Source organism: Talpa occidentalis, unplaced genomic scaffold, assembly GCF_014898055.3.
Source record: "Talpa occidentalis isolate TD23 unplaced genomic scaffold, MPIMG_talOcc4v2.1 talOcc4.6, whole genome shotgun sequence".
NCBI classification, from domain to species: domain Eukaryota; kingdom Metazoa; phylum Chordata; class Mammalia; order Eulipotyphla; family Talpidae; genus Talpa; species Talpa occidentalis.
Genome location: NW_023604972.1, coordinates 27,759,877 through 28,330,298, shown reverse-complemented (window position 1 = coordinate 28,330,298; position 570,422 = coordinate 27,759,877). Strand labels below are relative to the sequence as shown.

The following is a 570,422-nucleotide window of genomic DNA, read 5'->3' as shown; positions in this document are numbered from 1 at the left end:
AACCTTTGTCTTTTTAAAATTTTTATGCGGTAACAATGGATTTTAACATAATACAGGTTTCAAGTGTACACTGTCACAAATCAACATCTGTATATAGTATATTTACTACAAAAGTCCTATACCACACAATTGAAGGATACCTATTTCTAATTTGCCCTGTAGGCTTAAACAGATGAGCCCCAACTCCATGTACAATCCAGTCGGAAAGATGAGTGGCAGGAGGGGAGGCTCCCTTGATGAGGTGGCTGGAGATGCATGAATAGTGAGTAGTAAATAAACTGAGAAGGAAAAACTTCCAGACACAGGAACAACCACACGGTGGTCTTGTGTTGATAGCTATCTAGTGCCTGCTTCTAGTCACTTCTTTGATCCAGCTAATCCCTTATCTCAGGGGATAGGTTGCATTCCCTCTTTGTAGTTCAAGTCACATGCTCTCATTTGTGTCTAGGAGAGTGCGAGCTCCTATAGCAAACCTGATCCAGCTCTCCTTCCTCTAGGTTCTGGGGGCCCTCCCTCCCTGACAGGCACCATGCTTCCATGTTAGAAAGCTCCATTCTATACTTGCTCCCCTCACAGGCAGGTGAGGACAGCATCCAGGCCCCAGGTCTCATAGGTGACAGGAGTGGGATGGGATAGGAAGTGTCCTTACTGTCCTGGGAGTCCACCATGGGAAAAAGATGTTGGACAGGGATCCTTGAGGTTGAAGCCTCTTTAGCAGAGGGAGAGAATAAACATCACAAGAGAATAACAGCTCCTGGCATAACATATGAAAGAGGTGGGATAAGCAAGCAGTTGGAGCAAAAAGCTGTATCACAGAGAAGGGAAGAGGAGTTCTTGATGTCTATTGTCTGAGCGCTAGAGAAATCCAAGCACTCACACTGAGAGATACCTCAGAGTGTGGTATGGAAGGAGGGACAGCATCCAAGTGTAAGTGAAGTGAGTGTGACTTGCAATGAAGCCAATAGTAGGTATGTTTTTGAGGCTAGTGTGGGGCATCAGAAGTCAACACTACTGGGACCAAAAGACATGAGGTTGGGACATGTATCTACTGACTCCTGCCTCGAAAATGGATCTCTGAGAGTTATTGCTCCTATAGCTCCAGGGAAACTGACCAAGCCCCCTCTGCTTCTGAAAAAATGTGGAGGCGGCTAAGTGGAGACATGTGGTATATTCTTGAGAGGTATAGAAATCAGACATGGACAAGGGAATGTGAATGCAGTTAGCTCACTCTGTATCGATCACTCCAACCCCACCTATTTTCTGTCTTTCATGAATCTTTCCATATTATTCCCAGGAAGATGCAAAATCTTTATCTGCTGTTAGTACCATTTCTTGTCTTCCCAAGCTGTTATGAATTTACTTTTTCAAATGTTTTCTCTGTCTTGTCAATAAGACTTTCGGCAGGAGGCAGGTAGATAGGTATTTAATCTGTCATCTCAATTCAATTGCAGAAGTATGATTTCAATTCTAGGAATGACTTCTAACAGTGACCTTGAGAAAGCCATGATGTTAAAAAGGATTCTGACCCAGAAGCCAGGAGACCCACATTCTATACGTAGGGCTGTGCCTCACTAGCTGTGTGATTTCAGTCATGGCATTCATCTCCCCAGTTTTCTCTCTTTTCATCTGGAAAATGAGAGGGTTGACAAGATTAGGAGCTGTCAACCTGGAGTCACAACACACCCAAAAGCCAGACATAATAATGGCTTGAGTGTGATAGAAATGGAATGCTCTCACACGGACACATCGGCAGTCCACGGTTCCCAAGACAGGACCAGCATCTTTAGGGACCTGGGCTCCTACTTGGTTCTTTCCTCTGTCACCCTCAGCACATGCTTTCTCCATCCTAGTGTAAGATGGTTGTTTTAGCTCTCATTTCCACATTCCCTTCACAAAAAAGAGAAAAGGGCCTAGCCCTATATGGACACTACCTGGAAGTAAACCATATGACTTCCTCTTAAATCCTATTGTCAAAAACTTAGTTCCATGATCATTCCCAGAGATTGGGAGATGTTGTTGTTTTTTTCTGGTCATCCAAGTGCCCAGCAAAAATATGGGGGTTCTTGGAGGAAAAGAAATACCAGGAGACACCTACCAGTCTCTGCCACAAAGGTGTGTCTTGATTGTGATTGTATCACCAGAAAATCTATTACTAATAACATACTCAAGATTACTAATGAGGTTTTTAAACAAAAAAAAAAAACTTGACTGGATTCAAAGTCATCCCTGTGTTAACATTTATTCTCACCCTCTTGTATACTGATAAGTTTGAGAGTTGGTGTTACATTCAACAGTGGGGACTTGAATAGAGGACACTGGCAATCTTATCAATGCCTCTGTCTGCCATGAATGACTACTGCTGATAGCTGTAGCATTTTTTTCTTTGTCCTCAGCATTTATGATTTTTGTCAAATTTGAATACATTAATGAGAACATATCGTGCATTTATCTTAATGACAATCATCTTGACTCTCGTGAAGAGAAATAGGTGAAGAAGACTTACACGAAATGAGCTCTAACGTGTTTATCAGCTCAAAAACATCTGCGATTCCAGGCATAGAAATTCTCTTTAGCATCAACCATTTGTAGTAAAATCACCTGGGAAGATTGTTAACAGTACAGCTTCCTAGGCTGGCTTCAATACAATAAAAATCTGGGGCTGGGGATAGAACTATGTCAATTACTCATATTTTCCAGGTGAATCTTAGGAACATAAAGATTAGGAGCACTTCCAGGTCTCCAAAGAGACCTTTGCCAACACTACCTGTTGGCACTAACTAACTCAGCTATGTCCAGCTGCCAGGCAGAAGCACGTAGAGCAGGAGGCACAAGGTGGTGTAGGCAACTTGCTCTACTCAGACAGTCTTATGAACTTTCCAAACTCATTCTTACAACTGTGTGATGTTGACTTGCTACAGTCTCCAGCATCACCCACTCTGCTCTTCTTTGCACCTTGGAAATTCCAGGGAAAATTACGTGTAACTCTTGGAAAGGGTAAATATGTTGAAAAACCTGGTTTACTATCCCCCCATCTGTTTTTATTGTCAAGGTTTCATGAAGCATAATATATGAGGTGATAGTCTGTAGACTCTAAGAGGTTTTTTTGGCTTCTGTACATATAGTATACTGTCTTTACTAATAATCTGTGCTTCCACTTGCCTTTATCTCAAAATTTCAAATTTTATATTAATATATTGATAAATATTATTATTAAATTAATAATTTGTTGATATAGTGATTAAATTATAAAATTATTATATAATAATCATTAAATTATTATATAATATATTAATATATTAATTAAATGAATATATTATTTCCCTCGCAGGAGAAGAACTTAAACTGCTGATGCTGCGTGGTCCACAGCTGTAAGGGAAAAGAAGCCAACAGCTATTTTGTGCTCAAAGTTCACTATGTGCTTCTAAGATACACGAGCTCCTTTAGCTCTTGTAACAGTCCTGTGAGATAGAGATATCTCACTTTATTCTCATTTTCCTGAGTTGGTAAGAGGCTTGCTTACCTCACCCAGAAAGTAAGGAAGTGAAAAGGCAAAATGACCTTCCAGAGAAATTGTGGTCCTTGAGGCAGTAGGATTCCATCACAGCATCATCTTCAATGTTTTTAAATAATTTTTTATTAAAGTAATACTGCATTATAGCATTATATAAATTTCAGCATTCCATCAGTAAAACCTTCTGAATGCATCTCCCACCTGTATGGGTTTAGTTATAAATATAGACATTAGAAGCCAGTTTACTCTTTAAACTTTAGTGGGTATCAGAATCACCCAGAGAGCTTACTCAAGCACAGTTCCTCAGTCCCCAACCCTAGAGTATCAGAATTTAAGTAGGTTTTGCATTTCTGGGCCTCCCTGGTGGTGCAGGGGTTAAAGACTCAGTGCTATCAAGCTACCTCCAGCCACTTTGGCCTGGGTTTGATCCCCAGCCAGGGAGCTGACCCACATGGCTCAGCAGACCTCTCCTGTCTTGCCCGCCACTCCGCTCAGCAGTATAATTTCAGTAGATCCACCTGTTCTGCTCCCCACTATGTCTCTGGTAAATCCTCTCACCCCCGCTCACCCCCACACCCCTGGCTTGCACCCCAGTTCTTGTATGCATGATGTATAAACAAATAAAAAAAAACTTTTTAAAAAAAGAATTTGCATTTCTAAAAGACTGGCAGACAATAATGTCCGTGCTGCCTGTCAGGGACCTCACTTTCAATAGCCTTGCTATAAATATAACCAAAAATAGAAACTTAAAACACTAAAATACTATGGAGTAAAAGTGATTCTAATACATATTTTTCCTCTACCACTAATAATTGTCTATGCAGCCCCAGGAGATCCCATTTCGGACACGACTGCCCTAAACAGAGCCACACTAGCATTCCTCGCCAGACAGGAAAGCCAGGTGACACTTCATAAATCAAAAATATTCCCCAAACCTCACACATTGCAAATAAAAGAGATAATAAAGGACCACATCAGAGGGGCACACCTCACAATCCCACTAATGTTCCCCTGTAGTGCTCAAGCACTCTGCTTTTCATTTTCAGCTAACTCTACTCCTGTCATCTTTCCTCTGCCTTAATTTTTTTCCCTTTGTGATGATAACAGCTACCATCACTTTTACGGAATGCAATCTAGCACTCCTGTTGTTCCTTTTATGGAAATTCAAGCCACTGCAAGTACATGCAGTACTTGATATCCACAAAGCAAAAATGTTCCGAGTGAACGATGCTTTGATTGAACTTTAATTTTGCTGTTGCTTTGAAGTCCTGGCTCTGCATAAGTGATGTGCTATTCAGCATGGCTACATTCAGAAGCAGCTAGAAGGGGATTTTTCCCCCTGCTCACATATGATGTAGATATCCAAGGTGCTTTTATAGATTTCTTCAGTACTCTTGCCATTTGGTGGAAAATGAGGTAGATTTAGATGCAGTAAATGAGCAAATCCTAGCACTTTGAAAAAGGAGTGACGAGGTGTTTGCAAAGATTTGGCACTATGTTTAAGTCTAAGGGATACTATAGCAATAAACTATAGCAGCAGTAGCAATAGGCTATTACCGCAATACAAAAATATAATTGTTAATGTATCACAATAGGCTCCCCCATAGTAAGAAAAAAATGAAAGGACTAGCATAGCCAGTGCTTCACTGGAAGAGAAAGGAAGCATCTTTTGAAATTTTGAGATAAAGGCAAGTGGCAGCATAGGTTATTAGTAAAGACAGAGTGTCTTCTGCCGGAGATAACCCCAGTATTTCCTGTGACAATCTGAGCAATAGAGCAAATGTCATGTACTAGGAGATGCTTTTCAAAAAACCATTTGTACTGTACAGGAGAACTACTGTGAAACATGCTCTTCTTGCTTTTGTTGGATAATGTCTTGATTTAAAACCAGATTCTTTACACAACAGATTCATATTGGTCAACAGAATGGCTCATACTAATTTTTTTGCTCCATAGCTATTTACGTCACGACTATTTCCCCTCCCCACTAATCTCAAATAAATGGTGCTTCTTTCAAGCCTTTTGCTTGCTTAGATCTCAAGATAATATTAAGCCAGCAGTATACATGTTGGGAACCATCTGGCTCCACTACAATCATCTAAGTCATAGAAACTCTCCCACATTTCCCTTCTTGCCCTTACCTCATTCCCACCTCAGGAGGAAATAGGTCCAGTGGGAAAAGAGAGAAGCAGTAGAAAAACATACTATGAGAAACACAGGACATGGGGGCTCATCTGGGCCACCCCAATAGATTTTAAAAGGGGAGGATCAGCTCAAAAAAGAAACAATGTTAGCCTATTATATCCAGAGATATATATGCACTGGCCTTGGTGTCAGCAGTTCTGGACACACGACTGCCTCACCCTCCCCATGACAAGATGTACCATCCTGGGCAGCTTTAAGAGGACAGAGGCTCTACCCCAGTTTTCTGCATGTGTCCAGAGCTCACACCGTGCTTAGCACAGGCAAGAGCTCAATAAATGTTTGCTGCCTCAGTGTTGTCAATAACATCCAGTCAATAGTGCCCACACATGGAGCTCCTGTAGAACTTCAAATGTATTGCAGACTTGGTACATTGCCTGGTACATATTAAGTGTTCAAAAAAAAGGGAAGTAAATCTTACTACATTACTGCACCCAGTCTGATCCCATCTGGACTCCCAGAGTATCCATTGCCTAATTCAGCAGGATGCGGGAGGCCATGCAGAGAGAAATGATTGCAACTTCTACTTGTATTTCTTTTTATCTAAAAACATTGGTGATAAATTAAACTCTACTTTTACCTGATATGTGGATTTATAGTAGAATATGCATATAAGTAAATAGACTGATAGGGCTGCATACATAAATTGGAGAGTGTTGACCTTCAAATAAATTCCTGGACTAGAAATAAGGATAAAGGTAGATCTTGACCTTAACGAGGAAACCAAGCAGTGGGTAGAAGGAGCTAAATGTCCTTGGCCACAAAAAAGAGCTTAAGTCTATCCCTGTAGCCTCCAGGAGAGGCAAGTTCCACCTCCTTGAGAAGAGAATGTCACAAGAGAACCAGAAGGGTAAGGAGAGGAAGAAAGAGCTGAGCACCCAGCCAGGCAAACTGTCAGCAGAAGGGTAGCCAGTGAGTAAGTTAGCGTGGGCCCCCTTCGGTCAGGGCAGCTCACAAGTTGGGGAGGATGGAGAATTTCCTGCTAACACCAGATCTAACACAGTGAAGGCGAGAAATGAGCTCAAAGAAATGGTCAGGAAAGGGATCTCCATAGGAGAAATGGACCCTGTGCTAGTGACTAGGGGGAGGAGAAAAGGAAAGAAAACCAGATGGAGGTGAAAGGCAAACTTCTGTCCAGTAGGGTGGCAAGTCCAGGGCTGGGACGCCATGTGTGTACTTGAGATGTGTAAGACAGACAGAAGTCAATTCAGAACATCAGTTTTCATGTTGTAGAAGTTGGGACTACATATCAGTTCCTCATGCTAGACCTTTGCAACACTTTCCTCACCAAATTTTATAATAGACAATATCATGTGGAAGGTAGAATGCTTGGGCCAGGGAGTCAAGAAATCTTTATTCCTGTACTGGCTTTTCTATTATTTAGCTGTGTCCTTGAGCAAGTCACCCAGTGGCTTTGAATTCATTTTCCTGTCTGCAAAACTAGAGAATTGATTTATGTGATCTCTAGGTCCTCCAGCCCTGTGATGATGATTTCTGGGATTCTGAAATGGGCATATTTTTCTTATGATCTGCCTCTTATGCCTAAAAATTGAGTGCAGGGGGAAAATTATAGTTTATTAAAGGTGTCTAATTTGTGTTATTTGTGTTATCAATCAATGTTTGACTAAGTGGTTGCAATTTTGGAGTCTTCTTTAATGTCTTTACTCTGAAATTACTTGACTATGTTACAGCTCCTATTAACTGCTCACATAATGAAGGCAGCCAAGGCAGTAATTCTTGTAGAGCTCCTTAGCACAAATTAAGGTAATCTAACTGAGCAAGGGTGAAAAAAAGAGGGGGAGAGGGTGGTTTGCATTATTAGCTTATAGGAAGCTATGGCTAAAATAATCAGATATTTCACAATACATGGGAATCAAATTGTGTAAAATAAATTCACTAGTCCACAATACAGCAGATAAGTACTTTTCCTTTTTAGTTATCTTTCCCATTGTTTCCAGAATCTATCTGACCATTTAAAAACAATGATAAATGAAAAGCAAGAGGAGGGCCTCCCCAGTGGCTCAGTGGGTTGAGCGCAGCACTGTTAAGCTGTCCACAGCCTCTGTGGTGCGGGTTTGATTACCAGCCTGTCAGGGAGATACCCACATGGTGCAGCAGACCTCTCCTGTCTCATGCACTGCTCCCCTCAGCAATGTATTTCAGTAGATCCGCCTGTTCTGTTCCCCACTCTGTCTCTGGTGAATCCTCTCACCCTCCTGTGCTTCTGGCCTATATCCCAGTTCTTGTATAAATAAATCTTTAAGAAAAAAAAGTATACATCTCTTGAATTGCCAGATTCCATTAAGTAGGAAACTGGTTAGAGAGCAAAGAGGGAGGAAAGGAGAGCCCGGTCTCCAGATTGGAGAAGACATAGACTATTAAATGTATGTCCATGGTAAAGTAGGGGTACAGATTTGGATGTTTCCATTTTCCCCCAAAGGATTCTGCTGTCATCAATCTATAGACAACCCCCACTCCAGGTTGAGAATTACTGGATTACCACACTGATACTCTTATTTTGGACTGTAAGAAATCACCATCGACAGGGCGACATAAACATTTTTCACAGTTCTAGAAACTGGAAGTCCAACATGAAATTGCTGGCAGATCTAGTGTCTGATAAAGGCCTTCTTCTTAGTTTGCACATGACTTCTTTTATGTCCTTACATGGCAGAGAGCAGAAAGGGACTGACAATAATCTCTCACGTTTCTTCTTATAAAGGCACTAATTCCATTCACGAGGGCTCCACCTTTATGATCTAATTAACTTCCAAAGGCTCTACCTCTTAATGCCATCACATGAGAGGCAGGGATTTCAAAATATGCATATTGTAGGGACACAGATATTCAGTCATAATATTTGTCCCCATAATGACATACTCAAATGAATTCTCAAATTTAAAATTTTTCAAGAAAACAGAAACCACATTCAACATCTTGCTAGCTAGCTCATTTTTTTAAAGAAAAAAAAAATCAAAGTGGAAAACTGCCAGAAATGTTTGGAAGTATTTACAGAAATATTGTTAGAAAGTTTCCATTGTGACAAAATAACAACAGAGAAATGTTTATGTGATGATTTACTCTGCTAGGGAACAATGCAAACATGAGGAATCTGTACATTTTTCTTCTCTACAAAGTAAGCCACAAGTGTAGAGAAATTAGGTCTCTAGAACTCTCAATCATCATAGATCAAGTTGTAAAATATAAGCTCTAGAATGGTCATTAATAAGTACCCCAGGGCCTCCCCTGGTGGCGAAGCAGTTGAGCGCTGGGCTGCAAAGCTGCCCACAGCCTCTGCAGCGTCGGTTCGATCCCCGGCCACCTGCGAGGGTCCCACATGGCTTGCAGACCTCTCCTGCCGCCCGCTGCTCCCCTCAACAGTGTACTTCGTCAGTCTGCCTGTTCTGTTCCCCGCTCTGTCTCTGGTGAATTCTCTCACCCTCCCGCGCTTCTGACTGTACCCAGTGCTTGTATAAATAAATCAATCTTTAAAAAAAATAAAAAAGTACCCCAAATTTCCATAGAATTGATTGAATTTCTATTTTATAGATTTCCTCAGAAATCTTAAAAAAAAAAAAAAAAGGAACACTAAGGACATGTTGCATTTTACTGGAGTGACAAATTATATCAGTTTACTCACTCATCAGTTTACTCAAGTTCCACCATATTATCAGTCTCCGAAGCAGAGTCCAAGAGTGTAGTGGCAGGACTGGCCACTCAGCAGGTTTTCTAGGATCCAGCAGACTGGGTAAAGGAGGAGTCAGAGTCCTCAGTGGTTTTTTGCAGGTCTTTATTGGGATTACCAGGTACACAGCAGGAAGGGGTGCTGGGGGACAGGTAGGCTGTCAGGCCTCCCAGCCCCCAGCAGGTCTTCACTCTGGGCTCCGTGGCCTTCTCTCGGTTTCTGCTTCTCTTTTGGATTCTCCTGGCGTCCCCGTGACGCTGCCCTTAAAAGTCCAGTCTCAGCCCAGGTGAATCCCACCTACCTATGCCCACACCCTATTCCAGGTGCCCACCATCAGGCATGCATTCAGGACCGCAAGGATCCATCATCTATCCTGATGGCGGGAGGGCAGAAAAGACTCACATTTTTCCTTACCCTACAGTCCACTCCCTCAGGTTTTTCTGCCATACAATCTACATATATACAATTTTCTTAGCAAACATAAACAATGCAGCCATGGCCCACAAAAGCAAATATATCACTATATAACAACAAAATACAACAGAACACAAATAAGTCCAGGCAGGGCCCCAACCTAGTGGCAAAAGACAATTATTGGTACCAGTAGATGAGCCACCAAATCTGCTGCCGAAGGCTCTGCTCATATGAGGGAGGGGAAATCACTCACAGCATCTACTGTAACACGCCAGGCGCCGTCAGGCTTCCTGGCCTTCTCTGGCTGTAGTCTCGGCTACAAGCCACACACCGCATCCACCCCCAGGATGCACTAGCTCTGGGATTGGCGATTCTATTCTGTTGGGGGTAATCGCCAACCCTCAGGGTTGCTGTCTGCAGTCGCTCCAACACTCGGCCTTCATGGCCACCCATGCGACTCGCAGACCCCTGCACTCAGGCCAACCCACTGCACAAGTATATGGGTCGGGGATCCAAACTCTACATTCGGCTTGGAGCCATGTTCCCCACCCGTCCCCCAAGGACGTGTTCCTTCGCTCCTCACCCTCACTCGACAACGAGCAGGGCATCACCCACAGGTGATTTTAAGAGACTCACAGGGCTTCAGCATACTCAGGCTGCTTAACAGCTGCTCAGGGCTTCCCAAACTTAGCATCAGCACCAGCTTTTGCCTTCTCAGTTGGCTTTTCTCCTCCGCCTAGCTGCTGGGCATACACAGACTGCTTTTGGCCATCAAGGCCCACTGGCCACCCCCAGATTCTCAAAAAACCATAACCTGCCAAGGTCCTCCGCCTTCTGGCGGGATTGTCAGTCCAAGTTCATCAGTCCAAGTCTATTAGCCCAAGTCCGTTGACCTCTGCCTGCATCAGCACTGGCGAGCTCCAAATCGTGGACCTCTCCTCTCCGACGATTCTGCTGCCTTGGGGGTCGTTGGCTGGTCCTCTAAGGCGTCTCCTCTTCGCGAGGTCTTGTCCCGCAGCTCCCGGACCTTGTCCCTCTCCTGTGCCACCATGACGCCTCCAGCGTCGTAAACAGTCTGTTACTCCTTAGTCCCTCCAGGTCTTCGGAGGGCTCCAATACCTGTCTGCATGGATCATCTTGCCGACTTAAGCCAATTGTAGAGGGCAGGAGTACCACAGGGCAGGTTTTCTATGATCCAGGAGACCAGGTAAAGGAGGAGTCAGAGTCCTCAGTAGTTTTTTGCAGGTCTTTATTGGGATTACCAGGTACACAGCAGGAAGGGGTGCTAGGGGGCCGGTAGGCTGGCAGGCCTCCCAGCCCCCAGCAGGTCTTCACTCTGGGCTCTTTTGCTTCTCTCTCTGCTTCTCTTTTGGCTTCTGCTGGCATCCTCATGACACCGCCCTTGAAAGCCCAGTCTCAGCCCAGGTGAATCCCATCTACCTATGCCCACACCCTATTCCAGGTGCCCGCCATCAGGCATGCATTCAGGACCGCAAGTATCCATCATCTATCCTGATGGCGGGAGGGCAGAAAAGCCTGACATTTTTCCTTACCCTACAATGAGTTTCCAGGATGCCAAACTCTTCTTTCTCCCCATTGGCCACAGACTTGGCCCCTTCCTCCAAGGCAGTTAAATGAGTTTGCTCAAAAGGGCCCAACAATCATAGGAAATGTGGTCGGCCGCACCCTCACCTGCCTAATACCCCAGGATTCAGCAACAGCAAGTACCTGCAGGCAGAGATGGTCGGAGGCTCTCTGAATCATGCGCTGGCCTGGGAGTCATCACCACCAGGCAGGGGAATGACGTAAGGCCAGTGCCTTCACGTACTTTCTGTGTAAACTAGTGAAAGGCATATGCTTTGACTTGCACCAAGCATGTTGTTGTGTAAAGGCATAAAGGGATTAGTAAATAAACATGTGTTTATATACAGAATAAGGCTAGTGTCTTCACAAATATTATATGGATGCATTTACCCCTATCAGCAAGGAGACTTTTGCTTCTGGATATAGATTTCTTCTGAACTACCTCAGCTCTTCAGTTATTTGTCTATCCTAATGTTAAAAATGTCACTGAGTTCTTAACTTTAGTTATAGCATTTTTGAGAATGCTAACATTTTTTTCTTTTTTCAAATCTCCTTTGTTACTTGATTGTTTTTGCTTCCCCTAGAATGTTCAAGCTTAGTTTTTATGTCCTTAAGCACAGTAAATATAGCTGTTTTATAGACGATATGTGATAAACCCCCATACCTGAAACCTCAGTATGTCTTGTTTCTGCTGACTGCGTGTAGGGTAAAGAAAATGTCAGGCTTTTCTGCCCTTCCGCCATCAGGATAGATGAGAGAGCCCTGTGATCCTGGGTGCATGCCTGATGGCGGGCACCTGGAATAGGGTGTGGGCATAGGTAGATGGGATTCAGCTGAGCTAAGACTGTGCTTTTAAGGGCGGCGTCACGGGGTGATGCCAGCAGCCCCAGCCAGCAGCAGCAGAACCTGAAGGAGAAGCCGAAGCAGAAGCAGAGAACGCCAGAGAGCCCAGATAGAGTAAAGACTTGCTGGGGGTTGGGAGGCTGGCAGGCCTGCCAGCCTCCCAGCCCCCCAGCCAGCACCCCTGCCTGCCATATGCCTGGTGAACCCCAATAAAAGACCTGCAAAAACCACTGAGGACTCTGACTCCTCCTTTACCCGGTCTGCATGGGATCAGAAAACCTGCACTGTATCCAGTCCTGCCCCTACAATTGGCGTAAGTCGGCAGGATCCATGCAGACGGGTATGGAGCCCTCTGAAGACCTGGAGGGACTAAGGAGAACAGACTGTTTGCCTGTGATGATGCAGGAGGTGCCATGGCGGCACAGAAGGTGGATACGGTCCGGAGCTGTGGGACGAGACCTCTCATGGAGGAGACGCCCGAGAGGACCAGGCAACGACACCGGAAAGGACCAGCCAACGAAACCGGAAAGGACCAGCCAATGACCCCTGAGGCAGCAGGCCGCTGCTGACGCAGGGAGAGGCCAATGGACATGGACTGATAAACTTGGACTGACAATCCCGCCAGAAGGCGGAGGACCTTGCAGGTTGATATGTTTTGGGACCCTGGGGGTGGAACAGTTTTGTTTGTAAACCCCAGGAGATGGGAATCTGGGGGTGGCCAGTGGGCCTAGATGGCCAAAAGCAGCCTGTGCATGCCCAGCAGCCAGGTGGAGGAGAAAAGCCAACTAAGAAGGCAAAAGCTGGTACTAATGCTAAGTTGAGAAGCCCTGAGGTGGCTGTTAAGCAGCCTGGGTATGCTGAAGCCCTGTGAGTCTTGTAAAATCACCTGTGGGTGATGCCCTGCTCATTCTTGAGCGAGGGTGAGGAGCTGAGGAACCTGTCCTTGGGGGACGGGTGGGGAATGTGGCTTGGGGTGGAGCCCAAGCCGAATGCAAAGTTTGGATCCCCAACCCATGTGCTTGTGCAGTGGGTTGGCTTGAGAGCAGGGGTCTGTGAGTCGCATTGGTGGCCGTGAAGGCCGAGTGTTGGAGCGACTGCAGACAGAAACCCTGAGGGTTGGCGATTACCCCCAACAGAATAAAATTGCCAATCCCAGAGCTAGTGCATCCTGGGGGTGGATGCTGTGTGTGCCTTGTAGCCGAGACTACAGCCAGAGAAGGCCAGGAAGCCTGATGGCTCCTGGTGTGTTATAGCAGATGCCGTGTGTGATTTCCCCTCCCTCATATGAGCAGTGCCTTCGGCAGCAGATTTGGTGGCTCATCTGCTGGTACCAATAATTGTCTTTTGCGCTAGGTTGGGGCCCTGCCTGGACTTATTTGTGTTCTGTTGTATTTGTGTTCCATTGTATTTTGTTATATTGTGATGTATTTCATTTACTTTTGTGGGCCATGGCTGCAGTGTTCATATTGCCAAAAGACATGTGTTTATAATTTGTACATAGAGACTGATAAAGACTGTATGGCAGAAAACCCTGAGGGGGTGGACTGTAGGGTAAAGAAAATGTCAGGCTTTTCTGCCCTTCCGCCATCAGGATAGATGAGAGAGCCCTGTGATCCTGGGTGCATGCCTGATGGCGGGCACCTGAAGTGGGTACACCTGCGCTAAAAGACTGATAATATAAGGGTGGTGCAGCAGAGTGTGGTGTGGTGGTAGTGCGGTGTTAAGGGTGGAGGAGTGGAGTGTACGGAGGATTGTTGGAGCGACTACAAACCACGGCGAAGAGCATGTGGCTGCTAGAACCGTTCATAAACCTGCTCAGAATGGGTTGGTTGCTTTACACTGTGGTTAGTGGTGTTTTATCTCATTGTGTGTGCAGTCACTTTTGATTAATGCACTGAGCATTGTGTATGAAAAAGTTATTTGTGTTAATAATTTGAGACCTGTTATTCTCCTGTTAGAGAATTATTAATCATATTTTTATGTTATTGTTTGTTTGTTTTCCACTTTGTCTGGACACATAAACCATTCTGAATCATCTTAATCTCAGTTTCAGGCCTGAGGCCCCAAGCTCAGGGCCTGTTTTAATAGCAAATTCTGATTTAGTAGAACTGGGCAAGCCCTGAGACACCCACACTTTTAACAAGACCCACTTGATATCACAGTGCTTGTGATGGTTCATTTTATGAGTCAACTTGGTTCATTACAGGGCACCCATATAGAACATTATCTCTGTATGTGTCAATTGGGGCATTTTTCCTGGTGAGATTAGCATTTGAATTGGTGGAGTCAGTGAAGTAGACTGCCCTCCTCAAAGAGGGTGGGCGTCATGTGATCCACTGAGAACCAGAACAGAACAAAAGATGGAAGAAGGAGGAATTTTGCCTTTTTACCTCCGCCTGCTAGCCTCTGTTGGGACATTCATCTTCTCCCTTGATGCTCCTGTTTCTCAAACCTTCAGACCCATACTAGAATCTAGAACACTAGCTTCCTTGGGTCAGGCCCTCAGCTGCAGACTGAATTACACCACATGTAATTTGGTTTTCCTGGGTCTCCAGCCTGCAGGCAGTACACTGTAGACCTTTGCAGCGTCCATAATTGCATGAGCCAATTTCAAGTATATAATCTCTCTCTCTCTCTCTCCCTCCATCCATAAACATATGAATGGAAGTGAAAGGTAAATTATATATATATATATATATATACACACACACATATATATAATTTATGGAGGGGGGGAAAGAGAGAGAGATTATATACTTGAAACTGGCTCATGCAATATACATATATATATATATGTATAGTCTCCCCAGAAGGAACAGATAGGCTTTTCTCAATATGCCCAAAGTAGGCCTCTTCCATTGTGCCACCCTGGTATGGGGAGCTAAAGGTGAGAAGACCTAAGAACCTCAAAAAGTTGATTTTCACTAATTCAACTAATCAATCAGTTCAGTAAAGTGGCAGGATACAAAATCAACACGCAAAAATCAGTAGCCTTCCTATACACAAACAATAAATCTGAAGAAGAAGAAATCAAAAAAACCATCCCTTTTATTATTGAAACAAAAAAAAAATCAAATACTTGGGAATAAATCTAACAAAAGAGGTAAAGGACCTATACAAAGAAAACTATAAAACACTAGTTTTTAAAAGAAATAGAAGAAGACACAAAGAAATGGAAAGACATCCCCTGCTCATGGATTGGAAGAATAAACATTATTAAAATGGCCATACTACCAAAAGCAATATACAGATTCAATGCTATTCCAATCAAAATTTCAATGTCATTCTTCAAAGAAATAGAACAATTATTGATGAAATTCATATGGAATCACAAAAAACCCCGAATAGCCAAAGCTCTCATGAAAAAAAATGAAAGGAATGGTGGCATCACACTCCCAGACTTCAAACTATACTACAAAGCCATAATCATCAAAACTGCATGGTATTGGAACAAGAACAGACCAATGGAATTGAATAGAAAATCCAGAAATAAACCCACAGATTTATAGTCAACTAATCTTTGACAAAGGAGCAAAGAATATGCATTGGAGCAAAGAAAGTTTGTTCAATAAATGGTGCTGGGAAAACTGGGTCGCTACATGCAAAAGAATGAAGCTTGATTACTACCTAACACCATGCACAAAAACCAACTCAAAATGGATTAAAGAACTAGACATAAAACCTGAAACCATAAAACACATAGAAGGAAATATAGGCGAAACTCTACATGATATGCACATCAAAGACATCTTTACAGACATATCACCCAAAGCAGTGATAGTGGAGGCGAAGATAAACAGCTGGGACTACATCAAATTAAAGAGCTTCTGCACAGCAAAAGAGACAATAACAAAAACAAAGAGAAACCCCACCGACTGGGAGAACAATTTTGCATACAACACTAATGATAAAGGACTGATCACAAAAATCTACAAAGAGCTGATGAGACTCAACAAAAACAAAGAAAATAATCCAGTCAAAAAATGGGCAGAAGAACTAAAAAGAATCTTCTCTGAAGAGGAAATGCAAATGGCCAACAGGCATATGAAAAAATGTTCAACATCACTTGTAATCAGGGAAATGCAAATCAAAACTACAATGAGATACCATCTTACACCAGTGAGAATGGCACATATTAAAAAAACTAGCAACAACAAATGTTGGAGAGGTTGTGGAGAAAAAGGAACTCTCCTGCACTGTTGGTGGGAGTGCAAAACTGGTCCAACCACTGTGGAGAGCTGTGTGGAGATTTCTTGACCTACTAAACATAGAGCTTCCATATGATCCAGCAATTCCACTCCTAGGTATTTACCCAAAGGACAGAGAAACATCAATTCCAAAGAGCACCTGCACCCCTATGTTTATAGCAGCACTGTCTACAATAGCTAAGCTTTGGAAACAACCCAAATGCCCAAAAATAGATGACTGGATCAAGAAGATGTGGTACATATACACCATGGAATATTACTCAGCACTCAAAAAAGATAAACACATGCAATTTGCAGCAACATGGATGGAGCTGGAAGGGATCATGCTCAGCGAAATAAGCCAGAAAGAAAAAGAAAAATACTGGATGGTCTCACTCATAGCAGGAATCTAGAAAACTTAAATAAGGGACCAGGAAAAAGAATAACTCTAAGAAAGAAAAAATCAAAATCAACAAACAACTATGAACCAGAGACACTCTATGGGGGGTGGGGGACGGGAAAAGGAGGGCTTGGGGTCAAAATAAGGGGGTTGCAATTGTATGGGGAATATAAAAATTAAAAAGAATTATATAAAACAAAAAAAAAGTTGATTTTCAATACTGAAAGATGCAGTGAATATCCTAGAGGTTAAAAGAATCTTTGTCCTGTCTCAAACATTGCCCTTTTCCTAACAGAAGAAGCAATCACTACTCCCACTTCTTATGACCTAAAAGAATGTGGTTTGGGGGGTATCATCCAGGTGTAGGTTTATCAGTAAACATGTTCTCCCTGCTGACTCATCTTTTTATCTCAGAGTAAAAGGATGAGTCATCTTCTCCTTATCATGTGAAGTCTCCTTTCTCCTTGACATACCAATCCCTTAAACACTCTGTGTGTGTGTGTGTGTGTGTGTGTGTGTGTACACAAACACACATATATGATCTCTCTACCCCAGAGATCAAAAAGCGTCAGGGCTCTTTTCATTCTAAGATGTTGTATGCCTCCCTGAACAACATTCAAAGTCACTATTCCTTGTATAGATGGTGCTACTGGGTTAAATTCTCCCCATCACCTAATTGCTTGGTTTCAGTGAAGAAAATTCATTCCATGGGAGCCCCTTGTATGATGAAGTATGCTCCCTGACAGCTGGTGTGCTAACTGGTTAGAGAATGCTAACATGGTGTGCCATGTACAGGCATGGAGTGATAAAAGCATGGGGAAGAGACAGATGATTCCATCAAAGCTCAGGGAACAAGAGTGAAGAGCATGCTGATGATAACAAATCCGCAAAAGTTCAATGGATATTATTCTTCTAACAATTAGACTAAACCTTAAACATTTTTCCCCTGCTTTGTCCCAAGAGGGATTTAAAACCACTTGATTTTGCAAGTAGTTCTTCCAACTTTTCAATAAATCAGTTTTCCATTTTTAAGATCAAAATGGTAAAATGATTTTATTAATCTCTAATAGTAAAATTTTCTTATATTGCTTCACATTCCATTTTTTTAGATAATATTTAAGGAAAACAATTTGGAGGACTGTTTTTATTAAGCAATATGTTTTATAAAGTGATAAAATTTCCCGCTGCATAGATAGTATAATTTTTCAAAATTGAGGCCCTTTGTGTGCAGCTTCCCACTTTCATTAATCTCTTCTTTTTTATCTAACACACTTTTGTTTTCATTAGACTTTCCCAATCAATGAATTCTTGTTTTAAATAGTTCATAGAAAGTATTTGGGAGTGCTCATGTGAAAATGATGGTTTTTCTCAGAATTGTGTCCTTCTTTGTAGGATCCAAATCTAAAAAATAAAAATGTAAAAAACATTCAGAAAGATGTTTTTGTGTAAATTTTTTTACCATAACCTTATGGCTTTACTTATCTATCATAAAACCAGGAAGTATGTGATCAATTATAAAACAGCAAATGGGGCCTCCCCTGGTGGCGCAGGCAGTTGAGCACAGCACTGTGAAGCTGTCTGCAGACTCTGCAGTGCTGGTTCCATCCCAGCCAGCCAGGGAGAAACCCACATGGCACAGCAAACCTCTCCTGTCTCACCCACTGCTCCCCTCAGCAGTGTATTTCATCAGTCTGCCTGTTCTGTTCCCTGCTCTGTCTCTGTGAATACTTTCACCCTCCCACGAATCTGGCCTGTACCCCGGTTCTTGTATAAATAAATAAATCTTAAAAAAAATTGAAACAGCAAATGGGGAAATAGAGTTCACACTATGGGAAAGGCTCACTAAAGTTTTAACTACCAAAGTGCTCTTTTCGTGGTTATTCATCATTCCAAAATCACAACTAATTAAGGATTATTGACTCATAACATTGGTGAAGAATGTCTGGATTTTCTCCTCAGTTTGAATAATGTCTATTTTATAGGTAAAGGGATCATAAAATCTGAAATGTTATTCACGTTTCATTTATGCATATATGAAATCTATTTTGGCACAACTTCAACTTCTAAGTCTTCCACAAGTGCTCACGCACGGCACATTAACTACTCTACTGATGAATAACTAATTACATAACTCAGGTTGGTATGATGAAATACAGAAAGCACTGGAGAGGAGACAATTGAGGACCTGAGCAAATGAGGTCACTGACTTCTTTTTCTTAATCAGCAATCTCAATATCCAACTAACCTCATACTATAGAAGGTAGGAGATCTGTTTACTTTGTCATCTCAAAATAGGAATGATAAGGAATATTAAAGTTTTGCAGACTTTGACTGTGCTATTTCAAGTCTAGAACTGAGTTCTATAGAAGTAATCAAGTATATTCCTAAAGATATAAGAAGTCCCTGGGAGAATTTTTTATAATAATGAAATAACAAATGTGTAGAAACAACTAGAATGACTAATTTGTTTGGTATATCCATACCATATAATCATTAAAATATTTTCAGAATACATTCTATGGAAGGAAGTTCATCATGTTCTATTTGGATTAAATAAAACAGGTTAACAAATAAAATGAATACACATAAGCACACATACGTATATACGTTTCATGTATTTATAAAGTTGGGGTATTTTGTAATATATAGATACATATGCAAATGAAGGAAAAGATGTATACAAAATTACTACCCGTGATAACCTTTGAATTGCTTTTCTCTCCACTAGAACACAAATTCTATAGGACAAAACTTAGTCCATTCATCACTCTGTCCTTAGTGTCTAGCACAAGGCCTAGCAGAGTCTTGGCACAGTGGTACTCAATGAATATCTGTTAAGCTATGGGTTTTTTTTTTTCCTCATCATTGCTTATCACCGGTGAAATACAAATCAAAACCACAATGAGCTGCCACCTCCTATCCATGAGAATGGCCCATATCAGAAAGCAGAAATAACAAGTATAGAAGTTGAAGAAAAAAGAACCGTTGTGCACTGTTGTTAAAAATGTACACTGCTTCAGCCACTATGAAAAACAGTATTGAGGTTTCTCAAAATATTAAAAGAAGACCTGCCATATGATCCAGCAATTCCACCCCTAGGTATCTTAGAAGTTGAAGAAAAAAGAACCGTTGTGCACTGTTGTTAAAAATGTACACTGCTTCAGCCACTATGAAAAACAGTATTGAGGTTGAAGCTTGACCACTACCTCACACCATACACAAAAATCAACTCAAAATGGATTAAAGAACTAGACATAAGACCTGAAACCATAAAATACATAGAAGGAAATATAGGCGAAACACTACGGGATTTGCACATCAAAGACATCTTTACAGCATCACCCAAAGCAGTGATAGTGAAGACAAAGATAAACAGCTGGGACTACATCAAATTAAAGAGCTTCTGCACAGCAAAAGAGACAATAACAAAAACAAAGAGAAACCCCACCAACTGGGAGAACATTTTTGCACCCAACACTAATGATAAAGGACTGATCACAAAAATCTGCAAAGAGCTGATGAGACTCAGCAACAACAAAGAAAATAATCCAGTCAAAAAATGGGCAGAAGAGCTAAAAAGAAACTTCTCTGAAGAGGAAATGCAAATGGCCAACAGACATATGAAAAAATGTTCAACATCACTTGTCATCAGGGAAATGCAAATCAAAACTACCATGAGATACCATCTCACACCAGTGAGAATGGCACATATTAAAAAAACTAGCAACAATAAATGTTGGCGAGGGTGTGGAGAAAAAGGAACTCTTCTGCACTGTTGGTGGGAGTGCAAACTGGTCCAACCACTATGGAGAGCTGTGTGGAGATTTCTGGACCTACTAAACATAGAGCTTCCATATGATCCAGCAATTCCACTCCTAGGTATTTACCCAAAGGACACAGAAACATCAATTCCAAAGAGCACCTGCACCCCTATGTTTATAGCAGCACTGTTTACAATAGCTAAGCTTTGGAAACAACCCAAATGCCCAAAAGTAGATGACTGGATCAAGAAGATGTGGTACATATATACCATGGAATATTACTCAGCATTCAAAAAAGATAAACACATGCAATTTGCAGCAACATGGATGGCGCTGGAAGGGATCATGCTCAGCGAAATAAGCCAAAAAGAAAAAGAAAAATACCGGATGGTCTCACTCATAGCAGGAATCTAGAAAACTTAAATAAGGGACCAGGAAAATGAATATAAGAAAGTGAAAATCAAAATCAACAAAAAACTATGAACCAGAGACACTTTTTGGGGGGTGGGGGCGGGAGGGGAAGGATTGGGGTCAGAATGGGGCGTTTGCAATTGTATGGGGGAATATAAAAATAAAATTTAAGATTAAAAAAAAAAAAATTACTGGAAAAAAAAAAAAAAAAAAGACCTGCCATATGATCCAGCAATTCCACCCCTAGGTATCTTACCAAAGAATGCAAAAGGACTAATTTGAAGGGATACATGCACATCTGTGCTCATTCAGCACTATTCACAATAGCCAAGTTATGGAAACAACCTAAGTGCCCAAGGACCAATGAGTGAATACGTAACATGTGGTACACACACACACACACACACACACACACACACACACTGGAATACTACACAGTTATTAAAAAACACAAACACATGAAATCTTGTCATCTGTGACAACATGACTGGACCTGAAGGGGACTATGCTAAGCAGAATAAGTCAGAAGGAATAAAATAAATGCCAGATGATTACACTTATATGTGGAGTATAAAGAAATCAAAGCAAAGCAACAGACAAAACTAAACCAAAACAGGGCCTCCCCGGTGGCGAAGCTGTCCGCAGCCTCTGCAGTGCCGGTTCAATTCCCTGCCAGCCAGGGAGAACCTCACATGGTGCAGCAGACCTCTCCTGCCTCACCCGCTGCTCCCCTCAGCAGTGTCTTTGCTCCGTCTGCCTGTTCTGCTCCCTGCTCTGGGTCTGGTGAATTCTCTCACCCTCCCATGCTTCTGACCTGTACCCCAGTTCTTGTAAAAAATAAATTAATTAATTAAAAAAAAAAAACTAAACCAAAACAAACCCTAGAAACTTGGCTTCAGAACTGAGGCCAGTAGGGGGTCTCCCGGGTAGCGCAAGGGGTTAAATCGCAGCACTATGAAGCTATCCGCAGTCACTGTGTCACTATCCACAGTCACTGTAGCACGAGTTCGATCCCTGGCCACAGAGCTAACCCACATGGTGCAGCAGAACTGAGGCTACTGGAGAGAGTGGAAAGCAAAGGGGAGGCCTGGCAGACTGTAACAGAGTGCTATTGGTACTCTGCTGGTGGGCATCATGTGGTAACTTGCATCTGAAGAGGTGTAAATCTATATTCCTAAATCATATACAGTGTTGTAAACCAATGTCATCTCAATGAGAAATAATTTACTATTAAAAAATAAGAAAATAAAATAGTACACACACCCTCAAAATAGAATGATTATGAATTCATCCTAGACATCACTATCTATACTTCACTCAGTTGCTATGATTTCAAAAATTACTAATTAGATTTCATAAAATATACCCTCAATCTATTATCAGATTTCCTATAATGCATTATACTGATAATTATGATGAATCATTGGCAAAACTGGTATTCTCTCATTTTGACCTTAAAACATGGGCATTTCATATAGGTTAACCTCATTTAAGAGCGCATACTATGTCTGGGATGTTATAGAAATGGGATTTTTGGTAAGCCTAATATTTTTTGACTACTTCTATCTTATCAATTTTCACTTGTACGCCTATAAAAATTTTTCAAATTAAGGAAGGCCTTCTATGTATGCCTCTGCTATATCCATAATTAAACAAGTGGGTAAGCACATCAAGCTGACTTCATATTTGGTCTGGATCAGCGTGCAGTAGTGTTATTTGGATAAAAGTAACAAAATATGTTATTTGGACTTCTCCACACTCCGGTATAGGAGAACAAGGACATAGGAAAAGCTTTGCTTCCCAGATCTTCTGGTTCTATTTAAGAAGTGACCTTAATCAGAGAAAGGAGGGACACTTCTGTTGTACTTCTACAGTTACTACTGTAAATACTATTGTTGCCCTGCAGTACTGGCTATGTGAGCATTCACTTTGCACTAGTCTAAGAACTTCATGTGTCATTCAACCTCAAAGAACCTTAGGAGGCAGGCACTGCTACTTTTCCCATTTTGCAGACGAGTGGCTTGTGGCATAGAGAGTAAGCATCTCGCCCACAGTTACTCAACTGTTTGTTGACAAGAGTGAGGATTTGAACCAGGCAGCGTGGCTCCAGAGCCCACACTTCTCACAACCACATTACATTTACATAGGACAAGATCGAATAAGTAATGGAGCAAATCAAGACTTGGTCTAGTTTCTCCACAAAGTCATTGCCCATACTACATTGGTACAATTTTTTCTTTTTGTAAGGAGAGAAAAAGAACAAAAAAGAGAATGGATGAACATCCCTTTTCCCTCATCAAAATGAGGTCTGAGGAGTTTCTATAGCTGTTAGCTGGTAAAAGTGGTAGAAATGTCAAATAATAAAAATGTATATAATTCACTTAGGTTTAGTTTTATGCAGACGTTTTTTCTCATTTCCCAGCCATGGGAAGAAAAAAGAGCACATACTCTAAGTCACGTGTTTTGCTGTAAATAGATTTCTCAGATAATGTCTATTTAAAACTAAGCAAAATCCAACATATTTCAGATGGTAGAACATCTGTAATGGAAACAAACGATCAGCTCACCATAGTCGCAATCCACTGCACATTAGAATAACCTAGAAAGACTTTTGGAACCCAAAGTCCTGACCAGCAAGAGCTCCTGAGGAATAGGCCTGGATGGGGGTCTGGTAGTGGTAGCTTTAAAAGCTAACATATGGGTCTGCGTGCAGTCAGTGCTGAATCACAGGAACCCAACGAGGCCCCCTTCCCACTTCTAGTCTGACACTGATGAGCCATGCAACCCTTGTGGAGTTATCTCCCTGTTCCTCTGCCTGAGCTTCCTGACTTATAAAATGGGGATAAGAAGAGTACCATCCCCAAGAGAACTAATCGAGCACCTAGAACAGAGTCTGGGAATACCAACATTCAGCAGCGGTTATGGTGTTAATGATGGCGACCATGCCGATGTGATTTTATTTTACCTGAGGTTTTTCCCAGAAAGCAGGAACCATGACTTCAACCCAAGCAGGATTTTTATCATCTTAACCATGAGTTCTCTTACGAAAAAAGTTGTTGAACCAGGGGCCTCCCTGGTGGCACAATGGGTTAAGACCTATGAAGCTGTCCGCAACCACTGCAGCATGAGTTCGATCCCCGGCAAGCCAGAGAGCAACCCGTATGGTGCATCAGACCTCTCCTGACTCGCCCGCTGCTCCCTCAGCAGTGTATTTCAGTCAGTCTGCCTGTTCTGTTCCCCAGTCTCTCTGGTGAATCCTCTCACCCCCACACACATCTGGCCTGTACCCCAGTTCTTGTATGCCTAAATAAATAAATCTTTAAAAATAAATAAAGCTCTAGGACCAAATATAATTTGCAGTTCATTGTCAGGCAACATTTAGTTTCCCTAGAGAGCGTGTTGTACCTTATAACTCTAGTGTATAACCTAAAGGAACTCACTCACCTGGGATTAAAATGAATATTCTCAGGAACTTCCCTGTGGTTTGTGACCACTCTCTGATTGTCTCTATAATTATTGGGATTATCGGGGATCCTAAATTTGGCCACCTGAATTTCAGAGTCACTCAGTTCAGCATGGGAGATTCTTGCATAGCCCAATCTGCAACAGAAAAAGAAATGGTTGGTAAAGGTTTTATCATCATATAGAAATAGAATGAATTCTAGTAGATGACACCTTCATTATTCAGCCAATTTCTTATTTCTAACTCTATTCTGTATATTGCTAACATTCACTTGATTTGTTACTCCAAATATATATCAAAATATTACTTTTCTGATATAAATGAAATTGGAACCTGCACATACGTTTGTTTAATTAACCAAATGTACTTGGCAACCTTACTCTATTTTTCACACTAATGAATATTCTGTCTGTACAAACTACCTCTCACACAATTATGTTTTGAGTCAGCAACAGGAATTCTACAGCATGACCAGAGCATAAGCCTAAATCCTTTCTTACCTTTAAAAATCCAAATACCACAGGCCTATTTATATCCACATTTACATGTCTAAAATAAAAGATTTTATATGCCTGAAAAATTTCACATCCTGTTTTTGCTTAGAGCTTTCAGTTCCCCAGGAAATTCAAAGCACTTTATAGATGTAATCCACAGTTATTGATAAACTTAGATGGAAAATGGAGAAACTGCAGCAGCCAAGAATTTATTATATTATATATATATATATATATATATATATATGTTTACTGTATCTATATATGTCCTCTTTGAAAATAAATAAATAATTAAGTCAATGCATTTATTCTATGGAAACCCAAAGTTCAGACCACCCAGAAGTCAATGAACACACACACACACACACACCCCAAGTTCCTTCTACATTCAGGCTCCGTCCTGGGTCCTGGGGATAAACAGTGAACAATACAAAGCCCTTGCTTTCATTCTAGTTGGGGAGACAAATTAAATGTGTGCATATGCATGCATATCCACCAGGTGGTGACAAGTGCCTAAAGTGCTAAGGGGGGAAATCAGAGTGAAAAGCACAGGGACTACTTGGTGCCAGAAGTTGCTATTTTATAACAAATGGTCAGGGTATATCTCTTTGATAAGTGATGTTTGAGCAGAAAATTGAATGAAATGAGGGAGAAAAATCATAGCGATAATGGAGAAAAGGTGTTCTAGGGAAAGGGAAGGGAATAGCAAATGCAAAGGTCCCAAGGCAGAATGTGCTGGGATTTTTTGAGACTCAACTCCACAAAGACATAAGTAGAGTAAGGGACAACATATTAGATGAGTTGGGGAGTGGTAGGCAGATGATGTAAAGCCTTCCTTGCTGACACCTATAAGGACTTCAGATTTTTTCTAAGCGTGAGATGGGAACCAAGGGGTTTTGTGCAGAGATGTGATGTCCACTGTGTAGAGAATAAACTCAGAGAAAGGCTTAAAGTAACAAGACCATTTAGGAGACCAATGCAATTAAAAAAAAAAAAAAAAAGACAACAGGATCTTCTTGTACCAGAGTGGTAGGAGGAAGAGCACTTTTAAAAAGTCTATAAATTGGGCCTCCCCTGGTGGCTCAGCAGTTGAACACCGGGCTGCGAAGATGCCCGCAGCCTCTGCAGCGCTGGTTCAATCACTGGCCACCGGTGAGGGTCCCACACAGTGCGCAGACCTCTCCTGCTGCCTCCCCTCAGCAGTGTATTTCATCGGTCTGCCTGTTCTGTTCCCCTCTCTGGCTCTGGTGAATTCTCTCACCCTCCCGCGCTTCTGACTGTGCCCAGTGCTAGTATAAATAAAAAAATTTTTTTAAAAGTCTGTAAATTACATACACTAGAGACAAAATAGAAATCCAAAGCCAGGCAAGGTAGACAGCATGTCTGCCCAGCATGAAGGGTAAGAGAAGAGCTGTGAGGACATCAGAGGTGGGTCTCAGCTATCTGACAGGATAATATATTTGTCTAAACTCAGGTCCCAAATCCCTGCATTTCCTTGTAATTCTAGCTCACTGCCTTTAGTAAATCTAGGTTATTTATTTCCCAAATCTCTAAGATCAAAGTTCTAACCTATTTCATAGACACTCCCTTCAAGCATCTTCCCAAAAGTCCTTAAAGATAAGAAAAATGACAATTCAAATCTTCCATGATAGCAGGGAATCTCTCATTTTTGTAAGTAAATATTTATTGCTAAGTGCGGGGCATTGAACTAGGTGATTATGATAAAGTTTATAGAATTGGTTTTGCAGAAAAAAAAACTGAAAAAAACACTAGTCCCAGGCTTTATTAATTGGGTATTTTTGAAATTACCTTTCCATTTTTTACAGATTGAATGTATGTGTGCCTCCTACAAATTTATAAGTTGAAGCCCTCACCAGAGTGTTTACAGATAGGGCCTCCAGGAAGTAAGACTTAAGGAGGTTTTAAGGATGGGGCCCAGGTCCAATAGGATTAGTGTCTTTATATAAAGAATCTCTCCCTATCAATCTCACCCTTGATCTGTCTCCAGAACTGTGAAAAAAGTAAATGCCTGTTGTTTAAGCCACCCAGTCTGTTGTACTTTGTTCTAGCAATCTAAGCAAACTAAATACATCTTTGACAGTCATACTGAATACATATATCAAAATATTTTTATCTAAAAATTTGCCATCCCACTCTCCTAAAGAGAGGTAGTAAAGGTCTTGGCCCACATGTGTACAGAGCTCAGTGATTAGCAATTATTGGCATTGGCACTAAAAATACCACTGTTCCTTGGCAACTAACAACTTGAAATTATACCTATTTCAGTCTGTGGCTTAAATTGCTTTCTAGAAATTCTAATATCCCCATTAAAACAACCATTTTAATATGACTTTAAGGAAAGAATGTTTTCAATCTGACAAATCAAATACTTTACAAATCTAACACTTTCATATGCTCTCACTTTAAACCTTTGAAAACTCCAAAATAGGGCCTCCCCGGTGGCGCAGCGGTTGAGCGCTGGGTTGCGAGGCTGCCCGCGGCCTCTGCGGCGCCGGTTATCCCCGGCCACCTGAGGAGGGTCCCACATGGCGCGCAGACCTCTCCTGCCGCCCGCTGCTCCCCTCAGCAGTGTACTTCGGTCCTTCTGCCTGCTCTGCTCCCCGCTCTGGCTCTGGTGAATTCTCTCACCCTCCCGCGCTTCTGACTGTACCCAGTGCATGTATAAACAAAACAAACAAACAAGCAGACAAATAAATAAATGGTACATGCCTCTATTAAAAAAAAAAAATTAAAAAGAAAAAAGAAAACTCCAAAATAATAGCCAAGCTATGTCTCCTGTAGCCATGCGGGCATGTGTTGGACTTCAATAGAGTTTCTGCAATGGTAGTGAAACCAGAATGATCTTAACATCTCAAGAGCCTCCTTGACCCACCTCAGTAAGTATATGAGCCCATTTTTGTGGTTGTCCAGAACCAGAAAAGGTTACTATTTTACTAAATAATATCCAAAGTCCTTAAGCAGAATCTACAGAAACTTACAAGATCTACTCTCTTCCTCTTTTGACCCCTTATCTCCTTCACCTCCATCCCCCCACACATACTTTCTAGCCCCACTAGTCTTACTTCTCTCGCTTATCCACCCAGCATTCCTGCCTTAGGGCTTTTGCATTCATTGGTCCTTCTACCTGGAAAGATCTTCAAATCTAGCTCCAGTGTCACCTTCTCAGAAAAACCTATTCAACACCTTATTTATAATTGAACCCCATCTCCATATTCTAGATGTTTCTTTTCTTGCTCAAAGTTTTCCCATCACACTCTTGGCCTCCAAAAATACAACATCATGGAATTAGCAACCATGCTTATTGCCTAGCTTCCCTCCACCACGAGAAGAGTTCTATTTGTTTTATTTGTTGCCTATACCCCTGGTACCTGGTGTGCTTTATGCCCACCAGGGCTTGCTGAATGACAAATTGGATAAAGAACAGGAATATCTAAGAGTTTGCTTTCACCAAACAGTAACTGAACAAACCTTATATCCAATGGGAGAGAAACTGACTCTGTGGTTCTCTATTATTCCTAGATAGCAGACATTTTCTCTCATAAATGTAGATCACAGATCTTAGAAGGGGTGATCAGTTCAACATCAGCCTGTATCTTTAGGCAGGCAATGCCACAGCACCTCAGGGTGATGAACTGCTCTATATTGAGGAGGGACCAGAGCAAGAGTGGCCAATCCTAAAAGCACATGTCAGAGTTGCCAGTGGCGTCTTAAGAAAAGTAATTAGAACCTCAGGTCAAATATCTCCAAACAGATTCTGTACTAACAGGAGTACTGTGAGCAGCAGATACGGTCTCCAGCATGTTCCTGCCACTGGAGAACTCTGTAAGTGGAGGAAATCAATCACTGTATACATGCTCTGTACCCCCTTACCTCTCTCACATCAGCCCCATCTCACTCTACCCCAGTCACACTGACCACCATACTATCACCCAAAATACCAAGCATGCATGCCACTCAAACTTTTGCACCTGCTGTTCCCCTTGCCTGGAATGCTCTTCCCTGGATATAGACAAGAGGATTCCCTCATTTCCTTCAGGTTTCTGCCCAAAGGTCACTCTATCAGAGCAGCTACCCTGCCCCACTCTGTAAAATATCCACCCACCCCTGGACTCCCAAATCCTTCTGACCTGACTTAATTCAACATATTTTCACCACCTTGATATCTTATGTTCTTATTTCCTGTCTCCTTCCACTGGAATGTAAACTCCAGGATAGTCAAGGATTTGGTCCTTATATACCCATTGCCTAGAATAACATTTGTCATATGGTAGGTATTTAATACATACTTTTTGAATAAATGAATGAAGAATGATTAGTTCTTTCTTTTTTTAGCATTAAATTGCTCTTTGTTTAAAGAAATATTGCCTTCAAAACAAGTTTACACACTAACATTTTTGAATTTTGAGGTCTTTCAGCTGTATTATTTGGAAATATAGGTGGAAAAGATTTACTTTTTGATGCGGAATGATATTTTTAAATATAATTTACCTAGAGACCTCATCACACTGTACTGGTGGCTCTAACAAGTTAGTTTATTTGCCCAAGAGTACATGATAAGAATTTGGCAAATCTGTGATTCAAGCCTGGAGCTTTCCACCACACCATACAGTCAAAATAGTGCTATTCTAACACTGTTGACAGTACAGTACTTATCATGCCTAGTAACTTACACAATGTCGTCTTTATATAATTAAGCTTAAATTGCTTAGCTATTTATTCCTTCTTCAATCATTAGATTACACCTTAGAAAAATGTTAAACTGTGTAACTGGCCAAATCAATGTTTATAAAAAGTAACACAATTAATTAATTCCATAAAGCTTTTCCTTCCAGAAAAGACCCAAAAGAGCACAGTAATCACAGATTAAAAAACAACCACGAAACCACTATGCTCACCTGATCAGGCCTCGATACATAATGTATTCACACCATCTATCTTGATCTGTGCTGTCGATATCCTAATAAGGGATAGAGAAGAGAATGTTTAAGGCATTAAAGACAGTGTTGCATTCTGAATTGCCAAGAAAACGTGAGAGCTACAGTAATAAATATGTCTTGAGCATGCTGTTTTCTCTGTCTGGTTGCTACTGATCCTTTAAGGTCCAAATTGTTTATTCATTCTCCTAATGTTTTAGAGCACTACAACATGCCATCTAGTTCCTGCTCTAGATGCTGGGAGGATAAAGGTGAGGTGTCTAGAGAAGGAGTCAGGCAGGAAAATCAATTATTACCATACAGCCCCTGGCTCCCTGCAGCTTTCCAAATTTCTCATCCCAGGCAGAATTGACTGCCTCTTCATCTGTCATCCCATCCCTCATCACACCGTCCCGTACAGTTATTTGTGTCTCTGTCTCCACCCTCCTGTTCCCGAGCACAGGGACCCTTGATCACTTTGCTGCCTGGTACTTAGCGTGAAGCCTGGCTTTCGGCAGGCACTCAATCTGTGTTTGTTAGATTGAATCACTGGAAACAAACACATTTGGGGAGCAATCATGAGTCTTTTTGATGTTGAAAGCTTGAGACCAGGGTTATTTTTCATCTGAGAAGCAGATCATATTTTTTTTATGTTGGGAAAAACTCTAAATATGGAACCTTTGTACTGAAGAAATCTCCATTTTGTTCTTTTAAAAAATCCTATAAATAATAAATACACCTGACTTCATTGTTTCTAGATTTTACTATTAAAATTTAATTAAAAATACATTTTTGAATCACTAAAAGATTACACCACAGTTCACTGTTTTTTAATTTTCGTTTTCTTAAGTTCAGTGGTAAACATTCGGATTTTTAAAAATTAATCTTTACTATTACTTTTAAATTTCACATGCATATGTATGTCTTTGTAGATATGGAAAAACTGTTATTTTTTAAATTAAATTCTTTAATGGTGAAAAAGCAACTATGTGAAAAAAAGTGCTGTTCTGGTCTGCTTTGGGATGAGATGAAAAATATAGTTATTCAGCTATATGTACTGGGAATGATAAATTATGAATATGTTTAACTATCATTTTATTTTATTAGGTTTTAAAAAGATGCTGTCAAAATTTAGGATTGCAGAATTTAAATACTCATTTCTTAAGGAGAAAAATCTATTCTGTCAAGCATTTATGATTAAAACTCCTTCCCGCATTAATAAACTTCCTAATAGAAAAAGCCAAATAAGAACTCACTGCCAATCTTGACACAGTGTCTGACCATGAGAATGAAAATCAACAGGGAATTAAATAAATAAAATAAATTAAATAAAAATCAAATCAAATTCCTCATCCCTAAAACACACACACATACACACACACACGCAGAGTTATACTTCCTTCTTACAGTTTTTCCTCAGACTTGCCATGTGTTTTACAGGCCATGCACTGACACTTTTCTCTTGCTTGATTTTATACATACAGCCAGATGCACGCAATTCATATGAGTACCTACCATTTATCGAGCTCTTTCTACATACAAGACTGAGGGCTTTGCAGACATCATCTTACATTTCATCCTCATAACAACTGTATGATATTGCTATCGCCACTTTACAGATACTAATATTGAGACACAGAAAGGTTAAGTAATTTGCCACAAGGTCCCACAGCTACCAAAAGCAGCACCTACCAGGCTGGTGAATGGTGAGAGACCATGTGCACAGAGAGACCTGGCCAGTAACCAGCACCAAGGCCCCAGATATGTGAGCGGAATCATCTTAGACCTTCCCCACTCCCAGGCATGGCCGAATCACCAGCCCACTCCCCCAGTGAGCCCAAGCAAGAAGAGCAAACCACCCAGTCCATTCATAGAATCATGTTTTAAAACAACAAAGGTTTAAAACAACAACAAGGGCCTCCCTGGTGGCACAAGGGGTTAATAAGCACAGTATTATGAAGCTATCTGCAGCATGAGTTCTGCAGCACGAGTTCGATCCCCGGCCGGCCAGGGAGCAACCCACATGGAGCAGCAGATCTCTCCTGACTCACCCGCTGCTCCCCTCAGCAGTGTATTTCAGTCAGTCTGCCTGTTCTGTTCCCTACTCTGTCTCTGGTGAATCCTCTCACCCCCTGCACTTCTGGCCTGTATCCCAGTTCTTGTATGCATAAATAAATAAATCTTCAAAAAAAATAAAACAACAACAAACCCTTCATTGTTTTAAGTTGCTAAGCTTTGGGATGGTTTTTTAGGGAGTGATAATCACAGCCTCGGTGATTCCACACTCTCTGAATATTTTTTATATTCTTATAACACCTTAATCTCTTTTCTAAAGTAATCTTTCTTCTCTTTCCTCACCCACCATTTCCATGAACCACATTAAATGTGGCTTTCATTGGAATTTTCTTTTTGTCTTCCATTTGTACTTCTTCGTAAGCAACATCATCCACTTCAGTGGCTTCAGAGCTCACCTAGATGGTGGCAGCTACTTCAATCTATCTCTTCTCAACTCAGAGCCACGGAATCAGCTGCCTGCTGAAGATCTCCATTCACATTCCACAACTGCCTCAATTCAAGTGAAAGCTGAGCTCATCATCTTCTTTGCAACTCTTCTTCATGGAGTCTCTATGGTATTAAAATGTCACCCCCGGGGCCTCCTTGGTGGTGCAGGTGGTTGAGTGCAGTACTATGAAGCTGTCTGCAGCCTCTGCAGCGTGGGTTCTATCCTAGCTGGCCGGGGAGAAACCCACATGGCAGCAGACCTCTCCTGTCTGGCCCGCTGCTCCCCTCAGCAGTGTATTTCATCAGTCTGCCTGTTCTGTTCCCCACTCTGTCTCTGGTGAATCCTCTCCCCCTCCCACACATCTGGCCAATATCCCAGTTTTTATATAAATAAATAAATCTTTAAAAAAAAAAGTCACCCCCATAAACCTTCTGATCAAGGGTCAAACTCAGTCTCCACTCTCTGCCTGTCCACCATGGAAGATATTAACTCATCTTCTCAAGATTCATCTTGCTTTTCTTCAAAGGTGCAGTATTTTTAGCAGAGTAAATGGATAACAAGAGTAAATATTGCACTGCCCAACTTCCTGTACACAGAGGTGGCCAAAGGATTAAATTACAGCCAGTGAGATTGGGAAAAAATCTTTGCACTCCATTCAACTGATAAGGGACTGATCAAAATGATATACAAAGAACTCACACAGCTCAACAAAAACAAATAAACAATCCAGTCAATAAATGGGCAGAAGAACTTAAAAGACATTTCTCCAAAGAGGAAATGCAAATGGCCAACAGGCATATGAAAAAATGTTCAACATCCCTGATAATCGGGGAAATGCAAATCAAAACCACATTGAGATACCACCTTACACCAGTAAGAATGGCACAAATCAAAAAAACAAGCAACAACAAAGGTTGGAGAGGATGTGGTGAAAAAGGAACTCTCCTACATTGCTGGTGGGAGTGCAAACTGGTACAACCACTATGGAAAGCCATCTGGAGCTTCCTCAGTCTACTAAAAATGGAGCTACCATACTACCCAGCAATTCCACTACTAGGACACAAAACACAAAGGACACAAAAACACTGATTCAAAAGAGCACCTGTACTCCTATGTTTATTGCAGCACTATTTACAATAGGTAAAACCTGGAAACAACCCAAATGTCCAAAAATAGATGACTGGATCAAGAAGATGTGGAATATATACACAATGGAATATTATTCAGCAATCAAAAAAGATAAACTCATGCCATTTGCAGCAACATGGATGGAACTAGAAGGAATTATGCTCAGTGAAATAAGCCAGAAGGAAAAAGAAAAATATCGGATGGTCTCATTTATAACAGGAATATAGGGGAACCAAATAAGACATCAATGTAAAAAAAAAATAATAACAGTGCAAAACACAACAAAGCAAATACAATTATAAATCAGAGACCTCCTGCAGGGGAGGAGAAGGGAGAGGAATCAAAGGAGGGAGGGAGGAGAACAGGGGACTGTGGTGATGGTGCATGGGTGCCTTGGGGAAGGAAATTCTATGGGGACTGAACCTGAGGGTGTGGGGGGAGGCAAATATTGTTTAAAAAAAATAAAAATTAAAAAAAATAAATTTCAGCCTGTGAAATGTAAATACAAGTGTGAGAGGTCAGTTTCCTGGATTTTTCCTTAGAAATGGCTTGCATATGTTATTGGCATCTTCTTTATCTTGCTTACTAGAACATGGATGCTCCATCTTGGGCATGAGGCAAACTTGGCAATGGAGGCTTTGTGGAGCAACAAAATAGAAGGAGCACATTCCTGACACCACATGGTGCATGCCAGTGCTGAATCTCACCCAGACTTTTACACAAAGAAATGTGCTTCTATAGCCAAAAAAAGAAAAGGAAGAAATATACTTCTCTCTATTTAAGCGACTGTCTTTTTGTGTTTTCTATCACATGCAGAAGATCCCCATTGTGCCATGCTTTCCTTCACCTTCCTTCTAAGCACTTAATAAAGTGGATAAGTTTTTTCTTTTTTTCTGTAGATATTATCTCAAGACATGAAGTCAAAAACAAAATATAAAGAATCAAGAAATCTACATAGGGCTTGACTACATTGAACAATTATATTTCTATGTTCATTATAAGTTAATGCATTTAGCATTCTAGTGCATACAGCTGAGGCTGGAACTACTTGAGTTTGCCCAGGCTTTTTTCTAGAACCCTGAGCTCCATATTCACTGGTTTAACCAAGCATGGATGCTGGTTGTTGAACACTCAGTGCAGAGTCCATGGATACAGAGAGTCCCCTAAAAGGAACTTAGACATCTGCAGATGTTGGTGTCTGTGGAAGTGTTCTGAGACCAATCCCTTGAGGATCCTGGGGGATAACTGTAGTTAAATGTTTGGGGACTCAAAAGTTACAAGTGGGTCAGTACCCCCGACCTCCCACATTGTTCAAGGATTAACTGTATATCATTCTTGAGGACTTAATTTGGGTGTCTGATCCCCAGAGAATCATTATATATGGGTACACTGAAAAACTCAAGTGTTTTAGATATAAGCAGATGAGGACTAATTCATTGCCACTTAGGGAGGTCCTGCCTGTCTGATCAGCCATGCTTTCTGTGTGAAATTTCATTTTTATCTTTGCTCTCAGCATCATAATTAACCTCCATAATGTGTCTTTTCTAAGCATGGCTACAATAAACTCACTTTCTAGATGATATTCTCATACTGTGACTTTGATACTCCTCCCATCGAGAGGTGGAGTTTATATTTCTTCACTTGAACGTGAGCATGATGATGACAGAAATCACACTATATGACTTACAAGTCCGGGTCATACAAGGCAGTACAGCTTCTCCCTTGTTTTCTTGGGACATGCACTCAAACCCAGCCATGATGCAAGGAAGAAGCCCATGTGAGCCCGAACCCAAAGCCCCAGCTGAGCTTCTGGTCAACAGCCAAGCACCAATTTGCCACCTGAGGGTCATGTGCAAAGTGGGTCATCCAGTCTCCCAGCGCCACTGTGCTTTACAGAGCAGAGATGAGCTCTCCCCACTGAACCATTCAAACTGAAGATTCACGAGTAGACAATTGCTGTTGCTTCAAGCCAGTGTAATTTTTGGTGGATTTTTATTTTACTTTATTCTATTTAGGAGGCATTTTATTGTTGCTCCAAGTTTAGAATTTCACTGACAGAAACCAACACTTTCAGATAGTCTCTCACATCACCTTGCTCAGGTTCTGAATCTTGGCTTTTGCAGACACATCAATATACTTCTCTCTAATATGGACAATAATTCTACCCATGGTCTTGTCGTCTAACTTCAACATGTGATTTTCTCTGAGAAAGTTCTTCAGGATGGTTTTTAATTAAGTAAATGTGGCTTCATCTAAAGGAGATGCAGAGGTCAGTGTGCCAGACATTTCTCCACAGTGACACTCAGCATGGTAGAGAAGGCAGAGACAATTGTAGGGGGATTGTTCAAACGGCCATTTTCAGCAAATAAATTGATCAGGTTGGATGTGAGGCTAGAAAACCTCTTTCACTGTCATGTCATTTAGACTCTTCACTAACGGGTGGCTTCACATGGGAATTCCGAACAGAAGCAGCCATTTTGAGTTCCTTTAAGAGTTGCACCATGCTCAACAACTCCTTTTCTACTTGCTCCAGCTATTCTGTTAAGATGCAGCAGAATAAAGAGCAGCGGCATAGCGACCTTCAACACCATATATCTGAACAGGTGGCCTCACAAGTCTGATTATGGCCTGACCACAGAGGTACTGAAGCACTGCACCTGCTGGGAAAGCCAGGACACTGCTAGGCGGGCATTTTCTCCTGCGAGCTGTTTAAAGCCAACATAGTTTTGGGTGGCTTTTAATGCAGCAGTAGAAAATCAGAATACATATTAAGTGTTGGGTTGGGATTTTTTTAAAGAAAAGGAAACATTTTACTTAGTAAATAAAAATCCTAAGAAGATTGTATTACCTTCACATTGCCATGTTTAATGAGTTGTAGATAATCTCTGGAACCAGGTGCTGAAGTGACATATCCCAGAAATATCACTTGATTGGAGCTATTTTTCAGTAGTTTTGAAACAGCAATAGCCTGGAGTTTCCTATCGAGGTCATCTCTAAAAGAATGCAAAAAATGTATCTCTTTATTATAGTCACAAAATAATTTTTATAAAAGTCTTACATACCTAAGTTCCCATAGAATCTCTTCAAGTGGTACACTAATCCAGAACAAGTATCTTAACAGCATGAGAATGAATAAGACAGAGATACAGTGCTTCAAGTGAGTAGGCTGACAAATTTTTGACTAAGGACAACATGCTCTTTCTTCAAGAATCATTTGGAGTCAAGTTGATTTAAATATTTATCCTGAAACCAGCATTTGCTCAACTTCTCATCTGAAGAAATGTATAAGTTGAGACCTGGACATCAGTATTTCAGCTTCAGACTAGTAGTCAAATAAGGAAGGAAGGCTGAGAAAGGAGGGAGGGAAAAGTGGAGGGAGAGAGGGAGAAAAGAAGGAAAAAAGAAAAGAAGGCAGGAATATTGGTAAAAAGGAGAATCCTAACATTCATAGAATATACCTATGTAACCTATTCAACACCTTCAACTGAACATTTTCTAAAAACCTCCCTAGTTCTCTAGGGCAAATACTGGCTTAGCATGATGCTTTTATTATGCTAAGCATATAGATATATTGCTGAGATAATGAGACAAGTACATGAAGCTTTGGGAGGGCGGTTAGAGTCAGACTATTTAGGGGAAAATAGGGACAATTTTTTTTTTTTTTAAAAGATTTATTTATTTATTTATACAAGCACTGGGTACAGTCAGAAGCGCGGGAGGGTGAGAGAATTCACCAGAGCCAGAGCAGGGAGCAGAGCAGGCAGAAGGACCGAAGTACACTGCTGAGGGGAGCAGCGGGCGGCAGGAGAGGTCTGCGCGCCATGTGGGACCCTCCTCCGGTGGCCAGGGAGCAGCCGGGGATCGAACCGGCGCTTCAGAGGCTGCGGGCAGCTTCGCAACCCAGCGCTCAACCGCTGCACCACTGGGGAGGCCCGGGACACATTTTTTGACATAATCCAGTCAGGAAAACTAAAACTACTGTCGGTGTTTTGAACAAAGTGAATTTAATGGCGGAAAATGGTTACCTAGATGATGGCAATCAAATGCAAATCAATGAAGCAAGCAGAGTTTAGCAAAAATGAGACACTAGCAACATCTCGACAGCTACAGAGACAACAGGAGGTGATATACTCAGAGTCTAGAACCTACCTCTGACTGTTGGGAGGGGACTATGGAGGAGGCTGTCCCAAAGGAGCAGGAGCCCTCTGAGGAGGACCTGGAGCCACAGAAGAGATTCAACTGATGCCAGGCACAGCAGAAAAAGCAGAGAGAGGGGTGAGAAATGCCTTGACTTCTCCGTTCTTCCCTTCCAGTCTTGCACTAGCAGCGCCCCCCACTCGCTAAACCTACCTAGAAGCCAGAGGGCAACAATCTGGGAAAGGCAGTTCTCTACAATATGCAGCCAAAAGGGAGAAGAACCAGGAATGAATCCAAAAGCAAATAGGCAGTAGAATGACAGACATGTATCTAGAAAGTTACATCATAAATGCTTGTTAAGGAAAAAATCATTGACAGAGGCAGATAGAGGGAGATCGTTGAGGACGAGGAGAAACCTCACAGAGGTGGGATCCAAAGAAAGGACTCAAGTTGGATAAGGATGTATAGACAGCTGAATACTATTAAATGATGCCTAAAGAAATAGGAGTGAAAAGAATGACCATTTGTTAAACATATTTGCTATTGAATGCCCATAATAACTGACAGGCAGGCGTTAACTATTTTTAAGTGAGGTTAAGTAATGTGCCCATGGGTTTGTCCAATTCTCCTGCCTGGCAGGCTGAGAGCCCCCCTCACCCCCAACACAAATGTTATTCCACCCACCCCATCCCTCCCCATGCATATTTTCTATTAGGTTTAGTCTGAGGCACCGGGAGATGAAAGGGTAGGAGGAGAGGGTAGTCGGGATATGCCTTGCTGGTCCCTCTGACAGTAGCTACATTCCCTGAACATGGTGGCCCCTCCTGCTATCTCCAGGTCTCACTGGACTCCACAACATTCGGTCAGCCCTAAGGATGGTGGAGTCTCACTGACACTGGTGTCTGAGTGTCTCAGCATCTCTCACCTGTCCCTCTGACCCTTCCAACACCTAGCATGCCAGCCCTTCAACAGATGTGCAGGGAATTCTGTTCCTTCTGAAATGTGCAACAAAGACTCAAATGAAGACAGAGAAAATCCCAGTCACTGCTGCACCCCAGAGAATATTTTCATCCACATATATTTTCCAAATCACTTATTATTAGAAAGTCATCTATGAATTTGATTTTATAATTTTCTTAGGAGGTAAATCTTATTCAGTGATAATGAGGTAAAAAGTATAGGACTGTGCATTAAGAAACGAGAAGGTGGGAGGAAGGAAGAAAGAACATTTTTGTTTTCTAAACTCTTAACATTTGATCAGCCCAATAATTCTATAAAGTGGGCTGGGAATAAAAAGAATTTTATCCAATTTTCAGAGACAATAGAACTGGAACTCACTGAGGTTATCTTACAACAGAAGCAAAACTAGAACAGACCATTGGTTCTGTGCTCTTCTTTCGTTGTATATTTGTATATATTATAGAAAAAAATGGTGATTAACTGGTGGCTCATTTAATTACCTAAAATATAGCTAAATGCTACTTACCTAAACAAGGTAAGTAAGCAATGCTAAGTAAGTCAGCAATTCTAAGCAATGCTGCTGTTTCCTATTTATTGGATGTAAAGAGATATTTGTGCAGCCAGTAATTTTTAAAATCCTCGTGATTCAGCTAATAGCATGCACAAGAATTCTGTAATTCACTCCTATTATGATTTCACATTTGTATGCCATAAATTTCTAGAAATTGAAATCTCTAAATAGTCACAGTAAGAGTTTTTGTATCTAGCATTGTAGAAAACAAAGGCAAACAAAAATCTGTAACGATATCTTCATGAATTACTGGAACTTGAACGCTCTCTTGTCACTTGTAGGGAGGCCATATTGTTTGTGGACAGGGCTTCTAAGCAGTGAACACAAGGTTGTGGCTCTAAGGCAAACAAGACCATACCAAGCACAGGTGTGGAACATGGCAGATGCTTGATTTATGTTTGATGAATGAATTCTTTTTTAAACTGCCCAACATATCGTACACTTAAGAGTTGTCTGATTTAGCTTAATGATAATGGTCAGTATTAATGGACCACTTAATGTATTCATGTACTTTGCATAAAATAACATATCTCACTTAATACTCATAAGAATCCTATAGAACAAACAGGATTATTACCCCTGATTTGCAGATAAGGAAACTAAGACCCTTGCTAAACAATTTAGTGAAAGACAGGCGAAGAATCAGGAATCAAACCAGAGTGTCTGATTCCATATCTGGCATTCCATGCTCTTAACCACTACACCGTACAGCTTCCCTCCCTCAAGTTACATCACCTTGTTCAGTGTTAGCTGTTGTTGGTATTGCTGTTGTTGTTGTTATTATTATTATTATTATTAAATCAAGTGAATAATAGATAGTATTAATTAAATCAAAGAGTTTTGAATCCAAATTTCCCTCTTCTTTTCCAAACGTTCTGAGGAATATCTTCTAGACTTCTATTCTTCTCAAGTATATTTTTTACATTTCAGGAAAGGTTAGAGGGAGTTGAAGGGGGTAGGGGCATCTAGGAGAAAGGCAAAGGAGAGAAGCAGATTCAACGGTTTCTTGGGTTGAAACCTTGTAATCCTTAAACACAAAAGTACCTGCTTTTAAAAAGACAAATCTGATTCAAGTGCAATTCAAGGTCATTGGAATGATTTTTATGCCTCTACTTGCTACATGAAAATTACTGGGAGAGGGGGCCTCCCCAGTGGCGCAGCGGTTGAGCGCTGGGTTGCGAAGCTGCCCGCAGCCTCTGCAGCGCCGGTTCGATCCCCGGCTGCTCCCTGGCCACCGGAGGAGGGTCCCACATGGCGCACAGAACTCTCCTGCCGCCCGCTGCTCCCCTCAGCAGTGTACTTCGGTCCCTCAGCCTGCTATGCTGCCTGCTCTGCTCCCCGCTCTGGCTCTGGTGAATTCTCTCACCCTCTCGTGCTTCTGACTGTACCCAGTGCTTGTATAAATAAATAAATAAAATAAATAAATCTTAAAAAAAAAAAAAAAAGCAAAGTGGTGGTAGTCTCAGATTCTTTCATTTAAAAAAAAAATTACTGGGAGAAACAGAAGACATTTCTTCAAATACCTTTTTTAAGCAATGTGGACCATCCTTTCTCCAAACCCTACTGATTTCAAAGAAGGCAGGCAAGAGTCAGATTGATGGATTCACATTAAGGATTTGCATTCATTACATTTGGATGGTTTGTTTATCTTACGTATGCTCTACTTACTTCATAAAATATTCAAATAGGCTTTCACAGATCCAAATAATATTGTGAGAAAAAGTGAGGTAACCAAAAAAATAAAGGTAGTAGATATAATTTAGCTTCATTTAGGTAAAACTTACAGTTCAATATTGTTATCCCTCTAATATTCTGTAAGTCATGCTAAAGGCTGAGGCCTCTTGTGTCATTAATTGTGTCCCACTTTACAGCACTGAGACATCACATCAGTGTTTTCAATTATTAGGCCAGAATATTTAGTTTGGTAGAGTATAAACTACGTACTTTTATCTTTGCTTTACAATGTATCATTGGCGTGCTTCGTGATTTACTCAGTTGTAAATGTTATTCTTTGGGGATAAACCCCATTCCCTAAACTTCATGTTTCCTGGATGAGGGACTTTTTAAGAAAATCATTAAGGACCTCTCCCCCCCTTTCCTTTTGAAGAGGACTTTCTTAATTTAATTAAGTTTGTAAGAATTCACTGAAATCCTTGTCTCAAATCTTTCCTCTCCCTTTCCTTGGAACCTACCTAGAGAAAGGGTGTTTTCTGGCATATTTTTTCCACCAAGGGAAGACTTGAGAAGGTCGACTGCTGTTTGGGGGGAGTCAGATCTGTGTGCTGTCCTGGGGTGATGTTGGCAGGTCCATCTGGACACCCTTAAGCCATGTGCTTCAAATAGCTTATCAGATTAAAAGCAATCTCCATTCGCTAGACTCGTCTGCCTACCTCCCAGTCATAGTGAAAACAGGAGGAAAAAAAAGGAATATCATTTAGTGCCCTCCAATCTCACAGTCCTTCCAATTGTAGTAATCCTATGAGAAGGGGGAATCTGGTTGCTCCATAGTTTGGTTTTACCCTGTGGTTCAAGCACTTGTAGATTGTTGGGTCTCCCTACATCCTGGCTATGTGACGCAGCTTGCACAAGTCACCCATCTAAGTCTTGTTCTACTTTCCTTATCAGTAAAATGGGGCTATTCCACCACTTACTTTATACAGAGTGAAGATGAACCTCAGTAATATACTTGGTGCAGCACCTGCACAGAGGTGTTCGCAGCTGCTGACCCACATGGACATCAGGTGCCCTTACCATCACCAACTGTATCCCAGATGTTCCTACGCCCAAATTTTCAAAGCACCAACACGGGGGGAAATATTTGGGGTGGAAAAAGAAGTAAGAAAGATCATCTCATGGAAATGAAAGCAAGGTACTTTCATTTCTTTCTATACTATTAGATAGACTAAAGAGACCCACTCGTGGTTCCCAAAGTGTGTGACAACAAAATCCACCAGTCTGTCCGAGATGTTCACTGTCAGTGTTATGGCTGGTGCAATCTCGCCCTCTGGTGACGGGAGAAGGTGATGCTCTGATTTCACAATTGGGTATCTTGACAAAGCCATGATCCTGTACTCAAATGAAAAGAAACATATGCATGTTTGACGGCTCCACCACACCATGCAGACAGGGCTAAGCAAACGTGTTAAATGGGGATGCGTCACACTACATGCATCCCATTGAGACGCATTTAGAGCAATAATGAGGCACAGAATGCACCTGGCTTGTCGGCTCATTGCATCTCTGCTCCTTAGCATGTCTCGCTGTGGCACTAAGCACCGCACTGTCAAGTCTGTTTTAACATGTGCTATGGAGACATGAACAGGTCATAATTAGTAATACTCAAAATCCATTTTACTTGCATTGTCACTCTGGCGTCATATTTGCATCAACATTTCTTATGTAAATCAACACATTTGGGACTGTACAATCTTGCCAGCAAGGACACAAAGTAAAATTTTTGCAAAATTAGAAAAACAAATTATCTAACAGTTTTTTGCCTCATCTAACAGTTTTTTGCCTCATCAAATTATCTAACAGTTTTTTACCTATCCAACTCAAAGAACTATATGTGAAAAGGATGAGCAGAACTCAGAGCTCAGGCTGCTTCCCTCCCCTGCCTGGATGCACTGCGTCTCCAATCATTTCATGGAGTCCCTCTGACAGGACCATCTCTATAGTGATGACACCTGAATATTCACGCCCATCTTGTCCTTCAGACTTCCCAGTATTTGTCACCTGACTGTCCAGAGGCATCTTAAACTTAGCACATTCTTTCTGCTCTGCTGGTTGTCTTGTCCCATTAAGTGGCATTCTCCTATTGGGCATTTAGGTCAAAATTTTGGATGCTGCCCTTGTCACTTTCTGGCCCCTGACCTCTAATCAACAGTAGATACTGTCAGCTTTGAGCCAAAATAGTTTCTAGATTTGCCCCCTTCTCTCCATGTCCGAGGCTCTGCTATCACATTCACCTGTGCTATTGCATCCACCTCATCACCTGTCTCCCTGCTTCAATTCTTGTGCCCTATGATCTGTCTCCAAGAGCAGCCAGGATGATCTTTTAAAAGTGTAACTCAGATCAGATTGCTCAAGTCTTTAAAATCTAATGGCTTCCATCACACCTGACTTCAGCTGAGGAGTAAGCATAGATTATGGGACTCTCTCAGAGCTCATTTTTCTCTTACTTGTGGTAACATTGGTTTACAACACTGTATATGATTCAGAGGTACAGGATAACACCCTTCAGGTATATGTTACCACAACACACCCACCTCCAATGCCCCACTAACCCTCCATTATAGTCCACTGTGCCCCCTCTCTCTCCACTCTGCTTTCCCTTTCATCTTCCCCCTCTGAAAGCCTCAATTCTACAGTCCTATTTCTAGGGAGTTTTATTGTTTGTTTTATCTCAGATCTCATTTATCTCTGGTTCCTCCTCGATCTCTACATTTCAGGCACACTAAGCCTGATCGCACCTCAGTCGTTGCCCTGGTGGTTCCCTAAGATCTGCACATCCCTGGGTCCTGGATCCTTCTCAATGGAGGTCCTCAGTGAGATCTTCCTGACAATTCCACCTGCAGCAACACTTCCCATTGCCACTGCCACCCAGCTGCTACACTTTTCTACACAGCACTTATCGCTACCTCAAATTATCTTATTTCTGTTGATCACTGTGTATTTTCAATCTCTTCACACTAGAATGTAGGCTCCATGAGGACAGTCTTCTAGGTCAGCCATGCTTAGTGTGGACCTCAACTTTCTACTCCAAGTCTATGCTACTCATCTTTCAAGGCTATATTCAGGATTAATTCCCTAGGCACACTTACCCCCAGGTGTGATCCCTTGCGCTTGGACCAAAGTCAGTATAGAAACCCAACTTCTCCCCTAACCACATGGTTAAGTCATTGTTTCCAATGAAAGGCTTAGAAGCATCGCTCTCCAAAATCGTTATGAAATCTGCACCTGTTCAGGGAAAAAAATGCATAGAGTCATTAACTATAGCAATGCAAAAAAAATTAGCAAAACTAACCCTTTACCTTTACTCATAAATCACAAATTAAGTTATTTTCCAATGAGTCACTAAAATGAAGTGGCTCAATTCTGAGCTATCAAGGAATCTTCTCATATTGTGAATGTAATTCATGGAAGACCTTAAGTAAACCCAGGAAAAGATAAAAGCATAACTTTTCTAAATTTCTGAATATTCTTAACATCTTTTTCTAAAATTTCAAATAGACTTAATGTCTTTCTCAAATAGCCAACTTACCTCAGAAACAACAGAGCAGTACACACTCACACATTATTCCTGGGCAGCACCTCCATGATATTGACACAGAAGATAGTTCATTGGGTTTTTTTGGACCCTGGTCAGATGTGCCTCTAAGGCGGGTAATGAGAGCTAAAAGACTAAGCGCCAAAGACATTTCTTAGAGGCACTAGAATTACATAGACCCTGAGCAATCTCTCTGGAGACCTGCTCATCATCAGGAACAGCCAGAATAGTTAGTGCCTGATGCATCATGTCACACTCGAGTAGGTGGTCTGAGAACCAAACACCCACACACTCTAAAGGATTCTTCCTACAAAGAGGAGCACCCAGGACACAGAAACAAATAAAATTCAGGCTCTTGAAAGCCACTTACTTTTCAAAGGAACATCATTCTGACCCACATTCCCTTTTTTTTTTTTTTTTTTTTTTTTTTTTTATATATATAGAGGCATGTTTTCTTTCTTTCTTTATTTATTTGTTTGTTTTTGTTTATACATGCACTGGGTACAGTCAGAAGCGCGGGAGGGTGAGAGAATTCACCAGAGCCAGAGCGGGGAGCAGAGCAGGCAGAGGGACCGAAGTACACTGCTGAGGGGAGCAGCGGGCGGCAGGAGAGTTCTGCGCGCCATGTGGGACCCTCCTCCGGTGGCCGGGGAGCAGCCGGGGATCGAACCGGCGCCGCAGAGGCCGCGGGCAGCTTTGCAACCCAGTGCTCAACCGCTGCGCCACCGGGGAGGCCCCACATTCCCTTTTTATCTGACATTTTTCTGGTCCCCAACAGTGAGTACCCAAGTGACAGGTGTCAACAGCAGGGGCATCTCTAAGAGCAAAGGCATGACAAGAATCCCCAGTATGAGACTTTGTTCAGAATCAACTGAATTAATTGCTCTTCTAGACAGGTATGGTTGCAGAAGCTTAATCCTCCCGCAGCTGCCCTCCAAAGGAAAAGTCTTCTTAAGAGATTAGTTTATGACCCAGCAATCCTGTCTCCTGTTACTTATGATCTAACACAAAATAAAGGCAACAATAACAAAAGTTCGGAACTAATTGCAACAAGAGGTACCTGTTTGATTGAGCAGTTGTGCTGATCTTTCTAGATTGGACCATCCTTCATTGTCATAGCCAAACCTGAAAGGCCAGATGGCAGCAGAGACCTGTGTGGTTGGTACCTAAGAGAGTGTTTTAATCATAATTTAGCAAAACTTTGAATAATAGCAGTTTCCCTGGCCCAGTTTTCTCCACCTTTCTTTGTCAAAATTCATAGTTCAGCAAAATAATTTCCTTAGACATTGGCCCACATATAAGTCATAAAAATAAGAAGACATAGCAAACTATATGTCATTTTCATAATTAGTCTGTGATCTTCTAGTTCAATCTTAGAAGTTAGAAGGAATGTTTGGAAAGTGAGCATTTATGATAGGCATGGTTTAGAATAGCAAAACAAACAAACAACCTGGCTATTGCCTCAATAAGAAGTGAATGAATAAATAAATGGTGTAACATAAGTATAATGGAAGACCACAGAGCTACCTATTTCCATATGGATGAATCTTAGAGATGATTTTAAGTTAAAAAAAAAAGGACGTTGTAAAATAACTATGTCAGATAAAGTTAAAAAACATGGAAAAAATAATATTGTCTAGGAATATATCCTATGCACCAATAAATGACAATGACAAACACCACATTTAGCACAGGAGTTACCTGCACCAGAGGAGAATGAGATCAGAGAGAGATACATGGAGGCCTTTAACATATTTGTAAAGTGGACTGTCGACTGCCCCCGGGTTTGATATAATGCTAACCCCAGCAGTACTGGTGAGTGCAGGAGGGAGCACAGGCCCCTTGACAGCTCTTTTGTGTCCATGCACTTAGTCAGTACAATGGTATTTGTTCATCTCAAATGAATACTTACAGATCTACAGCAGGATCACCTTTCCTATGAAAGAGTATGGCTGAATTAAGACAAATTCATCACCGAAACTAACATAACAACTCAATGTGGACTTTACAAGTTCAGGATGGAAGAAGGATAAGCAGCAACATTTTATGTAGGAGGGCTATTACTTAACATGAACAGTGAAATATACATGTTCTACCAGCAGTGAGCTGGGCGTTTCAATTTTATATATACAAAGATTATTTGGTTAATTATTCCGTTTACAAAATTGCTCCTTTTAAATCCCTGGATGACTTTCAGTGTCCTCTTCTGATTGGTGTTATGTTGCAATAATAACAACAGAAAAGGGCAAGAGAGCATGTAATGAATTTTACTTATTAAGAAATAGTTGCTGTTTTCTGAATATGTGTCAAGCACTCTGTGAGGTACCGGGAGCATAAGCTCAAACATAAGAAGCATGGCCTCTATCCTCAGTATAGTATAGTTTTATTTAATATAAAAAATTTTGCCTGGTAATACAGATTGCTAAAATTCAAAGTTCACCCACAAATTCTGATATAGCCAAAACTGTAACTCTGACTGCATTACGAAACACATCAAAATTTCTAAGTTTCGATACAACATTGCAATGACTTGCTCTTGCTTCCACCTGCCTTTCCATAAGGAAAGGGCCAATAAAACATTTAAAACTGGGGCCTCCCCAGTGGTGCAGCAGTTGAGCGCTGGGTTGCGAAGCTGCCTGCCACAGCCTCTGCAGCGCCTGCTCGATCCCCGACCACAGGGCGAGGGTCCCACATGGCGCACAGACCTCTCCTGCCACCCGCTGCTCCCCTCAGCAGTGTATTTCGTCACTCTGCCTGCTCTGCTCTCCCCTCTGGCTCTGGTGAATTCTCTCACCCTCCTGCGCTTCTCACTGTACCCAGTGCTTGTATAAATAAATAAATAAATCTTTAAAAAAAACCCAAACATTTAAAACTTTAGGCAGCAAGATGAAAAAGGAAATTATAAGAAACTTTCATGACCCACCAATGTACAAGTGACCTACGATCTGCAAAGTCAAGAATTATCTGTAAGATTTTTCTTGAATCAGGCAATCTCACATTGTTGCCTTCACAATATCTAACAAACAGTACAAAGAAGCCAACTGCAAAATAATTCTATATTTTATAGTTTAGACATGGTAAATTATGGAATGACATAAATAATTCAATACTACACAAACACAAGAAATTTGTTTCTAGTGTATGGATCTCTTCCATACCAAGAACCCAACTTCATAAAATAATTCTACTATGTGATCAGCCTGCGACCTGAGGTTTAAGAAGATGGGGGGCCTCCCCTGGTGGCGCAGCAGTTGAGCACTGGGCTGTGAAGCTGCCCACAGCTTCTGCAGCGCCCATTCGATCCCCAGCCACTGGTGAGGGTCCCACATGGCGCACAGACCTCTCCTGCTGCACCCGCTGCTCCCCTCAGCAGTGTATTTCATCGGTCTGTCTGTTCTGCTCCCTGCTCTGGCTCTGGTGAATTCTCTCACCCTCCTGTGCGTCTGACTGTACCCAGTGCTTGTATACATAAATAAATAAGTCTTTAAGAAGATGGGATCCAGGAACCTTGAGTAATTAGATCCAGGTCAATCATGATGGTGAGGGGCACAAATGTACATATGTATATTTGTCATGCACAACTCTGTATCAAAAATTTTAATTACTTACCCCTTTCCCCAATTTCCGCTCATAGTTTTTATGCCGTAGTCCTAATCCCAATAAGCCCACTCCAACAAGCAACCACAAAACTAAACAGAAAGTAGAGACGCATGTTTAGAAAGTTTGTCATTAAAAAAGGTCATGAAATTATTGACTCTATTAGCCAAGGATTGTGTGCAAAGGAGGAATATTTAACATCCAGGTTTATTTTCATGTGTGGCATGCATATTAAACCCAGATTTTAAAGAATTGCCCTAAAAATGTTCCAAAGACCATGAGCTTGAAGTAAGAATAAGTCACAAATACATAGAAGAAATAATATACAAGAAAGAAAGTTACCATGTGCAGGCATACGCAGGGAAAAAAAAAAACACTGAACAGAATGAAATCCATAAATGTGTCAGATAATAGAAATTTTAGGATCAGAATACAATATAAGCATGCTTAATACAGTTAGAAAAACAAAAGAGTATTCACATAGGATGACTAGAAAATACAAGATTAAATTAATGGTCAGGAAAATTTGTAAGGAAATCACAAAGATTTCTAGAAATAATGTTATATTGATAATTATAATAGGTGAAATTAGAAACTCAATGAACAGGATAAACAGCAGATTAGAACAAAACATTTTGGAAATGCTGCCTGTTGAATCATCTTATGTATGTTAGCAGTGAAACACAACTAAGACAGAGCATTTATGGTTGACATGACAAAATAACAGAGATTTGCTTTCAAATATTTCAGCATTAACATTGTTAACAATGTTGGCAAAATGTTAATTGCTGGAACTGTGTCAAGGGTACATGAGGGCTTGTTATAATTTCATATATGTTTGAAAATTTTTATTTATAATAAAATGTTTTTTATAAAAGGGAGCAAAATTACACTTACAAATTTTCATATATCTTTCACTCTTTCTGAAAAGCACTTTAGGACTGTTTTTTGTTTGAAGAAAGTCAAGGCTTCTCTTAGGACTAAACAGTATATTCAGTCCAATAATTAGCATCACTGTCCCTGTTAAAAGAGAAAATAGTGTATTATTTTTTAATCCAAAAATCATTCCAAGAGCAAGTTCCCAGAATCAAGATTGCAGATAAATGGGCACACCCTGAAAATTCGGTAGTTGAGTTCATTTATGTCAATACTGAAGCAATTACAGTAGTAGTATTTAAATAATGGGACGATCATAAGAAATCAATTTAGGCTCTGGGAACTATGCTTTAAATGAGAGGATGCCTGCATTTTCCAGATAAGAGATTTTTAAAATTTCCTGAGTGTTTCCTAGTTGTTAGCCTGCAAATAGTGTATGTCACTGAGTGTGGACTGGGCCAGGGAGGGTGGATGAATGAGAAAGGAGCCTTTCAACTGTCTAAGGGATACAATCCGCTCTGGTGAAAAGATCTCCAGTGCACCACATTGAGAAGGAGGATATGTAGGTTCTTTCAATGGCAGTGTTTGTGGTAGTAATTCTGGCCTGGGATGTGTGCTAGAACTCCACCTGTACCAATAATACAAGTTGAGCTCTGTTGGGGTGCAGGACCACACAGATTATGAGTTAGGTTTATATATTTCTGAAATTGTAGATAGCAAGAATGCAAAGAGAGGTGTAATTGAACAATACATTAATTTACAAAGTCAAGGAATTGTTGAGCTTAAGCAGAAGGCTAGTTAAAAATGTTATGTGCAATTTCCAGGAAATAGCAGGAAAAACCTAGACAATAAATTTATAACTAGTTTCTTATTTAATATAAGTTTTTTCAATTGTATTAAAGTGACTCTGAACATTACCAATATTACTTTGCTGTTGTACCTTATAATATACTGTCACCATAAAAATTTCCTGTTATGAGCTGTAATAAAGCACTGTTTCTGCAATCCCGTAGGTAGTGGGAAGAGACTCAAAAAACACATCATTTTTAACATTCTAAAGAAATAAACTCACACCTGAGAATGACTCTTACTTTCTCCACATGGCAGATCCCTAAGCAAACTGGAGCAAGGAAAAAGGCAGGGCATTGAACAGGAAGACAGACAGAGTAGGCACACCTGAAAGAAACCAGAAGAAACCCAAAGTTTGCAAAGTCCAGATCACCACAGAGGAAATGAAGCAAGGTATTTCTCTAGTATATTGAAAACTTGGATATTTTCCAGAAATAGCAAAGTTTGTCTTAAAATAGTTCCTGTAATTTAGAATATATCTTCCAAGTCCACCTGTCCTGATACATGTCTGGCTTATGGGTGGAGGGGGGCATGTTTATATGGAAACATCCAGAGCAGTTGGGTATATAGCAAGGGCACCCCTTCTCCTTCATTGTTCTACGGGAAATCAGGAAAGGCTGATTTAGAATGAGACTGACAGCATCACTTACTGAACTTGTGCAGGAGGGGCTATTTTTGAATTGTATTTGAGAGGACAGAGAAATTCCAGAAGGCTGAAGTTCTTGGGAATAGAGTTTGACCAGTGCTCATTCCAGCTATATTTCCATTTTTCAACAAAGGCCTATCAAGAACTCATTTGGGGCCTCCCTGGTGGTGCAGGGGTTAAAGTCTCAGCGCTATCAACTGCCAGCCATTGTAGCACGAGTTCAATTCCTGGCCCAGAAGCTGACCCACATGGCGCAGACCTCTCCTGTCTCTCCCACTGTTCCCCTCAGCAGTGTATTTCAGTAGATCTGCCTATTCTGCTCCCCACTGTCTCTGGTGAATCTTCTTACCCTACCACACCTCTCTCAACCTCCCACACCTCCCACACCATACACCCCAGTTCTTGTATGCATAAATAAAAATAAATCTTTAAAAAAAAAAAAAAAAGAACTCTCTGGTCAATACTAGGTCATGGGCCTAGAGCTAAGGGTATGAATGAGTAGTGATGACCCCTGTTCTCAAAATTCTTACAATCGGTTCAAGGAGACGGAAATATGACAGATTATTGCAACATGTGTGATATAGCTATCTAACTTCCCCCACTGCGCTATAGCTCCAGGTGGGCAAGGACTTTGTGTCTCTGAAGCCAGGAGCCCCTGGCACTGTGCCTGAAACATAGTAGGCATGTCATAATATTATTTTTTTAAGATTTATTTATTTATGTATACAAGAACTCGGGTATACAGGCCAGAGATGCAGAGGGTGAGAAGATTCACCAGAGACAGAGTGGGGGACAGAACAGGCAGATTGACTGAAATACACTGCTCAGGGGAGTAGCGGGTGAGATAGGAGAGGTCTGCTGCACCATGTGAGTATCTCCCTCGCTGGGGATTGAACTCATGCTACAGTAGCTGTGGATAGCTTCATAGTGCTGTGTCTTAACCCCTTGTTTCACCATGGAGGGCCTGCCATAATATTTTTCATGAATAAAGGCACAAATGAAAAAATGAATGTTTGAACAAGCAAGAACTGGTTCCCCTTCAAACACACAGTCTTCTCATTTTTCAGAGAAGCATTTGCATTTTTTACTTAAGCTAAAGTGATAGGCAGCATCTGATTTGCATGAGCCTGGGATACATCAGTAATTTCATAATTGCCATAAAACAGTTTTTAAATTATTAAAGTAAGCTAAGTTTATGAAATTTTAATTTTGCAACATAAATCCATAGCCACTGAAATGGAAAACATATTTATCCTGTGATTTGGGAATTTATCATTTTTGCTGTGATTCATATATGTAAACTTTATTTTATTGACCAAAATATGGTAAATACGGTGGTGGGTGTGGTGTGACATATACAGGTGCCAAGGTGAGAAACTGGACACCTGAAACCTACACGTATGTTATAAACTGATGTTATCACAATAAAAATAAAAAGAAAAAAAACACATTCGAAGTAATCTTTAAATAAAGTCATTTAGGTAGTAAAAAACACATATGGTAAATAAAAGTCATAGATAAAAATTTAGGAGACCCTCCCCATTATAATTCCTATATTTATATTTATGGGCTTTACCATTAAAAAAGCAACATGAGCACGTGACCAGACTTTCCCCTACGTATCTTGTAATACAAGTGTTGCATAGTGTTAATGCACACTTTGTGATGTATTAAATTTGTTTTTTCACAATAAATTCACTTTAAAGACCTTTGTAGTAATAAATATTACTGAAACTCACCAATGAACTAAGACATTTGTTTGTAAGTAGTAATTTCAATATTCCTCCAGTTGTTTTTTTCTTACTCAAGAATTAATTTTAATAAGAAAGAGAAGATCATCCTATTTATCACCACCCTTCCTGTGGTGTGCTAAGTCCTAGTCACTTCGGATGGGTGTTTTCCCCCAGTTACTTTAATCCAGAACTTTCACATGTACTCACCCAAAAGCACATCAGATCTTTCTCGAGCGTAGACACCACCTGGGACAAATTTAAAAGCCGTGCACCACGCACAGAAAAATGTTTCTAGAACATAAAATGTCATGGCAACAGTCATCGTTTTCCCAGGGTTTGACCCTGAGCTAATAAGATGTCCAAGCACCTGAGGCCACATGGATGCCGTGAAGAGCGCGAGCACACAGCCAGACATGGCAGCTGCCCACCTGGGCAGGTAGAGGAGACCGGCAGCCGAAGCCGCTCCTATTTGTGAGAGAGAAAGGAAAAGCATAAGACAGATAAACAGTAATAGACTCTTCCATTTTCTTTTAAAAAAAAATAAACTTACAGGATGACTGACTTTTAACCATTTATACTGCCCAATCTCCAGACTGATGAGAAACTGAGTCCAGCAAGTTAATAGGATCTGTTCAAGGTCACACAGCTGGTTACTGGAGGCAGAATGTAGGTCTAGTTAATCTCAGCCCAAACTATTCCTTCAGGAAGGGTAGGGGTGGGAAAGCACTTTTAAGTTACTTGTTAAGGTCCTAAGAGCAATAAAAACTGAAAAATATGAAGCTGTAATATAAAAATTATGTCATTTGGGCCTTCCCAGTGGCGCAGTGGTTGAGCACTGGGTTGTGAGGCTGCCCACAGCCTCTGCAGCGCCAGTTCGATCCCTGGCTGCTCCCTGGCCACCCGAGGAGGGTCCCACATGGCTCACAGACCTCTCCTGCTGCCCACTGCTCCCCTCAGCAGTGTACTTTGTCAGTCTGCCTGTTCTGCTCTCTGCTCTGGTTCTGGTAGATTCTCTCACCCTCCCCCCTTTCTGACTGTACCCAGTGCTTGTATAAATAAATAAATAAATCTTAAAAAAAAATTATGTCATTTAATTTTTCCAGTTGGAGGTAGGACATAGTAAACATGTTGAGTCAATGTGGTTTCTAGGACATAGAAGTGGACTTTTGCAGCCTCAATCTCAAAAGAAGATGTAACTGAGATAACATCACTGGTCTCATTGTCTTAGCAATTCTGTAATCAGTTCTTTTGTTTTCAACAGCTTTGTGGTGTGTGTGGGGGGTGGGGAGGGGTCAGGGAGGGGGGTGCTGTGCAATCGGTCTGGTCCATGGGAGGCACTTAGCAAATGTCTGTTAATTTGTTGAATCAACTCTGAAGGAACATTTCTCCCAATTCCTGTAAAATCAACTTAGAGACAGCACATCAAGTCTCATAGCATCTGATATTCTAAGTATCAGGAGACATCAGTATAACATTTTTCCATCAAATATATTTCTTAGACATTACAATCAACGCTGGATAGCTGACCCGTCCTTAAGGGTATCTACAGCAGACTCCTCTTTGCTTAGCGAAAGAACTCTAGAAATGGAGGCATGGGTTGCAGGCAGTGGCCCAGTCAGCTTCTTGTGTCCAATAGCTCACAATAATCCATGAATTCCACTTATACCATCACAGAGCAATGCTATGGGACTGTCCAGTCCCCCCATTTCAAGAAGAACATCTATCAGATGGACAAGAGAACCCGTTCTAGGGTCCTCCATAATCCAAGTAGCTTAGCTCAGAGTGTGACCTTCAAATATTTAGATCTGACAATAGTCATTTTAATAAAACTAATGTAGACATTGAACATACAGGACTGAAGAAGCAATTAAGAATTGCCTAAGACTGAGATAAGCACTGTCAATACTCCTACGTATTTCTTCTAAGACTTTATGTACAATAGGAGTATTTTTATATAAATAGAATCATGCCACATACTGAAGATCATATTCTGTTTTTCACATGACATAATATCAAGAACATTTTCTCATGTTATTAAGTTTTTTTCTAAAACATTTTTATGTTTTATCCAGTGGATAAATACACCACAATAGAAGCTGCCATTTTCCTTTCGTTGGCCATTTATAAAGCTTTCATCAATAAGTGGAAGAATTTCTTCGTCAATTAATCTCTTAATACATCTCTGATTACTTCCTTAAAACAGATTCTTAGAAGTACAACTACTGTAGCAAGAGATAAAAGCATTTTAAAGATTCATTATTCATGGTCAACTTCTTTCCTGAAAAGTTATATAACCAAGCCTTCATTTCCTTCAAAATCTTGCCAAAAGTCTCACCTTATGAACCTTACTGGAGATAATTTCCTTCCAAAAATCTTTTCGAAATGAATGATGAAAATAGTACCTGTTTTGAATTTCATTTAAAAGATTAAATTTGTTCCAGTTTATTAGATGTCAGTGACTATTTTTATTTTTTTTTAAAGATTTATATATTTATGCATACAAGAGCTAGGGTACAGGCCAGAAGTGTGGGGGGTGAGAGGATTCACTAGAGACAGAGTGGGGAACATAACAGGCAGATTGACCAAAGTACACTGCTGAAGGGAGCAGCGGGCAAGTCAGGAGAGGTCTCCTGAGCCATATGGGTAGCGCCCTGGACGGCCGGGGATGGAACTTACGCAGCAGAGGTGGCAGACAGTTTCATAGGTTGAGCCTTAACCCCTTGAGCAACCAGGGAGGCCCAACCAGTGACTGTTTTTAAAAGGAGACCTACTCTGAATTTTTGCTCTAAAGACATTAGAATGACTTTATTGCTTCTCTCTTACTACAGAGAAGTTTCTGGAGGGAAAGAAAATATCTCTTCAAATTTCACTTATTGCTTTTATTTTTAATTTAGTATCTATTTTTATTTTACTTCCTTTTAATTTTTGATTTCTTACCGTATCATTTTTAAGTAGGTAACTATGGCTTACAACATAGTGTATCATTTGGGGGTATAAATAAATTCACACCTTTTCAGATTATAGCACCACATCCACAAACAGAGCACCCATAATCCTCCACCATATTACACTGAGCTCCCTTTCCCCCTTCTTTTCTTTTTTTTTTTCTTTTTTTTTTCTTTTTTTTTTTCCTAGAGGCATGTTTTTATTTATTTATTTGTTTGTTTGTTTGTTTATACATGCACTGGGTACAGTCAGAAGTGCGGGAGGGTGAGCGAATTCACCAGAGCCAGAGCGGGGGGCAGAGCAGGCAGAAGGACCGAAGTACACTGCTGAGGGGAGCAGCGGGCGGCAGGAGAGGTCTGCGCACCATGTGGGACCCTCCTCTGATGGCCGGGGAGCAGCCAGGGATCGAACCGGTGCTGCAGAGGCCACGGGCAGTTTCGCAGCCCAGCGCTCAACCGCTGCGCCACTGGGGAGGCCCTCCCCCTTCTTTTCTTCCTCACTCTCTACAGTCAGAGTTCTACAGTCAGATTTCTAAGGTTTGCTTTGGTTTAATATTTCTGTTCCTTTGTTCTGTTTGTCCATATTCTACATATGAGTATAATAATCTGGTATTTGTCTTTCTCCTTCTGACTTATTTTGCATAACATAACCCACTGCAGTCCCATCCATGTTGTCACAAGTGGCAAAATTTCATCATCTTTAAATAGTCAAGTAGTACGCCACTGTGTATATATACCACATCTTAATCCACTTACCTGTCCTTGGGCACTTAGGTTGTTTCCATAACTTGGCTATTGTAAATAATGCTACCATGAACATAGGGATGCATGTAGTCCTTCAAATTAGTCTTTTTGCATCTTTCAGGTAGATACCTCAGAGTAGGACTGCTAGATTATAAGGCAGAGCAATTTTTGAATTTTGAGAATATTCCAAACTATTTTCCAGAGGGGCTGGGCCAATGTACATTCTTACCAGCAGTGTACAAAATTTCCTTTCCTCTACACTCTCGCCAAAACTTGTTTTTGGTCTTTTTTTTATGCAGGCTATTCTCACAACAGTGTGGTGGTAATTTAGTTCCTGTTTTTTAAGTAGGGTATATATTTTAAAATTTACTAAAATTACATTTTAAAATGTCATACATTTAAAATCCAAAATTTTAAAATTAGAGTCCCTCTAGTCCATCACCCCCCTAGGTCCCTTTAGTGAAGGCAACCAAGGTTAGCATTTTTGTCTGCATCCTTCCAGGTATAATCTATGCATAGAAAGCAATATCGACATGTATGCATTTCCCCCTTCTGGAATATCAGTGGTGACATGACACACACTGTTATCACTATGACTTTTTACCTTAACTGTTCCATCATAACTGTATTTTGCTTGTTTGAGACAGAGTCCTTGCAAATAATATCACCCAAATCTTCATCTAAGACACCAAGGAAAACTTACCAGTAATTGAATATACCAATGATAGGTCTAATAACTAACATTAATTTCAGTAAATCAAATTTTTCATATAATAAAATTATATCACACAGTATAGGACACTTGGATCCAATCAACAGATTTAGTACAGTCTGGTCTTTTTAAATACAACCTTGGTGTTACTAATTGAACTGTAATCAAAATGTAAAGCTCCTTTTTATTTTTAACGATTTATTTTTATTTATGCATACAGCAGCTGGGATGTAGGTCAGAGATGTGGGAGAAAAGGGTGAGAGGATTCACCAGAGACAAAGTGGGGAGCAGGACAGGTGGATTGAACTGAAATACACTGCTGAGGGGAGCAGTAGGTGAGACAGGAGAGGTCTGCTGCACCATATGGGTTAGCTCCCTGCCCAGTGATCAAACCCACGCTGCAGTGACTGCTGATAGCTTCATACTGCCGAGACTTAACCCCTTGCACCACTATGGAGGCCCCTAAAGCTCGTTTATATGTGCATTTATGAAATTCTATTGCTCACTGCCCAAATTAATTCATACTGAGACCCAGCTGAGACTGCAAACTAACTGTACAATAAAAAAAAAACTCTTTCTACATTCTTCTTGGTGACATGGTTTCCAGAGATAAATCAAAGTGACAAGCAGGCCCCACATTTAGATAATGAAGTATGAGCTCCAACTTCCTTCAGGTGAGCAGGAGAGGGAAGGAAGCTCTGAGTTATGGCTCTGCTTTCCTCTCTACTGCAAATAGCCTATTAAAGCCTTAAATCTGCTTGACCCTGGGGTCTATTAAAATACTATTTAACACTTCACATAGACAGCAAAACTAGATTAGATTTCACTCTAAAGGCAATGACCTTACTTACCTGGGAAAATAGGTGTAAGAGTAACATCGTAATTTCACTCCTTTTCTGTCCTTTAACAGTTTATGTTTCTGTGGACCTCAGTTTTCCCACGTTTAAAATGAAACTGCTAATTACCTGGCCAGCAAGCATTTTGCTTATATTGCATGAGAAAGGGCATGATATAAATCCTGAATAAACTTTCAGTGTTCTGAAAAATTTGAAACAAACTGTTTCAAATTTATCCCAACTATAACCTCAGCATTAACTAAGTTATCCTGCTGCAAGGAATCTCATGAGGCATCTCTTTGATGAGAAGAAAGGTCACTCCTATATTCACGCAACTTCCACAGACCCCATGTGAATGTTGGATGGAAAAGACACTATCAAGCAAGCAGAGCGCAATGTGATTTCAATAGTTGACTCAGGGCCTCCCTGGTGGCACAGCGGTTAAGTGTCAGCACTATCAAGCTATCGCCAGCCACTGCAGCCTAGGTTCGATCCCCAGCCAGGGAGCTACCCACATGGCACAGTAGATCTCTCCTGTCTTGCCCGCTGCTCCCCTCAGCAGTGTATTTCAGTCAGTCTGCCTGTTCTGCTCCCGACTCTGTCTCTGGTGAGTCCTCTCACCCTCCACATCTCTGGCCTACACCCCAGCTATTGCATGCATAAATAAAATCAATCTTAAAAAAAATAGTTGACTCACATGGCCCTAGGAGGATGAGGATGTGGCCGACCCCACTAACTGAACAGCCTCCATGCAAGGGTGATGGCATGTAGGGTGTGCAAAAATTCCTTATGATGCTGTTCAACCCACATCTTCTATCATCAATACACATCGTCCCACAAACCCACACACAGCAACTAGCATGACACTTTGAGTCACCTGCTTAATTATTATGTATAAGGATATCTCTCCTCATAGAAACCAAACAGTATTTATTCTGTCGCAGGAGTTGAGGATTTTTTTTTTTTAATTTAACACTGTAATTGATTCTTACCATTTTTACCTTTTAAGAGGAAAGGAGAAAATGACTTAATTCAGTCATAGGAAAATAGGGAGATTGCTCTTGAGCTATGACAGGCTTCAACAGTATTCTGTGACCCTAAAGGATATGACTGAAAGGACATGAATAAGCAAACATGGACCCCAAAGCTGGGTACAGGGTTACATTTAAACTGTTACATGTCAAAGAGAAAAGGACATTGAGCTTCATTAGGAGTTCCAAAGGAAGGCATTCTTGAAAACCAGAGAGGCAAAGAATCTTGGAGACGGGAAGAAATCTGGCAACGTGGTGCTGTATAACCCTCCCTCTCCCCAGGCCTTCCATAAAATCACCACTGACACACATGCCTTGTTTGGGAGATGGGGAAGAATATGCCAACATAGGACAGAAGGAGACAGCTAAAGAAGGACAGAGAAAATGAAGTAGGAAGGTACAGGAGTCACTGGTAGCCACTGAGTTGCATTGCTGCAGCTGATTATAATAATTCAGTTGGTAACAGCAAATATTTGTACAGCTGCCTTGGCCGTCTGCTTCCAGTGTAGGTACACATGTTTGTGAGTAAATAGGACAATCACACTGAATGACTGGCACATCTGCAGGTAAACTCCACATACCTGTAACCCACCAGATTAAACTGCAAGCAGGAAACCATGAACAAGTTGAAAGCATTAGTCCACTTGCTAAGCCAAGCAGAATTGCACCTCTGTAAAAAGAGAACGCGCTGTAAGACATCTGACATTATTAATATGTTACCCCAAATACAGAACAGAAATATATATCTCCTACTTCTAGGTACTTCCAAGAGACGATGTAAGTGTGAAATAACCAATGAGATAAAGGGAGCCCACTGAGAACTAAAGTTATATACATTCACAAAATGGAAGTAATAGCAACTCTAAAATGAAATTGCTGGGGAGAAAGAAATGATAGGCCCAAAATGGATTTGCTAATGCTAAGTTTATCAAGACTTAATACCTAATTTGACTATAGTTTCAATCCCCCCTTCCCAAGGAATGTAGTCGTAGCTGGTCAGTGTGGAACCTTCTGGTCAGTGTGGAACCAACCAATGAGGTTGGTTATCTTTTCCATTCCCCAAAGGAAGATGACGTAACCTGCCACATAGGCATTACCTCTTCCCCATAGGTAGCCTAAAGTATTTTCTTTTCATTAATGACTTCCTGGTGTTACTTTTGCACACCTTTCCCTTTCTGTGGCCCCATGGAGCGCACTTCTGCTTGCCAGGTGGGATGCACCTGATTCATGAATCATTTGATAATGTCAATTTGATCTTGACATTGACTTGGTTGGATTTTTGTAGTCTTTCATGGTGAATATAGACAGGAATTGAGCTTTCTCAGACTATTAAATTACAGTCCATAGACTCCAAGTGACATTTTAAATGAACTGGCCAAGGAGAAGAAAAAGTCATTGGAAATAGCTTCTACTTTAACTGACCTCTTGTCTTTCTTTTTTTTTCTTCAAAGCTGTTTTTATCTACAGTGTCTGCCTTCCTGGCACTGGTGTCTATCTGATCAATAATTGATTATTTTGTGTCGTTTTTTTTTTTAAACAACCACAAACTATTTCATTCTTTGGCTACTTTGGCAAAAACTTGGAAGTGGCGGCCTCCCTGGTGGCACAAGGTGTTAAGATGCAGACTATGAAGCTATCTGACGAGATCGGGCGCGTTCAGGGTGGTATGGCCGTAGACCAGACTATGAAGCTATCTGCAGCCACTGCAGCATGAGTTCGATCCCAACCAGGGAGCTACCCACATGGCGCAGCAGACCTCTCCTGACTCGCCCACTGCTCCCCTCAGCAGTGTATTTCAGTGGATCTGCCTGTTCTGTTCCCCGCTCTGTCTTTGGTGAATCCTCTCACCACCACCCCCACACACCTCTGGCCTGTACCCCAGCTCTTATATGCATAGATAAATAAATCTTAAAAAAAAAAAAAACTTGGAAGTGGAGGAAAATACAAGTTAACTATATACCTCCAAAGAAATTCTAGCTCCAACATGCATTCAAGTAAGCAGTCATATATAAATGAAGCTAAAAGCAGCACAACCTTTCCAGGCACTGTGCTGAGGTTTTTACATGTATTATTAACTTACTCAATCCTCACAAGTCTGTAAGGTCTGAAGAGAGACCTTTAGGAGAAAATAGTGAGAGCCTGGAATGCAGAGAGTGAGGACTCCACTAAGGCAGATGTGGCTGAGACAACAGAGAAAGAGATCCATTTTAGAGAAGTAACAGAACTGACTGGCTTGAATGGCCAATAAGATGCCCAAATTGAAGAAGACACAAATTCTAGAATGACGCTTGATTTCTGGCTTGGGTGATGGAGTGGATAGGCAGAGTGAACCATGGCATGGAGAAAGAATATATCTGGGGACTGGTAGTCCAGACTTGGACATGCTGAGGCTGAGACACCTGGGGGATATGCCCGGACATGTATTGAGGAAAGACCCTGAAGGTAGCTACATGTTTCCAGACGTAGGAATTTTAGCTCTTTAAGAGAAATACAAATATCTGAGGTGATGTTTCAAGGTTTCCTCATTATTTTTGCATGCAAGAAAAGAGGTAGCAGGAAGAGTAGAGTGAGGACCAAGCACAAGGATCCTTAAAGCCAAGATTGTTAACTCCATGGGTGTCCCGTGGTTGGAGCAACTCCCAAAGTATCAGAGGATTCAGAGACCTCCCTCGACTCTCTCCTTTGATGAAAATAGAGATCTATGCCCAGGCTGCCATCCCAGTCGCTCTCATCAAGACAGTCTCAGGTCATTCTTTCAAATGTCCATAACTCTAAGGGGGGGGGGGCTGGAGAAAATGACGTGGGAAGGCCATGACTTCTGTGCCACTTGCAATGGTTTTCCACATGAGGATTTCTGAGAGTGCACTTGTAGGAACTCCTGGAACCTCACAAACTGTGCACGAAACTCAGTCCTCCCTTGTCTACTTTTTACCAATTCTGCACTGGAGTAAATATGCTTCTAGCTTCTTCATCTGCATGGAACACAATAATTTCATGCAATGTTACTGATATCTAGGGCTAGTGGAATATGAAATAACAGGCTAGCACAGATCTACCGGCTGGACAAAGGCGATATTTTTCCTCCAACCGTATTAGTCAATTTCTTGACAGCTTCCAAACCCAAACTCACCCAAATGGATTAGGATCTGGTCCTGGGTGGGGATGCCCACTCACTGCCCATCTGGAAACAAGAGATACCTCTCCAAAAATCCAGTGGGTGAGGAACATAAGATTGCCAAAGGCAGCTCCTACCAACAGCCAGTTTGGTCTAGCAGCCTTCCTTTTGGCGGTGTCACCAGTCTTTTTCCCCTCAGGTTTACTGCACTCACCATCTGGAATAATAACGGAAAAGGGTCAGTTACATAGAAATTTACCCTCCATATATAACAGACTTTAGGCAAGTAACAAATGGTAGCTGACTTTGAGCTTTAGAAGGGGATGATGACACAGGCAACCACAATTCAAAGGAGAAAATATTGAGAGTTAGTTGGTGGGAGGGAATATTTCAAGGGGGCTAGATCAGGAAAGGTTTAGGGAAAACAGGACATTCGGGAATTTGACAAGCAAAAATGTAGAAAGTTATTTACTTCATGTGAAATCAATGGTATAGGCAAAAATATATGTAGGCAACACAAATGGTTTGTTCAGGGAACAAATGCAGTTCAACTTGAATGGAACATTCCCGGGACACCAGGCTGCTTCCCCCCAAAGGAACAGGGCTCTCATGGAACCCTGTGTCCCTAAGGTAACAAGAGTGCATTCACCGAGCAGTTATCTTCACAACTCTAGGAGGTCTGTCTATTATTAATCCAATTTTATAGATTAAAACTGAGGCCAAGGGCCTCCCCGGTGGCGCAGCGGTTGAACGTTGGGTTGCGAAGCTGCCCGCGGCCTCTGCGGCGCCGGTTCGATCCCCGGCTGCTCCCCGGCCACCAGAGGAGGGTCCCACATGGCGCGCAGACCTCTCCTGCCGCCCGCTGCTCCCCTCAGCAGTGTGCTTCGGTCCTTCTGCCTGCTCTGCTCCCCGCTCTGGCTCTGGTGAATTCTCTCACCCTCCCGCGCTTCTGACTGTACCCAGTGCATGCATAAACAAAACAAACAAACAAACAAACAAACAAATAAATAAATAAAACATGCCTCTATAAAAAAAAAAAAAAAAAAAAAACTGAGGCCAAGAGAGAACATGTAACTTGGCCAAGATCATACAGCTGGTAAAGAAAAACTGGAGTTGGAGCTCAGTCAGTCTACTATAGCACCAGTATATTTAACTGTTATGCTTCATGGGATTATTGCACCAAGAGGTTTCAAGTCATTACATCCATGATTTTACACAGAAAAACGTTATAAGCAGAGAAAATACAGGCAGGAGAATTTTTTGTAGGAATGGAGAGCCTGTGGGCATAAGATTTGTGACACTGGGAAGACCCTCTGCAGGATAAGAGGAAGCTGGGTTCTGCCTGTAGGGCTGGCACCCTAGTTCACAGAGAGGAGGATAGTCAGTCTGCCAATAAAGGAGTCAGAGGACGGAGGAATAAAGCTGAAAATAATGGGGATGAGGGAGAAGGTAGTGAAGGTAGAGGAGGTCAGGGCCTAGAGGCTAAGCAGACAGCCTTTAGAAAAGACAGTTCCCTAAACTGCACTTGCTGACTTGTAAGCTGTGTACTATGGCAGTGACGCCTCCCTCAAGATCCAGAAAATTTTCAATAAAACTACAAAAATTTCCTGGTATGACCAGATATCCAGGGGGAAGCTGGTGAGGAGTCTTGTATTTTGTCAATGAGGACACAGGCCCAGAACAGGACACAGGCCCAGAACAGAAAGGCACTGACAATTGGGTCATATAAATTTAAAACAGAGGCGAGAAAGAACAAAACTCTAGTCAGGAAAAGTAAATGATACCCTGAAGTTTAGATCCTTATCAGGCTGTACCTGTGAAAATTGCTGCCTGAGTTTCCACCTCTAAATGTTGGTGTTTTCAAAAACATAAAACATAGACTGGGGCACTAACAGAGTTCTATAGGCTCTAACAAAGAATCATGTCACTTGACGAACTTATTTGCATGATTTCCCCTTATTCTCACTACCCTGGTTTCACGCCAATTGGGGCCAGAGGGAGATTGTACAAGCACTTTGTTCACAGACAGCCAAAACCCTCTACACTTCCATTAACCTGTGAGATTTCCCCTTGCATTTACAAAAGAACAGTGACTCACTGAAAGCCACACAATAAGCCAGGAGCAAGTTAATTAGACTCTTGTAACCTTCTCCCTTTTTTTCAGAAGGATCCGGAGTTAGCCCATGAAGCGAACATCCAAGCTGGGTGTGTGCCTGGGAGAAAGTCAGCTCTAGAGAGCGGCAGGTGAATTAGAAGAGGGTGTGAATAGGCAAGCTTTCCTTTCTTCTCAAGTTTCAGATTTGGGGTTTAAGTATTTTCAGACACCTAGAGTCGGTGCAGGATTGGGGATTGGGGAACCCAGTTAGTTTCCAAGCCCTAGCTCACAAATAACTTCCCACCGTGTTAGTGATATCCTGAGGTCATGCAGAGGTAGAGGGATGAAGGATCCCACCCTGGAAGGCCTGTCCAGAGCAAAGGAGGAGGAGGACAGAGTAGAAAGCCAGCTGGGCAGATGTGGCCTGGTCTTCCTCTACCCCTCCTCAGTGATACAAGCCAGAGATGTCCCCTTTTTTCTCACCCTCTGTACTGGCAAGGAAAAGGTGCCTTCTGTTTGGATAACAGTCCACTGACTGCATGTGAATGGTTACTGCTTCGGAGGGGAAAACAGATTGAAATGGAGGTGTAGTACAAAAAGACTTTTTATCTTTTTAATATGTCCTACATTCTGATAAGATAAACTATTCGAGAAAATCCCTAAAGAAAGTGAACATACACTTACCTGTGCAAATGCGATCAAGTGTAGCAATGGCACTTAAGGTCAGTATCACTCTGTTGGACATCTGATAACTCCAGATTGGGTTTAGTGACGTGTACCATATCCGGAGAACAACAAGAAGAATCTGTCCTAAAATGAATCCCCAGATTCTGAGGTATCTGTAAGTACAAAAGTACTTTTAAAGCCTTCTTATGGGGTTTCAATGTACTGTGTCCACATCGTGAATTTCCCAGCTTGACCGAATGAGTGAGTGTATGAAAGAGTCTTGCTGGTAATTCGCAGTAATGGGCATGACGTAGCCTTTCTATAACCCTTACCTAAACAACTTGTTATAATTTCTTAATTCTCAAAACATGATTAAAACAGCAAGGATTCACATCCTGGTTTTGTGAAGAGGTGTGGGGGAAAAATGGAGGTGGAGACTTCTAGAAAGCCAGATGTAAGATGAATATCATAACTTGGAACTCTTGATCTCAACTTCCCCTTTCATAACTGATTAAACTTGTTTGTGTATAGGTGCATAAGCTATGAGGCATACCTTTGTAACCCACTTCCTGTCCACCATGTCACAGCTTGTACTATCAGCGAGGAAGACACACCAAACGCAAGGACCACTAGCCGAAGTTCGGCACTTCGAGCCTGAAAGGAGGCTATGCCACCTGCAAAAAAATAAGGAGAACTAAGCATTTCTGGTAATCATGCATTGGTACTCAATGATCTGCATTTGACAAAGGCTGTTTCTGTTTCCGAGTTTAAACTCAGGATGACAGAGTTAAAAATACAGTAATTGTGTGTATATAAATCATTTTTAAATTTTTCATTGATATCATTTATAACCTAAAATTCACCATGTTAAAGCATATCATTCAAAGAGTTTTAATATATTCACAAAGTTGTGCAACTATTACCACTAATTCCAGAATATTTTCATCACCCCAAGAAGAAACCCATACCCATTAGCCATTCCTCCTCTCTGCCCATGCCTTGGCAATCAATGATCTACTCTCTGTCTCTAGATTTTTCCTATTCTGGACATTCATAGAAATGGAATCATGCAGCATATGGTCTTCTGTGACTAGTTTCTTTCACTTATATCATATTTTCTAGGTTCATCATGGTATAGTATCATGTATATGCATGTATATCATGTATCAGTACTTCATTCCTATTTATGGTTAAAAATATTTCATTTCCTGGATCTACCACATTTTGTTTATCTACACATCAGTTGATGGGCATTTGGGTTGTTTCTATTTTTTTTACTATTATGAAAAATGCTGCTATGGACACTTGTGCCTGAGGCCTTGTGTGAATGTATATTTTCATTTTTTGGGGGGGTGTGCATATACCAAGGAGTAGAGTTGTTACATCATGTGATAACTGTTCAAAAACGTGAGTAACTGCCAAACTATTTTCCAAAGTGGTCACACCATTTTACATTCCCACAGTAAGGTCTGAGGACTCCAGTTTCTCCATATCCTCACAACACTTGTTAATGTCTATCTTTTGAGAGTAACAGTTTTACTGGGTCAAAGTCTTTAAGGTCAACTAAATCAATGGGAGTATGAACTAGTTTAATGGTTCATTAACCTAAATATCTGAGGTGCCAGAGGTGAGATAGCATGTAATACACAGATCTCTGTAGTTATGTAAGAATGCCTCAGGACATTTGAAAAACCAAGCTGTTCCATCCCTTAAGAAGCATCAGAAGGGAGTTTAAAGGCAAAGCATGACTTATTTCAACCTCTGTTTAGCATCAGCAAAACTCATGGTCACTTGAAAAAGTGTTTGGCAGAAACTGGCTTCTTCATTCTCAATTCTGGCCTCTTTACCCTCAACTCTGTGTCACTTTCCCACCTATTCCCCTTTCTCAAACATAGTTCCATCTCTGCCCAAAAAAGAGGGTTTTCACAGAGGAAGAAGGTGAAAGGGGAGTAAAAAGAGGTATCCCAAATGCTACATCCACCCCAAATGTCGTTAATATCACATTCCTTTACAGCCACCAGAAGTTGCTGAGCCAGATGACTGTGCCACTAACTGCTCAGTTGGTGACACTATAAATTTGATGGCATAGCACAGGTGATGCTGAACAAAGGCAACAAAAATGTGCCACTGATGACATCACTTCCTCAAAAGCCAAATGGGGAGTATGATGGGAAAATGCAATGCCCAAGCCATAGTAATTCATAGATGGGTAATGCAAGCCAACAGCAGTTGGAGCTAGCATCATTTCTATTCATTCTCGAGCAGAAAATTTCGTGATCACTGAATATATCTTTCCATCCTTATGGATTCCATCTGTGTAAAGGGTGCATTTTCAGCGGCATACGCCGCTGTTCTTTCTGAACCCAGCTTTTTAAAAACCAGAGCTCTATATCCTTGTGGGAGCCACAGAGTTCTTTGCATTCACCATGTTCTGTCTTCTTCAGAGACAGACACACAGAAAAGCAGAAGGCAATTTCCTAGTCATTCCTGTCACTGTTTCTGAAGAAAGTCAAATGACTGTTTCCAGACAGAAGAAATATACAGTATGGTTCATGAACAAATGTCATTCAGAAAACTCAGAGGAACCAATGCATTACAGCAGAAGGGCAAGATCACCAAATTTTCAGTTACAGACTCAAACACGCAGGAATTGGTGTGTTGTTCCTGCTAACTGCTCTGCTAACTTCAAACTCTTCTTCTACAGCTCCTTGCAGGCAATGTTGTGGCTGGTTTGATCTTCTATCCAGATCACTGAAACTTTTCCATATCAACAATAAGGCTGTTTGACTTTCTTATTCATGTGTTCATTGGGGTAGCACTTTCAATTTCCTTCAATAACTTTTCCTTGATATTCACAACTTGGTTAGCTGGTTCAAGAGGCCCAGCTTTCATCCTGTCTCAGATTGTGACATGCTTTCCTTACTAAGCTTAAGCATTTCTAACTTTTGAGATGTATGGCCCCTTGGTGGTGCAGCAGTTGAGCGCTGGGTTGCGAAGCTGCCCGCAGCCTCTGCAGCGCCGGTTCGATCCCCGGCCACCTGCGAGGGTCCCATGGCGCACAGACCTCTCCTGCCGCCCACTGCTCCCCTCAGCAGTGTACTTCGTCTGTCTGCCTGTTCTGCTCTCTGCTCTGGTGAATTCTCTCACCCTCCCGTGCTTCTGACTGTACCCAGTGCTTGTATAAATAAATAAATAAATCTTTAAAAAATAAATAAAGTAAGAGATGTAGGGCTCTTCCTTTCACTTGAGCATTTAGAGGTCATTATATGACTATGAACTGGCTGAATATTGTGTCTTGGGGAATAGGGAGGTGAGAGGAGAGGGACAGAGGTGGAGAACAGCTGGTCAGTATTGTAGTCAAAGCACACACACTGCATAGATGAAGCGCACTCTATGTGGATGTGGTTTGTGGCGCTTCAAAACAATGACAATAGTACTAACAAAGATCACAGATCATCATAACAGATATAATAATGATGAAGACGTTTGAAATATTGTAAAAATTACCAAATGTGACACAGACAAGAATGAGCACCTACTCTTGGAAAAATGGCTCTTAAAGTCTTGATGGATGTAGGATTTGTGAAAAATGCAATATGCCTGAAGTTCAACAAAGTGAAGTACAATAAAACAAGACATTCCAGTATTGCTACAATGCTTACATAACTTTATATTTTTAACATTTTACACACATGTGGGCATATCTGTAAGACACACTCCTAGATGTGGAATTGCTTGGTGAAAGGTTATGTATACATTTGCAATTTTGATAAAAAATATTCTCAGCAGGGGCCTCCCCGGTGGCACAGCGGTTGAGCGCTGGGTTGCGAAGTTCCCCTCGGCCTCTGCAGCGCCGGTTCAATCCCCGGCTGCTCCCCAGCCACTGGAGGAGGGTCCTGCATGGCGCACACTCTCCAGCTGCCCGCTGCTCCCCTCAGCAGTGTACTTCGGTCCTTCTGCCTGCTCTGCTCCCTGCTCTGGCTCTGGTGAATTCTCTCACCGTCCTGCGCTTCTGACTGTACCCAGTGCTTGTATAAACAAACAAACAAATAAATAAATAAAATACGTGCCTCTTTAAAAAAAAAAAATATTCTCAGCAGACATTGTGCCTCTTTATATCTGCACCAGGAATATATGAGTGCCTGCACTTTCACCCTCACAATAGTGCTTTGCCAATCTGCCGTGAAACAATATATAAATAGATGTATGTATAATTTGAATTTTATGCACTTTTGCATATATTTTAAGAAATAATTATATTTCCTTTCTAGTAAGTGGATCATAACATTTGCCCCCTTTGCTACTGAGTGGTTAGTCTTATTCAAACTATTCATTTGTAAAAAACCATGTATCAGGGAAATTAGCTCTTGGACTAAAAGAATTGCAAATGAATTTTCTAGTTTGTTATTTGTAGCATTTGTCATGTCTACTTTTCCATTTTTTACATATTTATGTATAAAACCATTTTTAATGTTTTTTAGTTTTATATCATGGAGGGGGAAAAAGGACACAATATGTTAAAGAGATGACATTTTCTCCATATTATCCTTTACCTCCTCATTTCAGTGATTTCAGGTTTTTTCAATCTGGCAGAAAAGATAGAAATTTAAAATACACTGACTCTCAGTCTATCCTTCCAATTTTATTTTATTTTATTTTACTTTAAAGATTTATTTATTTATTTATTCATACAAACACTGGGTACAGTCAGAAGCGCGCGGAGGGAGGGTGAGAGAATTCACCAGAGCCAGAGCGGGGAACAGAGAGGTCTGCGTGGCCGGACCGGGCAGCTTTGCAACCCAGCACTCAACCGCTGCGCCACCTGGGAGGCCCTATCCTTTCAATTTTACAAAACTCTCCTAAGATAGTAGTAGGAGAAAGAGAATTTTTTTTTTATATTCAATCAGTTAGCATTCAAAAAAAAAAAGTCTACAAAATTTCACTTGATTTTTAACTGGAAAAAAAAAATCTTCAAGAAACACTTTCAATGGGGCGTCACTTGTGGTGAAAGGGGTTAAGTCTCAGCAGAGCTATCACCAGCCACTGCAGCAGGAGTTCCATCCCCAGCCAGGGAGCTGACCCACAAGGCACAGGAGACCTCTCCTGTCTCTCCCACTGCTCCCCTCAGCAGTGCATTTCAGTAGGTTCCCCAGTTCTGCTCTCCACTCTGTGCCTGGTGAATCCTCTCACACATAAACCCCACACCTCTGGTCTACACCCCAGCTCTTGTATGCCCAAATAAGTAAATCTTAAAAGAAAAGAAAAAAACACTTTCAAATCTCACCAACAGTTATGATCCGCAGCAGGGTGAGCATCCACTTCTTGTTCACCAGTTTCCAGAAAGGAGTGACTGTTAGGAAGATGGGAGAAAGAAATGCTACACCGAAAACTTCAAGCCCAGTGAGCTCCAGAGTTTGCAGAGGAAAGTAGTAGATCATTGGTCCCAGGCCATGGCAGAGAGACAAAGAAACATACCCTAAGGGAGAAAAAATAAACATTTTAAGAGAGACAAAGTGTCAGTTTCATCTTTGCTTCAAACAGTGAGCCTATGCCTCCAGGCCAAGGGCCACCTTCTCCCAACTCTGGCCTTACCTGGGCCCCCAGACAGAACTACTTCCTTCTGGGTCAGGCCCAGGCTGAGAATGGCTTCCTGCTTTGCAACTTCCTCCCAATCCTTTGTTTCACCCTTTACCTTATTCATAACCCTGGAGGAATAGGAGTCCTTTTACTAAATAAAGCCTCTTCATTGGGACCATCTAGGTTGACTGGGGCTTCCTGGGAGGAAGCCTGATTGGTAAAATTCCTCTCCGGCCATACTATAGCCACAGGCAGGTTAGTTAGCCAACATTTTCTTCTGAGTACACTGTTTTAAGAACAACCCTAGAAGGCAGTGTGTGCATGCTGGGGTGGATGTGTGGGATGGTAATAGAATACCCACATCTGAAGTTAGTTTCACCTCTACCAACTACTGTGTAATCTTCTACAATAATGATAATTAACACTAATGGGCACTTGCCAATATTAAGCTCTATGTTAAGTATGGGGATCATCTCTTATTCCTCATACATAGAATCCCAGGTCCTAGGAGGCTGACCGTATTTCTACTCCTCTCTTAAAAATGCGAAAAGGGCCTCCTTGGTGGTGCAAGGGGTTAAGCACAGCACTGTGAAGCTGTCCACAGCCTCTGCAGCACAAGTTTGATGCCTGGCCAGCCAGGGAGCTAACCAATGGTGTAGCAGACCTCTCCTGTTTTGCCCGCTGCTCCCCTCTACAGTGTATTTCAGCCAGTCTGCCTGTTCTGTTCCCCACTCTGTCTCTGGTGAAGCCTGTCACCCCACCCCCACCCCTGCACCTCTGGCCTATATCCCAGTTCTAGTATGCATAAATAAACAAATAAATCTTTTTAAAAAATGCAAAAAAGGAACAAGACAAGGAGCAAACAAGGAAAATTCCCAAGAATAGACTCAGAAAGTGAAGTCATTGTCTATGGTCATAAAGGTAGAATTAACTTAAACCCAGGTAGAGTGGTTCCACTAAGTTTAGTAACTTCCACCCAAGTTATTTCTCAGTCTCCTGTTCTCAATCAGCAAAAATCACTTTACAGAGTTGTTTGGAGTACATGACATCAAGCACACGGAGAACCTGGCATCCTGGGTACTTGCTGAATGTATGTAATTTTACAGAGGCTGAGCCAGGAAAATGGGACCTCCTGAGCATTGTCAACTTCCAGAAAATATATTGTTCACAGAGATGCCCCTTCCACGCTCGTTCCTAATAAACCACGAGAGTCTAGCAATCCTCCCAAACATTTGTGTGTACGTTTTCATCGTACAGCTCCCACTGACACCAACAATTGGTCTTGGACGTTTTTCTAAAGCAGCTGAGCAACGGGCCTCCCTGGTGGTGCAAGGGGTTAAAGCACCTCACTATGAAGCATGCCAAAGCCTCGGCAGCATGAGTTCGATCCCCGGCCGGCCGGCTGGCCAGGGACCAACACACATGACGAGGCAGACCTCTCCTATCTCGCCTACTGCTCCCCTCAGCAGTGTACTTCGGTCAATCTACCTGTTCTGTTCCCCGCTCTGTCTCTGGTGAATCCTCTCACCCCCCGCATCTCTGGCCTGCACCCCAGTTCTTGTATGCATAAATAAATATTTTTTTTTAATAGAGGCATGATTTATTTATTTATTAATTTATTTGTTTGTTTGTTTATACAAGCACTGGGTACAGTCAGAAGCGCGGGAGGATGAGAGAATTCACCAGAGCCAGAGCAGGGAGCAGAGCAGGCAGAAGGACAGAAGTGCACTGCTGAGGGGAGCAGCGGGCGGCAGGAGAGGTCTGCGCGCCATGTGGGACCCTCCTCCTGTGGCCGGGGAGCAGCCAGGGATCGAACCGGCGCCGCAGAGGCCGCGGGCAGCTTCGCAACCCAGCGCTCAACCGCTGCGCCACCGGGGAGGCCCTAAATAAATAAATCTTAAAATAAATAAATAAAGCTGCTGAGCGAGCATAAAGGACTCGAGTTTAAAGCTTTCCGTCAAAAGCCCAAAAGGGCAAACATCCCCAAAACCACCTGTGCCCCGCCAAGGCCGGGGGTGGCAGCTCCAGCACAGCGAGCGCACCTGCACCCGGAGAAGACGGCGCTCCTCTCCTTCTGAAGTTAAATTTCAGTACTGAATTTTACTAAGTTAAACGTAAAGATCACGGGAGTGAGGGGGCTCGAGGGCGGTGTGGCCGCGCGAGTCCGCAGCCGTCACGTGGAGAACTCGCGCCCCTCGAGCGCACCCCAATGCGGAGTGGGGGCTCCCGCGGCACCCCCTCCTGCAGGCGCCCGGCTGACTCCTGAGCTGCGGAACCTCAATCTAGGTCTTTTCTTTTTACCTTCGGTAGCAAAAGGTCCCAAGAGGCGATAAGCATCTCTATTCTGGGCGCTGATGGCGCTTTTCTACCTCCCAGAGCTCAGCACGCCAGGCCGATCCGGCCGAGCGCCGCGGCTCCGGGCAGGGCCACCGGCCCCAGGCACCCGAGAGCGCGCGGCGCGGGCGGCCTCAGCTTACCCAGGAGGGTCTCCAGGAGGATTTCTCTCCACAGGGAGGGCATGGCTGCTGCAGCGGCGCTTTCCAGGAAAGTGGCGCGCGCGCACCCTGTGCCCCGCGCCAGCCGCCGGGTCCTCCCGGGTCTGCGTCGGCGCCCGGATCCCCTCACCCCGGTCGCAACCCGCGCGCTGAACCGACGAGAGGGTGCGGCCACCGCCGCTCCGCCTCCGCCCCACCACACCCAGCCCAGCCGGCCCCGGCCCGGCGCCGCCCGTGCGCGCTCCCCAGCCGCCGCCGGCACCCGGGTCCCCGCGCCCCCTTAGCGCCCTGCGGCGGCCCGAGCCTCGGCGCAGCCCCGCGCGGGCTGCCGCTGCAGGGGACAGGCATCCCGGCGCGGGGACTTGGCACTCGGACCCCGCCTCCGGGTAAAAGGCAGCCCCGAGGATGGATGCTGCCAGCGCAGAAGAGGGGACAAGCGCGACTTTGGGTTGGTGATGCTCAGATCTGAGCAAGGCTGGCAGGGGTGCGTGGAGAGAAGGCGCGAGGGAAGGCTAAGGACGCAGATCTCCGAGCCTGAACTGTGCGCAAAGACCCGCAAGCCAGGCTGTGCCGCCCTAGGCGCGGCGGCGTGGGGCGAGCAGCACCTTGGCGTTGCTGAAGACCTAAGCAGTGTTCCGAGGTTGGTTGGCTCCGCGGAGAGCCCTCTGGCAAAGCTGCTCCTCGTCTTTGGTAATAAGCAAACTGAGTTCTGGGAGGGTGGTCGAAAATTCCAGACTATAGGATTTTCTGTGACTTGTAGAAACATCGCAACATTTACTCAGAAGAGAAAGCAGCTAGTAAGAATGAAAATCTTGCCCCCCCTCCCCGCCCCAGTTTATGAATCATCATCTCTGAGAGTGCCCATCCCTAAGAAGGTGAGAGATGCTCTAACCAACAATGGAGGGAGTGAATCGGGCCAGTTATTTCTTGTTCAAATAGTATCACACCTCAGGAGGCATTGAGTTTATTTTTAGCTCCATCTCAAAACAATTCATTTTAATACACTTTAATTTTTAAGAAGAGTTATCATTGATCACTTTTGAAAAGTCTGCTGTGGAATTAAACAGTAACCATGGGTTGCCAAAAAAAAAAAAAAAGTGTAAGAATCAGGTAAGAGCAATTACTGCTGCAAGTCCATACTGGTTTTGAGTAGAGTTCCAAATCACTCACTTATACTGGAAGTCGCAAGGATAAACATTATCGAAAGTTCAGAAACAGCCGAAGTAAAACCCATGAATCATCAAGGTAATAATAAGTAAAAGTTTGTTGCACACATATGAGAAAGGCAGTGTGCAAACCAGGAGCACTGAAATCAAAACATGGGACAGAACTCCCATGAATATTGCTATAAAGGACCTTAGCAGGCAAGGGCTGCTTATTTTTCACAGTGATTATTACACTAAAATTTTCTGAAATTATAGGAAATTGATCTGTAGTTACTTCATATCAACCTTTGAAACAGTTTAAGTTTTACTTGTGATCTCTGGGGATATAAACAAAAAATTGTCCAGGTCAAGTTAGTCTAAGGTGAATTAAACTTTGCTTGTATGACTAAACTGATTTTATCAACTCAGAGAATTTTCAAGTCTTTGTTTTCATTGTAACAACTCATAGATCAATGGAATAGAGTTGAAAGTCATAAATAAACTCTTTCATTTAGGGTCAAATTACTTTCAACAGGTTTGCCAAGACAAGGACATGGAGGAAGAATAGTTTTTTCAACAAATAGGGAAAAGACAACTGAATATTCACCTGAGAAAGAACAAAGTAAGACTCCATCTCACACCATAAACAGAAATTAACTCAAGATGCACCAGACCTAAATGTAAAGTGTAAAACTATAAAACTTTTAGAAGGACACATAGGAGTAAATCTTCGTGATCATCAGTTCGGCAATGGATTCTTTGATTCAAAATCAAAGTCATAAATGAAAAAAGAAATAAAGGATATCTTGGATTTCATTAAAATTAAAAGCTTTTGTGCTTGGTAGGATACTACTAAGTTAAAAGGCTATGCACAGAATGGGAGAAAATATCTTTAAATCATATGTCTAGTATATCCAGAATATACTTTTTAAATTATTGTAACTCACTTATAAAAAGAAAAATGACCCAGTTTAAAGATAAACAAAGGCTTTGATAAACATTTCTCCAAAGAAGATGGGCAAATAGCCAATAAGCACAGAAAAGATGGTCAATGTCATTTCATAGGGAAATGCAAATCAAAACCACAATTTCCTTCCTCTTTGTCCATGTCTATTTTCCATGCACCCACTTGAAGAGCATCTAATCTGTGTTGTGTGTGCCAAGTAGGTGTCCTGTAAAGCTTATTCTTTTTCAAAATCAAGTGCTAGGGAAAACTTGACTTCTACTAAGAATGCAGTGATTTCTGTGTGTTTTCTCTTCCACTCAGATCTCAATGTTTGGTCTTAGTGTTTTGTTTCTTTTTGACAGTGTTGTAAGAGCTAACTGTGGTAAGAGCTAACTGATAGGGAGTCTGGGAAATACACAGTGGCTGTGAGCTCAAAAGAAAGACAGCAAGTTTTGGTAAAAAGTTGTCCATCTCTGCTATAAAACCTACTTCATAACATAGTATTGTATTGAAATTTAAATAAAGTACTAAGGCACCCAGCACATGCATATGGTATTCACATCATTGGGTGAATGGTAACTTTTATTTTTTATGTGTCCCCATCCCCATAAGGCTCTGCATTTTGTTTGGCAATTACATCAATAACCTCTCCATCTTGAGATCATTTTAATTCTCTTCTCCAAGTCATTCTGATTCTTTTTTCCAATTGCAGAGACAGTATACTGGAGGGCAGCAAGATGGGGTGGGGCAATTTCATCAGAGGTCTTTTTCCCTTCTTCTTCTACAAACGTAATGTTTTAGCAGTGTTTGTATTACATTTTTCTGTTTTACCATTTTGTCCCTCTGTGGCACTATGTGGGAAAGTTTATCATGATTCTTGCTCTTTTTCCATGTATCTTTTAAGTTTGATTTATTGTTTGTATAGCCAATATGAAAATTAAGTCTTGGGCAAAGGAAAAGGACTCACAGAAGCAGAAGGCAGCACATCAAAGAGAAATGCTGTGAAGGTATCCAATGGTCTGTCCTGTCGACTTACATAGCTCAACAGGAATCGCTCTCTGGAAGCCTGGACCTTTCCTTGGGGTGGCCAGCAGATGTGTGACCAAACACATTTCCTCATGATAAAATATTTTATCTCCTATGTTCTTCCCTCTCTCATGCACAAATTATGCTTTACAAAGATAACAAATTTATGGTAAGTATGTTACATTGTCTGGAAATTAACATATGCCCATGAAAATGATGCCTGTGAATTCTTTGTTTCTGTCCTGTGCTTGTCTCAAATGCATCTCCTCTTCTAAGAAAGCCCCACATATCTCAACACTTCATAAAGCAAAGCCTAACTAATGGAAATGCAAATCAAAACTACCATGAGATACCATCTTACACCAGTGAGAATGGCACATATTAAAAAAACTAGCAACAACAAATGTTGGTGAGGCTGTGGAGAAAAAGGAACTCTCCTGCACTGTTGGTGGGAGTGCAAACTGGTCCAACCACTATGGAGAGCTGTGTGGAGATTTCTGGACCTACTAAACATAGAGCTTCCATATGATCCAGCAATTCCACTCCTAGGTATCTACCCAAAGGACACAGAAACATCAATTCCAAAGAACACCTGCACCCCTATGTTTATAGCAGCACTGTTTACAATAGCTAAGCTTTGGAAACAACCCAAATGCCCAAAAATAGATGACTGGCTCAAGAAGATGTGGTACATATACACCATGGAATATTACTCAGCATTCAAAAAAGATAAACACATGCAATTTGCAGCAACATGGATGGCACTGGAAGGGATCATGCTCAGCGAAATAAGCCAGAAAGAAAAAGAAAAATACTGGATGGTCTCACTCATAGCAGGAATCTAGAAAACTTAAATAAGGTGTCCGGGCCAGCCGGGCAGATCAACGGGGTACCCGGGGGAGGAAGCAGGGGCTTGGTATGGGACAGGGGTACGCGAGGAGTGGAGACAAAGCCAGGATCATCGCCAGTCTCATTTATTCAGGAATGTGTACAATGTTATATAGGGTTCAGAGGAGGAGGTCTCTCATTATCTCTAGCAAGGAGAGACCACCAATGCAAACAAGCCACAGTAGCAAGCAGGGGGAAAGGATCAGTCGTCACAATAGGAAACTTGAAACCTTCACTTGAGCTAACATTCAGTACCTGCTTCAGGCAAGAACCCGGATGTTCAGGTCTGGGCCTCAGGTCTGGGCCCCGACAGAGCCTCCTTTTCTATTATTTCTAATGAGAGAGCGAAAAGACAAAAACCCTCGGGGACTGCGCCAAAAACCCTCGGGGACTGCGCCTGTCTTAGGTCGTCAGGAGTCACAGACGTGTGGCGATTTAGCACCTCAAGCCATTTTGAGTCTGCCCCCGATCTTACCCGTCATTGGCTGACCAGTCCATCGCACAGGGGAAGGGAGTCTTATTTCTTCAGACTGAGTGTAAGTCTGAGTAAGAGCCTCCCTTATCTCGCATCTCCAACTTATGGTAATGTACCTGAATGGGTTTTGCCTGAAGGGCCTGAATCTGTTGTCTTACAAAGGAGATTATTCTGTTAAAAATGTAAGGCCCCCCCCCCCCACAACCAATATCAAAAGGGTTAATAGGGGAACCATGAGGGGAAGAAGGTAAGGTAAGAGTCCATTGAGACCAGTCCAGAGTGGATTTTCAGCTAGCTCCTGGCGTCTTCTTTCCAGGTCATCTTGTAACTGTCGGATTTTATTGCGGACAATTCCTGATTTGTTGGCGTAGAAACAGCATTTCTCCTGCAGGACCAAGCAAATACCCCCCTTTTCCGCAGTTAGCAAATCAAGGCCCCGTCGATTTTGAAGGACTGCCTCAGCTAAGGAGTCAACCTGATCCTGAAGATCCTGAATAGTACTAGAGAGAGCATGAACATCATTAATAAGTTGTTGAGACAGTTTAGTATATTGTGAGAGAGATATGCCTAATCCAGCTGTCCCTGAGGCCACGGCGGCAGTTATACCCAGGCCTGCAAATAAGGGAATCAGGTGTACTGCTCTCTTACTTCTACTGAAAAAATTGGTCAACCGTTGGAATGGGCATGGGCTCACTTCCAGGAACCACGTTTATGTTGGGTAGAAGGAAACCCAACACGCATTGACCAGTCCTGTTAGCCGGCAATGGATGTGATTTATTTCCAGAACGCCAGAGGAGCCTTTCTCTGTGCTCCCAACGGTACCGACCTGGGCCGGCCGCTTTACGCAGGCTGCCTGGTGTGGTACCCCCGACCCCGGAGGGGTCACCACGTCTGAGGAGGTGAACGTACGGACACACGTGGGTGCAGCGTACTGTGGCCCAGAACTGCCAATCAAGCGATCCTCCTGCTTCAGCCTCCCATGTAGCCTGGGATTACAGGCGCGCGCCACTGCGCCCGGCGTGTCAAAAAACTGGATAGGCTGAACCAAAATGGGAACCGTGAAGGAGCAATTACGGTATGGTACAAGTGAGGAATTGGTTGTTGGAAAGGCCAAAGGCACAGGGAAACCCATTTGTAAGCATTACCAACAATTATTGGCCAGTGAGGAATTTGTTAAATTAAGTAGATTGAAAGAGGAGTGGAGGATATTAAAAGTATTGTAGTCAATGCCCAACTTTTGTCTTTCAGCAGGAAGGGCAAGTGGATGATAGCTAAGCGCAGGGGGAAGGCGTGGTGCAAGCTGTTTTAAGACTGTACTGACAAAGTGATCTCTGGCTTTGTCTTGAGGACCTCCTCCATCGGTGACATGTACTGGGGCAGTAGTTGCCCAGCACACTGTGTCACCCACCTTTTTGTTGGCACCACAGGTGGTCAGCAAGGTAGAGGCCTATAGCTGACTCGCAGGGGATGTCCTGATAAGAACAGCAGTATAATAAGTCTTATTATTATTGGCCATGCATTCAGAAAAGGTCTTGTAATGTTAGGGGGAAAAGGATGTCCCAAAGCTAATTTTACATAGGCTTTGTGGACTCCACCCCCACCCCAGGGTTGCTCTATAACAGTAACACGAGGAGTGTACTGACTCAGCAAAGGAAGTGCAGGTACACTGCCCTCCATGTGAGGGGCCACCTATAGCTGTCCGGAGGCATTTATAGCGGGACTTACGGCTGGAGCCTGCAACAGTGATCAAATATGTGATGTGGCCAGGGCAAGTAATGTAAGAGACATACCCATTAGGAGCGGTAGAGAAATAGCCCCACCTGTACTCACAAGGTTTACCATGAAGATGTTGAGTCAAAGGCACAATCTTGCCTGGATCCTTGAAGCCGGCAAAGGCCGAAGAGAAAAGTAACATCTCAGCATAGAGGATGAGTCAGGAAGCGGTCACCATGCTGTAACAAATCTGTAACAAATCTGACAAGCCCTTCAGGCAACCATCGGGCCGCATCATGAGTCTGTGAAGAGACACATACAGATCCCCTTCCCCAGATCAGAACTGGGTTAGGGCTGTACAGAGATCCTGAAATTTAGTCCTCCAAAGTAAATGATCTCCGCCATCAAGGACAGCCTTTACTAAAGTTTGCCAATCTAGGGGAGTGAGCCACCCTTCTGCGATAGAATCAAGAATTGTGAGAGTGAAAAGGGCACTAGCACCATATTGGGTAACGGCGGTTTTTAATTCTTTTAAATGTTGGAAATTATGTGGTTGGTGATAGCGGCGGCATTGGCCTTGAGCATCTAGAGCTTTAATAACTGGAAAGACAGAAGCCGCGGAAAAGGGCTTTTTGGGAGGCGGGAAAGCAGACAAAGCTGCTGGAGCCCGGGAGGAGTTAAAATGGTGTCTGCGTCAACTCCGCCCTCTTCTTCAGAGGAGCAAGGAGGGTTTGTAGCTACAAAAGTAAACTTGCTCAAAGAGGGATAAATTCTGTTTTTCTTTTTTATTTTGGGCCGGTCGGGAGAGGCCCTTTCATTTTTCTCTAAAGGTTCTTTTTGTTCTTCTTTGGATGGATCATCCTCCCCATCACTGTGAAACGGAATTAAGTCCTCACAGCGATCATTGGGGGATGGGGCCCCTGCAGTGCTGGGAGAAGCACTTCTAAGCAGTTGTTTGGTTCCCCCCACCCTTTTCCATCTTTTTTGATTTATTGTGCCCTCTTGAGGGAACCAAGGACACAGGTCTTGAACAAAATCAAAAAAGTGGAGTAGATCCTTTTTTGTGACCCTGACTCCTCGCGTCCTAAGTGCCACTTTTAATTGCTTCACATATATCTCATGCTGGCTTATTTCCTGTCCCATGATTCAGACGCTGTACCTGAGCTTACCTTATCCACGACGCGGCAGGGTCCCACGTCGATAAGGCTTCCTCCTGAGCTAGCTAGCTTCCTTTTCGGGCGTCTTCTCCCTCTGTAAGTTCTTCCTCGTACCCGGGCCCCACGCTGGGCGCCAAATGTCCGGGCCAGCCGGGCAGATCAACGGGGTACCCAGGGGAGGAAGCAGGGGCTTGGTATGGGACAGGGGTACGCGAGGAGTGGAGACAAAGCCAGGATCATCGCCAGTCTCATTTATTCAGGAATGTGTACAATGTTATATAGGGTTCAGAGGAGGAGGTCTCTCGTTATCTCTAGCAAGGAGAGACCACCAATGCAAACAAGCCACAGTAACAAGCAGGGGGAAAGGATCAGTCGTCACAATAGGAAACTTGAAACCTTCACTTGAGCTAACATTCAGTACCTGCTTCAGGCAAGAACCCGGATGTTCAGGTCTGGGCCTCAGGTCTGGGCCCCGACAATAAGGGACCAGGAAAAAGAATAACTCTAAGAAAGAAAAAATCAAAATCAACAAACAACTATGAACCAGAGACACTCTATAGGGCATGGGGGACGGGGAAGGAGGGATTGGGGTCAAAATAAGGGGGTCGCAATTGTATGGGGAATATAAAAATAAAATTTAAATAAAAAATAAAATAAAATAAAATAAAGCAAAGCCTACCTGATAAGAGTGGGAGAAGCGGCTGGCTTGTAGCTTTTTCCCACCAGGCTCTTCTCCTGGATTCAAATCCTTACTTAGATTATCTAATAAATTTTTTGCCTAAGGATCATTGAGACTTTTATTTCAGTTAATACCGGTTAATTATGAAGTTACTTTTAATTTCATTCCCTAATATCATAATTCAAATAAATTGCTCCTATGAGTTTGTAATTACCTAGCTCTCCATTGAATTCCACTGTTGTTTAACTACTATGACTGTAATATTTTTACTCACTACATACAGGATATGAGTTACTGTGTAACTGACAACAGCATCATTCAGTTCCACCTGCTCTGGGAATGTAGCCATTCTATGTAAGTTCACTGCTGCCACCTCAATTTCCATATTTATAATCTTCCCGGGTTTTCATTTAATTTCAAAGGTGATGGCCTTTTCATTTTGGCTGGAATCTCTTCTTTGACCTCAAGTTGCCATTTGCATTTTTATTTTACATGAAATTGAATGAAGCCCAGGAGAGTCCTATTCTCTGCTTCCTTCTTTCTCCCCAGCCTCTTGGAGCATAAACACATCAAGCTCAGTCAGAACAGATGGAGACTATTTTTCTTTTTTATCAGAGGACAAGAATCTCTTATTCTAAGAGATAATACTTTTTATGGTATAATAACAATCTGGTCTAGCAAAAAACAGAAACCTTTTTCTTTGAAGAGGTAAAATAAGGAGATGCCACTTCAAACTTTCAATTGTGCTCATTAATTTTTTTAAAAGCATCTATGCCATTGTAGGATAAGCAGAGTTCATGTTTTACAATGACAGATATTTATTTCTTGCTCGCATCATGTGTCCAGGGTGGGTGGACTGCAGCTGTGCCCTGTCAGCAAGCATCCTGCAGGTGCTCAAGCTGAGGGAGCAACCTCTGCCTATGGGTCAAGAAAACCTCACTTCCACTCAGACAGCAAATACAATGGCCACACTGACCTCGGTGAGCCTGCGCCTATACAGAAGAGGCAGGAAGTGTTTTTGAACAATAACACAGTTACAACCCTCTTTTAAAACTTAAGAATGTATAGTTCTAGTAGTTCTTTTAATTTTTATTAGTACTTGATTTGTAGTTATTTAATTATTAGCCTTGGTTACCTGACCCTTTTTGCCCAATACATTAAGAATGTTTTCTCATGCCAATCATTTACCTTGGGGCTTTCCTGCTGGCGCAAGGGGTTAAGCACAGCACTGTGAAGCTGTCCGCAGCCTCTGCAGCATGAGTTCCATCCTTGGCTGGTGAGGGAACAACCCACATGGCACAGCAGACCTCTCCTGTCTTGCCCCGCTGCTCCCCTCAGAAGTGTATTTGGTCAGTCTGCCTGTTTTGCTCCCCACTCTGTCTCTGGTGAATCCTCTCACCCTTCCCCAACCCCCATACCTCTGGCTTGTGCCCCAGTTCTTGTATGCATAAATAAATAAATCTTAAAATTAAAAAAATTCATTTATCTTGTGTAATATGACTTTCAGTGGCTGTATATTATTACCCAGACTGGTTATATATACTTTACCTTTATGAAGAATGACGTCACTGAGTCAAATTAAAATAGAAACAGAGAAATTAACCACAGAATCATCCTCTTTATCATCCTCATAAAACTGGATCTCACCGTTGGATTGGGCCAAACTGTCAACATTCTAAAAAGCCAGCACCAATGAGAATCGCCTCTCTGGAAGGACCAATACAGAGAACTTTCACCCACCTTCACTTTGTGTCACCTCCACCTGACCATTTTACCTGTGATCCTTTGTCTGACTCATCTACAACCTCACTCTCTATCCCCTCATCCTTTTTTTCCCTAAGAACCCTTCCACTCCTACCCCTGGGTCCCTCCTCTAGACATATGTTAGGTTTCTGCCAAAATTTGTGTATCCTGTGTTGTAATTATCTGTGATTCCCAAATAAAGGTATTTGGGTTTACCCTCTGACCTTGCTGTTCTCCTATTGAGGGTTAATGCCCTTTTGATGGATATTTAGGTTGCTTTGTTTAAAATAATACTTAAGTATACAGACTTTTTATCCAGAAAATATATATGAAAAGAAGAATGAAAAAAGCAGCAGCATTTTACGGCATTCAAGTCCCTCATTTTATTTTTTTCTAAGGCCCAGCTGCATGCCTGCCTTTCCCTTGATTTGTTTTTTCATTGCTTCCAAGAATCCTATTAGTCGTAAATCCTCCCTGTTGCCCAAGCCAGTGTGATGCAGATTTCTGCATCAATTTGAAAACAGAATTATCTTTAACAATTCATGGTCAAACAAAGTAACATTTTGTAATTGCAACAGAGCTTTTTCATGGTGTACCTGGCTGGAGTCCCAGAGAGAAAGGCTGAGGAATGAAGGCTAAAGGTATAAGGGTTCTTTTTTTTTTTTTTAAAGATTTATTTATTTATGCATACAAGATTGGGTGCAGGCCAGAGATGGGGGGGGGGGATAAGAGGATTCACCAGAGAAAGAGGGAGGAGCAGAATAGGCAGATATACTGAAATACACTGCTGAAGGGAGAAGGGGATGAGTCAGGAGAGGTCTTCTGTGCCATGTGCGCCACCTTCCTGGTTGGGGATCGAATTCATGCTGCAGTGGCTGCAGGTAGCTTCATAGTGCTGTGTCTTAACCCCTTGTGCCACCAGGGAAGCCCCTAAAGATGTGAGGCTTCTTTTAGGGATGATGAAAATATTCCAAAATTGATAGCTGTACAACTTCAAATTACAAAAGCCGTTGAATTTTGTGCTTTAAATAAGTGGACTTTATCATATGTCATCTCCTTGAAGTTGTTTTTAAAACTGTTATAAGTTGAAGAATTGCCATCTGTGCCCATAAAATAGTTAACAAGGGACTCTCCTTAGATTTAAACTCAGAGTTCTATAAAATAGTGATCAAGGTGATAATTTCTATCTCCACAGTTGACAAAGAAAGTTATGTTCTAGAAACAGCGAAGGAAGAAGTCTGTTCTCAGAGATTAACCACAGCAATCACCAGGGTTTCACTGAGTTGATAGGGCATCAGTCACTTTGCTCCCCACCTCATGAATAAAAGGCCTGAGGGAATAACTTTCAATACAGTAAAAATAGAATAGGAAAGCCTTGAGAAGTGTTTAATTCACATACTTATAATTAAATTATCCTTCATCTAGACTTAAAATGGAGAACATACCTCTTAGTCCAGGTTTTTTAAGAAGACTAACTTAGTGGCGCAGAGGTTAAAGACAGTGCTATCAAGCTATCTCCAGCCACTGCAGCATGAGTTCAATCCATCCCCAGCTGGCCAGGGAGCTACCCACATGGCACAGCAGACTCTCCTGTCTCACCCACGGCTCCCCTCAGCAGTGTATTTCAGTAGATCTGCCTGTTCTGCTCCCCACTCTCTCTGGTGAATCGTCTCACCACCCCCCCCGCACCTCTGACTTACCCCCCAGTTCTCGTATGCAGAAATAAATAAATCTTAAAAAAAAAAAAAAAGACTTACTTAGAAGACAGACCTGGAAAAGCAAGAATATTCATTCACCTGTTTCTTTGATTTATACATTTTTATTCATTAATTCTAACATTTCCTGGGAACCCACTGTGTGGGAGGGACAGTCATCTTCCCTGAGTATATCAAGATGATCAAGAGTGTCCCAGCAAGAATAGCTCAGGGTTCTGGGGTGGAGTCTAATGTGCCCATGTAATCACAGCCGAACATGCTGGGTTGCTTTGGAGACCCGAGCTGGAGGTTCTGGGTTCTCACAGGAGGGAGAGCTGGCCAGGGGTTCCTTGGAGGCATGGGTGTGATGGTTGATTTACTCATTGCATATTGTGATATTCATTTACCTGCCTTCATTTTCCCACCTAGTGAGTAAAGCTAATTACAGAACACAGGAAGTGATTGCATCTGTGTACTAGCTGGTCCAACTCGAATGACACAGATCAAACTTTTATCATATGAGAGTTAGCGCCTATGGAACACTGAGAGCCAATACATAAAATTCTGAAATGACTTATCTAAATAAAAGAATAAAAGAGGAGGGGGCGGAGCAACATGGCGGCGAGGAGACGCTGCGAGTAAGATCTCCCATTAAAAAAAGTTAATAGGGAGGAAAAGCGGCAGGTCCCAGTGAGAAGTGGGACACGGAAGATAAACGGGTGACGCCAGCAAACTGCCCGAAGAAGAAAGTGGCCATAAAAGAGGACTAGAAGGGAGGGAAGCGCAGAACCCTGCTCCCCTCCCCCGCCCACAGAGGCGGCACTCTCCGACCGGCAGAGAGGAGGAAACAACAAACCAAAACGGCCCACAAGAACAAACGACGCAGCAAGCGGGACTGTGAGTGGAAAGGAACTATTGCAGCCACGACACCCCGTGAACGGGAGCTGAGGCGAACCCTGCAGGATTCGCCGCTGCGGTGAGCGAACGGCTCCGGGCGCCATTAGAGAAGAACAAAGACCCCGGGAGACGCGCACACAGCCCGGGCTGCCGGTAAGCTGGCGCGGAAAAGTGGCGCGCTCGGCGCTTGAAAAGCAAGTGCAGACCGGAATCGCGGCTGCCCAGGTCCCCGCGCCTGCGACCTAGGCTTGCGGGGAGACGACCTAGGCTTGCGGGGAGACGCGCGGAGGTCCTCACTGAGGTGAAGGTCCCTCCCTGAGTGAGCAGGAACCAGGCGCCCAGGCACGGGAGCGGTGCAAAAGGCGCCATTCCCGCGCCACTGAACTGGGCTACAGCCCGCGTCCTGGAACTGAGGGCTTTGAACTGAGACCCGGGCACGAAAATTCGGGGCGTGGGTTCTCCACGACGGTGGGGCACAAGGCAGACACAGCACCCCAAAGCTGTTGAGGTGTACCCTACCATTCCCGCTCTGTTCTCTGTCCCACGGGGTGGGGGGAGGCGAAAAACAGCCCCCCAAGGACAATAGGAGAGATCTCTGGCGCCACCTAGCGACCAGGAAAAAAAAAGTCACTAACACCCTATAAAACAGGACATTTCTTAAGACTGCTTGAAAAGGGCAGAAGGTTTCTGGAGGACCCAGTGGCCAGCCGGGAAGTTATTCCACGCCAGGCCCCTTCCAACCAGCAGTCTCAGCCCACAGAGGGAGCAGGCACCCACGTCCGGGGCAGACCGGGTGCGCAGAAGAGTGTGCCTGAAACCGGAGGCGCAGGGACTGCATCCCGCTTCGCCATTTGAGAACAGGGACATTTCTTCAGTAAAAACTGCCTAAAACCAGCAGAAAGCTCCCCCAGAAGACAGAGATGGCTCCTGGAAGAGCCAGAGGGGAGCGGAGAAGTTCACCCAAGATGTCAGTCAGTCCGAGCAACACAGTGTCCCAACGCATACGACAAATTAGAAAACAGACAGTAGGGAGTAGAAGAACCACACGCAACCTAAAAACTCCTCAGGAAAGAAGCACACCACAAAAAGAAAACCACTCCCCAGATTGCAACGACAGCAACTTGGAAGAACTTCTGAGCCTTCCAGAAAGAGAATTTAAAATTGCCATGATTAAAAAAGTGATAGATCAGAAGAAGGAAATTGAGTCCCTAAAGAGGGAAGTAAGAGAAATGCAGGAGATCAAAGAATTAATGGAGGAACTAAAGAACTCTGGGAAAAGCAATGAAAGCAGAATAGATGAAATGGAAGAACGAATAAGTAATCTTGAAGACACAGAAATAAAAAGAACCAAAACAGAAAAGGAAAGAGAAGTACGAAGGAAAAAGAATGAAGAAAGACTTCGGGAACTATCTGACTCCATGAGGAAAGGAAATATAAGAGTTATAGGAATTCCAGAAGGAGAGGAGAGAGATGTAGGAACAGAGAAAATATTCATGGATATAATTGAAGAGAACTTCCCAAATGAGAAGAAGGAGCTGAAAATTGATATACAAGAAGCAAGAAGAACACCAAACTTCCACGACGAAAGGAAAAACACAGCAAGACACATAATAGTAAAGCTCCCAAGAATCCAGGACAAGGAAAAAATAATGAAGCTGACAAGAGGGAAGAAACAGATAACATTCAAAGGAAAACCAATCAGGCTGACATCAGACTTCTCTGAAGAAACACTACGGGCAAGGAGAGAGTGGAGGGACATAGTCAACAGACTCCAAGAAAACAGATGCCAACCAAGAATACTCTATCCCGCAAAGCTCTCTTTCCTCCATGAAGAAAGAATATGGACCTTCCCAGACAAAGAGAAACTCCGGAATTTCATTGCGACTAAACCCCCACTCCAAAAAATACTACAAGGAATCCTAAAGCCAGAACCTCAGAGGGACGAATAACAACGAAAGAAGACCAAAAAAAAAAAAAAGTTATTAAAAGAATAAATAAATAAAATCAAAGGAAAGACAAACATAATGGCAAATACAGATGCTAACATATCAATATTAACTCTAAATGTAAATGGACTAAACTCTTCAATAAAAAGACACAGAGTTGCAGCCTGGATTAAGAAACAAAACCCAACCTTTTGCTGTCTCCAGGAAACACATTTAGCTACAAAAGATAAAAATAGGCTCAAAGTCAAAGGATGGAAAACAATCCTACAAGCAAATGGGCCAAAAAAGAAAGCAGGAACAGCTATACTTATATCAGATAAAACAGACTTCAAACTCAAAAAAATAAAAAGAGACCCCAATGGTCACTACATTATGATTAAGGGGACAATACTTCAAGAAGAAATAACACTCATTAACATATACTCACCAAACGAAAGAGCACCAAAATATATCAGACAACTGTTGTCCTCTCTGAAAACAGACATCAGAGAAAACACATATGTAGTGGGAGACTTCAACACACCACTATCAACAATGGATAGATCAACAAGACAAAAAATAAGTAAAGAAACTAAAGCTCTAAATAAGGACCTAGAGCATTTGGGCTTAACAGACATCTATAGAACACTAAACCCAAAAAAAACGGAGTACACATTTTTCTCAAGCGCACACGGATCATTCTCCAGGATCGATCACATACTGGGGCACAAGACAAACATCAACAGATACACCAAGATTGAAATCATACCAACCATCTTTTCTGACCACGAAGGCATCAAACTAGAAATAAATCATAAAAAGAAGGCAAGGAACTATCCTACCTCATGGAGATTAAAAGCCACACTACTGGAAGACCACTGGACTAACGAGGAGATCAAAGAAGAAATTAAAAAATTCTTTGAATTGAATGACAAGGAGGACACCGATATCCTAAATGTATGGGATGCAGCAAAAGCAGTAATAAGAGGAAAATATATAGCAATAGAAGCTCACATCAAAAAACAAGAAAGAACTCAAAGAAACAACCTAATCTCGAAGCTCAAAGATCTAGAAAAAGAACAACAAAAAAACCCCAGAACCAGTAGAAGAAAAGAAATAATAAAAACCAAAGCAGAAATAAATGAAATTGAAACTAAAAAAACAATCCAAAAGATCAATGAAACCAAGAGCTGGTTCTTTGAAAAAATAAATAAAATAGACAAACCCCTAGCCAGGCTCACAAAGGAAAAAAGGGAGAAAGCACAAATACACAGAATCATAAATGAAAGAGGAGAAATCACAACGGACACAGCAGAAATCAAAAGAATAATCAGTAACTACTATGAACAGTTATATGGAAACAAGTTCAACAATCTAGAGGAGATGGACAAATTCCTACAACTCTACAATCACCCAAAGCTAGATAAAGAAGAAATAGAACACCTAAACAGACCAATTACAAGCAGCGAAATTGAAATGGTAATTAAAAACCTCCCCAAAAACAAAAGCCCAGGACCTGATGGATTTACAAATGAATTCTACCAAACATTCAGAGACGAATTAGTGCCTATCCTTCACAAACTCTTCCAAAAAATTGAGAAGGAAGGGACAATACCAAACACGTTCTATGAAGCCAATATTACACTAATACCAAAACCGAATAAGGACAACACAAAAAAGGAAAACTATAGGCCAATCTCCCTAATGAACACTGATGCAAAAATCCTCAATAAAATTTTAGCTATCAGAATCCAACAATGTATCCATAAGATAATTCACCACGACCAAGTTGGATTCATTCCAGGGGCACAAGGATGGTTTAACATCCGAAAATCAATCAACGTTATCCAACACATCAACAAAAAGAAATATAAAAACCATATGATAATATCAATAGATGCTGAGAAAGCTTTCGACAAAGTGCAACACCCATTCATGATAAAAGCCCTTGAAATTCTTGGGATACAAGGAACATACCTCAACATCATAAAGGCCACCTATGACAAGCCAACAGCCAGTATCATTCTCAATGGTGAAAAGCTGAAAGCAATTCCATTAAGATCTGGAACAAGACAAGGATGTCCACTCTCACCACTGCTTTTCAATATAATACTGGAAGTCCTAGCCAGAGCAATAAGACAAGAGAAAGACATCCAAGGAATCCAAATAGGAAAAGAAGAAGTCAAACTATCACTATTTGCAGATGATATGATAATATACATAGAGAACCCCAAAATCTCCACAGAAAAACTAATTCAACTCATCAATCAATTCAGTAAAGTGGCAGGATACAAAATCAACACGCAAAAGTCAGTAGCCTTCCTATACACAAACAATAAATCTGAAGAAGAAGAAATCAAAAAAACCACCCCTTTTATTATCGAAACAAAAAAAATCAAATATTTGGGAATAAATCTAACAAAAGAGGTAAAGGACCTATACAAAGAAAACTATAAAACACTGTTAAAAGAAATAGAAGAAGACACAAAGAAATGGAAAGACATCCCCTGCTCATGGATTGGAAGAATAAACATTATTAAAATGGCCATCCTACCAAAAGCAATATACAGATTCAATGCTATTCCAATCAAAATCTCAATGGCATTCTTCAAAGAAATAGAACAATTATTGATGAAATTCATATGGAATCACCAAAAACCCCGAATAGCCAAAGCTCTACTGAAAAAAAAAGAAGGAAATGGAGGCATCACACTCCCAGACTTCAAACTATACTACAAAGCCATAATCATCAAAACTGCATGGTATTGGAACAAGAACAGACATACAGACCAATGGAATCGAATAGAAAATCCAGAAATAAACCCACAGATTTATGGTCAACTAATCTTTGACAAAGGAGCAAAGACTATGCATTGGAGCAAAGAAAGTTTGTTCAATAAATGGTGCTGGGAAAACTGGGTCGCTACATGCAAAAGAATGAAGCTTGACCACTACCTCACACCATACACAAAAATCAACTCAAAATGGATTAAAGAACTAGACATAAGACCTGAAACCATAAAATACATAGAAGGAAATATAGGCGAAACACTACGGGATTTGCACATCAAAGACATCTTTACAGACACATCACCCAAAGCAGTGATAGTGAAGAGAAAGATAAACAGCTGGGACTACATCAAATTAAAGAGCTTCTGCACAGCAAAAGAGACAATAACAAAAACAAAGAGAAACCCCACCAACTGGGAGAACATTTTTGCACCCAACACTAATGATAAAGGACTGATCACAAAAATCTGCAAAGAGCTGATGAGACTCAGCAACAACAAAGAAAATAATCCAGTCAAAAAATGGGCAGAAGAGCTAAAAAGAAACTTCTCTGAAGAGGAAATGCAAATGGCCAACAGACATATGAAAAAATGTTCAACATCACTTGTAATCAGGGAAATGCAAATCAAAACTACCATGAGATACCATCTCACACCAGTGATAATGGCACATATTAAAAAAACTAGCAACAACAAATGTTGGCGAGGATGTGGAGAAAAAGGAACTCTTGTGCACTGTTGGTGGGAGTGCAAACTGGTCCAACCACTATGGAGAGCTGTGTGGAGATTTCTGGACCTACTAAACATAGAGCTTCCATATGATCCAGCAATTCCACTCCTAGGTATTTACCCAAAGGACACAGAAACATCAATTCCAAAGAGCACCTGCACTCCTATGTTTATAGCAGCACTGTTTACAATAGCTAAGCTTTGGAAACAACCCAAATGCCCAAAAATAGATGACTGGATCAAGAAGATGTGGTACATATATACCATGGAATATTACTCAGCATTCAAAAAAGATAAACACATGCAATTTGCAGCAACATGGATGGCACTGGAAGGGATCATGCTCAGCGAAATAAGCCAAAAAGAAAAAGAAAAATACCGGATGGTCTCACTCATAGCAGGAATCTAGAAAACTTAAATAAGGGACCAGGAAAATGAATATAAGAAAGTGAAAATCAAAATCAACAAAAAACTATGAACCAGAGACACTTTTTGGGGGGTGGGGGGCGGGAGGGGAAGGATTGGGGTCAGAATGGGGCGTTTGCAATTGTATGGGGGAATATAAAAATAAAATTTAATATTTAAAAAAAAAAAAAACTGAAAAAAAAAAAAAAAAAAAAAAAAAGAATAAAAGAATTCCATTAAGTATTTCACTTATTTGTTCATCCAATAAATATTTCACTTATTTGTTCATCCAGCAACTATTCACCGTGCTTCTCAAACTGGAGTATTCACCAGAGCTGAGCAGACACTGTATTAGCATATGCAGACTCAGCAGTTCAATATTACACATCTTTTCAAACCATCACAATAATTCAGTGTGAGCAATCCATAGCACCTTTATGCTAATGTAATGTGGACATACTACAAAGAAGAACACAAATTACATATGAAATTTTAAGATAAAGCATTGAGACTCTAGTAGACTTCTTTGATATGTCTTCCAGAATTCACTGGAGGTGGGGGGTGAAGATTTGTTCATTCTCTTCCAATATGGTTAAATAAATGTCTTAGAAGATGAAAATATACATCCCTTTAAAAGGATATAACCTGAGTTGAAACAAGCACCATCAAATAGATATCATACATGTGTCTTTTGAGAAGTTGTCAGGTGGTTTCCATAGCTGTGAAGTTATTTTGTTTTAGACACTGGCCACAATAGAACTATGAATTCAGGGACCCCATTAGAGAGTCCTGGAGAAATTCAGCATGTCACTCTTCAAGGAAACATTTGGAAATAGCAAAAATAAGGCTCTTTTTGCCCAGAGCTGAGTGTTCCATCCACTAAGGCAATCAAGGCACATGAACTTGGCAGGATGGAGACAACTGCCAACAAGAACGTTGGGGAAAGCCCATTCCAGGTGACTGAAGTGACATTTAGAAACAGGACAAAGGAAAAGTGTAATTGCATTGGGGTTCAGGGAGTAATCTGTTGGTCTAAAACAGAAGTTTCACCAAGCATGCCAGCACTGCCTAATGAAGGAACCTTGAAACCAAGAACAAAGTAGGTACCGGCCACTTAGCTCATGCTTGAATGAAGTTTGCTGATCTAAATGAACAGGGTAGGGCAGATGTGATGGTGTATTCCACTGTTACCTGGCAAGTTAAAACCAGTTTAGTGCCAAAGTCAGCTTTAAATGTTTCCAGTATATTTCTTCCTCCTCTCCCCTCACCTCTTTGTCTATCCTCTTCCATCTCAACACACACACACAGAAAAAACATTTCACAACCATTAGCAACCACATCATTAGCCTCATTACAGGCAGTTAGAACCAGGAGTGCTCCATGTAATGACTCACTCAAAGGTGGAATAATTTATGTTGGTGGACACAAGATTACCCAATTTTTGGTGTGAGTTATCCTTACATGTTTGTAATATTTACATCTCCATGATTGCTAGATTGGCCACAGCCTGGGCAGGAACTGTGTCTTGGTTAACTTAGTCCCCTGGGTTTTGCCCCATGTAGTATGGAGAGTTGAGAGAATCCATCAATAGCACCCTTCTTCCCCACCCAAACCCTGAACCAACTGAGAGATGCAAAAGAAGCAAGCAGATGGAGATCAAAAAATTAGCAGCTTACTTACTGGTAAAAGCTGAATGGGAGCATGTGATTTAGAGATGCAGCAACGATGACTGTCTTCATAACTGAACCCAAGGCAGGCAGATTCACCTGCACGGAGAAAGGGAAGAGGAATGGTGTGTGGGAGTAACTCCTTCCAAACCACTGGCATCTCCTAGAAGAGGCTTGAACAAGGTGGCATAAGAGACCAGATATGTTAGCCTATTAGGTATTCTAAGGGGCAAAGAACCTACCCCCACAATGTGGTATTACTGTTGTATTTTACGTGGCACTGGGTTGTCTATGTAACAGGGGACTTACTAAGGCCAACTTTAAACAAGGGGCCCATTCAACGCAGGCACTCAGTTATTCCAGCCTCTCCTCCAGTCCAAGAGGCATTGGGGAGGGTAGAGGGAGCATCAGTAGGAATCCTGGCACTGTTCCTTCTGGAGATCTCTAGAATATACAGCAGGTCCCTGAGGAGGAATAGAATGGAACTGCGTAGGAGTCAAGGCCTCTGGGAGAGAAAGCCCAGTGCCCCCAATACCAGGGGTCCCAACACCTGCTTTCAGAAATATAAACACTTGCTAACTGGTTAGCTAAGGTGGAAATAGCATCAATCTTTTCCAAAAGGCAATAAAATTTGGGAGTTCAAAGCAAATTATAGCAAAATGGCTTTATCTTCTATTTAAATTATTTTAAAAACAATAATCTCCCCTAGAAGGTAGAAATTTTTAACGATGAGCAAGAAAGCCTAATGATACAGTGATGCTTTTGCTGAGTTAATAATAAGCATGTACATATAAAATTTATTCAACAATATTAAATCAATGGTAATCACCATGGAACTGAGCTGTCAGTAAATTCTCTAGTCTAACAGAAGAGTGTGAGGTTCTAGGCCAATTAATATATGAGGATTGTAACCAGAACAAATGTTTAGCCCATTTATTAAAGCCAAGACTATCAAGCCTAATGGCATACAGATAAAAAAATGATTAAACTAACTATAAATAATTATTGTAAGTTCAACCTTTAACAAAGGTCTGGTTTATTTTCTGCTTTGAAAAAAAAACCCAGGATATGTTCTATTATGTACACCAAGGTCATAAAGACCTTCAAAGTCAAAAAAGGAATCTTAGATATCATCTATTGAACTAAATAGATGATATCTAAGATTCCTTTTTTGACTTTGAAGGTCTTTAGATATCTTAGATATCATCTATTTAGTTCAATAGATACACCAGTTCTCTCATTTTATAGGTGAGTGACTTATCCGAGGTCAAGAACAAAACTAGGTGAGTGTTTTATAGTTCATACCTTAAAATGTACACTTAAAATCTTTTGAAATTCTAAATTGTCTGTATTTTAGACTAGTTTACTATCCTTGTGATCTAAATTAAGTTGTGTTTTGTACAGAAGAAAGACAGAATGGAATCAGTAACTTATGTGGTGAGAGGTTTACATAAAATTTTCAAGAGTAAGCTATTTTAACCATGATTGGTTCTAACTTCCTCTCTGTCACTCTCCCACAAGTGAAGAGCATTAAAGTAGCCGCAGTTTGGTTTGGTTTTAGAGATTGAATTAGCTTTATTAAATAATTTATGAATCAGCAATATCTCCTATAGACGCTGCCTGCTGCTGGGTTGGGGATCCTGCCCAGGAGAACTTGAGCAGAGATATGTTGTTTTACCGGCGATTTAGAAAGTTGTTTCGTGGGGCCTCCCCTGGTGGCGCAGCGGTTGAGCGCTGGGCTGCGAGGCTGCCCGCAGCCTTTGCAGAGCCGGTTCCATCCCCGGCCGCCAGTGAGGGTCCCACAAGAAAAAAAAAAGAAAGAAAGTTGTTTCGGGCCTCCCTGGTGGTGTAGGGGTTAAGTCTCAGTGCTATCACCTCAAAAGCCTGAGTTGGATCCCAACCAAGGAGTTAACCCACATAGCACCCACCGCTCCCCTCAGCAGTGTACTTCAGTCAATCCACCTATTCTGTTTCTCACTCTGTCTCTGGTAAATCCTCTCACTCCCTCTCCCCCTACCTCTGGCCAACACTCCAGCTCTTCTACGCAAAAATAAAGTCTTTAGAAAGTTATTTTGGAAAATTTTGGGAACATGAGAGAAAAGTAACAGACACCATTTAACTTAAAAACAATTTTCTCATGTTATTGAGGTAAAATTGACAAATAAAATTATATAACTTTAAGGTACTCACATGATGATATATCTGTACATATTGTGAAATGATTACCACAATATAACTAATTAGTGCATCCATCATTTTGAAATAAACTTCAGGGAGGAAATGAGTAGAATATATTTTCTTGTTTATTTTTTTAAATAGTTTTTTAAATTTACCATTAGATTACAATAATATATAAGTTTTGGGATACAGCATCACACCCCCATATGTGCACCTACCATGCCCCACCCTGCTTCCCAGGATCCTGTGGTAACACAGGTAGTGTTGTCAGAATCTAAGTTATTTCGCTGCGTTCTGTTTCTTTTACTTCTAGTCCACATATGAGTGGAACTGTCATGGCAATTTCCCAGAGAAATCAGGTGCCACTCAGAGAGGTGGCATGAGGGAGATTTATTTGTCACACCGGCGGGCCCAGTGGGATAGCTCCCAAAAGTCTGAGCCCTGAATTTAGGAATGGTAGGGTTTTATACGGTTGGTATGTGGAAACTTTTACCCCATCCATCACAGACTTTATTATTTGGGAAGGGAGTGAAGGTGGCCATAGCTACTACTGTGGGCAAGCGGCACACAGCAGGAACTTTCAAATCCAACAAACAGCATAAGACAGCAGCAGACCCCAAGCAGCAGACTTAGCAACTTCCTGCCTCAGAACCATCAATATTTGTCTTTCACAAACAGAATGAGGAACTGTATACCTGAAACCCATAGTGTTGTAAGCTAGTTTTTTTGGTTTTTTTGTTTGTTTGTTTTTAAGATTTATTTATTTATTTATACAAGCACTGGGTACAGTCAGAAGCGCTGGAGGGTGAGAGAATTCACCAGAGCCAGAGCGGGGAGCAGAGCAGGCAGAAGGGCCAAAGTACACTGCTGAGGGGAGCAGCGGGCGGCAGGAGAGGTCTGCGCGCCATGTGGGACCCTCCTCCGGTGGCCGGGGAGCAGCCAGGGATCAAACTGGCGCTGCAGAGGCTGCGGGCAGCTTTGCAACCCAGCGCTCAACCGCTGTGCCACCGGGGAGGCCCGTTGTAAGCTAGTTTTTCCTCTACTAAAAAAATCACTTGTAAACTATAAAAAAATAATGGAATATGAAACAAAAGTGGTTACTATGAAGTATGAAATTAACAGAAATTAGTCTGACATTGAAAAATAAATTGCAACCAAAAAATTTCGAACGATACCAAAAGCAATAATTCATCAAGAGGAAGATATAAATTTCAAAAAGTAGTAATGAATCCATTTTTGAATAGTTTGATAAGCCCATTAGTGAAGAGGAGTGAAGATACATTCAATTAGAAAAATATCTAAATTTCTTGATATTTGACATACTGTCAATTAAAAAAAGTCATAGAAATCATAGGATACCACAAAATAGAGACAAAGGAACAATCTGGTTCATAAGTGTGTTACAGAGCAGGGTGAGGGGCACCCCAGCACCCCCAAATCTGCCTGCTCTGTATAGGTCCTGCCATACACCACATCAAGAAAAAACATACTTTAGTGTGTAACGCCTTTAATAGAAAGTAACTTTATACAATTAGTGTGCAACAAAGTAAAGACAAAGAATATAGTTTCCAAATCAAGCACCTGAAGTTACCCGAACAGGTTGGCCCAAAGCAGGGTCACTGAAGCCCAAAAGTCTGCCTCAAGTCTAAGACACCTCCTGGTGGGGACCCATTGGAAAGGGGCAGAAGGGGCCAGACAAGTCTGGGAGGAAAAGACCTAAATCAAGATAAACACTGCCACTGGTCCCTCATCCACATGTGTTTCAGCCAGTCCAAGGCCAAGAAGCAAGTGCAGCTTCTTTGCATGTATCTGCTCCATGTGCCTCCTGCAGGTCCCCTTCTGTCTCTGCATCGTCTTCCTTTCTTCTCCAGTCTTCTCTACACCTTCTCCTCCTCCCTGCTCAGCTCCACCCTCCCTTGGGTGGAGCTGGGAACCTGGCACCTCCCCTTTTCCTGGAGACCACCCTGTTACAAGTGCTGTCAGTTCAAACAGTGCTCACGACTAGACCTTGTACAACAACTAGCAAATGTCCTGAAATCTTATCACTCATACATGAATGATGATTTCCCCAAATTTGACCATAAACTCAACACATGCTTAACATAATAAATGAATTGTGAAGCTGAGGGAAGTTCTTCTCAACTATCAGCAGTTAATTGTGATGACCTGTTTTCAAGGAAAATGTGAATTATCTTTCTATTGTCATCACAGAAAATATTACAAAGTCTTTTTTAAAACAGATTTTTATTTATTTTTTCATAGAAGAACTGGGGTGTAGGCCAGAGGTCTACGTAGGGGGGTGAGAGGATTCACCAGAGACAGAGTGGGGAGCAGAACAGGCAGATTTGAGGCAGGAAGAGGTCTGCTGCACCATGTGGGTTAGCTCCCTGGCCTGGGATCAAACTCATGCTACAGTGGCTGCAAATTGCTTATGGAGCCGAGACTTAATCCCTTGCACCACCAGGGAGGTCCCTACACAAATCATTTTTTAAATGAAAAGACAAATATTTTTCAAATGTAGGGGGAAGGTGTATTAGGTGTGTGAGACAATAAAAAGTATTTCATTTTTCTGGATTATGCACTATTTGTGGTAGTTATAGACTTTCTGACATTTGTAGTTTGTTTCTTTTCTCAATTTAAAATACTCTCTTCTATACTAATTTTATATTAGGCATTGTATTCTTTTGCCTTAAAGAGGCGAATTTCGCCCAAATTGCTACAGGTCCACAAAACCAGGCCCTGTTCCAGGATGCAAGTTAAAATTGCAACGTATTTTCTTAAGTCTAAGTCTTGGGTCTAAGTCTTCACCTCTTTTTGCGACCTGGCTGGGGGCAGGAGCCGGGCGCAGAGAGACTCACGACAGAGCTGATGAGCGCGGTCACAGGAACCAGGGTTGTACTGATCTTGACCAGCAGGTGGCAGTGATGTAGAGCAATTCCAAATAATAGCCCCGGATGCCATTAAAAAGAGCAGCAAGAGAGAGGATTATTTTTTTGCCTGGTACCAGATGTTTTACTTTGGTGCTTTGGAGTATTAGAGGAAGAAAGTTTTAAGAAAGATATGAAACACTAAATCTAGTGCTTCCTTAACTAGTTAAAATATACCAAAAGAATCTTACATTTAATCTTATATTTAATATATAAAATAAATTTAATATATTTCCACTTATATTATAATTATTTAGTTTTATCATTGCAAGTACCTTGCTTTAGCGCTTTACTATACCTTTCTTGTTACCCTGCAGAAGAGACCAGTGTTTATACCAAAAATTCTTCCAATCTTGAAAAGCAAATATTAATTTGTAGGGACTGTTATAGGCAAAAGGAAAGGAACTCTATGTTGATGAAGAACACCCAAGGCAATCATGGCAGCAAATGGGCCTGTGGCAGGTGGGAAGATTATGGTCAATTAAACCCCAGGGTCCTTTCCAAAACTGACTCCCAGATCCTTGACATAGCTATTATCAGTAATGCCAGGTCTTCCGTGGGGCTGGCTCTGTGCCAGGCATTGCTCCAAGTTCTTTGTATTGTTTTGTTACCTCAAATAATGCTCACAACAGTTACATGAGGTGGTGCTATTAGTACTTGTCATAGGAGGAACCTGGGTCACAGAGAGGCTCAATTACCTACCTCAAGTCACACAGTAAGGGACAGAGCTGGGCTTTGTGTCTAGGCAAACTGCCTCATTTATTGAAGCACTTAAGCACACACTACTGCCTTTTGCTGTAAATCCAGTTTGATTTCATCCACTCCAAAAAGAGCATCATTATAAAACAATCAGTAGGCAGTCTGGCAAGATGGTGGCAGAGTGAAGAAGCTGAGCTCTCTTTCTCCACATATTCACACCTAAATTGCAGCAGAGCAAAGGATCAACAAGCCCTGCAAGATAAACAGGTGGCTACTGCATACATCAGGAGCGGGCACAGCTGAAATGAATACGAAAAACTGGCTGAACTGTGCTTGCAGTGATACCTGGGCATTTGGCTTCTAAGAGGGAGGGGTGACTGCCGTAGGGAGCTGCTCTGTGGTGTTGACTGATAGTCACATGCTCATACCAGGGACTTTGGAGAACCACCCCTCCACGAGAGAGGGGGTGCACAGAACTAGTGTGCAGAACCGGGTTCACTACTGGAGAACTATCAGAGTAGGGGTACACAGTGATGATGAATGGCTTGAGCCTGAGACTCCCAGTCTGGAGCTGGAACTCGAGCCAGTGGGGAGAGGAAGGCTGGATCACCTGTGTCTCCTCATAGAAGAGGCTGATACTTGCAGCCCAAGGCTGAGATATTTGAAACATGTCTTGCCTCTACCCCAGGCTAAACCCGATACAACTGAATAAACCTGATACACTTAATAAAACTTGAACACCCAGATCTTAATAACAAGAACACATGCTACAGAGTTAGACTCCTTACTAGGAAAGCAAGGCGAACAATTCCCAGCTTGTGACCTTATTTCAACTATAATCTTCACCCAGCACTGCATAATACTCAGCCATAGTCTGAGATTATAGAAGACATTTTCTCCAAGGGGTAGACCTGGGGAGGGGATCATTTGAATCCTCAGCACACAACTTGGGTTCCTGCTGCACAGAAGGAAACTTGAATCCTTGATATTCACTGGAGATCACCTTTCTTGAACAGCCAAAACAATTCTAAGAAAAAAATGAAGGTATCACATTACCTAACTTTAAACTATTGTGTAAAGCAAAAGTAATTAAAACAATATGACATTGGCATAAAAATACACACTTGGATCAATGGACTAGAATTGAAAACCCAGAATGTACAAATCAATACTTAATTCATGATAAAGGGGCCACAAATATCAATGGGGAAAAGAGTCTCTTTAATGAATGATACTAGGAAAACTGGATAGTCACCCATAAAAGAATAAAGTTGGATCACTCTCTAACTCCATGCACAAAAATAAATTCCAAACAGATTAAACACTTAGATAAGACCTGCAATGGTAAAACATATAGAAGAAATATTGGCTGTATGTTTCACATCAATGACAGATGTTTTTGAGACTTGATCCCAATGGCAAGGAAAATGAAAAACAATTGGGATTATGTCATGGCAGGACAGGCCACTGAACAGGTTTTCTGATCCAGCAGACCTGGTAAAGGAGGAGTCCTGGAGCCCTCAGAGGCTTTTGCAGGCTTTTATTGGGATTTACTGGGTACATGGCAGGTAGGGATGCTGGGGGGCCGGGAGACTGGCAGCCCTCCCACCCCCCAGCAAGTCTTCACTCTGTCTGGGCTCTCCGACTGCTCTCTGCTTCTCTTGTTGTTCTGCTTCTGCTTCTACTGCTTCTGCTTCTGCTTCTCTTCTTCTCTTGGCTTCTGGTGGCATCCCCACGACGCCGCGCCTAAAAGCCCAGTCTCAGCCCAGGTGAATCCCATCTATGTATGCCTACACCCTACTCCAGGTGCCCGCCATCAGGCATGCATTCAGGACCGCAGGGTTCCATCATTTATCCCAATGGCGGGAGGGCAGAAAAGCCTGATACTTTTTACCTTACCCTACAGACTACCTCATATTAAAAAAGCTTTACACTGCAAAAGAAAATATAAATACATTAAAAAGATATCTTACCGAATGGGATAAAATACTTCACATCACATAACCAATAAAGGGCTAACATCCAAGACACACAAAAGCTAATACATTTAGCAATACAAACAACCCAATTAACATATAAATGGACAGCAAGTGTGAACTACAACTCAACTAGATATTGAGATAGAAGATATCCAGAAGGCCAAGAAATACATGAAAAAAATATTGAGTATCATTTTAAATAAAGGAGATAGAGGAAGATCAAAACTACAATGAAATATCATCTCACACCTATGAGAATTGTGCTTCTCAACAATGCTGGGAAGGATGGAAAGAAAAAGAAAGAGGAACCTTATTACATTGTTGGTGCTAATGTACACTGGTGGAGCCATTATGGAAAGAGATCTGGATTTACCTGAAAAAACTAAAAATGGTTGGCCTCCTTGGTGGCCTAGGGCTTAGGTCTCAGCACTATCCTTGAGGTGGCCTAAGTTCAATCCCCAGCCAGGGAGCTGACCCACATATGATGCAGCAGACCTCTCCTTCTCGCTTGCTGCTCCCCTCAGCAGTGTATTTCAGTAAATACGCCTGCTCTGCTCCCCACTCTGTCTCTGGTGAATCTAGCCTGTACCCCAGTTCTTCTAAGGAAAAGTAAATAAATAAAATCTTTTAAAAAAAAAAACCAACAAACTAAAAATGGAGATACTGTATGACTTAGCAATCCCACTTTTGAATATGAAACCATCAACTCAAAAAAATTATACACTCTGTAATACTTACTGCAGCACTATTTACAATAGTTACGCCATGGAAACAACCTAAGTGCCCAGTGATAGAGGACAGGATCAAGAAGATGTGATATAGCCACACAATGGAGTAATAGCCATAGGAAAGCCAAAATAATTTCATTTACCATAAAATAAAAGGAGTTTGGGGGAATCCTGTGTAGTAAAGCAAGTAAGAATGACAAAGGTGGGCTGTCTGCAGCCTCTGCAGTGCCGGTTCGATCCCAGCCGGCTGAGGAGCAACCCACATGGCGGGGCAGACTGCTCCTGACTTACCCGCTGCTCCCCTCAGCAGTGTGTTTCATCAGTCTGCCTGTTCTGCTCCCCACTCTGTCTCTGGTGAATCCTCTCACCCTCCCCCGCATTTGCCCTGTACCCTGGTTCTTGTATAAATAAATAAATCTTTTTTAAAAAAAAAAAAGAGGGCCTCCCCTGGTGGCACAGCACCAGGGGAGCACAGGTTGAGCACTGGGCTGCGAAGCTGCTCTGCAGTGCCAGTTCAATGCCCGGCTGGCTGCCGGGTGAGGGTCCCACATGGCGCGCAGACCTCTCCTGCTGCCCGCTGCTCCCCTCAGCAGTGTACTTCGTCAGTCTGCCTGCTCTGCTCCCCGCTCTGGCTCTAGTGAATTCTCTCACCCTCCCACACATCTGACTATACCCAGTGCTTGTATAAATAAATAAATAAATCTTTAAAAAAAAAGTGTGACTTAAAAAAAAAAAGAATGGGAAAGGTAAGTAAGTATTGGATGTTTACATAATGGATGATATGACAGAGCAAAATACTTAGAAAAACTAGCAGACACTAATATACAAAGACACTAATATATTAAGGTTTTTCTTCACATGGTATTCCCTACAAGTTATACAAAGTCTCTTCTCCCGTTGCTGTGAAACTCGAAATAGACTACCCACATTCCCCGTAGACTACCCACACTCCCCACCGCCTAATCATCCACTCATCCTCAACCCTCCACCTGTTTCTGCTCCACCCTCTCCTGGAAAAGCAGATCTCAGTGAGGATAAAAAGAACCTTCAGTTAATCAAGTCTCTATCTCCCAGCCCCTTCCCTCTGCTTCCATAACCCTCCTCCCTCTGAGTCCCCTAAATCTCTGCCCTTTCTTCCTTAGTCTCACTGATGACTCCCCCTCTTCCTTGCTCCTCCCCTGCTCTCCTCTCTTGTCCTCTGTCCTCTCCTACTCCTCTCATTCTCTACCCCTCTCCCTGGATCCTCTCATCTTTGTTAATGCCATTATTCTGAGCAGAGGCTCCACCCCACCCCTCCCCATGCCTGCAAGACCAGTTTCAGTAATTATCTGTGAAGGATTAGTGAGGCTCCCTCAGCCCAGGCAAGGCTCAGCACCCCTTCCTCAAAACTTGAAGCCAGGGCCTTCTTGGTGGCACAGGGGTTAAAGACAGTGCTATCAAGCTATGCCAGCCTCTGCAGGACGAGTTCAATCCACGGCCAGCCAGGGAGCAACCCACCTGTCGAGACATACCTCTCCTGCCTGGTCCACTGCTCCCCTCAGCAGTGTATTTCAGTCGATCTGCCTGTTCTGTTCCCCGCTCTGTCTCTGGTGAATCCTCTCATCCCCTCCCATCACCTCTGGCTTACACCCCAGTTCTTGTATGCATAAATGAATAAATCTTTAAAACAGACAAACAAAAAAACCCTTGAAGCCAGCTATTATACTGATGAATTCTTCCCTCCTGTAGACTAGTTGCTCTTTAAAAGCAGGAATGGTGTCTTCTGCATCTTTGCATCTAAATATGCTCATAAGTACATTCAAGAGGAGAAAATTGTAGCATTCCATATTGTTATCAAAGGTTTATGACTCAACATGATTCCATGAAAATTAATTTTAAATATACTCTGTATTGAGATGTCCTGTACATTTGTGAATTGCCTTTCAGATTATGTGAAATAATTTCCTACCTTGATACAATAAAACCTTGTTAGTTTGACCCAAGAAAAGTGCTAGAGAAAATAAGATTGAACTCTGGATTTTTAGTATTTGCATTAAAAGACAGCTGGTGAAACATCTAAAAGCAGTCATTGCTAATATTTACATATTGTTTTGAATAAATAGTTTTGAATTAAATGATGCATAACTATATTTGTTTCCACTAATATTGTCCACATTTCTGTTGCTGCTGCTGCTGTTGTTTGTCTGACCCCACTAAAACCTAAATGTTCAGGGCCTCCCCGGTGGTGCAGCGGTTGAGCGCTGGGTTGCCAGCCTGCACGCAGCCTCTGCAGTGCCAGTTTGATCCCCAGCCAACGGGCAAGGGTCCCATATGGTGTGCAGACCTCTCCTGATGCCCTCTTCTCCCCTCAGCAGTGTACTTCGTCAGTCTACCTGCTCTGCACACCCCTCTGGCTCTGGTGAATTCTCTCACCCTCCGGCATTTCTGACTGTGCCCTGTGCTTGTATAAATAAATAAAACAAATCTTTAAAATAAATAAATAAATAAATAAATAAAACCTAAATGTTCAAAAAAGCCAAGAATCCTGTGAATTTGTCCATTGCTGTGTCCCTTCAGTCTAAGACAGCTTGAGCTAATATTTGTTGACTAGATGTCACATAAATGGATTATGCTATACCTTAATTTTAAAAGAATATAAATTATTAAAATGCAAAATATTACATGCTGCAATGTATTTAAGAAATTAGTTGAATATAACTTGAATGCTCCAGTGTTTGGAGATACCTTCATCCTTGTGACCCACTAACATCTCAACACTGTACATCTTGATGTTTCTTTTGTAACAGGGTGATTTCCAGGAAAAGGGGAAGTCCCAGGTTCCCTGCCCCACCCAAAGGAGGGGGGAACTGAGCAGGGAGTAGAAAAAGCTGGTGAAGAGACTGGGAAGGAAGAAAGCAGGATGGGGAGCCAGAAGGGGACCTGGAGGAGGCACATGATGCAGAGAGACATGTGAAGAAACTGCGCTTGCCTTTTGCTCGTGGACTGGTTGAAACAGAAGTGGGTGAGAGACCCGTGGGGAGGTGACAATGGCAGCTTTTATCTTGATTTTGATTTTGCTCTTTTCCTTCCAGACTTGTCTGGTTGTTTCTGATCCTTTCCTATGGGTGCCTGCCAGAAGCTGCTTTAGACTTGGGGCAGGCTTTTGGGCCTTGTTCTGGGCCAATCCCATTTGGGTGGACTTTTACCCACGAGGGAACGGGTAACTGTGGGTGCTTGATTTAGAAACTATATTCTTTGCCTTTCCTGTATTGTTCACTAATTGTATTAAAGTTCCTTCCCATTAAAGTCTTATATGTTTTGTGTTGATGTGGCGGATGGCAGAACCTATTTGGAGCAGGCAGGTTTGGGGGGCCCTGGGGTGAACCTCTCCCTGCCCTGTAACACTTTGAGTTTCTAACCTGCATTCAGCAGCCAAATCTTCTCCACACTCCTTCAGACACACATCCCACCCCACTGACCATGCCTGCATTTCCTTCCTTACTCTGATATTATACCATCTGATGCGATCTCCTCAGCTTCCTTATTTTCTATTCAAAGTCAACACATCATTAACTTTACTCATGGTTCCCTTTCCATGCCTCAGTTTCACCTCTACATTCCCTCTTTTCCTAGAATTCTCTTTCAAATCCCACACGCCTGGCTCTTCCTCATTCTCTACAATTGAGCACAGAAACCATTGTCTGGGAAAGCTTTTTGGACCCCTCTACTCAGATGTACCCGCGTGCCCCCTGCCCCATCTTTTCCAGCACTTTCTGTGCTTTTCCTTTAGGAAATCCTAATAAGAACTTGCTTGTACAAAGCATTGTTAACAGGACATGGTTCCAAGTCTTGAGGAGTTTACTATCTAGGAGTACAGTCCAATGAAGGACCATGAAGCAATATTCTCAAGAAGGTTCTAGATTCCTTTTAAAACATAAGCTACCTAAAGCAGGTGTTGGGGGTTATACCATACAGAGCATCTTATAGGCTGTCATGCACTTAGTAAATCCATGTTTCTAGATCATTTAAGAAAATTCTGGGGCCTCCCCGGTGGCGCAGCAGTTGAGTGCTGGGTTGCGAAGCTGCCCGCAGCCTCTGCAGCGCCGGTTCGATCCCCAGATGCTCCCCGGCCACCAGAGGAGGGTCCCACATGGCGCGCAGACCTCTCCTGCCGCCCGCTGCTCCCCTCAGCAGTGTACTTCGGCCCTTCTGCCTGTTCTGCTCCCCGCTCTGGCTCTGGTGAATTCTCTCACCCTCCCGCGCTTCTGACTGTACCCAGTGCTTGCATAAATAAATAAATAAATCTTAAAAAAAAAAAAATAAAAAAGATTTAAAAAAAAAAGAAAAGAAAATTCTGGCCTTCTACACAAAAAATGCTTGCCTGTCCTTCATGTAACATTGTCCAGAGTGGAAGTCCTCTATCTGCATTCACAGAATAAGGTAAGTTTCCCTGTGACCAGTCAGCAGATACAGATGAGAAAGCTAGGAGCTAAAAAAAGAGATTGTTCCTTCTTGTTTTTTAAAATTAGCCTGGAAAAACTGGGGACTGGAGCAGAAAAGAGGATGAGGTGAAGGACATAATAGTTAAGGTGTGCTAAGACCTAGAGAAGCTGAAGCAGACAGTTTCCATAAAAAAGAAAGAAGGAAGGAAAGGAGGGAGGAAGAGAGTGAGCAAAGGAGAGAGAGAAAGAGGGAGAGGAAGATGCAGAAAACAAAAGATGGGGGAAGGAGATGGAAGGGAAGGGGGGGAGGAGAGTTCCTCCTTCTGGGGGAAGAATGTGTTGTTAGGTCTGCAAGAGGCTTATTAGTCGGTTGTTTCTTTTTTAATGAGGAAGATAAGTGTTTTTTAAATGCTTTCCTAATATATACTACAGCATGAAAGCATTATGCTAAATGAAAGAAGCCAGTCACAAAAGGCCACATGTTGTATGATTTATTGTATATGGAATATCTAGAACTGGCAAATGCATAGAGAGAGACAGGAAGTAGATTAGTGGTTGCCAGAGGCTGGAGAGGAGGAATTAGGGAGTGAATGCTGGTGAGCATGTGGCTGGAGGGGGTGCAGGTGATGAAAAATGATCTGGCATTGGTGTTAATAGTTGTGTTATTTTATGACTATACAAAAAATGTCACACCGATGGGCCTCCCTGGTGGCGCAGCGGTTTCACGCTGGGTTGCAAAGCTGCCCGCAGCCTCTGCAGTGCTGGTTCGATCCCCGGCTGCTCCCCGGCCACGGGGGGAGGGTCCCACATGGCGCGCAGACCTCTCCTGCCGCCCGCTGCTCCCCTCAGCAGTGTACTTCGTCAGTCTGCCTGCTCTGCTCTGCTCTCTGCTCTGGTGAATTCTCACCCTCCCGCGCTTCTGACTATACCCAGTGCTTGTATAAATAAATAAATAAATCTTTAAAAAAAAAAAAAAAAGTCACACTGAATTGTGCTTTTTAAGAGGGTGACTTTTATGACATGTAAATAATATCTCAGTAAAGCTATGTGTTGTGCCCAATGTCGACCAGTGCAGCCCCCAAGGACACAGACAGCCGCAGCAAGAACACAAGGAGTTTATTACGGGCTTGAGTCCGGGCTCACGAAGCGCACCGATGCAACGGCAGAGGTCGAGAGCCCCGAACAGAGGAAGCAGGGGTCTCTTATAGGGTCACAACCAGGCGCGAATTTTGAAACAAGCTGGTAATTACTCATTGGCTACTACAAAGGCATTTTGGCGTGCACGGTTATAGTTTCAAACTGATTGGACGGTTAGTTGTGCTGTCCCATTTATGGATAGGACTGCCCTCATTGGCAGCTGGGGTGGTTTGCTTTTTCATCACCAAGTGGAGTGAGGGTTGTGACTGTTGAAACTATCTCCAGAATGCGTCTGTACAAGGACTAACATATCAAAGTGGAGGATGTACAAAATGGCGAAACCTTGGCTAAGCTTGTTTTCACACTATGCTTTTAAATAAATATTCCTTACTATAAGAGCTTTCACATCCAGGCAAAGAAATTTCTCTCTAATCCATTGAGTCCCCCAACATTCTTCCCTTTATTAAACCCCCAAACTGCAAGAATTATTTGGTCAGTCACCATGTTGAGGCCCTACACACCCAGAAAAAAGGGAGGCTTTTCCTTTCCTTGAGAAACCATCCTTCCAGCCTCTAGAGATTCATTCTGGGCTCTGTTTTTGATTGGTCTTAAAGAAAAACAAAAATTTGCATAGATGGTATTACTTCTTTCCTCACATTTACAATCTAATTAGATAATGAAAAATTAATTCACATGTAAATGGCAAATGTCCTGGAGTTAAATAGCACAGGAGATGGCAAAGATACCATAGAAACACTTCTTCTAATAAAAAGGTTTTATAATTTGTGCCCCAAACTGGGTATAACTTAAAATTCCAATATTCAGAATAATTAAATCAAGGGCCATCCTTCCACATGCAAAGACTATTTTTGAAGGTACTATAGAATAATGTGGGGAAATGCTCATGAAGTCATCGCAAGTGGTCTAGAAAGAAAACAATTTATAAAGTCTCGTCCCATGGTTTCAAATATTTCCAGAAGTAGAATTTTAGGCTTAGCATCCTTTTGGAAATTAGCCTGTGTTACTTTAATTCATTTTTTCACATTTATATTTCAAATAGAAAATACTTGAATACCAGAAAGAATTTTAAAGGGTGTGCAGTGAAAAGCAATTCGCCTTCTGGAGACTGTGCTTTAGTCTTTAGCTTTGTCCAGGAGGCACCCGCAGCCCTGGGGGCCTTGCTGTGCTTGGGGAGATGGTCTATGCACTTAAAGGCAGCTGTGCCCTCCAGCCATGGATGGGCTAAGATGGTTCCTGGGTGAGCAAACACCCCTAGAAAGACAGGACTAAAAACTATTCCTTCTATCAACCTTTCCTCCCCACAAATTCACTCTAAAAGGATTTTTTAAAATATTTTATTCTATATAATTCTTACATCATTTTTCACTTTTGCACAATGTATGCATTTTCATTTTGGTTCTAAAAGGATCTTAAGACTTGCCTGGTCTGATATTTCAGGATTCCTTGGGCTCCACAAATTTTTTCCCCACTTTTCTCCCAAATACCTAAAATCCCTTTGGCTGGAATAGAGCTTTTCAGACCCAGGTCAGGACTGTGTAGAAGTTCTTACTACCTGAGTGTTACCTAGCGGCATCCTGTGTACCGCCAGTGGTTCTCCTACCATACTTGGGAAACTCTTGCGTGCTCATAGCACAAAATTCTAGTTCACCTTCATCTCCTAATTTTACCTTCCTAAAATACAAATTTGAGGCTACTTTACTGATTACAAATTTCAATCCACTGCCGCACATTGAAACTCCTTCAGTTGGCATTCAATGCCTCTGTAATGGCACCATAACCTGCATTCATTTAACAGATATTTATTTAGTAAACACCTGTTATGTGTCTTTCTAGGTTTACCTTCTACTATGCCTTTAACATATCTTTTTTTTTTTTTGAAGATTTATTTATTTATTTGTTTGTTTGTTTATTTATTTATTTATACAAGCACTGGGTACAGTCAGAAGCGTGGGAGGGTGAGAGAATTCACCAGAGCCAGAGCGGGGATCAGAGCAGGCAGAGGGGAGCAGCGGGCGGCAGGAGATGTCTGCGCACCATGTGGGTGCCTCCTCCAGTGGCCGGGGAGCAGCTGGGGATTGAACCGGCGCTGCAGAGGCTGCGGGCAGCTTCGCAACCCAGCGCTCAACCGCTGCGCCACCGGGGAGGCCCTGCCTTTAACATATCTTAAGTTGCAACTAGCAACTAGCCACACTTAAACGTGGGAAACTGCCCCTCTCCTTCCCACCTCTGTTCCTTGGCTATAGTATTTCCTTTCCTCCCTGCCTAAGTGCCCTTCTACCTTAGCCATCTCCTGCTCTCAAAATCCTACAGCCGCAGGACTCAGCTCAAGTGCTTTCTCATCTATGAGGTCATCCATCATCCCTCTGGACTGGATAATGCCTCTCCCTTTTATCCCTCCCATAGCCTTTGGCTATCTACTGCTATTGAAGTATAGCATAGTTATATTCATGCTTGACTTCACTCTCGCACAAATTTAATATGTTTCCAAAAGCAATCTTGCCTGACCACCCTCCTCTACCCTATTCAGTGTCTATCCTAATTCCTTGCATTTCATAATATTTGTTAAACTCAGCTTAATATGAAAGCTTTCTTATAGCAATATGTCTACCTATTCCATAATATCTCATTTTAAAAACGCACATTAGCCGTGGGAACTTACATTTTTTGCATCATCACTCATCCAATAATATCTGTTTTGGGAAATTTCCTAAAATTTTATACCTGTTTTGCAGGCCACCCAGTTATGTTGTTCCATTGGGTCACATTTTGGGGCCTGGGTAGACTGTTTCAAAAGACATGAAGGAAACATGGAAAACTGAAAGATCCATAAATCCTATTTATGCCAACAAGTTGCAACTAGCCCGCCATGTGAGAGCTGCCAAGAGGGAGAGTCCTTTGTGAGTCAGTCATGGAACCCAGGTTGGTGCAGGGAGAAACATTTCCAGATGCTTGGTTACCAGAAAACTGCACTGTCATCCCCTCTTAATTTCTGATATAGCTGGAAGGGCCACAAAGCACTTGGCATATTTATTTGTTGGTCTTTTATCCATATTAAACTTTACTCCATGTATTTTATGTTTCCAATTAGGAACTATAAGACTCAGATGGAATTAGGGCTCAATAAAAGGTGTGACATATTCTTCAGTATTTCTTAAAATGTGTACCTCCCTTCTAATGGGAGGAAAAAATCCAAAATCTTATGGGAAGACAACACAAACAAATCAATTTCCCTTCTTAAAGGGAATCTTCTAATCTGCAGGTGGGAAACTGCTGCATTTCATTTCCGCTTAGGAGTCTTTCATTTTGATTCCTTCTGACACCATCAACCCCAGTAAACTTCCAAGGTCAGCTTGCTCCTCTCTTAAGAACCTGGTTTACACATAGCCAAGAAACAGTGCCTCACCCTTTAGCACAGTTGAGACAGGATAGAATTTTCAAAAATACTTTACAAAACACTAGAGGGCACACAGGGAGATAAATCAGGAAAAAGTAAGAAAAATTCTAGTTCAGCAATTCTCAAATGTCATAGGGGACATTTGGCAATGTTTACAGATGTGTTTTACTATTACAATTGGGGACGTGTGGTTGGCTGCTAAGGAGCAGAGCATTCCGTTCTGCTACTGCCTACACTGTGACATTGCTGACCCTCCTCCAAGGCCTACAACAGCCCCCTGCAAGAATTATCAGTCTAAAATAGCAGTCATGATAAAGAGTCATATGCTAGGATCCAAGAAAGAAGAGGATCCAGCCCTTTGGAGCCAGAGTGTTGCTATCTTAGCAGTTAGAACGAGACAGGGCTGGAACTCAGGGAGAAAGTGGCCCCATGGAAGGCCTCACGGTAAGACCTCACAGCCTCTCCCTGGTCATCCTAACATGTCTGGTCAAATCCAAGAGAAAGAAAGGACTCCCCTCCCCCCATTCTGTTACCCACTTCACACCTCTCCCACCCAGATCTGGGATAGTGGCCTCTCATCTGCTTGGTGACAGAATGAATTATCTCACCCTTCAAATAAGACTTAGTTTCATGTACATGAGACTATGTCTTTATCCTTAGAGCGAACACCATAAACATACATTGTGCAGAAAAATAACCATAGCATTAACCTACACCAATGCTCCATATAGGACCCCAAGCCAGTCCTCAAGGACAAATAGCATTCACCAGTGGCAGCTGTAGAGGCTGAGGAACAGTGGCCCAAATATTGCCTAGCTAAGAAGCCATGCCCTCGGCTGTTCTGATGCCAGCGCTCTGCTTATTGCTAGATAAAGCACATGGTGCAAAAGAGGTGTGGACTATAAAAATGAATCATTACATTGACAACTTAGTGAGCTACATGTCAGGCACAATGCCATCTGCTTTATGTCTATAGTTCAAACGATTATAACAATAATATAATTAGGTATTTTGTAGTTAGGAATATAGCATCAGAGGTTAGATAACTTTCCCACTAGTCATGCTTTTCTTATGACCCCTCCTGGGATATGTCAAGAACATTTTTAGAGTCCAACTCCATATTCTTTTCTGCTCCCAGTCCAATTGGCCCAATTTTTGCTTACCTCCAATAGCAATGAATGACAAGGAGGAAAGTACAAAAGAAAGACAAATGCTGACTCGAGCTTCTCCTGGATCCTGCAGTAACTGCGTTGGTTCATTTGCATTGAGTAAGCAGTTGGTTTTTGCACCCGAGGTCATATCCAGAAGGTGGCATTGGAGGCCTTCTCCCACATGTACCCACATCTGCCATCCTGCTACCAGCAAAGTGCAAAGCTCTGCTGAAGGAGCCAGAAAATAAAAAATTAAAATGTGCTCAAGTGATCACAAGACTTAGACAGAAGGCACTAAAATATCAGACTAGAGGGGAAAAGGAAAGACTATGGAATTGAACAGTCAGAAATGCAATTAAATGTTATTAAATGTAACCTAGAAAGGGGCTCAAAATTCCTTCTTCACAAATGCTACAAAGAGGGTCCAACATGATCATCTGTGATACATGTATCCTGGTGTATTTCTAATAATGTTGTGGTTGAGAATGCTTAATACAACAATCTAGACTCTCTGAAGACAGAACAATTACTCCCTGTAATTGGGCAAATTCCCTTTCAATCTTAGGAAATATTAGAATTGAATAAAGATGAAAAAGCAATTCAAGGTCACAGAACTAATAGTTGCATATTCACTTTAGAAATCAGTTTTAGATTAGAACATCTGATGAATTAGCTTGTGAATTCAATTTGAAAAGTATAACAGATTTTGACTTGAATTTTTTTTTAAAGATTTATTTATGCATACAAAAAGATTTATTTATGCAGGCCAGAGGTGCAGGGGGTGAGAGGATTCACCAGAGACAGAGTGGGGAACAGAACAGGCAGACTGACGGAAATACACTGCTGAGGGGAGCAGCAGGTGACAGGAGATGTCTGCTGCGCCATGTGTGTTTCTCCCTGGCCAACTAGGGATCAAATTCGTGTTGCAGAGGCTTCGGATTGCTTCATAGTACGGTGCTTAATCCCTTGTGCCACCAGGGAGGCCCTGGACTTGTAATTTTAAGTTGGAAATCAAAATAAACCTTCAACAAATATTTAACTAATATTGATATATATATTTAAGAAAATGAAAGGTAACTATATTTATAAGTTTAACTTAATGTATAAAAACCCTCTAAAGTGCTTAAAAAGGTTTTTCTTCTTAGGTCATAAATCTGCCATGCTGGGCATTTGAAGCACTTAAGAAAATTAAATATATCATATGTGTAAATGCAACTTGAAATATTAAAGGCTTTTAATTAAGTTTGTAAGCAGAAACAATGTTTAAGGGAATTTAATCTGTCCCACTTTAGTGAATCTAACATAAACCTGAGAATAGCTAAAGATGATTGTTTTTGTTTTATTAGGTTTATAAAAAAACAACAAGATTACAGAAGACCTACATATCTTGATTTCCTGGTAAGCAAACTGAAAGTCATATGATGTATTTAGATCACCAGTAAATAAGAATGCTCACACAACAAAACCAAGTTGTCAATTCACATGTACTCCAGATAAAATTTACAGATCATTAAAAAAAAAATTACAGACCATAATTGACATTACCCAGATGGTGATAGAGAATTTCCTTGCTTTGGGAGAATAGAAAGGGCCATCCCAGCTTCAGGTCTCCCCCAAGATCAGCTGAGGAACTGCTATAGGTGCAGTTCAGCTTCTCATGTGTCCCACCTGCTTCCCCACCCCTTTACAGATCACCTGAGAGCTTGCCTCAAAAAACCCCTGCACAGGGCCTCCCCTGGTGGTGCAGCGGTTGAGCGCTGGGCTGCAAACCTGCCGGCAGCCTTTGCAGCAACGGTTCGATCCCGGGCCACCGGCGAGGGTCCCACATGGCCCGCAGACCTCTCCTGCCGCGCCCACGGCTCCCCTCAGCAGTGTATTTCATTGGTCTGCCAGTTCTGTTCCCCACTCTGTCTCTGGTGAATTCTCTCACCCTCCCGCGCTTCTGACTGTACCCAGTGCTTGTATAAATAAATAAATAAATCTTAAAAAACAAAAAACCAAAAAAACCCTGTAGAAGAGTCTCAGTCTCAGAGTCTGTTTCCAGGGAGACTGACCCAGACAGCATGTATCTCTCTCTCTGATTATATCCCAGATCTGCCCTTTATTCTCAGATGATCACTGTCTTGGTCATCTCTGTCTGCTTTCATTGGTCTCACACTTTCTTCTCCCCTCCCCATCACATTCTATACTCTACCAGCAACTCCAGGGAGTGTTAGAACTGCCCCCACTTTGTTGTCTATTTCTTCCATTCAAATGTAGGAGCAGAGACAGACAGTGTTAGACTGTCTCCATCTTACTTATTTCACTTAGCATAATCTCCCCTTAGCAATTCCACTTCTAGGTATCTACCTGAAAAATACAAAAACACTAATTCACAGGGAAACATACACTCCTATGTTCATTGTAGCACTATTTACAATGGCTTAACTATGAAACAATATAAGTGCCCAAATACAGGCAAGTGGATCAGAAAGATGTTATACACACACATACACGCACATGCACATGCATTGGAATATACTTAGCTATCAAAAATGATAAATTTTGAGTCACTTTGGATCCTGTATTTCTTTTATGGTAATAGTTGTATTCTCAAAAAATGTTATAATGGTAATATCTGAGGAGTAAATCTTACTCTCTCAATGACTAAGTGGGGAGGAAGAAATCATTTCTTGATAGATACAGTTGAAAACTCTCTTAAGAAGTACATAAGTGTCCTTTGGCATAATTCTTTAAGTTTTAGTGTAATTTTACCATGGGTTTATTTAAAGTGGAGTATATTGGTAAAATGTAACTTGACAAGTAAATTTGACAAATGAAAACCATTTGAATCTTTTTTACTGGTAGCTTTCTTTTGGAAACATACTAATCTTAATTGTAGTGATGAGAGAGGAAGAGAGCAAACTTTGACTTAGCTGGTCATCTTCAAGGCTGAATTCAGGAAAGGACACTTTTATGATAGAAGTACAATTTTGGAATGACTATCATTGTGGAAGAAACAAGTGTTCTTAGGGGAATCAGACTGATTCAGACTCCAAAAGCATCACATGATTTATAAGCATTGGCTTCCTTGAGAGACCAATCCCTGAAAATTTATATATATGTGAAAACCTATGCCAAAAGTACATGAAATCACTGTCGATTTAAAAAGGAAAAATTTGGGACTCCCTGGTGGTGCAGGCAGTTGAGGGCAGCTCTGTGAAGCTGTCCGCAGCCTCTGCAGTGCGGGTTCAATTCTGCCCAGTTGCAGAAATACCCACATGGCGCAGCAGACCTCTCCTGTCTTGCCTGCTGCTCCCCTCAGCAGTGTATTTCAGTCACTCTGCCTGTTCTGTTCTCCACTCTGTCTCTGGTGAATCCTCTCACCTTCCAACACATCTGGCCTATACTGGTTCTTGTATGCATGAATAAATAATAAAATCTTTAAAAATAATAATAAAATAAATTAAAAAGGAAAATTTTGAGATCAAAAAGGAAAAAAAAAACCCTGTCGATTGGCCAGAGCAGATGATGTGGCATATAGAGAATAAAATCCCTCTCTGCATTTGGAGACCAATAACTGCAGGGCTATCAATAGTGTTATTGAGCACCCATTGTCCTCAGAGCAAGTTATAAAGTAATAAATAACATATACGTACATCCTGGTGTCATGGGGACTTAGTTATTCCTGCTTAGGTGCCACATCACACTGAGAACCATTAAAGTTTATTCAAACAAGTGCTCAAGGAAGAAATTAAAAACATTTTCAGAGAATTGGCTACATACATGGGCTATAACACCAACCAATCATGGTGCCTATCTTCTGGCATTTTCAGAGAACAATTAACTCCAGTGCTACATAAATTGCTCCAAAATAAATAAAAAAGAACTACCCAATTTATTTTATGATGCTAATATAACTGATAGCAAAACCTGGCATGATTAAGCACAAAAAAAGAAAACATCATTTCCTGCAGAGAACCTTTTGGTATTACTTAGCCAAATTAAGTGTGCATATGCCTCTGATTCAGAAATTAACTCACAAACGAGCATATGTCCTGGGGACATTCCCACCCAGGTCCACAGGGGAATGTGGTTGCTAGGTCAATGCAGCCTGGTGGGAGCAGGGAATTAGAGTCCTGGGTATGCAGCCAGCACTGGCAGAATGAATGGGTAAAACTTGCCAGCACATCCCAGGGTGTTTGTAGCAGGTAGAAGCAAGGGGCTGAGGCCTCCCTGGTGGCGCAAGAGGTTAAGAATCAATCTATGAAGCTATCCTCAGCCTCTGCAGCCCGAGTTCAACCCTGGCCAGGGAGATACCCACATGGCGCAGCAGACCTCTCCTGACTTGACTGCTGCTCCCCTCCGCAGCGTATTTCAGTCAGTCTGCCTGTTCTGTTCCCCACTCCATCTTTGGTGAATCCTCTCACCCCCCCCCACCTCTGGCTTGTAACCCAGTTCTTGTATGCATAAATAAATAAATCTTAAAAAAAAAAAGCAAGGGGCTGAACACACTTATAGCAAGATGGATGGACATTAATATCATGGTGTTTTGTGAAAAAAGTAGACAATAGAAGAATACAATATCATGTCAACGAAAATACATTGCACAAAGCAATAATATGTGTTTTTTAAAAATGGATCAGACTATTTAATCCAAAGAAAAGAAACAGCAAGTGTTGAAATGAATGTGGAGAGAAGGGAGGACCTTGTGCACTATTGGTGGGAATGTAAATTGGTGCATCCACTACGGAAAACAGTATGGAAATTCCTCAATAAATAAAAGTAGAAAATTCCATATAATCCAGTTATCTCATATCTGGGTATTTACCTTCAAAAAAAAATCCCACTAATTTGAAGATGTATATGTATCGTGATGTTTATCACAACATTACTTGCAATAGTCAAGAGCTGGAAACAACTTAAGTGTCATTAACAAATGAGTGGATAAATAAGATGTACACCTGAGATGAGAAATCCTACGCTGTGGAAAAAACAGACAAGGATATAAAATAATGGTAAGTTGTTAAAAATTTTTAAAAATTAAAACTTTAAAATCTCATCATAAAAAATAAGATGTGATATATAAACAAATAAAATAATACTCAACCATAAAAGAGAAGAAATCCTGCCATTTGCAACAGTGTGGATAGAAGCTATTATGCTTAGTGATAAGTCAGACTTAGAAAGACAAACACCCTATGATTTCCTTCATATGCAGAAAGGAAACTAAACAAATGAAATAAATAAAACAAAAGGAAAGTTTTAGATGAAAAACACATTTCATCACTCCAAACAGAAACCTATACTCATAACAGTTATTGTCCAGCCCCTGATTCCCTAGCTCTACGCAACCTAATTTCTGTCTTTATGGGTTTGTATATTCTGGATATTTTGTATAAACAGAATTATGCAATTTTAATAAAACATCAAAGACAAAAAAGAAAGAAAAAAGTAGAAGTCACCACAAAGTTTAGAGTTCTCTAAAATCCAATTTCTTTACTATCCATGGCAATAATACTCCTTTGACAACAATCGCAAAACACATTCAAATAGATAAAAAATACATTGAAAGCTTTGCTTATTGGGGAGGATGATAGAACTGGGACATAAGATAAAAGAGATGAATAAATGCAGGGCCACATTCTGATTTCCATCAGCCCTAGGCCTTTTTATATTCATGGGTCCTGTCCTCCATAAAAATATTTAAAATACTTAACAACTCTGTTAGATAAAGACAAATATATTAATATTATATATAGAAACATCTTCTTTGACCTGAAAGCACATTTTTACTGATTTCAAAAGGTATGAAAATATTTTTGTGGATCATCTAAGAGCCCAAAGGATAAATTGTCTCTGAAAAAAAATGAACAAATGAATGAGAGAGGAGCTTTGCATGAACTAGTGATAATTATGTGCTACAAACTGAGGAGTGTGTTTCATTCAAAGCTTTGCATCTGAGGTCCAAAAACCCTTGTAAAAAAAGCAATTCCTTAGGTGTGCTGGAGAGCTCTGGTGTTCTGGAATATTACTGAGGCTTAAGGGGAAAAAGAGGGTCCCTTCTCCAACAGTGCTTTATTTGGAAATGCTGAGTTAAACGAATCATATGATCTGTCAGAACCTTTATGATATACTCTAACATAAATTGTGAATTTCCATTAGGAGAGGGGAAGGGAGTCAATTTGTAGAGTTTTCCAAAGCAACTCAACAATGGAATCCTTCCACTTTGACGGGGGGAACACTGAGAGCTGGCACTCCCTGGGAAGCTTGTCCAAGTCAGCCTGTGTGTCTGATTCAGGCAGGACTATCCCTGCATCCACCCTGGTCTGTCAGTCCTGTTCTACCTGCCCCAAAACATTGGACTTCCACTTGCAGGCAAGGAGAGGGTGTGGCTCCTTTAGCCTCCAGGTTGTGAGAACAATCCATGCTGGACACAGACTAGGCCCTTATGTAACTTGATTTCTGATGTCTGAATATTTAAACACATGCACACTTTCGTACTACTTTTTCTATGAGAAATGGGTTTTTTTCCCTTCTTCCCCCCTCCCATCGCCATCCCTTATACCCCTTGGGCCCTTTCTTCCTAGCCCCTCCCTCCTACACTTGGAAAGCTACTCCTACGAGCTCATGAAGATTTTGTAAAAAGATAGGATTATCTGAAATAAACTTGGAGCAACTCGGTTTAGATTGAGATCTTGATATTTCATACTTGGTTGTATCTGAGGCTGAATAACCCAGCTTTGAGAGAGTGTACTGGCATCAGGCCATGTGGTTATCTTATTGAAACCATAGGGCCAGACCATTCTCTGCTGAGAATAAGTACGTCAATCTCACCATTCAAGGCAGTAAGTGAATTGTCTTGGGCAAGTAGGCTAAAGACAGAAGTTAGGGAGAAAAGTCCCTTTTCTCTGTAGGGATGGGAGACAGTTGGCGCAAACCCTGAAAGATTTAGAACCTTCCAGTAAGGAGTGATCTGCACCAGTCTGATGAAGGGAGGGAGACCTGGGTTAAGTAGAGGTTTGGACTTGTTACAGAGACAGAGTTCTGCTCTGATCTCTCTCTGTTGTACTGTACATCCCTTTCATTATCATCCGATCTTTAGGAAAGTGTCCTTAAATCTTGGAGGTAAGGGGAATAAAGATATAGAAATATTTATATAGAAATATAAAGTGGTGGTAACAGCATCCGTTAGCATGGACCACCTCAGCTGAAGCCATGAGCATCAGCCATAGACAAGGCCACAGCTAGAGGAACATGTGAGTAGACATGTAAAGAATGTCTTGTGCATGGCTCAGAAATTACTAAGGGACACCAAAAGATACTAATTTCCAGTAATAACAGTGTTATAGGAAGGACAGATCAATGCAGATAACTGGAAAAGGTAACTTGTTTATACTATATTCATTTTATTGTAAGAATTCAATTCCAAAAACATGCTTGTAAATCACATATGATGATCTTTCATCCAAGGCTCATGTAAAATAATTTTAAAACAGGTGGGTGGGAATTGAAAAATTCTGTCCCTCTTTCTGAAAAAAGGGTCAATTTATACTTCCCAAAGCCAACTTGATTTGAAACTATAAAAAGGAAACAATTCTTGGGCCTCCCTGGTGGTTCAAGGGGTTAAGCACTGCCCTATGAGGCAATCCACAGCCTCTGCAGCATGAGTTCGATCCCCAGCCAGCCAGGGAGAAACCCACATGGCGCAACAGACATCTCCTGTCACCCGCTGCTCCCCTCAGCAGTGTATTTCAGTTAGTCTACTTGTTCTGTTCCCCACTTTGTCTCTGGTGGATCCTCTCACCCCCTGCATCTCTGGCCTGTACCCCAGCTCGTGTATGCATAAATAAATAAATCTCAAAAAAAAAAAAATAAAAAGGAAACAATTCTTTCAAAAATTATCTACCTATATCTTTCATATTCTTGGGGTACTGAAATAATCAAGTGCGATCATACAGTCTGGATCAATAATCTTTGCTCATAATAACCCCTTTCAAAGTGCATTCAAGCCTACTGCTAATAACAGTCATGAATCACATAACCACACTGAAGCCTGGACAAGCCTGGTAATTATATCAGGTAATAAAAGTGAGAAATAGCCATTAGAATTGGGAAGCTATTTTTATGCAAAGCACAGGCTTTTAAGTATAGAATCAGTGTGACATATTCAGGATGCAAACATTATGTGTAAGCAGTAGACGTAGTTAAATCTGATCCCAAAGTCAATGTTTCTACTATATGAAGCCAAAGAGGAGCTAATGCTAAGAGCCAACCCTGGTATGGGACAGGGCCCAGGGACAAACTCCACACACAACAACTGACTAGCTGTCCCAGGCAAGTCACTGCACCTCTCTGGGATTCAGTTTCCATTGCAAAAGATGCGTTGGAACAAACGCTCTCTATGTCTCACTCTAGCTCCAAATTTCTATTTGCAGCTGATACAGAATTCATTCAATACTCAGGAGTCGAAAAATCTAAGCCAGTAGGTATTGTAAGCTCTGACTTAAACAAAATCTATGATCAGTGGTTCTGATAGTTGGTGTCCATCAGTTAAAGTCCTTGACAGTCTGGTCCTGTGGTTCTGAAGTGGGTAACAGGCAGTGGCACATTGCACAAATTTCCAGTGCAGTTCTGGTATGTTCTGAAATTTGAGAACTACTTGTTCTGTTAAATTGTCAGGCATGTTGACCAGTTATTGGAAGAGGCTGAGAAGAGAAACAGCATTTATTGAAAACTTGCTCCATGCCAATAGTGAACATATGTTAGCTCCTCTAATCCTCACAAAAGTCTTTGGTTCAGAAAGATAGGAAATCTTTCCTTAGGAGGAGAAATCAAGCCCAAAGAGGTGAAAGTATGGTAAGTTTATGTGAATTCTACATAATGTGCAGAAATTAAGTTATCCTATTGATTCTTGTCCACTTAAGTAAACAATAAATCTCATTATAAGCATTGCTTTGTATATTTTCTTTAATCTTTGGAAATAGGGTGATGAAAGGAGAAACAAATTTCATAAATTCGATAGTTGCATAAATATAGTATATTAATTTTATAAGTAAGCTCATTGAAACCAGAAAAAAATCAACAAAAGAATTAAGACCTTTCTTTTTTTTTTTTTTTTTTTTTTAAATATTGGTTTGGTGCCCTTTATTTATTTATTTGTTTGTTTTTTAAGGATTTATTTATTTATTTATACAAGCACTGGGTACAGTCAGAAGCACGGGAGGGCGAGAGAATTCACCAGAGCCAGAGCGGGGAGCAGAGCATGCAGAGGGACCGAAGTACACTGCTGAGGGGAGCAGCGGGCGGCAGGAGAGGTCTGCGCGCCATGTGGGACCCTCCTCCGGTGGCCGGGGAGCAGCCGGGGATCGAACCGGCGCCACAGAGGCTGCGGGCAGCTTCGCAACCCAGCGCTCAACCGCTGCGCCACCGGGGAGGCCCAGAATTAAGACCTTTCTTGAGTAAATAAAATGTCAGGCTTCAGCTTAGTTTTACTTTTTGTTTTGTGCTTACCAACCATCACTCCAGACAAAGATTTACTCAGCTGCAGTAGAAAATTAAGAGCTCAATGCCTCACACCTTGCACATAAGCTCTATTTAATAATATGTTTCCCCCCTTAGATGTGCCAAATGTCGAGGAAGACTAATAAAAACTTAAAAATTCCAGGTTGCTAGGGCACATTATTCATTTATTCTGAAGTACCAATCTCCATTCTGGCTCATGCTGGGAGAAATTATCATTACTAAAAAATCTTTAGAAACACAGTCAGTTCTCAAAGTGCTTTTCCCAGAATATTTATTCAAATGGCACTGCCCTACAAAGGCTCCTGCTCTTTATTCTTAGTAACTTGGATGGTGCACTGACAGGCCTACGAGTTAGCATTTGGGAAGGCATTTACACCCATGGGTAGTCCAACCATCAGAGAAGAGAAATTTATAGATATTTTGAAACCTCAGTGTGAAAATAGAATTTGACCCTTGGAAGAAGATGGGGCAAAGCAAATGGAAAATTTTCCAATATTTATTTTTAGTGTACTTTCAGATTTAATGTCATTTTGTTCAGCAACTTAAAAATCAAAATGTTAGTTTACTTACCAAATCATCACATGTGATGGCTTATAAAGTGTAATTTATTTTGATTTTTACAAATACATTGCCCACGTGTTTTTTTCTTTTTCTTTCTTTTTTTTTTTTTTTTTATAGAGGCATGTTTTATTTATTTATTTGTTTTGTTTTGTTTTGTTTATACATGCACTGGGTACAGTCAGAAGCGCGGGAGGGTGAGAGAATTCACCAGAGCCAGAGCGGGGAGCAGAGCAGGCAGAAGGACCAAAGTACACTGCTGAGGGGAGCAGCGGGCGGCAGGAGAGGTCTGCGCGCCATGTGGGACCCTCTTCTGGTGGCTGGGGAGCAGCCGGGGATCGAAACGGCGCCGCCGAGGCCGCGGGCAGCTTCGCAACCCAGCGCTCAACCGCTGCGCCACCGGGGAGGCCCCCCACGTGTTTTTTTCAATGTTCAAAAATGTTCCAATGAATGGAATGATTTATGGCTGAACTTAAAAAAAAAATCCATCATCATTAGGTTTTGCTAGGAGTAGCCCAAAATCTGCAGAGGAGCACTTACTGAATGTATACAGAGCATTTTGGAGCACTTACTGTACACACACACAATTTCAGATATTATCTCATAATCCTGAAAAATGGGGATTATTGGCCCATTTTACAGATGAGGAAAGAGGGTTGAGAGAAATCCAGTGGGTCACTCCAAAGTAAAAGAACTGGGAAGGTATACAGCCCACCATGTATTGTAGACTGTGTTTCTTCTCTTACATCATTCAGAAGACTGGAGGTCCTCAGTCAATGGGCCTTGCAGAGTGTGTTTTATCCACCGCACTTGCATCATCTGAGTATTGAAGGCTGCAAATCCTTGGTCCACTAAAACAAAGGATTGTCATAGCGAAAATGCCATAGAGGACCAAAAAAAAAATGAAGGAGGTTCTGAAGTTCACCCTCAACTATACCAATCTGTAGCAGATGGAGCCATGGATGCTGCCAATTTTTTTTAAAGATTTATTTATTTTTATACAAGAATTGGGGTATAGGCCAGAGATGCGGGGGGTGAGAGGATTCACCAGAGACAGAGTGGGGAACAGTACAGGCAGACGGACCAAAATACACTGCTGAGGGGAGCAGTGGGCGAGACAGGAGAGGTCTGTCCCGCCATATGGGTTTCTCCCTGGCCGGATGGGAATCGAACTCATGCTGCAGAGGCTGCGGATTGCTTCATAGGTTGCATTTAGCCCCTGCGCCACCATGGAGGCCCCGATGCTGCCAATTTTAAGCAACTTCTTCAAGAAAGAGTCAAAGTGGGCCTCCCCGGTGGCGCAGCGGTTGAGCGCTGGCTTGCGAAGCTGCCAGCAGCCTCTGCAGCGCCGGTTCAATCCCCGGCCACTCCACATGGCGCGCAGACCTTTCCTGCCGCCCGCTGCTCCCCTCAGCAGTGTACTTTGGTCCTTCTGCCTGCTCTGCTCCCCGCTCTGGCTCTGGTGAATTCTCTCACCCTGCCGCACTCTGACTCTACCCAGTGCTTGTATAAATAAATAAATCTTTAAAAAAAAAAAAGAGAGAAGACTTAATTTGTGTTAAAAAGCTTAGACCTTTCTTGGTTGTACATATTGGTTTCTGATTCTATCCACTGGCAAGAAGTCTTAATCATCAGATTTTGTGACCATGATGTCCATTCTCCTGCTGGGTTCTCAAATAAAGATTTGTGAAACAATAATATTGGCTCAGTCCTAGGGTCTTCTGGACAATAGCAGTTTTCCAACAAGGAAACCCTGACTATTACAATGGTTCCACTTATGTCTATTTTTCTCAAACTTACAACTTCCCCAATGCACCCCTTGAACCATATTGTCATACAAATCTCTTGAATCATGCCAAAATAAATCACCCTGAAGAAATGATAGCACCATGTTCTGGTCAAAACCCTTAATGGTACTGATTAAATACACCAGGATAGTGACGCAATGCGCACAGCACACAGTGATTTATTGTCTCTCTGCCTAGGTGGCTAAATCCTAGCTATGGGATAACAAATGGGCCTGTGCGGTGCCAGCTGCTTCTATTTCAGTTTGGAATTTGTCCTCATGGAATTTCAGTCTGATTTTCTGGCTCCACTCATAGGACAGCACATGTTGTATATGCCTCTACAGAAGGTGTGTGGACTCCTGACTTTTCATGCGAGTATATTCCATGGTTTCTCAATAGCAACAAGCTTGATTGACCTTTTGGACTGGAGGGTTCTCTGTTATGGTAGCTGACCTGTGCATTATACAATGTTTTGCTGGCCTTCATGCTCTAGATGCCAAAAGCATCTCTCTACATTTGTGACAATCAAAACTGTTCAGGCATTGCCAAGTATTCCCTGGGAGACAAAATTGCCTCCTGTTGAGAACCTCTGACTCAGCCAGGTCACCAAACTTGGACATTTGGTCTTGGAAATAATGTTGCCTTCCATGATTGTCCTGAAAAAACAGAGGCTAGTTCAGCATCTATGTATTTTCTGACTCCCAGATGGCTGAAGATGTTTCTCTAGTCACTAATAAATTTGGGCAATTATTTCAGACAAGTTTCTGTAGCTCATTTACACATACACACACACACACACACACACAGCTTTCTGAGCCATCACTCTCACAGGTCCTCGGATTGAACTAATTTATATTTCACAATTGCTTCAGTCACAGTAACTGTAGCCTCTAAACAAAGACTTCAGTCAAGGTTTGATTCACGTGCCCAAATTTTTTTCAAAACGGACACTTCCAGCATCCATATTTACCCCTGCACAGTCCAGCATTGAAGCCAAGTCTCAACATGAGCTCCTGTTTTCTATTAAATTTGGCAGATTCAGCTAATAAAAATACAAAGACCCAACTGGACTTTAATTTCAAATAAACCACAAATAATCTTTTAGTATATTATGTACCAAATAATGCTGAACAGCCTATAATGCATAAGATAAACTTGACATCAAAGAATTCCACAGTCCATATATATTACATGAGAGAAAGGTGTGTTTTATCCAGCAAACCTGTATCTTTATCTACTGTACCTTGAACCTGCTGCTACTGTGTTGTCTTCAGTAGTCTTTTCCTATCTCTACTTAGAACCAAGGACATTTCCTTGTCTGGAGTTGCCCTTGTGGGCTCTGTGCGTGTCAGATTCTGCGATACTCAGTATTTCAGCCAGGGTTCAACCAGAAACCCACTGGAATTTTTTAAAAATTTTTTCCCCAAAGATTCACCTATCTATACAAGAACTGGGGTACAGGCCAGATGCACGGGAGGGTGAGAGGATTCACCAGAGACAGAGTGGGAAATGGAACAGGCAGACTGACGAAATACACTGCTGAGGAGAGTAGCGGGCGCGACAGAAGAGGTCTGCTGCGCCATGTGGGACCCTCGCTGGCCAGCCAGGATCAAACCGACGCTGCAGAGGCTACAGACAGCTTCATAGCACGGCGTTCAACTGCCTGCGCCACCAGAGAAGACCCTGGAATTTTAATACATGGAATTGGTTATACCAGTAATGTAAGAGGCTTGAAAACCAATGAAGAGACAATAAAGACTCAGAGATTAGCAAGAGCATAAAGCTTATTTCCAGCCCTAGGCTGGAGCAGGTAGAATTACCGGAGCTCAGGGCTCAGGGTCACCTGGCAAAAGCTAAAACCTGAAAACAAGATGATCCAGTGGAAGCAGGAGATGAGAAGAGGAAGCATGTCTTCTCCACCCAAGGAGAAAATGAGAGGAAGGAAATCTGAATTAAATAAAAAAAATCCTGATTGTGTGCACTTAGTCACGTACTTACTGAGTTTTCCTGCAACAAGTCACACCAGTGCTGTTCCAAGTCCCATTCTTTCTGGTTCTGCTCTTCAGGTATATTAGCCCTGGTGCTATTCCCAAATGCCTGTGCTCTCTGCTCAGGTAGCATTGCACGCCCCACTTCCTTTGAAGCCCAGCGTGAACACGTGCCGTGCATTGGCCAGTGAAATGTAAGCAGAAATAAACATGTTGCTTCCAGTTGAAGTCTTAAGGTTGGCCATTTATTATAATTTCACCATTCCCTGTTTCTGCCTTAGGGACCCTGAAAGCACTTATCATGATGGAACATCATCCCCTGTTGCTTTGTAACTAATTATCACAAGCATAGTGGCTTGAAACAGAACAGATTTATCATATATTGATAGTTTTAGAGGTCAGAAGCCCATATGGTTTCATTGCACTAATGTCAGGTCATAGATAGGGCTGATTCCTTCTGGAGGTTTCAAGGAGAATACCTTTTCTTGCCTATTTTTAGCATCAGAGCCAAATGCTCTCCTGGGCTTGCAGCCCTCCCTCACATATCTTACTACTGCTTTTGACCTTCTTGCCTCCTCTTACAAGAACCCTTGTAACTATATCGCATCCCTCTGCCTCAACCAAGATAATCTTCCCACTTTAAGAGCCTTAGCTTAATCAAAGCAGCAAAAAGCCTTTGCTAGTAAGTTAACAAGCAAATTCCCAGGCTATAGGGATTAGGTTATGAATACCTTTGGAGGACATTATTCTATCCATCACAACCCTGGAGAGATTTTTTTTTAATGCCCCTATGAAGCTAGCACATAGTCAAAATAATGAAGTTCCCTTATTCCTTTGTTTTTTTTCTCACTTTATTTTTCTTTATTAATACTTGAACCATACATTGGTTTAGTTTCCTCGTCTTTAAAATGGAAGTAATAACTATGGAGCAAATATTGTTTAAAAATGAACAATGACCACTACCTCACACCATACACAAAAATCAACTCAAAATGGATTAAAGAACTAGACATAAGACCTGAAACCATAAAATACATAGAAGGAAATATAGGCGAAACACTACGGGATTTGCACATCAAAGACATCTTTACAGACACATCACCCAAAGCAGTGATAGTGAAGGCAAAGATAAACAGCTGGGACTACATCAAATTAAAGAGCTTCTGCACAGCAAAAGAGACAATAACAAAAACAAAGAGAAACCCCACCAACTGGGAGAACATTTTTTCACCCAACACTAATGATAAAGGACTGATCACAAAAATCTGCAAAGAGCTGATGAGACTCAGCAACAACAAAGAAAATAATCCAGTCAAAAAATGGGCAGAAGAGCTAAAAAGAAACTTCTCTGAAGAGGAAATGCAAATGGCCAACAGGCATATGAAAAAATGTTCAACATCACTTGTCATCAGGGAAATGCAAATCAAAACTACCATGAGATACCATCTCACACCAGTGAGAATGGCACATATTAAAAAAACTAGCAACAACAAATGTTGGCGAGGGTGTGGAGAAAAAGGAACTCTTCTGCACTGTTGGTGGGAGTGCAAACTGGTCCAACCACTATGGAGAGCTGTGTGGAGATTTCTGGACCTACTAAACATAGAGCTTCCATATGATCCAGCAATTCCACTCCTAGGTATTTACCCAAAGGACACAGAAACATCAATTCCAAAGAGCACCTGCACCCCTATGTTTATAGCAGCACTGTTTACAATAGCTAAGCTTTGGAAACAACCCAAATGCCCAAAAATAGATGACTGGATCAAGAAGATGTGGTACATATATACCATGGAATATTACTCAGCATTCAAAAAAGATAAACACATGCAATTTGCAGCAACATGGATGGCGCTGGAAGGGATCATGCTCAGCGAAATAAGCCAAAAAGAAAAAGAAAAATACCGGATGGTCTCACTCATAGCAGGAATCTAGAAAACTTAAATAAGGGACCAGGAAAATGAATATAAGAAAGTGAAAATCAAAATCAACAAAAAACTATGAACCAGAGACACTTTTTGGGGGGTGGGGGGTGGGAGGGGAAGGATTGGGGTCAGAATGGGGCATTTGCAATTGTATGGGGGAATATAAAAATAAAATTTATTATTTAAAAAATAAATAAATAAATAAATCTTTAAAAAAAATGAACAATGATGTAAAAAATAAATTAATTAATTAAAAATAAATAAATAAAATGGAAGTAATGTAATAGTACCTACTTTAACAAGTTGTTAATAACTAAATGAGATATCATAAGTGTAAAGCACAGAGAAAAAGCACATGTGTAATCACTCAACAACTGCTAGCCATTGTTTAACTCTTAACAAATTACATATAACTTCCAAAGTAAAATATTAATCATTTATTGTACTATTTTCAAGAAACTACATAGAATAAATAAAACTTCTCAAAAGAAAAAAGAAAGCACTATGATTTAAGGATATATGTTCACATCATTTTTTATTATTTATCTTATTTATTTGTTTATTACATCATTGTTCATTTTGTACCATATTTGATTTCTCCCCATAAATCTCCCACCTCCACACTGTGAGCTGTTGCCATAGTCCCTGTGCTCTTCCCTCCCCTGTTTTGCCACCCTGCTGTATACCTCAGATCTATGGTTTGCCTGGAAGTTTTGTCTTTTTTCTGACCCTTTGTTCAATTTCCCTATATAGCCTGGAGAAATTTTAATGAGCAGCGCTCCACTTGCCAAGCTGCTCTAGACATGCAGAATGAGAAAAAGATCAACATTTATGGCTTTGAGTGACTAAGATTTTAGGGGATTGTCTGTTACTGATGCATAATTTAGCCCTATTTACACTCTGTTTCTTCTGTCTCCTGTCTATATTTTGCAAAATTTAAAAATAACTGAAAGTATTAAATATGACTATTTTCTGCCTAAAGTACACTTTTAAAAATAGCATAGTGTAAATAGTCAATCTATGAACAGGGAGGGGGACAGATTTTCTTCCTGAACAAAATTAACTTTAGATCTAAAGTTAAGTAGACTCAAAAAAAAAATTGCACATAAATCTTTTTTTCCAAAAAATTTATATATTTATGCATACAAGAACTGGGGTACAGGCCAGAGATGCGGTGGGTGAGAAGATTCACCAGAGTCAGAGTGGGGAACAGAACAGGCAGATTGACTGAAATATATTGCTGAGGGGTGCAGCGGGAGAGTCAGGAGAGGTCTGCTGCGCCTTGTAAGGTAGCTCCCTGGCCAGGGATCGAACTCATGCTGCAGTGGCTGCAGATAGCTTCATAGGTTGCATCTTAACCCCTTACACCATCAGGGAGGCCCTGCACATAAATCTTAACAAAATTCTTTTCTGAATCTGAGAAACCTTCACAGATTCCCTTTTTCCAAAAAATTTAATATGTTAGCAATATGAATGTACTTAGTTGTTGAACCAGGTGTAAGTAAAAAAGAAAACAACTCAATGAAAGATTATTAACCCAAGTCCTGTTTTCCCTAGAAGTTGGGGAACAAAGGGGTTCCTGATAGTTGAAATGAAAACAATTATCTGAATTTCTAAACCACATTTTTTTAACTTTTGTTTTTTTTTTCTTTCTTTTTTTAACTTTTGAACTGTACAGATTGTGAGATGGAGCCTGGGGGTCACTTTGTCCAGAACTCTTTGAATATCTATCTACTTAGTTAGATTTATTTTTGAAGGAAAAAACAAAGAAACAAGCAAATACCCATCACTAAGGCCTTATACTCCCTTAAAAAAGTATAATCATTTCCAAGATTATATCATAGGCTACAAAAAGTAGAATGATAAATATCTCCAATCTTGAAGTACAGATTCCAGGTTTGGGTACCTCCTACCCCTCTTTTTCCTAAGTCAGATGGACATGTGAACAGATTGTCCTCAGTCCAACTCAGTGCGCACCTACTTTTTGACCACACCCCTCTAGTCAGAGAAAACTCTTCAGTACATGTTTCCAATATGTATAATCTATACAACTAGCACTGCTGTTGTAAAACAAATCATAAAAGGTGTTATGAGCATTACAATAAATCCACAAAAAAAAAAAAAAAAAAAAAAAGGACCCTACAAAGATCAAATAAATAAGACTTGTAAATGCCTCATTAACTACCATGACATCATGACTAGCTTAGTTATTTCACAACACAGATGTCCTCAAGAGAGGCTGCTCCCTGATGATCAGATGTAAATCTTAGAAATGTAAACGCAAATTGTCAACCATGTTCTTGGTAAGTCTGAATATTTTGTCAGATCTGATTGGCTCCTCATTATTTGGGCCTTTAAATGTGGACAGCGGGGCACTTGTTCTAGGAGTGAAAGGGCTGCTCTGTCATTTTGTCGTTGTTTGCTTGTGCTCACGTTATTGTTTTCTCTTCCACCCATGGCTTCTTGGCAGGAAAACTTTTTAAGTCCTTTATTTTTTTTATGAGTGTTCATTCCATTAAAACCAAAGAATATTACCGAAAAACAGTCATGATAATGCAAGCAGGCACACATAAACTAACCCATCTACTGTGCTGAAAGCAAATGAGAGTGTGAGGAAATCCCCTGCAAACCCCCCCACACCATGTTCTGGAGCTCCTGCTCCTCTCTTGGGGTGACTCCATGACCCAAGACCATGTGACATTTGGATCAGGTGAGACTATCCATGTCAATCAAAGTATTTTTAACATGATAATGTTTCTGGGATGTCAGCACCATAGTCTGTACAATTTAAGGTAAACAACTAAAATGCAATTTTCTAAAAAAGACCCTTTACAAGAGCAATTAATTCAGGTTTGTGACGGAAGATGCGTAATCTATTTGATTAGCACTAGTATTATAAAACAAATTATAAAAAAAAAAAAAAACCTGAAGCCCAGTGAGTCAGGATAACTTCCCCCAATCCCACAGAGGATTCTTGGCGATTAGGGCCAGAAACCATATCCTCGGAGCTTCAGGCCAACACGCTTCCCATTACACTACAAGATTTTGAATAAATCAAGTTAGCAACTTCGTGACTGAATTAACTCCTGCTGGCCTCCTTTCAACATAGTTCTAGGTGGTGAGGGGGAGACTCGAGCCTGGAGAAGAAGAAACCAGAAGGTGACAAGTTCAGCCCTGGAGAAGGAAGAAGATTTTTAGTTCTCTGTAAGATGCAAAGGGGAGAAGAGGGTGACTTGGCTTCCTGCTGTGTCTTTGCCCCCCAATGTGTGTCTCACTGACAAAGATCATATTTTCTAAATATTTTATTTATTTTTGTGTAGAAGAACTGGAGTGCAGGCTGGGGCATACAGGTGTGTGAGAGGATTCACCAGAGTCAGAGTGGGGAGCAGAACAGGTGGAGCTTCTGAAATCTACTGCTGAGGGGAGCAGAGGATGAGACAGGAGAGGTCTGCTGTGTCACATGGGTCAGCTCCCTGGCCGGGGATCAAACTCAGATTGTGGCAGTGGTAGCGCTAAGACTTAATGGGTAGGGGGCCTCCCCGGTGGCGTAGTGGTTGAGCGCTGGGTTGCGAAGCTGCCCGCAGCCTCTGCAGTGCCGGTTCCATACCCGGCTGCTCCCCGGCCACTGGAGGAGGGTCCCGCATGACTCGCAGACCTCTCCTGCCGCCCGCTGCTCCCCTCAGCAGTGTACTTCAGTCCTTCTGCCTGCTCTGCTCCCCGCTCTGGCTCTGGTGAATTCTCTCACCCTCCTGCACTTCTGACTGTACCCAGTGCTTGTATAAATAAATAAATAAATCTTAAAAACAAAACAAAAACAAAAACAAATTAAAAAAAAAAAAGACTTAACGGGTAGGCCACCAGGCAGGCCCTCCACTGACAAAGATCTTTAGGTTGATTGATAAAGGTTCTCCTGCAAAAGTGTTCTTCTGTGCCTCCCCTACTAGATATTTAAGGACATTAGATTCAATGTCACATTGATAATGTTAATATACATTGATTATATTTGGGAACAGCCAGCCAGAAATGTGTCTGCTGTGGCACTCTATAAATGATGCTAAAATGTCCCTGGAAGTGTAATAAGATGAAGATAATTATAGTTCTCTCCTGCACCAGTAGGGCTCAATCAGAGAAGCAAGACAACTAAGATTATTATGGCATAGATTATGGATTAAGACATTCTGGCTTATACAATTTAGGGAGGAGCTGACAAAGAAAGGGTCCAAAAAATACCAGAGAGAATCCTAACCAGCCATGGTGACTTGTCCAACCAGGTAGACAAGTCAGAGCTTGTTGGCAGCTAGAGGAGACCAACTGTTGAGGAAAAGCCACGAAGGGGCTAGTGTGGAATTCTCTGGAAGACTGTGGGCTCTTTGTGGCTTCTGCCTCTGTGAGATCACAGGAAAGCATCTCATGATGGGTATGAGGTCACTGCTGGTCAGTAGTGTCAGCAGCTGGGAAGAAGAGTTGGATCACAGAGAGCAGAAAATTGAAAGCAAAGTGAAACCCACCGGTATCCCTGTGACTTTCCCTAACTACCTTTGCCGGCCTTTAAGATGTAATGGCTGCTGCTTCATTTCTGCCTCTCAAAAACACACAGTTCTCTGGTGCAACCATAACTGTGAATGATACAGGGTGTTCCTGTATCTGGGTATCTGGGAAGTGGGGTTCTAATTCAGCTAAGTTGACATTGTGCAAAGTCACTACAGTTCCTCTCGGAGACAAATTCTGTGTGACTGGAAGCAATTGTTTGATAAGCCGCTTGTAAGTGTAAGACACCCAAAGCTCAAGCTCCAATTATGATGCCTGACTGCTAAGCTGCCAAGCGAGGGAATAGGGCTATTAGCAGTAGGGCTACGGTTTTGTGTATGGAATATACTAGTTTGGAGTCGGACCTGATTTGTGCAGATGAGGCAGCAAGTTGCCTCTGAGCAGCACTTCTCACCCTTCCCTGCTGCAGGGCTCAGCAGCCTTGTGAAACCACTTGTAGAATTTGGGTTTAGAGAGAAATCTGCAACAGGTCCTCCAAGAACCAGCACTTGGGCCTCCCCGTTGGTGCAGCGGATTGAGAGCTGCACTGTGAAGCTGTCTGCAGCCTCTGCCCGGCCAGAGAGAAACCCATATGTCACTGCAGACCTCTCCTACCTGTCCCGCTGCTCCCCTCAGCAGTATCTTCAGTCATCGGCCTGTTCTACTCACCGCTCTGTCTCTAGTGAATTCTCTCGCCCTCTGATCTGTACCCCAGTGCTTGTATAAATAAATTTTAAAAATCTAAAAAAAAAAAAAAAAAAAAAAGAAAAGAAAACACTGACTTGAAGTAGTATATCATTAAAAAAAAAAAAAAAGAACCAGCACTGTGATAACATTCCCATTGAGCAAAATCTAATCTAATTTAGCAATTCCCTCTGGTGTGATTTTTAACTCAGTGGCATTTTCCAGTGCCATAGTGACATAGTGACAAAGTCATCAAACCCTACAAGCATGTTAACGATTTCTTTATCGCTCTTCATCACAATGTAAATTCTTGATCATATGCGTTTGTTCACAAGCTGTAGAGGAGACAGTTGTGGTGGGTTAGTGGTAGTGTAAGCAGCCATGGCAAGGTTAGCAGGCAACCCTCACTGTACCTTCATGGTTTGATACCTCACACTGAAATTTCCCATCTGTTTAAGTCCCTGGTGTTATAGTTAATAAGTTTCTCTGTTTAGGGAGACTTATTTACTTTTATAAAATGCAAGAGAGAACTGGATCATTTTTTATATGAATATAGACTCCAGTATCCTCATGATGTCGGTCTTAAATTATTTATGCACAGCTCAAACCTCTTGGGGCATGGTTTTTGAAAAAGCCTACATTACTATGAATCATGAGCTTTTTCTCAGTGAATAATAAAAGAAATGAGTGCTGCCTTCAGAAACTTGGAGGAGAAGAAATCTCATTTGAAGATTCTTTTACTTTTGATAATGCAGTATGCATGTATTAAGACTGTAATATGGAGCCCAAATAAAAATGCCTTAAATCATCATGGTTGAAAATAGAAATAAAGAGTGAATTTATCACTATAGCTCTATATATTATAGTAATGGTAATGATTTTTTAAAATCTGTATTCACATAATTACTCCTGAAGGCATCTAAATTATTTGTTTATCCCAATACTTTTCAATATGAAAAGCTAGTGCTCTGTGTTAAATTATAGAAAGATTTAGTAGGTACAGAAACTGTCTATGGGGAAATGTTGACTGCTTTAAAATTTCTTGAGACAACTTGCCTGTGTAATGTAACAGACAGCAGGCTTGACCCGTGAGTTGTGGGTTGATTGTGGGTGTGTCTATCATGTGTATAACGGCCACCCTCCCAACCCGCCCCCCTCCCGCTTCTGTGTGCTTCCTTTGGACTCTGTAAGTAGGTCAGACCTTGCAGAGATTGTTATGCCCTGCCCTATGAGGGCAATTTGATTGCTAAGGGAGTAAAAGCCTTACCTGATGAGCTGCAGGCTCTCCTTGCAAATTCAGGTCACTGCATTTCCACAATAGTGGAAATGTGCATTGTGGAAATGCACTATGGTATTCTTTTTATGAGACTGTGTGTGATTAGTCTATAAAGTTTGCCTAGAATGGATAATGCTTTAAAAGGATATATAGGAGCTCGTGTGTGTGTGTTCATTGGTTGTTTATTTGTTTGGAAGAGTTCAGCTTTTTTTTTTTTTTTAAGAACCCAGCTTTAATGTAGACTTCTACTTTTCAGAGATTTAGGAAGATTTTGAATGTCTTTTCCTCCAGGTAAAGCAAATCAATTTATTGATTAAACTTCTAATGAGCCAGACTACAGTGCTGCCTAGTAATGGAAGTAGTTATCAATTCTACCAAGTACCCAAATGGGTTCACAACACCCACCGCAGGGATTTTGATATTTCATTCACCACAGTATCCCCAGAACGTAGAACTGAGCTTAAATAAATATTGGTTAGTGCTTACTTAGTGCTTAGTTAATGCTTAGTGCAATCTCACCTTATAGCAATGTGCTGCCAATGTGATCTCAAACTAGTTTTTACCTTCAGGGTATAAGTTTCCTCAAGAGGCACAAGATCAGTGGTGTTCTGAGAAGTAATGAGACATTTCATGTAAAATGCTTCGGCATAGTTCTTGTCATTCACTGTCAGAGGGTTTTAAATTATTTAAAACTTAAAAAATGTTTTGCTTTTATGTAATTACGATGTGGTAACACAGCAATGCTCTCATTTATGAAATTGTTGGTTTGGAAGTACAGACCTTACATGATGAATGGTTTTTATAATTTTTTTTATGACTGTAAACCCTAACCTGACCATTAAGATTTTCTTTAATACACATGCATTTAATCTTGAAGATTAAAGTTTACTCTAGAATCTAAGATAAAAGTGCTATTATAACACATTAGAAAATCTTTACAACTTCTAAAGTTCAAAGTTTTCTTTATATCAGGAAGTATAAAGGAGTAGAAAAAGTTGTTGTTATTAAACTTTAGTAAAAACAAAAAATTGATAAATGCATTTTAAAAAGCCATTTAGTATATTGATAGAAGTACAATATTTATCTAACTGAAAACCTGAAACATAGTTACAAAATCATATTTACCTTCTTTCTGTTTTGTTAATGACAATGATAAACTATAGTCCTAAATCAATAGTTCTTTCAGATTGTTTTCTTTCACATTCATCTTATTTTTTATGTGGAAGTATTTTATTCAAAAATCCTTATTTCAAAAAATGTAATTTAAATGACAGACATCACAACCTTCCACCCCTAAATACTTATCAAGTGGCTAATGAACATAAAACGATCTTAATGAGTATTAGTATCTCTATGACCCATAATCCACTTTCCATAATTGCTCCCAAAATTGTTCCAGTAACTATTTAAAATTTTCAAAGTAGAATCTAATCTAGAAGTCTCCATGTTTAAGTTGAGTCCTTAAATTCTTCTTTTCTTCTGTATCAGCCTCTGTTTTGAGGGAGCTGGTTTGCTGAAAATCCAAACAGCTGTCCTTTGAGGTTTGCCTGAATGCTTTGTGATAATGTTAAGCTTGCCCTTACTTTTTCCATGTATTATCTGTCTTTTAGATACTATTCTGATACTTAAAAGAAACTAAATCAAGTCTGTGTAAAATAAATCAAGTTAGAACAATGTAGAAGGCTTGAATAAGCACAGACCAATGACTAAGGAACATTTTTGGATTATCTCCAGATTTAAGTCATTTGAATAATCCTGGATGAATGGCCACAAGTGATCTACGGGGGAAAAAAATAATAAATAATAACTCTTATTTTGAACAAGGACTAGAAATCAGGTACAAGGCAGTTCTGCGAAATGGATGCCAGTAGGCAAAATAAACTTCTGGCTTTCTGTCTAATGGGCCTTATGGTATTAGGTAGCATTTTTGTGATAGAAATTCTGATTGATGACTTCAATCTTTACAGAGTCAAAAGTAAAACAGCCAGGTTTAGTTGCTTAGGCAACCAACAAAGTCAGCCTGGGGAGTTATAAATTCAATTTGTTGCTAACATGCAGTCATGAAAGTCTTTTGAAACTTTCTTTGTTCAAAGGCCACTCATTTGAATGTGTTTTAAATGCTCAGGAAATAGCCTTAGATAACCTTTATTCAAGGTAGGTAAACAAAAGTGTTTCTATGACGATAATAAAATAGACTGGGTAAATTTCAAGATACTTTCACATTTGTCTATTCACCAAATAATCTGAGTCTACTTTTGCCAGGACCACAGACATGAAGGTGTGAATTGTTAGATCACATCACCAGGGCTTCAAAAATGTCATGTTCCTTCATCTCTCTAAATAAATTTACATTTGTTCAGAGGCCCCATTCATGCAGGAAATTCAATCCTGGGAATTTGGTAGGAGTAGAGGGTATGCGGATAAAACCTTTCCCCTTAGAGTCAGAACAGGAGAGCTGGGTTTCTCCCCCAGCTCAGGACATCTAGAAGTCCCTCTGATCCCCTCTGGCCACAGTTGAGATGTTCAGTGTCAAGATCCACCAGGTTCCTTCAGAGCAATAGTGCCCCCAAGCCCAGATCTTTTGAAGACTGAGGAACTAGATATTTAGTGAAGCTCCTCCCTAAGGCACCTGCAGCATTTTTGCCCTGAGGTCCTTGCACAGACCTTTGTTGACGAAGGGATCAGGCACTGATTTCCACTGCCACAGCACCTGCACACCTCGGCTGCCACCCAGGTCTTCAGAACTCACCATCTTCCCTCAAGAGCCAGCCTACATCTTCCTCTCTCAGCTGGGGCCTTTTTCTACAACAAAACTCTACACAGAGGGTGATGTTCTAGATGTCTGCTTCGTGCTTTATTTCCCAGTTCTCCTTTCATCTCTGTAATGCTCAAGTCATTAACAGTCTTGGAGGTAGTCCCCCACAGGGACTCTCTTGGATTGAAGAAGAGAGAAGACCCACTATTTTTCACGTTGCTGAATGAGTTATAAAACATAAATGACGATCTCAATGTGGTTTTCCCGTCACAGATATGAAGGTAGGAAAGACAGACCTTGTTGGGCCTCCCCGGTGGCGCAGCGGTTGAGCGCTGGGTTGTGAGGCTGCCCGCAGCCTCTGCAGCTCCAGTTCGATCCCCGGCTGCTCCCCGGCCACCGGAGGAGGGTCCCGCATGGCGCGCAGACCTCTCCTGCCGCCCGCTGCTCCCCTCAGCAGCGCAGACCTCTCCTGCCGCCCGCTGCTCCCCTCAGCAGTGTACTTCGTCACTCTACCTGCTCTGCTCCCCGCTCTGGCTCTGGTGAATTCTCTAACCCTCTCGCGCTTCTGACTGTACCCAGTGCTTGTATAAATAAATAAATAAATCTTAAAAAAAAAAAAGAAAGAAAAAGAAAAGCAGAAAGATATTAAAAAAAGTGAATTTGATGGACTCTGGGTGATGGTAATGTGTCAATGTAGGTTCATCATTTATAACAAATATATCACTCTGGTGGGGGATGGTGATAATGGGACAGACAGTCGATGAGCAAGGGCAAGAAGGGGTATGGGTAATCTTTGCACATTCACTCAATGAATCTAAGACTGCTTTAAAAAATAAGGCTATCTTGGGCTTCCCCTGGTGGTGCAGCGGTTGAGCACTGGGCTGCGAGCTGCCCGCAGCCTCTGCAGTGCCAGTTCGTTCCCCCGCAGCCAATGAGGGTCCCACAAAAAAAAAAAAAAGGCTATCTTTTTTAAGGTAAGTCTACTCCAAAGAAAGCATATACGTTGCTCACAGGCACATGAAAAAATGTGCAATGTCACTTATTATAAGGGAAATGCAAACCAAAACCACAATAAAACATCACTTCACACCTGTAAGAATGCCCTACATCAAAAAGACTTGAGAAAACAAGTGTAAGTGTGGAGAAAAAGGAACTCTCATCCACTGTTGATGGGGACATAGATTGGAGTAGCCTTTATAGAAAATAGTATAGATATTCCTTAAAAAACTATAAATGGAAATATCATATGATCCAACAATACCTCCTCTAGGTATTTATTCAAAGATTATGAAAACACTATTTCAAAAAGACATTTGCACCCCTATGTTCACAGCAGCATTATTCATAATAGCTAATACATGGAATCAACCTAAGTGCCCAATGACAGGTGAGTGGATCAGGAAAGTGTGATATATATGTTCAATGGAATACTATTCAGCTGTTAAAAAGGATAAAATTATGCCCTTTGAGAAAATTTGGATGGAACTTGAGGTGATTACACTAAATGAAATAAATCAGAAAATGAAAGACAGTTACCAGATGGTCTCACTCACATGTGGAATATAAATAACCAAAGAAAATAAATTGGCAAAACACAGCAAAAATAACTCTTAGATTAAAAAATACAATGGTTTCCAGAGGAGAAGGGGAATGAGGTAGAGGGGGTTAATGTGATAGTGTGGTAGCATATATACACACATTGAAGTGAGAAACCACACCCTTCAAATTACAGAGTTTTATAAACAAATGGGTAGTCAATCAAAGTTGATTGGAAAAGTAAGACTTACCATACCTGCTATAAAATGTAAAGCTTACTAGTTTCTGTCAGTTAGATCTTGGTTAATATGCCCCTCTTCTAGGCCTCCCTGGTGGCACAAGGGGTTAAGACACAACCTATGAAGCTATCCGCAGCCACTGCAGCACGAGTTCAATCCCCAGCCAGGGAGATACCCACATGATGCAGCAGACCTCGCCTGTCTCACTTGCTGCTCCCCTCAACTGTGTATTTCAGTCAACCTGCCTGTTCTGTTCCCCACTCTGTCTCTAGTGAATCCTCTCACCTCCCATACCTCTGGCCTATACCCCAGTTCTTGTAGGCGTAAATAAATAAAATGTTTTTTAAAAATTTTAAAAATAGTTTTAAAAAAAATGCCCCTCTTCTAAAATGGAATTATGTCCTGCAAGGAGCTATAGCTGTGATTGGATTTTTCAGCAGAAAATCAAATAGCTTTTATCTTATCCTGACTCTGGCCAAGTGGGGAGGCTGATCCGGAGACAGACACTAGAACAGAGACCATGGCATGAAGACATCAATGCATTCTTGACATGAAGTCAAAATATCTGCCACAAGATATGACTGCTCTGCTTGACCATACATTCTCACTGCTATCGCAGAAGCATTCTGGTTTTGGTTTTTGTTTTCCCAAAGGGCTTGACATAACTCTGGCTGTGGAAAGCAGTATTGGAATATTCAAGTGCTGAATTTACCTTCAGAATGTCTATTATTGGCATTTGTGAGTAAAACAAAGGCTAGGCCAATCTCAGGGAAGACTGGTGATACAACCAAATCCACGTACTCATCATATTTCAAATTTTCCTCATTTGGGTCAAAATTATGCTCTCTGGGACCTGCTTTGCCCCTTGCTGAGTCTGGCAGCCTGAACATCAAATCCAGATGAACCTCAGGCAGCCAGAGCTCTCGGTTGATGGCCCAAAAGCTCAAGCTGAGAGTCTGGCAGCCTCTCCTGACAGCGGTGCCAGTTCATAAAGGAAAGCAGAACCTGCATTCAATCTTTACGTGACACCTCATTTAAACCAGACTGCTCTGCTTTTGTGAGACTTGACGTTATTTATTCCTCAGAGAGGGAATGAGTGACTCACGAGATCTTGTGATTTCTCAGCCTCTCACAGAAGTAGGCAGATGGCAAGTGAAGGGCTGGGCCAAGGAAAAGGATGGCAGGCGGGTGAGGCTGATTAGGCCCCTCCAAGGCCCCCTGCTCACACAGGAGGCACGCTTCCCACCGTGAAACCAGCCAGAACCCATTTTGCCCAGCAGGAAGAGGTGGTTGAGCGTGAGCTCCAAGTACCCTGTGGTCTAGATTCCTACTGCATTTTGTTTTGGATCCATCCTGTGCCTGCCTTACAAGGCCTGCCCTCCTGCCAGCTATGGTGCATAGCTCTCTCTTCCTGCTCTAATGTGCCATTATGTCTTTATTCAAATGTAGGTAAACTGCTCATTGGGCCGCTCTCTCTCCTTTGCTGCCCAAGCACCTGTTCCTGCCTCTTGTATCCAATTATATATCTCTTCTGTCCAATTGAGCTACTGGAGACATACATTTTGTAAAGATTAAAAGCCTGAGTCTGGGGCCAGACCACTGAGTCTGAATGCTAACAGCGCCAATTCCCAACCCTGACCTTGGCCTTGTTGCTTTACTTCTCTAGGCTTCCTTTTCTTACACATAAAGTTGGAATAATACACTCATTACTCAGGCTCTTTAGAAACACCCTGACACTATTTTATTAAGGAAGGGAGGGAGAAGAGGAGGAATGAAAGGAGGAGAAAAAGAGAAATAAAGAACCATGTATTATTCATTGTCTATGTTGTACTTCATTAAATTCATTTATTCATTCATGAATCCACGCAATGTTTCAACTACTGAACAAGATCATCCCTGACCTCAAGGAGTTCACAGTAAAGAAGGTGTGACAATAAGTGACACCAGTGTTCAACCACTAACGTAACAGTGTGATGACAGAGAGGGACAGCAGACTGGCATCACTCAGAAGCACATGGCTCTGGAGACTGAGTTCAAATTCTGGTTCTGTCAACTCCTGGCCATGTGACCTTTCTAGCACCTCCTCTGTGGAACTGCTGTGGGGTTGAGGTTAAAAAGGGAAGTCAGGGCCTCCATAGTGGCGCAAGGGATTAAAGACAGTGCTATCAAGCTATCTCCAGCCACTGCAGTTCAATCCCCTGAGGCCAGGAAGCATCCCACATGGCGCAGCAGACCTCTCCTGTCTCACCTGCTGCTCCCCTTAGCAGTGTATTTCAGTCAGTCTGCCTGTTCTGTTCCCCACTCTGTCTCTGGTGAATCCTCTCACCCCTCACACCTCTGGTTTGCACACCAGTTCTTGCATGCATAAATAAAATTAAAAAAAAAAAAAGTGAAGTCAGACCGGAGGTATGCCAGGCACATAGTATAACAATGTTAGTTACACATATTACTCAGGGCCTCCCCAGTGGCACAGCGGTTGAGTGCTGGGTTGCGATGTTGCCCGCAGACTCTGCAGCACCGGTTTGGTCCCCGGCCGCCAGGCAAGGGTCCCACATGGTGCGCAAACCTCTCCTGTCGCCCGCTGCTCCCCTCAGCAGTGTATTTCATCTGCCTGTTCTGCTCCCCGCTCTGGCTCTGGTGAATTCTCTCACCCTCCCGTGCTTCTGACTGTACCCAGTGCTTGTATAAATAATAAATAAATAAATCTTTTTAAAAATTATTAAAAAAACAAAAAACAACAAATATTACTCACCAAAAAGATTCAGTGAGCCTCTCTCAAGATGTCTAGAATAGGCCTTATCCAGGGCCTCCCCGGTGGCGCAGCGGTTGAGTGCTGGGTTGGGAAGCTGCCCGCAGCCTCTGCGGCACCGGTTCGATCCCCAGCTGCTCCCCGGCCACCGGAGGAGGGTCCCACATGGCGCGCAGACCTCTCCTGCCGCCCGCTGCTCCCCTCAGCAGTGTACTTCGGTCCTTCTGCCTGCTCTGCTCCCCGCTCTGGCTCGGTGAATTCTCTCACCCTCCCGCTTTTCTGACTGTACCCAGTGCCTGTATAAATAAATAAATAAATAAATAAATAAATAAATAAATCTTAAAAAAAAAAAAAGAATAGGCCTTATCCAATATGTGACTCCCTAGTATGTGGAACGAAGGTCAATTGAAGCCATTTGAGCCTCAGGAGAGAGACTGTTACTGTTACTTAAAGAATGCAGATTACTTAGATTTAGGGGTATACCCAGAAACAAACTTTTTATCAGAGAAACCTCTCATAAGGCAGGGCAACTTCTTGAGACAAGTTTTGTCAAATGAAGTTATCCCCTCCTTGTCACATGAAACCCACTCCTTTCTTCTTGATGCCCCAAACCCCTTAAAATGGGATATAAACTCTCCAGCTTTCCCCATTTACTTTATAATCTATTGCCATGAACATTCTCCATGTTATTAAATTTGGTCTTTTTCGCCTACTAATCTGGAAGATGTTAGTTTGTGTGTTCATCCAGTCTCAGAAGAACCCTGAGGGGTTGGGGGAAGATTCCCCTGCACCCTGACATATATATGTATCATACATACATATGTGCCTGTGTGAATATATATTAATATACATATGCATAGGGCTTCCCTGGTGGCACAAGGGGTTGAGACGCAACCTATGAGGCAATCTGGAGCCTCTGCAGCACGAGTTCCATCCCCGGCTGGGGAGCTACCCACATGGAGCAACAGACCACTCCTTCTCGCCCACTGCTCCCCTCACCAGTGTATTTCGTCAGTCTGCCTGTCCTGCTCCCTGCTCTGTCTCTGAATCTTCTCACCCCCCCCACCTGCCCCCCTCACCTCTGGCATGTGCCCCAGCTCTTGTATGCATGAATAAATAAATCTTAAAAAATATATACACATATGCATAATAGCGATCCACTGCAGAGAGCAACAGGAGTACAGAAGGTGGGAAGTAAACTCGAGTCAGGCAGGACTGCCAAGAAGAGGTGACACATGCTATCAGTCTTTAAGAGTGAGTGAGAAAGGGGTGGGAAAGCAGAGGAAGGCTGATTTAAACTGAAGTTCCAGCACATGCAGAAGCACGAGGAGGGAAATCATCAGCACTCCATAGTGCCCCAGGAGGGCCTCAGAGAGATGTATTGGAGGGGCAGGCGGGAGCTGAGTCACACAGGCCCATTACTAATGAATCTGGATCTTGCCTGAGGAGAATACAGGGCTATGGAAATAGTTTAAGCCGGAGCCTGTCATGAACATTTTGGCACTTTCTAAATCATCCACTTTCTGGACTGCCAGTGTTATGCAATTATAAGGCCAAACATATTTATTTATCTTAATTCTTTAGGAAGTGATCAATCTTGTGGGAAGGATCTGTGCTTGTCTCTTTAATCTCTAAGAGTGCCTGGAATAATATATGGGCACATTTGATTTGTCTAACAAATATCAAGTGATGAAGTCATATAATTTACGCATATTGCATATGGTGATTTGTGGTTACTTCAGAAAATTAACTGGAACATTCTGATGGAAGATAGAAACGAGGGTGGGGACATAGACTTTATTCTAGCGAGATATTAAAGGGTAAATGCCCTTAAAGCATTCATTGGGCCTTAGACTTTGATGCAATGGAAGGCCGTTCATTTTTATCATAAAACTAATTAGAAAGCTATGGAAAGGGAGTTCAAAGAAACTAGCCAATCTCATGGAGAAACAGTCTGGATCTCTGAACACAGCTCTCTGTCATTCATTCCTGTTTTTTCAACAATGATTTATTGAAGTTCTTGCCCTATCTGAGAGGCTAAATTAGAATAGTGTACCTAGGGAAGATTACACTAAAGCAGGGGAGACCAGGTAGATACAAGAAACACACTCATAATTACATACTGACAACTTGTGATAAGAGCCCAGAGAGAAAACAGCAGGGCCTAATGCAAGGACAGAAAGGAAGGGAGACCTGCTGGAGGCTGAGTGAGGGTTACAGCAGGTCTCCTGAGAAGGAGTAAGAGAAAGGGGAGCAGGAAGAAGCCAGGACAAGGCCGATGGGGAGAGAGCTACCAGCAGGGGAGCCCCTCTAATCCCCCCACCCCAGGTCAGGTAGAAATGCTTTGTGAACCTGAGGAACAGAAAGGAGGCCTGTGTGGATGAGCCTGGAGGGAGGAGGGGATTAGTGGGGGTGCCAGAAGGCCAGAGGCAGAGAGACCAATCAGGACAGTAGGAAAAGGGTGGAAATCATGAGAGCTTGAACACACTCAGCGAGTCCCAGTGGCATGAGTTCAGGGAACAATCTCAGGCCGGCTGTGGGGTCAGCCCCACAGGTAATAAAGGCCCCCAGGGGATCCCTGCCAAGTCCGTGGTTGGCAAGGGCAGGAGCCTGGACTGGATGCAGAACAATGGAGACAGAAGTCTCAGGAGCAATGCTGACCTGACTTGAACTCTACACGCCCAGCGTGGCCTTGCACAAGTCAGTAGCCTAGTGCATGGGCCGTGACAGCAGTTCTCGCCCAGCGCGGGTTTAGGGTTTGCAGCTCAGCGCCTGAATGTCTGGCCCAGGGACGGTGCTCAACAAGCAAACGCTTGTTGCTTTTACTGGGAGGAAAGGACTTATTCCCCAGACATGAAGGCGGCGGGGGGGGGGGGGGGGGGGGGGGGGGGGGGGGTCTGTCAGGGGGCTCCACCGGGCAGGACAAGGTTGGGGGTGGGGGCGATCATGAGGGGTTCCAGCAAGAGGCGAGTTTCAGCCTGAGCAGTTGGGTGTGGGTGCGGATGCCACCCACAGAGGAAGGAACTGCGTTCCGGAGTGGGGGTGCACTTGTTGCGTGACTTGGGCGAGGAAGCAAGAATCCGCGCGCCCGGGGGGCGGAGCGAGAGGAGGAAGGAGAAGGTAGGAGCCAGGACCGGGGAAGCAAGGTGAGGGCCCCGCGGCGCCGAGAAGCGACCGCGGGTTCCGGGGGTCGGGGGGAAGGCTGTTGGGGGGCCGCTGCGGCAGCGGGGGTCGGGCTCGGCTGCGCGGGCGCCGGAGACAGGGGCGGCGAGGCGACCCCCACGCCTGCAGGTGAGCCTGACAGCGGGGTATCGTTGGGGACGGGGTGCAGGGCGAGGAGCTGGAGGTGGCCGCCTCTGTCCGTTTCTGGGGTCCTCGGGGGACAAGGGCGTCTGGGGGCTGCGCGGGCCTGCCGCCAGGGCTCTCCCCAGCCAGGCCTCCCCCTCCTGGCTCGGACCTGGCAGTGATCCCGCAAAGGTAGGGGTATGGGGGGCGGGGGAGGGGGGAGACAGGGTCGTGCCTGCTGCCTCTGGCTGGGGATGGCGGCGATTTACTGCGTGATGATTCCGGGCTTTCCAGAAAGTGCGGTGACCGGCTCCTGCTGTCCTTCCCAGCATGCGCCTTCACCCCTCAATCTACTTACTGCTCGCTGCCTTGTCCACTTGCCCTCCTGGCAGCACACCTGCCCCCCACCCTCCTTCCGCTCCTGAAGAAGCAGAGGGACCCCATTCCAGGGCTGGGTGCGGTGGTGGAAACTGCTTCTGGAAGACAAGCCCAGGGAGGACTTACTAGATGTGGACTGATGATTAATTGGTGAGAGGGGATCAGACCACCAAAGCTGAGATGTTGTGGTATCTCTGCTTTCTGATTTGGGGGTAACAGCCAAACTCTTGACTAAATAAATATAATCTAATTTGACCTTAGGTGAGCAAAGACTCTCTGGGAGTCCTCAGGAAATAAGGGGGCCAGGGCGACTGTGACAGCTGCCCATTACTGCTCAGACACTCTCTGTGTTCTGCATGCAGAACCTGAGGGACCCCCCTCTTCATCCCTCACCTTCACCCCTCATCCTTGCAAGTCTCTCAAGGTTGCTGTGTCCACCACCCCCACTTAAAAGGTTAGAAAACTGAGGCACAAGCGTGTTAAGTTACCCCAAAGCACAAATCCTGGAGTCAGGATTTGAACTCTGATTCCAGGACTTTTCACTGTAAGGCACCATGGTGCCTCTACAAGAAGCGTTGACACTTAAAGTGAAACTTGGTTTCACCCTTGGCTCATATGCCTGGCTGTACAGTAGGAAACAGACTTGTACATGAGATGTAAGTTTTGCAGGGAAATTAGTAGTATTCTTGAAGTTCAGGGCTGCACAGTCCGGTGGCCATTGGGGTGGGAATGTGGTTCTCATTGTCCACCTGGCATATGCCCTGCAGTATCTAATCACTTTCCCAGTCATGTGACACCAAGGGAATGATTCATTCCCTTCTTCAGAAACACCCTGTCTTTATCAACTATTCCTTCGCAGTCTTTTCCCTGGTCTGTTTGATTTTTTCTTTCTCTTATTGGTATTTCCTTACTCTCAGGGTCCACATTCTCCAGTACTCTTCTAGACATTTTTTATTCTAGCATAACCTTTGCTTTACCTATCATGTCTATGATAGCAATTCCCAAATTCATTTCTCTAGTCAACCCCTAATCTGTAATGCCAGACCTAAGTAGTCAAATATTCTTATCCCCACTGGCTAATTCTAGTGCATGCCCCACAGGCACCCAAATCCAACATGTTCAAGCCCAAATTTCTCATCTCTCTCCTCCCCCCCAGGGTCTTGGTTGAGGTCTGTTCAGTTCTTTGCTTGGATTACAGCACCTTGTACACATGCTCCATCCACTGTCCTCAGGTCCTCTTGAAAACTGAGGAGGGCCTCCCTGGTGGCACAAGGGGTTAAGACGCAACCTATGAAGCTCACCGCAGCCACTACAGCACAAGTTCGATCCCTGGCCAGGGAGCTACCCACATGGCGCAGCAGACCTCTCCTGACTCACCCGCTGCTCCCCTTAGCAGTGTATTTCAGTCGATCTGCCTGTTCCATCCTCACTCTGTCTCTGGTGAATCCTCTCACCCCCCCAAAAAAAACTCTAGCCTGTACCCCGGCTCTTATATGCATAAATAAATAAATCTTTAAAAAACAAAAACAAAAACTGAGCTCTCCTTCCTTGACTTTTTCAGGGGAGACTTTTGCACATTTTGTAACTGTGGATTTGTCTGCTTCCCTCTTCAGACTGTGAGTTTCTTTAGCACTGATTTTCTCTTATCCTTCATTGTATCCCCTGGCCTGGCACATAATAGACACTCAGTAAATATTTGGGTAATTAATGACCTTGTAATGAATTGAAACTTTTCAGAACACTATTTATAGGTTAAAATAACTAGGCATCATGTGACCTTTTAGTCCTCTCTAAATCTGAAATGTTATCATTAGTAAGTTCATTTGTGTGCATTAGTGGGGAAGGAATATTAGAAAGTAAGTTTGCAGGTAGTTGAAGATTAAGACTAATGACAAAATGAGGGCTTCCCTGGTGGTGCAAGGGGTTAAGACGCAACCTATTAAGCTATCTGCAGCCACTGCAGCACGAGTTTGATCCCTAGCCCAGGAGATACCCACATGGTGCAGCAGACCCCTCCTGACTCACTCACTGCTCCCCTCAGCAGCGTATTTCAGTTAATCTGCCTGTTCTGTTCCCCATTCTGTCTCTGGTGAATCCTCTCACCCCCCACCCCCCATACCTCTGGTCTCTACCCCAGCTCTTGTATGCATAAATAAATAAATCTTTTTTAAAAAAAAGACTAATGACAAAATGAAAAGGTTTTCCAAATAGGTGAGCTGATACCAAAGATGATTTTATAGTTCATGTAATATTTAATTATTCCATAGTGACTGTCTTCTGCTTCCCCTAGACAGTGAGTCCAGGAGTAAGCAGAATCCACTTGACTAGGAGGGAAGCAAAGCCGAAGTCATCATGGCTTCAGTGTCTACTCACGGAAACCAAGATAAAGGTCCCCACTTGCCACCACCAAGCAAGCAGGTATATTTTTAATTTGGAGCCCTGCCATCTATTCAAGTCTTTCCTTATCGCTCATCTTTGTCATCTTACTTTTTTCAGTCTGACACTTTGCTGGATGAGTTCAGGGAAAATGCAATGGGGAAGGATAATATTTTGGGCTGCCTTGAAAAGGAGCCTTCACAACTTTCATTTGCAAAATCCTTTCTTTATCCTTCCCTGTTTAGACTCCAACTTAACTAACTCATACATAGGTTGTCAGTGACTGAAGAGATGGAACATCTTAATTGAATTAAACAGAATGGTACAGAATGCTTATTTTTAGATTTGTGTTACCAAGGCTAATGTGCTAAGTATATGCTGCTAACCTGTGTTCTTGAACAGTATAGCAGCACCCTTAACTTTTAGCCAAGAGATTGAGAACCCAGTTATTAACATAGGTACTGCTTTTCTGCTGGCTAAGAGTCAATACTATGTGTTTCAGGGACAGCAATATGAAGAAAATATAAAATTATCAGCATAATACAATAAATAAAATATATCAAAATATAAAATATTGTGATGGGTAAATGGAGCTCACGTTCTCTGGGATCAACTTTTTAAGCTAAAAATAGTTTATGGAGGAGGAGATAGTTAAGAAGCAAAGTTTAAGAGAGACTAACAGAAATGATATCCAGTCACAAGTAGAAAAACTTGGACACCTGAGTTGCTTCTGTGAAATAGAGAGGTGAGCTCGCTTCAGCAGCACATATACTAAAATGGAGAGGCATAAAACATTTATGGCTCTAGGGAAAAGGATGAGCCGAACTCCTCTGAGAGACTTTGCAGGAGCTTCAACCTGATGATAGCCAGGGTGATAGCCTGGGTCCCTGACCTGGACTATTTTTCCTGGAAAAGAAGGGTGGAAGATGTTCCTTATTTCTGTAGAAACCACAACCAGGAGCAAGAAGAGATATTTACACTGAGTGTGAGGTGGAGAGCTTGCTGAGAAACTAAGGTAAATAGAGAGTGAGAACAACTCCTCTAGCTGTGACTCACCCTGCCCACTTGCTCCTTGTGCTGTAGTGGTTGTAGAGAAAGGAGAGGGGGATTGCCTACAGGGTTGCATGGAGAGCTGTGACAACGTAGTCACCAAAGAGTTCTTCCTCATTTTCATGATGCATGTGAAGTGCTTGGCCCAGAGCCTGGCTCATGGGAAAGTTCTCAAGAAATGGCAAACTTCACGCACATTGACATCTACTACAAACAAGAGTCTAACAAACTACAAACAAACAAAAAAAAGAACAATGGTAAAATCAACAGGTGAACTTCAATAGCCAAAGAACAGCACTTGTTCAAGAAAAACGCTAAAAGTTGGGGACACACATAAAAGCATGGTAGAGGACATAGATAAAAGTCACAAATAGGAAATACAAGTGTGATTTTGTAGTAAGGAACAAATTAAATAGAATGTATTTCTTAAAACAAATGAGCCATTCACAGTATGAGAAAGACTATTTGCAAATCATATATCTGATAAGGGTCTAATATTTAGAATACATATAAAGGCCTTGCAACAACAACAAAAACTCAATTAAAAAAGCAGGTAAAGGACTTGAGTAGGTATTTCTCCAAAGAAAGATTTGTAACTGCCCTATAAACAAATGAAAAGATGCTTGATGTGTTAAGCCATTAGAGAAATGTAAATCAAAACCACAGTAAAATACCATTTCACACCCACTAACATGGCATAATTAAAAACAAAGACAAAACAGAAAATAATGAGTGTTGACAAGCATGTGGAAAAATTGGAACCTTCATACATTGTCAGTGGAACTGTAAAATTGAGCAGTCACTGTGGAAAACAGTTGGGCGGTTCCTTAATAAGTTAAACATAGAATTACCATATGGCCCACCAGAATTGAAAACAGGTGCTCAGACAAAAGCTCGTAGCAGCTCTACTCACAATAGCAAAAAGGTAGAAACAATCCAAGTACTCATTGTGCTCACCAGTGGGTGAATGGATAAACAAAAGAGATGTGTCCAAACAGTGGAATATTATTGAGCCATAAAAAGGAATTCCAATTCATGCTGCAACATGGAGAGCCTTGAAAACATTATGTAAAGGAAAAGAAGCCAGACACAAAACATCCCATATTATATGATGCCACTTATACAAAATACCCAGAATAAGCAAATCCATCCAGACAGAAGCAGTTTACTGGTTGCTGAGAGGCTAGGGGAAGGAAGGGGTGCAGATAGACTCCTTAATGGGTATAGAGTTTCCTTTTGGGGTGATGAAAAAGTTCTGGAACTAGATAGTGATAATCACTACCCTGTGAATTGTGAATATACTTAATGCCATGGGTTGTATACTTTAAAATAGTTAAAATGGTAAATATTACACCATATGTGCTTTTCCACAATAAAAAAATAATGAGCATATATATAACAAAAGATTATAACCCAGTGCAGTTGAGATATTGTCTCCACACCAAAGGAGAAGGGCAGTCTGGCTACAGAATATGTAGAGATGCTCGCATTAATTATCAAAGAAATGTAAATAAGGCAACAAAATATTGCTTTAATACCTATTAGACTATCAACATTAAGAAAACAGTAATGCCAATTGTTATAAAAATCTTTCTTTAAAGTGAAAATCAAAATCAACAAAAAACTATGAACCAGAGATACTCTATGGGGGGTGGGGGATGGGGAGAGGAGGGATTGGGGTCAAAATAAGGGGGTTGCAATTGTATGGGGAATATAAAAATAAAATTTATTTAAAAAAAAATCTTTCTTTAGTCTAACCAGGCTTTGGAAGCTTTGAGCAACATTTAGACACGGCTGGAGAGAATGGAGACTGGTTCAGCCACCGGAACAGCTGTCCAGCAAGACTTTGTCAAATTGGGATGCTCATGCCCTATATTTTACTTCCCTATATATATCTATATCTATATGTATTTCCATATAAATATATATATTTCCATACACACACACACACACACATATATGGAAAATGTTCTCATGGACCAGTAAGAGACAAGAGCTTGTGGGGACTTGGAGGCAGCCTGGAGAATTATGCAGCAGTTAGAAGTATTGGACTGGATGTCTACAGCAAAAGGGATGGATCTTAAAAGTATAGAGTTGAGTTGAAAATACTTTTGAAATTAAATTAAATGCACAAAACAATGGCATTTACATACAAAGAACTCAGGCACCCAAAACAATGAACTTTTAGCAAGAATGTTTATGAACAAAGCAGCTACACTAAACTCCCAGAGTGATGGTGATGGAAAATGTGGAAAGTGAGTAAACAATCGGGATAAGAAATGGGGCGTTTGCAATTGTATGGGGGAATATAAAAATAAAATTTAATATTTTAAAAAAAAAATAAATAAATAAAGTTAAGACAAACTTAGTTATTATTCCAAGGATATGTATTTACCATTGCAAATGTTAGCTATCACTGTAAGATTGTGTTTTGGAGAATTTCTACAATAAACAGCAATGTTTTAGTGAAAAAAAAAAAAAAAGAATGAGTGAATAATACATACATTCCTACAAAGAGGAAAGGCTCATAAAACACAGGAATTAGTCCAGGTTGTTGCATGTCAGCATATTAAAAAATAATGTAGAACTAGAAAAATAATATCAACTATGTCAATAATTGCAGAAGTTATCTCCAGACCTCTTGTAAATGTATAAAAAAATAGCTCTCCATTAATATAGTAAATTACATAGAAAAAGAGAGCAACTCATGATGAGTTCATAGTCTAAAAATGTGCACAGAAGTATATAAATAGATAAATTGGAATACAGATCTATAAATAGATGTAATACAGTGCTCTGAGTACAATCCCACAAGTATAACTCTTGTGCTGTGGGGAAATCTATCGATTCATCCAAAAGGCAACACTGAATTGGGTGTAAAGGAAGTGAGTTGCCACCATCACTTGGGCAAAGGAATTGAGTTCATTGCAGGGATGATGAACTACATGGTCACAGGCATTGGAGTCTCCGATTCTGCCCAGATAACTCCTCCATGCTCTTTGGTCAACAAGCCACTCTTTTCTCCTCCATCTGGGCTTCTTTCCTGGCCTAAGTCCATCCAGCAATCCCAGCTGGGAAGCTGTGGCTGGGACAGGTCATGGCTCTGTGCTGGGGTCTGTGCAGAATGCATGCAGTGCGACAGAGACCTCCCTGCCTGCTTCCAGAGAAAAGGGAGTGGATGCTTTTCTGATGATTTAGCCCCTCACCATGTAACTTCCCTTACAGAGCCTTCTGTTTTGTCCAAAATCAAAACTGCACATCCACAGAGGAGAGATTTCAAAGATTATCCGAGAATGCCAAGAAGAAAGTTTCTGGAAAAGAGGTAACACACCCCTCTTAACATTTGTTAGCACTGTATTTGCTGCAATACATTGCATATCAGATTAGAATTGTGGTGATGATTTATTTTAAGCAGAAATGTTACATAATTTCCTGAAGAACTTTGATATCTAGGTCTCTTTAGAGTTTAAATCCATGTTGAGCTCCTTTTGCAGGCAGGGACATTATGTGATTAAGGAGTAGTTTACCTCACTTAGCAAAACATAAGGCACACCTAATATTTTCCCTCTGTGTTCTTCTATGAGAATGTATACCAAGAGTGTTATTTAGAATTTCTTTTAAGAGTAGACAGATTCTTGAATTCCACTCAATTCTAACCTTGTATAAATCAGAAAAAAAATGTCATGGTCACTGATTCAGCTGAGAGCCAAGCACAGTGCTTCACACATAGAAAATATCTACTCAGTATTTTTGGAATGAATGAACAATGGCAGTGTTCCATTAATACTCTTCTTGCAGTGTCTCTGAAATAACCTGTCCTTTCTCTTTCTGGGCTTGCCTTATATAAGACAAGTGTGTGAATTCAGACTGTGCCTTAAGTTCTCTTCCAATCAAAAAAAAAAAAACATTTGTCATTTGAAAATGTCCTAATAAAATCTATAGATATAGTTCTAATATTTTGTAACAGTGTTGATGTAGGGATATTTTATTCTTTGAAGTACTCATTTTGATTCCTCAAGTCATTCAAATTCAGTATCAGCTGTTTTGGAAGTAGCACCCTTTAGAAGTTGATATCTGTTATGTATGACTATGATTAATATTACATATTAATGCATATTACATATGCATGACACATATAGTATATAAATGATTATTATATAAGCTATGATTACTGATTGTGCTTCCTGTCTTTTCTGACAACCTATGAGTAATTTAATCAAACCCTCGTAGATTACCATTTCAGTAAAAACTTCCATCAAGTAGATATGAATGATAAAAATCAGTTGCTATTTGATTAGTCTTGGTTGCTAGGAAGAACTAGATGTTCATTACTGCTCTCTGTTTCAGAAGAAATCATTTGATACCCTCTGACAGAGCCTGAACCTGCTTTTGCCAGACTAACTTGCCCCGCTTTAAAAATCATAGGTAGAGGCCTCCCTGGTAGGGGTTAAGTCTCAGCACTATTACAGCTGTAGCCTGACTTTGATCCCTGGCCAGAGAGCTGACCCACATGGCTCAGCAGACCCCTTTTGTCTCACCTGCTGCTCCCCTCAGCAGTGGATTTCAGTAGATCCACCTATTCTGCTCCCCACTCTGTCTCTGGTGAATCCTCTCAGGCCCCACACCTCTGGCCTACACCCCAGTTCTTCTATACATAAATAAATAAATCTTTAAAAAAGAAAAAAAATCATAGGTAAACATCACCCATGTTTAGCATGAACATGATAATCTAGTAATCTTTGAAAAATAGACATGTCAAAATTGTAGAATAAAATATTATGAAAGACAGAAGCTGGGAGCTATATTACATAACACATGTAGACGTTTAGTTGTACTCTTTTTAAACTTTGATAGAAGACTGAAATTTTTAATGCATGTTAGTACCACCACCGCCCCCGCCCCCCCCCCCCCCCCCCGTCCCGCAAGCATCTTGGGTTTTGACTTTCTGCCATTTCTGTTACCCAGGGTCAACTGTGGTCCAAAAATATTGCATATAATGAGAGATTTTGAAAGAGGAGAGATCACATTCATATAACTTTTTAAAAAGCATAATATATGTAGGATTTGGTACTGTTCACAGTTTGGGTCAACTACTGGGGGCCTTGGAATAGGCCCCCCCATGGATAAAGGGGGGACCATTGTGTATAGCTAAAGGCAACCCCAAACTCAACAGCTAACTCCTCACACAGTAAGAGGCCTGTGTTGTACGTGGGCATTCAGTAAAAGTGCATGTCAGGGAGGAAGTAGCACGAGTTTAGGTTTTGTCTGATTAATGCTGTTTGTCATCAGGTTGTCTGTCTGGCCCAGAAAATTCTCCATGTAGTACTTAATAAATATTTGTTGAATAAGTAAAATAAATATGAGTAAAAACTCATTGCCAATGTAGGTAAGAGAAAAGGCTTGGCCAAATGCTCCCTGACTTCTAGGTGAGGCACCACGTCTTAAAACGGCAATATTGAAGGGCAATTTTGCTTTACAGCTCTACCTTTTTCTCTTGTGAGCATGCTGGTCACCCAGGGACTAGTCTACCAAGGTAAGAGTCTTTTTTTGCTAAGTAATTTAACTCAAGAGACTCCTGTTTTTATGATCCTCCTGGCAGCGTTTTTGGTGCTTTGCATTTATATTTTGGTGAAGGATTTATTTAGGCAAGCATTCAGCTCTCTCCAGCCTTACTCCCCCCTCTCCAACCAAGATGTCCTAATCCCTAGGATGACTGAATATAATATTACTTGACAAAGGGAAATTAAAGTTGAAGGTGGAATTAAGGTTTTTAATCAATCGACCCTAAAAAAAATGAGATTATTCCGGATTATCCAGATGTGCCTGATGTGATCAAAAATATCCTTAAAAATGAGAGTGGAGGGGCCTCCCTCATGGTGCAAGGGGTTAAGCGTCAGAACTGTGAAGCAATCCCCAGCTACTGCAGCATGAGTTCGATCCCTGGCCAGGGAGCTGATCCACATGGTGCTGCAGATCGCTCTTGTCTTCCCCGCTGCTCCCCTCAGCAGTGTATTTCAGTCAATCCGCCTGTTCTGTCCCCCACTCTGTCTCTGGTGAGCCCTCTTACCCCCTGCACCTCTGGCCTGTACCCCAGTTCTTGTATACATAAATAAATAAATCTTTTTTAAATTTTTAAAAAAATAAGCTACCTCATCTTTGGTAATTTTGTATAGCATCCCAGACTAAGACACTCAGGGAGACTCGTTTTAACCTTCTGAACTTCAGAACTATAAACTAATAAATTGTATTGTTTTAAACAATTAAGTTTGTGATTATTGGTTCTGGCAGTCACAGGAAACCAATACAATGCCTTTCTCTGTATCAGAGTCCTTGGGTCTCCCGGTACAGAGTCAGACTGTCCCTGGCACAGGGCACTCGAGGAAGGAGAGAAATGGGGCTGAAATCTACCCAAGATCATTCCCCCAAACCATTTGTCCTAGGAAGCGGCTTCATCTGCCTGAGGAAGGCACCCTGTCGAATTTGCATAGCAGATCATGAAGACGAGCACCCCCCACCTTACATCTCCCCACACAGAACTCTCCCTGCCTCTTAGAGTTTTCCAGTGTTGCTCCCCATCTGAACAGAGAACCCATGGGCATTGCTTTGTCCCCAGAAGCAAGAAGACACCTGATTCTCTTGAAGCCCATTTTACTGAACACTTTTGACCACCAGGATTTTAAAAAAATATTTGTACCCAGCAAACATGAGATGTTCTAGTTCTTTTGAGGGACCACATGTCCTATATTGAAGAGAATCCCACTTGAATCAATATTGTTCTTGTCCTTAATGTTGATTTATAAAATGTGATTTCATTTTTATAATAATGGAAGTGCACTCATTCAAGAAACCTTCGTCAAACCATTTTGGCACAGAAAAAAAAAAATGTGACCATGACATCTACAGGGATTATATTTATAAATAATAAAGTACTCTCATAACTGGGTTGTGTATTAGTGTCTATAGCTGCCATAACAAATTACCATGAGCACAGTGACTTCAAACAGTACAAACGTGTTAACTGACAATTCTGGAAATCTGAAGTCCAAGATAGTTCTCACGAGACTGAAGTCAAACTGTCAGCAGCCCTGCCTTCCTTTCTGGGGTCTTGGACTTCCTTTCTCTTTCTAGCTTCTGGGGACCACACACATTCCTTCACTCTAGGCCTCATCCTCTGTCTGCAAAGCCAACAGCATTGAGCCAAGTATTTCTCAGGCTGTGATCACTCAGGTTGTATCTTTCATTCATTTTTCCACACTGAAGAGCTATTGTGATGACACTGGGCCAGCCCAAAGAATCCAGGATCATGTCCCTATTTTAAAATTATCTGACTAGCATTTTTTCCTCTTAATTCCCCTTTGTTATGGAGCATAATGTGTTCACAGTTTCCAGGGATTATGAAGGGGACATCTTTACAAGGCTATTTATTCTGCCCTCCACAGATGATACTATTTCCATTTAAAAATTGTGACTAGATATTGTGAAACTCTCTGTATTGAGTTATTTGAAAAGGGATGAGATGATGACCAATTGCTTTGAACTCAGTAGCTAGCTCCACTTTTGCCTTAAATCCGTCTTGAATTGTCTTAATTTCTTTTTTAATACATTAATACTAATACTATTTGCAAAAAAATAGCTATTTGACAGTTAAATTCAACCAAGAATTGAATTATAGTTGTTATAATTCAATATGATGTTGAAGACCATCTCTTTAAATTAAGAATGTGTATATCTTAAACATTAGAGATTTCTTTATACTTTATAAATCTAAGTATGAAATGAAACAGTGACATATTTATCTATTACTCCTTAGGTTATTTAGCAGCTAATCCAAGATTTGGATCATTGCCTAAAGTTGCAAGTAAGTCATGGAAGTAAAATGAAATTCATTCTTTCAAAAGATATTTATAGCAATTGTAGATAATAATGTCCAGATTAACCAGATTGTTTTGATGCTTTAAAAAAGTCAGTCTCCATTCTTTGCCACTTTGCAGTTCTTAGTTCATTCAACATTTTCTGGCATAAAGTTGCCCACTTGGGACTTCAAGGTCTTCCTAGATGCCTGACTGGGAGGGGTAGCAGGACACAGACGAGGCTACAGCAAAGCCTCCCTTCCTTCTAGGATGTTTTTTTTCTTTCAGTCAGGCTTTCTAAGTTATCTTTTGTCATGGATATAACAAATGAATGGTTTTCAAAAATGAGGAGCTTTCTAGTAATAAATTCACCACAAATGTAGGGTCTCATCTTTCACTCCTTTTACACATACCATTTATGCACAGTGAGGAGGGATTCCAGGTTCCAATCTGAATCCTCACTCCCAGAAGGTGGAGCAGATTGGAGACTTCTTCTACAGGAAATTTCTCCCTCTCTGACCACTCTCCCTCTCTGCAGGCAAGATGGATTGTCACTGCAGTACATAAAGAGAGCTCAGGGGCCTTCCCAGAGGTACACCCAGACCCCAGCCCAGCCTCCCCTCGTGGCTTCAAATACTTGTGTGCCAGCTGGGCCTCCCCGGCTGCCCACCCCTGGGGCAGCACCTGCACTTGTTCTATCCTGGCCCCTCTACCTTCAGCTCAAAATTGAGAATATCAAGACATTTCCTGCTCCCAGTCTTGCTCTGCAATATTCTCATGTTTTGTTCATTGTCTTATCATGATGCTTGTAATGTTAAATTTAAGTTAATGAAGTTCTGGAAGATAATTCATGGAGGAGATTCTGAATCTTTAAATTATCTATCTTTCCTAACCTGCTTTTACAGTTGCTGGCATCTTAGGATTTGGTCTTGGAAAGGCATCTTACATAGGAGTGTGCCAGAGTAAATTCCACTCCTTTGAAGATCAGCTCCGTGGAGCTGGTTTTGGTCCTGGACATAACAGGTGTGTAATCTATTTATTGAGGGATGGTAATGAAGATAACTATAAAAAATTAAATATCATTTGCCATTTATATTATTAAAGTTTTTTTAAGCTCCACTGGTTAAAAGATATTTCACCATCTAATTTTGAGTTGTTGATATTCAACTGCAATAATAATTTTATCGCTTCTTGGCCTTTTGGCTAAGATCAAGTGCAATAATAATTTAACTTAGTTATCTATTTCATTTGCTCACCAAATAGTTAGTGAGTGCCTACTATGTTTAAGGCATGGCTTAAGCCTCTAAAGAACATTTTATTATTTTTTAAATTTTTTTATAAAGATTTATTTATTTATGCATACAAGAGCTGGGGTAGAGACCAGAGGTGTGGGGGGTGAGAGCATTCACTAGAGACAGAGTGGGGAACAGAACAGGCAGATTGACTGAAGTACAGTGCTGAGGGAAGCAGCGGGCGATTCAGAAGAGGTTGGCCGCACCACATGGGTCACCTCCCTGCCTGGGCGGGGAATCAAACTCATGCTGCAGTGGCTGTGGATAGCTTCATGGTGCTGCGTCTTAGCTCCTTGCACCACCAGGGAGGACCCTAAAGAACACTTTAATGAACAGACATGGCTGTTCTACCATCATGGGATGACACTAAATTTACACAGGGTTCTTTAAGCCAGTTTCCGTAGTGTAGTGGTTATCACGTTCTCCTGACACAGGGTTCTTTACTGCAGGACTTAAACCAGAGCCTTTACTGTTTAATATATATGATTATGATTATATTATATATGAGTAATATAGATGATCATGATTCTCCTTGGGGAATCTAAGAAGTGGAGATTGACAACATTACTTCTGGCCAGAGAATATGTAGGTTAAAAACCAGCTCTGGCCACTTGCTAAGCTGGGTGAAGTGAGACAGGTTCCTTACTAATCTTCAATTTTCTCACCTATAAAAAAATGGTGATTGTTTTCATGGGATGTTGGAAGGAATAGAAATGATAATTCATTGCACTCAGTAAATAGCTGTTTCTGTGATAGTATTATAGGACTAGTATTGGGGACATGTTTTCCGAAGACCCTCCCTTGTCATAGTGGATTATATTTGGGAGACAGCATGCAGTGAAAATGACATTGAACATGACATCATTATTGTCCTTTTCTGGATGAAATTCAAATCTAGAAACAGCTCCTGTTATTCCTGAGAAATGTATACTTGCAAACTTTAGCACAGAAAGTGTCTCTAATTTTTGTTAAGACTAGAGCTTCCAACGTCAAAGTGCAAACTACTATTTTTGCTTCTATTCTAGGCACTGCCTACTTACCTGTGAGGAGTGCAAAACTCAGCGTGGATTAAGTGAGAAGGGAGATTCACAACCTTCAACGTCCTAAACTCTGTACCTATGGATTTGGAAGTTTCTTTAGCCTTTGAATTTGTACACATTTAAAACTTCAAGTATCCTTTAAAGTAATGTGTTTACAGTGGAACAAAAACATTGTGATTCTCTCTCTATTGAAATGCTTTCTGTGGAAGATTCTCAATTGAATGAGCATTACAGTAGGCTGAAATGCTCAAAACCCCATCTGTGGTTTTGCTTTCCACGTTTCACTTACCTGTGGTCAACCACAGTCCAAAAATATAATATTATGTACAATAAGATATTTTGAGGAATGACTGACCACATTCACATAACTTTCGTTATAGCATATTATTCACTTATTATTAGTTAAAAATGTTAATCTCTTACTGTGCCTAATGTATAAATTAAACATTATTGTAGGCAGGTATATAAGGGAAAAAACAGTACATAGGAGGTTCAGTATGTATGCAATTTCAGGCATCCTCTGGGGTCTTTGAACATGTCACCTACAGATAATAAGGAGACTTCTGTCATGCTTTTCTGCTATTTATGAACATGTTGGGAGTATTCACAAAAGTAATTATGTTGCACCCCACTAACTTACAACCAGTAAAAGAATTTGGGAGACTTCTCTCACGCACACCTGTCCATTCTTCCATTCTGATTTAAGTCAGTGTTTGAAGTTCTCTGATGGAGGACAGGAGTCAGTGTTTGTGAACTTGGGAAGCCATCTCCCCAAAGAAAACCAGTGTGTATGGAGATAAAATGCAGTTGCAAGAAAGACTGTCTCTTGTAGGAATAGGAAGTGCTTTCTAAAATGTAGGGGCCAAGGGCCTTCCCTGGTGGCGCAGCAGTTGAGCTCTGGGCTGCGAGGCTGCCCGCGGCCTCTGCAGCGTCGGTTCATTCGCCGGCGAGGGTCCCACAAAAAATAAATAAATAAAAAATAAAATGTAGGGGCCAAGATCTTTAACTTTATGAAAAATATATCATTTGACTCACAAGCTGAGGCAGCTGCCCTCTGCTCATCTAGCTGACTTTATGCTTCATTAGCGTTGCATTTCCTTATCTTCTTAGGTTACCTGCCTGGGTAATATGCACCTGCTCATGGTCAGTACTCAAGAACTTTGTTCTTTTATAGACTGTGAGTGGCCTGAAAGAATAACTACATCTTCCCAAACTGTCCCTCTTTCTCTGAAGAAAAAGTTTATTTACAGGAGGAATCACTGAAAGAATTAATTCACAGAATGACAAACTCTTGGGATTTTATAGAGCTCAGAGGTAGTCAATGCAACATAAGAGTTGAATGCCTATTCTCCTGTGTTTTTTTGCATAGAAAAAAAATTTCCATTGGGGACTTCTTGTGCTACGGTAGATTATCTGAGACCTTTGTAAAAACTTCTCTTGCATCTTTGCATCATCTCAAGAAAATGCTTTATATAAAGCATTTGATATATAACGCATTTTCCTCAGAAGATACATGTAAGAATACACATATACATATACACATACATACACATATATCTATAGAGAGAGAGAGACAAGAGTTTGTGTGTGTACACATTTGTGTTTTACTCAATACCTTTTGAAACCTATATCATGGAATGAAAAGAGAGATCTCCTCTAAACTTAATGTTTGATATGAAATATTTTATTTTAAATGTGAAAAATATTTGGAGGTTTTCATTTTTACAGGAACATTAAGTGTATAAAACGACATGATTTTGACTCCTTTTTTATATTACATATCCTGGTTTTTCAGTGGCTAAAGCTCTATTTCTGTAAATGAGAACACAGAGCCAATATCCTTGCTTCTTGGATGAAGTTTAACTCTTGGCTCTGACAACCAGCAATTGATGATTCTTTGTTATCTCAGTTATTGGCAAAAATTCAGTATTGGGCACATTTATTTCCTGCATCCCAGAAAAAGATTTGCCAGGAGTCAGGACATTTTCACATTGCTAAGTAGAGCAAGTCAAAGTTAAAAATCAGTCTCAGGGCACCAGGAAAAAGATGAATCTATTATTATTGAAAAGAAACGTTGCTTCTAAATGCTGACATCATCATAGTTCTGAATCAAAGTGGGTTTATTGGTTGGGCTCTTTGCTTTTTCTAAGTAGGTAAGTTATCCGTTGATGTTCTTCAAATGATCTTAGTGTGAACAGAAATAAGTAAGGAAAAACTAGAAGACCATCCAGGAAATCTTGGCTATTTTGCTTCATTACCTATAGAATATGTTATGAGGCAAGTATTTGGAGGGAAATATCTTTTTCTTGTGGAAGAATGTGTTGAAGGAGCAGCCTTTGTCTTTTAGCATTTAGCATTACCAATATTCACTGCCAACGTGGTTTAAGTTTATGAAAATGAATGAGATACTGTATATAATGCTTACTTATTTTTTAAATTCTCATTTAAGCAAAAAATATTTTCTGTCTGTTGCTGTCAAAATAGGTGATTTATCTATTTTATGTTAATACTATGAAAGTAATAAAATTTACCTTGAATGATTAAGGAATGACAATGTCATGTAGGTACTTTTCTTGGTATTCAAATAATGCAACCTGATAATTGACAGAAAACTTTTTCCACTTGGGAACTCTGCCCCCAGATATCAACCACAGAATGTAATTTTGTCGACATTTAGAGTTGGCAGTGATTTCAGTGATTAACCAACCGAGAGGCTGAAAGTCCAGAACAGACAGTGGAACTGAGTGAAGTTGGCATATAAAATACATGCGGATTCTTCATTTCTTTACACACAAATATGTGGGCTCACTTTTGCCAGATCTTCAGTTTTTTTCCAAAATAAAATGCAGGGGCTTCTGTGCAATATCCTGGCTTTAACTGTTTATTCTTTCATATATTCAATAATCAGCACCCAGTCTTTGCCAGACACTGTTCTGTGCCCTGGGAATGTGTTTTGCAATCATCCCAGGCTGGGCAGGTTCACCCCCGGGTCAGGCAGCTCACAAGAGAACCTTGGAGCCCTCAGCATCATTCCCATAGGTTTTTTAATAGTAAGCAGGGGAAATAAGCCAGCAGGGAGACAGCAGCTTGGGCCCCCTGTGAATCTCTATGCGCTCTTTCCTATGGGTTTTCTCTGGCATTCTCTTCCTCTTGCTGACAGCCCTCGTCTGCTTGGAGCAGTTCTGCAATGCCCTGTCCTCTCTGATGCCACCCTTATAGCCTCAGCCCCCAGGCTCAGGCGTGCACACTTACACACGTACATGCCACACACATGCCACACTCCAGGTGTCCATCATCAGGCACGTGTGCCCCGAGCCCACACTCCCAAGTGCCTCCTGCATTAGTACAATTAAGGCTGCAGGTGATAGCCATAGAGGCCAGTGGCGTGAAAGCCTGACCATCTTCATTTACCCCACGGAATGTTAATAGTGAACACAACCAGCAAAATATTGCATCTTCCTGGTACTTATATTCTTACCACCATTGTATAACTTGCCATCCAACCAAGCTCAAGCTCCCAGCTAATGCAGGGATGACCTCTGTTGCAGGCAGGTAAGATTTCAGGGCCTATGTATATATTCCCGGGGACGGACCTCCATGGTGCAGACCAGTGCACTGCCCAGCTGCTAAATTATTCAGAAAGTTCTTATGGGAAGGAGCCCAGCTTGCTTCCCTTCCCCTCCAGACTGGAATGATTCACAAGAAGTGAATCGTTTCCTACTTATCTCTGGATCTCTGGCTCCAAGCAAAATCTCTTGGCCAAGCAGCAGACCTCTCCTGTCTCGCCTGCTGCTCCCCTCAGCACTGTGTTTCAGTAGATCTGCCTGTTCTGCTCCCTACTCTGTCTCTGGTGAACTCTTCTCCCCACCCCCCACACCTCTGGCCTACACCCCAGTTCTTGTATGCATAAATAAATGAAAATTAGTCTTTTTTAAAAAAAAGTTCTTGGCCAGATATAGACATCTCAAACATGTCAGCCTAACTTGCAATTTCCCTGTGGCTACAAAATGGAATTCTTTCACAGGGTAGCTTTTAAACAGTAGAAGGCATATGCCTCTCAGAGTTTTAAACCATGGGAATGGGGTCCAATCCTGTCACCTCCTGGTCTTGGGGACACCCTTTGGCGTGTGGTGTCCGCGCGCACCAAGATTGTTAACAACACTATCTTGTATATTTGAAAGATACTAAGAGAGTAGATCTTAAAAATTCTCACCACACAAATGACAACTCTGTGAGGTGGTGGATGTGTTAACCAACCTTATCGTGGTAATCATTTTTCATATGTCTACGAAGTCATCATGTTGTACATGTTAAGCCTACACAGTGTTAAAAGTCAATGATATCTCAATAAAGGTAAGGGGAAAAACACACAAAAAGAGCATGCCCGATAGCAGGCGAGGAGGTGAGAGCCTGCAGATCCACCAGCTCCACAACTGCCTGAAGTCTAATCCCTAGAGTCAACCCCTTACTCTGTATCATGGAGAACAGTTCTGCTTTTCTATCAAACCAATACAGAAACTGGAGAGCTGCCACACTAGAAAACTGAAATGCGGCATTAGCTTTGGGATGAAGTGAAAGGTGAAAGCTGGGCAGAGCCTCGAGTTGGTTATTAGTAAAAACTCAAAAAGGCCTGGATGAGGGCATTAATAGAAGCCTAAAGGGCTTCCAAGCAGGCTGTCAAGGAGAGAAAAACATTGCTTCACAAAAGAGAAAGCCTAATTGGAACCGGGATTACGTACAGTTGAGCTGAATTGTTACTTGAGGTAATGTGGGAAATGTAGCCAGTGAACCTGAAGATCCAGCGAAGATTTCTAGGTTGAGGGAGTCACCTGGCTTTTTCTAGCTATCTGAAATGAAATGACATAAAGAATAATTTATTCCATTTCCAAAATTTGGAGAAAATATAAGGCTCAGAAGACTTGTAAGCCAACAAAGGAGTTTGCTACGTGAAAATGGCTTCCAGCAAAGACCAATTCCAGAGTAAGCCAACCCCTTTTTTGTTAAAGGCCTCAGGAAGATAACAGTGCCTTATAGGACATTTCAGACACATAAATGGCCGTCAACATGTACGCATAACCTTCTCCAGGGCATCTGTGAATCTTAGGGAATAGCACGGAGCTCCCAAATTAGAAAATTAGCTGTTTATAATGGACTTGTAGGTGACTTGCGTAATGAAATAGATGCGACCTACTGCAGCATGAGTTCAATCCCCGGCCAGGGAGGTGATCCATATGGTGGAGCAGACCGCTCCTGTCTCGCCCGCTGCTCCCCTCAGCAGTGTATTTCAGTCAGTCTGCCTGTTCTGTTCCCCACTCTGTCTCTGGTGAATTCTCTCACCCCCCGCGCCTCTAGCCTATACCCCAGCTCTTGTATGCATAAATGTTAAAACACACACACACACACAGAAATAGATGCCAAATGGATATGAAAGAATCCCCCATGGTTTTTGAAAAAAACATTTGGAAGAAATAGCACCCAAAAAGAGGTTTAAGGATTACTAACTTCGTGGGCAGGAAGCAAGCGGAGACTGCTCAGCTGTAAACATGAGCTATCTATGGAAAAGGAAGATTCAGTAGGCAGAACCAGCTGTAGGGAGGACTCACATAAGCTCCTCGGACTCACATAAGCCTTAGAGAACTAGTAACAAAGCTGGCTGGATCAGAATTACTAGACCAGTGACTGGTGTATGACTCTCACTCCCCTCTTGGAATGGGAATGTCTCAAGAAGTGTTATTATATGCCTGGTAGGTACTTGGAATGAAGAGGTCAGATAAGTTACCTTAAGTTCCCAGGTCTACAGATTGACGGGATTGGTGCTAAAGGACCTTCCTAAATAGGTGCTCAAGCACCTAATCCACACCTGGACCTCATTAGATGACATGTTAAAATGGGCTACTGATTGGAGGTCCTAGAAAAAGTATGAGTTTATTATGCACCTAGAAGGGATAGGAATTACTATGGACAAATGATCGGGAAAAAAGCTAACTGTAATATTTACACCAGGGTTCTTTCAAGGTGACGAGGTGTTTACATTCTTACCCACTGATAAAGACTTTGTGAAGAAATGACACTACCTAACTTCTGAGGCTAAGTCATAAATAAAAGGCGATGTAGCTTTTGACATGCTTCCTGGCCATGTGTTCTGACTGCCTGGAGCACACCAAGCTGTGAGAAGCCATGCCAAGATTCTGGCACGAAATGAAGAGATGCCCATTGCCAGGCCCCAGTTGCTCTGGTTTCCTGTTTCAGCCCCCCCTAGCAGCTGACTGCAAACGCGAGACCCAGAGCCAAATCACTTAGCTGAATCCTAATTCCTGACCCCCAGGATAACTGACATAATAAACGCCTTTGGGATGATTTGCAACTCAAAACACTGTTTCTAATAGAAGTAATTATGAATACCTAGGATTTACATGCAACTGCAATTTAATTTTCCATTTACCTAAAACAGAAACAAACATCGGGTCAATAATAAAGAAATCAGGGTCTCCCTGGTGGAGCAGGGGTTAAGACCCAAACTATCAAGGTATCCGCAGCCACTGCAGCACGAGTTCAATCCCCGGCCAGGGAGTACCCACATGGCGCAGCAGACCTCTCCTGTCTTGCCCGCTGCTCCCCTCAGCAGTGTATTTCAATCCTTCTGCCTGTTCTGCTCCCTGCTGTTTCTGGTGGATTCTCTCACCCTAACGTGCCTCTGGCCTGTACCCCAGCTCTTGTATGCATAATCTTTTTTAAAAAAATAATTAGGGGCCTCCCTGGTAGCACAGGGGTTAAAGACACAGCGCACTGATCCCCAGCCTGCCAGGCAGCAACCCACGTGGCACGGCAGACCTCTCCTGTCTTACCTGCTGTTCCTCTCAGCAGGGTATTTCAGCATATCTGCCAGTTCTGCTCTCCACTCTCTGGTAAACCCTCTCACCAGCTCCCCACCACACCTCTAGCCTACACCCTAGTTCTTATATACATAAATAAATAAAGACTGTAATCAATAAAACCATGAGACCAATGAAGATACATGTTCCTTTATTGTTTTATTTACCATAAACATTAAGGGTATACAGCAAACACTGGAGAAAAACTTTAAGTTTTTGATGTAAAGCTTAACACTTAGAAGTATACTTGCTCCCCCCACCCATCCCAATTCAACATGCAGATATTTATTTTCATATATGCTGATTCTGGAGCACTAGAATCTCTTGATAGTTAAGAGTATCTTTGCTCTGCAACTTAAAACAATTTCACGAGCTGTATATTATCATGGTATTATACCATCATTCATATAGTTTCCCAAGGTGAATACATTCACACAATAGTAACATTAAAATCTGGTTTTTAAAAACATCATAATAAGCCATAATAATGACAAACACAAAAACCCAGGTTCTAGTTTTAAACGTGTTTATGAAGACTGCTGCTGCGCTCAAAGCATGCAATATTCATGACCACCTAGATGAGGCTGGATATTGACACTCCTTCAGAAGGTCCAATGATGCACTTTTTCACTCATCCCAAGTATCTCCATATTTGTTTACTTTGACTAGGAAAAAAGCACAAATAATTGATGATTCCAAATTATTTAATATTTAAAAGGCACTATTTTAAGTTTGCTAGTATTATGATGAAAAGTTGTGTTTCTCTTTCATTTGAATAAAAGCACATGAGAGTCAAATTATAACAGGGACTGGTTAGACTTCTGTGAACTGAAGGCTGGACTTAAGTACTACTGTGCTATATCAAGAACATCATATAAATATTTCATTCTCGTAACATAAAGTAAACATAGTCCCCATTTTAAGGGTGAGAAAACAGATTAGTAAGTTGCCCAAGGTGCAAGTCTCTTAAAAACAATTAGAATTGGAATCTGAACACAGATGTTTAGCTTCAAAGCCTGGGTGCCTTCACAATTTTACCAGGCTACCTGGGTAAGTGTGGGATATATTACAACCCATACAAAAAAAAAAAAATTACCAGGAAATAAAAGTAATAAAACATTTGCATTTTTTCACAAAGAATATAGTAATAGAAATGGTCTTCTTCAGGATGTGGTTAATTCACACTCTCTCACAAACTATACTGCTAGTACAAGAAGGAAAAGACTTCCAGTAGTTCTACATTTTACATAAAACTGCATTTCAAAACATGCTCCTGTCGTTCTTTACCTTTTGGCCCCTCTCCTACATAGCCTTCATCTCTGAATGACAACTCTTCAGAAGCCCCAAATAGTCATAATATAAAGAAGCAATTCTCCAAATATGGACTAGGGACCCCGGGCCCAGAGCTCTTTCAGGGAGCCTCGGGTCAAAACTATTTCATTACTCTACTGAGATGTATCTTTTCCTCTCACATTCTTTCCCTCATGAATGTATAAATAACATGTTTTCTAGAAGCTACATGATGTGTGGTAATGTTCTTATAGCTAACTGAAAACATTATTGTTTTCAGAAATTCTTAGTCATAATTTCTAATCAGGAAAGTATCAAGAAATAGAATCCATACAACCTAAAAGTGAAAATTTAAGAGACACTTTCAGATCCAGTGAATCTATACTATACTAATCCATCAAGTTTTCTTGTCTAGATTCTAAGAATGAATATTTAGAAATTCACTGAAACTATTTCAAAATTTTATGTAAAGCATAAAAAAATCAGCTTCCTTTTACAAAGAAAAGCTTTTTATCATTGCACATTACTGTGTCATGTAACAACTTCAAGACTGTTCAATCAAAACCACAAATGTCAAAACTCAGCATACAACCAAAGGTCTACCATATTTTCTTAGTTATAAGTTAACAAACATTCCTTCTTTGATCTATAACTATGTATTACTGCTTATAAAAGATCACAAATAAGAAAAAAATACTACTGCCTGCCCTCATGGAGCTTACAGTCTAAAATCTCAAGTTAATTAGCAAAGCAAAGTACCATTAAGCTTGAATACATTACAGAGTAATGGTTACTAAATGTATGAAGATCTAAGCTAAAATTTTTTTGAGGACAAACAGTAACAAGTATTGGTGGTTACAAACTTATTTTACAATGAACTTCTTTACACCAATAACATGAAAGAAGATATTATCCATTATTATGAGAACAGAATTCTAAATGAAGCAGCCATTAGCTAGAAATAAAATTGAATCTGTAAGAATGATAATAAAAAAATCATCTATGTATACTTTTTAAAGTAGTAAATGTGAAACCTTGAAACAATGCCACATTCTCTAAAATTCCTGAAGAGAGACACCATAAAATTCTGTACTGAAATGGTAACAAATCCCTATTCTAAATGCCTTCTTTCTTTAGAGGTAAACTTTGGGTCAGAAATTTTCTTTGGGTAATGTATAGCTGTCCCAAAAGGATGTTAAAGAAACCATGATGTAAAAATTTAAAATTAATTATAAAGTACTTTTAAAAACAAAGTCAAACTCCTCTTGAGAAATGCTAGGTGGTCTACAGAGCAAATAACTATCAACTTCAAAAACATATAAGAAAGTCAACCTCACTACTCAATCATGATTCTATGGTCCTGTCAAAAGTAGTATATCAACGATAGGCCGTAAGATCTGGTTTATGCAGTAGATGCATAATTAAAAAAATAAATTCCCAAGGTGATTTCTCATAAGGAACAATCATATTTCTACATTGTATCAAAAAATCAGTCTCACTGTATTAAGCCATGCTATTATTTGAACTTCATTATTTTCTAACACAAAATGGTCTTTGGAACACCTTAAAAAAGAAAGAACAGTAAAATAGCTATTCTATTTGAAAATTTTTATTCTGGTTACTTGTTTGAGGAATTAAATCACATACTATCATAATTAGTATTTTTAACTAATGCTGTAGTTTCCAATACTAAAGAGTAAAGTCATTCAGACTAAACTATCATACCTTCTTTTTTGGGCATTCTTTCCTGCATAGGCCTGACTGAGGGGTCAGTCTTATGTGTTAAAGTTACTTCATATGACTCTCTGTTCTTATTCCTTAATTCCTCATATGTAATATTTTTTCTTTTGGGACTTTCTTCAGGGTTGGGATCAGGTCCTAAAACAACAAACAGTTAATAAATGATGATAAAAGGATTTGAGTAAATCCAAAGCAACTAAATTTTATAAATGCTCCTTACCTAAAATAAAGTGCAATAAAGGATCAAATTATTACCATTCCTAAGATATATTTTCCCCCAAGGTAGTTTATAAGCTAAAATCTATTACCTCTTATACTTTAAGGTTTTATTTCTAAAATTTAAAATCAACATAAAAAAATTTAACCATTACCAGAATAATAATGGAAATCATAATATATACCAGCATAATTTAAACTAGTTGAAATGGTGTTTTAAACTGCAAAGTTATTTATACTGTTTGTATAAATAAAAAGAAATAAATTGTATTAGTAACAAGTGAACAAAACTTGAACAGTGCAGATTTTTAAAATATTTTCATAAATGTTCCTATAATCAGTTTACAAACTCTTAATTTTTAAGAACATTTACTTTACCATCTTTTTATTTAAACAAAAATACTCAAAACAGCTATTGAAAATATTTTAAAAAGCCTTAATCATATTATGTATCATTTTCACTCAGGTTTAATGATAAGAAAATAGCAACTATAATTTTGGCCAGGGAACCAGCACTCATTTTTCATCTCTGTCAAAGTGTGAGCATATGTTAACAGAATCAAATACTATTATAAAAATAGGGGAAGTGGTTACTATTAATATTGGTTCAGAGGACCAAATATAGCACACAGTTTGTAAAATGCATAAGCCAGCACAACAGGACATAGACATTTTAAAAGAAATTAATAAATGGTAATATAACATTAAGCAATTAACTTATAAAGTCTTAACACTCCAAAAGTAAAACTTTTCAAACAGATTCAGTTAGACATACAAATAACCAATCATTTTAATAATACAATCATCATAAAGTAATTTAAATAACACAATATTTGTAAGTGGTGCTATTCCGGAACTCAAAAGTAAGGTCCCAATAAATAATCAGAATTTTAAAAACAATGTAATTATATCATTAAATGTTTCAATGTAATCTTTGCCACAAGTTTACTGCACTGGTAACAAAGCAAAAAGGACTTAAATTTCTCCTAATTACTGCTAGTATTACTCAATCTTCTTGCTTTAAAAAAAGAATGCAGAAGAGATAATCTTCTATTGGAATCAAAAGCACTTTGCATTTCATTAGTACTCAGTAGTCTATCATTAATAGTCAATAATCATTGAATCCATTTTCCTTCACCATATTTTTAAAATTCTGAAAGAGATAATGTGTACTAGATCAGCAGTCAGGTACCCGAGGTTGTCCTTCCCAGTCTGCTGACAATAAATGAATTGTCCTTGGGCAAATCACTAAGTTCCTTTAAATCCTGGTTTCCTCAACTGTGAAATTCTAACGTTTGACTAGATGATCGATCTCTAAAATTCCTTCCAGGTCTACTACTTTTTCTGACGTGAAAGAAAAATATTTCATTGCTCTGAAATTGTGTGACAAATATGAACACATAAATCAGAAGGAAGATGAGGAAGAATTTTTTCCACTTATAAAAGCCAAATGAAATCTGCATTGTGTAGGGAGCATGATTTACTACTCTGGGAAGGTTATAAAGAGCTGGAAGGAATAAGAAAATATAAAACAGCACTGATTTAAACCTAAATGTATATAATAAAGTAGATAGATCTTGGAACAACTATGAAGGAGTGCTTTCTACACTGAAAGATTAATGAGTCCTTCAATTCATGGTAAGAGAAAGCAGAACTAAAAAGGGCAAACAGGACTTAAACAAAGGGAGAGGGGGTGTCCTGGTTAAGGAAGAACAGTAGCTGAAGCAAAGCAAAGGTGGCCACTGCTGGCCCATGTGGAGAACAAAGAGTGGCAACCCTGACTTAGAAAAGGGGTCAGAAAGCAAAGTGATGGCTGGCTGGCTGCCGTGGAGGACATACAATATATTAAAATATGTGTCTCGCTGTACTCTGAGAATAGACACCAAAGAGTTTTGGTTTTTTTGTGTGTGTGTCTGTCTGCTTTTATTTGGAGAAAAAATTACCTAACATGGAATGGAATTTTCTAATGCAAATGGAAGGAAGGATGCAGGTCATTACAAGGGAAGAGTTGGTGCACACTAGAATACAAGTAGAATGGATTTGAACTTGAGTGACTGGGAAAATATGAGCTGCAATGAAGGACAAGGACAGCTGCTGTTAGAGATAAGATAATGACTAACCACTTTCTCCTAATCTGTACTCCTCCCTTCCCTTTCTGACTAATTGGATGTCTTTGTTTCCAACCTCTCAGGAAAGAAAAAGAGGTTGCAGATTGATTATGAGACGCCACAACTTTCATCCACTTAAGAATCTCTTTAATTATCCTAACTTCCATTTTCTCCTGTCTCTTCTCTTCCACAAAATACTCACCTCCCTCTTCTTTCCCCTTCAACTTTTGCTCTAAAGCAGCAGTGCTCAATTTAATTTTTGGTAACAATGAGGATGTTCCATATCTGCACAGTTCAACAAGGTAGTCACTAACGTATGTAGCTTCTAGGCAATTGACAAAACAACAAAATTTTCAATTTATTTTTAATTAAATAGCCATATACAGTCAGTGACTACTTATACCCTGACCTACCTATAAGCCTTCTGCATCCTCTGGAATTATAAATGGATTCAAATCTATCCCATCTTAAACAAATGTTTCTTTAACCTTGTTCACTCCTTACAGCTACTGGTTTATTATATTTGCTTCAAATAAGTGTTTCCACAGAACACTATAAAGACATCCTCAATACCATATCTAAACTCTTGCAGTGAAATGTCAAAATTCAGTTTGTCAGATGTTAGAAAAACAGTATAGTACCTAACCTTTACATTACTTAGTACCAATCCATTCAGAAGGTTGAAGCAGCTATGGGTAAGCAAAGCATTTCTACCAACAAAATCTAGGGGAAAAAATCATTAAAATAAATAAGATTATAAATAGATTTATGTCAGATTAGTCAGGGCTAGCTGCCTGAAGCTTTCAGGGCAGATTTTATCATCAGCCTAATGATAAAGAAAAACTGATTTTCAAAGTTTTTTGTATCTGAGGACTTTAGATAAAGAATTGTACATCTGTACTTTCTGTTTCTAATTCCTCACCTACAAAGAAATTAATGTTTGTTGAGAGCCTATTACTTGCCAGGCCTTTGTCTCTGATTATTTAATCTAATTACAAAAGTTCTTTTTTAGAAGACATCATTATCTTTATTAAAGAAATTAAGACACTGAAGGAACCACAAATTAGTTACTTGCTTAAAGTGACAGAATGAACAAACGTCAATGTGATCTAGGCCTTAATCCAAAATTGATGTTTCACTCACATTATGTTATCTTCAAAGCTAGTATTCACACAAACTTCACAAAGCATTTTTATAGGAATTTTCTCACTTGACAACATCTCTGTAAAGCAGGTAATTATTTTTCTCACATTACAAAGGAGCTAAAAGCCTTTAAAACCATTCTATGAAATGTAACCTTTAAAAAGCTTCCCCAAGGCAAAATTTATTCACTTCTTTGCTATTCCACTAAACTTGGTGTTTTCAATCATTGAGAAAACTGAGTTTCTTATTAATCTTTACTAATTCCATACCTCGTAGAGTGTCTGATACCTACTGAACCTCAAAAATGATGAATGAATGAAGAAACAAATGAACAAGCAAACAAACATGCTCAGTTTAGGCTGATGGTGGAACACACAGATGATATCCAGCAGAAAAAGTCATCGAATAAAGTTTATACATACGTTGGACCATAAAATGCTGAAATTCATTTCAAGAGAAGTTTCTACCTTGGGCAATATGATCAGTAATACCAGTGGGAGTAGATTCATTCATAGAAGCACTGAATGGAATTGGCTCATAACGAGGAAGCATCTCTTTTTCTAGGTTGTCTGCTGCTGGGGATGTCACAAAAGATGAATCATATTTTGAATCATATTTTGACCTTTGAGAATATTGCCTATATATAAAAAAAAATTATTGTATAAGAAACACAAGTCATTGCCTACACCTTAAAGAACAGTGTGTTAAGGTCTGAAAATTAATTCTTATTTGTAAAGGAATCTTTTAAAGTTATTTACAACAGTAAAATGAAGTCTGTTTCTGCTACAAAAACATTAAAAATATGTTCTGACCTACTTATACAACTTAAGAATTGTCACTCTTACTACACAGAAAATGTATATCTGATGTACTAATTATTATGCTATAAAGTTTCTGAAAAGAAAAAGCACTTCAAATCTGTATAAACATGTCCACTGCCAATATTAACTGGGAAGCTACTTTGAAAGCAGTTCATATAAACACTATTTGCTAAAGCATACACTAGCAATATCTCTCTTTCATGAGGTTTAAGTTGGTTGCCATTTATGACAGTGTATCTACCAAATCCAAATAATTACATTATTTATCTACCTGTTCAGACAGATTCATTTTTGTATACTTACACAATTTCCCTATAATTTTAAACAGAAGGATTAAAAATTTGAAATGTAACTAATAGGATTTATAAAATTTGGGAATTCAAGAAAAAATTCCAAACTATAGAAACCAACGGTATTTGCCATTAGTTTTCCTTTATTCTGGAATTTGAACCCCCAACAGCATGGAATGCTATATTTAAACCAAAGGTAGACAAGTTTTACTCTATTTTTAAAAGCAAAATTAGTTTCAGCTTATAGCGAAATGGAAAATTTCCAGGGGTCCTTTGGTTAGGCAATGTTTCACATCTTGAATTATCGCAATATCTATAATAATTTTATATAAAATTAAAAACCTTTCACAAAGATCAGAATCTGGCCTACCCAGATGGTGACGATCGTCGTGCTTGTCCTGAACGTAAAGCTTCTCCAAGAGGGGAATTCTCAAGATTCTTGAACTTCTCTTGGCAAGTTTTCACATAAGAAAGCTTTCCAGCAAAGTATCCCATGATACAAGCAACTTGTTTATAAAAACAAACAGGAGAGTGTGATTTGATGTGCCTCTTTTTTTTTTTTTTTTTTATAGAGGCATGTTTTATTTATTTATTTGTTTGTTTGCTTGTTTTGTTTATACATGCACTGGGTACAGTCAGAAGCGCGGGAGGGTAAGAGAATTCACCAGAGCCAGAGCGGGGAGCAGAGCAGGCAGAAGGACCAAAGTACACTGCTGAGGGGAGCAGCGGGCGGCAGGAGAGGTCTGGGCGCCATGTGGGACCCTCCTCCGGTGGCCGGGGAGCAGCCGGGGATCGAACCGGTGCCGCTGAGGCCGCGGGCAGCTTGGCAACCCAGCGCTCAACCGCTGCGCCACCCGGGAGGCCCTTGATGTGCCTCTTTAAGATAAAAATCTTTTCTAAAGAACTGCCTAAAGGCTCTAAATATGTCTTTGGTATGTAAAGACAGATTTCCCAAATAATGACAAAGTGCCACATTAAATCATATTCAGAATTCATAGATTATATGGATATTATAATTCACTTTCACAACTTCAATTTTTACTATTTATTAAAATAGCTAGGAAAAGTATAGCAAAGTATAATGAAATGAAGTTTCATGTTTTAATGAAAAGAAATCTTTAAAAAGTAGACTTGAAAGTATACTACTTAATTCTTGATTAATAAGAATGTCTGGATAACTTTCTCTCCTCATGGACAGAACAAGATAATTTACTTTCAAGTACTATATCTTTATCAAGTAACTTAAGATTAATAGTTCTATTACATTATAAGAAGAGAAAAACATGCCTCTTTCAAGTAACTCATGATTTTTAATTAATAGTAAAATGCCTAAAGAGTAAATCCATTTAATGAAAAGCTTAAACAAACTGATCCGTCAATTTGTCAGATTGTCAAAGCAATAACCAAATAACCATTATGAGTAAGACAAGACAAAACATTTGATAAAACTAATTTTACTTAGGTAAAAAGCTAAGAAAATGAGTGCTGCTCATACTTACATATAAGTTTAGGAATAGAACCATATTTGGGATGACTTGAAAGGATTCCTAAAGACAAGAGCAAACATGTATGAGTAACACTGTTAGAAAAATACATATTTATATAATTAAGATGTGCAAATAGTTTTATGCGAAGCTTATATGAACAGTATATAAGAAAATGGCACAAATTATGGTAAAAAATGCCAAAGAACTATTCTGCGAAGTTATTATCTGACCTCCTCTAATGTGAAAAAAAGGAGTAATAAGTTAAGCAAAGCAGTATAAAGTCAGATAGATATATTTCTCAATAGCTTTCGGCAAGCCACAAGATATAAAGAAAAAAATCAGTACTCTCTTTAAATAATACCTGACAACTTTAGTTTTTGCCATAACCCCAGAGAAGTCTAAAAGCTATTTAAAAGAGAGAGCCAAGTGAATTCAATATGAAAAGAAATAAGAACATCCAAATTACAATCTATCAGAACAGGTGGTTTTAGCAAGATCACGACGCAAAATCAATATACAAAAACACAGACATATAAATATCTAAATACACAATTACCAAATGCAGGAACAAAAGAGATACCGGACATCTTTAATAAATTTGATAGCACATCAAAGCCAATGAAAAAAATCCAACAAAAATATGAATGATCTCTACACTAAAAATGACAAAACTTACTGAAAATGAAAGCTAGAAAAAAATGGGTAAGTACATCAAGTTCACGAATTAAAATTGTGCAAAGGTGATAATTCTCCATACTCATCTATAAATTCAATGCAATCCCAATTAAAATCAAGTTTTTCCCCAAATTGAAAAAGTTTAAGTCTAAAAATAAAGTAACAGTACAAAGGATCAAGGATAGATAGATTAATACTGAATAAAAACGAAACTGGAGAACTGACTACCACCAGATATCAAGATCCATGATAAAACTAAAGTAACTTCAGTCTAAGTGCAAAATAGATTAACTGACCAAAACCAGGAATAATGTCCAAAACAGATCCACACATACACAGTCACTTGATTTATGACAAAGGCAGCACAGCACTGCAGTGAACAAAAAAACAGTCTTCTCATTATATATATAAAAAGATATAGCTGATAAAAGACTCACTCCCAGAGTACATGAAGAATTCTCACAAAACAAACAAGGAAAAGACAATCGAATGGAAAAATGGACAAATGACTTAAACAGATACTTTACAAAAGAGGATATATTCAAACGGGGTATAGACAAAGACAAAAGAAGCTGTCCTCAACTTCTTCAGTCATGAGGGAGATGTAAATTAAACCACAATATAATTGATAATCATTGTCCAATCACAATGATTAAAATTCCAAAGACACAAAAGTAGCAGGTGTTGGTGATAATGTGATGCAAATAGAACTCTATTAATAAACTGGTATTGGAAGTATTAAATTGGTCCAAACAGACTGGAATATTTGGCAGTATCCACCAAAATTGAATATATACATAATCTATGACTCAACAAAGAGGCATGTCTTCATGGCAGAACCATTCATTACAGTAAATACTGGAACTATGAATGCCTCCCTGATGGAGCAAGGGGTTAAGACACACTATGAAGCTGCCCGCAGCCTCTGCAACACAAGTTCGATCCCCAGCCAGGGATCTACCCACATGACGCAGAAGACCTCCCCTGTCTCACCCGCTGCTCCCCTCAGCAGTGTATTTCAGTGGATCTGCCTGTTCTGCTCCCCACTGTGTCTCTGAAAAATCTTCTCACCACCACCCCACCCCTTCATCCCTGGCCTGTACCCCAGCTCTTGCATGCATAAATAAATTAATCTTTAGGGGGAAAAAAAAACGGAACTATGTAGTCACCAATGTAAAATCGGAAGCACGAATTGCTGTGGTACACTCACACAGCATAAAAACTATAGAGCAATGAAAATATATGGTCTACAACAATATGGATGAACCCAGTGATCTGCTAGTAAGCCAGATTTTCAGATAAATAGTACTAATTTGCAATGACAATCCATTTTCATGGCATAAATACTTGTATCACAACCAATTGCAAAAACAAAACAAAACACAACAGCTTACCAAATACCTGAAATTTTAACAATCAGCCTTCCAGAGCTGACACAAATCAGTGCTAGAATAACACTGGATGAATTAACAATGTTGACAGAAAGTATACAGAATACTTGACTGTACGATTTTATGAATACAAAGTTTAAAAACATATAACTGATTTAGGCTATTCGTCTTAATTCCTTCATACAACTGAAATGAAGAGGGAAAAAAGGAAGATGGTAACAGAATCTACATTTATACAAAGAAATTATTCGTTCATTCTGTCACCAAGTAGTTTAAGACCACTTAACAAAAATATACAAGCTCTGCAAACAAGGAAGTTAGGATAATGCAGGAAAAAGACAATTCTCACCCTCCAAATTTAGAGTCTGGAAAGATGATGAGGACAAACAATACAGTGTGATGGTTGCTAGTCACCCAAATAAGTATCTGAGTATCAACTATATGCACTATACCTTTTGTCAGATGCCAGATAAAGTCCGTTTTCTAATGGATAGTAGCAAGAATGTAGATAAACAGACTTATTGAAGGCTAAGGCAATCTTTTTTATTACAGATGATTGCATTATAGCAGCAGTATAGATAGAGGTAGACAGTTTAAGATATTTGAGGGCTGACCTAAAATGAACACTTACTGGCCAAGGCAGGTAAGAAAGAGAAGTGAAGGATGTCTGAGTTTCCTGGATGATACCATTCAGACAAGGGCAAAACAGAGTTGGGTTGGGGGAAATCAACTCAGTTTAGGATGAAGTTACTTCAGTTCGAAGAACTTGCAGAAAGCTATCAGTGTGGAGATACACAGAATACAGTACTGGGAATTTCAAGTAATAAATGGTCACAGAAGTCCACGTTATAGCTGGGTAATAGTACAAACTAAAAACTGAATGTCAAGGCAGAAGTTGGAATACCGAAAATGGAGGAACAAAGCCCAGAGTTGTAAGCATCAAGGTCATGGATTTTTGCCTCATAGTGCTGTATACTAAAATCAGTATATAGTACACATTAGACATTTTTAAAAATATGAAAAATGAGGGAATTGTCTGAGGTGGGAGAAAAATCAGATGTGTGCTGTTATGGAAGCCCAGAGAAAAGAATGTTTCAAGGAGTAGTTAAGAGCTGTGTACAATCAAGAGCAAAAACTGTCCAGTGAATTTCAGCAAAAAGGAGGTTGTACTGAAACTTTTTTAAGATGTTTTGGTAAACGTTAGAAAATACATATAATCTATGACACAAACTGCAATTGGTTAAAAGAAGTAAAAAGTGTTAATTCATGAAATCTGGCTTCAAATGCAAGACAGCTGGGTGCAGTTGGGAAGAAATAAGGGAAGATTTTTCTTTATGTTCTCAAGTTAGATTATTACAGAGCATGTTTTAAAAGAGAACATGCAGAAAGGGAATAGAAAAGGCTATGTAGAGACACAGTGTGGATGAACACGTATACAAAATGTTAGGCATCTGGTTTAAATGCAAAATGTCTTGATGGATTCTGAATTCCTTTTCTAAAATATATCCCTAAAATTTGAGATTGTTTTTATTAGAATATCCCACCCCAAACACAAAACCTCAGTTCAGTTTCAATACAAGAGCCCTTAATTTCATAAGAGATGCATGTTAGTCAATGTTTTTTGTTTTTACTCAAAACATCAAAACCCCAATAACAAAACAAATCTGACAAAATTATATGGAAGACATGCTTTGACATACTTAATAACACTGTTTTGCTTATGTTGTAACTTTTGCAAATGAAATGAGAGGTATAAGTTGCTATGATGACAAGTCATTCATTCCCCAAACGATGACTAAGAACACAGGAGAACTTTGGCTACATGAATAGTTTACCTTTTCAGCAATGGGTCTTAATATTTTCAGTAGGATTCACCTCAACTATATGAGAACAGTTTACAGGATATATCTACAACTGGAAAAAGAAATGTCTCTAGTTTAACTTCTTTGTCTGATTTTGTTATGTGTATAAATAGCGTGGAAGGCATTCCCAATTCTTACCATTCCTGCCTTGCCTTCAAGTTCTCCAAAGTCTCCTACCCTACCTAAATCCAAAACTTGGAAATCTCATCTTCTTCGTAATCTAATCAAAATCATTATTTCTCCTGGTTTTACCTTAGCAATCCAATGGTATTTTCACTCCTCCCTGCATGATTTTGTCCCTCTAGCCCAGTCACTCTCCTGACTGTCCCTCCCAATAATCATGTTTATTATTCTGATAACAAGGTCTTGCAATATTCTCCTTTTACTTTAAATCCTACCCATCTTCAAAATCTGCTTCTTTCAAGAAATTTTCCTGATGATAGCAGTTGTGGAGAGATCTTTCTTCTTTGAAGACCTCAGCTCTGGAGTTTCTATTAAACAACTTAGTAGCATATTAAGTATTTAATTATACGCCCTATTTGCCTCAACATTGTGTTTACACTATTCCCTCAGATAAACATAAACAACTCTAAATTTCTTTTGTATAATCCCCCTCATGCCTGTTCCAATCATTTTTAGTTAGACAGGAATTAGTAAAACAAGCAGTAATCAACACTGTAATTTCTCTATTTCTAACTCCCTATGCCACAGTTTTTCCTTAAAAGCAATGTGATTAAATGTTATTTCATACCATATAAATAATCACAGTCTCTACTATAACAAAGGACATGTAAGTGCCTAGGTATCTTATGTCCATTCTTCAGATTCCTGGCACTGTAGCACATTATAATAAGGTTCTTTGGGAGTTCTTTAAATGACAAAATTTATTTCAAAAACTCATTCCATTTCTCTCTTAAACTACTCTTCTCAACTAGTTGTGTCAACACTACTAGCTAAGTACTTCATACTGCTAATGTGAAAAAGGTGAAATGGTTGCACTTTTGGAGAAGCTAGTTAATTAAAAAGATATAGTATACAGAGAAGTAGGATACAGGATATAGGGAGACTATCCACAGGTCACCATAGTTTTGTGGAACACCTAATTCTAAGGAGCTAGTTTGCAAAGTAAATGTAATGAGACTTAAAGTTGTACAGACCGACACGTTAACACTTAACCTAAACTCAACTTCAAGTATGAATACACTGCACTATTTAAGCCAATAGAATTTGAGACAAGAAAGTGTCCTCAGTCCACTCTTCTATTATAAGACAAAACTGGTTTGTGGAGCTAGGAAGCCACTGGCCTTTAAACCAGTGCATTAAAAAAAGAAAAAAAAAATCACCTTGAGTTTGTTGAAACCCAGATCCCTGGGTCCTAATTCAGATATTATGACTCAGTAGCACTGGAATGGAACCTATACATCTGGATTTCTAAGAAGCTCCTTGGTCACAGTGATGTTGATTGCCTACCTGGATCAAGTTTATATCTCTAACTCTCTGCAAACCACAGCAGGCTTTTAGTTACTTTCTTGGTCTTATAGATTGTTAATGCTGTTACAGTGCAGGAGGTCACCACATTCTCAAATCAAGGTATCTTCTGAGGTTATAGAAATTTACCAATGATGTTTAATAAGGTATGTTATCATTATCTACAACTCAGAAAAATAATAATCAAAATGCTAAATAATTTGAAGTTTAAATATTTACCTTTACTAATTAATCCTTGGGTAATCAACATACTTGTTGCAGCCAAAGGAACGGCTATAGGAGGAAAAAGAACTTGTTAATATCAACAAAAGGAAAAGATTTTGTCTGAAGTTCACTGGATAAAGTTATATTAGAAATTCATCTAAGAAGTATGTTGCACAAAAAAGCCTTTAAGAAATTTTTCAAACTGAAGTCAATGGAAATAGAAAAGCATTTTAAATTTAAGAAAACATTACAAAATGTTAAATAATATAATTCAAATGCTATTTAGATTTATGCTCAAAGAACCACTCAAATTAGCAATTAAGGCAATATACTAATTAATAACCAAAAATTACTTCCTTTACTTAATCCAATATACATAATTGGAAAAAAATTGTATCATCACATTATCCCTCTGGGTCTGCTGCTATATTTACAAACTTTAATATTTTCCTGGTTAATATTTTACAAAGCAGACAAACTCATAAAACGTAATCTGTCAGGAGTCTTCAAGATAACATCAGCCCCATCTCATCACCTAAAGTGAAAGCTTAAGTCTCATGAGTGGAAATAAAGAGAAAAGATTCCAGTTTCAAACCAAAAAAATAAAGTAAAAGTAGAGAAATACAGAAACCAGTGAACATGATTTTCCAATAAAATTTTTTATTAATGCAAAAATATGAATTTCATACAACACAAGCAAATATTCATTTGATTTTTTTCCCCTTAAACATTCATAAATGTAAAAACCATTCTTAATTCTTAACTCATAGTCATTCAAAAACCGATTGGGGGCCTCCCCGGTGGCGCAGCAGTCGAGCGCGGGGCTGGGAGGCTGCCCGCAGCCTCTGCAGCGCCGCCGTTCGATCCCAGCCTGCTTCCCAGTCACCGGAGGAGGGTCCCATATGGCGCCCAGACCTCTCCTGCCGCCCGCTGCTCCCCTCAGCAGTGTACTTCGGTCCTTCTGCCTGCTCTGCTCCCCGCTCTGGCTCTGGTGAATTCTCTCACCCTCCCGCGCTTCTGACTGTACCCAGTGCTTGTATAAATATATAAATAAATAAATAAATAAAAACTATTAAAAAAAAAAACGATTGGCCTTTGGGCTATAGCTTGCTCATTCCTCTTCTAGACATACACAGGCAACTTAGGAGTGAAAGTAATTCAAGTATTTGAATTATTAGAGATTTCATGATAAAAATCTATTCACTGTGGCATGAGACGTTATTAGCTTTGTCATCAGACATATGTGCAGAAACCCTAAGGTTTGAATCCTTGGCTCTACAACTAAAAGATTTTACCTTTGCTGGAAAATGATTTTTTTAATGTTAGCTGGATAAAATGCCTTCATTATTATTAAATGTTTTTTAACAGACAATTCCCTTTTAATTATAGCATCAGCACAATCTGCAATCATTTTTCTCCTTCAGGTTAGCTCAAGGATTGCAACATGAAGCACTGAAGAATTATATAAAGTTAAAGGGAATGTAATGAATTACTTAACCATCTCTACAATGGACAAAGCCTTCCCTATTTCACTTTCCTCTTAGGTCAAGATGGTATAATGCAAAGAATAGTCTGATTAAAAAGATTCTAGTACTGATTCTCCCATTCATCAGTAAGAGGGCTGCTTAAAATCTCAACTTTTTTATCATCCAATAAAGAGCAATGGATCAGAACTAAGGTCACTTTCTAACTTATGTATTTCATCCCAGAAAAAAGAATAGCAAAATGGAAAGGGACCACAGACTATCTAGTCTTTGTCCTAATCAGAGTAAGCTGATAGCCATAAAGGACAGGTCATTTGCTCAAAGCAACAGAAGATTAGTTTGTGGTAGACTTAAGAACAGAACCCAAGTATCCTGACTCCAGGTCAGTGGCCTTTTCCACTGTACTACATGATTACTATTTCTGAGTCTGCTGAGTGTTTCTTTGGGCAAATCAGTAATACTGCTATACAGGATATTTCTGCAGTATGAGCACTCCCCTAATGATATCCAATACAAGGGCTCCTAAAATTCCTTAAACTCTTCTCCCCTTACAATAGCAAAATGCTACTCTACATTCATAATTGCTTTCAACTGAAATTTTTATTTCATCACCATAGAACTAAGTCATCTAACAAAGATAGTTTAGCAATTCCATAATAAACTAAATTGAATTAATCCCCCTAATGATCCCATGAGAGAGGTTAATTACTAACCCCATTTTACAGATAAATGGGAAACTTGCCCAAAATATCACAACTAAAACATGAGAAAGCTGGGGTATGAACTTCATAGTTAGACATCAGAGCCTGTGCAGCTCTCATTCACAATACTGTCTAATTTGAAAATCAGAAGCATACATACATGTATGAAATATTACTCATAAAATCTGCTAAGTGATATATGAAAAAAATATGAATTCATACACCTTTCCAGTAATTCCAGGTAGTACACATTAAACTGTCCCATTTTTTTCCTTATTAAGGTAACATTGGTTTACAACATTACATATGATTTAGGGGATTAGGTTCATAGTTCCTCACATTATGTTACCCCATCACCCCCATGATCAAAGTACCCATAATCCTTTACCCTAGGCCTTTGGACACCCCTTATACTTTGTTCAACTGACACTTTTATGGAGACTCTCTTATTACTTGTTTATTTGCACACAGATACAACTGGTTTTAAAAGTGAGTAAATAGGGTCATAATTTTAAGTGACTGGAAATAAGATTCCTTCATGGTTATACTTTAAGTAGATCAGAGCAGAAAGTTACCTTAAAGAAACAGAATGGCCCCAGATCAAGAAGTCTAATATTAGATAAGGATGAATGTATTTAACACACCTAAAAAAAAGTATCAAAATTCCATTGCTAAGTACTTTTTCTACACAGTTCTACTTTCATCAGAACATTTTAAATCAATGGGCATAAGATAATACTCTTAAGTAACATAGACTCCATTACAAATCCAGCAAACATCACATACTATATAGAATATCCTTATTTGACGATATGTTAAAAGTGTAAAATTTCCTCACCTATAAATATTAGTCCTTCTGATAATAAATGTAGAATCCCCTATTATCTATAGCAGTCAAGGTTCAAGGTTCTCTGTTTTTTCACTGTTTGATACTGTTACCATATGCAATATCTGGATTATCTCTGTTTTAAGAGTAATCACTACTTGGGCCTCCCTGGTGACCTAGGGGTAAGGCTCAGCACTCACCTCAATAGCCTGAATTTGATCTCTGGCCAAGGAACTAACCCTCATGTCTTGCCCACTGCTCCCCTCAACAGCGTATTTTAGTAGATCCACCTGTTCTGCTCCCCACTCTGTCTCTGGTGAATCCTCTCACCCCATGAACTATTGGCCTATACCACAGCTCTTCTATAAAATAAATAAATATTACAAACAAAAGTAATCACTACTTATCAATACATTAATTTTGGCTAATGTAATTTCCCCCTAATCTAGATATTGTATACAACTAACAATCTATTCACTAGACTGCACCAGATATGTAATACAAGTCTAACTTGCATTCAATCTATTTTAATACACAAAATTACTTACACTTCTATTATTCATATATCACAACTACTTCAGTCAAGCATACCTGAGTACCCTATTATCACTGCCCTTCCATGTACTTTTAGCACAATGCTGTTAGAGCTATTTAGAATGTTACAGCTATTTAGAATGTTATACATGTACAGCAGCATAAATTTATCAGCCAGAAATAAATCTGGATACCATACTATCAATGAGACCATTAGCTTTACTTTACAATGATACTAAATGCTATCTACCAATGAGATTTGGCTTTCTCTTAATCCTGTGTCAACAGACCAGAAATTAAATCACTTAACTCTAGTTACTCTAGGCATTCCTCCCAGATAAAAAAGGTGATGCCAGAGTACAACTGAGTTTTTTGATGAAGTATTTCATACTATGAGCCATGAGAATTTTTTACAAGTCCTTAATTCATCATGACTATGCAATCTAAAGCAATTATTCTTATCTGGAGATGTGCATTATCAACTACTTCTCAGGTTCTTTCTAGTTTGAAACATCTGTTAAATCTGAATATTAGACTGAGAATAAAGTACAAAGGATTCTATCAAAACTTCTATTTCTACACTTTGCTCCCTGGTGAACTCACTAACACAACTACACCAAAAACATAAATTTCTCACCTAAATCTTTCTTCCTAGCTCTAGTTGCTTATAGATCTCCAACAATCAAACGTTGCACAGAATGTCATACCACAAAGTCAATCTGTCCAAACTAATCTTTTTCCTTCCTTTAAATAAGAAATCCTCAAATTAAACAAATAATTGTGTCATCATTTGTTTTCTATTGTAATTTGAACCTAATATTCCCTTCATTCTCCCTGAGTCAATATATGTTAAAATTCTATTGTGTCCTATAAAAAATCTTGTCTTCCATTTCTCTAGTCCCATGACACTGCAACTATATCTACTCAATAACTGTATACCTAAGTGACTACCAACATGAGCTTGTTTGGAGAGAAGTGGTTCCCAATCTTGACACCACCACTCACCAGCTGTGTAACACTTTTTGTTACACAGAGAAATGTTAACAGAGTAACCTCCATAAAAAGGGGAGGCCCCATGTTTCCTACAGCACCTAATGAAGGGTGGAGCTGAGTGGCAAGAAGCTAGAGAAAAGACTTGGAGGAGACATGTGGCGCAAAGACATGAAGAAGTCCTATTTGCTTCTTAGCTTTGGACTTGAACCAGGGTCTTGGAGAACAAAAGATACATGGAGTCAAAACATACAGAGACAGCTGGAAGAAATATATGGGTGAGAGGACACATAGGGAGGTTGACGATAGTGGCCTTTAACTTGATTTGTCCTTCGATTTTGCTCCTTTGTCAGATTTGCCTGGTCCCTTCCGCTCCTTTCCTATGGTTCCCCACCAGAAGGTGCCTTAGACTTGGATCAAATTTTTGGTCCTCAGTTGCCCCACTTTGGGCAAACCCAGTTTGTCTGGACATTTATCCATGAGTAGATGGGTAACTTTGGGTGCTTTATTAGAAAACTATATCCTTTCTTCTCTTGTCTCTCTATGCACACTATTCTATTAAAAGTTGATACTAACAGTATGCCTTGTAAAGACAAGGCATGTAAAGATAATGTAGCAGGGCCTCCCCGGTGGCGCAGTGGTTGAGCGCTGGGTTGCGAAGCTGCCCACTGCCTCTGCAGTGCCGGTTCGATCCCCGGCTGCTCCCCGGCCACCGGAGGAGGGTCCCACATGGCGCGCAGACCTCTCCTGCCGCCCGCTGCTCCCCTCAGCAGTGTACTTCGGTCCTTCTGCCTGCTCTGCCCCCCGCTCTGGCTCTGGTGAATTCTCTCACCCTCCCGCGCTTCTGACTGTACCCAGTGCTTGTATAAATAAATAAAAATAAATCTTTAAAAAAAAAAAAAATAAAGATAATGTAGCAGATAGCAGAACCCACTAAGTGAACAAGTTTGGGCATACCAAGGTACCCCTCATTCTGCAGTGTAATAACACTAAGTAACTCAGTTAACGTCTCAAAACCTCAATTTCTTCACCTGTAAAGTAAGGATAACAGTTATCAACTTAAAGGGTTGATTTTACATAATCCATGTATACTCAGTAATGCCATTACAATAACAAAGATATTACCTCATGAGCTTGAAGTTTTAGAAATTATTACTATACAGTCCTACATCCTTAATCAACCATTTTAGCAATAACCACACCATACCAAAAGTGTGCCAATACTTACTACATGAAGTCGTTATAATTTCAGTTATTAAAAAGTAAAATTTCTATTACAGAATTTAACTTACATCGGAACCAGAAGCTTTCATCATTGCATTCTGCAAACACTCTTCTTTCCTCCTCCGTTGGAATGTAATCAGCCCCTATGTCTATTTCAAAGGAAAATTGGCAAGCATTATATGCCCATGGAAAAACTATGTCTAAAAAATTGGTTTAGTCTAGGTGGGTCTCCCTGGTGGTGCAAGGGTTAAGTCTCAGTGCTATCAAGCTATCGCCAGCCATTGTGGCATGAGTTTGATCCCTGGTCCGGGAGCTAAAACACATATGACACAGCAGACCTCTCCTGTCTCACCCACTGCTCCCCTTAGCAGTGTATTTAAGTATATCCACCTGTTCTGTTCCCCATTTTGTCTCTGGTGAAACCTTCGCCCACCCCCACCCCGTACATCTAGCCTACACCCCAGTTCTTGTATACATAAATAAATAAATCTTAAAAATATTACCTCAGTCTAAATATTAAAAAAAACTCCCAATTTTTTTTTTTTTTTAATGAATAGAACAACTGATTTATTAACTTTTAACAAACCTGACTTCAAACAGAAGTTACTACCTGCTATTCAGAAGGACTGGCTATATAATGTGCTGGCTATAATGAAAAGTTAAGATTTGGGACAACTTATTCAAACTAAGAATTTCAAGATGGCCACAGGTCACAAGCCAATCCAACTGCTACTGTTGCTCAAGGCAGAAAAGTGCTGCTTACATAAAATATACTTCTAGTTATAAACTGTTAATTGATAGTTACGGGGAATTGGTCTTGGAACTTCTGCATTCGGCTCTTGAAAATCAGCCCTCCCATTCATCTTTCCTGCATCAAAAACATTTATATTAAGTATTAGAAATCATTATGACAGATCAAAGTAAATCAATATATAGTAAAATCACTAGGCCATATGTCAACCAGTTAACATTTAGCTGACACTATTACATCAGAAGTATCTGACAAACTAAAATGTTAACTAAAGAAGTCACAAGACCTATTAACTGATTGGTATCTTAAGGCCCTTAATTGACAAAGCAATGTATGATAAGTATGTCAACTGATCCTATCAAACTAAAATATAACAGGATAATCAATAACACAATAGACATATTTTCCCCCTGAAGCTGATTTCACACCTTATGTCATTTTGTAAATATATGACCAAGGATTATGCTAATTCCCCAAAACATCAGGAAAAATCTCAAAAGTCATTTCTGAGTTTTCAATTTCAAAAAATGAAATAATCAGGGAACATGCAAACTCTAACAAAGCAACTAAAAAAAAAAAATGGAGTAATAATGACGCCATATTCTTGTGCTATAAAGCTAAATGCAAATTTTGTATCCTCCAAACGTTCCTTTCTCCTGAACCAGACTTAAGACACGAAATTTTAAAAATGCACGCCATTTCAAGATTTCAAAAACATATTTTTTTTCACCCAGGCCTTGGGCCTTTATATAATTGTGGATAAGTGTACTTTGCAAAAACGTTCACATAGGATCATGATTATCCCATCTTAAAAATAAGTCACATGAGGAAAGACATGTAAAAAATAATTTACATGTAATAAAATAACAAATGGGGCCCTTGTATATTTCGTTTATTTAATAAGCCGTCGGGCCTACTACTTGGCAATCCTTTAACTAAGGAAAACGAATAGAAAGACAAGACCAACTGAGTTTCTAAACGGATGGAGGCTGCTTAATAAATTACTTATATCCTTAAATAAGTAAAAGAAATGAAGCCCTCTATTTCCAGTAGCAGCACCCTACCTCGAAACGCTAGAAAGAAACGGTCAGGGCTGACAAGGAAGCTTTAGACAACACTATTTTTTTAACCTCTTAATGACAAAGAAGAAAACTGAATTGAACCCTCGTAGGCCTACGACCATCGACTCCCGCACTCCATCCTTTCTCTCCCCCCTCTCCCCCCCAAAACACCCCACACATCAGTCACCACGAGTCACCCCCTCGCCTCCCCCGATCACCGGCTCTCAGTAGCCAGAGTCCCAAAGCGCGATGGGCCCAAACGCACAGGCGGGAAAATGGCGGAAAGTACTGGCCGCGTAAAGGTAGTGAGTGGGTTGGTGGGGGTCGGAACGCGGCTCTCAGCAACGCCTCACCCACCTCCAGATGACAGCGGCGGGCGAAGGCGCGGCGAACCCCCGTAATCAGGGGCAGAGGGCCCGGAGGGGCGCCAAGAAGGGTCAAGGTGGGGAAAAGAGCGCACGGAAGCCGCAAGGCGCGCGGGTCCACAGAGGAGTTGGGGGCGGGGAGGGTACAGCGACTGGGCCGCCAAGAAGTCACCCAGCTACCAGCTCAAAATGACCGCGACCCGGAAGCACTGGGGACGTGCGGACGGAAATAACGTCAGACCTCCCCGCAGACGGGCAGCCTCGGCCGAGACGCATGCGCCTGTCTCTCTATGCCCCGCCCTCTTTTGCTCGTCCCTCCTCCTTTCCTTCCCGGCCCGCGGGGCTCAGGAGCTGCACTGCGCCTGCGCTCGCCTCTCCGAGCGGCCCGGGATCCCTGAGTAGCTAGCGGTCCGGGAGCGGCGTCGCGGGGTGATAGCTCTGGCCGCCCTTGTGACGCACCGCCCTGATCGTCCAATGACCGACCTGTAGGGACGGTCAGAAACCCCTGTTATCCCTGCTTGAGAGTTACCGATTGCTCTGTTTTTATGTTTTACATCGTTTATGCCATTCTTTGAGCCCCTACGTTAAATGGTGTGAGCATACCCACTTGACTGTTCGACTGTTTTGTGTCTGGCTTCAGGATATTTCTGGGACTTAGGGAACAGTATGTTACCTCTCTGAATCTCAGGATTTACTCATCTGAAAAGTGGAAATAGCATCTGCCTCATAGGATTGTTAGGATTACGCAACACACTAAAAAGAGGCTAAAGCACTCAATGATTCTCTATTAATGGAATGACCTCTGTTCATTAGACATACTTCCACCTCTACCCATCATTCATCCATTCATTCTACAAATATTTATTGATTGCCTATTATGAGCCAGATACTAAACGTTATTGGTGATTCAACAGTGACCAGCCCTACCAATTTGTTTCATCAACTCATAAAAAACTCTCAGATTTCTCTTCTCTTTCTGCCCCCCACTGCCAATATCCTTATTTGATATTTTTCATTTCCTCTAAATTATTTTTCCACAGACATATTTAAGAGAAACAGCCTATGGGAGAGCCATCTAAAATTTAATAACTCCCATCATGCACAAGATAGAAAATTCTTCATGGCTTAGCCTCTGTCCTCCTAAATCGCACTTTCTTCTATTGTAATATTTATCAATAAGACACAGAGCCTGCAACCCTTTGCATTCACTGTTCCTTGTTTACTGTTCCTTTTGGCACAACCCTCCTCACTGCCTTGTCAATTTGAGTGATATATCAGAATCCTGTTTTTATCTAACCTTTACGATTCTGTTTTATATTAAATCTGTTTTACATGATCTTCCTGAAACACATCCCAGAGAATGAATCATTCCTTTTTTGTGCCTCTTCACATCATACATACTTCTGTTACCACAATGAAGTTCCTCAATCTGTTGTGACCTTTTTGCTTATGTTGGTCTCTGTTACAGAACATCTGTAAGACTAAGACCTTGACTTATAAACCTTTATACTCTCAAATATATTCCTAAAACAATCACTATTGTAAATTAACATTCACTTTCTCCTTGGGTCAAGCTAAGTTGGTTCAAGGCCCAAGGCCTTGTAATTGTTGTTCTGTTTTCTAGAACATTGTTCCTCCAGGTGTTCATGTGCTTCTTGTCTCAGGTTGTAGCTGGTATCATCAGATCAAAGAGATACTACCTGATTACCCAATTTTTATTTATTTATTTTTGACTACCCAATTTGTAAAACAGCACCCAAGGCACTCTCCATGTTACTTCATTATTGTTTTCATAGCACTTATCATGACAGTTGTATGTTTATTTTCTCACCTCACTCACTAACAGAAGATCCATGAGAACAGGAGCCTGTCTGGCATCCAAATGATTGGCACATTGTAGTAGTTAAAGAATTTGTTGAATTGATTTTTACAAGAAGCAAAAATGAGAAAATATAATGAGTGAACTTCATGCTAAAGCAAAATCAATGATTCCTTTGCTTACTGAGTAGGTTACGATTCCAGAATCTGGTTTTATCATACTCTGTAATTCACTTAGCCAGGCCTAAAACACAGCACATGGTAGGTATGCCACATATTTCTCAGCAAACAGGTCAATTAATGAATTGCATTTCTACCAATGAAAAGGTATGTAATGTGCTCTTTCTGTGGGAATAAATAAGATTATAAACATTAAAGTTAAGCTCATTTTCTATGCTGGCATTTAGAGAGTTATTGAGTACACTGGTAATTTGGGTAATAGAACAATCAAAGATTTCAAACATCCACTGAGTAAGATCCAAAGTCTTACTGAACATCGATTCACATTTGGCAGAAAGAGTCTACAATATTTAGAAGCCAATTCAAACTGTTGGTGCTTTCATATTGAACTCTGTAATCACCAGAAATCTATCTACCTGGATTAAGTGAAATCAATTTGCTTTCAGAATACCTCCAGTGAGTTAAGATCTAATGAAATGTCACCATAAGAAATGTTCACTTATTAGACATAACTTTAAAAAATTAATTTTAAAGGAATTATTTCAGGTACATGATTCATATAAATGAAACCCATTTAATAATTTCCTCCTGGATTTCAGCATCAAGAAAGTTTGTCTTTGCAGATGAACTCTTGAACTCTTATCGTAATTACTATTCAGCATATTTCCACTTAGGCTCCATGAAGGTAGAGACTAATTTGTTTACCATAGACTATCAAGTGTTCAATACATATTTATTGCTCAAAATTTAATATCACAGAAGCCAAGGAAAGAGAATGTTACAAGAAAGAAGGAATGGTCAGTCACATCTAATGGTCATAAGAACTGAGCACTATCTGTTAAAATAGCATTAAAGTTATTTACAACTTTTACTAAAGTAGTATCATTAAAATTTAGATTAGAATGGAATGAGAAAAGAGTGATGGGAATAGTGTAGAGGAAAGTGTACACTGCGCCTCTACGACACTGTTTGATGAAAGGAAAGCAGCGTGGTAGCTAAAGGGAAAATAATGAATGAATAATGGCTAGATTTGCTTTGTTTTGTTTTTTCTTTTGTTTTGCATAGATGATCTGGGGTGCAGGCCAGAGGTGTGGGTGGGGGATTCACCAGAGACAGTATGGGGAGCAGAACAGGCAGATCTATTGAAATACACTGCTAAGGGGAGCAGAGGGCAAGACAGGAGAGCTCTGCTGCGCCATATGTGGGTTAGCTCAATGACCTGGATTGAATTCAGGCTGTAGTGGTGATAATACTGCAAATTAACCCCTAGGCTACCAGGGAGGCCCCTGGTTTTATTTTTTAATACCATACACTTTAATTTTCACAAGGGAGCAACCAGGAAATAGAATAGTTAAATATACAGGAGCAAGAAGGGATAATTAATAGCATAAGACAGATTTACCAAGTGGCATTCTGTGAATGTGCTGTAGGTATGCCACAAACTATTGATCCAGTCAGCCTTTAGGATGAGCTATGGGAAGAGCCTGCACAACCTACTTAGAGTTCTTTTAAGGGTAGCTGCTAGGAATGAAAGTTTAATGGTATGCCCAAGTACTCTACAGATGATGAAAACAATGGGCAACATTCAGGTCTTCGCAAGCACAAATGTCAGAAAATCCAGCAGAAGGGAGACCATTGCCCATCATTGATAAGGAGGTGGAGGAACTAATAGAGACATTTATGTTCTAGATGGCCAGGGGGCATGGGAGACCTCCCATGGTAGAGACACAAAGAGAGAGGCAGGGGCCCCTCAAGGGTGCAGTTCCAAAGAGTAGCCAGGTAGAGCAGCCCCAAATCTATTTTCACGTTAACTGGATATGCCGTTTATTGTTGATATGTCCTTTTTGTGGTGTCCAGGACAGCTGCAACGAGAATGCCAGAACAGGGGCCTCCCTGGTGGCGCAAGGGGTTAAGCCTCAGCACTACAAAGCAATGCACAGCCACTGCAGCATGAGTTTGATCCCCGGCCAGGGAGCCAACCCACATGGCACAGGAGACTTCTCCTGTCTCACCCACTGCTCCCCTCAGGAGTGTATTTCAGTAGATCTGCCTGTTTTGTTCCCCACTCTGTCTCTGGTGAATCCTCTCACTCCCCCACACCTCTGGCCTGTACCCCAGTTCTTGTGTGCATAAATAAATAAATCTTTTAAAAAATAAATGAATGGATGTATTTTTAAAAGATTTATTTATTTATGCATACAAGAACTGGGGTACAGGCCAGAGGTGAGGGGGGTGAGAGGATTCACCAGAGACAGAGTAGGGAGCAGAACAGTTAGGTTGACTGAAATATACTGCTGAGGGGAGCAGCAGGCAAGACAGGAGAGGTCTTTTGTGCCATGTGGGTCAGCTCCCTGGCTGGGATTGAACTCCAGTGGCTGTCAATAGCTTCATAGTCCTGAGACTTAATCCCTTGTGCCACCAGGGAGGCCCAATGAATGTATTTTTTAAAAGTCTCTTAAAAAACAGAATTCGATCATCATTAAAAAGTTGTGGTCAGGGCCTCCCTGGTGGCGCAGCGGTTGAGCGCTGGGTTGCGAAGCTGCCTGCAGCCTCTGCGGCGCCAGTTCGATCCCCCGCTGCTCCCCGGCCACAGGAGGAGGGTCCCACATGGCGCCCAGACCTCTCCTGCCGCCCGCTGCTCCCCTCAGCAGTGTACTTCGGTCCTTCTGCCTGCTCTGCTCCCCGCTCTGGCTCTGGTGAATTCTCTCACCCTCCCGCGCTTCGGACTGTACCCAGTGCTTGTATAAATAAATAAAAACAAATAAATCTTTAAAAAAAAAAAAAAAAAAGTTGTGGTCAGATATTTAAAAAATGTCTTTGTTAAACTTGGGCATTTAAACCTAATATTTGAAAGTCTTATTTAGAGAAACAAGCTCAAATTTAAAAATATATTATTTGGAATTGCTATACATTTTTATATTTATTTCCAAAAAAGTCAATATATATTTCATTCTCTTCACTTGTACTTTGTATTTTATTTGTATCACAATTACACTATAAGTAAATATATACCTTTACATATAAATAGATGTGTATATGCATTTTTAAAATTTTTTTAAAGATTTATTTATTCATGCATACAAGAACCAGGGTACAGGCCAGATGTGTGGGAGGGTGAAAGGATTCACCAGAGAGAGAGTGGGGAACAATACAGGCAGATCTACTGAAATACACTGCTGAGGGGAGCAGCAGGCGAGCCAGGAGAGGTCTGCTGGGCCACGTGGGTATCTCCCCAGCCATCCAGTATGGAACCCGTGCTGCAGAGGCTGCGGACAGCTTCACAACGCTGTGCTCAACCGCCTGCACCACCAGGGAGGCCCATGCATATTTGTCTTATGTAGATGACTCAATCCCCTCTAGTTTATTCTAGTAAACTGCACGAATATTGTCATTTTTCTGTGTTTGCCATGATGTAAAAATGGTTTATACATACTCACATAGAAATTCTGAGCAGAAAGACAGCTGGTAAAATGGAAACCATTGTAAATGGAAGAATCATTGTAAACGAGAGGACTGACCCATCTTTTTATCGGAATTAATGAGGTAATGAAAGGCTCAAATTTCATGCTAGTTCATGTATTTGTGATAGGAAGGGAGTTGAGGATATTGGCAAGAGTGTGGTTGAACTGATGAGCAATGAATTTCAACTCGGGTAGGGAAATAGTGAAAACAACTAGATAGGGATATTTTTTTTTTTTTTTAATAGAGGCATGTTTTATTTATTTATTTATTTATTTATTTATTCATTTGTTTGTTTTGTTTATACATGCACTGGGTACAGTCAGAAGCGCGGGAGGGTGAGAGAATTCACCAGAGCCAGAGCGGGGAGCAGAGCAGGCAGAAGGACCGAAGTACACTGCTGAGGGGAGCAGCGGGCGGCAGGAGAGGTCTGCGCGCCATGTGGGACCCTCCTCCGGTGGCTGGGGAGCAGCCGGGGATCGAACCGGCGCTGCAGAGGCTGCTGGTAGCTTCGCAACCCAGCGCTCAACCGCTGCGCCACCGGGGAGGCCCTAGATAGGGATATTTAGGGGCATCAAAAACCTGGCAGCCACCAGGATATCAAAGCACAGGTGTATGTGGGGTTATCTGTGTGGGAGAACAAGAAGAATATGATATTGACCAGATGGTGGAATATAAATATATTTTGTTATACAACACTACTACCAAAGTCTTTGCAATCACTAAACAAAGGTGATAGGAAATGAAAGGGCGGTTGACAGCCAGAGTTTAGGGTTGCTAGGGCTTCTGAGCTGCAGGTTAATTTCACAGTTTGATTTCCTTTTAGCCATTAGAGTAGGAATTTGAGGATTTTACAAGAGTTGGAACAGTGCTACTTGAAAATGGAAGGAGGTAACTGGGAGATTGCTGTCACATTGTCAGAAACAAATTTAGTTCACAAACCTCAGGAGTAAAGTCTAAGTTTATTCACATATAAGGTTTCTATTCACTATAGTTTTCAGACTTTTGTCCAAGTGCAGCATTTCTTGAATGCCCTTCAAAAAACAGTCTTCCCCGGGGACATGACTTCACTGGCAGAGTTGGCACTTGGCTCCAAATATGCATCATTTTAGGCAAATTAAGTTTAAAGAAAATTTACCCCAGCTCTTCCTGCAAGCATATTGCCATTTCTGAGTCTCTCCTATGGAGAAATCTTATATGTGGCCACTATGTGAATTCTTCTGGCACTGGTTTGAAGGAACTTCAAAAATCTTGGGATTTTTACATGTATTTGAACTTATACATGGATTTTGTATATTGCACCTTTTGGGCATACTCTTCTGGGGCATATTTTGTGCTTGGTTTCCATTTTACAAGAGAAGGAATGAAGAGAAGCATCAATTATGTTAGGGGACCCATGTTACTGTATTAATATGAACATAAGGGTCAATTACTATGATCACAAATCATGTAGTTATAAGATCACCTAACAGTATCCACTAGTTTACATGCAATAAACATGAGTTCTTTTTTTTGTTTTTGTTTTTTTTTAACTTTCTTTGAAGGTATTAGAGAGGAGTTTGGAGAAAAAACAGAGTGCCAAACAAAGAAGAAGTAAGGAAACAGGACTGTTAACTCCTAGTTAATCACAGTAAATAATTTGTCCAGGGCCTTCCTGGTGGCACGAGGGGTTAAGTCTCAGTACTATGCAGCTGTCTCCAGCCACTACAGCACCAGTTCAATCCCCAGCCAGAGAGAAATCCACATGGCGCAGCAGACCTCCCCTGTCTCGCCCGCTGCTCCCCTCAGCAGTGTATTTCAGTCAGTCTGCCTGTTCTGCTCCCCACTCTGTCTCTGGTGAATCCTCTCCCCACCAACCCAACTCTTGTTGGCCTACACCCCAACTCTTGTGTGCATAAATAAAATAAACATTTTTTAAAAAAATAATAATTTGTCCAACTTTCTAATTAAACTTTAAAGCAAGTCGTTTATTTCTAAGGGCAATATAGGACTCTCAAAAATGAACTATTGGGGCCTCCCCGGTGGCGCAGCGGTTGAGCGCTAGGTTGCGAAGCTGCCCGCAGCCTCTGCGGCGCCGGTTCGATCCCTGGCTGCTCCCAGGCCACCAGAGGAGGGTCCCACATGGCACGCAGACCTCTCCTGCCGCCCGCCGCTCCCCTCAGCAGTGTACTTCGGTCCTTCTGCCTGCTCTGCTCCCTGCTCTGGCTCTGGTGAATTCTCTCACCCTCCCGCGCTTCTGACTGTACCCAGTGCATGTATAAACAAAAACAAACAAACAAATAAATAAATAAAAAAACATGCCTCTATAAAAAAATAAAAATAAATAAAAAAAAAGATCATTAAAAAAAAATGAACTATTTTGGTCCTAGCCAATGCTGTTTAGGGGCTAATATAGCTCAAATACATTATTTCTTTGTTCTTTCATTAATCTCAGCTTGATCTCCAGTTTTCTAAGTATTGTGTTCAAAATATCTACTTTATTATAACTATGCAAAAAGTCAATTCTTTGTTAAAGTTTAGAGAAGGAGAATGTTTCCTCATCCAGGTGACTTTTGCTGAGAATCTTTTCACTCCAGTGACTATTTAAAAAGAAAGACTTTCTGAATAGCCACCCCTGCTTTTCTTTCTTGTATGCCTGTTTCATTTGCAGGCAGAAGAGGTGGAGTCCTCCACAGGAGGTGACCCTTGCTGCAGTGTTCCTCATGCTGTCAATCAATGAAAGAACCATCTGTCCCACTTTAGATTTCTGGAGCCTTCTTGCACATCTGCTGTGCCTTTTCTAATGTCATTTAATAGAATTCACTAAAAGCTGTTAGGTGAATTAGAGGAAGCAGAGTGCAGCTGCATATAGCTGATTTTGAATTTTTTGCAGCCAGGTCTGACACATCAATCTCAGTTTTAGATCGTTTTTAATGACATTAGAACCACAAAGTGAATAAATCACCTTGTAATAATATCTAAGAGAGGGGACCTTAAAATTTTGTTCTCTGAAAGTTAACAAAAATATATTTTTTAATAACTCTGACCAAATGTTCAAGATTCAAGACAATTGTAATATTTAAATAATTCTTCTTGAGCTCCTCTTAAGAAAAAGTGCCACATGAAAAAAATGTTTTGTAAACTGACTCAAACCCCACTTATTTTCTGAAATGGGAGGAAGTTTGGTGTCTGTTACATAGATGCAAGAAGTTTTCAGACTAAAAAACTAAAGTATTAACAGTATCAAGCCCTCTTCTCTATAGAAATCTCAAACAGACCAAAAGACAGAGTATTTATTTGTTTGTCTAGGTAGGAAATTAGGATTTTTACATACATACATTATGTCATAGAATTTAAAAAGCTTTCTGACCCACATTAAACCACAGGAAATTAGTCCTGACTGCATTCATATATACTCTGAAAACTGTGTTTAATTTTTTTTAATATAAGCTCCAGAATCATTTTCATATGTCTTTGTGATAACACCACACCACAGTTATTTGTTTACTGTTTTACTCTTGTTACAGGGCAGGGAGAGGGAGGGTGGGACAAGGAACCTGAAACCTCTCCTTTTCCTGGGGACCACCCTCTTACACTCACAGTATACTGATTCTTGCAAGGAAAGGGACTCCCCCACGCACACCATATTTGTATCAATAGCATCACGCATAATAGGTTCTTTTTTAAATGTTTAGTTAAATAAAAGCTATGGTTGTAATAGAAAAGAGTTCTTGCTAGTTCTTGAAAGAGCCTTAAAGAATCAGAAGCCTCAGGGCCTCCCGGGTGGCTCAAGGGGTTAAGATGCAACTTATGAAGCTGTCTGCAGCCACTGCAATGCAAATTCCATGCGGGGCCAGGGAGCTACACACGAGGCGAGGCAAGGCGCAGCAGACCTCTCCTGACTAACCCGTTGCTCCCCTCAGCAGTGTGTTTCAGTCAACCTGCCTGTTCTGTTCCCCACTCTGTCCCTGGTGAATCCTCTCACTCCCCACACTTCTGGCCTGTACCCCAGTTCTTGTATGCATAAATAAATAAATCTTAAAAAAAATAATTAGAAACCTCAGACACTTATCACATCTGCCTGCTTACCTCTGCTTTACCTGCTCCTGTTTCTCCACCTGTGGTGCTGCCACTCTCTATCTTCAGCCCCACAATTCTGAGATAGAGCCTATCATCTCCCGTCTACTCAGGACACAGCTTAAACATTTCTACCCTCATCAATGATTCCCTTTCACTGTTGAAAAATTCCTATCAGTTTATAGACAAGCAACAAGCTATAATTCTCACTTCTTTTTACAATTACAACAAAAACTCTCAACTTTTCATCTCCATTTATTTACTCTTTTAGGCAGCACTCTTTGGAGGAGTTGTCTATACTTCCTGTCTCCAATTCCTCTTCTCCCTAAGGCAGCAACTGAGATTCTGCATGTGTAGGAAACTCCCAGGTGAAGATGGTGCTTACTGGCCTTAGGCTCACACATTGAACAGCAAGGCTCCGCCCCTGTTTTGCAACTGGTTGTGTATTAGAATATTCTGGAAAGATTTTTTTTAAAATAATGAGTCACATGTTCCACCCTAAAGTAATTAAAGCAGAATCTTTGAGTGTAGGATTCAGCAGGAAAGAGACTGTGAGTAGGGGCTGGAGCATTAAAAGTGACTAAAGTTAATTTTTAAAATATAGGGGGCAGGCCTCCGTGGTGGCTTAGGGGTTAAGTCTCAGCACTATCACTGGTGTGGCCTGAGTTCCCAGCCAGGGAGCTAACCCACATGTCACAGCAGAACCTCTCCTGTCTCTCCTGCTGCTCCCTTCAGCAGTGTATTTCAGTGGATCTGCCTGTTCTGTTCCCCAGTCTGTCTCTGGTGAATCCTTTCACATCCCACATCTATGGCCTACACCCCAGCTCTTGTAGGCATAAATAAATAAATCTTTAAAAAGAAAAAAAAAATATGGGGAGGGCCTCCCCGGTGGCGCAGCGGTTGAGCGCTTGGTTGCGAAGCTGCCCGCAGCCTCTGCAGCGCCTGTTCGATCCCCGGCTGCTCCCCGGCCACCGGAGGAGGGTCCCACATGGCGTGCAGACCTCTCCTGCCGCCCACTGCTCCCCTCAGCAGTGTACTTCGGTCCTTCTGCCTGCTCTGCTCCCTGCTCTGGCTCTGGTGAATTCTCTCACCCTCCCGCGCTTCTGACTGTACCCAGTGCTTGTATAAATAAATAAATAAACAAACAAACAAACAAACAAATATCTTAAATAAATAAATAAATCATTAAAAAAATAAATAAAACTATAAAAAAAATATGGGGAGGCACCAATGACTGGATTATGAACTAAAGAGTTGTACAGTCCGGTCTATCTAACTCTGTATATCTGTGGTTAAATTTTTAAAAACCATAAATTTAAATGATTTTTGAAAACATACTCTGTAATCTAAAGAAAAAAGCGGTCTTTCTGAGAAGAAAAAAGATAAAGAAAAATTATAAAATTTTGGGAAAGTGAGGTAAAAAAGCCCATTTCTAAAGTTGACAAAATATTCTAATGAAAACAATAAAAATGGATTACTTTCTTTCATATGTTTGCCTAAATTTAGATAATAAATGCTAAAGCCAGACACAAAATTGTAACTGAATAAAATGTGGGAGGTTCTAATTTTAGAAGACAGAAATATTGTCTTTTCTGGAGAGCATTATTTTATAAGATCAGACTAAATGTACATATCCATATACCCTCATCATTAAAAAAAAATTGCTCACCACTGAAATGATATAACTTTCTTCTAAATAACTGCAATCTAAACTGCAATCTTAACATACTATATGGATATATAGACCAATTTGGATAAAAGAGACAAAGGAAATTTTTTTTTTTTAATACAAGAACCGGGGTACAGGCCAGATGTGCAGGAGGGTAAGAGGATTCACCAGAGACAGAGTGGGGAATAGAACAGGCAGACTGACAAAATACACTCCTAAGGGGAGCAGCGGGTGAGACAGGAGAGGTCTGCTGTACCATGTGGACCCTTGCCGGCTGGCTGGGATTGAACTCGCACTGCAGAGGCTGAGGACAGCTTCACAGCACGGCGCTCAACCACCTGCGCCACCAGGGGAGCCCTGACAAAGGAAATTTCTGATAAATCCTATAGGATATGTCTCTGTTCAAATCAATGTAAAATAAGTCATTGTATTAGCCATAAAAAAACTCAAATTGTTTATTATCTGTATGCCCTGTATTTGCTATCCATTGCCATGTTGCCAACCACTTTACACTTACAACATTGTCTCACAGTTTTTGTGGGCCAGGAATTTGAGAATGGGTCAGCTGTGTAGTTCTTGTGAGTCTGTGGTAAAGATGTAGTGGGAAGTGAAGTCTTCATTTTGGCCTAGCGGCTCTACTTCTGAGGCAGCCTACTCACATGGTTGCTGCCCAGGGCTTAAGTTCCTCTCATAGGGGGGCTTGAGAGTCCTCAGGATCAAGCAATGGCTTCTGCAGAGTAACTATTCCAAGAGCAAGGAGAAGACACTGCTATGCCTTTCCTGAGCTAATATCAGACCACCACTGTCATTTCCTACATGTTTATTCGTTAGAAGCAAATCACTAAGTTCAGCCAACATACAAGATGAAGGGGAATTAAGTGCAACCTTTTGAAGGGAGAAGTAGGAAAGACTTTATGGATAAATAGTAGTATATTGAATTACATCGTGTTGTTAAAACATTGGTAAAGAAATTTCTGACAGCACTTAAAGATACATTGTTTGAGGATCTGATTTTGTTACAAGTCATTTTGCTGAAAGTTAGTGTCCAAGAACCTGTCCATGATGTTAAGTTACTGTATTTTAAATCCACCACAGTCCCTGACAAATGGCTGTCTGGGTATTACTTGCTTTTCTGAAAAAGTTATCTACCTTCCATGTCTCCAGTATAGTTCCCATTTGTTCTTCAGACATTCTTTTACCCCCATTTCTCTGAACCTCTTCTGTAAGGGTCAGTGATGATCTGCTAGTAATAAATTAGAGTAATACACCATGTATGTTCCAGCCAATGAGCTATATATCCACATATGTGATGGTGGTTGCAATAGGCTAAACCATATTGCATAGGCTATACAATGTAAGTTGGTGTCATTATACTCCATGATTTTTTACAAGATTGAAATTGCCCAAAAATGAATGTCTTGGAATGTATGCTAAGTGAGATATGACTGTAATTGAACAGCATAATAGCAACTCTGTCACACCTAGAGAATGAGGGACATGACCGGTTTTGCTGTGGCCCACCTCAGCGAGCTGGGTTTCCCAGCTGAACAGGCACCAACCAGGTTTGAGGGCCAAGGCCCCTAAGCTCCAGCAGCATCAGTGTGGGCTTCACTGTGACAGCTCCCAGGCCACCCTGACAGGTTCCAACAGCAGCCACAATAATTTCCTCCACCTGCCCCAGAGCAAGTTACCCCAGGGCCCCAGCTGTGTAACTTGCCCTGGCCTAGTGAGATCCAGAGGGAGAGAGGCCTGCAGTGTGCAAGGGCAGTCTGGACAGCTCAGAGTGACTGCCACCTGCACTTGCAGCACAAGACCACCTGATTTCAGTGTGGGTAAGGTCTGAATGCCCAGGCCAGGTTTTCACATATGCTACAGCATCAGTAAATGGACGGATCAGGCTTGAGCTCCCAATGGACCAATCAGATTTGAGCTCTCATCCATGCCATTCAATGTTTTTGAGATTATAAAGGATTGTAAACAGACCAATCTGATTGGAGCTCAAGCATCTCCAAGGGAACAGCTGGGATTGTCAATGGACTAATCAGGCTTGGAAGTGGGAACACTGAAGAGGATACAAGCCAGAGCAGCAGCCAGTTTGAGTCATTCATCAAAGGGCTTTGGATCACATCACTGGAACTTCTGGAAAGACATAGGCTTTTGGACCTTCAAAGAGAACTGACCCTTTACCATAAATGTTATACATAGTCATTAAAAAATATATGAAAAAACCCATCAGTAATTTTAATAGTTGCTTTTGGAGTAGTGAGATTATTGATCATTTATTTTTTTTTCTATATACATGCATTCTATATTTTTAAAATAGTATCAGAGAAAAGTGATTTAGTATATCTGTTTTCAATAAAATACAATAATGATAAAAGAAATAATCAGCAACCATCTTAAATAACTCTGATTTAGTATAGTTTCTCTTTTAGAAGGTAGATTTCTAACTACACTACCAAACTTGTCTCTGGATGAAAATACAGGAAAGGGGAAATTCCAGGAAAGTTCTCAGTCAAAAGGGAACATTTGAAGGAAGTAATAATAAAATCCTGTATATCTTGTAGCCCTTTTTACTTTAAAAGCATGTTTATAAATGCTATCAAATCATTAGGAAATCTCATGTAGTTACTGTTATTTCCATTTTAAAAACAAAAAACTGATACTCAAAGAGACTATAAGCAGAATTTGCAAATAATTGAACTGGGATTTGACTTCAGATCTTCTAGGTTTAAAAAAAAGAAGATGAAGAAAAAGAACATCACCTTAGTGTTGTTTCAGAGTCTGAAGAACCTTTTCCTAGAAGCTGCCCATGATGATGATATTAGATATTTTTTCCTGTGACTCATTCTGAAAAATTTTTCACTCCTTAGGGAAATACAATATTATTTTCATCTTTTGAGAGTACTTTGTTTTGTGTGATGTTGTTTGGTTTATAATTGGTCAAAATTTTTCAGTGCAGATAATTACTTTTGTAGTTCTTAAAAATAATCAAATTTCAGGAGAAATATGAATAAGGCAAATAGTATTGGAGATTTTTAATATATAGATATGTGTGTTGGGTGGTGGTAAGGAAGAGAAGATAGAGGTAAAATGAGAATCTCACTGACCAAAACTGAATTAAATTGTTTATAATTTAAACATTAAAGAACATAAATAATTTAAGATGCTAAATGGTATTCAGTCACTTAGAGAGGAAAATGGCATGTGGACTTGTAAAAATAGGTAGGAGCCTTAAATAAATCCAGGCAGGAATAGCATGTTTGTCTTACAGGCAGGGCAAGAAGTCTGACCTCACACATAGACCAGCAAAGGCCATTAAAGGGAATTTTAGGAAGGGAGTGACATTGTCAGAAGGGCAACAGAGGAAGTTGATTTTGGCAGCAGCTTTGGGAAAGGACTTGAGAAGGAAAAAAAATCTGGAGAAGAGCATTTTCTCAAGGGAATTAATGACTATACAATATGCATAGGTGGAGCTGCAAAAATGGAAAAGTTTAAACATCCAAGAGTCATCTGTCTTAAACTTTTATGCAACCTTTCTAGTTCAAGTCTTTTTAATCAGTTCTTATTTTTTTGTCTGTCTCTCCACTCTACTTTTGAATTTAGCTTTCATTAAGACCTACTCAAATGCATTGTAAGAGTGAATTTTACAGTTGGCTGTCAGCTTTGACCATCTGCATTAACCTTATGTGGGGTCCCAACAAGACTCAGGCATGTTTTATCGTTAAGCTCTACATCTGGGCATTCCAAACTCCAGTAGTAAGCACTAACACCTTGGACTTGAGAATTTAAAACAAAACACCTATTGTTTCTAACATCATTGTGTGTCATGAATTTCTGTTAAGAGCTGTTGGGGTAGGGGGTGAAAGGCTGTTATGCAGGCTTTTTAATAGCTTTTAGCTTGTTGGGACATGAGTTTCAATTCTTTGAACTCTAGTCGTCCTATTACTTATCCAGGGCAGTTCATTGTTGGATAAAAACATATCAGCCTGTGAGTTGTCTCTTGGTTTTTGCTTTTTTCAAAACAGTTGCTAATTTATTTTGCACTGAGGTGCTTTGTATTTTTATACTATATCCCAACAAATGCTGAATGTTAATGTGTGTTTGAAGTATGTTGGGAAGTAAGAGTACAACTATAAAAAAGAAATGTACTTTAAAATTCATATTATTTTGAAAATATGTTATTTTTTATCATGGAAGTTAAGGAGTTTAAATAACATTAATTATGAGACTCTCTTAGAGACTTGATTTATCTGGGAAAGAATCATTATATCACATCAAGTTTCATTGCTGTGATCTAGGAAAAGCCAACGCCATTGTTAGGTGGGTGATTTTTCATCTCAATGCTTGAAGATTCCTAGGGTAAGCAGACTTCAGTAGCGCTCATTAAATGTTGATCAATGTGCCTGGCAGCCACAGCATACACCTTAGGACACTAAAGGAAAGAATTTTCCAAGGGAATGTGTGCTTGATGGCCTAGTGGAATTATCTGTAGAAAGATTCAGAAGATTTAAGCAAAGTCATGAGAACTTATTTGGCCTTGGTGAAATCAACCTTCTCACTCCTGTCATCCCAGCTTCAGCCAGGATTGAAGGGAGGGTCACACAGCAGGCAAATCTGCCATTTCCCTAGGATCACAATACCACTGGCTTCTCTCCTCTAATTGTAACAGGGTGGTCCCCAGGAAAGGGGGAGGTTCCCTGCCCCACCCAAGGGAGGGTGGAGCTGAGAAGGAAGAGGAGAAGCTGCAGAAGAGACTAAGGAAGGAGGCAGGATGGAGCCAGGAGACCTGGAGGAGGCGCATGGAGCCTAGAGACACGTGAAGAAACTGCGCTTGTCTTTTGGTTGTGGACTGGGTGACACAGATGTGGGTGAGACCCGTGGGGAGGTGACAATGGCAGCTTTTATCTTGATGTTGATTTTGCTCTTTTCCTTCTGGGCTTGTCTGGTTGTTTCTGGCCCTTTTCTGTGGGTCCCCACTGGAAGATGCTGTAGACTTGTGGCAGGCTTTGGGGCCTTGCTCTGGGCCGATCCCATTTGGATGGACTTTTACCCACGAGGGGACGGGTAACTTTGGGTGCTTCATTTAGAAACTAGACTCTTTGCCTTACCTGTATTGTTTCCTAGTTTTATTAAAGTTCCTTCCCATTAAAGTCTCATATGTTTTGTGTTGATGCGGCGGATGGCAGAACCCATTTAGAATAGGCAGGTTTGCGGGGTTTGGGCTGCCCCTCTCCCTGTCCTATAACATAATGTGCTAAGAAATCAGGCACAAAGCAGAGGCTACAATGAAGATAGATACCATCTTCCGGTAAGTGACCTTCAGAATTAATCCCATTATGCCAAAACCATTATACACTTAAGAAACACAAACAGAAACCCAAGTCCTTAGGTCATTCATTATCATTCACAGAACTCAATATTTCCACTGATCTGGCCATCTCCCACTCCTTCCCTTGATTAGTCTTTGAAAATGATTCTTTTTGATTCTCTCAAGTGATAGTTGTGTTTTTTTTACATCACAACTACAAGGACCTAGAGATGATAGTCTTGTTCCTCTTTGCTCATTGTTTTCATTTTTATTGTTCTTCCTTCCTCAACAACAACCAACTCAGCTTCTCTGAAGCACATCATTATCCTTCTTTATTTAGTTATAGCCTCTTGCTAACTCTTCTTTTTTTGGTAATGAATTTATTTTTTATTTTCCAAATATTCTGTCTCTTTTGTAGTTTCTACCTTAGTAAAAGTCACAACTCACCCATCTTTTTATTTTTTTTTTATGCATATAAGAGCTGAGGTGTAGACCAGAGGTGTGGGGGCTGAGATGATTTACCAGAGAGAGTGGGGAACAGAACAGGCAGACTGAAATACACTGCTGAGGGGAGCAGCGGGCAAGTCAGGAGAGGTCTGCTGTGCCATGTGGGTCAGCTCCCTGGCCAGGGATCAAACTCATGCTACAGTGGCTACTCACAGCCTCATAGTGATGAGACTTAACCCCTTGTGCCACTAGGAGACCCCAACTCACCCATGTATTAACACAAGCCAAAGATCCCTCCCTGGATTATACTAAGTGAAATAAGTCAGAGGGAAAAAGAAAAAAATCAGGTGATCTCACTTATAGGGAGGATATAGGGAAACTTAAAGAATCAGGAAAAAGACAAAACTTGCTGGCAAAGCATAGATTCTAAGGCATACACCAGGGGAGGGGAAGAGAGAGGAGTCAAAACGGGGAGGAAGAGCACTAGGGACTATGGTGATGGTGGTGGGAGAATTAGGGGGACTACACCTGCAGAGAGAAATCAAATGTTGTACAAAAATGAACAACGATATAAGAAAATGGGCTCCTTGGTGGTGCAGGAGTTAAAGACACAGTGCTATCAAGCTTTCACCAGCCACTGCAGCACAAGTTCTATCCTCGGCCAGGGAGGTGACCCACATGGCCCAGCAGACCTCTCCTGTCTCGCCCGCTGCTCCCCTCAGCAGTGTATTTCAGTACATTTACCTGTTCTGCTCCCCACTCTGTCTCTGGTGAATCCTCTCACCCCCCACACCTCTGGCCACACCCCAGTTCTCAAATGCATAAATAAATAAAATTTAAAAAATTTAAAAAATTAAATAATAACAATAACACAAAATAAGACCCCTCACCTTATGCTCCAGTCTCCATCAGCTCTACTTTTTTGCATTCACTGAGACCTGGCTTAACTCTTCTTTAGCCAATGAAAATTCATTTATTTCATTTTAGCAGTTTTTTTTTTAAAGATAATGTCTTTATTTATTTATTTATTAAAATTTATTTATTTATTCATACAAGCACTGGGTACAGTCAGAAGCGTGTGAGGGTGAAAGAATTCACCAGAGCGGGGAGCAGAGCAGGCAGAAGGATGGAAGTACACTGTTGAGGGGAGCAGCGGGCAGCAGGAGAGGTCTGCGCACCATGTGGGACCCTCGCTGGTGGCCGGGGATCGAACCAGCGCTACAGAGGCTGCGGGCAGCTTCACAGCCCAGCGCTCAACCGCTGCGCCGCCGGGGAGGCCCTCATTTTAGCAGTTTTTTTTTTTTTTTTTAAAGATTTGTTCATTTATTTGTTTGTTTGTTTATACATACAAGAACTGGGTACAGTCAGAAGCACAGGAGGGGGAGAGAACTCACCAGAGCCAGAGCGGGGAGCAGAGCAGGCAGAAGGACCAAAGTACACTGCTGAGGGGAGCAGCAGGCGGCAGGAGAGGTCTGCGCGCCATGTGGGACCCTCCTCCGGTGGCCAGGGAGCAGCCGGGGATCGAACCGGCGCCTCAGAGGCTGCGGGCAGCCTCGCAACCCAGCGCTCAACCGCTGCGCCACCGGGGAGGCCCTTAGCAGTTCTTAATGAAAGTTGCACATACGCCTACTTTATTCCCACATCTTCTCAACAGTTTCTTCCTTGTCCTTGCCATTTCCCTTTCTACTTGGCATTTGGCCTTACAGTCCGTGATCTTTTTGCATGTTTGTCCAAGTTTTGGTCTAGTGATAACCACCATGTGGGGGTGAATGCCACGTGAATGGTTGTGCCTTTCACCTTCCCCCTGCACTCCTTCAGCGCAGATGAATTATCGCTTCCTGTAAACCTGGTCTACTTTGCCAGTTTGCTGCCCTTTGCAGTGTCCTCGAACAACCTTAACTTCATCATCCTCCCACATGGGCATGAATTGGACATTGTACTTCTGCCTTGGCTCTTTGGAAAGAGGGGATAACAGAATCCACCCACGAACGTGGGAAGGTACATTGAAAGGCCTTTTACTCTTTTTGCTATGGTGAGAAGTTACAGAAGGATTGAAATTCACTTTGGCCACTGGCACTTAAGCAATGACCTCAAAAAGGGAAGCAATCTCAATGAAGATTTAAATTCCAGTCTTCTGGGCCTCCCTGGTGGCACAAGGGATTAAGCGTCAGCTCTAGGAAGCTATCTGCAACTACTGCAGCATGAGTTCGATCCCCCATCTGAGAGGTGACTCCAATGGTACAGCAGACCTCTCCTGTCTGACCCGCTGCTCCCCTCAGCAGTGTATTTCAGTCAGTCTGCCTGTTCTATTCCCCACTCTGTGAATCCTCTCACCCCCTACACCTCTGGCCTGTACCTCAGCTCTTGTATGCATACATAAATACATCTTTTTTTTTTTTCCAAAAGATTTATTTGTTTATACAAGAACTGGGTTATAAGCCAGAGACGAGGGAGGGTGAAAGAATTCACCAGAGATAGAGTGGGGAGAAGAACAGGCAGATGGACCAAAGACACTGTTGAGGGGGGCAGCCAGCAAGACAGGAGCAGCGTGACAGAGGTCTGTCACTCCATGTGGGAATCTCCCTGGCTGGTTGGAAATCAAACCTGCGCTGCAGAGGCTGTGGACAGTTTCACAGTGCTGCGCTCAACCCACTGCGCCACCAGGGAGGCCCCATAAATACATCTTTAAAAAAAAATAAATAAACTCCAGTCTTCCATCTTTTTTTCCCCCCACTACTTCATACTCCTTGGTAAATTCAGCATGCACAAACATTATCCAAGTAAACACCTTAATCCCTGAGCTCCCTAATAGTCTCACTTCTAATATTATTTTTCGTTGCTACATTTTTAGCAAAGCGTTATCATGGTGTGCCTGAAAGCCTTCTTACTACATAGGTATATCAACTCCCCAAGTCTTTATTTCCAGCATTCTATATTCTTCTGACCAGTCTCCTCTTGTCTTTCTAGCTCTGCCATCACGACCTCTCCTCCCAATGAGTCTAGGGACCTATCACTTCTTCACAGTGTATTTTTCCACAGGTCTTACTGTTCTTTATCCTTGTTTGACTCTGATCAATCACTCCATAACATATACCACAACTGCATTGCTCCTCTCACTTTCCATGCTGCTCACCAGATAACGCAACCTGTCTTAAGCATAACTCTCTATCTATTTTACAACAGCATCACATAGTGGAACATATCTAGAAAACAATATGTGCACAAAGGGCCTCCTCTGTGGCGCAGCGGTTGAGCACTGGGTTGCGAGGCTACTGGTAGCCTCTGCAGGGCTGGTTCAATCCCTGGCCATTGGATGAGGGTCCCCCATGAGGAGAGACCGAACTCTCCTGCCGCCCACTGCTCCCCTCAGCAGTGTACTTCCGTCAGTCTGCCTGCTCTGCTCTCCAGTGTGACTGGTGAATTCTTTCACCCTCCTGCACTTCTGACTGTACCCAGTGCTTGTGTAAATAAATAAATAAATCTTTAAAAAAAACCAAAAACAATATGTGCACATGTTGACTGCTTTTATTTCAAAAAACTTTAACCATACATTTTATTTCAGCTTTATCTTGTTTGACAGTCTTGCTACCGTTCCTGGTCTCTCCACTCTCTTAGATATTATTTCACAGCTTTATTTCTATCTTCAGGCCTCAAGCATATCCCCTCTGGCCCTGCACCACAATTTTCCTTATCTCTTCATCATTCCCATCAGCATACAGCAGGATGTAAATTCTCTCCAATGTCCTTGTCTCCCTCAACTAATGTCACATTTTCCTATTCCTTTTTATTACAATACTCCATTAAAAATTATCTATAATTACGGTCTCCACTTTGTCACCTCACATTTTCAGTTCATCTCACTCCTTTAATAGTGTTTGCACTGATTATTCCTCCAAGAATACTCTTGTGGAGATCGAATAATAACCTCTATCTTGCCAAAATCAGAGGTCATGTTTCAAGTCTCATCTTGCTTGGCTTCTTAATAACATGTAATTGATGGTCATTCCCTCTTTCAACGTCATCACTTCACCTGGCTTATAGATCACATCTCTTTCCTGTTCCTCCTGCTTCTCTGATCACTTCTTCCAAGGTTGTTAAATGTTGCAACACAAGGCTCCCTGGTGGTGCAGAGTTTAAAGTCTCAGCACTATCAAGCTATTGCCAGCCACTGTGGCATGAGTTTGATCTCTGGCCAGGGAGCTGACCCACGTGGTGCAGCAGACCTCTACTGTCTCGTCTGCTGCTCCCCTCAGCAGTGCATTTCAGTGGATCCGCCTGTTCTGCTCCCCACTCTGTCTCTGGTGAATCCTTTCACCTCCTGCACCTCTGGCCTAAACTCCAGTTCTTGTATGCATAAATAAATATATATTTTTTTAATGTTGCAACACATCAGGACTTAGTTGTTGGCCTTTATCTGTGCTCATTTATGCTCATTTCCTAGATGTTCTCACCTATTTCCATGCCCTTAAATACCATACATACACTGACATCTTCCCAATTTATCTCTCTGAACCACCACTCCCCTGAGCTCCAGACTCAAGGCCTCGCTACTACTGGCTAATTACCTTTTTATATCCACTTGGTATTTCCAGTTTCAACTTTTGGTTTCTTTCCCCAAATCTGTTCCTTTCCATGTGTTTTCCTTCTCAGAAATTGGCATTCACTTTTTACCCCACTAATGTGAGAGTCATCCTGGATGCCTTTCTTTACATCATATTCAATCTGTCAGCTATCCTGTCAGCTCTATTATAATACACCCAGGATTGAATGAAATCTCATCGCTTCCATTGTTACTACGAAGCCCAGGTTAATGTAATCTTTTGCAATATTCTTCTATTCTTCTTATACAAATCATTCTGTATGTGGAGTTCAGGTAGATCAGATCATGTCATTCATCAGAACTTCCCATTGCATTTAGAAAACAAATGCAGAATATGTACCTAGTCTTTACCCAGTTTTACAAGGCCCACCTCTCTGACCTCACCCCTATCTATATTGCTCCCTCTCTTTTACTCTAATTTAGCACCTTGGGTGGCCTGCTCTTGGATCACACCAAATTTGTTTCTGTCACAGGTATGGGGGGCTAGAGCATGGTGAGGAATATCATGTAGAGAATCTGATTTTGCTTTTAGGATACAAAAAATTATCAGTAGCCTGCGCAATTAAGTATGCATGGGCTTGGATGGATCTAGCAGCTGAATCAAATTGCATTTGTAATCTGAGATATATTTGTGGATTGATTGTTGGTGAGGTTGTGGACTCCAGTGACATGTGATAAAATTCAGAATTATATAGTACTTTGGTTGTTGCTAATGCTAGTTGCTCTTTAGACAAGACCACCATGATTTGGGTTATTTACATGACAATGCACTTCTTTTTCCCAATGGAATGTGTACCTGGTACCACAAGTGTAGTGAACCACACAATCATGGTCTTTGCCATCAAAGTTCCCCTGTTATAAACTAGCTGAGAATGTGAGGCAAGTAAAATTTCTCCTAAGAGGTTTTGGGAGGAGACTGAGGCTGACAGGAAAAGAGAAGAAAGTGGAAAAGAACTGTGTGGGCCTTCCTCCCCTCCCCCACTCCCAAAAGAGATTAAGAAAGAGGGAATAAAGAAGAATCCTGGGTTGAATTCAAAAATAACCCAAAGATAGTTTTCATGCATGCTTATTAATATATTAATCATGAAAGCAATATCTTCACTCTCACATTCCACTTGGCATTAATAGTTATGGAATAAACAGATAAGTGGAAAAAAGAAATTCCCCAGTCTGCAAATAGAAACCTACTATTTTTTTTTGTTTGTTTCTGCTTAGGGTCTAATAGAGGAAAGAGGCCCAGCCTTTATAGAAATCAAAATGATTCAGGCAAGGACAAGAAGATAGTCATGTCAGGCCACCAACTATCCTTTAAAAAACTTCCTCAAAGTTGCCTTACCTAAATAGTGCAATTTACAACCACCGGGGCCATTGTCGAGGGTCCCAACCTTAGCCTTACAGGCTCTGAAATCTGATTTTGCCAACATACTAAAAATACATCTGGGGGCATCCCTGGTGGCACAAGGGATTACAATGCAACCTATGAAGCTATCCGCAGCCACTGCAGCACAAGTTCGATCCCCAGGCAGGGAGCTACCCACATGGCACAGCAGACCTCTCCTGACTCATCCGCTGCTCTCCTTAGCAGTGTATTTCAGTCAATCTGCTTGTTCTGTTTCCCCCTCTGTCTCTGGTGAATCCTCTCACCCCCCATACCTCTGGCCTGTAGCCCAGTTCTTGTATGCATAAATAAATCAATCTTAAAAAAAAAAATACATCTATTTCTTAGGACTGGGTCAAAATCACCCAAATTCCTACTAACTTATAGACCAGAATGCCAATTTATTTGTTTATCATGAGAATCATAATCATCATAAGAACTGAGATAAATGATGTCTGTATAACCAGGGTATGCCTGTATGTAGACCTTCAAAAGAAGCGATGTCAAATAGGAAGAATACTTGATGACTAGGGATCAGTGATACATTACAACATAGAGATTAAGGCACAGAGAGTCTTGGCTGTAGAACCTGAGTTTGCCACTGACTAGCTCTGTGACCTTGGGCAAATTCCTTAAGCTCTAAATGCCTTAATTTCCTCATCTGTAAAATGAGGATAATGATGGTCCCTACTTGGGGAAGTGACCTTTTGGAATGCCTTCACAGATCACATTGGTTCACTTCCTCTATGAATAACCAACTTCTTTTCTTCCTTTCCACCTTCCATAAATGTAGGTCTCATGTATTCTTGAATTTGGGATCTTGCACCACTGCCCCAGGGAAATGGAGGCAAGATGGACTCCTTATTTAGGTAGGGGCAGATTAGATTCTCTCTCTCTCTCTCTCTCTCTCTCTCTCTCTCTCTCTCTCTCAGGAATTTGCAGTTTAAACCCGAGATTCTCACTGGTCTGGTCTGTGTGCTAGAACATAGTGCTGTAAACTTGGGACTGGAGGCTGCCATTATGGAGTAACATCTGCCCAAGTGCAGCCATAGTTCACTGAAGCTGGTGTGCAGAGAAAGGGAGAAGGGAATGAAACAGACCTACCTAAAGAGGCACAAAGTATATCATTCTGGGGACCAGAGAGACTGGGGTGACACCTGCTCTCTCCCTGTCACTGCCCCTTCAAAGTCTCAGGACTTTACCCTTACTGGAGACATTCTTTTTGTTTTCATAAAGTCCCTCATCTTGTTCAAGCTATAGAGTTAGAATTGGTTTCTGCCATTTGCAACAAAAGAACCTCAACCAATATAACAGTACATGGTACTTGTCAGAAGCCAGTGAGTTAGCACACGTAAAATACAATAATTGGATTCCTGCCTCTAGATCAACTCCTTTAGGTAAGGCCTCCTGTCCACATGGGTTTAGAAGAAGGCTACAGAAGTTTCCCCCAGAAGACTCTCCTATGTCTCTGCCTCCATGCCTAGCCATCCTAGTCTGATGGAGTTTCTTGTCTTTTTAAATATGATGGCACATTTTATCCTTTTCAGACAAGTCCTATAGGGTGGGGAGCCATTCCCTTTGTGGTAACTTTTATTTCTCCTTTCTGATTCATTACAATGAACAGCAAGCTAACCTTTAGAACCCTCTCACTTTATATTCCTTAAGGATATATGAATGCAGCTCCAAATACTCCCTAATTTATGCCCCACTTGATTTCTCTGTTCATGGATATTGAATAAGCTGAGGTCTTCATGACTCTCTTATCTGTCTTATTTTTTATCCTCAGATTTATGTATAGGTTTCTTAGGGCAATTCGTTGGGGCTGCAGCGTGGTTCCTCTCAGCTGCTCTCAATGCCTTCAGGATTAAACATTACTCTTGATTTCTCTGTTAAGCCTCTTGGAACTACTCTTGTGAAATTGTTCTCTGAGATGTAGGCAAGGGTGATGAAGAAATCTGAGGAATAATAGGATGCAGACTGATTTCATCCAGATACTAGAGAATAATGTGAGATGGTCGTAGAAAAATTGGTCAGGGTCTGTTATGGAACTGCCATTAAAAATAACAACAATAGATTCTCTAAGGCTGGCAGATTCTCCAGGTCAGGAAAGAGATAAACATGAGACCTAGATGCTTTCTCCCTCACCATGACGCAACAAGGACTGCCACCTCCATTGTGCTGGCTAGGGAGAGTCCCTCTTCCCTCATTAGCACTGCCATTTAAGCCTTCCTAGTGCCATCCTTTTTCAGTGTTCTAGCTGGAGTTCTTTCTTCACAAGTGCTCCATGTGAAGGACACTTTTGATGTCAGTACCATTTCCTAAGCTAGAACAAATTGTTTTCTTACTTGCATGAAAATTACCAGGCTGACATCGTACAGGCTAAAAATGTTCGCATAGCAGGGCTTCTATAAATAGATCCAAAATACAAAATTGTGTTGAGTGGGCTCTCACGACAGCCATCAGATATCTACATATGGTTTGTAAAACTTAGCTTATGGAAAACGTGACCTGATAAGTACCGAGATGTGAAAAGTTAAGGATTTTCATTTGGGGCGAGGGGAAGCTTTCACACATAGAAATTTACATTGCTTCACTGATTAAATATAAAAACACAATTTATTAAAGGAAAGAGGTCTTTTAGCAGGATAAATTAGAATATCATTCAGTTATAATGGACCTTTTTCTATGTTAGAATAGTTTATGGAAAGAAGATTTTATTTTTTCAGTTAATTTGTTAAAATATTTACTGTGTTGATACTTTTATTACATGTAGAAGATAAATAATTTCTGGGTATAAATGTCCTGGAAGTGACAAATCAATTGCACATTGTTTTGCTAATATCTTGTGCCTAGGTCAGTAATGAATACACAAAAATATTAAGACTTTTATATGGATAGTTCTGTTATTGGGCAGGGAGAGGGGCACCCCAGAACTCCCAAACCTGCCTGCTCTAAGTAGATTCTGCCATCTGCCACATCAGGACAAAGCTATAGACCTTTAATGGAAAAGAACTTTAATATAATTAGTGTGCAATACAGAGAAGACAAAGAATATAGTTTTCAAATCAAGCACCCAACATTACCCATACCCTCGTGGGTAAAAGTCCACCCAAACAGGATTGGACCAAGCAAGGCCCGAAAGCCTGCCACAGGTCTAAAGCACCTTCCAGTGAAGACCAATAGAAAAGGCTCAGAAATAGCCAGGCAAGTCTGGGAGGAAAAGAACAAAATCAAAATCAAGATAAAAGATGCCTTTGTTGCGGCCTCCCTGGTGGTGCAAGGGGTTAAGACACAGCACTATGAAGCTATCAGCAGCCACTGCAGCAAGGGTTCAATCCCTGGCCGGCCATGGAGCAACCACATTGCACAGCAGACCTCTCGTGTCGCACCCGCTGCTCCCCTCAGCAGTGTGTTTCAGTCAGTCTGCCTGTTCTGTTCCCCACTCTGTCTCTGCCCACTCTTACCTGCCACCCCCCACACCTCTGGCCCATACCCCATCTCTTGTATGCATAAATAAATAAAATAAATCTTTAAAAAATAAATAGATAGATAGATAATGTGGCAAAATTATTTTAAGTGTATTTGTATGATTAACCAAATTCTTGATTTTGCTATAAATCCTCACAGGATTACGTATTTGTAAATCTTTGTAGTATTATTATTCTTATTGGCAAGCAGCATTACACTACCTGTGTACATGTGGTTTTTACAATATCTAGGAACCATCTGGAAAGTAGGCAAGTAAAGTTACAGTTAGAAGATACACCTGGTGGAGACAATAATTACTGTCTGACAATAATCACTGACAATAATCATTGTCTCTGGTGAATTCTGGCCTGTACCCCAGTTCGTGTATGCATAAATAAATAAATCTTTTTAAAAAAGAAAATAAGCCTTGGAAATGATCACAGAATAGATCTGAGCTAAGCCCATGATTCTGCAGAATCTACTTTTTCTATATCTTTGTGCTGCCTCTTTTCTCCTCACTTTTACCTGAGGAGTTTACCTGATAATAAATTTCATTGTTTTTCCCCCCAAAAGATCAGGTAATACTTCCAAGTATAGCAAATGATGGTCTGTTTCCCAATACCTTCTTTTTTAAACCTTGATAAAAGTAATCAGTTTTAATTTTGAATCAGATATAAAGGTAGAGGGAAAAAATACAGATTTATCTGAAATCCATCACAGAATCCAAAATGCTGCCCTTTAGGTTTTCCCTGAACTTTTGATGTACCTAATCACAGGGCAAAAAGCAGTTGAACTTTACCCAAAAAATGATGATGTAATTACTAAAAATAGGCCCCATTGGATACAACCAAAAGGGATATCCCTCTTTCTTGCATGCTGGCAAAAAAATGACATTTTTGCAACAACTTAAGAAAAAGTAATTATTGTCTCTACCATTGGTAGTTGGTATCAGAAATTTTTGTAGGAAGAATTTCAAGTCTTTGTTTTAGAAGAATGCCTCAATAGATGATTGAGACCCTGAGGGTTTTTTTTTTAAGATTGATTTATTTATGCATACAAGAACTGGGATACAGGCCAGAGGTGGGGGAGGAGGTGGAGGAGAGGATTCACCAGAGACAGAGTGGGGGACAGAACAGGCAGATTGACTGAAATACACTGCTGAGGGGAGCTGTGGGGCCCAGACAGGAGAGATTTGCTGCGCCATGTGGGTTAACTCCTTGGCAGGGATCAAACTGCAGTGGCTGCAGATAGCTTCACAGTGCTGAGACTTAAACCTTTGTGCCATCAGGGAGCCCCAAGACCCTGAAGTTTTAGATATCAGCTGGTGATAAAGCTTAGAGTCAAAACTGCTAGGTCTGGGAATCTGTTTTAGAAGAGGAAAGGAATTCTTGATACTGAGAGAATGTCAAGAAGACAGAGGAGGGAATAAGGTGTGTTAAGAGGGTGAGCATGACCCAAGAATCATGGCAGAGGGCCATGAAAAACCAACAGTGGTAGGTGGATAAAAGGACTCTAAAGAAGAGAGTATAATAAAATATTACCTTGAACTGGGTGCCAGGCTGTGCCTGATGGAACTGCTCCCTTAGCTCCCAGCTCTCCTATGAAATCTACCACTTTGTCAGAGTTTCCAGACTTTCTTTCTTTTTTTTTTCTTCTTGATGTTGGAAGAGCTCAGAAAAGAGTTTTCAGGGAGAAAGCATAAGATTGGAGGCAAAGGCAAAAATCAAACTCCCAACCCCCATCCCTGCCCTAGTAATTCACAAAAAAAGCTTGGGAAGGCTTTTGCATTTGTATAGGGTGTTTGAACTGATTCTTCTAAATATTGAGGGGACAGATATCTGCAGCTGAGCTCTAGTTTTTATGCAAGGGAATGTTTTTGTTACTTTAGTGTAGGCTTGCCCAGTATAATGCAGGACACTCAGTTAGACTCCGTTTTTTTTTTTTTTATAAACAGCAGGTACTCTTTTAGTGTAAGTGTTACAGGGCAGCCCCGATACAAAACGGGTTGCCTGACTGTGGGTTCTCTCCCGTGCACTTAAAGGGACTTATTAATACTCCATTGCAGGCACACACAAAAGGTTAATAAAAGGTGTATTTACGAGGGAAGAGCAAATGAGGAAATGTACAACTCAGGGAGAAAAGTGGGAGATAAAGTCTTAAATGTGTCCTATCCATTCAGCCATTCAGCCGATCTGGAATCCCAAATGGCACTCTGAGAGCTGGCCACGAGCCAGGAGCTGTGAAGCCAGGAGGCAAGCCAGAGAGAACCCCCAAGGACCACGTGTTTGGTTTTATACCAAACCTGGCTGCCCAACTCCACCCTCAGGTCCCAGCCACCTTCCCTTTGGTGGTGATGGGATTTGTCTTTCCCAATGTCCTGATGGCTTTGGTCTGGAGTGGGGGTGGAGTCCACAAAGCCTGTATGGGATTAGCTCATGACATCCTTTCCCCCTAACATAAGTATTTCACACATTTGCCTTGGGTATATTTTTGTAGCAATAAGTACTTTCACAAGGACTTCCACAGATACCCAAGGAACTTATCCCAGTTGGTTTGGGCTTCATTCCCAGCTGATAATGCAATTTTCTTGGAGAAGAGACTAGAGTGTGAGCCAAGGCTCTAGTTCCATCTAACACACCTTCTTCAGTCCTTTCTGCCTCCTCTCTCTTAAACTTTTCTCCTGCAGTTATTTGCCACTGTTGTGTAAACCTGAGGCAAGGGAAGGGGGTGTGGCAAGTGAAGAAACTGAGAGACAGCATGTAGTTAAGTCTCTTCCTTCAAGGAAAGATAGTAACGCCTACTTATGGGATTGTTGTGAAATTTCAATGAGTTAATACATGTATTAAGAATAGGGCCTGGCATAGTTAATAGTGTGTTTGGTGCTAGGGCCTAGGGTCTAAAGCCTTTGACAATGTAGTCACCAATGTTGCTGCTTGCTAACCTAGTCTTCATTATTGCTAACAATCTTTTAAAAATGCAAATTGGGGCCACCCGCTGCTCCCCTCAGCACTGTGTTTCAGTCAATCTGCCTGTTCTGTTCCCCACTCTGTCTCTGGTGAATTCTCTCACCCCCCACGCCTCGGCTTATACCCCAGTTCTTGTATGCATAAATAAATAAATCTCAAAAAAAATGTAAATTTGACTGTGTATGTCCTGGCTTTGATTTAAAGTCTTCGTTGGTTTTCTATGACTCTGAATAAAGAATAAAGATCTTCTGGACCCTGAATGCATTTGCTCCTACCTATTTCTCCAACTTAATTGCTAGTCTGGTAACAGGATGGTCCTCAGGAAAAGTGGAGGTTCCAGGTTACCTGCCCCACCTAAAGGAGGATGGAACTTAGCAGGGAGGAAAAGAAGCTGGTGAGGAGACTGAGGAAGGAAGGAAGCAGGATGGAGAGCAAGAAGGAGACCTGGAGGAGGCATGTGGAGCCGAGAGACATGTGAAGAAACTGCACTTGCTTCTTGGTCCTGGACTGGTTGAAATAGATGTGGGTGAGAGACCCATTGGGAGGTTAATGATGGCAGCTTTTACCTTGATTTTGCTTTTTTCCTCCCAGAGTTGACTGTTTTTGACCTTTTTGGTTCCCCGCCAGAAGGTGCTTTAGAATTGTGGCAGGCTTTCAGGCCTTGCTTTGGGCCAATCCTGTTTGGGTGGACTTTTACCCACGAGGGGATGGGTAACTTTGGGTGCTTGATTTAAAAACTGAATTCTTTGTCTTTTCTGTATTGCTCATTAATTAATTAAAGTTCCTTTCCATTAAAGGTCTATTGTTTTGTGTTGATGCGGTGGATGGCAGAACCTATTTAGAGCAGGCAGGTTTGGGGGTTTTGGGGTGCCCCTCTCCCTGCCCTGGAGCAGTCCCTCTTCCCTTTGCTTTGTATTCACCAGGCATATGGGCCATTTAGGGCCACCAAGGGGTTGCATGTCCTGGGCCTTCTGCCTGAAATATTTTCCTCCTTTCTAGCTCTTACTTCATCTTCTTTATCACAGAGTGCTTTCTTCGGGAAACCATCTCTGACCTCTTAGTCTAGATTACAACTTGTGGTTCAGAAAACCTGTGCATTTCCTTTATAGTCATTTCTCACAGTTGTAATTATATATTTGTGTGATTATTAATCATAAGCTCCATGTGGACAGGGACCATGTCTATTTAGTTAGCCATGGTAATCTCCAGGGCGAGCATAGTATCTGATGTATACTAGGCACGCAACCAAAAAAAAAAACCCTTTTTTTTTAAAAAAAGATTTATTTATTCATACAAGAGCTGGGGTACAGGCCAGAGGTATGGGCGGGAGAGAGGATTCACCAGAGACAGAGCGGGGAACAGAACAGGCAGATTGACCGAAGTACACTGCTGACGGGAGCAGTGGGCGAGTCAGGAGAGGTCTGCTGCGCCATGTGGGTTGCTCCCTGGCTGTCTGGGGATCGAACTTTTGCTGCAGAGGCTGAAGATAACTTCATAGGTTGCGTCTTAACCCCTTGCGCCACCAGGGAGGCCCCAAAACCCTTTTTTAAAAAATGAATTGGAGTTCTATTGGACCAGGAGTTAGCACTAAAGTCCACAGGCAGATCCAGGCAACTATCTCTTTTTGCATGACCTACAAGCATTGTATATTTTTAGATGGTTGAAAAAAATTAAAAGAATATTTCTTGCCACATACAAATCAAATTCCATTTTAGAGTCCATAAATAAAATGTTATTGGAATACAGCCTGCATATTCATTTATGTATTCTCTATGGCTACTTTCATGAGTGGTGATGAAGGAGACCATATGGCCCTCAAAACCAAAAATATTTACTATCTGATCCTTTACAGAAAAAGTTTGCTGAGCCTTGTGTTAAACAATAGTAATTCTGGATTCTGGGGCAGCTTGGGTTCAAAAGCACCTGCAGGTGGCTCTTCTCAATTGTTAACAGTTTGCTTCTGTTGCTGAAACAAGGGATCTATTTATTATGCTTCGTTGGTAGGATTAATTAAAAAGACATTCCTTTGTTCTTTGTTTTGCTGCTTCTCTATCAACAGACAGAACTCCCCAAAGGAGATCACTTATAGGGTATACTCCTTTGCCAGTGGTTTGCTTATGTAAGCATCTTCCCCCACCTCCCTCACATTTCCCAATTCTTTGAATAATTCATGAATTTCTATCCCAAATTAGATGATTTATAGGTAGTAGCAATGAACTTAAATAGAGTCTACATATTCCCACCAACTTTTCTTCAACTCATAAATTGGGAATGGATCAAAAGCTATTTTTAAAGGAACTATATACCCCTTTCCAGTTACAAATTCATACTTACCAGTGCAACACTTTCAAATACACACTAAAATCTACAAAGTTTTGACATAATTTCAAAGTGATTTTACCATGGTAAGGATTAACAACCCACAGGGGCAGATGAACTGTTTATTTCTTTAAATAACTTAATAATCAAATCTGGAAACTGACCCCTGTGTATACTCTTGACTGCTGAATTCAAAGCTCTTTTTAGAAGAGTAGACAAAGGTATGGTGCTGAATATAGGTGTGTGTTTTTATGTGATGCCTTTTACTTCCAAAAAACGGTTTGTGAATGAAAATAGATCTATGTGGAATATTAGTCTAAATATCCCCTCCGAGTAATGCACTTATAAACTTAGTCTTTAATCCTCGATTTCTCTTTTTAAATTCTCATTTTCATATGATGGATCTGTTCAAAATGGCAGTCCCTTTGAAATGAGATGAGAGAAAGATGGTGAAACACTGACATACCAGCAGTAAACATTTTTTTAATGATTTATATTTATTTATTTACTTATGCATAGAAAAACTGGGGTGTAGGTCAGAGGTGTGGGGGATGAGAGGATTCACCAGGGGCAGAGTGGGGAAAAGAACAGATGGATTTACTGAAATACACTGCTAAGGGGAGCAGCGGTCTAGACAGAAGAGGTCTCCTGTGCCATGTGGGTTAGCTCCCTACCTGGGGATTGAACTCAGGCAGCATTGGTGATAGTGTGATAGCTCAGAGACTTAATCCCTACACCACCAGGGAGTAAATATTTTGGTTTTTTTTTTTAAAGATTTATTTATTTATGCATACAAGAGCTGGGATACAGGCCAGAGGTGTGGGGGCTGAGAGGATTCACCAGAGACAGTGTGGGGAACAAAACAGGCAGACTGACTGAAATACACTGCTGAGGGGAGCAGCGGGTGAGTCAGGAGAGGAGAGGTCTGCTGGGCCATGTGGGTTGCTCGCTGGCTGGCCTGGGATTGCTACAGAGGCTGCTATGTCTTAACCCCTTGTGCCACCAGGGAGGCCCAGGGAGTAAATATTTTGGATAAAATTAACATGTAGGTACCCCAGATAATATAAAATAGCATTAAATATGTAGCTTCTGAATGATCTAAGAGGTAGAGAAATTGGAAAACAAAATAAATATAATATTTTATTAATGGAAGATGGCCTCATATATATTAATCAGGACAAAAAAATCAATTATTTGACCCAGTTTAGAAAGTGGTATTTCTAGGTCTTTACCATGCATCAGAATATTCTTCTACAGGATGCTTAGCCATTATGAGTCATCCCATCTTAAAGAATTTATATCTGTTTGAATTGAACTGTTTAAAAGCGCATACACAAATACACTTAAGTACAGACATGCAAATATACTGTATTTGCATTAGTAAAGCACAAATATGGTTTGCATTATTAAATATGCATTTGCATTAGGAAAAAACACAATATGTTTCCTATTATAACTGTGATATAGAATAGACACTATGATATCTAGCCTAAATTTTTGGAAATCTAGAAAATATATGTCCTATTTGGGTGAACATTTTTTGTAAAAAAGCACTTACATTTTTATTGTGTGACTCATTGGCAAGCAATGAGTGTACTTTCTAAAGATTAAAGTTGCTTTTTCATGGAAAAGGTTTTAATTTATTCTCTCCTAAAAAATCTGCTCAATCACTAGAGATAAATTCAATGCAGAATCTTTTTTTTTTAAAAAGATTTATTTATTTTTATACAAGAGCTGGGGTATAGGCCAGAGGTACGGGAGGGTAAGAGGATTCACCAGAGACAGAGTTGGGAGCAGAACAAGCAGACTGATGAAATACGCTGCTGAGGGGAATAGCAGGCGGCAGGAGAGGTCTGCATGCCATGTGGGACCCTCGCCAGGTGGCCTGGGATCAAACCGGTGCTGCAGAGGCTGCGGGCAGCTTCGCAGCCCAGCGCTCAACCCCTGGGCCACAGGGGAGGCCCTCAATGCAGAATCTTAACTCCTCCAGTTGTCTGGTTTCCAGCTCACTTTTTTCCAGCACAACATGGTGCTGCAGGCCCCCCAACTTTTTCATTTTATTTTTGTGTTCCTATCACTGTTTTCTTGAGGTGTGTTCTCATACAAGTCATGTCTTGCACATCTATGTTTGGGTTTGTTTTTCTTTGTGTAATCCAAGGAATTATAAATTGTGCTAAAGCCAATTGCCTTACCACCACCAAAGTGACTTCTGAATCCAAATAAAAAAATCACATCTACTGTGGTCTTGTCTATTTTGGCTAGTTTTTCCGCATTTCTTAGATACTGTTGTGTTTTTAGGGTAAAGGATGTTGAGATTATTTATTTCCATTTAAGCAGTTGCTTGGTCATAAACTTCCTGGTCCACCTATGTCCTTTGTCATTCATGATGATGGTGTAATGAAAGAACAATCCTTTTTAAAGAGTGGCAATTTAGGAAAACTACAAGACAAACCTAGATGCAAAAAGGAATTCAAGAAGCATTTTGCAAGGGCTGCCATTAACAATGTCATTTTCTCTACAAATATTCTGGCAGTGTGACAGGGTGGTCCCCAGAAAAAGGGGAGGTTCCACGTTCCCCACCCCACCCAAGGGAGGATGGAGTTGAGCTGGAAGGAGAAGAAACTGGAAAGGAAACTGGAGAAGGAAGGCAGCAGGATGGAGAGCCAGAAGGAGACCTGGAGGAGGCACATGGAGCAGAGAGACACGTGAAGAAGCAGCGCTTGCCTTTTGGTCCTGGACTAGTTGAAACAGATGTGGGTGAGAGACCCGTGGGGAGGTGACAATGGTAGTTTTTGTCTCAATTTTGATTTTGCTCTTTTCCTCCCAGAGTTGCCTGGCTGTTTCTGACACTTTTCTATGGGTCCCATCAGGAGATGCCTTAGACTTGAGGCAGGCTTTCAGGCCTCAGTGGCCCTGCTTTGGGCCAACCTTGTTTGACTGTGCATTAACCCACGAGGGGATGGGTAACTTCCGGTGCTTGATTTGGAAACTTTATCTTTTGTCTTTTCTGCGTTGCACACTAATTGTATTAATTCCTTTCCACTAAAGGCCTTATGCACTAGAGTATGTTTTGCCTTGATGCAGTGGATAGCAGAACCTATGTGGAGTGGGCAGTTTTGGAGGTTCTGGGCTGCTCCTCTCCCTGCCCTGTAACATCAGCAAGGGAGCAAGTTAAATTCTCTGAAATTTACTCATGGGTAGAGTAAAAATTAGCCAAAAGTTAAAAAGTTTTCCCCCTTCCTCTGGACATTATAGGGGGGGAAGTGTTATAGGACAGGGAGAGGGGCAGCCCAAAACCCCACAAACCTGCCTGTTCTAAATGGGTTCTGCCATCCGTCGCATCAACACAAAACATATGAGACTTTAATGGGAAGGAACTTTAATTAGGAAACAATACAGGAAAGGCAAAGAATCTAGTTTCTAAATCAAGCACCCAAAGTTACCCGTCCCCTCGTGGGTAAAAGTCCATCCATATGGGATCGGCCCAGAACAAGGCCCCAAAGCCTGCCACAAGTCTAAAGCATCTTCCAGTGGGGACCCACAGAAAAGGGTCAGAAACAACCAGACAAGCCCAGAAGGAAAAGAGCAAAATCAACATCAAGATAAAAGCTGCCATTGTCACCTCCCCACGGGTCTCACCCACATCTGTGTCACCCAGTCCACGACCAAAAGACAAGTGCAGTTTCTTCACGTGTCTCCTGGCTCCATCCTGCTTCCTTCCTCAGTCTCTTCTGCAGCTTCTCCTCTTCCTGCTCAGTTCCACTCTCCCTTGGGTGGGGCAGGGAACCTCCCCCTTTCCTGGGGACCACCCTGTTACAGAAGAACCTTAGGAATATTTTCATTTCTAAACCATCTTTTCAAATAGATGAAAAGAAGCATCAGATCAAGTAATGTGAAGTAAAATGAGTAGTGTAGATAATTGGAATTTAGTGCAATGTCTTATATCAAAAATTTTCAAAGAACTTTCATTCTTAAGTTATCTCAATTTTTGTTTTTTTACAATATATTTTTATAGAATAAAAACGGGGAGAATAGAGAATTTACATACATATATATATTTTACCCTTACTTTGTAAAAGAAGTAGTCAGTTTCCAAAAATTCTTTGAAATAAAGAAGTCTGGGAACTAATGAACTAGACTAATTGATAATATAGATTCACAGCAACATATTAAGTAATTAGAATGTACCACGAATTATATTCTGGTTAATTAAATTTTTGCATATAGTTTTGTTTCAGCCTGACTTATTCAATTCAATTTGACCTGCATTTATTGAAAGTCTTCAGTTATGTTAGGCATCATGTTAAGTGATGCTGATAGAAAGATGCATAAGCCTGGCTTTTTTGCTCTTTAAGAATAAACTAGACTGGGGCCTCCATGGTGGCACAAGGTGTTAAGAAGCAACCTATGAATCTATCCTGCACCTTTGGCTTACACCCCAGTTCTTGTATGCATAAAGAAATGAAAATAAATCTTTTTTTAAAAAAAGAATAAGCCAGACTAGTGCAAGAGACAGAAAAGGAAATATTTATGTTCTCTCTCCAATGTGACACTATTATCAGAATAGGTGTCCGTGGCAGAGAAATAATTAAGCCAGGGGAGGGAGTATAATCAGAGAAGAGTTCACAAAGAAGGTGACACTTACATTTGTGTGTGTGTATGTGTAGAAGAACTGGGGTATTGGCCAGAGGTGCAGGGAGTGAGAAGTTCCACCAGAACAGGTGGATCTACTGAAAGACACTGCTGCTAAGGGCAGTGGGCAAGACAGGAGAGGTCTGCTGCCCCATGTGGGTTAGCTCTCTGGCTGGGAATGGAACTCATGCCTTAGAGGTGATAGCACTGAGACTTAACTCCTAGGCCAGGAGGGAGGCCTTTAATTTTTTTAAAGATTTATTCATTTATACATACAAGAACTGGGTACGTGTAGGCCAGAGGTAGGGGGGGGGTGAAAGGATTCACCAGAGACAGAGTGGGGAGCAGAACAGACAGATCCACTGAAATATACTGCTAAAGGGAGCAGTGGGAGAGACAGGAGAGGTCTGCACCAGGGTTACCTCCCTGGTGGGGGAGCCAACTCAGGCCACATTGGTGTAGCATGATAGAGTTGAGACTTAACCTCTCTGCCACCAGGGAGGCCTTTCATTTGGGTTTTATGGACAAATAGAAGAGTGCTTTTTGTGAGCATGGAAAGGAAGGCTATTTTACATAAAGGGAACCACATGCCCAAGGGCATGGAAGTTTGTCAGCGCAGGATTGTGGAAATTGATAGGAAGTGTCAAAACGAAGTAGTGGTCAAAGAAGATAGTGGAGAGGTAACCTAGAGTCAGATTATAAAGAGACCTGCATGTTTTGCTGAGGCTTAGACTATATAGTCAGCATGTGCCTAGAGAATCTTAGAAGGACTTTAAAAGGAGAGAATTGGAAATCTTTCTAAAAGTGTATTATCTCCTATCTGCCTCAGTAAGCAGAATATACTGGATACAATTGAATCTTTTATTGATGATTGAAGATACTTTTGTGATATTCTCAAAGAATATCAGTAGTCATTTTCCAAAGGAACACATTTTAATATAGAAAGTGAAAGACTCATGAAATATTTCTTAAAGTTTTCTTATAAAATCAAATTGCTCTGAACTTACTTTCTCTTAAATTGAGTCATTCTTGTTAATATTAATGAGGGCCTGAGGAAAAAGATTTTTGTTGACGGCTTCTAATAATTGGATTTTTCTTCATTTTACCGTAGAAAATCACTGGTTAGTAGATGGTCTCTAAGCTATGTGCTGAGGGAAGGCTAAAATTGTACCAATTTGGGATAGAACTGGGAGATTGACTTTACTCTTTGGAGAATAGAGGTATGCTCATCATCCCCACTTCTTTCTTTAGTACATAACTACTGTAGGGAGGAACGGTGAACTGAAAGTAATTTGCAATGTAAATGGTAACAGTCTTTCTGAGGCAAATTACTGGTTAAACTATAGTAGGTCTTTGATATGGTTTACCTTTGTATATAAACAGGAAGAAAAAGTGGTCTTAATGTATTTCACCCTTTATAAGACTAACACAGATCTCCATATAAGGATATTTAAAAACTTTATAGTCATACTGGTACAATGGCGAAATGTTTGTTTAAAGCATAGGGATATAGCTTAGAAAGGTAGGAGAGAGTGTAAATTGTTAGTTTCTCCAAGATGAGAACTGGGACTGTGATCAGTAATACTGAAAATTCTTGAGTATGACTTGTATATTGGAAACTCTAAGCAGGTTTTCTGAATTCTTCCTCAATATGAAATACCAATAGGCTATTAGTCTCAGGAGGCTGGATGTATGGGCTAAAACGTGACAATCCTACTGTGGGCAGTGTGAAGCAGAGATAAAAAGAATATAAATTATATTTGTAGGGTGAGCTCAGTATGCTTGGTTAAAGGAAAGAAAATTTAGTGGTTAATGTTGACTGTTTCTGGAGTTACCAGGCTGGTGTGCTTTTGTAACAATCTGGACATCACGAAGCAGGTGTTTTACAAAGAACTGGAAAATATTACCTACACCTTGAACAACAACAACAAAAAACCTGTGTTGTGTACACATTGGAAACACTGATGTCTTTGTTTACAGATACTAAAACATAGACTATTCTCCTCTGATTATATTCTAATATAGAATATCGAAACCCAGAAGAAATCTCAAAACTTGAGTGGAGTAAATCAGCAGAAAGACACATATTTTACCTTGGCACTAGTGAAAAAAGCAACAAATAGGCTGAAAAATAGGGGTTTAATTACCGGCACTGAAAAAGATTTATATGTATCTGTGAAGCCTGTATGTAACCCAGACATTTCCTTGTCTCTTGCCCCAAGTAAACACCTAAACCACCTAAAAGGTTTCCTTTTTCTCACACCTCCATACTTCGGGTTTTCTATTACCCCTATTAATTTCCCCCTTTCTGGCACTAACCCCCAGGGGTACCCCGCGCGCTGCCACTTTCTGGGCACCATGCGTTCCCACCGCAAAAGCACTAAACATCCTGGGGTACAAAGTCTCTCCAAGTTCAATGACAAAGAGGGGGCGAACAGAATTGTTTCCCATAACATTCTTAGGTGGGTACCAAAGCGGTAGCTGTATCAACTCTTACTTACACTCCTTTTGGTTTTTTACATCTGAAGTAGGAAGCTGAGGAAGTTCGGATGCAGAACCCTACCAGGCTGCCGCGTAATTTCTCTTCTTAGAAATAACCTCCTGCAGCCCGCACGAGCTCCCTCTGCCACCTTTCTAGCCAGGGGACCGACGTCCTCGAGTTTTGAGGTTGGTGTACGAGGAGGTCTAGGCAATCTTTCCAGAGAAGTAATTTCGCTCCCTTGACAAGCGCTGACATGACACAGAGGTCGTGATAGAAACACTTTTAATGAAATAGGATTTTTTAAAAAATCAACGCTACGAGACAAACAGCCTTGCCTTCAGCTGTCTTTAGCTAGGGATCTCCCGGGTGGCATAATGCCAGGGAAATCGACGGCAGGAGTCCCGTGGAGGGTGAGTGAAAACTTGGAAGACTAAATCGCAGGTATATTCTGACTCCTCCTTACCCCTCCATTCACCAGCCCGCAAGATGAGGTTCGACAACGCCGGACCCCAGCTCCAGGTCCGGGTGCATTACTCATCAGCAGACGAGTCTGACTTTTTTCTTTTCTCCCTTTGCAGCTTTCCCTGGTGCAGGCTGCGAGTCTGCTCACGACCCCTCCCCACATTTGAAGGAAGAGGCGCTCCTTGGAAGGCCAACTAGGGTGGAGTTTGCGGCTCTATTTCTCAGCCCGGTAAAGGGAGAGCGAGAATGCATGAGGGGCGTGCAGCCCAGCTCCTTCCTCGCCCAACCCGGAGCACAGGAAGATGTCCTTGTACCAATAAAAATAAAGTTCGCTTTCCGGAGGCGGGAGGACGAGCCTTGAGTGCCAGCTCTCCAAAGCAACGACCGCGCAGACGGCAGAGAGTGATTAGCGGCAGCACCAACCCGGGCAGGGGGGCGGGGTGCAGGTGGGGGGGCCTCGGAGCGGCGGCCGGGCTGGCCAGTGGGGTGCGAGGGCCGCTGTTCCTGCTGTAGCGCTGCTCGCCAATCCCGCGGGCGCGGCGGTGGGCGGGGCGGGGAAGGGGTGGGACGAGCTCGCAGCACCCGCCGGGCGCTTGTCTGGCTCCCGGGGAGCAAGAAATCCGGTTAAAACACAGAGTCGGAGGGAGGTTTAACCACAGATCGGTTCCGATCGGATTATTCCTTAAAGGGGACGCGCCATTGTCAAGAGAAGGCGTCTGGGGCCCGAGGGCGGGGACCGGCGGCGCCCGAGGAGTGAGGCGGCTGCACTTGGATTGGGGACGGGTAGGTGTTGCCTGGGGAGAGGCGCTTCATTTCACTTTCTCTTCCAGCCCCAGGGACGGGCGCCGGGGTGCCCGCCGCCCGGCGGCCGCAGCCCTGGCGGGAGGCGGGCAGGCGGCCGGCGCCCCGCTGTCCTTCCCGCCGGGAGCCGGCCGGGGGGGCTGGCAAGCCGCGCCGCCCCGGCCAGGACCCGCAGCGGACACCGAGCCGCGGCGTAGCCGGGGTCTCAACCGAAAACCCGGCGGAGCGGCAGCGGGTCCTCGGGGAGCGCCGCGCGCCTCGGCCCCCCGCGCGCCCGGCTCCCTTTGCGCGCGCCCCTTCCTCGCGCGCCCGGCGCCCCTCGCGCGCCCGGGGCTGCTCGTGCGCGCCGCCTCCTCGCGGGTTCTCCCGAGCCGCCCGGCCGGGAGGGAGGCGGCGCCGGCTCGGTGGAGCGAGGTGGACGGCCGCGGCCGGTCTCGGCTGTGCAAGGAGGGCTGAGCATCCAACTTAGCGCGGCGGGAAGGGGCGTTGGGGAGCCGTGCCCCGCCGGAGTCGCCAGACCGGCCCAGCATTGTCCCCCTTTTCCTTTGCACTCGTCTCTCCGCCCACTGGTCGTGGGGAGGGGTGCAGACGCGAGCGCAGTGCCCGCGCCAGCCGGCCGCGCACCCCCAGACCCGGAGCCTTCCGGAGCCAGAGTTGGCCCCACGGACGCCGCAGCCACCGCCCGTGGGCGGTCCGGGCCTGCTGAGTGTCTTCGCTGCTCTCGGCTTCTCACGGGCGCTCGGCGCGCTTCCTTGCAACTTTTCTTTGCGGATGGATGGAAGTTGTGGCTTCCGGGCGGCAGGTTCTTTGGGCAGAGACTGGATTCCTGCGTTTTGGAGAGGCTGATTTCTAGGGCGAATTGGTTCTCGATTGCTGTCCGTCTTCCTTTCCATTCCATCCCAGGTTCGTTTCCAGGCACCTAAAATCGTTTTTCTGGTGGATCTGTAATTATATGGAAACATGAACCTCTTTTAGGCCAAGATTATATATGAAAAGGAAAAAAAAGGTGGCTGGAGAGTATTGCAGAGCGGCAATACCTCAAAGTAGGGCCGAATTTCCCTAACCTTTGAACTGTGAAAAGTATTAACCTCGATTTAGTGGCGGAGGTTCTTGTGCAAAAAAAAAAAACAAAACAAAAAACCCAAAAACAAACAAATAAAAAAGAAAAGAAAACACAAAAAACCCCACAAAAAACCAAAAAAATCTACGCTTCTCATGTCTATAGGATTAAGGAAAACAGACTTTGACAGAAGTAGTTTTGTGATACAGCGTTCTGCCTTAAAGATGAGCTTCCTTTGGTTAGTTTCTACTGCTGAACTGAGGCGTTGTAATGAGTTAACTGCCCTTTTTAGTGTTGATAAAAACAAGAATGAGGGTCTTTTATCTTGAGCATTATTTCTGTGGTACGTCTTTCAATACTTGCTTAAACATCTTATTTAGAAACAGCACCTCCCTTGTTAGAGACCTTATTTAGAAAAGGAATGTTTTCATAAGCGTTCATTTTTGACAGTTTCTTCTTGTGCAATACTTTGTAGAGTACTTGCATGTGCAAGTTACAACCTTCTAAACAAAGTAGCAATGGGTGTGTTATTCTGTAGTCTCCTTTTTGCTACTCATTATCAAAAACAGCATTCCATCCTGTCTTGTCTGCCATTAGGAGTTATTTTGTAAAGTTACTTCTCTGGAAGAGTGAATTTTGTTGAAACATCTGGCCTAGTGTGTTTTTTGTTTTTTTTTAAGCAACCCTAACAACTTCCCAGAACGTTCATTGATTAACTCACTGTCTAGTAATTTTGTGAGTGAAACACTTTAAGTTCACAGGCTCAGCAGTAACAACAAAGGAGAAACTATACTGGGGAAGCAGAGCCAATTTCAGATCATAATGTTTGAGAAATATTCTTCCCACAGCATTAGGAAAGGTAGACACATAAAAACAAAGAACTTCTTGTCGTAATCTTGATAGTATCTGGCATTGTTACACCTGATATCCCGCCCCCCCATCCGCTTATGTGATAAGAATGTCAGGCAAACTTGCTGGCATAATTTTCCTTTCCATCTCATAATAGAAAGTAAAAAATTCAACCTAGTTTCCCAATTTCTTTATTACTAGTTCATTTAAACAATAGAGGAGAGAATTTTTGAACCTTTAAAAGCAAACATGCAAAGAGAATTTTCTTTGAAATATGTAGACTGTGTTTCCTGGAAAACATATTTCCTGGTTTGTTTTTCACATTGTTTTAAATACATTGTCTTTTAGCTACAAGACACTGCCAAGACATTTCTTGAGTTGAGACTGCCCGTTGAGATCTTTGGGAACTGAAACTGTCCTCCAATTCTGTGTAAATTCACTGTGGGACCTAGCACCTTTCTAGCGCCCAAATAAATGTCTTGTTCTACGACTTTGTAGCAGAAGAAGACGTTGTTTAAAGGCCATTTGAGAGACTTTAACTTTAAAAAAGAAACACCTTTCTGAACAAGTTACACCAAAGAACAGCAATTAGGTCATTGTTGGGGGGAATACATCCATCTAGGTACTTTCTCGTACAAAAATGTGTTTTTAATGTCTTTAATATCTGTTCCATGGACATCTTGATGGTTGTTCTTTGCCATAATTATTAGAACTAGATTTAATTTGTCAACAACAATGCTGAGTACCCATTTCCCTAAGGGATATTATGAGAAGATAAAGTAGAAATGGCTGTCAGTCGCTGCTCTCAAAAGTTCTACAGTTTAATGGGAAGATGCAAAATTATTGTTCTTAGGCAAAAGACTGTGTAGTGCAGCACATAACAAGTACAAAGTAACAGCGACACAGATTCATGTCCAAATGGTAAAGGAATAGGGGAATGAGGGAAGAGACCTAGATGGGTTGGCAAAGTTTTCTTTGCTTTAACTTAGTAGGTTTTATACTAAGTTAAGATCAAGTTTTTAAGATCAAGTTTAAAAAAAGTATCTCTGGGGTTTTTCTGGGTGTATGTGCTTTCCTTTAATTATTTTCATCTGTAATATATTGGGGGTGGGCAGACCATGTGCTCTGGATTTCAATTATTGTTACTGCTCCAGTGGTATCATCCATTTAACCCAGCTCAGATGTCACCTGTTGAAAGCTCTTCCGCTTTTCTAACCATAAGTGATTGTTTTTCCCCTCCTGCTCCTGTAAAACCCTTTTACAGTGCAAGCTGTGCTTTGACAATGGTTAGTTTCATATTTCTTCATGAAATTGTAGGATCTTGGTAAAAAGCCATTAACAAAAGTTGTAGCAACCCCTTCCCTCCATTTTTTAAACTGTTGTTTGAAACACTGAGTCGTTTTATTAGCTCACCAGTATTCTATAAAATCATAAGAAGTTCATATAGTTTTTTGGAGGCAAGTATGTTTTTGTGTTTCAGGGAAAAATTTTTTTCTCTAACATCAGCTTTACCTGCTCATTGTCAAATGTTAGCAAAATGTCTAATTTAGAAGTTAAAAAAGGTCCCCTATAATAATGTCTTTATAACATCATAACTGTTGGTAATGGTTTATTCTTCTAATCTTCCCCACATCCACCCCACCCCATTTTATTATCTGCAGATAGGAAAAACATAAGCTATCACGCTTGAACATTTTAATTAGTAAATGTGTTTACTGGGTATGGAGAAAGGTAATCAGTTTTTGTGTACTTATTTATTATTAATTTTTCCAGGCTCATTAATTCTGGTTCTTTTACCTTATCTTGAGATATAGGGCATATCAGTATGTAGTGTGCTTGTGTTCAAAACATAACTCTCATAAATTATTTCAAAAATTGCTCAAAACTGTGTTCCTGAACGGTTTATCTGCTTTTAACCTGAAATATTTTTAGAATACTTTAAGCATAGTCTCTTCTCATTTCTTGATTTGTCTCATCTCTGGAGAGCAGTCAAAATTGCTCAGAGACTGCCCCAGGCACTCCCTGTAGCAGCCCACGGAGGAAGGTTTTGTTTTGTTATGCTCAAATCACTTACAGAGGTTTTACTCTAACCTTATGTTGCTCATACAAAAAGAGAGCTATAATTTAGGCTGATGAAGTAGGTAGGAAGATTCTATTTTTCTAGATGCTTCTTTAAGCTAACTTGAGAGTGGGGGAAGGGGAGATTCAGAAGTTTCTAAGTAGTTCACAAGTTCCTGCCCTAGCAGCTTCAAACAGCAAATTGAACTAATCAGCATTCATTCAAGTTGGACTAATCTCCATTCATTCAGCAAATTTTTCAAAAATATTTATTTATTTATTTATTTATACAAGAACCCGGGTACAGGCCAGATGCGTGGGAGGGTGAGAGGTTCACCAGAGACAGAGCGGGGAACAGAACAGGCAGACTGACGAAATACACTGCTGAGGGGAGCAGCGGGCTGCAGGAGAGGTCTGCGCGCCATGTGGGACCCTCGCTGGCAGGTCGGGATGAAACCGGAGTTGCAGAGCCTGCGGAAAGCATCACAGCGCTGCGCTCAACCGCCTGCCGGAGGCCCCCATTCAGCAAATTTTAATCCACTGAATTTCAGTAGGTGAACTGCACCTATTTTGTGCTCATGAGAGGCGCTGAGGATAAGATTAAGTCGGTCGCTACCAAGAGTTCTGAGCTCTACAGTGGAGTCTTTGACAGTGGTTCGTGTGGATTAAAGGTGGTGTAATTAAAGTGCACCTTAAGGTGAACTTCTTACTTGCTCTTGTTTATTGTTTTGCATAACTTCTTACAAAGTACTCAAGTAAACCAACCTGGTCTTTCACAAGGGGTAGGGTGGGGGAAGGGGTACATGGAGCTTATTAAATTTGTGAAAGCTAGAATTAAAAAAACAAACAAACTTAGACACTGTTATTCCTGTAGGGCAGAATATATCTGAAATTCTGCAGTATTGGTGTGTCTTCCCTTCCACCCTACAAGGAACATCCATTTCTAAGACCATTGGGAGAGACTACAGCTAGCTATATCTTAGCAGATCATTTGTATTTGGCTGAGAGAATAGTAGTTTTGTTAAACTCAGAATTGTATAATAAATAGATGGCTTTAACTGGATTTTTTATGAGAATAATTGTTTTGAAAAATCACTTATATTAAAATATAGTATGAAGTATTTCTAATTTTTATAAAATGCATGCCCTTACCCCCACATTGTTTTTGTATTTGTAGGGAAAGAATTGGATTGTTAAGAAAAGGGACCTTGGGGCCTCCCTGGTGGCCTAGGGGCTATCACTGGGATGGCCTGAATTCCATCCCTGGCCTGGAGCTAACCCACATATGGCTCAGCAGACCTCTCCTGTCTTGCCTGCTGCTCCCCTCAGCAGTGTATTTCAGTAGATACGCCTGTTTTGTTCCCCAGGTGAATCTTCTCACTCCCTGCACCTCTGGCCTATACCCCAGTTCTTGTGCATAAATAAATAAAAATAAATCTTAAAAATAAAAGGAAGGGACTTATAGGACTGTCAATAATGAGGTCAACCGGACCAGGAAGACTATCTGACTGAGGAGTACAACCTAGGGAATTTGACTATAATATGGCAGTTGTGACCATAATATGGCAATTGTGATTTGTCAAGTTTTGTGAAGAGGTAAACATTTAAAATAGTAGCTTTCTTGAGCTATGGTTTACATACCTTCTGCTTCACCTATTTAAAGTATAAAATTTGATGGTTTTTAGGATATTCCAGAGTTGTGTAGTCAATTTCATCACCTTTCCTACTACTTCCCTTCCTAGGTTATCAATCAGTCTCTCTCTATATATCTGCCTGTTTTGGGCATTTCATGTAAATGAAAAATAACATTTTAATGAGCTAGCGTTCCTTTGTAAATTGATCCCTCTCAGTGTGTATACATGTCAGGGTGGAGAGGTTCCTTTCATGATTTGTATAGCTCCAAGTTTATTTTTTTTTAAATTTTTAAAAGATTTATTTATTTATGCATAAATTTATGCATATTTATGCATTATTAATGCATAAAGAGCTGGGGTACAGGCCAGAGATGTGGGGGGTGGGGTGGGCAGGGCACGCGTGAGAGGATCTACCAGATTCAGCATGGGGAACAGAACAGGCAGACTGACTGAAATACACTGCTGAGGGGAGCAGCAGGTGAGACAGCAGAGGTCTGCTGTGCCATGGGGTTATCACCCTGCCCTGGGATCAGTGACTGGGGACAGCTCCACAGTACTGTGACTTAACCCCTTGCACCACCAAGAGGCCCAGCTCCAAGTTTAGAAAGATTTTCTTCCAGAGGAGCTTTGCATCCTTATTCTACTACCCAAGCTTGGAGAGTAATGGGAAGAGAAAATACTTTACCTCCTATAAAATCATAAGAATCATTTCAAGACATACATGTATGTTTTGAATTCTTCATACTGGACTTAAATCAAAGGTGGTAATTTAAAAGAAGTTGAAAGTACTTACTAAGTTTTAATCATTGCTGAATGTGATGCCATGTTTATATTATTGGTTCAAAATGTACTATTATTGTGCAACTTGCCATTCACTTGATCAAAAATAGGACTTTCTAGGGCCTCCCTGGTGGCTGAAGGGGTTAAGACACAACCTATGAAGCTATCAGCAGCCACTGCAGCACGAGTTCTATCCCTGGCCAGGGAGATACACACATGGCTCAGCAGACCTCTCCTGACTCGCCCACTGCTCCCCTCAGCAGTGTATTTCAGACAATCTGCCTGTTCTGTTCCCCACTTTGTCTCTGGTGAGTCCTCTCACCCCTCAACACCTTTGGCCTGTGCCCCAGTTCTTGTATGCATAAATAAATAAATCTTTAAAAAAAATAGGACTTTCTAGGTCACCTGTTTGTATTGCCCCTGCATAATATTTGTCGCTACGTAATAGGCATATATTGATTGCCTGATCACTGTGGTCATAGATATTTTTGTTGACTCTACTAGTCCTTATGTTCTGTGTCATAATAAGAGCTAAATTTTTTGAGTGCCTACTGAATATTGTAATGAATTCTTTCTGTGTGTTACTCTTTTTTTTTTTTTTTTAAGATTTATTTATTTATACATATACGTGGGGCCTCCCCGGTGGCGCAGCGGTTGAGCGCTGGGTTGCGAAGCTGCCCGCGGCCTCTGCGGCGCCGGTTCGATCCCCGGCTGCTCCCCGGCCACCGGAGGAGGGTCCCACATGGCGCGCAGACCTCTCCTGCCGCCCGCTGCTCCCCTCAGCAGTGTATTTCATTGGTCTGCCTGTTCTGTTCCCCACTCTGGCTCTGGTGAATTCTCTCACCCTCCCGCACTTCTGACTGTACCCAGTGCATGTATAAACAAAAACAAACAAAATAAATAAATAAATAAAAAACATGCCTCTATTAAAAAAAAATACTAAAAAAAAAAATAAAATAAATATTTATACATATACGAACTGGAGTACAGGCCAGAGGTGTTTGTGTTGGAGGGTGTGGCGGTGGTGGTGAGATGATTCACCAGAGACAGAGTGGGGAGCAGAACAGGCAGAATGACCGAAGTATACTGCTGAGGGGAGCAGCAGGCGTGACAGGAGAAGTCTGCTGCACCATGTGGGTAGCTTCCTGGCTAGCCGGGGATTGAACTCGTGCTGCAGAGGCTGCAGGTAGCTTCATAGTGCTGTGCTTAACCCCTTGCGCCACAAAGGAGGCCCTGAGTGTTACCTTTTAAGGTCAAAGATGCCATTTATTTTTGAGAATTTTCTGTAATTATCTCCACTGATTGTAATTTTATAGGCTTCTGACCATCTCTTTGTCTTTTTAAGATTGATTTGAGAGGGGCCTCGCCCTGGTGGTGCAGTGGTTGAGCGCTGGGCTGCGAGGCTGCCCGCAGCCTCTGCGGCGCTGGTTCGTTCCCCGGTCGCCTGCGAGGGTCCCACAAAAAAAAAAAAAAAAAAAGATTGCTTTGAGTGACCATGTTTTATCAAACCTATGATACTGTGGTACTGGAGCTTTCTTGATCTTGCCATGAGATGCAGGTGTAAGGTTTTCACCAACTACATCCTGTTGCTGGATGACAGCAATTGTAAGACACCGTTGTTTCAGAGCATCTGTACTTCAGAGAGGTTCAAGTGCTTTGTCAGAGGACATCTGCGAATTGATGAGCATGAGATCCTAGTTTGTTCACTTATTGCAGTGCAGCCTCATTAATTTAGATGGTAAAATACTCAGATATCTGCTTTGTCACCTGGATAGATTTCAGCATATTTCAACTTCTCACAATTCTTTGTTTTGGTTTTTTTTTAATGTCTATTTCATGGTAACCTTCAGATGTGATGTAATTCAGTTCATAGTAAAGAATGTTAGTTAATTTAAATGCAGTTTTCAGTTCATTCTCTAAAAATGGATTATGTGGTAATACCATAAAGTGTTAGTAAATAAACATAATGCTGCTAAAAATGTTACTTTGTTGGTTCCATTCATGTGTCTTGGTTGCTAGTAAACTCATCACTTATTTGCAGAATAAACCCCAACCATTAGTCTCCTCAGTCAGCAATGGATATACCATTATAGTTGTTGGTGAAACCATTCCTTTCTAAAGCAAGTCTGGATCCAATTGGGGTGGAGGGAGGTTTGATTTACTTATGACTTTGCTGTTTGCTGTATCTTTTAGCTCTCAACCCCCCCCTGTCTGTAGTGGTTTTCTTGCCCTTTGAATTTAACATTTTTGGTGTGCTGTGAGAATAGAACCCGAAACCACACTTGTTGAATAGGGGATAGAAGTGATAGACGGTTCTAGATGAGGAACCAAAGAACCTCTTGTGTGTGGAGTTTTTGTGCTAGTATCTTGTTATGTTATGCTTTTATTGCTTAGAGGGTTCTTGGATATCTTTCCTGTTTTTGGACTCTGTCTCAGGTAGCTGCCGTTTCTGGTTTAGCGGAAGGTGTTTTAACAGGGTGGAACGCTTCCTTCCTCTGATTAACGCATCTCTTAAAAATTCTGTCTTACTGAACAGAAGGGAATACGATAATGGTTCGTGGCTGATATGGCAGGAGAATGACGAGGACTACAATGATGTAATAAAAATAATAAATTAAAAAAATAATTCTGTCCTTCTACATCTAATTCAAGTGGATGGAGAATACTGTTCTCATTTTTTGGATGTTTTGATATTTCACTTTTTGTAAGAACCATTATAACCCCTATGCTTGTACCGTGGGACACTTGTATGTAGTGGTATAGTATCTGCTATAACAGACAACCTAATAATTCCGTGAGCCGGAGTTAGAGGCCTTCAAGAAATGTGAGGCTGTTATCGACATATAATTATATTTAAACTGGATATTTGCTAATCTGTTTTCTTTGAGGTAAATTATCTTCGTAGAGGCCCATTTCTGTATTTGCACTGCTGATCATCTAGACCATGTCTTGTATTTAATATTCCTGGCAATATTGAACCCTACTCTACTTTCAATAAATGCTGATTAGAGTTCTAGTCATTCATTTCCTTAGGGTTGTCTCACTTTTTCCTATTGTTGAGCTAACTCATGGAGTCAAAATGCTTTTAGAATTGCAGTGTCTTTAGGAAGGAGAACCTGTGTTTTGCACATGAGAATGAGATTGTAACTTGCTTAAACTGTGGCTAGACTTTGAGTTCTTTCTGGCTTTTAGTCCAGTGTTTTTCTTTGTTAGCTTGTGCTTCCTCAAGTAAAAATTAAGGACTAGATAGCATCTTAGACTTTTGTGGCCTGTGCAATGAGATAAGCAAAAAATTTTGTTACTTCCAAGCATTTGAAGACATTGAGTCTGTATTCCCAATATGTTTGTGTGTTATAGAGTGTATATTACATATCATGTACGTAAAACACTAGCAAAACATGAAGAGGTAAAGATGAAAATGTTTTGGAGCAATTTAAAATATGTTATATCCATGTTTTGGGATTCCCTTAAAATGTTAGTGATTTTTAGGCTAAATGATTGCCTGTCATGGGACTTGAAAGAAAACTTTTTGTTTTGAAATAAGGATAGACGCTTGGGAAGTTGCAAAGATAGTACAGGGAGTCCTGTGTAACCTTAATTCAATGTCTCCCAGTTGTAATACCTTATGTAATACCTAGACCAGGAAACTGATGTTGTTACAGTACTGTTAGTCTTACTCAGATTTCGTAGCTTCTAATGCACTCATTTGTGTGTATGTGTACCTGACATTTCAAATCTGGATTCAGGTAATTACCACTACAGTCAAGATACAGAACTGCTGGTCACTGCTGTCTGCATCTCAGGGCCCACCCTCTTCCTCACCCTCCCCTTTGCTATATTCTTGCCCGTTTTTTGGCAACCATTAATTTGTTCTCCATCTCTGTGGCTGTGTCATTTTGAGATGGATTGTTTTTACTCAGCACAATGCCCTAGAAACCATCCAGATTGTCATGTTTGTCAACAGTTCAATTCTTTTTATTACTGAGTAGTAGTCACTGGACAGATGTACTCTTTTTTTTTTTTTTTTTAATTTTTTCTAAAGGCATGTCTTATTTATTTATTTGTTTGTTTGTTTGTTTGTTTGGTTTATACATGCACTGGGTACAGTCAGAAGCGCGGGAGGGTGAGAGAATTCACCAGAGCCAGAGTGGGGAGCAGAGCAGGCAGAAGGACCGAAGTACACTGCTGAGGGGAGCAGCGGGCGGCAGAGAGGTCTGCGCGCCATGTGGGACCCTCCTCGGGTGGCCGGGGAGCAGCCGGGGATCGAACCAGCACCACAGTGGCCGCGGGCAGCTTAGCAACCCAGCGCTCAACCGCTGCGCCACCGGGGAGGCCCCTGGACAGATGTACTCTTAGTACACGGTTTAACTCTTCACCTGTTGAAAAAGGTATGAGTCATTTCCAGTTTTCAACTGTTGCAAATAAAGCTGCTGTGAACTTTTCATGTATAGGTTTTTGTGTGCACATCAGTGTTCTTCTCTTTGGGATAGACACTTAGGAGTGTAATTGCTAGGACATACTCTAAGTATACATTTATTTTTATAAAAATATTTTTTTGGGGCCTCCCTGGTGGCGCAGCGGTTGAGTGCTGGGTTGTGAAGCTGCCCCCAGCCTCTGCGGCGCCGGTTCGATCCCCGGCTGCTCCCCGGCCACCGGAGGAGGGTCCCACATGGCGCGCAGACCTCTCCTGCCGCCCGCTACTCCCCTCAGCAGTGTACTTCGGTCCTTCTGCTTGCTCTGCTCCCCGCTCTGGCTCTGGTGAATTCTCTCACCCTCCTGCGCTTCTGACTGTACCCAGTGCATGTATAAACAAAAACAAACAAACAAATAAAATCAATAAAGAAATAAAACATGCCTCTATAAAAAAAAAATTAAAAAAAAAATTTTTTTGTGTAGAAGAACTGGGGTGTTGGCCAGAGGTGCAGAGGGCTGGGTGAGAGGACTCACCAGAGACAGAGTGGGAAGCAGAACAGGTAGACCCTCTGAAATACACTGCTAAGAAAGCAGTGAGCAAGATAGGAGAGGTCTGCTACGCCATGTGGGTTAGCTCCCTGGTTGGGGATCAAACTCAGGCTGCAGTGGTGATACAGAGCTGAGACTTAACCCCTAGGCCACCGGGGAGGGAGGGCCCTAACATTGAGCTTTATAAGAAGCGCCACACTGCTTTTCAGAATTCTGACCAGCAATATATGACAGACCCAGCTTTTCCATTTGCTTGCCAGAATTTGGTATTTCTCCTACTTTTAAATTTTACCCATTTCTAGTAATGATATTTCAATGTGTTTTTAATTTGCCTTTCCCTAATAGGCACATTAACTGTTCCCTAATGAGCGAAGTGGACTGTTTCTCGTTCAATTTTTAGAGTTCTTATATTCTAGTGATAAGTCTTTGTCAGATATCTGACTTGCAAATACCTTCCAATTCATATCTTGTCTTTTCATCCGTTCAACACAGGGTTTTTCAGAGAGCAAACAAGTTTTAAATTTTCATGTAGTGTATACAGTCATTTTTTTTCTTTTATGAGTTAACTTTAAGTGTTCTATGAATGCTTCATTATGGATTTTTAATGTTTTCTTCTAAATGTTTCATAGTTTTAGATTTTATAAGATAATCATTTTTTTACCTTACAATTTTGATAAAGTGCTGTCATTGATAACAAGGCAGTTGTCAGCGCTGTCATTTTCTTGATGCTTGCATGTATTTTGCTTTATTAATATTGTTTAATCTGTCTTTCTTGGTGAGTGATATCATAATGCTAATGAGATCTGCAAATCTACTTAGCTGGGCACATGCAAGCTGCAGGATGTTGCTGTGTTGAAAGTGATCAAACATGAGAACCTCACAAATACACAGGGTGTGAAACCACCATCTTCCCTTCAAGAGATTCTTACCTACTCTTACACTGCTTGTGTGTTCATAGTGGCCCCAGCAGAAACCACTCTGAGTATTTTAAGCATGTTGGTGCTTACGGAAATATTAGAAGGCTTAGCCATAGATTTTAGGGTGGTCATAGAGAGAAGCCACAGGGACCTCTGAAGGCACCGCTGGAGCTACACTGGAATCCAGAGCCTGTGCCACCTTTGCTCAGGCTGCACTGCCTGCAGCCACTCTGGAGACTGCAGGACTGACCCTAGTTGCAACCCTAGGTTGGAAGGTCAGATCAAGAACCCTGTTCTGCTGCTGTTGCTGCTGACACACTGTTTCTCATCACCCCAGGAGTTGGAGAATGGAAGGATATTGAAATTTCCTTCCTTCCTCCCTCCCTCCCTCCCTCTCTCCCTTAGCTGGGGTGCAGGACAGAGATGTAGGGGAGAGGGTGTGTGTGAGAGGATTCACCAGAGACAGAGTGGGGAGCAGAACAGGCAGATGCACTTAAATACACTGCTGAAGGGAGCAGTGGGAGAGACAGGAGAGGTCTGCTGCGCCATGTGGGTTGCTCCCTGGCCTGCCAGGGATTGAACTTGTGCTGCAGAGGCTGCGGATTACTTCATAGTGCGGTGCATAACCCCTTGCGCCACCGGGGAGGCCGCCCTATATTGGAATTTCTTTAAAGAAATTTCATACAATGGTGTTTGCCCCCCAACAACTAAAAGGCTGCCTTTCAAAATTGCCCAGAGGTGGGCTGGATGTTAGGTGAGCCAATGTGTGGTATCCTACGTTTCGTATAAGCACAAGATTGAAGCAACCTGATGCAGGGCTAAGAGAGGTGCTGGGCTTAGTCTCTTGTATCAAGTATTAGTAAAGATCAAATTTCAAATTTAACATATTACATAGGTATCACTGCCCAGTAATTTCCTTTCACGCTGCAGTTGGCTTGATCACTCCTTAGGGGTGCATATACTCCACTTTGAACTTAGTACATTTCAAATGATATAAGTTGTTAGAACTTAGTAGATCTGATATGATTTTTTTCCCTAAATATTTCAGCTTATCTTACTATCACCCCATTTATGAAGCCATATCTTTCCTTTTTTTTAAAGAATATAGAAATTACAGTTTTAATTAATTAATTAATTATTTTTTGGTGGGACCCTCGCCAGCAGCCGGGGAACGAACCGGCGCTGTAGAGGCTGTGGGCAGCCTTGCAGCCCAGCGCTCAACCACTGCGCCACCAGGGGAGGCCCCATAGCTTTCCTTCTTGAAAATATATGCAAGTATAACATGTTCGTGGGCCTCCCTTGTGGCGCAAGGGGTTAAGCACTGCACTATGAAGCAATCCACAGCCTCTGCAGCACGAGTTCGATCCCTGGGTTCGATACCTGGCTGGCCAGGGAGAAATCCACATGGCATAGCAGACCTCTCCTGTCTTGCCTGCTCCTCCCTTCAGAAGTATATTTCAGTCAGTCTGCCTGTTCTGTTCCCCACTCTGTCTCTGGTGAGTCCTCTCACCACCCCGCACCTCTGGCCTATAACCCAGCTCTTGTATGCATAAATAAATAAATCTTTAAAAAAGAAGTATAAAATGTTTGTGTTTTGGGAAGTACTCACTAAATTCAGTGACCATTGTTTTTCCCTTACTGTTGGAACCTGAATCTCTCTCTTACGCCTTGTTTTCCCCAGCTGTCTCTGGGAGAATAATGTCATAGAGGTGGGTTTTCTCCTAAATCTGTTTTGATTACAGTCAGCAGTCACTACTGTGGTATCTCTTTGTCAAAAATAATGAAAGTTTGGTTTGTTTTATTGTATACTTTGGACTTTACTCCTGGATAGAGCACATTTTGGCACACAACCTAAAAGGAGACATACTCATATCCTTGCAAAGACTCGTTTTATGTGGTCTTGATGGCATTTGATTCAAAATACAATAAAATAAGTTGTTTTCAACATTTTGAGTATGTGTTCCTGTGCATTTTTCTAGTGAGAGGTCCGGAGGGACACCAGCTTCTCAAAGCAGAGGCCATCACCCAGGAAAGATTAAAAATGACTGTTCTATAGGTACAGTTTCATCAAGATATTTGGCACCCATCTAACTCATGGCTTCTCTGTCAGTTACAGATCCCTTTCTTGAGCTCCTGATCTTAGAGCCTCTTTGTGGGGGCGGACATAAAAACAAGATAATTTATTGTTAAAAAGTGTTTGGGGAAGGGTGAAGGAACTTCGTACAAGCTCATGTTACATCAGAAGGGACACCTGGAAGTCAATTATATCACTTCAATAATCATTTTCCAAAGAAAGGATACATTCCATATGGGATCCTGAAAAATCATGACTCTGTCAAGACATTAAATATTTATAACCTCTAACCCAGTATATTTCACTTTGGGGAGTTTATCTGAATAATGCTTAAAATATTATAAAACGTTTAAATCTGGAAACTAAAGTTGTATGATTTAGGAAGGAATTTACAAATTTAAAGTCTAATGCATCTAAAATAGATGAGAGATGATACATAAAGGCATTGGGTTTTCACTGATATGTTACCTTTTCACATAATTTTAGCCTTAGCCTTGATTCTTAAAGCCTAGATGAAATGTAGTATAGTGTAGAGATTAAAAACGTAAACAAAATCATGTACAGAGTGCTCAAATATAAAGGGATGAAATGAGGTGATTTTGGCTGGAGGGCAAGAAAAGCCTTACTTTTGCACATTTCCCTTCACTCCCCAATATACACACATGCGTCTACACCAGACTAGTGGCAAGAGTAGTTTGCAGCTTTGGAAATAAGCCAGCGGAGGCTGGGCTGCCTGACTCCTTCTTCTACTCATTCAGTTACACAAACATTTGTAATAATGTCTCCTATAAGCCCAGCACTGTAGGTTGTTATTTAAAGACTCTAAAAGTACCATGGGTAGCCTCAGATTTCTCATGTATAAAATGAGTAAAAGATGAAATCCCTCAGAGTTGTAAGGATTAAACAAAAAGATGTAAATGAAGTACATAATATAGTGCTTGTGTGTGTGTGTGTGTGTGTGTGTGAGGGGGACACGACACCTCCCTCCACCAACTTTCATATTTTAATCCCTAAAACCTGTGAGTTGTATTACAGGACAAAAGGGAATTTAGGCCACAGGTGGAATCAGCTAACCTTAAGATAGGGAAGTTACACTCGATTATCTGGTGCTGTGTTATCTGGTGGGCCTACAGTAATTGTTATCAGGTGGGCCTAAAGTAGTCAAAAGGGTACTTAACGAAGCAAGCAGCAGATGAGTCAGACCAGAGAGAAGGCACCATTGGGGGGGGGGTCTGTGGACCGTTGTTGGCTTTCAAGATGGAAGAGGGTGCTCTCGATGAACTGATAAAGGTGAGAAAACATTCTCTTTAGAGCTTCCAGAAAGGAATGAAACTCTTTCAACACTGATTTTGGCCCATTAGGACCTATTTTGGACTTCTGGCTTCCAGGTCTGTAAGCTAACAACTTTGTGTTGTTAAAAGCTACTAAGTTTGTGGTAATTTGTCACAGCAACAATAGGAAAAATATATGTTTGGTTAATACATTTTAGAAGCTAAGTAAACGTTCTTCCTCTCAACCGAACTTACTGAATTTAGCCCTGGCCTACATCCCATATTTCTGAAACTCGGTTATTTTTTAGAAGGATGTCTTTCATCTTCTCCTCACTTGAGCCCCAGATCTTATTCCTTCCACATTTTCCTTCACCCCTTATATCTTCATTTCTTTCCTGTCTTTTCCTCACTGCCTGGGAAAATGCACAAATCTACTCCGTCTTAGGGAATCCTCTGCTTGACTCTGCTTCCCCTTGTAGTTAACATACTACAGTCCCCACCCCCATCAAACCAGAGGACCCTTAAATGACTTCAACTTCATCTGATAATTTTCACTTTAATTTTAATTCTTTATATGTTTTAACTATTGTATGTAGCATAAATTAATGTAAGAATGGGAGTGCTTTCCATTTTATAAACACCATACTGTATTGGTTGCGGAGAAAAGAATGAGATAGAAAAGAACGAGAATGTGTGGTTTCTCTGCAGATGAGATGTTGTAGACAATAGGTAAATTAGCAGATAGTTGACAAACAACAAATACCAAATATCAAGTGGTAGAGATCATGAAGAGACAAAATTGAGGCTAATTTAGACTGAACAACCTTTGAAGATACTAAAGATTTTTGAGCTAGGAATATTCTCTAGAAGAAATAGGGGCATTGGTTTCAATATATGTTATAAGAAACACAACTTCTTAAAGTTTGCTACTTTGTATTTTTTGTAAACACATGGGGAAATTTTTTTCCTATTTAACTCTTTATGGTTGAGAGGATACTTTTAGAATTAAACACACACACACATTTGTTTTGATAATCTGAATTTTAACACACGAGAGATCTTTATTTCCTACATTGCCTTGAGTGATACAGATTGCTTTTCCTTTGTAATTTAATGTTTCTATAAAATCTCAAAATATGATTTGAAACCTAGAATGATCCAATGTGCTTAATGATCTTATGAACTTAAAACATTGACTATGATTAAATTTTTTTAAAAAAGATTTATGTATTTATACAAGCACTGGGTACAGTCAGAAGCACGTGAGGGTAAGAGAATTCACCAGCGCCAGAGCGGGGAGCAGAGCAGGCAGAAGGACCGAAGTACACTGCTGAGGGGAGCAGCGGCGGCGGCAGGAGAGGTCTGCACGCCATGTGGGACCCTTCTCTGGTGGCCGGGGAGCAGCTGGGGATTGAACTGGCACTGCAGAGGCTGCGGGCAGCTTTGCAACCCAGAGCTCAACCGCTGTGCCACCGGGGAGCCCCTATGATTACATTTTAAAGGAAAATATTGTGCGAGCTCCCCAAAGGCAATTATGTTAGACTGTCTTACTTTTTAGATAGGCTTATTTGACTGTGGGTCCAGAGAATGCAGATGAGACAATATGACTGGATTCTGCCAGACATCTTATAATGTGTCCCACTGTGGATGAGGAGAATGTGGGTTGAATGATTGTACCATTAGGTGGAAATGACATGCTGAAGGTCATGGTCTATGTTTTGAACATGATGTGAATTAAAACATTGATACTATATGCTTATCAAATTATTGGATGAAAAGATTTTTTTAAAAGAATAACTCTTGAAAATATTTTAGACTGAAATGGTAGGTTGGGGCTAACATCATCATTTAATGGAGCTTGATGTGAAGTCCTATACAGTTTCAGATCATAGCTACATAATTCTAGGGGTAGGGTGGTGTAGTTGAGAAACTTAATTATTTTAATTACTGTGATGAACTCAGTATGGATTTAAATGTAAAGTGACCACCTGAAAAGTGATAGAATCATCTGGACTACTAAGAGGAAGAGATTTCAGAAGAGAAATGGTGCCAATCTTTATTCTTTATTGTCCAGTCTACCCCTGGAATATTGTGTTCTGGATGTTACATTTGAACATGAGTTAGAAAACAGAAAAAGAGGGGCTGCCTGGTGGTGCAAGGGGTTAGGCATCACACTGTGAAGCAATCCGCAGCCTCCACAGCACAAGTTCCATTCCCCTGGCCGGCCAGGGAACAACCCACATGGCGCAGCAGACCTCTCTTGACTCACCCGCTACTCCCCTCAGCAGTGTATTTCAGACACTCTGACTGTTTTGTACCCCATTCTGTTTCTGGTGAATCCTCTCATCCCCCCCCCCAAAAAAAAAAGAAACAGAAAAAGAAAAAAAACCCACAAGTGTTGGTGAGGATGTGGAGTATTTGAGAATCTTGTACATTGCTGGTAGGAATGTAGAATGATGCAGCTTCTGTAAAAAACTGTGGTGGCTCTTCAAACAGTTCAACCTAGAATTGCCACATAACTCAGATATTCTAGTCCTACTATGTACCCAAGGGAATTGAAAATAGATATTCCAACCAATACTTTTACATGGATTTTCATAGCTATACTTACAAAGCAGTTTATGTTAGCCAAATTGTAGAAACAACCTAAATGTTCATCAACTAGTGAATGGGTAACCAAAATGTGGTATATTCATCTATAGCATATTATCCATAAAAATGGAGTACTGATAAATAGTATATTTATAAAATACTATAAATGCTGATAAGTACTCAAAAAACATGCTCAATGAAGAAAGGTGGGGAAAAAGATTGTGTGATACCATTGATAAGAAATATATGAACATATAAACTCATAGATATAAATTAGTGGTTGCCAGGAGCATGTGGAATAGGGCATGATTATTTAATGGGTTTGAATTTTCTTTTGGGGTGATGAAAATATTATGGAACTAAAAAGAAGTGTTGGTTATAAATCATAATTGTAGCAAATGCCATTTAATTATACACTTTAAAATAGTTGGTTTGATTCTGTGTGTTTTACATTGATTAAAAAAAAGTGCCTGACATACAGATCATTTGAATACTATTGAGAATTAATCCTGTGATCAATTGATTCCCCCCCCCCCCCCCCCGACAAAAGTGCCAGGGAAATTCAGTAGGAAAAGAATAGTCTTTTAAGCAAATGATACTAAGAGATACCCGAATATCTACATGCAAAGAATGAGTTTGGACCCTTTCCTCAAACTGTAACCAAAATTAACTAAAATTGGATCATATGCTTAAATGTAACAGCTGAAATGGTAAACTTCCAGAAGAAAGTGTGAGTAAATCTTAGTGACCTTGGGTTAGGCAAACTTAGAAATGACACTAAAGCCCAAGCAATAGAAGTCAAAGTTGGAGTTCATCAGAATTAACTTTCATGCCTCAAAGGGTACTATCAAGACAATGAACAGAAAACCCACAAAATCGAAAATATTTGCAAGTTATGCCTAGTAAGACTTGTATCTAGGATATATAAAGAACTCTTGCAACTTGGTAATAAAAGAAAACCTAGCTAAAAATGATTTGGATTGTTTGGTATGTGAGTTATATCTCAAAAACTTAAAAATGAGTCAAGTGTAGTATGTTTAGAAAAACTCTTTAGTTGTTGGGATTAAAAGTTGAAACCCTACTCCTTTCACTACTTTTTCCCTTGCCTCCACCAGCTCCCCCACACTTCTGTCAGCTCCACCTTTTTTACGGACCACTCAGAGTATTTACATTCTGTTCTGTAAGCTTAATGAAGTCTTCAGTGATAGCGTTTTATATTGGTCTTCTTTAAATTATGCACATATTCACTGTAGAGTACAGTGGTGATTGATTTTCTTCTCTACATTTTCAATGGCATTGACCCCATGCCAATAGAAGGAAGACATTTCTAATACCAAAGACAAATGGGTTCTGTTTTCCTGTAATCTCTCCATTGCTCAAAATCATGTCATGTTTTTTTCACACTTGTACCATGACTTCCTTGAATAGCTTTTTTGTTTTTCCTGTTGTATCATTTTGGTTGTTTTTGGCAGCATTTCACAGCATATCCAGCTACAGGTGATATATCTGATTGTCCTCATCTTTCCCTTATTGCCTGTGGCTGCTCTAGCTCTGTGCATCTCCCCTTCCCCCCACCCCCATGTACTAAAAGGCAGGAGAAAGGGGATGGGCAGGTGCTTCTTTTTTGGATCTTCCCCCTTTTAAAAGTGTCTAAACCTACAAAAACTTGTGGAAACGGTAACATGAACTCTTGTCTGACTTCCACTTTGATTTATCAGTTATAAACACCTTGCTATATTTGCCTTTTCCTTTCCTTTTCTCTGTATGTTTAGAACTAGCTCGATAGTTATTTTTACTGGGGTGAATCTTTTTGAAAGTTGCAGAGATGACTCTTTACCCATAAATACTACACCATACAAACAAGACTTTCTTATGTGATTACGGAACAGTGATTAAATACAGGAAATTTAATACTGTTAATTATCACAGGTTCAGCTCTCTGAGAAGCAGGTGTTGAGACGGAGTACAAAAACAAAAAGGAGGAAGCAGGATTGGGCAGGTGGAGTTGCAGGATTGCAATGACTCTCAGCCACACAAGGAGCAGATCTGCGGGCAAGATTAGAGAATATCCACAGATGGAGTTCTGTGTTGGGCAGCAATTGCTTGACCTGTATCTTACCTTTCTCAGTTATAGGCTGGAGTGTCCAGAGAATAATGAACTGCTCACTTGAAAGCTGAAGCCAACTCTGATGAAGTTAACTGCTTAACCATATTCCTCATACCTGGTAGTGAGGCTTTTGGATATTAGTGGTACAGTTTTGTGTCTCCTGTAATATAACCTTCTCTGTAGCCCTTGTTTGAATTCACCAGCTGCCCAACAATGTCCGGTGTAGAAAAATTTCTCCATCAAATCTCTTTATCTTGGAGGAAAAACTTTCCAAAACTCCCCATGTGACTTTCCTGTGTGTCTCTTTAGCCTGAACGCTGTCCCTTGTCTGTCTCTACACCAATTGCTTGTGAAAGAGACAGGACTTCCAGGGTTAGGTTAGACTTTTAGTGATTCATCCCATGGGCCTGGGGGAGGACCTGCCTTCCCACTTCAAATGCTTTTCACCTGATGCCTTTAAAAACAAAAAGGCAAGAAAGTAGGTTCCTTTAGCATCATTTAAGGGAAGAAAGGCTGTGGCTAGGCAACAGCATTCTTTTTGTTATTGAGAAAATTTTCCTGGCTGTATTGTAACAGGAGGCATTGAAACATCTAAAGAAATCAGTATCTGAGTGGTGAGGGCAGCCAATTTCTTTTTTACTTCTTTGGGTTACTAGAGCAGTACTAATCTTCTTAGTAGATTAAGGAAACTCGTTTTTCTTAAGTCTCCATGGCCTGTGCTGGCTAGCACACACTTCTCCTGTCAGCTGCAGCTAGTTTAGTGTGCACACATGGCGCATGATGTCTGGGCGGCAGCAGTGCACTGCAAGCACCCTCCTGGCAGCCCTCCTGGATTGTGATTGGTATTTGGGGTATCTGGAGGAGGGTTAGTAGTATGGGGAATTGGACGGAGAAGGAAACAGCATGCGTGCTGGATGGGGAAAGATCAGCTAAGTATGCAGGACAAGTGTGAACATATCATGGATGTTCTTAACTAGGATCAGCTGGTGGAACTCCATCATGGGATCTTTGTTCACCTCGAGCTGGCCCCAGCCATGCTAATGATGTAAGCTACCTGGTATGGGCTGATGGTCCTGGGCCATGATGCTTTGCTGGATTTTCTGGAATGGAGACTAGACAACTCCACAATGGCAGCTTTCTCCTGGAATTGCTTTTTTTCCTCACTCAAGGTATGACACAACAATGTAAATTACGCCTAGTTGGTTTTCTGTCATGATCAAATAACTTGTAGTGATGCTGAATGAAGCTGGATCCAGTCGGCTCCCACATTGGCTTTTCTCTCCCTGGTGTCTTTGGGACCGAGGGGCTGGCACAGCGGTGGCCGCGGCAACCCAGCGTGGCCTGTGATCTAGACCTCCTCCAGCAGTGTTCTGCTGAAGTACTCTGTTGCATATCTCTTTATTTTTTTCCTACCAAGGAAAGAAACATTTACATTCCTGTCATTAAGCCAGCTTCTTAGTTATTCTGTCTTTTGAGCAGAATCCATTCCTTTATTCCTTTCATGGAGTTTTCTCATTTTTTGTTTTATTAAGATGAATTATTGTCTCGTCCTGCTGCACAGCACCGTCCCAGGACTCCTTTTTCACTTCACTCTTGGATCATTTCCACTCTTGTGTTCTCACATCTACTTCACTGGTTTTCATCCTTGTTTGCTAGAGAACACCCTCCAGTAATGTCCTCACACGTCTGAAAAATGCCTTTATTCTGCCTTCTCATTTGACTGATCGTTTGGATATGAAAGTCTTGGTCCAAGGTATTTGTTTCACCCTGGAAATTTTTGAGACTTTGTTCCTTTTTAGTTTTTGATTTTTTTAGCCAGATTTTTTTTTTCTGAAATCATTTAGAATTTTTAATTGATGGTTGTGAAATTTCATGGGATTTATCTAGCTGTCCTTTTGGAACAGAGGATGTTACTTTCTCGCATCGCCTTGCTCCCTGTTGTATTTTTGTACCTGTACTTTATTTCTGACCTTTTTTCTTGGGTGATCTTAACAGCATGGGCGGCTGCAGGGTAAATGATGATTGGTCAGGCTTTTATGCCGCTGGCCTCGGTGCCTGTCACCTGCAGCCTTGAATGCAGGAGGCGCTTGGGAGCATGTGCTCAGTGCACGCATGCCTGGTGGTGGACACCTGGAGCATGGTGTGGGTGTGTGTAAGTGGGCACACCTGAGCCTGGAGGCTGAGGCTGTAAGGGCAGCATCACACAGAGAAGGACTGCGGCGGCAAAAGGCTACAAAAGGACGCCTGACGGCTACGAGAGAGAGACCATGAAAGAACACCAGAGAAAGGCCAGAGGCTAGAGCGTAAAGATTTGCCTCCCAACCCCAGCCCGCCTGCCCCCGTCCACTCCCCCCCAGTGCCTGCTTGCCACGACGGTGGCCCTTTCAACATCCTTGGCTGCTTTGACAGACACACTATTGGTCATTCCTCTGTTTCCTTGCTGATAAAATCCCACTTTTGCTCATGTGTTTATTGTTCACGTCCTTCATGGAATTCCTGCTCCCCCAGCCCAAGGAGGCAGTTTGTGATTTGCTGCTCATCCTGTTAGTTCTGTTCTTGCCAGGGACTGGTTTAGGCATGGTGACACATCAGGGAAGTTGCCTGGGAGCCAGGTTTCTTTCCATTTGTGAAGGTGCTTTTCTCCATTTGGATGTTGTCCTATGATACTTGGAACCGCAGCGGCCACCTTGGGTCATTGAGGAGAAAGTGAGATGATGAATGACCACCACTTAAAATTAACTTTTCTAACGTTAAACTCTTGGTGTTTTGTTCTCCATCTTTCCAGTTGCTTAGGGCAGAAATCCTACTGTTATCTCTAACTACTTTCATGTTGCACATTCTTTTCATTAGAAGATCCTGTGTGCTCTGCCTTCAAAGTACATTTATAACCTTCATGCCTTTTTCCTATTTCCACCACTGTCATTGTGGTCCACATCATTACCAGTTCTTGCCTAGGTTATTACAATAGAGCTTTACCTACCCAGGAATATTCTTAGGACTAGACAGACTTATGGGTTGCTCTAGGCCACAGTTGACATCAGATTGGCTTGGGAGGAGGTGGGATAGGAAAGGGTGCTTATCTGCTGTGAAACATCAGATGTTCTCCTTGGTGGGAATTTCTTGTGGAGCAGTCAGAACTCTTCCTTGTGCCTCTCTTCAGATGAAGCTGAGATGGCAGTCATGAGCTCACATGAAGTAGGTATGTAGCCATTATCTTGTATAACAACCCGTGAGCAGAACCTGCACACCCCTGCAAGGTCATGCCCTGTTACAGGTGTCGCTCTACTAAGAGAAGCTCAAATGCAGCCACTCGCCAGGTATTTATAGCTCTTCCCAGTCCCGAGCACTTTACCAGTGGGGTCATTCTTACCATAAGCAATGTTGCCTGGTAACAAAAGTGACATTTTGCCTCCATGGTTTCTAGGGAACAGAGTTAGAAAGTTTACTGGATCTGAGAGCAATTTCTCCTGCTGAAGGACAAGGGTTTTGTGAACACAGTTGGAAATGGCCTCCCACTCAGAGCTCCCTGCTTCTGTGCTTCTCTCCCTGTGCTCTTCTCAGCAGCCAGAGGCAATCCTTTCAAAGGTGTGCCTGTCAGGTTACTCTTCCGCAAACCCTTCATGGCTGCGCAGCTCACTTAGATGCTGTGCTGGTTCCTCATTACCTCTGAGATCCCCTTTTCCTTCTGCTTTCCCTTGCTTGTCTGTTCTCCTCTCCAAAGTCCTTGGTTTATGTGCTAGGCATGTCCACGCCCAAGGGCTTCATGTTGGCTCCTCCCCATGGCTGAGACCCTCTTTTTTTTTTTTTTTTTTTTTTGGCTGAGACCCTCTTAAGTCCTGATATCTACATGACTGACTCTTCAAATCTCTGCTCAATTATCACCTCTTCAACAGAGGCATGATGGATGATGTTGCCTTCAGCTCTGTCTTTATTGATTTTTTTTTTTCTGCCTGCTTAATTTGTCCTTTTTTTTTTTTTAAGGCATGTTTTATTTATTTATTTGTTTGTTTGTTTTTGTTTATACATGCACTGGGTACAGTCAGAAGCGCGGGAGGGTGAGAGAATTCACCAGAGCCAGAGCTGGGAGCAGAGCAGGCAGAAGGACTGAAGTACACTGCTGAGGGGAGCAGCGGGTGGCAGGAGAGGTCTGCGCGCCATGTGGGACCCTCCTCCGGTGGCAGGGGAGCAGCCGGGGATCGAACCGGCACCGCAGAGGCCGCTGGCAGCTTCGCAACCCAGCCCTCAACCTCTGCGCCACCGGGGAGGCCCAATTTGTCCATTTTTGAATGAGAACTGTTGAAGCGTCCATCTGTAATAGAGAAGTCATCTATTTCTCTTTGCATTTCTATCAGTTATTTGCCTCATGTATTTTGGCATAAACATTGAGGATTGTTAATGTCTTGGAGGAATTGGCTCCTTTATCATCATAATGTAATGCTCTTTATCCCTGATAAATTTCCTACTTTTAAGTCCACTCTACATGACATTAGTACAGCTACTCTTTCTTTTGATTAGTGTTAGCATGGTGTATCTTTACTCATTCTTTTTTTTTTTTTTTTTTTTTTTTAAATAATCTTTTTTTTTTTAAAGATTTATTTATTTATTTTATTTACACAAGCACTGGGTACAGTCAGAAGCGCGGGAGGGCGAGAGAATTCACCAGAGCCAGAGCGGGGAGCAGAGCAGGCAGAAGGAGCGAGGTACACTGCTGAGGGGAGCAGCGGGCGGCAGGAGAGGTCTGCGCGCCATGCGGGACCCTCCTCCGGTGGCCGGGGAGCAGCTGGGGATCGAACTGGCGCTGCAGAGGCTGCGGGCAGCTTCGCAACCCAGCGCTCAACCGCTGCGCCACCGGGGAGGCCCTCTTTACTCATTCTTTTGCTGTATGTGTCTTTATACTCAAAGTAGGTCTCTTGTAGACATTCTGCTTTGCATCTTGACCCACTCTGTCTTTTAATTGGTACATTTAGCCCACTCAATTTTCTAATTCATTGTTGATATACTTGGGTTAATATTTGTAACTTTTTATTTGTCACCCTTATGTTTTGCTGCTTTTTTGGTCTTTGGTCCTTTATTTTTTAAAATATTACTAAGATCTCAGGTCTATTGATAAATTTAAGGCAATTCTGAGAATAAAATATTGTATTTTTCTGAACAAAAACATTAAAATTTTATCTAGAGTGTTGGTATCTGAAGAAAATTGTACCTAGAGGGTAGGAATGAGTTTAGTGAAAACTTAGAGGGTGTTCTGAAATACTTATTTAATGGAGTTTAGTGATTGACATTATTTATTTGGAATTTCTCTCCGTGTGTGTGTGTGTGTAACAAAAAGGATATATAACATAGCCTTTTTTGGAATGATAATCAGATTGGTCTATAATAGTAAACTACTTACATGGTTTCAAATTTCTAGAACAAAAAGCTGTGAATATTGATATATGGGGGAAAGCTAACTTAGCCCCTTGCAGGAACCATCTCAACTTCCAGGATGAGGTGGGGTAGTTTTTTCCAAAGAGAAACTCCTACGCAGGAGAAGATTTACCTTGGGATTCCATTCACCCACATTTATTGGGTAGATACTTGGTATCTTGCGTCAACTAGTGTTTAATGACGATCAAACAGCAAGTCAGGGTGCTGTGGTAAGTGGAAAAAACATTGACTTTGGAGTCAAGTTCCAAATTCCGATTCTGATGTTCACAAGTTGTGCTTTCCTGACAGTGTGGCCTCTCTGAGGGTCAGTGTGTTGATTCATGTACTCAGTCACCTTGTCAACCTCACGGGCTATTCCCAGTAATAGTAAATGAGACTGTGCCTGTAAAGCACCTACCCAGGCCTTGCATGCATCATGCATTAGATGTCCTTTGGAATGTGGATTTGTAATATATTGTCTTGTTTTAATTCTTATTTTTTCCGTTCCCTCTCCAATGTTCACCCCCTCCTTGATGGTAACCTCAGCTTTACACAGGTTTTACTCTACTCCCCATGCTTCCCGATATCAGACTCTCCCCCCCTGAGCAAGTCTCATGCCACCTCTCCTGGTATCTGAGGCAGGAGGCTACATGGCCAGAACATGAAGAGGTACTAGATTCTTTTGGAAGCAATTGTGAATAGAATTATTTCCTCATTTCTTTTTCTTCCAATTTGTTGCTTGTCTATAAAACTGCAGCAGATTATTGTATGCTGGTTTTGTAACCTGCTACTTTGCTATATTCACTTACTGTTTTTAATAGTCTATTGTTTTCTGTAATATAGTATCATATTGTCTGAATAGTAATGTTTCATTTTTCCAACTTGGATTTCTTTTATTTCTTGTCTGATGGCCCTAGCTAAAGCTTATAATAAGTTAAGCAGAAGTGGAGACAGTAGGCATCCTTGTCTTGTTCCTGATCTTTTTTTTTTTTTAATTTATTTATGCATACAAGAACCGGGGTACAGACCAGAAGTGTGGGCAGTGAGAGGATTCACCAAAGACAGAGTGGGGAACAGAGCAGGCAGATTGACTGAAAAACACTGCTGAGGGAAGTGGTGGGCAAATCAGGAGAGGTCTGATGCATCATGTGGGTATCTCCCTGGCTGGGGATTGAACTCTTGCTGCAGTGGCTGCTGATAGCTTCCTAGGTTTGTCTTAACCCCTTGCGCCACCAGGGAGGCCCCTTGTTCCTGATCTTAAAGGGGAAACTGAGTCTTTCATCCTTTGGAATGTGGATTTGTAATATATTGTCTTTATTATGTTGAGGTAGGTTCTTTCTAGTCCCATCTTGTTCAGACTTTTTAAAAATCACAAATGCATATTGAATCTTACCAAAAGCTTTCTTTCCTTTTTTTTTTTTTTAAAGATTATTTATTCAAGCACTGGGTACAGTCAGAAGCATGGGCGGGTGAGAGAATTCACCAGAGCCAGAGTTGGGAACAGAACAGGCAGACCGACGAAATACATTGCTGAGGAGAGCAGCGGGCATGGTAGGAGAGGTCTGCGCACCATGTGGGACCCTCACCGGTGGCTGGGGATTGAACCTGTGCAGCAGAGGCTGCTGGCAGCTTTGCAGCCCAGCAGCTCAACCTCTGTGCCACCAGGGGAGGCCCCCAAATGCTTTCTTACTATGAATTTTTTTTCCATTTTCTGCTATGTATTACATTGCTTTTTATATATTCTTTTTCCTCTGGGATAAATCCCACTAAGTCATGTATAATCCTTATAACGCCTTGTTGAATTCAATTTGCTATTTTGTTGGAAGATTTTTTTTTATCAATTCAGGCCTACTGGTCTCTAGTTTTCTTATTATTTTATACCTTTTATGGTTTTAATTTGAGCATCTTATATAATTGTTTTTCTTCTTTCTTAACATAGCTATCATACTTTTCCCCCCACTGTCTTTAATCATTGACACAGAGTACGTAATGCACATTTACAACTAATCCACTTTCAACAATTCTTTACAGTATAATCCTATTGTACTTCATGGAAAAGTGTGAGTTCTTTCATAAAAAGTAATCCTGATTTCTCCTCTTCTTATATATCATTGCTGTCTTTCATTTTATGTAAGTATAAGCACATATGTTATATGTATGTGTTAAAGCATACAAATGTACATATATACACATTAATAAGTAACATAATTAAATATATTATTGCTATTATTATTTTGAATAAACTGTTATCTGTTAGGTCAGTTAAAAATAAGAAAAAATTTCTTTTTACCTTCCCTTATTCCTTCCTTGGTATTCTTCATTTTTTTAAAAAATTTGTTTCTGACCTACATAATTTTCTTTCTCTCTAAAGAATATCTTTTGACATTTCTTGTAAGGCAGGGCTAAATAAGTTCCTTTTGATTTCATTTGGTAAAGTTTAATATTCCTCCATTTTTGAAGGTAATTACTCAGGGTACAGAATTTTAGGTGGGTTGGTTCCTCTCAGAATTTAAAATATTTCATTATACTCTTTTCTTGCTCGCATGGTTTCTGAGAAATCAAACATAATTCTTGTCTATGCTCCTTTATACATAAGGTATTTTTTGCCCTCAAACTTCGTTCAGAATTTTTTCTTTATCTTTGATATTTCTCTTTCTCTCTCTCTTTTTAAAAAGATTTATTTATTTATTTATGCATACAAGAGCTGGGGTACCGGCCAGAGGTGTGGGGGGTGAGAGGATTCACCAGAGACAGAGCGGAGAGCAGAGCAGGCAGACTGATGAAGTACACTGCTGAGGGGAGCAGTGGGCGAGATAGAAGAGGTCTGCTGCGCCATGTGGGTTGCTCCCTGGCTGGCTGGGGATTGAACTCGTGCTGCAGAGGCTGTGGATTGCTTCGTAGAGCGGTGCTTAACCCCTTGTGCCACCAGGGAGGCCCCATTTTTGATTTTCTCTTATTTGAGTGTGGTATGTCTAGGTGTAGTTTTTTCCTGCTTTGTTTGTGCTGCACTTGTGCAACTGTGTTTATGTCATTTGATAATTTGGGAAAATCTTCAGTTATTCAAATTTTTTCTTCTCCTTTCTCTTTTTTTTTCCTTCTGGTTATTCATGTTACTATTTTCTTTATTTTCCCACAATTTTTGGCTATTGTTTTGCTTTTCGCCAATCTTTTCTCCTTGTTTTTCACTTTTCTATTTCTTTTTCAGGTTTGTACTGAAATATCTCTAAATATAGATTGCTTCCTGAGTAAGAAAGTCTACTAAAGTCCGATCTATTAATAAGCTAATGAAGGCATTATTTGTTTTTTTATTTTTACTGTTTTTTTTTTTTTTAAAGATTTATTTATACAAGCACTGGGTACAGTCAGAAGTGCGGGAGGGTGCAAGAATTCACCAGAGCCAGAACGGGGAGCAGAGCAGGCAGAAGGACCAAAGCACACTGCTGAGGGGAGCAGCGGGCGGCAGGAGAGGTCTGCGCGCCATGTGGCACCCTTGCTCGGCATCTGGGGATCCAACCAGCACTGCAGAGGCTGCGGGCAGCCTCGCAACCCAGCCCTCAACAGCTGTGCCACCGGGAGGCCCTTTAGTGTTTCTTTTGATTCTTTCTTAGAATTCCATCTTTCTGCTAACATTGCCCCTTTTTCTTGCATGGTTATCTACTTTATCCATTAGCGTACTTAGCATATTAATCACTTGTTTTGAATGTCCCATCGGATAATTCCATCATTCCTGCCATATCTGAGTCTTGTTCTGATGCTTACTCTGTTTAAAAAAAAGAAAATATATGTACACACACACACATATGTGTATGTGTGTGTGTATTTGCCTTTCATATGCATTGTAATTTTTCTGCATGTGATGTACTGATTTTGAGTAAAAGAAACACTAAGTAGTTCTAGTTCTGTGACTGGGCCTCAGTCTCTGATGAGCAAGTAAGTGCCTGTGGACTTCCCAGGTGCTTCTCATCCCCGCCTTGTCCCTGCCTTGTGTCGGACAGGATGACTTGAGTGGGCTGGGTTGGGTCTTTCCTTTCCCGTTGTCAGTTAGGCTTTATGCTCAGAAGCACCAGGAAACCTATATCCTCTGTGTCTGTATTTACTTATTTTTGACTAGGTCGTTGTTGCGGGTGTTTTGAGAGGTGTCATAAAGCCTCAAACACTGATAACGAGCCTCTAATTCCTTGGTAAGTGTGAGTACCATCTCAGCAACCATCCTCTGGTCCCCTCTCCCCCCACCCCCCGAAAAAAAAGTGCATAGCTTAGAAAATCAGATGGCTTGCCTTTTATCCCTTTGTTTAGAAATGAATCAGTATTCTGGAATCTAGAAAATTTTGATTAGTTCTCTGTATCTGCCAATTCTCTTCTTAAAATGGGAGATTTTTTTCAGATACACATTATTCTGTGTTGATACATAGCACAGCCTCTGTCATAGCCTGGCATGAGGTTTTGTTCTCGTTCTCTTCCCTCAAAGGATAGTAGGAGTCTACTGATGATTGTAGTCAGTGTATAGCCCAGTGAATTGGAGAGGGAGGGGTGAGCATGGGCCGTTTTCTTCTGGGCTGGACCTGAGTGGGGCGACTGGCGGGCTGTGCTCAGCACAGCACATTGTGGCTGGTCCTTCTTTCCCGTTGTTTTTATCTGAAAATACCTTTGTGGAAATTTGAAATTTGAGACATGTTAGTACCCCCTTCTCATTGCAAATGTTGCATGCTTTTCCCTTTTATATTGATTAAGTCATCTGAAGGGATGATGGAACAGGAAGCTAGCTAGTCAATTTCTATTCTTGTTGGCATTTCAGTGTTGTTCCTCCTGTTCAGCTTGTTTGGATATAGGTTGATTCAGGTATTTAGCAAGAAGAAAGGAAACAGTTGAAGACCTGTCATTTTCTAGTAACATTACGTTACATCTTAAAATGAATATAAGGTCAGGTATGCTAAATATATGGGGTAATGTGTTGAAGACACGAAGTTCACCTCTCCATCTGATATTCTGTATTCTAAGGCTGTAAAATTGAAATTGATGAAGTTAATGATGAAAGATACTTGACTATATATATATATATATATATATATATATATATATCTTTTTTTAAGTGCATGTCACTTGCTATCACTGGCATTATTTAATCAGCAAGTACATACCTGTGAGCCAGGACATGGTACTTAATGTAAAGAAGACAGTCTCTGTCCTCTGAAGCTTGCCCTTTAGTTGGGCAAGTAAACATTAAATAAATATTGGATAATAAACTCAACGATGAAAAATGAAGTTTGGGTAGAGAGTGTGTCAGTTATTCTAGAGTGCTGTGGAAGGCCTCTCTGGGGTAGATAATCTGAGCAGTCGTCTAAAGGTAGGGAAGTGGCAAGTCTTGCTCAAGAAAAACTTTCAGGCAGAGGGATTAGCAAGTGCACAGAAGTGCACAGGTCTCAGTGCGAGAAGCTTCTTGAACTTGATGAACAATAGGAAAGCCTAAGTGGCTGCAATAGAGGAAGAGAAATATTAGAGAGGCTGTTAATGTTTTTCTGTATTTAATGGGAAATTGCTGGAGGGTTTTGAGCAGGGAGTGTGTGTGTGTGTGTGTTCATTCTAAAAAGAACATTCTAGTTACTGTGCACTCAATTGGGGAATGAATAAGTAGATAACAGGAGGCTACTTCGATTGTTTGGGCTAGAGATGGTGATGACACTGATTAGGGTTGTCGCAATGGATGGAGAGAGAACTGGTCAAAGTTAGGCTAGACAGTGTCTTGAAAATAGGGTTGACAGAACTTGCTGGTGGATTAAAGGTAAGGATGTGAGGTAAAGAGGACTAGAAGTGACTGCCAGGCTTTTGGCCTGAGCAACTAGAAGAATGATGGTGTTATTTACTGAGGTGTAATGTGGGGAGCAGGCAAAGATTTGGGGGGATGTACTGAGGGTTTGAGGATCCTTTTAGATAATTCAAACAGTTGAATTTGTGAGGTTAATTTTCAGGAGAGAAAGGTATATCTGTTGACAAATGCCAGATTTAAATATATGCCCTGGAGGAAGAGCAGCTCTTGAGGATGGGGATGAAAAACCAGGACTGGGAGAGAATTGCTGCTGTTGTAAGTTGAGGACTGAATATTGACCTTGGGATTTCATGAGGCCTGGGGATAGTGACACTGGCCTGCAATACCATGTGGATTGGTGGAGGCAGAAAGGCTGGGAGTGGGTCCAAGAGAGAATGAGCAGAAGGGCAGCTAATGACATACTGAATAGAGACAGCCATTTGGAGACTTTTATCATAAAGGGGGTAGAGAAGTGTGGCAGTCAGAGAGGGGTTTTGAGGTGGTGGTGGTGGTGGTGGTGGTGGGATCTCTCTTTTTTCATTAAGGTGGATAATCGTTATGCTATGTTTTAACATTGATCCCTTAGAATTGAAGAAAAATAAGTGAGATTTTTTTTTTGTCATCTTGAAACTGATATTTTCAGTTTTAAAAAGTAGCTTGTAGATGATTGGATTGAAAGTTTACTCCACCCTCTTCAGGGAGTCTTTGTAATTTTATTTTTCTTCTTTTGGCTTGCTTAGTTTCATTGTGTATCATGGTAGATTTTTATCTTTCATGTTTCTGGTAAATGGTGATTTTTGCAAAGTTGAACCAATTGTGTATAAAAAAATTTAAAAGACATTTAACAAGGAATGTGTTTCCTAAGGCCTATTGTTTACCACAAAAAGGAAACCACTGACTTCTTGTTACCTCTGTGAAGATAAAGTTATTTTGTGGACACAGTACTTGTGTTATATGCTGCAGTTTTTCAAACTGTGATCAAAATAAATAATTTTATGAAAACAGTAAGTTAATGGGAAATGTAGACTTTTATTACAAATGGGAATTTTATTTAGTGAGAGCCCTTAGAAAATCTGATTTCTCTTCATAGCATTTTAAATTCTTCCAATTATAGTGATATTTGCTCTAAGTTATGAACAAATATAGTTTAAGCAAATAATAAGTTAGCTATTTAGTTCTTAATTTCTTGAAAGGTAATAGAATTTTAAATAACTTGAAGAAAGAAAATATAACAAAACAGGACATTGGGAATATTTACTTTCATTCTGAGGTGGAAGAAAATTCACTGTAAATATAGCTAATATTACAGAGACAACTTAGTGTCTCCTTTCTCACTATAAATTCATTCTTAATAGGAAGACCACAGGTGACAGTTGATTTAAAACAACAAAATTCATGGATAAGGATGTTACAGATTTGAGCTCACTGGAGACCAGCCTTCTTGACTTCTTTTGGACTGCTCAGTTGGATTTTCATCCTCTACCTCTATTCTCCAGTGCCCCACCTTCTAGCCCTGCTAAAGAAGAAAATCTTTGACAGTCATAAAATCTCCCAATTTCTGAGTAAGGGATGTACATATGGACATAGGGAACAATGTTTCAGAAAAGCCAGAGATTACAAGATGTTTAGTGTCTTAGCTGTATTATATCATAGACATAACTTTTGTACAAATGTGACCCTTTTACTAGTGTAATGATTCATATTTTATTCTCTCTTGGATATAGTGCTGGTGTATCAATGTACAATGAATTGCTAGCAGTAGGAAAGAGAAGGGGTGTTTTCGAAGGAAAGAGAACTTGCCATTTTATTATTTTTTTTAAAGAAACATTATAGTGATCATATAATGAAAAGGGAACAATTGAAAATCAAGATTATTTGGGGAGCTTGTTTTAAGTTTAATTTTGTTTGAACATTTGCATGTTTCAGAAGTCAGAGTGACAGAAGTTTTAGCTCCTTTCCCTGTCTGTACAGTTCTTTGTTATAGGTAACTTTTTTTGTAATGTATCCTTTATTAGTGCTTGTTTACAAAGTCTTAATAGGAAGAATATTCTTACCTCTCTTCCTCCTTTCCTTTTAAAAGCACAGAATGTAAATTTTTAATATATATTCTTACATATAATTCTGTACCTTGCTTATGGAATGTAGCCTGGTAATCTCTTCATGGAATTAGATTATTTACAGCTGCATGATATTCCTTCTATTGAATGTATCCTAGGTGGTTTTCCCAGTCCACTTGAATTTTCAGTGTTTCACTTTTATAATTCCGCAATATTCTTGCTGTATAATTTATTTTGTGAGTGTGTAATTATATCTGTAGATCAATGTTTCAGAAGGAGTATTCAATAAAAGAATAGACAGTCCTAATTTTGTTGATACTGATTCTACCACTGCAATGGAGAGTACTCTTCCTGGGGTACTTTTGGAAAGAAAGATAGTTGATGGGGTATTACCCCAAGTTCCATAAAATATATGCTCAAGTACAATGTTAGTGTTCCTATGATGAAGGCCCTCTGTTATCAAGTAGCAGGTAATTATGTTTGGATGGTAAGTTTATGTATGATATACCTGAGAAAGATGTTATAGGTGGTGAAAAAAATAAGTTATAACCTTAAGAGGTGAATTCCCATGTCCATGTTTTTTTTTCCTCTCTAGATAGACTTTCTATCTTCTTTTTTTTTTTTAAAGATTTATTTATGCATACAAGAACTAGGGTACAGGCCAGAGGTTTGGGGGGTAAGAGTATTCACCAGAGACAGAGTGGGGAACAGAACAGGCAGATTGACTGAAATACACTGCTGAGGGGAGCAGTGGGCGAGTCAGGAGAGGTCTGCGCCATGTGGGTTGCTCCCTAGCCCGGGATCAAACTTATGCTGCAGTGGCTGCGGATAGCTTCATAGGTTACGTCTTAACCCCTTGCACCACCAGAGAGGCCCTCTAGATAGACTTTCCATGTGAAGTTTAGATTTTTTTTTTTTTTTTTTTGTCGTTTAGTGCTTGGATTTATTTTTATTTTTTTTTTAATTAATAAATTTTATTTTTATATTCCCCATACAATTACAATCCCCCCATTCTGACCCCAATCCCTCCCCTCCCGCCCCCCACCCCCCAAAAAGTGTCTCTGGTTCATAGTTTTTGTTGATTTTGATTTTCACTTTCTTATAGTTATTCATTTTCCTGGTCCCTTATTTAAGTTAAAACAAGTAGTTCTTGACTGAGCTCTCAATTTTAATAATTGCAATAAAGATTTATGTTATATGAAAACTGTTGAGATATTCCTTTTGTTTTAAACATGGCTGTCTGATAATCAACTACATTTCTTTTTTCTGCCCTCCCCCCTTTTTGTTTTCTAGCCTTCAACATTCCATATTCTGCTGTGTACATGGAGAATCATTGCTGTTTTGCATTGGTGTTGTCACTTGTGTGCCTATAACGTACAAGTTTCAGATTGAAAAAGCTTCTAGATGGATCCCTTCCAAATTTGGTGTCTTTTCTACAAACTCTGTGCCTCGACAACTCTTTCTAAGTGGTAAGGATATGCATCTTTTTTTCTTTTTAAAAAGAACAGAGACTTGTAAAACAAGTATATTTGGATTGCCTTCCCTTTTTCTGTGTCTTCTCTTCCTAGATATGAGTAATTCCTGCATTTATGATTTTTTTTTTTTAAAAAGTCAACCAAAAAAAAAAATCTAAAAGTAGCCATGACTTTAGGTTTTGGGAAGCTTCAACATATTCTTCCAATATTCTGGGCACAGTAGATTATGTAATATTTATAAAGAATAAATATAAAAATATGTAAACAGCTTAATATGTGTATATATGTGCTCTACAGCCTGTTGTTGTAAGGCTGAGATAGTTTATCCCATTACTGCCTTTGCCTGTCTATTTAGGTTGTTTGAATCCCTTGGGTCAAGAACTTCTTCATACTTCCTAGCAATTACAAATCATGTATACCTTATGGAGGTGAGAGGTGTGTGGTGCCAACTCTTCTTTTCAGAACATGGCACAATGATTATCTTTTCCTACTCCGGTTTGTATTTTTTTTTTTAAAGAAAATGTAGTCATGTTTATACTAGTGTTGTTTCAAAGAGTATGATAGCCTTTTTTTTTTTTTAAGATTTATTTATTTATTTATACAAGCACTGGGTACAGTCAGAAGCGTGGGAGGGTAAGAGAATTCACCAGAGCCAGAGCGGGGAGCAGAACAGGCAGACTTGACAAAGTACACTGCTGAGGGGAGCAGCGGGCAGCAGGAGAGGTCTGCGTGCCATGTGGGACCCTCGCCTGGTGGCCGGGGATCGAACCAGCGCTGCAGAGGCTGTGGGCAGCTTTGCAACCCAGCGCTCAACCGCTGCGCCACCAGGGAGGCCCTCTGGTTTGTATTTTTTGAAAGCATAAATGCTAGTTAGCCAACATGTATTTTGAACCTCTTGATATTTACTCAGAACACATTTTTGTAAAGGGACAGAGGAGACCTTACGAGAGAATTTAAAATAAAAATGATTGAAACAGGCCTTTTTTTTTTTTTGAGCATCAGTCAAGAAATAGTAAATGCATGCTGTTGATGAGTAAAAACATGTCACATTTGGCATTGGACCGCAGTGAGTTACCAAGTGGAGACCATGGCATTAGATAGGATGCATGACAGCGAAGTTAAGAATGGGGTATGTTTTATCTCTAGTTCTAGCTATTAATTGCATATTGTTCTAGACTGTGAGTTAAATAGCCTCCTTTGACTCAGTTTTCTCATCTGTGAAATGAGTGAATTAAACTAATTCAGGTCATTGGTTGGGTACTTTCAAACACCAACACTTTATGACTAATGAACAAATAGATACATTTCTGTGGTTTTGAGGATAGATTTTCTTACCTTATCTATCTTATAGCTGTATTTCAAACTATTTTCTTTGAATGATGAGGTTAGCATAAGGTCCTTACTGTCAGAACACTTTTCCTGGTGATCATTTTCTTCTGAAGGTTGCTGTCTCTTACTCCTTTCACTCCAGATTCTTCTCCATCACTTACATTGATTCCAGAATGTGCCTTCATTTGACTCAGAGGTTCCCTGTCTGTCTCTCCTATCACATTAGTGGCTCTCATGTCTCCTTGACCGATCTAGTGTCCACCATTTTATTTTAGAAACTTTTCAGGGTCACTGCTTCTGAGACCAGTGGCTCCAATCCTGGGAACATTTAAAAGACAAAACAGATACATTCAGAAATAAGCTTGAGAGGAATGTGTAATTCTTTGTCATGTAGCTAAAACTTGCTGGTAAACAGTATTAGTTCACCAGGATTGATAATGTGTACTGCTTTACTCACCTACCATCACTTCCTGTCTAGACCTACTCATCACCTGGAAGACTTCCATTTCTGAGTCTTGGGAAGTTTCCTCTTGGGATAACTCTCAATCATGTCACACTCTTTACATCTCTTCTTTGTCTTTATTATGACTGGTTGTTTCTTTGGCTTTTTCTTTCTTTTAATATTTTTTATTGAGTTAATAGTTTGCATTGTGGTTTCCATAATGGAAGTATACGACCCCCTTTCAGGTAGTATTGCCACCTTGCGCCCACCACCAAAGAACCTGTAGTTATCACCAGAGACCCTTGTGCCTCCCTGTCTTTATTTTTGTCCTTCCTCTTCTCTGCCCTGGTTGGCTTGGCATTTTCTTGTTTTTGTAATCAGCTGCTTCCCAGCCTCATTAGCCTTTTGCTCACTCGCACCCCACAATTCTCCTTGCCGCAACACATCACAATCTCTTGCCTTCTCAACATTTGGAGGAAAACTGCCTTATCAAATCTGAAATCGAAGTTAATTTGCCGTACATTTTCTTTTTTCCTCCTTAGAGCTGTTCAGTGCAGTTAGAAAAGGTCACATAACTAAGTTTAGATCCATTCAGCAATCATTTGCTTGATCTCCAAACTGGTTTCTTCCAAAGTTGGCTTTTCCCCCTTCCTTTGGAAGACCCCACACCTTGGCACTGTCAGATGGTCTTTGGAGGCTAGCTAGCATACTCCCTGACCTTTTCTTCTTTCTTCTTCAGCTTTTTTCCCCTTGTATCTGAAGAAGAAATGCTTTGCCTTATTTTTAGTTTTTAATATGGACAATTTAAATGTACAGAAGTAGACTGGCTAAATGAGTCCCCTGGTATTTATCACTCAGATTCAGTAATTACCAAGTCATGGCCAAATTGTCTGTCTCCTGTCGCTGACTTCTCTCCCACTCACGCCTCTATTATTTTAAAGCAAATTCTAGACATCATATAATTTATTTGTATCTTGGTATATATTCTCAAAGTATAAGACCTATTTGAAAACCACAACCACAACATCATTATCACCCTTAAAAAAACAGTAGTAATTCTGATAGAATAAAAACTCCAGGGAGTGTTAATTCTAATTACTCCATGCATTTTTAAAAGATTTATTTATTTATTTATGCATACAAGAACTGGGGTGTAAGCCAGAGGTGTGGGAGGTGAGAGGATTCACCAGAGACACAGTGGGAAGCAGAACAGACAGATATACTGAAATACACTGCTGAGGGGAGCAGCAGGCAAGACAGGAGAGGTCTGCTGCACCATGTGGGTAGCTCCCTGGCTGGGGATTGAACTTGTGTTGTAGTGGCTGGCAGTAGCTTGATAGTGCTGTCTTTAACCCCTGCCCCACCAGAGATACTGGATGTACATACTGGATATTTTTTAAAAAATTGGTGTCATTATCCTTAGGGATGCTTAAATGTTTAGATTTAAACATTTTAAACTTAGATTTAAACATTAAAACTGCATTTTAAAAGCAGTTGAGCTTTATTACATCAGGATATAACAAAGAGCTGCTTCCATTGCATTTGGTGACATTTTTTAAGATTTCTCCTCTACCCCCTGTTTTTGACCTTAAAATTTATTTGTTGAACAGATTGAGTCTTTGTCCTATAGATGTGGATGTTCCTGGTAATATTCCGGTCTTTAGTATTTCCTGTTAGCTGTAGTTGAATTTAGAGACTTGCTCAGATTTAGGTTCTGTTTCTTTTGACAAGTGTTTTTTGTCAAGTGTCTGATTCACAAAATGTCTAGTCATCTTTTTCCTTACTAGTTACCATTTGTGCTCAGGGCTTTAGATAAGGGTTTGGCGAACTATAAGGACACAGATAGTATATATTTTTGACTCTAGGCCATCTGGTCTTCTCTGCTGCCAATACTAATCTCTTGTGTTGTAATGAGAAAGCAACCATAAACAAAATTTACATGAATGGGAGTGGCTGTGTTCCAATAAAATTTTATTTACAGAAACAGGTGATAAATTCTCTACTTTAGGTCTGTTAAACCATGTGGTCTTGCAAAAGACTTGTATTTTAATTTTATAACGTCATTGTACATTTATTTATTAAGTACAATTGTTCCTGTACTCTTTGTTACCCAGTAGTACAGTTTGTATAGGAAAGGTTCGAAAAAGGCGTGATAGTTCACCTTAGCTTACCAATTTTAAAATAATAAGTTGGTTATATCAGCCTTCTCTAGCAGGGATCAATTAGCGTCTGCCCTTCTCTTCCAGATTCTTCATGGATTCTTAGATTTAAACATACTGGATATATTTTTTTTAAAAAAATTGGTGTCATTATCCGTAGGGATGCTTAAATTAATCTTTGGTCAGTGGGAGCCCTTTTAATTTGCTTATATTTCAATGTGAGTCTAGTAAATTTTGATAGCTTCTTCATTTTCTGATATGACGAGGAGTTCCAGGTGCATCCTGTGCATTTCCCTTCCATACCTAACATCAGCAGTTTCTCCAAGGAGCTGGAATAGAATTTCCAGACTAAAACCTGGACTTGAGGGGTTCTCATTGCTAATGAATTGATCACTGTGTCTGGGCCTTTTCACTATAGTCAGAACAAGGAAAAACACTTTTAAGAGTGAATTCCTCATGAGTTCATACTGATACTTCAATTCTGTTGGAGCACTAGGAGATTTTTACTTAATCTTTTTTTATTTTGTGTCTGTGTCTTTCTCTTAAACAAGAATCCTGGTTCTCCTGATATTAGGGGTAATACAACTAGAATATTATATGGTTACTCATATGTGGCACCCCCATTTTACACACAACAGTTCCAGAACAGCAATATCAATGTCCACGTTTTGTCTCTGCCTACTTTTGTTCAATACCATCTGTGAGATACACTATACTGTATCAACAGTATCAACTGTATACAGTATCAACTGTAACAACAGTATAGTTGAGAAACAGGGTTTTTCATTGCTATGTAGTATTCCATTATGTGAAATACTTCAATTTATTTATCCATTCTCCAGTTGATATAGCAGTTGTTTCTAGTTTGGGGCTGTTATGAATAAGCTGCTGTTAACACTCTTGAGTATTCTTCTAGTGGGCAAATGTATTTTTTTCTCTTGGATATTAAGCAGCAATAGAATTTGCAACGGACTTAAAGCACATTGCCTTAAGAATATATAGTTATACTGTGTGTAGTAGTTGTCTATTGCTCTTTAACACATGACCCCAAAGCTTGTGGCTTAACATAGCAAACATCATTATCTCACACTTACTGTGGGTTAGTTTCTAAAGGATGTGGCTTAACTGGGTGTCTCTAGCTCAGGGTTTCATAAAGCTACCCATCAGTTCAGTGAGCATCAAATAACATTTATACTTTCTACACCAGTTGATAAAATGTTTATTTGGTAACATCAAAAAGTTATTATGATTTGCAGGGGGAACGGCTATTTAGAGGAAGTCTGGGACAAAAGGAGCAAAATCAAAGTATAAATCAAGATAAAAGCTGTCCTGGTCAACCTCCCCATGTCTCTCACCTTTGTGTCCACGTGTCTCTGCATTGGCTCTTCCCATGTGTCTGCACTGAATCCCCGAAGTCCCTGGTTAAAGTCCAAAACTGAGAAGCAAGTACACCCTACTTTTCCATGTGTCTCCCTTTGAGCCCTTCCATCTATATAAGTTCACCTCACTACTCAGTTCTGCCCCTCATTATGTGGAGCAGGGAACGTAGTATGCTTTTTTATGGAGATTTATCTGTAATAAAGAAAAGGGTACTATAGTTTACAGCCTACGCACTTGCAAAATAATTCTATGTATACCATCTATTTTTATTCTTAAGGCTTTTCTTTGTTCCTTCTTACTCCCTCCCACCTTCCCTTTCTTTAAATGAGGTCAAGTCACTTTGTCTAAGTTAATAAGGCTTAGTATTGTGTAACTATTACATTGTGTTGCCTTCTCACTAAGGAAATTTCTTTGAAATTTTAATGGAAGGAGGGTTTATACAGATTTGTTTTACATGTGACTTTTAGCTATTATTCTAACTTCTAGTTTCTTTAGATCACCTTTTGAGTTAAATGACTGTTTTTGTCTTTTAATACATATTGATGTAATAAATGGTTCCAGCACTTGAATGGGATTTATTTTTGTCATTGGAAATGCAATAGGGATTAAACTTTATAAATCTTTTAAACTGTAAATCTCCTTAAAGTCACACTTCAACTTTTTGGTGTTTCAAAAATATTACCTAATAAGTATTCTGGTTGTATTGTTTTAAGGTAAAAATATCTTAATGGAGAATTTAAGTGATCTTGCTTAAGATTAAATTTAGGACATTAGGTCTTAGTTATAGGTTTCTGATTTTGTGTTTTGTTTTTTTTAATACTTAGAAACATTAAGTCAGACAGGTACTTATAGGTAAGAAACTACTTGGCGCTGTGATTTTCAGTCACCATGCATTTAGTATGGAGTGATGAGCATTTTTATTTTTAAAACTGTGAATCTATAAAACGAAGTTTCATATAGCTTAGGTTTGACAGGTTTATGAAAAGCTTAAAAGATGAAATTGTCATAAGTAAAATTCATCATTCCACACAGGATTTATATAACCTGGAGTGAGGTGAAACTGCCTCAGCAGGTGGGAGAAATGACTCAATTCTTCACTACGCACTCTCCACACCTTATTTCCACTCTCCTTTCAAATCCTACTTAAGAATTGCAGCTTCAATTATATGACTGCATTAATCCAGAAACCCTTTATGTAAAAACATAAATACTGTAGTTCTGCACTAATCTCATTTGTACCACACTGGACAGCACTCTCCTTCTGGGACAGTTTGGGAGGGACCCCACACTACAGATGCCTTGAGATTGTAGACCGTGTCTCGCTCATTGTTCGTGTCCTTCATTACTTGGTTTGAAAAAGTTAAATGTTATGATTAAGAGTATAATTAAAAATTAGTCAAAAAGTTTTTTATCTCCAGATATAATCTATTGCAAAATTAAAGATTTAATGAAAAAGGCATCTTGACACTAAGTATGCAAAACATTCAACCTAAACTTGTAAAGAAGTACAATCTTTCATGAAAAGTACAATCTTTAATAAAATGTAATTTTAAAAACAAAAATACAGTCCTGAGAAATGAATGTGAGGAAAAAAAAAAACACAGTTAGGCTCAGTGAAAGTAATAAAATTACATCTCTTTGTGATATGCTGTCTGATGGTAGATTTCTGGAAAGCTTAAACATTCTTTTTTTTTTTTTAATAGAGGCATGTTTTTATTTTATTTGTTTGTTTGTTTGTTTTGTTTATACATGCACTGGGTACAGTCAGAAGCTCGGGAGGGTGAGAGAATTCACCAGAGCCAGAGGGGGGAGCAGAGCAGGCAGAAGGACCGAAGTACACTGCTGAGGGGAGCAGTGGGCAGCAGGAGAGGTCTGCGCGCCATGTGGGACCCTCCTCCGGTGGCCGGGGAGCAGCCAGGGATCGAACTGGCGCCGCAGAGGCCGCCGGCAGCTTTGCAACCCAGCGCTCAACCACTGCACCACCGGGGAGGCCCAAAGCTTAAACATTCTTTAGCCCTTTTTGCTTTCCTCAGATAACTCTTCTATTTAGTAATTACATATCTAGCCTTGATAGGCTTTAAAAATTTATTAGAACTCTTAAGAAGAGGAGCAGGACATAAATCGGGACATTGATCCAGAGACAACACTGAGAATGATGCTGTATGTCACTAAAGTAAACCAGGAACCAAAAATTCTCTCAACCTGAAGCAGGAAGAAAGGCAGAAAGAAAGACATGCAAGGATCCAGGAGGAAAAGAATGACTGAAGTGATGTGGGGAGAAGTTCGATTTTATTTTATTTATTTATTTATTTTTTTTGAGGTCATGGGTCAGACCTTTATTATTCAGCTTAGTGGATCCATGACCAAAAACATTTGATCACATACTCAGTATCCATTTTTCCCTCCATCATCCCATGAGAAGTCAGGTAGACTTCATGACAGTATACTACTCCATCCTATCACCTGTGGCAAATCCCATTTGAGACACAACTCCTAGAAGTTCTACTTAGTTAAAAGATGTCATGATAAGCTCCTGATTGAGTAATTATAAGTGTTCTATTTTCAAGTTCATGGATTTTTCTTTTAATAATAAATTTTATTTTTATATTCCTCATACAATTGCAACCCCCTTATTTTGACCCCAATCCCTCTCCTCCCGCCCCCCACCCCCCATAGAGTGTCTCTGGTTCATAGTTTTTTGTTGATTTTGATTTTCACTTTCTTATAGTTATTCATTTTCCTGGTCCCTTATTTAAGTTTTCTAGATTCCTGCTATGAGTGAGACCATCCGGTATTTTTCTTTTTCTTTCTGGCTTATTTCGCTGAGCATGATCCCTTCCAGCGCCATCCATGTTGCTGCAAATTGCATGTGTTTATCTTTTTTGAATGCTGAGTAATATTCCATGGTATATATGTACCATATAGAAGTTCGATTTTAAAGCACAGGTGTGGCAGTTGATGCTTACATACTCTGTCAGGGTCTTCTCATAATCTAAAAACTGCTGACAGAATTTTGTAGCTGATTGAATTATCACCATGTTTAAACTGAACCTCCATCTTTAGATAACTTTGCTTAAAGATTTTTTAAGAATTGTGGCTGCAACGGGGCTGTCACTTTCCTATGTAAAATTATTTTGTTCTTGAATTGTTAATAATAAGCATTAACAGACGATTAAATTTTTTTTTTTATTTTTAAATTTATTTATGCATACAAGAACTGTGGTACAGGCCAGAGGTGCAGGGGTTGAGGGGATTCACCCGAGAGTGGGGAACAGAACAGGCAGACTGACTGAAATACACTGCTGAGGGGAGCAGCGGGCGAGTCAGGAGAGGTCTGCCTCACCATGTGGGTTTCTTCCTGGCTGGCCAGGTTTTGAACCTGCACTGCAGAGGCTGTGGACAGCTTCACAGCGCTGTGCTCAACCTGCTGCGCCACTGGGGAGGCCCCAAATTGCATTTTAATATAAGAACTGTATCTCATATAACAGCTCATTTTAAAATATAAAGGAATCCAGATGTGCAGTATTAGTTCATTTACTAGCCTTTTCACTTTCTGTAGCGGCAAAATTGGACATCTATAGATTGTGGGATTGTTTTGGTAGCTGAAGTTCCTAACTTACTTTACACATATAGTGGGCTCTCAGTAATTAAGGGTTGTTGCTATTATACTTAATTTACTTGGATTTGCAAGGCACCATTTCTTAGGGTGCAGTGAGCCATTTCAGAATTTTCTCCTTAATTTGTAATTTATTTAGACTGATTTAGCTACTCTGAACAATAAAGCCTATTGGTGGTCCAGGGTGGAGCTCTTGAATTTTTGTGCAAGTCCTTTAAAAAGTTACTGGACATACTAGAATGTGAAGGATTAAACTTTCTGGTATGTTCTATATGGTCATCCATAGTGACCAAATTGATTTGGAATGTTTTGTTACTAACTTTGTAATATGCTATTTTCCATACAGATCTGAATAAATTGCTTATTGACCTTTATAAATTTCTAGAATGAGAGGAACTGTCAATCAGTGTAAACCTTACCCAACACAATTCTTTCTTCATAACCACTGGGAGGAGGCAATACCAAGATAACCATTTCTTTGGCTACGTCCTGGGGCTGTTGTGTAGCTAAGAGCGTATGGGATGGCATCCAGCTTTGGAGCATGTCCCCTTGGGAAGTTAGGGCTTGGAGGCCCACAAAAAAGAGTGATGTTGATTAAGCCTTAATGTGTTACACGCCTAAGCTCTTGGGAGTTAGCCAGTTCCTCAGAGTAGAGGCCAGGAGCCATTTGTGTAGTTGCAGATTGTTGATCGGTTTCGTCTTCTGGCAGCAGAGGCTGTGAGCACCCCTTACCTCTGGGAGGTCCTTCCTTTCTCCCCGTCTCTTTCAGTTGAAGGTGTGTCCTGGTTGGAGCTTGAGCATATATTTAGGAAATTTCTCTTGAAAGCATCTGAAATGTGTTGCACGTGTCCGCCTTCCTGATGGTCTGTAAGACCTGGATGGTGGTGGTTGTGTCCTCTGTGCCTCAGAGCACGGGTTCTGGGATCCCAGGATTGGGTGGCAGTCAGTGTTATGTGCACGTCTCCCTGTGGCCTGGGGACTCCTCACTACTAACTGGGCCAAGTACATTGTTCAGTTTTATCTCTTCGCATTTCTTTAATGAGCAACCCATCCTGTATCCTGTTCCACCCCAGTCATTCTCATTCTTATTTCTTTACCCTCTGCCAATGCAAATTCTTTATTTCCTTTATTATTTTCAAGGAACAATTCAATTACTCCTTGAAGTGTTTTAAAAGTAGGCTTAATTTAAGTTGTAATTGAAATTTGGAAATCCAAGAAAAGGTGAGAAATGCTAACCAGAACTGGAAATATAGAATGAGTCCAGGAAATCATATTATTTCTCTAAACTAACAAAATATATTTGTAAGCATTTCCTTCACTTAAAATCAGAAATTATATTAATTTTGGCAAAATTCTATTTTTTTTTCAAATTTCATTCAAAGCCTCTAAGAATGGAAATTTTAGGAAAAGCTTGTTGAAAGGTGAAATTTGTTAGAATTTTTAGATTGTCAGGAGAAATGTGTCTTATCATATCAAAATGTTACGACTTTCTAACATGTACTGTAAAAGGCATAGGTATTAATGTTTATTGTCCTTATTTATAAAAAGCTTTTTTGATTTAATTTGGAAGTTTTTTTTACATAGCTTGCTTTCCATCCCCATCCAATTAAACCATAATAATTTATTGAATGTTAATGTATATAGGAAAAAACTTTCATGTCATTGACTTTTAGGGGAGAAAACTAAGACAAAAGGAGAGAACATTTGAATCAAGAACTGGTCCGCTTTAGGACATTCTGATTTATGGTTGTGTTATGTTTTATATTGTCCAGTCCTTTTACTGTTATTTTTCCTTTTGCCCTGGGCCTGTGCTCTGTGTATTTCCTTACTGATTTATTAGCATCATGAACACACCACATATCACAGGGTGATGTACCCTACTCCAGAGGGCTCAGGACTCTCTCACGTCTTATCTGTGTATCTATTCAACGGTTGTCCCTCACCATCCTCTCTTATATGATAAACTGATCAACATAAATAAAAGAAAAATGATAATATCATTAAGCAGACAGGTATTATTGAGTTTTAAAATAAATTTATAGTGAAAATTGTTTTTATACTTAGAAACAAGAATAGTATATTATGACATACCCAATACATATGCATACATATATACACAATACCTATGTATTTTAACATTTTAATGCTTGTGATTTTCAAAGTATATACAGTAGCATTGATTTTACATTTAATAGTGTGTGGAAAACATTTAAGTAACAGAAACCTTTACATTTATACTTGGTTTGGATAGTATTAATTCAATTTAATCTTTATTTAGTGCTTTATCATTTTTATGAAGCCTCTGACCTTACAGAGAGTCATCATCTCTTAAACCTCAAGGTTTTAGAATAGGAAGAAATTTAAAGGGTTATCTTCTCTCTCTCTCTCTCTCTCTCTCTCTCTCTCTCTCTCTCTCTCTCTCTCTGTGTGTGTGTGTGTGTGTGTGTGTGTGTGTGTGTGTGTGTGTATTTAAGCAGCAGTTCTATGATTCCTACCCATTGCAGTGTCTTTTGTCCCCTGCTCCCCATCCTCCTAGGCATGTAATAATACCACTTTCCATGCAAGGTAGAAGGGAATTGAAGCAGGTAAATGATTTGGTGGTCTGAAGTATGTAGCTTATTAGATGTCCTTTTTGTTTGATAAGTAAGAAGAGATGCAGGCCTCTCCCTACCCCTGTGTTGCCCGCCATCCCCACACACTCCCAGGATGATTTTTTCAGACCAAGGATTTGAAACAATGAGGAAAGGAAGTCATTTGTACAGTATAACACTACAACACCTAAAAAAATGGTTTGAAGACTCTCAAAGAGTTGTAATTTTAAAAATGTATCATTGGGTATATGTACTATATTATAAGTACATTTATATTAAATGTATTTTTTAACTGTGGTGAAGAGTTTAGAAAACATGTCTCTAATCCTTCCATTTCACCCTTTAAGCCTGGAGAGCAACCACTGCTCTCTCATCACTAGATACGTTACTTGCTCCTTTTTGCTGTAGTCTCTTGTTACCGTGACTGGACCCCAACACTAAGTGTTCTCGCTATAGGTAGAAATCAACACAGGTGTTATTTCCCAACAATACACCTTAATAAAAGATAGGCAGTGAAGTAGTTGTTTCATTATGCTAGTCTTACTTGCCTGCTTCTTGGTACAAATGAATACTTTGGTGGCTCTAACTGTTAATCTGTAAGTATTGTTTATGATGTGCCTGATTTGATACCAAGATGTAATGTAAGCACCAAGAGAATTTGGATTATTTAATACTAGTACATAATAAAACTACTTATCAAATATTCATGTGGGCACATACAGAGGCATAATTGTGTTCTTGTAGTGCACAATATAAATACTAATATTGTTTTGGAGAATCAGCATGGTATGCTGAAGCCATGGCTTAGAAAAAGGCATTGTAGTGTATTTTCATCTGTGGGAATTACTGGCAAGTATAATTGAGAGATTGTAAATACAGTAGTTGTTTACTTCACTTTTGAATTTGGCTTAAATATTTTGGTATTTTTTTTGATAATGATTAAATTATTGTTCTGGAAGACTTGTGGTAGAAGTGAAACCATAACTGCTTTATAGATATCATTATCTTTTAATGATTTGTTTTCAAAGTAGTTTCCTCCCACTAAAGACAGGTTTTAAAATATTTAAGCAGAGAATAGTGAAATGAATATTCATGTGCCCATTCCACAGCTTCAGCATTTTTAAAAAATTATTTTATTTATTTTTTTAATTTTTATTTATTTTATTTATTTATTTTTGTGGGACCCTCACTGGTCGCTGGGGATCGAACTGGCACTGCAGAGGCTTCGGGCAGCCTTGCAACCCAGCGCTCAACCGCTGCGCTACCAGAGGAGGCCCAAAAATGATTTTATTTTTATTTATGCATCCAAGAACTGGGGTGTAGGCCAGAAGTGTGGGGGGGGGTGAGAAGTTTCACCAGAGACAGAGTGGGGAGCAGAACAGGCGGATCTACCAAAATACACTGCACAGGAGAGGACTGCTGCACCACCAGGGTGGCCCAACTTCAGCATTTATCAGCTCTCGTCCCCACTCATTCCCTCTCCCCAATTCCTACTTATTTTGATGCAAATCCTCCACCATATCACATCATCTATAAATATTTCAGGGTATATTTCAGCAAAGCAACAACTTCTATTTCTAGACATATAAAGCAGAATCCTAAGAACATTTTCGAAGAATAAACTGCAGTTATGAACACTCAAATTGTGTTTGAAGTGTTAAGGTTATATAAGGGAAAAGTGAGTTTGTTAAATGAGAAAAGAAATACATGATAAACTGTTGTATCAAAAAAAAAAAAACCAACAAAAATTACTGTGACAAAGTCCTTTGAAGAAATTGGCCTTCTTGAAGACCATTTTTGTGTCCTGTTCTATGTCGGGCAGTAGGGGAGGAAAGGGAAGTATATTTCATGCCATTTGAAATAGCGACTCTCTTTCTAGACTCTTTCTTGGGGCCAAAATCAAAGTGTATACAAAGAAGGCCAATCAAGATATTTATGGTGATATTATTTATAGCAGTGAAAAATGGTACCTAATGCTCAGTAATACTTTGGTGATTAAGTGCACATAATATATTTGAACTATTCTAATATTTTGTAACCACCGAAATGGTGCAGTGTATCAGGTGTATAAAATGTTTAATGCATATTAAAAGGCTTAAACAAAATTAACCCATATATTAGTTAGTGTTAAAATTATGGGTGATTTTTTTTTTTGGAGAAGTGTTGAAAATTAGATCTATTAGTGGAATGATATAAATTAATAAACACTTATGAGCACTTACTATGTGTCAAGCACTGTGTAAGCACTTTTCATCTTTTCCACTTAATTCTCACAACAGTTCTAAGAGTTTTAGTTGCTTGTTTTATAGAAGGGGCGATGGAGGTATTGAGAGATTGAGTACCTTGACAATTTGAATCTATCCTAAGTTATTCTTTGTTTCTAAATGTAGTTTTATTTCTTGTTTTTTTTTTAGATTTATTTATTTATACAAGCACTAGGTACAGTCAGAAGCGCGGGAGGGTGAGAGAATTCACCAGAGTGGGGAACAGAACAGGCAGACTGATGAAATACACAGCTGAGGGGAGCAGCGGGCACGGCAGAAGAGGTCTGTCGCGCCATGTGGGACCCTCATCGCTGGCCCGGGATCGAACCTGTGCTGCAGAGGCTGCGGGCAGCTTCGCAGCCCAGCGCTCAACTGCTACGCCACCAGGGGAGGCCCTGTAGATTTATTTCTAATTGGGAAGATACCAGAAATACTGGTTTTGTTTTTCTACTTATTTTAAAATATCTGATGAATATTAATGGTGAAAATAAAATTTTTAGTTAATAACATTTCAATTTCATATAGGATTTTTTTCAGCTGGGCTTTTTGTTCTGTGCTTCCCTGCAGTACTCTACTCATAAGCATGGTGATACAAAGAACATCTTTGTAAATAAATCTGTATGTGCATTTTTGATAGTCTCCTAGACTAAGCCCTTAGAAGTGAAAATTATTGGGTCAGAGACCATAAGCATTTTAGAGGCTTTTGCTAGAAGTTGTGAGATTGCAGATGGTAATCGTTCCTCCTCACATTAAAAAAATTGTTTAGGGGTGGGGTGGTTATACATTTTGGAGAAGTAGGTCATCAAAACACCAGTGGGAATGTAGGTTTTCATAGTTGCACCTATAAAAAGCCTTGTTTCTCCAAACTTGTTGGTGACCCTAAACAGAGGAAAAGAGGAAAGAAAAATTTTGGCAATTAAATTGTGCCTATTTATTTGCTTTATGATCTTGAGCAGCTACTACTTCATTTTCTGATTAACTTTAAAGTTACATTAGCCAGAAACCTTTTATTGCAGATTGTTTTATAAAAACATATGAAATATACATATCAAATTTGCATGACTTTTTTTGATGCTAGATCTTTTTTTTTTTTTTAAAGATTTATTTATGTATGCATACAAGAGCTGATATTCAGGCCAGTGATGTGGGGCGTGAGAGGACTCACCAGAGACAGAGCGGGGAACAGAACAGGCAGACTGACTGAAATACTCTGTTGAAGGGAGCAGCAGGCAAGACAGGAGAGGCCTGCTGCGCCATCTGGGTTGCTCCCTGGCCAGCCAGGGATCGAACTCTTGCTGCAGAGGCTGTGTATTGCTTCATAGTGCAGTGCTTAACCCCCTGCGCCACCAGGGACGCCCAATGCTAGATCTTATAGGACCCAAAGATGATAATTAGAAGAATTTCCAGTGTATAATTTTAAAAATCATATAGCTATAACAAGTACTGCACATTGATTAGGAGATCGTGATGATCCTAGAAAGTATTTTTTAGATGTTGCATTTAAAAAAAGAATTTTTTTTTTCCTAAGGGGTTACTCTTTTGTAACAAGAACAGACAAGTTGGGGGATGATTAATTGATAGTTTCTGCTAAATGATATGAAGATGTAATACTGGTTTCTCTTGAGCATAATAACTACTTCTAGAGACTCTCTAGGCACGTCTATGAAGAATTTAACTGATGATTTGGGTAGTGGGGGATTAATATGAGGAGATACAGGGAATAATTAATGTAGAAATCAGAAAGTTTCCCTAATGAAGCTATGAAAGAGGTTAGGATTGATTTCCTGCCCCCTTATTTCCCCCCAGGACCAAGATTGATAAAGTGATAATCTGACAGTCTAGGAATTTGTGAGAGATACAGATGGAATAAACTGAAAACATTTCTTTTTTTTTTTTTTTAAGATTTTTTTTTTAATCTTTTTTTTTTTTTTTTTTAAGATTTATATATTTATTTTATACAAGCACTGGATACAGTCAGAAGAGCGGGAGGGTGAGAGAATTCACCAGAGCCAGAGCGGGGAGCAGAGCAGGCAGAAGGACCGAAGCACACTGCTGAGGGGAGCAGCGGGCGGCAGGAGAGGTCTGCGCGCCATACGGGACCCTCCTCCGGTGGCCGGGGAGCAGCCGGGGATCGAACTGGCACTTCAAAGGCTGACGGGCAGCTTCGCAACCCAGCGCTCAACTGCTGCGCCACTGGGGAGGCCCTGAAAACATTTCTTATTGAAATCTGAAGGCCATGTATTTTAATGGAAAGTGAAGCACCAATTTATGAAACTATAATAAGTGGAGATAGAAAATAAGGATAAGGACATAGTTGGCAAATGGTGTGGGGTCCCTGCGGTTAAGGGAGATGCTGGTCCAGCTGTGCCTCACCTGAGTATGACAGCATTACCTTTTTTTTAAAATTTTGTTTATATTTTTATTTAAATTTTATTTTTATATTCCCCATACAATTACAACCCCCTTACTTTGACCCCAATCCCTCCTTTCCCTGCCCCCACCCCCATAGAGTGTCTCTGGTTCATAATTGTTTGTTGATTTTGATATTTTCTTTCTTATAGTTATTCTTTTTCCTGGTCCCTTATTTAAGTTTTTAGATTCCTGCTATGAGTGAGACCATCCGGTATTTTTCTTTTTCTTTCTGGGTTATTTCACTGAGCATGATCCCTTCCAGCTCCATCCATGTTGCTGCAAATTGCATGTGTTTATCTTTTTTGAATGCTGAGTAACATTCCATGGTGTATATGTACCACATCTTCTTGAGCCAGTCATCTATTTTTGGGCATTTGGGTTGTTTCCAAAGCTTAGCTATTGTAAATAGTGCTGCTAGAAACATAGGGGTGCAGGTGCTCTTTGGAATTGATGTTTCTGTGTCCTTTGGGTAAATACCTAGGAGTGGAATTACTGGATCATATGGAAATGGCCAACAGGCATATGAAAAAATGTTCAACGTCACTTGTAATCAGGGAAATGCAAATCAAAACTACAATAAAATACCATCTTACACCAGTGAGAATGGCACATATTAAAAAAACTAGCAACAACAAATGTTGGCGAGGTTGTGGATAAAAAGGAACTCTCCTGCACTGTTGGTGGGAGTGCAAACTGGTCCAGCCACTATGGAGAGCTGTGTGGAGATTTCTTGACCTACTAAACATAGAGCTCCCATATGACAACATTAATGGGAAAACAGACTCTTAAAATTTTTGTTTTATTCCAAAGGTGCTTTTCAGAGGGTGGCTAATAAATCTGAAAATTTAGGTAATACTAATTTGTCATTCATTGTCCTGTAATATCAGAAAGCCATTTACTAAAGTTTTGTCTGATTTCCCAGGGGGACGGTGGGAGGGGAATGAAGCATAAGGAGAAATTTTTCAAGGACTCCTAATTCATAATTAATGATTGGGAAGGTTGACAGTGTTGCGAAAATAGGTAAATGGTGCATTTTGAAAGAGAGTTGTTTTATGCTTCGTTCATATTCTCAAAGGAATGATTCCAAAAACCTGAAGCTTCCATTAGAATGTAAGCTCTGCGAGGCTAGTGATTTTTGTTTTCTTCTTTCCCCTGTCCTTGGTTTCCTTGCACATAATTCTCAATAAATTCTTGCTGAATGTGTGATTTCTGTACACTGACGTATGGCATAGATACAGTAATAGATTATGAGAAGTTGGGGATGGGAATACATTCCAGATTTAATGAGGCTTGTGTTTTCTCTGGGCTGCTTCTATACTGTCCAAAAAGATTTAATTTTTTTTTTCTTTTCTCTTAATGTTCTAAGTCTGAGTAGGTAGAGCATTTGTATGATAATTTTGTGAGTGGATTCCTATTTTCTGTGCCAACATGGAAATGTAATAGGAAAAGTACTCTAAACAACAATGTTCATTCACCAGTGTATTAGAAAATGTGCTTTGATGCTGTTTCCATTTGATTCAATGAATGAAACTTTACAGAACACTTCACTTTGAATTGTGAATGAAAAATTTACAAATTGTTTCTATTAGATCAAGTAGTAACAATAACTGCTAGTCTACCTGAAATTGTAAAATCAACAAAATATTGACACATTTACCTGAACAGGACTTTGCTTTATCAGCAAGTGACTTAAGATTTTTGCAATGAAGCCCAAATTATTCTAGCTCAATCACATTTTACAGCATTTATAGCAGGTGATGAGTGTAAATCTGTGTTTACATTATTCAGCATATTAAGTGTGCACTCTTTAAAATCGAAATTTGGAAGAAGGTAAAAAAATGACAGAAGATTAAATTGTAAATCCATCTTTAAAATTGTTAGATAACATTTCTAAAATAAGAGAAAAAGTAAATTTGTAGAACTTGAGGTATGATGGGACCACTATTAATTTTATGAATTACTAAATTTTCTCTATTAAAGGAATGACTGTAAATTCTGATTTTTTTTACCTGATATAAAACATTTTTAAATGTTTAGTTGCTTACACTTGATTATTTGTGAGTGGATTTCTCATATTTTACTTGGTCGTAGGCAGACTAAAACAGTTACTGCATTTAATCTTTTCCATGATTATTTTGTTATTTTGAATAAGAGCTATGATTATTCTAGATTCATTTGAAGTCCATTGCATCCTTACTTTAAAAGGCTGTCAAAACATTTGCATCCTTTTCATCTTTGGCTTTCCTTTAAGAGGTTATTTAATTTCTAGAATAATTTTAGTAGAAGAGCAGGAATTAGTCCTTATAGATTCCATATTATTATGAGTATGTTGAACTCAACTCTACCTTGTGGTGGGTAGACACCGTAAACTACTTTGTTCTTTTCAAATTATGAAGTATTTCAAGCATACAGACAAGTATTGAGAATACTGTAAGGGATACCCTAAGATTATTAGAAATTATTTTCGATACCGGTATACATATATCAGAAGATAAGGTATGGGAAATGTTTTACTACAACGAAAAGGCATTAAATCCATGGCATTTCTGTTACTCCAGTTCTTCTGTTCAAAATGAAGCTAATATGCTATATGAAACACCCATTCACGCTTCCCTTTTACTTTCTGGGACAAAGTGAAACAAGGCTTCTCCCTGCAGGACCTCATTTGACATGAGATCCTCCCAAGCACCTTAGCTGGGCCCCTGTTCTCTTTGTTTATTGCAATGGGAGCCTTTAGATCTTTTGCATTCGGGAGCTCCTAGATAATATTCGTGCTGCAGGTGTAAAGCCTTCCTCCTTCAAAACGTAAGCTGCTGAACTATTTACAGTCTTTTTTTCACCATTATCAAAAACCAATTGACCTCAACTAACTCTGTTTATCTGACTTTTTCTTTTTAAGTAAGAAGTAGAACTGATCACATGCATATCACGGCTTCAGACAGCTAGCTAACCTCTCTGACCTTAACCATCTCAAAAGCAGTATATAAAAGCAGTAATAAAAATTACTCTTCTAATAGATGAAATAGTTTCCATATAAATCCAATGAAATGAAAATAAAAATGAGTCTCATGTTAAATATGGAGACAAAATGAAAGGGCAGTTGACACAAAACGCCCCCCAAAGCAAAACCAAAATAAAGTCAAAAAAAAAAAAAAGAGAAAAAGAAAAGCCCACTACAATTATTGTAATATAAAGAAGGTCAGAGAAATACAATACTTTGTAGAATAACCAAAGATGTGCTTATTTTATCAAAAGTGAAAGTTCAAAATACTAAAGGTAATATCGCTACTGCAGAGGTATGGAAAATTCTAGACAGACAATGGGAAATACTTTTTCAAATTGTATTTTATATTAATTGTATTGAATTAACATTAGTATACAACACTATGATTCAGAAAAGGGGTTCATACCTTTTCAGGTGTATCTTACGACACCACAGCCACCACCAAGGCAGCCCTCGTCCTCCATAGTTCATTGGGCCCCCTCTACACTGATCCCACCCTTACCCTTACCATATGGTAGTCTCAACATCACAGTCGGTTTTTCTAGGGTTGTTTTCATTTGGTTTTGTCTATTCCTTTGTTTTATTTTCCTATATTCCATATGTGAGTGAAATCATTTGTTATTTTATCTTTCTCCTGACTTCATTTAGCAGAGTCTCCTCCAGTTCCATCCATGTTGCTGGAAATGATTTAATTTTTTTTCAAAATAGCTGAGTAGTATTCTTTACATACCACATATTCTTAACCTACTGTGTCACTGGTTAACTAAGTGTTCTATGATACTTAGTTTGTTTCTGTAACTTAGCTATTGTGAAATAATTCTGCAGTGAACATAGCAGTGCATATGTCTTTGAATTAGTCTTTTTGCATTTTTTGGGAAGATACTTGTGAGTGGAATTGCTGGGTCATATAGTAGATCTATTTTTAATATTTTGAGAAACACCATACTGTTTTTCTATAGGGGCTGGACTGGCCTACTGTTCCTACCAACAGTGTAGGAGGGTTCTTTTTCTCCACACCCTGCTAAACATTTGTTTCTGGTCTTCTTGATAAGGGCCATTCTCACAGGTGTGAGGTGGTATCTCATTGAGTTGCATTTTCCTGATAGGAGATGGACATTTTTTCATGTGCCTGTTGGCCATTATATGTCTTCTTTGGAGAAGTATCTTTTTAGCTCTTCTGCCCATTTTTTTGATTAGGTTCTTTTGTTGTTGTTGTGTGAATTCTTTGTAGATCTTGATCAGTCCTCAAACATTGAGAGGTTTTAAAATGACAGTACTGTGACAGTGTAGTTACCAGAAAAGTAAGCCCATAAAAAGCATGGTATTAGTATGTGGTGTGTCGGAAAAGAATACTCAAAAGTGACGCAAAACAAAAGACCTAGACATAGTGGTACAAATCAGTTCTAAATGAAACTTGTAATGTTCCTAAAACTACTTTGTACTCTAGTAATAATTGGTTTTGTCGTTTGGCCTAGAAAATAAAATGAAAAATAGTTTAAGTTTCATTAAGTATAGATCAGTGCATGACTATATACCCACCATCTATCTATAAGAAGTAAAATGCTCATTGTTACATTAGCTTTATTTGCTTTGAAGGAGAAATTCCAGTTAGTGTGACTGATACGAAAAGTGCATATAGTTTTTAAGTCATGTTTGCCAGTTATTTGGCTTTGAAGTGGTTTTTGTCACGATGGAATTGATATACCTGTGTATATCATTGTGTTTTTCTAACTTGCCAAAAGGAATCTCCAATTAAGTTTAAGAAAAAAATTAAAATTTAAGAGTAATTAAGCCTTTCTTTTGCATTGGGGATTAAATGCATTGAACAGAAAAAATAGTAAAAATGATTTAAAATGAAGTTAAATTGAATTCCCTAGCAAAGTTCAAATTTGGCCTATTTAATTGCTAAAAAATGCCAACAGTTTGAATAGTAATAAAAACACAGAATATGCACAATTACTTGTGAGTCCTTATATATGGCTAAAGATAATTCCCTGTGGTCATGGGTTTCATACTTAGTAAACATTAAATTACTACAGCTCTGATACGGTAGTTTATAATCCATTATTACCTCATAGTTACCATTATTAGACTTTGGAAAATATGTATTCCAACCATTGTCTACAGAAGGGATAAATATTAGGTTTAGTGGACATATGAACTCTTTTGTAAATTTGTTTATTTTAGTGAATAAAAAATATGTTAAATATATTATTGAATAGTTACGGTATTGATGTATTATTTCAATCATTGGCAAGTAATAGCATTACTTGTGAAGAGAAAGGAGGGGGAAAATTGTAAACTAAACTGTAAGCTAAAGGATTTAAGAGACACAACAATTGCCTCTATGGATTTTGTTTCAATATGGGTTATATCAGAACATTTCAAAAACCACTTAGGAGATAATTGAGGAAATTTAGGCACTGATAGGTACATAATTGATGTTATAAGGAAGTTATTACTAATTTATTGTGGCTATTAAAATTATCTTGGTTTATGTTTTAAAAGGGACTCTGTCGACAATATGGAATTGTTGACAAGTGGTATGGTATCTGAAATTTGCTTCAAAATAATCCAGAGTGGTGGGATAAAGGTTGGGTGAATATAGAACTGAAACATGATCTGCCATATGTTAATTTAATTTTCAAAAGTTTGGAATTTTTCATAATAAAAAGAAAAAAATTAACATCATTCAAAGAATAACCATGGCTTTAGGTGACACTGCTTTGTAACATTTAATTCAGAAGCATGGATGGACATGAGCTACACACATAGACTCATTATAAGCATATCTAATGTGTAAGTGTTGTTTTTTTTTCCCCCCCCAGAGCTGAAGCCATTTATTTGAACTTGGATAATTAACATCTAAATGCTTGATTCACAAAACTACTGGAGTCCTATAGTCAAGATTAGATGATCCAAGTTACCACCAAGGAATTACTGTGTAGAATCTTACGGTAAGATTATATGGTAACTATTCTAAAGGCTGAATATTGACAATTAGGTCTAAAGTAGTTTTAGTTGGTATTCTTTATGGATTAGCTGCTATTAGTTTTTTAATCCTATAATTATTATACCAGTAGTTCAAAGCTTGCTGATCGATCAAAGACCTTAGAAATATTAATAGGCAAACTAGGCTTTAAGGCACTTCTCATAGATTCAGCTAGTAATGGAGCCCATTAAGTGACTAGAATGCCATGCTTTTCCTCTTTCAGTATGTTCACGGGTGGATCCTCTGGAAGATGTTGCTGAAAAGGGGCTTGGCTTCCAGAATATTTGTTAGGGATCAACACCTATAAAGAGAGAATGTTGGAATGCCTGTTAGGCAGAGGAAATTGAAACTGCAATGCAGATTCAGCAAAACCTTGGTCAACACCACAGGGGAGGATGGTAGTTGTTTCTTTCCTTTCATAAATTGTAAATTTCTTGGGGTTAGAGATTCATTTTTGGTGTCGCTGTATCTTGCCTGGGCTATTTTAGTAGATGCTCACTATGGAATAGTGGCCAGATGAAGGAAATCTGAGGAAAATTTGTGGTCTCTGTATGACACCTAATTTTTGCCCTTCCTTTCTCCAGTTTTGTAAGTGTAGTTTAGAACGGTGGGGTTAGTGGTGACACAAATGGTTGTCTCGTAGGTCATGAATGAAGGTGAAGGTAACTCACCCTCTATAATTAGTGCATGTTATGTTTCTGGTCTCCATATATAAGGAGGGGCCTGTGGAAAACCACAGGCATCAGTTGTAAAGAAGACAGAATCATATCTGTAAAAAGGAAAAAAAATCTTGGAAGATTTGGTAACTTCTAGCCTTACTAGACATATGGATTATGGTTCTACCCAGTTGTTTTTTCTATGTGTGGCAAATAGGCTAATTGGATATGAATTTTTAATTTTTATGTTGCAATATTAATAGGGAATCTACCTTTTAGAACTTTTTTTAAAATCAATACTTTTTCTCCAGTAGCTACGCTCCTGCTATTAATAATTTCTTGCAAGACATTTAAGCATTTACTTGACTTCTTCTGCCCCCCCTTTTTACTGTACAAATTATGAGACAGGATTTGTATTAAATTCTGATTTTTTTCTGAACCTCAATACAATATTTTAATGCTTTACATACAGAGAGCCTTCAATTAATATATTTTAAATCAATGAAAGAAAGAATAATTAACTTCATAGTCAGTGTGGTCGAAGAATAATACTAAAAACTCAGCAGTTCACAAGAAAAATTTAGTTATTTTTACGTGACATTTCCCCCTGTGATATCTATGTAGACAATTTTGTGCTTCATCTTTTATAACATGTAAATTATTCTCTGTGTGTTGATTATTGGAAGAATGAGATTGTTCTTGTGTTTTACTCAGTGAATCAGATTTGCTTTTTATTACAAAAATGTGTGTTCTTCAAAGTTATAAATACTACTTATGGAATTTTCACCATATTCTCTTTGTGCACTTAGCACCCCCACCAGGCAAAGGAAGGGAGAAAAAAAGATAATCGGAGGTTTTTTTTTCTTTTTTTTTTGATAATCGGAGTTTTTAAAGTCTTATAGAGGCACTTTTCACTGGCATATTTATCATATGAATTACATTAAAGACAATAGAATCAGCTACCTTTGCTGTCTTTTAATAATATGTAATTGAATACTCAATTATTTGAAATAAATTAGTAATGTTTACCAGGCTTATTGAATTAAATATTTGTACTTTAAATTCTTCAACTTTATATTCTTAGATCCATATATTTTAAATTAGAAATTTTTTTTGTTAATTCATGCCAAGGCTTCTACTGCTAATATTGATAGTTATGATGGATTGTAATGAATTTTTTATATTAAAAGTACATAGGAATGTTTATAATACAGTAGGAAGTTTTCCTCCTTTTTTTGTGTCCTGTAAAATGTGATGTTCCTGAGGTCCACTATTGAATTTTCAGAATGGTAAAAATTATCTTTTGAACCAAGTTACAAGTTACTCTTTTATACTTCCCTATAAGTCTATTTATTTAAAAGGAAGACATACCTCATAACAAAGTAAATTTGTCTTAACAATGTCAAAGTGTAGATTTTCAAAGTTTAAATGTTAAACTAGATTGGATGCTAAACATTTTATGGTCTTGATATTGCTGGTAACGCCTGTTGTGCATATACACATGTGTGTGTTTGTGAAGTGCAGTTTCATGCCGTATAGCTGTTGGGTTTCTTATCAGTGTAACCAGCAAATGTCCTAAAAATCAGCTTGAAAACAGCTGGCAGTTGACCTAGTGGTATTTGGCACCTCCTAAATTCACATGACGTTTCTTGCTCTTTGATACAGAGTACCTTAACCTCTAATCCAGGAAGTTGGTGTAAGCACCTTTTTTTGTTCTAGTGGGTCTAGTAATGTCCAAGAACCTTAAAAATGGATTTTTTAAAAAGGGTGATCCCTCCCCTTCTTTCGGGAGATGTGGTTTTGGATACTACGGATTGTTTCCAGCAAACTTCCCCAAGATTAGTTAAGATGAGACGTCTTAGTGTGCATTCAGCAGAGAAGACTGTAGGTGAGGAAGACGGAAGCAATTTGTGTCATGATAATTATGACAAACACCAACACCAGCAACTAGGTAAAGTACAATTATGTTATTCTCCATCTTTTAAAAAGTATTTCAGGAAAGTACAGTTGTTTTACAAGAATGAATTCTAGTGAGCATATATCTTGATTTTGAAAGTCAAGTTTAAATTAAAAAATACAATGAGGTAAATATTTAGTTGGCCTCATTTTTTTTTTTTTAGCATCAACATTTTTGCCTCAGGTTTAGATAAATATTGATGCTGTGAGTCAAGATAAAAGTATCAATAAGATAAACAGTTTTGGTGATCTTTGGAAAATATTTTGATGTATTAACTGAAAAAATTTTTATTGTCAAATGGGAGTTTTATTTATCTGTATAGATAACACTTAAATTTTGTTAAAAATATATCCCATTCTTTTGTTCTAGAGATGATGAATATTTAGGGATGAAATTATAAAAGTTACATTTTTAAATATAATGATGATGGTTGTGTCACCAGTCCCTTTGTTTCACATAATCCAGCAAAATTTAACTTGATGCCTTTTAGAATTTGAGAAGATGATATACAATATGTGGTAGGAGAAAAGTCACTTTTATATACAATAACTAGCAAATATTAAAGGAAAGGAAAATGCTCTAGGAAGAAGATGGAAAATTGCTTTATGTTTAAACATTTTTGACTGCAACACTTGAAAATGTTAAAATGTTTTATTTGATTATGAATATTTTTATTTTAGAGAATAAATAGCTGCTCATATAAATTAATATGTTGTGTAAAGAAGTTTCTGCAATTTTATGTATATTATACCCAAAGCTCTTGCATACTTTAATATGTACATATGTATCTTTAATTTAAACATGAGATTTACTATCCAAACTTTTTTGATACTTTTTGTTTAACTCCTCTTAACCATCCTTTTCTGCTTGAAAATGCTCCCAATTGTGTGGCTCTAGTAATTTACTCAGTCCTTTACTGATGAGCATTTATAATGACTTTCATTTGTAGTTGTTAAGAATAACTATGTAGTAAATATCCATTTGTCCTTTCTATGACTGCTGCTCAGTATGCATTTCTGTGTGCATTTTAAACTTTGATAGACAATGCTGATAAGGTTCCCACCGCAGAATGAGTGTCTTTATTTCTTTGTATTTTCCTTAATACTACTTCTTTGCCAGTATTAAAAAAAAGAGGGTCATATTTTACGAGAAAAATACTCTCTGTTTTAAAAATATCAACAGTAGAAGAGAAAGGATAAGGAACTTTTAAGCTGTAAAAATAAAATACCTGTCAGTAATCTACAATGTACTGGTATTAGAAGTCGTCGCTTTATTATACTCTTCATTCATTTAGGAACATGAAGTGGAGAATTTCATTTAAAATCTGTAAATCATTCAGCATTTATTTTATGTTCAACAGTGTATGCATGCATAAATGAAAATATGACTATATTAACATAAATTTTGTGAAAAATTTACTTTGTCTTTAACTTTTCTTTCTTTTTTTTTTTTGGTGGGACCCTCGCCAGTGGCTTGGGAACGAACCGGCGCTGCAGAGGCTGCGGGCAGCCTCGCAGCCCAGTGCTCAACTGCTGCGCTACCAGGGGAGGCCCTGTCTTTAACTTTCATTATTGAATTAATTATTTTTTTTCTTCAATGTATCCCAGCTTCTGTGGTTGGACTTGACATTTTAATGCAATAGGCCATGGTCATTAGTTAAACTGATTCCTTTTTTGTAAGAGACCTCTTACACATTTTTAAATATAACATACAGTTTAAAAAGTACAATTTATATTAATTACAAGTATGCACTCAGCTTAATGATTAAGAATTTCCCATACTGGGCCTCCCCTGGTGGCGCAGCGGTTGAGCGCTGGGCTGCAAAGCTGCCCATAGCCTCTGCAGTGTCGGTTCGATCCCCGGCCACCTGTGAGGGTCCCACATGGTGCTCAGACCTCTCCTGCCGCCCGCTGCTCCCCTCAGCAGTGTATTTTGTCAGTCTGCCTGTTCTGCTCCCTACTCTGGTGAATTCTCTCACCCTCCCGCGCTTCTGACTGTACCCAGTGCTTGTATAAATAAAATAAATAAATAAATAAATAAATAAATAAATAATTCTTTAAAAAAAAAAAAAAAAGAATTTCCCATACTATATATCTTTACTGATCATAGTCAAACCAAAATTGCAGACTAATAAATATGTTGTTTGAAATTTCAGAGAGGGCAGATTCTTTGTAAAACTACTTTCCCAATTTTTCTCTTAAAAAATAAAATTCAACTTGCCACTTTCATTAAAATTAATTTAAAGGATTCTTGGCCATTGAAAACAGTATTTCAGTAGGAAAAAAATTTAGTTCCAGTATATATGTTAAGCATTACTTTTTGAAACTCATAGTTCTTTGGTGTTAAAATGTCTGGTTCTTAAATTTCAATTTATCCAAGTCCTTTCTGTGAATCTCACATTTATGTTGTCTATAAGAATAAAACCCATGTGACTTGCACCAGTCTATACATAGACTACTTGCCACTTCAGCAGGAATGAATTTTATTTCCTGTTTACTGGTGATTCTGGGATAGAGGTTTATGCAGATGTTTAGCCAGAAGTCAAGCAAATATGTTCACTTTTAGGATGTTAGTTTTGTTCTTTTAACTTGAAAGGAGAAATCAAGAGTATGAAGGGATTTTATATCAGAAATGCAAAGAAGGAAATGATATGTCATCTCATAACTTAGTACTTCAATCAGTTGTTCCTCTAATTTTTTTTTTTTAATTGATTTGCCGCTAGTTCATGTAGCAGTATACTCTGGGCAGTACAGCCTCACACCACCATGTGAAAGTGCCTTACTCGCCCTCCAGCAAAGCTCCAGTGCCACAGCCCTATCAGGTTCCCTCCCCAAGCTGTCCTGTCCTCCCTCCCCCCTCCATAATAGTCTGTTATTCATAATCTAAGAATTCTTGTTGCTTTGCTGGTTAGTTCTCTTTATTTATATTCTACAAAGGAGTGAGACCATCCAGTAACGGTCATCTTCTGATTTATTTCACTTACATAATCCCCTTAGGAGCTGAGTAGTATTCTATTGAGTGTATATTCAGATTTTTTTATCCAGCTATCTGTCAGTGGACTGGTTCTTTGTACTGGCTGTTGTGGATAATGATGCTGCTATGGATATAGGACTGCAACTTCTTTAATTCAGAACTTCATAAAGTTATTTCAGAGGAATGTTAGATAAGATTTTAATATGGATCGATAATTATATTTTGAAGAGGATCAATTGAAACTAAAGTAGTTCGTAATATATAGAAGCATACTTACCTGCTACTTCTAACTCCAGAAATACTTATATGATGGCTTATGGTTTTTTTTTTTTTTTTTTTAAAGATTTGTTTATTTATTTATACAAGCACTGGGTACAGTCAGAAGCGCGGGAGGGTGAGAGAATTCACCAGAGCCAGAGGGGAGAGCAGAGCAGGCAGAAGGACCGAAGTACACTGCTGAGGGGAGCAGCGGGCGGCAGGAGAGGTCTGCGCGCCATGTGGGACCCTCCTTCGGTGGCCGGGGAGCAGCTGGGATCGAACCGGCACTGCAGAGGTTGAGGGCAGCTTCGCAACCCAGCGCTCAACCTCTGCGCCACCGGGGAGGCCCGCTTATGGTTTTTTTTTAATGACTCCCTTTTACCATTTCTGCTCCACCTGGTTGTGGATTTACTTGGTTGTGTTTTAAACCTAATGTGTTTATGGCAATTATACTTAAATTGTGATTGTGTAACTAGTATACATAATACAGTGAAGAATGAGGCTGAAAAGATTTGTTTCAGTGTAAACAAAGTTGAATGCGTTGGTCAGACTCCATAAAGGTGAATTCCTAAAAAAAAATTTCCTTTTGAATTACATGTATGCCAGAGGAAGGTACAAGATTGGAAAGATTTTGCGCTGAGATACCTTCAATTTCTCACTCTACCTTGAAGAAATTGAAACTGGTAATAAATCAGCAGTTTTACTTTAAGAGACATGGACTTGGCAGTAAGTCAAAAGACTGGGAAATGAATACAGATTTTACTTTTTAAGTAAACATAAAATGTGTAGTGAACCTATTTGATCGTTTCCTCTCTGATCCATATTTAATGAAGGTTTTGATTAAATGATTAGCTAACAGTTTCAATTTATATGGTCATATAATGTAATATTGTTAAAGGAGTGAATCGTTTATTTACTATCCCATCTTCCTTTAAAAAGGAAATAAAATGTTCATGGGTTTTCACTGATGTAATCTTAAGTATAAGATGCTTACACACCTATCCATTTTTTTTTGTGTGTAGAGTCTTAATTAGGTGACTGGAGACTGATTTTACTGATTAAATATTAGTAGGATTGGCACAAATAGTAATATTCTATTGTCATAAACATCGGTTGGGAGAAAATGCCCTTCACTGAGTCAGAATATACTATTAATACAATGTTGTCTGACTGTTGAAGAACAATGAGTGATAGGCCTGGTCACGAGTCAGAACATAAGAATCAGACAGTGTGTTTCCACAGACTCCTGTTGTGACAGCTGCAAAGTCCTTGCATCCCCAGGATTGGGCTATTTTTACTCTGATGGAATCAACTTAATTTTATTGTTCATTCTGTTTAGAGTCAAAAATAAATGAATGTCAATATATTATGAGATTGAGTTTTGCAATTCACCAAGAACAGAGAATAGTACATTGAACAAAAGAGAATATGTATCAATATGAAAGGATGAAAGAGAATTTTGTGTACCTTCTGTATTATGGGCCCTGTTTATCAGTAACTTAAATGGGCTCACTTGTCTCCCTATTTAGTGCATGCTTGTTCTTCCCCAACCCCCTAAATAGAATATAATTTGAGCATGAACTTTGTTCTGCCTACTGATGTCCTCTAGGGCTTGGAGCATAATAGTTGCTCAGTAAATATTGGTTTACTTAGTGAATGTTAGCTCTAAGTCCTCTTAAACCCAGGAAAATAGGTCATCATACCAAGTTTTAAACATTCAAAGAGGTTTAACCACATATTATTTGAGGATTTCCGGCTAAAGTAGGCTAGCCAGGCCATTATTTGAAAGTTAGTCATTTGCTCTTTGTACTTCATCTCACTGCAGTGTTGTTTGATGTTTCGAACTTTTTATATGTAGCATATTAATTTAAAAGACTAGTGTATCACGTTTTATTGCTCAACTAAAGAGCAGTTACCCTTTTTTGGTGCTTTTGTTTTAATTTAAGTTATATTTCAATAGGGAAAATCTTCAGTTCCGGTAGATATTAAGCATTAATTAGTCTTTGAGACCCTTTCACTTTTTTGAACAGTTGATAATTACTTTTATAACTCAGCTAGTTAGATAAGCTGATTAAGTGAATAGCTTTTTCACATGATTTTTACAAAAACAATTAGAGACACACGTTGAGATACCATTGAATTTTGTTTCAAAGTGTTAATGACTCCATAGATGGAAGCAACAGGATAGTGTCCTGGTATACCTCTGTTAACATATTCAGCACAGACCAAAATGGAGTTTTTATAAAATTCTTAAAAATTCACCCAAAAAGTATTTAGCTTGCTATCTATGTTTGATTAGTAAATTAAATATAGGGAGATGCTAACTGCTACTAACTAGATTTTTGAATACATGATTTTTAGTTTTGTGATGTGAGAATTCTCAAGGTAAAGGGAAGGTGATGGAAGAACCTATAGGCATGAAGGGAGACAGTCAGCAATATATTGAGAAAGGGGTGGAGTGGGGCTTTGATAAGACTGAGCTTATCAAAAGCTGGGCTTTGTATGTCCTGGAATAACCCATTCCAGGTCAGTTAACCTCACCATCGATGTGAATGATATTTTCTCTGTAGCCTTTTTTTCAAGATTACAAACATTGTCAACAAATGGTGGCTATTATTATAAAAGCTTCTGAATTTTTTATTTGGTTGTAATTAAAAATTTTCCTTGGAGCATCCTATCAGAAAAAAAAACTCTAGAAATTTAGGTATAGTTTTTTTTGTGCATATTAAAAAAAATGTTTAACACATGAGTCATAGCTCGGTGGCAGTTTGGGACCTTGTTGCAATACCTTTTCCTGTGCTTCCTTCTTTGTCCATAGTGTATGCCTTTCCAGAGAACTACTGCCAAATGATGGTGTGATTCAGATACATACAAAGGTTTTTGGAAGTTACTGCACCAGTATTATTTCGGTTACTCCTATTGGTTGTTTTTAAAGTTAGCCTAACATTTCTTAAAAACGGTAATTTTAGAGTGCATCCTCAAGCTACATGTATGCATGTATTTAAAGACTGGGGCAGATAAGAATGATTAGAATATTAAGGTTAGGATCTTCTTTGGATTTTAGGTAGGACTTGGAAGAAGCTTATTCAGATAAAGATGTTTCTAGCTCCTTTTAAAAGGGATTTGGTTTAGAAAACCTAAATAAGGGACCAGGAAAAACACTAATTAATACAAAGTAAAAATCAAAATCAACAAGCAACCATAAACCAGAGACACACTATGGAGGGGGAGGGGGAGGGGAGAGGAAGGACTAGGATCAAAATAAGGGGGGTGCAATTGTATGGGGAATATAACCAAAATGGTAATGCATACATTGTGCAAAAATGAAAAATGATGTAAGAATTATATGAAATAAAATATTAATTAAAAAAATAAAGGGGGTTGGAATAGTTTCCTTTCTGTCCCACCTGGTCACAGTTTCCTAGTCACAGAACTGATATTTACCCAGTGTGTACCAGTATGGTGATGCTGGTTGTTAACATTATCATATCAGTCTGCTGTTCCATTTTCCTCTTCCCCAAGTGCTCCTGCTGCTTCGGTCTCCTGCCCCTATGTCAAGACCCTCTTGGGCCACCCCAGGATTCATCAGCTAAAAGGTGAGACCTAGGACCACCAGAGCTCCCAGGACCGACTCACCTCCACTCTGAGGCTGGGCTAGTTCTAGTTGTCCAGTTTCTATACCTTCCTGGTGTTTGACTGTTTTTATATTTATCCCTACTCATTCTCACCTAAGAGCAAAAGGAGGTATTATATCTAAGATAAAACAGTTGAAATAAAAGGGGGATAAGACAAATGTATCATTAAATATCAGGCAAAATACTGAAAATAACAAAGGTATGAAAAGATGAATAAGAACATAAAAATAATATCTCTGAAGGTGCGTTTAAAAAAAAAAAGCACACAGTAAAATAGGTGACGATGATTAAAGCAAAACTTACATTTAAAATGTAACTAAAAGAATATGCTGGGAAAGTTAAACCAAAAGAAAGTATGCCATAAAGGGAATTCAGCAGGCAACATTCAGTCCAAGGGTTAACTCCACCCAAGTACAAGTATTGGCCTTTGAGTTGTGGCGACTCTAGATTGTTGTAAGCTTCAATCCTAGTGATATCCTAAAACTTGAACTCTGCAGGGTGAAAAGAAGTCTGTGGCACTGTCTTGGAATTGAAATAGTTTCCCTTACCCCCCTACCTCTGCTAAATTATTGTGTGTCAGGACTCTTAACTCATTGTTCTTCCATTATTCCATTTAAGAGTATCATTCCTCTTTCCAGGTTGGAAGAGTTTTGAAGGATGAGTCTTTGGGCTTACTTATGTGGGTAGCCCCAGAGTCTCTCCCCATGGGAGGCATTAATAACTGGTTAGTAAATGTTTGTTGAATGTTCCAGTCCTCTGCCTCTGGTTCTCGTCACTGGTGTGCCAGTGGAAGTTTCTACTTGTTAGTGAGAGCTGCTGTCAGTTGCCATATTTAGCTCACTGACTTTTCCTTCAAAACCATGTAGCACGTGGCTCAGTGGGCAGTGGCTCCTGAGGCAAAACCAGCCTATCATTAGTTTTGAAATTTAAAAAAGGGGGCATAAAAACCTCAAGATGAACTAACAATCTAAAATAGAATTTTGGCAAGTGTTTTCTGTAAAGGGCGAAATAGTAAATATTTTAGGTTTTTCATGCCCCAAAAGTCTCAGTCACAACTACTGAACTCAGGCATCACAGAGCTCTGGAAACTAGAGGACATGGGAATGAAGGTGTGTGGCTGAGTCCCTGACAGCTCTATTTACCAGAGCAGGTGACAAACCAGATTGGGCCAAAGTTTTCCCAGCCCCTAAGCTAGAGTATGCAAAATAATATTGCTAGGATAAATAACAGCTAAGAACTCACAGAGCTATGTGTAGATAACTTATCTGGGAAATAGAGAATGAAAATTTTTTTTTTTTTTTAATATTTATTTATTTATTTATACAAGCACTGGGTATAGTCAGAAGCGCGGGAGGGTGAGAGAGTTCACCAGAGCCAGAGTGGGGAGCAGAGCAGGCAGAAGGACCGAAGTACACTGCTGAGGGGAGCAGCGGGCGGCAGGAGAGGTCTGCACGCCATGTGGGACCCTTCGCCGGTGGCCAGGGAGCAGCCGGGGATCGAACCAGCGCTGCAGAGGCTGCGGGCAGCTTCACAACCCAGTGCTCAACCGCTGCGCCACCGGGGAGGCCCGAGAATGAAAATTTTGACGCAGGGATCCAGTATTGTCCTTAATTGCGTTTTCTATAATTCTTGGGTTAGTGTTTTGTCTGTAGTGGGTAGTAAATATTTATTGATTTGGTTTGGGGTCCAACTGTAACCTGCATTTCTTAACATCTCTGGGCATCTGTTGGTGCATTTAAACTTTGACAGATCATGTTCAGTGATCTTTCAAGCCTCAGTTACAGAAGTACCTGTGATTTTGTGACTGGTTATGGAAGTCCAGATGGTTTATTTGTTAAAAGATAACGAACGATTGTTGGCTCACCATATTTCCTGCATGCCCTCAGTATCCTGATGTGGAGTTCTGAGATGGCTGCTCTTATCAGTCATTTTGTTTTATGGACCTTTCCACAGTGGAACTCCTTGTACCTGTATCTGCCAGTAATCCCTGTTACCCATCCTGTACAAGTGTGGCTACAGTACTCTTGTTGCTTCATTTTAACCATAAACTTTTTAAAGCCTAGTCATTTTTTTTTGTTGTTGAATAAATGATCTACTAAAGGTAATCCTAGCAATCTCAGGTGATTCTCTGTAGAAAAATGGTAAATCAAGATTTGAAGATTATTTTGATTTTGATTTTTTTATTTTTAATTTTTTAAAGATTTATTTATTTATTTATACAAGCACTGGGTACAGTCAGAAGCACGGGTGAGTGAGAGAATTCACCAGAGCCAGAGCGGGGAGCAGAACAGGCAGAAGGACTGAAGTACACTGCTGAGGGGAGCAATGGATGGCAGGAGAGGTCTGCGTGCCATGTGGGACCCTCGCCTAGTGGCCGGGGATCGAACCAGCACTGCAGAGGCTGCGGGCAGCTTCACAGCCCAGCGCTCAACCGCTGCGCCCCCAGGGGAGGCCCCAGATTATCTTGATTTTAAATGTCTTTTAGAATTATGTTTTCTTAGATTCAGTATCAGAAAAAGGAACATTTCATCATTGATTTATTCATTTAAGCTATTGAAGATAATCCAGAATAGTTTTAAAGTTTACTGAAATTCTAAATTGTAAAGCTTACCTAAATTCTAAATTCCTCTTTGGCCTTTCTGTGTAAGAGTGATTTGTGATCTCTTACACTCTTACATCAGGAGAAAGTACAAGCTGGTATAAATTTTTAGTCTTTTTTTTTTTTTTTTTTTTTTTTTTAGTATTTTTTTTTTTTTTTTAATTTTTTTTTAAATTTTTTTTTTTTTTATAGAGGCATGTTTTTTTTTTTATTATTATTTATTTTTGTTTTGTTCGTTTGTTTATACATGCACTGGGCACAGTCAGAAGCGCGGGAGGGCGAGAGAATTCACCAGAGCCAGAGCGGGGAGCAGAGCAGGCAGAAGGACCGAAGTACACTGCTGAGGGGAGCAGCGGGCGGCAGGAGAGGTCTGCGCGCCATGTGGGACCGTCCTCCGGTGGCCGGGGAGCAGCCGGGGATCGAACCTGCGTCGCAGAGGCCGCGGGCAGCTTCGCAACCCAACGCTCAACCGCTGCGCCACCGGGGAGGCCCAATTTTTAGTCTATTTGATAAACTTGAAACATCTGTGGAAAGTTCATCATAAAGAATACAGAAAATGTCTTTTTACTATTAGGCTTCTCCATTTTCCCAGCTTCTAGTTTTAAATAAGTATAGATGTGTATGAAAATAATGTAAGTTATCAATAGATAATGATGTTTTATATTAGCATAAAGTATCTGTTCTTAAACTTTAATGCGCTTAAGAAGGACCTTGGTGGAACTTAGTAAAAAATAGGTTCTGATTTACTAGGTTTAGAATGGGGCTTCAAATAATATTAAGACGGTGAAGATAGGTTCATCCTAATTCCTTTTAATACAGTACTTTATGATTAAGGTTAACCATGCGTAAACATGGCCCTGTGTTAGGGACTTGCCCATTTAATTCTAGGGCACAGCCTCCTCATGTTTCCTTCCTACCCCTGCGGGTTCTCTGCTTCCTAAGTGTAACTGCTGTCCTTACATTTGGTTGCCTTTGCATCTTGTAGTCATTCTTTCCATTCCTATTTTATATTTTTTGTTTTTAAAGATTTATTTATGCATACAAGAGCTGGGGTACACGCCAGAGGTGTGGGGGGGTGAGAGGATTCACCAGAGGCAGAGTGGGGAACAGAACAGACAGACTGACTGAAATACACTGCTGAGGGGAGCAGCGGACGAGACAGGAGAGGTCTGCTGCGCCATGTGGGTAGCTCCCTGGCCAGCCGGGGGATCAAACTCGTGCTGCAGAGGCTGCGGACAGCTTCATAGGTTGCATCTTAACTCCTTGCGCCACCAGGGAGGCCCTCCTATTTTATATTCTCCTTATACTTTATTTATTATAGCCTTGCTGACTCACCCCTTTGTTTTAAAAGCAAGGTATATGAAAAAACTCACTTGAATAGTTCACCAAAGACGACTTATGCTACTCACAGTGTAGGAAGAATTCAGAAAGGCAAATACTGGTAAGAAGTCTTTTTTTTTTTAAAGATTTTATTTATTTATACATATAAGAACTGGGGTACAGCCCAGAGTTGTGAGGGGTGAGAGTGTTCACCAGAGACAGAGTGGGGAACAGAACGGGCAGATTGACTGAAGTACACTGCTGAGGGGAACAGCAGGCCAGTCAGGAGAGGTCTGCTGCGCCATGTGGGTTGCTCCCTGGCCGGGGATCGAATTTGTGCTGCAGTGACTGTGGTGAGCTTCATAGGTTGTGTCTTTACCCCTGTGCCACCAGGGAGGGCCAGTAAGAAGTCTTTATGATGGGTGCTTCAAAGATAAGGTGACCCTAGTTCTAAGTAGACCATTGTGGTTTACATCTCTGTTCCTGCATGTTGTTAGACAGTGCCTACTATGTCAATGCTTTAACAATCCATTTTATGTTCACCCTATTCATGGTTCATATAATTTTACCTGTTCTCTGTTAGTAGGATTGACTCATTGTAATGCACATACGAATTTCTTTCAAATACTCCTGTATAACATGTATTGACACTGAAAATATCTTAGTATTAGCAATTCTAGTTTCTTTTGGAGCAATGTATCTACATTGTTTATGCTGTTAAAATATAAATCCAATAGCTAGTAGCCTTTGGAATAGAAAAGTTTAAATCTGGAATTTTACTAGCAACAGCTTCAAAAATTGTTGTTTCAAGCAATTAAAATAATTCTGATGTCCAGAGTTATTAGGACTTCCAGAATCAATTTAAAATATATTATGAAGAGCAGGTTTTGTTTCACTCAGAAATAATATCTTAGCACTGTGCCAAATGATAGCAAATAGGTATGGTTTGTGAGGGCAAGGAAGAAAGTATGATTACAGGGTCTGCATGGCTTCATTTTAAGCAGAGGAAGCAATTTTTTTGTTTTTATGCATGAAATATATAAAAAGATCTTCAACGGAAAGCTAGGAACAAGTTGGACTATTAATAAATACCTAGTGTCAGGAAGGTAGCAGTAATTGTACCTTATGGTGTATACAACTAGTATAATTACTGTATAGGTAACCATGCCCAAAATTATAGTGCTCCATTAAAATGCTTCTTTACTGATTTTGTGTTGCTAATGTGAACATATTGATGCATTGGTTCAATCTGTGACATTTGTATAAAACTTGCCTTTAGTATTAAAACTGTTTATTGCTTTGACCATTAATTCAGAAATTTGATTTATACTTCTAAAACAGGCAGTTAATTTCTTCTAACTGAAGTCACATTGGTTTGCAACACTATTTTCAGGGAGTACAGGTTCACACCTCTTCACATGTATGTACCACACATTGGCCTGCAGTGCAGTCCACTGGGCCCCTTCTGCACTTAGTTCCCTCCCCCACTTAGTTCCCTCCCCCAACAACCACAGTTTTGCAGTTAGAATTCAAAGGTTTGTTTTTGTCTTTAATAAGCAGTTAATTTGGACATGACCTGAAACCTTTGTATCTGGAAGTCTAGGTGGAATTCTGACCCAACTGTTTCAGGAGTAGATTCATCTCATTACTTGTTAATTTATGCTGTAATTAAATTATTGTTTCTCCTATCTGTTGTATTTTTCTCTAGTTTACCTGAATCTACTAATCTGTGGTTATTTTTGGCCAGCATGTTCTTGAAAACAATGCATTCATTGTGCTCCCCAGCCCCCCACCCCAGTATAAAATGGAGGACAGCTAGAGAGCTTGTGGGGTTGGCTTTCTACTTTTGCCTCTGTTCTTTGCACTTCTCATCCTTTCATCCTTTGGACTTTCAAGTTTATACAGCCAAACTCTTCTTGGACATTCCACATTTAGCATCAACATCCGTCCAGTCCCCTAAGCCTGGGGGAGGGGGGTCACTTTTGAGTATTTCAGCTTATTTTTTCAATTCTATCAGTCACAAAACACATCAGAAAATACCTAGTAGGAAAAATTAGGATCTGTCTCCTTATTCCCATTATCATTGCTGCTTACAATTTTCATCTTTTTTTTAGTAGCTTTCTCTCACATCGTCAGTTAAATATCCCATTGACTTCTATTGTGTTCTCCTCAAGTTCATTCCCTGTTAATGACCTGTTTGACCTTGTTCTTGCTCAGAATCCTTGTATTATATCCCATTATCAATTTCACTATTTCTTAGTCTATGGGTATTTTGGGGATTCTTTGAGAATCTCTTCAGGTAAGTGGAAGAACCAGTGGGTGGGACTAGTGCTGTAACCTGGTCAGGCAATTACTTTGATTTCATCTGTTTTTCCTTTGGGGGAAAGTGTAAAGATTCATTCATCAGAAGGAAATCTGCCAAACAGATTTCAGACTTGGTATTGTTCCATCAGTGGCCAGTCCTGATCACTGTATCTCAATAGGTCTTCCTCTAGTTTTCACTGTTACTATCCTCCCTTTTTTGCCTTCACAGCACTGAGTTGTAATTTGTCATTTTATATTTTGCATGTATGTAGTCAGGACACATGTGTGCATTCACACACTTTATTTCTACAATTATAATCTAACCTTTCAAAGAGTACAAATACTCATTTTACTGAATAAATTGTCTTCTAGCCTCTGTCATGTCACTTCCACACAACCTTTAGGCCATTTATATTTAATTAGAAACATGGTTGGGTTTAAATCTAATTTGCTATTTATTTTCTATATGACCCATTTGTTGTCATTATCCCCCCTTTGCCTCCTTTTGGATTAATTGTGTATTTTTTCCGTATTCTAATTGATTCCACTAATGGCTTATTATCTCTTTTTAAATCTAGTTACTCTAGGGTTTACAAAATGAATGTCAAACTTAATCACAGTCTACTTTCAAATAACAGCGTAACATTTTATGTATAAGAATCTGGAACCCTATACCTTTACCTATACCTTATACTTCATCTTTTGTGCTACTATAGTCAAATATTTTTCTACATATGCTAAAAACTTGATAGCATGTTGTTAACCACTTTTGATTTAAGCAGTCAATTAACTTTTAAAAGAAGTTTAAAATGACAAAAGGACTTCTCTTTACCTGTAAATCATTTCTGGCATTTGTCATTTCTTTGTGTAGATACAAGTTTTCACCTTCTATAATTTGCTTCCTACCTCAAGAACTTCCTTTAACATTTTTTGTAGTACACATCTGTTAGTGATAAATTCTTTTTTTTTTTAAAGATTTATTTATTTATGCATACAAGAGCTGGGGTACAGGCCAGAGATGTGGGGTGGGGGGGGGGAGGTGAGAGGATTCACCGGAGACAGAGTGGTGAACAGAACAGGCAGACGGACCAAAGTACACTGCTGAGGGGAGCAGCGGGCGAGACAGGAGAGGTCTGCTGCACCATGTGGGACCCTCGCTAGCCAGCCAGGATTGAACCGGCACTGCAGAGGCTGCTGACAGCTTCACAGTGTGGTGCTCAACCGCCTGCACCACCAGCAGAGGCCCGCATGTATGTTTTGGTGTATGTTTCTTTGGTGTATGAGATTTTTGGATTAATGGGTTTATAGTCTTAATCACTTTCAGAAAATTCTTGATCACTTCTTAAAATAGTGTTTCCTTTTCACTCCTCTGAGATTCCCATTACACATTGTTAGGTAATTTGATGTTCCAAAGAACACTGAGGCTTTGTGCATTTTCCCCTGTAGTCTTCTGTCCTTCACCTTGCACAGTAACTGGTTTCATTTCTCTAAGCTTACTGATCTTTTCTTCTGCAGAATCTAATCTTTTGTTCCTACTCAGTGAATTTATTATTTTAGATATTGTTTATTTTATCTCCCAAGGTTCTATTTGAGTTTTCACATATAGTTACATTTTTCTTCATTGTGTTAATGTTTTCCTTTAAGTTCTTGAGCCTATATATAATAGCTTTCTATAGAGATCATAAGCTAATTCCATCATCTGCCTTTTCTAGATCTCCTCTATTGGCTGATTTTATAGTTCACATATCCCTGCTTTTTAATTGGATTGTAGACAGTGTAAATATGATATTGTTGATTGCTGGATTATGTTACACTCTTTTAAAGGGTATTTATTATTTCTTGTTCTGGAAGGTATTTACTTACAGATGAAGCTTGTTCTGAATCATTGGAAGCTGTGTGGAAGCGGATTAAAAGTGGCCTTTGGCCCCATTACTAAAGCATGTCTCTTCTCGAGTATCTATTGAATGCCCTGGGTATTCAACTATAATAGTTTCTCAGATTTTCCTTGTTTTTGATGAGCTTTAATAGTGTTGAGTATTGGTTGGGTATTTTATAGATTATTCAATTTAGACCTATCCAACTTAACCCCAAATTAGGTTGAGGTTATAGGTGTTTGGGAGGCAAAGTGGCATTTTCATGCATATAGATCAAGAATGTGTACTCTAGGGCCTCCCCTGGTGGTGCAGCCGTTGAGTGCTGGGTTGTGAGACTGCCTGCAGCCTCTGTAGCACCAGTTCTATCCCCAGCCACCAGAGAGGGTCCCACCAAAAAAAAAAAAAAAAAAGTGTACTCAGGATTCATCAATGATGATGTCTTCTTTGATATCCTGGCTGAGGTAGTGTTTTGTGAGGTTTTTCTACAGTAAATTTACTCATTTCCCCCTGCTTTCTGTACCTTATCCTTTGGAAGGAGGTCTCTTTACATAGCCCACACTTTCAAGTATTGGGGGTAATGCTCCTCATTCTTGAGGATGAAATATATACATAAATTATTTGGAATTCTTCTGAACATTTGGTAGGGGTCCTCAAAATGATCCCAGGTTCAATGATAGGAAAGACTCAGATGACATAGTATATATTTATGCTCAGTTAGGATTTATTATAACATAAAGGATAATAACCAAAATCAAAGTGAAAAGACACATGGGGTGAAATCCAGTGGAAACCATCTGCAACTTTCAGAGAATCTCCCAGTAGAATCATAGAGGAGGCAATTGAGTCTTCCTCAGTGAGATGTGACACCGTGGTTAAATGTTGCCAACCAAGGTAGCTAATGAGAGACTTGGTGCCCAGGGCTTTTTTTTTTTTTTTAAATTTGGGGTCTACATTTTTGCTCTTCCATATCTGTACCTATTCCACTAACCCTCCAGCAAACAACCTGTACCAATACCTCTCTACTTCCCTCCCTCATCCTCTTAGCCCTCTCCCTATTCCCTGTGGTAATTAACCATTAAATTCTTTCGCCGAGTTCAAGAGTCATTCCTATAGAATATTGCCTGTGTATATTTTTTTGGTTCTTTATATTCCTCAGATGAATGAAACCATCCATAGGTGCCCAGGACTTTTTTTTTTAAAAAAAAAGATTTATTTATTTATGCATACAAGAGCTGGGGTACAGGCCAGAGACGCGGGGGATGAGAGGATTCACCAGAGACAGAGTGGGGAACAGAACAGGTGGACTGACTGAAACACACTGCTAGGGGAGCAGTGGGTGAGACAGGAGAGGTCTGCTTTGCTATGTGGGTAGCTCCCTGGCCAGCTGGGGATTGAACTCGTGCTGCAGAGGCTGCGGTTTGCTTCATAGTGTGGTGCTTAACCCCTTGAGCCACCTGGGAGGCCCAGGTGCCCAGGATTTTTATTATGACCGATCACATTAGTATCTCCTGCCTGTCACATGCCCAAACTTTAGACTCTTTGAAGGAAAGTAGATTTCAACTTAAACTATATTGTTCATATAAACAGCTTAGGCTTAGTGGATCACTCTTAACAGCTCAGTGAGTAGTCAGACCCTTTTCAAATCTAAGTTGTTGGGTGCTAGCCAGGGGATAAAACCTTGTCACCAAGTCTTTCAAAGGATGGTGGTCAAGCCTGCTGGGTTAGCCCTTTTCTGTACAACATGAGATTCATCTCCTCTCCCTTATTTACTTATTTATTTACTCATATTATGGATTAATCGGTATTTATTTTATAATCTGGGTTATATTCCAAAACTACATTGTTTATTTTGTTGCTCAAATTGTAACAACTTTGGCAACTGGAAACTGGTCATTTGGCTCCTATGTCGTTTTGAAGTACCGACATTGTATTTTCTTTTTGATTCCTTCCCCACTTTATGGCACTGCAAGATGGTCTAGGCTTATCTTAAATATTTTGTGCTGTAACTTTAAAATCAGTCATTTTTCCAAGTGCCCCACAAATTTGTTATCAAAAATTTGGCAAATATAGAAAAAAGTAAATAGAAGCAAGGATGGTTAGAAATAAATATTAACTACTATTAGAGTTATGGGTAATTACTGCTAATGATTCATTGTATTATTTAATGAGATTTTAAAGCAAAATGTGAAATGCTTTTTTTCACAACTGTTCTTTTCTTTTTTCGAATTTCAGCTGTGATGTTAATTACCTTAAAGACCTGAGAGCATATTGCCTTCCATGGAAAGAAAAGATCTAAAGCCTTTTCAATCTTTTTTCTAAGCACCAGAAAAGATGAAGACTTTTTCAAGAGACTGAGGTCTATGGCTCAGGTCTATGGCTGTCGAAGGCTCTAGGAATGATAGGGAAATTTGGCATTTTATATAGAAAAATTTGCTGAATTTCTATTTTTTTTATAGTGGTGGTTATGGATAACAGTTTGACAATATCTGAGCTATTTAATTAGTGTGAGGATTAATCAAAGTATTTGTACTTTTCTCTCTAAGAACCAGTTGTTAAAGAATTTTACTTCCTTTTGGATAGGTAGAACATTTTAGTCCCATGACCTGTATAATATGGTATTTTTGCTAAATCCATACCTCATTGTATATTGAGGAACATTTTGTTCAGATCCTGAATCTAAATGGCAGTGTTTTCATTGCATTTACAGGGAATTTTTCACTGTACGTAAACTTTCAGTATATTGGAATGTCTGCCATCTACTTGGAAATGTAAAGCAAGTAACTAATTTCATGAAAGTTTTCATTGGTTTTAAAATGCCAATGAAAAGGGCATAGAATTAAATTGAAGTTGGAAAAGTCTACTTTCCCAGCTTAACAGGGAAGTCTACTTTGTAACTCCTTGAGGGCAAGCGAACTGCCACGGTTATCTTTTGTATATACTGCTTTATAGTATCTGATCCTGCCAGGAGGACCTTGGTAAGGGCTGATAATATTGAATTGTGAATTTCTTTAAAATATTTTAAAATCTTATCCTTTTGGAAGCATTTTTAAAAGATTTATTTATTTATGCATACCAGAACTGGGGTACAGGCCCGAGGTGTGGGGGTGAGAGGATTCACCAGAGACAGAGTGGGGAACAGAACAGGCAGATGTGCTGAAACACACTGCTGAGGGGAGCAGCAGGCGAGACAGGAGAGGTCTGCTGTGCCATGTGGGTCTCCTCCCAGGCCGGGGATCGAACTCATACTGCAGTGGCTGCCAGTAGCTTCATAGGTTGTGTCTTAACCCCTTGTGCCACCAGGGAGGCCCTGGAAGCATTTTTAAATATATTATCATCTAAAAGGTAAAGAGAGCTATCTATAGTTGAAGGAAATTATTGCAAATAGATTTTTCTGCTTTATCAGATATGTCATTAAGAAATGATTCCTGTGGCTTTTTATGGTGATGAGATAAGAAGTATATATGTATGATACAACTTGGAGAATTCTGAATTTATAGAAAGAATAAAACAAGCTGACATTTTGACAAGCTTACAATAAATTCTAGGTTTTTGGCAAGCTTACAGTAAATTCTAGGCTATGCATTATTTCTTTGATTAATTGGTGGGGTAAAGATAGAAAAGTCATTTGAAGAATGGAGTATTGTGTATCTAATTTAAAAATAAAATTAGTAAGAAACTGAGGGGTTGAGAAAACATTCAGAATATAGTGGAACTCTGCCCTGGTTTTCTCAAAGATTGTTGGGTACATTTATAGTTTTACTTAACAATTCAGTGATGTGGGTGATGAAAGTTTGGGAAGGGTTAGAAAGGAAATAATTTCCTTTACATTAACCTTTGTTAAGGTTGTAATTACGAATTGAAATAGTAACACTACTCATTCTCTGTACATTTTAATTTTTTTAAAAGAAGATGCTCTTTTTTTAGATTTATTTTTATATAAGAACTGGGGTATAGGCCAGAGGCACAGGAGGGTGAGAGGATTCACTAGGATTCACACTAGATAGTGGGGAGCAGAACAGGAAGGTGGACCAAAATACACTGCTGAGGGGAGCAGTGGGCACGACAGGAGAGGTGTGCCGCGCCATGTGGGTATCTCCCTGGCTGGCTGGGAATCGAACCTGCACTGCAGAGGCTGCAGACAGCTTCACAGCGCTGTGCTCAACCCACTGCGCCACCTGGGAGGCCCTATTTTCTATACATTTTAGAATAAAAGTCAGACCCCAGTCTCTGTCCAAATAAAACTATCGAATTATCCCACATATAAATGGAAAGTGCCATTTTCAACCCATCCTCTATCTTCAAAGAAGTCCTGATAAAAAAATGGAATTTGTAGAGTAAGTCCTGAAAATTGGTTATATATCAGTGTCTCAAAGAAACCGTTGGCTTACTTTGACTGGGTTTGCCTGTGTATCTATCTAATCTGTCTATCTTAACACACTAATTAGTTTTAGTAGAAACTTTGGGTTCTGATTTATTCTTTTGGATTATATAGATAACACTGGAATTTGGAAGGAAATACTTTAAGGTTGTGAGAAGATCATTTACTATTTAACTCATACCCCAAAAAAGTTTTACTGTGAAGTTCTATGTGACCGTTAGCTATGCTTATTATAGTTTATAAAGATTTATTAGTAGTGAACCTTGATTACTTTGGTGGCAAATTATAACCAAATAATATTAAGTAGTTTTTAATCTGCATGAGACTAATAGAGTTAGTGCAATAGGGGTAGGGAAAAAAAGGGCAAAATATTTGGGTGTATGCCCCTTCACTCGTCTAGTTGTTGACATGGTTCCACTGAGTCTTAGAACATTTAATGGTATCGTTTATTTGGATCTAGCTCAGCTTATTCCCTCAGTTTGTTAATAGTGGTTTGATGAAATGAAGGTTGTGCTGTTAAATCACCTTGAGAAATTCTTAAATTAAAAAGAAAAATTAAACCAGTTTGGGTGAAACTCAGATCCTTTTTTGTTTGTTGATACACATTGTCAAGGTACAAGGTAGTGGTTTTAGACTGTGGAGTGCCTTTTTCATGTAGAACCTTGTAGCATTTGTGTTCCATTAAGCCAGTGGAACCTTGCTTTAATGGATCCTGAGATGTCTCTGATCAAGTTGTGCCCAAACAACGGTGATGTGATATTGGAGTTCTGTATGGTTATTGGCTTTTGCGGTCTTGGTTTGAGGTTAGTTTTTGGGCCTGTTCAGGTATGGGAATGCCCCAGACTTATTTCAGATCTTGGACTGCTCTGAAGAAATGCAAGATTTAAATGACACTCCCAACAATGCTGTTCTGCTGAATATATGCTAGTGATGCGACTGGCTTCTCCCTGAGTGTATGACAATTCTACATGGAAGGATGTTCTTTGCACTTTTAGTAAAGTATGTAGTCATTTGGTCATGAATGAGTTCATTCACTTATTTTGATCATTGAATTTATATATTCCTCGTAATATTTAAAGGGTACAGTAGCAGAGATGAATCGATGTAAATGTATTGCTACATGTGGAAAGACACTTGCCCCCTTGACCTTCAAAATCATAGCATACTGATAATGAGGTCAAGATATCTTGCTTTTGGTAATAACACAAAATATTATTTGTTGGGTATGATTGTAAAAATTTTCTATGACTTTGTATAGAAGTGAATTCCTAGTTTTAGAATAGTTTCCATAGAGTAAAGTTTTTAAAATATATGTTGTATTTGACTAGAGGATTTCTCATTGTCCATTGATACTTTAGATGTTTGGGGAATTATATGCTGTATTCAGAATGGAGGATCCTATGCTCTAAAACAATCCCATGCTAATAAAGTTCTCTTTTTTGAATAAGTTGTGTGCAGCAGAGGAAACTTGGTCCTGAGTTGGGCAGTTTTAGAGGGCTGATGGAGGCACAGCCACTGTGTTCATTGCATCATCTTTTCATTCCATTAGCCGGTGTTCCCTAAGGTGGGTTAAGTGAGGCAATAAACTGCATCATCATAAGCATGCTGAGAAAATCCCTGCTTGCACCTGAATGTGTAGAGAAATGGAAAGAACTGACTGCTCAGCTCACTTAAAGAAAACTGATACTGGAGTGGGTAAATACCACCTATTTTTAAAATTTTGCTCAGCTACTAAGGAAGAGATCTAAAGATTTTTTGCTAGCTCCTAATTCATTTTTTTTTTAATCGCAAAGGTCCTTAGAAAAGTTGGCATTCAAGGGCAGAGCTCTACCCTTGTCTGCTTCCTAGCACTGGCAACTATACTGAAAGCTGCTGGAGACACAGCTCATGTAAAGTGATAACAGGAGTATTAACAGGAGATAATTGTAGCCACGTGTATGGCTACATAAAGAAGGGTGAGGATGTCCTTCAGGGCACTTACAATAAACTTGTAAGCCTTGATTCACTGGCTAGTGTATCTGCATTCAGCAGCGTTTCCACTATAGTTGTGCGTCACTGCGAGACTGCATGGTAATGAAGCCAAGGCACTGTGGGCCAAAACTCTGCTGCCTGTGAGAGAAGGGACAGCAGCTCAGAGATAGATCGACAAAGCTGCTGCCGTTGCTGCCGCCGCTGCTGCTGCTGCTGCTGCTGCTCTGACAGCCAGTTGGGACACAATGTTGAGTCTACAGGATTCTGTATTTTTTGAAATTAGCATAAAGTCCTTGTTAAAGTCCTGGAGCAGCAGCTGTAAGTATCTATGCTTACCTGGAGAAATGCTAAGATTTTATCATTGCCATTCCTTGCATGCTAATTCTTTAGACTGATCCAAGTAGAATAAAAGCTGTTGAAAATAAAATGAATATTTTCTTGAATGGCAATCAGTAAGATACATAGAAAATACAGATGTGCACAGTCGGGCAGTTGTAATAGTGATAGTTAAATATTCTTTGAATAAAATTTACCAGCCTTGATTTTCTTATTAATTTGTGTCATTCTGGCAAAGTTTTTCTCAGCTGGTCAAAAATAGGGGAAAAGAATGACAAATAGCCCGATCTCTGCAGGGTTATCGGATGTCAGTACTATTCCACAGTTCTCTTAGCATAGAATGTTTGTTTGAAGCAACATCAGCTATGAAAAGCATGAAATGATTTTATGAAATGATCATAACTTTCCCTTGTTCTTGTAATGAAAGTTACAATGAATATTTTTCATATGTAGCAGATTTTCTGATAAAGAATGTTTGGGATGCTATCGTTCAAAGTTCAGGTTAAGTTGGTACAACTAATGTCATTCTTAATATATTGACTTGGCAGAAATAATGGTTTTGTTCACTATTTCCAGTAATTGCCATGTACTTTTCTTTGAGGATCTCTAAGTACTTATAGAAATTATTACTATGGTTTTTCTTATTGGTAAAATTATACTGCTAATAAGATACCAAACTAGTGAAGAAAGCAAGCAGAGATGCTGTATTATAATGTATGTTTTGTCCAAAGAAAATTCAAGTGTAGAAAAACTGTGACTTTTCCAAGGTCATACAGTGGCAAAGAACTGGAATTAGAACCCAGTTGTTCTTGCTCCTAACTGTGCTGCCGGTGCCAGAAAAATCTAATGAATAAAATATGAGAGGCTAAATTTAATATTTCTAGATAACTCTTTATTTAATGTAGTTTTGTTTTACAAGCAAATAGTATAAAAGGCCAGATGTTGATATCGGAAAAACCTCTTAAGATAAAGCCATATCGGAGATCTTTGTTTTGCCAAGCACATTGCATTTACAATCTCTATTTCTTTTAAGTTTGATCTGTGAGTAATTCTTCCATATGGAGATACTGTGTTGCCAGATGGCAGGAAATCATCTTAGTTCTAGGAACTTTTATGTGTTAAAATATCGGGAGAACTATAATTACTGATTACCTAAATTACTTTTACTACTTAAAAAGGCAACAGAATACATTTTTAACCAAAATAACCAGACTATGATTTCTAATCTGTCATTCTTTTCCTTTTCTCCTTTCATTACCTGTTCTTCCTTCTTCACCTTGTCCTTTTTAAAAAATAGTGGCAGTTTTATGTGAAGAACATAGCTGTAATGGAGGAACAATGTATTAGATTGTATCACAGATGCTTGTTTTGTAAAGTTAGATTTTCATAGATAATTGTGAACTCTGTGGTCATCTTGTTTTGTGACCATGTAAATATTTGTATATGCCTTTGCATGAACCCTGTAACCAATCTCAGTTCAATCTCATAAAAGCATATTCTTGAATCCAGAGTGACCCCAGAACAGATGTTTGTAAAACCTTTATTGTTAGCTATAAGTAATACAGTGATTGAGTTTGTGGGCATCTCTTTGCCCTTAGGCACCCATAGTATATATATATCTCTTGAAGGTGTTTTTATAGTTGTAAAACAATCGGATAATATTGAAAGAAATTACAGTTCTCATTAGTCAATCAAGCCCTAACCAAGTTTGCCCTTAAGCCTGGAAAGTCAGAGAATGTCTGTTTCACCAGCATCTGTGGATGTTTTTTTTTTTTTTGTCTTCACTTAGCCCTATTGTGTTTAAAAGAAAGAGGATAAAAAATATTTTTGAGACTTTAGAAAAGGTCAGTAGTTGTCTGTCTCTTTCTTGGGATGTTTCTTTATTTACCAACACTTGAATCAACCAACATCTATTGAGTATATACTGTTCTGTAACAAATAGATGCTACCTTTGTTCGTAAGGGGTTTTCTAGTTAAGTCACACAGAGATAAATAGACAAGGAAAAGTTAATAGTAAAGAAGTTAAATCAGAGCCGCTGCATATGCATTATGTCTTACCAAATGTTCCACATAAAAAGAACATAGAGTGCAGAGATGGAGATGCTATGTTGACCCACAGGGGGGCAGAGAAGACTTAAAGGGGAAGGAATTGGAGTTTAGTTTTGAGTGATAGGATGTTCCCCATGGTGTAGACAACATTGCCATTAACCATAAGTGAGTCCACGCTTCTCTCGTCCTCACTCCTTGCCCCTTCAGTCATTTATCAAAATCTGTCATTCTGCCTTCTGAAATTTCTTTAGTCTCCCCCATTTGCCGCAGCTACTCTCTTGTCTTAGTTCTGATCTCTTTCTTCATTATCACGTGGATTACTTTTCCTTTTTGCCCTGTTTGCATCTTCTTTATTGCTGCCAAGGGTCCTTCTGAATTTCCCCTCTTCAAGTATCTCTTCTTATTTAATGATCTTTCCATCTCCCTATGGGATGAAACCTTTTATCATCTAGGTCCTGCTCATTTTGTTAATCTCCTCTCTTGTCATATTACCCAGTTCCTACAGCATGCTATGCCTTTGTGTTTGCTGTTGCCCTTACTTGAAAAGCACCCCCCACCCCCTGCTCTTTCTGCTTCACAGTGATTTCTTACTCAGCTTGAAAATCTGTCCTCCTTGAGTCTTATACTTAATACTGGTAATGCTTTACCTGTTGTGTTTTTTACTTTTAGCATCATTGTATCATTATTTCTATTCTCTCCCCTTCCCCATGTCTTTCTCTGTTACTTGAATGAGCTAGGAGGTGTAGGGGGATGAAGACACAAAGTGATTGTGTTTTTGTTCTTATTTGTATACTCAATGTTTTGGTATATGTGCTGGCAACTAAGATAAAGTTTAGAATGCTGTCATTTGTTGGAAAGGATTAATAATAGGAAAGAAGGTTGGTGGGGGCTACATATGATCCCTGTTATGCTATATAATGACTGTAAAGCTAGTGATATCTCTCAGGGGAGCAGTTTCTGAAGCAGGGATGCATAAAATGACACCTTAGTGATTTCAAAGTATTAACGTTTCACCAAGTTCTATTCAGTGAATTTCTTGAAAACGGAAAATTGTGATGTATTAGTAGTCTTTTCTTAAAAAGGAAAATAGCTTTTCATTAAATTATGTATTTCAAATGCTGCTCCATCCTTCCAAAGGAAATAGTCTGAATTTTGTGATTGAACCTAATACAATAGCAGTGTATGTCACAATACTTTATCATTAGTTACAATGTTTCATCTTTATAAGATGCACTTGCTATGATATTCACAAGTTAAATGCCTCTTGTTCTATTAATTGCTAGAGGTCCTCTAGTTTCAAGGCCTGCTTAGCTGGCAGAATGTGAATGCAGTGCTGCGGAAGTTTGATTATAGTTGAGCTTATTTCTTTCAGTAACAATGAAGTGACATTCATATGGCCTAAATTCAGGATTTTGTCTTGGTGCCAACACTTTTAGGCATTACTTCTCTTTAAAAACTGAATCAGGAACATTCTGTTAAACCAGCTGTGTAGTGAGGATGTTATCATTTAAAAGATTGGCTTAGATCCCTAAAATTGATAAGACAAGGCAAGAGATCCTTCCAGTTAAGTAGCTGCAATGTTAATTAAGGCCACAGATGCATCTACCATCAGTATAATGCCTCCTGTAAATATTAACATATAGAATTTATTTTGCAAACATGACAGCTAATGTTTCCCCAAAATGTAGTTTTTTTACAGACATCAAAGAAGTTAACTTGTTTTTACTGTAATTTTATGAATTAAAATGTGACTAAGGGATGGTATAGCAAGAAATTAAATTTGTACAAATATTTTGGATTTTTGCACAATGAAAAAGTTTATCAAGAGAATTTTTAATACTCAGAGATGCATTATTACTGTAGTAAGTTTTTGTCTTGCAAAAATAGTAAAAGTCAATCCCCAAAAGCACAATTATGCATTCACCTAAATTTCAGTGAAAATGTTATTTGATTAAAATAATGCATACCATTTATGAAGTGCTTGTGGTATTACTGGTTAGTACATACTGTATGAGTATGTCAGTACACATGTATGCACATGGATAATCACATATAGATATGCACTTATTAAATCTCATGTAATCATTATGAAAACCCAAGAAAAACTATTATTGCTATTTTCTAAAATAACACACTTACTAAGATATAATTCATACATTGTAAAAACTCACTTAACTATGCAGTTCACTAGTTTTTAGTGTATTCACAGAGTTGTACAACCATCACCACTTTCTAATTGTAGTTTTCCATCACCCTAGAAAGAAACCTCATACTCATTAATTTACCTTTTATCTCTTTGGATTTGCCTATTCTGGACATTTTCTTGAAATGGAGTTTCTTGAAATGAAATTCTTTAGTGACAGTCTTTTATTTACCATATTTCCAAGGTTCATTGGAATATGAATTATATGTACATTGTACTATATATCAGAATTTCATTACTTTGTTATGGCTAACTAGTACTCCACTGTGGGAATAATCACATTTTATCCATTCATCAATTGATAAATTGCTTTCATATTTTAATGAATGAGTATGTTGGGGCTCAGATAAGTTATATGGTGTGCTAAGAACACCCCCCCAAAAAAAACCACTCAAACTTTTGATCTAGCTAACTTCCTTTAATCCTTCATATTTTAATTGAAAGCTTCCATGATCTAGTGATACTTCAACAAAATGTAAAGGAAGAAATAGCTAACAGTTGGGGAGAGGGACAGGTAGACAAATGAGATCTTATATGGTGGAAGCAATAGGATAGTTTGGCTAAAGCAAGAGGTATGGGGGTGGGGTAATGGGAACGAGCTGGAAAGGTAGGCAGGGACCAGATCTTATAGAACCTTGAAGACATTGTTATAGATTTTAGTCCTTAAACCTAAAATAAATGGGTAGCCACCGATGGACTTTGTGACAGTGGGTTGGGATGATTTCATTACTTTTCATTTTTCATGCATTGGGGGCAAAGAATGAGGAAGACAGAAAGGTGCCTCATATGAAGAGAGATAAGATGCTATTGTGGTAAACCAGATGTGAGATGAAAGTTGAACAACTGAAGAAATGTTGTTATTTAGCAAACATGTATTGCATGTAATGCCTACCACATGGGTGAGTATTCTAAGTGCTTTAAATTTTTTTTTACTCATTTAATCATGGAGATGGGACATATTTAAGAGGTAGGAACAGTAGGTCCCATATCCCTCAGATATGGGAGGCAAAAGAGGTTTTTAACCAGATTTTAAATAAATTGTTAGGGTAATTTATGTTTTCATTGACATTATTATCAGTATCCACTGAGACTTAATGTTGACTATTATGGAAGAGAATTATCTATTGTTTATTGCCAAATACCCTCTCATCCCTCAAGAGAAATCTGTCTGTTTTAAGAAGTGAAGCTTAGACAAGAAAGCCAACTCATTGTGCTTTTTAATGAATAGTGTGAACCTGTAATAGTTTCTGAATTAGGAGTTCTTTGCTTTGCATGTCATTTAAGTCAGGGACCAAAGACCAAAGATCCATTTAATAAAAAGTGCTCTAACTCCTTAAGCTAGATTTATCTCATTTGACAAAGATGACACATTATCTTCGAGACTAAACATGTAAAAAGTACAGCTGATTATCTAACTCATTAGGTATTTGATTTTATGACTTAAGTTACTTCATTGGTCAATAAAGACAGAGTTTAATAATAACACATAGTTTAATAATGAGATAGAAAATTAGAAGTCAGGAAAATCTAGTAAGAACGGCCGCAGTGTCCATAGGCATCTGAGAGTATACAGGAAGGTCAATGTAATAGCGGCAGTAAGTTTCAGACCCACAGTGTCCTAGCCCTTTTCTGCTTGTATCACTGTTGGAGTCATGTGCAGGCTGAGTCTTAGGTCAGGACCTGTGTTGTGTCCTGTGCTGGGCTGGGGAGGTGGTTTGGGAGAGCCCTCACTCACGCGTGCAGGTTACTCCGCATCAGCCTGCCTTCAGTTCCATGGCTGAGCTACTTCCCACTGTTGCGTAGAAGCTTCTACTTCTAACAATTGGTATTACTTCCTTCCTGAGCCTTGATTTGTCACACCCTCAGTACTCCATTTCTTCCAAATATGGGACCAGGCTTTGCTCTTCAAAGTATGAAATTCTCTAAAAATAAAACCAAAAGTTGGGCAGAATCAAATTCTGCTGACATATCTTTTTAGCAATTAAACCCACTTCCCTAGCTGTATGTCCTCAGATTTCCTGTTCTTAGACTTTGCTAGCATAACATCTGGGTTTTTTTTTTTTTTTTGAACCTCCATGGTACTTTACTTCCAGTTAACAGTCTTTAGATACCACATTCTGCCTCTGTTTCTAGATTTCTGATTACCTCCTGTTTGCTCCTGTTCAGTCATTATGTGGTCTTAAGTCTGTGCTGGTATTTACAGCCAGAAACTGATCTGATTGTCTCTCTGTACTGACTGGTAAATATTTTAAATACACAAGACCTGTATCTGGTCTATTAATAGTGGTTATGCCCCCAGGTCATCGAGTTCTGGCTTGTTCCATTACTGTCCATACTCTTACAGTTCTTTTCTGGAAGCAACTGTTTGTTTACAGTGTCATTAGCATGTTGATAATAAATCTTTTGCTAGTCTTTTGCAGGGTGAAGGATTTTTTGTTCTTTTAATTAATTATTAATGCTATTTCCCCATTTTAAAATTTTTGCTAAAACGAGCAAGGTTTTAAGGGTTTTTACAAAGGAGAATTTCCATTAGAATAGGGAAGGCTGTAGATGCCCACTTGCAAATTTTCAGACCCGTTTCTATAAGAGGATATTGAGTTATAACTGTAATGGTAGTTCATGGTAGAAAATCACATGAATTGTTTTAGAAGCTGTATTTTCCCTTGTATTCATTAATATGTGATATAGAAAGTAGTTAGAAAAGGCATTTGTAACAAATGAATGAGTTTACTATCCATTGACATATAAGATGATAACAATCTAACAAAATATAGATTTCTATTAGGTGCAATAAATAGATCTTTTTGTCTAAAATAAGCCTCACTGATGTTTATAGTGGTTTTATTCATGATTGCCAAAAATTGGAAGCAACCAAGATGTCCTTTGGTAGGTGAATGGATGAGTAAGCTGTGGTAGTACATCCAGGCAATGGAATGTTATTGAGAACTAAAATAAATGAGCTATCAAGCTATGAAAAGACTTAGAGCCAACTGAAATACATATTACTGAGTGAAAAGGCTATATACTGTATGTTCCCAACTACGCGACATTCTGGAAAAGGTAATAGATGCAAACATGAGTGCTGGAGCGTGTGGGTAGGAGGGCTGACTAGACAAATCACAGGGAGTTTAGATATAGTGAAGCTACTTTGTGTGATCCTATGATGGTGGATACATTTGTTCAAGCTGTAAAATGTGGGACACAAAGAGAACTCTAATGGAAGTAGGGAGTTTGGATGTTAATGATGTGCATCAGATTTAGATTCGCCAGTTGTAGCTAATACACCTCTCTGGATGGGATGTTGATAATGGAAGAGGTTGTGTTTGTAAGTCAATGTGGGGGGTCAATTTTACTGTGCCATACACAGGCTCTAAAAAAAAGTCTAAAAAAAAAAAAAATGAAAAAACAGCTTCATGTAAAAATTTGCAGCAACACATAAATGAGTCATTCTTACTATAGGGAGACAGGAAAGTGATTCCAATAAAACAGCCTTAGTAATATTCTCAAAGGCAAGATGAACTATGCATTTTTTCTGCAGAGGATGGAGGCAATGCATTGCCATGGTTTGACATATAGGGCCTGGAATGACTTAGATAGAATGTAGCCATTTGACTGCTATGTGGAGTTATTTCATGGGCTAAAGGGCAGGGATAACTATAGGAATGTTTGTCAGGAGCCTACCTAGAATAGTCTAAGGATCTGAATTTAAAAATTGATGCAGAAAAAAGAAAGGATTACTTTCATCAGTGATGGAATTTTTTTTTTTAAGATTTGTTTATTTATACAAGAATCAGGGTACAGGCCAGATATGTGGGAGGGTGAGAGGATTCACCAGAGACAGAGCGGGGAACAGAACAGGCAGACTGACAAAATACACTGCTGAGGGGAGCACCGGGCGAGACAGGAGAGGTCTGCTGCACCATGTGGGACCTTCGCCTGCTGGCCGGGATTGAACCGGCGCCGCAGAGGCTGCGGACAGCTCCACAGAGCTGCGCTCAACCACCTGCGCCACCTGGGGAGGCCCTCAGTGATGGAATTTGATGACTAGACTAGATCTAGAATGTAGGGCACAGGGGGAAATCAGTGATGGTTTAAAAATGTACATCATTGAAATCTTACCTGTTGAAATCACCGATAATAAAAGACAGAGAACTGATAGGGCTCCGAGATACGTGCTTTGGGACATGGACAATGAGCAAATTAAAGTGACTGAAATCTGGAGATAAAAATCAGTTCACCAGAATTTCTAGTAGTAACTGGGGATCATTATATGACTTTTTTTTTTTTGAATTTTAAATTGTTTTTATTATTTTGTAGTGGAAATTGTTTACTTAACACATTATAATGTCATAATAATGGACAGAGCTTACCAATGATATATTCTTAAAATTACCCATACAAAACTAGCTGCTTTAAAGACTGTTTTGAACTATTGATGATTTAAAAACAAGCACGAGAAGATAAAGATAAGGAACCTTCTTCTTTCAGAAGAAATGTTTTATGAGAAACCCTCTTCACACATCTTTGCTCTCAGTTCTGGGTGAACCAGGATGGCCGCTTTCTGTTTCATTCAGTGATCCTCTTGCCTTGATCTTGTTCAGTCTGTGTCTTTCCTGTATACAACACCATAGTCTCTATAGTAGGAGCCTTAAAAGGGCCTCCTTCTTGTTTCCCTATCTGTCTTCTGATTTCTGCAGTCTCCATGCGCACTTTTTCATAGCAGTAGCCACAAAGGACATGTTTCTGTTTCAGGTGACCACATTCAGGACAAACATCTATATTGTTCTTAACTTTAATAAGTTTCTGTGGGTTTCTTCTCCTACACCTGTTAACTTCAATGCTGCATCTGTTTTTGGGAGCTGCCATCCAAAAGATTCTCTCTGAAAGACTGGAAATCTCCTCATTTCCATTGATATCATTGGTTGGTTCTGTAAATATAGCTGGACCTTGGATTGCTAATGCTGGGCCCCACGGAGGACCGCGAAAGCCTGGCTGACACTGCTGAAGTTTCTGCTGCAAACGTCCCCAGCAGTTCCGGAGCAGTCCCCGGACTCCAGACCACGGCGAAGCCACCAGCACCAGCAAGGTGGCGGCCATTTTTGTAGCCTGAAGGGTGCTCCCATCACGTTGCTGCGTTCCGCTTCCACCCATTATATGACTTTTTAAAATTAGGTTTTTGGATGTTCTGTTGATCCTGCACTTTGCTTCCTAGAGCTTCGCTCCTGACCTGCATTTATTCAACTCTTTCTTTCTTTTTTTTCCTTAATAATTTTATTCATTCACTCACTTATTCATTTATTTATTTATTTATTTATTTATTTATTTATTTATTTAATTTATTTATTTATACAAGCACTGGGTACAGTCAGAAGCGCGGGAGGGTGAGAGGATTCACCAGAGCGGGGAGCAGAGCAGGCAGAAGGACCGAAGTACACTGCTGAGGGGAGCAGCGGGTGGCAGGAGAGGTCTGCGCGCCATGTGGGGCCCTCCTCTGGTGGCCGGGGAGCAGCCAGGGATCGAACAGGAGCTGCAGAGGCTGCGGGCAGCCTCACAACCCAGCGCTCAACCGCTGCGCCACCGGGGAGGCCCCTATTCAATTGCCTGACGGATATTATTGGTGGTACTATATAAGTAGGTTTCCTTGTTTGTAGTGTTTTAAAAAACTTTTTAAATATCAAAACTTGTTTGCAATGAAATCAATGTAGAAATAAAATCATTATATAGACCTGAAGTTTTGCTTTAGAAGAACGGCATAAGGCAGTGGTTGCAGATTAGAATCTCAGTAGGGAGTTTTCAAAAACATACAGATGGCGGGGCCCCACCCCAAAGATTTAGATAAAACTGTTATTAGAGTATATGTGGAGGAATAAATAACGGAGAAAAGATTTAAAAGTTAATTTTTGAAAAGTACAAAGAATATTTTCTAAATCAGAAAATTAACTCTAATAGGAACACATTATAACTATAATCACATTATATCAGAATATAATAAATGATTGTATCAGGCTCATACAATAGTAGTCAACTCAGTAAACATAGGTGTTGATAAGCTGGATTAATGTAAAGCATTTGAGAATCTTCTCAAAAATCTCCAAGTAAAAATTAAACATAGGTAACAACCAGAGGGAAAGGGATGATTTATGTAGTAATAATGTTAGAATATCTGGCTATTTATCTGGGAAAAAGATTGAAAAACCAGTATGCAGATAGACATGAAGTTGAAAATTAATTTTAAAGTTCTTCAATAAAACTGGAAGTCAACACACAGAATCCAGGAGAGAAGAAACTTCTAGCCAAGAGAGAAAAACCAAATTATAAAAAAGATAGATGCTTTCAACCAAAATATTACTTAATATTTATAAGGTAAATGATGTGATAAACAAGAAAGGACGAGTCAGAAAATATATGAAGTAGATGACAGAAAATATAAAATACTCAGGGCTCATACAAATTAATAAGAAAAAGATAATAGAGGAAAACTGGCAAAAGATAAAATAACACCTCGATTTATGTAAAAAAAATTTAATGTGACAAATAAATGAAAAAAATATTCAAATGTGATAGTACCCAAAAGGTATAAACCAAACTAGCAATGAACTTTCATTTTTTTACATATCAGACTGGCAAATATTAAAATAACTGTTGGCTGTGCATGGGGAAATTGAACACTTAACACATTTTAGGCATGTAATGTCCTGCTAAGCACAGCCCAGTAGACTGGACAATAAGATGAGCATTATGCTCCCTATTACAGAGCATCACAGGTCTAAATTTCTTTGATCTTCAGGCTTTCCATGCAACTTTCTGGTTACACTTCAGTGCTTATGATCTACTCCCAAGGAGCACCAGGGATGGCCTGCCAGTTAAGCATTAATGTTCAGTTGGCATATTTCTCATTACAAATTGGCAAACATAAAAACTTGTCTGTCAGTCTGTTTATTATGATTCTACCTCCTGAAAAAGTTTTCATATACATTCTCAACAATCTGGCAAAGTCAAGTTTTCTGACCCGATTCTAGCTTTTGTTAGCCTTATCAGGCAGTTCCTTAAATCAAAAGCAAATTCAGTATTATTTGCTTAGGTTGTATTGGCTAAAACAGGTACCAAACAATAAGAAATTCTTACAGTATATAAAGGAAGATTTTGAACCAATGGAAATATACCTTTTTATATTGTTGTGTCAGTTCTAACAAAACTTTTATATTTTTTTGACTAAATTTATCCCCACATTTTATATTTGTGAACAGAAGATTTTAATCTATTTTTATTTCTAAGTGATAATTTCTAGTAAGTATTGTCTCATCTTTATCAATATTTTTAACAGTGATTTAAATTTCTTGCATTGTAGCATTTATTTGTATTATCCCACAACCTCCATGGAATTGAATATTAAGACAAGAATCAGTATCTTTGTTTAGTTTCTGTTTTTAATTGAAACAGATTTGGTATTTGCTATTTTGTTTGTCACTGACTGCTGGATACCAATAGATGTGCAGTTACTTTTCCCTATGTATTAATTGCAGTCCATAAAGCTACAGTATTCTGAAGAGTAACCCCAAGAGCCATAGAAAGAAAGAGTCTCAGACTCTCTGAGCATTTCTTTGTTAGGCGCCATTTAAGACATTAGGAGGAAGCCCTTGTCTTCTGCCATCCTCTCAGTCTCAGTGTGCAGAGAACTCAGCCCACCTATTTAGATTTTGCTCTTCTTAGAAGGCAAAGCAAATTGCTACATATCCATAGTCATTTGTTTATATTCCCCCATACCTTGGGTTTAGGTAACATTTGCTGGGTGGTTTTTGATGTTCAGATTTCCACTAGTGCTATCCTATGCTGATAACCGCAGGCATGTCTGGCTAGAGGGAAAAAGTTTACTACAATAGTTTTTTCATAAGCAGCAAATATTTTTTATAGGAGGAGGAGGAGGAGGAGTGGAAAACAAAAATGAAAATGACTTTCTTGTAGCTTCTTCTGATAAATATTCAGGGTTGAGACTCTTCTGATAAATATTCAGGGTTGAGACATAAATCGTTTTCTGGAGGGGAAACAAAAGTTTAGGGTGGTTAAATAATTTGACCAAGATTAAAATGATAGTAAGTAGCTAAGCCAAGTCCTCCAGCCCTTGTCAGAATTCTAACTCCTAAGCCTATCCACATTAAAAATAATACCACATTGTTTATACATTTTTAGAATAGTTTCTTAGCAGAGCTTCTGAAGATGCAAGAGAGCACAAGAAAATAACCTCAGGGAGACTCTAGCTGAGTGAATAATGGATTATTTAGATGATGGGTTATTTTCCTTGAACTTTATAATAAGTGATATTTCTGTAGTAGACTTCAAGTAAAAATCACTGGAAATGTGCCAAAGATGTCATAGGGCTTCTCTGTTTAGAAACTGTTCTCAATGGGAATGGTTTAGATTAGGATAAATAAACATTTTAGGAACAGATGTCTAAAGAACAAGCAAAAGTCTTAATTTGTCCATGAAATTCAACCAGAAGCAAAAAAATGTTGGACCTAGGTAGTGAGAAAAAGTTATGTTACTCACACAGAATAGAAGCTTAAAGTATAGAATTACTTAGAGATTGATCCCCTATGAAGGAAAAGATACATTTTTCTTTGGGTACTCAAAAGAAGACAAATTAATGAGAGTAGGCCAGTCTTAGACAAGTGGTCTTAATTAAGATGTTAGTTTTCTTCTAATTTTTGAAGCTGTGCATACACTTGAGTGTTTAAGTGAATGTCAGCTGAGAAATTTCTGAAGATGGTGACTACAGAGGAGTATTTGTGCCAACCGGTAAGAACACCTATTACAGAGCTTCAACAATTAAAAGTGGTAGTGATACAAAACCTATTGTTAATGAGCAGAATAGAAAGCCCAGAAAACATTTTTGCATCTGGATTTATTCGTTTGTGAATGAATAAAATCATTGATAGAATTTCATTAAATGAACCCAGAAGGACTGATTGGGAAAAGAACATTTTTTTGTATATCACCCCAAATCCATTTGAATGACAGATTTGAATGGAATACATAAAACTAACTGAAAGAATTTAAAAATAGGTAAATAATCTAGTAGGTAAATACCTAATAAAGTGGGAAAGCCTTTTCTTAGCTCATTTAAATAAGTGAGTTTAAAGGTGCAAGCAAAATATTTGGTTTAGGAAATACTCAAGCATGCCATGTGTTAATAATATAGGCCTTTTAGAAAGAAACAGGCTATATCAAAATCTAATGATTCTGGAGGAAATAAAACCATTGATGTGAAAGCGCTTAGCTATTCAAGATGTGAGTTCACATTCTGCTCCCTTGAGGCAAGTGACTTTAATTAGGAGCCAATTTCTGCATCCTAAATGAATAATAACTTCTGGATTTAGTTCCTGCCAGGAACTTTACCAGCTGGTTGGTGGCTTAAATACAGCCACGATGACTGTATTTACATGATGGAAATTGGAAAATGTTAAAAACCAGGACATGGTTTTTGTTAAAGGAGCCATTTATTAGCCTATCACTTGAAATAAGGATAGGTGTGTTAGGATAAAATGAGATAATATTCCAGTATCTAATAAAGTGTTAAATAATATTTCATTTTCATCAGAAATACAGCCATGTATGAATTTCCTTCACCGATGAAAGGCATTTTGGGCATCTTGCCTTACAACAAACTGTATTTGCACTGAAGCCATCACTTGATGCTTTCAAATTGTACTGCTCGATATGTTCTTCATGCACATTACTCACATTTTCATTTTTCCTCTTCAGGTGTGGTTGTTTTCAAAGTTTTCCTCTTGATAATTAGCTGACAGGGACACAAATCCAATAGATCTTCCCAGAAGTTGAACTTTGCTATTACTCTTTAGGACTAATTTTACTTTTCTTTGCTTGTACTTTGAGTCTGTCTAACATATAACCTGATTTGTATTTTTGATGCTTTATTTATTTATTTATTTTTTTTACTGACTTGTAAGCTGTTTCCTTTCTCTCAGCTTGATCCAGATACGTTTATTATTTTAAGCTTTAGCTTGAGCTGTTGTTTATTTTGACTCCTCCCAGGCACCTTGGTTCTGACTGATGGGGATAGAATAGGTTTTTCTTTCTTACTCTTCTTTTTGTGATTTTTAAAAATAGAATTTATTTTTAGAGTACTTTCAAGTTTACAGAATTTGAACAGAAAGTACAGAGTTCCCATGTGTTGCCTTCCTCCCTGCCCCCAGCCCTTTCCCTTACTATTGACATTTTGCGTTAATGTATGTTATAATTGAAGGCCCTGCACTGACACATCATAACCACTCAAAGGCCCTAGTTTACTTTGTGGTTTGCCATTGTTGTTGTATGTTCTGTGGATTTGGACAAATGTATAATGACATGTAACCATCATCACAGAATCATAATAGAGTTTTTTTACTGCCCTAAACATCCCCTGTTCAACCCTTCTTCCCCCAACCCCTGGCAACCTCTCATCTTGCTACTAACAGTTGTTACGCATTTTCCAGAGTGTCTGATATTAGGACTCATACATATGTAGCCCTTTCACACTGGCTTCTTTTACTCAGTAATATGTGTTTACATTTCCTTCAAGGCTTTTTTCATGGCTTGATTATTCATTTCCTTTTAGCACTGAATCACATTCCACTATCTGGATGTACCAGTTTATCCATTCACCTACTGAAGTTACTTCCACATTTTGGCATTTACGAACAGAGCTGCTATGAACATCTGTGTTCAGGTTTTTGTGTGCACAGAAATTTTCAAGTCCTTTGGGTAAATTCCAAGAAGCACAGTTGCTGGGTGGTATGTTAAGAGTATGTGTAGTTTTGTAAGAAACTTCCTGTCTTCCAAAGTAACTGTAACATTTTGCATCCCCATCAGCAGTGAATGAGGGTTCCTATTACTCTGTACCCTGATCAGTGTTGGGTATTGTCAGTACTCTGAATTTTGACCATTCTGATAGGTGTATAACAGTAACTCATTGTTGTTGAAATTGGTGTATCCCTGATGATCTGAAATGTGGAGCATCTTTTCAGATATTTGCTTCCCATCTGTATGTCTTCTTTGCTGAGAGGTCTGTTCAGAGGTTATGCTTATTTTTAAGTTGAATTGTTTACTTCCTTAAGGTTCAGTTTTAAAAATTCTTTGTTATATTTTTTTTAAGATTTATTTATTTAAGCACTGGGTACAGTCAGAAGTGCGGGAGGGTGAGAGAATTCACCAGAGCCAGAGTGGGGAGCAGAACAGGCAGACAGACGAAGTACACTGCTGAGGGGAGTAGCGGGCGGCAGGAGAGGTCTGCACGCCATGTGGGACCCTCACCCGGTGGCCGGGGATCGAACCGGCACTGCAGAGGCTGCGGGCAGCCTTGCAACCCAGCAATCAACCACTGCGCCACCGGGAAGGCCCATCTTTGTTATTTTGGATGGCAGTCCTTTATTAGATTATGGTTTGCAAATATTTTCTCTCAGTCTGTGTCTTGTCTTTTCATTCACTCATGTATCTTTCATAAAGTGAAGTTCTTAATACAAATAAAGCTCAACTTAGCAATTTTTTTTTTCGTGGGTTGTGCTTTTTGCCAAACTCAAGTTTAAAATTTTGCATTTAACATTTTGAGTTGTGATTTGAGTTACTTTTTGTGAAAGATGTAAATTCTATGCCTAGAATGGTTTTTTTTTTTCAAAAACACTTATCTAAGGGCTTTTTTTTTTTAAGATTTATTTATTTATACAAGCACTGGGTACAGTCAGAAGCGCGGGAGGGTGAGAGAAGTCACTAGAGTCAGAGCGGAGAGCAGAGCAGGCAGACTGACGTAGTACACTGCTGAGGGGAGCAGCAGGCGGCAGGAGAGGTCTGCGCGCCAAGTGGGACCCTCACCCGGCAGCTGGGGATCGAACCGGCACTGCAGAGGCTGCGGGCAGCTTCGCAACCCAGTGCTTAACCGCTGCGCCACCCAGGAGGACCGTTTTTTTTTTTTTTTTTTTTTTTTTAATGTGAGTATCCAGTTGTTCAAGAACCATATATTGAAAGTCTCCTTTTTCTATTGAATTGCTTTTGTTCATTTGTCAGATCAGCCGACTATATTTGAGTCTCTTCCTGGGCTCTCTGTTCCATTCCACTGGTCTCTGTGTCTTTTTTCACCAGTACTACCCTGTTCTGATTACTGTAACTTTAAGTCTTAAACATTGGCTAGTGTTAGTCGTCCAACCCTGTTCTTCAATATTATGTTGAATATTTTCAGTCATTTCCCTATCTGCTTTACAATTGGTTTATTGATAGCCATAAAATAACTTGCTGGGATGGACTTGTTTTTTTGACTAAGAATTTTGCATTTACTTTGTAAATTTAAAGTATTTTAAACTTTTATTCTTATTCCAAGGTCATTTACTTCATACGTATTAAAGTAGTCTTCAAAAATTTTATTCTTTCCAACATAAGTTAATTTTTTAACAGTAATCAATTGTGTGGTACCTTGTTACATTTCTGTATTTGTAAATCTATAAATGTATGAATATAATATGCATGTATGTATATAAGGTCATGCTCTAGAGTAGTAATTTTTATCCCTGAAGACCTGTCTTTGGGGATGAGGCAGCTTTCATAGACTCCAGCGGTCCTTCAAAACCACATCTGTCCATCACTATATAAAACACCCCCATTATTGAGAGTCACTAGGTATGTGGATGGATGTTACTATTTAGTTTGCTACTGTTAAGGACATAGTAGAGGCAGAAAAAAAGACTGAGAGCTGCTGCTATAAACATGCATCGCTTTAAGGTTTATTTGTCTTTCTTCCTTGACTGAATTTAAATTTATAAGGATTTAGGAGTCTTATGAACATGAAAAAGATAACAATTTTATTAAATATGCAAAGTACAGTGCTATATAGAGAATAAGCTATCTAAAAAATTCTGTATTTTTACTTGTACTTAGGAGAAAGAATAGACATACTACCTTTTAATTCCCCTATTTTAATTATCAAGTCTTGCTTTTTTCTTATTATTAGCATGTAGTTGATTTATTTTCAAGGATGTATAAAATGACATTGGGTTTTTACAACATGTAATTCAATGCCTGAATTATGTTCTTAAGAATTACACTGTGAGGGCCTCTCTGGTGATGCAAGGGGTTAAGCACCACACTATGAAGCAATCCGCAGCCTCTGCAGCACCGTTCGATCCCTGGCCAGCTAGGGAGCAACCCACATGGCGCAGGAGACCTCTTCTGACTCGCCGCTACTCCCCTCAGCAGTGTATTTCAGTCAGTCTGCCTGTTGTGCTCCCCACTCTGTCTCTGGTGGCTCCTCTCACACCCCGCATGTCTAGCCTGTGCCCCAGTTCTTGTATGCATAAATAAATCTTAAAAAAAAAAAAAGAATTACACTGTGTTATAACTGTTAAGTCTCATAAGCTTACATAAATTTTTCACTTTTATAGTCACTTTTATTTTGTAGATAAATTTTGTCATTTAACTTTATTTTTGATTCAAGCAGCACAGTAACATCAAGTTAATGGAGTTATGTGAAAACTAGCCTGTTTATCTTGTTTAGAGTGATTGTCCCTTTTTCTTAACTATCAGTAGATATGAAAAATTCACATATCTTCAAACAGGGCTGAACATTATGATGGGTGGAACATTTGTGATCGATGAAAATTTTACCTAATTTCTATTTATTTTAAAGATTAGTGTTTTCATGTTTATTGGGCTTTTCTTGTTTGCCCTTTCTACCATGTTTTCCCATATTCTTATAGCAGTTTTTAATTTGGAGGTATAGGCCTTTTTTCTGAACAACTTCTTTAGAGCTTTATAAATGGAGGTAGAAGGGATTAGCAGCATTTATTCTATGCTCAAATGTTTTTTCCTGATCTTTAATTTTATATGATCTCTTTTCATTTAACTCTATATGATGAACTTTATCTCATGCCATTCAGTATTTCTGGATAATGTCACTTCATCTATATGAAGAGCATAACGTTGTTTTGTGACCTGAAACTTCAATACATATATCAGTTTAGTGCTACCTTTTGGTGCTAATTAATTCATGTATTTATTAAACACTAAGAAATACAATTGAAATAAATTAATTCCTTTACTAAAACATGTTTTTAAACAAAAATCTTATATTTTATTTTATTTTGGATAATACTGCAGATATTTGGAAAATAAAGGCTTGCCCAAAACTTCTGACTTTATTGGCAAACTTCTTAAAATATACAGTTATAATATCTAGGAATATTTATACTTAATTTATGTTTTTTTTTAGGAAGTAGATAATAGTAAGTGTGAATTAATTGAGATGTCATTTTCTTTGAAGTTTCACTTTTTGAAGAGATGATTCCAAAGCTAAAATATCATTTAAAAAGTTTATCTTTCATCACAGTCTGGAATTTAAGTATCTATTCTATTAAAGGTTTCTTATTTAGTTACATTTGTTGTAAAATTTAAGCCAAAGAAACTTTGTAGCTCTGTTAAGTTGTTAGGAATCTTAAAAACTTATAGAATCTTAATAGAAAAGATACTATTTTGTATGTATTACCTTAAATCAAAATTTTGAACAAGTTTCATCTTTTTATTTTAAATGTAAATTTAAATTCTGGAAATGATCTGAATAGCCTTTTCACTATTTATTTTATGTTTCCCTAAAATTATCCAGCTTATATTATATGGATATGAAATATAGGGTATTAATGATCCAAAGTAATTTTTTCAATTTAAGATCTCCTTTAACCATGATGACATTCATGAACAGATTTTCTCCTTGATATAATACACAATGTTGGATCATGAAACAGAATAAACAAACAGGTCATTGTTTAAAATAAATAGTGTGTACTGTCTTCAAAGGACTGTGAATTTTTGTTTGGAATTGTTCTTATATCATTTTAGCTTTAGAGTACAATACATATTGTATTTTAATTTGATTTGATACAAACATTTATTTTTGGCTGCATTTTAACACTTTGTAATATTCTTTCAATACTTTTCACAGATTTATATATCCTGACATACTATCTTTGATAGAGGATGTTTTTGTAGATGACAGAACAATTTCTTATCAGTTTAGAGTTTATGGATTTCGAATAAACTCATTGTCCTGTAGCTATAGACATACATTCATATAGAAATTCCATGTTTGAATAGTTGTGTTTTGCTTCCCATGTTAAAGAGGGATTGCTTACAGGACATCGTGTGAAAGGGCAATATCTGGAGATCAGGCAAGCATATGATAAAAGTTGAAGTTAGGAAATGCGAGTGTCTGTATTAAGTGGCAGATGGAAGACCAAGTTAGAAAGCCAGGTCAGCTGTCCGAGAGAACAGAACAGGTGAAGACAAAGAATCTTCAGGGGATGTGTGCTCCTTTTGCCATACCTGGAACTGTTTGCCAGGCACTGTGGCATTCCTACTTGAGTAAATAGCACCATCATCCCTTGAGTGACTCAAATAAAAATCCTGAGTCATTGTTGATTCCCTTCCCTCATCTCAATATCAAACTCATGAACACGTAAAGAATTCTCTCTAGTGGCATTGCCATCCTCGCCCAGTGTGATCATCTCAACTGGATTCAGTAATGATTTCCCTCTTCCTATCCATTTTCAGAGGAGTCAGAGAAGTCTTAAAGAGAACCCAGCTCCTAAAAAAAAAAAAAAAAAAAGAGAGAGCCCAGCTCCTATCCCTTTCCATACTTATGATTTTCTTTGCATTTACATTGCATTTTGAACCACATCTAATTTGCCTACAAAGTTCTAAAATATCAATTCCTGAATAATGATTCTAACCTTACCTCACATTACTCTCCACCCCTGCTTTCTCCCTTGTGAGAGCACTCTGGTCTTCTTTTTGTTTCTCAAACTTACACACTCAGCAGTGTGCTTTCTATTCCTAGTGCTTTACCAGTGCTGCCTCTCTTTCATTATTTAGATCTGAGTTCAAATGTAACTTCTTCGGATGAGGCCTTTCCTGAACATGCTTTCCATCTGCTAATCTACCCATTTCTTTTCACATCTGTTTTATTTCCTTCTTTATTGCACATGACTGTTTAAAATTCAATCAATATATATTTATTATATACCTTAATATATTCCAGGTATTGTTCTAGGCATTTTATTCATTAGTGAACAAAAAAGACGAGAGAAATCCTATCCTTCTAGAATGCACATTAGTAGGTTAAAGAGAAAACAGCATATAATAAACATAGTTATAATGGAAGGTGGCGAGTGTAATAGACGAAAATAGAGTATGGTAAAGTAGATTGGGAGATCTGAGTGGGCTTAGGGGAGAGAATGCATATTAAATAGTGTGATTATGGTAAGCCTAATCGAGTTGATTATTAAAGGAAAGTTCTTTTGTTTCTTTTACTTTTAGCTTCAGCACCTGTCAGCAAAGTGAATAAGTGCTGTGCTTCTTCCAACTTTCATCCCACTTTGGGAAAAAAGAATATCATCATGTCAAGCATTACAATTGACCCAGATGTCAAGCCTGGTGAATATGTCATCAAGAGCCTCTTTGCAGAATTTGCTGTTCAAGCTGAAAAGAAAATTGAAGTTGTAATGGCTGAACCCTTGGTAAGTAGAGCTGCCCTAGAAATTTTCTGGACTTTTGTATTAATCATTATAATAAAAATTTTCCAAGGAAATAATATACTTGAAAAATATTAAAGGAAGTTAATCCGAATAATTTCAACCGTAGGACATTCTAGAAAAGTGAAAGCTGTGGAGACAATAAAAAGATCATTGTTTGCTTGGTGTTGGGTGGGAGTGGGAATAGAAATAGGCAGAGAACAGAGTAATTTTAGGGCCGTGAAAAATGTTCTGTGTGATACTATAATGATCTGTACATGTACATTGTTCAAACCTATGGAAAGTACAATACTTAGAGTCAATCATAATATATGGATTTCAATGATTGGGATGCGTCAGCATAGGTTCATCAGTTATAACAAATGTACCACTCTGGTAGGAAATGTTGAGACTATGCCTTATGCACATGTGGGACAAAGGCATAAGGGAAATCTATACCTCCCACTCAATTTTGCTGTAAACCTAAAACAGCTCTTAAAGATTGTCTTAAAAAGGGGCCTCCCTGGTGGCACAGCGGGTTGAGCGCAGTGCTGTGAAGCTGTCCGCAGCCTCTGTAGTGTGGGTTCGATTCCCAGCCAGCCAGGGAGATACCCACATGGTGCGGCAGACCTCTCCTTTCTCGCCCGCTGCTCCCCTCAGCAGTGCTTTCAGTCTGTCTGCCTGTTCTGTTCCCCGCTGTGTTTCTGGTGAATCTTCTCACCCTCCCATGCCTCTGAGCTGTACCCTAGTTCTGGAATAAAAATAAATAAATCTTAAAAAAATTGTCTTTAAAAAATAGGGGATAGCTTAGTAATAAAATGGTGATTTAGACAGCTGTAATGACTTTAGTTTTGATAAGTTACTGAAAGTTACAAAGGAAAAATAGATGCACCAGTGGGAGTTGTTAAAACAGATAACATGTATGAGGAAAATAAAGGAAAATCTACAATATTTTATATCTTGATGATAGAGCAGTAGCCAAATAAGTAAGCATTTTAAAACTCATGGTATTTAGGCATACTTAAGGAATATGAGGACTCCACATAATTTGAGTTTATGGTAAGGAGGAAGGAAGAGGAAAAAATGAAAAATATTTGTCAGATTCTGAGGAGTTGTGAAAGCTATTATGGTAGATTATACAATAGTGGGTCAATAAGAGGGAGAAGAAATTAAAGGCAGAGACTTGAAGCTATTGTGTATAATTCAGGCTATAATGAAGTCTTAAGCTTGGACATTAAGAGTAGAAGAAGGTACAGAAGATAGTTAGATGACAAGTAGAATAAGTAGAACTTAAATAATTAAATGGGATTAGGTGTTTTGAGTGAAAGCAGAGCATTAAAGATTCTCTGACATGTTAGAAAATATGCTCATGTATTTTCTTAGGTAAAGAGCACAGTAATATTAGTGTACAAAAGGTGAAAAAGAATTTTTCCTTTATATATGTTAAACATGAAATATGGGAGATTTAAACCATGTTAGAATAATCTGATTGGTGGCTCGATATTCTTTTTATAAAGCCATGTAAAGTAGAGATCAGAAATGCAGGTGTTGGCATCATCTGCATGAGCGTGGTAAGACCCTAAGAGATAATATCAAGATGATATGTTATCTTGATATATCAAGATGATGATATCAAGGGAAGGAGAGTATCGAGTATTATTATTACTATCAAATAATACCAAGAGGTGGAGTACAGTGACCAGTGAGGGAAGGGGTTGTTGGATTTGGAAATTTCGCAGCCTGTGACCATTTTAGTGGGAATATAGAACTCTAGGTGGTAACTTTTTTGTTTTGAAGGGAGCAAATATGCGATGTACCACAATCAGTATAGAGAGTGGCATGGTCACAATAAAGATGGAGAGGAGGCTATGACAGCTAAAACTTACTTCTTCTTTACACACTGAGTTAGGGATCGGTATTTACCTCCAGTTTGGACTCAGAGTTTGTTACTTGTCTGAAGTCCAAACCTAGGAAGTGACAAAATGAGGAGGCAGCCACAACAATGACTTTAGGTGTTTTTTTTCTTTTTTAAAGATTTATTTATTTATTTATACAAGCACTGGGTACAGTCAGAATTGCGGGAGGGTGAGAGAATTCACCAGAGCCAGAGCGGAGAGCAGAACAGGCAGACTGACGAAGTACACTGCTGAGGGGAGCAATGGGCGGCAAGAGAGGTCTGCGCGCCAAGTGGGACCCTGGCCGGCTGCCAGGGACCGAACCGGCGCTGCGGAGGCTGCGGGCAGCTTTGCAGCCCAGCGCTCAACCGCTGCGCCACCAGGGAGGCCCCAACAATGACTTTAGAACCTGTATGTTTATGCAATCTGCTATACTTCCTCAGGATAGGAGGAAGGGAGCAGAAGGGAGATGAAGTGATGACTTAATAAAGGAGGGAAGTAAAGGAGGTACTGTTACAGGTTCTTGATTTCCTTCATGAAGTAGTCCTCAATATTACTGATTGTGAAGGCAAAGGAGTGCGTGTGTGCGTGCCCTTGAATGAGTTTCTTTCTGATAAATTGGAAGAAACTACTCTGAAGAAAGCATCGGTGAAATAATGTATTTGAGGCTTAATGCATACTAATAGATAAAATAGATAAATGATAAAAGAATATTAGCCAAATGTGTATTTCAGAACTGTGCAATTCACTGTATGCCATTTAAATCATTCCATGATTGCTTTTGCATCACAAATTAATGATTGTTTTCATACCAGTGTCACAAATTAATTTTCATACCGGTGCATATGTATTTTACATCATGTATATAATATAAAATTCTGTCTCAGAAATAAGGATTACAAAGGTTTGTGGAGATAAATTAATGATGATTAGATCTGATCATAAATGGCCTTAATCTAGAAAATGTTAATTTTCTTCATCGATGGTCTATGAACTACTTGGTAGATTACTACACCAGCCTACTTGAACAGCATACTATGAGAAAGGGAGCCAATTAAAAATATATACATAAAATAACTTAATGGGACATGGTGACTATAGATAATAATACTGTATTATAGAATTAAAATTTTCTGAGCGTAGAAAGGAAGTGTTCTTACCAAAAAGAATTTAAATATCAGAGGTGGTGGATGGTTTTGGGAATCTTTTCACAATGTATGTGTATAATCATCACATTTATTCTTTAAATTTGTTATAATTTTATCAATTCTATCCCAGTAAAGCTGAAAAAAAAGTTTTGTGAAATTTCAAACTTATATTAACAGAAATTAGACTATAATGAACTTCAGGAACCCTTACCCTGCTTCAGTAAGCTCCAGCTTGTATAGTACATTTGCAAAGCACTGTACCTATTTGATAAGACATTTTATAAGCAGTATCATGTGGTATGGTTCTGTCAGCTCTCTGGTATTATATATCTTAAAGAAATTTTCATGTTGAACTTGGGAGATCTTCAGAGTGTAAGTATTAAAAACTATGGAAGAAATTACCTAATTTTACTGAGTCTGTAAAATGGTGATTTTATATCTTTCCCTTTTTTCTTCCAATGCCATTTCCTAGTTCAGAGTCAGGTTCTATGGTATTAGACCATTGCAGTAGCCTTTCCTAGTTCAGAGTCAGGTTCTATGGTATTGGACCATTGCAGTAGCCTTTCTATTCTCCTCTCTCTTACCAGCCTTTGTCTTCACTTGAAAAACAGGTATTATCACCTTTCTGCTTTAAGTCTTGCTTTATGGTATCATTCTAGACTTTTCACATTCTTGTTACCCTTTGTACAATATCTTAAAATTCTACCCTCATGTATGCTGTGGTAGCTCAAAGTATCCTCTATAAATTCTGTTGTCCTGGTGTAGTTCCTTATTTTTCTCACAAGCTAAAATGCTTTTAGCAGTCAAGTCAAATTCAGCTCCATTCCTATCGTCATGGGGACTGGCCAAGAGGACTGCCACAGCAAGCCACACAGCTCATGGGCCCTGGGTCCCCCTGCTCTGGGACTCAGGCATAAGTTTGGTTGTGGACATTGAAAAACAACAAGCTTTGAACTTCTCTGCTTTTCAAACCTCTGCTCATTCTTCCAAACTTCCCTTGTGTTCCCTCTCTCATCATGATCCTACTCCAAAGCTAATGAAATCTGTTTTACTGTAATACTTATTCATACTCCTAGATTCTGACATTTTATGGTCAATGGCTTACGTATTTCCTCATCTGATGTGAGCTACTTGATTCCAGGAACCAGATCTCTTGCTTTTGTATCTCCTGCTCTTCCGGTGAGGGTCGGTACTATGTACATACTACTACAGGTTTCTGTTGTTAGTTGAATTTAGCCTTGAGAACATTGTTATGGTGCATGCCCTTTGTTTTAACAATATACAATGTCATTGTTCTAGCCAGAGCTTCTAATGTTCTTTCAGAATAGTCTGATGCTAAAAATGAATATTTTACTCATTCATTGAATGGCTAATTTCAGAGATTTTGCTATGCAATCTAAAATGAGGTAGAGTGGTGGTGAACAGTGGTGAGGATTCCATCAGAAAACAGATGATTCTACTCCATCATCCCATTTAGAGGATATACCTGACATGCCAGTAAACCCAGTTTTGTGACCTGCAGTATTCAAGGACAAACACTGACAGGAAAACCCCATTTTATTTTATAGAGTGTAGTTCCTAGTCTCCTATATACCAGCATATAATTTCTTCTTATGTGAAACAAATCTGTGTCAGCTTTGTTATCATTTCTGTCCAAGCCTGGGTAGAGTGTATCAATCCAACCACCATCAGGATTAGTAATGAAAATCTGTTTAATCTGATATTGTCAGTATTTACACTATAGCTTCGAATGCATTTATTGTGGTTGCATTTAATTAGAAATTTGCCCTGTACCCTTTTAAATAATAAGCAACCTTCCAAGACAACTCTGCAGGTCTTGAGTGAAACTTTTGCAGGGTCACTTTAAACAAAATTGCATCAGTGACTTGCTAGGTCAAAAAGGCTAGCATGTCTCGTGGTCAGTTGGACTGTGGATTACAAAACATCTAAGAAGCACAAATGCGTGTAGGTTTTGCTAAAAGAATTTAACCTGCCACTTAAGTGAGAGAATTAGCCTTTTGTTCTTACCTTAGAAGCCATAATAAAAGGAGGTTAAGGAGGCCAAAGATTTAGAGATTAGGTGAGCTTCATTTTTAGCCACCGTTTTATTTTCATTTGCGAAGGAAGGTTCAGGAAGGAAGAGAATCATTGATTGAAATTGCAGCTTGCAATCTAAGCAACTGAAAACCCTGGTTTTGTTTCTTCATAAAAAGAGGTGGATCAATCCTGGGTAATGACACAGGCACATCCAGGCTTATCTGTTAATCTTTTTGATCTCCAATGATTTGTTTGTTTATTTATTTTTACAACTCTGCAATTGCTTCTCTTTTGTGAGAATATGAAACATTTGTGTATTTTTCCAGAACTTCCTTCTCCCTATGTGATCTTAGTTCCTCCAAAAGTTTTACCTTCTCCCATGTTTGTTGTGACATGTTATGCTTTACGTTTGAGGCGCTGATCAGCTGATTGGAAGCCTAGTGTACACGGAGGGTCCTTTTTGACTGTGGCCTTCATTGTGTTATCAAAATCCTCAATGTTAAGATCTTTTGGAGGATTTGTTAGTGTCCCCAGGAAAGGTTCTCCAGTAACCTATATGGGAGTTTTAAGCTTGGCTGTTTGTATTTAAAGGAACTAGGAGCCAAAGATAAACTAGTGTTCTTGATGTTTGGTATAAAATTTTTTACTGAAGCTCCCTAACTACAGTATAATTCCTCTTGTTTTCAAAAGGACAATTCCTTTGTGGGTAAGGTGGCAGGACAGTTTTCCTGCTAAAGGCGGGACAGTTCACCTGCTAAAGTAATGGGTAAAGGAAATAAGAGGAAGAGTCTAAATCTTTCTTAACTGGTCATTCATTTTTAAATTCACCTTCACCCACACATTCTGTGTCCCTGTATTCCCCAATTCCTGAGAATTTGGGAAGTTTCAAAGTATTGACTGGATCGTCCTCTGTCCGCTCTGCATGCAAGCTCACTTCCCTCCGACAGTGACTCAGCTGTCATCTTCCCTGTGCTAGTTCTGTCTAAAATCTCCAACCCTATTCGAGCTTCCTTTCTTAAAGTCTGTCAAGGATTCTTATTTCCTTTGCTCCATCTTTGGATTTCTAAATTCAGACTATTGTCTGATCTCAAATTATTAATCACATGTCAAAGTATTTCAGTATCATTGTTAATGCTATGAAAATCTTACTAATAAACTCTTTTACTTCCCCTGGAAACTACATGTTGCTGTTGGGACTGTATGCTAAAGAATTGAGTTAGGATATAAAGGATTGTGAGCCTTAGAATCATAATTATTCTCTATATTATGAATTGACATTATAAAAAGGAGAAATAGTTCTTAATTTTATATAACATAATGATGGCTCTTCTACCATTGTGGATCAAGATAATCAATGTTCAGTTTTTGGCCTGCCATTTTTCCTGTCTGTGGTTTATCATTGTAGCTACCTTTGGAAAAAAAAACAAATGGGGAGTGTGTGTGTGTGTGTGTGTGTGTGTGTGTTTTGCATATGATTATATCTGTAAGGTAAATACTTAGGAATGGAATTTTTGCTGAGTGAAAGGATGTATACAATTAAAAATTTTGACAAATATTGCAAATAGTGTTCCAAAGAGGTTGTTATCTATTAAGTACCCCATTGGCATAATTTCAGAATTCTCTTTAGTTGATAACCCCACCCACACATTATGTGCTCAGACTTTTTGAACTTTGCAAGTCCTATAGAAAGTTAGTATTTCTTTGTGTTTTTAACTTGCATTTTTCTCTTGTGAGTGAGGTTAAGGATATAAACAGATATTTAAGAGCTATAAAAACTTTTGTGAACTGTTGATTCTTACTATATATATATATTTTTTGTATTGGGTTATTGAATTCCCCCCTGCCCTCATCTGTAGGAACATATATATGGTTGAATTTACTTTTTTTGGCTTTTGCATTTTGTATCACATTTAGAAAGATCTGAGTTCTTTTTAAAAAACACTACCAAATTTTCTTCTAGGACTTCTGTTTTGTTCTAGGATTTTGATGATTTCGTTTTTTTATATTTAAAATATCAAGGGTTTATTGAGTTAGTAGTCCCACTTAGTTGTTTATGTAGACAACATAATTGTCCCAATACCTTATATTAAAATTTCTAAATTTGTCTCAATATTTGAATTTCTGCCCCTTACTATTTTCCATGGTACATTAGTGTCTATTTCTGTTTTAGATAGTGATCCATATTTGTTATTCCTGATTGTTTCTTTACATGAAAATTATAATATACTTATTAAAAAACCTGGCTCTTGTTTTTAGAAGATCATGTTCAATTTGTAGAATTTAGGGGCCATTGCTATCTTCATGTGATTGAGTACATACACTTTTAACTATTAAAGTTTCTCAAAATATATCTTGATACCTAAACTTACTATTTCCATTATGGTTCTCCTTTTAGAGATTAGCAGAAGCCACTGATGGGCTTGAATCCATTTGTGTGACCCTAGGCAATCTAATTAAAATGAAAACAAAAATAAAAACAAATCACAATTCTAAATTGTTCATCACGTATAAGATTTCTAATATATTGTGTGTGTGTGTATATATATATATATATTTTTTTTTTTTTCCCCTTTAATTTCAGGAGAAGCCATTGTCTAGATCTCTTCAAAGGGGCGAAGACCTTCAGTTTGACCAGGTATGCCAATTTGGGGGAAATATTTTTTCTTGAGAGAAGAATGTTCATCCCTAATAGTCTGGTCCAAATAGATCCAATATCAAAAACTTCCTTTATTTTGTTTAGGGACTGAGTTTGGAATTACTAGTTTGTTTTTTAACAAAGCAAGTAGAATGAGCTCTGAACTGTGAACCTTTGTAGTTCATGAAATGAGCTCTGAAAATTATTGATTTCTCTTTAGCATTTTAAAACTTTCTTTTTCATTGTTAATCTCTTTACTGTGCCCTTTGAAATTTTCTTGGAATATTTCCAGTTATGTCCTTTAATATTACCTTGTGTACTTAATCCTACCATATTTATATAATAATGTTTTGCCTTTTATAATTTATTTTTTTCCTTTTAGAGCTGTCAAAACCTTTAATATAGAATACAAATAACTGAAAACTATTGTGGTATGCTTTGAATGTTAATTCTTTCCTCTTGCTGAGATTAAGTGTTTGATTAATGTTATTTTTGTCATAGTTACGCATGCCAAGAATTTTTTTATTATATGTTGATTGTTTGCAAAAAACAATAACCCAGGTTAGCTTTATGTTGCCATCTAGTATTCCTGGCTCCTTTTTTCATAATTATGTATCTGGAAGTAGAAGTTAATGTTCACATTAGCCTACTTGACTAGATGAAGATGACTGACTAGATTTTCTTGGTGGAAACTTACCAAAAATACTTTTTCAGATCTCTAGTTCTGCTAAGCAGAATCACCAGGAGTAGTGGTCCACATGCAGCCACAGCTGGTTTTGTTCAACAGCTTCCTGGTGATTCTGGTGTGTGTACCCTTAGTAAACCACCACAGGTGCAAGGCAAAAACATAAAAAGGAAGGCTAGTCCTCTATTACAGTAACAATATAATCTTAATAATGATGCTTTTCAAACCTTAATGTAGCATCATTCTAATTAGTTAGGTATTTATTATTAATAAATTATTTTAAATGTATTCAGATTGCTCACATCTTGCACCCACTCTACTAATGAAGAATAAATCATTGTACGATCAGAAATGAAATCCTGTCAAACAACAATTTAAGAAAATTTTGGGGCCTTCCTGGTGGCACAAGGTGTTAAGCACCACACTATGAAGCAATCCGCAGCCTCTGCAGCACGAGTTCGATCCCCCATCCACCAGGGAGCAACCCAGATGGCAAGGCAGACCTCCCCTGTCTCGCCCTCCGCGCCCCTCAGTGTATTTCAGTCAGTCTGCCTGTTCTGTTCCCTGCTCTGTCTCTGGTGAATCTTCTCACCTCCCACATCTCTGGTCTGTAGCCCAGATGTTGTATGCCTAAATAAATAGATCTTAAAAAAAGAAAAATTTTCCTTTTGTTATGTAAATGAGTAATAAAACTATAAATAATTATGCTTTATAACTTGAAGGGGTTTTCCTAAATAAAAGCTAAGTGTGGTATAAACTGTTTTAAATATATTTACAGTAGCAGATGGTGTTTTATTGTACCTTCTATAGATATTAAAAGCAATTTCCTTTGTGTGATAGTGTTCCCTGGTAAAATATAAGCCTGGATGTAGTGAGATAAAATTAGAATCTTATTTTTACTCTTCCTTTTTTTTTCCAGGAGTAAGTACATTTTGAGGTTGTATTAGAAAATTAAATGTTTGATTCCTGGAGGTATCAATTTACCTTCATTAACTGACTCTTACGATCATGGAACTTGAGTATTCCTGCAACCCACAGTTTTTTAATAACGAAAAGCAAAGTGAATCATGTTTGACTATATATTTAATTTCAAATACTGATTTTATAAGCAGTGGGGTAGATTCCAATACAGAAATTCTTATGAATAGAGACTTTTTTTCTCAGTACCCCTAAGATGAAGAGTGACCCTAGGTCTACTATTGATAGCTCAGATACCTGTTATACCTCTTACCACTGCTGTAGGCAAGTTGGGGTCATTCATGACCCGGATCTGAGGCCTTGAAGTCAGATAGTTTCAGGGATGCTTGCAATCAAATAGCAGTTGTTCATCCCACCACATTTATTTATTTATTTTTTTGGTGGGACCCTCGCCGGCTGCCGGGGATCGAACCGGTGCTGCAGAGGCTGCGGGCAGCCTCGCAACACAGCGCTCAACCACTGTGCCACCAGGGGAGGCCCCCATCCCACCACATTTATCTTGGAGTTATTATTTATATATTCTAAGCTTTGAAAGCTTATTTGCAGTGCATTTTTAGTGTTTATCTGTAAATATTGCAAATTATGTAATTCTATTTCTGTTATGTGGTATAGTTGTACAGAGTAAATCAGAACTTTCTCAACAATTCAAAAGTACTGTAGTCATCTTTGTTTCTTCATCTCTCCGTTCATTCTGTGACATTTTAGAACCTTTTTTTCACATGAGCAGAGAGGAACTGACTGGGGAAGTTGCTACCTTTCTGTTTCATGTGATGGTTGTCCCAGAGGTCCCCAGGAGGGTCATCAGGGATGCTACTGATGATGCTTTACACATGTGAGTAGCACATGGAGGCAGGAAAAAGGTTGAAAGCTGATGAGCTCAACTGAATGGTTTTGGGTAGAGCTTCATAGTGGATGAAACTTAGCTTACTTATGTTATTACGTGCCTAACTCTCTAGGCTGTACTTTTATCTTAGCCATTTATTACATTTGGGTTTCTGTGTATGTTCATGTTTATTCTACAAGTGTTAATCATTTCTAAGTGGTTGCTAGTGGAGTGAGGAGCATGGTACCCCGATGATGTGTTTTACCTTCTGGTGATGTCTTGTGTTTGCAGTTGATAAGCTCTATGAGCTCAGTAGCAGAGCACTGTCTCCCTTCCTTACTCCGCACCTTGTTTGACTGGTACAGACGCCAGAATGGAACTGAAGATGAATCTTATGAGTATAGACCTCGATCTAGCACAAAATCTAAGGGGTAAGTCGCAAGTGGCTCATTGCCTACTGTTCTACCAGGAATCAAAACACTTCAATGAAGGGGTGATAATGTCAGCAACTGTTTCTAAGCAAAAACACTGATTACTTTTGTGGTGAAGGTGTTAGTAAAGGAGACAGATGGTCAGTACTAAAACGTAGATTGAGGGAAGGTGTCGGTTCAGGTAGGTGTGGCCCTGTGGAACCACCGTCACACAAAACTGAATTTCAGAACTGCCATTTAGGTAGTTCAATGAGGAGCTTTAATACTCTCAGGATCCTGTTCATGAGGTCTGTGAAGGGAAGATTCCTACAATATAGGACGTTTTCCAAGACTCTCTGTGGTGCTCAAACCCAGGGACGCCTTGGCTTTATGAAAATGTCACTTTGTGTTCAGGTGACGGTCCATGGTTTAGAGTTGGACTTCAGTAAATGCCACTTGTGATTTTTCAACTTAGATATGTGAGAAAGTTACCAGTACTGTAGTTTCATCAGAAAAGTTACTTTTGTTTCAGTTCTTAATAAAAAGAATGCTAATCAAATATAGAGCAATGTTAGGTTTTCTAAATGAAATATAAAATATTTTTCTCCCTCTTAATAATTCATATAGATTAGGTTTTACTTCTCACAGACAATAGTAAAATGTGAATCTAAATGCCTAACGTACAGAAAGAGGAAGAACACTAGAACATGTAACACAGACATTGGGTTAATAAAAAAGCTGTACTGGCAATTGCTGTAAGATACCATAAAAATGGGTACTCATAAAAATCATGAACTACTAACTAATAGCTATTTTAAATCTTAGAGCCTTCATGCAATCCTAATTTGGGGTTCTTATTTCAGGGATGAGCAGCAACGTGAAAGAGATTATCTTCTTGAAAGAAGAGACTTAGCAGTAGATTTCATTTTTTGTTTAGTTTTAGTTGAAGTTCTAAAGCAGGTAAGCCCTTTTATTCCTGTAAAATCTGTATTTTTTGCTTGTTTCTGTTTCATGATTCAGTTACCTGATGTATATAAAATTCTGGCCATATAAACTGAATTCCCATCATTTAATCATACTTCTTTCTGTTGCCTGGGGTTCTACTCCTGCCTATTCTTTTTACCTTCATATGCCATCCAAGACATGCCATCTTGTTAGTAATATGAAGCTGGAGAGAAACTTAAATATGGGCTTTAACTGCAAACACAGTCTACCTGTCATTTACCTGCTTCCTTCCCTTTTTACTTCCACTTTCAAAGAATTTCTCTTCCTATGCCCTCAAGCCTGCCTTCCAACAGGTAATAATTCTGCAACGATAGTTGAGGAATGAGAGTGATTTAGCATGGATAAGACTGGCAGCAGCTCTCCTGCCTGCCTGTGATATGCAGGTGTTTCTCTTCCCCAACCTTCTCCCTTTGCAAAGCAGCAGAGTCCACTCTCCTCCCAGGGCTGCCCCCTGAGACTCTGCAGGCCTCTTCTAACAAAGCAGTCCCTTTCAGGGACAGCTCTTTCTTTCTGCCCACTAGTGCCTGTGCGGCATCCTTGACTTCCCTTCCCTTTTTATAATAAACCTACCCTTTTGAATATTTAAAAAAAATAGAATTGTCAAGTGCAAATGGTTTTCAGGCCCGTGAAGATATCTCAGGATAATAATTTTGATGTACTCATACAGTGTCTGTTGGAATGCCTGCTGTTGACGGGCATTGTTCTAGGCTCTACATGCATAAGGTTAGCTTTGAATGGCATAGACAATAAAGATTTAAGTATGTAATAATGCCAATATTGTCTTGTATTTTCACCTTTCAAAATCAGTACGATTATACATACAAGTACCTGTAAGAATTTTGACAGTATTTTTTAAAATAATTTGTAGTCATTAAAAAAAGTGATATGTAGGGTCCTTCCCGGTGGCGCCGCGGTTGAGCACTGGGCTGCCTCTGCAGCGCCGGTTTGATCCCCAGCCATCGGCGAGGGTCCCACGTGGCGCGCAGACCTCTCCTGCCGCCCGCTGCTCCCCTCAGCAGTGTACTTCGTCAGTCTGCCTATTCTGTTCCCTGCTCTGTCTCTGGTGAATTCTCTCACCCTCCTGCACTTCTGACTGTACCCAGTGCTTGTATAAATAAATATATCTTTAAAAAAAAGTGATATGTCATTCAAAGATGAGCCATTTGTGTACAGCTGTGCACAATTTTATGCTTTGTAAAAAGGTAGGAAACCTAAAAAAATCCTCTTTTACATATGATTGTGGGAATTTGGGGGTTTTGTTACATAATGTCAAATAGCTATATAATAAACAGCATTGTGAGACATAGAAGTTAATTGATAGTTATTTTTTATGTAGTCTATATGAAAATGGTTATGTGATCATTTACATTTTGCCCTTTTTTAACAATGTATGTGATAAGACATTGTAATCCAATTATCTGAGCTGCAAATAAAAAGAACTGTATAAACTAGATTAATCAAAGGTAAAATCATTTTAATTTGTACTTTTCATGGAGGGTTCTTAGTTGATGTGGGAAAGAGTTCTCTTGCAGGTGGTGCAGAAAATGACAAATTTGCTTTCTGTGAGCTCAGTTAAGTAACTAGGGAAACAGGAGCTGAGGACAAGGAAGGGCAAGGCTCATTGTGGTTGATCCCTGGAGTCTCTTGTGTCCTAATTGTGGGTAATATGAGTGGTTTGGTAACTAGCATTTGTACTTCTTTTCTCAGTTACGTGGTGCAGGGTTTCTTAAATAGTACAGGACACAGTGCCAGCACCCTGCACTGACAGTCAGCGCCTTCCCTGACCCAGCTCCAGTGTGTCTTTTCCTGTTTCCCCTGGCATTTTTCTGCTAGCAGTCAGTCTCTCTTCTCTAACAGTTGCCCCTAGTTGCACTGGCTTCAGAATTCCTGTGCACTGAAACCCTGTGGAGGTTTCCATTCTCTTCCCAGTCCTATCTCCTTCCCTGTCCTCATCTTCACCCTCCTTTTCTTCCTCTGGTAGAAAAAACCATCAGGATATTATAAACTCAAGAGCATTCTTTCAGTGGTCTCATTTTGAAAGTCCCCTGAACATACACCGTTCATACCTGGACTCAAAGTGTGAAAAAAGAGAAATAATAGTGGTGGTGATGACTTATCTTCGTTTTTGCTTCTGTGACCATATTGTTCCAACCTGCAGTTCTCTTTCCACTCACCTTTTCTCTGTTTACTATTATCCCCTTACGTTCATTCAAGCACACCTATCAAAGAATAAACAGTTTCACCAAGAACATATATACACTTTATTAAAGTCCTACATAGTTTTTTTTTTCTTTCCTGTAAAAGGCAAGTCTTTTCAGCTGCTGCAAAAACTAATACAACTATGGAAAATGAAGTAGAAATCAATAGAACTTTCTGAAACATCATGACAAACTAACCCAACTTTCTTCTGTGCCAGAATGATGTAGGGTTTAATAGGTCTGGGAAATAATCAATGTAATAGATTTTGAATGTAATAGGACCTTTACTTTTGTCCCACATACTCTACACATATTAAAACATGATTCAGTTTTATTTTGATGAGATGATCCCATGGGCTATTTAGAGTATTGATACACATGTGTTTCAGTCTTAAGGAGAAAATATTCCTGGTGGGTTGGTCCTTGACCCCATATAATTTTTTTTGTTTCTTGAACAATTTGCTATGTCTTCAGCTATTATCACACATGTTCAGAGCCCTTATGATGCATAAGGAACTCTGTTCTTTGTATCACTTGGTCATTTTAATGAACTCCAGGAGGGAGCCAGTGTGTTTTTTTCATCCCTCCTGTGTTACTTACTATACGTACTTACTGTGTAACTTGGGCAAGTTATTACTCACTCTTTCCTTCTCTGTAAAACAGGGATGAAAATAATCTCTTTTGTAGAACTGTGAGAATTAAATGCTATAATGAGTAACACATGGAATGTGCCCAATAAATATTTGTTATTTTTATTTTACGGATGAAATGTTCTTAGTTGTAGTGACTTGCTGAAGGTTATAAAGCTAGCATTTTTACTGCAAGTTTTCTCCTATAAATAATAAAAATAATTTTTGCTGGTAAAATCACTAATATAAAATTAGATGAAATGACCAGTAACTTATAAAATTAAAGTTTAATCATTATGAGTTAGACAAGGGAATTGAATTAATATAAATGTGATGAAATTGAATAGTGTGATTCACTGTGGAACAAAAGTATTTCAAGATGATGGAGAACTAATTGCATTTTTTCAAGAAAATCAGAAGAATGGTGGGATCATAGCCAACTACACATTTCACCACATAAGTACCAAAGGTTTCAAAATCCATAATAAAAGTATGTTTAAAAAGAAACATAGGGGACTCCCCGGTGGTGCAGCTGTTGAGTGCTGGGCTGCGAAGCTGCCCGCGCAAGCCTCTGCAGCACCAGTTTGATCCCCGACCACCAGCGAAGAGGGTCCCACATGGCGCGCAGATCTCTCCTGCTGTCCGCTGCTCCACTCAGCAGTGTATTTCTTTATCAGTCTGTCTGTTCTGTTCCCCGCTCTGTCTCTGGTGAATTCTCTCACCCTCCCGCGCTTCTGACTGTACCCAGTGCATGTATAAATAAAAAAATAAAAAGAAACATAGCATTTAGAAAGTTTGAGGCAGTTTTCTTGTTAGGCTGAATTTTAAGACATTTGTTTGTTGAAACAAACAAGAAGATTGGGAAACCAGTTTGTGAATCATTTCATGCTTTTGGCTTGGTTTTATCAGTGCTTTTGTGAGGTATGAGAAGGTAGTATAGATCCCTAGTATTCTCAGATTTACATTAGCATTTTAGATGTTGATGGGGAACCCTGAAAGTGATGGCATTTTTTTATGATTATGCTGAGTTGTTAATTTACTAACTTTTTGTTTAAGAGCTACTCATTTAGTAGAAATTATGTATGAGGGAAGAGGCAGGGATTTTACTTACTGGTTTAAATATTTTGATTTGTTTTACATATTAGGAAGTACCATGCAATTTGTAAAGTACTGAACAAGATATTTAAATGTACTAACCAAGATATTTAAATGACAAATTTCAAATACTAATAAAGCCATAAATAGTTTTAAATTGTTGGAAAAGTTGGTGTCTCTTTGAAAGACTCTTCATGGTAAATAGTGTAGGGGCAGGAAGGGCACTGAGCAAGTGTCTATGATCTGCACAGACCTGGTAAAGGAGGAGTCCTGGAACCCTCAGTGGCTTTCTCAGGCTTTTATTGAGCTTTACATGTAGTGTGACAATTAGGTACACGGCAGGCAGGCCTACAGGTCTCCAGGCCCCCTGCCAAGTCTTCACTCTGGGCTGCTCTGGCTTCTTTCTCCCCTTCTGTCTCCTGCCTCTTCCCCTGCTTCTCTCAGTGACTATCTCAATACTTCTGCCATGGCCCACAGAAGTAAACAACACAACAATGTAATAACTGCAGGTGCCCCATCAAGTAGGGCAATCCTAATGGTGGGAGGGCAGAAAGGCCTGAAAACCGTTTACCCTACAGTCAGATTATGTGGAAGTGGGTTGCTTTTGTGTAAATGTTGCTGAGAAGGAACAGTGATGTTTCTGTGATCTTCTGTCAGTAGTGATTTTAGTAACAACAGCAGGACTGGCTGTTTCCTCCCTACGTGGTCCATAGTTTAATGATTTGTGGTTATGAAGCCAATATTCTTAAGTTTAGAGCTTCTTAAATTAGATGAGTAGGACCTGAAAAACCACTGTCAAAATAATTTAAAAATTGAATAATTAAACTCAGAGAAAATAAGTTTTCGAAAAAACAGGAAACTAATAAAAGCCATCTAAATCTTAAAACATAAAGGGAAAGTTGACAGATTAATAATAGATCATATGAAAATTAAAATTGTTAATTTAGTATCATCTAAATTAGCTGACATGATGAGAAGACCATGTAGACCTATAGCTTATTTAGCTCTTAACTAGATGATTATTTTTTTTACTCTAGATACCTGTTCATCCTGTGCCTGACCCCTTAGTTCATGAAGTTCTAAACTTGGCTTTTAAGCACTTTAAACATAAGGAAGGGTAAGTAAAACATGAACTTGCAATTTTGGTTTCTCTCTGCAATTCAAATTTAGATTGTTAAAACAGAATTTGCATTTCATTGGCTGTATTTTTGGAGTTCAGTGATCTGTTTAATTCTTAATTATTGGGTTTATAAGATGATGGGATTTGTACGAATAAGAGTGTCTAAATTTTATGACAAACAAGAAGAAGATTCATGTACATTTATCATTCTATAATTGAATACTGAGAGGCATTTATGTAGCACTCTAAAAAGGAATTTTCAGATTTTTTAAGACAGCATTTGTAGACAATTTAATGAAATAATGTGTTAATTCTCTTGTTGTTCTAGATATTCAGGAACCAACACTGGGAATGTGCATATTATTGCAGATTTATATGCAGAGGTGATAGGAGTTCTTGCCCAATCAAAGTAAGTTTTAAAAGTCACTGATTTTGATTTGCTTTGTGTCCTAGAATGCTTTGTTACTAATACAATAAATAGTGAGTGTTTTAGATTTACTTTTTTTCCCCCCATAGAGTTGTTGTAAAATCTGTTTCACTCTTTATTACATGGTGCTTCTGTTTTCCTCTGAAGGAAATTTTAGAGAATTTTTAAGTAATACTCACACCTCAGTTTCACAACTTATTTTCATTTATTTGAGGTTTTCCATTAAAGTCTGAATTGAGGAAGTCAGAAACTGCCAAGAATAATCAGGACATTACCTTAATCTCTATTTTTAACAGTTATGAGATGTATTTTAAAAATCTTTAAGAACACTTTACAAGGCTAGTAATTACTTTCAGCACTTTCCAGTTGACTGCTTTTATTTCTGAGATAGTGAAGCAATGTCTTCCTTCTAATCATCTTACTCATTTTAACACTAAACAGAATTTTGAGTAGGTAGAAGTGATACCAAAAAGGAAACATCAAAGATACTAGATCACACTATGAAAAGTGTCCTCGGTAGCAGTTACACTCAATGAGTTGTATTAAACCATCATTATAGTAAACAGTAAAAGAAAAAAGTTTCCTTAGTGTCTGGTGGTTGTGCTAGAGACTTTGGAAGATTTTGTATCTTATGTTGCTTTTGGGAAATTTGTAAGGAAAATAGCATCAATTTAGATTTTCTTGGGTGCTATTTTGTAGTCTCTGGCCCCAAAGTCATCAAATAGCAAACTTCTTGAATTCTAAGAAGACAGGCACAATTATTAATGTTTCAGTAGGTTAGATTTTAATATTAAGTAGTATATTTTATTTGGGTACTTTTTATCTTTTGTAATGCAGAGGGGTTTTTTGTATACTGATGCTATAGAACTTATAGTTGGAATATTTTAAGTGATTTCAATATAGACAATAATATCTCAATATTTCATTTATATTAATAAGGAATCCCTGTCTCAGGTATATAAGCATAAAAACATAGATAAGATCAATGATAGATTTCTTTTTATGGCAGAATAGTTACTGAGATTTTACTTTTATCAAAGATGAGTCTATCAGGAATATAGATGAGAAATGCTAAATAGTACATAAGCAACTTGGATCCAGGAGAATACTGCATCACAGCTAAGTTAGTTCTAGGACGGTAAGGCTAGCAAATCCATATTGCCAGTTAATTTATGAAATGATTCCACTAGTCTAGTTGTAAGAGAAATGCCAGTTTGGACATAGTGAGATGTTTTCCACCTGTCCATCCAGTGAGCCTGGGAAGAAGTATGGGCCAGCAGCACCAGCACTTGAAGGGCAGGTGGTGGGAAGGAGCAGGGGTTGACAACGGGAAAGTGAGAAAGAGAAGGTTTGGAGGATATTAGGATCTTGCATATGCAATTCCTTTGATTACAGTTAAATAATCATTTTATAAGATGTAATAAAAGATAAAACCCTTGGATTCTAATATTGCAATGGGAAGATTTTTATACTTTGTAAAGTGGATGTATTTCTTTATAAAACATGAAAGAATACTTTCATGGAAAATGAACCTGCGTCTCCAGGTCTCAACTGGGAGAAGATAAGTTATATTTCCTATCATGTGTCCATATTTCATTAATAGGTCATTTTTTTTCCCTTCTGTGGTCAGTGACCATTGGAAAGTATGCTGCTTTTGTCATTTCAGCTATCTGAACTGGTTTCTCCAGTACTATTAACAATAAAGTCTTCAGTTACTTTATAATAATAAGAAGTGGGAAATTCAGTATTTTATTGATTAAAAAACCACTAGATACCTTTTTGCAGTGTGAACAGAAAAAAAACTCTACTAGTCTTGATGGTTGTGGTTATTTGAATGCAGGATGGTGTTCACCCATCAAAAGCATTTTGGTTTTTTAGCTTATTCACACTGAGACCAGTACCATCTCACTCCTGTTCTTCTGTTTCTCTGCAATGTAAATAGAGATTAATTTTAAGTGCTAACTAGTAGTCTGCAATTGATTGGCTGATCTCTTTGATCAAATGTGTAGTTTTCATATAACTCAAATTGAAAACTTCATAAAAAGGAGTCTTAAAAATAGAAAACAATGATTTACATTAGGATGTTTTATAAAGCGTAGGTTATTTGATCTTACTTTTATTATGATTATTAAATGGTAATGGTCCTGTATTTATGCATTTACAAAAATAAAGAAATCCTATTTCTACTTAAGGAATGGCTAATTTAAAAATAAATAAGCAGCATTAAGCAGAAAAACATAGAACTTTTTTTTCTTCTAACTGCTTTTTTGGTAATTTTGATGAGAGTAGAAGAATGATGATGATGATGTTTAGGTAAAATACCTTTTGATTTCAACCTTAAATATCATGTGGGAAATCAGGATTTTTAATTGAGATCCAATCACATATTCTTGTATATTAAAGGTTTCAGGCTGTGAGGAAGAAGTTTGTGACAGAATTAAAAGAACTGCGACAAAAGGAACCAAGTCCACATGTTGTACAAAGCGTCATCAGCTTAATAATGGGAATGAAATTTTTTAGAGTGAAAATGTATCCTGTAGAAGATTTTGAAGCATCATTTCAGTTTATGCAGGTGATATACTTCTCAGTTGCAGTAATTTGAATTAGCTATGTGGTTCTTCCTGCTCTTTCGGACTGTTTAAAAGAATATATATACATATGAATTAATGCCATCACTATTAATTTTTTATTCCAAGTATTGTCACAAATGTGAATTAACTTTTTTAATTTAAGCATGATTTGATCTTATCCTTTTGGTAAAATTACAATGTTTACAAAAGTATTGTGATATTGAAGATTCTTTAATCTTTCCTCTTTTATTAATCTAATATACTTTTCCTCCCCTTCAAGGAATGTGCTCAATATTTCTTAGAAGTAAAAGATAAAGATATAAAACATGCACTTGCCGGTTTGTTTGTGGAGATTCTTATCCCTGTAGCTGCTGTAAGTCTTTTTATTTTTATATTTTATTTTAAAAGTACTTCTTCCCTAAAGAAGGGGCCACATAAAATATTATTGTTTTCCAGTCATGTTACACACAACTGCATTAAGTGGAAACATGAAATAATGCAGTTATGGGAAAATGGTTATTAGTCAAACAGCAGAAGAGAATCAGTCAGTCTTTAAGAGTATAAGTCCAGACCCTTAAGATTCAGAGTATTTGCAACCTAGCAGTAATGATTGCCTCAAGTAGTTCATTATGCTGCACTTACTGTGACTTTTGTTCTTTACAAATAACAACTGTTTTAATAGCCACTGAAAAATTTAAAAGGACTGCAACATATATTCTGAAATTTATGGATTGCCTGGATTGTTAATGTTCTGTATGTTGCTGTGATGTTCATCGTACCTGTCAAAATATATACTTCAATTTATTTAGAGAAATGATTGCTATAAACATGATTGCAATGATTTCTAGGGAAGCAGATTTATAGAAATTTTTCTTGCTATAAATGCACTGTATTACTCAAAAATAATTTTGCAGTACATAACATAGCATCCTATAAATAGTAACTTAAGAATAGTTTTCAGGGATTTTGGAATCCTAGATATGTAACTGGCTGTAATTTTAAGGTCATCAATGGAGCAGGTGTTAGGAAGAAAACCCTTGGCAATGGTCTGTCACGTAATTCTCCTGTTATTCCATGTTTGCCTTTGTGGCTTAATAGTTTGCTAGGGCCCTCCCAACAAAGGACCATGGACTAAGTGGCTGAAACAACACAAGTCTATTGTCTCATGGTTTTGGAAGCTCCATGTCTGAGACCACAATGCTGATAGGTTCACCCTTCTGAAGACTGTGAGAGTCTCTTTCAAGCTCTTGCATAGCTTGTGGTTCATGGACAGTCTCTCCCTGGCTCCTGATATTCCTTGGTTCACAAAAGCGTCATCTGATCTTTGACCTCATCTTTACATGTTCTCTCTTTGTGTGTGTGCCGGTGACCAAATTTTTCCTGTTACGAAAAGAAACCAGTTATGTTTTCTCCCCCATCCCATTATGGCCTTATTAAGTCCTTATTAATTAGTCCTAACTTAATTAAATCTGAAACAAGTTTTTAAATAAGATGAGATTTTGATGTGTGTGGAGTTAGGACTTTAACATGTAAATTTTTTTTTTTGGAGGGGTGGTCATAATTCTCTTCATAACACCCACCTCTCTGCACACGGAGCTCATTCTCCCTGCAGCATTCTTGCTTCTGTAATCATCTTCCTCGCCTCTGCCTGGCTCACTTCCAGGTATTCATTCATTATGTGTACTCAGTGCTTTCTGCATGTCAGGGCTTCTTCTCTGCACAAGGAATGCAGTAATGATGACGACAGGAAAGACTCCCTGCTCTTACAGAGCTTCCTACTACTGCAGAAAACAGACACATAAAATATGCCGTATGTTGGATGGTGATAAGTAATATGGCGAAATATAAAGGAGGGTAAGGGCATGAGAATGCTGAAGGGGTAAGGGAGTAGAAATTTTAAGTAGGATGATTTAGAGAAGCCGACCACTTAGGAGGAGATTTGACATTTGAGTAAAAACCAAAGGAATGAAGGAGTAAGGCTTGCTGTATCTGGGGGAAAAACCTTCTCAGGCAGAAGGAACAAGTGCAGACAGCCTGAAACAAGAAAGCATTTGATGTGTTCTAGACCAGCAAGGAAGCCAAATCCCAGTGCAGGGGGATTAAGTAGTGGGAGATGAGGCCAGACTGATCACAAGGGTAGCTATTGCAATATTTCAGGTAAATAAATGCTGGATTCCACATTGATGTTACCTCCTTGCGGAATTTTAACCACAGAGACCTCTACTGAGTGCTCCAGGAGTGCAGGGAATTTCCAAATAACGGCATCATCTATTCACACAGAGTCTATATTCTCTGCTTGTTTGCTCAGGGCAGTGTTCAGATTTTCTCTTATTTACCTAACGTTTGGTCATTTGGCACATTAGCGTACTTCTATGAACTACTCAATGAATTATTAACAAATTTCAAACCTTGCAGAAAGTTCTTGTAATCCTTGTTTAGTTTCATCTACCATCTGTAACCATTTTCTTTGTTTTTCCATTATCTTTTATACCTAGGCTGTTAAAAATGAAGTGAATGTTCCCTGTTTGAAAAATTTTGTGGAGATGCTTTATCAGACTACTTTTGAACTGAGCTCCAGAAAGAAGCATTCATTGGTATTGAGAAATATTTCAAAGCTTTACATGTTTTATTTTTTAAAAAAATATATTTATGCATATAAGAACTGGGTTTTAGGCCAGAGGTGTGTGGGGTAGGGGGTGAGAGGATTCACCAGAGACATAGTAGGGAGCAGAACAAGCAAATCTACTGAAATACACTGCTGAAGGGAGCAGCAGGCAACACAGGAGAGGCCCGCTGCACCATGTGGGTCAGCTCCCTGATTGGGGCAGGGCATCGAACTCATGCCGCAGTGGCTGGCCATAGCTTGATAGAGCTGTGTCTTTAAACCCCTGTACTACCAGGGAGGCTCCTTTACATATTTTAGGAGTTTTAGTAAAGACTTTTTGAATTCGATGGAGTTTTAAGAGAATTGTACAAGTTGAAATTGTAATATATCCAAGTGTAATACAAGGGCAAATTTTACATATCTGTTTTTTCCTGCTTTAAAAGAACTACCTGTCTTGAAAGATGCTTTAAATTTATATATTGTGGTAAAGATTGAATGTAGTCTTACATTAAACTATAAATTCCTTTATTTTATAAGAAGTTGTTTTCTAAGGCATTAGTTTTTTTTAGGGACCATTATCTGTCCAATTACACCTATTCAGAGACTTTAGTATTTTTTATACTTAACCACCAGTTTCATGTAACTTTGAGGGATTTTCTGTAAAGTTTCATGCAGATTTGGAGAAGGTTTAGAAAATACCTAACCACTCAAGCTAGAGATAGAATATTAATAAATGTTGAAGAGTGCAATTTGCAGCAACATGGATGGCACTGGAAGGGATCATGCTCAGCGAAATAAGCCAAAAAGAAAAAGAAAAATACCGGATGGTCTCACTCATAGCAGGAATCTAGAAAACTTAAATAAGGGACCAGGAAAACGAATAACTATAAGAAAGTGAAAATCAAAATCAACAAAAAACTACGAACCAGAGACACTTTTAGGGGGGCGGGGGTGGGAGGGGAGGGATTGGGGTCAGAATGGGGGGGCTGCAATTGTATGGGGAATATAAAAATAAAATTTATTATTAAAAAAAAAGAATATTAATAAATGTTGACTGTGCCTGGTGTGGAGCTATATGTTTTGCTTTTTTTGTCTTACTTGAGGTTTCCCTGCCCCACAGGGTTTGTGTGATGTTTATTCTCCACTGTGCATGTTAGAAGAGAGACTGAGGGTATTGATGTTCCCCACCCAAAGTCACACCCTTGGCTTAGAAAGCTGAAACTTCATTGCTGGTCTGACCCCAGGGCCTGTGTGCATAATAACCATTGTAATGGTTGAGGGAGTAAAGGATCTAGGGGGAAAGAATAGCATGTCCGTGGTAGAACAAGAAATTGGCCTTACACAAAATTTGCCCTGTATGATTCTGTTAGATTGCTCTGAGAGCCTATTTCTTATTACAAATGGGAAAACTACACAAGACTTTTTTTGTTTCCTTTTTGTTTGTGAGAATAAATGAAATATCATTTATAAGTCATTTGCTTTTCCATTAAAAATGTTAATTCTTTCTTTTCCCTGTCTCCTGTAGGCTCTATACCCATTAATTACCTGCCTTTTATGTGTCAGTCAGAAACAGTTTTTTTTAAATAACTGGCATATTTTCCTACAAAACTGTTTGTCTCATTTGAAGGTAAGAGCTAATCTCATTTCTAACCTGAAAAACTGTCATATATTCACTTACATGACTTCATTGACTCGTATAATAAGGCATTGCTATTGGTATATTTGAATAGTAACATTTTACCAAATTTCCTTTGTTCTTATCCCATTTTCCTTATATAGGGAATCATGTATTGATATGAATAAACTTCTGACTGAAAATATAGTTTGTTTGAATGACATCAAAATGGTACATTTTTAATGATTATATTAGCTTTGATGTAGGAGTATTTGTTAATAAAGAAATTCCTTTAGAATTGAGGAATCTTGATTAATTTTAGAGTACGCTCCAGATACTTTTATTTTGGATTTTTGGGAGAAAATTTAGTAATGTTGCCTTAAGTCTGAGCACTATGAAAAAAGCCTTGATAATAAAAATATCACATTTAACTATGCCTAACTAATACAGTGGGCATGGGCAGATCCATGTGGATGTAAAAACTCTTGAAATGATTCTGACTTGAATCAAGGCATAATTGTTCTCACTATTACTGGTCAGCACATCCATGTCCAGTCTTTCCTAGCATTGAAATCAAAACTGTGGGATAAAAGGATCGTTATCATGCCAAGAGGCTGTTTGCAGGATCTCTCTTTCCTCTGTGGGTAGGAGCACAGTCAGTGTCAAACACAGAACCAGGGAAAAATCACTCCTCTGTGTCAGGGGAATGATTAATTTTAGTACTTTCTTAAATATGTTTTATATATATATATATATATGAATATTTGCTTATAAGCTACAGAAACATAACAGGCATGACATTTCACTTCCTGTTATTCCTGTTAGTGTAAAAACCTAGAGCTGGTGGTGGTGGTGTAAGCAAGGGTGCTGGCTCTTCTTCCCACTTGAGGAATGATCCACTGGACAACACTAGCCTATATTTATTTTTTTCATGATTATATAATTTACAAAAATGTCTTAATTTTTTTTTTTTACTAGTGAGATATACAGAAAACATGTCTTTGAATAACATTGTTGGCTATTTTTCTTCTAGATATACATCAGTATTGTATTTTGTTAAATGAGAATTGAAAAAAAAAATTTATTTTTAAAAAAAAATTCCCAGGGGAAAAAAAAAATCAAAGTGATTAGATACTTCATATTGTGCAACCAGAAAATAAGTTTTAATTAAGTAATTGAGTCATACTGTTTTCTGTCCTTTTAGTTTAATAATTCTTGGAGATATACATACGGAAAGGGAATTGATCATTTTTGGGTAGTGTGATTTTTCATACTTTCGATAAAATATTTTAAGACATGCATTAAATCTTTCTGGAAGGTTGCTTTGTTTCATGACAGTTCATACTTTTCTGTTGCTTGTTGGAATTTTTATATATATATATACGTTTTCACCTAACATTTGCAATTTTTCTGCAGTACCTTAACTTATTTTTTGTCTAAAGGCTTTCATTTAAAATGCTCTGTATTCTTTGAAACCTTACCTCCTGTTAAATGTATCTGGCATATTGTCCATTTTCATTAATGGTTATGTCAATCTGCCAAGATAAAGGAGATAAGAGCCACTTAGCATGAATATTTGAAATATAATTGTCTTGGCCATTAACCCTTAACTTACATTAAGGCTCTATTCAGCAGAAATTTTATGAGTTGTTTCCTGTTCATTAAGTTTGTTATAGTGTGGCTAGACTGCATAGAGGAGGTGAGTTAGCATGCAGGGGAAAACTATAATAGTTATCTGTTGCAATGGCAATAATTTGTTTTATATATAGGAAAAATTCCTCTGATATAAAGGCCTTACCAAAATTGACTTTGAGATTCAAATAAACTCCCAATATATTTCTTTAATTCTTACTGTAACTCAGATTTAAAGAAGATTAGTAATCCATATCTGGGGAGCCAAAATATGAGAGAGATAGGGTTTGCATCTGGAGTTTTTCAGTTCATAACCTTTGCTCTCTCTGGTCTACCATGTTATCTTTCAATGTACTATAAGAAATGCTGTTGTACTGAATATTTTAAGATAGTATTTTGACTATAATTCTGAGGTGTTTAATAGGCATTCTTCTTGAGAGTCTTAAGAATAAATGTATGTTTTTCAAGGCACTTTAGGATAGTGCATAATTTTTTTAAATTACAGTACCAGTTTTTGAAGTTGGTGACCATGAAAAATGGCTGTAGTCCTAGGCCCATAAATACCATGTGAGGGCATCAGTGTATTTCCACTGGAAATGTTACATCTATTATTTTTGTCCCAAACAGAACTTGGTGGTTTCCTATTCTTTTGCCTTGGAGTCTTTGAGATCATGTCAAAAATATTCAGACTTTCTAAAAAATAATTAGAAGAGAGAGAGAGAAATAATAAATAGATAAAATACAAAATTTAAATTTTGGAGATTTTTCTTCTACAAAGTGGACTTAATTTCTTTTGAAAATGTAAACTTGTGTGAACTCAAATGTCACGCTTTGCAAGGAAAACATAGGGAGTTAAAATTTAACTGCTGTCTCTCAGTTTGCATTGTAGATACAGCCTGTGATGCCCAAATTTTAGGATTACTTTTCATCTTAGTGTTTCTGGCCACTTTCTTGGAAATCTCAGATTTCTTCTAAATAGAGACCTTGGTGAAGAGCTGTCTTGTTTTGTGCTTGTTTTCATCTAACATGCATGTGCTGCATCTCATGTTTATGTTTGCTGTCTCACATTGCTTTATTTAGATGCCATCTAACAACAGTATCAGAAAACAAATAGAAACACTCCAGGTGAGTTGTGTTGATGCTACAAGTAAAATATTGCTTTATATCCTTTAAGTGTGGCTTTTTTTTCCTGTTAGTCATTGTTGCATTGCATGTCAAATGTATTTATTCAAACCTGCTTCTCCTATTGTTAAAAAAAAAAAAAAAGCAGCATGCGGCAGAAACAATCTACAGAAGGTTTAATATTGATGTCACTCCATGATGATGGATTTAAGGCAGAAGTGATACTGAATATTGACTTTAAACCAAAAGCATCAATTTGGAAATATTCTAATTCACATTAGCTGTTATAAGTGAGATTAAAAAAATTTTTTTAGAATGAATTTCAAGGAGTCAGTTGCTTTGATTTGGAATATGATTTTGATATGTGACTTTTAAAAACTTTTATCCTATTGGATTAGGTCTAAGCAAATCATTTTTTTCTTGGTTTCACAGTAGAAAAGAAATGGGAGAAACATTAAACTGATTGCTGCCAAAAAACATATTTGACTAACATATCAAAACTTTATTGTATTGTAACTTTATTGGATTTTTATTCATATGATCTGATTCAGATTTGACCAAAATTGTAACTAAGGGATTATATATCTTTAAGACTCAGATCAATTTAAGATGTTTTTATTATTTAGAAATGTATAACAGCATTGTAGTAACCAAATAAATAGTAATTGATAGCACTTTTCATCTTGTTTTTTGACATTGCTTATTATAAAATCTGCTTTGTAAACATAGTGACCCATCTTAAAGATTTTGAAAATGAGGTTTATTTTCATGCTAGATATCTTAGCACTTAACATAAGATAACCCAGATACTTTATTACCATTTATATGTGAACAATTTTATGAGGAGATGGATTTAAATATTTTAACATAATTTGATATTTATATTCATGTTTTGAAAATATTTGATGTGTTATTTTGAGTGTCATAAAACTAATCGAACTCATTTAATATTAGCTTGGATTTAAATGATTGAAAAAGTTTTATGATACAAAAGATTACGACAATAGTCTTGGTTATATTAGCAATATATACACATTGTTTTTTTCTATGCTACTTTGGTTATATTAATAACAGATTAGTAGAAAACTACTTAGGGAGTTTATTTGAATTTGGATCATTATGGATCTGGCCATGGAAGAAAGGATTGGTGTTGACTCTGTCCAGAGAGTAATTGATAGTTCATTCTTAATTATATCAAATATTTATGTAGATAGATATAAAAATTTTCTATGGGTTGTCTTCCTAAAAACATCCTCTGTTGTTATCTTTTCACAGTACTTCAAATCATATATGTAGATGTCCATTATTCTGTATCCTAAGAAATATAAACAGCATGGCCAAATTGCTTAGTGTTTAAAAACTCACCTCTGACAATTGCTATATATAAAATAATTATTTAGCAATAATAAATCCCCAAACTCAATCAAATAAGTGCTAATTTATAGCAGCCATGCCAGTATATCCTAGTACCAGATTACAGGTTGTGTAAAGCCTTTCTCCTAATAAAGGTAATTGTTAGCTACATCTCCAAAATTCTCAAATCTCATTGCATAACTGGATATTTGAGAACTTGACATAATGGTTGGTATGAAGGAAAAGTATACTAATCAAATTGTGCTCAAAATGGAATACTTTTCTAAATAACAATTTAAACAATAATGTTATACTTCTAAATAAAAGCTAAAGGCATAAGGCGTAACACTGACCTTGTGCCTGGCACTATTCCAAGTGTTTTTCACATACAGTCTCCATTCATCTGTGAGGCAGTTACCATATTCTCAATTGTAGAGATCAGGACATCATGGCACCTACTGATAACCATACCTAAGGGTGGGGTCTGCATATGATGCCAGTTTTCATAAATTCAGAATCCTTGCTCTTAACCCACCATTCCATATTCCCTCTTCTAAGGATAACCCAGCACTCATGTCTGGCATTATTTTGTAAATGCAAATTCTGTAATGACATTCGGTGATCTAAATGTTAATTAAGTATGGGCTGCAATTAATTATTGCAACGATGAGTAATCCGTCATTGTATCAATATTGCGTGTAACTTTTACCATCAAGTAAGTTGATGTTTGATTTTGGAATTCTTAGAAATATAATTCTAATATTTCTAATATAATTCTAATATTTTTTGCGAATTTAAGGAATGGCTCAGAATTTCCTTATTTATCATTACTTTTGAGCTGCCCGTCCTTGCAGTAGACAAAGTATACAGTTACATATTCAAACGTGATTTAGATGAAATACCACAACGGGGAGTGAGGATTTTCAGTTTTGGGCAGAGAATGTATTGATCTTTAAATGATTGCAAGCGCTTTCAAAAATATGCTTATTTTTATTCTCTTTCATTTCTAAACAGAATAAAGATCCTAAAATGTCTCGAGTTGCACTGGAATCTTTGTATAGATTGTTATGGGTTTATGTTATTAGAATAAAATGTGAAAGCAACACTGTAACACAAAGGTGAGTGACTTTGTTTTAAAGTGTACTTTAAATAAAATGTTGGTTAAAAAATATCACAGTAATGGAATTCTTGTTAATACCTTGGGGAGCAATATACATTATGAAGACTAGGAAGACTGTTTTGCTAACGTTCTGTTAATGTCATTATCTCACGATGATTAACTTCTTTCTCCTATAGTCGTCTTATGAGCATAGTGTCAGCACTTTTCCCAAAGGGTTCGCGTAGTGTGGTTCCTCGTGACACACCTCTCAATATATTTGTGAAGATTATTCAGTTCATTGCTCAGGTGAGTGCCTTTCCTCAAATTTACGTGTAAATTGAAAGAGTCATCTCTCATCATAACTCTTTCATCATAACATTAGTTTTCAAACTAATTACACATCTAAAAGTTAAAATGATAACAAATGTTTTGATCACAAATGTTGAATAGTGAAAAATAAATGTTTGCTTAAAAGAGTAAAAAATCAAAGATGCTAATAATGTTTGTGATGAAATAAGTTCAAATCACTGGTCTTTGGAGAAGGAGAGACCTACAGTGGAAAACAAGTTTCAGGAAGAGTCAGTGAAAGTGACGCCTATTCCTACTGTTAGTCCATTTACTAATTACTTCCTGCATATCTTCAAAAAATTTTTGGGAAATTGTTTTCATACTCTGCATATTTCTTGTTCCTGTCTGTAGATACTAGAATCCCCTGGAGCTGATTTAGAGGGATCTTTTCAGGAATATAGATAGTTCACAGAATCACTAGTAGGACTGAAGAAACAGGTTCTAGTCTGAATGACTAAAGGAGAAATACAGAAACAGGCTTTCAGAGAAGCCACTGCCTCTGGCTGTCCTGATCCTCACAGTAAAATGGAATTTTCCATCCTCTTCCCTCCCTGCCATCTCATCATGTACCCCAGTTCCCAAAAACACTCATGAACATACCATATGGCAGTGTCTAAACCACATCCTAATGCCTGTGTTACAAGGCATTCTGGGAATATCATGGTGGCTGCTAGTGATATGGTAATTTCAGGTTTTCAGGCCTAGTCTCCCAGCCAGGAATGGATCCCAGTCTGTGGTGACAGCGCTGGATCCCAGCCACTAGACCACCATGATTGGTGTGTCATGAAGCCACAGCAGGAACTTTGCAGATGCTCAGGAAAACAAGTGAAAAGAGGCAGACTTGTTTAGAGAATGAAAAAGCTTATTAAGGAGAAAAGGAACAGAAATAAAGTGGGACTCCCAGGCCAGTAGAACCAGGCCAGGGAGGGGCAAGGAAAACAAAGTGGAGCTGTGCCTCAGGGAATATACACCTTCTTTTCCTAATTATTCTAAAGCCCCACCAGTTCCTTTGTGATTGGTTAATTCTCTGTGGACTCACTCACTCTTTGTGCCCAGAACTACTTCTCTGTGATCCAGCCCTTAGCACACTTTTCTTTATCATCCTTGTTCCGGAATGTCCTTTTGCCCCTAGTCCTGGGGTGTTTGACTAGTCCCCTTTGGAATATGTTGCCCTCATCTCTGGAGCCTTCCTTAACTCTCCTGAAGTCTTTGCACTGTCCCCGAAGCTGCCTAATTATCCCTAACTTGCCCTAGGACTCACTAGTAAGGGAAGGTCTCTTGGAGGGAGAGTGGACCTGTGAGCAAGCAGATCCAAGGTTTTGGTCACACTGTGGGGACATCAGCTGAGAGAAAATTGGATAGGCTTACCTCCTCAATTTAGGAAAATGTTTTGATTCCAAATGCTTTGAGCTAAAATTATGACAATGTAGATAATCCACAATGTAATTATTTTTGACAGTAAAAAAAATAAGGAATATTTAGGGCCTCCCCGGTGGCGCAGTGGTTGAGCGCTGGGTTGCGAAGCTGCCCGCGGCCTCTGCAGCACCAGTTCGATCCCCGGCTGCTCCCCGGCCCCCGGAGGAGGGTCCCACATGGCACGCAGACCTCTCCTGCCGCCCGCTGCTCCCCTCAGCAGTGTACTTCGGTCCTTCTGCCTGCTCTGCTCCCCACTCTGCCTCTGGTGAATTCTCTCACCCTCCCGCGCTTCTGACTGTACCCAGTGCTTGTATAAACAGAACAAACAAATAAATAAATAAATAACATGCCTCTATAAAAAAAAAAAAATAAGGAATATTTAAATAAAATATACTCCTTATCTCTGGAGGACAAAATTCATCATAATTAGATAAGTATAAATATATCAGTAAGATGAGTGGGAGCAAGGGCCTCCCTGGTGGCCTAGGGGTTAAGTTTCAGCGCCATCACTGATATGACCTGAGTTGGATGCCTGGCCGGGGAGCTACCCACATGGTGTATCAGACCTCTCCTGTCTCCCCTGCTGCTTCTTTCAGCAGTGTATTTCAGTTCATCGACCTGTTCGGTTCCCCACTCTGTCTCTGGTGAATCCTCTCACACCCCACACCTCTGACCTATAGCTCAGTTCTTCTACACAAAAATAAAATTTTCAAAAAGTTCTTTAAAAAAGAGGTGAGTGGAAGCAAATTGTGATTTTGAACTAGTGTTCTCAGAAAATTTTCCTTTTTTTAAAAATTCTCTTAGGATTGTTTCCCCTGTAGTGGATTTCTTACCTCACACTAACACTCTACTAGAACTATAAAACTCTCAAATGTCTGTTACACTTACTAATTCTTTAATTTTTTTCAAGATTTATTTATGCATACAAGAGCTGGGGTACAGGCCAGAGATGCGGGGGGTAAGAGGATCCATCAGAGACAGAGTGGGGAACAGAACAGGCAGACTGAAATACACTGCTGAGGGGAGAGGCAGGAGAGGCAGGAGAAGTCTTTCTTGCCCTGTGGGTTTCTCCCTGGCTGGCCAGGGATCAAAGTTGTGCTGCAGAGGCTGTGGACAGCTTCATAGTGCAGTGCTTAACCCCTTGCACCACCAGGGAGACCCACACTTACTAATTTTTAACTAAGTTACTCTTGTTAGTTAACTTTTTCTCCCCTGGAAGTTTTTCCATCTGGACCCCTGTTCCTCCTGTCCTGATGTGAACTCATTGCTCTGTAGGCCTGGCACATAGCTATTGTCTTAGGACTTCCTTGCATCATAATTCTAGGAATTCCTTCACTTAGATTTTGAATATGATTTTGGTGAATGAGTGTTTAAAGCTTTCATCCTGTTGGTTTGGGTATTAAAACTTTCAACAATTAAATCATATATTTATAGTCATTTTAAACCATAATTCATATTTTTTTCCAACTAAATAATGTATTTCTGATGGGCACTGACCTGAATTGTTGCCATTATGTGTATAATTCTTAGCATGATACCTAACATTCAGTAGTAGCAAGTTACAGGAATTCTTTAATTGTTTTTCTAGGAACGTTTGGATTTTGCAATGAAAGAGATAATATTTGATCTTCTCAGTGTTGGAAAATCTACTAAAACTTTCACCATTAATCCAGAGGTAAAAAAAAAAAAATTCAATGTAGTAATTAATATAGTATCTTAGTCTCTCTTTCTTTCTCTCTCTCTCAACAAGTTATCTAAACTTTCTCATGACTGGCTGAATAGTTTAGTAATTCTTTTCCAGGTTAGCTAGGCCAGCTAGTTTATGGAAGTTATAACAAGATTTCATGTTTCTTCTACATTAAATGACTTAATGTTTAAGATATTTTTAAATAAATAACATTCACTCAGCACTTAATGAGCAGCTGAAATGTATCAGGCATTGTTTTAGGTGCTGGAGACAGACAAAAATCCTTTCCTCCACATGGATCTTACAATTAAAAAAGCAGACAAGAATGTTGTTTCCTACTTCTGTGGCCCTCTTACTCAGTAGTAACCTCAAATTATTTTACAAATTGTTCATTGGAATCTAATGCCATTTGAGAAAGTAAGCAGACAAAATCGGTGTTACTGTTTTCCCCTACTACTATTATTTTGTGATCCCTCTCATAGTCATATCCTAAGTTTATACAGACAAACACTTGGAATGAGAATTTTAACAATGGGATTGGAAAGTTATTGAAGTTTTTCATTTGTAGGACTTTTAAGATCAGTAATAGTTAATTGTAGATTTTTAATTTTTTTAAAGCACCTTTTTTTTTTAAAGATTTATTTATAAAGAACCAGGGTACAGTCAGAGGCACGGGAGGGTGAGAGAATTCACCAGAGACAGAGCGGGAAGCAGAATAGGCAGCAGACCAAAGACGCTGCTGAGGGGAGCAGTGGGTGAGGCAGGAGAGGTCTGCTGCACCGTGTGGGTATCTCCCTGGCCAGCTGGGAATCGAACCAGCACTGCAGAGGCTGTGGACAGCTTCACAGCACGGTGTTCAATCCACTGCGCCACTGGGGAGGCCCCTAATGGCAGATTTTTTATTTTTTTAAATTATTTATGTATTAAAAGATTTATTTATTTTTATACAAGTGCTGGGTACAGTCAGAAGTGCGGGAGGGTGAGAGAATTCACCAGAGCCAGGGTGGGGAACAGAACAGGCAGACTGATGAAATACACTGCTGAAGGGAGCAGTGGGCGCGACAGGAGAGGGCTGCCGCACCATGTGGGACCCTCGCAGGCCGGTTGGGATTGAACCAGCACTGCAGAGGCTGCAGACAGCTTCACAGCCCTGTGCTCAACTGCCTGTGCCACCAGGGGAGGCCCTGCACATTTTTTAAATGAGCAAAAATGTTTATGAGAATGTTAACTTAAATATTATTTCAATTAAAATGTGGAAAAAATCTTAAATAATTGCAGATTTATAAAGTAAGCAGACATGAGTGTTTTTATAAATGACATACTTTGGTTTTCAGCAGCAAATATCACATAATGAAACATTTTCTTAAACACCATTTTCAAAAATATTCTCTTCAGTGAATAACTTTTTTTTTTTAAAAAAAGATTTATTTATACAAGCAATGGGTACAGTCAGAAGCGCGGGAGGGTGAGAGAATTCACCAGAGCCAGAGCTGGGAGCAGAGCAGGCAGACTGAAGTACACTGCTGAGAGGAGCAGCAGGCAGCAGGAGAGGTCTGTGCACCATGTGGGACCCTCCTCCGGTGGCCGGGGAGTGGCTGGGGATCGAACCGGTGCTGCAGAGGCTGCGGGCAGCTTCGCAACCCAGCACTCAACCGCTTCGCCACTGGGGAGGCCCTATTTCTGAAAGTATTTTCCCACTGAGGCTCTCATACTAGGAATAGAAGCAGTACCTGTTCCGCTATTTTGTTGTTAATCATTTAGTCTCATTTTATTAGAATTATCTTCAATTTCCTTTTTTTCCCCCAATACTTTTTAAGTTTGTAAGAGCTAGTTAATTTTACCTGACTTAAACTAATCCATGAATCCATTGAATCAAATACATGCAAGTAGCAATATACCCAAAGAATCAATGAATAAGTGAGGGCACGTCTGAGCCCCAGAATCTCCTGGAGCTTCCCCACCTCCTTCAAGATGTCTTCTTTGTGTGATGTGACCGTCTGATATTTAGACTAAGGGAAGGCACCAGTACTGTGTGAAATACAAAGATGAGTAAAGCTGAAAGCCTTAATGTTCTTAAAAAAAAAAAAAAAAAATACAAGTTGTATTTTCTCCCTGTACAAAACTATCTTGCACACACACTGGGATGCATGTACCCACCATGGAGACCACTGGTGTAGATCAGAGCTGATGGCAATCAGGTCTGAGATAGTGGGGTTTAGGTGGAGAGAAGGCTGTGTACTGAGAAAAGAAACTTTGAGGAGGGCTCAAGTTTGTGTGTGCGGGAAGTGCATTTGGTTCGAACATGTCAAATCTGAGGCATCTTTTCTAACAGCCAAGGAGAAATGTCAAGTGGGTCTTAGGTGCAAATTCAGGGAGAAGTTAGGTTTATAAAAACTAGTGGTTGAAGAAAAATACCGGATGGTCTCACTCATAGCAGGAATCTAGAAAACTTTAATAAGGGACCAGGAAAATGAATAACTATAAGAATCAAAATCAGGGGCCTCCCTGGTGGCGCAGCGGTTGAGCACTGGGTTGCGAAGCTGCCCGCGGCCTCTGCAGCACCGGTTCGATCCCCAGCTGCTCCCCGGCCACCAGAGGAGGATCCCACATGGCGCGCAGAACCTCTCCTGCCACCTGCTGCTCCCCTCAGCAGTGCACTTTGGTCCTTCTGCCTGCTCTGCTCCCCGCTCTGGTGAATTCTCTCACCCTCCCGCCCTTCTGGCTGTACCCAGTGCTTGTATAAATAAATAAATAAATCTTAAAAAAAAAAATCAACAAAAAACTATGAACCAGAGACACTCTATGGGGCCTGGGGGCGGGGAGGGGGGAGGGATTGGGTCAAAATAAGGGGATTGCAATTGTATGGGGAATATAAAAATAAAATTTATTTAAAAAAAAAAAAACTAGTGGTTGAGCAAGTCTGGGTGGTAATTGAAGCCATATAAACATGGACTTGCTTTGGAGAAAAGAAGAAACCATGAGAAGGCAACCTAGGACCTCATCTTGAAAGAGTCTCTTAATAATTTCATGTGTAGAGAAAGGAGGTTCAACCTGAAATGAGGCCAGAGATGGCACAGCCAGCAATCACACAGCAAGGGAGTGTTTTAGAAAAGAACTACTTGGCAGTGTCCCCTACTGCTGAAAAGTTAAGTAGGATGCAGGAAAAATGCCCACTGTTTTTGAGCAGTATGGACACTGATGAGTGAGTTGCTTCAGGGGTAGTATTTGAGTACAGGTCACAGCATTGGGACTGATACTGTTGAAAGGGAAATGTTGATGCAAGAAAGAAGGCTGGGTAGTGTAGTTTTCCTGAAAATGCATCAACTAATGGGATTCTAATAACAGCACCCCTCAACTGTAATGAGAGCAAAGGATGAAGAGGTACAAATATAACTAAACTGGTGTTTAAGAGACGAAGGGAAGTTGATTCCCTTCTCCACTCCCAGAGAAGCAGGAGACAAATTAACTCCTGAGAGAGGCAAGGGCATGGTAGGAGAGTTGAAGAAGGATGGAAGTGGTTTGAAATGAGCTTATAGAGAATAAGAGAACCAGCTCACCATAGAAGTGAGTGGGAGGGGGTAGCATTTGGAAATTTTTTTTTTAAAGATTTATTTATTTATGCATATAAGAACTGGGGTACAGGCCAGAGATGCAGGGAGTGAGAAGATTCACCAGAGACAGAGCAGGGAGCAGAACAGGCAGATCGACTGAAATACACTGCTGAGGGGAGCAGCAGGCGAGTCAGGAGAGGTCTGCTGTGCCATGTGGGTAGCTCCCTGGCCAGCCGGGGATCAAAATCATGCTGCAAAGGCTGCAGATTGCTTCATAGTGCTGTGCTTAACCCCTTGCGCCACCAGGGAGGCCCCGCATTTGGGAATTTGATCGTACAGCAATCTCCAGTGCCTGGACTGGAGCTTAAAATGTTAAAAATGTTGGACAGAAGAGGTTGATGTCCTTGCTGTGCTCCTTGCCCCACCTGCCGGTGTGATCTGATGAGAAGTTGCTAATGTGAAAGGAAGATCTGTCTGACATCCTGACTTTTTTACTTTGAAACTCTTTTTTTCTGAAGAGAATGAACATAGGCCTCAGAGTCTTCCTCGTAATAGCGGACAGCTTGCAGCAGAAAGATGGGGAGCCACCAATGCCAACAACAGGAGTTATCCTTCCCTCAGGAAACACTCTTCGGGTGAAGAAAACCTTTCTCAGTAAAACCTTGACAGATGAAGAAGCAAAAGTCATAGGTTAGTATCATCTGGAATGAATAAATCACTTTGTGATACAATGTGTTATTCTTCTGGCAAAGCCTATGACCAAACCTGAAAGATATATAATTGCCTATGGTGGCTTATTCCAGTATTCAGAGTAATGAAAAAATGAAAACATTTTCTGAAATATCTGTAAGTCTTCACGGGAAGAGTCTTCTGGCTAAGTCTTTTTCTTATATGATGCTATTCACTATATTTTGTACTTTCTTTAAATTGATTTCAGTTCTATGCATATACTTACAATTTTCCTCCAGTCTGCTGAACTGTCTGGGAAAATTCAAAGTGCAAAAGAAACTCTTTTTGTAATAACAAATAAGTGAATGTTATTTAAAAATTGGCAGGCGTATATTTTTTACAGATGGTAATTGTAATTACCTAACTTCTCACATTTTATAACTGGGAGTTTTTCCCCACCTCTTAGGAATGTCAGTTTACTATCCTCAAGTGAGAAAAGCATTAGATAGCATCCTCAGACATTTGGACAAAGAAGTTGGGAGACCCATGTGTATGACTAGCGTGCAGATGTCTAATAAGGAGCCTGAAGACATGATTACGTACGTAGTAAATTGTCTTTGTTGCTACTTCTGCTTTCATAAACTAGAGATGGTTGATTCCTGCTTACTTGTTTCCTTCGCTGTCTTTTTCTGGATTTCTGCCATGTTGCATTTGTTACAGTTATTAATACAATGATTCCTTCCATGCATTCAGTTTTATTCTTTAAAATGCTGTCAACCTAAAATAGATCCCAAAAGTCATCCTGGAGTTCTATCTACTTTGTGGTCAGTGACAAGGCCCTACATTTACTGTGAGCAATAGATGTGTGCTAGTTAGCCCAGATATGTGTGGACATGATTGGTTTATCAAGTCAAACAAATGCTCATTTCCAGAGACCTGGAAGTAAAAAAGAAAACCTGACAATCTCTTCCAAGGACCCATGTGAATTATGTATGAGTAGTGTTTTCAAAGCAGTAACCCATCCTACCCCATTCCCAGAACATCACTGCACAGAGGATCACATTATCTTTTTTCCTCATTGTTAGGGACTTCCTCCTTCAAGAGGATGTATTTTATGGCAATAACTTCTTTGATTCACTAGGAAGTATCTCTGTATATTTTGTATAAGGAAGGACTTTTTTTATATCTATATCTGCATTATAATCTTAGAATACCAAATTGGGTCTTTGATCTTTCGATACAACTGATGTACAGTTATACACTAGTTTACCCCAATATCTCTTAGCATTTGTCTAATAAGATTTTCCCATCTGTGACTTCCTCTGGAAAGTCTTCATCCTTTTTATTGACAGCCATGTCACTCGCATATGTCAGTGACTGACTGCACATTCCTCTGGCTGCACATGTAGGTTCTCTAGCCATTCCAGGGTCAGCATTCCCATAATGGCTGATTCAAATTTTACGTCAAGGAATATCAATTTTCTTTTCTTTGTTGCCCTTTAATCTTTATTGGCCAATTTTCAGTTTTGTTAAAATGCCACCTGAGTGTTGCGCTGGAGACAAGGAAGCAGTACAACTGCACACCTTGCTGTCCACATGTGAACCAAATAACTAATGAATGGGCAGTGGCCAATCTTGGTAGGCTTTGAAAACCGTGATATGATTAGTCACTGATTGTGATAGTGTCTTACTTACATAGAGATTTGTGGACTGAAAGGGAAACCTGTTGGTGCATTACTTACAGTTAACTGGGGGCAACTGAAAATGGAATCATGCTGTTGGGGACTGGTAAATTAAACAAAGTATGGGAACTCAAACTCACACATATTGAAACCTTGCAAAGAGAAACTATTTAAAGTTTGTAAAAGTAGTTAGCAAGTCCATTGCAGCTGTAATGAATACTGACCCAAAACACTTAAAGCACTGAAATTATTTTCTACATGAAAATTATTAGGCCAAGTAAAGAACATTTTGGTAAAATAAACAGCCTCACCTTGAAATATAGACTTAAATAAAGTCCATCGTAGTAAGAGGTCATATATTTAAAATAAAAATTGAATAGCTAAGAGAAAATATAGTAGAATTGTTATATCAAGCCTATAGAGGAACCAGGATTTTTAAAAAAATTGGCATGTTTTGTAACATAAAAATTTTAAATATGTATATTTGTGTGTGGGGGTAGGGGGGTGGGCTGGGGAATACATAGCCTGAAGTAATATAATAAGAATGACAGCAACAGTGGTGTATGAGAATGTCTGTTTTCCAAGAACCTTGTTAGTATGTGATAGTAAATGAAAAAAAATATTACAGGTCCTCCAAATCAATATTTTGTTATTTAATAATATCAATAATATTTACTATTTTAATTGTTATTAAAGGCTTAATATTTATAAATTATATTTACTTGAATAATTGTAATATAATACTTATTTAAACATAATAGCTATGATTGCTTTCTCATTGCTGAAAGAAAACCTTTGCTCTTTAGCTATATTTTGCTTTTCCTGAATTATCTGTGTAGTCTAATAATGATTAATAATAATTTACTGGATTTGTACTGTTTTATATTAAATGTAAATTAAACTTTCTGGGATGAGTTACTGTTTTCTATAACTGTTTTTACAAGTTTGCATTCATTGTCTAGTATATGGAATATACTTTTTATTAAATCCTGTTATTTATTTCTCAGGGGGGAAAGAAAACCCAAAATTGACTTGTTTAGAACGTGTATTGCTGCTATTCCAAGGTTGATTCCAGATGGTATGAGCAGAACTGACCTCATTGAATTGTTAGCAAGGTCAGTGAGAATTACTGTTTACTGTGGTAATTAAGAAAAAGAGCATTGAAAATCCTTTATTTTTACTTTGTAAACTCCTACTTTGTCTTTTTGTTTTGTGAAACATCTTCCCATTTTTTTATAGGGATGTAATTGACTTGTGGCATGCTATTAGTTTCAGTGTACAACATAATCATGTAATATTGTATATACTGCAAGGTGGTCACCACAATAAGTCTAGTTAACATCCATCACCATATATAGTTATAAAATTTTCTTGTTATGATAACTTTTAAGGTCTACTCTCAGCAACTTTCAAACATGCAATACAGTATTAATTGAAGTCACCTTACTATGCTTTGCATCACCATGATTTACTCATTTTATGTAACTGGAAATTTGTACTTTTTGATCCCCTTCACCCATTTACCCACCTGCCACCTCCACCCACCCCTCCCCACCCCAGCCTCTGGAACCAGTGCTGTGCTCTCTGTATCTATGAGCTCAGGTTCTTTTTGGCTGCTAGGTTTTGTTTTTTGTTTTTTTTTTTAGAGTCTACATGTAGGTAAGAGTATTTGGTATTTGTCTTTCTCTGTCTTACTTAGTTCACTTAATATAAAGCTTTCAAGGTTGAATTGCATTGTCACAAATGGCAAGATTTCATTTTTTGTTTGACTGAAGAATATTCCATGAGACACACACACACATATTTTGTTATCCATTCAGCTATCAGTGGACACCTAAGTTTTTTTCTATGCCTTGGCTGTAGTAAATATTGCTGCAATGAACATATATCTTTCCTAGTTAGTGTTTTCTTCAGATAAATACCCAGAAATGTTATTGCTTAATTTTTTCCAAAACCTACATGCTGTTTTCCACAGCGGCAACACCAATTTATATTCCTACCAGTAGTCTATAGGGTCTTTTTTCTCCATAACCTCAACAACACTCATTGTTCCCTGTCTTTTTATTGACAGCCATTCTCTACCAGGTATGGGGTGGTATTTCACTGTGGTTTTGATTTGCATTTCCCTGATGATTAGTGACATGAGGCATCTTTTCATGTATCAATTGGCTCCCTGCTCTATTTTTAACTTTCAGTTTCTTTTGGATTCCCCTACAAATCCTGCTTTTCAACTTGCTACCTTTCCATCTACTAAAATGTCTTGAAATTTTTTAGCACATCATCCCTTAACATTTGGGTGTTATCAGTGTGTGATGACACCCATTAATTAGATTTTAATTATTATGTTAACTCTTCCTGTAGTCATTACTTTAGCAACTAGAGTGCTGGCTAGGTCTCCTCTTTACTTTTTCTTTCACTGCAGACCCCTCAGGGTTGAAAATTTTCCTCCATTAGGCTTTATAAAATGAATAAATAATATGACAGCCAAACTGAAATATTAGCTCCCAAAATGATTTCTGAGCTGAGGTGATAGCCTATTGAAACACTGCTTTGTTGAGATCATTGGGGATTCTCTTCAGGTTAGGGGTCAGAAAACTTTTTTCTAGAAAGAACCTGTCATAAATATTTTAAGATTTGCAGATTACTGTCACAACTACTCCTGTCCATCACGGGGGTGCAAAAGCAGCCATTGTCAGCGTGTGAAAGAGTGGGCACAACGATATTCCAGGTGGTACCTGGCACTACTTGCTCCTTGAGCCATTGTTGGCCAGCCTGTGCCCAAATGAGAAACCAAGTACGGTGATTTTCATAGAGCAGGGATACTTGACTATATTGAAAGGTGTTTTGCTGGTTGCTGGGCACTTATCAGTAAGTCTTGAGTTAAATTCACATTGAGTAAAGTTAATGGACTGCTCTGGCTAGCCTTTGCACATCCTCCTTCCAGACACCTTACTTTACACCCTTGACCCTCAACTGTTAGAGGTTGCCATCAGACATTAACAGTAGCTGTCTCTTTTTAGGATTATGAGGAGAGAGAGTGAGGGAAAGTTTGCACCATGAGATAAATGCATCTCTCCCCATTCTAATTGTTGCTGTGAAGTAGATTGCACAGTTACAAAGTTCATGTTAACATTAGGGAAGATAAATTCATCTCTCCCCATTCTAATTGTTGCTGGTGAAAGACTATTTACTTTGCTTCTTTTCCCTGTGATATGCATTTACTGATTTACTTTACCCCCAAAATAAAATGTTCTGGAGTCTGTTCTCTCTTGTCCCCTATTTCTGTCATTTGGATTTGTGAAGTTTAAATCTTGTTGACTTGAAAATAAAACAAGCAAAACAAAGGCACATTGTAAATTTATAGCCCTGGCTGCTCTCTGAGGGAAGTTCATTAATTTTCTCCTGCCTTAAGTTCACCAAGTTACATGTTGTTTTCTACATAATGAGCAGATAATATGCATTTATACCTTTAGTGTAGCACATACAGGCATAAGATTCTGGATTTAGCAGATCTTGAGATAAGCTTTGTAGTCAGCATAATGGAGGTTGACACTCTCCTCTCCCAAGGTATCTCCTTTGGTACCACCCGCAGGGACAGAACACTGGTTGGAGAGCCTTAATCTCACCCTGTGTGGTCTTTCTGAGTGCTGCTCTAACTGCTCTGCTTCGTGCCTTATTCCTCCTGAGATTCTAGCTGTGGCAAATGTGCTCTTCACCCATTGCCAGTGAAGGTTGTCTGTAGTGAACACTGAAGTGAGTTCAGCAGGGTGAAAGCTCATAGCTCTTTTCTCCTAAACCAGGCAGCTTTGCTCCTCTGTCACTGAGGATAACTCCCAGCTTCCTAAGTGTGTAACTTTGGCATATCGTTTAAATTACCTATTTATTCATGCAAGCTGTTTCTAACTGTGATGCATCTTCTTGATAATGTCAGTAAACTAATACTCTTTAGTGGCAAATCAGAAATTCTTAGTCATACAGCATTTTATATATATATATATATATATATAGAGAGAGAGAGAGAGAGAGAGAGAGACAAAGAGACCTCATATTGTAAAGTTTTGATGACTTAAAAAATAATTTTATATAGCCTCTCCACTATTAGACTTAGCTCTCATCTGGGCCTTACATGTTAGTGGGACATGTCTTTTTCATTTTTATTCTGGGCACACCCATAAATGTTACTTCTGAATTTACTCTTATACTTTCAAGAATTATTTCTATTACATTGACTCCATGTTGATTTGTCAGATTTCCTTTTTACAATCAATTATCTGTCTCTTATATAACTGTCACCTCAGTAGCATGAAAGGAATGATAGCAATAAATCACGCCCTTTCCAGTGCTAGTAAAGAACTAAAGAAATGTGAGCTTAGGCTAAGATGATACATGATTGGACATCATTTTGTATTGATTATAGGATAACAACCTCGGGCATTTTAAGGATTAAAGAATTTTTACAATGCAATTCTGATATGTCAATAGAGTACAGCATTTGAGTTATAATTGAATTGTTATCCTGGATGATAGTAAAAATATACACCAATACTAACAGACTCGTGTGAATAAACAAATAGGCTAGCATAAAGATTGCTATAACACACAAAAGGAACAATACTCTCCATCTTCATACTTCTTGCACACCAATGAAGACATTTTTTAAGTTCTTCATTTTATGGTGTAGATGGTAAAACGATGTGGAAGGTTTGGGAGTTTGCTCATGTTGTTTTATTCTTGCTAGGCTCACAATTCATATGGATGAAGAACTGCGTGCCCTGGCTTTCAATACTCTGCAGACACTGATGCTGGATTTTCCAGATTGGCGGGAAGATGTTCTTTCAGGATTTGTTTATTTTATTGTTCGTGAAGTGACCGATATCCATCCCACACTTCTTGATAATGCTGTAAAGATGTTGGTACAGTTAATCATTCAGTGGAAACAAGCAACCCAGATGCATAACAAAAACCAGGAATCACAGGTACCAAATTCTTTTCTACTTCTACCTTTGTATATAGTCATTGGTAAATGATATTAATATATATTGACTTTCGGAATCTAGAAAACTTAAATAAGGGACCAGGGAGAAGAATAACTATAAGAAAGTGAAAATCAAAATCAACAAACAACTATGAACCAGAGACACTGTATGGGGGCTAGGGGGCGGGGAGGGGAGGGATTGGTGTCAAAATAAGGGGGTTGTGATTGTATAGGGAATGTAAAAATAAAATTTCTAATAAAAATAAATAAATAAATAAAACATATATTGACTTTCTCACAAGTTAAAATTTTTAATTCATAATCCCTTAGACTGAGCTTTCCTATTGCTCCTATGTTAAATATATAGTGCTTGTGTGTCTGATCTTGCCATCCTTCTTCCTTTTGTTTTGAATGAACATAGAAAGCAGAGGCAATTCTAGATCACATTTAGGTCAATACTAATGTATTGAAAGCTGATGTACTAAAAATGATTGGTAGTCTTCCGTTTGAATGATTGTTTATCCATGGTAACAGTCTTGTTTGATACAGACAGTCTGGTTCTTCATCCTTCTAAATCCTAGCAGCTGCAAATTATTGATTTACAATTGTGTATAAGTCATAGGACCTTGGAATTTTAGAGCTGAATCATCTAAAGCAACTTAATGAATGTTGAAATCACTAGAGGCCCAAGACACTCTCTCACAAGCTCCTCTTTGATGCTGGTCCAAAGGATTAGGCTCCAATTCCCTCATTTTCCACATAGACTTATTACACCAAGAGTGATTAATACTGTCAGCTGTAAGTTACAAAAGAACAAAGAATGCATGATAGAAGTTAGATACAGAATTCATATTTAGATTGCCAGTTAAAAGTTTCACCTCCACTGTTTACACACTGCATCTTTATGAATTAAATATTTAAGTTGCTTAAGCTGAGGCAGTCACCATAATCTCATGATTCATTTGACTCTTAATTGTTCTACTAGAATGTCTGTACATACATATTTTATTTTTAACTTGTTTTTATTTTTCAAGCATGGTGTAGGTAATGGAGCTTCTCACCCACCTCCTCTGGAAAGGAGCCCATATTCCAGTGTGTTCCACGTGGTCGAAGGGTTTGCACTTGTCATTCTCTGTAGCAGTCGGCCAGCCACTAGGAGATTAGCCGTCAGTGTCCTTAGAGAAATACGGGCTTTATTTGCACTTTTGGAAATGCCTAAGGTAAGATTGAGTATTTCATTTAGTTCTATGAAAGCACTTCACACACTGTCCCCTGGACCATCCTTGTTCTATTACTGTTACTGTCATTCAGGTATACCTTACTTTGTGACAAACTCTTTTTGACAGGGACTGACTTCCATTTATAACAAGTAAATCTATAGTGAATGCTTAATGTTTGGCTGTTTGAACATTCCTAAATTGTTTAGACATGTGATATCTTTTCTATAGGGTGATGATGAATTAGCCATAGATGTGATGGACAGACTGAGCCCATCCATTCTGGAGAGCTTCATACATCTCACTGGGGCTGATCAGGTAACTGGAATGATTTCATGTTGTCCAGTCTTGTTTTGGAACTTAAGACATGCATAGCTACATGAGAACTACAAGTGCATTTAAAAAAAAAAAAAGTGGCTCACTCACACAGTGGCCCTAGTTATGCTATGGTTGGTACTCCACAGAGATGAAAGTATTTTATCTTTGTAAAATTCCAATCTTTCCAATTTAAGTAGTGTCTCTCAAATATAATGTTACTATTGACTAGTATTGACTATTTATTATGGCAAATAATGTTCTTCACATATACATGCTGGTAAAATGCTGGAGAAATTTTTGTTGAAATTGAAAATGAATTGTACCCTTTGCCTTAAATAAATACTTTTGTTTGCTTTGCCGTGTAAGCTTAAGTGCAGTGGAGCAAATTATGTGATCTTTTATGCCAATTTTATGAAATTTGACTCATTAAAATGAAGAAAAACACTTGGTCAGCACACATTACTAAGTAAATTTATGCAAACTTACTTGAGTTTTTAAAAAGGCTCATTTCAATATTTCAAGATTGATGTAAGAATAACTGTCAAACTATAATACATGAAATTTTTCTGTTTTGTAATATATGGTCAAAAGATTTATGTGCCTTTTATATACACTTGACTATAAGTCACAAATTACCGATAGATAATAAAGGGAGATAATAAAATTTTATAAAACTGAATTGACTATAATACTATAGAATTTAAAGAATCCTGTTGTAGATTATTTTTTTTTTAAATTTTTTTTTTTTTTATAGAGGCATGTTTTATTTATTTATTTGTTTGTTTGTTTTGTTTATACATGCACTGGGTACAGTCAGAAGCGCGGGAGGGTGAGAGAATTCACCAGAGCCAGAGCGGGGAGCAGAGCAGGCAGAAGGACTGAAGTACACTGCTGAGGGGAGCAGCGGGCGGCAGGAGAGGTCTGCGCGCCATGTGGGACCCTCCTCCGGTGGCCAGGGAGCAGCCGGGGATCGAACCGGCGCTGCAGAGGCCGCGGGCAGCTTCGCAACCCAGCGCTCAACCACTGCGCCACCGGAGAGGCCCCTCCTGTTGTAGATTATTAACCATAAATTACACCAACAAAAAGAGTATTGGATGATTCTCTTTTAGTGCCTAAAGCAGTGCCTGGCTCACACAAGTCTTTATAAGTATCTATTGAACGATCAAGTGGATTGAGCCTATTTGGCTTGTCTCCATTTGTGTTGTTTGAATGATATATAATTTGCTGTAAATGTAAACCTTTATCTCTTCAGTATAAAACCCCAGAATATCATTAAGCAAATATCTAAGAATGTGGCCCTTTGGAAAGGAGTTCCTCTCCAGTAACTGTTAACTTAAGCATTGTGGGGCACATCCTCATGGAAGTAAAGGTGTCATTTTTGAGTTCGCTCATAGTTTTAAGTCTCATATATGTATATGAATTTGAGGTTCTTAACTTTTTTTGGTTTATAGCTCCATTTGAGAATAATGAAAGCCTTGATAGCTGTCTTTAAAAAAATGCGGGTATGTACATACACAAAATGCCCTCATGTGCAATTTCAGGAATTTACTACTCCCTTAAACCTACCTGGGACCTCATACTATCTCTGTTCTAGAAACTACCCTTAGTCCACTTACAGTTTAAATAACACACATGCAAAACTTTGAAAGATACTGAAATGTGCAATCAATCACCTATTTTTTTTCTCTACATAGACTACTTTGCTGTATTGCCCAAGCTCAATAGATTTACAAACATTAGCAGAGTGGAACTCATCTCCTATTAGCCACCAGTTTGATGTGATTAGTCCGTCGCACATATGGATATTTGCACATGTGACCCAAGGCCAAGATCCATGGATTATAAGTCTCTCCAGTTTTTTAAAGCAAGAAAACCTTCCAAAACACTGCTCTACAGCTGTGAGCTATGCTTGGATGTTTGCATACACAAGACTTCAGTTGTTATCCCCACAAGTTGATATAAAGTAAGTTATTGCTCAGGTGTAATTTTGTTATTTGGAAAAATTTGTGGAATTCTTCTAAAATATTTATTTTAGTAGTCTATAATCTTTGAAGACAGAAATTTGACAGAAGCCTTAAAAATGCAAATATTCTTTTTGACACTGCATTTCCATTTCCAGGAACCTATTTAAGAAAACAGATAAACTTTTATTCTAATTAAGCATTTATTTAAATGTATAATGTATATAGTAGGGAAAATACTATCAGCTAAAGATGTCAACAATGAAGTTTGGCTGATAAAAACATAATCTCTGTGATACTGTTGCAGAAAGTCATCAAAAATGATGCTATGAACTATAAATCAGACATTCTGCAAGGGAGGAGGAGGAAAGTGATCCAAATAGGGGAGAGAAGAGTACAAGGGACAATGGTGATGGTTCACGAGTGAAGTGGTGATGGGAATTTTACAGGGAATACACAATGGTGTTAAAGTTATAAATAAAAAAAAATAAAAATGATGCCATGGAAGTATTTTAATTCACATCTTTAATTTAAAGATGTATGTTAAATATGAGAAGTTTGTCAGAACAAAAGAAACAATATTATTCAATTTATATAAGTTAATAGACAACTCATGCATTGATATGTAAAGGAATTTAAGATGTGTAGAAGAATATGCAGTGTTCATTCTGGTGTGAAAGTAAAGGTAATTTATATTTTGTTTTTACCTTTTCTACATCATGTATAATAAGTTATAAAATGTGGCCTGATAAAATATTAATTTTGTTCATAGGGATGAATAATAGATTGTTAAAATGATCCTGCATTGTTTCAATTTTCAGCCTAATATTTTATTCATTTACACTTTCTATCACTCCACAGAGATGTCATATTAATAATAAAAACTTTATGCTAACCCTCTCCCCTAAATTGATAGAAGTTTACCATCAGTTAAAAGAAGTCTGAAAAAATTATGTTACAGTATTTATATCACTTGTTTTTTTCTTTTCTTTTTTTTTCCTCAGTAGCCCTATCAATGCTAAGAAAGTAAATACGACCACAAGCAATGACTCGTACATTGGCCTGTGGAGAAACTATCTGCTTCTTTGCTGCAGTGCAGCGACATCCACATTGTCTTCACCATCCACAGGTTCTGTGAGATGTTCTCCTCCTGAGACGCTGGCGTCTACCCCTGATAGTGGCTACAGCATTGATTCTAAAGTAAGTTCTCCACATCCGCCATTGAGTCTGAGGGGCATTATAGAAGCAATGTTGGATTTTTAGCAATAAAATCAATGCAGTAAATATACAGGTGCTGATTTTTAGCAGTGAAAATCTGAAACTTAGGTAATGTTAGAATGTAATGTGGCTTCAATTTTAAGTTTTTCTCTTCCAGGAAAACAAAGTAACTTGGTTATTAAATAATGTATTTCTGGCACTAACTCTGAAAATAGTTCAAGAAATCCCATTACCAGTTTTATGGATTCCGCGTTATAATCAATAATATATGTAACTTTTCTTTCAGCGGAAGAAGGGTTGCGTTTTTTAAATTCACCATCATGAATATATATATATTTTTTTTTTATACAAGAGCTGGGGTACAGTCCAGAGGTACGGGAGGGTAAGAGAATTCACCAGAGACAGAGTGGGGAGCAGAACGGGCAGAATGACTGAAATAAACTGCTGAGGGGAGCAGCGGGTGAGACAGGAAAGGTCTGCCACGCCATGTGGGTTTCTCCCTGGCTGGCCGGGAATTGAACCTCACCGCAGAGGCTGCACACAGCTTCACAGCGCTGCGCTCAAGCCGCTGTGCCACCAGAGAGGCCCCAGATCATGAATATTTTTAAAGCAATTTTATTCCTTTCCCCCATTTTATTTCCTATTTTAGAATAATTTTATTCTATTATAGTTCTCATACTTCTCAGTATGGAAAAGAGATCAATTAAATATTTAAATACCTTTTTGGAACTGCCGAGTTACGCAGTGATAGAAAATGATCCTTGATAAGAACATTTAGATAGCTTTCATGGTGTGACACGAAATATTAAGAGCTGGTGGAAGGAAATTGCAAAAGCCCAAGACTTGAGTGTCCAAGTGTAACACTGATAACTCTTTTAGAAGTAATTTTGTTCTACTCACTGTGCACTCAAAGGGCACAGATTATTGGATAGAGGGAGTCAACCTGGTATTTTTAAGAAGTCAAAAGACCCTCCAAACCAGTTTCATTAATGAACTGGCAGTGAGCCATTAGAAGAATCATTTAACCTTTATATATGATGTACACCCTAAGTGTATTTTTAAGCATTATGCATACTAAAATTTGATCTGTTGTCGTTGTCCAGATATTGTTGAAATGTGAAATTGTTTAGTTGGGTGTGCTGTCATTAGTGAGACTGCTATAAATATATATTTTTCCCCCACAGATTATTGGCATCCCATCCCCTTCATCCTTGTTTAAGCACATAGTTCCAATGATGCGCTCTGAGAGCATGGAAATCACAGAATCCCTTGTTCTAGGTCTTGGCAGGACCAACCCAGGAGCTTTTAGGTAATTATCTTCCTCGGTTTTCTCTATGCGCTAAAATAGCAAATACTTGGAGAGAAGCTGTGATAGAGTATTTGTTATCAAGATAGTTGCATATCAGGACTGAATTTTACCAGTTAACTTGTGATGGAACATTTAACAAGTCATTTCACTTATTTGAGCCTTTACTCATTTTGACTGAGCAGATACAAGCGACCCTGTTTCTGTCAAATTATGAAAATCAAATAATACTATGTTTAATTATGTTCTAAAATGATAAAATGTTAATCTTTAATATTTTACTACCCAATTTATTTAAACAGTGATTTTCTTAATTTATAATTTTAACCTGTTGGTTAAAACAATAATTTTTTTCCCTTTTTGTTGAGACAATTAGGCTATTTTTAAAGGAAATAGTTATGAACATAATTTATAGCATTGTTGATGTTTTTATATTAATGAAGTAAATCCTTCATTTTTGTTTTGTTCTTGCTTTCTGGGCCCTGAATTTATTCTTCTGAGATTGTCTATTGGTATGAGATAGTATTTGATGTTTTGTCTCCAAGATAACAAGTACAATAGCACATAGTTAATATAAATTATAATATACCTATAGACATAGGATAGCACTCACTATAAGGAAAGATTTATTTTTGGAAGATTATTCTTGACAATTCAATACACTATTGTTGTAATAGAAAAAGCTGGGATACAAAAACAATCTCAGCTTCCTAAAGAACAATCAAATTCCCATGAATAGAAACAATTCTGAGGCAAATACTTTGAGTGCCTACAGTAGTTTTCCATAAATGCTGAAAATTGTGGACGGATTGTTTTTTCTCATGCTTTTTGTGTTTTCTAAATCTTCTACCGTGAACACAATTTTCACTTGAAGTAAGAAGATAAAATTATCACTTTTATGACATTCATACCCTCATTTCACTCATTTCATTTCTAAGAATTAATCATAATGATATAATCAGAAATGAAGACAAAGATTAAGATACACAGATGTTTAGCAAGACAATATTTATAGTAACAAAAGTTAGATAAATTTCACAAGTCAGTAGTAAATGAAAATCGTTAGGAAAACTGTGGCAGCCCACCCTATCATAGACTACTGAATTAATAATGGCATGTGAAAGTGATTAAGCTAATGTTAAGAGTAAAGAAGTATACACCATTTTACATATGATTAGGATCTTGACTATGTAAAATGTGGGCTGCAAAATGGTTGAACAAAATTCTTGATAGTGTTTCCATCTACATATTAGAATGAATGGCTCTATAATTTTTTTTGGTTTGTTTTCCAGATATTCTACAGTGTGGGAGTATTGTTTTACAACCATAACAAAACATAAAATTGTCTTAAAAGTGTAGTAGGGTTAGTGTAGTAGGGTTAATATTTATGTTTACATCATTATGTTAATATTTATATAAGCACATATGTCAGATTGTATCTGCTTAAACTATCAATGAAAAGGACGTATATAATTTTCTTCTAGGGAACTAATAGAGGAATTGCATCCCATAATTAAAGAAGCACTTGAAAGAAGGCCAGAGGTAAGTTATGTCATTTTTCAGTCATTAAATATTTATTTGGCAAACACCTGTATTCTGCACATATACCCAAAGGTTGTAATTCAGAAGTCAGAAGTTCAATGATAGTCTAAGGCACTTTTCAACCTTCTTTCAAATATGCAAGCCTCTTTCCCCTCAACCCCCCAGGGGTCTTATGCAAAAAGCCATTTTGTAAGACATGTTAAGTTGCTCTAGCTGAAGTGAGGACAGGAATACTCCGTCTAGATTAGGGTTGGTAGATTTTTCCTGCAAAGGGCCAGATGGTAGATATTTTCAATTTTGCAGTCCATGTTGTTCCTGTTGCAGCAACTCAGTTTTGCCTCCTGGACTACTAAACCAGTGGGTGCAGCTGTCTTCCTGTAAGGAATTATTTACAGCAACCAGCAGCAGCAGGCCAGATTCAGCCTGTGGACCCCGTTTTACCAGGTCTAGCTTCCCATATCTACAGTTGGCATCAGGTTTTGAGAAACTTTTAGAAACCGCAGGTAACAGGTCTAGAGGGATAGGTGGATCCATATACCTTAATATAAAATGTATTATGACTGTGAATAAAGTTCCAAATGTAAGAGAATTCATGGTCAATGAGGTAATCATTTGAGGTGAACTTTGTAAGATGTTTTCCATGGACAAGCAAGGGAAAGATACTCTGTGCAGAGAAAAACAGCATTTATATGCTATATAAAATAATTTGGACTTTACAAATTTTCTGTGATCATATTATGGGGAAAGAGATTGGTTAGTCAGGAAAGCAAGGTGAGAACTATCTCATGAAAGACTACTAGCTTAAGCTTTACTAGTCTGCCATTGGTCCCATATGCCTGTAGCATCAAAGAATGACCCAGAGAGCTTACAGTCAAAATTTCAATTTCTGGGCCTGCTGAAAGAAATCCCTTCAGTGGAGCCCAGAAATAATTTTTTCTAAGCCCCTGAGATGAAACTGCTGTGTCAAATATTATTTGAGATCACTGTAATTAAGGTTGGATGTCCACTGGGGAGTATAAGCAGGAGAGGGGGAAGTGGTGACAACTGCTTCTCTTTTAGAAACTTTAATACCTCTTAGATAATTCTCTCCCTTTTTCTCATTCAGTCCTATAGAGTAGTGATAGTAATGATAATTTCAGCGATAGTGCAGGATGATTTCTTACAGGGAAATAGGATTGGAAACAGAATTAAGTGCCAATATTATATTTCCGAGTCACAGGAAACAAAATCATCATAGCAGGTCATTACATATAACAGTAATGTACCTTGAACATGAGGTGAGCTTGAGATCTTTAGAGTCAGTCTTTTTATTGAAGATTAAACAAAAACAGGTAATAAAACTACGGAAATCCTCAGACTGTTATGAAATCATCCCATTCAATATGAATTGCTCTAAACTTTATAAAGAGCTAAGAGAACCTATAACTTTAATAAATTAATATCAACAAATTGGCTTGTATATGGCAGGCAGAATACTGGATCATTTCCATGAAATAAAAAGACTAATAAATACAGTTTTGTTTGGTCTGTATTAGGAAATTTACATCAGAAATGAAATAATTACGGAAGAAAGGCATCATGGAAGAAAGTGATCCAGGAGATATGTATGCTATAGTGTGAGTTATTCTTAGAAGCAGAATCAAGTCAAGACATTACAGCTCTCATTCTTGGCATTCATTCATTGACCCTAGTAAGATAAACTTAATTATTCATGCCATAACACTCAAAGACTTTTTTTGGTTTTTCCAAAATTAATTGGAAAACTGTGGCATGGGCAAAACCTTGTGGGGTTTCTTCATTCCCCTTTCTGATATTTTCATACTTGGGGAGAGCAACTTAGGGATTCTTTACCATTCAGTTTACTAATCACTGCACTTCTCCTAAAGTTATCTGATTAGCAAGTCACCTGAAATTAACTGTAAGGTAACTGTAGAATTTCATGTCCCACACAAAAGGCATCACCATGTAAAATGTTACTTGCTTTTATTTGGCTTATTATTTCCCAGCTACCTTATGCACCTCTTTGATTCAAAGCAGGCAGACCCCCAGAGTGCTCACCATCAGCATAGCCCAAGCAAAATAGTTTGATGAGCCCAGAAACTAAGATGGTCGCCTTATACTGACCAAGTTGCACCAGCAAGTTTTCTGTCAACTTCCTGGATGATTTGTAATTAATATCTTTGTATCTTTGAAATAGAATATGAAGCGGCGCAGGCGTCGAGATATTTTACGAGTACAACTGGTACGAATATTTGAACTGCTGGCAGATGCTGGTGTCATTAGTCACAGGTCGGTGTTGGAGTTTGTTTTTTAAAACTTTGGAATGATTAGGGAACATAATATTTTTTTTCTGGCATGAAATATAGCAATATAAAAACAGAAAAGCATCTTTGAAAAATGAAAACATTTCTGCTTCACTGTAAATATACTCAGAGATGGAAAAGCCAGTGTCTAAAAGGTGTGTTGAAGAATCTAGTAATAGATTGTTTCAGGCAAAAAATGGGTATAGGGTTCCTATGATTTAATATTTGTGGAATCTAGTGATTTGGGCAATAATTTACCTCACTTTATTAAGCTTTATTTCTCCAGAACTTAAAATATATTTAAAGGCTAAATATTATAGCTTCCACCACTATCCAAAAGTAGAACATCCCTATTCTGTACAATTTGGTGGATTAGCTTTTGATTAGATTATTTTTGGTTAGGTTAGTTTTGGTAACATTACCTAATTATTATAATTTTTTATGAATTTTAATTTTATGACTAATTTATATGGAAATATTTATATTTAATTTTATTATTAGAATTTACATGGAAAATTTTTTGACCTGGGGAAGCCTGTATAAGGTTGCAGTCTTATCCCAACCAATTGTTAGTCTAGGAAAAAATACGAAATCCATAAGCATACTTTGTAACTGTTTCCTTCCTTCACAAATAAGACATAAAACCTGGGGTGATTGTTATAGTAAAGCATCTTGACCTCAGGACCAGACCCTTGAGAAAATAACTATTTCCTTGAGAGGGCAACAGTATTACCTCACCATTGGCAGAGAATCAAAACTTGATCTGACCATTTCCAAAAAAAAGTAATTGTAAAGAAATCCTGAAAAAAAGGTGCTAATAATGAAACAGGTATAGGATTGTTAGTTTAGCCTTTGTCCTGATTGCTTCTCAATGTGCCTAACACCTTTCATCATATGCTTTCAGCAAGTGCTTTCAATACATAGCTCTAATCAGAATTTAAACCATTGATATACTTTTTTTTATAGCAAATGAAAAGCAAGAAAAAAAGAAATATTCTCTTTTCCGTCCTCCACAAAAATAAAACCATGAAAGTTAGCAAAAGTAAATTTGAAACTTGCTGAACTTGGTGTAAAAAATCAACAACCTAATACATGTGAATTTGTGTGTGTGTGTTTGGTTGCTTTAAATGTAGTATTAGTGAATGAAGAATCTTTGAATGGTGCTATTTGGGGGAACTGCAACATGTTATATTTAAAATTTATAAAAGCTGTATACAGGGATGAGCAGTGGTGGTTTTAAACACAGTTACGTCTTCTGTTTTTTGGTTTGTGGGAGAAATAACTACCAGACTATCACTCTTGCAGACTTTTCTTGTTCCTTCATTTGAAAAAAAGAGATGGTTCCTCCCTGGTGGTGCAAGGGGTTAAGCACCACACTATGAAGCAATCCACAGCCTCTGCAGCATGAGTTCGATCCCCGGCCAGCCAGGAAGCTACCCACATAGTGCAGCAGACCTCTCTTGTCTCGCCCGCTGCTCCCCTCAGCAGTGTACTTCAGTCAATCTGCCTGTTCTTTTCTCCACTCTGTTTCTGGTGAATCCTCTCACCTCCCACACCTCTGGCCTGTTCCCCAGCTCTTGTATGCATAAATTAATAAATCTTAAAAAAAAAGATGAATTCTGAAGTGCAAGAAGGCAGAGGGCCATATTTTGTTCACCCACTTGCTCTTATGTGAATGATGCATTTTAAATATTCAAAATTTATTAAGTGGTGACCTGTTCTGACCCAGGTTATCTTAAGAAAACTACTGTATAGGTTTCCCATGTACTGAGCAGTCATAACTTAGTACTCAAAAACACTCATTTAAGAAATACTGGGAAAAACTGTCATGAATTCATCCAACTTATTTTCATTGTTGTAGGCTTATCTTTTAATATGCTGTAGTACCATTTTGACTTCTTAGATGATTATAAGAAGCAATTTGCAACTAGACAAATTACTCTTACTTTTAAAATCATGCATTTTAGACATGCTTTTCAACTATAACAAGGAAAAGCTACCCAAAATAAATGTAAATGAGATAATCAATCATTTATATGGTCCTTATAGCAGGCCTTGTACTTTCTAGGCCTTTCATATACAGTCCCTCATTGTTACACTTTCTGCAATGCTCTGAAGTACACACTGACCGCCTGTGTGGGAACTGGTAGGATAGGACACAAACTCAAAGCTTTTGACTTAAACCAAATGAGCCCCTTCCAGTCAAGGCTCTCCGAGTTATAGTAGATTTTTGAGATAACTCTGTAGGTCTATACAAAATATTTGAAAACCAGCATTCTTGCTTGAATTATCCTTAAGTTTTATAGCCCCTAATACCTATCCCAGAATCCTGCCGAGAGTAAGTACCCAATGGCCTTTGGATGGAGTATGCTAAAGGCATAACATAAATATGTGCAGCACCTTCTAGAATGTATAGAACTAGCCTATTTTCTTTCTACTTTTCCCTATCCTGTATGTCTCCTTATTTCCTGATTTTAAAAGCCATATATTTGGGCAGAGAGGAATTAACATCCAGCACTCAGAATAACTGATTGAAGTTAGCTATAGAATTGAGTGTATTGGGGCGGCCTCCCTGGTGGCTCAGGGGCTTAAAGTCTTAGCACTATCAAGCTTAGGCACCACTGTGGCATGAGTTCAATCATGAGTTCAATGCCCAGTCAGTGAGCTGACCCACATGGTGCAGCAAATCTCTCCTGTCTCTCCCGCTGCTCCCCTCAGCAGTGTATTTCAGTAGATCTGCCTTTTCTGCTCCCCACTCTGGTGAATCCTCTCACCCCTTGCACCTCTGGCCTACACCCCAGTTCTTGTATGCATAAATAAGTAAATCTTTTTTAAAAAATTGAATAGATTGTAGTAGCACTTCCTTGATTAAGAAACACTATCTATTTCTGTATTTTCAGCAAGCCCAAATCATATTCATTTCATTTTTGTAATTGGATTGCATACTGCAGCACAAAGTTTAATATAGATTTGTTGTTATTGGGTTTTTTTGGGCAATATTTGATAACTAGGAATTTATTTTGGTTTAAATTGTAATTTAAAATCACATTTTCTTTGTGTTCCTCAATATTTTCAGTGCAAGTGGTGGCCTTGATAATGAAACACATTTCCTCAACAACACTTTACTGGAGTATGTAGATTTAACTAGACAACTCCTGGAAGCAGAAAATGAAAAGGACTCTGACACACTGAAGGATATACGATGCCATTTTAGTGCCTTAGTGGCGAATATCATTCAGAATGTTCCAGGTACTATCTTCAGCCATTGTTGAATATTATGGGACGTTTAGATTTTTTTCCTTCCCCTGAGGTTTTGTAATGTAAGTTGATAAAGCAACTTGTGGACATGTTGGAAAAAGGTGTCAGTATGTCCTGGGTGGTGTGATACCTTTCAATTAGCAACAGTGGTTGCAAATCAAAGAGTCCTAGCATAGATTTTCAACAGAAATCAAGATATGTGCACGAAAGTTTGAAGAAGTCAATAGAATAAGTTCTTTTGAGAATTTATTCTTAACTCTATGAGCAAAAAGCATAATGCTCCAAATAAAATTTGAGATAAGCATTAATATAGTAGCTTTAAATAATAGGAAAATATATAATAAGGCTACACTATGAATTGATTGATTTCTTTAACAGATGTGTGCTTATTATTGAACACATGGTATATGCCCAGACACTGGTTTAGGCAGTAGAAAAATTAATATATGCAGTTGCATTTGAGAAAAATCATAAATTCTTTATAAGCATGAGGCATAAACATGTAACTATAGCCTTTGGCATACAGTTTCTTTTTCTTTCTGAAAAAGCAAATTATTTTGTTACCTTTAAAGTTATTTTGTTACCTTAAAAGCATATGCAAATAGTTGACTTTTAAAGTAAGAGCACAGGTTGCATTTTATAAAAGGATCCTGTAGATACTTCTTTAAGATACAATAATTTCAAATTCAAGAACTTTATTTTGAATTTTAGGGACAAATGATACCTTTAGAGGAGAAGGACAAATACTCTGATCTGAAACTTACCGATGTAAAGATATATTAATAATATTGAGTTGTTTTTTTTTTAAATACTGTTGAGTTTCTTTAACAAGAGTTGATGCAGAGAACTTAATGAACAAAATCTTCAAGTGAACAGAGTGCTTGGAGTGCATATAACCACTAATTTTCAAATGATGTTTTATCTCAGGCTCCTAAGGTTCTCTGGTGCCATCAGCAAGAGGCAGCAGAGTGGGTGTGGATTCCAAGCCTCACAGCTTGCTTTAAATAGATCAGCTCCCCTTTGTCTGTTTTCATATATCAAGATGCCATGTAAGGATTCTTTTATAAAGACAGCTGTGCTGCTGAAAACATACAGTGTTTAAAAACAATTTAGTCCAAAGCCCTTTCTTACCAACAGACTCAGATCTAGAGGTATGTTCAAGTTAGTGTCATGGCCAAGTTTAGCATGTAACTAGCTGAAGGAGCCCAGGATTAAGCAGGGTCCTGACTCCAGCTCTCTGCAACCTCCAGATGGCACTGTGCCTGCTGCAAAATCCTGCTCATCAGGACGCAGTAGCTCACACAGTGCTGTGCTACCTGGTGACACAGACAACAGCTTTGTGACTTACACATAATGTACTGAATCCTATTACTATGAAGGTTTTTGGTAGGTTAGCATGAAAATGTTTGCTTTATTCTTTTTGCAGTATTGCACCTGCAATAAATAAGTTGACATGCATGTTAATGTAAAAAAAAAAAAAGAAATTAATTTTCCCCATCATTTTTTTATTTACAGTGCACCAGAGAAGAAGTATTTTTCCTCAACAGAGCCTTCGTCACAGTCTCTTTATGCTGTTCAGTCACTGGGCAGGTCCTTTTAGCATCATGTTTACTCCCTTGGACAGATACAGTGATAGAAATATGCAAATTAACAGACATCAATACTGTGCACTAAAGGTATATACATAGAAATCTAAATTCTTTTCTGTTATATTAAGAGTGAAGTTCAGTTAGGGCCTGGTATTACATTGGATAAGGATTTCTTCAGCATGCCAGGTACTGTTAGAATACATATTTGCCTGCTGTGTACCAACACTTTAAGTTCATTTAAATATGTAAAATACAATGCAAAAAAAGTTTGCACAATCAACCAAAATTTAAGTCTGTTTGTCTTTAGATCCAGGGTGAGATAATATAGATCAGTGGTAGTTTTTTTAATCCAACCTGTCATTCCCAGTCTTTTAATTGATGAGTTCAGACCATTCACATTTAGATTGATTATTGTTATGAGGCTTGTTTACTGCCAATCTTTGTGTGTGCGCGCGCGCGTGTGCATATTAAGCTCTCTAGTTGTGACAGTGTAATGTCCATAGAAAAGAGAAGTTCCAGATTTCCTGCCCCCCCCCCACTCCCCCAAGGAAGGATGGAGCTGGGCAGGGAGGTGACAGAACCTAGTTAGAGCAGGCAGGCTTGGAGGTCCAGAGGTGCCCTTCATTCTGCCTTGTTGCCTTGTAACGTAGTGTTTCTGATTTTTCATTTGGATATATTTCCTTAAAGCTTCTCTCGGTTCCTTTCTTTTTCTAAGTGTTTTAGCTCCACATTTTTGTTTTGTGGTTGCCATGAGGGTTGTGTTAAACTTCCTAGATCTAGAATAGTCTTTTTGTGATCTCACCCCGGATCTAAAGACAAACAGACTTAAATTTTGGTTGATTGTGCAAACTTTTTTTGCATTGTTGGTCCCTAATCATTTGTCTAGATAGATTCTGTGCTTTTCTTTCCCCCCTTCAGTGTTTTGCTGTGGTTCCATATTGTTCTTGTTTATTTCTGATTCCGCGTTCCTGTTTACCACTTAGCTCAAGGTTTTGTGTTCTTCTGTTTTTTCTTTTCATGTAGAGAACTTTGAGCATTTCTTGTAGGGCAGGTTGGGTGGTGATAAACTCCGTTAGCTTTTATTTGTCCAGAAAAGCCTTTATTTTACCATCATATGTGAATGATAATTTGTGAGATAGAGCATTCTCGCCTGGCAGCTTATATTCTTTAGAATTGTGAATAGAAGATTTGTGAAGAGAATTGTGAAGAGAAGACCCTTCTCTTCTGCTGTGTAAGACTTCTGCTGAAAAGTCTGATGAGAGCATGATGAAGGAGTTGTTGTATGACATGACATGCTCCCCCCCACCACCAACATTTAAAATTTTTTCTTTGTCATTCTCATAATTTAACACTGATGTGTCCTGGTGTAAGTTGTTTCACATTTGGAAATTTGGGTGTTCTCTCTGCTTCTTATCTATATATGGGTGGTTATTTCCTTAAATTTGAAAAGTTCTTAGCTGTATTTCTTTGACTAGGTTCTCTATTCCCTTTTCTCCCTCCCTTCTGGGATACACATTCTCTACGTTTCCTCTTCTAATATAGTCTGATATTTCACATAGAGTTTCTACATTTTTCCTAAGTCTTATGTTTCTCTCCTTTTCCAACTTGAGTTATTTGTTTATTATTAGCTCCTATTTCTGAAATTCTTTCCTCAGCAAGATTAATTCTACTTACTAAGCTTGCTTTGGCCATTTCCAGTTTTTCATTGTATTCCTCATATTTATCACTTTTGCTTAGGTTTTTTTAAAATTGCTTCAATTTCTTTGCTGAAGAATTCCTTTCGTACTGGTTATCTTTTCTGATGTCTTGAACCTGCCTTTCAGTGTTTAACTGAGAGTCTCAGACTTCGCTGAGCATCAGGATTGCTCTTTCTGTTATCTCTTTCAGCTCTGAGTCATGAAGCTGGAATTCAGCTCCGTTATCTTTTTCCATATTGTGTTCTCAGAGTTGCACCTTTTTTGAATGCTTCCCCCTAAGGAGGTGGCATTTGTAGTTTTGGCATCTGTTTATCAAGATAGTGGGAAGGAGGACTATGGGTCGTAGGATCCCAGATGCAGCAAGTGTGCATGTTCACCGTCTTGGGTGTGGAGGGCACCATTCAGGCTGGAAAGCCTGTAGTCACTGTAGCTTTCCTCACATCAGACCAAGTTCCCCTCTGTGCATAGAGTCTACTCCCCAGGTCACCATCTCAGTATTACAGCGCCCCACAGTTCTCAGCAGGTTTCTTTCCTCCGTTGGGAGAAAAGGGTCAGAGGATGGTGCTGTACCTGACTAATGCTTCAGGGCTGACTGATCTGCCCCATTCAGGAAGCAATATGTTCTTTCATACTCCCTGCCAAGGCACCCTGTACCAGACTGGATGCACCAGAGCTTATCCTCCCCGAGTTTGTTTGCCAGCAATAGACACTACTGTGCACAAGGCTCCTCTCCCCTCTCCCTGCTGCAAAACTGTAGCAAGTAACAGAGCACCTACCTCAGGGCCTCTGGGAGCAAGAGGTATGGGGGATCCAGCCATGCTGACTTTTGTAAAGAAATGAATTAAGATACTGCAGCTACATAGCATGAGTCAAAACATCCCGCCTCTTCTCATTAAGCAACCAGCATTTAACCTCCTGAATGTTTGAAATGTAATTCTAATATTATTGTTTGAAGGCTATGTCTGCTGTACTATGTTGTGGCCCTGTTGCAGATAATGTAGGACTTTCATCAGATGGCTATTTGTACAAATGGTTGGATAACATTTTGGACTCTCTGGACAAAAAGGTAATTATGACGGACCCTTCAAAGTCCTAATAAAGTGTCGTTATGTTATTAGGAGTTTGTGTACGGGCCACTGAAAATAAGTCCCTTTTAGGTAAGTTATATGCACTAAACAATTATATAAAATTAAATAGAATACCATGTTGTGCCTTTTGCCTTAAGCTAAGAAATTTCTAATTCTTATTATTCATTGATTAATTTCCCTTTTACATTATAGGATTAATGCAGTAAAATGTGCATTTTTAACAATAGAGTTCCAAATCAATAAAATATTAATATAGAATACATTGAGCTCCATGGAAGAACTATGTAATTTGTTTAATTTTCTTTTTTTGGACCACTCTCTAATTAATCCTCCTTCCCTGTCCTCCCTACTCCTTACCCTTTTACTCCCATACTATACACAGATAGAGTTCACATTTTTAAATAAGGATCCTTATTTTTTCCCTTTTGGAATAATTTTTCTATTGAGCTATAAGAATAAAGCTTAATCAAAGAATAAAGCTTAATCAAAGTAACTGGAGAGGTTAATAACTCATTTTTCTGAAAGCACTTAATCACTGTTGATATTCATCAACCGCCTTCGGGGCTCTGCTGGAGGAATCCTGCTATTCAGAGTCTTGTGTAGAAAGCAGGAGGCTAAGTATAATTTGTCCGTGTTGTTTTTTTTGCTGTCTGAATCAAATAAGAAGTAGGTGAACCAAAACAGACTGGATTTTGTGATTAAATACATTAAAAATGTGCAGTGTGTCTTATTAGTAAAAATGTTGAGAAGTAGACAGTTAAATAATATCTGACTTTCTTTATCCTGGGCAATTCTGTGACCTTGACTTAGGTCCATCAGTTGGGCTGTGAAGCAGTCACCTTGCTGCTGGAGCTGAACCCGGATCAGAGCAACCTGATGTACTGGGCTGTGGATCGGTGTTACACTGGTTCCAAGAGGGTGGCAGCTGGCTGCTTTAAAGCCATCGCTAATGTATTCCAGAACAGGTACTCCAGAGACTGTCTTTTATTTCCAGTTATTTATTTTTAGAGAAAATGTTCCCTTTTGAACTCAGAAATACTTCAGAAAATGAGTATTTTCGTAAGCGCTGATGAAACTTAACCAAAACGAGGATAATGTTCACCATGCATCTGTTGCTCCTTTTGCCTTAAAAGAGACCAGTCAGCTCATAGGCTTAGCCACTGCATGCCTCCTGCCTTGCCCTTTGTATGTCATATTTATTAACTGGTGTGAAGCCTCTAAACATGATGTACCTAACATTTAAAATTTGTCCCTAGGGATTATCAGTGTGACACAGTGATGCTCCTCAATCTGATACTGTTTAAAGCAGCTGATTCTTCTCGAAGCATCTATGAAGTTGCTATGCAACTTTTACAGGTTTGTCAACAGTTGTTAATTTTTTTCACTCAGGACTTAATGAAGCTCAATCTGTTCTTGCTTTGAAAGTATACTAATATTTAGCTTTAGTAGTAAGGTATCAATTCCTAATTATCTCTAAAACTTGACAACAAAGATAATATGGATCATTGAGGTTTATAAATATAGACTATTCAAAAGTGTACTGTAGGGGATTATGCACAATGCCCCCTACACATGTTTATGTGTGTGTGAAAGTACTTACAAAAATTGAGTGGTTAGAAACTATGTGTTCATTTAACTGTTTCTGTTCAGCAAGAAGAAGAATGTGAGTCAAATGTTTTTGAGAGAACAGTGAAAAGTAATTAGCTCTTAAGGATGGTATAATTTTTCTTTATTAGACTGAATAACCTAGAAAGCTAACTCACCAAGCATGGATATATTATTATTATATACTATTTAATAACAGGATGAGGTTCTGGAATGGAATTTAAGTAGGTGTTGATTTCTCTTAAGAGTCTGAAGTGGTCCTGGTGAGTAGGAAAAGTTCAGTAGGCAGTTCTTCACATAAGGTGACATCAAAAGGACTTTTAGTTTATATTCCATATTTAGTCTGATGAAAACCTGTTTGAAGTTTCTTTTTTATACATGTTATATATAGCCATATTTTTGAACTGGAGAAGTGATAAATCTTTTCAAATAATTGTATGTTAAGTCACTTTAAGGTACTTTCAGGCTATGCTGCTAATCCAAAATATTGGCAAAAAGGAATATTAGTCCTTTTAAACAGTTACAGAGTCTTTCAAAAACATTTTGTGGAATTAGAGATTGACATCTGAAATGCTTTATATCTCATATATGTATCACTAAATAGTTTTAAACTAGAATGTTCCTTGGAAGATTTATTTTTAATTAGAGCTGATCATTTAGAGGGCCTGTAAACCTTAAGTTGATGGAATTACATTCCTATAGATCCTGGAACCGAAGATGTTTCGCTATGCTCACAAGTTGGAGGTTCAAAGAACAGATGGAGTACTCAGCCAGCTGTCTCCTCTTCCGCATCTGTATTCTGTTTCATATTATCAGTTGTCTGAGGAATTAGCGAGGGCATATCCTGAGCTCACTCTCGCCATATTCTCAGGTACGGTCATTGAACTAGTTGGTAGTTTTTCCTTAGCAGTCATTCCCCAAAAATTTGCTTTTAGGAAATTTGAAATATGTGAAATCTGAGTTGAATCATAAAACATTTTTTTATATAAGAGAATTTTTTTAATAAAAACTCTTAATACTGACTATCATGATATTTAGGTTTTTATTAATTTATTGAAATCGCTACAGGACTTCATACTCCTTTTCCCTTCTCTACCCCACTCCATGACGAGGAGTAGGGAGTTTGAAAGAGGGCTTCATGTGTAATTTAAGAATATTTCTTTAGTAGACCTAGAACTTCCTGACTCTTCTGGTATGTGTTATATCTTGTGTATTGTCCTGTCTTTTAAAAACAAAAACAAAAAAAAGGGCAAAATAAAGATGCAGGCATCTTTCTGTGAATAAAGCCGTGGATCACAGGGAAATGTCCTGCACTGCCTAAAGCAAAACCATTCCTTAAGCAGAACACATGGGTTTCTTGTCCGGCTTACTTTCCTTGGAGCCCACAAGTATTCCTGCCAGAGGTTTCTAGAATAGCAGAGCCATGTGACAGGCAAAATTCATACCTATCGGGTCTTCCAGGACTCAGATTTAGGACAATTTCTAGACTCCAACTAGTTTGACTTTCTGCCTATTGAAATGCTATTGCAATACCCCCATATTGCCTTTTTAACTGAAAAGTTTTCATTGTTGCACAGACGCACAGCTAGTTTTCCTGCTTTTCACCTGCAGCAAGATCTTGTTCTAGGCTGAATTTTGGACATGCACCAGAATGGGAGTCCAGGGAATTACAGGTCACTGCAATGGATCCTTTCTTCCATTTGCGCTTAAAACAAAGTAGCTTAACCTGCTTTGGCATCTTTCCATGTTAGCTATTTCAGTAGTAGAAATAGTTTGTTCCCATTCCTAATTGATCTGAATGGGGGCTGGGGGGAAAGCAACCTAAACTCTTCTAACCTTTGGTTCTTCAAGCAGTTTACCTGTTTTGTTTGCCCTGGCAGATAGATGGCAGCCATTATTCCCAAATCTTCACAGTCTTTCCAGGATGGATAGGGATGTCATCAACAAAAATTACAATGCAACTGATACACCAGTACTAATTTTACTTCTTTGGGGCCTCTCTTGGGGCTCTTGTCCAGAAACCGATAGGGTCCAGCTGGCCCTTAGGAGCCACAGAAGTCATTGGAAAGGACTGCGGCTGGTTCTGCCATGGCCCCAGCTCCCAATCACGCTGACTCTCCCTCAGCATGGATCTCATTATTCACCTGCGTTCTAAGTCTAATATTTTATACTGGAAGCAATAATAATATGAATAAAATGAGATTCTTGTAAGAAGTTAGTATTGAGCATAAATGTATGCATTGAACCAGGCACTTCAGTGGCCCTTTATTGAATCTGTTCAATAATCCCATGAGGCAGCTGCTATTATACCCTCTTTTTTACAGAATAATATATTGGGGAGCAGATGCTGACAGTTGGCCCTAGATCAGGCAGCTATTAGGTGGTAGTGCTGGGACTCAAACCCAGGGGTGTGCAATGCCAGAGCAAGTTCCAGTCACTGCACTTCATTATCATCTCTTTATGAATGCATAATTATAAGGCCTAATGAGCCAAAAGGAGTATTGAGGAGAAGGATTTTTTAAGTTATTTATATCTGGATATTAAGTACTCTATTAAAACTCACGGACTTAGGACTCAATCTTGTTACTTGAATCCTCTGCCACTTGATCATTCTCTGACCTTAGGCATGCCCCTTGACTGGCCGCCTCACAGGTTTGTCATGTGCATTGAATGAGATGAATGTAAAATAACAAGCACCTCAGAGGATTCTCCCCTAGGCTGAACCAAAACCCTACATGAGATTCTTTGTGGGTTAATTTTAATTCATGTATAAAGATTTTTATTTTAAAATTACATCTCTTTATTGCAGTTTAAAAGCACATATAATAAAATTTTGTTAGTCATCTTGATTTTATTCTTCAGTAGGTCTAGTATGTTTACATTCTCGTAAAATACTTGCCAGAAATTTTTCACCCTATAGAACTGAAAATCTATACCCACTAAACAATAACTCACCTTTCCCCCTTCCCTGGCCCTTGGTAACACCATTCTACTTTCTATTTCTACAAATTTGGCTACTTTAGATACCTCATCCAAGGAGAATCATGCAGTGTGGGTGTTTTTGTGACTGGCTTGTTTGCTCAGCATTGGTGCTCACGCTTCCCCAGTTGCCGCATGTGGCAGGATTTCCCTCCTTTTTAAGGCCACCAAGTAAATGTTCCACTGTCTACACCCCATTCTGCTTATGCACTCATCTATCAGTGGCCATTTGGGTTGCTCCCACGCCTTGGCTGTTGTGAATAGTACTGTTACGCGCATGTATGCACAAATACCTCATTCACACCCCGCTTTTGGTTCTGTTGGCTACTACCCAGAGTGGGGTTGCTTGACCATATGTTAGCTCTGGTCTTAATTTTTTGAGGAGTGGCTATATTGTTTTCCATAGCAATTGTACCATTTTATGATCCCACCAAAAGTGCACATTAATTTTAGCCACGAAAGTTATTTTTATATAAAAGTTAAGAATGTGATATATGTTAGCTGTTACTTTTCTCTGTGATGTCAGCAAGCTCATACTTATTAAAAAGGGGAAACAGGACTCAATTTTTTTATTGTAATAAATGAAACCTTTCTTGTAAGGGCAAGATACTGAATTTCAGGGCAAATCACAGGAACCTTAGTTTCATCAGTTGTGCCCTCTGTGGGCTTGTTTTAATTACAGAGATAAGCCAGAGAATTCAGACCGCTCATCCTGCTGGGAGGCAGGTAATGCTACACTACCTGTTACCGTGGATGAACAACATCGAGTTGGTAGATTTAAAACCTTTGCCCACAGCACGGAGACATGACGAGGATGAAGATGACTCCTTAAGAGACCGAGAACTTATGGTGACTAGCCGGCGCTGGTTACGAGGAGAAGGCTGGGGATCCCCACAAGCCACTGCAATGGTTTTAAACAATCTGATGTACATGACTGCAAAGGTAAAATGGCTTTTACGTTCGCCATTGCTGCGCGGGTTTGTTGGGTTAAGAGGAGCAAGGTTAGGAACAGATGAAGAGCTCGGATGATGATGTGATAGCCAAACAGGCATGATGAATTGCTTTCTTTAGAAGACCTTCTCATTAGATACGTATTTTTTTGCAGACGGATGCTAAAAATCACACATGATTCATGGTATTTTTGTTTAAATTATTGGAAGAAATGATTATTCCTCTAAAATAAGGAAAAGATTAAAGCTGCTGTAAAAATGTTATTTTCTAGTATTTCATGAGGTGACAAGTTTGGTATTTATTAGACAGTCATTCCTGACCATGTGTGTGGTGTGTTTCCTGCACCTAGTATGGTGATGAGCTGGCCTGGTCGGAGGTGGAGAATGTGTGGACCACACTTGCAGATGGCTGGCCGAAAAACCTGAAAATAATATTACACTTTCTCATCAGCATTTGTGGAGTGAACAGTGAACCAAGCCTCTTGCCTTACGTATGTAGTCAATCAAGTTCATTTAACCCTTTTTCGTTTTTTGATACACATTTTCCTGGTGTCCTTTAATATCAGAGCATGGACAGTATACTAGCAGAGGCAATGCAAGGGCCAGGATGAAGACCATTAGGAAACACCCCCTGCATTGACTCATTGATTCATTTGACAAATATCTGCTTGCGTCATTATAGGCCAGGCACTCTGCTAGGTTCTGGGCACGATGAGTTATACAGATTTGATTCTTTGAACTGACAGTGCATTTTTTTTTAATGATTAAATCAGTACATTAAAGTACAGCTATGATAAGGCTGCAAAGGAAAATTGCAGAGTGCTGAATGAAGGTGAAAAACCTAGGAACCACTGTTGGGGAGGATTAGAGATGACACTAGAGAGAAAGTAATATGAAGTGAGGACTGCAAATTTGAAGATGTTTATAATTTCTGCGAGGCTGGAACTGGCTTTGGGATATTAGAGCAGAATGATGAGGGGGAACTCAGTCCATATGGGATTCTGGGAGCAATGGAAAGCATGGTAAGAGGTATACAATAACGAATACAGTAGTCTGCCTTCTAGGAGAGAAAGTAACACTCACATTCTCTCAACTTAAGAGAACAGCATGAAGCTATCAAATATGAGGGCTATACTGAATCTGTATGTATGCAGACAAATGCACATGTGTATGTGGATCTAGAGATCAGGGACGTGGCAGCATCTATCTCCTAAGGGCATGTTCCACGGCGGGCTAGCTCTGCAGAATGTTGGCTCTGAAAGTTCTTATAGATCCTGCTTTAAAGAGACCACTTAATAGCTCTGCTTTACCCAGCCATTTCCCCAGTAAATGTGATTACCGAGAACACTGGTCTGAAGTCTGGTCACAGGGTTGAAAATTTTCACTGACCCCTTGCTGCTTCACCACCACACCAGGCGGTGGTGATAAGCTAGGGTTTATGCGGTCACTTTCCTCCCTTTCCCCAGATTACCCCCACCCCCACCCTGGCCTTACTCCCTCACCTTCTCAGGTCTTCCTCAATATGCCAGTTCTCGGAGACCTTTGCAGTCACCCTGTCCAGCACCCCAAGTGCCCTGCTCCCATAGGCACGCTTCTTGTTTCCCCCCTGCTTTGTTCATTTTCCTAGCACTTATCATTAAACCTATTGTATATTTTACCTAATTGCCTCAAATGTGAACTCCTTAAAAGCAGGAAGTTTTGTCGCTTTGGTTCATTCTATCTTCCCAGAGCCTGGGATAACCCCAAGCACAGAGAAGGTGGCCATTAATTGGATGAATGAATGAGTGAATTGGGGTGGGAACTAGAATGAGGCTTCTTGGCCTCTTTCTGGTTAATACCAAGAAGCCAAGGTGAAATTCAGGAAATAGTCTTTTGCCGGGAGTTTAAAAGGTGCCATTTTTAATAGCAGTAATTAATTATAACTTATTATACTTTCTTAAGTATTGTAGCCCAGGCCTGGTACCAGCACTTCATCTATGTTGCTTTAATTCTCAATAAATCTGTGAGTGTGTTGAGATTCCTGCAATTTTACAGATGAATCAGAGAGAAGAGGGTTTTCCTCAAGGTCACACAGCTAGGTAGCTCTAGCATGCAGTAGAATTGGAATTCCAACCAAGATCTATTTGGAAGTCAGTGCAAGCTTCCTGAAAGCAGGCAGTCGAGGTGGAGTGGGGGTAGGACTTGAAGAGTTGACAGGGCTGGGGTTGGGATTCTCACCTCGGAGGGCTTCACAGTTGGGCAGAGCAGCCGCCCAGAGGCAGGAATGCATAGAATACTTGACCTGAGAGCAGAGAATATCTAGTAGTGAGAAGAGCAAGTTGGGTCAATAAGAGCTGTGTGGAAAAGGTCAAATTACCAGTGGGTAACCTGTGTAAGATTTCTGATACGATAGAATAAACTATGCTTTATGATTTGCTCAGGGGTCATCTGCAGCAGAGCTGTGCATCTTTGTGCATATGAATCACGTGGGACTCTTGTTCTGGTTCTAACTGGGGAGTTATGGCAAGCTCCCAATGATGGTGCATGTGCTGCTAGGACAGCATTTTAAAGTAGGGAGGAAAAAGGGAGCTGGGGCAATCAAAAGGGAGCTTTCAACTAGGCATCATGCTGAAATAGACGTATAATACACGCTACTGAAAAAAGTATTTTCACTTACTTAGCTTGCATTATGTGATAGGTATTTATTATATTTTGTAAATCATAACTTATTTAATGCTAATAATCATCTGAAGTAGGTGCTACTGCCTCATTTTGCAGAGGAAAAAGCTGAAGGGAACTTTCCAGATCACTTACAGTCCAAACCAGTCTTTGCATTTTGAGTCCTAGTTTAATAATAGTTCCTTACTCCTAATCACTGCTCTGTACTACTAGGATGAATACAGAGTATGGGGAAGACAGAATAAAAAATAAGTCCAGAGTTGGTAGGCTGGCTTTAATAATAGGAAAGTCTTAGGATGATATTAATGAAAATGATTTTTTTGTTGAAAAAGGAACTGATTTATAGAAAAGTAAATTTTTTAAGTAAAGAAAATAGCAATGTGGGAACCATTAAATATTTATTTGTCGGGTCTCCCCGGTGGTGCAAGTGGTTAAGCACAGCACTGTGAAGCTATCTGCAGCATGAGTTTGATCCCTGGCTGGCCAGGGAGCTACCCACATGGCGCAGCTGACTTCTCCTGTCTCGCCCACTGCTCCCCTCAGCAGTGTATTTCAGTCATTCTGCCTGTTCTGCTCCTCACTCTGTCTCTGGTGGATCCTCTTGCCTCCCCACACACCTCTGGTCTGTACCCCAGCTCTTGTATGCATAAATAAATAAGTCTTTAAAAAATATATGTGTGTGTGTGTGTTTTTCATCCTAATGAGATAAAATGTTGAGAAGGGAGAGCCAGTATTTAGAAAGCTGATTAATGTCTTACTGCTGATCAATGAGTATTCACATTTCATCATACTTACTCACTTTTTGCTTAAAGGTTTACTGACTCTAATTGTGCTTTTTCATTTCTTGAACAACAGGTGAAGAAAGTTATTGTATATTTAGGTAGAGACAAAACAATGCAGTTGCTGGAAGAGCTGGTGGGTGAGCTACAGCTGACAGAGCCCGTCAGCTCTGGGGTCACTCACATGGATAACCCACCGTATTACCGCGTCACTTCCAGCTATAAAGTCCCTTCTGTCACCTCAGGTGAGAAGTCATTCTTAACTGATTACTTTGACTTAATTGTTCTTTAAAGCCAGTGTTTGCTTTCAACATCTCCGTCTGGAAACTGAAAGCAATTGTGCATCATGTATGGTCATGAATTTGACAAGCGTTGTAAACCCCACATGATCAAAGATATTTGACAGGTATTAAAGTTCCATTCCATTGGGAAAAATAAAGTTATTTGACAGTGTAGAGATTCATATTATGGGAGATTATTTATGTATTCAGAACAGAATATAGACCTATATATTCCTTGGCAACAAATGCATTTTTAATGAATATGATTAGTGTGTTAAAAATAGAAAACCCTTATTGAAGTTATTCCTATTGTAATTATTTGGGCACATATAATTCTTAAGATTCAATCATGTGAGTGTATGTACTTGATGTCTACACAGATATCATAATTGTAATATTTTGAGCTGAAGAACAATGTCTCTGAAAGAATAGCTTCTATTGAAAATTGGTACAATGTGGATTAAATTTCTATGAATGTCTGTCACTCAGTTTATATTAAATGGTTTTTGGCATGTTAATAAACATCTGTATAATTGGAAGTCTTTTAAATAGAAAGATTTTCCTCTCCTAGCCTTTTTGTTCTTTCTTCATGGGGGATATCTAATAATGCGTCTATTGAATTTTTGATATCTGCTAGAATGTTATTTCCAATGAGATTTTTTTTTAATTAAAAGTTTTTTTGGAGCATCCTGGTCATGCTCCATGGTTGTATTGTATTTTTCTCTATAAAATGAAGTTTCTTCTAGAAAAGATTTCTATTTTCTCTATACTGCCATTTGTTTTGATTCGTTTTGGTCAGAACTTTTCCTCAAAAGGCTACCAGTTCTGGGCCTTCTCCCCCACCCCCCCCCAAAAAAAGGCTACCAGTTCTCTTCATAGCCTGTCTTTCATAGAGTGGGGTATTAAAATGTTGATAGACTGCTATATAGTTTATGGTGACGCTTGTGACTTTGTCCTTTGTTGTATGATGTTTTCATTGATGTAAATATCTATAGATCTTTTTATTTTGGACTGAGATTCTCCAGAGAAAACTCTTATTAGTTACTGCCTAGAGTGGAAGGTATAGGAGCATGTACATATATGTCAACAATTTTTATTAACAATATTTATATAGTCAACACTTATTCCCCATATTTTCAATAAAGCACCTCCTCCAGTTGTACATGGTGTCCCCCAGTCCAGAAATCTTTTGATTTGCTCTCATCAGAATAGACTTGGAAAGAAAAGAGACAGACATCCAGGTACAGGAAACAGGATGGGTTGATCTTGAGGACCAATTGCTCCCAAAATAGATTGTCAACCAATCCTGCCAATTTTAGTACCATTTTCAACCCCTACTTTGGGAGGTGCCACTAATTCCACAATCTTTGGAGGCACAACAATACAGTTGTGGAAGCTACTTGATTTCCTCCTCTCATCTTAGGACTTATCCTTCTTAACACTTAATTACTTCCATCTGGTTGTTTTCCATCATCCATAATTTTGTGACTGTTGTCTTTTATTTTGGTCATTATAAGTACATTCCTTTTTAGAAGTCATTTTGCTCTTATGTCAGTGGTGTTTGACGTCTGTAATTGCAATCTTTTGTCCTTGTTGAGTTATCCCACACTTTAAATTCAGATAATGTCTTATTTCCCATTACAGGAACTACTTCCAGTAGCAATACAATGGTAGCTCCCACAGATGGCAACCCTGATAATAAGCCCTTAAAAGAGAATGTTGAAGAGAGGTAAGTAGTACTTTGGTCTTCATTAGCCTTTCAGTTTGATAAATACTGATTGTCATCAGAATAAGTGATCATTTCTGCACTGAAATGTGTATTTCACTGCATTTAAATACTGGTGAAGAAATATTGCCTTATTGGAAATTTTTCCACATTGGCTATTCAACATTAAAGATGTTCATATGCTAGATTGTTCCATAAGCTCTAATGGATAGTTCAATAGAGTATGTCAGTCACTCTTTGTGTTGTTACATTTTTAAACTTTTAAATGGATATTTCTTTCACCTGTTTTATATAAGATAGTTGTCACCAGAACATTATTACCACAATAATTTAAGGACAGCCTTCAGATAGAAATAATTGACATTTAAGAAGTTAAGCTTGTGAATTGCAAGGTGGAAATTAATATGTTTCATAAACTTTTGTTAATATTTTTGTGCTGTATTCTTTTTTAACCATAGAAAGTGAAACATAAAGTACATATACTATTTTGCCATGAACTGTGACTAACTTCAATGATCATTCCCATAGCTATGTGCTCCTAGACATCTACAGTGGACTAAACAGTCACTTAAATCGTCAACATCACAGACTAGAGTCTCGATACAGTAGCAGCTCTGGAGGATCTTATGAAGAAGAAAAAAGTAATAAATTCCTAATGTTTTTATGATTACAATGGCAAGGTGCATTATTAATTACACTAATGTTAATAAGTATATTTTTCCAATAAATTATTTTTAAGAAGAGTATTTAGCTGCCACTAGTGGTGTTCCAACGTAATCTGAACATTTTGATTTTAAGAAGCAACGTGAGCAGAGGGACATTTGTTGGTAAAAGCATAGGTTCCCTGTAGATAAAGCAAAAGGCACATAAGAATGAGTTGTCAAGAAACATAGAATTAAAGCAGGCACTGGCAACAAGCTGCTTTTTTGAAACAGGTTTGCTCTTTCTCCATTTGAGTCATGTTTTACTGAAACGTTTGCCCATGCAGTTGCAATGTGAACAATCTACCCAAGTCTCACTGTAATGCAAAGGGGCGGGGTTGGGGGGAGGAATAAAAGCACATGTCTTCTGACAGGGAAGGGACTAGAAAGATGATCTGGTCCAATCTCCTCATTTTGCACATGATGGAACTGAGGTCCAGAGAGGTTAAGTGACTTACCCACGTCACACAGAATTCACATTTCCTGATATTTTTTACTACACCCTGCAGCCTCACTGCAGTAGAGCAGATTTTCTTTTAAGATGGGTTTGTGCTGGCCTATCTCAGGAAATTTAGAACTGAGGAAATTTCCAGAAAACCCTTGCTACAAGGCCTTTTCACCTCTAATGTGGTATCATGGCTTGGACGTCAATTATGGAATCATGAAGTGCTAATGTAGTTTTGCTTTGATATAAAGGATGGTACCTGAATTGATACTTCTTTCTCTGATTTGCTTAATTTGCTATTATTAGTACCCAGATCTTCCTAGCATATATATGTTGAAATAGTGGGAAATTATTTTCATCAGTTTCCAATGCTATAAATAGTTGGTGTCTTACTAGAGTTTGCTTATATTGGCAGAAAATAGATGGTGTAGAAAATGAGATCATTTTATTTTGATAGGTGACTCAATGCCACTTTATTCTAATTGGCGACTGAAAGTGATGGAGCATAATCAAGGAGAGCCACTGCCCTTCCCACCAGCTGGAGGCTGCTGGTCACCACTGGTGGATTACTTGCCTGAAACGTCATCACCTGGATTACCTCTTCACAGGTGGACTACAGCGTCTTCCTATTTCATATGAGCCAAATTGCTGCTTAACACTTTCAGCTTTCTTTATGGTATCTACAACAGAGAATAAAAGCAATCTTCTTTCTTTAGCTACTGCAAGAAATTAGATCAATATGTTCAGATTTTAAGAAATCTAAAAAGTCAGAATTCTAACTGTGTACAATGAATAGTCTTAAATCTCTGCTGCTGCTTTTCTGGGTGTCTGGCATAGTTACTTGACCTTTCTGGGACCCAGTTACTACATCTGAAAAATATTTTGTGGTAGGAAGGCACTATTTTTTGTGAACTGACTTAAACTGAATTCTACTTAGCCAAATCACAATAGAATACTGACTGCATTCTTTCAAAATGTGTTAATGTACCAAACCTATATTGAACACCTACTATGTGGCAAGCAGTGTGCTGGGTCTTAGGGTTGAAGATGACAAAAAAAAAAAGGCCCTTGACTTTAAGGAGACCTCAGCACATATTTTTTTCCCCTGAAACTATCACTTAATGATTTCTTCAGCTGTATTTCTTTTCCTCCTTTTTCTTGATAAGTTGTATTTTCCCATAAAATACAAGTAATTTACACAAGATTTTTCTCTAGGTTTACTCAAGTCTAGGAAGACATTAATCACACTCTGATTTTGTCATAGGTGTAACATAGCTGTGATCCTTTTGACTGATCTGATCATTGATCACAGTGTGAAGGTGGAATGGGGAAGCTACCTCCATCTTCTTCTTCATGCAATTTTTATAGGTAATAAATATTTGATTTTTAATTTCTTTTATATCTGTGTGATAATTTAAAGGTGGTTTGGTTTTTAGGAACATCACGATTCATGAACTACATGATTCTATTTTTGAATGCTGTTTCTGTGACACTTTTTCTGATGACTCTTGTTTTCTAGTGATTCCCAGCCCCCCTCTTAACCACAAACAAAGCCATTATCCCCATTCCCATCATTATTCCATGACCCCCCACTCCACCACTACCACCCACACTCCTGCCTTCTAGCAGAAAAACTTCTGTTGCTGTAGCAAGAGTAAAATTAATTTACCTCTGGGAATGGAAACTTTCAAAGTGAAAGGAAAATTGAAATAGGTTCTAGTATTTCCCCCCAAAATAAGAATGTGGACAATTTGATGATTACAGTGGAAACTGCAGCAAACACAGGGGATCCTTCACGCCATCAAGATCTGGATGCTTCCAGAAGCAAGTCCAGATATCCATCTTCTCCTGATATGCGGCTTTCTTACATACTGTTATTTTATTCCTTTGGCAAGCAAACATCCTCTGCTTTGCAGTGTGGCTAAGTACAAGAATATACTTGCCTTTTAAAAAATTCATCTAGTATCATTCAACAATAATATTTCCTAAGAGATTACTAAGTTTTATACATAAAGCACATTGAAAACTTAATAGGATAATAGGCTATTGTAAAAGTGCATAGAAACACTAAATCAAGAAAAAACTGTAGTATATCATTGTCAATAAAATGTTGTGCATAATGCCACTTTTCTTTAAAATATGAATTTGGTAGCAAGAATGCCCCTTGTTTCTCTTTGTTGATTACATTCTACTGTCTTTTTTAGGGTTTGACCACTGCCACCCTGAGGTGTACGAACATTGTAAGCGCCTGCTTCTACACTTGTTAATAGTAATGGGATCCAGCAGTAACATCCGAACTGCTGCTTCTGTCCTTCTCAGGAACAAGGAGTTTAACGAGCCCAGGGTGCTTACCGTCAAACAGATCGCACACTTAGATTATACTTTCACAGGTAGGAGCTTGAACAGTGTGCAGTTTGAAAATGGGATCTGTCTTTGTTCCATTGGAATCCTGCCATAGAGACAGTCAATTGAATAAAAGTTGAAAAGTAGAGTATACTTTTAATGTAGGTTTATCATTTTAAGTACTACTGATGAGTTGGAATATTTGAGTTTGTATTGCCTTTAAGAATCTTTTGTCATAAAAATTTTAAGTTCTCAACCTGTAAGTTGATGATACTGTGCAAAAGATGTTGAATTTAGATTCCTTCCTCAAGATCTAAAAACTTACAAAAGACATTATACATAAATTTTTCATTCACTTAACTATATTTATTGCATTTAAAATGACATACATTTTGAAGTCTAGTACGTTCCAAATTATACACCTTGAAGTACTGAGTTTGAGACTATAAAGTTAAGTTTAATTGCTGATATGAAGTCTTTTTACTTGGAAGTTATATTTTCTTTCCTGAGAGCCTTTTTAATTTTTTTAAATTTTATTTTACTTAATCCCTTTATCAGTGCCAACAGATTAATAATTATTATTATAATTATTGATTATATGATGCTTAAAAATCATATAATGAATAAAGATGACGTAGAAATAGTTATTTTAAAAATTTGCAGCAAATTACTTTTCTCCTTAATCATACAATGTTGCATACAGGGTTAATGGATTTTCTAGTTACTTGGATAAAATCCTGTTGCTTACTTAAAATTTAACGCTGTATTTAGTAGGAAAACAATTATTAAGAAATTTACTAGCCTTTTAGAACTGATTGGTGAATGGAATAAAGTTCACTTTTTGTATTAAAGCATTTTTATTCAGTTCCATAGATTGTTTTTATTGTTTATGTTCACCTTTTTATAAATATGGGCATTAATAGTAACCTTTAAACTTGTCTAATAATTGACATAATAGTAATTATTATAGACATTAAAATAGTCTTTGTTTGGATAACAAGAAACCAAAAGTATTGAACCCACTGCATAAGAAATTAAAAATCAGTTCTTAGTATAGAAATCTGTGTTGAAGAAATAGGCCAGACTTTTAGGAAACTGTCACTTTCAACTTTTTCCAGCAGATGGCAGCAGAGGATGGCACCATGAATCCAAAAACAGCAGGTCCTCCAATAATGTCCTTTCATTATGTTGATGAGAAAGAAAAAAATCCCAATGTTACCGGAAGACCTGCTTGCATTGCACATTATCTCACTTAGAGTTGCAGTTTCTAAGAATGGATCAGCAAACCTTAACTGGGGAATTACTATAGTTAAAGTGTAAGGACAGGCTGTGAAAACAATGGTTACTCGAAACTTGGCTTGATGGAATCTGGTGCTTATGACACCCAGCAGAAGGAGCCCTGATTTGCATCCGTGAGCACTAACAGTCCCTCTGTATGGCACTCACTCTGGGAACAACAGCCTCATTCTCTAGTTAGTGTGTGAGATTATTTGGTATGTGGATATTCATGACTGTCTTCCTCTTTCAGCAGGTGTTAATGATTTTATACCTGATTACCAGCCCTCCCCCATGACCGACTCAGGGCTTAGCTCAAGTTCTACCTCTTCTAGTATCAGCTTAGGAAATAACAGCACCACCATTTCACATCTGCACACCACTCTCCTCAATGAGGTTGACATCTCAGTAGAGCAAGATGGAAAAGTCAAAACCCTCATGGAATTCATTACCTCAAGGTAACATCTGCAGCAGACCTGCATTAAGTTCTTTGTTTCTGATTCTTTTATCAGCTGTTGTGAGCCATGCTGTTGTTGTCCGAAATGCTATAGATCTGAAATGCACAGGTTTATGTTGTGTAATATTTTGAAAATTATGATGTCATCAAAGATTTTCTTTTGTGCTCACACAGTGACACTTGAGGAGGGCCTTAAACATGACCAGTGCCCAAAGAGAATACAGGATTATCGGAATGCATGTTCTACACTCTTAAGCTACATTACTAATCAATCCTCAGCTATTTAGTTTTGATCTACTCTTTGCAAGGCATTATAAGTAAAGAAGAAATTTAGATGGGAAGGACAGGGCTGGTGTTAAACAGCAAGAGCAAGAACCCCAGGGACATGAGGAAACCAAGAATCCCGGGGACATTCTCAACCAACCATGTGGTTGAGAATGTTGAATCATCCGATCTAACTGTAATGCTGGGGAAGGTTCCTAGACAAGAAAACTTCCAAGAATTCAAAGTAGAGGGCCATGAAATCTGGGCCATAGGTTGTAGACCTTTTATCTTTCAAGAAAGGAGCCATTATTGAAAATCTTTGTGCTGCCTGGGTCACAGGCACAATTAAATAAATGTGTTGAGAAAAGCAGCCTGATCACTTATGTGTACAGGACAAATTAGGGATGACAGGGACGGGGGGCAGCGTGACCATGTGCAAGGTTTTCAGGGCCTGTGGTAATGAGAGGCTTAGTTCTTGTTCACCAAGGTGAGGTCTTTTTTTTTTTTTTTTTTTTTTAAGATTTATTTATTTATACAAGTACTGGGTACAGTCAGAAGCGTGGGAGGGTGAGAGAATTCACCAGAGCCAGAGCGGGGAGCAGAGCAGGCAGAAGGACTGAAGTACACTGCAGAGGGGAGCAGCAGGCGGCAGGAGAGGTCTGTGCGCCATGTGGGACCCTCCTCCGGTGGCCGGGGAGCAGCCAGGAATTGAACCAGCACTGCAGAGGCTGCAGGCAGCTTCGCAACCCAGTGCTCAACCGCTGCGCCACCAGGGAGGCCCAAGATGGAGGTCTTGAGAATACAGACATTTTAAAGAAAAACTGGACAGGACATTATTCTGTCCTAAAGATTTCCTGTGGTTTCAGCTAGTAATTTTATGTCTTTGCATTTCAATATAAATGCAGTTTAGCCTCCACAAATTTAAATGTTTTGGCCTGCAACACATAAGCAGTAGCTAATCTTCTCATTTTGCAAAATGTGTTGCCTTTTCATAGTACCTCTCAGAGAATCTGCCTGTAGTGATAGATGACTTTGAAAATTATATTTATAGCCTGGGTCTCTGTATCCCAAGTATATGAGTAGTAATAGACTATGTGACAGGCTATTTTAACCTCTTTAAGTACTGTTCTTTCTAATTGCAATGGCACATTTTGTGTAACTGTTAATAGATGTGAAAAAGCCAGAGGAATGACATCTGTTCTGTTTTCAGAAAAAGAGGGCCCCTGTGGAACCATGAGGATGTTTCTGCCAAGAATCCTAGCATAAAGAGTGCTGAGCAGTTAACGACATTTCTCAAACATGTGGTTTCTGTTTTCAAGCAGTCAAGCTCAGGTATCTTTCAGTAAATATTTGCTTTCAATATAGTATTTGCTTTCAGTGAGATATTATAAGATGGGGTCAAAACTTCTAATATTTAGCAAAATTCTTTAGAGTTGTTCTGTCTAAAAGTTGTAGATGGGTTTTCTTTTTCTTAGTAGTAACATCTGTTTTAGTTGAAGGAAATTAAGCTACTACTAAAAAGCAAGAATGCAGCTTGTGGCATCTTGGAGTTCTTTGTTTTCTGTGTGATGGTATGATAAAATTTCAGTGCATTTGTATAAAGGAACATCTGTAGGAATGACAAACTTTAAATTCTTTTTTGTATGGTATAGCCATCTATGATCTAAAATTCAACTCATTGTGAAAAACAAAGTAAAATTGTATGTGTCAAAGCAGTCATTCTCAACTTGGAATTATCTTACCCCTCTGTGCATTTGGCAACATCTGAAACATTTTTGTCACCACTACCAAAGGGGGGGGGGGCAAGTGGTTACTGGTATACAGTTGGGTAGAGGCTAGCAGTGTCTTGCTAATAAACATTGTATACTGATGGGGACAGTGCTCATCACAAAGAATTATCTGGCCAAATATCAGCAATGCTGAGGCTGAGAAACTTTGTTTTCAAGGGTTACTTCCCAGGAGATCAGAATTAATTGTCATCTAAATTGCAGAATGAGTTGAATGAAAGAAAAAATATTGACTTGTAAAATTTGTGTGCCTACCCAGTTTGCCTGGTTCTGTGCTGGGCACTGACTTTTTAGTAGTTAGCCTCTCATTGTAACACCTATATTTCAAAAAATAGCAGCCGCTTACATATTTATTTTTGCAGAAGGAATCCATTTGGAACATCATCTTAGTGAAGTTGCTCTGCAAACAGCACTTTCTTGTTCGTCTCGTCACTATGCTGGGAGATCCTTTCAGATTTTCAGGGCTCTAAAACAGCCTCTTTCTGCAACTACACTTTCTGATGTTCTCGCCAGACTTGTTGAAACTGTAGGGGATCCAGGAGAAGATGCACAGGTATTTCATTAGATGATTTCAGCAGTTACTGAACTACTATTCATTGGACTCAATTGCCAAATATGGATTGCTGCAAGTAGAGCAAGATAAAGGTCATACAGATGCTTACATGGCATTATTAACATCAGATGTTAACAAGCAGGCAAAGAATTGAGAAACAATCTTACAAATAATATTTAATAACATACTAATTGGGTCAAACAATTTGCTTTTATCAGAGAAAGCCTTACATTTGTATACAACACAGAGCCCTGGATATTTCCCTGGGATGACCACAAGGTAAAAGATAGGAAGTTAAATTTAAATGTGAAATAAAACATTGATTTCCTCTTTTAAGACAAGTGAAAAACACACTAAAGAAATTAAGTCTCTCCAAAGTAATGCTTTTAGTGACACTGTTATAGACACTGGGGATTGAGTGAACAAAACAAAGTGCCTTGCATGCTGGAGGCTCGACTTCTACTGGGGAAACCAGCCTTAATCTGCCAGTAATACATAACACACTTTTATGTAGTGCTGTGAAAATAAGGTAGAGTAATACGTTAGAGTGATCTTTTATATTTGACCAGAAGGTGATTTTTGAAAACATTCATAAATGAGTCCTGTGATAATGTCAGGACATTTCAGACAGGGAAATAGGACGAGCAAGTGCAAAGGCCCTTTTTTTGGCAATAGACTTTTTTAAGGAACTTCATGCAAATCATTGTAGCTGGAGTTTATCAAATGGGGGCTTGCAGAGGCAGGAGAGTGATCGGTGGAGAGGTCTAGGTCGGGGTAGTCCCTGTTGAGAGAGATTTTATTCTGAATTTGATGAACAGCCACTGGTAGGTTTTGAGAGGAAGGTGATACAGATGTGCTTTAAAAAAAAAAGAAAACAACTCACTGTGGTGGCTAAGTGGAATCCTGAGGGGCAAAATGAAAGCAAGGTGGTCAGTTAAAAGGGTATTAACAGATTTCAGTCTGACAGGGCAGTAGTTGAGATTAAAGAAGCAGTGGAAGTAGAGAAAAGCAGCCCAATTTAGGATATATTTTAAAAATAGTGTTTTCGAGACTTGGTGCTGGATTTGTGAAAGAAGGAAATAAGGATTGTCCCCAGATTTCTGGTCTAAGCAATTCTGAGTGAATTGTGTTGCCATTATAGTCCGTTTATACCATAGTTCGATAAATTTTCATCAACCAGCAAGATCACTTTGCTCAAGAGTTTAATCATTGGTAATATTAGTGTGGAATTTGTTCTATTTTCAAAACTCATTGGGAAGCCTGTTGCAATTTCTTTTTTTTTCCCCCAGAGCATAATTAATTAAAATCTGCCTTTTCTAGGGATTCGTGATTGAGCTTCTTCTCACATTGGAATCTGCAATTGATACTTTGGCTGAAACCATGAAGCATTATGATCTTCTTTCTGCCCTTTCTCAGTAAGAATTTAAACCAGGCAAACTGTAGATTTGTATATAAAACTTGAGAAGCTAAATATGTTTAACGTTATGTTATTCTCATCCTGGTAGTGAGAATTACGCCAAAATAGTCGCTGGGAAATGAGCTTCAGACAGTGATGATGTGGGAGGGTGGCCAGGCTAGTAAGTGGCCATGCTCTTCCCCTTGTGTCCTGCTCATCTTTCTGCTGTGCCACTTGGGCTTCCTTGGCAAGCTCCACTCCTCCCATAGCCAACATCCTATGGCCCCCTCAGCAGGGCAGGCCCCTCTCACCTTCCACACACTGTTCTTTCTTCCAATAGGCTCTCCCACTCTCTCTTCCCTACAGAGCCCACACTGACTTGACTTTCACATCCCATCACAGATATCCTAAGTACTTCTCACTCTCCCCGGATAGTGTTATTTTATCTTCTGGATTCTCAGAATGTTGTTCATATTTTAATAACAGCTATCGTGGTGCTTTGGCAGTGGGCATGATGTGATAACATGAATTTGTAGAGGTGTGAACCTGTACCCCTAAATCAGACAGTGTTGTAAATCAACACTACCTCAGTAAACACAGTTCAAAAAAATAAGTCAATAAAAAATAATAGAAATTAATGATCTATACATTTTTTTGATTTACATATCAAACTCCCCCAACTTCAATATTCCTAGTGTTTTGCATACTGCCAGCACATGTAGAAAGCTTTCTGTAATTACTTTGTAGTAAATGATAAGTGACTTGGAGGAACACAGAGAAATCAAAAATAGGTATTTTTTTTATTTTGGTTCTTTTGGAAAGATTAAATATTGACAGAAATGGCAACCATCGAGTTTGGAATAAGATAAATGGGGTCTACTTTGGACATTTGGACACATCTTTATTAAAATCCCAAAGGAGAATGTTAACAATAGTTACTATAGCAGAATTCTCACGTCTAGTTAGAGCTCATCCAACTCAAAGGAAATAGTTGGCCTCGGAAGAAAAGGATTATTGTAAGTTTTGTTCTAATATGGTGGAACTCAAATTGTTGAAACAAAGGCAGATATACTTAAAAATTATTTTTCCTGTCATAAGTTACTATCCTTCAGTGTTTTCAAGAGTGAAATTAATGTAACAAAAGAAGTGCTTGTGTATGCATTCACGTTTTTTTCTTTTCTTAAAGAACCTCATACCATGATCCTATAATGGGAAACAAGTATGCAGCTAACAGGAAAAGCACTGGACAACTCAATCTAAGCACAAGCCCCATTAGTAGCAGCAACTATTTGGGATATAACAGTAATACAAGAAGTAACTCTTTGAGATTAAGTTTAATTGCTGACCGAAGAGGTGACCGGCGGCGAAGTAACACACTGGATATAATGGATGGACGGATAAACCACAGCAGCAGTTTAGCAAGGACTAGAAGCCTTTCCTCTCTGAGAGAGAAGGGAATGTATGATGTGCAGCCCACTACTGAGCCCACCAACCTGATGGCCACCATTTTTTGGATAGCAGCATCTTTATTAGAATCAGATTATGAATATGAATACCTCCTGGCTCTTAGGCTTCTCAACAAACTGCTTATCCATTTGCCTTTGGATAAATCAGAGAGTCGAGAGAAGATTGAAAATGTACAAAGCAAACTGAAATGGAATAATTTCCCAGGCCTTCAACAGCTCTTCCTTAAGGGTTTTACCTCAGTATCTACACAGGAAATGACCGTGCACCTTCTCAGCAAACTCATTGCTGTTTCCAAACACACATTGGTGGATCCTTCCCAGTTGTCAGGTGATGTTAACAGAATAGCACCAACGCTTTGCTTTTTAATGTAGTAAATGTAAAATGAAGTCATTTGGTTTGAAATCTACTAATCTCTGGTTTTCCACAGTTTTAGGTTTTTTTTACATATGAAATAGCTTAAATTTTTGCTGAAAGCAAAAAAAAAAAAAAAAAAAAAAAAAAAATATTTAGACTGTCTAGTATCCCAAGGGGGGAAAAATGGTTTCTGTGAGTCATTAAAAACATACCTTTAACTTTTAAAATGATGTGCAATAAAATTGGTTATTGTTTGCTCTTTTTTTTTTTTTTTTGATAGGCTTTCCTCTTAACATCCTTTGCTTATTGCCTCACTTAATCCAGCATTTTGACAGCCCGACTCAGTTTTGCAAAGAAACAGCTAGTCGAATAGCAAAGGTAAGCAAATGTTACACTGAAAGATTATACTAGAGGGAAATTTTTCTGGAAATTTATCTCAAGGGGAGGAATCTCTTAAGAATTTTACTGTCAATTCCTCTGTGAATTTTGCTAGTTGTGATGTAAGTTACAACTGCTCGCATGACAGTAAATAAAATTAGAGTAACCATCCTCTGAGTCCGAGTCTTTTTCTGCTCTGTTTCCTTGCTTTATCCTCTGCCTCTCTGTCAATTTCTAATTCATTCCTTTATTCACTGTCAAACATTTCCTGAGTGCTAGGTTAGCTGCTAGAAACACAATGATAATCAAAGTAGAGAGAAACTCACAGTACTTGGTGCAGTGTGAGCACCAAGTACTCCAAGGGCATGTAAAGCAAAAACGTTTCTCTAGGAAGCCCTGTCTAAGCTGCCATGGAAGGCAGAATGGGAATAACCAAAGTAAGGTTCCTGGATAAGAAACAGAACAGCTCGGATAGGGTGTATATATATATACACACACATATATATATGTGTATATATATATATATGTGTGTATATATGTATATATATACACATATTTTTTTTTTCTAGGCAGAAGAAACTATGTGCAAAGGCTCTATGGAAGAAGAGGGCATAAAATATTTTGCAATTTTGAAATTTCTTTCTCCCTCATGTTTGTCTTTTTCCTTTTAACACTCTTTTATTCTTTGTTCCCTTCATTCTTTTTTTCTTATTTGCCTCAGCACTTCTCATTATACCAATCTGAAATGGGAATGTAGCTATTTATATATCTGCAAGCATTTATTTTACAATATTGTTGGTCTTGATTTTAAAAGAATATGATTTGACATTTTAAATCTTAAACTTTCCTCAATAACAGTAAACTCAAATATCTTGCCTTCTGCTTAAACTTGTTCATTTTTTTTATTACATTGAATTGTGAGGAAAAGTCTTTTCAGACTGAAAACGTGGTTACAGGAAGAGTTCTATTAACTTACAAGTAATATACATACAACAGGAAATCAGTTGAACTGGGAGGTGGAAGAGAACAGCAATAAATGTCATATAATCCAAGGCACTAGGAGAAGTAAAATGAGAGTTCTCTGCGACAGAAGGGAACACACATGTAAACTTCTCTGGAAGAACTTTTTATATTAGCAACTTTTTAAAAGCTGAGATTTGATCAACAAGTAGCACAACAGTAAAAGAAAAAACGAGAGTGGAAGTGAAGAAGACACCCACCTCCATGGCCCAAATTTCAAACACTGATAAATGCACAGAGAAAAATTGTCAATTAAATGTAACAGTACCCACCCAGTTAATCTCACTAATGGTAGCAAGAATAAGACCCTTTCATTATCTTGATAAACAATATTTAATAAATAACAAGAAAATATTTAATAAGATGTCTGTTGAATCCATCCCTAATTGTTTCTAAATAAATTAAATATAGATAACAGTCATTTTTTAAAGTATGTATTTATCAAGAAGAGTAATTATTATAGTTAACAGAAACATATTTTAGTTTGAAAATGGTTGCCTAAAACCCAACATATATGTACATTAATGAGATCTAAAAGTGATACAAATAATTTATCAAAATAACTTTCAGTTTAATATTCTAATGACCTGTCAGACAAACATTGTAACAAGAATTTTTTTCCCTACATAAAGGACAAGAAGAAAAATGTAAAGGCGAGGACAGTCTATTAGTTTGTTTTGGGATTTGAAGAAAGTAAAAATAAATTCCCTAATAAAGGAAGCAGAAGCATTTAAGAGTGGCAGCTGAAAGGCATCATATAACTTCCTGCTAAATGCTGGGGTAAAAGGAGACATGGCCCATAGGATGTGGAAGCCCCTTGAATGTCAGTGCTTGGTTGTCATGACCAAGGCAAAGCACAGGAAATTCCTACATATCTTCCTGGCTTTAAAAAAGCCAAATATGATTTCTGTGAGTCAGAAATTGTTTTTTAAGTCTGTTTTTTTTTCCTGCTGAGAGGCACACAAAGGTTCCTTCTGTCTGCTTTCAGTAACCTGCAGGATGTGAATTAAATTGATTCCTTAATTATTCTCTCAAACTGTAGAGAGTAATTTTCTGCCATTATGTGCTTCCTTACTATGCAAATGTGCCTGGTTTTGCTGTGTGAGTCCTGGGAAAATACAGAATTTCAAATTGAGACAACACTTAGGACAAATATTGTCAATTTTAGCTATTCATCGTGGCAAAAATAGTATGCTGGAAAAATTGTTTTAAAATACATTCTTTTTTCAGTCATATTTTAACCTGTTATTCCAAAAACTAAAAAATTAAATATAAGCCATTTGCTTTACTATAAAATTTTGCAACATATTTTCCTAGGAATTGTGTCTTCCTCTTCAAAAGTAGGTCTTAAATCCTCCCTGGTGGCGCACCAGTTGAGTGCTGGGTTGCGAGGCTGCCCACAGCCTCTGCAGCGCCAGTTTGATTCCCGGCCACCGGTGAAGGTCCCAAATGGCGCGCAGACCTCTCCTGCCGCCTGCTGCTCCCCTCAGCAGTGTGCTTCATCAGTCTGCCTCTTCTGCTCTCCGCCCTGGCTCTGATGAATCCTCTCACCCTCCCGTGCTTCTGATTGCACCCACTGCTTGTATAAATAAATAAATAAACCTTCAAAAAAAAAAATGTAGTAACACTGTTTTGGGGAAAAAAAAAAAGTAGGCCTTAAAAAAAAAATCATTCTTTGAAAATACAATTCTATCAGAAATTTTTATTCTTTGGAAAAAATTATGCTTTCAAATTTATTTTAAATTTTTAAAATTTTAAGATTTAGTTTAAAAAATTACTTCAAAGTGTGTTTCTGCAGAGTAGCAAGTTATTTAATTTTTTTTTAAGTAGTATGATTATATTTGAATTACAAATAAAAAATACCCCATTTTTACCTCCCTGGTGTCTATTTTGTATATAAAAAACTATTACATGAATTCACTGCTTTTAATGATTTTATAAAAATAATTTCCAAGTGGGCCTCTCCTGGTGGCTCAGGCAGTTGAGCGCCGCGCTGTGAAGCTGTCCGCAGCCTCTGCAGCTCCTGTTTGATCCCGGCTGGCTGGCGAGGGTCCCACATGGCATGGTAGAACTCTCCTGTCGTGCCCTCTGCTCCCCTCAGCAGTGTATTTCAGTCAGTCTGCCTGTTCTGCTTCCCGCTCTGTCTCTGGTGAATTCTCCCACCCTCCCACACATCTGGCCTGTACCCTGGTTCTTGTATAAACAAATACATAAATCTTTAAAAAAAAATAATTTCCAAGTACTGTGTTACTAGTATGCACAGTCTCACATACCTTCGTATCACTGGCTTGTCTTATGAATCAAAGGAAATCAGGAATTTTAGCTAGACATACTGTGGTGATGGTTTTACCATGTTTACAAATCTTGAATCTTTGTTATACATTTGAAACTTAGATAGTATGTCAATTATCCCTCAAATATAAGTCAATTATATTCACCTAAAAGTTGAAAAATATTTTTGAAAGGTAATATGTTAATAAATACTCTAGACACCTTGTGAAAATACATGCAAAATGGTAAGATGGAAGAAGTGAGGAAAATGAACAAAGGGCAAACTAAAAGAATTTTCAGTGAGGTTAGCCTTGTAGGACAGGTAGAAGAAAAACTGATGTAGCCATGTCCAATTCTGCGTTGTTGCACTTCTGCATTGTTCAGTAGTTCCCAGAAGAGGCTAAAGAACATCCTTACCAGTTATAAAAACTAAGGAGGTGCACTATTTGGTCACTAAGATCCTCCCAAACATTTATGGATTCATATTCCAAAGTACTGTACCAAACAAACTCTAGGAAGTCAATCCGTTTTGCAGTGGCCTTTAAATGATTGACAAAGGACCATGAGAGCTTGTGATGATTTCCTGTAGAGCATCTGGACTCCTCCCTACAGACTGTCCTTCATTGAAGGTAAAGGACTCAGTCTCGTGAGAAGTGCAGTGAAGTCCTTGCAGTGTAGCTTCTGTGCTGAGGCTCTCTGCAGTGGGCTGCTAACAGTGATGCCCTGGGCCACTTGAAGCTAAGGCATTTCTTCAGCAGCAGAGCAACTCTGAAGACCGCTAGAAATTCCTGCATTGGGCCTGTCTGCTTAGTTACTTGTGCACTGAACCACATATGGATTTGATAAAGCAAAACTTTTATATTAATGTAAAATGATATATAGGGCTATAAAGCCATGCATGGGTCGTTATCAAAGACATTTTACAAGAGCATCAAACTGAAAAACACCCATAGAAGTGTTTAACATAGTAATCACCTTTCCATCTCTTCAGTTACTCTCCTAAGGACCCACCAGGTGCTTTTTTCCTTCTCTGTTAAACTTTTTGATACTGAGAAAAAATGCCGTTTAGCTTCAACAGACATCTAAATTATTTAAATACATTGAGTAGGAGATCAGATTTAAACTTGTGTCTGTATTTTAGGTGAATGAAATTATTTTGTTTTTTAGGTTTGTGCAGAAGAAAAGTGTCCAACGCTTGTCAACCTGGCTCACATGATGAGTCTGTACAGCACACACACGTACTCGAGAGACTGTTCTAACTGGATCAATGTCGTGTGTAGATACCTGCATGACTCCTTCTCAGATACCACGTTTAACCTTGTGACTTACCTTGCAGAGGTAAGTTTTTCAAAAATGAGAGAGGGGTGGGTTTTTTAACCGGTCCATGGCAAAATTTTAAACTTATTTCTAGAAGCAGCTCCAATACCAATTGTCTTTGAGAGTGAGTATAGATAACATCTCTGTTTAAAGAAAAATAGAGGTAATTCCTTTTATAGAGAATTTACCCCCCATACGTAGTATTTATTTTTTCATTCACTATCTTTATATAAATTTTTTTTATTTTTATATTCCTCATACAATTGCGACCCCCTTATTTTGACCCAATCTCTACCCTCCCCGCCCCCAACCTCCTATAGAGTGTCTCTGGTTCATAGTTGTTTGTTGATTTTGTTCATTCACTATCTTTAAGTGATAACAATTCATATAATGTAGGGGCCTCCCTGGTGATGAAAGGGGTTAAGGGCTACTGCAGCACGAGTTCAATCCCGGGCCAGGTAGCTACCCACATGGCCCAGCAGACCTCTCCTGCCTCGCCCACTGCTCCCCTCTGCAGTGTATTTCAGTAGATCTGCCTGTTCTGCTCCCTACTCTGTCTCTGGTGAATCCTCTCACCATCTCACCCCCAATCCCGCACCTTTGGCTTACATCCCAGCCCTACGCCCCCGTTCTGGTATGCATTAACAAATAAATCTTTTAAAAAATACAGTTCAAATAATGTAAACCTCAACTTTTTAAAAATGGGGATCATTTTGAATGTATTTCCTCCTTTATGGTGATTGACATAAAACTCAAAATAATGCAAACCTCACTTTATTTAAAATGGAAAAGTGTTTTCAGTGGTCTTGAGCCTAGAGAAGAATGGTTATAAATTTTGTTTCTACAAAATTAACTCTTGGCTTTGAAATCCTTTTTAGAATAATAATGCAGCATGCAAAGGCATTTCTGCTGGCTGTTTTTATTTTGATGGTATATTTGCTTCTTAATATAAAATATGACTTGAAGACTAAAAATGGAATTATAAGAAAAAAACTACCCTAGAACAGTATAAAAAGTTAATATATATTTGTTGAAGAAACGCCTGCACTTTTAGAAAAATAAATTACTGAGTATATAGCCACAAAGAACCCCAAAAGAAATTTCTACTTACTAAAATATCTGTCACCTTATGATTAAATCCCTTCTTTTATAAAACATTACCTTTAGAAATTATACCTAACTCACTACGTAATCTTAGAAGAAATTAGTCATTGCTCAGATATTTTAAATTACTGCTAACCCCAGTTCATTTAGCTAGGTTACTGATCATAAAATGTTTCAGGACTGGTGTGAATTTTGGTGAATTCTGTTAGCCTAACCAGAAACTTAGAGGATAAATCTATTATGGTTTTCAACATCCTTAATATAAATAGTGAATTTTCTTTAATCTGACTAAAGTATACTTTTTGATATTTTAGCTGTTAGAAAAAGGATTGTCCAGTATGCAGCAGTCATTGCTACAGATCATCTATAGTCTTTTGAGTCATATTGACCTCTCTGCTGCTCCAGTGAAGCAGTTCAATTTGGAGATCATAAAGATTATTGGCAAATATGTACAGGTACGTGAACATGAAACTTACAGATAGAAGTCTTCATCTCAGGACAATTTATTATCATAAATCAGAGGCACCTTAAACATCCAGAATAGGAAAGTGGTTATGAAAACATAAATCATGTTTTCAGGAGTATTTGCAATGAGAGAGTAAAACAGTTCACAAAGAGTGCCAAGGAGGGGGACTCTGTGGGTTCTTGCCAATGCACTCAATTGCAAGATACCACTCAAGTTCAGGGTCTCACAACAATGGGGTTTAACAAACAGAAGATTGGGAGAAGGAACGGGTTTCTAAGGCCACAGCTGTCTCATCCAGATAGTGTCCAGCAGTCCCAAGCCAGGGCCACTCGTGCCCCATGGCACTGTCCCATCAATGAGGGCCTGGAGCTAGTGGCACACTAGTCAGTAGTATCCTAGGGTCCAACTCACAGTGGTAGCTGGAGGTGCTGCTCACAGGTGGGGCTGCTGAGGTGACACAGCAGCAGTGCACAGCAACAGTCTGAAGTTCAGGGTGGATAGCAGCAGATGCTGGACTGGACCATGATGAACTCAAAAGCACCAGTAGGTGGTGCCAAAGAACCAGAAGCAGTGGACAGCTCCGAAAGGTGGCCAGAGTGCTAGTCACCCATCAGTAGTGCTGGTCAGTACCAGCTTTTTGTGAGCTGTTGGTGTGAACCAATAGCCAACAGCTCTTTGAGACACTGGGCCAAGGCCAAGGGTGCTCCTTACAGACAATGTCAGAGGCAAGGCTGAAGGCAGGTGAGGCAGCTAGGTCTCTTCAAAGGTCTAGGTAGATCTGGAAGACACTATATATAGTGTCTCATAAAACTGAAGAGTACATTATAACTTGTGTTCTTTCCTTTGTAATTCAGAACCTCTGTTAAGGATCTCAAAGTTAAAATTTAATAACTTACAAGAGTTTTTGTGAAAACAATATTTCAACATCTATAGTAGTATACACTAATTTTTTGTTTTTGGTTAACTATGTAACACGTACATGTCTATTATTTGTTAAACCAGAGTCCTTATTGGAAGGAAGCCCTTAACATATTAAAACTGGTGGTGTCTCGCTCTGCAAGTCTTGTTGTTCCCAACGACATACCCAAGACCTATGGAGGAGACATAGGTTCTCCTGAAATATCCTTCACAAAGATTTTTAATAACGTCTCGAAGGAGTTGCCTGGGAAGACCTTAGATTTTCATTTTGATATATCTGAGGTAAGATGCTTAGAAATCGATATAGCTGCTCTGTTGGAAATTTTCATTTGTTTGTTTCTTTAATCTCTCATTCAGCAAGCATTGATTGAGTTCCTACTGCTGTCGATGCTATGAGAACAAGGTATGGGTGGGGGACAAGCCTACTCAGGAAGCTTACAGTTTCTTGGAGAAATAGGCAGATAAACAATGATAAGTGCTCAGTTGGAAGTAAGCTGAAAACACGACAGGAATATAAAGCACATACATCTTCTGATGTGAGCTAAATGTTGAAAGGTAAGTAATCCTGGGTAGAGTGTATAGAAGTTTGGGAGAGACAGACAAATCAAAGAAAAGGCAGCATGTGCACATGGAGGCTTGAAAGTGTGAGAAGGCCTGTTGGTCTGGAAACTTCCAAGTAGTATAGTATATCTTGAACAAAACTATAGAGAATGGAGATGAAGGAAATAAAGCTGAAGGCATAGGAGAGGAAGGTTACAGGGAACTTGCATGCCATAGTAACAAGGTACTCTTCTCTTGAAGCAGAAAGAGCTCTTACAGACATTTTAGCCAGAGAAGGAAATACTTGTTTTTGCATTTTAGGAAGTCCATTCTGGTAACAGGATGGAAAAAAACACTAAAAAGAAAAGAATAGAAATTGTAAGGAATCTGTTAGAATAATTTGGGCAAAAGACAATGTTGGATTGTCCCAAGGGAATTGTAGAAGAAATGAAGAGGAAAGAGATGGTTTTCAAAAAAGACCGAGGGAGAAACGGACAGGTTTTGATGGGAAGGAGAGGAGGGGCTAAGGACAGTTGCTTTGACAAGGGGACGAAAGTTAGTTCAAGTCAGAAAAGAATCCAGGCAGACAGATCTGGCGTGGATGGAGAGGGTATGGGCCAAGTCTCAGATACATTAACTTTGAAGTGATACCCATAGTAGTGGATGTTACTGGTAGGCAATTAGATTTTGAGATCTGATGTTTTAGAGTGAAATTTGGGTGGAAGTAACAATTTAAGGGTTGTCAGTATGGTGTCAGTGAATGTTGAAATCATCGAAGGAAAAGCATGGCTAAAATAAACTGAGAGGCCCACGATTTTAGGGCTAGACAGAGACTGGGCCAACCAGTCCATAGGCCCTGACTTTGTTACATATTGTTACAAACTTCATGTGAAGAATTTTGACCCCTGCTGGGAACCTCATTTTTCTTTTTCCAGCACTTAAGCCCACTCTTGTTGGCCCTGCTGCCCCTGAAGTTAGGTAGAATTTTTCAAGAGGCAACTTATTGCTCAGTTATTGCAGAGGGCTTGAGAAAAATGAAAATGAAGATCTAGTCACTTTTTTTTATTGATTTGGGTGAGACAGATGTTTTTTTACATAATGCAGCTAAAGAAAAATTGTTTAGTCTTGTATTAGAATTCATCTAAAGCTTTATTGGTTGTTTTCTTTCAGAGAGAAATCTGTTACTAATTTTTTAGCAACTATCACCAGAGAATTTCTAACATGAAATCCATAGCATAGGAATGTGATAAAGAAACTCAGCTTTCCTTTCTTCTGAGTCAGAAATTGATGATGTAACATTATTTTTGCTTGAAGCAGTGATGAGACTTCTTAAAACATTTGCTATACTTAATTTCAGTTTACTCTATCAACATTCCCAATGAGTACCTGCCATGTGTAGGCGCTGGAGATGCACTAGAAAAACAGGGGTGAATCAGTAGATCCGGGGGACGCATACAGTAGGAGAGACAGGCACATCAACGAATCAGCATCACATGGCAAATATCCCAGTTAATCCCCCAGATGTGGTGGTGGCTCAGAGAAGGCCCCTTTGAAGTCTGGAGTCGCCATGAAAAGACAAGGATGATGAAGAGTTTTCTTGAATATTCTACGCAAAGAGAGCTTGCATGCCAGTATATAGGTCTATAAAAGCTTGGTATGTTTGGGAAACAATAGCCAGTTTTGCTGTCCTTGAGTGTGCCATGCAGGAGGGCGCGGTGGAAGTTGAGGTTAAGGAGATAGAGGGATTTGAAGGACATGCAAATGTGCTTACACATTACTTTCAGATGTAAATTCAAAACACTTCACAAGGCTGAATAAATATAAATGAGTTTTGAATCATCACAGAATTTTTACTGACATAAATTTTAGAAATATTATACATTATATCTGCTGTAAGACACCCCAAAGGTCTCTTCCTCTTTGGAGTTGTTCCTTATCTTGAGTATTTACAAAAACACTTTGTTGAAGCTAAGTTAACGGAATGCAGTGGAAGAAGCACCAAAATGTTAACAGACTTTAATTTGGAGTGGTGAGATTTTAGTGATTTTTTTTTTAAAATCACTTATATTTTCTGACCTTTCAAAGAGGGTGTATTTTATGATCATGAGAGGGAAGATAGAGGTGGTGGTTTTAAAGAAAGTGGATCTATATATAAACTAGAGATGGACTCTCTGATAGTCTCTTCAGAGACTCAGTTCCAATAAAGTGAAATCTCTTGATTAAAAATAGACATCATTTTAGATTTTTTCATTTTTAACATCTCCCTCATGCTGCTAATCTTTCTCGTTAGGCTATTTTCTGTTTGTGTGTATAAATCCCATCATAGTTACACTGCTCGCCCTCTAATGTTGAAATAAATATTTGAGTTAAACACTGGCATTTGTTTCTGTTTAGACCCCAATTATTGGAAATAAATATGGTGATCAGCATAGTGCAGCCGGAAGAAATGGGAAACCCAAAGTTATTGCTGTCACTAGAAGTACTTCTTCAACTTCCTCTGGTTCCAATTCTAATGCCTTGGTCCCTGTGAGTTGGAAAAGGCCACAGCTATCACAGGTACATAAAAGAACATCCAAACTGTCCATGCACAGGCTACAAGAATCAATTTTATTGTGTCTGAAAATGTGATGACTTGTCTTATCAATAACCTAACAATTGAACTTACCTTTTTCTCTAGCGAAGAACAAGAGAAAAGCTGATGAATGTGCTCTCTCTCTGTGGTCCGGAATCTGGCCTCCCAAAGAACCCATCAGTGAGTAAACGTGGAAGCATGTGCAAACACAGTTTTTAAAAATCATGTTATTCTGGAAGTGGCAGGTGTTCTGTCCCTTCCTTGGCTTTTCCAACTTCTCTAACTCTTGGTATTAACTAAGAATGAAAAAATATATTACTTCTCTTTGTGATGCTGGGCAGTGATGCTAGTTAAGCTCTGAATCAGCTAGACTTCTTCATGAAGACCAGAGGAAAGCTCTGGAGTCATTGCGTGGCTTTTAGAGCAGGACCTCCCATGCAGAGCGACAAAGCTGATGGATGGCTTTTCTGTTGTTGTTGGGTCAGGTTGTATTTTCTTCTAATGAGGATTTGGAAGTTGGCGACCAGCAGACTAGCCTGATTTCCACCACCGAGGACATAATTCAGGAGGAAGAAGTAGCCGTGGAAGATAACAGCAGTGAACAACAGTTTGGTGTTTTTAAGGATTTTGACTTCTTAGATGTGGAATTGGAAGATGCAGAGGTAAGGATGTGGGCTCTCAATTACGACAGGTACAGACTCGTTGCAAATGCATGAGAATGAAGGATTTGACCCATTGGGTCTTTTCCTTATTAAAGTCAATGTCAGGCCACTGAAAAGGTAAAAGTCTAAATTCGAACTAAATGTGATAGATTCCATTAGTCAATAGCAGTATAAATCTGAAATAAAAGAGGGACATGCAATTATTTTATCTTTAAAAATATAAAATGAATTTCTGCAATGGTGTTTGTTTTTAATTTAGGGTCTGCTTAGACATAAATGTTTTGCTATGAACTGTACAAATGAATGTGCAGCAAAGTAGTAAAAACACATACTAAAATTTATCAAACACTATTATAAAGAGAGTAGCACTCATACTAAATTGATTATTAAGAAGGCTGTGTCTGTCTAGAACTCTCTTCTGTGGCAAATGACTGACATTCTTCCTGTGCCATTCTTCACTACTTTCTAACAATGAAGCCAGCTCTCTCAAATGTCTTGTTTCATCTAATGCCCAAAGACTTTTCTCTCAATTGATTTGGTTTAGATTAAATTGATACTTGGGACAGTGGATTTGTTTTCTCAATGGAAAAATTGAACAGTAGATTTGTTTGCTCACAAAATTGAGCTGATCCAGAGTTGGAACTTACTTAGATAAGGTCTCTGCAGAGAAACAGGGCCTGCCCCTCTGCCTGTCACCTTAACCTCAGACACCAGCAGTATGGCTGCCGTGCTGTGCGGCCTCACCACCACCACAGCAGCAGTGTTCAGAGCAGGACAACATCACACCCAGAAATGCCCTCAGCCCTCACCCATAGAGAGCAGTTGCTTTCTAAACTCTTCCAGCAAATTTTTTTGTCACATCTCCTCGGCCCAGGTTAATACTTTTGCCACTTTATGGAGCAATAACTGTAACAAAGAGAACAGGACTGCCCTGATTATCTTAGGCTATTTGGAACCTATTCTTGTAGCTGAAGCTACTCCCCTAACTTAGCCTCCAAAATTTAAGTAGCATATATCAAATAGGTCTTAAAAAAAAAAAGGTTTATTTTAAAATTGTTACCAACATCTGTATTTGAGAGCCCCAAATGTCTTTTATCAAGTATCTCTACCTTGTTATCAGTATATTTCGCCTAAGAATTTAGTCATTCCTGTAACTCATGCATTCATCAGCTTTCTTGAGGGATGTTTCCTTTGGCTTTAATAGGAATGAAATGTAATGGGCTGTGCCACGCCACAGAGCCAGCTTAGGGCAGCCCTTCTCTCTGCTTCAGCTTCCTACAGAATTGACAAAAGATCATGGGGCTTCAATGGAGCCATGTACATATTCCTTCCCAAATACGTAGCCACACACTTCCTGGGAGCCCAGGAACAGTATTATTCAGCACCTTGTAGGGAAGTGGCTTTTAAACATTTTTCAGTGTACGCCATTGTTAAAACATTACAGTACGTTCAAGTATCTACATACACATGCCCTTAAAGTAAGTTTCAGGAATATGCATCTTTATGGTATGAACATTTTCTATTCTCTTCATCTTTTTATTCTATAAGGGCAAGTCACCACCCTCTAAAATTGATTCCACATTCACAATTTGAAAATCTTGTTATAGGAACTAGCACAGACTTGGACGATCAGACAAGGAAGTACATGGATTGAAGAGAGCTGCTTCCCTACCGTAAGGGCCTGAGCAGCTTCTAAATCCTTTTGCAGTTACTTGCAGTTTTCCTTTACAAATTTAAAATTTCTGAAGTCAGGCTCTTGACATTTTAGTATTGGTAAGGTTTCTAGTTTGCTTATTTAAAACCACACTAACTGCCTTTAGGTTTATCCGGTGCCCTAAAAAATTTGTAGTAATAAATAAGGTTTGAATCAGATCTTAATCAGAATAAATTTAAGATGCCCACTGTAGTTCTGCTGATAGTTTAAATCACAGTAGTTTGGGAGGGTTGGTGCTAATTTATGCCTCATAATTATGCCAAATCAAATGATAATGACTTTATAGGGCATAGATAAAGTCTTGCTAAAGTATGGTAACAGAAAATACTTTGCTATAAAACAAGCTGGCACTGAAGCTTCTAAAATACTCTCTTCCCCCAACCCCAACCTTGAAAGCCCACAGTGGGTGATATATTCACCAAGTATTCATTGAGAGCTGTGGCCATAATATCTTATACTACATAATAATGTTTGAAATATTTCCAGGAGGGTGGCTTTTCAAACTCTGACTTACAGAACTAGGGCTTCTAAAATACCCTGAGAAACAAGGGGCGATCCAAGGACCACATGGACAGAGCCCTAGTCATCTTTTCCCCAAGAGCAGCTCTGGTTTTGTCGGTTTTGCACAGTTGATGTCCATCTAAGTTTCATTTGAAATAAGTATTCCTCTGCTGTATTAAAAAAAAAAAAGATTTAGAAACCTCTATTCTAGACAATCCCCTTGAGTAAAGGAATACAAATAAATCACATCATGCTTGCCAATCCACTGGAATTTGTCATATCAGGGCTTAAGAATAAGTGTAAGAGTTTCATCTGTACAAAAGGAGGATCAGCTTAAAATAACAAAAATATAACATAAATCCTTCAGTGGGTAAAGTTGAAATTTGTCATATTTCCTGTTGACCTTTTGAAGCTGGCAAGGGTGATTTTGATACCTGAGATCTGGATTTTATTTTTTTTTTTTTTGAGATCTGGATTTTAAACTACTTTATGGTTTTAAAAAAAAAATGACCACTGTAGTTAGCCAGAACCATCCTACAGACAAAAATATTGTGAACCTGTATGTTGTCAACTGAATGTGGGTATTTTAAGTCAGTTTTGCATTGTATCAAGTATTCAATCTTTGTAAATTTGAAGATTTTCTTAAAGTTTGTGTTGCCAAAGTGTATCACAGAAATGTTGTTTTAAGTGTCTGTCTGACTTTTTCGCAGTATATTTTGCATAAAAAAAAATAATTTGAATCACATGTTGGCTTCCTGCACAAAGCTTAATCCAGAGCTTGAATCAGTCTTTGGGTTTGAGAAATCAGAGTTTTCCCCCAAAGGGTAGTGTATATTTAAATGTTTGTCTTCGTTCTTTCTAATTCTGTGTGTTTTCCTTTTTGCTAACCAGGAGCTGCAGGTAAGTTGCAGCCTGGTGTTGTGGGTTGTTTGTTACCTGTGATGTGTTTGTCTTCTCTGTGGTCTCATTTGTGTTTGTATGTTAGATTAGAAATGATCTTATATAATAGATTTAGCTGGTCCCCAGTAATAGAAGATAGTCACAAAAATCATTTAGTTAGGACAGGTTATCAACCACATATCTTGATCTCTTTAAATAGAAGTATTTAATGATGTTTTTAAAGTTTCGAGAATTTGAAGGGCTGATTGAAACTCTGCTCATGATGATATATTAAGTATTTTCCATTTGGTATATGTTTTCCTTCTGTATTGCATTTACTGTATTTTTATAAGCATGTTTTTGAGGTCTTAGAAATCGTGTCTTGCTTTTCCAGGGTGAAAGTATGGACAATTTCAACTGGGGAGTTCGCAGGCGCTCGCTGGACAGTATTGACAAAGGAGACACCCCCTCCCTGCAGGAGTACCCGTGCTCCAGCAGCACCCCCAGCCTGAACCTGACAAACCAGGAGGACACGGACGAGTCCTCAGAAGAGGAAGCGGCACTGACAGCAAGCCAGATCCTCTCCCGCACGCAGATGGTAGAGTTCACCTTTTCATACAGGACAGCTTGTCTTGTTTCCCTCTTAACTTCCAACTTGGTAGTTTAATGTCTCTTGATTTTCTGATTTTCATTTCAGCTTGGATAAAGTACATTCACTGATGTGAAACTACAAAATTGTATGGGTAATGGCGTATCTTGCCAACCCTGACAGAACCAAACACTCAGGTTGATAATGCACACCCCTTGGCTGTGAAGACATTTTTACCTTTGTTTTCTCCTTATCATGCCCGTCTGGGCACTTTCAGAGGCCCTACTTATGAGTGACACACTTTATGGCATCAGCATGAACACCCACACTGCTTAATTTGACACCCCCTTTTCTTTTCAGACAAGAAAATGTATGAGGAGAGCTGCTTCCCTACCTCAAGGGCCTGAGCAGTTTCTAAATCCTTTTGTAGTTATTTGCCTTTTTCCTTTCTGAATTTAAACTTTCTGAAGTCAGGCTCTTAATGTTTCTTTTGTTAAATACTGATCTTGGAAAATGTATAATCCTGTTTAAAAGAGGAAAAATCGTTGTATTTTCCTGTGTCCAATGAATCCCCACTACATTTCAGAGTCTATAAAGTCACTGAAGATGGACTATCCTTACAACAACTTCACTGTGCTAACTTCTTTTTGTCTTAGTTTCATGGTACTGATTTTTGTTCAAAGCACAGTCAGTTCAGACCTGTGCCTGCTTCCCAATTGAGAATCTGCTGTGCACTTGGCGCTGAAGCCACAGGGCATTTACGTAAAGCAGCCCCTGCTCTCAAAAACATCACTATAGAAAACACAGATCATCACTGTAGAAATAACGAATTTCACTTCAACACTGAGTTAGATTGAGCTCTTCCACTTGGCTAGTTTTTGTTTAGAAAAAAACTCCCTATATATATATATATATATATATATATATATATATATATATATATAATGAGTACTTCACTTCTGCTAATGAGTTGCATTAACAGCACCAATTCTGGCACAGACTGAATGGGAGAAAAAGTGACTCTCAAGAAGTCAAAGCAGCTCTTTATAACTAAGTCCCACCCCTATGCCCAACCCCCCCCCCAAATCTTACAATATAGAAAATATAGGAAATGCAAGAATCTTTGCAGCCTTAGTGACCATCACTGACTGAGAAATGAATTCCCTATTGTTTCTTCTTTTAGTTGAACAATGGTTCTGCTACAGATGAAACCGTGCCGGACCATCCTGATTTACTTCTTCAGTCTCAGGATTCCACTGGCAGCGTCTCAGCAGAGGAAGTGCTTCAGATCAGAGATGAGACCCCAAGTTTGGAGGCTTCTCTAGATAATGCTAACAGCCAGCTGCCTGAGGTGGGGAGAAAAGGAGGCTGGTGCATGGCCAATCTGGGCTCTTTTTAGCACTGTTACTGTTACATCCCTTGCTTTTCTTTCAAGAGAGTTTTCAGCTGATACACTAATTACTTGATTTGTTTCTAGTATTTCTAACCTGTGAGGTTGTTTTCGACACAAGAGTCAAATCTGATGATTAAAAAACTTGATGGATGAAGGATATGACCTACAGGTTAAAAATAATCTTGAGTGTTTTGAATGAGCATTTTGTGTTGCAGACTGTGATTAGGTTAATGTACAGACGCTTCTCTGGGGATGGGGAGCATTTTCTGTGGCACTGTGTCTTCTCCGAAGGACCGCTTTTTTCTGTTCTTTTTGCTTTGTATTTGGGTTCATGTGATTGGGGCTACGATTAGAATTAAAACCTCAGGCCAGCTGTGTTAGCAGTTGGTTGAATGAAACCTTTGAAAAAGACTGGAACTACTAGTATTGTTTTTGGAAAGGCCTGTGAGAAGTAAGCCAGATTCCAAGCTAATGACTGACCAAAAATAAGTAAGTATTAGTTTTCTTAGTGCTATTTCTAAGATTATAATAGATAATTTTTTTAAACTGTAATCGCTATAGGTCTGTCATATGTACTTGGTAAATATTAGGAAAATGCTGTACTTTTTCACTTAACCAAATCAATATAGTTATTAGGTCTAGACTGATATAATAATTAAATTTCATTATTTCAGTAAGTTGAAGTTTCATATTCTTAAGATGTCAATTTTATGGTTTTTTTTTTTTTTTACAGTAAGCAGACATCTAGAAATGAAGTCATTTCATTAGCTTCCTTATTAATTTTTTTTTAATATTTATAATAGCTGGCGTTCAGGTAATTCAACAAATATTCACGTAGACTTTCCTAGATGCCATCCATTCCATTAGATGCTGGAAAGATGAATGAGGCAGGACCCTGTTCTTGAAGTCTATTCATATCTATCAAGGAAGACAGAAAAGTTTAAAAACAGAGTGGGGAAAGCATTTCAATTCAGTATGAGAAACTCATAATAAATGCTTTCAAAGCTTTGTGAACGCTCAGGCGAGACTGCTGAGGTGTGTGTTGTGGGCGATGGTCAAGGACAGCTTTAATAGCTTTTGCAAAACGTGAGGCAGAGGGACTTCATGTAGAAAGACATGACACCGTGAAATGATGTGTTGTGTTCAGGGGACAGCAGGAAATTCCGTGCTCAGAATGGAGGAACACTAGGAGCAACAGAGAGGTGAATAGGATCTGAGACATGAGTGTCCTCTGTGTTGTGCTGACGACTTAGACTTTTATCCTGTGACCAGCACTGTACCAGATACCTAGAGGGGAACATGGGGCATATGAGCACTCAGGTGCCTAAGCAATAGGTACTGAGCCCCACCACATGCTGGGCATCATGCTAGGCACTGTGTAAAGCAAAGGATCCTGGCTTTATGGAGCTTAATTCTAATAGTAGAAACTTAACAAGCAAAACAAAAATATCCACACTATATCAGAAAGTGATCATCTTATTCATACTAAGAAATCTTAGCAGCAATGTGGACTTGATGAGGGAGAGAGATTCAGTAGCACTTCAGGTGAAGCTTAAGTGACGAGAAGGAGCTAAGCCTTGAATTTGTGGCAGAAGAGTGCTCCCTACCGAGGGAACAGTGTTCAAAAGGCCCTGGTGCATCTGAACAAACAGCTGGCCAGTGGGCCAGAAACAGTGACACAGAGTAGAGGGAGATAGTAGGGTGGGCCTCAAGACCACTGGAGGATTTTAAGCAGAAGAACACAGTCGGATTAGGTTTAGGGTTTTTTGTTGTTTTTTTTTTTAAATCTCAGGCCTTTTTTGGTGCCACGTGCCACCTTCAGCCTTCAGGTGCCTATCATCAGAGGAAGGTTGCGGTCGGCTCTGTAAGTTTTACTGAAGCTGCTGTCATAAAGGCCACTCAGCAGAAAGTGAATTGGAAAAGGCTGAATAGAGAGACAAACCACAAGAATATTAGCAATAGTTACAGGAGGCCTGAACTCTAAGACAGTGTATGAACATGAAAAATGTTTGCAGGAGAGGACAGGACTGAGAGATGCCTCTGAGCAGACTATTCTTTTCAGTTGTTGGGGGTTTGTTATGTGAACGTTACCAAGTCAAGCGTCACAGGGCATGTGTGCTAAGAAATGCATGGCCTGGCAGTTTCACTGTTGTGTGACCAGAGTGCCATCGAGTACTCACGCCTACCTAGATATGGGGCCTGCCACACACCTAGGCTAGGTACAGGCATCACTGTGGTGTGTGCCATGCGTCATTGAGCCAAGCATCTATATTCAGCCTATGACTGTTTCTAATAGTCAAATTTACTGCCACTTGTTTGGGTCATAGCTTGTTAAAAGGTCAACAGGCATGCTCTGAAAAACAGCAGCTGATAGTAGAAATACTTTAACAAAAGCAGTATGGCTAATGATTGTGTTTCAATTTTGTCTAATTAACAAATGGGGAACTCTCTTGTGGTTATTCAAACAGCTGTAATCATAGTGCATAAACTAACTCCTAAAAATAATTCATATTTGTCAGGAATGAATTGGGAAATTATTTTCATTTTTGTTGAAAATTGGTATTTCAGATGGAAGATTTATTGAGCTGAGAGTATTTAGTGAGCCTACTTCCAAGGCACCTAAGGATATTTTTTTCTTCTAAAGGAAAAACACTTCAAATTAAGAAGGTTTTTTGTGATAGTGGTAGTTCTGAGAAATATCTCTATAGAAATAGAAGTTTCTCTATAAAGATATTTTTTAGAAATATCTCTATAAAGACATGAAAATTAACCAAAATATGGCTGTCTACACACAGTAGTATGAGTTTATGTCTGTTGACTATATTGGCCTAATTTGTTTTTCTTTGGTGGACCTAATAGCATCAAATGACCCAAAATTGCCCTTTCTAAAAATGTGTGAAAACACTAAGATGTTGACATAAAACCATAATTTACTTAAGGCAAATTTTTAAGATAAGGACTTAATTTTAATAGGTGAAATAAGTTGTGAATTAAAGGGAAAAAAATCATTCCTGGAAATGTGTACTTGAATTTTTTTCCTCTTAATTTATGTTAAAATCAGGAAGGGTAAAGCATTTCATGTCAGGATAGATATTTCTGGGCTATAGAATGGATTACGTTCTAAACTTGTGTTTATTAGAGAAATCACAGAGGATTTATTCTAGTATTTGTAACAGTTTGTAGACCAGTTCATGAAGAACAGAAATTTTTCTTTATAGGAAATAAATCTTTAAATATTACAAAATGTACATGTTGTGTCTAATAAGAAAATTTGATTATCATAATCCACATATAACTATAGAATCCATTCTATTAGCCCAAAAGCACTCTCCTGATGAAACGTACTAGAAAATTTCAGTGTATATTATAATAATTACATATAAAACATCAATCTTCAAATTGTTATTCCAGAACAAATGACAACCAAATGCCTGTGTAAACCAATGAAAAGCTACGAAGTTTGGTGGGTTATTTCAACATGGTATGTTCAAATTGATAGAGAAAGAAAATATACCAATTAAAATGCTAGCTGTAGAGTGTCTCTAGCACCATCACATAAACTGTCTTCCCAAATAATTAACTCTTGCTCCTTCAATGACCAGATCATTAAGGAAGAAAATTTCAAATAGAAACCTTAAATGGAATATATAGAATATACTCTATGATTACACTATTTAGAAAGTACTAGTTTGTGAAGACCCAAGAGTTTGCAGTTTTCCCTGTTTAATTCTAGACCAATGTTCTCTTAATATTAATACACTTTGTGTTTTCCTCCCATATTTCTGTACCCTGATATCTTCTAATTCCCATGCTCTGAAGCACCATGTTAGGGTGGGCTCCTGTAACAAAATACCATAAACTGGGTGACTTAACAGCAGAAATTTATTTCTCACATTCCTGGAGGCCATTAAGTCCAAGGTCAAGGCGCTAGCAGACTCACTCTCTGGTGAGGGCCTCTTCCTGCTAGCAGACAGCTATCTGGCTGTGTCCTCACAGGGTGGAGTGAGTGAGCTAGCTCTCTGGCCTCTTATCAGGGCACTAATCCCATTCATGAGGATCCGATCTCAGGACATAAATATCTCCCAAAGGTCCCACCTCCAAATACTATTACATTTGGGTGTTAAAGTTTCAACACAGGAGGAGAGAAAACAAATAATTTCCTCCATAACTATTGCTACTGTCTTTGCCCAAGCTTCTGAAGAGACTAGTCTCGATTTCCTCAACCAGATGTTAGCTTTTCCTTCTTTGAAAACATGCAGTCCTTGGTATGTTGGTTATACTCACATTCTACTTATTGTACTCTAATATATATTATCATATGCATATTAGCCTAATCCCATTATTAGATCATAAATGAATTGTAATTAGGAATTTATCCTGGAATGCCCCACCCAGAAACTGGTCATTTTATTTTATAGATGAACTTTTACAGGTGAAATAACTAAAGTCCAGGATGGTTCTACCTTCAGGGACTGTTTTATTTACTTTTTATATTTTGGAAGGAAAATTCTATTTTTACCTATTAAAAAAGAGACCAAAAACTACTGTACAATTAAGCAGTACCATAGGTCAAAGTACTGAAAGAAGCTGATCTTTATTCCTAAATCTCTGAGACCATTGGTGCTCATTTTCAAACTGATTAAAAGTCATGTGATTTAAAACTGGTGTTGATACTACTGTAGATACACTTTAGAGGTCTTCATTTTAGTAGTGCAGTTCATCTACTTCAGCTAACACGTACTGGTGGTTCTAACTCCATGCTGGGCACGTAGCAGTGTTATTTCAATAGTGTTGCAACGGATAGGAAAGTAAAACCACTTATATACTTTATAACACATGTTTTCATTATCATTTGCTTAGGGTTAGAAGAGTGCAGTCACTTTTTGATAAATGGGCTTATAGTTAATTTAATTTTCAAAACCACGACACTCTAGAATTTCCCAGTGTCTTCTGAATTCTTCTCCTCAATGATAAAGCATTCTTAGTTGGTCTTACTGGAAAATAACCCTTCCATCACAAGTATTCAACTCAGCTCACTTATACCAGGAGTGCCACCCTCAGTGTTTCAGTTCACCTTCCTCCTGATTGGTTAGTAACTGTTAACAATTCATGGGTACCCCTACAGAAGCAGTGGGCTCACTAATTTGAATTTTTGCCTTCTCTTGTATCCAGAATTCACAGGCTATAATGTCATGTTCTGGTATAATGAAAGAAATGACATTTCAAATTAGAATTTATACTAATAAGGTTTTACTTATGTAGAATTAGAATTCATAGGAGAGAAGGTATTTTTCCCATGACCATATTTCTACATGAACACCTAAATCCTACTAAGAGCAAAAAGATAGTGAGTTGTCTGAGTCAACAGGTGATACATTTTAGTTTGAAGATTTTTTGAAACCTGGGACTTTTTAAAAATATATATGTAATCAGAATCAAAACACTTCAATAGTAACACGGTGCCAATGAAGACCACCTCATGAAATAGATGTAGATTAATAGTATTTTCTCTACAATGATAAAATTCTTTGTGAATGTTTTTAAAGTCCATGAAATACCATTGTTTTACAGGATACAAGCTCAGTATTAAAAGAAGAACAGGTTACTACAGCCTTTGAAGATGAAGGGCCATATTTAATGCAAGAACAACAAGATTCTCTTGTGTGTCAGGGAATTCTTGATTTAGAGGAAGCTGAAATGCCAGAGCCCCTAGCTCCTGGAAGCTACCCTGAATCTATCTGTGAAGATGATGTTACTTTAGCTTTGAAAGAACTAGACGAAAGATGTGAAGAAGAAGAAGCTGATTTTTCTGGACTGTCTAGGTGAGCAGACAGACTAAAATAAGGTGGTATTTTCTCTCGCATCTCCTCCCGAATATGACCCTTGATGCAATTTATTTTCATTTCTGTGTATGTTTTAGTCTCTGATCATACTGTCAAAGCCCAGTGAGTGGCCCTTTATGTTTGGAAGCACACCTGATGTCTGCTTTGGCAGGATGCCAGATGGCCAAGTATTAAACTCAGTAGTATTGATGGGGCCACAGCCAGAGGGAAGTGTTAAAATCACAAAATAAACTTCTGTGGTCCCAGAATAAGTCTGGATTCAATCCAAAAAATTATTTTACAGTTAAATTATCAATGGTCACATTTTTTTTTTTTTTTTTTAATGGTCACATTTTTTAAGTCTAATTCATATATACACGAGCAAAAGTAATTTATGGTGGGACTTAAACCAAACCGTTTTCAGTAACAGTCCGTTCTCCTAAGAGAGTACTGTGATGGCTGGTGTTTGTGTTAACAGCCAAGAAGAAGAAGAACAAGACGGTTTTCCAGAGGTGCACACATCACCCCTCCCATCGCCGTTTCTTTCCGCCATCATCGCTGCTTTCCAGCCAGCGGCTTGTGACGATGATGAGGAAGCCTGGCGCTGCCACGTGGGCCAGATGCTGTCCGACACCGACGGGTCCTGTGCCGTGTTCACTTTTCACGTGTTCTCTAGGCTGTTTCAGGTCAGCGACGGTCCTGCCTTCTGAATTCCTATTAGAGTCACCCGGCAAAGTTACGGGCTTTTTTTGGTTCAAAGATCAGCACCTCAAATTTTAGAATTTCCACTGATTAACAAGCATTTTTCCTAAGAGTGATCTTATTTGAATGTATATTTTGGAGTACCTCTGTTTTATCACACAAGCACTAGTACAGCAAACCCCCTCCACCCCCCGTGAATAGATGAAAATATCACATCAGCATCAGGTCAATGTCCTACAGTACACGAGGCCTCCTCAGGGATGCCAGGTGTGAGACATGGTCCCTGCCTTCAAGGTGCTCGCGGTCATTTTATAACAGAGTCTATAATAAAGTGGTAAAAGCATTGGCACTTTGGTTAGAGTGTGGGGACCTGAAAGGTTTTAGCTAAGGTTGTGTCCTCAACTGTAAAAACAGTGATTAATGTACACGTTGACATCTGTTGAGTACGCTACATACTGGCATTTAATTCTTACCATGGACCTATGTAATGTAGATATGTTTTTAGCATTCTAAACCAAGGCACAGAGAGATGCCACTATTAAAGTCATTATCTTCTGAACTATATACCACCTGCCTTCCTTACCTGAGGAAATTCTGCCCACCTTGGAAGTCTCCACAAAGCACATAGTCTCACTGCAGCATTGCCAGCCACACCAGGCTCTTCTTTCTGGGAGTTCTTTAGTGCTCATTAATTTGAGCATGTAATTCAGTAGTTTTTGCATTGCTACTTGTTTTCTATTTACATTCTTTTCTTTCCAGTAATACTATCCATTTCTTGTCTTAGGTGTAATTTTATTATGATTATTAAAAGCTAACAGTCCTATTCATCCACTTGTAGGTACACATTTAGCCATTTATATGATTATTACACTACTGATAATACTGCCGCCTCATTGAGTAGGTCAAGCACTCTCTGGTAGTTTTAAGTGAGTGAACACTGCGGAGTTCACAAAAAAAGCATTTTTATGACATTACAGTCAGATGGCAGCCTAGATGGCAGTAAACTGCATTTACCAAAAGTTTCTTTTGGGGCAGAAGGTAGTTCTTCAGACACGTGAGCACTTTTTCCCAGGATGTGCAGCATGCATTCCTTCTCACTCGCCTAGTCAAAACATTTTAGGGATGGGGAGAGAAATGCCATGTATTATTGTTTCCATTTTCAATAATACTATTTTGTAAATCTTTGATCATTTTTAGAAATTAAACTGTTTCCTAAAGAACTGCCTATAAACATGGATTTACAGATTAGTATCACTGCAATTGCATATCATTATTGTATATGTACTTATGAAATACTAGACTTTTTTAAATGCTTTTCTCCATAGACAATTCAAAGAAAGTTTGGAGACATAACTAATGAGGCAGTCAGCTTTCTTGGTGAGAGTCTGCAACGTGTTGGTGCCAAATTTAAAAGTTCACTGGAAGTGATGATGATATGTTCAGAATGCCCCACGGTCTTTGTGGATGCTGAAACAGTAAGTTTCCACTTGAGTGCTAATTATAAAAGCTAAATTTCAAAGACAGTATTCAGTGAATGTTCTTTTTAGAAAGTAATTCCGAATTTGAAGTGTACATGTTCATATTTTGAACTTGATTGTAAATATTGGCACAGTACATTTCCCATACATCACATGCAGTGATTATTTGATTCTGACCCCATTCCTGCCCTGACTCACTCTCCACTAATCCTAGATGGGAAACTAAGGCATTTAGAAATGCACTGTTCCTTTGATTTTTGAATCAAGTTAATAGGAGAGGGCTCTTGTGGAGAACCCAGAATTCCCAGGTTTTCCTCTGACTCATAGGCAACCATAATTGTAGGCTGTGTATTAAGCAATTAAGGTTTAAGGAATTAAGGGTAAACTCCTTGAAGCTTTTTATTTTATTTTTTAAAGATTTATTTGTTCATACATACAAGAACTGGGATACAGGTCAGACATGCAGGCGGGTAAGAGAATTCACCAGAGATAAAGCGGGGAACAGAACAGGCAGATTGAGTGAAATACACTGCTGAGACAAGCAGCAGGTGAGACAGGAGAGGTCTGCCACGCCATGTGGGATTCTTGCTGGCTGGGATCGAACCCGCACTGCAGAGGCTGCGGACAGCCTCACAGCACTGCGCTCAACCCACTGCGCCACCAGGGGAGGCCCCCTTAAAGTTTCTTAAACCTTAAGATATATACTAATCTGGAGCATCAATCTCATCTGAGCCAGTTTTTTAAAGCATTTGAAGGAGTGCTTGTTCTTCCCCATATCCTGAAATCTCACTGCACCTTGTCTCCTTTGAAAGGGCGGCCCTTAGTAAGGTGAGGAGCAATAAGGGACACTGACACCAAGTAGGGCCCAAAACAAGAAGAAATTCCATGATCCAAGGTAGTCAGTCTCATGATTTCAAGCAGAGTGGTAACTTCAATCATCTTTCTGATTCGACAGCTGATGTCATGTGGTTTACTGGAAACACTCAAGTTCAGTGTTTTGGAGTTGCAAGAACACCTGGATACATACAACGCCAAGAGAGAAGCCGCTGAGCAGGTCAGTCTCGCTCTACCATGGGAGAAAAGTAGTTTGCTTCTGACACTGCAAGCACAATAGCAGAGACAGAGAAGAGGACGTCTTAGTACGTGCCATGGAGCCTTACTGGGAACAGTGGGGTCTTTGAGCTCTGTCCTGTGATTTCCTATCTATGGGTTTGAGAAGTGGGGCCTTGAGAGCCTAATCGCAAAATGGAAAACTCTAGCTTTATAAAAAGCTTGTGTGTGGAGACAGTGTAGCTGCCCTCAGCATTACAGGTGGGGGAATACAAGCAGTATTCCTCTGACAATGCATTATGATAGTGTGGTCCAGAAAATCTGCAGCCTGTGACAAGAGTCGTGATCACTTTCCTGTGCGGTGTGTACAGGCAAGCAGAGGGGGAAAGTAGCACACGTGATAGACGAGCTCCATGACCTGCTCAGAAATGTTTCTTCAGCTCCAGAGTGGCACGGTAGGACATGGTAGTTCGTTCCCTGAGTGTAAGTCCAGTATGTTTTCAACCGATTGGCAGAAAAACCTAAAAAAAAAAAAAAAAAACACCTCTCCTTTTTACACAAACAGGCTTTTTTTCCTGGAACAGGAATTGGGTCTTTCATTAATAAGTTTAAAACCTAGTTCTTTTTTTTTTTTAAAGATTTATTTATTTATTTATACAAGCACTGGGTACAGTCAGAAGCACGGGAAGGTGAGAGAATTCACCAGAACCAGAGCGGGGAGCAGAACAGGCAGACTGACGAAATACACTGCTGAGGAGGGCAGCAGGCGGCAGGAGAGGTCTGTGCGCCATGTGGGCCCTCGCCCGGTGGCACTGCCGAGGCTGTGGGCAGCTTCGCAGCCCAGCGCTCAACCGCTGCACCACCAGGGAGGCCCCTAAAATCTAGTTCTTATTCCCTAAATATTCTAGTAGGACTATAAAGCACAAATGTTATATGTGAATAATTAGCAACAAAAGCAAAGCTTCACTTAAGTCAGAGCTATAGATAAAAGCACTGCCACTGTAAAAAGACTTCCCATAATCAAAGGTCTAACAGAAAACTAATGCAGAACCAAATACTATGATTTCCAAAGACAGGTCACTGTAGATCAAAGGCTAATCGGAAAACTTGACAGATGGTAATTTTAGATTGGAGGGTTATTTCAGGAACAGAATGATACGGTAAACTATAGTCTTCAGGTCCTGTCTGCCCCGCTGTGTTTTTGCAAATAAAGGTTTTTGGAACACAGCTGTCCCATTTATTTACAAGTTATGTCTATGGCAGTTTTTTCACTGCAACAGAGTTAAGTATTTGCAGCAGATAATATATGGTCTGCAACCCCTAAAATATTTACAGCCTGTTTACAGAAAGTCTTCCATACTTTGTTCATGAAGAACAAAATCCTAACAAAGTTAAACTTCTAGTTAGTAAGACTTATACAAAATTACAAAAGGAGGTAGTATTTGTATAAGTGGACAGACCAGGGGTATATAATAAGGAATCCAGTAACAAACCCATACATATCTATTTAGAGCAACGGTGCTACTGCAATGAAGTGAGGTATGTTTTCCTTAGTAAATTGTGCCGAATCAATTAAATTTTTATATGTGTGGAAGAAAAATGAACCTTGATTCCTTCCTTCAGGAAGGAATGTTTCTTGTTTCATCTATTTGTTACTTTTTCACCTTTCTTGTCTTCTATCAACTCAATTTTTTATTAATTTTTTCCATCTAATTTTTTTTTTAAAGATTTATTTATTTATTTGTTTATTTATACAAGCACTGGGTACAGTCAGAAGCGCGGGAGGGTGAGAGAATTCACCAGAGCCAGAGCGGGGAGCAGAACAGGCAGAGTGACAAAGTACACTGCTGAGGGCAGGAGAGGTCTGCGCACCATGTGGGACCCTCCTCTGGTGGCCGGGGAGCAGCCGGGGGTCGAACCGGCACTGCAGAGGCTGTGGGCAACTTCGCAACCCAGCGCTCAACCGCTGCGCCACGGGGGAGGCCCCCATCTAATTGCTTGTTAATGATAAATCCTTTTATCCCTTGAGTCTTGGACTTCTAAGGATCACTGGTAAAAGTGTAAGGTATTTCTATAGGACCCCCTCAATTCTTGACAGGAATTGAAAATTTTTGTCTTCCCACCACAATGAGACCAGCAAGTTCTGCCTACCTTTTGTTAGCCTCAGAGACTGCTGCTCAGCTTCTCAGGCACAGGTTTAATATGAGGATGGCTTGTGCTCCAGGGCAATCTGTGCAGATTCTTGGATCCCTCTCTGCAGTTTCCTTTCTCCAGGATCTTGGCCCTTCATGCCTTTCCAGTCCTTGAAACTATAGCCACTACTTTCTGTTCAGTCTCTAAGCCTATGGACGTAAATAAGCAGATACCCTCACAGTAAGCACTGGGCTCTCAAGCTCTAACTTTCTAAATCTTGGCTGATGGTATCTAGCTGTTGTAGTGGTCCCTGCAGGACTGACCTTATACAGGCTACTCCACCATGCACAGCAGGAGAAACTCCTCCAGTGAAAATTTAGCCTTCATTTGAGCCTTGAGAAAAGAAAACTCACAGGAAGATGTTTGATCAGATTTGAACTGCATGGTCAAACATACATAGGTGATCCAATGTGTGGTGTGTGCTGGCTGGAAGGGGTGGGTGGACCTATACTTTTCTGCCCACTATGCAGTCATGGGGCAATATATTTGGGACTTGTTTTTTTTAACAGAATGAAAATTAGAAATAATTGTGTAGGATAGTGCCACTCCCCCAAAAGGCACATAGTATAAAGATTTAGTAAGAATAAGGAATCAACAAAAAAAACTTTTTCAAATTATTGCATATAGATAAATTGGACTGAATTGGTGATGATGATTATATGTAAGCATTTTAACATTTAGTATGAATGGAGACCAATTTACAAATTCCATGCTATTGACTGAATTTGCGGATATTAAGAAATCTGTTGGTAGCTTTTGACAATAGCTGCCAGCAGCTCTGAGGAGGAAGGCTTAACATGTTTTTCTTCAGAGATGCTGTCAAGCAAGTGGCCTTAGGGCCTGTGCAGTCTGAGGGACTGAGATAAAAGGGACACAAGGTCAAAGAGATTGTTTTGAAATAACTAATGTCTAATTTCAATTCCTTGCATGTAGAATGTTAAGTTACAATTGAGAATTTTAAATATATATTCGGTTGTTGGAAAAGTCATGACACGTTTTTACACCGAAAACAGAAAAAATATGTCATGACTTCTCCAACAACCCAATAGTACTGAAAGACTGAAAGATTGTCAGAGTAAACTTAATGTAGTTAGTAGTTTTTATCAGTCTTAATGTTTCCCTACATGTATTTGTTTTGTTACATTTTTTCCTAAAATGTAATTATTATATTTAATTTTATCATACATGCAAAAAGAGCCTAGGAAGTCACACCGGTAATAATATTGAATGGTTAATACTTGAAGGTTTTAGCTCTCCCTTCAGCTTAAAAATTCTGACTTCAGTCGGTTGTTTTTCCCCCACTAACCCACAATGCTATTTTTGTTTGAGCAACAAAAAGGTAGGGGCTTCCTTGGTAGCCAAGGGGTTAAATCTCAGCAATATCACTGCTGTGGCCTGAATTTGATCCCCTGCCAGGAAGCTAACCCAAATATGGCATGATAGACCTCTCCTGTCTTGCCCCCTGCTACCCTCAGCAGTGTATTTCATTAGATCCACCTGTTCTGCTCCCCACTGTCTCTGGTGAATCCTCTCACCCACTGCCCCCATACCTCTCTGGTCTATATCCCACTTATATGCAAAAATAAATAATAATGAAATTTAAAAAGATAAATATACAGCTTTAGAAATAGCTCTTTAATGGGGAAAAATCACATTTAGCTTCTATATTCACTATTCTCCGCCCCCCATGCCTCTCTATGCAGAAATAATGAAATTTAAAAAGATACCTTAAATATACAGCTTTAGGAATAGCTCTTTGATGGGGAAAAATCACATTTAGCTTCTATATTCAGTATTCTTTGGAGATAACGTTTGTCATTCATTACTGTCCAGAAAAAAAATAAATAAGATTTAAATGGATTTTGGTTTCTGTCTCACTGATTAAAACTGACACTGTCCTCTGAGAATTAGACTTCTGATAAGCAAACAGACCTGGTTAAATTTTCAGTTGCCTTTATTAAATTGACTAGAGGGAAAGCTCATCTTTCATTTCCTCATCCTACATCTGACAAAGGTCAGGATAGGATGTGAAAATCTCCAATAAAATCTGCAAACTGAAAAATACCCTTTACTGGGATGGCAGCACCACAAATCCTTAGGAGATAGACTATTTTTCCATTAGTAAACAGTAACAAGTGAACTTCTAGTTATACTGACAGTATCATCTGCCTTCATTTGCTGCATATAAAACATGAGGTGCGAATGAAGAAGAACATCTGTATCTACAAACTAGCCCTATAAATTCAAGTTAACTTGTTTTCTATGCATGGGCTGTTAGATTCCCAACTTCATTGTTTAATTACTGTATTAAAATGCATTGTTGTTTATTTCTTTAGTGGTTAGACAACTGTAAGAGGACCTTTGGTGCCAAAGAAGACATGTATAGCATAAACACAGAAGCACAAGTAAGTTCCTTATTCTTAATTTCGCTATACTGTTATCAGGCAAAATAATGTGTATGTTCAAAATTTCTTAACTGCTATCCCTAGAAATAAAGAATACTTGTGACTATCTATTTCTGCTATCAGAATAATTTTAGTAAAAGTTAGGTTCAATGAAATATTGGCTTAGTAATGAAAAAACTGCTTTAATAAAATTGAACAACCAGCTTTGTGACAAGCTTAATAACATTCACTAGACAAGCTTGATGGATATCTGAACAGTCCAGGCTGGCTTTCAGTTGCATCTGCCTCTTTAAAACATTTTGTTGTTGTTGTTCTGCATTAGTATTCTACAGATAAGTTGTCTTCTCAGGAAAGCAAGCTAATAGTAATGTGATATACATTCATATTAACCTTTTAAAGGTGAAATTCTGATTGCATAAATTGGTTTTTGCAAATATGAAATCCAGTGAAAATATATTTTCCTAAAGTGTACAATATGTAACACATGTTAAGACCTACAAGTTCTAACCGTAATGCAACTTCATAAGGAGAAGATGCATTGATCAATTAAAATTGCATTTGACATCATAATTCCAATCTTTCCAAACTCAGTTTACATTGTTAGATTTCTAGTCACTGTAAGTTATTTGTAAGAAAATTTTTGAATTCTTAAAAGCAGTAGAAATACTGAGAATAGAATGTATCAATAAACGTTAGCTGTTGGCATTTCAACATTATCTTTGGCTTTATATCTTGTCTTGTAGATTGTATAATTATCCCCATTTTGCCCATTAGAAACTTGAGACTCAGAGAAGCTAAGTTATCTAAAGTCAGAATCAAGACTCAAATCTAGGTAGGCTAACTCCAAATCCTGCACTGTTACAGTCTATCACATCATCTATGCATAGAAAAATGAGGTAAGATAAGGAATTAACCAACTTCTAGATTAGCATTAGATCCTTTCATTCTAATTCTGCCTTTTCCACTATTTAACTACATGGCTTGAACAAGTAACAAACTCCTAAAGAAAATGAGTTCTATCTCCAGGAGTCTCAGTCAGTTAATGTAGCTTAAGGTTTTCTACTAACTGAAAGGTAAAAAACTGTACGTTTAGTTTCATTTACTCTTTGTCCCTGTGTGCCAATATCGACTTCTGCATAAGCTGTCAAAAAAAAATGCAGAGGGATATATGTGTAAATTTAGAGTAATTCTGAACTATAGGGTTATTAATTTCTTACCATTATGGTAGGAATCATTTGATCAGTGATTTCCATTATATCCCAAAATAGAGGCTATGGATATATGCATATAGAGTTAAGTTCTATTTATTTATCCTAACAGAATGAGAAAATGTTTAAACTCAAATAGTTGTTAGTTTCCATATAAAACCAAAAAGTAAAACCTCAGAAATTTAGATATGCTAATGTGTTTGACATTGGCTTGTGCTCAATTCATGTTGACCACACATTGTGAATGGTAAGTAGTATGGAGCTAAAGTTCACCTTTGCTTAGCAAATCCCTTCTAAATTGATAGGAACGTTATATCAACAGTCTGCCAGAGGAAACTATTTAGAAAAGCAGACTTCAAAAGAGACTTTTAGAAGCAATATTTATATGATGGCAATTGCTGTTTTAGTTGGAAGACCCTCTTCTCCATTAATGAGAAAAAGATCCAAGTTGCTGTGGATAATTTACTGAAGTGTACATTAGGAATGCAATCTAAAACACATCTGCTTTCAATAGTTTAACTTTGACTCAGTACCAATTATGGCAACATAGGACCTAATTAGACAGTAAAGGGTAGCAAGCCTAGAATGAACCACACCAGAGATACTCTTCTCAGGGTATTTTTATCAGATTTACAAACCAATCCTTTATGAGAAGAGTAATTTATTTCTTCTGAGAATTTTTCCACTTTACTAATGGAAATTTTATTACATTTGGCTTTTTAAAAAATACTATAAAAACCTTATCTAGAAGACCAGCTATAAGTCAAATTTCCCAAGATAATATTAGTTCCAGTATAGTTTTTGCACAAGAAATAAACTCAAGCCTAAAAGTAATTCAGTCAAGAATTTAAAAACACCCTGGATTGCTATGGTAAATTCCTAAAATTTTATCTGGAAATAGCACCAAACTTTTCTTTGGGGTGTAATTAAGTATCCTTCAGTTTGCCTGGGACATCTGTGACCCTACTTAAAATGATTTCTTACACTAATTCTTGGTCTTTTTCTTCTTTTGTATTTTTTTGTGACCCGATTACCTTCTTGCTTAGCAAATGGAAATTCTAGCAGTAAGTGACCTGTCTTAATTTATAGAATACTTATCCATGTTGGACAAACTGATTTTCATTTGTCATTTGTGATCTAGCAATGTTTTGTCATGGACTACTTTAAGAAGTAATGTGTGCTTCAGTTTTGCATAGCCCTAATCCATGAAATGTTGGTCCTCTAGAAACAGATTTTATCAATATGTAAAACTAGCAGTCACTTTCTTATACAGCTATCACTAACATCTTTGAAATTTCTTAATTTTAAAAAAAGTGCATATGTTAATTTCATTGTCTCATTTTAATGAGATTAAAATAATTTTTCTTAAAAAAAAAACCATTTTGTAAACTATTCTCACATTTTAGGCAAGAGTTTATCAATTTTACTTGGCTTTATCAAGCACTTAATGATACATGCAGTGAGATACATATCTCAGTGTGGCTAAAGTATATACACTTGCAAAATTCATTTCACTACATATTTAAAGGATAAAGTTTCAGTGAATCTTTTTTTAAAAGTATACCATAATCTCCTGAAAAACTCTTACCTGTCTTATGTGGAAATGTGCTTCACATTAAATGTGACTTATGTAACCAAATCTTTTAAATTTTTACTTTAATCCCAGTCTTCAAAACATCTCTCATCTGTCTTTTATCATCTTCACATCATATTAACTTGCTTATTGCAAAGACAATTTTAACATAATTATTTACTTATAACTTTTTTTGGAAATAATGCTATCTAGTTAATCAGATATCATGGAAATCACACCTAAATTTAATAGTGTTACTTCTTTCTAGGAACTGGAGCTCTGCCGAAGATTGTACAAGTTGCATTTTCAATTGCTGCTTTTGTTCCAAGCCTACTGTAAACTTATCAACCAAGTAAACACAATAAAAAATGAAGCAGAGGTAAGTACCAGGACTGGGTAGCCAATTTCAGAAAACTAAAATATTTGTAGGGGAGCTTATGTCAAAAGTCACAAGCAAATTTTTTAATTTTTTTAAAATGATGTGCTACTTTAGGACCTATTATTAAATTAGATAGCAAATAGCCAGCAGTCTTAAAAGGCTGAAGACCTTAAAGAACATATGTAATCAAAAAAGTCAACTAAGATGCATCAGTTCAACAAAGACATTTATATTGTGAAGGCCCCTTAATATCTTATGCATGTATTATTTCTGTAATGCATACAGTATTAACCATGTCAACACTTTGCCTATTGGAAGTCAGTAATGAATTGATTCAGAAGCAGGGACTTAGGTCCTCCCTGGTGGCACAGGGTTAAAATCAGCACTATCAAGCTATTGCCAGCCAGTGCAGCACAAGTTCGACCCCTGGCCAGGCAGCTGAACCACATGGCACAGCAGACCTCTCCTGTCTGCCCAATGCTCCCCTCAGCAGTGTATTTCAGTCAGTCCGCCTGTTCTGCTCCCCACTCTGTCTCTGGTGAATCCTCTCACCCCCGCACCTCTGGCCTATACCTAGTTCTTGTATGCATAAATAAATGTTAAAAAAAAGTAGGAATTTAGTTTTAGAACTATCACTGGAGATATAGTTTGTCTTTTTAATGGTTAAATTTATTTAGCAAAAGACAGATTTATATAAAATACCTTGGGTAAGTAACTTTAAAATATAAAATTTTCCTTTAAGGTCAAAAAAATTATGGTCCTCCCACAACAGTGCATTTTTACTATGTGACGTATAATATATATCACGTTACAACCAATATAAACAGTGGTTACAACCTGTTTTATTACAGTATAGCATTAATTCTAATAAAATAACTTGTAAAGACTATTTGCTAAAATGACTTCTCTTTACTGAATAGAGAACTGCCTATAACTACTAAGTTTATATACTACCATCAGATGTAAAGAAACAGATGTTCTTTCAAAGTGTATTTCTTTCTTTTAGGTCATCAACATGTCAGAGGAACTTGCCCAACTAGAAAGTATCCTCAAAGAAGCCGAGTCAGCTTCAGAAAATGAAGAAATTGATATTTCCAAAGCTGCACAAACTACTATAGAAACTGCCATTCATTCCTTAATTGAAACTTTGAAAAATAAGGAATTTATATCAGCTGTAGCACAAGTCAAAGCTTTCAGGTAAAATATGAAGGGATTTAAAAGAGATACCTTTAAACTTAGACTGGGAGTTAACAATGGGTTGATTTTCAGTTTGAGGTGAAAGGAAAAGTAAAGGGCCATTATTTTCTACAATTATACTGTAATAACACCAATTTTAGATTTTGTTTACTCTAAGTGATACTTTCAGTAATAATATTTACTCAAATAGTAAGACAAATTCCTCAGTGATTTCACAAGGGAACTTTGTGGGAACAGATATTTACTAAGGATGTACTTAATCTTATCTGGACTTAAACACTGTCTTTTCAGATCTCTCTGGCCTAATGACATCTTTGGCAGTTGTGAAGATGACCCTGTGCAGACTCTGTTACACATATATTTCCATCACCAGACGCTGGGCCAGACAGGAAGCTTCGCAGTTATAGGCTCTGACCTGGACATGTCAGAAGCCAACTACAAGCTCATGGAACTTAATCTAGAAATAAGAGAGAGTCTACGCATGGTGCAATCATACCAGCTTCTAGCACAGGCCAAACCAATTGGAAATTTGGTGAGCACTGGATTCTGAGAAACTTCAGGCGTTTAGGAAAGAAACTAATCTGAAGATGACTAAGAAATTAGCAAGCACCTTTTATGAACCCTTGCAGTTCACTTGATAACTTTTCTGGCAGCATCCACAACCACAGTGTGACTAATGTCAAGATAAAGTAAGGCTGTCAAAATCTAAGATCTGAAGGAAAAGATCTCACTAACAGCTGCCAATACCTCCCACAATAACCAGACGAAGGAGTTTTTAAAATTACTTAACCTATCTGAAAAGAAAAGGGCTAAAAGTGATGCATCCAAACACATTATTTTCTGGAGAAGGAAAAGAACTCTAATGTTGCAATAATGGCCTCTAATACTGAAACATTGGAAAGCAGGTGAAATGAGGCTGAAATGGAGGCTGAAGACCTGCAAAGCTGCTTGGATTTCTAGCAGTCATGAGCAATTGATGCTCGATCTACATGAAGAACTTTCAGTCTGATAGATATAAACAGAAAGACTTATTTGCAAAAACCATTGATTTTTCACTATGTGGGATAAGGGTGTGGGTGTTCTTGTTTTGGACTATATAAGGAATTATGTGTGTGTGAGCTGGGATGTGTGAATATGTGCTGGTGATATTTTCCAGGTATGGGTGTTTGGTGATAATGTCTCAGAGCATGCCTAAAAGAGCGCTGCAAGATTATTTTTGAAGAAATTTTATTTTATTAGATCTAACTCTCATAGTGTGTAAATGTTAGAACATTTTAATAATATTTTAAAACTGGGCTTTCCCAGTATTTCAAAAAGAAATAATATATCTGGTAACGTTATTGGAATGCTGCTCAGTTCTCTGATCAGTGCTTATGTTACGATTGTTGATAACTAACCAAAGTAGATGCCTGCAGAGACTTTAAAATGTAAAATAAAGATGTATGCTGCCCGTCAGCTATTCTCATTAGAAAAGTTAACTTATTTTACTCCATAATTATTATAGAAACTGTATAGATTAAAACCAGTATTTTCTTGTACATTTGTGCAATGCACTGTTATACAAGAATAGGTGTACAAAGTTAAAGAAAAAAATTGTGGTCTTTGATGGTAGAGTATATGACTTGCAGGCTCTGAAAGTCTGCGGAATTCAAGAAGAGATGCGAATGCATTTTTATGTGTTTATTCAGGACTTGTGTGTTTCACCCTAAAGGAACCTGGGGCTCCGGGGGGAAATGAAAGGAAGCCTGAAGATTGACTACCAAAACATGCAATATACTTACTCACTGTCTAAGTCTGTAGCATAACATGAACTGGATTCTCTGTCCTTTTTTTAAAATAGCATTTTGTAAAAGAAATGAATGTAGTCCCACAATTCCTCTGATTTGAAAGGAACACCTTGTATTTTTTATATGCATCTCTTATCCACTGTGACTTTTCTTTTAAACTGGGCTCTGTGATTCCAGAGTTTAGAATGTAGAAATGAAATGCTTAGCTTTGCCTTTTCTTGGGGCTGTGGACCCTGCCAGAAATGTAATTATGCTCAAGTGCATTAATTGAAGGCCCTGTGCACACTGTTGGACTGCTGACTACAGCTATGTTACCTGTAAAATTCTGTAACTGGTCACGGCACATTCATAATCACTGTATTTTTGACCCTGATAAAAACAATTATTTTGATGGTGTTCTGGTACTGTAAATGGGTGTTCTTTAAATTATTTAATAACTTTGGGTGTGGGGCAGGAAGAGATGGATGGTGTCCAGAGACACACCACACTTTACATCCTATCTTAACCCATCCCCTATTTTTCTCACCCTCCTCCTATCCTTTTTGTTAAAATAAAAAGCGTTGTAGCTGTTGGTTTGTGTTGTATTTTAAGAAAAGATGAGTAAGTATGGTAGGTATCGTTTACACATTTTTCAAATGTAACCTTGATTATTCTTTATAATTTAAGAAAATTCATTAAATTGCATACCCAAACCAAACCTTCTACACAGCTGAAATCTGCTTTTCATATTTATATGTAACCTAGCCTAATGATGAGTATACCTCCAGAAAGCAAAATACAGATATAATCTTTAGGATTGTCCTTTTATAAATGGATTTTCCTCAAACCTATACTACTACTTTGCTCCTCATCCACTAAAGTTTGTGGGGTTTTTTGTAAATATGTATTTACGCATACAAGAGCTGGGGTATAGGCCAGCAGTGGGGGGGAGGGTTGGGGAGAGGGGAGGGAGAAGATTCACCACAGAGTGGGGAGCAGAACAGGTGGACTGACTGAAATACACTGCTGGGGGGAGCAGCGAGTAAGTCAAGAGAGGTCTGCTATGCCATGTGGGTCACCTCGCTGGCCGGGAATCGAACTCATTGCAGTAGCTGTGAATTGCTTCATAGTGCTGATGCTTAACCCCTTGCGCCACCAGGAGGCCCTAAAGTTTGTGTTTAACAAAGTATATCAAATGCTTAACTGATTACACACCTTACTTAATTCCACTTAGAGTTCAGTGTTTGCTTATGCAACCATTTTCTTTTGCCTGGTCAATTTATACTTTTAAATAAGTTTGTAGAATAATACCAAGAGACCTGGAAGTCTCTTCATGCTGCTTCTAAAATAGAAAACCAGTTTTTACACAAGGAAGGAAACTTCTTTACCTTTAATCACATCGAAGATCAAAGCCACGATCTACTTTGAATTCAAGAAAGTTCAACATTCTGGAACAGACTCACGAAAGCCAGAGTAGGTTTCCCTCATTTGGGTCCAAGAATGTGAACTGCTCATACACCAGCACAACCTATGTAAAAGGAAACAAGCTATTAGAACCATTGTAGTTACAATTGTATTTTATGGCTTTTTTTTTCCCTCAGGGTAACTCATTTAGCAAATATAGGCAATATGGAGAAAACTGGGACTCACTTCTCAACACCTAGAGATCTAAAGATAATAGTAATGGGGAGTATTTCCTTCCAGCTTATTTCACTTACTTGAAAAATTGTCCTATAAATTTCCTGTTGTACCCATAGTTTGACTGTGCCTTCTCGTTGCTAGAATGTTATCACCATAACTCATGACACAGATGTTTGGTACTACTTTTGAGAATGTTTGAATCCAACTACGTAGAACACAATCTGATTCTCATTTTCTAGAAACATAAAATAGCACTAGCAGCTCCATTAAGAAAAAGAGTGGCACACATATATATGGACAGCTAATCTTTGACAAGGGAGCAAAGAAAATGCAATGGAACAAGGACAGTTTGTTCAATAAATGGTGCTGGGAAAACTGAATGTGCAAAAGAATGGAACTAGACCACTATCTCTCACCGTACACGAAAATCAACTCAAAATGGATAAAAGATCTGGACATAAGATGAAGCCATAAAGTATATAGAAGAAAATACAGGTAAAACGCTACAAGACATACATCTCAGAAACATCTTTAAAGACCACCCAAAGCAGTGATAATGAAGGCAAAGATAAACACCTGGGATTACATCAATCTGAAAAGCTTCTGTACAGCCTAAGAGACATTAACCAAAACAGAGAGACACCCCACTGACTGAGAAAAATATCTTTGCACTCCATTCAACTGATAAGGGACTGATTGCAAAGATACACAAAGAACTCACATGGCTCAAAAACAAAATAATCCAGTCAAGAAATGGGCAGAAAAACTCAAAAGACATTTCTCCAAAGAGGAAATGCAAATGGCCAGCAGGCATATGAAAAAATGTTCAACATCCCTGATAATCAGGGAAATGCAAATCAAAACCACACTGAGATACCACCTTACACCAGTGAGAATGGCACATATCAAAAAAGCAAGCAGCAACAAATGTTGGCGAGGATGTGGTGAAAAAGGAACTCTCCTACATTGCTGGTGGGAGTGCAAACTGGTCCAGCCACTATAGAAAGCTGTCTGGAGGTTCCTTGGTCTACTAAATATGGAGCTACCTACCATACGATCTGGCAACTCCACTCCTAGGGATCTACCCAAAGGACACAAAAACAGTGATTCTAAAGAGCACCTGTACACCTATGTTTACTGCAGCACTATTTACATTAGGTAAAACCTGAAAACAACACAAATGCCCAAAAATAGATGACTGGATCAAGAAGATGTGGCATATATACACAATGGAATATTATTCAGCAATCAAGAAAGATAAACTCATGCCATTTGCAGCAACGTGGATGGAGCTGGAAGGGATCATGCTCAGCAAAATAAGCCAGAAAGGAAAAGAAAAATACCAGATGGTCTCACGCATAGCAGGAATCTAGGGGAATCAAGTAAGACATCTGGGGAAAAAATAACAATACAGACCACAAGAAAACAACAACAACAAAAAAAAAAACAGACAATTATAAACCAGAGACATATGGGAGGAGGAGGGAGAGGGAGGGAGAGAGGCACTGGGGACTGTGGTGATGTGCACAGGTGAATTGGAGAAGAAAATTCTATGAGGACTACACCTGAGGGGTGGGGGAAAAAAGCAAACATTGTTTAAAAATGAGCAATGAGGGGCCTCCCCAGCGGTGCAAGGGGTTAAGATACAACCTATGAAGCTGTCCCCAGTCACTGCAGCATGAGTTCGATCACCCAGCCAGCCAGGGAGCAACCCACATGGCGCAGCAGACCTCTCTTGTCTCGCCCACTGCTCCCCTCAGCAGTGTTCTTTGGTCAATCTACCTGTTCTATTTCCCACTCTGTCTCTGGTGAATCCTCTCCTCCCCCTCCCCGCACCTCTGGCCTGTACCCCAGCTCTTGTATAAATAAATAAATCTTTAAAAAATAAAAATGAACAATGATGTAAAATATATATAATAACTATGTTTAAAAAAAATTAGTGGCACACTATTAAAGAACGATTTAACTACCCATATAGTGAATGTCTTAGGACTCATTATAGGTATATTTCTATTGTCCCCTCATTTAGCAAATGCTTTTTTTTTTTTAAGATTTATTTTTATTTATTTATACAAGCACTGGGTACAGTCAGAAGCGCGGGAGGGTGAGAGAATTCACCAGAGCCAGAGCGGGGAGCAGAGCAGGCAGAAGGACCGAAGTACACTGCTGAGGGGAGCAGCGGGCGGCAGGAGAGGTCTGCGCCCCATGTGGGACCCTCCTCCGGTGGCCGGGGAGCAGCCGGGGATCGAACTGGCGCTGCAGAGGCCACGGGCAGCTTCGCAACCCAGCGCTCAACCGCTGCGCCACCGGGGAGGCCCTAGCAAATGCTTTTAAAGTGCATATTATGTATACCATAGGAGTCAAGTGAGTTTCTCATCCCTGTGCCTACCAGCAAACAGGTAGTAACAGACTAGAGAAAACATCCCCTTCATCTTTATCCTCTATGGCACCATCATCACTGTACCAGGTCTTTGCACGTCACCTTACTGGTTTACCAGCACCCATCGTACGGGTGACTTTCTTTTTAAAAGTGAATCTCTCACCATGTCCCACAACACCTTTCAAATCTTTCAGTGAATTCTCACTGATGACAGGAAGACCAGTCCTCCTGAGTGAGGTCTAAGAAGTCCCCACCATCTAGGCCTACAGTCTCCCCTGCATTATGCCCTTCCCACCCCTCCAGTTTTCTACTACTGTGGCCTCCTCCTCCCCCGGGCTTTTTCTACCACTGTGCCTTTGCATGTGTTACTCTCTTCACCTAATTCAACTCAAACCAGCTCAGCTGAAGTCTTAGGCACGCCATCCCTGACCACGCCTTCCCTGATAGGTAGATCCCCTACCTTTCACAAGCACTTAATATTTTTTTTTTGAAGATTTATTTATTTATTTATACAAGCACTGGGTACAGTCAGAAGTGCGGGAGGGTGAGAGAATTCACCAGAGCCAGAGCGGGGAGCAGAACAGGCAGAAGGACCGAAGTACACTGCTGAGGGGAGCAGCGGGGGCAGGAGAGGTCTGCGCACCATGTGGGACCCTCCTCCGGCGGCCGGGGAGCAGCTGGGGATCGAACCGGCGCTGCAGAGGCTGCGGGCAGCTTCGCAACCCAGCGCTCAACCGCTGCGCCACCGGGGAGGCCCACTTTATATTTTTTATGCAGAAATTAATTGCCATCTACCCAGTATACTGGAAGCTCATGAGGTCTTCCACTGGTAACTTTTGTATTTAATAGCAAAATGTGTGTTTTGCTATAGTAAGTGAAAGGCTGCCTAAGTGGTAGTTTTCACCCTAGTTCCTGGGGGTGCTTGTTTAAAGTCTTCACCTGAGTAATTCATTAGGAACAGAGGTCTAGGAAAGTCCACTTTTACAAACACCTTCCTTGGTCCATATGGATGCAAAGGGACTTCTTTCCTTGTTCTGAGACCTCAATTTATTTTTACATTCCCTGATTCCTTGTATTGGTCTACACACAAGCACCCAAGATGTGATCAGACTTACTTATATGGCCTTCTAAGCTAGTAAGGGTTAAACTGGGTGGTTAGGATATTGGGAGGCAAAATTAGCACCTGGTGCCAATTATGTGGTTTTGTAGCCATAAAACTGGCTGCTCTCAACTCTAAGATTAGACTCGCCTGAGACTAAAGTGCCATCCTTGACCTGAAGAGCTTGGAGCTGGGTTGCAGGTTTTTCCTGGGAATTGGGTAGGAAGCTTAGGTGCAGTTAGGATGAGGACCCATGTGTTAGATGGCACAAGACACCATTTCCAATTCTAGAAGGCCAAGTCAGTCAAGTCTAAAGCTGCAAACAGATCACATTTAATCCTTACATTTAGGAGGCCTATTCAATACAAAAGAAGTTGCCAGTGGAAGTCCATTTGATGACGTTAACGTCTTAAAGAAGCCATCCCTGGGCCTCCCCGGTGGCGCAGCGGTTGAGCGCTGGGTTGCGAAGCTGCCCGCGGCCTCTGCGGCACCGGTTCGATCCCCGGCTGCTCCCCGGCCACCAGAGGAGGGTCCCACATGGCGCGCAGACCTCTCCTGCCGCCCGCTGCTCCCCTCAGCAGTGTACTTCAGTCCTTCTGCCTGCTCTGCTCCCCGCTCTGGCTCTGGTGAATTCTCTCACCCTCCCACGCTTCTGACTGTACCCAGTGCTTGTATAAACAAAACAAATAAAACATGCCTCTATTAAAAACAAACCAAAAAAGCCATCCCTGAGCCAGCTGCATCACATCCATGAAACCAGGATTAACAAATCAACCTCATTCACAGTTCCCACCCCCCTCCACCCGGTAGTTTGTTACCTACTCAAGATCACCCATATGCACTGACACTCCCACCCCAGCCTGCCACTCAGGCTTCTGACTCCGGCTACCCTAGCAGTCCACTCATATATAAAGGCATAGCCTACATCCACCTCTCAGAGGCAGCAGTTCTCATGGTCAGGTGCTTTTGATTCAACTCATCTTGCCTATAATTTTAGCTGACATTGAACCCTATCCCCCTCCCACCCCAAAGTGTAGTGAGTGACTAATTCTGAGCCTGGCCAGCCCATACACCATGATTATCAGAGATCAAGTGACTGGGTCAAACTGTTAGCATAAGACAAGCTTTCCTAAACCTTTATTTTTTTAAAAAAAGATTTTATGCAGTTTAGCAATTGCTTTGCAATACTTTATTTAAAGGCTTTGTCAAACAAAAATACAGCCTTCCAGGAAGTATTTTCAGAAGGGAGAGGCAGAAAGGGCCATGAAAAAAAGCTCACTTGTCTGCTCCACTAGCACATGTCCAGCAGGACCATATTTTACATTCATTTAAATTATATATTTGAAGCTGAAAGTGCTGTCACAGGACAGGCGTTTGCCTTTGCATCTCCCACACAAGTCTTGACGATGGGGCCTTTTAGGGTCAACGTGGCGAAGTTTTACAGGGCAGGAGCATCTAGTCTGTTTACAACTCTGGAAAATCAAAGTGAGAGCACAGACAGAAAAACCCTTGGTGATTTCCTACAACTTCAGTTATTTTTCTAGTCCATTCAAATACTGAACGAACTCCAAGCAGAGCCCTGTACTAACCTTATTCTGCCTAGTACTAGAATTAGAACACAGGCTATTCAACCATGGAGTTGTAGCCTCATACTACACAGGACTCACTTTAAATTGTGACCTGTCTCGTGAAAATTTTCTAAGGAAATCTCTTGCTACACTTAAAGGGTGGGAAGAGTGGAAAACAATCAATTGGGTGAGAGAAGTCTGCAAATAAAGATGTAACTGGCAGCAAGGCTGGGCCAGGCCTGCCATCAGCAGCTGACCTTGTTCCTCCTTGTTCCTCCACCTGCTGCAAATGACCTAAAGCTGAGACAGAAGGCCGAGCACTAAAGTACTGAGCCAAAAACAGCTTGGTTAAGGCATTCCACTTTAGAACCTCAGATGAACTTAGGTATGGCAAAGAAGGGTAATATTTTCATACTTAGTTTTCCCCCATCCACCCTATGGTGTTATCTTCCAATGTCCAAGTTGATCAAGGACCTTGATTAGGTAGGTTCTCTCAACTGGCAAATCAGACAGACTCCACTAGCTGTGTGATAACAAGTCTAATCATTTCTTTTTAGATGCTCTATACCCTTGAGCACAGTGCTCAGTGCTTAGTTAATGAGCAACGTGTTACCAGTTAACCCCATAAAGCTGGGTTACTTAGAATTATTTTAAAACAAATCATCCACCTTTTGCAAGCATTCTAGTCCATTCAGGCAAGACAAACTTTAAAAGTGCATGCTTATTCTAAATAGTTTGGGTATATGCTTCTTAAAAAACATAACCTAGCCTCTTTCAGGCAATAGTCAACCTTCACCACCTTACATTATTAGAGAGGCATTCCGTTTTTCAGTTTGCTTCCTCTTACATAAGACCGAGCAGCTGTAATGCAAGCATTCTTCCATACTGCAAGTGAAGTCTCAAAAGTTGTTAGTTAACATGACCAAGATTTGCAAGGCCAGAAGGAAACAGCCACAAAGCCCAATTTACCAGTCGAGTAAACTATTTCTACAACTATCAAAAAACAGTCAAAACCTCAGGTCCCTGGAAATCTAGCATCTTTTACGAAATACATTCAAGAAAGTATACTAAAACCCTCTACCACTACCCAGTTCAAACACAAATGCAAACAGTTTACTTGACAAGTGATATCCTCCACCCGGTAAGGGTTATAAGACTTCTGACAAGTTCTGCAAAACTGCTTGAAGTAAACCTGTGATGAGAGGGAAGGGAGGAAGGAGGGAAAACTTAAAGCAATATCCTCTTGATATTTGTCAAAGAGATGCCCTCATGTGGCATTTCTTACCTTATTGGTGCCCTGCACACACCACACGTAGGCACTTTCCCAACGGATGTTGCAGTCCTTGCAGTGATAATAGCCATACTTCTGCTCTAAGAACTGAACAAAAGGCTATCAGAGTGGAACCAACAAGACATTAGTGTTCATTTCAGACTATCTGCAATGTTTGAATCTTAAAACTGGCATCCCGGACCTCTCTGGTGGCGCAAGGAGTTAAGACGCAACCTATGAAGCTATCTGCAGCCACTGGAGCACAAGTCAGATCCCCAGCCAAGGAGCTGACCCACATGGTGCAGCAGACCTCTCCTGACTCACCCGCTGCTCCCCTCAGCAGTGTATTTCAGTCTGCATGTTCTGTTCCCCACTCTGTCTCTGGTGGATCCTCTCACCCCCCGCATCTATGGCCTGTTCCCCAGTTCTTATGTGCATAAATAAATCTTAAAAACAAAGAAAAAAAACTGGCATCTTTACTCCAGAACATGAAGTTCAGATTGGAATTTGTCTCTATAATATGGTAATTGAGTTCATGGCTTAATCAAGCAAATCACTAAGGAAGGGTCTAAAAAAGTTTACAGGCCAGATTAACTTGGTTCATTGTCAGTTAACAAACAAGTTACTAAGTAGGGGTTTCCTCTCAGATAACAGATCAAACATCCAGGATTCTTTGAACAGACATTCTTCAGGGAGAGCTTTTCTTTGTAGGATAAAATCAGATGTTAGAACATACACATTTCGAAATGGTTAAATCAAAGAAAAGAGTTAAGCCTGCCTCCAAGCTTAAGTTTTCTATGCTGCTAGTTCAATTTCCAGGAATCTAAACTGTAACAAAGCTACAATTCATACTTAGTTATGACCTAAAGTAACATCACCTTATTCTTAAACTTCTCTTCCTCCCTCTCAGTAAAAGTTAAAAACAAGTTTTTGGAATCAGACCTTTAAAACTGAAAGAATTCTGGAGAGCGCTTGGAGCAATTTCACAGGTGAGCCAGCTGAAGTTAAACAAAGTTAAGCCTTAAGATCACAGGTGGTTTGAATCACCCCTAGCTTGTGTATGGTAATTGCCGATTGAAAGCTCTGGGTTCTTCATGCAATCCTCTCCTTACTCCCTTGCCTCACCCCGCAAACTGTGGCTGAGAGATTCTTTGGAAATCCAAAGGACTCACCCTGGCCTCTAACTACCTTTGCTTCCAGGTCACAGCTGCCCTTAGAATACTCCAGCCTCTTAGGGTTCAGCTAGTGTGAACTGACCCCTCTGCAGTGGCAAGCCTGCAGGCTGGCAATGGGCAGAGTCCCAGCACCCCCACAAGTCTTTATGCTCCATGGGGAGCTCTAGCTCTCCTCTCTCCACCTTGCCTCTTCTGTAGTCACAACCGCTGGTCCTCTGCTAGCATCCTCCTGAGTGATGCCGCTCTTATATCCCCGGCCTCTAGGCTCAGGTGTGCACATTTACGCATGTTCATGCATCCACACTCCAGGTGCCCACAATCAGGCACGCAGGCCCTGCACCCACACTCCAAAGGGCCTTCTGCATCAACACAATCAAGGCTGCAGGTGATAGCACAGAGGCTAGCGGTGCAAAAAGCTTGATTAAATCACCCTACACCCTCCTTGCCCCCACTGCTCTCAGGCAAAGGTAACAACGACCCAAATAAATGCTTCAACAGCAGTGTATTCCTGTATGAGTGGGTTTTTGTGTTTTCTTTGTTTTGGAGCAAGGAAGAATAGGAAGGGAGGCATTTCAGAAGTTCTAGCTTCCAGTAGATGCCGGCAAGAATCAGGGGAGAAAGCAGACCTGGATCCCAATGGTCCAGTTAAAGCATCTGCCACACTGAATTCAGAAATGTGAGTGGGATCCTTCAGGAAGCTACTTTCCTGCCAGCAAGTTCCCCGCTGCTAGGGAACAACACGGTCAGTTTTGCACGGCAAGATGCTCTGAATAAGAATGTTAAGCGGGCATCTTTTTGGCCAAACGCGGGAGCCGAAGTTTCACAGTGGCAGCTCGCAACAATCAGGCGATGCTGGACTTAATTCTGCAGCCGGAGGAACATGATACCCGCCACGGTCAGCGGCTGCAAAGGCGCGGACACGGCTTGAGCTCAAGGAAGCCCGGAGCCTCCGCTTGTCCCCAGCGGCCCTGGCTGGAGGGCAGGGGCCGGATCTAGGGGACACCCTCCGGCACACCCCCCCCACCCCGATTCCCCGGCCCACGGAGCCTCACCTGGAAGCGCAGGCGCTCCGTGCCCAGCTCCTGGCTCCGCGGCGACGACACCCAGCCCGCGCCGTCCTGGGTGCGCCCCACCGGCGGGGGCTGCTCCGGGCTCCTCGACGCGCGCGGCGAACCCACCTCGCCTTCTCGGGGCTCCCGCGGCGGCACCCCCGGCCCGTCCACCGAGCTCGCCTGCTCCGCGGCCTGGGCCTGCGCCTCCTCGTCGGGTGGCCGCGGCTGGGGCGCCTTCCTCGCCGACTGCTCTCCCTCCTCGGGGCTTCGGGGCCTCGAAGGCGGTGGCCCCCGCTCTCCCCCCGGCGCCCCGGGCTCGGGCCCCCCCAGGAAGGTGGTGAGGCGGCGGGAGGCCACGGGCGAGTACACAGCGACTGTGCGCTGGAAGCGCACCGGCCGCGGGGCGCCGCTCGCAGGGCTGCCGGGCTCGGGGCCCCGGCGGGGCGGCGCTGGGGAGGCCGAGCCGCCGCCGCCCGCGCCCGCCGCGCCCTGGGCACCCGGGCTGGCGGCGGGGCCGGGGTCGCGGGCCCTGCGCTGCAGCGTGCGCCGCCCCAGCGCGCACTGCACCGCCACGTCGCGCCGCGGGTTCACCTGCACCGCCACGTCGCGGCTGCCGGCCCGGCGCGGGCGCGGGGCGAGCCCGGGGCTCACCTGCGACAGGAGGGCCATGAGCTGCGCCCGCTGGTAGCTGTCGAAGTAGTCGGCGGCCGTCAGCTGCCCGCAACCCGGGAAGGACGCGGCCGCCGCCGCGGAGGACGCGGGAGAGTAGCCCCCGCCCCGGGGCCGCCAGCCGCCTCCGCCCGCCACGCCCTTCCCCTTGGCGGCGGGCAGGAAGGGGTACGAGCACGAGTAGGGGGCGCACGCCGGGTACATGTAACCGTCCAGCACCTCGTCCCCCAGGGCAGCCATAAGCGCAGCCGCGCCCGCCGCGCCCGCCCGCGCCCTAAATAGGCGGCCGCGCGGAAGCCGCCCCGCGCCCGCCCCGCGCCCGCGCCCGCGCCGCGCCCCGCGCCCTTCCCAGCCCCGGGCGCCCCCTCGGAGAGCTGGTCGCGGGGAACATCTCCACCCCGGGATCGGAAAGAGGCTTCCTTGGCGAAGCAAGAACTGATCCGAAGACTATTCCGGCAGAACCATCGCCGGGATCAGCTGAGCAGGGGGTGCCCGGGGCCCGAGGGCTGCAGGTGTCCGCGCCCGGGGGGCTCCAGGTGTCTAAGGCCGGAGGGCTCAGCCCCGGGCTGAGGCGAGGCGCCTCCCGCCAGTGGGCCAAAGAGCTGCCCGTTTGGGGTCTTGTTTCTTAGGATCTCCGAGTATAGTTTATCTAATTATCTCCCAGCCGCTCTGGGACTTCTGCCCGCTGACCGCTTTCCGTAAGCGTACAGGGAAAGCAAGCTGAGGCAGCCACATCTTGGCTAATTGTTTCCTTCCCGCCCTTCTCAAGACCTTTCCCCTCTTTTCAGAGGGTGACCGCGAGGTACCGATGACCACTGCTGTTCTCTGTAATTCTACAGTCATTCCTAAGTCATCCTCCAGAAGAGAAACTGATCTGGGTTGTGTTTACATAAATGCAGAAATTTTGAAAAGTGCCTTGTCCTCTGTAAAAAAATGTTGGCTGTTCGTTACCAACACATATATCAGATCAAGTAATCAAATACATTAATGTAATTTTCTCTGGTTTGATGCAGGTTCGACAATAAAATACTATATTCCATTGTTTAATTGACCTGTTTGGGAATTTTTCTGAGTACAGGTCAAAATTCAACATTGTCAAGTAATCACAAGTTGAGTGAGCGAGCACACTTTTTTTTAAAACAGCAATTACATTAAACTCATTATGCTTTACAAATATAGCTTATCTTCACTCTTTAAGATAGTGCACCAAAATTCTACATTTCTGAGACCCTGTTTTCTAAGAATTTACATATTTTAAATAGTCATGGAATTTGGTAATGGTGAAAACCAAACAGCACATTTAACTGGTTCAGACGTCCCATTAGCAGCTGCAGGTGCAAGTTATATTATGACAATGATTTGTAATTTTGAAAACGCTTGGTTAATACACCAAAGCAACCTTACAATGGAGAGGTCGTAATTGTTACATGTATGTGAACGGACCCATTGTTATCCTTTATGTAAACCATATGCACTACCACAGACCATAAATACGAAGTGATATTTCAGCAAGGTGGAAGCGCCGGGGTTTCCATGTTTAGAGAGAAGTCTGTGTGGTTTCCATCATGATTAAATTATCTGCCTTCACTGTGCCATAGGAAGTGTCTGCCATTTCCTCTTCTTTTAGTTTCTTGTAAGAAATATCTGTATCTTCATCTTCATCTAGAGGCTCTCGCTTATGCAATATTTCACTTCCATACATTTTATATATCAAAACAAAAATCCCTGCTTCTGCAGACTGGAAAAGGGCATAGAGTAAGGGAAACATATACATACTTCCTATGAATCGTGGAGGGAAGACCAACTTCAGAATAGCAGTACAGAGCTGCACATTCTGACTACCTGTTTCCAGGCACACAGTCCTCTTGCAGTTAGGTGAAAGGTGGAAGAGGGTTGCTAAGCCATAGCCTGAGGCATAGCCTGCCAAAGGCATAAAAATTGCCACCACATAAACAGCTGCGGGAATTCTTGCCAGCAGTTCCGGTCCTAACATAGTGCCAGTCAGTATGAAAAGGACCACCAGTGTCACTAGCAGAGACCACAGGGAAACCTAGTAAAAGGAAAGAGATGAACCATCAAAAATAAGATAGTTGAAGAAGAATTCAGACAAGAGAACCCTAGGCTCTTGGAAGAAGAGGTCCATCTAGTCCAAATCCCACACAACACAGAGATGTTTGGCATAAAATGTCTTTACAAAATATTTATGAAGATGGGTGCATGACCTCTTCAGGAGGCAGCCAGACAGCTCGAACATTTGGAGGCCTGTCCATCTGTCCATTGACAATGTACCTTCTATCATGGCTAGCCATTGTCTGGGATAGGCTCTCGGGAGCAACACGAACCAGACTCTTTCTCCAGCCAAATAGCTGTTCCACAGGCAGACCGTCCCCAGGCTTTCAGCCTCCATCATATAAATCTGATTTGGAGTCTGTCCTGAGCATGACATTTGTGAATGAGCCTCTTAAAAACAAGGCAGTTAGAATTGAGCCCAACACACCAGGTATGGTATGATGGATCAGTGGAGTAGACAAATGGCGATTACTTCCCCTAAATAGGACTCCATAAGAAATTAGTTCTGGATTTATACTCAAGGAAAGGGGCCACTAGCATTTATGAAACAAGCTGTGTGATATTTTTTACCTTCAAAATAATTTACGTCTCACAGAACTGTTAGCAATACTGAAATAATCACCCACTCTTAGATCATGTAAGAGAAAAAATACAAGCATAAGTTTTGAGGAATTCTTTACAATTATGCTTATATACTGCCTTTTAAAATCTGTGAATAAGAAACCACTTACCTATACAATTGATAATGCTTAGGATTGATTAGATATAATAGATGGGTTTTAGATATTGTACAACTGATTTTGTATAAAACATTGTGTCATTGGTACATTTCTTACTGCAGATTCTATAATAGTAAGGTGAAAAACCTAAGAATTTCTCTCTTATTTTTCCTTCAGACTGGTGCTTAGCTCACTTTATAAAATAAAAGATGGGGTATTTGGGCCTCCCTGGTGGCTCAGGGGTTAGTCTCAGCACTATCAAGCGATAGCCAGCCACTGCGGCATGAGTTCAATTATAAGTTCGATCCCAAGACAGGGAGCTAACCCACAAGGCTCAGCAGACCTCTCCTGTCTCGCCCGCTGCTCCCCTCAGCAGTGTATTTCAGTAGGTCTGCCTGTTCTGCTCCCCACTCTGTCTCTGGTGAATCCTCTTACACACACCCCTTCCCGCACCCCTGGCCTACACCCCAGTTCTTGTATGCATAAAATAAATGAAAATAAATCTTTTTGAAAAATGGGGTGTGTGTAGGGGAAACTAGAGATCCAGAAGAATTTAAGTTACTCATTGTACAAATGTACAATTAGCAGAAACCAATCAAATTATTATAAATCCACAATTTTCTTACATTGTTTCAAAATATGTTCACCTTAAAATCCTTGACATGAAATCTGATTTTCCATTGTGGCTCCAATCCAAGTTTCCTTTGAACTACTTTAAATCATTGGGATGAACACTGATGTTGAATGTCAGCTTAAAGTGTTTGCAAAAGTATGAAAATGTAGAAGGCATATCTTAGGAGTATGCTGGCTAAGGAATAGGGATAGGTTTTCATTAAACTCAAAGTGAGTCAATCTTGAGTTATCTGTTATTTAACAATAATTGTTTTAGCATGGAAATAACTGATTTGATTGACTTTTCCTTAAAATTCCTCAGACTTGTAGGAATTTACATGCATTCACATTAGTAGTATTGGTTCAGTGATTAAGTTTAATAAGTTATGGATGCATCTCAAGGTTATTTTGGGGTAGATTATGTATTATATCAAACAGGTATTTACATGTACATACATATTTATTATATTCATATATGTTTATTATAGAGCACAATTTCTTTTTACTCAAGGCTGGATATATGTACAGAAAAGAATTCTCTATTTTTCATATTAATAAAAGTTAGCCCCTCTGTATAATCAGATTCCTTTACTATAGGGCCTCCCCTGGTGGCACAGCGGTTGAGCGCTGGGCTGCGAGGCTGCCCACAGCCTCTGCAGCGCCAGTTTGTTCCCCGGCTGCCAGCGAGGTTCCCACAAAAAAAAAAAAAAGAGAGAAAATAAATTACTATAAGTATAATACAAAAGATTAGGTCTTAAATCTACATAACTGAGGTGTTTGAGTGGCTCTGTCTCTTCATTTGTCTAAAGGGATTTACCTGTGCATTTTACAGTAATTAGTTATTGAAATAGAATACAGTATTCTATTTGACTAACTTTCTAAAATGAGAATCTTGTTCATGGTTTACTCTTAATATTATTTATGAGTTTTCAAAGAAAACTTACAACTATTTAAAATTTTTCTTCAACTATTAAAAAATCTAATGCTAAAAAAGCACCAGCTTTATTTTTTAAAATTAATAAAATATTTTGAAAGAACATTCTACAGAATTTCTCACTTTAAAAACATAGTGATGCACTTCTAAATGCTGCACAAATTCTATTAAAATAGTTTTATTTTACCTGCTTTAATTTAAGTAATACACAATTTGTTCACAGAAAATTATTGTGTATAAGTGAATATCTTTTTCTGCATGGTATGGCCACAATTCTCTTATGCTGTTCTTAATCAAGCTGTGTTTTAATAAAAGCTATAATTTTTAAAGATTTATTTATTTATGCATTCAAGAGCTGGGGTACAGACCAGAGGTGTGGGGGTGGGGCGTGAGAGGATTCACCAGAGACAGAGTGGGGAACAAACAGGCAGATTGACCAAAGTACACTGCTGAGGGGAGCTGCGGGTGAGACAGGAGAGGTCTGCTGCCCCATGTGGGTAGCTCCCTGGCCGGGGATTAAACTGGTGCTGCAGTGGCTGCGGGCAGCTTTATAGGTTGAGTCTTAACCGCTTGTGCCACCAGGGAGGCCCAATTAAAGCTATAATTTTTGAAATTCCAAAATGTGAAAATTATCTTTGGGGAAAACTTTTTTTCAAGTTTATCCATGCTGCCAAGTCCTTTACTTCCTTACCCCCACACCCCTAACTTCTTAGCATTTCAGCTATTGGCCAGAGGCCAGAGACACTTGCTCTAAGTATGGGAAGGGAAGAGACCTCACCTTCACAATGTAGTCAGCCACCCGGTTGTACTTGTAGCGAATGAAGACGCCCAAGCCGATAGGGATGAGAGTGCTGCACAGTGTCAGGGTGATCGCTCCTAGCGGTAGTAACTGCACTAAAGGGGTGTTGATCCAGGCCCGACTGTAGATCCATAGGCACAGGGGCATCAACACCAGGGCCAGAAGCGTGGAAGAGATGGTCATGATGATGCTGCAGAAAAGAGGGGGGACAGAAGTCAGAATGGGCTTTTCGGTCAAAGAGCCTCTCTTGTTCATTGGGTAACCTGGCTCTGCACACTGGCTTGGAAGAGAAAGGGGAAGTCCACATCTCCCCTGACTTGAGGTCTGGGGAGAACCTGCTTCATTCCTGCATAGTGCCAAGAGCAGCTCCTCTAAAACCAAGGAAGACATGAACCTCAGGGAGGAAAAAAACTAAAAAACATCAGCACTGCTGCCCTCACTCTATTAAGGTACTCAGCTGGATGATTCTGAGAGCAAGAAACACCTCCCCACTTTTGAACCCTCCCTCCAAACACCCTGTTAGACATGGTAAAGCTGCTGAATACAACTTGTTGGACTGAACTCCATTCCACTGTCCTCTAGATGAGATTCCTTTCTTAATTGGGGCCTCTAGCCCTATTTTGATTTTACATTTTCGGCGAGGCTTCTCAGTTCCCTTTGTCTTCCAGTGGTCTAAGACCTGCACTCCCACCCCAGCACTGGGGGAGGAGGGAGAGAGAACTGTGGGGGCGCTGTGGATCAAACACTAAGCCCCATAACGCAGCAAGGTCCCCATCTGGAACTCTCCCCCTCCAGCACCACCTCTGCAAGCCTGCCCTGGCTTCTGCAACCCAGGCTTCAACTCTTCTCCACTCTCTTCGTCCCTCATCCTTGCCTCCTTCCAACCGCCTCTCCTTCGTCCTGAACCCATGGATGTAAAAGAGGTTGGTTGGGATGAGAAAGATGCCCAAGGACCAGGCATCTCGGTACCTGAGGTTCATGTCGCCGTCCACCAGCAGGGACATAAGGTTGGAGAGATTCCCGCCAGGACAGCAGCCACACAGGAGCACGGCCACGGCGGCCACCTCGTCCAGCGAGAAGATGAGGGCCAGCAGGAAGGCCAGCAGCGGCAGGAAGCCGAACTGGCAGAGCGCGGCCAGCAGCGCGCCCACCGGCCTGCGGACGTGCGCCCCGAAGTGGTTCACGTCCACCGTGCAGCCCAGGCCCAGCATGGTGATGCACAGGGCGGCGCCCACGAACACGTTCAGCCCGTGGTTCAGCGGCGTGTCCCAGAACGGGGGCTCGTGGGGGGCCCAGGGCCGAGGGAACGGGGAGGCGCCGAGGGTCGCCAGGCCGCCCGCGAGGCTGCTGCTGGTCGTCGGCTCCGGGGTCGCAGTGGGGCCGGGGCTGAAACCCACGCTGGGACCCGGCCCGAGGCTGAGCCCGGGGCTTTGGCTGGCGCCGGCGGTGGGAGCGAGAGAGAAGCCCGAGCCGGGGCTCAGGCTGCTGGCGTTGGGCGGCAGGGTGGAGTTGTCCGGCTGCAGGGAGGACGGGACGAGCAGGGTGGCGTTGTCGGTGCCGTCCATGGCGCTGCGTCGGTCTGGCTCCCGCTCGCGCTGCGGATTTCTGGTCCCTCCCGCTGCGCGCGTCTGCCTCGGTCTGTGGGTCTCCAACGCCGTCGGTCGGTCTATCCGTGGGTCCGAACCCTCCAAGCGGGGTTGGGTTCCAAGCCTGGGGTGCTCCGGCTGTCGCCTCCTTGGCGTCGGGGGCGCGGGTCTGTGCTCCGCGCGGGGTCCGCGGACGCGCGCCGGCAGGCACTTAAGAAAGCGCAGCCCGAGAGGGTGAACCCAATCCCTGGACCCCGCGCCCGGCAGGCCCCGCCCCGCCGCCGAGTCCCCTCCTTTTAATCACCAGTAAGTGGTTCTGTTAGAGTGTAGCCAGGGGCGGAACAAAGACCTGACAAAGGACAAGAAGAAAAAAAACCGTGGCTGGCTGCCGATCAAGTTCTCTGATGGGCTCGGCCTCTTGGGTAATGAAATCTGGAGACCCAGACACATAGGCAGGGGAAAAGCTTATTGATGCATGCACGTAAGCCCTGTGCACCGTCCAAGTAGCCGGCCGCCCTGAGCCTCAGAACCATGCCAAGCTCGCAATGGAGAAACAGTGTCTGCCTTTAATTTGCAACCAATTTTTATTTTTTAGTATTTTTTATTTTTTAAAGATTTATTTATTTATGCATATAAGAACTGGGGTACAGGCCAGAGGCGTGGGAGGATCCACCAGAGATAGAGTGGGGAACAGAACAGGCAGATTGGCGAAAGTACACTGCTGAGGGGAGCAGCAGGTGAGTCAGGAGAGGTCTGCTGCGCCATGTGGGTAGCTCCCTGGCCAGCCGGGGATTGAACTTGTGCTGCAGTGGCTGTGGGTAGCTTCATAGGTTGTGTTGTAATCCCTTGTGCCACCAGGGCGGCCCCTGCAAACAATTTTTAAATAACATTTTTAAATTCACACGTAAAGGAGAAAGTAATAATAATGATGGCGGGGTTTGAGCCTGGTCTTAAGCAAATGCAAGTGCCCCATTTGATGCTCCCGACAGAGCAGTGGGAGAGACACTGTTAGTTTGATTTTTACACACAAGGAGTCTGAGGCATGGGGAAATCTCAGCCTCACTAGCCAAGCCCACAAGCACCTGACTGAGTGTGAGCCATAATATGTTGCTAAAGAGTGTAGTGAAGCGCTCCGTGAAGAAAAAGACTGTGAAAAATGTGTATTTTGAAAGTTATTGGCAGATGGGGAGAGGATGTTTCAGTGATCACAGATTTATGAAGTGCTATGCATCTTACCCTGGCATTAGGATTAAGGGACTGAAAAGAAATAAAGTGCAGAGATTCCCGGCTTCAGACAGCCTTATCCCCAAATAAATCAAATTCAGAGTTCTTGGGAATGTTGACTCAACTTTAAGTCAGTCTCACTGGATGCTTCTACAAAAGGAAGGAACCTGTCTGGGTCCTAAGGCAGTGGAGCCATTTCAGAAAGCATCTGGCTGTCTGGAGTGGCCATAAATTGCCAGATGAGTTTTCTAGGTTGAAATCAAGGGGTAAATCTGTGAAATGCCAAGATCCTAGAATGAAGTCTCCCTTCTGGGGACTTGTCTCTATTTCCTTTTCCCACCCTAAAGAGACCAGGTGACTTCCTTTTCCCATAGTGGATGGAGTCCATTGTGTACATTTTCTCCTTCCTAAATCTCATGAAAATTACAGGGAATGTGGAAAATAAGAATAAATTCAAAGCACATTTTATTCTTAATCACAAACATCATTTATTTCCATGAGGGCAGAGCTTCTTCAAGCATTTAGGAAATTAACATATTCTCTTACTTCCTCCAAACACTAACACCCTCCCCCACCCCCAAAAAACAATGCAGTAACATCTAGTCGACTTTGAAGGAAATGTGATAAATATAACCCAAAATAGACTCTTTTAATTTAGGGCTTTAAGTTTTCCTTTAGGTGTATTTAAACAAAAGAAAGGTGCTCAGATATATAGTGAAATATGCTACCCAAATACTTTTAGTCAATGTTTCCAGAGAGACATGAGGAGAAACAGACGAGCTAAGGAGAAGGCACTGCTGAGCCTTTACATTCCTGAAACCACAGGATGAGATATGACAAGAGGAGTTGAAGCCCAATTCTGAGTTGAAGCCCATTTGCCCCCTCCTCATGTTAATGAAATTAAAATCCACAATCAAATTAAATAAGCAATCATTTGAGCCAGACCAGTTCATTCAACTAGTTCCTCTTGGGGTATGGGGAGGGGTTTGGGAGGTGATTGTACAATGGGTGAAGAGTGAAAAGCAGACCGGGATGGGCTTGGTTTGTAAATGAGTAGGAGCCCCCGAAGTTTGCAGTCTTGGGGATTTCTTGGGCATGCAGACCCACTGTCTTTCCTGCTGTTGTGCTTATTTTATTGTCAGTGTAAAGAAAAGAGATGCTGATGCCACCCTCTTCGTTTTGGCCAACTTTACTATTTAGGAGAAAATCCCAAAACTAGGAAACAGTTTATTTCTAGGTGTGGGGATGTTGGTGAGCTGGCTTGGGTCACTCAGCTTCCTCAGTTGTCTTTCCTTTACTCTTGCTGCCTCCCCAAGATTGGTCTGGTCCACCCAGTAGGGAGAGACTACATAGAAGGGAGAGATAACAACTTAGCACTATTTGGGGGGAAGTTCCTTTAGGACCCGTTGCACACCATACACCAAAACTAATTCCAGAGAGATCAAAGAGTTAATAATAATAATGCAACAAAATACTGGAGGATAATATTCGTGTTTATCTCATCTTTGGATAAGGAAAAACTCCCTAAACAAGCAAACAACAAACAAACAAAAAGTAACAGAAGAAATCATGAGACGCTCAGTAGATATGACTACATCAAAAATTTTAAACTTTGGTATAGAAAAAACAGCATTGAAAAATAAAAGGAAGTTACAAAATAAGAGAAAAATGCAACATAAAAAACCAAGAACAAATATTGTTAATTCATAAAACAATTTTACAAATTAATGACAGACAGGGCAAAAAGCAAGTGATATGACTAATCATAAGAGATTGAAAAAAGGAATACAATTTGCCAATATACTTATAAAAAAATCCATACTCATTAAGAACAAGAAATTATATTGATGTAATCCTATGTCATTTTTTTTCCATTGCTGAAAAAGATTGAAATAACTGATACTATACTATGGTGGCAGGGTATTGTCAGGTGGGCACTCCATAATTCTGATAGGGCCTCCCTGGTGGTGGAAGGGGTTAAGTCTCAGACTATGAAGCTGTCCACAGCCACTGCAGCACGAGTTCAATCCCTGGCCAGGGAGCAGACCCACATGGCCCAGGCAGACATCTCCTGACTTGCCCGCTACTTCCCTCAGCAGTGTGTTTTAGTCAATCAGCCTGTTCTACTCCCCACTCTGTCTCTGGTGAATCCTCTCACCCCCACACCTCTAGCCTGCACCCCAGTTCTCATATGGATAAATAAATAAATCTTAAAAAAAAAAAAGAACGTGTATCTCCTTTGACCCAGTAATTCTATTACTAGGTATTTATGAAGTGTGTGTGTGGGGAATTAGGGATTAAAAATAAAATTAGAGTTATATTGAACATTATGTACCACTTACTCTTATAAGCCTTTAGATTATCTAATTTAATCCTCATAATAAATTAATGAATTAGAAACTTACTAAGTCACCCCTTAGTAGGGCAGGAGCCAAGAACTGAACCCCAGCTTTTGGGTCCCAAAGCCTATACACCCAAGCTGGATGCAATATGGTTACATAAATCAGCACGCCCTTATGCACACAGGCATTTGTCATCTGATAAACTGAAAAGGAAAAAAACAATATCTACAAAGCTCTGGCAGGATATTAAACTGAGAATTTATTTGATCTGAACATGAAAAAAATATCCAGTGATATTTTTCAAGCCTCCCAACTGAAAAACTACCTCTTGGTAAGTAACCAGACAACACAATAAATAGTAAAAGGGATTTTTTAAAAAATAAATTTTATTAAAATAAATAGCAAAGGCGACTATTATGAAAGAAATTTTATGAAAATTAGACTTCACCGGTGTCTTGCTTTTTTTTTCTTTAATCAGATAAAACAAAAAAAAAGCATTAACAATTTTGAATTTGGGAAGTTTTTTTAAAACATTCTTTAAAGGTCAATTTCTCTTGGAACAATTTAAAACTTCTTGCTCATTATACAAGCAAATCATTTAAACTTGGCAATTAATATGTATTTGCTGGAGTAGCAATGAATGTTGGCTTCATATGATCCCAAGAAAAGACTTTGGTCTGTGTTATATTTCATACACTGTTCTTTAATTCTAATATTGAATTAGTCTTGCCATTCAATAGATCTGGTAGCTGTTTGCCAGAAATGTAGTTTACCAGTATCTGATTTGCCCTACTTTTTCTAGAATATTGATTGGTGGTTAGTAGAGAAGATTGTTGCTTTCTCCACCATCACTTTTACAAAATCATGCTGAGAGGAACTTAATGGAGACAAGAGATGGGGCATTAAAAATTGTATAAGCAATATTAGCATACCTACTTAGACTCTCTTCACTAGACAAATATAAATGATTTTTCAAAAAAAAATCTGATATTTGGGCCTCCCCGGTGGCGCAGCGGTTGGGCTCTGGGTTGCGAAGCTGCCCGCGGCCTCTGAGGCACCGGTTCGATCCCCAGCTGCTCCCCGGCCACCAGAGGGTCCCGCATGGCGCACAGACCTCTCCTGCCGCCTGCTGCTCCCCTCAGCAGTGTACTTCGGTCCTTCTGCCTGCTCTGCTCCCCGCTCTGGCTCTGGTGAATTCTCTCACCCTCCCGCGCTTCTGACTGTACCCAGTGCTTGTATAAATAAATAAAAAATAAATCTTAAAAAAAAATCTGATATTTTGAAATGACCTATATATGTATATATATGCAGTGTGTACACACACACAGAAACACACACTCACTTCTATTACTCTGAGCCCTTCAGAGTTGTCTGTAATCAGTAGACATGGATTCTCCAAATTTCAGTTCTTTTTTGTAATATATTAATCTCTCAATATTTTGCTAGACTAGAATGGTTTGTAGAATGGTTGTGGATAATATAAGATTTATTTCATGTTTTCAAGGACCTTGCTACACCAATTAAGTGTAAAGCTACATATACACATGCAGGCATATTATGAATAACTAAATATTCAAGTTCAAACAGAGATGGGATTGATGAATTCCAGCTGTGGAGTCTAAGTCTCATTAACCAATGAGTAACTAGACTTTCAACATGTGAAGGAAGGTAAAGGACAATGAGGAAGGAAAGTAATGAGGGTACATCACTGCCTTCGGGTAAGCAAAGTGGGTACAAAGTGGCAAGTACAGGATGTGGAGGCAAATTATTTAGGACCCTTATTGCCATGTAAAGAGCTTGAACTTTATTCTGTCCATAGAAGTTAGGTAAATTGTCCTTGCAGAAAAGTAGCATCTAAACTAAAGACTCAGAATAACAATTCCAGAAGCTCTGGGTGAATGGCTAGAAACAGGCATTAAGAATAGCAAAGGGGGGCCCTCCCCGGTAGCCCAGCGGTTGAGCGCTGGGTTGCAAAGCTGCCCGCAGCCTCTGCGGCGCCAGCTCGATCCCCGGCTGCTCCCCGGCCACCAGAGGAGGGTGCCACATGGCGTGCAGACATCTCCTGCCACCCGCTGCTCCCCTCAGCAGTGTACTTCGGTCCTTCTGCCTGCTCTGCTCCCTGCTCTGGCTCTGGTGAATTCTCTCACCCTCCCGCGCTTCTGACTGTACCCAGTGCTTGTATAAATAAATAAATAAATCTTTAAAAAAAAAAAAAAAGAATAGCAAAGGGGTCAAGCTAGGAGGCTGTTGTGATAATGCTAGTGGAAAATAATGATAGCTTATGTTAGAGAATAAGCATGGAATCTGAAAGAAGATATATTTGTGGAGAGAGATGATTCAAAGCAAAATCAGGATCTAATTAGGAAGACTGGATGGGTGTAATGATATTAACTGAGATACAGAACACGAGCAAAGTACCAAATCAACAAGTCAAGTGATTGATGTATTGGGTATAGGATGCTTGAAGTTCCCCTTGGAGTCTAAAATGCAAGTGAAATTTTAGTCTGAAACTTGTGGAGGGTAGAAACTGACATACACGAGCAGTCAGACCTAAGACAATTGTTATATCTCCATTTCCTGGTAATTTGAATGACTTGGTAAATTGAAAATCCTTCTTTTATAAAAAATAACCAGATATGATGCATAAAATATAACAACTATCATTTTACAAGCATAGACAAGTCCCCAGTAGAATAGATGGGAAACCTCTACGCACATCTTACTGACTTTCCAAAAGAATATACAAGAAGAAATATTTTTAAATGAAACAGTTTAAAAAAATCTAGACTTGAAAGACATGAATTTAAATTCAGGGAGCACAGTGAGTTTTGAGAAGAGTAAATAGAAATAAATCTATACCTTAGACACATCACAGGTAAATTTCAGGGAAAAAAAGGTAAAGGGAATATCTTAATTTTACAACTTACATAATTTTAGCTTCATTTTTCTCATTTCTTTTTTTTAAATAAAGACCTTTTATTTTATTTTATTTTTAAGATTTATTTATTTATGCACACAAGAACTGGGGTACAGGCCAGAGGTGTGGGGGAGTCAGAGGATTCCCAGAGACAGAGTGGGGAACAGAACAGGCAGGTTGACCGAAGTACACTGCTGAGGGGAGCAGTGGGCGAGACATGAGAGGTCTGCTGCGCCATGTGGGTAGTTTCCTGGCTGGAGATCGAACTCGTGCTGCAGAGGCTGCAGATAGCTTCATAGGTTTCATCTTAACCCCTTGCGCCACCAGGGAGGCCCCACTCTTCTCATTTCTAAGATTAAATTAACTTGAGTAATACCTAATATCTTTCATTTATCAGATACCTGAATGAATGTGAGGTTCTAGGGATGTAAAAATGAGGACGAAAATCTCTATAAAAACTGATGCCTTCTATCACCACACACTTACATTTTTGTACTACTTCTGTATTCTTTTTCAGATTCCTTTGGTGTTCCTTGTCTCCAGTCACATTCTTAACTGTTGCTGTTCCTGGATTCCGTCATGGGCTCTATTTTATTCTCTGTACGGTCTTCTGTGGCTTCACTAACTCACCTGGCTTTACCTATGAGGTGTAGACATTGACTCCCAAATCTCTATTTACAGTCCAGATTTCACTGAACATTACATCCTGCACAGCCATTGCAAATATGATATTAAAGCACAGTTTGCTCTCTCCACCCCAATCCTATATCTCCTCTTTATCTTATTAGCTACTGATATTGCCACCATCAATCTCTTGTGTTTCTTTGGCCAGGACTGCATCTTCCCCTTTCCTTCATCTGGAAATACCCAGCTCATCCCTTAAAATGTACTTCAAATCTCACTACCTCTCTGAACCTTGAACTTTGCTCAACTCCCCGAGAGATGCAGGTGCTATCTTCTTTGCTTTCCCAGATTTCCATTATGGTCCTCACCCATTCCTGTGGATATTTTCTGGACAGCTATCTTCTCCAATAAACTACAACTGTGTTAGTAGCAGGAGCTGTGTTGGTGTCCTTTTGTGTCCTAAGCATCACCTTGGCATGGTTCTGATCCTGAAATAGACCCACTTTGAATGTAGTTAAGTGACTGGGCTGATAGATTCATGAATTGAATGCATCTCATGCTGGCGACACAGAGGGAATCAAGAGTGTGACTTCAGTGTGCCATCCTCATCTGGCAACAACATTCACTTGTGTTAAATTGGCTCTGATTTGCAGTCTGGTATTGAAGTGGAATTGCTGCTCAGCACGCTAGCTGGCGTTTATGCTGTCTGTTTTTCAGCAGCAGGGTGTTGCCAATCAGTGTCATAAAGCAGTCTCAACAGCTTGGCTCCAAATGACCCCATGTGAAACTGTCTGGGCTGTGGGTTGGAATATTAAATGACATTGTGTTTCTGTAGCTCGCTGAGCTGCTTGAGTCACAGCCACAGTAAAAACGTTTTAACAAAATTAAAATCTCCGTCGGGGAGGGGAGGCAGAGAGTAGAGGTTGGACAAAATGCTAAGAGGAGAGCAAAGGCAGGAGAGGGAGACATGGGATGTCTGATTTCTATATTTAATTAAAACAGGAAAGTAGAAATTAAGACTTAGAGGTCCACATTTGTGATTTAACATAGTCTAAAATTTGCACCTCATTGAATCGGAAGAAAAGAATTTTCTGGAAAATACACTTGCTAAATCAAAGGGGGCCATGAGTCAAGGCAATAAAAGCTAGCTTCTGTGTGAACAAATTGAAATAGATCAATTACCTCTTGTCACTTACTATTTCCAAACTAATGAATTACTTTTTTTTTTTAAAAAGCCTGGCTCTGCCGGATTTGGCATGAAAAAGGAAATTCTTAATGTGTGTCTCACGCAAATGGAAAATGATTGGGCTGATAATGTACTGATGCTTCTTTAGGGAATCAACATAAATAATTCTTGTTTATATGGAAAAACTACAAGTTAAACAAGTAATGCTAAGTTAGAGCTCATAGGAGCACATTGTACTTTTTTTTTTACTCAAAGGAGTATTTCCAAGTGTCACCTTAGGCAAAAGGAAAAAAAGGATCTAAAATCCCTAAAATATAAGGTAGCTTTCTCTGGTTTGCTTCATGAAGAAAGGAAAAAATAACTTGTTCTGCTGCTTTCCAGGCTCAAGGATACCAAGGTGAGTAAGACATATCTTCCCTGCTCATGGACAAATGTAGATGGATTAAGTTATCAAGGAGCAGAAAGACAGGAAGAGTAGTTCGGAGGGATCAAAAGCAGGCACTGAGGATAAGGATTCTATTTTTCTATCTCTTTTCTTATTCCGAGGAGGACACAGAATCATGGAAGTTTGGTCATGTTTGGATATGGATGGGGGGACAGGAGTCCTGGAGGGGTTTGGGAGGAATGACTTGAGGTATTAGAGATGCATACGGGTAAACAGATTTTTCTTAACTCTATAGACTGTGGAGGCCTGAGTTTATTAGCAAAGAGGGTGATAATTTTTAGGAAACTCTCCCTGGCAGCAACATGGAAGCCAGCCCCAATCCAAGACTCTCTACCTTCTCCCACAGTGACATCTATGACGCTATCTTCCATTTTCCCATGTGTAGCTACGGGGCTTTCATCTTTAAGAAAGAATATTAAAATGCAAGTAACAGCATGACTTGAATCTACTTCAAGTTATTTTAAAGTAAATTTATCACAAACCTTGGTATTGCAATTATTACTAAATCATTGGTAATATACCTCCTGACTGATCAGGAAAGAATTATGATGCCATGCTGGAGGACTGCTAGAGCAAGGGTGCTTGTGTGTGTCCCACAAACACACAGAGGTTCAGATGAGGGGTCCTGAGGACCCGGAAAAGCTAAGAAAACAGAGCTGTAATGAGCCCTCCACACACACACACACACAATGACTGCACTTGTACCTCATTAGAGTAGGTCTTTTGCCAAAATTTTGTTTTAGTAAGATAAACCACTGCTTTATAAAAAATGGCTTGCAGTGGTTCAAGATTAGAGAGACTGGAGGAAAATAAATTAAATAGAAGATAATGTGATGGGGACCTCCCTGGTGGGGCAAGGGGTTAAGATGCAACCTGTGAAGCTATCCGCGGCCACTGCAGCTCGAGTTCGATCCCCGGTCAGGGAGTTACCCACATGGCACAGCAGACCTCTCCTGCCTCACCCACTGCTCCCCTAAGCAGTGTATTTCAGTCAGTTTGCCTGTTCTCTTTCCCACTCTGTCTATGGTAAATCCTCTCACTTTCCACACCTCTACCCACTTCTTGTATGCATAAATAAATAAAGCTTAAAAAAAAGATGGTTGTAATGGTCTTTGTGAGAAATAATAACATTAGTTCAGTTAATTTAGTTAATGAATGAATGGAAGCTTATACATGAATGTCTCCTATTGCTCAAGGTATGAGGCATTTTCATAATACATGTAATAGGAAACTATAATTTATTTTGATATGAGATGGGGTACAAATGAATAGATTAGATTCCAATGGTGCTTCTCGAACTTTAATGTATACAGACATTACCTGGGGGTTTTGTTAAAATGGTGTTTCTAATTCACAGCATTGGGGAGGGATTCTGAGATTCTGCAATCCTAACACATTCCCAGGAGCTAAGTCCTCCAAGGACCATACTTTGAGAAATGAGGTATCAGAGAATCTTGCAAATAATTGAAAGGTTTAAAAAAATGCCTGGCGGACCTCCCTGGTGGTGCAGCGGTTGAGCACTGGGTTGTGAAGCTGCCCTCAGCCTCTGCAGCGCCGGTTCAATCCCTGGCCTCCGGGAGATGGTCCCACATGGCGCATAGACCTCTCCTGCCGCCTGCTGCTCCCCTCAGCAGTGTACTTCGTCACTCTGCCTGTTCCACTCTCTGCTCTGTCACTGGTGAATTCTCTCACCCTCCTGCGCTTCTGACTGTACCCAGTGCTTGCATAAATAAATAAATAAATCTTAAAAAAAAAAGATTAAAAAATGCCTGGCACAATAAAGAAGCATGGATGTTGAAACCAGAGACCTTTGGCTTTAAGCCCAAGATTTACACGAACAAATTATTACTGAGTTCTCAGCTTGTTTCCTCATCTGTTGCTGGTGCCTGATCAAATGTGACCTGCTGTGAAGATTAAGAACGATAACACACCGAAAGAGTTAGCATAATGCTTAGCTCTTAATGAACACTTAGTGAATATTTGTTCTGCAACAATCCCAACCCTGGTGGGTTCATCATCAGTTCAGGCAGCTTGAAAGAGAACCTTGGAGCCCTTGGCATCATCCTCACAGGTTAGGAGAAACAGGCCAGCAGGAAGACAGCAGCTTGGGCCCCCTGAGAATCCCTATAGGCTCTTTCATCTCTTAGCTGTTCTCTGATGCTCTCCACTGCTTTCCACTCTACTCTGCCACATGGTCCTCTGTTGCCTCCAGGCCTCTACTCCATGTGCTTATATGTGCAGACTCTGGGCTCAGGCTCACCCACTTACGCACGCCCACATCACAGTCCAGGTGCGCCATCCTGCACGTGTGTAAGACCATAGGAGACGAGCATTAAAGCTAATGACAGGTATGTGGAAAACACCTGATCACTTCCATTTACCTTACGATATTATCTGTTGTTATGATTATTTTATGAAAGAGTGATTCACAAATCCCCTTTATCAGAATCACTATGGCTACTTTAAAACTCAGATACCTGGGGCCTGTCTGGTAGCCTGGGGGTTAAGTCTCAGGGTTATCACTGCCTCCCCGATCTGGCCAGGGAGCTGGCCCACATATGGCTCTGCTGACATCTCCTAACTCGCCCGCTGCTCCCCTTCGCAGCGCATTTCAGTGGCTCTGCCTGTTCTGCTCCCCACTTTGTCTCTGGTGGGTCCTCTCACCCCCTGCGCCCCTGGCCTGCACCCCTGACATGCATCCCAGCTCCTCTATGCAAAAATAAATAAAATCTTAAAAAAAAACTCAGATACCTGGACTGGGTATCAAACTAGTGAATAGAACTTCTAAGGAGGATGAACATTTTTATTTATTTATTATATATATATATTTTATATCATTGTTCATTTGTATACAATGCTTGATTTCTCCTCTCAGGTGTAATTCCCATAAAATTTCAACTCCCACATCACCTCTAAACTGTCACCATAATCCCTTGTGCTCTTCCCTCCCCTGTATTAACCCTTTTCTCCCCCACTCCCCTACTGTATGCCTCAGATCTATGGTCTGCCTGCAAGTTTTGTCTTTTTCCTGTAGGTGTCCAAAAATTTAACTCAATTCTGACACTCACACTTGGAGATAATGTCAGATCCTTCAGGTTAAAGTTTCAGTCTTTATAAGATTGCTCCTAACTCCCCACCCCCATCAGAAGTACAGGCTGTCTCCTGTGCTTCTGATCCACCAGCTATAGATCGGTCTTCCAATCACCCCCTCTTCAAGCTCAATTATTTTGCTAGAGTGGCTGTAGTACTCAGAAAAAAATTTACTTACTAGATTACTGATTTATTATAAAAAAAAAATATTAGCCTAGATACAGACAGATGGAGAGATGCACGGGCAAATTATATAAAAGAGTGCGGAGTTTCCGTGCTCTTCCCAGACAAGCCACACTCTCAATCTTCATGTGTCCACCAACCCAGAAGCTCCGTGAACCCCATCCTTTTGGGTTTTGTGGAAATGGCACTACATTGGCACCATCGAGGAAATCATTGGCCACTGATGATTGATTCAACCTTCTAGCCTACTCCTCTCCCTGGAAATCAATGTTGGGACTGAAATCTCTAGCCCTCCATTTCTAGTGATTCCCCTGGCAACCAGTCCCCATCCTTAGGTAGATCCAAAAGTTACCCTGTTAACATAACAATAGCTAATTCTATGCTCTCATCTTAGAAAATTCCAAGGGTTTTAGGAGTTCTGTGCCCGACCAGTGATAGAAGACCAAATATCTATTCTTACTATAAATCACAGGGATCCCAAAAGGCGAGTGTGATACTATGATGTAGGAAATGTCACTGCTAAGTTTTCTTTCCTTGGTTAGATTCTGGGATCAGATTCTGTCTCTTTTACCAGTGAGCCTGGAGGACTCAAGACTAGGTGTCCAGTGTCAGCAAACCCCTCAGCATAAAGTGGTTTTTGTGCTCAGATACTTTCCCTTGGCTTCCAGCTTCAGGCTTTCCCCCAGAATTTAGCATGGCAGGCCCCACAGTACCTTCTCAGTCACTATCCAACATTTTTCATTTAGAGAAAATGTTGGAACTGAATTCTTGTTTGTATAGAAGATTACAATTCACAAAATCTCTTTCTACTTTGAACACGCCCCTTAGCCAGCCAGAGTGAATTTTAGACCTACTTGCCGGGTCTGGGCTTGATCATTTCATCCAACAGGCATGATATTTTCTACAGCTGACTCCCAGGTGCCCAAACCCCGACCATTAACATAAACAAATTCAATTGTGAGCTTGCTGTGAGCTCATCTGCAGGCGAGCTCTGGCAGGCAGATACCAGGCAGGGCTGCTTTCCCTGTGAGCCTCATCCTTGAACAGTGTGGAGAAAAATAAGGGGGGGGCGGCAAGGATGGAATCTGGGTGAAGGGGAGACGCAGCAAGTGGTGGAGGGGGCTGAGCTATCCAGTGATTAGAAGAGTTAGCTGGCTTTGGCTAGAATTAGGGACCTTGGTTTCCATTCATGTGAGGCTTATAAAGCAGGAGCCTCCCTAGAGAAGGAATGAGTTTTTAGAAAGAATAAGACTCAGTACAAAACAGGAAGTGGTTATAGTTAATTGACCCAAAGCCGGACCTGAAAGAAATAGCTGCTAACAAGAGTGGAATATTGGGGAATGTGAAGCTCCAATGTTTCCAGGAGCAGAGCATCGGGGGCCGTAGGTATGAACAATTTAGAGAAAATTCAGTTAGGGGTGCGAGGGGACAGAACTGTTCACCTGTATTTCTTTTCTGGCGACTTTCCCCTCTATCAACAGCTTTTTCTTTCTACCATTTGTATTTCCTATCCACATTATGTCTCCTTCTCTCTGCTTCTTTGAACAGTGAATTTAGAAAGAGGTGAGTTTGCATGACTGACCCTAGCAACAGAATGTTTTCCAGGACCACATTTCTCGAAAAATATGCGCAATTCTTCTGTAAGGTCCTGGTGTAGGAGAAGCAGGCATCTTCCTCAAGGGTTACTTTCCTTTGAAATATTTGGAAAAATGTTTTTTTCCTTTTATTCAAAGGAATTATCTTTGTAGAAAGGGGATCGAACTTGTGCTGCAATAGCTGGGATGGAACTCAAGGCCCTAGAGGGATAGAGCTGAGCCTTAACCCATAGGCCACCAAGGGGACCCTCAAATATATTGTCTTTATAGTATTTTTCATGGTGCAAAGTAAATAAAATGGAAGTGGGGTTCTGGCCCCACTTTTTAAAAATGTGTATTTTTAAAATTTTTTCACTTTGATTTTTTTTTAGACTTAGAGGAAAATTGCAAAGATAGTGAGTACAGAGTTCCCATATACTCTGTGCCCAGTTTCTCCTATTAACATCTTATATTAGTAAGGCATATTTTCACAACTAATAAACAAATATTGATACATTGGTATACACTAGCAACGCGTATAGCATTTCCTCAGTTTTGGCCTAATGTCCCTTTTCTGCTCGGGATACTGCCTGAGATAGGACATTACATGTAGTGGTCATTTTGATAGAAAGGAAAATCTACCATTGCGTCATTTGTAGGGAAAATAGAATATTGAATTCAGAGCAAGCTGGGGGTTAGGCTTTTAAACACTTCAAGGGAAACAAGAGCTCCCCCTAGTGTTTAATATAGAAAATTGCACCTTGACTTTCAAATAGGGCTAATAATGAAGATTTAAGTTTGTTTTGGAAATAATAAACATCATGGTTAAAATATCCTCAATAATAGATATATTCAACCATTTAAAAATGGCAAACTGGACCTCCGTGCTGGTGCAAGGGGTTAAGATTCAGCACTATGAAGCTATCTGCAGCCACTGCCCAGCCAAGGAGCAACCCACATGGCACAGCAGACTTCTCCTGACTTGCCCACTGCTCCCCTCAGCAGTGTATTTCGGTCAGTCTGCCTGTTCTGCTCCCCACTCTGTCTCTGGTGAGTCCTCTTACCCCACCCCCCGCACCTCTGGCCTGCACCCCAGCTCTTGTATGCATAAATAAATAAATCTTTGGGGGAAAAAATGGCAAACAACCTCAATAGCAAAATGTGCTTGAAGAGAGAGGGAGCATGGGATCTGGCAGACACTCCTGTAAAGAACCCACAGAGTCTGCAAGTGGGTATCCCCTACAGAGCTAACTAGGGCCTCCTAGGGGATGACTAATCAAGGACTGATGAGCAATTTTCAGTGGGTTTACATTCCTTTAGATTCATGAATCAGGATTAATGAATCTAAAAGCTAAGACATTTATGACTCTGCCACCAATTATAATTATGGATTTTTTTTTTACCACACCATCAAACAATTCTCTGCCACTGGCTGGGACATTACAATTCAACTCTGACTCTATCACCGGGCTATAGTTTCGGGTCCCATCCTACAATACTGCTCCCCTCTCCACTTCAGATGACAGTTCCAACGACCTTCTATCTTGGGCTTATTTTGCTAAAGGGGCTCACGGGATATTTTACTCACCAGATTACAGGTTTAGTATAAAAGGATACAACTCAGGAACACACGAGTGAAAGAGAAGAGCAGGGCGAGGTCTGGGGGAGAGGCTCGACACTTCCCTGCTCTCTTAAAACCACTCTCCTCAAATCCCCAGGAGTTCAGCAACCTGCAAGCCCTCAGAACTCCCATTTTTTGACTTTTTTAGGGAAGCTTCAGTATATAGGCATGTTTAATTAAATCACTGACCACTAGTGACTGATTAAACACCAGCTTTTCTCCTTTCCCTGGATGTGATTGGATCAGTCACAAAATTGATTCTTCTAATCACCAGCCTCCTCCTCAGGTGAGGTCCCAAAGTCATCTCTTTACTATAACAAGAGACACCTTAAGGCTGTCCTCACTTAGGAAACTCTAAGGCTTTTAGGAACTGTATCCGGAAGAGGATGAAGAACAAATACATATTTCTTATTATAAATTATAATATCAAGCCTATGTATATATATTTTTAAAGATTTATTTATTTATGCATACAAGAACTGGGGTACAGGCCAGAGGTGTTAGTCCTAGAAGCCCTCAGTTCAAAACAATTCACATGTTAAAGAGGCATATTTGGGGATCTGCCCATTCTGATTCCCCAAGGCTTCAACCTTGGCTTTTTTGCAGTATGACTGATAATTAGTATCTAGAGAAGAAACAAATCTAATGCATGCAGAAGATAATCATGTCTTACTGATGAGTTTAAATCTTCAAGCAATAGTCACATCATACTCACCATCTATTTGAGAGCTTCAGAAAAAGATTTTAATTTAAAAATAACTAAAAATTGTAAAGGTGTTTGAAACTTAGCTAAGCTTCTATTATTTGAAAAATTCAGTTGTTATTTAGTTATTCTAAATTTAATTATATAAGAATTGGGGTACAAGCCAGAGGTATGGGGGGGTGAGAGGATTCACCAGAGACAGAGTGGGGAACAGAACAGGCAGACTGACTGAAATACACTGCTGAGGGGAGCAGTGGGCGAGACAGGAGAGGTTTGCTGCGCCATGTGTGTAGCTCCTGGCTGGGGATCGAACTTGAGCTGCAGTGGCTGTGGATTCCTTCATAGTGCTGTGTCTTAACCCCTTGCACCACCAGGGAGGCCCCAGATTACTATATCTTTTGAATTGACTTTTCATTTTGTAATTTTCCTGTCAATTCCTAGCAATGTTTTTTGCTCAGGAGTCTATTTAATAATGTAGACACACTTCAATTTATTGATTTTGGCATTGTTTACCTTCTTACTGTAACCTGTACCTTCATATTTACATAAAAAATAGCATTTTAAGTTGGTAGTTGGGTCTTGTCTTTTTATATGCAATCTGAAAATCTCTTTTAACTTGATGTTTAAATGATTTTCATTTAATATAATTATTGGTATGGTTGGATTTGCATAGGTCTACCACTTTACTATTTGCTATCTGTTGTTCTTTTTTGGTTCTTTCATTCTTGTTGTCTTCTTTTTGGATTATTTGAATACATATATTATAACCTACCCTCTTTTTCTCTTTTTCATTGCAATTGTTGTGATTACAATATTTATTATTTCACATCTTCTTTAGTTAATATTTTACTATTTCTTGTCTTTTATCTATGTAAGCCCCTTTACTCTTTTTATAGTATTGAGAACTTATACTGGCAATTTATAGTTATTTTTTATTTATTTTTTTAATAGAGGCATGTTTTTATTTATTTGTTTGTTTGTTTATACATGCACTGGGTACAGTCAGAAGCACGGGAGGGTGAGAGAATTCACCAGAGCCAGGGCGGGGAGCAGAGCAGGCAGAAGGACCGAAGTACACTGCTGAGGGGAGCAGCGGGCGGCAGGAGAAGTCTGCGTGCCATGCGGGACCCTCCTCTGGTGGCCGGGGAGCAGCCGGGGATCGAACCGGTGCCGCAGAGGCCGCGGGCAGCTTCGCAACCCAGCGCTCAACCGCTGCGCCACCGGGGAGGCCCCAATTTAGTTATTGCTTTCATCGGTCATACATATTTTAAAGAACTCAGAAGAAAAATTTTCTTTTATATTTAAATATATATACACGGGTATACATATATACATGATATATATGCATATACATACATACATATACACATATATACACAAAACATTTGTTTTTCCATCAGTCCCTCTGTCATTTCCTTCAAAGCAAGTCTGCAGACAAAGAATTCATTTTCCCTCACCCCCTATGTCTTTATTTTCCTTCAATCCCTGAAGAAAATTTCCACTGGATAGAGAACTCAATTGATAATACTTTTTTTTAGGAATGTAGAAATATGAGTTCACCACATTCTGGCTTCCATGGTTTCTGATGAAAAACCCATCATTTAAATTGTAGTTCTATTTGTAATATGTTTTTTTCTGATTACCTTATCTTTGATTTTCAGCAATTTAATTACAACATATGTTATATGTTTGAGTTTATTCTGAGTTAAGCAGTTTAATAATGATGTGTCTAGGTGTGGTTTATCAACTGAGATAGGTTCAGACTGCTGAGATTCCTTTGTTTTGTTTTTATTGGTTGTCTTCTTAAATAGAGCATTAAAAAAAGTCATCTGAGGTGGTAATTTAAAAAATATGGGATACTCCATGAATTTTCATGTCATCCTTGTATCCTATGAGCCATGCTGTTATTTGTATTATTCCAGCTTTTTAACATATGTATTGCTGAGACAAGCACAGAGATTCTTGAATTGCAAGTTTTTTTTCATTAAATGTGGTAAATTTTTTCACCATGTTTTCAAATATTTTTCTATACCAACCACTTTTTCTTCCTTTTCTGGGATTCCAATATTGGAGTGCTAGAGTCGGTCATCCAGCTCATAAGAGCTGATTCTGTATATCTCTTCCCAATTCCATGTTCACAGACATCATGTTGTTAGCTTGAAAATGGCCACAGTGGGAATATTGGACATTGGAAAAAGCTACAGACAAGGACTGTTCTTTGGAGGACCAGGTTATTACCAGACTCCAGTGACACAAATGTTAGACCTTTTGATATTTGTCCTCAGGTTTCTGAAGATCTTCTTATTCCATTTTGTTTCTGATTTCTAGATCGAATAAATTCTACTAATGCCCCTTCAACATCACTGACTCTTCTGTCACATCTAGATCATTTATGTTGACATTCATTGCCTTTTTTGAGTCAATCACATTTTTCAGGTTCTTTATATGTTGAATAACTGTAGATCACATGCTAAAAATATTCATTAAACACTGTTGACTTTAACTATCAACCCAGACATGTTCAGACTGCAAATTCTGCTCCATCTCTGCAAATTCTGCTCCATCTCTGCAGCTCCATCTAATGTCAGTTCATTTTACAAAAGCCTTATTATGCTGTGCTGGTGCTATCTCACACTTACTCAATAGTCTGTATCATGTTTAGTGGTTTATTCTTCAAACTCTTTGCTATGCTGTTTTGGGGATGTCCTGAGTTTGTGCAGCTAGCGGTAACCTTGGAGCTTGAGCTAATCAAAAGAGAGTAAGAGGACTTGGTTCTCCAGCTCTCATCTCTCTGGACTCCCCACTTGTCCCACAGGGACCTATTGCCTTGTCCTCTGATATACATTGGGTTTCTCTTGGAATTTTAGCTCCACCACTATTTCTATAGTTTGACCCAGGTCACCTTCATGATGAAGAGTAGAAAAAATGACCATTATCCTCACATTCTTCAGACTGTAATGGCTCTTTTCCCATTTCCTCTGTCCAGAAAGACCAGGTTTCCATCTGTTTAACTGTTGGCACTGTCTGCTATTGGAGCTTGGCTGGGGGCTTATCTGTGACACACCATGAAAGAAGAGAAAATAAATGTACCCAGCATTTTGTAGCTTCTAGGAGACAGCTGTGATAGCTTTACTGGGTCCCCTTCCCTGACTCAGTATTCTCTGGCAGTTGCCTTTTGCATTTTGTCCAGATTTTGAAGTAGGAGAGAGAAGTTTTTGAGGGCTGACTCCATTTTGACTATACTCAAGTTCAAGGCTGCATTATTTTTGAGACCCAACTGCCCTTCAACATTAAAATATGGAAATTATGACGTATTTATACAATAAAATCGCAATGAGAATGTACAAACTGTAATGTCATCAACAAAATATGGTGAATCTCATTATTTTTGTTGAGTCCTTGAGAGAAACCCCCTTTTTAGACAGAACAAAATTATCAAGTATATGGTTCCATGGATATAAAGTTCAAAAATTGGTAAAACTAAATTATGTTGGAAGTCAGGTAGCTGTTATGTTTGAAGAGGAGGAAGTAGTGTCTAGCATGTGGTATTAGGAAACCTTTTGGGATGCTATGAATAGCTTATTTCTTGTCTCCATGATGGTTCAACATGTCATTTAGAAATAAATCATTGAGGACGTCCCTGGTAGCGGAGGGGGTTGAGACGCAGCCTATGAAGCTGTCCACAGTCTGCAGCACGAGTTCGATTCCCTGGCCGGCCAGGGGGCAATGCACATGGTGCAGCAGACCTCTCCTGTCTCGCCCGCTGCTCATCTCAGCAGTGTACTTCGATCAATTTGCCTGTTCTGTTCCCCACTCTGTCTCTGGTGAATCCTCTCACCACCCCCCCCCACACACACACCTCTGGCCTGTACTCCAGCTCTTGTATGCATGAATGGATAAATTTTTTAAAAAAGATTTATTTGTTTATTTACACAAGCACTGGGTACAGTCAGAAATGTGGGAGGGTGAGAATCCACCAGAGCCAGAGCGGGGACAGGACAGGCAGACTGACGAAATACACTGCTGAGGGGAGCAGCGGGCACGGCAGGAGAGGTCTGTGCGCCAAGTGGGACCCTCGCCAGGGGCTGGGGATTGAACCAGTTCTGCAGAGGCTGTGGGCAGCTGCGCAGCCCAGCACTCAACTGCTGCGCCACGGGGGAGGCCCTGATAAATCTTTAAAAAAAAAAAAAAAGAAATAAAATTGGGCCTCCCCGGTGTCGCAGCAGTTGAGCGCTGGCTTAAGAAGCTGCCCGCGGCCTCTGCAGCGCCGGTTCGATCTCCGGCTGCTCCCCGGCTATTCCCCGGCTACCGGAGGAGGGTCCCACATGGCGCGCAGACCTCTCCAGCTGCCCGCTGCTCCCCTCAGCAGTGTGCTTCGGTTCTTCTGCCTGCTCTGCTCCCCGCTCTGGCTCTGGTGAATTCACTCACCCTCCCGCACTTCTGACTGTACCCAGTGCTTGTATAAATAAATAAATAAATCTTAAAAAAAAAAAAAATCATTGAGCTTAACAGTAGTCATTTGTTTTGTATACCTTTTTGAACATATTTTATGCATCAATTTTTTAAATATTTGAAAAATCAACTCTTGGTGCAAAGGACATCCTCAAATTTAAGACACTGATTACATATAGAATTAAGTGCTTTTTCTTCTTTATAATTGCCATATTTCTCTAGCTTTCAATAAACATGCATAATTTTTCATGTCTACAATCAGGAATTGAGAAATAAGTGCCAAGCTTTTGGTATCAGTTAATGTACACCTCTGTTCAAAAGTAAATGCCTATCCACATTTTAAGTGAAAAATAAATTCTCATCTTTAACAGAAGACTTTCTACCCTTCCACTTAATATTTTATAATAGTGGTATGCCAGCACTTAAATATTTGGATGGTGGAGTTGCAGACAACCATTATTTTCACCTTTATATTAATATTTTAATTTTTATGTTAAACCAACTTAAAGTCTCTATTACCTTCAAAATCAAAACAGAGATTTTTTCTTTTGTCTTCTAATGAGAAAACATTAAGGTTACCAGTATAAATAAAGAATTGGTTTGGAATCGGCATGAAGTTCGTTTTAACTGAAGTGTATTAAGCCACAAGTGAAATCTGTTCCACTTTAAGTCTAGGAACCAGTCATTTAGCCCATTCAGATTTATATTTAGGATAATTCAAAATATATAACGGCTTGCTATTTTGGCATCATGCTCACACGAACAGCCTGTGCACTATCTCCCAAGTTAATTTTGCTAATCATTTATTCTACTTTTGTAGCTCAAAGCAAAACGGATACATCAAATATTGCATAAAAGCCTCCATGAGTTTTCCTGTTGCAGAAAATATAAAACTAGTGGAAGTAAATTTCTCATCCACTGATTTAGAAGTATATTGACATTTAATTTTAAATGTTTCTTAAAAGTTTCTAGGTTGGGGGCCTCCCCGGTGGTGCAGCGGTAGAGCGCTGGGTTGCAAAGCTGCCCGCGGCCTCTGCGGTGCCGGTTCAATCCCCGGCTGCTCCCCGGCCACTGGAGGAGGGTCCCACACGGCGTGCAGACCTCTCCTGCCGCCCGCTGCTCCCCTCAGTAGTGTACTTGGGTCCTTCTGCCTGCTCTGCTCCCCGCTCTGGCTCTGGTGAATTCTCTCACCCTCCCGTGCTTCTGACTGTACCCAGTGCATGTATAAAACAAACAAACAAACAAATAAATAAAGCATGCCTCTATAAAAAAAAAAAACAAAAAAAAAAAAAACAGGAAGGTGCCACCAGTTAGGCTAACTGTAACACAGAGAATAGTTAAAACTTCTGAAAGGAATGTGGAAAATTAATTAAACAGTGTATAATTCTTAATACTTTCCATTCAGCCATAAGAGAAAATATGTATATAATCTACTTACTATTCATATTTAGTTTAAAAATGTATTAATTTTTCTTCTTGGAAATGCTTATATAATGATTTTTTGCTTTTTATATATCCCAGCTTTTTCCAACCAGTTATCAGTAAGTGAAAAAGTTTCAGTAACATACTAATTTAGAGTAAACTAAAAATGTAGTCCAAATAATCCACATATAAAGTAACCAGGACAGAGATAAATATGATATATGACACATTCCAACCACATGAAGATCAAGCCTGAGTGAGCAATATTATTTGGGTTTGTGTGTATTTAAAAAAAAATTAACTGAGAAATTTATTAAAATCAATTGTAGGCAAGTGGGGTGGGGAGGAATCTTACCATATCCGGAAATTAATAAAACACTTGAAAAAACGAATATAAATTTAATAATAAACATTATGGTCAGGCTGTTTATTAAGGAGGCAACCACACATACAAGTTCAGCTATAGAAATGTTTGCAAATCAAATTTCATGTGATCTAAAAGGACCATGCGTAATGTCAAAACTGGACGTCTGTACAGTCAATAAAAAGTTAATTCAAACATACATAGTCTAGATCATTCTAGAGTTATACAAACATCTGGGGCCACATATGTATCTAATTTCCTTTCAAAAAAACTTTTTTTATAAAAGTGATGTATTGAGATAATAATTTTAAAAAGTATCTGACAATTATGAATGGTCCCCAGTTTTACAAAATGTGATTTCCAGGGTATGAAAACTGAAAAAAGTCAACTCTTCAAAGAGTGTTTTATATTATACAAACAAGTTTTGTAGAAAAATGATCCAGCAAATGCTTGAGTTAAGAATATTTATATTTTTTTCCAATTCTTTACACTTTTTATTAACACACTTACAAAAAAATAACATTCAAACACTGAGAAAATTAAATAACTTTGGAAGCAGAGCTCATAGTTTTCTGCTTACATATAAGTGACAATTCTGGGCTGTTGGCACAAAAAAATTATCAACATTCATAAAACCCTTACTACTATATATCAAACATAAGTTAAAATCATAGGCACTAGTTTATAAAATCCACATTTCTTCTGTGTGACTAACCACAGTGAATCCTTAGACTTTCCCAAAGAGAAAAATTGGCAATACACAAAGGCATTCTAGTAAAAAGGCAATTTTTCTCTTTAGGAAACTAAAAGCCAATAGTCTGTGGTAGTACAACAGCAGGTAAAATAATACCTTACCCAACTCAGATCCAAAGAAGTTTTTAACAAGTGATGTAATATTTTAATTAAAAAAAATAGACTTTTTTTTCTGATGCAGCCATTTAAAAACAAAGTTAAATAACCTGAATACTCCTTTTGAAACCAATAATCTAACCTAAAAATTGTAATGGGTGTTTCATAATAGTTAAAATTTATCTTAATTATTAGATTGCAGCATATCTGTCTTGCACTGTTGCACTGAAAACTGAGACCTATTTTGTTTTGTCTATATGTGATTTTAAAAAGAGACAGTGGCTAGTTCTTTTACTTAGATTTTTACATGAGATACCCCTCCCCCCACCCAAAGCAGATGCTTTCTTTTATTCTTCTCTAAAAAGCAACATTTTTGAGATCATCATCATGTGGAATTCTGGCGCCATCCTTTCCTGACCCATTCCCATTGCCCTCAAATCCAAGGATAAAATTTTCTTCCTTGTATTACACATCAAAATATACTAGCACTGGCTGGCAGTTTAACTTTCCATTGCTTGTGCTAATGAATGACTCCCTATCTGTCAAGCTAATAAAACTAGATGGTGTCAGTCTCGGCAGGTTGGGGTTCTTGGCTTTCTGCTTCACCATTCTCTCAACCTGTTAACCTTCCTACTAACCTGAATATCAAGCCTCCCATTTCTCTCTCAACTTCTTTTGCCAACTTACAGAATGTCTTTGAATAACAGGAAATGAACTTATGTTCAAATTTCTAAAATCCTTTAGGTACCTGATAGACAGTATTTAGAGCTGTTCAAATACAGTATCTAAAAAAAAAAACCATTAACAAAAATGAGAAGCCTGCTGCAGAAGGAAGTTTTAATCCGATAATAGTCTGACAAACCCAAAATAAGTGATTTTCAGGACATACATAAGAGCTATTAGAAAGCAAGTATTCAACAGGTTTTGAGTCACATGTAGGGAGGTTGTTACCAAAAATGCAAAAATTTATATAAGGCAGAATCTAAGTCAAAAGGGACAGTATTACCAAAGAATGTTTTATGCAGTTACTCAGTTTAAAGTGAATAAATTTAAGTAGGATTCAGCAGGCTATATTTTCCTACCAAATGATAACCGTTGTGTCAATTAATGGTAAAACCAAAACTGTCATTACCAGAGATTTGTAGGTTAAGTGCATAGATTTTTTTTTTTTCCCTCTCTCTCACTGTATGGTTTTGTTCCAGGTTGTAAGCACTGAGGTGGTGTTATTTATATCAAGAATAAGACACATACTACTTGTTCTTTCCCATCATGGAAACCTGTTATTAAAAACAAGATCTCTTAGTTCTCTAACAGATAACAGTATGTGAAGAAGTTGGCTTCAATAGCAAAGGCCATCTTTCCTGAGCCAGAAGCTATAAAGTTTACAAAGATTGTACAACTGATATTAAGCCCTTTTGGCAATCAAAACAAACACACAGAAGTCCGATGTGTCAATGCAACATGATGGATGTGTGCTGTAACACTACCTGGTGGCGGTGATGTGTGAGCTACATCCAAAACTTAAAAATTAAACAAAATGACATTTTATTCTAATGACTGCAAAAACCACTTAAAGAATTCTCCCAAATTTAAGTATCTTGTTTTAAATCTATAGCTTTCTCCCCACCCCTGTTCATCTGAATCTAGTTTCTTAAAGTACTAGTGAACTACTAGTGAAACATTGTAGGTATAATTAGTTCGCATTAACACAGGTATTTATTGGTACTATTTATACAGTAAATTAGGTTGAACGTGAAGTTTTGGATAGCTAGAATTCACCATTTTCTTCTGCACAAAGGTATTCTCTCATTCACAAATGGGCATTTCTCTTTGGCATCCGTTAGTTTTTTGCCCAGATATTGGCCTCTGCCAAATATTTAAAAATCAACTTAGTTTCTAGTAAACAAAACTAAAAATGATTCCATGGAGAGTGATTGTATGATTACCAAACAAGTCTGGTGTTAAATGTCATTAAAGTGCTGCTTGATCATCTCTGTCAGTTTGTGCTAATTAAGACAGAGAGGGCTGGGACTGTATAAATCCCAAGAGTCTTATCTGAACAGTCTGCATATAAAAGTTGTCTGTTAGCTTGGTGATGGGGTATCCATGAAGCTGTGGACCTCTGCATTCTTTTCGTTGCTGGTCAATAACAGCCATCTTTCCAACTGTCATCTTTCATGCTACCATAGGTTTTAGGAGCTGGCAAGGATCTGAAATAAAGCAATTTTATAAAGTGATTTGCAAGATTTTACAAAACAATACCATGTTACCTCTGATATATCTTAATTCTTTTGCAGGTGGCATCATGATCCAGTGAAGGGACTACTAAAATCAAAGCCCCACAATTAGTGGTATATCCATCCCACATTCACATTTCCACAATTTTCAAGATTTTTTTTTTTTTGATTTATATATATTTTACGTCATTGTTCATTTTTGTACAACGTTTGCTTCCTTCTCTCAGGTGCAGTCCCTGTAAAATTGGCACCTCCAATTCCCCCGGCACCATCGCCACAGTCCCTTGTGCTCTTCCTCTCCTATTTTGGTTTCTCTCCTCCCCCCCCTACCCCGCAGAGTGTCTTTGATTTATAGTTCCCTGTTAATTTTGTTTTATCATTTATTATTATTATTATTATTAATTTTTCCTGATCCCTTATTTGGTTCCCCTATAGTCCTCCTATAAGTGAAACCATCCAATATTTTTCTTTTTCCTTTTGGTTATTTCACTGAGCATAACCCCTTCCAGCTCCATCCATGTTGCTGCAAATGACATGAATTAATCTTTTTTTATTGCTGAATGGTATTCCACTGTGTATATATACCACATCTTTTTTTAAAGTTTTATTTATTTATACATACAAGAACTGGGGTGTAGGCCAGAGATATGGGGAGTAAAAGGATTCATCACAGAGAGGGGAGCAGAACAGGCAGATCTACTGGAATACACTGCTGAGGGGAGCAGCGGGTGAGACAGGAGAGGTCTGCTGCGCCATGTGGGCAGCTTCCTGGCCAGGGATCAAACTCTGCTGCAGTGGCTGGTGATAGATCCACTGCACTGAGACTTTGACCGCTGCGCCACCAGGGAGGCCCATACATAACACATCTTGATCCAGTCATCTATTTTTGGGCATTTGGGTTGTTTCTATATCTTACCTATTGTAAACAGTGCTGCAATAAACATAGGGGTGCAAGTATCCTTTTGAATTAATGTACAATTTTCAAGTTTTACTGGTAATCAGGTTACTTCGATAACCTCTTTTTGTTAACATAGCTACTAGAATAAAAGAAAGGAAAAGATGAGGCCATCTAGAAAAAGTAGCCTTATCATGTATTTATTTATATATAGGGCAGAGTGAGGACTATGGCAGTGGGGACTTAGTGTCATTATTACTAGAGAGGCAAATACGATAGTGCTAAAAATATCTCCAAAATCAGACATACTTGGAGCTGAAGGTCTTATTAATTAATTGTGTAGTCTTAGGCAGATTATTTAACCTCATTAAATTTCAGTATTTTTCTCTGAAAAAATAACAACAGTACACATTTGATGCTATTGTAAAAATTAAATAAGGGAAGTATAAATTATTTAGCACTGTTCAAAGCTACTATACTATTGAATTCAGAAGTGTAATATGTTTAAATCAATTTAAATGCTTATGTGATGAAAGCATTTTATTCAAGCAAATAAATATTTAATGTTTGATTACAGTTGACATTTAATCTTACGGATGGTGGTAACATTTCTGAAAGGTAGAAAAGATTACAGATGCAATCTGGCTGGACTCAGGATCACCTGAAGATTAAACAAACAAAAACCAAGCATATCCCCAGATTTTCAAGCTTTAAAAACACCCTCCTGGATTATATTCAGACTTAGTACCTGGCAGTTTTAACTCTTAATCTCAGTTTTAACACGGTTTTATTATCATTACTGAGTATCATATTCAAAACGAACAATTATAACAATCAAATTGAATGGTTTTAACACTTTTTCTAGGACTTTAAATCAGGTTATATACCTGGGCATATTTAATTTGAATTAGAGTGGTACAATATCCTGAAATCCCAAAGGTTTCTTTTAAAATGATTAAGCAATGTTTTATTAAAATGGTATTCTCTCTGCTCACTTTCCAAGGTAGAGATGAAGGTAATTTCATTCTACTCACTTTCTGATGCTCAACAATGTTGAAACAGATCATTTGCCACTTACCTGCGAACAGGCTGTGCAAGTTTGCTGCGAGGCACTGGTATACCCCCAGCAGAAGGGGCACTGGGTCTGGGCAAGCCACTTCTCATTGAGGTTGTCCCTGCAGGTCTGGTTAGAGTCATGCTGTTGATATTGCTGGGAGGATTTGCAGGGACTGTGTTCTGAACCATGGGTGGCCCAGGTGAGGAGGTGGTTTGCGTGAGCTGTGTTGTTTCTTGGCTACCAGGAGAACCAGAGCCATGGTTACTAAATGCTTTTACTGGCTGCCGGAGAGCCAGAGGAGATGGTGCTGCAGGGGAGCGGAATTTGCCTGGAGAAGGTACTGCAGAACGGCAAAGAAAAATCAATGTTGTTAGTGGAAACCAAGTGTAAGTGAAATAATTGTTTTATGATACACTTCACTGGGCACAAAAACCATTATTCACAAAACCCTACTCTAGAAATTAAAGGAATAAAGAATATTTCTGGGCTAATAAAAAAAATTGGTGAGTCATAAATAACAGTGTTCTTCCTCAGAAGATAGTCAACAATCCTTGACACCAGCTATGTTTAGCTAAGAATCCACAATACCAGAGGCAAAAAGGTACTGCAGGATTTTATTTCACTGTAGCAAATAACCAGGACCACATTCTAGAAGGGATATAAAGGCTAACTATTGGGTGTTGACTTTCCCATCAAATAAACACCATGTAAACATATATCATGTATCTGGTGGGCGTACCTCCACCAACAGCCCGTTAATATCTATGGTGTAACTTAAAATTTAGAAACTAAAATTTATTTAAATAAAAACTTCAATTGCTATGCTTCACAAAATAGGGAAGTTACAAATCCAGAGGCATATCTACAGAGGTATATGAAACCATAGGATAAAGAGTACCTTTTTCTGTAATGTCAATTCTTTTTTTTTTTTTTAAAGATTTATTTATTTATACAAGAACCAGGGTACAGTCCAGATGCGCGCGAGGGTGAGAGGATTCACCAGAGACAGAGCGGGGAACAGAACAGGCAGACTGATGAAATACCTGCTTAGGGGAGCAGCGGGCATGACAGAAGAGGTCTGCCGCGCCATGTGGGACCCTCGCCAGCTGGCCGGGATCGAACTGGCGCTGCAGAAGCTGCGGACAGCTTCACAGCGCGTGGCTCAACCACCTGCGCCACCAGGGGAGGCCCTGTAAAGTCAATTCTACTAAGTGGTAACCAAAACACAATAAAATAGTGATATATGAAATAACAAAATGTATAATTTGCATTAATTTTTAAGACAAAAGAAGATTTCTAATAAGTTTTATTACTGCTGTGGTTATTTTGCATTATACATTCAGATCTCCTGAGGTACACATTCAACCTTTCCTGTTTATTGTTTTGATAAATCTTCTTTGAAAAGGTATCAGTTTTGAGTTCTTCAAATGCTCATAAATGACGACACACAGTATCATTATATTAATGCTCTTTATCTAACAAAGAACACTGTGGTGAGACTCAGAGCTCAGGCACTATGCCAAGGAATTTAGTCTACAATGGAAGTCAGATATTTTAAAACCACCACAGAAGCTTTCAAATACAATGTTAAAACTGTCAGAAGGGGCTCACCCTCTTGCTTTAAATACCTACAAAACCAGATGAAATATATACAAGTTTTCAAATTTTGGACAATGTAGTATAGGAGTGTAATCTCTGGGAGGTGGTAAGCCCTGTGAACAACCTGGAATTTTTTTTTTTTTTTTTTTTTTTTGGTCTAGAGACATTTTTTGGGTTACAGAACAAGGAAGCAGATTCCAAGTAGATCAAAGTTATTGTGCTAAGTTAAAAAGACAAAAATTAGAGTATGAGGGGCAGAATACCTCAGAGGAGGTATTCCACTAGATTGCATAAGTCAGCTTTGGGGTTTGCTCAAATCTTTGGCTAGATGTTGAGCTGTGTGTGTGCCAGACAATGTTCCATAAGACTGAGCAAAGGATGAGTGGAGTATTGTGCAGAATGAAGAGCTTCCAAAGCCAACACAGGATTAGGAAGCTACTTTCATCCAGTTAGACAGTTCTTGTTGAACATCTAGAGCAATCAGGAGACACTCCTAAAGGGATAACCTAACCCTACTCTAAACAGCCTAAGTCTTTTTTTTGTTTTTTTTAAAGATTTGTTTATTTATGCATACAAGAACTGGGGTATAAGCCAGAGGCACGGGTGGTGAGAGGATTCACCTGAGAGAGTGGGGAGCAGAATAAGCAGATCTACTGAAATACACTGCTGAGGGAAGCAACCTGTGAGGCAGGAGAGGTCTGCTGCACCAGGTGGGTCAGCTTCCTGGCCGGCCAGGGATGGAACTGTGCTTCAGTGGCTGGCAATAGCCTGAGAGCACTGTCTTTAACCACTGCATCACCAGGGAGGCACTAAACAGACTAAATCTTAAAGCAGAGTTCAAAAAACTACCACTCACAGTTAAGTTTCAATAAGAAAGTTTTATTAGGACATGGCAACAACACTTGTGTGTTTATATGATTTTATAGCTGCTTTCTAGGGACAAGGGCAGAGTTGAATAGTTGTAACAGAGACTATATTAGCCACAATCTTAAAGTGTTTACTATCTGACTCTTCAATAAAATGTCTGCTGATACCTAAAGGAGCAAACTGATCCGTGAATAATTGCTTGCCACAACAGACTATTACTATTTAAAAGAAGATAAGAGAATCCAACACAAAACAATGTAAAAAAAAAAAATCACAACATCCACTATCCAATACAAAAGTAGTAGACATACAAAGGAATAGGAAAGTGTAACCAAAACCGGGATAAAAATTAGCCAACAGAAACAGACCAAGAAGTCACAAAAATGACCAAACCAGCAGGAAAGGATTTTAAAGCACCTAAAGACATAACAGTTTGAATAATCCAAACTAAAGCATATGGAGAATAAAAATACCCAAAAACCAAAATGATAAAGCCCCACTGAATAACAGGTCAATACACTGCTGTCTAATATATGCAAGTAGATCCCAGCTGGAAGAGGGCTATGAGTGGGGCAGAAAACATTTTTAAAGTAAACAGGAAGTTTGAAAACCATAAAAGACTGTTTTTAAACAGAGGAACAAAGATAAAATATCACATACTTCTCAATAAAAGGAGGTAAGCTAACTACAATGGTGTAACACAGCTGAAGGGCTTAAAAGTCTATCAGTCTAGAGTCTTTTTTTTTTTTTTTTTTTAGAGGCATGTTTTATTTATTTGTTTGTTTGTTTATACATGCACTGGGTACAGTCAGAAGCGCGGGAGGGTGAGAGAATTCACCAGAGCCAGAGCGGGGAGCAGAGCAGGCAGAAGGACCGAAGTACACTGCTGAGGGGAGCAGCGGGCGGCAGGAGAGGTCTGCGCGCCATGTGGGACCCTCCTCTGGTGGCTGGGGAGCAGCCGGGGATCGAACCGGCGCCGCCGAGGCTGCGGGCAGCTTCACAACCCAGCGCTCAACCGCTGCGCCACCGGGGAGGCCCAGTCTAGAGTCTTATGTGCAGTATTTATGTTTCAAAAGTCATATCAAAATAAAGACAAAATGAGAATTTGTTGTCAGCAGTCACTTTACACTAAGAGAAATTAAGGAAAGGAAATGATACCAAATAGTAACTCTGATCTGCACAAAGCAAATTATACTATGAAAGGAAATATGTTAACAAACAAAATATCTTTCAAAAAAAAAGAAACAAAATATCTTTAACAAGTCATTTTTCACTAATAGATAACTATTTAAAGTAAAAATAACAAAAACATATCCCAGATTTTAATATATATGTAAAATTAAAATAGATGACAAAAAGTCGCACCAAGATTGGGGAGGAATGGCAGCATGGTGTTAAAAGGTTTTTACACTATTAGTGAAGTGGCATAATGAAGGTAAACTGTAATAAGTTATACATACACACTGCACACTTTAGAGCAATCACTTAATGAAAAAACATATGTAAATAAGAGCTATAGATGGAAAAGAAGCCAACAAGAAATAAACTGAATGCTGAAAAGTACTCAGCTATTCAAAAAAAAAGAAAGTAAGGAGGGGGAAAAAGAACAGAGATCTAGATCTAAATAAAGAACAGACAGGATGAGATGGCAGATTTTAAATCAACCAAACTGATAACTCTATGAAATACTTTATTTGGTGTTGGGAGGCTATTATCTGAAGCAAGTTTCCTAAGATATACCTTCAAGGTGTAATAAACTTGTCACAGGTGACAACCTTTATAGCAAGGTATAAAGTCTCTGATTTCTTCCATTAGTGTATATGACTCACCTCATTTTTGTAAGTACACAGTTATCAAGATTTACTAAACATAATAAACATAAGAGGCAGAAGAAATCCCTGGGAATGAGTCTGACTAGCTTTTCTCCCCATTCAGTCAAAAACATTGATATATATATATATATAAAAATAAGCCGCTAGCAAACATTTTCAGCTTAATCTTCTAATTAACTCTAAAAAGAGAAAATAACTTAGAGACACTTCTAAGACAATTATTCTCAATGAAGACTTTAAAAGTTTTTTTCCTGAACATATTTATTCAAACGAAAATCTTACCACCATTCTTAGAGTGCCAGAGTAAAGAAAAAAAACTACAGAGCAAAACATTGAACACAAGAACTATTCAGATTGCTAAGGGGCCTCCCTGGTGGTGCAAGGGGTTAAGACGCAACCTATGAAGCTTTTGCAGCCACTGCAGCATGAGTTCGATCCCTGGCCAGGGAGCAACCCACAGGGCACAGCAGACCTCTCCTGACTCACCCACTGCTCCCCCTTAGCAGTGTATTTCAGTCATTCCGCCTGTTCTTCCCCACTCTGTCTCTGGGGAATCCTCTCGCTCCCCACGCCTTTGGCCTATATCCCGTTCTTATATGCAAAAATAAATAAATCCTTTTTTTTAAAAAAAAATATTGCTTAGTACCTCTCCATCCTGGTGAAGGAAGTCTTAATCATAAAGACACATTTGCAAATTCAAAGAATAAGGTATCAAGATATTTGATGAAGACTTAAGAGGCACTTCAGTATGAAAATTTACAAGATGTATATAGATAAAAAGCTGTACATCTATGCCTTTATTATACAGTTTAACATAGTTTATTTAAACAAATTAATCTAATTTTTATAACTATCTTATAATATTTAGTAAAAAAAAGAGAAAAAATGTCAATGTGAGGATTAAGAAACAGATCTATAAGGATTCTTGGAAGTTGTTAATGGCAATGATAACAAATTTATATATTTCTCAAGGTTTCACACAGAATGCTAGGAAAGTCAAATAAAAACCCACAGACAAGTCCTACAACAAAATCAGGTGACAGTTTCTCTGCAAACCCCCAAAACAAGCAGGTAGAGGATAAGGTAGTAACAACTACACCCCCACATGATATCACCATCTGTGCACAAGGAAGCAGAGGAACATCTCAGCATCCTGAGAATTCCAACAGTCCACGAATACTCATATAAAACAGATTTTGAATAGCAGCTGAAAATGGCAGTGGGGAGAGGGTTGCATACTCCAGTAGTGAGTACAAGAGGTCAACTGTTAGGGTCTAGGAACAATATAAGCCCTATGAAACTTCAAAACTGACTAGTTTTCAAACTAAAAACTTTATATTAAGGAAAAAAACCCTAGGAATCCAAACAGAGCACAACAGGGATGTCAGAGACAAGAGATAATGAAGTCCAGATAAGAGGAGGGAGAGTTCCAAATGCTTCTTGGACAACCACATACAAAGCAGTGAAGCTGGATTCCTACTATATACCATATATGAAAATTAACTTAAAATGAATTATATGCCTATATGTTAGAGCTGCATCGATTAAAAACTCCTGGAAGAAAACACCAGGGTAAATTTTCATCTCAATCAGACAGTGTGCTAGTTGCTCAACCCTGAGAATATATATATATAGAAAAAGTACCGGCTTGTAAATTTTTAGTGCATGAATTTTAAAAAGTAGGGAGGAGAGACAATAAAGGCAAGAAAGCTCAGAAAATAAATAGCCCTACTTTTAACAGTTCCTCCCAGAAGAGGGAGCTCTAGAGCCAATCATTAGAAAATCTTAGCTCAAACTCCCTTCGTGTAGAAAAACAAATTTTATAAAAAATGAGCAACAGGAAAGGATTGAGGCCAAGTCCTAAATAAAATTATTAAAAGAAAAAAGAACAGGAATAAAACTTCTAACTGTGGAATCTCGTGGAAAATATGTCCATCATGCAGACACAAAGATGAAAATTATAATCTAATATTTCAAATTCTAAATCCATTAAAGAAAATGATACAAAATATGAAAAGAACATCATAAATCAGAATGGGAATCACTAAAAAATGAGATAACTCAGAAAATAATTAGGCATAGAATAAATCATTTCAAAATGTAGTCTAATATGGAAGGAGTACTAGAGGCAAAATACACAACAGATTATGCTTTAAGAGGAAGAGACAATGAAAAGAAACTTTTGTACAAGAAGAAATGAAGAAAGAAAGGAAAAGGATGCAAGAGAAGGCAACAGTACAGAAGATAGGCAAAGAACATTCAGCATGTATACAACAGGAGTCCCACGAAAAAGAAAACCAAAGCATGGAACAGAATGAAAAAATGTACTTCGAAAGAAATTATTTAAAATTAAAGATATGCAACTCCATATTGGATGACTATTCCACATATCTGGAGAAATCAACTCAAAATGAATAATACAAAAACAATTCTAGCAAATTACTTAACTTAAAGGAAAAAAGTAGCCTTTGCACATTCTTTGCACAAAGAATAAATGATAATAACAAAACAAATTCTTTATTCCTGACCAAAATAGAGTAATATAGTAAAGATACTCAAGGACAGAAAATGTGAGTCAATGATTTCATAAGAGCTGATGAGTATAAAAACAGCAAATAAGAAAGATGTCAATTTTCAACATGTGAAAATTGAGGTAACAGATAATGTTCATATAACTCCTTCTTGAGAAAGCTACTAAAGAATGAGCTTTATACAAGAAAAATGACTGATGAGACCATAATATATAGACTGGAATTAAGCATCAAATATATTTTTAAATTAGAGCTTTTGAAGAAAATACCATCTCCAGGTCAATGCAGGAAATGCACATGGTGTTCCTATCTTGTCATACCAGTTAGCAGAAGTTATCAAAGACTACTGAAGCTGCATCATAAAGACCTGAAAGATAACTTGAAGAAGCTTCAACCAAAGTTGGGAAAATAACCAGATCATATCAAAATGTAACAACATTTTGTTGTATACAACAGGATGCTAGATTGACCAATTATTTATTTTGAAAGCTGGCAAACAAAAGGAAAGGATAAGCATATATTATGAATTTGCTAAAGAAACTGTGGCACTGACTGACCAAAAATTAAGGAAAAGTTTCTTTTTTCACAAGTACTTTGGGGGGAAAAAAGGGATGTTAGAATTGGAAGATCCCCATTCCATTAACACTTATGTTAAGTATTTTTTTTCTTAAGATTTATTTAGGGCCTCCCTGGTGGCACAAGAGGTTAAGATGCAACTTATGAAGCTATATTTGCAGCCTCTGCAGCACCATGAGTTCGATCCCTGACTTTATGAATTTGTGTTATATTTAAAAATAACTTTAAAAGCAAATTTATAAATGAGAAATTGTTTTAAATTTATAAAGTTTTTATATAATAGCACAGATGTTAAAGCCTACAATTTGCAAGATAATGGAGAGAAATACTTTGTAACAAGGTCACTGTATGTTTTTTATTTTATTTAAAAAAAATTTTTTTTGTTTATACAAGAACTGGGGTACAGGCCAGATGCATGGGAGGGTGAGAGGATTCACCAGAGACAGAGCAGGAAACAGAACAGGCAGACTGACAAAATACACTGCTGAGGGGAGCAGCGGGCAAGACAGGAGAGGTCTGCTGCCATGTGGGTTTCTCCCTGGCCAGCAGGGATTGAACTCATGCTGCAGAGGCTACGGACAGCTTCACAGTGCTGCACTCAACTGCCTGAGCCACCAGAGAGGTCACTGAATGTTTTCTGGGAAAACTAGAGATGATATGAAGAGGTTCACTGAACTGGAGTTTTGCTATTGTAAAAAGGTGTTTCCTTCAATGGTAGCAGCAGTTTGCCTTATCTATAAACGCGGAGATTAGGGAATAAAAATAATGAGGTGAATTGGAGTTAGGTGACTTTTATAGCTGTATTGACCCAAGTCTATATAATAAAGTCATGTAAGGGGACCAACTCTTTTATCATTTTATTTCATATTTTTTATTGTTTTTTAAAAAGATTTATTTATTTATGCATTCAACAACTGGGTTGTAGGTCAGAGGTATGGGGGTGGGGTGGGGGGGAGAGGATTCACCAGAGACAGAGTGGGGAGCAAAACAGGCAGATCTACTGAAATAGACTGCTGATGGGGAACAGCAGGTGAGACAGGAAAGGTCTGCTGTGCCATGTGGATAGTTCCCTGGCTGGGGATCCATCTCTATGTGCATTGGCTGGTGACAGCTTGATAGCACTGAGACTTAACCCCTGCACCATCTGGAAGGCCCAATTCTCACCATTTTAAACTGTATTTAAGACTGTATGTGACAGAGACAGGCTTTGACTACACTTAAATAGAGGAAAAAATACAGATTGAATAAATACTTGTTAGTGCATAAAAAGGGGAACACAAGAAATTTAAAATTTTGGATTCAGAGTAATGATAAAATACCTGGGTTCTCCATTTTTAGTTACTCTGATATTAAACAAAAATTTTAAACTCATACCAATAAGCCTCTTACAGTTTGTCACCTTGAGTATCTCAAAATACAGTGAATAAAAGAATTATTAAGACAATTACCATCACTAAATCCTCCTTAGTTGCCATTTTGCTTCTAAATGAAAGTGTTTCGTCTACATTTTAATTTGTCCAGATCGCTGTCTTCACTTTTTTCTAACTTCATTCTCTAACTTCATTTTCTTTCCCTGACTTTGCAGAGTCTACATTGTTTACCTCTGTCACAGAATTCCCAACAACTTGGAATGAATAAATCTCTATGCCAAAGCAGTTTAAGCAATCACTTCTAGGAAGACTTAGAAAACACAATGAATTGATTCTCTTCCACAAAGAGAAGATGATCAGAAGAAATACATAAAACTTGCATGAAACCACAAAAATGAATGTACCCAACCAACCTTTCTTGAGTTATGCATGATTGTGTTCATTCAACAAATGCTTATGGTTTGCCTCTATGCTAGGCAACATAGTTCTTAGTTCGCTTGCCACTTAATGCAATTAAAATCAAAATGAATCAAAATTTTCAATTGATTAGGGAACCAATCATTCTTTTTCCATGATCCTGTGAACCCTTAAAATAAGTATATTGACTTTTTTGGAAATGTTGGAACAAGATGTTCAGGATGGGGCAATTGATTTATGTGACCATTTTACTATGGAGTCTCCATGTTTTTATATCGAACAGATTAAATTGTCAAGTTACCTATGAATGAATATGTGGTGTTTGTCTCCTCTCTGCTTCACATCCCTACAAAAGCAGAGTCCCATAGGCCATAGCTCAGTAAGGAAAACCCTCTCTCAAAGTGTAGATGAGAGGGAAAATTAGAAAATCCATATTGGTTTTATATCTAAGAAGTATTCTCCTTAGTTTTACCAATAATCAGTTTTACCAAAATTTAGCTTTACCAATAATTTTAAGCTAATTAAAAGTTTTAATTCTATCAAATACCTATGCCCATTTTTCAACTGGTACAGAACTTCCAGGGTAAAATTATCCCTAAGCCACAATACCAACAAGAAAATATGAGCTCCTGGATTAAGATGAATATAAGATGAAACAAAATGAAGCAAAATAGAACAAAATCAAATACATACACACTCTTCTCCCTTTACTAAGCCAACTACACAGAGCTAGGTGTACCAGAAATTCTGAGATTTGGTTTTCCTGTTTTCTTGTCAGGGAGGATAGGCAGTTTGGTGGCTCAGAATCACAAAAAATAAGGTGCTTTCATAGACAAAAAAAAAAGAGAGAGAAAAAAACCCAGAAGTTATAATCTTAACCTAATAAAAAGCAAAATAAAATCCTACCCGAGCCTCCAAAATATTATTAAGTAGCATACAGAGGCAAATAAAATTCATGTAACCATAAAACCCCCTTTTTATAATGATATACAATCTTGCCCTGTTTTAGACACCACAACCCTTTCACGTGTAGAAGTACTCAAAAATATTTGGAAGTCTCCAAAAAAGTCTAAATAATTTCTAGAAGGACCCTTTTCTATAACGATCCCTATTAAGTCAACATTTCCATCGAAAGAGTATAATCTATCCAGTTGATTTTTTCCAACAATGACACCAAAAGACACCTGCCTGTAATTGGAAGCCTATGGCAACTTCTGATGTTCAAAAGATAAATATTCTCATATCCCACTTTTCTGTTTGACTATTCTTTTTCCATTCAGATTCTATTATTAAAAGCCATTTTCTTAAACCATACTTAAATCAACAAATAATTGATAACACATGTGCATTAATGAACTTGTCATATGTTTTAGTACTTTTATGATTATATTAGCCAAATCTTTTTTTAACAAGTCAAATCTCAAGCCCCTCTTTCCATGCATTGTCTTTTAGTGCTTCATTCTCTTTATGCATCTTTGTTATTTACTGAGTTCTGAAGCAATCAGAGAATCTACATATCCTAGATTGGGAAATATTCTTCCTCACTGCCTATCTCATTCCATCCCATTCCTTCTGAGGCTTCTATTTGTTCTATTACAACCAGTCTAGCCAATCCCATGTATCTCTCAATTTTACTTTATTTCACTTTGCATACATCCAATCTCTTGAAACAAATGAGATAACTTTGGTGTCCAACCCTCATAAATTTCCTCAATTTGGCTCTTACAAAAACTGCCATTCCATAACTATTACAAACATTTTCAGTTAACCACAACTTGTGATTGAACTCCAATCAACTTCTAATATGAAAGCATTTTCATTTTACACTATAGACAATTAAAAAAAAAATCAAAGAAGAAAAACCATTACATAAAGAATGTCTTCCCTTTGTTTTCATTTAAAAGCACGTATAAGTTCATCTAGCATTAAGTTAAAACAATGATCTTCAGTTTTATGTTGGAAGAAAAATAAATTTTCTAATATTAAATGTTATCATTTATTCCTTTCGGACTAGCAATCCAATACATACCTTTCTTCTGGATTTATCCAAAATAACAGAGAACAAATTCACTTAGTCATTGGGGAAAAGAGTAAGACTAAAATGTGTCCTATAGGTATCACTGACTCAGTATGCCAAAAGATATGAGATTTAACTAACGATCATTTCCTGAAATTTTAAGCTTAATAAGAGGTTGTAGTTACCTCTTTTTGTAGATGAAGTTTGAAGCAACTGTTTGGCTTTGAGGGAAGTACGAGGCAAATTTTTCAGCCTTTGGGAAGCTGTTGAAAAATAAGGAACTGTAATATTTGCCTGGAAGGACAAGATAAAGACTATAGCTTCTGTAAACTTGAATACTTTAATACAAACTTGAAAATCCATCAAGAAACAGAAACCATAAGGTGAAAATGTTAGAATCCTAAAAGCAGAGAAATTTTAAAGTGATGCTTAGTGCATTAAGTTGGAAAGGAAAGGGGGTGGAAATCTTAGTGCAAAGTATATACTTTTAGAAATAGTTTTATAGATGAGAAAACCTAAAAATGTAAATTGACCAAAATATCAAAGAGAAAGCAAACCACCAGCAAACATGCTACAAGATGCAAAGAATACAAAGCTAATGAAGTAAAAGTGATGAACACAAGCACACAGTATAGAATAAAATAAATGTAGTACTTGTTCAATGCAAAAAAGCAGACTTTGGCAAAGCAGTTATTGTTAGATGAATAGCCCTAACATGAAACAGTAATCCCCATACTCAAAAAGGAGAAGAAAACTCAGAACCTAGCAGGTCCTCAGGGAACCAAAAATGTGTGGTTTTAATACATTTAACATCACGCTACAGAACACAACTAATTGGTACCTCAGATCTCGCATAGCAGGATATCTGGACCGTGCACCTCTGCATGAGGGGTGTGTTTGCGTTGGTGAGGCTGAGGGCTTTAGAAGAGTCAGAGCACCTGCTTTTTAAACTGATCAATAAGGAGTTTTAAACTTCCTTCAAACCTTCTTCAAAATGCAACAAAACTCTCAAAACTAGCATGTAAGCAGGAGCCCAGAGCCTTCCAGAGTTAAAGCTCACTATGGTTCCAATAAACTGAGGAGTTCAACACCTATTTACCAGTGCAGTCAACTATTTAAATGGCTTAAAATGGTGCCCTACCAATTTAAAAACAAAACTACACATACCTCTAAAATTTATGGACATAAAAAGAGACCTCACACCTGTAAATCTGGCCAAAGTATAAATGTCATTGGGTTGATAAAGGAATAATCCTTAAGAGAATCCCCCTTTCATTCTATTGCCTAACACAACCAATGCTAACATTGTTTTCTTGCTGTCTAATAATAAAACATTTTTAAGAGCAATAAATTTACCTGTTTTTAAATTTTACAGCATTCTATGTTTACTGTGGCTAACTACTTTGTCAATTTAACTGAAATATTGCCAAGCAGACTATCAAAAAATCTCCACACCTGAGAAAATCAATTTGATACACATTACTTCATATATCTATTCCACAAAAATACAGGATGCTATCATCGTTGAGCATTCTCCATTTACATTATTTACCCATATTTGCTTTCAACCATTCATATTTTCATTCACTTAAATTATCTATTTTATTCCAGGTAATTTTTTTTTTTTTTTTTATAGAGGCATGCTTTATTTATTTGTTTGCTGGTTTGTTTGTTTTGTTTATACATGCACTGGGTACAGTCAGAAGCGCGGGAGGGTGAGAGAATTCACCAGAGCCAGAGCGGGGAGCAGAGCAGGCAGAAGGACCGAAGTACACTGCTGAGGGGAGCAGCGGGCGGCAGGAGAAGTCTGCACGCCATGTGGGACCCTCCTCCGGTGGCCGGGGAGCAGCCGGGGATCGAACCGGCGCCACAGAGGCCGCGGGCAGCTTCGCAACCCAGCGCTCAACCGCTGCGCCACCGGGGAGGCCCCATTCCAGGTAATTTTTTTTTAGGTATAATGGATTCAGCAGCCAACTACATAAAGTTCCCACTTCCATGAAACTAATAAGTAAAGGGAAACTGAAACTATCCAGTAAAGGGGAGATAGACAATAAAGAATAAAATATATGGCCTGCCAGATGGAAATAGCTGCTAAGGAGAAAATTAAGAAAGGGGGCCAGGAAAAGGAAAATTTAAGTTGCAACTGTAAACAAGGTGATGAGGACAGATATACCTGAGATGACATTTGCAGAAAGATCTGAAGGAAGAGAGGAAGACAGTCATATAGATATTTGGGGAAAGCATTCTAGATAGAGGAAAAAGCAATTATAAAGGTCATGGGGTAGTAGTGTGTCTAGTATGTCTGAAAAACAGAAAGGAGGCCACTGTGACTGGAGTGGAATAAATGAGGACAAAGATAACCAACTGGATGTATACCGGCATCCACATTATTTATTAACCATTACAATTTTTTTTTAATGTCATCTCACTATCAACTATTGTCTATAAACAACTGTTTTGGAAATAACATTTAAGTTAATAGCTACGGTAAATCCATTGGACCTAATTTACCCCTCAAATTTCATGGATGATGTCATAATAACGGAATCTATAGAAAAGTGAAAACTGTCCAATGGTAAGTCAAAGAATCAGAATGCAAATAGAATCAAGCCACAAAAACTAAATTTGCTTGATAAAGACAGAACGAACTAACTGATTTTCATGAAATACAACATAGTAACATGCAACCCAAATAAGAACAAAAACTAAATGCCCATAAGAGCAGTTTTCCAAAGACAAAATAATTTTTAAATGACAAAGTGCAGCAGTTAAACCATAGAATGTGAAACCACAGATAAAGGGGGACTACTATATTGGTCCATTATATAAATTTTACTATAATGTTGATTTTTTTTTTTTTACTGACACTAAATAACATACTAAGTTTAGTAAAATATTTTCATTTTTTCCTAGCCATTATTATTGAAACTCATTTCATTTCATGATTCTTATTGAACATAATTTTGTCAAATGGGGAGGATATTAAAAATAATCTCCAGGTGTCAAATACTAAGTAAGCATAAGACACTATAAGTGAACATTAATTACTGCTAGGTAAAATGCCTCCCCCACCCATGCCCACCACCCCTATGACATTCTACTTTAAAACTTTTTTTTCAGAGATTTTTTTTTTTTTTAAGATTTATTTTTAATTTTATACAAGAGCTGGGGTACAGGCCTGAGATGCAGGAGGGTGAGAGGATTCACCAGAGACAGAGCTGGGAGCAGAACAGGCAGACTGACTGAAATACACTGCTGAGGGAAGGAGCAGGCACGACAGGAGAGGTCTGCCATGCCATGTGGGAATCTCCCTGGCCGGCTGGGTATCGAACCTGCACCGCAGAGGCTACTGACAGCTTCACAGTTGAGCGCAGGCTCAACCCGCTGTGCCACAGGGGAGGCCCTGCTTTAAAACTTTTCTTCCTTAACAAACTGTCATTCAGAGTCATCCTATCTACCTTACTCTCAGTGTTACCAAGTCACACACCTTCAGCTTAATTAAAAAAACCAAACCCAGAACTTCTCACCCCCTGCACCACTGCTTTGTTCAGATCTTTATTTCTTGCCAGGAATATGGAACAGCCATAATCTTTCCTCAACTATAACCCATCCTCCATATTACTACCAGACTGGATTTTCTAAGAAGCAGTTTGATTAAAAGAATACTAGAGCTCCCATTCCTATAGGGTGAAATTCAAATCTAATATATTTACATGATCTGTTCCCTACCTACACCTCTCATTACTCATTACACCTGCTAACCCATCCTACACACTACATTTTATCAGAAAAACTGACATACTTAAGAATTCATTACTTATCTCACTGTTGGGAAAATCTGTACCTCCTTTCTTCACATGGCAACTCATAAGCTCCTCCTGAGTTGAACAGGTATCATTCAATACCTTTCCTGAAAACCTCTTTACAATGCTGAATTTAACATCTCTTCTCTGTTTCCATAGAAGTTCCTAGCTATCACACCCTGCTATTGGAGGGCAGGAGATATCTCCTTCACATTTATTCCCAGTGCTTAGAACTAACACACACACAGCAACTATCTGTTGAATAATAAAGGAATACATAGGTGACTGACCCACTAGATAGTATCTAAAGATCTAACTAAGGATTCAAGATACTCCATAGTAAAGCTTTAATCCAGCGGTTCTCAAACTTGAATATGCCCCATGAATAAGGTGAGACACTTATTCAAGAAAGATACTGGGTCCCAATCTCAGATGTATTCAGTCAAAATTTCTGGAAGAGCCAGAAGGCTGCATTTATAAAATCTCCTTGGGATTAGATAACTGACCCAACATCACTGCATTACTTATCCTTACACAGGATCCTATATCTATATCCTATAGCTGTTTCATACATTCTCACATTAGCTCATTCACAGATCATGACTTCTGTATTTCAATTTATGTTTCATAATTATGTAAATTAAAGTGTAACCTTTCAGTGTTTGGGTTCTAAGTAAATTGTAGATGAGAATCCTTTCCCCCTGGCTCTCAGCAGTCTAAGAGCTGACAACTGTCCCCAATACACCCTCTTCAGAAAGAGGTCCAGAGCAGAATACTGATCTTAAATATCTCTTCTCTGGGGGGTATTCTATGCAAAAATATCTTGCCTAAATGTAAAAAGTGATTAAGTATTATAATGAATAAATTTATTCCTTTGCGGTAAATCACAACATATTTATTATTTGATCTCAAACCATGCTCCAATAGTAATATAAGAATATCTTCCAAGAGGCCTATTCATTTGCAATTGGATCAGCACGATCTAATCCAAATAATGACTAGACGGGAATTGAGAGACTTTCCTTGGGAGGAAAAAGTGACTTGGCCTTCGTTTGCCACTTTTCTAGTTACACGACCTTCATATAATTTAATATGGATCTCTGCCCCCTCTCTATAGAAATAAGAAATGGGTTGTTGTAATATTCAACTAAGATAATTCACATGAAAGTAAACATTTAAAGATATTAACCAAAGTTTTTGTAATATTTTTTCAAAACCAAAAGATTCTTGGGTTTTTCTTCCTTCTCTTCCCTTATTTCTGAACCAATACTTCCTATACTTTTCTGAAAGCAAAACTTTCTACTAAACCTGTGCTTCTTGTAGTCTAAGAAAGCAAAGCACTTTGGAAAAGCTCTGTCCAGGACAAATATCCCCTTTAATTGTACAATCTGAGAAAAAGACATGTATCCATGACCTCTGCAATGCTCTGGTTTTCTTAAACTTTTTAAGTTACTCACATTTTCCAAATATAAAAGTTAAAAACTCTCACAATATTTATATTTGAATGCCAGCATCTACAATAATGCAGCCACAGCAAATAAGCGTATAAAAACAGTGATTGGCATAGTAATAAGGCAAAAGAAGTGATTCCTCAGAGGAAAATAATAGCAACCTTGCAAAGTTAGGTTCATGCAGACCAGCAAGTAAGAACCAAAGCTTTACCACTTAAGAGCTGGAAAAGAAATATTTAAAAGAAAACAAAATGCAACATGTATTGCATTAACAACTGAAGCTTATACAAAAATAGAAAAATAATTTGTGTATTTATTAAATACATAAAACTTATTAGGTTTATAAATAATTATATATCAAATTAAAAGGCTATTATGAAAATTATAATATTTATACACACTAAAATATATACACACATTTTTATGAATAAGATATGTTAAAATTCAAAGAAAATGGATAACACTTTTTTGCTTTATAATATGCATTACATAAAATGTGCTTAAACAAAATGCTTTAATATTTTATAAAATATTAAACCTTATTAAGCTTTGAGCTTGCTAATATTCTGGATTTACTACTTTTCAAATACATTTTTGTGACTGGTGTGATTCTACACTAGCAGGTTTTTATATAATTGTAATTCTACCACTAGGGAAGGTGAGTAATGGTTTTCATTAACTTTTTAAAAAAGATTTATTTTTATTTATTTATGCATACAATAACTGGGTATAGGCCAGAGGTATGGGGTGTGAGAGGATTCACCAGAGACAGAGTGGGGAGCAGAACAGGCATATACTGCTGAGGGGAGCAGCAGACAAGACAGGAGAGGTCTCCTGCACCACGTGGGTTAGTTCCCTGGCTGGGGAAAGAACTCTTGCTGAAGTAGCTGCTGATAGCTTCATGGTGCTGCATCTTAACCCCTTGCAACACCAGGGAAGCCCCCCCTTAATCTTCTCAACGATAGAAAATTTTCTTTTCCGTTGTATTTAACATTGAGGGATTGCTTTTGTTTAAGGCAGGCATCTCAAGGGGGAGGGGGAGATCTCAGAAACTCAGCAACAGGATAATCTCAAGTGCCGAATTAATTTAATATGCAGGTTTAAAGGCACAAAATTCATTGCTTGTCATTTTAGGTATGACTTAGAGTTTTAAAATTTTATCTTTACTTTCATTTTTAAAGTTCTGTGAATCCCTATTTTCTATAAAATTTATGGTACCATATCTGAGTATCATAAATATAAGTATTATAACTCTTAATTACACAGTTAAGACTTGGAATACTAAGTTTAATTAAGTACAAAAACATGTCCACCTGAATAAATGAGGTACACAAATCTCTAGGTACAATTTTTCAGTTTCTTAAATTTTATCTCAAAAAAAATAGTATTTCTGGATAATTTTTATGTCTTATTATTAAACCACATATATGACAAATCTCTCTAAGTGGACGTGGGCTCTCAGGAAGATCACTATGAGTATGAATCCTAACTTGTCACTTACAAGCTATATGACAAAAGATTAAGTTATTGGTCATTCAAAGCTTCAATTTCCTAATTTTTAAAATGTGTTAATTGTAGTCCCTTCATATAATTGTTCTAAGATTTAAATAGGATTACATCTCTCTGTATGCTAGAGTATCATGCAATTGCTTCTGTTATATAAATAGCATTATGCTATTGGCAAATAAGGATAGTTTATCGATACTATCACAAGTCATTTCTGTTCAAATATATTTTTTCTTTATCCTGTTGATTTTTGAGCCACCAAGTAAGAAAAGTTTAACACAAAGTTAAACACAACATAACAGGAAAAATGCAAGAACATTTTAAAAGAATTGAATTTTTTTTAAGTTTTACTATCTAATAAGCAAGTTATAAATGAACATTAACCTCAGGTTTCTATCACTTCTTTCTCACAGCTTTAAAGAAATGAAGGATCTCAGCAAAGTGATCGCTTCAACCACTGACAGTAACAGACTACATAGGAACTGTATCAGTCTATATGATTGATGCGACCTGTGTGACACGAGGCTTGCAGACTGAAAATTTAGATTATAGAATAACTGTGCTAGCTTGTTGAAAACTGGGCTAACCACATACTCATATCTATCAAGTTAATAATACTTTTGGGAAAGCATTTAATTTTTTTTAAATCATCATGTAGAGTAAAATACACAGTGCTCAGTCTACTTTCATAGCACTTTATGCCTCAGTTAGGTAACTTTGTCTTAGAAGTTCTTTCGACATGATGCTCACTTTATGTGTGTTGCACATGCTCCTTAATTCAACAGTCTCAACCTTCACTTTCCATTTAATGAAGTTCTATATTTGGTGGAATATTTATGTCATTAAGAATTTAAAAAAGTCTTTAATTGTGCTAGTATTTTTATAGGTTATTTCTTGTTTTAATACACTAGTAAGAAAGCTGCTTGGGTTTAAGTGGTTTATTCCATAGCTTTTCTCCAAAAAAATCTGTCATTTTTAATGTGCAGCATATTGCAGAATAGTAAGGCTTTTTAAGTAAAATATATTTATATATTAAATAGCTAGGCTTTGATTATTTTAAACTTCTGGAAACAAGAGTGTCATATACATGTAAGCATTGATAAAATTGGGTATAAGGACAAATTTTTAAATGTAGTATAGCTATCATTAACTTACAACACTAATAATCACTACACTTTACTATGTGGTTGAATATTCAACATAAAATTAATAACTGTAATTTTCCATTTCCTGTAAATAACTGATAAATGAAAGATACTTACTGGCTGAAGCCTGAGGTTGCATACGAGGTATTCCTCCATTTGGCACTTGAAAATTTGAGTCACTTCTGCTGCTTTTCACTGAGTCAACTTGTGTATTAGATGTTCGAGATAGGTTTGGAAGACTACGTCGTAGTTTTTCTGTAACAATAGAATTTTAATTAAATTACAAAAAAATCAAACCATTTTTTCAGATGGAGAAAGGACTAAGATAGTAATTACCATTCAAAATCAAATTATATCAGAAGAGTCACAGGAAGAACTTACAAAAATAAGCAACTCAATCCAGATTCTATAAATGGGTAATAAACAGCCTCTAAAAAAGAACCATAAATTATTTGTTTAAATCGAAAGCTACACTTACAGATCACTTCATCAAAAGAACAAAGCAAAATGAACACAAATTTGCGTTTATTCTTCATTTTGTATTACTAATAAAATGTAAGCTTTTCATGTGCTTATCTGAAATACAAAATCTTTATAAATATTGTATTACTTTCATACTGAAATATGAAGGACGACTTTTTTCCAGAAACATTCTCATACAAATAAAATCTGCTGTTTTACCTTCATTTTTAACATTGCTTGTCTGTAAATCTGTAGGATGGCCTTGAAGTGAAAGGCGAGGTTGCTGTAAGCGGCTAATCATGGGCTGTGGGGATACTCTACTATATTCTATTCCCCGAGCAGGAGATCGTGACCGAGGTGAATTTCTGGGTGACTGCTTAGGAGATGGTCGAGGTGAATTGCGTGGTGATGGTGAAAACCTGTTAACAGCAGGGTATACTGCATGATGCATATTGTCATCTTCATCATCTAAACTTTGTGCATCAAGTTCCTGATCACTAAAAGTACCCCGTCTTGTAGAATTGCAAGATGAACCAGAACTGCGCCGAGATGTGGTGGCTGCATATTCTTGCCGGAGACCTGACAATAATGAATGTGTTATTTTATTTCTTTAGTTATATCTGTAAAGTTTAAAAGCAAAAGATTATCACTGAAAAATCAAAAAGGGTGTAGAAAAACTGTTTCCACGTGAATTATTTCAGACATCCTCCCTCCTATGGATGCATAAACCACATCTAAAAGGTTATTTCTAAATTGAATGGAATTCTATAAACCTTTGTCCAATTTCAACATTTTTTTCTTGACTCTGAAATCTGCATTGCAAGATAGAACCATAAATGTAAAAGTATTTCTGTACCTAAACCAAGATTCCAGATTTGAGATTAATATTAAAGGACTATGAAGGAAAACAGTTATTGTTCAATGAAAAGAATACATCAGAGAGTAAATAAACCCTGAATAATGAATTCTTGGATTAGTCACACTGATGAAGATGATAGAGAAAACTTTTATCTCATCCTTAGGAATTCAACTGTTGGGCATAAATGAGATTTCAATTGTTTCATAACCTAAGAGGTGTCAATAAAACAATTCCAAAACGTCCAGAAGCTTTAATTCTAAGACTTCAAGACTTTTCAAAGGAGTCCCCTATATATCTGGATACTTTCAAAAACACCTATGCAGCTTTAGGAACCCTTCCAAAAGTATAAAACCTTCCAGGACAAAAATAAACATTGTTACATATACAAAGAGACAAATAACAATTCCACAAATGAATCTAATTTAGATAACATTTTGAGCAAGTCCTGTTAACTACTGGCTGCCCAATCAAAAGGACTCTGTTACAGAGAAGTACTCAACTTTTTTTTTCAAATGAGCCTTTTCATTTTATTTATTTAATTTATTTTTTTTAAGATTTATTTATATATACAAGAACTGGGGTACAGTCAGAGGTGTGGGAGGGTGAAAGAATTCACCAGGGACAGAGTGGGGAGCAGAACAGGCAGATGGACCTAAGACACTGCTCAGGGGAGCAGCGGGTGAGGCAGCAGGGGTCTGCCATACCATGTGGGTTTCTCCCTGGTCAGCCAGGAATCGAACCTGTGCTGTAGAGGCTGCGGACAGCTTCACAGCGCTGTGCTCAACCTGCTGTGCCACCGGGGAGGCCCAGAAGTACTCAACTTCTAAGTCATATATTTTTACACTGAAAGCACTCTCAACATGGTTTCCTAAAGATGATGAGAATCATGCAAAGGTATGTGTAAAGCTAAGCACTGCAATTAACTGATTAACTGATTAACTGAATAAGTTAGTGTCTGTTTATACCAAACATGGGCACTAAAGTCACCTAACAAAACACAACACACCAGTATTAAAGGAAAATGTAGCCTTATTTGAAAAAAGAAAAACTCAGATCCTGATGCAGGCTTTCAACTAACAAGGGGATCCTAAGAAAGTCATATTTACTATGGGATTATTTACTCTGATTCTTTGCTACTCATCTAAAAACTGAGGACGCTTACCCAGGCAAAATCTGTAATTCTACTTATTTTTTAACCAAAAAAAAAAAAAAAAAAAAAAAAAAAAGAGAAATGATGTTGTAAAAAGGAAAATTAGTCTCCTTAAAAAAATAAATAAATAAAAAGCTGGCGTTTTCAAGGAAGTATTATGTGTATTTTTAGCAATTTCTTTTTTATCACCAGAAAAAGAAATTTATTCTTGTATATGGCTAAGGAGTATTATGAAAAGGCAAAAATTTCTATTATCTGTTACCAAACCACAATAATGAAAGCTCTATCAAATAGCTGAGTTTCTAGCAAAATATTGGGGTCAAAAAAGTTGGGGTTCTGAGAAGAAATGTAAGTTTAAGGTATAGTTAGGCAGCATTCTTCATTCTCTTTTCATATCCATTACAACCAGCCCTTGCTAGCTGACACTACCACAGACTCAGTGAGGAGTTACACAAAATTACAGAAGAAAAGGGTACCATATTATCAGTTTCTAGGGTTAAAGATAAATAAAGGAAGAACCAAGTCATTTCTTCTTTCTTAAAATAGGAAATAAATGAGCAGATTAAAAAACATTTTGCAGTTTCTCAATAAATTTTATAGTTTAATAAACCTTACTATATATCTACAGTAAAGAAAGGATCTATTATATATACAGACAACAGAAAGATTTTTGAATGAAATTATAGCAATGGTCCATTACCTTCAGTTAATTGTCACAACTGAAATGTGTTGCAAAGATGTCTTCATCATGAAGGTCAAAGGGTACATGCTTTAGAAATTGCTAACTTTACAGTTAAGCCCATGACATCTTACAATAAAATGTACAGGTAAGAATAATACCATCACCATTATTTTACATTTAGATCAGAGTCAGGGCATCTAGGAACCCATGAAATACTATAAAAAACTTTGTTCATTCGGGAGATGACAGGGAACATTGTTTTTATTTTTTATTTTTTTAAAAACAATTTATTTATTTATACAAGCACTGGGTACAGTCAGAAGCGCGGGAGGGTGAGAGAATTCACCAGAGCCAGAGCAAGGAACAGAATAGACAGATGGATGAAATACACTGCTGAGGGGAGCAGCGGGCAGCAGGAGAGGTCTGTGTGCCATGTGGGACCCTCGCCAGCAGCCGGGAACCAAACCGGAGCTGCAGAGGCTGCGGGCAGCTTCGCAGCCCAGTGCTCAACCGCTGCGCCACCAGGGGAGGCTTTGGGGAACATTGTTTTTAATTAGATTCTCAAAGGTGTCTGTGACCTAAAAAGTTGCAAGGATCACTCTGCAAAGCACCACATATGCTTCATTTAATTTAATATCACGATTCTAATTTTCTCATAAAGATCTTTTTCTAGTTTCTATCATAATTATAAGGAAAGGTTGCCCCCAAGGAGATAAAAATTGTTTCTTGGAATGTGAAAAAATTTTTAAGAGATGAATTGTTTGTGGAATCAATGTACATAAAGGGATATAGATACATCTGTGGCATTAAAATTTCATGGGGGGGGGGGAGGTGGAAAAGGAAAAATGTCTAAAAGGTCTCCTTAGGAAGCAATGGTGAAAAAAGGGTTGACAGAGACACACTGGGGGGGCTGGGGTGTGTGTGGGGGGGGAGGATTAGGGACAAAATAAGGGGGGGGTGCAATTGTATGGGGAATATAACCAAAATGAAAATGCATACATTGTGCAAAAATGAAAAATGATGTAAGAATTATATAAAATATTAAAAAAAATCAAAACTGAAATTTCAGAGTTTTGAAAAAAAATAGTATGATTCCATTTATTTAATATACACAAAGCGGTATTTTTTGAAGAAGACTTCATGTGCTGAGTATGCACAGAAATGCACAGAAGTAATAAACACCAAATATTGAGTGAAAAAAAAAAAAAAAAAGAAAAAGGGGTTGAGAAACACTGGTCTACACTAAGAATAACAGAGTAACAGAGTAACTACACTGCTAGGAGCCAGTGCAGAGTAACCTGCAGATGATATGATTAACAATCATAGAAGCAGGGCACAACCTGTCTTTCTGCACTCCTCACCCAGAAAACTGCTCATCATAAAATGGACTCTGAAAACAAGTTAATGAAAAAGCAAGTCCATATGTTGAATAAGCTCTTGAAATTTCAGCACTTCTACTCTATATAAAATTCCAAAACTTTATCATATTTAAAGCCAAAAAGAAAAAGAAAAATACCGGATGGTCTCACTCATAGCAGGAATCTAGAAAACTTAAATAAGGGACCAGGAAAACGAATAACTATAAGAAAGTGAAAAGCAAAATCAACAAAAAACTACGAACCAGAGACACTTTTAGGGGGGCGGGGGTGGGAGGGGAGGGATTGGGGTCAGAATGGGGGGGCTGCAATTGTATGGGGAATATAAAAATAAAATTTATTATTAAAAAAAAAAAAAAGATCATATGCTAAAAAATTTTTAGAAAAAGTAACTCAGTGTTGTCAGTAAAAGTCACATTTTTGTTACCAGCAGTAATGCTAATGATGGTTTTCAATAAAAACACTTAATCAAGAAAAAAAAAAACTTTATCATATTTAATATCAACAGAAAGATTTCAACTTCAACAATTACTTACTTTCTTCCTGCATCCTAGCTAGAATCTGCACATCAGTTACATCATTTAGCTTATAATTGGATCCAATTGAATCTTCGTCTAATTCTGAAGCACTTAACTCACTGTCTATAGATGATTGAGGACTGAGTGGAGGATTTCTGTCTGATGAATTTTTCAAATTACCTTAGGAAAGAAAAACATGATTTGGTAAAACCAAAATTGAATAAACATTTATTGCAATTAACATTAAACCTTTTGATTCAGTTTATTATTATACATTTCCTGTTTGTAAAATTCAAACACCGACATTAAAAACGACCTTTTTAAGGACAAAAAGGGTTATATATACTCCTTCATCTATTATTGTGCAAATACAAAACACATTTTCATGTAACTATAACTTACCTATCCTCTTATGAAACAATTAAGCTTTCAACACAGTATTAGCAAGCAATTAGAGTTCGATAAGACATATTTGAAGATTTCAATTTTTATAAGATAGCCAATGAAACAGTTCTATGAAATGATGAATTTATGTGATGTTTTCTTCTCTGAAATTCAGTCATTAACAAACACCATCATCTTAACCCCTCAAAAAAGCACCTGCTTTTCCTAAACAAGAAAATGTAATTTGAGAAAAATTAGGATTCCTTAGAGGTTTAGGAACAAAACCAAAATAAAAAGAACATTAGGCTCATTTCTCCTATTACTATGCCATCTTTTCTTTTTTTTTAAAGATTTATTTATTTATTTATTTATTTATTCATTCATTCATACAAGCACTGGGTACAGTCAGAGGCACGGGAGAATGAGAGAATTCATCAGAGCCAGAGGAGAAAGTAGAACAGGCAGAGTGACAAAGTACACTGCTGAGGGGAGCAGCAGGCGGCAGGAGAGGTCTACGCACCATGTGGGGCCCTCACCCAGCGGCCAGGGATCGAACTGGCACTGCAGAGGCTGCGGGCAGCTTCGCAACACAGAGCTCAACCGCTGCGCCACTGGGGAGGCCCTTACTATGTATACCATGTTTGCAAAATTCCTTGCCAAACTAGTAATGGGGACCTAAGGAATTCTTTGAAGTGTAGAAATGAAGCACACAAAGGTGGAGTGAAAAAGGAACTTCATTAAAAAAGTGTTCTATCACTGTAAATCAAAAGGTGTGGGCAGCAATCCCGTCCACCTGTGACTCTGCAGGTGCCTCTCTTTTTTTCTTTCTCCTTTTTCTAGTAAACCCGTCTTCTCAAAATGTTAAAAAAAAAAGAGGGGTGGGGATAATACAAGACAGGTCAGAGGAATAAAGAATATTCATATTCAAAAGTGCTTAACTTGTTTGTTAGAAAAATGCTTTTACTAGATCATCAACTGCTAGACAAGAATAATAAAATCCCAACACTATCACTTATATTTCTAATATAGATTTGAAATGCTTTTTCCCCCCAGGATTCTTCACCGTAAGAGTCAGCTCCAATATGAAAGGCATATAAGAAGAGCAAGAAGAATAGTTAACATTAATATTATCAAGAAGAGCAGAGTACACATAACAGGAAAAGTACTACATGGTGAGGTTCAACTAGTACTAGTATAAAATTTTTTATATCAAGTAAATATAGCAGATTAAACTTATTCTGATAGTCATGGGTGAAATAAGTACAAAATAACAATCCATATACAAAGTAGAGTAAGGTCAATAAAGTCTTTAGGGAATACACAGGTAAAAAATTTGAGGTGGTTAACAATTATTTTTAAGGGAGCTCTAATAATGTGCCATAACAATAGCAACAATAAGAGTAACTGAATGAGTAAAGTTTAAAGAAAAGTAAACTACAGAATAACGATCTCACTCCCAGAACCAGAGTGCAATATTCTTTCTCCAATTCATAGCAATCTATCCCTCCCATATAGTGTGGCTCCAGACACTCCTTCAGTACCTTCTCAAAACATTATAATATTACTTTAGTACTTAAGCTTATTAAAACTTCTAGTTATAGGTAGTTTTTTAACTGCAGCTTTCACAACCCAAGTTATTAAAAAAGCATCAATTGGTTAAAAGAACCAATCTTGTGACCCCATTCCATTTAATAAAATAGAATTACAAATCTTTTAAGTGCATGCTAAAGAAAAGTTTGTGACTATACCCTAGCTGCAATCTAGTGTAGAAACTGGTGCAAAGCAGCTCCTTGGTGATATCTTTTTTTTTATAAAAAAGATTTATTTATTTATTATTTATACAAGCACGGGGTACAGTCAGAAGCACGGGAGGGTGAGAGAATTCACCAGAGCCAGAGCAGGGAGCAGAGCAGGCAGAAGGACCGAAGTACACTGCTGAGGGGAGCAGTGGGCGGCAGGAGGGGTCTGCGCGCCATGTGGGACCCTGCTCCGGTGGCCGGGGAGCAGCTGGGGATCGAACTGGCGCTGCAGAGGCTGCGGGCAGCTTCGCAACCCAGCACTCAACCGCCGCTCCACCGGGGAGGCCCCTTGGTGATATCTTAACCATTAAAAGTTCTACAAATAAAATCAACTTGAACTACTGATGAATAACTAAGGGCAGTAAGCTAAAAACCATCCCTTAATCACACCCACTCCACTTTCTCCTTACCTGAATTCCCAGGAAGTATAAGCTGTTTCACTATGGGAGGTCGCACTGGAGTTGAGGATGGTGAATTGAAACCACTGCTATACGGGCTACTTGCATTTGGACTGTATGGACTTGAGTAATTCATGGAGTTGAAAGGATTATTATATAAATTCTGCCTCTTGAGAGCTGCATTAATGAGAAAGGAAGTAATCAAACTGAGTAACTGAGAAAAAATACTTTATTTCAAAATTTTTCCCATTAGGAAATTCACTGTAATGATTTCACTTTAAATAAAGAATAAGCAGTCCCAAAGTAGTGGGGGAATATATATTAATAATCCTAACAAAATACTTCCTTTATCATAAATTGTGTTATACAGGTAAAACAGTGGACACACTAACCAACAAAAATAACATCATAGAAGAATATCTCTACATATTAGAAGTTACTAAATTCATTCCCTTCTATCTTGTTGGAAAGCTTATTTCAACTATTTCAACCCAGAATGTCCTTTAATAAGAAACTGAATGTAACAGGGTATTTATATATTTTTTTTCTGTAATAAACATGTATTGTTAAAATAAAAAGGAAACTGTAAAATACTAAATTTTAAAAATAGTCTTTCCAAAGTTTCAATTTATATTATTTTAAGGATTTATTTATTTATGCATACAAGAACTGGGGTCTTAGGCCAGAGGGGGGAAGCGGGGTGAGACAGTAGAGATCTGCTGAGCCAAGTGGGTTAGCTTCCTGGTCTGGGATGGAACTTTGCTGGCCAATAGCTTGACAGTGCTGAGACTTTAATACCTGCCAGAGAGGCCTAAGCGAGAGGATTTTAGAAAAGACCAGATATACTTTTTTAAACAGTTTTACATAATTAAATTTATTAGGTGATTGAAACCACTATATAAAACCCACTGTTTCATGGACATTACTCTTTAGGATGAAGTTAACTAAAAATGAGGAAATTAAGAGGGGAAGCTATTTAGTAAATAATAAAACAGAGTACATGCAAATGGTAAAAACTCATGATGGTATGTACAATGAGATTTGAAAAATACGTGAGAGCAAAGAACTGCTTTCCTAAACACACTCTTCTCAACATATACCTGCTTTTTGGTAAAAGAACGCAAAGAGATGAATTTATAAGTAACAGACATACCTGACATAGTTTGATCAAGTTTGTGGATAAGAGACTTTTTAGCACATTCAACATCAGGACTTGGGTAATCCAAAACTTGCCTGCACCAAACTAATGGACTAACAGATTTCTGCATTGGTGTAAGTTTTTTCTTTGGTGATGAATATAACCTAGAAGAAAAAAAAGGGAGGGGGGACATTCATTATTAAGACCAAAGTTATAAGATAGGGATCCTTTGGGATGTATTTAAGTTGGGGAGGAAGGATAGAAGTGAGGGAGTATGTCTAAAATCACTCACATATACCTTATACACAGGAAGAAAATGACATTGTAACAACCAATATAAGCCCAAATGAGGCTAACTGCCTTATCCTAAAATTTGTCTCTTTTTTTCTTTTTCATTCCCACTATAAAAACTGAAGAAACACCTGTATTTACATAGTTTATGTGTTTTCAATAGTATTTGACTAACTCCCTAATATAACTATATTGCTAAGTCTTTTATAGAAGGTAAAATGAGACAATAATTTCACTATTTCCCAATCCTATTTCCTTTCCTAGAACCACAGAAAAATCTACCATTAGTAATTCATGCCTTCTAATTAAGCAGTACCCATTCAACAGCTCTCCTTTCAAATGATATGTCGGAGAAAATATTTTAAATCCTTAATAACAATACGAATTAATATAAATAAAATTACTTAAGTCTTAGGAAAGAAGGAAAGTATTTTATAAACTCTTAGGGAAGGAATACACAAAGGAAAAGGTGAGCAGAAAGGTAGACAAATATTTCCCACTACACAGTTCTGCCTCAGATTAGTTGAGGTTATGAAGATTGATATTAATTTATTTCAATTGTTACTCCATATGAAAAATGTGAAATTACCGTAATTCTAACCACAGTGGTCATCAAATTAAGAGAGAAGGGCAGAACAAAATTTCTGAGATGACAGCATTCAAGATACAGAAACTATACAAAATGTCACTGATCTCATTAAAGACTGTCTTATTTCCCTGGAACTGGAACAGGATGGAGTGACAAATGCAATGTATATAATACCATCAGCCTGGATTCCAGATCTCTGTCCTTCCTGGGGACTACCCTTCTAAACATACTTTTAGTTTTTTCAGAAGTTGACACTCTTGTAGATGGTAAACAGAACTTAGGGAAACAGAGACAGATAACAAGTCTCTTTCATATAGCTCTACTGAGTCAGATTTCAAACACAATGAAAATAAACATCAATTTTTAGTCATCATAGTAATGACTGATTCTGACAAAAATAAAAGGATGTGAGATACTGTGATTTTTAATAAAAAAATCCATTAAAAATAAATAAATCTACCAGCAAACATGATTTGAATTATAGTAATTGGATCCTCCTTTAGCAAGACCAGGGTGTTTCAGTCCCTGAATTTTAAAGAAAATCCTCTCAAAATTATTTGCAATAACTATACACATCTCACTTCTACAAACACACAGAATTATGTAAGATAACTATCCTATCTACTAAAAACACCTCTTCAATCTAACACTTCTTCAACAATAATATGGTTTAATCAAGAGAGCTCCTGATAGCTTAATGATGGCTAATTAACTTCTACAAGGTTGAGATTTGTAACATCTTTTACTTGCTAAAAAAACTTCATTACCCTATTTCTACTACAATGAAGCCATAGAGGCCCATGTGAAAAACATAAAAAAAAAGACTCATGACTTTTCTGAAAACCCAATATAACAATTCCACACTCATAACAGCAACAAAAAGAATAAAATACCTAGGAATAAATTTAATGAAATTCAAATGAAGTGTAAGAGTGGTACAAAGAAAACAATAAAACATTTCTGAGATAATTTCTGAAATTATAGAAAAATATAAGGAGCGATGTACCATGTTCATAGAGTTAAAGACTCAAAATTGTCGAGAACATCAATTCTTCTAAATTGATCTGCAGAATCAACATAATCCTTAAACAGAAAAATCTTAGCAGACATGTTTGCACAACTTGCAAAGCTGATTCTAAAAGTTATACAAAAAATGCAAAAGACAAAGAATGATTAAAACACTTGAAAATGAAAAAAATTTAATTTGAAAATCTATGGTCTTACTCCCTTACATACTGCAGCTAAACTGATTTCTAAAATATAAATCTTATTTTATGAATAATGCTTTGCTAAAAATTATGTTAGTTTCCTTTTGCCCTTATATTGATAGTTTTTTTCCAAAAAATAGTTCCCACAGCCCTTAGGACATGAACAATGACCTAACTGTTGCAGTATATATTTTTTTTAGCTTTATTTCTCACCCTTCTTCACCACCCAAATCTAAATAACAGCCATATGGTACTAATTTCTATTCCTGGGAAGCCCAACACTTTTGCTTCTAGATCATTTGTGTATGCTGTTCTACTTGCCTGAAACAAGCTCGAATCTACTTCTTGCTTAATTCATTCTCCCCGCCCAACTTCAGCCAGTGCATTCCTACTTTTACTTTTTTTTTTTTTTTTCCTGTGGGACCCTTGCCAGTGGCCCAGGATTGAACTGGCGCAACCCAGCGCTCAACCGCTGTTCCACCAGGGGAGGCCCCATTCCTACTTTCTATTGGAGAATCTCAGCATTAATGACACTATTTAAAGGACAGCATTCTTTAACACCTGACATAAATTATACTAGGTGCCCCACTACGGCAAAAGTGAAGCAAGGTATTGCTGTAGTCATTTAGATATATCCCATTAACAAGGAGATTCTACCCTTAACCCTCATTTTAATTATAAGAGACTATATTTAAATTCTTTTTTGTCATGTATGAATGCTGTGAATTGGTATTTATAAGTTGAAGAGAGATATTTAAAAATGTGTTTAGAAGTGATAAAAAAAAGTTATAGTATAGATGAACTAAAAAACATTACGCTAAATAAAAGAAGCCAGATATGAATTGGCAGGGGGGTAAGGTGGGGCTGGATGAAAACACACACACACACACAAAGAAGTCAGTGACAAAAGACTGTATATTTATAATACCATGTACATGGGACATCGAAAATAGGCAAAATCTGAGACAGAAAGTAAGTCGGTGGTTGCCTAGGGATGGGATGGGGATAAATAGAAGAATGGGAAATGATTGCTAATGAGTACAGAGTATCTTTTGGAGATATTGAAAATATTCTAAAACTACATTATGGTATGGTAGTATAATTCTGTAAATATACTAAAAAAAAATCATTGTAGTAAAAACCACAGAATACTTTAAAATGATAATTTTATGAACATGTAAATTAGATCTCAATAAGCTATTAAAAATCTTTTAGAAATGGGGGCCTCCCCTGGTGGTGCAGGTGGTTGAGCGCAGCACTTTGAAGCTGTCTACAGCCTCTGCAGCGCTGGTTCGATCCTGGCCGGCCAGGGAGATTCCCACATGGCGAGGCAGGCTGTTCCCCTCAGCAGTGTATTTCAGTCAGTCTGCCTATTCTGTTCCCCACCCTGTTTCTGGTGAATCCTCTCACCCCCCCCACATCTCTGGCCCGTACCTCAGCTCTTGTATGCATAACTAAATAAATCTTAAAAAAAAAATCTTTTAGAAATAAACTGTTCTTTCAGGATTTGACTGTTTTTCTAGAACAATCACTACGAAAGAATTAAACATCATTAAATATATATTGTTAAAATAATGAGAATGAGTAGAAACAATGAAAAATATGACTACCATTTGACTGACAACTTACATCATATTTTGGCCCATTTATCACACACACTTGTTATAAAATGGTAATAAAAACAACTAAGGGCAGATGGCCCCTCCCTTCTCATCCGATGCTCCTCTCAGCGCTTATTTCAATAAATTCCCCCTTAAAAAAAAAGGTAAGAATATCACTTTTTATTTGTAAGTGTAACAACTTTCAGTGACAAGAAATATAAAATTGTCATCAGTGATAACAGTCTCCCTTTTGCTACTAAAGTTATTAATAGTTTATAGAATTAAGTATCTTCTAACTTTTCCATGCACACACACGCACACACATGGTAAGCATATAATTAAAAGATAGTGATAGAGGGCCTCCCTGGTGGTGCAAGGGGTTAGGACACAGAAGCTATCCATAGCCACTGTGGCAGAGCTTGATCCCTGGCCAGGGAGACACCCACATGGCACAGCAGACCTCTCATGACTTGCCAGCTGCTCCCCTCAGCAGTGTATTTCAGTCAATCGGCCTGTTCTGTTCCCCACTCTGTCTCTGGTGAATCTTCTGACCCCCCCCCCCGCACCTCTGGCCTGTACCCCAGTTCTTGTATGCATAAATATTTTTTTAAAAAAAGATAGTGATAGAAAAGGAGACTGGAGTTACTTTGCTGAATTCATGGTGGCCATTAAGTAATCACTTTTCACACTGTAGTCAACTGGAAGTAGGCTAATGAAGCTAAGGATAACAAAGACAACTTTAAGGTAAATACAAAAGTCATACTAAAATTATTACACAAACCTTTTACACACCAAAGAAAATAGTAGCATTTTAATCTTAAAATCGTCCCTCTCAATCTATTTAGTGAGCAAGTCAAATTCAAGACAAAAAAGTCTTTGACTTCACAAAATTCAATGTATAATCCCTGGCACAGTGATTGACGTTTAGAGGTGATCAAATATTTGCATGTGATAAACATTGAACAAAAAAAGTTCTAAAATGCATATATATAAAAAAAGATAAAGGAGGGCCTCCCTGGTGGCGCAAGGGGTTAAGCACAGCACTGTGAAGCTGTCCGCAACCTCGGCAGCAGGAGATCAATCCCCCGGCCGACCAGGGAGCTATCCACATGGTATAGCAGACCTCTCCTGACAGCCCACTGCTCCCCTCAGCAGTGTATTTCAGTCAGTCTGTTCCCCACTCTGTCACTGGTGAATCCTCTCACCTTCCGTACCTCTGGCCTGCACCCCAGTTTTTGTATGCATAAATTAAAAAAAGATAAAGGAAACACATTTAGAAAGTGGCATTTTTAGATTATAATTGTGTTTATGCTATAATAATTTTAAGTTTTTTAAATTTTTGTTAATAGTATCTCTGGTTTTACCCACAAAGAAATATATCGATAACTTAGTTATTCTAAACTATTAGGTCATATTGCTATTTATAACAATTTAACAAGCTTTCTTTAGTCAATGTGACAATTACAAATATTTCTATTTTATCAAGAGTTCATGACATCCAGGCAGAGTTTCAATATTTTAACTATACTAATTCTTTCAACTGTCACAAACAAAACTATGAGATAGTTCTATTACAACACTAGTTTTACAGATGAGGTCACTGAGACACAGTGAGATAAATGACTTGGGCCAAAATGGCATAACCAGGATTGCTCTAGAACCTGTGCTCTTAACTATTATACTTTATTGCCTAATATCATTGTTAAAAAGAATGCAGACAATCCTTGAGTAATACACTTCAATGTAGTAATCATTTTAATAGCTTTCTGCTTTCCTTGCTGGTTTCTCCTAAACCTAACCAAGCATAAAATATACAATTGTAAAGGATCCCACTATTACAATAAAAACAACACAACTCAATTGAAAAAAAATATTCAGTTTCTATTTGAATTTTTAGATTAATGATTAACGTCATTTATATATTTGGCCCTCTAGCTGACTTAAAGTCATATAATGCTATATTTATATAAAGAAATATAAAGTATCCTCTGGTTTTTAGAGGACTGTCACCAGTATTACCAATAATAATAGTAATTTTTAGGAAGGCAAATCATTAATAAAGTCTCAGAAGAGGGGCCTCCCCTGGTGGCACAGGTGGTTGAGCGCCGTACTGTGAAGCTGTCCGCAGCCTCTGTAGTACTGGTTCGATCCTGGTCGGCCGACGAGGGTCCCACATGGCGCAGCAGACCTCTCCTATTTCACCCGCTGCTCCCCTCAGCAGTGTATTTTATTTCGTCAGTCTGCCTGTCCTGTTCCCTGCTCTGTCTCTGGTGAATCCTCTCACCCTTCCACGAATCTGGCCTGTACCCCGGTGCTTGTATAAATAAATAAATAAATCTTTAAAGAAAAAAAAGTCTCAGAAGAGAACAGTTTACAAGACCTGAAGTGACACCAGCTGCAGGGTAGAATACATAGATAAGCAGCATGTATGTCAGCAGAACACAATATAGGGCCCTAAAAAACAGGATAGAGCAAATAGAGGAGACTAGAGAAAAGCTTTAAAATAGTGAATCCCAAACTTCTAGACAATGACAATCTATTTTCCATTTTCAATTCGTGATTCTCTTTGTTCTCATTCTGGTATGGCATGGGTTTTTAACTTTAAGAAAAACAAAATAATGATATTCCCTGGGATGTCATGAAACTGAGTTTGGAATTACTTCTTTAAGAAGATAAACGTCTAATGTTGAAGCATAACCGTGTACTTACTACTGGAAAATAACAGCTATAGTGAGACCAACCTACAGTATTACAGCAATTAGAAAATAAGCTGACTGGAATTCTCAGACTATACCAGACTCTGCAAATTGGGAACAGCTACAAATAGACACATATATATTTTTTCACCCACAATGATATACATAGATAACAACTACTACTAAGAGCATAACTGGTTTTATTCAAAAGAAAACCGGGGTATATACAGATATATATGCTACATATACATGAGATATGCATGTATGTAATCCAGATTTTGTGAGAGTACCTTATTTGCTAATGGCTAAATTTATCCATGAAACGCCTTAGACAGGACCTTACCTGCAGAAGTCATAGTACTTACGGCTAAAAAGTTGTAATTTTTAGCAAATGATATAACCTTCAAATACCATGTAACAATAATGCATATTAAAATGACTTTTTAATGTGTCAACTAAGGTTAGATCTTTTTTTTAAAAAGATTTATTTATGCATACAAGAACTGGGGTACAGGCCAGGGGTGGGGTGGGGGTGGGGGTAAAAAGATTCACCAGAGATGGAGTGGGGAACAGAACAGGTGGACTGACTGAAATACACCCTGAGAAGAGACAGGAGAGGTCTGCTGCACCATGTGGGTCACCTCCCTGGCTGGGGATATAACTCATGCTGCAGTGGCTGCAGATAGCTTCATAGGGATGTGTCTTAACCCCTTGTGCCGCTAGGGAGGCCCCTCAACTAAGGTTAGATCTTAACAATTCTTTTTTTCTTATTGTTGATAAGGTTTCTGCAAAAATATCTCAGAAAAGGAAGTACACAAAATTTGAACCCATAAAAGACTTGTAACAAAGGTTTACTAACAAAATAAAGATTAAACAATTGTTCTCTCAGTTTTCTACAGGTTGTAAAATTATGTTTCTTAAATTATTATAAAATTAAAATAATGTATCCATTTTGTGAAAATAAGAACCAAAATAAGGAGGAACTCTAAATATACTTGTTTAGATATAGAAATCTCAACAATAGGGACTCCCTGGTGGCGCAGAGGGTTGAGCGCTGCACTGTGAGGCTGTCCGCAGCCTCTACAGCGCGGGTTCAATTCCAGGCCGGTGGCCAGGGAGAAACCCAGACCTCCCCTGCCTAGCCCGCTGCTCCCCTCAGCAGTGTTTTCAGTCTGTCTGCCTGTTTTGCTCTCTGCTGTCTGGTGAATTCTTTCACCCTCCTGCACCTCTGCCTGTACCCCAGTTCTTGTATAAATGAATACATCTTTAAAAAAAAAAAGAAAAAAAATCTCAACAATATCAGGTAATGATGTGCCACAAAAAATCTGGCAATATTTTTAAGTTACATGTCAACGGTTATAAATAAGATAGAATGGGTATGCTGTACTCTTACAGAACTGAACATTAAGTCAGCAGCCCAAACATTCTCTTCTACTTTTGAGTTGTATAGAAATAAAATAAAAGTACATAAATGAGGATTCCTGAAGTATTACTGTATACTAAGATAGCTAGAAAACACAGACTACTTTTAGAGGAAGGGAGAGATGGTATTTTTAGAACTGGCATTGTCTTAGAAAGAAAACCCAATCTAGTCCTCCACTGTTAATGAGTCTGTAGGTGTATGTTTATACAATTTATACGTAATTATATTAACAGTCTCTCATGTAAGACTTAAGCATCTCAAAGATAGGAGTAAGACTATTTCATCTCTTATCCCCACCCTCAACCTCCGCAAACTGCCTACCACATAGCAGGAAAAGAACTTGGTATTACAGAATGAATGAAGGAAGTAACTAAAGATTCATACTAGAACACTACACTTTTTCCTGAAAAATTCATAACCATGGAAATTCTACAATTATTCTTGATTGTATCATTTGGTTACTAGAGTAAGATGAGTAGAACTAAATTTTCTTTATTTTAATTCATATCCATTTCACCCTATATTTATTCCTTTTAAAGTATTCCTAACAACTAACCAGGATTTCTTCCAAATGACAGTATTCAAATTACTCCAGTGTGTCTAAAAGGGTTAAATTTCACCTATTTTCCAGTCCCGTACCTATCTTCCTTTTTGCCACATTTTCTGTGTTACTTAATAAAGTTTAATTACCAAACCTAAAAGTGATGACATGAAAGTCTGAAAATACTCACAATAGCTGTAAGAACGGAGATCAATTTTTTCAAACACATTTGGCATCACATGACTTTTGTTGTTTATCTACTGCTCCCTCACTAGGTTCAACTTTTGATATCTATTCCCTTGATATCTATTTACCAGAAACTTCTAAAGTTTTAATCTTTTGTTTTATCATAACCAATAATTATCTTTGGACATGTATGACTTTCTAATAGTTCTAGTCCTCACCTTTACCCTGGAAGTAAGTCACAGAACTTTGCCTATTAGCAACATACCTCCAAAATATAACAGCCCCATACAAACCTAAAATGATACCATTACATTTTATCAATGAAAAATTTTATGCTACCATTGACTGTTTTCTCAATCAACACATTCTATGGCTTCATTAGTGCCCCCAAATATATCCCTTCATTTTCATTTCCACTGACTTCATGTAGTGAAGTCTAGATCCTCATACTACCCAGTATAAACTATTACAGTATCCCAACTGGTTTCTCATTTTTTTCTATAAAGTCTCTGAGAAATTCTACTAAAAATCATTAAAAAAGTATACTTTCTTTGAACACGGTCATTCTTTCCTCAGTGAAGATATACCTGTTTGGGCCTCCCCAGTGGCACAGTGGTTGAGCGCTGGGTTGCGAAGCTGCCCAGAGCCTCTGCAGCACAGGCTGCTCCCCGGCCACTGGAGGAGGGTCTCCCATGGCGAGCAGACCTCTCCTGCCACCAGCTGCTCCTCTCAGCAGTGTACTTCCGTCTGCCTGCTCTGCTCCCCGCTCTGGCTCTGGTGAATTCTCTCACTCTCCCGTGCTTCTGATTATACCCAGTGTTTGTATAAATAAATAAAAATAAATCTTTAAATAAAAAAGATATACCTGTTTATGGAATAGAATTAGAAACCCAGAAATAAACCCAGGCTTAAATGGAGAGTTAGTTTATGACATAAGAACCAAGAGCATAAAGTGGAGAAAGGAACATCTACTCAAGAAATGTTGGGAAAATTGGACAGTCATATGCAAAAGAATGAAACTAAACCAATATCTTATACCATATACAAAAATTAATACAAACGGATCAAGACTTAGATGTTAGTCCCAAAATCATAAAATACATAGAAGAAAACATAAGCAAAACATTCCATGGCATTGGCAACATGACGTTGTGGGACTTGACTGCAATGGCAAAGAAAACAAAAGCAAAAATAAACAAGTGGGACTACATCAATCTTCCATACACTGAAAAACAAAAAGACAACTGACTGAATGGAAGAACATATTTGCACAGCATCCATCCAACAAAGGGCTAATAGCCAAGATCTATAAAGAACTCAACATAAAGAAAACAAATAACCCAGTAAAAGAAAAATTGGCAGAAGAGCTATTTGAAAACTTCACACTGCACACAATAAAATACTGGAGAAATTTGCCTCAACTATTTAATTTCTCAAAAAGACTTGGGAAGATATCAGAACTGGATTTCTTACCACTGCCAACAAATTAAACTGGGAATACGAAAATAATCACAATGTCTGAAAGAAAGGGGTCATTTCATCTTAAGAGTTTATAACAAAAGAAGAAAAATTCTAAACATAGATATGCAAACCAATAATTTAGAAAATTTGATCTAAAAGCATTCAGAGTACTTTTGATATTAAAAAAATATTTTTACTGAGGGGTGAAAATAGTATTGTGGTTTGTTTTTATTTTTAAAGAATCAATATTCTACTACAATATTTAGAAATTAAATGATATGCTGTCTGAAATGTAATTTCCTTCAAGCTGGGCCAGGGAGTAAGGTTTGAAAGGTATAGATGAGGGCCTCCCAGGTGGCGTAGCGGTTGAGCGCTGGGCTGCAAAGCTGCCCGCAGCTTTTCAGTGCCAATTCAATTCCCGGCTGACAGCGAGGGTCCCACATGGCACGCAGACCTCTCCTGCCGTGCCCACTGCTCCCCTCAGCAGTGTATTTCATCAGTCTGCCTGTTCTGCACCCCGCTCTGGTGAATTCTCTCACCCTCCCACACTTCTGACCGTACCCAGTGCTTGTATAAATAAGTCTTACCAAAAAAAAAAGAAAGGTATAGATGAAATGAAAATGGCGTAGTTGGCACGTGATGGGTGATAAGTTGTGGTTATCAAAGTAAAGACTGGCAGTCTGAAACTAAAATAGTAAAACAATGATGATGATGATAATGATGAAAGCTAGCACTTCTAAATCTACTTTGTTTAAGGGACTGTTCTAAACGCTTTACATGTTACATTTAATTCTATTTGCTCAGTATGACAATTATCTCTATTTTAGAAATAATGAAGAGGTGGACGCACAGAGATCAAGTGGTTTGTCAAAGATCACACAGCTAACAAAAGGAGTAGGGATTCCAACTCAGGCTATCTACTTCCAGAGTCATGACTCTTAGCTACTATGTTATATGACTCCCAGGGGTCCAAAGGCCAATTCAGCACGAGTACAAAAAGAAGGCCCTTGTATGAAGAAATTAATAGAACTGTACACAGTGCTCATGTTGTTAAAGACCAAAAGACAGAATGTTTAAGGCAAGACATGAAATAGCAAAAGGTAAACAAAACTAAAATACTATGAATAACATTAAAAATACAGATTAGAATTAGGTAAAAGTTGATAAATTTTAAATATATTCATATACTGTGTTCCAATCCTAGTTCAGCCATGGACTGGTGTGACTATAAATTATTTAACCTAAGTTTTAACGTCCTCATCTTTAAAATGGAGGTTAGTAAGTATCTGACCATTGTGAGTTACTAGGAAGCTAAAATATTGCATTAGGTGCTTGGCACAGTATTTATCATCTATTAATGCAATAAATAATTGTTGGTTACTATTAAAAATAAGGGGAATAAAAATCATATTCTAGGATATCTACTGTCACCTAAACCTAACATAATACTGAATGTTCTAGCCAGGGCAATTAGGCAAGAAGATGAAATAAAAGGCATCCAAATAGAAAAAGAAGTAAAACTATTCTATCAGCATGATGTTATATATTAAAACCCCTGAAGAACACATACAAAAAAACTCACAGGTAATAAATGACTTCAACAAGGTTTTAGGACATAATAATATAAAAAAACAAAAACCAACTATATTTTTCTATACAGTAGTAATGAACACTCCAAAATTGAAATAAGAAAAACAATTCCATTTATAATAGTATCAAAAAGAATTCATAGGAATAAAAATGACAAAAGAAATACAGGGCTGACACAGTGAAAATTACATAACATGGTTGAAAGAAAACCGAAGTGAATGAATGGAAAGACATCTGAGTACTCATGGATTGAAAAAACTGATATAGGAATAATTGTTAAGATCTCCAAATTAATGTACAGATTCAGTACAATTCCTAAAAACTCCGACTGCCTTTTTTGGTCAAAGTGTATAAGCTGATGCTAAAATTCATAAGGAAATCAAGGGACCTTGAATAGCCAAACAATCCTGAAAAATAATGAAACTTTTCAATTTTACTTTTCAATTCAAAACTTACTAAAAGCATTAAGACTGTGTGGCATTTGCATAAGGACAGACATAGTTCTGTGGAATAGAATTGAGAGTCATATTTATGGGCAACTGATTTTCAACACGGATGCCAAATTAATGAGAAAAGAAAAGTATTTTCAACAAATTATAGAGGGAACAAGTGGATATCCACACACACAAAAAATGAAGTTAGAGCCATATATCATACTGAAACTCAAAATGGGTCAAAGCAGTGTTAAATAACAAGGACGTAGAAAAATGCTGTAGAGTAACGCTGGTTGAAATGTAAAACGATGCTACCACAATGGAAAACAGTATGGTTGTGCTTCAAAAAATAAACATTTTTTTCCTTTGTTCTAACAAGCTATGTATGGATATGTGCCAAAAGAAATGAAAACAAGGACTTAAACTGGTATTTGTATGCCCATGTTTACAGCAGTATTATTCACAAAAGCCATAAAGTGAAAGCAAACCAAGTGTCCATTGATGGGTGAATGGATTAAAATGTACAGTAAGCCCTCAAGGTTGATAAAGTTCTGGAAAGGGCAACTTAAAAGTGAAAAGAAAAAAAAAAGACAATTTTATGTATTCAACATAAGTGAAGGTTATTTTCCTCATCAACACTGTAACAAAATGGTGTTGAATGAGATATTATTGGAGGACCTGCTATACATACAAAGAAGCACTATCCAGTCTTCAAAAAGAAAGAAACCATGTCGGTGCAAGTTAAGCACAGCACTGAAGCTATCCGCAGCCTCTGCGGCAAGATGAGTTCGATCCCCGGCCAGCCAGGGAGCTACCCACATGGCACAGCAGACCTCTCCTGACTCGCCCACTGCTCCCCTCAGCAGTGTATTTCAGTCAGTCTGCCTGCTCTGTTCCCAATTCTATCTCTGGTCAATCCTCTCACCCTCCGGCCCCTTGCACCTTTGGCCTTTACCCCAGCTCTTCTATGTATAAATAAATCTTAAAAAAAAAAAAAAGGGAGGGAGGGAGGGAGGGAGGGAGGGAGGGAAGGAAGGAAGGAAGGAAGGAAGGAAGGAAGGAAGGAAGGAAGGAAGGAAGGAAGGAACCAAGTTAAATGCTGTAACAGTGGTGATCCTAAAGGGGATTATATGCTAAGTGAAATGAGCTAGTCACAAAAAGACAAAACACTGTATCATTCTACTTATGATGTATCTGTGAAGTAGTCAAACTTATACAAAGTAGGATGGTGGTTAGTGGGAGCTGGGAGATAGGGGTTGAGGGGCTGAGAGGTAGTGGGTGATAGTAGTGGATGGAGGGAAGGGAGTAAGAAGTTATTGTTTAATGGGCATGGAGTTTCAATTTGGGAAGATAAAAAATCTGGGGATAGATGGTGGATATGGCTGCACAAAATTCTCACCTGTATATAAAAAAGGGTTAATAAAATGGATCAAAGGCATAATGTAAGAGTTAAAATTTTAAGCCTCTTGGAAGAAAAGATAGCAGTAAATTTTCATGACCTTGGATTAGAGATTTCTTAGACATGACACAAGTAACAAAAGCAAAACAGATAAATTGGACTTCATTGTATTAAAAAGTCTGAGCTTCCAAGGATTCCATTAAGAAAGTGTGAGACAAGACACATAATGGGAGAAAATATCTGCTAATTATTTATCTCACAAGGGATCAGTATTTAGAATATATAACGAACTCTTACTAGTTAACAATATAAAGACAAATAACCTAATTAGAAAAGAGGCAAAAGATCTGAACAGACACTGCTCCAAATTAGATATACAAATAGCCAATAAACACACCCAAAGTTTCTTAACATCATAAATCATTAGGGAAAAGCAAATCAGAACCAGTAGAACATACCAACAGGATGTTTTGTTTTTTAAAACAAAAAAGACGAACAATAACTAGTATTGGCAAGGATGTAGAGAAACTGGATCCCTTCTATATTGCTGTTGGGAATGTTAAATGGTACAGCTGCACTGTGGAAAATAGTCTGGAACAATTTCTCAAAAATCTAAACATGAATTTACCACTTGACCTAGTAAATTCCACTATGTATATACTCAACAAAAATTGAAACATGCCCTTACAAAAACTTGTAAATGTTCATAGCAGCATTTTTCACAGTAGTCAAAAGGTGAAAACAATCCAAATGCCCATCATCTGATGAATAAACAAAATGTAGTATTATTCACATATGAAAGTAATGAAAAAGGGGGATGTTTGAATACATGCTACAACATGGATGAACCCTGAAAACATGCTGTGAAAGTCAGACACAAAAGTCAGATATTATATGATTTCATTTATAAGAAATGACCAGAATAGACAATTCCATAGACACAGAAAGCAGAGTGAAGCGGAAATGGGAAGTGAACTGATAATGGGTTGCAGTTTCTTTTGAGGATAATGAATTACAAGTGCTGAAATTAGATAGTGGTAACTGTTGCATAACTTTATGAATATACTAAAAACCACTGGATTGTGTGTTTTAAAAGGGTGAATTTTATTGTATGTGAACTACACCTCAACAAAGAAAACCTTAAAGAAGAAAATATTACACAGAGGGTTTCAAACAAAAGAGGGATAGCTCCAAATACTGAAGAGCAAAACAGGCAATGTTACTAGATGACATACAAAGCAGAAATATTCTTTTTGTTTTTCTGCCAACAGTTTGTTCATATGGACAGGCAGAATAAACAGTTTTCAAAGGAAACTGAAGTTTAAATGGGCCAAGATAATAAATTATAAGCCAAAATATAGCTTAAAATAGGTTTAAGCCTTACCCCAGCAAATGCTGGAAAAGAACAGATATTTTATCACTGAATTACTGCCAATCAAATATACCACGGCAGGATTACAAGCGTCAGTAAACCACACACTGGCCAAATATCTAAATTGTTGAGTAGAGCTTAGTGCACCATGTTTGATGACAATGAACAACTAGAATTCATTAAGACCGTGGCTGAGGGATCAGAGAATTATATGGTCTCAGGAATGATTAAATAAACTAGTATTGGTTTACTCTGAATAGATAAGAACACTCACAAGATGGGATGGAAATAAGGAATCAGAAGAATCAAGATAGCCATCAAGTATTTTAAGGGTGGTCATTCCCATGGAAAAAGGATTACACTTGGAAATAGCAAAATATAGAGGGGACAGCATAGGTTTTGAAGATATGAAGACTTAGATTCAAATCCTGACTTCATTATTCACTGTGTTGGCTGATGCTTGGAGATAAAGTTTCCTTACCAAGAAAAGATTACTAGCCTGATAAATGGATTAAATTTAAATGCAATTAAATGCAAAATGTTTATAAGCTTCCTGGCATAGGGACACTCTACAATGCACAATGATGTTAGTTCCCATCTGTAGACTTTTCTGAGTTGTTCTATAATAGTGTTTTTCAAACTCATTAATGAAAGGGTCACAAAATCAGCACAGTGGGCTGTAACCAGCATCATTTTCTAATTAATCAGAACAGAATTGAAAATATTAAAGTAAATTACATATACTAAAAGTAACTATAGTGGTGAAAGTTGTTTCAATTACTCACATACATGCGTGTACTAGGCTATAATTTATCATGAAGCTGTGTCCAAAAAAGGGCAAACACTGAAAGTCACTGTTTAAGAGCACTGTTTTCTAAGTATATTCTCTTGCTACTTGGGAATTCAAATAAGTTTAGGAAAGAGACCATACCATTGAGGATTGATTCAATACATATCAGCATATCAAAAAAGTCCAGTATTAAAGATAACTCTTTTTGTTGAACCCATTTTTTCATATTCTTTTTAAAAATATTTTTTCTATATGCATTTACTATAGGCACATTAATCTCACTGACTCCTCAGGACTAGCATTTTGTGTTTGTGTATGAGGGCGTGGGAGAGAGGAGGAGAAAATCTTCTAGATGAAACAGGTACAACAGGTACAAGTTACAGAAAGTAGATTTTTAGTTTGCTAAGGAAGAATTCTTGACTCCGTATCTTCCCACTGCCACTAATACCCATTCTTTCCAACTTACACTCTAAACACACATTCAATGCACTTTAAATATTATTTATCAAACTTTCAATTGGTGCAATATCAAGATATAAAGTCAATAAAAAAGCAGTAAGCAAGAACTATCTGGTCAAAAGAAATTCCTTGGCAAAGTACCTAAGGGTGTCTCATACCTTAACGAACCCTGCACACAGAAACTACGCAGCAAAGCCTGAATCAGCTTCTTCAAGTGCAGTCAACGTGTTCTAATAATACCTAATCTAAAAATGGGCTGATGAGTGCAGCTAATCTTCATTATTATGAGCATCATCATCATCACTTGGAAGAGGTACATGATATTTAAATGATTCTGGGTTCTTTTAAAGTGTGTACATAGCCAAGATTCCTTTGGGAGGACGTGATTTCACACTAATATGAAAAATTGTTGCTGACATAGCCGACATCACATATTCAAGAACATCTAGGTTATTCAAACTTTCCTAATTGGAAGTTACAAATATCTCTGACTGCACTAACCTTGTTGTCACAGAATTAAATGCCCTTCCTATTATTTCCTTACCCCCAAGTACCAAAGCCACCCACCTCTTCTCCTAAAAGTTTGCCTCACCTACTTTGGACTACTGTTTTCATCCCAATTTCTGAGCACCCACAGTACTGTTACTCCTATCACTAATTTTTACAATTTACTGTATATGTCCTAGCTGGCAGAACTGCGAAAAACTTAGCTATCGGTAATATTGTAACTGCCTTAATGAAGAGGCATCAACATTTAACAACCTTTACAATCTCCCAGACTTCTAATAGTTCATTAAACATTCTTTGATTTAATAACTATAGTTAAGGGCCTCCCTGGTGACACAAGGGGTTAAGACCCAACCTATGAAGCTGTTCGCAGCCTCTGCAGCAGGAGTTTGATCCCCCGGCTGGCCAGGGAGCTACCCACATGGCGCAACAGACCTCTCTTGTCTCACCCGCTGCTCCCCTCAACAGTGTACTTCCGTCAATCTGCCTGTTCTGTTCTGTCTCTGGTGAATTTTCTCACCCCCCACCCACCTCTGACCTGTACCCCCACCTCAGACCTGTTCTTGTATGCATAAATAAATAAATCTTTAAAAATAAATAAACAAATAAATAACTAGAGTTAAGAGTGACAGTAGCTACTTTTGGAGCGCTTACTATGTCAGTTCCAGAGCTAATGAAGCACATGGATATTATCACTTAATCTTCACGACTCAATAGAGGTAAGAGCTATGATTTTCTCCAATCGATAAAGGAAGAAAGTGAGGCTCAAAGTCATACCCACATCTTGTCTAAGTTACACCAAAGTCTTGCCCAAGGTCATGTAGCTAGTAAGTGGTAGCGGGAGGCCTGAATCCAGGCAAAGCTCCTACCTACCTCAGCACACTGTAAACTTGTAGTCCTGTGGTAATACTATAGTCCACGAAGGATTTCGATTTCTCTGTTAGAAGTTTCAATTTCAACAGATTAGAGGACATCTTGGCCAAAAATCAAGCCCTTAAAGGGGATAAATTAAGAGTAAGAATTTCCCATGGACAGCTTTATGCCACTTGTAATAAAATATGAGGCAAAATGCCTCCCGTGTCCTTTCTATTTAAGGAAATGATATTATGGTGTGGGTCACAATTTCATCAAGTGGCTCATGACAATACCGTTTTGGATTGGATTTTTAAATAGGGCTCTTTCTCCCCGCCCCTAAGATGACAAGGAAATGAAAGATAGGTGTGATAACTGTCACTTCACAGCTCCGAAAGATGCCAGAACCAATTCTTGGTTAAAAAGAAGAACCAGGGCTCTCGTTTCACCCTGACTCTTCACACAAAGCAGCACCAATCCTCTGCCCCCTTCACACAAAGCAAGCTTTACCCTATTACTACTACCAGGAGTGCTGATTCACACGCTCTTCCCATCGCCGTCAGAAATGTAGACAGACATTTCACACTTGGTCCACACCGTCCACCGCACAGACTCGGCTCACTCTGGTCTGCTCCCGGCTCCCGGGGACACCTCATCAAGCACACCCTTTCGCGACACCCAACATGCCCACCCTCCGAAAGCCAGTGTTTCACACAAAGCAGGAGCTCTTCCTACAAAGCTGTTTTCTACCTCCGACTCCTCCCACGGCGAGCAGCCCTTCCCAGGCCGTGCCAACCCACAGACCCCAACGGGGTCCAAACCCAACGGGGTCTGGACTAGCCACCAACCCCGTTCCCCGGCACGCCTCGAACCCCCAACTCCAGCTGACCTTTCCGCAGCCAAAGCCAGAAAGCCACGCGTCCCCGTAAGAGAACAGATCGGGGGACACACAAAGCGGGGTGCTCTACCAGCGGGACCCTCGCCAGACGCTCTCCGCCCCCGGGCCCGTCCCCGCCCAGTCCCGGCCGGCGCCCCGCGCTCACCAGCTCTCCTCCTCCTCCTCCCAGCCTGACAGGCGCTCCAGCTCCTCGGGCCGCAGCGGCTCCACCTCGTCCAGCAAGCCGCTCTCGCCCGCCGCCAGCAAGGAGGCGGCGTCCCGCAACTCCTCGCTACTCGTCCTCCTCGGGCCCGACCCGGCCGCGCCGCCGGACTTGGCGCCGAGGCCCAAGGGGAAGCCCCGAGGGGACGCCGCGCCCGAGGAGGGGGTGGACGTGCTGGCCCGAACGGGGCTGCCGGGCCCGAGGGAGCCGGCGCCCTGCACGGCCCCCGAGCGGCTCCTCAGCTGCTCGTTCTGCTTCTCCAGCTTCTTCACCAGCTCCTGCAGCTTCCGCACCTCCTGGTCCGCGTTCACATTGGAGTTAACGTCCTCCATCCCGGCCCCGCCGCCTCTGCCGCCAGCCGCCCGCTCGGCCTCACCGCGACAGGGGAGCGGCGTCGCCTCCGCCGCTGCTCACTCGAGCCGAGGCGCCGGCATAGAGCAGGGCCAGGCCCCACCGCCAGGTCCCCCCAGCTCCGGTTCCAAAGCGCCGCTGGCCCCAACCGAGCCGCCTCATCTGCGCCGGCTCCAGGATTGGGGGAGGCGGCGCCAATATCCGGCCGCGGCCGCCATCTTCCCTCCGTCCCTCCGCCCCCCACAGCCCGGCCCTGTCGGTGACCTCAGAGCGGCGGGGGAGACGCAGCTGCCGGCCGGCGCCGAGGACCCGGGGCCGAGCTCGCGGCGGGGCGGGGCGGGGGCGGGGCCTTCGCCGGAAGGGGCGTGTCCGGCGGGGTGGGCGCGGCCATGCCAGCGCGGAAGCGCGTTCGGCCCGCCTGCGGGTGGGAGAGGAATGTGGACTTGGCGGCGGGTGGGGCTTAGGATCTCGAACACAGACTTGTCGCTCGGCCCTGCCTATTGGTCTTGGATGAGGGGCGTGTAGTGTGTTCTCCACCCCCAAACACCGGCGTGTGGGACCAGCGGGCGGATCTTAACCCTCTCTCGCAGCTGGTTCTCTGATGGCCGCTGAGCCTGGCCCTGTGGAGAGACCGCGCACTTAGTGTGGTTGTTCAGCAAATACTCGCTTGATGCTCGCTTGAAATAAGGGGTTGGCAGGAGCTTCAGAGACCATCTGTGACCCATTTCGTCCTCTGAAAACGAGAAAACAACCCCGACTGGCAAGAGGTCGAAGGTCAACATAATAATCAATAATAATCATAATAATCATTGTTGAGTGCTTACTACAGGATGGACACGGTGCTAAGTAATTTAAGGCATTATCTTGTCGATTAAAACAGTTTACTGGATTTACTGCACTTTAGCGTGGAACCGGGGAGGGGGCGCAGGATGAAAAACCGCTCCCCTGTCTTTGTCCGTTAATTGGATAATCTATGGGATCGTTTTCTTTGCAAAAAACTTTTCATACTGTGTCTTGATTTGTTTTTAGTTGTGTATTAAAAGTCCTTAATAAAAATGTTGGCATGTACTGATGAACGCTGAGAGATGTGTGAATGTAAAACTCTGCCTTCGTTGGCACCTGTTTATAATGTGTACTACCAGCAGCAAAACAAACCAACCTCTCAACTCTTTGTTTTAATCATATTTATTGCTCTTCAGATGTCAATTGTGAGCTACTCAGCTTGTGTTTGCAGTTTTCCTCTAATTGCCTCCTCCACCCTGAGTAATAATGATCCAATCCTATCACACTTGGGTGTGGTCTGCTGAGCCCTGACTTACATGGCTTTCTGGCTCCCACCCTTTAGACTTTCTGTATTTTCCTTGCCTAGCCTATCCTACCTGCCAAACCTGACACCTTTTCTTAAAACCCACTCAGAAAGCTTTTCCTGAAAATTCCACAAGAATACAGTTGTGCTCTTTCCTCTAGCATTATTACCTGATTGATCTTTTCAAGAGGTATTTGTGCTTTTTAAAAATGTGCTTCTTTTTCTAGGAAGTTTTGTTTTTATCTGTATACCTGACAAAAAGGAATCATTTATTTTTGTTTCCCATAATGTCTAGTGCAGTGTCCATTCAATATCTTGTTTGTTGAAAATTAAGTAGAATGTTAATACTGACAGGTCAGGAACCAGATAGATGTTTATTCTTAGCAAAGAAAAAAGCATTGACTATTTTCAAAGTTTGCTGACTATGAATATTTTCCTAGCTTACTTACTGAAAGGATGCACACTTACTCAAAGGATGTCTTTTTTTGCTAACAAAATAATTGTGAAGTAGTATGTGTTATTGACAGAATGAAGATCTAAATATCATTGCTATCTTTGGCATGTTTGAACTAGTTGGCATCATGACTGATGAACATCACGCTTCACATATGGCACTTTTCACCTGCATTAATGGTTTGTGAAACGCACTCCAACTAGGCAGGCTGTGCCACAAGAATACTTCAAATATATTTCTTGAAAAGAATCGCTCATATAACATAAAGTTAAATACTAATATTACTTGGGGCAAGGAGCAATTGGTGTAATATGGAGCAATGAATCAGAAGACCTGGTGGCAGTTTCTAGCTGTACCACTGTAAGGAAAATGAATTAATCAGGCTTTTTACACCACTAGCCTCTGTGGCTATCACCTGCGGTCTTGTGTTAATGCAGATGGTGCTTGGAAGTGTGGGTGTAGACATGTGTACGTGTGCACACCTGAATTTGGAAGCCAGGAATATAGCAATGGTTATGAGGATGAGTGGCATGTCTATGGAAGAGGCTAGACCACAAGATGTGAGAGAGAGCACAGAGAAAGAGCCCAAAGATTCCCTGGGGGCTTGGGAACTTGCCAGCTTCCTGGCCCCCTAAGCCTCCTGCCCACCCTGTACCTGGTTACCCCACAACAACCACCAATGTGGTCCTTGATCTCTAGTCCTGAGGCAGCTATACTAGCGCTCCACTCAAAATAGGGCTGAGTACTTCCTAGAATCTCCACTGCTACAACTCTGGTTTGTTCAAGTTGCCATTATTTTGTGTCCAGATTACTGTGGCGCTCTCTTAATGAACTTTCACTTTGTTGCCTATAATCTGGTGAGCTACTCCTTTTGTGGCAGCCCAAAACAATGCCCTGTAAGTTCCCTTGTTCATTCATTGGCTACCTACTGATCTGCAGTAACCTGCCTCTTTCTTCCATCTCTCCCCACCTCTGCTCAATAGGGCCATTTTCAGGTTACACTTAAGGGACACCTGGATTGTGACCCAACATTCCATCACTCTACCAACCACACTGACCTTCTTGATGTTCTTCAATTATGCCAAACATGTTTCTACTTGCTGTTCCCACTAGCTAGTCCATCACATTGTGACATGGCTGACTTTCTCCACTCAGGACTCAACTCAAATAATACCTGCTAAATTCACTATCATAAATTAGCATCCTGATTAGTCCCCATCCTCTTAGTCTGTTCTATATTTCCTCAGACATGCCATGTCTTCCTTAGTTTATTGCCTGTATCTACACAGTAGGATGTGCATTGTGTGAGAACAGGGTTCATAGCTATGCAGTAAGGCCTGGTGCCTAGAATAGTGCTTACCAGATGGTGGGTGCTTACTAACTGTTGAATGAATTCAGTCCTTCTAGAGAGAATGTCAGCACTCACTTCTGCAGCACATATATTAAGGAGAATTTCAGATGTGTCTGGTTTGTGTCTTAAATCATTAATGTGGCCATTGCTAATAATGTTTAGTGGTTGCTTTTTCAAATTATAGTTCCCTTTTCAGAAAGAGTGACATGTTGCTCTACGTCATCCTCAAAACTAGGTTATTCTCCACTTCCTGAGTGCCAACAGTTCTTAAAATAGCTAAGAAAAGAGAATCTTAGGTTCTCACTGAGAAGTATGAACAAGGATATTCCCATTCTGTCCTAAATCTTTTGAGGAACGTTCTCTTTCAGGGTAACTGCAATACTGTCTTATCTGGGGACTCAACAGTGTTAAGAGCATGTTTTTAAAAGTCACTCTAAAAGTAACTCTTATGCAGACATGGGAGTAGAGCTGGAGGTGTCTGCATTATGCATCACAGTTATCCCAACAAGCTTTTCAGGTGCTGTCTCTGATGATAAGCCAGCTTTGTTCCTGCATAAAGGAGTCGCTTTTTTTTTTTTTAAGGCAGGTGTGGCCCTTTCCATAACTTGCTCCTACTTGCGTGTTAGCTCCTGGTAAAACTCCTGACAAAGTGGAAAATATTACAAACCACTAAAAGTATTTAGAGTGAAAAATGATTACTCAATGGCTTGATGGTAGTTCATACATAAATCAAGGTACATGTATATGTATGAATATATGCCTGAAAGTAGTTTAGAAATACATGCTTTTGTTAAAAAAAAATTATTGTCCAGGGGCCTTCCTGGTAGTGCAAAGGGGTTCAGTCCCAGCTCTGTCAAGCTAGCAGCAGCCAGTACAGCACAAGTTCCATCCCCGGTCAGGGAGCTAATCCACATGGTGCAGCAGACCTCTCCTGTCTCTCTCGCTGCTCCCCTCAGCAGTGTATTTCAGTAGAGCTGCCTGTTCTGCTCCCCACTCTGTCTCAGGTGAATTTTCTCAATCCCCCATATCTCTGGCCTACACCCCAGTTCTTCTATGAAAAAATAAATATTAAAAAAAAAGAAACTCGGAGAAAACTAGGGGTACCCTGGGACCCTGAACTGTTCAGGAGAAAAAAAAAAAAACATGCCCATTGTAAGAGTTTGGCCACAAAGGATTTACATGCACAAAGGCAAAGAAAGCAGATTCTTAGTATAATAAAAGATCTATAGTTAATGTGAAAGCTTAACGGGGAGAGAGAGAAGAAAGGAGTTCAAATAAGATATCTGCAAACTCTAAAAATTATCCATCCACTCATGAACAAAATTCCAGCCAAACATGTTTGGCCCAAAGTGGGATGGCTGGGTCCTGAAAGCACCAGAACAAGTCCAAGGCACATACTGGCAGTAACCTCAAGAAAGGGATTAGGCAGATCCCAGAGAAATAGGACGGAAGAGAAATCCAACATTCAAAATGTACCCTATAATTCACTATAAGGTCAAGATAATGGCTGCCGGGGCCTCCCCAGTGGCGCAGCGGTTGAGCGCTGGGCTGCGAAGCTGCCCGCAGCCTATGCAGCGCCGGTTCGATCCCCAGCTGCCGGGTGAGGGCTCCACATGGCACGCAGACCTCTCCTGCAACCCGCTGCTCCCCTCAGCAGTGTAATTCATCTGTCTGCCTGCTCCGCTCTCTGCTCTGGCTCTGGTGAATTCTCTCACTCGGCCACGTTTCTGACTGTACCCAGTGCTTGCATAAATAAATAAATAAATAAATCTTAAAAAAAAAAAAAGATAATGGCTGCCACTCTCTGTCAAAAAAAAAAGCTAAATAAGAGACCAAGGACAAGGGGCAACCTCGTCATGTGTATCTCACCTATGTGTCTCTTCTTCAAATGTCTCTTCTCCACATTCTCCCTTCCTCCTTCATTCCACCTTCAATGTATCCACCTTATGCCTTTCTCCTTCCCAACTGCCCCAACTGTACCAGTTCCTGGTACACTAAGACTTGTAATGCAAGGCACCTACCTGCCTGTGAGTGGGAGTGGGGAAAATGGTACCCACCGTGCTGTGGTGCTCCTCCTGCTTTGTTGGAGATGCATTCTGTCACACTAATAGCAGCTAACAATTCCTGATTTTGTAATGATTTTTATAATACGTAATAGTTCCTTTAACATTTATAAGCGTCCTTTGAGGTAGGTGTTACTGTATCATCACCTATAAGGAAACTGAGACAGAGTGGTTAAATAATTTCCCAAGATGCCATAGAAGAAGTAGTAGAAGCTGGATTTGAACCCAAGTAGTCTGACTTCAGAATCTACAATCCCCATCCCCAATAGTCCATGTTCAAGATGAGTTCCCCACTGTTTTTTTTTTTTTTTAAAGTATTGATACCTCAATCAGTTACTATCTGGGGTGGAGGCTAGGGGACAACCGGGAACAAGGGTTAGTGCCTTTATGATACTAGCAACTCAATCTGCAACAGGGTGGTCCCCAGGAAAGGGGGAGGTTCCCTGCCCCACCCAAGGGAGGGTGGAGCTGAGCAGCAAAAGAAGAAGCTGCAAGAAGAGACTGAGGAAGGAAGCAGGATGGAGCCAGGAGACCTGGAGGAGGTGCATGGAGCCTAGAGACACGTGAAGAAACTGCGCTTGTCTTTTGGTCGTGGACTGGGTGACACAGATGTGGGTGAGACCCGTGGGGAGGTGACAATGGCAGCTTTTATCTTGATGTTGATTTTGCTCTTTTCCTTCCGGGCTTGTCCAGTTGTTTGTGACCCTTTTCTGTGGGTCCCCACTGGAAGATGCTTTAGACTTGTGGCAGGCTTTGGGGCCTTGCTCTGGGCCATTCCCATATGGATGGACTTTTACCCACGAGGGGACGGGTAACTTTGGGTGCTTCATTTAGAAACTAGACTCTTTGCCTTACCTGTATTGTTTCCTAGTTTTATTAAAGTTCCTTCCCATTAAAGTCTCCTATGTTTTGTGTTGATGCGGCGGATGGCAGAACCCATTTAGAATAGGCAGGTTTGCGGGGCTTGGGCTGCCCCTCTCCCTGTCCTATAACAGATTCTCTTACTCTGAAGGCAAATTTGCCAGTTTTGAAGTCTCAGCACCTCTGATACCAGACATGTTGAAACAATTGTTTATTTAGAGAGGGAGGCAATTCTTCTATCACTCAAAAGACTTCCCAGTAACCCATCTACTCAGACAGTACTCCAGGTATTTGTGAGATGGTGATGGAGAGGTGGGGAGAAGGAAGGTCTGAAGATCACAGCACTTCTTAGCCCCCCTCCCCAACAGCAATTCTCTAAGATAAAGCTTCAGCATCTGAACTTCTCATTAAAAAGACTGGTAGACTAGCCAGCCTGTAAAATTTTTATGGAACAAAAGTTAGTGGGGGGGAGGGGAGACTCTTATAAGGCAGTAGTACCACTGAAATCAACAAAGCATGAAGATTTGAGTCATTACTGGCAAGAGTCCTAGGCTTATACATAAACTAAGGAAAATTTGAACAGGTCCTGAAATTAGAAAGTCTAGAAGCAGATATCAAAAGACAGAGTATAGACTCAGGGCAACAGATGAGAGCAAGGAGCAGTGGGTTCAATAGCACATCAGAGGGTGCTTCTTGGCAAAGGCTAAAACTAAGTGGTTTCAGGCAATTGCCTTTCTTTGTTCTTTGTAGAAAGCGGTGTGGGAGGAACAGTTTCATTTAAAGGGACAGTAACGCTCTTGCCTGACAGAGATGCGAGTTTCTAGCTTTGGGAAAAGTTAGTAAGCAGATATGCTGGACTAGAGCCCAATCTGCAAAACTCCCTGATGCATAAGAGTCCAGTATTGTGTGGATCTGTAAACAGATTCCATCTCCCCAAAGTTTCTGGAAACCAGATAGCCTCATCTCACATCTGCACTCTAATCTAGAGAAACGAGGGCAGGGTGTTAGGCAGGGAAGGGGGGAAATGAATAGCAGGGCATGGCACAGGTGGTTTCCTTGTTATCAGCAGGTATCGTTTACCTCAGATAGGGCACCTACACATGAAATGGCTCACATTCAAATAGCTCTGTCTGCTAGTATTTTTTTAAAAGATTTATTTATTTATTCATACAAGAACTGGGGCACAGGCCAGAGGTGTGGGAGGTGAGAGAATTCACCAGAGACAGAGTGGGGAACAGAACAGGGAGAGAGAGCAAAGTACATGGCTGAGCAGAGCAGCAGACAAGTCAGAAGTCTGCTGCGCCATGTGGGTTGCTTCCCGGCCGCCGGCAGGGATCAAACTTGCACTGCAGAGGCTGCGGACACCTTCACAGCGCTGCACTCAACCCCTTGCGCCACCAGGGAGGCCCAGCATTATTCTAAGACTTGTTCCCTCTTTTTGACCACCACTATTCTCTGTTTGAATTTTTACTTTTGCCTGTTTTTGCAGCCCAAGTCAGGAAGTATGACCAGATATTTAGGTAACATCGAGTTGCAGAGTACTCAGCAGTTCTTCTTAAGCACCTTCTATCTCATTAAATATTAGATCCAAATTATGATATGGTATCATTTGTGAACTGCTCTTAAAAAAACCACCAAAATTTTGCCTTGCAAAACTGGCAACAGAACAGATCATGATTTTGACTGTGATCATCCTGGCCAGGGGAGATTATGTACAGTATGGGACAGTGGGAGGGTGTGTATTACTTTCAAAGATGGCATTTCAGCTTGTGTAGAAGCAATGAATGTCTCCAACCTCTCCTACAGGCAGGATAAAAAAAGATGCTTATCTTCTTCTCCACCTCGGATGCATTCAGAGCTACGTCATAATGTTGTACAAGTTTGTCTCCAAGAATGGGTGTAGTCTATTAGAATCCAGGCACAGAAAAAGAACTCCTTCATACACTTAGTCAAAAGACTAACAAAGGACACCATCAACACACAGAAGCTGATGTGCTCCCTGGCACTATAAAGTGGTTGTCAGATCTTCTATGTGTCTGCAGTGATGGGCTGGACCCTAGACCCTTATATTAGGGAACAGTATTCAATCATGCCTCAAAGGATGAGTCCAGCAGTAGCGCCAACCAGAACGGATACCTGGAGCAGAAGATATGGGCAGGAGCTATGAGAGAGGAGCAAAAGAGATGTGCTGGAGGGTTTGAAGCTCATTTTTATTGGGTCAGTCTTGTTTAAAGGCACAAAATTCATCCAGTCCTTGCCCTGACTGCCAAACTCATGATAAATATCACTTCTGTTTTTCTCATAGTTTCTTATAACTCTTCCATTCAGCTCTTTAGTTCACCTGAGATTTATTCTGAGTGTTATATGAGGTATAACTCTAAATAGACACTTTCATTTGTTGTTGGGGTGCTGTTGTATGCTGTATTTACTCAGTCATCTAGTTCAAGGTCAAGTTAAGGGTCAAAGATAATAAAGGTCATAGGAATGTCTTCCTTGTTCTGCAGTAGTGTATTATCCATCTGATAACAGTCTATACAAAACAGTGCTATGTGACTCATATAAATAAGAGAGAATACAAAGGTTTTTTTGTTCGCTTGTTTCTTTCTCTGATTTTTTTTTTAGTGAGAGTATTAGGGGAGATAGTGATAGATTCCTTCTGCCTAGAAAAATAGGAGTTTTCTCATAAATGTGATTTAAGATGTGCCTTCAGGAATAGGGAGCTATCTTAATCTTGACTTGCTGATTATAATAAACATAAAGCCACTCGAATCACCTCAATTAGAAGAAGTTATCCACTCATCTCACTTGTAAGAATTTATTCCAAATGTATATTTGCCATGAACTGGCAAAAATATGAACAAACTTATGCACAAATTTATTCATTATTTAGTATGTCATTATTTGTAGTAGCAAAAAACTAAGAGTAACCGAAATGTCAATATAGCACTAGTTGAGAAAACTATGATACCTCTAATACAGGACTCTGCCTCAATTAAAAGGAATGAGGAAGATATCCATATATCTCCATGGTAAATGATTCAAAAAGGTGTTTACAATGAACTATGATGGAGGACTATGGGCACCCTGGTGGAGACTGAAATGTGGCAGTATACAGTGACAGGTGTGATACTACACCGCTAAATCATAGATATAGTGTTGTTAGTCATATATAGTGTTACTGCTATTAAAATTTTTTTTTTAATTTAGTGTAAGAAGCAGGGAAGGCTATAAAATATATGCAACTATACATAGTTTGCAAAATGGAGCAGTGAAGGAATAAATCAAAAATCAACAAAATGGTACCCAAATGGGGAAGAGGGCACAGATATTTAATTTACATTTAGTTTATCTTCGAACATGATTTTGATTTTGGAATCATGTAACTGCTTACATGATGAAAAGACAAAAATCAAATAAAGAAAAGGGTGCACTATTAAAAAGTAGTATTATAAGGTCGGATGATAGGTAATAGAATGTGGCTAAGTCATTTGAGGGAAAAACTACAAAGTAAGAAAGAAGGCAATGATCTTCATCTCTTCCAGTCATTCATTCATTCATTCAACATATTTATTGAGTATTTACTACGTACCAGGAAATATTCTAAGCACTGAATATATAATCAAAAACAAACAGAAAAAAAATCAGCAGACCTCACTTAGTTTACATTTTAGTAATGGGTGACACGTAATACACATACAAGTAAAATGCATATTTTGTCGTAGAATAGTGTTATGGAGTAAAATAAATCGGGGAAGAGAATGAGGAGTATGAGTAAGTGCCAAGTGCAACTATAAATACAACTGGGTTAGGAAAGACCTTACAGAAAAGATGACATTTGAGCAAAAGTCTGAAGGAGGTGAGAGAGCAAGACCTGCTGTAAACTGTGGAGAAGCATACCAAGCAGAGTAACAAATGCAAAAGTCCTGAGGCAATAATGTAAGTGGCTTCCAGGAAGAACAAGTTCTGTGTGGCTCACATGAAATGAGGAGGAGAGTCTTGGGAAAGGACGTCAGAGAGTTGGAGGAAAGATTCTATAGATACTTCTAGACTGTTGTTAAGACTTTCAGGGGCTTCCCCTGGTGGCACAGCGGTTGAGCTCTGGGCTGTGGAGCTGCCCTCAGCCTCTGCAGCGCCAGTTCGATCCCTGGCCACTGGCAAGGGTCCCACATGGCTTGCAGACCTCTCCTGCTGCCCGCTGCTCCCCTCAGCAGTGTATTCCGTCAGTCTGCCTGTTCTGTTCCCCGCTCTGGCTCTGGTGATTCCCCTCACCCTCCCATGCTTCTGACTGTACCCAGTGCTTATATAAATAAATAAATAAATCATAAAAAAAAAAAAAAAGGACTTTGATTTTCACCGTGTGTAAGACAAGAAGTCAAGGGGATCTGATTTGACTTGATTTACATTTTAACAAGATCCCTGGATTTTCTACTTCTTGCATGTGTGCCAGTTGCTCCGTTCCCCTTATTCTCTCTCAAAGCTTTTGTTTCCACATGGCTTCTATGCTCCCTTCACAACATCAGCTTACATGTGACTTTTAGTTTGATTTTGTAACAACCGTTGGCATTTCAGTTCATGTGCCTACCGTGACCTAATCACTCAGTCTCTCGGTGTCCCAATTCCACATTCTTGGGTGACATAATATTAGACTCACATATCATTAGGCTAACTAATATTATTCCACTGTGGTAGATAGAACAAGAGAGGCTGAGATAGTAGGGGGAGGAGAGGGCAAAGGTGAAGAGGATCTAACAATATTCCCAGGAATGGATTAGGGGCAGCGAGGCAATGATTAGCACATCAACATCATCAGGTATCACAAATATTTTGGGTTCTTAATATGTTGCTGGAAAAGGGAAAGCTCGGTTACTTACCACTCACGAGGCAGAGACAGGCCTGGAGTTAGGAAGGCAAAGTTTATTCAGAAAACGGGCCAGCTGAGGGGATGGGGAACTCATGTCCTCGCAAAATCATGTCTATTTTCTGAGCAAGAGACTAGCTTTTTTACAGCAGAGTTCAAGGTAGGAGGAGATGAGTTATCTGTCAGTCAAGTCAGGCTGACTCAGTTGTTCATGTTGCCCTGGAGAGTTGTTTCTCCCCCACCCCTGTGAAACTGGTGGTCACTGTGTTGGTGCTGCCCGGGCCTACATAGTTTTATGATGCTTCATAGATCTTTGATTCAGCTGTCAACAGAAAACAACTCACAATGAATGTAGTTAGTGCTGGGAGGTTTGTTCAAGGCCGTTTTAGGAAAGTTAATAGGTTAGTTATTGGAGAAACCTAACTATATGGTCTGGAGGTTATGACAATGGCCAGCTCAAGCATTTTCTTTTCCTTTTCCTCTAAATTTTATTTATTTAAAATAAATTTATTATTTACTTATTTTTAACTGAGGTCATATTTGGATATCCCCATTAGCTATTACCACCGTAGTGCATTCACCAACAAATTACCCATAGTCCCCCAACATAGTCCATTGTGCTTTCTCCCCACTTTGTTCTTGCCTTTCCCGTCCTCCTACCCCCTTTGGTGTTTCAGTTCTGTAGTCAGCTATCAAGGGTTAGTTTAGTTACTTTATATTCCACACATTAGTGGAATTTGATATTTACTTTTTTTCTGACTTATTTCACTTATTTCACCTTCCAATTCCATCCATGTTGCTGCAAACGGCATGGGTTTATCTTTTTTGATTGCTGAGTAATATTCCATTACTTTGTCTTTTGATCCACTCATTTGTTTTGGGGCACTTGAGTTGTTTCCATAATTTAACTATAGTAAATAATGCTGCAATAAAATAGAAGTGTAAGTTTCTTTTTGAATTGTTTTTGAATTTTTGGGATAGATGCCTAGGAGTAAAAGTACTAGATAGAATGACAGATCAATTTTTCATGTTTTGAGACACCTCTGTACTGCTTTCCACAAGGGCTGGACCAGTATATCTTTCCACCAGCAGTGTGGGAGTGTACCCTTTTCTTCACATCCTCACCAAGCATTTGTTGTTTCTGGTGTTTTCCATATGGATCATTCTCGCAGGTGTGACATGGTATTTCACTGTGGTTTTGATTTGCATTCCTTTAATAATAAGTGATGGTGAACATTTTTCCACATGACTGTAATCCGAGGAGAGGTGTCTGCTTTGTTGTTCTGCCCATTTTTTCATTGGGTTATTTTTTTGTTTTTATATTATAGAGTTTTATTAGTTCTTTGTATTATCTTTGACATCTGTCCTCTGTCAGATGTATGGTATGCAGCTATTTTTTATCTCATTCTGTAGGGTGTCTTTTCATTTTCATTATGGTTTCTTTTGCTGTGCAGAACCTTTTTAGTTTGATGTAGTCCTAGTTGTTCATGATCTCTCTTGTTTTTCTTGCTGTTGGAAACAAATCCCTAAAAACATCATTAAAGCTTATGTCATGAAATATTTTGCCTATGTTTTCTTCTATGTACTTTAGGGGTTCAGATTTGACATCCAAGTCTTTTATCCACTTTGCATTCATGTGTGTCTGGTGTGAGATAATAGTCTAGTTTCATTCTTTTGCTTGCAGCTGTCCAGTTTTCCCAACACAATTTATTGAAGAGGCTACTTGTGTTCCAGTGTGTGCTCTTGAATCGTTTGTCATGGATACTTGCAACCATGAAAAGATCAAACTACCAGAAAGTAATAACTCCTCAAATGTAAGTGTAGAAGGATTGCTACAATTGGTTTTCTCCTTCTCAATTATTATTTTCAGTCTATTCCAGTAGCTCCATAACTGGTCATGCAAGTAGGAGTGATGGCTGCATTCATCACCAAATGATGTGTTGCTTTCAATCCATGTAGCAACAGTTTCACAGTTTAAAAGGACTAAAATAAAACTCATGTAATTGCAAAAGAATGAAGCTTGACTACTACCTAACACCATGCACAAAAACCAACTCAAAATGGATTAAAGAACTAGACATAAGACCTGAAACCATAAAATACATAGAAGGAAATATAGGCGAAACACTACATGCTATGCACATCAAAGACATCTTTACAGACACATCACCCAAAGCAGTGATACATAGAAGGAAATATAGGCGAAACACTACATGCTATGCACATCAAAGACATCTTTACAGACACATCACCCAAAGCAGTGATAGTGAAGGCAAAGATAAATAGCTGGGACTACATCAAACTAAAGAGCTTCTGCACAGCAAAAGAGACAATAACAAAAACAAAGAGAAACCCCACCAACTGGGAGAACATTTTTGCATACAACACTAATGATAAAGGACCGATCACAAAAATCTACAAAGAGCTGATGAGACTCAACAAAAAACAAAGAAAATAATCCAGTCAAAAAATGGGCAGAAGAGCTAAAAAGAAACTTCTCTGAAGAGGAAATGCAAATGGCCAACAGGCATATGAAAAAATGTTCAACATCACTTGTAATCAGGGAAATGCAAATCAAAACTACCATGAGATACCATCTTACACCAGTGAGAATGGCACATATTAAAAAAACTAGCAACAACAAATGTTGGCGAGGATGTGGAGAAAAAGTAATTCTCCTGCACTGTTGGTGGGAGTGCAAACTGGTCCAACCACTATGGAGAGCGGTGTGGAGATTTCTTGAACTACTAAACATAGAGCTTCCAGCAATTCCGCTCCTAGGTATTTACCCAAAGGACACAGAAACATCAATTCCAAAGAGCACCTGCACCCCTATGTTTATAGCAGCACTATTTACAATAGCTAAGCTTTGGAAACAACCCAAAATCCAAAAATAGATGACTGGATCAAGAAGATGTAGTACATATACACCATGGAATATTACTCAGCATTCAAAAAAGATAAACACATGCAATTTGCAGCAACATGGATGGCACTGGAAGGGATCATGCTCAGCGAAATAAGCTAGAAAGAAAAAGAAAATTACTGGATGGTCTCACTCATAGCAGGAATCTAGAAAACTTAAATAAGGGACCAGGAGAAAGAATAACTCTAAGAAAGAAAATATCAAAATCAACAAACAACTATGAACCAGAGACACTCTATGGGGGGTGGGGGGCGGGGAAAGGAGGGGATGGGGTCAAAATAAGGGGGTTGTAATTGTATGGGGAATATAAAAATAAAATTTAAATTAAAAAAATTAAAAAAAAAACTATATCTACTTTAGAAAGCTGTTATATTTTCTATTAGTTTATGAAAGTTGACATTTGTGAAGCCATTTTTAAAATAGAGCCAGGGAGTTATTACAAAGAAACTGCATTACTGGTCTCCTTGAACTGAGTCAAAGACCTCTGCACTGGGCCAAAAGCAATCGTTTTAAGAAATTGTCAAACAAACAGTTATTTGAGAACTGATGACTGTGATGAGTGTAGCATCAGTCAGTTCACTTTTAATCTTTTCCAAAGAAGCAGTAACTGACTATGGACAGCCAACAAGAGTTTAAGCCTGTTAACACTGTTAACACTGATCAAGTCTTTTCTTTAAACATTCATCTTATCTCTCCTTTTTCCCCATGTAACCCCTGACATTGTACCGCTAAGGGGAACATTTTTGGTTTTCTCTCAGAATCTGTATACCCTGCTACAATTGTTTGATTCCCAAATAAACATGCTTTGCCTTTAAAAAAAATAAATAAAACTCATGTATTTAAAGATTAGCTAAATTTCATAGTGGCATTTCATATTTTGAAAACATATTGAAGAATAGGAAGCTTTGTTTTTCTCACTCTCCTCATTAAATAAGATTAGTGTCTTGCTTGTAGTTTTTAAGGAATATGTGACTGAAATATTTCTCTAATTTAAGAACATATTTTGCCACATAAAAAACAGTATGTTTTATGTTCTAGATTTACTACTACAAATTGGCCAAAAATGGCTGAAATAAGTTTGATGTTCTCTTTGGCTAGAAATAAGAGAAACAAGGAGCTAAGTGATTATCTTTCTAAAATTTCAGAGACAGACAACAAAAAAAGTATTAACACTGAATTAGAGAGAAGGGTGCTTCTAAATATTCATTCTTTATTAAGATCTAATATCTTGATTCCATCATTTATTTGAGGACAATTTTGTTCAATTTAGCAAGTGTTTAAGTGCCTAATTGTTATGCTAACTTCTCTATAAAGTGACTTAAACTGTTTTAAACCCAATATTAATGACTTCATCACCTAAGACAAACAACATCAGTATGTATAAATGAATCAAAAATAAATCGTTGAGGGCCTCCCCGGTGGCGCAGCGGCAGAGCGCTGGGTTGCGAAGCTGCCCACAGCCTCTGCAGCACCGGTTCGATCCCAGGCTGCTCCCCGGCCACCGGAGGAGGGTCCCACATGGTGCACAGACCTCTCCTGCCGCCCGCTGCTCCCCTCAGCAGTGTACTTCGGTCCTTCTGCCTGCTCTGCTCCCCGCTCTGGCTCTGGTGAATTCTCTCACCCTCCCGCGCTTCTTACTGTACCCAGTGCATGTATAAACAAAACAAACAAACAAGTAAATAAAAATCATAAATAAATAAAAATACATGCCTCTTAAAAAAATAAAAAAAAAAAATAAAAAAAAAAATAAAAATAAAAAAAATAAAATTTACAAATGACTGGTTCTATAATCTTTGATCAGAGAAAAATCATAGAATAAAGTTATTCTGCTAGCATTGTCCTTTTTTTTTAAAAGATTTATTTATGCATACAAGAGCTCGGGTACAGGCCAGAGATATGGGGGGTGTTGAGAGGATTCACCACAGACAGAGTGGGGAACACAACAGGCAGTTCGACTGAAGCACACTGCTGAGGGGAGTAGCGGGTGAGTCAGGAGAGGTCTGCTGCGCCATGTGGGTTGCTCCCTGGCCGGGCCGGGATTGAACTCGTGCTGCAAAGACTTCAGACAGCTTCATAGTTTGTATCTTAACCCCTTGTGGCACCAGGGAGGCCCCGCTAGCCTTAAGTCTTGATGACTGGTTTATCTCCTAAGACTATATGCTTTCCTCATCCATGGAGCCCTGGCTAACCACAATTTCAAATTCATGTGCAAATATATTTTTTAAATATCTGAAATGGTTATAGAGAAATTAATGCTTTGTTCCATCTTAGACTTCTTCTAAAGATAATGTCCATGCTTTGTTTTATTCATACATATTTCTTTAGACAGAAAAAACATAAAACAATACTCACTGACCCTTTGCCACAATCTACTTTCTAAAAAACAAGAAACAAAATTAAAAATGAGAAACAATTTTTAAAGCATTATTCTAATCCATCATTGCCAGGAATTTAAAATAGTGAATAATTCATTTGAAAATCCATTTGAAAAACTTAATTGCCCAACTGATCTATCTAAAGATACCATGATCCAGAGATGCACATATGGTCAATGTTTATTGTATTTTTCTGATGAGCTCTTCCTGTCCATTCTCCCTCCATCCCTGCAGACTTATTGGGAGACATTTCTCCCTGGATTCCCTGCATTACTGCATATCTTGCGAGTGAAGCCTGGCTGCCCTCTATCCTGGCTTATCTTTTCAAGGAATACATAGATCATTTATCTCACTGGAGCAAAGAAGAGGTTTATTTACTATCCCAGAGGATACAGATAATGTTACCCCCACCCCAGGGCAAAGGTCAGACATGCATTTCCCATCACAAAAGATTTGGGTGCCCTAAGTTCAGGTTTTCTCATCTATAACATGTCCAGCTGTAAGCACCACCTTGATCTCTTCATGCTGCTCTGTGGAATTGGAGATTGGAACCAGTGCAAATGCTGATATTCTGGCTACTACTGTTGGTATGAGTAATACGTTGTTCTTTGTTGTTTAATGCAGGAGTCTGTGTCTCTGCCAGAATCCATAAAACTGTGGCAAGCTAACATTTTTGCTTTCAAGGAAGGTAAAATCCCTGGATTTCCTATATTACCCATGTTCCTGCTTTGATTTCTTTCCTAAGAAACACCTGTACTTGGTTCCAATTTCTCAAAAAACCCTGTGTCTGCATAGTAGAGGGTCCCTTTGGTTTAGTCTTAAATGGGATTCCATCACTTGTCATCAAAAATAGTTCGGTGGGGGGGGGGGCGGTGGTTGAAAAAAAAATAGTCCTGATCCAGCAAGGAAAATACATTTCTTTCTGAAAACTGGACAACAGTGACAGATAATTCAAATGAGTTTCTAAGTGCTGTCGTTCAACAAGTCTTTGCTGAGTCCCTAAAACATTTGAGGTATTACGTGGGATGCACGGCCTATAATAGTAAACAACATTTCGTTCATAGTTTTAATTCTTGTAAGAGAAGTAGACTAAAAGTAAACCAACATAGAATCTTTGCAATTATGAGAAGTACTGGGAAGAAAACAACAAAGGGAGGAGGCCAGAGACTGAAAAAGGAAGCTACCTTATGTAGGTTGGAGCGTGATTGGAGAAGGTGACTTTGGTCACTTTAGGGCATACATAAGTTGAAATGAAAAGGATGAGAAAGCAAAATATTGGTACAAATTAAAGGAACAGTAAGTGCCAAAACCTTGGGATGGAACTGTGAAAATCAAGTGAAGAACAAATGTGAATAAAAGGGGAAGAATGTCTGGGTGCCCTTGGGACTTAGGGATAAGGTAAGGAGTTTGCATTTATTCTATGTCCACTGGGAAACTATTTCAGAGTTTTAAGTCTAGAGTGGCAGAACCCAATTTACACTAAAAAAAAAAAATATTTTCAATGGGTTTTGTTGTTGGGTGAGGATGGAGTGAAGGAAAGCAAAAGTGGAAGCTGAGAGACAAGTTAAGAGCTTGTTGCTTTGTCCAGGAGAGAAATGACGGTCAAGAACAGGTTGTGGGTCCTCCCTGGTGGTGCAAGGGGTTAATACGCAACCTAGGAAGCTATGAAGCTGTCCGCAGCCACTGCAGCACAAGTTTGATCCCCAGCTGGGGAGCTGCCCACGTGGTGCAGCAGACCGCTCCTGACTGGCCCACTGCTCCTCTTGTAACAGGGTGGTCCCCAGGAAAGGGGGAGGTTCCAGGTTCCCTGCCCCACCCAAGGACTATAACACTCTCAGCAGTGTATATCAGTCAATCAGCCTGTTCTGTTCCGCCTTCTGTCTCTGGTGAATCCACTCACCCCCCCACACCTCTGGCCTGTATCCCAGTTCTTGTATGCATAAATAAATAAATCTTAAAAAAAGAAAAAGAACAGGTGGTGGCAGTAGAGATAGAGAAAGTTGTCACTGAGGAGACTGGGACAGTGGATGTGAGGGGGATTGGGAATGTGAGGGGCTGGGGAAGTGAGCGCATGTCTGTGGGAGTGGTGAAGTTGGGGAGGTTAGGGCTGTAGAAATCAAGAGTACCATTGAGGCCACATTTAGTTTGATATTTCTGTTCAATACCCAAGAGTAGATGTCAACTTGGCCATTGGAGATGGGAGTTTAGAATCAGGGCTGGGATCTAATTTAGAGATATAAATTTGATGGTCATCAGCATATGCTTGATATTTGGTACTAAAATTCTAATCTCAAGACTTTCTTTCATTTCCTGTCTTTCTCAGGCCTTGGTGCCTGCCCTCCCCACATCAGGGCATGCATGAACTTCTGAATCTCCTGCCTACTGCCCATGAAACTTGAAGAAATGGGAGCACCATCTTCGAGTTTCCCTTTGCTGTAGCTATTCGATATTGGTGAGGGTCTTTCTAGAAAGTGCCCTCCTCCCAGAGACCCTGACAGAAAGGGTTATTGTTTTCTTTGTGTATTTACTAAGACACACGGAATTGTTCATCTAAAATAAGTGAATGTAATGGTAGGTAACTTACATGTCAAATAAAGCTATGTAAAGAAAACAATCTTTATAAAATAAATGCTTATGCTTTGGAAGAAGAGGGTGGATGGAATATTATTACAGGTATAGACATGAGCGTGGAAAGCTATAAATTTGAAAAAGGACCTTACTTATTAAACTATGTGGGTAGAAACCCTCCAGCTAGGTTGAGGTGGTGACTGAAAGCAAAGGTTTCTTTCTATCAGGAGAGACAATTATTCTTTTTTTTTTAATAATAAATTTTATTTTTATATTCCCCATACAATTGCAACCTCCCCATTCTGACCCCAATCCCTCCCCTCACATCCCCCGCCCACCAAAGAGTGTCTCTGGTTCATAGTTTTTTGTTGATTTTGATTTTCACTTTCTTATAGTTATTCATTTTCCTGGTCCCTTATTTAAGTTTTCTAGATTCCTGCTATGAGTGAGACCATCCGGTATTTTTCTTTTTCTTTCTGGATTATTTCGCTGAGCATGATCCCTTCCAGCGCCATCCATGTTGCTGCAAATTGCATGTGTTTATCTTTTTTGAATGCTGAGTAATATTCCATGGTGTATATGTACCACATCTTCTTGATCCAGTCATCTATTTTTGGGCATTTGGGTTGTTTCCAAAGCTTAGCTATTGTAAACAGTGCTGCTATAAACATAGAGGTGCAGGTGCTCTTTGGAATTGATGTTTCTGTGTCCTTTGGGTAAATACCTAGGAGTGGAATTGCTGGATCATATGGGAGCTCTATGTTTAGTAGGTCCAGAAATCTCCACACAGCTCTCCATAGTGGTTGGACCAGTTTGCACTCCCACCAACAGTGCAGAAGAGTTCCTTTTTTACCACAACCTCGCCAACAATTGTTGTTGCTAGTTTTTTTAATATGTGCCATTCTCACTGGTGTAAGATGGTATCTCATGGTAGTTTTGATTTGCATTTCCCTGATTACAAGTGATGTTGAACATTTTTTCATATGCCTGTTGGCCATTCGCATTTCCTCTTTGGAGAAGTTTCTTTTTAGCTCTTCTGCCCATTTTTTGACTGCATTATTTTCTCTGTTTTTGTTGAGTCTCATCAGCTCTTTGCAGATTTTTGTGATCAGTCCTTTATCATTAGTGTTGTGTGCAAAAATGTTCTCCCAGTTGGTGGGGTTTCTCTTTGTTTTTGTTATTGGAGAGACAATTTATTCTAACCAACCAAGTAGAAGAAGGGGAAGAGCTAGCAAGGGAGGAGATGCAGTTATTGGTGGATGGTGTGGAGTGGAACGGCAATTATGTGAGACTGGAGGGGTGTGGCTGAGACCTGAGCAGCATGGGGTGAATAGAACACAATTCATTTATCCTTTCTATTATTTTTTTAACATTTATTTATGCATACAAGAGCTGGGGTACAAGCCAGAGGTGCAGGGGTTGAGAGGATTCACCAGAGACAGAGCGGGGAACAGAACAGGCAGACTGACTGAAATACACTGCTGAGGGGAGCAGCGGGTGCGACACGAGAGGTCTGCCGCGCCATGTGGGACCCTCGCAGGCTGGGATCGGACCAGCGCTGCAGAGGCTGGGCAGCTTCCCAGCTCAGCACTCAACCTCCTGAGCCACCAGGGGAGGCCCCAAGATAGAAGTTTTATAGTGAGAAAGAAGGTGGGACAAGAGAAGTAGGATTATTTCAGGCAAAGTAACCTTCCCTTAAGGGAAGGTAGGGGTTTTATGCAGATTGTTTCATTATTGTTTCCAGATTGATTGGTTTAAAATTCCACTTTTGGGAGAGGTTGAAACTGCAATTAGTGTTAGTTATTTAAAGTGTTGATGTGGCTTGGCATAAATGACTCCATTTTGGGCCTGCTGTGTGTTTCCTTTTTTTTTTTTTTGTAAGCACTTCATATTATCTATTTTTTTTTTTGTTTTGTTTTTATACATGCACTGGGTACAGTCAGAAGCGCGGGAGGGTGAGAGGATTCACCAGAGCCAGAGCGGGGAGCAGAGCAGGCAGAAGGACCGAAGTACACTGCTGAGGGGAGCAGCGGGCGGCAGAAGAGGTCTGCGCGCCAGGTGGGACCCTCCTCCAGTGGCCGGGGAGCAGCCGGGGATCGAACCGGCGTGCGGGCAGCTTCGCAACCCAGCGCTCAACCGCTGCGCCACCGGGGAGGCCCTTCAAATTATCTAGAGATCCCCAATTATTCTCCAAATGATTATATAATTTTACTTTCAAGAAATCAGTTTGTAAATAATTATGCTGTCCCATGGTTATGAAACATGAAATAACCAAACACTAATAAAAAGAGAATAAAATACTAAAAAATGTGACAAGAAAGAGAAGCTAAAACAGAGTAGTAAAGTGACCCAAATCTGCCACTTAAAAATTCTCTTTTAAGTGAATGTAACAGAGATGAACCCGGTATTTCTCTACTCTCCACATTCCTTTGCTTCTCCTTCTAAGTTATAGTGAATGTTCAGCTCTCTGTGAAAAGAGTAAATGTGACATATTACCATAAATATTAAAATCCCTAAATTCTTTCCAACAGGGTGAACTGTGTGAAAATGGATTTCCTTCACAACCCAGAGTTCCCTTCACCCTTTTCAATATTGTCATAGATTTGTCTACCAGTCTAAAATTGGCTATGTTATTTTCATTCACAATGATGAAGTATTAAAGAGTTGAAACTATCCTTTTGTTTATGAATACAGAGACACAGACTTCAGCGAAGAACTATGATAAAGTTTTGAGAAATAATAGATGGCGTGTGAGAAATTTCAGTCCAAGTGATTGATAATTTACATGCATCTAACTTTAAATCTGATTCTGCTTATAAAAATTAGGATTATAAGAAATATAAGCAAACTTTGGAAGGTCAATATTCTTTTTGAAATATTTTGCCTTAGGATTCCTTTTAAAAAATTTTCTGCTGGTGGCATACATCTGAAGTCTGATCCTATATCTCTGAATCATATATAGTTACCCCAATGAAAAAATGTTACCCCAATGAAAAAATTGTATTTTTTTAAAAAAACTCTAAAACTCCTCTTAAAAAAATTGTCCCTCATACATTTAAAGTAGATTCACATGAAGTTTGCCTTCTAAATTATAAAGTGCCCCTCCTCTTCCTCTGCAAGTGGAGGGACATCAAGGATAATGCCTTTTAGGTGTAGAGGAGAGGGTGTGCTTGGCAGGAGTGGGGGTGGAAGGAGAGAGAGACCCTCTAATATACAAGATCAGGGACTCCCTGTTGGCACAAGGGGTTAAGCAATGCACTGTGAAGCAATCTGCAGTCTTTGCAGCAAGAGTTCGATCCCTGGCCGGCCAGGGAGCAACCCACATGGCGAGCAGACCTCTCCTACCTCGCCAGCTGCTCCCCTCAGCATTGTATTTCAGTCAGTCTGCCTGTTCTGTTCCCCACTTGGGTGAATCCTCTCACCCCCCGTTTCTCTGGCCTGTACCCCAGCTCTTGTATACATAAATAAATAAATTTTTAAAAATAAAATAAAAGATCATGTGTAGGGTAAGGAAAAATGTCAGGCTTTTCTGCCCTCCCACCATCAGGATAGATGACGGATCCTTGCGGTCTTGAATGCATGCCTGACGGCGGGCACCTGGAGTAGGGTGTGGGCATAGGTAGATGGGATTCACCTGGGCTGAGACTGGACTATTAAGGGCGGCGTCCGTCTGCTGCGGACACCAGCAGAAGCCGAAAGAAGCAGCCAAGAATGAACAGAAGCCGAGCAGAAGCCAAGAGAGAAGCAGAGAACACCGGAGAGCCCAGATAGAATGAAGACTTGCTAGGGGTTGGGGGGCTGGGAGGCTGGTAGGCCCATCCCTCCAGCACCCTTGCCTGCTGTGTACTGGGTAAATCCCAATAAAAGACCTGCATAAAACCACTGAGAACTCTGACTCCTCCTTTACCCGGTCTGCTGGATCAGAAAACCTGCACTGAGTCCAGTCCTGACCCTACATCATGGAAATTTTAACATTGCCCTTTTTTTTTTTGTTCTCACTGTCCAGACTCCTTAATCCATCTGTCTTGCCCCTCTCAGTTTGTGCTCTTGAAATTGCCTGTCTGCTGTGCACTGCTTCCATTGGTCTCTCCTCTGCTTGTGGCAGGACAGGATTTACACTGTGCATGTAGTGCCTTCTTGTATTCTCTCCACTCTATGCCCCCACCCCCAAAGTAAATACACTCTTTAATTTCACAGATGCTTCCTAGTCTCCCTATGAAGCAGGGACTGCAAATTCAAGTGTCTATGGGAGCCAGAAAGTTAATATGAGTAAGGAAGGCTGAGCAGGGAGCATGGAGAATGGGAGTGATGTTAAGGGGGACAGCTGATACCAAGCTCCATTAGATTCTCACCATGGGGAGATGGGATCCCAACATTGCCAGAAGATCTGGAAATTCAGATTTGAGGGTGAAATCCTCCCACTGTTAAATACTGGCAAATAACTCAATAAAGACAGCAGCATGCTATCGCTTAAACAACACCCCACACTGTAGACCACATTGGATATCTGGATGTGGTTTGTGGGTGGCCATTTGGTCACTTCTACTTTGGGAGAGTTTATCTAGGTCAGTCTGATTTCCAGACCTTCTGCAGAATTGAACAAATGAGTAGAGAGAAACAAGGTCTGGGAGGTGAAATAAAATACATAAAGGACCTAAGGAGACAGGATTAGATAATCTAGATAACAAAGATCTGGGAGAGAAAGGGTAAGAAGAAACAGGTTTGCAGGGCTGGGCAGTCCAGGTGTGGAGATGTAACTGGGTTGCAAGGTTGAGTCTCTCGAGAAGCTCTAAGAGGGAGGAAATTTCTCAGGGTGGAGGCGGGTAAGGAAAGAGTGTGAATAAGTGTGACTGTGGACCATAAATGGGATCCTTTTTAAATGTTCTTCAGATAAATTGGATAAAGTTGGACACTCTTTAAAATTTCCTTTTAGATGCAGAATTAGGCTTTTAAAACGTGACTCCATGTGGAAGTCAGCTCACTTCCAACCCGGGCAAATAGTAGGAATAAGATTCAGATAACATTAAACAACTCTGGGTACATTAAAAATAAAGCAGATTGGTTGGAAGGATGTTGGGAGAATCTTTAGGAAAACTGGACAGATAAGCAGACTCAGAAAATGAGCAGAAACTGAAGGAACGAGACAGTCTGGAGCATAGCCAGTCCATACCACAGGAACAGTCTACTTATCTTGTCACTACCGGACACTCACAGTTGCACCCTTTGATCCTGCTCTCACTGCTGGAATGGAAGTATGATATGACTCCAAGGAGGGGTAATTGCTATTTTTGGAAAAAAAAAAATAATAATAAGGTTTATGTCAGCCATTATGGGAGAGAGGGGAATGCAGGTAGTGGGAATGGGCATATCAGAGGCAAGAACTGGAATGGTGTTTGGGCAGTAAATGTAAATAGCTACAAACAGCTATTAATGAAGTATGAGGCTAAGGCAGGGGAAATTAAGAGATGCAGTAGCGACAGGTGGGGAGTAGGTCAATAGACCCTGGTCTTCAGGATAAAGAATTTGATCCTTAGGGCCTCCCTGGTGGCGAAGGGATTAAAGACAGCACTAACAAGCTATCGCCAGCCACTGCAGCACGAGTTTGATCTCCGGCTGGCCAGGGAGCAACACACCTGGTGCAGCAGACCTCTCCTGACTTGCCCGCTGCTCCCTTCAGCAGTGTATTTCAGTAGATCTGCCTGTTCTGCTCCCCATTCTCCCTGGTGAATCCTCCCACCCCCACACCCTGTCCTGTACCCCAGCTCTTGTATGCATACATATATAAATATTTTTAAAAAATTGATCCTTAGTCTGTAGGCATTCTTGAGGATATATAAAGAGAGATGAAATAGCTAGATTTGTGTTTTCGACAGATTACACTTTATGAAGGATGATTTGAGAGAGATCTGTTAGAAGGCTATTGCATTTATTCAGGTGAAGGATGGTGACAGCCTGACTAGAGAAACTAATAGGGCTGAAGAGGTGGTGAGAGAGGAGGCAGTGTGGTTTGGTTTGTTGAGTGATTAGATATGAAGGGTGAGAGAAAAGGAGGGAAGAAGGATGCTCCAAAGTGTCCAGTCTGCAATTGAATTTCTTTTACATTCCTGCCAAATGATAAACTTGAATGTCCACCATCAATAAGGCATCTTAGAATTTAGGATCCTTTACACTTGATCTTAGCCAAAAAGCTGAGAAGTAATGAGAATTTGGATCTTTTCCCCCCTTAGATGTATACATAGAACAGGGGTCCAAGCTCTCAAGAAAATCAGACTGATTAAATACCACCATCATATCCTAGTGTTAAAAGATATAATAATGCCATGTTATAATGCAATGCTACCTCAATAAAAACAATTAACAATTAAACAATAGAAGTTGAAAATGAATATTTTTTCATCAAGTTATTTCTTGATCTTCCTTTTTTTCTATTGCTCTGCCTTTTTTTTTTTTAAGTCATCCTCTTCTTAGTTCTTATCCTATCCTTTATATGCAGAGGTGTTGGAGTGAGAAAGATACTGATATTCACAAAGCTGCTGAAAGTGTAAATTACAGGAAGCTTCTTGAAAAAACAATTTGGCAATATGTTCCAAGATCTTAATTATGCCCACAGACTTAAGTCAGATTCCCACATTTGCTAATATAATCCATGGAAATAATTAGCAATGAGGACAAAGATTTTTGTATACCAGTGTTTATTCCAGCAATATTTATAATTATAAATAAATAAGAATCAACCTCATATCTATGTTTTCATTAATGATATTTTCAAATTTTTAAAATCTAAAAAGAAAATGCTTATAATATTTTAAAAAGTATGTGAAGATAAATATCTGTTATAAATCAAGTTGTTTTCTAAAAGCATAGAAAGAAAACATAAGAAATTATATTAGAGAATTGTGGTACCATGGATGATTTTTTGTTGTCTTTGTTTTACTTTTCATTTCCCCCAAATTTCTAGAATGTCATGTTCTTTTATAATCAGTATAAGGGTCACTTTTCCTTATCCTTCCTCACCTCTGCCTCTTAGATATAAATTAACATTATGTCCCTCCTTATATGATGCATTAACACAGCATTGAGTTTGTGGTTTTCTTGCTCCCCAAATCATAACTTGCAACTAATCATGGGAAAGAACCAGAGAAATCTAAATTAAAGATCATACAAAGTACCTGAACTTCAAAAAACCAAGGAAAGCCTGAGGTTTTGATGGGTATGCCAGTTTTGTAGAATACTGCCCTGTATATATGTCCATCATGTCTGTGACCTACTCTTCAACAGTTTATAAAATTATATGTGATTTGTATCTGATTTATTTATACATGTGAAATAATGAGATGGGAGGGAAAGAGAGAATGATAAAATACTAATACATTAGGGTTCTTGGGTCCTGGGTGAAGGGTATACAGAATTTCTTTGTAGCATTTTCTTTAACTTTGATCTCAGGCTAAAAATACTTGAAAAAATAATGTAGTTATTGAATATTTAAAAAATTAAAAATATACTTGACACAATATTATGGGTAGATATTGCTAAAGAATGGCATAAAATAAGTGACTTCAGTGATGTGTCCCATGACAAATAGTGCAACAGCTGGAAAGTAGATGTGGCTCCTGGATCTGGATTACAAATTCTTGGTGAGGCTCTGGTGTCAGTGCCTAATCCCTTCCACCAGTGATGCTCCAGGAGTAATAAGAGAAATGAAGTGGTGCAATAGAAGACCATACAATAGACTACTCAAAAGCCAATAAGCACCATCTAGTGGCAAGAGGATGATTCCCCCCACTGTTTAAGAACTGTCAAATTCAAATTGTGCGGTCAACTACAAGACTACCAGCAGTGGGGGAAATTTCCAAAGCGCCCTATTCACCTTCTTCACCAAGGTTGCTAAAGTCAGACTTACCAAGTCTTAGCAATTCAATAAGAATGCATTGTATTTCCTGTAAACTTACTGTTAAGGTTTACAGACTTGGTTTAGTTCAGGCTTGTTTAGTTAGGCAAGGATACTTCACACATGATGTGGTGTGCTTACTATTGTCTCACATCAAGAAGCTCATCACACTGTTCTCAATCGTAAGGTATAAATGTGGTCAACCTGATCCATCAACACATATAATAGAACAGTTCTTCATCAAACTTTCACTTAATGACTTCAGCAACTATTTTTTTTTAATTTTTTTATAGAGGCATGTTTTTTTTATTTTATTTTATTTTGTTTATTTATTTGTTTGTTTTGTTTATACAAGCACTGGGTACAGTCAGAAGCGCGGGAGGGTAAGAGAATTCACCAGAGCCAGAGCGGGGAGCAGAGCAGGCAGAAGGACCGAAGTACACTGCTGAGGGGAGCAGCGGGCGGCAGGAGAGGTCTGCGTGCCATGTGGGACCCTCCTCTGGTGGCCGGGGAGCAGCTGGCGATCGAGCCGGCACCGCAGAGGCTGAGGGCAGCTTTGCAACCCAGCGCTCAACCGCTGCGCCACCGGGGAGGCCCTTTCAGCAACTATTGATGATCATTGTTTAGATGTATTATTTCATAAAGGATTAAAAACAGTTATTGTCTAACTTTATTATTTCTTTTGCATTTATTAATGATAATTCTATACAGAGCTCTCCTTCATCAACTGCTAGAACCCTTCAGGCTCAGTTCATGTAATAAAGCAGTTTAGGATTCAGCAGGATGATGTGATCTGGGGGAAAGGGAATAAGAGGCCAGGTTCAGTCTTGCAGGCAGCAAGAAGGCCTTGGAGCAGCCCAAGAGACAGATGAGATAAGGCATTCAGGCAGAAAACAGAAAGAGGAATGCAAAAGCTGTGGGGAAGGGCTCCTTGGTTACAGGTGGAATGAAGACATCTGGTCAAAAGGAAGCTGTTCCTTGTCAAATTTCTCTTCTACCATTTCTGCATTCCTACCAGCAGTGCATGAAAACGCCTGTTTCCCCTGCAGTCTTGCCATAAGATTTTTGAGTCAAACGTAAGAAATTCTGCCAAGATGATAGTTGAAAAACTGCAACGTTCTATGTTTTAGCTGGATGGTGGGGAGATGGAAGTTTATTCTGTTCTTAATTAAACACTTTTATGTACCAAAAATTTCTCATAAAACAAACATAAGGAACTGCTATTAAAGAAGCTACCAAAAGCTAGAAGGAATTATGCTCAGTGAAATAAGCCAAAAGGAAAAAGAAAAATATCGGATGGTTTCACTTACAGCAGGAATATAGGGGAACCAAATAAGACATCAGTGTAAAAAAAAAATAACAACAGTACAAAACACAACAAAGCAAAACCAGACAATGATAAACTAGAGACATCCTGCAGGGGAGGAGGAGGGAGAGGGGTGAGGGGGAGAGAGGGAGGAGCACAGGGGACTGTGGTGATGGTGCACGGTGCCTTGGGGAAGGAAATTCTATGGGGACTCAATCTGAGGGGGTGGGGGTAAGCAAATAATGTCTACAAAATGTAAAAAAATGATAAATGTTAAAATAAAAAAAAAAAGAAGCTACCAAAGAAAATCTTCTACTTTGGTCTCAGAAGAAATACATCATTTTTATTGACCATCTAGCTATTGACAAAAGAACTAGACTGACCCAGAGCTAGAATTAGAAAGACTCTCAGAGACAAATTAGTTGGGTTCTACCACTTAACATATCAAAGCTTTTGGGCTCAAAGAAGTAAAATAATTAACTGCAAGGCAAATGGTTAAAGAGAAAGAAGTTCACTTTTAACTAAAGCTAAAAAACATTGCAGTCAATATATAACAATTATGGAGAACTCTGTCCAAGAAATATGCATAACACTCATGTTTATAGCAATCCCACTAAGTTGAACTGATACAGGGAGCAGAATGCATTGCATCAAAGTCCAGGCACAAGATTGACTGATGTGTTTTTGAGTGCAACTCTGGAAGCTGATGTAAGCTGTGGAACTTAATGTCATTTGCTTCTAACAGCTTTATTAATCACCTTTTTTTCTTTGACAGCTTTACAGTATAACAGACTAGTTAATGGACTTCTGCCATGGTTCCCGAATTTATGATATAGAGTCTATAGACAAGGCCTATTTATACTAGAAATTCTCTCTCAATTTTACTATGACACGTTACTTGGAATTTTTTTTTAGGTCCACTAAAGCTTCCCACTTTGTGATGGAAATCATTTCAAAGACCACTTACACAGCTCAAGGAAACTCTGAGAGCAAAGAAATTTGCAATGCTAAGGAAGTGCATCACCCGCAGTACCTTGCTTCTGAAGCCAAGCTCTGTTCAGCTACCAAGTCCCCCAGAAGCCCCAGTTGGCCACCCCAGAGCTTCAGTGTTTTATTGCTGAAAGTGGTGCCAGATTCAAAGGCAAGTTGACTGCCGTACTTCTGTCCTACTCTCTGGACACCCAGCTCACGGATGACTGTGTCCATCTTCATCCCAGCCCACTCTGGTCAGCTTGCGCCAGCCATGGGAAACCCCAGTGAGCTTCAAGGGGAAGAGCTGGAGAGGTGGGTGGAGGCAGAAAGGTTAGAGTAACAATCAAGGAGCATACTTGCTTTTAACCTGAACCCACCCTGAGCAAGTTTCAGGGAATACCTGAAACCCACCCACCCCCACCCCATATTGAATTTAAAGTTATTTCCTGGTGACTCCAAAGGAGAGTGTCAACCTCAGCACCATCAACACTAGTTCTACTCCGGGGTCACAGGACTGTAGCACCCCATCCCCACCTGTCTTCTACCTTTGCCACGTGCTCTGAGCAGCAAACCTCCATGGCTGAGAATCACTGACGGGTACAGCTTCTGTTATAGGGCAGCCCCGATACAAAACGGGGTGCCTGACTGTGGGTCCTCACCCGCGCGCTTAAAAGGACTTATCAATGCTCTACTGCAGGCACACGTGAAAGGTTAATAAAAGGTTTATTTACAAGGGAAGGGGAAATGAGGAAATGTACAACTCAGGGAGAAAAGTGGGAGACAAAGTTTTAAATGCGTCCTACCCGATCCCCAGATCAGGAATCCCAAATGACGCTCTGAGAGCTGGCTGCGAGCCAGGAGCCGTGAAGCCAGGAGGTGAGCGACAGAGCGAGAGACCCCAAGGTCCACGTGTTTGGTTTTTATACCAACCCTGGCTGCTTCACTCCACCCTCAGGTCTCAGCCACCTTCCTTTTGGTGGTGACAGGATTTGTCTTTCCCAATGTCCTGATGGCTTTGGTCTGGAGTGGGGGTGGGGTCCACAAAGCCTGTATGGAATTAGCTCAGGATATCTTTTCCCCCTAACACTTCTATTAGACTGAAAATCAAAGTTTATTTTTTTATTTTAATTTTATTATTTTTTAAAATTGAAGTAACATTGATTTATATGTTGTTTGTGTTTTAGAGGTTGTAAAGGCAGGACTGGACACAGTGCAGGTTTTCTGATCCCATGCAGACTGGGTAAAGGAGGAGTCAGAGTCCTCAGTGGCTTTTTGCAGGTTTTTATTGGGATTACCAGGCATACCGCAGGCAGGGGTGCTGGGGGGCCAGGAAGCTGGCAGGCCTCCCAGCCCCCAGCAGGTCTTCACTCTGGGCTCTCCCACCTTCTCTCGGCTTCTGCTCGGCTTCTGCTGCTGCTTTCTTGGCTTCTCTTTCGG

General features: G+C 39.5%; 8 protein-coding genes, 1 long non-coding RNA gene, 1 other non-coding gene and 1 pseudogene across 30 annotated transcripts; 3 read left to right on the top strand and 8 right to left on the bottom strand.

Moving 5' to 3' along the window:
* Nucleotides 1-18,148: 18,148 nt before the first annotated feature.
* Nucleotides 18,149-72,399, bottom strand: CWH43 (cell wall biogenesis 43 C-terminal homolog). Its single transcript, XM_037529420.1, has 16 exons — nt 72,357-72,399; nt 69,587-69,778; nt 64,856-64,976; nt 64,321-64,475; nt 61,557-61,758; nt 59,008-59,096; nt 52,366-52,623; nt 48,952-49,074; nt 48,067-48,146; nt 45,518-45,623; nt 44,012-44,147; nt 42,105-42,254; nt 36,369-36,513; nt 29,872-29,933; nt 24,443-24,598; nt 18,149-18,227 (listed from the first exon to the last, which is right to left on the bottom strand). The coding sequence occupies exons 1-16, from the start codon at nt 72,397-72,399 to the stop codon at nt 18,149-18,151; spliced, it is 2,097 nt and encodes a 698-aa protein (XP_037385317.1).
* Nucleotides 72,400-143,373: 70,974 nt separating this feature from the next.
* Nucleotides 143,374-160,188, top strand: OCIAD2 (OCIA domain containing 2). 3 transcript variants are annotated; one of them, XM_037529493.2, is made up of 7 exons: nt 143,374-143,561; nt 146,373-146,496; nt 150,730-150,826; nt 152,984-153,037; nt 155,315-155,362; nt 156,260-156,377; nt 157,672-160,188. In XM_037529493.2, the coding sequence occupies exons 2-7, from the start codon at nt 146,431-146,433 to the stop codon at nt 157,751-157,753; spliced, it is 465 nt and encodes a 154-aa protein (XP_037385390.1). In that variant the 5' UTR covers nt 143,374-143,561; nt 146,373-146,430; the 3' UTR covers nt 157,754-160,188. The 3 variants fall into 3 exon arrangements, with proteins under 3 accessions (XP_037385390.1, XP_037385389.1, XP_054544175.1); XM_037529492.2 differs by having other exon boundaries at nt 146,369-146,496; XM_054688200.1 differs by lacking the exon at nt 143,374-143,561 and adding an exon at nt 143,684-143,706 and having other exon boundaries at nt 146,369-146,496.
* A 4,512-nt stretch (nt 160,189-164,700) lies between these two features.
* On the bottom strand, nt 164,701-187,500 carry OCIAD1 (OCIA domain containing 1). 4 transcript variants are annotated; one of them, XM_054687957.1, is made up of 9 exons: nt 187,451-187,500; nt 185,838-185,900; nt 185,101-185,181; nt 179,289-179,342; nt 173,666-173,713; nt 172,537-172,672; nt 171,523-171,692; nt 167,574-167,726; nt 164,701-165,223 (listed from the first exon to the last, which is right to left on the bottom strand). In XM_054687957.1, the coding sequence occupies exons 2-9, from the start codon at nt 185,893-185,895 to the stop codon at nt 165,186-165,188; spliced, it is 738 nt and encodes a 245-aa protein (XP_054543932.1). In that variant the 5' UTR covers nt 185,896-185,900; nt 187,451-187,500; the 3' UTR covers nt 164,701-165,185. The 4 variants fall into 4 exon arrangements, with proteins under 4 accessions (XP_054543932.1, XP_037385045.1, XP_037385042.1 ...); XM_037529148.2 differs by lacking the exon at nt 187,451-187,500 and adding an exon at nt 187,202-187,371; XM_037529145.2 differs by lacking the exon at nt 187,451-187,500 and adding an exon at nt 187,110-187,174.
* Nucleotides 187,501-205,780: 18,280 nt separating this feature from the next.
* Nucleotides 205,781-207,125, bottom strand: LOC119261329 (60S ribosomal protein L26-like; annotated as a pseudogene).
* A 19,898-nt stretch (nt 207,126-227,023) lies between these two features.
* Nucleotides 227,024-449,176, top strand: FRYL (FRY like transcription coactivator). Of its 12 annotated transcripts, none has more exons than XM_054688118.1 (65): nt 227,024-227,239; nt 262,121-262,296; nt 284,328-284,456; nt 329,352-329,551; nt 337,207-337,260; nt 340,038-340,177; nt 341,020-341,116; nt 346,121-346,200; nt 346,532-346,612; nt 349,034-349,202; nt 349,481-349,573; nt 351,696-351,794; nt 353,331-353,432; nt 356,133-356,177; nt 358,542-358,645; nt 358,824-358,932; nt 361,979-362,065; nt 366,147-366,318; nt 366,764-366,896; nt 368,987-369,094; nt 372,718-372,955; nt 373,989-374,174; nt 374,403-374,489; nt 376,184-376,452; nt 377,455-377,650; nt 378,853-378,977; nt 380,459-380,516; nt 382,714-382,805; nt 385,896-386,068; nt 387,593-387,753; nt 390,319-390,429; nt 391,262-391,416; nt 391,708-391,807; nt 392,759-392,927; nt 395,718-395,977; nt 396,336-396,476; nt 399,499-399,667; nt 401,348-401,432; nt 401,958-402,070; nt 403,033-403,183; nt 403,840-403,943; nt 404,780-404,965; nt 406,450-406,651; nt 408,125-408,246; nt 409,067-409,254; nt 410,575-410,669; nt 411,837-412,444; nt 412,752-412,849; nt 417,308-417,478; nt 418,876-419,016; nt 420,030-420,227; nt 422,880-423,041; nt 423,163-423,237; nt 423,543-423,719; nt 427,208-427,411; nt 428,586-428,753; nt 434,367-434,617; nt 435,096-435,303; nt 436,645-436,794; nt 437,753-437,851; nt 442,377-442,445; nt 444,700-444,717; nt 445,495-445,605; nt 446,612-446,802; nt 447,094-449,176. In XM_054688118.1, the coding sequence occupies exons 4-65, from the start codon at nt 329,432-329,434 to the stop codon at nt 447,350-447,352; spliced, it is 9,087 nt and encodes a 3,028-aa protein (XP_054544093.1). In that variant the 5' UTR covers nt 227,024-227,239; nt 262,121-262,296; nt 284,328-284,456; nt 329,352-329,431; the 3' UTR covers nt 447,353-449,176. The 12 variants fall into 12 exon arrangements, with proteins under 12 accessions (XP_054544093.1, XP_054544091.1, XP_054544092.1 ...); XM_054688116.1 differs by having other exon boundaries at nt 409,064-409,254; XM_054688117.1 differs by having other exon boundaries at nt 406,447-406,651.
* Nucleotides 317,571-318,115, bottom strand: LOC119260499 (39S ribosomal protein L32, mitochondrial-like). Its single transcript, XM_037529434.2, has one exon. The coding sequence runs from the start codon at nt 318,099-318,101 to the stop codon at nt 317,571-317,573; it is 531 nt and encodes a 176-aa protein (XP_037385331.1). The 5' UTR covers nt 318,102-318,115.
* LOC119261511 (small nucleolar RNA SNORA5) lies at nt 333,387-333,523 on the top strand. The gene has a single exon (XR_005129045.1). It is a non-coding gene; the product is annotated as a small nucleolar RNA SNORA5 (small nucleolar RNA).
* On the bottom strand, nt 437,880-450,116 carry LOC129144734 (uncharacterized). Its single transcript, XR_008549236.1, has 3 exons — nt 449,957-450,116; nt 441,768-441,865; nt 437,880-438,368 (listed from the first exon to the last, which is right to left on the bottom strand). It is a non-coding gene; the product is annotated as an uncharacterized LOC129144734 (long non-coding RNA).
* A 4,755-nt stretch (nt 450,117-454,871) lies between these two features.
* Nucleotides 454,872-459,662, bottom strand: ZAR1 (zygote arrest 1). Its single transcript, XM_037529432.1, has 4 exons — nt 458,754-459,662; nt 456,542-456,634; nt 456,374-456,448; nt 454,872-455,160 (listed from the first exon to the last, which is right to left on the bottom strand). Exons 1-4 carry the CDS (start codon nt 459,660-459,662, stop codon nt 455,017-455,019), a joined length of 1,221 nt encoding a protein of 406 aa, XP_037385329.1. The 3' UTR covers nt 454,872-455,016.
* A 1,030-nt stretch (nt 459,663-460,692) lies between these two features.
* Nucleotides 460,693-466,312, bottom strand: SLC10A4 (solute carrier family 10 member 4). Its single transcript, XM_037529720.1, has 3 exons — nt 465,526-466,312; nt 464,536-464,746; nt 460,693-461,472 (listed from the first exon to the last, which is right to left on the bottom strand). Exons 1-3 carry the CDS (start codon nt 466,119-466,121, stop codon nt 460,960-460,962), a joined length of 1,320 nt encoding a protein of 439 aa, XP_037385617.1. The 5' UTR covers nt 466,122-466,312; the 3' UTR covers nt 460,693-460,959.
* A 24,522-nt stretch (nt 466,313-490,834) lies between these two features.
* On the bottom strand, nt 490,835-540,430 carry SLAIN2 (SLAIN motif family member 2). 5 transcript variants are annotated; one of them, XM_037529179.2, is made up of 9 exons: nt 539,650-540,237; nt 521,223-521,371; nt 520,082-520,246; nt 517,507-517,668; nt 513,123-513,482; nt 512,559-512,696; nt 504,722-504,799; nt 493,349-493,667; nt 490,835-491,348 (listed from the first exon to the last, which is right to left on the bottom strand). In XM_037529179.2, exons 1-9 carry the CDS (start codon nt 540,036-540,038, stop codon nt 491,282-491,284), a joined length of 1,827 nt encoding a protein of 608 aa, XP_037385076.1. In that variant the 5' UTR covers nt 540,039-540,237; the 3' UTR covers nt 490,835-491,281. The 5 variants fall into 5 exon arrangements, with proteins under 5 accessions (XP_037385076.1, XP_037385078.1, XP_037385079.1 ...); XM_037529181.2 differs by lacking the exon at nt 539,650-540,237 and adding an exon at nt 538,628-538,804; XM_037529182.2 differs by lacking the exon at nt 539,650-540,237 and adding an exon at nt 524,925-525,010.
* Between the last annotated feature and the right edge of the window lie 29,992 nt (nt 540,431-570,422).

What these genes read in the sequence shown, in the direction of transcription:
- FRYL (XM_054688115.1), top strand. Translation starts at nt 329,432, where the DNA reads ATGTCAAGCATTACAATTGACCCAGATGTCAAGCCTGGTGAATATGTC. An exon ending in ACAAAAACCAGGAATCACAG is followed by an intron (nt 372,956 to 373,988) that starts GTACCAAATTCT and finishes TTATTTTTCAAG; the next exon opens with CATGGTGTAGGTAATGGAGC. An exon ending in ATCCAGGAGAAGATGCACAG is followed by an intron (nt 409,255 to 410,574) that starts GTATTTCATTAG and finishes TGCCTTTTCTAG; the next exon opens with GGATTCGTGATTGAGCTTCT.
- SLC10A4 (XM_037529720.1), bottom strand. Translation starts at nt 466,121, where the DNA reads ATGGACGGCACCGACAACGCCACCCTGCTCGTCCCGTCCTCCCTGCAG. An exon ending in GACGGCGACATGAACCTCAG is followed by an intron (nt 464,747 to 465,525) that starts GTACCGAGATGC and finishes TCTTTTCTGCAG; the next exon opens with CATCATCATGACCATCTCTT. An exon ending in TGGCTGACTACATTGTGAAG is followed by an intron (nt 461,473 to 464,535) that starts GTGAGGTCTCTT and finishes TCCTTTTACTAG; the next exon opens with GTTTCCCTGTGGTCTCTGCT.
- SLAIN2 (XM_037529179.2), bottom strand. Translation starts at nt 540,038, where the DNA reads ATGGAGGACGTTAACTCCAATGTGAACGCGGACCAGGAGGTGCGGAAG. An exon ending in TATACTTCCTGGGAATTCAG is followed by an intron (nt 517,669 to 520,081) that starts GTAAGGAGAAAG and finishes TTCTTTCCTAAG; the next exon opens with GTAATTTGAAAAATTCATCA. An exon ending in AAGCAATGTTAAAAATGAAG is followed by an intron (nt 512,697 to 513,122) that starts GTAAAACAGCAG and finishes CTATTGTTACAG; the next exon opens with AAAAACTACGACGTAGTCTT.
- CWH43 (XM_037529420.1), bottom strand. Translation starts at nt 72,399, where the DNA reads ATGCCCTCCCTGTGGAGAGAAATCCTCCTGGAGACCCTCCTGG. An exon ending in ACACACTTTGGGAACCACGA is followed by an intron (nt 36,514 to 42,104) that starts GTGGGTCTCTTT and finishes GCATTCTTTTAG; the next exon opens with AGATGACCTCGATAGGAAAC. An exon ending in TTAAACATGGCAATGTGAAG is followed by an intron (nt 29,934 to 36,368) that starts GTAATACAATCT and finishes ATCCCTTATTAG; the next exon opens with GATATCGACAGCACAGATCA.
- ZAR1 (XM_037529432.1), bottom strand. Translation starts at nt 459,662, where the DNA reads ATGGCTGCCCTGGGGGACGAGGTGCTGGACGGTTACATGTACCCGGCG. An exon ending in GTGTGCAGGGCACCAATAAG is followed by an intron (nt 456,449 to 456,541) that starts GTAAGAAATGCC and finishes CTCTCATCACAG; the next exon opens with GTTTACTTCAAGCAGTTTTG. An exon ending in TGGAGGATATCACTTGTCAA is followed by an intron (nt 455,161 to 456,373) that starts GTAAACTGTTTG and finishes TTGATTTTCCAG; the next exon opens with AGTTGTAAACAGACTAGATG.
- OCIAD1 (XM_054687957.1), bottom strand. Translation starts at nt 185,895, where the DNA reads ATGAATGGGAGGGCTGATTTTCAAGAGCCGAATGCAGAAGTTCCAAGA. An exon ending in AGTTCCAAGACCAATTCCCC is followed by an intron (nt 185,182 to 185,837) that starts GTAACTATCAAT and finishes CCTTTGAAATAG; the next exon opens with ACATAGGGGCTGATTACATT. An exon ending in TGAAAGCTTCTGGTTCCGAT is followed by an intron (nt 179,343 to 185,100) that starts GTAAGTTAAATT and finishes TTCCTCCTATAG; the next exon opens with CCGTTCCTTTGGCTGCAACA.
- LOC119260499 (XM_037529434.2), bottom strand. Translation starts at nt 318,101, where the DNA reads ATGGCCGCCACCTTGCTGGTGCTGGTGGCTTCGCCGTGGTCTGGAGTC.
- OCIAD2 (XM_037529493.2), top strand. Translation starts at nt 146,431, where the DNA reads ATGGCTTCAGTGTCTACTCACGGAAACCAAGATAAAGGTCCCCACTTG. An exon ending in AGAAAGTTTCTGGAAAAGAG is followed by an intron (nt 150,827 to 152,983) that starts GTAACACACCCC and finishes TTTGCTTTACAG; the next exon opens with CTCTACCTTTTTCTCTTGTG. An exon ending in TTTGGTCCTGGACATAACAG is followed by an intron (nt 156,378 to 157,671) that starts GTGTGTAATCTA and finishes CTTCTATTCTAG; the next exon opens with GCACTGCCTACTTACCTGTG.